This window comes from Delphinus delphis, chromosome 3, assembly GCF_949987515.2.
Source record: "Delphinus delphis chromosome 3, mDelDel1.2, whole genome shotgun sequence".
NCBI lineage: Eukaryota > Metazoa > Chordata > Mammalia > Artiodactyla > Delphinidae > Delphinus > Delphinus delphis.
The window spans coordinates 29,954,552-30,531,267 of record NC_082685.1 but is presented as its reverse complement, the minus strand read 5'-3'; the positions used below and the strand labels follow the sequence as shown (position 1 = coordinate 30,531,267).

At 38.7% G+C, this 576,716-nt stretch overlaps 1 protein-coding gene and 1 non-coding gene across 4 annotated transcripts; both read left to right on the top strand.

Annotated features, from left to right (window-relative positions):
- Window positions 1-187,380: 187,380 nt before the first annotated feature.
- Window positions 187,381-576,486, top strand: LOC132423080 (teneurin-2-like). Of its 3 annotated transcripts, none has more exons than XM_060008416.1 (5): window positions 187,381-187,606; window positions 287,196-287,307; window positions 496,114-496,412; window positions 567,788-567,862; window positions 571,756-576,486. In XM_060008416.1, exons 3-5 carry the CDS (start codon window positions 496,187-496,189, stop codon window positions 572,046-572,048), a joined length of 594 nt encoding a protein of 197 aa, XP_059864399.1. In that variant the 5' UTR covers window positions 187,381-187,606; window positions 287,196-287,307; window positions 496,114-496,186; the 3' UTR covers window positions 572,049-576,486. The 3 variants fall into 3 exon arrangements, with proteins under 3 accessions (XP_059864399.1, XP_069396674.1, XP_069396675.1); XM_069540573.1 differs by lacking the exon at window positions 187,381-187,606 and adding an exon at window positions 201,245-201,362; XM_069540574.1 differs by lacking the exons at window positions 187,381-187,606; window positions 567,788-567,862 and adding an exon at window positions 201,245-201,362.
- TRNAE-UUC (transfer RNA glutamic acid (anticodon UUC)) lies at window positions 212,329-212,400 on the top strand. The gene has a single exon. It is a non-coding gene; the product is annotated as a tRNA-Glu (tRNA).
- Window positions 576,487-576,716: the final 230 nt, after the last annotated feature.

Below are 576,716 nucleotides of genomic sequence, written 5' to 3'. Positions count from 1 at the left end.
TCAAGTTGCAAGTTATAATGTGCCTTCTTTGGGCTGTGGCCTCAGTGTCAGTTCAGTGTTCAAATCCTTTGTGGTGCTGTTCAGACCTGTTCCACCTGTGTGCCACATGGTGACCACTGTGGGATCTGGGCAGTGATCTATTTGTTCAGCTCTCAAATTATTCAACATGCTGATTAGAATCAGATCCATGCAATTCATAAACAAGTCCATGGTATTATTATCCCAAACTTCTCTTCAGTCTCCCCAGTATTTAACATTTCTCTTAAGTGCTCCGTTTCAGTTCTCCGTCCAGAATGCTGGGGCTTTGGTTGCACAGTGCCCAGCCTTGCTGTGCACCACTGTGATTGTGTCTGCATCCAAGGCCAAGTTGCAAGAGGACAGAGAGAGAGAGAGTGAGCAAGCGAGAGAGAGAGAAATCTTCTCTTGGAACCATAGTTTCATAAAATAGAGAGGAAGGTGTTCCTCTCTCTCATTTCTGGCTCCTGCAGGCTCCCATTTCTACCACTACTGCTGCTAACACAGGATTTCTTGGGGGCTCCAGTGTGAAGAAATGGAGAAACAGTAAAAGAAAAATGATCATTTCTGCCCTCTCTCTGAGTGTTTGGGAATTCTTTCCACTCTTCCAGCAAAATGAGAAGGAACTCTTTGCCTGTGCCCCAGTTACCACTTTGGGGTCTCAGATTACATTGAGATCGGTTAGGTTGAAAGAAACAAGAAGAAAAAATGTCAGTAAGCTCACTGCCATTTCAGAGGTGTTAGGAATTCTTGTGTTCTTCCCCAATCTGCTCGCTGCTCTTTATTTTTCAGAGTCTTCACCTAGTTGCTCCTTGCATCCTGTCAGGTTTTATAGCTGGGTAGAGGTTATATAGCTGTATAGAGAATGTATACGGTGTGAAGGATGGGGTGGAGTGTGCTTACTCTACCTCATCTGGCCCTGGAGCCAGTTTGCTTAATGTTAAAAGTATTAGTAATGATCAGTCCAGTCTCACCTAGAACTTCTAAAATACTTCACAAAGTTCTTGGAATTTATAATGTTAGTGCCACTAATTCAGCTTTACTATAACGACCAAAAGAAAAGTCTGCAACTTCACATTTGTGACTTTTTAAAATTAATAGGTTATTTTGAATGTTGTCCATTGAGTGTGTAGTAATCATAAAAGATTGTCTCTTCTCTAAGCCCACAAGTTGTCTTAAGTGAAAATTCACAGCTGCTACAGTAAGTACTTCTAGCAAAGAACTAAACTATGATTATGGTGTGTTATTTTTTTGTGTGTGAACCGACAAGTGTTACTTTTAAACAAAACTATAATATGCTATCCACTTAGTTAGAAAAAGGGGCGGGTAGTATCCTCTTTATCAAGATAGAGTCTCAACTCCCAATCAAAGCAAAATAAATAAATCATTTCATAAAACAGTTTATTATTATTTAAATTCTACATAGGTGGATGTCCAATAAAATTTCAAGTTGCTCTGTTCTAGGGGATGCAGACTACATTTGGGCCTCTGGGGACCATGGTCCACTTTAATAGATGTTTTAGGTAATATTTCTTCTTAAGAAGAAACTGAAGCAAAGAGTTTGGGGTATCCAAGATCTAAGTCATTACTGGCAGCCTTCTTATGTTTTCCTAAATGGAAAGGTGGATACAGTTAGAAATATGCTCCCTTATAATATTGCTTGCCTTTCCTGATACCTCTCTCCTCTTCTTACCCATTTCTATAAGGCCACGTTACCTTTTTTCTAAGCCAACAAGATGATAAGTGATTTCATTTTATTAAAGCTTTGGCGGAAGACTCTATTATGTCTCTTAAGATGGTGATTTGTTGAAGAACAGAAGGGCTGAAATGATAAAATCCAGTAGTAGAATTTCGGGCATGTTAGCTGGCAAGAGAGAGAAATTCTACTTAAGAAGCGTCCCATTCCTCTAAAATTAAACCATGTGTATACATGCTCATTTATAACCTTTTGTCCATCCTATGCCTCTTTATTGTCTTTGAAACACATTGTTTTTAGCACTATCGCTCATAGAACTGGAAAAGGTCAATGGAATATAGCATCACCAAATGAAAGAGGAATTTAATTAATCATTTATTAATATATTAGTAAATGAGGGCAGCAGTTCCTTTAACAAACTGTGAATGGTAACTGTGGCTGTTCTTTTTTTCCCCAGTGACTTGGTACTTTTTGTTCTGTGATGGCAGTATTCTACTTCCAAAAGGGATGACTCAGTCTGTAAAACAATGTCTTCTTACTTGCAGAATAAGATTACTAATACTGAAAAATGGATCCCTGCACTTAGATGTTTGCTACTATCTCTTAGGTTTCCAAGTGACAAAAAGTATTTCGTGTTACCCATGAAATAATAATACAAAGAGCCAAAATTCATCAAGTCCTTATATGTGCCAAGCATTGTATTAAACACCACATGCATTAACTAATCACACTTTTGCCACCCAACCTATGTGGGCAGATGCTGTTTTTATTCATATTTTATAGATATATTAAACTGACAAGAGAGGTGAAGTAAATTTCTCAGGATAATTCAGATAGCAAGTGGCAGAGTTGGCATTTAAACCCAGCTTTGTGTAACACCCAGGACAATGTCTTATCTGTTCTGCTGTCAATAAATAGGAAACAGCTGTTCTTAAAAGTGTTATTGAACTCAAAGACCAGTAGGTGTTAGTGTGCTAATTAGTAAATATATATTTTAAGAAGGCACACTTAAACAGTCTCTTTGGTAACATTTTCACAGTGAGTGTGAAAGAAGTGCATATTTTTAAAAAGTTATGCTCTGGGAAAGCATTTTGAAATACAGTGTTTGGAAAAGTTTACATTGAAAGGCAATTTCATTGCCAGAAACAATGTGTGTCACATTAAAAAAAAAACAAAAACAGCAACAACAAGAGTCATGTCTGAGCAGTTAAAAATTTGGAAATGGCATTTTCAAACCTATTTTAAAACCCTCGAAATAGTATTTTTACTTTTATTATTTTTTATATAAATTTATTTTTTATTTATTTATTTTTGGCTTAGTTGGGTCTTTGTTGCTGCGCACGGGCTTTCTCTAGTTGTGATGAGCAGGGGCCACTGTTCATTGCGGTGCGTGGACTTCTCATTGCGGTGGCCTCTCTTGTTGTGGAGCATGGGCTCTAGGCATGTGGGCTCAGTAGTTGTGGCACACGGGCTTTGTTGCTCCGTGGCATGTGGGATCTTCCCGGACGAGAGCTTGAACCTGTGTCCCCTGCATTGGCAGGCGGATTCCCAACTACTGTGCCACCAGGGAAGTCCCTAAATAGTATTTTTAAGCTGGAGTTTTAACTAATCTTTTACATTATAATAAAAATAACGCTTTATGACTAGTTTGCAAGAATAGCTGAATGACATTAAAGAAGATTGAAATTTATGAGCTACATTTAAGCCAAAAAAATACCCTTAACATAATTGGTGGATAAGATTGAAAAATGAATATCATGATTTAGTAAGCAATGTCAGTGATTTGTGAGGTTTCCTTTTTATCAATGACAATGATTAAGAACACATGTTAGGAAAAAAATCAAACTGAACTTGAAATCAGACCTGTGAATCATTATAACACAAAGTACATATTCAATCACTTTGCCCTCACTAAAAATATATTTAAAAACATGATGATGGGCTTCCCTGGTGGCACAGTGATTGAGAGTCCGCCTGCCGATGCAGGGGACACGCATTTGTGCCCCGGTCTGGGAAGATCCCATATGCCGCGGAGCAGCTGGGCCCGTGAGCCATGGCCGCTGAGCCTGCGTGTCCAGAGCTTGTGCTCCACAACAGGAGAGGCCACAATAGTGAGAGGCCCGCGTACCGCAAAAAAAGAAAAAAAAAAGCCAAACAAAAAAAACCATCATGATGATGATGATATTCTTATACTTCCAGACTCAAATACAGGAACAAACAACAAATAGTATAGATATTGGAGTCAATCCACAATGTATACCTTTGTTTTCCTAATGTCATATATAACCATTTCCTCATTCTTTTTTTTTTAAAGAGTTTTTTTATATGGACCATTTTTAAAATCTCTATTGAATTTTGTTACATTATTGCCTCTGTTTTATGGGGTTTTTTGGTTTTCGTTTTTTTTGGCCGTGAGGCATGTGGGATCCCAGCCCACCAACCGGAGATCGAACTCACATCCCCTGCACAGGAAGGCAAAGTCCCAACCACTGGACCGCCAGGGAAGTCCCCACTTCCTCATTTTTAAACTTCTAATCAAACATAAAAGCAATAAACTTCCTAGCTATCAAAATAATACTAATCTATGCAACATAGATAACTATTATTAATATATTTTAGAAAGTACGTAATGTTTTGGACCATTAATAAATAATATAACATTTCATGCTTATCTCACCCTTTTCTGTTTTTCGTGTGTATATCATTTGGTGCAGTTTTAAATACATATAATGCGCATTTGAATAAGAATTTGTTGGATTCATGCTCAACAAATTTCTTTTGGGAAGACTGCTCAATTTAAAAGCTTGGGAGGCCAATGGAATGAGTTTTCTGTTCATGGGCAGCAGTATAGGATGGTGGTGTAGAGCATAGCTTTCAGAGTCAGACAGCTCTGTGTTTGAAGATCAAGCCAGCTCTATGTTTGCCAGTTACTTCCATTCTCTGAATGCCAGTTTCTGTTTCTGTAAAATGGAGATAAAATTACTTACTTCAGGCTATTACAATGAGAGGTATATTATATAAAACACAGAGCACAGTGTTCATACCTAATAAGAGTACAGTACCTTTTAATTTTTTTTAAGGTAACATCATAGCTTGCATAGAATATATGGGAAGGTGACAACATATGTCTTAGACCTATTTGTTCTGAGCAGATAAGAATTTATCTTTATACATGACAAAAAATGATAGCACCAGCATTGCTTATAATTGTATGAAAAATGGAAACTGAGTCTCATAGTTGAAAAGAGTATTTAATTAAATTGTATTTTATTCATTCAGGTAGATAGTATATGAAATGGAAACAATGTACTAACATGGATAAATCACAAAAATGCAATTTGGAGACTTTTTTTAAAAAGAACAAGTTGTAGAATTTAAAAAACCAAGTTGTACCATATAACAATACATAAAAAAATTTGGAAACATGACAAACAATGTTGTTTACAGATAAGTGCATATAGAATGAAGGTATAAAGAAATGCTTGGGAATGATAGGTACCGAATTCTGGGGAATGGTGGTTACCTCTTAGTGTGTGAAAAAGGAATGAACTTCAACAGCATTTGTAAGGTTTTAATCCTCAGTCTTGGTGAGAGAAACATGGAAGTTCATTATGTTTCCCCTTTTACCTTTTTGTTTCCATATTTTTCCCTATTTAAAAAAAAGTCAAAGACAAAAATATTAGTCTATGCAAAAAATAATGAATGGCCAACGATTTGAGACTGCTGTCTTAAAAGAGAGGGAGGGAGAAAGGAAAAATATTTTGAGTAAAAATAATTTGCTTGACATTTTCCTTCGAAAAGCATTTTGAACAAGCAAGCCAAAAAAAAAAAAAAAAAAAGTGGAAGGGGGCACATCTGGTTAAGGGGCTGGCATTGAATGTTTAATTATTCCATTTTGACACAAGGACATGTTTTAACATCTTGAAAAACCAGGTAACTTTCCTTATGTGAAGCCTGAGCAAGAAAAGGAAAAGCGTTGTTAGTCTCTATACCTTTCTTCTTTTTATTTTAATAAGAAATGGTATCATCGTAGGCAGACAATTTGATGTCATATTTTTCTATGATATTTTCACAGTGTGCACTAGGGTGCCTGTACTCTGCACTATATGACATGCAGGAATTTCTTTTTTTTCCCCTTCACATCAGAGCCTCAAAAACAAGCTCCTCGGCATCAGGCACAAAGACTATCAATAAACATTCCATCTTTTCATTTTCTCCCTTGTTATTTAATAAAGAAAAGGCAGAGGGCTTCCCTGGTGGCACAGTGGTTGAGAGTCTGCCTGCCGATGCAGGGGATATGGGTTCGTGCCCCGGTCCGGGAGGATCCCACATGCCGCAAAGCGGCTGGGCCTGCGCGTCTGGAGCCTGTACTCCGCAACGGGAGAGGCCACAACAGTGAGAGGCCCGCGTACAGCAAAAAAAAAAAAAAAAAAAAAAAGAAAAGGCAGAGACATGATTTTTGACTGTCCAACAGCAGTCATTTTCAGAATGATTTCTCTTCTCATGGGTCTTTGATGACCAAGAGTTCTCCCACCTCCAGCCTCTCTGCTTGACCCCTGGGGATGGGCAAGAAGCCTCACTAGGGAATGCAATTGAGAAACTTGCCCAGCACAGTCATTGGCCTCCCTTCTGATCAGACTGCCTGCGACTTGGAGGAATATCTGGCACCTGTGTGTGTCCTCGCCCTGGCTTCACGCATTTGTGTTCCCTCCATGGCTTTGCTATCAGTGGGAGTGACTTGCTGACATACCTGGCAAAATGCAGGCCACTCCTGTTAGCATATCAGCAATGCAGCCCAGGTTGCTAGGGAGCTGCCCTCTGAGCATCCCTTGATCTATTTTTAAATTTCCATGCTTGTTTCCTCTCTGAAAGGAAGCAAAGAATAATATGGCTTGGCTTTCTCCTCTTTTAAGAAACAAAGTAACCAACAAGGCTAGGACCTGTTGTGAAGTTAAAAAGCGTTTGCTAATTAAGCTTCAGAATGTTATGGTATTTGTGCCCATCTAGTTTCTGCTTAATTAATTTCCAGATAAGGCAGCATCTCAGAAGAGGTAGAAGCCAGTGTCTAAAAGAAGTGTAGGTGAAATTTGCTGGTCTTTTTTTTTTTTTTTTTTAATCCGTTATGAAGCTCTTGAAGCACTATTCTTCCAAGTGTTTAACGATAACCCATTGTGGGGCACCCAGGATCCGCCCCCGCCATGGGTAATAAATGAGGAATTTGGAGGGCTATTGAACAGTGAGTTTTCACAGCTGATACACAGAAAAGTATTTAGCACAGGTGTTTTGGTAACTGTGAAATACTGAGGAAATTCAGTCTTCTGTGACACTTAGATTCACTGTCTTGTGTGGGATGGAGTCTTATGGAACTTGCAAAATATCTGTAATATAAATAAAAGAAGAAGAAGGACAAAATTAGCTTTTCACAGAACTCCAGAAATTGTTCCTTGTATGGAAAAGTCTTCCGTTTTGGCCATTGGTAACTAGCAGTTTTCTTAGTATTTTTTTTCCATGTTAAAATGAATCCAATTTCAAATGTTGTTAGTGAATTTTTAAAAGGATGTGTTATATGCATGCAGGTGTGGAGAAATCTGGTGGAATAACAAGTGTGCTAGTCTCCATGTGTCAGGATATTTTTTTTGAGCCTTTAAGAAAAGATTTTTTTTCTCCTTCTCCATGGCCGATTTCAGCCCTCAACAGCAGCTAATCAACAAGGTTAGGAGCTGTTCGCTTTTCCAATTACAAAGCTAGAAGCGAGTTACACTTTCTGGAATCCATAGTAATATTCCAGGGCTACCATTTGGGAAGTCGTGAGCTTGGATATCGCGGTTTTTCTCTGTACATCAGTGAGGGGTTCAGTTAGTCTGAACTTTGAGGGAACAGTCTATATAAATTTCCATGAAATTTCTTGTCTTCTCTTTTACAATTTATCATCTTCGGTCTGATGTAGTTTTACCAGATGAGATAGTGTTTAAAAAAAAAAAAACACGCATCTGTAGGAAAGTTTATATAGAAACCACTAGAATTACAGTGGAATTTCTTCATTTAAAACACACAGTTTAATTCCTAACATCTGTCAATAACTTTCTGAGGAAGAATCGTTTTTCTATATTCTTCATTGTCTTTAATATTCATAGAAACCCTATAAACGAGATGCTATTGTTATTCTCATTTTTTTTTTTTTTTTTTTTTTTTTTTTTTTTGCGTGTTATTCTCATTTTTATAGCTGAAACAACTCCAGTTTCCTGAGAGGAAGTTATTTGCTTTAGGTCATTCAAACACAGGGCTGTCAGATCACAGAAACTATATACACTTTCCTACTATCCCGTGTGATCTCGCTTCTTTGGACAAATAGTACACATGATGGATGTTAACTGAAATTTCTGAAACAGTTTCTTAACTAACAAATTCAAGGCATCTACCAAGATGCACTCCCCAAAGGTTGCATGTGGGTTGGATCACTCTTCAGACATTAGCCAGGGAGAGGCAGTTTGGCCATGGGGATAAGCAAAATATGGGTTTTAATCCTGGCCCCTCTACTGACTATCTGAACTTGGGCAAGTTATCAAAGCTCCATTTCCATCTGTAAAATGTTGATAATATTATCTCCTCCTTTGGTGGTTATGAGGATTAAATGAGATGCTATAGGTGAAAAACTTAATAAATGGTAGCTAAAAATTAAGACTTACACTGTCAAAGTGTAACTTGGAAACTGTAATCACAAATTACCTTAGGACTTAAGGAGTCTCTGTCTTACTCTTCCAAGTTGAAGCATAAATGCTTAGTGTGAAGCTCTGAGCACCAAGGCCCACATCCATATTTTCAGTAACTTGTGTAAGAGCATAGCTCCAGTCTTAGAGGGAAGAAACCAGAAGGGCAGGACATGTAATTACCACAAAAACTGTCAGGAGCATCTTGAAGTGTGCCCTCCTTTGTTCACGTCTTCATTGTTGTGGTGGGTGATTATGTTCTTGGAGAGATAAGAATTGTTCCTTGTTTCCATTTTTTTAATGGCTCTGAAATCTTTTGATATAAAATGCAACATCACTGGCGAGAGACTGATTTTCATGTTTTTTGGGTTTGTTTTGTTTTTTTTTACTATTCTGACATGGCCTGGAAGCCAAAGAGTGTTTGACATTCTGAAATCTCATCCTGATGACTTGCCATTTGTGGAAGAGGAAATGCAGAAAAACATTGCGTCTCCCCAGCTAAAGGTGATCTTCTTGTTCTGCTCTTTGGGTGCAGACCTATCAAGTATTATCCCTCATCTGGAATGGGGCAGACATTCCAGCGTTACTGCTGCAAAGACGAACTAAGAAGGAGCTAGAATCTCTGGGGATTGCTTATGTTCTTTCATTTACTGAGGACCTAACCACATCCTCAAAATAGTACACAGTGCTATGTCCTGTGTAGCAAATACTGCTAGTACTGAGCATACAGACACCAACTGGTTGTACCCCTGGCTCACTTGCATGAAAAATCAGGCAGGTAAACAAGACAGTGAGTGTCCTAATTGTTCTCTAAGAATATTGCTGAGGGAGGTAGGGGAAGCTGGGGTGGATTTTTTTCAGGAAATGCCAGTTATTCACTCCCTTTTCCCCGTTGGCTTCCAAACCAGTTGAGAAGTAAATCTAGGAAGTGAGATAGCAAGAAAATTGTCAACTTCATTACAGTAGAGCTGGATTGGAGAGTGTGACTTAGACTGGGGGGACAACAGGGGTTTCTCCCAGCCCCCAGCCCTGCTTGCCTACCCAAATGAACTCATTATCGCCCTGGTCTGTGGCAGAGAACCCAGACCACAGCCGGCTGGGGCAGCACTCCCCAGGCTGACTCATCTGGCAGAGAAGGATATAGGTGTGGGCAGTAGGTGAGTAGCTTCAGAGAGAGCCACAGAGTTGAGACCCTCTACCTCCCCTGAACAGAAGTGAGAAATGGGGTAGGAAAAATGGGTGCGTACTTACTCCACCCAGCAGGCCAAAAGACATTATGTCCTGGCTCACGAAGGAAACGTGTTTCGAGGGAACAATCTGTTCCCCTTACAATGCTTCTTTGAGCTGAATCATGCAGGACCAAAAGGAGCCTGCAGAAGAACAAAGGGAAAAGTGTTCCAGACAGATGACACAGCACATACAAAGACAGAGATAGAAGGGCCTGGTGTGAGATCCAGGTGAATAAAGAGAGGAAAATAGAAGTACTGTGCATTTATGTTTACAGCTCCCAATGTACTGCACTATCAGTATTTCCTTTTGATCTTCATGATAATGCTGAGAGAGAAAATTCTGATAGCATTTGATATTCTTAGTTTATATGGCATCTGTGATTGAATGAGCTAAGTTATATAAAACACTCCACAGTGTCTAAAGGGCAATTGGTAAGTATTAGCTATTATTAGTTACCACTACAATCCTATCAAGTTACTGTTACTGTGGTTGTTATTGTTATTATTGCTCTTGTTACTGCCAAGGTCCCACAGCTAGGAAGTACCATTATGAGTGACATAGCTAGTATGTGGTATAGCTAGTGAATCTTGTAGCAAGTAAGTGGTAGAACTGGGACTCAGTAACATGGTGTCTAGTAGAGTCCAGGGACTTAATAAGAGCTCTAAAGAGCTGTGCAAATCTGTGAGTTTGCCCTGTTACATGAACAAGTTAGCCTGTGACTATTTCATGGGCCCTGGCTCACAAGACTCCTGGCTCAGAACAAAATAACTTTATGACTTGTGGGACAGCAGGAGGCAAGGGCTTCATGCTCTCATTTCTTCTTCTTGACCCCAAGTCCCATAAGGGTGATGTGGGATGGCCTAGGGGAGATGTCACCCACAGTGTGCTTGCGCCACAGCTGAGAAATCCAAAGCTTCGAAATCCCCCAATTTTATGAAGAGTTGAAACTTCCTAACCTTTACCTGGAGGGGAGATATTATCTTTATTATCCTGGTCAGGAAGCATATCTGCCCTCTGCCCCCTGAGGAAGATAGGATCTCTATCTTCTAATGCTGTTTGCTACACAGATATCTTTGAAAACTATAGTCTAGAAAAAGGATGGATATAAAACGTGCAGAAACAGGGAATAGTCTCTCAACAAGCATGTTGACAGAAAGTCACTCTTTGATTTTTGGGATTAGCCATTTGGTTAATCTAACAGTACCCAGAGAAAGCTAAATTGATGCATATAACGGAGAAGTTTACAGATAAGCTTGGTAAACAGATTTCATTCACTGGAAACTTCCTTACAACTCTTCGCTTAAGGGACTGGCAGAAGAGAAGAGAAATTTGCCAGGAAGAAATCCAGCAGAGTGTCAGATCCCTCAGACCATGGATTGCTCAGGAACCCATAGGAACCAGAGCCCTTCCAGTGCTTGGAAGGAAGCATCATCACCTTGAGCATCGTGTGCTCCAGAAAGTAAGGATGGAGGAGTGTATATTACAAAATGGAGACATGGTCTAAAAGTGAAAAACAGTGACTGACTACAGAGGAGCAGAAGTGAGGTCATATATTCCTTTGGACAGAAGCATAAGTTCAAGCACTGAATTCTCTCTCTCTTTCCCCAAGATGCCTGGGTATATATTTTAATGAATTCTTTACCTTTTAGAAATACCTGTTTCTGGTTCCTAGCCCTAAACTTTCTCATTCAGTATGATCTGAGGAATCTCTTTTGAAAACTCTCCCCAGGTGATGAATGGACAGCAAGGACTGGGGACTGTTCATTTTGGATACATTTTAATATTTGGCTTCATATGCAGCTAAGTGATTTTAAATAATTGTTATAGCAGCTTATAATTTAAGAATTGTCTTTTGTGAAAAACAAAAATCAAAAACTCTCCCAGACAAAGTAAGGAGAATTAAGTAATAATCTCTTAAATCTTGTCTTATATTTGGAATTAAGATGTGTGGTTTCATTAAGTATCTACTCTTGGAAACTCTAATGCTTCCCCATAACAAAATAGGTTATGGTAATAAAGATGCTATGCTAGATAGTAGACTTGGGGTTTTTCAAGTTTGCTTTAGAGAAATCAGGCCTCCGAAATATACTCAAGAAGGGAGATTCATGTTAGCTTTTCTCATTTGTGGTGCCATTCTAATGCACAACTTCATAATTCATCTTGAATCTGTCAATTCCATCATCTAATCTCTAATCAAAAATAGGTGCTAGGTGACTCTAGTTCATATGCTAATGTGACTTTCTGTTTTTTCTGACATTATCATACAATGTCAAGACTCTTCCCAACTCTCTTTAACCATTCAGTTTTTCCAAAGAGCAGGCCTGTCAGTTGGAGACAGTAAAACTGGCTTCACGTTTTCCACACTTACAGATCAAATGCAGTCACGGTGGCTCCAAGACAACTGACTTTGCATAAGTACCTCCAGTTTCACATTGATCTACATAGAGGGTCTTTTCATCTGCCCCCAATATGAATATTAATATTCAATGAACAGACCAAACTGTGTCTGGTCCCAGGAAGGAGCACTCAGCGGCACATTTCAGGGCATTATGAAAGAAAACTGAGTTTTTTGTAGTTATATTGGTATTGTTCATTACCTGTTTTGTTAGGAAGTTTCCGCCTCATGTACTGGAGTTGTTTTGTTATGTGCTAGTTGCTCTAACTAGGATTTCTAAAAAAAAAAAAAAAAAAAGTTGGAACAGTTAAACTTTATTTGCAAGTGGGAGTGAGACTGAAATTTTTGGGAGAGGGATAATCTATATTTAATATTAGATTGTTTTTATTTAACAAATAGTAATTGAATGCCTCTTAGGGCAACACAGTAATTGGCACTAAGACATCCACAAAATAATCCCATCATTTGTAGTTTGAACACCTCTTGGATGCTTATTGTCTTATTTTGTTAAGATGGAGAAAGTATAGTGTTTTTTTTTTTCAAGGAGATTATATAATTTGAGGGTGGGGGGTTGAAGGAGTGGGGTAACATAAATAATAAATTAGCTAATAGGCTACAAATTAAAATGTAATCTCTTAGCAATAAGAGATTATATAAAATAAAGCATGGATACAGAATTTATTTTGACGGATAATTCACAAAGACCCAATCAATCATGATGAGTGGAACCAAATTATGAGCTTAAGATACATAAGGTAGTAGAGTGAAAATGGCGTCTCTTTAAGGTAATACAATTCGATTTGGCAAAAAATTTCCTAAGCAGTTTTACTTTAACTTCTAAAGGGCCTTTGCACTTTCGCTTTTTAAGAGGAAAGAATGCTTCCTCCTCCAAGCTGAATTCAGCTGCTCATTAGCAGTTCTATTGATGGGATCCCTAAGATGAACTGTCACCTTCTTCTGTCACAGGTATGGTAAAGGCCAGAAGAAGGAGTGGGGAGTGTCTGTGATTTTGAGGCAAGCTCAGTATCTATAGTTCATCTCGGCATCTGAAGAGAATGTGGGCTAAAACCAGGAGAACTGGGTTTTCCAAAGGTGATTAAAAATTCAAAATCAGGGTAAATTGTTTTTTAAACTATCAAACTTTACTCTGGATTCATAGGTAACCACAAATGCTCTTTAAACACCTGTTTAAAGAAAAGAACCAGAGAAATAGAAGAAAACATTATCTTTTGTGTGTAGTTATCTTTTTTTGTGTAGCATTACCCCCCAAACTTTACACATTAAAACTACAAGCATATAACACCTTAAAATTCTGTGGGTCAAGAATCCAGGCACATTTAGCTTGTCCTCGGGTTACAGTCTCTCACTAGCCTGCAATCAGGGCTACAGTCATCCCAAGCCTTGACTTTGGCAGGATTCATTTTCAAGTTTACTCACCATGTGGACCTCTTCATAGGGCTCTTCACAACTTCAGAAGTTTCCTTCCAAGAGAGGAAAAGATTGGGGTGAGGATGGGGGGTTAGTGGGGCGGGGGGAGAGAAAGAGATCACAGTCTTTGTACCATAATGTCAGAAGTTTCATCCTATCACTTTCAGTTTATCCTAATTCAGCTTACTCTGTTTATTAGAAGTGAATTACGAGGCACAGCCCATGCTCAAAGAGAGGGAATTAAAGAGAGGGATTTACCCAGGGCATGAATACCAAGAGGGTGGATCCTTAGGAGCCGTTTCAGAGGCTGCCTTCCATATATAGAAATAATCTAATCCAGTCTCTCATTTTACAGCCAAGAAAACTGAGGCACAAAGTGGTTAATCACTTGTTAGTGTTGCATATCCTGTGGCTATTGTTGCAAGAGCCTAGGTATCCTGACATAGTCCCAAACTCTCTGATAAGAGAAGGGCAAGAATGGACCGGGTGGAACCGTAGAAGCTATTATCTTCTGCAATAGTGGTTTTCAAACTGTTGTTCACAGAATAAAGTGGGTGGGCTTCAGATGACTCATCTGGCTCTTCCAACAGTATAAACTGTATTTCAGTTAGTTTTACATATTGGTCTTTCTTTGAATGAAGTAGTTGTGCTGGTCAAAATATCTTGACAGTAATTGTTCTTCATGAATTTTATTTGATAAAGTTTTTTGGGTTTAATTCTGGAGCTGATGACACTTGTGCATCTTTTTCTGACCCTTATATCCTTTTATCTAGAAATTGTTTTTATTACTTACAAGTAGATAAAGGTTTTTAATAATTACTTTTTTTTTGTAAGACTCAGTATGTTGGAAACTGTCAGTTTTTAATCCTTTTATCAATCACTTAATTAAGCCAATTCAAAGTATACCTTCTTGGAATTGTTCTCTCACATCATATTACAATGAATAGAATGGTGAGACTTCTTGGGACCAGTGATATGATATCTTTGAATAAACTTTTGCCATCTAGTAAAAAAGATAGGTACACATCTATCTGAGGACCTATTACATGTAACTAGATCTTTCATATATTTCTGTCAAAATCATTTTATATCCCACCACATACGTTCAGTAAAATAGCTGCAAACCTCAGGAAGACACACACAGAGAAAACCCTTCATGCGAGGTTTATTTATTCTTTTGCCAGATTTCTGAAACTTTTGCTTTTTTAATGTATCACCTCAGCAATCTGTTTTTCAACCTGCTCTTTTCACTTAAAATTTTATAAACCCTGTTAAATTCTCTAAAAACACATTTTAGATCACTTTCACCCCTCGTTGTTTAGAATGTTTCCAACTTTAAAAATTTATTATAAATATCACTATGGGGGGCTTCCCTGGTGACGCAGTGTTTGAGAGTCCGCCTGCCGATGCAGGGGACACGGTTCGTGCCCCGGTCCGGGAAGATCCCACATGCCGCAGAGCGGCTAGCCCTGTGAGCCATGACCACTGAGCCTGCGCGTCTGGAGCCTGTGCTCCACAACGGGAGAGGCCACAGCAGTGAGAGGCCCGCGTACTGCAAAAACTATATAAATAAATAAATAAATAAATATCACTGTGAAGACTGTCTATGTACATTTATCTATATACCATTCTCTGAGTATATATCTCCTTCTGATAATTCTCTGGGAGTCAAATTTCTGAGAGAAAGGGTACTTAAAGATTTTTGGTAAAAATCACCAAATTGCCCTTGAGAAATTTTCCATTCCCAGGAGCAGATTAGGAGAATAGAGGAATGTAAATATAGGTTTCTACAACTTTTGTGACAGACCTTTTGTTTAGCGCACACACACAAACACATACACCTTTTTCTTTCTTTTTTTTTTTTCTGCTAAGGGAACAGTCACTATCTTCTAAGAGGAGGGGAACTTGTGTAGTAGGAAAACATGAATTTAGGTTTGTGTCTCAATGCCCATTAGGTCCAAGTGGATACTCCTCTTGGCCCGATGCACTATTGCGTTCCTAATCGCCAAAGTGTTATACCAGGAAAAGGTAGCGTTCTGTTTTGCTCCCTATCTCTCCCATCCATTCTGACACTGCATCACTTTAGGAAATATTAAAAAATATATCACAGACATTTAGAGGGGAGCAGGGGAACTCATTGATTTTCTGAAAGCAATTTGTTAATTAACATCAAAGGAATGAAATCTGACTTGCATAGCCTAGTGAGTGGCATTTTCCCGTAGTCCTGGTTGCTATGGTGATGAAGGAAACTCGTTTGTTCTGGGTCACTCCTAAATTTGTGCATGAAAGCATAAGAGATTATTCCTGTCTAATCAAGTTATATGGAAAAGTTGAAGGGGAGGTGCTGTATTTTACAGCCATCAACCCTCACCAGAAGAAAACACAATAGCTGAGAAAAGGGGATTATATTTTCCTTTTAAAAACAGAGCAGAGAATTTCTAACTGACCCCAAAGCATCTTCCAGCAGAATATTTTTTTTTCCCCCTGCACTAATGTGAGGAATGTGGAATCACGTTTCTTAAAGGGAATTAGAGCACATATTGAAAAACTCTACAACCCGACTTTGCATAATGAATAAGGAGTAGGGTGTGCATTCATTAAACAGTTTTACTTTTGAACTTAAATTCTACAGTGTGTCAAATGCCTCACTAGCTCTGCTTTGCCAGGAAGCCAAGTTCTGTTACAATTAACATAATTGGGAAAGCTGGAATCGAGAAGGAATGGCTCACCTTTTTTTTGTTTTTTTTACCAGATGTCCTGGCCCCTGTGGTGTATAGATTTAAGCATCTCTTGCACATTCCTCTGCCTGCCCAACACCTTAGTTACTCCTTAAGCAGATGGTAGTTTTGTATGTAATTACTGGAATTTCTGTATCAGCCCAAACATTATTTTTATAAAAGATTGTGGTTTCCTTATGTTTTGATTTTTGTTTATACAAAGCTTACTTTTTTTTTTTTTTTTTCTTCTGAGACACATAGATGTGAATTCAAATCTTTACCCTTCCATTTATTAGCTGTGTGGTTTGGGAAATTTTTTTTTCTTTTTTTTGCGGTACTTGGGCCTCTCACTGTTGTGGCCTCTCCCATTACAGAGCACAGGCTCCGGATACAGAGGCTCAGCGGCCATGGCTCACGGGCCCAGCCGATCTGCGGCATGTGGTATCTTCCCGGACCGGGGCATGAACCCATGTCCCCTGCATCGGCAGACGGACTCTCAACCACTGCGCCACCAGGGAAGCCCTGGGAAATTTTTTATACCTCAGCTGCTTTATCTATAGAATGAGTAGATTTACCTATACAGGATTGCTTTAAGTTTTCCCCTATATTAGTCATCTATTACAGCATAACAAAATACATTCAACATTTCACAGCTTAAAACAATAAATATTTATTATATGACACAGTTTCTGAGAGTCAGGAATCTGGAGCAGCTTAGCTTGTTGATTCTGGCTCAGGGACTTTCATGAGATTGCAGTCAGACATCAGCCACAGCTACAGTCATCTGGAGACTTAACTGAGGATGGAAAACCTGCTTCCAGGCTCACTCATGTGGTTGTTGAAGGTTTCCATTCCATGAGGCGGCTGTTTGTAGCCATGTGGTCCTCTCCATAGCAGCTGTCTTCCCCAGGAATGACCGATCTGAGAAGAAAAGTATGAGAACACAAGAACAAGAAAAATACCCAACACAGAAGCCACAGTCTTTTTTTTTTTTTTTTGCGGTATGCAGGCCTCTCACTGCCGTGGCCTCTCCCGTTGTGGAGCACAGGCTCCGGACGCGCAGGCCCAGCGGCCATGGCTCACAGGCCCAGCTGCTCTGCGGCACGCAGGATCCTCCCGGACCGGGGCATGAACCTGCGTCCCCCGCATCGGCAGGCGGACTCTCAATCACTGCGCCACCAGGGAAGCCTGCGATAGTCTTTTTTATAACCTAATCTCAGAAGTGACAACTCATCATTCTTGCTGTATGTTATTTATTAAAAACAAGCTGCTGACATCCAAAGAGCCCAACAAGCCCACACTCAAGGAGAAGAGAATTAAGCTCCACTTCTTAAAGAGATGAAGTATCAAAAGATTTGTGGATACATTTGTAAAACCACCAAGTCTTCCATAGTATACAATTTACATTCATCTCACGTACAAAATACGTACCCCAAATCAAAGCCTCCCAAAGTCTCATGCTATTGCAGCCTCAGCTGAAAACCTGGAATTTTACCATCTAAATTGAGTCAAGGTGCAGATAAGACTCTTCAGATTTAATTCCCTAATTGTGGCCCCTTGAGTACAGTTTCCCTCTGCTTATGAAACTAAAAGCATATATTATCTGCTGCCAACACACACAGTGTACATACACCTCTATAATGTTGGGACAGACTTAGGATAACCAGTCTGAGCTTTCCTGATCCAAACAAGTAAAAATAGGCACGAAATGTCATTGGTGCATAACTATTGTGAAATCCTGCTGGACAACTGTTTTTATATTTATTGATAAGTTCTCAGAGTTTGGGAATAATTTTCCGTGGCTCTCAGCTTCACCATCTGGGCCCTTGGTTCTCCCTCATCCTTCCTTTTTTCGACACATAGAATGTATTTGCAGCTAAGTAGTTTTCTTAGCCTGCTTTCTGATAGAATTTTGGAGGTCCAAAGCCTTCTTTTCATTTTCTATTGTTTCTGTCCTTTTCAATTCAAGCTGGCAATGTTTTTGCATATATAATTCTTCTATAAATCTTATTTATGTGAATCTTATAGAGGATCAGTCTATTAGAGAATAGCCAAACCTCCAGTTTCCTCAAGATAATCCTTTAGCATAGGATTCTGCTGAGACTCCTGAAGGACAATGCCCTTAAGATTCCTTAGCACTCCTATTGTTTGATTGAGAGGATCTGCAAGACACTCAGTTGATAGCTTTATTGAGTCTTTTGTCTGATTAAAAGGAACTCCAAGGCACTGTTGTAACTTTTTCTGAGGCCTCATGAAATAATTTTACAGTCACACACTTGGCTTCACCTTTAGATTAGTTTTCCTGGCAACAGTCTATATATGTGCTTTGCTGAGAAGCCATTGCTTAATTTTAGAACTGTTTGCTATCTGGAATGTCTTAGATTTCTCAAAACCATCAGGTCCTGCTTCTTTCAAGTTTAATGACCTTTCCTTTATTTTTCTCCTCTCTCATTTTACTGTAAGGAGCAAAAAGAAACCAGGCAGTACTTAGAACAACTTTCTTAGAAATTATGAGGTTGCGGTCATCTGTCAGCTGTAGCTATAGTTATCTCAAAGTTTAAATGGGGCTGGTGAATGCACTTATAGGTTCACTCATATGGTAGTCGGCAGGCTTTAGTACCTCACTGGCTCTTGGTTAGAGGCCTCTGTTCTTCATTATGTGGGTCTCTATGGCAGTTGGCTTCTCCTGGATCAAACAGTCCAAGAGGGTAAGACCTAGAGTGTGAGAGTAAGATACAGCATGCAAGTTGAAGCTGCAGCCTTTTTGTAACCTATTCTTGGAATAATGTCTCATCAGTTCTGCCATATTTTATTCATTAGAAGTAAGTTATGAATCCAGACTGCACTCGAGAAGAGGAGAATTAAATATCACCTCTTAAAAAGAGGAGTATCATGGAGGAATCAGGCTCCCTGACTTCAGTCTATACTACAAAGCTACAGTAATCAAGACAGTATGGTACTGGCACAAAAACAGAAATATAGATCAAAGGAACAGGATGGAAAGCCCAGAGATAAACCCATGCACATATGGTCACTTTATCTTTGACTAAGGAGGCAAGAGTGTACAATGGAGAAAAAACAGCCTCTTCAATAAGTGGAGCTGGGAAAACTGGGCAGCTACATTAGAAGAATGAAATTAGAACACTCCCTAACACCATACACAAAAATAAACTCCAAATGGATTAAAGACCCAAATGTAAGGCCAGACACTATAAAACTCTTAGAGGAAAACATAGGCAGAACACTCTATGACATCAATCATAGCAAGATCCTTTTTGACCCACCTCCTAGAGAAATGGAAATAAATACAAAAATAAACAAATGGGACCTAATGAAACTTCAAAGCTTTTGCACAGCAAAGGAAACCATAAACAAGATGAAAAGACAACTCTCAGAATGGGAGAAAATATTTGCAAACGAAACAACCGACAAAGGATTAATCTCCAGAATATACAAGCAGCTCACGAAGGCTCAATATCCAAAAAACAAACAACCCGATCCAAAAATGGGCAGAAGATACAAATAGACATTTCTCCAAAGAAGATATACAGGCTGCCAACAAACACATGAAAGGATGCTCAACATCACAAATCATTAGAGAAATGCAAATCAAAACTACAATGAGGTATCACCTCACACCAGTTAGAATGGGCATCATCAGAAAATCTACAAACAACAAATGCTGGAGAGGGTGTGGAGAAAAGGGAACCCTCTTGCACTGTTGGTGGGAATGTAAATTGATACAGCCATATGGAGAACAGTATGGAGGTTCCTTAAAAAACTAAAAATAGAATTACCATATGATAAAGCAATCCCACTACTAGGCATATACACAGAGAAAACCATAATTTACAAAGACACATGCACCCCAATGTTCATTGCAGCACTGTTTACAATAGCTAGGTCATGGAAGCAACCTAAATGCCCATCAACAGACGAATGGATAAGATGTTGTACATATATACAATGAAATAATACTCAGCCATAAAAAGAAACAAAATTGAGTTATTTGTAGTGAGGTGGATGAACCTAGAGTCTGTCCTACAGAGTGAAGTAAGTCAGAAAGAGAAAGACAAATACCATATGCTAACACATATATATGGAATCTAAAAAAAAAAATGGTTCTGAAGAACCTAGGAGCAGGACAGGGATAAAGACACAGATGTAGAGAATGGACTTGAGGACGTGGGGAGGGGGAAGGGTAAGCTGGGACAAAGTGAGGGGGTGGCATTGGCATATATATGCACTACCAAATGTAAAACAGATAGCTAGTGGGAAGCAGCTGCAGAGATCAGCTTGGTGCTTTGTGACCACCTAGAGGGGTGGGATAGGGACAATGGGATGGAGGCGCAAGAGGGAGGGGGATATGGGGATATGTGTATGCGTATAGCTGATTCACTTTGTTGTACAACAGAAACTGACACAACATTGTAAAGCAATTATACTCCAATAGATATTTTTTAAAAAGGAGTATCAAAGACTTTTTGGACATATTCAAAAAACCACCATACCTTACTTTTATGGACTGACCTGCGTCCTCCCAAAAATCATACGTTAAAGCCCTAACCCACAATTTAACTGTATTTGGAGATAGGATCTTTAAGGAAGTAATTATGGTTAAATTAAATCATTAGGGCGGGACCCTAATCCTATAGAACTGGTGTCCTTGCAAGAAGAAGAAACACCAGAGATCTTGCTCTCTCTCTCTTTATTGTGTGTACATAAATAAAAGACCAGGTGAGAACATATCAAGAAGCCCAGAAGAGTGGCCTTACCAGAAACCAGTCCTGCTGGTACCTTGACCTTGGTCTTCTAGCCTTTAGAGTTGTGAGAAAATAAATGTCAATTATTTAAGCCATCCAGTCTGTAGTATTTTGTTACAGCAGCCTGAGCAGACTAATACATTCACAAAACACTAATAAAGAAGGAATCAAACTTCTTAAAGTCAGAGAAAATCCAGCCCCGAATTCATCTGCATGTGAAAATTTTCTTTATATATTTTTTTTATTTGTAAAGTTTATGAAAATATTATATAGGATCAAGTAAAATTGACATTTTGGAACAATGTGCTATGATTATACTGTGAGTAATGAGTAGAAGCCTTATTACACAAAGTAGGTGTGCAATAAATAGTAATTTCTAAATTAGAAATAGGTATTTGTCTATATCATTTATTCTAATCTTCATTAAAAACTCCATGAGAACTAATAATCTTATCCCAACTTTCCATATGAGAACTTGGGCTCAATAAAGTCAATGGATTTGTCCCATCTTGGCATTCCCAATAGTAACAGAACGTGCTAGAGTTGTGTTCTTATGACTATACAAAGCTGCCTTTCTAAAGAGTTCACACTGGTATTTTGAAACGATTCACTTCTTGGAAAATTGACATTTTAAGTAGGAAAACTCTAGGATCCTCCAGTGACAAATACCATGAGTAGAGAAACCAGTAAAAATTATTTTATCTTATAGAATCTTTGCTTACATGAGATTCATGTATTTTTAATTGTCAGGCACCAATCCTTACATAGCAGCACACTTTAGGAAATAGAAAAGAAGATATACATTTATTCATTCAACATTGTTTGGACACTCACACCCTGCAAGACATCGTATTAGTTGTTTTGGAGGTCTAAGAGAAGACTGACGAGGACTCTGAACAACTCATATTATCTCATAAAGGAAATTAGGTATGAGCACAAAGAATAATCTTGAGTGTATCAGTTACTATTGCCACAGTAACACTGGGTAACAAACCACTCCACAACTCAGTGACCTATAAACAATAATTTATTCTTGCTTACTTGTCTGTAGATTGCCTAGGCAGGTGTAATCTGACTTAGCTTGCTCTTTGCTTGTCTTGACACAAGGTGATAGATTGCATCAAGATTTGTTCCAAGTGTCTCTCATTCTCCCTGATTCAATGTGCTAGCCAAAGAATGTTCTTCTCCTGCTGATGGCAGATGCATAAGAGGGGCAAGCAAAAACCTCCAGTGCCTCTTAAAGACTAGGCTCTGGACACATTGCCACTTATCCCATATTGCATTGGCAAAAGTGACACAGTCAAGCTCAACATTAATGGGGGTGAGAAAATCGACTCTGCCTTTAATGGAGGACTTACAAAGAACAAAAGACATGGATACAGAGAAGGGTAATGAGTTGAGAACAATAATACAATTTATCACAATAAGTAATAGAATATGATAAATTCCTTAAGAAGCATCAAAGAAGGAAAAGAGTAAGCAATGTAAAAAATGAGTTAAAAAGCTCATTAGAGCTTATTTTAAACCCATCTTCTTCTTTAGTTAAACATACATTAATTGTTTAACTGTTTGGTGCCTCAGTTTCCTCATCTTAAAATGATTTTTGTAAAGATCAAATCTAATCACAACACGGGCATGAGTACCAGTGCCTGGCACATAGCAAGAACTCAATAAAAAAAGAATAAATACAAGACTAAAGTTGTAAGAGTTAATATTCTACTGAAAGAAGCAAGACATCCAGTTGTGAAACAACTGGAGAATGACACAGGCAACCTCTAAGTAAGAATAAATAGCATGTCAAAGTTGATCCATGTGGAGAGAGCTTAGCCAGGAAAGTCTTCTTTATCCACGTAGAATGAAGCTCACTAAATGAATAACTGTAGTTCTGTCTCTCTTTTATTTCTTAACAATTAATTTCGGGAGAGCATGAATATATTTCCATTCATCTTAACTGTTTATAAGATATTCTGGCAGTGAAATGACATGGTTGTCATGGAAGCAATCAAGAATCAGGAATCAGAACTCAGGAGACTATAGGTAGCTGACCATGGCTCATTTTTTACAACACAAAAGATTTTGGGTTCTTTCTTTACAGTAAGTCACTTGTGAAAGAACATGTCTAACAAAATTTTCACTTTGTGATTCCAAATTAAATTTATTAAGCAGATATAGTCCCATGAGTGCTAAATACAGACACATTTATGTATGTGTACTTGATATCTATATGCATCTTACACATATTTGTGCATTTTAGGTATGGCTAATTCTCATTCCCTCATTGCCTTGGCTAAGTTTAGAATTTTCCTACTATCCTGGATACTGAGACCAAAATTCAGCTCAAGGATCTTTTTATTCAGCTGTGTAAAACCTCTCTATTCTCAAGGTGTTTCCAATTTATAGTAGTTCCCCCTTAACCATGGTTTTGCTTTCTCTGGATTCAGTTACTCCCAGTCAATCATGGCCTGGAAATATTATACGAAAACTCTAGAAGTAAACAATTCATAAGTTTTGAATTGCTGGCCGTTCTGAGTAGCATGGTGAAATCCTGTGCCATCCCCTTCCATCCCACCCGGGACATGAACCATGCCTTTGCCCAGCATATCTACTCTGTATGTGTTCTGCGCCTTCTCCCCATTAGTCACTTAGTAGCCCTTTAGGTTATCAGATGGACTGTCATGATATTGAAGTGCTTGTGTTCAAGTAACACTTATTTTACTTAATAATGCCCCCAAAATGCAAGAGTAGTGATGCTGGCGATTTGGTTGTTCTCTTGCTGTGCCTAATTTATAAATTAAACTTTATCATAGGTATGTATGTACAGGAAAAACATAGTACGTATAAGGTTAGGTACGATCCACAGTTTCAGACATCCACTGAAGATCTTGGAATGTATCCCCTGCAAATAAGAGAGGACTACTGTATTTGAGAAAATAAAAAATATTAAAAAATACATGTTCAAGAAAACTGATAAGAATATACAGAAAGAATAATCAGTTTCCCCTAGGTTCTATTCTATACATTCTGGCTACACCCGCTTCATATTTTTGAAGTATTTGAACAGACTCTTTTCCAAGGTGTCATCTTCATTTGTTTTACCCAAAATCTTTATTTCAGTTTAATTTGGCAGTGATCATGAATGTTCTAATTGTAGGAGAACTGTGTTAGGTGCTTTGGAAGGTACAAAATTAAAACAAACAAACAAAGAAAACACCGTAGTTGTCCAGAGAGATCCTAGCAGTGGAACAGCCCAATAAAAAACTGTTTTGTACATTACACAGAAGAATGAAATTTTGTATGTACTTTCCTCTAAGGGAAGAAGAATGCACAAAGTAAGTGACATTTGAGCTGCTCTTAATTGATGAATAGGATTTCATTAAAGAAATACTAAGTAGAGACAAAGTACCCTAGAGATAAAAATATGGAGATGTCTTGCAGGCCTTTGAAACTCTGCAACTTAGACCTAGGCAAAACACCAAAACTGGAAGTGTAGCTATGGAAGTTATAATAATAGTGGTGTTATATAAAACTACATATATAGAGAGAGCCATAAAGAAAGACTATGAACAGAAGGAAAGAAAACATAAAGGATGATAAAGGAAAAAAAAAAAAAAACCACAGAACTGGAGACTAAGAAATGATGACAATGGGCAATAAAGGGAGTGCAGTGTCATGGAAAATGAGGAAGTATCAAATTCAAAAGAAAAATCAATTGGAGTATAAATGAGGATCATGAGGAAGAAGTTCGTGAAAATTATCTTACTGGAGGGAGGATTTTTTTTTTTTTTTTTTGGTAAGTCATGAGAAAATAAGGAAAGGACAAGTCAACAGACAAGTAAAATTTCAAGGAGAATAGGAGAGAAATTGAAGAGGTCCATATTAAAAGATCTTAGTGTTATTGTTTTATTGAATGATCTGGATCTGGGTGAAGTCACGTAGTGAATTTATTCTTTCTTTCACTGCCCCTTAAACTGGATGCCTAGACTCATTCTTTCATAATCTGGATAAAATCTCAGTTGGGTACCACTGCTTTTCTGACCTCTTTAATTCCCAAGAGTAGCCTTATTTTGCTAACTGAATAGTCCAAAACAATATAATATTTAATCTCAAAGGCATTCAATTTATAATCGTCTCTCCTTCCCCAGCTCAAGCTGACTTCAGGCTTAGAAGCTTGCTGTTGGGAGGGATACATATATTCATTCTTCCCTTACCCTTATTTACCTGTTCCCCCACTCCCTATTTATTTTTATCCCTCCAGGGTATAGTAAAGTGGAAAGTGGAGAAAGAGGGAAATTTCTCAATCTATGTGGCTGGAATAGTTATCATCCCTTGTCCTTATCCTCTTGAGGTAGATGTACAGTTTTCAGGCTCCATGTCTCTTTTGTTGAGTTTCTCAGAAAAGAATCTTTTGTTGAGTTTTTCAAAGATACACACACTGGGAAGCACCAGTGGCAACTTCTGTAATCCAAGGCAAGACTTCTTTCAATTCCACCCTCATCCTCTGGCCTCCTGATTGTCCACCTCTCTGCTGAGTCACTTCAGCCCTCCACGCAGTTCCTAAGATGGTCCCAGACTGACACTGTATCTTGAGAACCATTTTATTTCCCAGGAAATGTGCACCTTTTCCAGCTGTTGGTGGAGGGGCAGTTTGCTCCTAGTGCAGGTCACTCTAGGCACAGCTTTTCCCTTCAGACTTTTCCTGGTAAGAACCTCATGACAAACCTTAGGCCCAGCTCCAAGGACATATATTAAGGACTCCTTGGGGTTCTTTTGAAAGGTCTTTCACACAATATAAGGTGAGGAACAAGGACAGGACATAACGGTATTTCAACTCTTCTCCCCAGTGAATTCCCTCATGACCTCTTAAACTTCAATATCTTATACATTCAAAAGGTAGTGATGAGCCTATGCTAGCAGAATTGGTTTTGAGCCATCTCTTTTGCAAGTCCTGTGTAGCTGGTTTAGCAACTGTCTTTAGAATGAGGGAGTGTTTGGCAACTACTGTGTCATTCTCAGCCAAGAACCTATGCAGAAAATTCAAGACAACAGGAAGAGTTGAATTTAACATCCTGATACATTAGTAAAATGGGAGATTAGATCATTTATTGAGCCTCAGTGAGGGCATTTAGGGATTTTTGTGGTTAATAAAAGAGAAATAGGGACTCCGATAAAGGAGGTAGACAGTCAATTAGCAATGAGAAAAATATTTGTTGAATAACAATTGAGGGGGGGTTGATTACATCAACGTGAACTTCAAACCATCAATACAGTTATGGGAATTTTGCTGTCAAAAACCAATAGGAGGGCAGCTAAAGAGAAAAAGAATAGTGAATTTATTTTCCAATCATGACGACTGGCAAAATGTTTTGTAGCCTAAGATGGTACTTATTAATGGTTAAGACGTAGAAGAGAAACCAGACTAGGCAGAAAGGAAACAACAATAATGACCTTAATCATTCATTAAGCATTTCCTGTGTGCCAAGGAGTTGCTAATGTCTTGTAACATACTGTTGTAATATTATCCTTGTTTTACAAAAAAGAAAAAGGAGGTCTTAGGATAGATTAAATAACTTTTTCTTAAAGTCCTGCAGTTCTAAGTAGAGGATGTGGTTTCAACTCAGATCTGTTCCACAGAGTCAGCACTCAAAGGTGAATCAGAAGAGTACAAGCAGACTTGGAGATTAATGATTATACAGATCCAAATGAAAAGAAGAGCGTGGTTAGTGTGAAGTGGAATGATGGGGGCCTGTCAATCAAGAACAGAAATTCCAAGTTACTATCATAGAGTACTAATGAAGTGCAAGTGTGGCTGTGCAAATGGGTTGCCCATGTGGAGTACAGCTGAAGGTCACTGGAGTAGAAATAAATCCAAGAACTGATACACTAGGGTGTTGTTTCCTTGATCCTTGTGAATCATGTATCCATTCAAGCTAAAGGTGGAGGATAAGGTGCAAAATAGAGAATCTACGACTTGGGGAATAAAGATGTCAAAGAATGTAAGGGAAACATCATGGAAGTAGGCAAAATTCGATGGCCAAATGAAAGATGTTTAATGGTATGGGCTTCATGAAAAGCTGGAATTGTTGAATGAAAGGGATTGCAAAATAATTAGGAAGTGGCAATAGGAAGTAAATAGAATTCCAACACTGACTCTTGGCTCCAAGGTGTGAGAAAAGGAGTCACCTCTAAAGGGAACTGAGCAGGATGTATGGTTTTCAGGAAAAGAAAGATCATTCTCCATGCTTTCTACCCAATCTAAAGTAACTCCCTCCTCCAGTATTCTCCATCACATTAGTCTCTTCTTTTTTCCTTGTGGTGTTTATTTTTATATAAAGCTACTCTTGTTTATACTTTATCCATCACTACCACATGAGCAACATGAGGGCAGGGACTTTGATTTCTTGATCACTGTAGTCCCATCATAGAAAATAGAGTTTGGCCCCTAGTAGGTGCTCAGTAAACACGTGTCAGATACATGCATGAGTTAGAGTGAATGTCTGAGGAAAATCTTGAGAATATTTTCAAGCTTTTTAACAGTATAATAGGAGTATCAAAGAGGAGAAGGAGGAAAGGTGGTCAGTTTAGGTCAAGAAGAGCGGCCTGACCTAGATGGAGAAAGTGTTTAGTAAAATAGAAAATACACCTAACTAGAGAAGTTTAACTTTTGTTGGCAAATTGAAATCCCCTGAATGATGGAGGTAGAGAACCAAGGAGCAGCAGGCTGTAGGATCAAGTTCATTATGGGAAGAAGATTGGATTATAGAACTCAGTATTCCAAAGACCTTTTTGGGACTTGGGTGAACTGTAGATTCTTCACCACCTGTGACTCTATTGGACTTCAGTTGTTTGCAACGGCTGAAGAAGGTAATAAGGACACTGAATATGATCCCATTCCTCTCATATGTATCATATTTTTCTTGAAATCATAAAATAATTATTTGATTCTTGGTAAACAGACTTTTTCAGGTAAAATGAAGTGGAATGTTGATGTTATTGCAAAAGTAACTTAAGAAAACTACACTGGAGAAGGATATAGGACTGCAGAGCCCACAAAATAATTTCATTTGCTTTCAGGCTTCAAACGGTAGAGGAGAAGTAAAAAGTGGGCTACTTAAGGTGTGATTATTTCATAGTGTTAAAGCTTAAAACAGGTAGGGAAATAAGAAAGTGGAGGCAAGCAGAAGGGCTGAGAAAGCTTGAGTTTTTCCATTTACATTGAAAACAAACTGGGATTTGGATTAAATAAACAGGATAATTGTCAGACTCTACCACATTTACTTAGGTTTCTACACTGGAGTCAACCAGAAACAACCTCCAAAATGTCTGCCCGGAATGGCTACTTGACCTTTTGTTTCAAGGGAGTGAAGTGGTCTGATGAACCCTCACAAACTCCCTGGCATATAAAACTTTTCAAGAGAGTCTGCTCTTATGTTAGCCTTAAAAAATCAAGGAAAAGGTCCTAGAGTTTGCATTTGAAGCTTATTCAGATCTGAACTGATTCAAGAAAGGAAAATCACCCCAATGCTTCAAAAAATTGATTCTCTAAATTCTGACCAAATAGTTTGGAATGGTTGTTTATCCTAATACATTAGAGCTCATTAGATAAAATACAGGATTTGTCAGAGAGGATTAGTGGGGGTTCTATTTGTTTGTTTATTTACGTTTCCTTATTGGGATTTATAAATTCAGTCATGGATAGATGAGGGATACAGCAGTAACTGATCTTAAAAGAAATTAATTAAAATATTGGAAAACGAGGGATTTGGTAAATGATCCAGATTAAAACGTTGAACAAGCATGGGAGAGATTCAGAGAAAACAGTAAAATTTAAAAACATGGTGAGGCAAGAAGTCTCATTCTGTCTACAGTCTCCTTACAATAACCTGGAAAGAAGTGCTCATGAAGCCCAGGAGGCCAAGGTGCCACCCCTGGGTGCCTGTGTGTCAGAGGCTCTATGTGTAATGGTTAAGGCTGCTGTACTCTGTAGTTAGATTGCTGGGTTTATAACCCACCGAGATCACTTCTTAGCAGATCTTGGGCAAATAACATTGTCTCTCTAAACCCTGTCTTCTCATTTGTGAAATGAGGATGATAATAGAATCGACCTCATAGGGTGGTTATGAGGATCAAATGAGTGCATGAGTAGAGCAACATCTGGCCTTCCATAAGTATTAATTATTATTTTGCCATCATCATCATCATCATTTCTGGTGACTCTTACAGTGTCTGACACATGGCAGACACTCAGTAAATATGTGATGAGTGACTGATGGAATGAATGCTAGCCAAAATAAATCTTTCTACCCCCTGTTATCACACTTAAAGTCGACCATGAGGAGCTAAGGTTGGGCCACACACTTGGTGTCTTGTATGGTTCATTCAAGGCATGTAAATGAGTAAAGCATGTTTGGTGTAAGAAAGCAAAATAAGCCTTTTTGGCCTACATTTTATATTCTCACTTGAGGTAGATCTCTGGGCATTGAGAAATAATTTCTGTAGTCTCAGTAAAATAATAGCTCATACACTGATAAATGGCAGCTGATTACTTCTCTTTGTCAAGGATGCGATAAGGAGTGGTGGGGACTGTGGCAACCTGAAGACCCCACAACCTTGGAAAGCAGATACCTTTTGCGCAGTTCCAGCTGATCATTGCATTTCAGAATGCAAGCGTAGCATTACCAACTCTTTGATTTTTCAGAAGAACCTGGAAAGAGAGCGTAAAAACACTTTTTCACGTGTTGTCTCAATAGTCTTTGTAGTTATTGCTAGTCTTTTCAACACTGGGCAGGCTAAACATGCCCTGACTGCACACTGATGATCCAGTGCAAGGTCCTCTAAGTAGGAGAGTAACCTATTAAAATGCAAATCCCCTGAGAATGCAGAGCTCCTAACAATACTGTTATCTGCAGTTGTCACTGGAGAGAGGACTGGGGGTGAAAACATCTAGGGGAGGAAAGATAAAGGAGAGGTGGGAGGAAGCTACAGGGAAAACCTGCTTACTCCACCGTTTCAGCTAAAACTGGTTGTAATACAGAGAACTGGAGAAAAATGAGAGGCTTTATTTTTTTGAGAGGCGATTTTTGAATGATCATGAAGGAACACTTAAGGGAACTATTTAAAAGTTAGCGTTCTTGAGGGCTTCCCTGGTGGCGCAGTGGTTGAGAGTCCGCCTGACGATGCAGGGGACACGGGTTTGTGCCCCGGTCCGGGAGGATCCCACATGCCGTGGAGCAGCTGGGCCCGTGAGCCATGGCCGCTGAGCCTGCGTGTCCGGAGCCTGTGTTCCGCAACGGGAGAGGCCACAACAGTGAGAGGCCCGCGGCCCGCAAAAAAAAAAAAAGTTTGCGTTCTTGGGAAAGATGAATAAATTAAAAATACTATTTTTCAATCAACGTAAGAAGCGTGCGGCCATTAGTCTTAAAATCACCCATTTAGAAATCGAGTGTTGTTTTCCGTTTATCTCCAACCATCTCATGTTTGCTTCTTAGAGACGCAAATACCTCAGTGTTTTTTAATCTGTGAGACGTTTGGGGAAATTGAGAACTGTCTGTTTGTACCACTGCTGAGCACATTTTTGTTCTATGTAAGCTTGCTGCTCTTGTCATCAATAATGGCCTTGTCATACATTTGCAGAATGTTTGCCTTTGATTTTGGTCATAAACTAAGCTTTTGAAATACATCCAGAAGTTCCCATCACTGCAGAAGTTGACCATGTCCCTGCCTCCAGGTACTGGTGTCCTGCCATTGTCCACATCATTGATTTAGGACCCATTGCATTTAATTCCCTATTCAAGGAAAGTCGGGCAATAAAACAGAAAGAGAAGATAGAATTTTAGGAGCTTAAAATCTAACAGAGAAGACAAAGCGTTAATGGCAATGTAAGATTAGTATACTAGTTATAGTATACATATAGTATACTGTAGTATAGGGTTTATATATAGTATACCATATATAATATATAGCATAACATTGCAATAGAATATATAGTACTGCCTTGCAGTAAAAAAAACAGGGGTTGAATTTTGTTCCTCTGCTGACCAGCTGGTTGACTTTGGGCTTATCTGTAAAAATGGAATAAAGATACCTAATTCCCAGAAGGCTGAGGATGAAAAGAAATACTGTTTGTTCATCACTTAGCATGCAGTCCCTAGCTTATAATGAGGGCTCCAAAAAGACGGATATATAAAATGTTGCTTGCCTTCAGAGAGCTTATTATCTAGTTACAGGCGAAATATATTTCATATAAAAATTTAAATAGCATCCATTGCTACCTAACTCTGGATTATAATAATAAGGTATCTCGAGGCAATAATATAATTCATAAATGATGATAATGAGGGACATTGCTCAGGATTCCTATTTGGAATATTAAGATCTGTTAAATTATGTATACCTAAAAATTGTGGATGAAGGTATAGCATACATGTAGTAAACCACATGGACCTTAACTGTACATCTCAGTGGATTTTTTTCCTGTGTATACACCCATGTCACAATGAAGATATAGAACATTTCCATTATATTAGAACTTTCTTTTTTTCCCCCTTTCCTGTCTATATATCCCTGCCCTCCACCTTCAATTAACTGCTTATTACTACTATTTCCAACCCTTTAATCTGAAGGTGAGAGTTATTAATTACTGAAACAGCTCTAACTTCCAGTGCTGGGTTGCCTACTCAGTGACTCTGGACAGGTCTCAGATACCATATCTACCACCCATGTCAGAGGCACTCTCTGGAGTAACTAGAGACAATTCTGGCTATAGGATACCTCCTTTATTTTTGTTGAATAAATGCATTTACTCAAAAGTGGAATTTGCTCCCAGATGGCTGTATATGACATTATTGAGATTCTGTCCTTTAGTTCCATCCTCCAAAGTTTTCTAAATGTTTGGAGAAGAACATCTGTGACTAAGAGGTGTTCTGCCTGATTTTAATTATTTTTACCAGGACAGAAATAATAGGCCCACTATGAATCTGACTCCAATTTTCTTTTGACTTACATGGAATACGAAGTGGCAAATTTCTCCCTAATCTGTAGAGAATCAAATAACTGTTTAATAAAGAAATCTAAAGTAACTTGTTTGAAGATACTACTTATTCTCCCTTATAGCTTAATTTTCAGTGTTAATGGAGGATTGGGATTTAGATCACCATATTAGTTTTCTAGGGCTGCCATGACAAAATACCACAGACTGAGTGGCTTAAACAAGAGGAATTTATTTTCTCATGGTTTTGAAGGCTGAAGGTCCAGAATCCAAATTATCAGTAGATTTGGTTTCTTCTGAGGCCTCTTTCCTTGGCTTGTAGGTGACTCCCCTCTTACTTCTCCTCACATGGTCCTTGTTCTCCACTTGTGTAGCCCTGGTGTCTCTTTGTGTGTCCATATTTCTTCTTCTGTAAGAACATCAATCAGACTGGATCAGAGCCCATCCTAACAACCTTATTTTAACTTACCATCATTTAAAGGCTCTGTCTGTAAATATAGCCACATTTTGAGGTATTGTGGGTTAAATCTTAAGCTTATGAATTTTAAGGAGGAAACAGTGTAGCCCATAACAATCACTGATGTGTATTTTAGAAGGTCGACAAGGAAAAGTGCCAGATTAGCAAGCAGAGGATATGTCCAACAATCCACAAATATGTGTTTGTCATGGAAGCTGAGAGTTCAAGAAAAGGAATAGGCATGGAAACTCCACAAACCAACATTACCCAGATGTACAAAAGACTAGAAAATAGACTGAAAAGGTAAGTGCTGAGAAGGTCCAGTTAAAGCACACACATTGAACCAAGAGGGATCATGAAGGAAGCCTTTCTAATGGAGAAGAATGGGAGCTGATTTTGAACAGTGTGAATATCATAGGTTTTCAGGAAGATGGAGGACATTATCTCAGAGAAGAAAATTTAGTACAGGGACCAAGGATGTCAGTCAGATAAAAATGGATGGGATATAAATACAAGAAAATGATTTATATTTACTTGATTCCTTTCAGATCTGCATTCATGGAACTCACTTTGATGTAAAAAATCCTGTCATTGTTACGTGAAACATTTATTAAAGCACCTCTTGGAACCAAATTCTCATGAGGAACCAAATTCTCTCTTGTTTCCTGAATGGAAGAGAAAAATCATCTTATTATGCCTTCTAATACCAGTCAAAATCTTACCCTGTATTCTCACCAATGTCTCCAAATCTTAGGACTCATGGAAGATCTTTTGCTCCCTGGGGGCATATCACACCAATAATCTAACATAGCAGTTCATTGCCAAGATCAATGGTAGAGAGAAAGGTAGAACGATAGCCAGCTCCCTCCTGCCAGTGGTCCGGGACCCACAGGATGTCTCATGTCTACAGAGGTCCCAAGTGAGGCAGCCACTGACGTAACCAAGGAGAGAAATATTTGAAAACTACTTGCCTAATAAGCTACATGCCCCAAACATGTTATACTCTTCCGTCCATTGAAAATGCAATTTTCTACTTTTAAAATCACAATTGGACTAGATTTTTACATTTTTCTTCATATAAAACTCTGATCGTTATTTAAGAGAAATCAAACGATACAGTAGAACATAAGGAAGAAAACAAAAATCATCTGACAGTATCCCACCCTGAATTAAAACCTTGTTAGCTTTTTGGTGACTATTATTGTTAACATCTCCCTATAACTGGGTATTTTTAAAATTTTACATAATTGAAATTGTACCATACCAGCTTATTGGCAACCTGCTTTTGTCGTTTAACGATATGTCATGGACTCCTTTTGATCTCAACGTGTTTAGATCTACATCATTATTTTTAATAACTGTGTGGTACTCCTTTGTGTGGATAAACCATCATTCTTAAACCAGTCCCTTTTTGAAGGACCTAGACATCGTTTCCAACTTTTTTGCTCTCATAAGCAGGCTTTAATGAACATCCTTGTGCACTATTGTGCACTGATCCTATTGTGTTCTTTGGATAAAGTCATAGAATCTGGAGACATTCTTAAAATGGCTGCTTATGAATAAGATATACAATTTTCTCCAAATATGCCAGCCCCGTCTTTTATTTTGAATCATTTTGTATTGAATATTTATGGCTTTGTCTTTCATTTTCAAAGATTCTACTGTGCAACCTTATTCTCACACCTTCTATGTTGGTCAGAAGGAGAGAGCACGCATTACTGTTTTTAGTTCTATGTTCACGTTGCCATGGACTATATGTAACTAAAGGGTGGGGATGATAGAAACTCTTATAGTAGTTTGAAATGCAGGATTGTTGTAAGATGGATTGTTTTTGCCTGGGTCTTAAAAGAAAGGTAGAAGTTAGGTAAAGGATTTTAGGGAGGAAAAACTTCAAGAACAGGTAAGGTAATTGTAATGTGCTCGGCGTCTGGTGGGTAAAGGAGGGAAGTAGTGATTAAAACATTTTGGGTCAAGATCTGTCAGTCCCTGTTTACTTCTCCAGATACATCTCTCTTCATTTCCCTCCTTGATCTCTAACCCATCTAAGGCATGTCTTTTAATTCTTTGAACAGGGCAAGCTGTCTCCTATCTCTGCTTACATTATTTCCTCTGCTCTGTGCCTCGGACATTCCCTAGAATATACACCCTTCACTTGATTAAGAAATGGTTACTACAGAGCTCATAATATGCCCAATCTTGGAGGCCAGTCTCATTAGGAAGCCTTCCCTGAATCACCAAGACTGAATTAGATGCCCCTTCTATTTGCATCCTTACTTCCACTAACATTATATTGATTTCATTGGATTTAAATACCCCATCTTAATTATCAGTTTTCCCCCATTCAAGGATGACATGCCTTGAGTGTAGCGGCTTGTGTCTCTCATTTCCATCACTCATAATCTGTAGGTTCCTACAGAACCCTAGAATCTAAACCAAGAAATGACAAAGGTCTTCAGAGCTCGATTAAATATTGTAATTAATCGACTTTTCTTGCAAAATTAATGACAGCCAGTACAAGCTTCAGGCTGGCTACTTGGGAATGAGGTTATCACAGGCAGCTCAGAGATTTGTTGGGAAAATAGGTGCTTCTCCAGAAAGCTGGGAGAAGTGAAAATGAAAAGAAAACTCTGGACAACACAGTTTCTCTCTCAAGTCATGGTTAACTTAAAAGAGCCTCTTCTAAAATGGTATTTTGTGGAAAACAATTTTAGATGATGATAATAATAGATGTGCACAATGACATTTAAGGTTGTGAAACATTGCCTACAAAATCTATTTCTGGGTTATTCACCACATACATTAGCATATTAGATGCTCTGAGAACTCCTACAATAAAGAAAGTTGTTTAGCTACTTTTAACCTCATGTTTCCCAAATGTAATTATGACAGAATACTTTTCAAAGCATACCTATTTATTTGTTGCAGAAAAACAGTATGAGGAAACATTGTCTTCAGAAGTCAGGGGGAGAATTTCTGAGATTATTCAGGGCTAATATATTTGATACCACTTGCAGCTGTCCTTCACAGGGCTTATCAGTCTTGTGTGCTGTGATTATAATTAAATTACTGATTTTAAATTAGTTAAAATGCATCGCATACTCATGACTTTAAGACAAATCTATGGAGACAAAAAGTCTAAGCTAAAGTATACTAATGGTAAAATATATGTTTATCATTCTTGGGTACACATGAGACAAAAATACCTGAGCAGGAGAGCTGCCATTAAGACTACTTTTAATAATCATGTAAAAATCATTTGAGATTGGCATACTGGTTTTTTGAGTCTCCCAAACGTGTTTTCCTAAGGAGGATAAATACTCCCACTGAACTCCTACTTATCCTTCTTATTTGCTCATCTCTAAAATTCTGTAAGTCAGTGAATTTCAAATGGGCAGAGTTTGAATTAATGTGATTTAGATCATAGGTCAAAGACTTAGCATTTTAAATGGAAATATATTTTCTATTGTTCTTCTATGGCAGAGTTTTGTGAAGTGTATAAAAGCACTCTTCATGTGAGCAAGCAACCCTAATAATTATGTTTCATTCACTTTCAGACTCTTTTTTTTTTTTTTTTTTTGAGAGAACATTTTTGCTTGAGAAAGTTTTTCATGTGTAAAGAACCTCAATAAGAGCAGATAAAAGTAGAGTATCTTGTTTGGAGTGGAAGATTATAATCGTTAAACAATAACCACAGGGTAGGACACAGAAAATTTAAAAAAATTTGATATAAATACATTAAGATAGAGACTATGGTATATATTGAAGGTATATTACAGTGGTTGAAAATGTGTAACTGAGTTCAAATTGCAGCTCTACGCTTCCTAATTCTGTAAGCTTGGCAAATCTACATCTGTAAAATCGGAAAAATACCATTACTTCCTCTTGACGATTCTTGTGATAGTTAAAGAGTTAATAAATATAAAATACTTAGCGTGTGTTCAGTACACAGGAAGTGCTTGGTAAATGTTATTTATTAGTAGTAGTAGTAGTATAAAATTATTATAATTTAGTTCTGGTCCTTAAATTTTCTTAGTCTTTTTCAGCTGTTTCAGGAGACAACTATCTTATTTATACCTGAGTTTCAATGTTCTGTGATACATTTTGTACATTGTGGGTATTCAATATTGATTTGCTGTTTATTAGCTGATTTAGTATTATTTACTGATTTGCTAGTATTCAGTTGCTTACATTCTTAAAATCTATTTTCCTGGCTTTTTACCTAGTTTCTGTTTTCCAAGTACTAGGGAGAAGTCCATCACATCTTTTCTTCCCTCATCTTCACATGTCATTGCTAATTTCTCTCCTAGCCCAAGGGATTATTCCTTTTCCTGAAAGACTTTTTTGGAGGGGTTCTTTTCTTTTTTTAAGTTTCAGGTATACAGCAGTATCATTCAACATCTGTATACACTACAGAGTGACCACCACCACAAATCTTGTTACCATTCATCACAGTTGATCCTCTCAACCCATTTCACCCACCCACTGAATACCCTTCCTCTCTGGTAACCACTCATCTGACCTCTGTATCTATGAGTTTATTTTAATTTTGTTTTGTTTGCTCTTTTTAAAAAATTTTGTAGATTCCACATGTGAGTGAAATCGTGTGGTATTTGTCTTTCTCCATCTGACGTATTGCACTTAGCATAATACCTTCAAGGTCTATCATTGTCACAAATGGCAGGATTTCATTCTTTTTTTTTTTTTTTTAATCCATTCATTCATCAGTGGATGAACACTTCAGTTGTTTCCATATCTTGGCTATTATAAACAATGCTGCAGTGAGATAGGGGTGCATATAGCTTTTCAAATTAGTGTTTTTGTGTTGAGTTTTTTTAATACAAATTCTCAGTGGACAATGTCTTTCTTTCTGTTCACTTTGGTCTATTCTCTAGTTACAGTCTTCAGTTAGAGTTTAGCTATCACCCCCTACTGCGTCTTCTTTTTGTTGTTTTGTTTTGTTTGAAAGGAGAGAAGAAAGTATTTTTGCCACCTACAGCAAAATGTAGAATCCAGTGAAGGGTAATGATTAAAAAAAAATGGACTTTGGACACAAAGAGACCTGGAATCATTTTACCTGCTTTTTCCCTTGCTATCTCTATCAGTGTAGTTGGTTATTTCTCCATGGGGGGCCTCAGCTTCCTCATTTGTATAATGAACATACTACTAACATTGGTGAGGATGAGAAAACATGTATGTCTAGGATGGGGGGAATCGGTAAATTTTGACTCTGATCATTATAATTTTCCTGTTTTACTATAATAATTCATCATTCAGTTAGCAAATCAAAGGCAACAATTCATTTCAATATTTAATCTTCAGCAAAATAGGAGTATGCTTAATCATCATGTATAATTTGAAACTGACAGGGGCTAACTTCAGAATCTTCTCACATGTCAGCTGATAAAGCATTATTTAACTTCTTTTCTGCATATTAAACAAATAGTATATTAACTTTGAATTTTAAAAGATCCTGTTTTAAAGATCCCGATCATTGAAGACTTCCTTGTTTGATGGTTTTCCAACATTTTATGTACAGATATTTTGAAGAGTGTGAAGAGCACAAAGCATCTCTCGATATGTTGTATCATTTTAGCCTCCAGTTAGAATCTTATTTGAAATGTGATGCAGTGTACACGAACAAAACCAAATTTTATGGTGTTTTTGTTTATACATCACATATCTCTCCTCCCCCTCTAGGGAGGGGTAGAAATTCTGCAGAAGTTAAAGCTAAAGAAAACAAATTTTGAAAAAACAAGTGATTGATGTGATGCAAGTCAGAATCGTTCAGTCATAGACTCATTCAAAAATGGATCTGCCGGCATACCTTTGCTTTGGGATGTTATGATCCTGAATTCAAACTGTCTCTGCCACACATTGGCTTTGTGACCATTGTTAGCCTCTCTGATCATCATCTTTTTCCATGGAAATACTAATGCCTGCTCTATAGGTGGTTGTTAAAGATAGGGGAGATAACATGCTTAACATATAGCGATGACTCCTGATTACTAGTATACTTTTCCCCAGAGCCCTTCCTTGTATTACAGAAGTAGTTTAAAAAAACAAACAAACAAACAGAAAAAACAACACACAGACAAGCAAAGTATGGCTAAGAAACAGCACCTGCTCACCCAGAGGTCCCAGTCTGTTGCTGGAAGAGTTGACCTAGATTGTTGCTGTATCTGGGGCTTACAGCCATGTGTTAATTTCACACATTGGCAAAGTTTGGATTTTGAACATCGATTTTCCTGGGTAATTCCTAGCTCTACCTCCTACTAACTCTGCAAGTTTAGGCAAGTTGCTTAACCTTTCTGAGCTTGAAGTTCCTTGCCTGTAGGACAAAGCTAATAAGGGTAGTGGAAATTACTTACATCATACATTTATATGCAGAGTTTAAGGACTCAGTGAAAGCTTTTTATTATTGCTATTTAATAATAATTCTTCAGCTGAACAGCAGATATACTTGAATCATTGTTTTAAGAGGAATTTCTTCCAGTTTTCACAAATTATAGGAGAGCTCATAAGGAAGTTAAACAAGTGTAGATAGCAGTGATCTTTATTATATTTCATCTTTTTCAGACACTGAGACACTGGGTTCTCATTGAGCACCACATTGGGAGCACTGAGATTAATATTAATAAGAAGGATGATGGCTCTTTTATAGCCTCAGAGAAAAGAACAAGACAGTTTTTTAATGCTCCTCTCAAGGAGCCTACCATTGCCTTCTCTAAGTGCTCAGAACATTATCTTGCTATGGATATCTCCACCCTCGTGGCAGAGTCTGCATTATTGTGGTATCTCTAATCATAACGCAGTGAGATTCAGATATTTTACTCTAATTAATGTCATCTTAAAGGGTGTGCTGTGATGAATATATGTAAATATCTCATGCATTTGACCAGGCTTTCAGATCTGAACTCTGGCTTCCAGGAGTCAGTGCGAACTAATTGAATAACAGAAAGCTCATAATTTAGCTCCTGTAAAGAAACTGAAATTGTCTTGTACACTATGCAAACTGGGTCAGGGTACGTAATTATCTGTAGAATAAAATATGAAATAATTCCTCAGTTTCCTTGTGTCTTTTGAATTTTAGCTGAAGATATTAAAGTGGAGGAAAGAGCATGTTACAACTTTGGAAGTTGAAGACACATTTTAAATGTAACTCCTGTGGTCTGCGATGTAATACATCGTACTTAGTCCTTAGTGGGTGCTCCACAAATGCTTGTTAACCACAAGAAAAACACCAGAAGGTCACAGAAGAAATGGGTAGGACTCCTCTGTGTTGTTTTTTCAGGTTTTGTCTTGCTATATATCCTCAGGCAGTACCCTGGATTTCTCTCTCTGAGCTGAGAGGGCTAACAGTCCTGTCTTCTCTCTCCCCTACGGCCAGACCTTCATCCAGTCCCATTTCCATTGCTGCAACTGTGTTCTGCACTGTCTGGCCTCTCCCAACCTGCACATAGCTGCCAGACTAGCCTCCCTACTACATGACTTTCAGCATATTATCCTCTTAAAAAGGACTCTGAAATGCTCTGGAATACTCTTGCCTGGTCAAATAATATAGTAGTAGGAAAGATTATAACCAACGATGATAGTTATGAACCATGGCAGTAATAGTTGTTGAAAGTAAGGAAAAATCCAACTTAAACTGACAAACACACAGGCAAGCAGCATTTACTGGACAACTCAACTAAAAAGTCCAGTAACATGTTTGGCTTCACGTGCTCCAGGCTATCATGTTAGGCAGGTCTGGTTTCTTCTGATCTTAGATCTGTTGGTCCCACCCTCCTCCATGGATTGGCTTCATTTGCACACAGGCTCTTCTCCCAGTGGTTGTATCGATGGTTCCTAGTTATCCTGGGTATGTTCCCATCCAGAAGAAACGTGTATGTCCTTTTCCTGATGATATCCACAAATGTCCTGAGGGAATCCACAAATTCCCTCTCATTGGACATCTTTGGTCATATGACCATCCCTGAACCAATGGCTGTGATCGGAGGATTGGAATTTAATAGCAGGCTTGGGTTAAATAGCACACTCCACTCCTGGAGTCCCCTCAGAGGTGGCAGAGACAAAGTGCTGGATGGGTAGATTCTTCAATGATGATCAGGAAGTTTTGCCTGAAGTATGTGTAAATGGTGACTAGGTGGCCCAAACAAGAGATGTGTATCATGCACATCTGTCAATTTTACCTCTTGAACACAGTGTTAACACAGCTTTTAAACTGCTGAACTCTGTGGAATGTGTAGATTTATGTGAATACAAATGTCAGACAATACAAAACATGTCACTTGCTGTAAACGCTTTATAAAAGAGCTTTAAAATATGTATATTCTGGCTACTCGGAGAAAGAGCCAAACACTACCTGAAAATAAATAAAAGGAAACCATACAAGACTCTCTGTCCATATCCCCACCACCACCAAAAAAATCCCAACACCCCAAAAAACTGTAGCTTTGATGTGTTATTTTAGAAGTTAAACATTAATTTAACTAGAAAAGGGTAAGATGAGTAATGTGAAAAGCTAAGTTAAAAGTATAAGATAACTTATTTATCAATTAGTATGTGGTTTGTAAAAATATTTTTAATAAGAGATGTAAAGATTTAATATTTGAAGCATTTTTTAACTTCAAAAATATGAAGTGTTTGCAGCTTCTGATTGCTACTTTTTCATTGCTACTTGCCATTTCTGCTCAATAAGGCTCATGCTTTCAAAATGCCATGCAGGACTTGTAAGGGTGGAAGAAGAAAGAAATCTTTATTCTCTGTTTCTGATGAGAACGATTTCTTTCTTACAAATGGAAGTGCCTGTGGATTCCCCTCTGCTGATTGGTGAGCTGAGCTGCATATATTTCCCACTTAGTTTTTAGTCTCTGAGAATCACACTCCCCATATTCATTCTCCCTAATATGTTTTTTTTTTAAACATCTTTATCGGAGTATAATTGCTTTACAATGGTGTGTTAGTTTCTGCTTTATAACAAAGTGAATCAACTATACATATACATATATCTCCATATCTCCTCCCTCTTGCTTCTCCCTCCCACCCTCCCTATCCCACCCCTCTAGGTGGTCACAAAGCACCGAGCTGATCTCCCTGTGCTATGCGGCTGCTTCCCATTAGCTATCTGTTTTACATTTGGTAATGTATATATATATGTCCATGCCACTCTCTCATTTCATGCCGGCTTACCCTTCCCCCTCCCTGTGTCCTCAAGTCAATTCTCTACATCTATTTTTTTTTTTTTGCGTTACGCAGGCCTCTCACTGTTGTGGCGTCTCCCGTTGTGGATCACAGGCTCCGGACGCGCAGACCCAGTGGTCATGGCTCACAGGCCCAGCTGCGCCGCGGCATGTGGGATCCTCCCGGACCGGGGCATGAAACCATGTCCTCTGCATTGGCAGGCAGACTCTCAACCACTGCGCCACCAGGGAAACCCCTACGCCTGCATCTTTATTTCTGTCCTGCCTCTAGCTTCTTCAGCACTATTTTTTTTTTTTTTTTGATTCCATGTGTATGTGTTAGCATATGGTATTTGTTTTTCTCTTTCTGACTTACTTCACTCTGTAGGACAGACCCTAGGTCCATCCACCTCACTACAGATAACTCAATTTCCTTTCTGTGGCTGAGTAATATTCCATTGTATATATGTGTCACATCTTCTTTATCCATTCATTTGTTGATGGACACTTCGGTTGCTTCCATGTCCTGGCTATTGTAAATAGAGCTGCAATGAACATTGTGGTACATGACTATTTTTGAATTATGGTTTTCTCAGGGTATATGCCCAGCAGTGGGATTGCTGGATCGTATGGTAGTTCTATTTTTAGTTTTTTAAGGAACCTCCATACTGTTCTCCACAGTAGCTCTATCAATTTGCATTTCCACCGACAGTGCAAGAGGGTTCCTTTTTCTCCACACCGTCTCCAGCATTTACTGTGTGTAGATTTTTTTATGATGGCCATCCTGATGGGCGTGAGGAGATATCTCATTGTAGTTTCGATTTGCATTACTCTCATGATCAGTGATGTTGAGCATCCTTTCATATGTTTGTTGGCAATCTGTATATCTTCTTTGGAGAAATGGCTGTTTAAGTTTTCTGCCCGTTTTTAGATTGGGTTGTTGTTTTTGTTTTTTTTGTTTGTTTGTTTTAATATTGAGCTGCATGAGTGGCTTGAAAATTTTGGAGATTAATCCTTTGTCTGTTGCTTCATTTGCAAATATTTTCTCCCTTGCTGAGGGTTGTCTTTTCATCTTGTTTATGTTTTCCTTTGCTGTGCAAATGCTTTTAAGTTTCATTAGGTCCCATTTGTTTATTTTTGTTTTTATTTCCATTTCTCTAGGAGATTGGTCAAAAGGACCTTGCTGTGTTTTATGTCATAGAGTGTTCTGCCTATGTTTTCCTCTAAGAGTTTTATAGTGTCTAGCCTCACATTTAGGTCTTTAATCCATTTTGAGCTTATTTTTTTTAGTGTTAGGGAGTGTTCTAATTTCATTCTTTTACATGTAGCTGTCGAGTTTTCCCAGCACCACTTATTGAAGAGGCTGTCTTTTCTCCATTGTATATTCTTGCCTGCTTTATCAAAAACAAGATGACCCTATGTGCGTGGGCTTATCTCTGGGCTTTCTATACTGTTCCATTGATCTATATTTCTGTTTTTGTGCCAGTATTATACTGTGTTGATTACTGTAGCTTTGTAGTATAGTCTGAAGTCAGGGAGCCTGATTCCTCCAGCTCCGTTTTCCTTTCTCAAGATTGCTTTGGCTATTGAGGGTCTTTTGTGTTTCCATACAAATTGTGAATTTTTTTTATTCTAGTTCTGTGAAAAATGCCATTGGTAGTCTGATAGAGATTGCATTGAATCTATAGATTGTGTTGGGTAGTATAGTCATTTTCACAGTGTTGATTCTTCCAATCCCAGAACATGGTATATCTCTCCATCTATCTGTATCATCTTTAATTTATTTCATCAGTGTCTTATACTTTTCTGCCTACAGGTCTTTTGTCTCCTTAGGTAGGTTTCTTCCTAGGTATTTTATTTTTTTGTTGCAATGGTAAATGGGACTGTTTTCTTGATTTCACTTTCAGATTTTTCATCATTAGTGTATAGGAATGCCAGAGATTTCTGTGCATTAATTTTGTATCCTGCTACTTTACCAAATTCATTGATTAGCTCTAGTAGTTTTCTGGTAGCATCTTTAGGATTCTTTATGTATAGTATCATGTCATCTGCAAACAGTGACAGCTTTACTTCTTCTTTCCCGACTTGTATTCCTTTTATTTCTTTTTCTTCTCTGATTGCTGTGGCTAAAACTTCCAAAAGTGTGTTGAATAATAGTGGTGAGCGTGAACAACCTTGTCTTGTTCCTGATCTTATAAGAAATGGTTTCAGTTTTTCACCATTGAGAATGATGTTGGCTGTGGGTTTGTCATATATGGCCTTTATTATGTTGAGGTAAGTTCCCTCTATGCCTACTTTCTGGGGAGTTTTTATCATAAATGGCTGTTGAATTTTGTTGAAAGCTGTTTCTGCATCTATTGAGTTGATCATATGTTTTTGCTGCTTCAATTTGTTAATATGGTGTATCACATTGATTGATTTGTGAATATTGAAGAATACGTGCATTCCTGGGATAAACCCCACTTGATCATCGTGTATGATCCTTCTAATGTGCTATTGGATTCTGTTTGCTAGTATTTTGTTGAGGATTTTGGCATCTGTGTTCATCAGTGATATTGGCTTGTAGTTTTCTTTTTTTGTGAAATCTTTGTCTGGTTTTGGTTTCAGGGTGATGGTGGCCTTGTAGAATGAGTTGGCTATATTTTTGAAGAGTTTGACAAGGATAGGTGTTAGTTTTCTCTAAATGTTTGATAGAATTCACCGTGAAGGTATCTGGTCCTGGGCTTTTGTTTGTTGGAAGATTTTTAATCACAGTTTCAATTTCAGTGCTTGTGATGGGTCTGTTTATATTTTCTATTTCTTCTTTGTTCAGTCTCAGAAGGTCGTGCTTTTCTAAGAATTTGTCCATTTCTTCCAGGTTGTCCATTTTATTGACATGTAGTTGCTGGTAGTAATCTCTCATGATCCTTTGTATTTCTGCAGTGTCAGTTGGTACTTCTTCTTTTTCATTTCTAATTCTCTTGATTTGAGACTTCTCCCTTTTTTTTCTTGATGAGTCTGGCTAATGGTTTATCAATTTTGTTTATCTTCTCAAAGAACCAGCTTTTAGTTTTTTGTTTTTTGTTTTTTGCGGTATGCGGGCCTCTCACTGCCGTGGCCTCTCCCGTTGCGGAGCACAGGATCCGGATGCGCAGGCTCAGCGGCCACGGCCCACGGGCCCAGGTGCTCTGCGGCTTGTGGGACCCTCCCGGACCGGGGCACAAACCCGCATCCCCTGCATCGACAGGCAGACCCCCAACCACTGCACCACCAGGGAAGCCCCAGCTTTTAGTTTTATTGATCTTTGCTATTGTTTCCTTCATTTCTTTTTCATTTATTTCTGATCTGATATTTATGATTTTTTTCCTTATGCTAACTTTGGGGTGTTTTTGGTCTTCTTTCTCTAATCGCTTTAGGTGTAAGGTTAGGTTTTTTTATTTGAGATGTTTCTTGTTTCTTGAGGTAGGATTGTATTGCTATAAAATTCCCTCTTAGAACTGCTTTTGCTGCATCCCATAGGGTTTGGGTCGTCATGTTTTCATTGTCATTTGTTTCTAGGTATTTTTTGATTTCCTCTTTGATTTCTTCAGAGATCTCTTGGTTATTTAGTAGTGTATTGTTTAGCCTCCATGTGTTTGTATTTTTTACAGGTTTTTCCTGTAATTGATATCTAAGCTCATAGTGTTGTGGTTGGAAAAGATACTTGATATGATTTCAATTTTCTTAAGTTTACCAAGCCTTGGTTTGTGACTGAGATATGATCTATCCTGGAGAATGTTCCATGAGCACTTGAGAAAAAAGTGTATTCTGTTGTTTTTGGATGGAATGTCCTATAAATATCAATAAGGTCCATGTTGTTTAATGTATCATTTAAAGCTTGTGTTTCCTTATTTGATTTCATTTTGTATGACCTGTCCGTTGGTGAAAGTGGGGTGTTAAAGTCCGCTACTGTGATTGTGTTACTGTTGATATCCCCTTTTATGGCTCTTAGCATTTGCCTTATGTATTGAGATGCTGCTATGTTGGGGGCATAAATATTTAAAATTGTTATATCTTCTTGGATTGGTCCCTTGATCATTGTGTAGTGTCCTTCTTTGTCTCTTGTAATAGTCTTTACTTTAAAGTCTATTTTGTCTGATTTGAGAATTGCTACTCCAGCTTTCTTTTGATTTCCATTTACATGTAATATGTTTTTCCATCCCCTCACTTTCAGTCTGTATGTGTCCCTAGGTCTGAAGTGGGTCTCTTGTAGACAGCATATGTACGGGTCTTGTTTTTGTATCCATTCAGCCAGTCTGTGTGTTTTGGTTGGAGCATTTAATCCATTTAAACTAAAGGTAATTATCGATATGTATGTTCCTATTACCATTTTCTTAGTTGTTTTGGGTTTGTCTTTGTAGGCCTTTTCCTTCTTTTGTGTTTCCTGCCTAGAGAAGTTCCCTTAGCATTTGTTGTAAAGCTGGTTTGGTGGTGCTGAATTCTCTTAACTTTTGCTTGTCTATAAAGGTTTTCATTTCTCTGTCGAATCTGAATGAGATCCTTGCTGGGTAGAATAATCTTGGTTGTAAATTTTTCCCTTTCATCACTTTAAATATGTCCTGCCACTCCCTTCCGGCTTACAGAGTTTCTGCTAAAAGATCAGCTGTTAACCTTATGGGGATTCCCTTGTATGTTTTTTGTTGCTTTTCCCTTGCTGCTTTTAATATTTTCTCTTTGTATTTAATTTTTGATAGTTTGATTAATATGTTTCTTGGCGTGTTTCTCCTTGGATTTATCCTGTATGGGACTCTCTGTGCTTCCTGGACTTGATTGAGTATTTCCTTTCCCTTGTTTGGGAAGTTTTCAACTATAATCTCTTCAGATATTTTCTCAGTCCCTTTCTTTTTCTCTTTTTCTTCTGTGACCCCTATAATTTGAATGTTGGTGCATTTAATGTTGTCCCAGAGGTCTCTGAGACTGTCATCAATTCTTTTCATTCTTTTTTCTTTATTCTGCTCTGCAGTAGTTATTTCCACTATTTTATCTTCCAGGTCACTTATCCGTTCTTCTGCCTCAGTTATTCTGCTGTTGATTCCTCCTAGAGAATTTTTAATTTCATTTATTGTTATTCATCTCAGTTTGTTTGCTCATTAGTTCTTCTAGCTTCTTGTTATACATTTCTTGTATTTTCTTCATTCTTTTTCCAAGGTTTTGGATCATCTTTACTGTCATTACTCTGAATTCTTTTTCAGGTAGACTTCCTATTTCCTCTTCATTTGTTTGGTCTGGTGGGTTTTTACCTGCTCCTTCATCTGCTGTGTGTTTCTCTGCCTTCTCACTTTGCTTAACTTAGTGTGTTTGGGGTCTCCTTTTTGCAGGCTGCAGGTTCGTAGTTCCTGTTGTTTTTAGTGTCTACCCCCAGAGGCTAAGGTTTGTTCAGTTGTGTAGGTTGTGTAGGCTTCCTGGTGGAGGGGACTGGTGCCTGTGTTTTGGTGGATGAGGCTGCATCTTGTCTTTCTGGTGGGCAGGACCGCATCTTGTGTGTTTTGGGGTGTCTGTGACCTCATTATGATTTTAGGCAGCCTCTCTGCTAATGGGTGGCATTGTGTTCCTGTCTTGCTAGTTGTTTGGCATAGGGTGTCCAGCACTGTAGCTTGCTGATTGTTGAGTGGAGCTGGGTCTTAGCGTTGAGATGGAGATCTCTGGGAGAGCTTTTGCCATTTGATATTACGTGGAGCCAGGGCTCTCTGGTGGACCCATGTCGTGAACTTGGCTCTCCCATCTCAGAGACGTAGACCTGACACCCAGCCAGAGCAACAAGACCCTGTCAGCCACATGACTCCGAAGAAAAGGGTGAGGAAAGAAAGAAAGAAAGAAGAAAATAAAATAAAATAAGGTTATTGAAATAATTTTTTAAAAATTGTTAAAAATTTAAAAATTAAAATGTAATAAAAGGGCTTCCCTGGTTGTGCAGTGGTTGAGAGTCCGCCTGCCGATGCCGGGGACACGGGTTTATGCCCCGGTCCAGGAAGATCCCCCATGCCGCGGAGCAGCTGAGCCATGGCCGCTGAGACTGCGCGTCCGGAGCCTGTACTCCGCAATGGGAGAGGCCACAACAGTGAGAGGCCCGCGTACCGCAAAAAACAAAAAAAAAGAAAGAAGAGAGTAACCAAACGAAAAAACAAGTCCATCAATGATAACAAGTGCTAAAAACTATACAAAAAAAAAAAATGAAAGAAAGATAGAACCCTAGGACAAATGGTAAAAGCAAAGCTATACAGACAAAATTACACAAAAAAGCATGCACATACACGCTCACAAAAAGCGAAAAAGGAAAGAGTAATACATATCTATATGTAAAAAAAAAAAAAAATGGAAGAGAGCTACCAAATCAATAAACAAATCTAGCAATGACAATAAACTCTAAATACTAAACTAAGATCAACATAAAACCAGAAACAAATTAGATGCAGAAAGCGAACCCCAAGTCTACATTTGCTCCCATAGTCCACTGCCTCAATATTGGGATGGTTCGTTGTCTTTTCAGGTATTACAGAGATGCAGGGTACATCAAGTTGATTGTGGAGATTTAATCTGCTGCTCCTGAGGCTGCTGGGAGAAAGGTCCTTTTCTCTTCTTTGTTCGCACAGCTCCTGGGCTTCAGTTTTCGATTTGGACCTGCCTCTGTGTGTAGGTTGCCTGAGGACATCTGTTCTTTACTCATACAGGAAGGGGTTAAAGTAGAAGCTGATTACGGGGCTCTAGCTCACTCAGGCTGGGGGGACGGAGGAGTACGGAATGCTGGGCGAGCCTGTGGCGGCAGAGGCCAGCGTGACATTACAACAGCCTGAGGCTCGCCGTGCGTTCTCCTGGGGAAGTTGTCTCTGGATCCTGGGACCCTGGCAGTGGAGGGCTGCACAGCCTCCCAGGAGGGGAGGTGTGGAGAGTGACCTATGCTCGCACACAGGCTTCTTGGTGGCGGCAGCAGCAGCCTTAGCGTCTCATGCCCATCTCTGCGGTCCACGCTGATAGCCGTGGCTTGTGCCCAGCTCTGGAGCTCGTTTAGGCGGTGCTCTGAAGCCCCTCTCCTCACACACCCTGAAACAATGGTCTCGTGTCTCTTAGGCAGGTCCAGACTTTTTCCCGGTCTCCCCCCCGGCTAGCTGTGGCGCCCTAGCCCCCTTCAGGCTGTGTTCACTTAGCCAGCCCAAGTCCTCTCCCTGGGATCCGACCTCCAAAGCCCGAGCCTCAGCTCCCAGCCCCCGCCCGCCCCGGCGGGTGAGCAGACAAGCCTCTCGGGCTGGTGAGTGCTGGTTGGCACTGATCCTCTGTGCGGGAATCTCTCCACTTTGCCCTCCGCACCCCTGTTGCTGCGCTCTCCTCTGTGGCTCTGAAGCTTCCCCCCTCCGCCCCCCGCAGTCTCCGCCCGCGAAGGGGCTTCCTAGTGTGTGGAAACCTACTTCACAGCTCCCTCCTACTGGTGCAGGTCCCGTCCCTATTCTTTTGTCTCTGTTTTTTTTCTTTTGCCCTACCCAGGTACGTGGGGAGTTTCTTGCCTTTTGGGAAGTCTGAGGTCTTCTGCCAGCATTCAGTAGGTGTTCTGTAGGAGTTGTTCCAAATGTAGATGTTTCTCTGATGTAATTGTGGGGAGGAAGGTGATCTCCACATCTTACTCCTCGGCCATCTTGGAAGATTCTTAATGCCTTGAAGGTTCTTAATCACATCTTAATGACAGTGCTGGTAATTTTACAGCAGATTATGATTTTTTAAAATCCCTTCCGGGTGAAAGTTGCCATCCTTTATCATTTTCAGAGTCAGCTTTCTTCTCCTATGTAGGAGGCTATCTTGCTAGTGTAACCTACATGAAGTGGACTGTGCAGGGTTAGGTATGAGAGCATCCAATATCCAGCAGTCTCTGAAGTATTGCCACTCTGCTGTGGTGGGAGATAATTTTAAATCAAAGTGACAGAAAGCACCATAGAAAGAACATTCTTTTCCCTGGAGGTTTGTGTTCCTGAAGATACTGCTTGGAAGCCAGACTTTTCCCTCCAAAATGTTGATTTCCTGACAGTGAATGAATAGTTCTTTTTACCATTTGGAAAGACAGGGACAGAAAGAGACTGGGACAATGGAACATGGTGTAGGTGGCCAAAGGGAAGAGGAAGGGAAGGGGAAGGGAAGGGAAGGGAAAGGGAAGGGACGGGAGGGTGTGAAGGGGGAGGGGAGGGGAGGGAAGGTGTTTATTATCTTCAGGATTAGACTGGCAACAGCAATCAGCTAAAATATGACTAATATGGTGTGACACATGGAGAGAGCAGTCTAGAGCAGAGGTTGGCAAACAACATTCTGTGAGCCAAATGTGGCCTGTCACCTGTTTCTTTGTACAGCTCATGAGCCAAGAATAGTTTTTACATTTCTAAATGTTTGAAAAAAAAATCAAAAGTAGTGTTTCATGACCCATGAAAACCATATGAAAATCAAATTTCAGTGTCTGTACATAGTTATATTGGAACACAGACATGTTCATGCATTTACATATTGCCTGTGCTTTCATGCTACAAAGGCAAAGTTGTGTAATTGTGACAGAGACCTATGAACTGCAAAGCCTAAAGTATTCGCTACCTGACCTTTATAGAAAAAGTCTGTTGACCCCAGTTGCAGAGGAAAGAGGAGATTTATCAGAGAACAGCCTAGGTTAAAATGGAGAACACCTACTTCAGTCTAGTGGAAACATCTATCCTTTAGGCAGAGAGGATAAGATGAACTCCCCCCAAAAGGTATTTTTTCCACAATGTTAACATATCCTGAGCAGAAACTAGAGCAGAGGTGTTTTTCCTCTGTTTCAAAGTAGGATAGGTCTAATCCCCTAAGCTTTGGGCGCTCTTGATCCTTTGTGTCAGGGACTCCAACTTGACATGGAAAGTGCTTATGTTATGAGACATGTGAAGTGTGCCACATATGAAGTATGTATGAGCTAATGAAGTATAGATTTTGGACAAATTCACAGCTATCAGGATTTAAGTGAGTCAACTTTAGCTTTTAGTGCAGAAACATTACTTAGCTTTGATGGGAGGAGACCCAGGAGGCATGTCCCTTAGCATCTTTGTTGTATGACCAGTACAAGAGACAATATTCATTGGAGTGACGATACTAGACTACTTTTATTTTTTTTAATGATGTAGGAAAATTATGACCTATTCCTGTGTTAAGTGAAGAGAAACAGAGACAAATAGACATAGCATGTTTCTTTTGGTCTTTCAGCACATATATTGTGACTGATGAATGGGGATACAGCAATTCTACCCATTTGGACATTGTTAGAGTAGATACCTATGTAAGTACTTGCTATTTCTTCTTCTTTTTTTTTCTTTAAAATTTTTAAAAAGTATTTTTAAATATTTTATTTATTTGTTCATTTTTTAAATTGAAATATAGTTTATTTACAATGTTGTGTTAGTTTCAGGTGTACAGCACAGTGATTCAGCTATACATACATATATGTCAATTTTTTTTCAGATTGTTTTCCCTTATAGGTTATTACAAAATATTGAGTAAAGTCCCCTATGCTATATAGTAGGCCCTTGCTGGTTATCTATTGTATATATAGTAGTGTACCAATTTCTTCTTAATCTATTTTTATGAAACCATTTAATTTCAGTATGTGAGACACGTGAACAGGCAGCATGGCAAAATTGCTTGTTTTAGTCAATCGTTTCATATTCTTATGAATTTAGTCAATCGTTTGAGAATCTTATGATTTCCTAATTGCTTGTCAATTAAAACTCCTGGCCTCAAGGTTTTATATTCTAATAGGAGAGACATGAACAAGTGACATAAAATTACGAATCTAAAGGGAAATGTGGATGGCTTTCTTTCCTGTTTGGAGATACGACAATGGTTCATAATGCCCTATAATTTGTAATATAAGAATAATGGAAATTCCTGGTAATATAGTATTAGAAGTAATTATTGCAAATCCTCAAAAAATTTACTAGCTAGTCCTTTACAGAAAAAGTTTTTGATCCCTCTTCTAAAACATCTTGCTAGTTGTTTTTATTCTTTATTTGGCTTTGATGGGAAGGATTTTGCTTTCTGAATTCCTATTCATTATCAAAAATATTGATTTAATGATTTTGATTTTGGGGGGATCATCTGTATTTGGTATTAATGACTGTTTTGGTACCTGAAAAATATTGAAAATTAACAAGGAAAATAAAACCAATCAAAATATATACAGGATATAAAGAGACAATTCTTGGGAAACCATAATGGCTATCAAATTTGTGGAGAAATTCTCAACAATATTAGCTATCAGAAGTTGCACATTAAAACAAAAATGAAATTTGATTTAACATCCATCAGATTGACAAAAGTTAGAGGGTTGGATATTATCAAGTGTTGGAAAGGATATTTTTAAGCAAGAAACTTCATCTCCTGTCTCATATGTATTTGAGCAGATTCTGGATGGAATAAGCTGGCAGCAGCTAGTGAATTTAAGCCTCTAAATACTTTATATCTTAGAGATATATTTGTGAGTAGTTATCACCAAAAAAAAAAAAAAATGTCTCTCACAGGTCCATGACAAGGGCTGTTCATAGGCCAGCACTGAAACGAGACACCTAAAGTCCAAAACAACAGCCAGAAAACACCAACCAAAAAACAACAACAAAACCGTACAAACAAAAAATCCCCAAAACAAGAACACCCAACCATAAACCACCCTAAAATAAATGTTATTGTGAAGGACTCATTGGGAGTTTCTAGTCTAGTACCAGCTAGGAAAGTACATAAATTTGCTTTCTTAGTATCAATATTTTATTCAGAGGATTTGGCTTCTGCAGAATTCCCAGGAACTTGAACTTTTATCCCATATGTAAAGGCATTAATGACCAGAATATATCATCTCTTGTGATACAGCTTTGTGCTATTTTCATTAAAAATATCCTTAATATAATCCTCCCCACCTGTCCCTCCCCCAAACTTGTGAGTTATACATTAAGGAAAGTTCTTTTATGATAGAGAGGAAATCCAGATTCATTCTTTATTCCCCTTTCTCGTTACCCATTTGAAGCTGTTTAATCTTTCCTATAATCATTCTGTAATTCTGACAAATTCCCTTAAAAAAAGAAAAAAAAAACTTTGAGTCTGTGATGCAAGAGAAAAGAACATATTCTTCCCTCATATTTATTTACAATAAACTTTAGTCACTTCCCAAGACTAGATTATTGTGGATGATCCACTTCTCAGTATATCATTCCACTGGATTCCCACATGCACACACACATACCCATTTGAATAAGTATGCTCAGTTTCACATAGACAGAGGGGGTGCCTTGGTCTAAAGCTGAGATTCATTGGTCCATATTCCCTAGTTTCTAGGGCAATCTGCCTCCAGTAACCTTTTCGCTTCCTAATGATTACTTTATGTGTTGATGTTCTTTTGGAGCGACCTTCCTGCCACTTATGCGTGGTGAACTCTGCCTTTTTCAAGAGTGTGGGCGTAGCCCTCTCAAGCCATGGCTTTGGCTTTGGCTTTCGTGCATACATTTCCAGAAATAAGTATTATTGGTTTGACACTGTTCAAAGGAAGAACTAAGGTCTGAATGTGGTAAATTGCGGCACCAAAAAGACGTAGGTTTAATCAAGGATTCTTACCTATCAAAATCCATAGAAGCATTTCAGGGCTTCCAGGGATGATTTGTGTTGATGGGGCTAACTTTGGAGAATTGGGATGAAAATTTAGTGGCTTTGTTTTTGTTTTTTGGTTTTCTTTCACTTTTTAAGAAATTTTTGGTGTCTTAAAGAGAATGTTTAAGAGAACTTGATCCATCAACTTCAAATGTTTACATTCTCTCTGCACCACCTTTAAGTTTGTGATCACACAGGTTTTAGGGGTGCAATTTACAGCAATGAATTATATGACAATTGAATTAATAAAGCAGGAACTAAGTGATTATCATGCGCAGCTAACAAATTGAGAAACTGTTTTGTCTTTGTATTTTATTCTGTTCCCTTGCTATTCTGTTTTAACAGTTTCATGGGAAGTCACATCCATGCAATTGCAAATATGACTTGACTGCATTTCTAAGTGGTTCCAGGGGACATTTTCTAGTTTTCTCTGCCATGCAAACTTAAACATAGCCAACAAGGTTATCATTTCATAGCTGTTGAAACACTGTCATTCATCTTCTGTGATGTAATTTTACATAGTCAGTCCAAACTGTAGCTGTGCATAACAATTTCATTGATATTCTGTCAAATGTCACAAGCTTTCAAGTTCAGTACCTACACATTTATTGCATTGAAGCTGAGATTACCTGAAAATTGTCTTGTCAGGTGCTTCTTCCCATTAGGTCTAAAGAAGATGTAGAGGGCATGGGAAGGGCCCCTGCTGTCTTCGTGTGTATGATAAAAAAGAGTTTTCTGAAGACTAGCAGTGTTCCAAAATAATGATTGCAACTTATTTGGGGAGCTCATTGCCTTGTATTTTGTGAGAAATGAATAAATGAATGAAATAAATGAGAATTCCTGTTGTAAGTCAGTAAAGCATGGCTTAGTAATCATTGATCTTGGAGCCCTCTACCACACGCTATATAGGTGAATTTAAAAGGAGTATATGAGAAGAAAAAATACAATATGCAGAAGAAAAAGGAGAAGGAGAGAAAGGCAGAGGACATGGAGAAGAGGAAGTAGTTATTAAAGTTGTTAATATATCCTAATTCTGAGGGACACAGACTTTACAGTTAGAAAAATCAGAATTTTGATTTCTGAATATGCCATTTTCTTGTCATGTGACCCAATATAATAATAATAAAAAAAAACTATTTTTGAAAAGTTAGTTTGTGCCAGGGACTGTTGAAGAGATTTACTCTCATAAAATTATTTAATCCTCACAACTCTATGAGATATGTGTTTTCAGTATTACTGTTATTTGTCATTCTCATTTTGTAAGTAAGGAAATAAAGCACAGAGAATATAAATAACTTGCTCAAGTAGTAAGTAGGAAAGCTAGAATTGAATCCAGTTCTCATTCTTAACCACGTTTAACCACTGACTCTTTGTTACAATACTTCCTCTCAAGTGACTGAACTTTCTAAACCAGACTTTACAAACATAGCAAATGGGATAATGATACCTACACTATAGGCTTGATGTAAGAATTACATTAGGTAAATCCCAAGAATGAAAATGTTCCCTTAACTCCACAGACTGTGGGTACGTTCCAGTTAATGACTCTCATTTCCTGTGTTCTTGCCTTCATTGCTAACTTAGGGTCTCCCAACCTTCTGCAAAGTCACCCCTCTCCCACTGGTATTTATGGGATTTCTCAGTTATGCCTCATGTGACCTGATGAAGCTGCCCATCAGGTAAAGCTACACCTTTCTCTTCTTTGTGCTCCCACTTCCTTATCAGTGACTTATATTCATGGAAATCCTTGAGGAAGATGCTCTAATGGTACGACTGATGACATCATCATGAGCATGCCACCATTTCTGCCAAGTCTATTGTCTCTGGACCTGGTCCCATAGCCACCAGTCCTTTAGGAAATGCAGGTCCCCTCAAGCACAGTGAGCCTCTCTCCACAATAACTTGGCCTACAACACAATACTTCAGGTTTAGGGCAACCTGATGGCATTATCAGAAAGTCATGAAAACTGCATCTTGAGCTTCCTGTTCCTAACCCATTTCTTTGCTGGGACTTAAAACCAATTCAAGCACGTGGGCAATGTAAATATGTTCTTCCTTTCCCTTCATTGGTCTCCTGGGATCTCCAGAGCATGTGCACACATGCACAAACCTTCTCACTCAGAATTAAGGCAAAAGCCAAAAACCCTTAGCCAAATCAACACATGCACATAGATACTACAGATACTACCTTGCGGTACCGATTAGTCATCGGTAGACTTGTTAAGATAAATCTAAATTATTTTTAAATTCAGCCAGACCAGATATACACAGAATACTTAGTAAATATATTAAACATTCATCCTTTCTGTTACCATTAACCCAGGAATAGATACGTTAAAGCTAACTCTCCAATTATATATCAAGTCATTCCTTCAGCAGTTCTCTTTCTTTGAAACATAACCTATAACGTTTACAAAGAGAATAGAGAAAAATGATAAACCACAATCTCTGCAATCCAGAACTTTATAATCTCTTTGAATAAAAGAGACGCACACACTAGAAACACTGAAGTAGTTAAGTAAATGTGCAAATGTTAACATTCATTTATAGATTCAGTCTCCAAATATGTATCGTCTACCATGTACCAGCATTGTATTAGGAATCAAAAATGCTGTGATAGATAAAACAGATGTACTACTGTCAGTCCCCCATGGAGCTCACGTTATAGTGGAGGAGATGAAAAAGAAAATACATGATAAGACTGTGAAAATAATTATGCAGGAAGTAGAATACAGACTAGAAGAGTAGGATTTCAGAGAAGGAGGTGTATTAGTTTGCTAGAGCTGCCATAAGAAAATACCACAGACTGGGTGGCTTAAACAGCAGAAATGTATTTCTTCACAGTTTTGGAGGGTGAAGTACAATATGAAGATATTCATAGGGTTGATTCCCTCTGAGGCCTCTCTCATTGGATTATAGATGGTTGTCTTCTTCCAGGGCCTTCACCTGGTCTTTCCTCTGTTTGTGTGTCTTTATCCTAATCTCTTCCTGGTATAAGAACACCAGTCATATTGGATTAGGGCCCATCCTCATGACCTCATTTTAACTCAGTTACCTCTGTAAAGACCCTGTTTCAAAGTACAGTCACATTCTGAGGCACTAGGGAATTAGGACTTCAGCATATAAATTGGGTTTGGAGGGGGAGCACAATTCAGCCTATAACAGCACATCGACATTACCTCTGCCAGGTTTCCCTAGCACTGATCCAAAACTAGTTGGACCAGAATTATCTGAGAATAAAATATAGCAATTTGGGCCCTACTTCTAGAGAGTGTGGGCCCTAGAGATGTGATATTAATAAGCCTTCCAGATGATTTTGATGTGGATTCAGGTTTGGGAACTTCTAGTACAAGAATAGTTGGAAAGACATATATACATGGTCAAGCTTGGGTTGAACATTGAGGGTAGAGAAATTTGCAAAATATCAGTTCTCAAACTTTTTGGTCCTTCAAACTGTGAAGATGGTTAAGAATTTTTATGTTTCTGAGTTTTATCTGTCAATATTTACTGTGTTAGAAATTTAAAATGAGACATTTAAAATATTAATATCTCAAAAATTTTAAAAATTATGTTGACATAATTTTATGAATGTATTTTCTAAAACAAAAATAGAGGGAAAAGAGTGACATTGTTTTAACATTTAGGCAACTCTTTCAAATGTAGATCAAATACAACACCTGGAATTCTCGTGTCTGCTTCTGCATTCAGTCTGTTGTGATATCATTTGTCATGCAACCTCTAGAAAACTCCATTTATGAGAGAATGAGCGTGAAAGGGATAATAAGATCTTAGTAACATTATTAAAATTGTTTGATCTCATAGACCACTAAATGGGTCTCAGGGATTTCCAGGGATTCTTGGAGCATACTTTGTGAGTTACCGGTATAGATTTGAAGTGATGACTTTTTGCTTTCGTTAGGAGAGCTGTGCGAGAAAACACTCCCTAACAAGAATGTCTGTGACCTATTTAAGGATAACATGGTTATCTTGGCTAGAATACAGTAAAGAGTTAGCTTTTCTTGCACCAGATTGTTCTCCTTGTGCCGGATTATTGCTCTTGAATATTATTCTCCATTCATAAATGGAATTGTCCCTGCTTTGGAGAGGCAGGCATTTGTTCTTGTATAGCTGCTGTTTTTTCACCCCAATTGTTTTATTGTAGTTTTCTTTCTAATTATTAGCTTTGGCTGTTTTTTCAACCCAATTGTCTTGTTGTCGTTTTCTTCCTAATTATTAGCTTTGGCAACAATATAGATAATGATTAAGAACTTTGAGATTAAGGGGCCTGCAGACTCAGTAAAGGCCAGATCATCAGCATTTTAGGCTTTGAAGTGTACGTGGTGTCTGTCATAACTACTCCATTCTGCTATAGTAGCATGGAAGCAGCCACAGAAAAATGTAAACAAAGGAGTGTGGCTTTGTTCCGATAAAACTTTAGTTATAATGGACACTGAAATTTGAATTTCATATAATGTCAATTGTCATGAAAAACTGTTCCTTTTTTTTTTTTTTCCCCAGTCATTTAAAATGTAAAAACTATTCTTAACTCTGGCTATACAGAAACAGGCATTGATCCAGAACTCGCTCCTGGGGCTACAGTTTCTCTCACAGTTAGGAGTGTGGGGTTTGCAATCAAATCAGAAGTCAGTCACTGATTCAGCAATTTATTAACTGAGAGATCACACTCCAGGCAACCCCTCTAAAGCCTCTCTTTCCCCATCTGCAAAATGGTAATAATGATAATGAATTCATGAATATGTCCTGAGTTTAACATGCACAAAGGACTTATCAGAGTGCCTGGATCAAATAAGCACCCAATTACTGATCACTACTAGAATCATTGCTAGTTTTTGTCTTTATCAACCAGTGTAACAACATTCTAATTATGACTTTGAGCTGAATTCTACCATGAGTTTACTTTTTGAGCTTGTAGTGAAGGATGATATAGTCTTTTATAGGAAAAAGAGCTAAACGAGCTCTGGGTAAATTTGGGCAAGGCATTTTTCTCTCTGGGCCTCATTTTCTTCACCTTTTAAATGAAGATGGTGGGAGGCCAGGTTTGCTTTAAAATTCTGGAGGCTCTGACCCCAGAAAGCTAATTGGCTTGCTTGTGTCCTTATTTTTCCATCAAAAAATGAGAGTGGGGCTTCCCTGGTGGCACAGTGGTTGAGAGTCCACCTGCCGATACAGGGGACATGGGTTCGTGCCCCGGTCCGGGAGGATCCCACATGCCGCGGAGTGGCTGGGCCCGTGAGCCATGACCGCTGAGCCTGCGCGTCTGGAGTCTGTGCTCCACAACGGGAGAGGCCACAACAGTGAGAGGCCCACGTACCGCAAGAAAAACAAAAACAAAAAAAACAAAATGAGAGTGAAACAATATGGCTATTCCTCTGAGAAATAAGGAATTTAAAAAAATATCCCCTAGATAAAGGAAGTTCAACACTTCAGGTCATTTTAGTGAACTGACAAATGTACGGGCCCATGAGACCATAAAATTGTTGACTCCTCTTCCACTTTTAGTTGTTTACCCATGCTGGTTACAAGTTTCAACTTTCTAAATTGACTTTCCTGTTTGGGGGAATAGAATATATTAGGTATTTTATTTATTTTCTGTCACCATTAAATAAGTCAGTCCAAGTTGAAATCGAGTTCTGGAACAAAGAATTTGCAGTTCTCTTATTTAAGAGTCTTTGATAGGAACAGACCCAATCAGGCCAACTTAATTTAAATGGGACTTATTGTATGGGTGCACATGGCAGGTTATTGTAGCTCAAAAGCTTCAACTTCTTGAGGATCTAGTTCATCACAACTTGATTTTGTTTTAGTGTCCACTGAATTCTTCTCTCACTCACAACCATCCGGGACCTATATATTATTTAGACTAAATCTTGGAATGAGCCATTTCTACTGGTTTAGTGTTAGGTGGAGATTTTTAAACCAAGCCATATCATGGGCCACCAGCTCAATATTTACTGAGTACCGACTATATGCAAAGTTCTCCATTAGGCACTGGAGATAAAACGTTGAACAAAACAAGACCCTGTTCTGTGAAGGAAAAAGTTGAAAAAAATGAAGAAGTGGTAAGTGCTACAAAGAAAATGGTTTAGGAACTTCTTTAGATAGGTTGGTGAGTTCAGTCCTCTCTGGGGAGGAAACATTCAAACCAAGGCCTGCAGGAAGTAAAGGAGTCAGTCACACAAAAATGATGATGATGATGGTGGTGGTGATGATAAGCATGATGATAGAAGCAACCACACATAGTGCTACCCTGTGCAGACATCGCTCCACGTGCATTTACATACACTAACTTATTTAATCCTCAGAATCACCTTATGGGTATATAGTATTATTAATTGCTTTTATATGACAGGAATCTGAAGCCCATAGAGATGAAGTCAATTTGCTCAAGGTCAGAGCTTTGTAAGTGTCAGAACTAGAACTTGAACCCAAATCCTGTCTTTTAATTAAAACACTATGATACCCCGAGAAAAGAGCATTCCAGACAGAAGGAACAGCAAATGTAAGGTCTAATTTTTGAGTCAGCCTTGCTCTGGCACAGGTAGTAGCCTGATGATTGCTTCCTTGAGCTAGAGATTGTTGGTGAGAGGATTGCAGCAAGAATGGGAAGTTGGTTGGGTTGTCATCATGACCAGCGTGTCATGTGTAACTAAGCCTGTATTGACCAGTAAGCAAAAAAAAAAAAAAAAGACAAGAAAGTTAGGCTTTCATTTATCAGTACATTGAAAAATGATATATTAGTGCAAATTGTTATTCTCAATTATCTTCAGAAAAACTGGTGTGACCGTTTTGGTTCAAATTTCCCCATTTGGATTCAGACTTAGATATTGATGATGTACATTAAATTATGATTTCTATTAGCTTATTTATTTTACTATGATATGTGTACTACATTATTTTACTATACTTGCTGCTAAAACAAATTTCTTATTTTATCACACGGAATGTGGTATTATTTTCTTTGCTGTAGTTTATATCCTAGGTAACTAAACCTTGGAGGTTCTATCAATCAAATCAACACAAAACCAAAGGGTCCTAGAATCTCTGTTTGTCTTGGAGATATGTGTATCACTGCACTGTCAGAACAACTATATGACATCCTTTTGAAATGTCATAAGTGTTGTTGGAAGGCATAGTAGGAACTCCATCATTCCGTGGCTGTGGATGCACACTGTTTTAATAAGAATAACAAACACAGTAGCATACAATAAAAGAGAGGAAAATGAATTCATTCAAGTAACTATTTCAAAAACAGCAGTTAATGATGAAAATAATACATTTTAATTTCCAAGTTGTTTTCCAAACTGCTTATAAACCAACTATTAACTGGGAATTCTTCCACTGAAAAATTGGTGTTTTTAGACACAGGCTTGAGTATTAATTCATTGGCAGAGAAATTTCTCCTCTTCAACTCAATTTGGGTCATTATATGACATGACATAACAGAGTAATTTAAATAACTCATTATTTTCCTGTATCTCACCCTTCCAGTATATATTATACATCATACTTTCATCCCAGTATTTATGGAGCAAAGCAATGTACAAGACATTCTAAAAGGAATATGAGTCACCGAGACTTCAAAATATACTGTAATGTAACATGTGTAAGACACATCATAAGTAACTATAATGCAATAATAATAATGACATTGATGATGCTAACATTTTTGGTGCACTTACTGTGCGCTAGATATCATGTGGAGTGTGTTAATATACTCTCCCTAATCCTTAGAAGATGGTTTCAAGGTAGTTGTTATTAAATCTGAAGAAGTAGAAGCTCAGAGAGGCTAGATAGCTTGCCCACAGAGCTAATAAATAGCAAAATCAGGATTTGAACATGTTTGTCAGACGCCAAAGAAAATGTCTATTCTATTATGATGACATTTTTCCGTGTGTTCAACAGAATGTTATTAAAGATGATGAGCAAAATGTTTACAAGGTCAAATCAGTTTAGGAACATTGGGTTGACTATAGTTAAACAGGTTTATTAATTGAAGGGCTATTCAGAACCTTTAATACGCTAATATGCAAAGTAGAGCTAGATGAAAATAACAAAGTATAAATGTTGACCGTGCATATTCAGTTGCTGAACCCCGCATCCACACCCAGTAGACACACAGAATATGGTATAAGAGTATTGATTTTTAAATACACTTTTGACAGGCCTCTTCCACCCAATATTTTATTGTTTTAAAAGAAGAGGAGAGGCATAAGATATATTAAGGAGAGAAAATGGAAAGAACTTAGTGGAGAGAACAGACAGAAGTAAACTGTCAACTTTCAACTCTACCCTGGGAAAATACAGAAATTTAAAAGGACAATGGAAAAATAAGAGTGTGGAACTAAGAGAAAAGGCTAGGAATAGATATGAAGAAAGCACTGTAATAACAAAAGAGCAAAGATGTATCGATCTTCTCAGCTGGCAGTAGGAGGAGTCAAGGAGTAGAGAAACGAGAGAGAGAATGGGTAGCACTGAGGAATGGATACACATTGATAACTGTTGTGGGAGTGGCAAGGGTAGGGATGACTTAGAAGGGAAAAATGACATCAAATCTGGCAATTAAAAAAATCTTCATTGAACCTTGAGATAATGGTTTCTTTTGAGCAGTGAGGACTGAAACCCTATTAGGGGTTAGGAAAAGTTAAGATAGAGAATGTAGAAAAGTTGGCAGTGTCAAGGGCAATTTTATTTGAAAAAGGAAGATCCGAGTAGACTTGAAGGTAGAAATCAAGGACATAGTCAAGTGGTGAAGGTGAATATGAAGGATAGTATGAACCAACATTCCAGAAGAGATTTTAGGGCTTGAGAATCAAAGGTATGGGTAGACCTTGTTGGATTTGAGGCCAGTGAAACTCCTCAGAGAGCAGAGAAAAAAATTTGATATGAGGAGAAAAGTAGGGAGATTATGAAGAAGTAAGAAGAAAAATTGAACTCTTTCTTGTGATCATCCGGCCTATTCAGTAAATAGAAATAAAATAATTCATGCAATGAGGAAATACAAGTGTGAGATTGTTAATTTGATGGTAGTGACAGGATTTTGAAAAACTTTACTGGAAATATTATTTGTAATTAAAATCAGTTAGGTCAAACCTTATAAAATTGCTTACAATTTGATCATTTTTAAACTTAAATATATTATTTTGGCATGCAAAAATTTTATATGGTTTAACCTAATGATGTAAATGGCTCACAGACAGGGTCCAACTGAAGCTGAATAGCATGAATTTGCAGTCCACACATATTACCTGCAAATTTTTTGAGGACAAAACAGTGAACAAGAGCAAAAATAAGAAGCCAGGAAGTGAGCCTGACAAGAGGACAAATCAAAATATTAAAAAAGTAAACAGTGGTCATTTACTTAGCATCATAGGATGCTAATGAGAGTCTTCAAACAATTGATCAATTAATAATGCAGTATCTGATGCCAGAGAGGGTTGGCTTAAGGGAGCAGGGCATGTGTGAAGAAAGGAGTTTTGAAGAAAAGAAGTGAAATTTAGAAATTAATTTTAAGATGAAATTGTTTTTAAAATAACACTGAAACTTATTTCTGGTTACCTGAGTAAGTGAGACCACTGTCCATGGTCCTGAAATATTAGTGAACTCTCAGACAAGGTTGTTCTTCCCCTATCCCATGGAGATGCGTCCCCAAACCTGGAGTGCGAAGAGGCGAAAAGCAAAGGTGGAAAAAATAAAAATAGCAAGAGAGAGACAGCAGATTGAGGGAAATAAGATGAAAGAAATGCAGTGAAATATGCTCAAGGTGAAATTAGAAATGGCTCAGTATTCGTTTTTGACTTGCTCCTATAAAAAGTTACCACAAACTTAGTGGCTTGAAACAATACATTTATTTCCTAACTGTTCTGTAGGTCAGAAATCCCAACACGGGTCTCACTGGGATAAAATTAAGGTGTTGGCAGGGCTGCATTTCTTTCAGGAGGCTCTAGAAGGTAAATCCATTGCCCTTCTTTTTCCACATTCTAAAGCCTGTCCACATTCCTTGGCCCATGGTCTCCTTCCTACATATTCAAAGTCAGCAACATTTCATTCCTCTGACCATTCTTTCATTGTAACATCTGTCTATGACTCTCTTTTCTGCTTCCCTTCTCCACTTTTAAGGACCTTTGTGATTACATTCAGCCCACCTGGATAATCCAGGATAATCTCTTTATCTTAAGGTCAGCTGATAATCAGCCTTAATTTTATCTACAACCTTAATTTCCATATAATCTAGCATATTCACAGTTTCCAGGGATGTAAAATTATTCCTTGCTTTTCAAAAGTTCACTTTACACAACTTTGCTTTTATGAAAGACCTACATTAGTACCTGCTTTCATGAATTGAAAGAAATCTGAAGAGAATTTTCAAAAAAAAAAAAAAAAAGGTCAAAAACAAAAATGCCTTTCACCAAGCTCCTTTCCTGAGATCTACTCTCAGCATCAAGGCACCATAGCTTTGAACTGTGTCTGTGAGCATCTGTGCTTTATCTCAATTTATTTTGTGCATCACTTAGCAAGATGTGTCCTAAAATAATTACTTCTTTGCTTTAAGCCATTTCAGCTTACAAAAGGCTTTGTAGAAACACTACTTTCAGAGAGCAGGGGAAACTTGTATTGGGAGATTAGGACATTGGAATCAGGCATTATTCTGTCTACCACAGATGAGGCAGAAGAACATGCTCATGTCCTATTTCACCCCCTTTGGGAAGCCTTCCATACTTCCATCTTGCAGCATCTTTATGAAAATAAGATGAGAACATGCATGTAAAGTGGTTAGAACAGTGTTTGGTACTTGGTAAATTATGCTGGGTGCTTTGCATTTTCTGTCTCATGCAAGGAAATAGTGAGTCCACTAAGAAGGGATTTAAACCAGGTCTGCCTGGCCCAGAACCCATTCAGATAAACATTATAAGCCTCTGACAAGGTGAGACCTTAAATAGTAGAAATCATATACTGATGTTCTATTTCTATAAATCTTTTCTAATAAAAGAAAAAGTACCAGGGTTTATGGGGAGCTGATTAAATTTATTTTTATATCAGACATTATTGAATACCTATACTATACCAGGTCCTGTTGTAGGCACTGGGGGAAATGGCAATAAACAAGACAAAAACTTCAAGCCTTTATGGAACTTACATTCTGGTTGTTTTGTTTTGCTTGTTTTTTGTGTGTTTTTTTTTTGGCAGGGGAGGGCATGGAGATTTGGGGTACACAACACAGCAAGTAGTAACTGCTTACGGCTTGAGGGTTAAGAGGCAGTGTGGAGGAAAAATAATGCCTCCCCCTAAAAAATGTCATCCATATCCTAATCCCCAGAATATGTCCCCTTAAATGGCAAATGGGACTTTGAAGATGTGATTAAATTACAGAACTTGAGATAGGGATATTATCCAGGGTTATCTGGGATGGCCCAATGTAATCATACAGTCCTTAAAAATGGAAGAGTGGGGCAGTGGAGGAGGTCAGGGTGAGGTGATGTGAGAAGAACTCCACCTGCTGTTGATGTCTTTGAAGATGGAGGAGGGAGACCATGAGCCTAGGAATGAAGGCAGCCTCTGGGAGCTGTAAAAGACAAGGAAATGCATCCTCCCCTAGGGTCTCCAGAAAGGAATGCCGCCCTGCAAATACCATGACTTTAGCCCGTTGAGACCTGTGTCAGACTTTGGACCTCCAGAGCTGAAAAATAGTAAATCTGTGTTGTTTTAAGCCACTAAATGTGAGATAATTTGTTACAGCATCGACAGAAAACTAATACAGGCAGTGAGAGAGGTGTAATAAGGATCATCCTGACAATCAAAAGATACTTTATATACCTCGGAACTTCTCCTGAAACAATTTTTAGGAATCTTTTTGTCAAAAGTAGCAAACCAGGGCTTCCCTTGTGGCGCAGTGGTTGAGAGTCCGCCTGCCGATGCAGGGGACATGGGTTCGTGCCCCGGTCCGGGAAGATCCCACATGCCACGGAGCGGCTGGGCCCGTGAGCCATGGCCGCTGAGCCTGCGCATCCGGAGCCTGTGCTCCGCAACAGGAGAGGCAACAACAGTGAGAGGCCCGACCAAACTGAGCTAGGTAAAGCAGAACAGGGAGAGTTCATTATAAGGATACAAGGATATCCCACAAAACCCAAGGAAAGCAATGTAGCCACTCCCTTGAAACATGTCCTGAACCACCAGTGGGAAGACTGTCTAGACTTTTCCCTTCCACATTCCCTTCCTGCTCCTCTCTAATATCTCTCTCAACTACCTCCTTTAGTCTCCTCAGTCTGCCCAATTGAATATAGATTTTGGCAGATCAAAGTTCACGTGCTACACAAGTCCAGTCACCCAAAGGCAAAATCTCAGTGGAAACTCCTTTTTCATCTTCATTTTTGGCAAAGAAATTCTCATTGTTTCAGCTTGGGGTAGGTGCCATGCCGTGTGGACCCATCATATAGGGACAGTGATGGATCAGGGAAAAGGAGATTTATTATAAACTGAACAGAAAATCCAGTATGTTTGTTCCATCATGCTTATTTCACAACTGGGAAGGTAATTTTAGGAAAATATGTCATTCTGTTTAGCCAACCTTATTCAGTGTCTGTTTGAAACAAAGAATAGTGTGAGGTAACGTGAAAGATACAAAGACAAACATTTATCAAGCATCTATCTTTATGCCAAGAGCTCTGCTAAATACTCGGGACATAAAGATGTAGAAAACAGTGTGGTTAAGAATGGAGGAGTGAGAACAATTCAGATTATTATGTGATGTGTGCTGAATGGAAGGTATGAGCAAAGTGCCACCACAACACAATCAACTTACATCCTGCTAAGTTGGCTGGGATGGGGTGGGACTGGAGCAAATTCCCAGAGAAGGTATTGGAACTTCCAGGTGAACAACGGAGGAAAATGCATCTCAGGAAGGAGAGCCTCAACATATCCTACAGTCATGAAAATAATCATTGAAGTGTAGAGCCAGTGAGTAGTTCTGAGTGACAGGGCTTACAGGGGGAGAAGATTCCAGTTATTCAAGGCTCACAATCTAGTAGAGTATTTAGAGTGGGTAATAAACAGCCATCACAAGGTCTGAATACATCAACATAATAATGCAATGACAGAAAAACACACTGAGAGTTTTGAAGGTAAGCTTGGGGCGACAGTGTAAAGTTAAAATCCAGCTGGGAAGACTAGTATGTTCCTAGGATAAGCTGGCTTTTAAGCAGTTTCATAAGTAGTCTGTGGTTGACAGAAATGAGCAAAATAGAACTAGAAATTAATTAAAATGCTCCTCTTTGGTTTCAAAGCACGTAAACATTATGCAAAGCAACCTACCAGGATGTGGATCAGTATAGCAAAGGCATAGCATTAGCTCCCAAAGGTGACATGGTTTCCATGAAACTGAAACTCTGTAATGATTTCTATCATCTCTCTTTTTTTTTTCAATAATTGTCTAGCCTCTTTAGAGGAGAAGTCTATGCTATGCCAGGAAAAATATGGGAAAAGCATCTTGAATATCACATGGCAATGGGAAACACCAGAGGAAAAGAATTTCCATCATAAAGTGCTCTCTTCTCATGGAATCTTTGAAGTTGGCCACTGGACTGCACAGACCAAATTCCTCTTGCTTTGTTTCTTTTTTAAATTAATCATTTGAACATGTTGGGGCCTCAGATGTTTACTGGGTGATTATAAACACACTGAAGTACTGAAGGAAAGCTCCTGGGACACCATATTCACCCTCCTCATCTTTTTAGATTTTATTTTGACTCACCATCAATTGGAATTTTTAATTCAGACTATTCTCAAGTGTTACAGCAATTTTACATAGTATATTATCAAAATTCCAAGTCTTTTGATAAGGGTAATTAAACATGCCAAGTTTGTTTCTAGAGCCCTGAGTCTGCAGTTGCTCATCCACTGGTTATGTTACTGTACTTCATCTGCTGCTTCCTGTGAAGGTATTTTATAGTGTTTGAGAGGCGTATTCACCTTTAACTCCTTGTAAGCTTAGAGAAAAAGGAACCCAATCACTGACAACCTATCCGGGTGAAATTTCCAAAGACATACCATACTTCTGAGGCTTCTGAGGCTTCTTTTTTTTATTTTTATTTAAAAAAAAATTTTAAACTATTTTTCTTCTAAAGAGAAGACTCCATCTTCTAGGGCTCAGGTATTGATTTTATCACTCCTTTTGCCATAATTCCATATTCCTTATACATACAAAAACACCACTGATTTTCATAAACTGGTGGCATTTTTTTTTCTGTCACTAGAAGTTTTGTTTGGAAAAAGGAGAATGGAAGCCAGTTCAGAGTAATCTATCTTTCTACATAAGTATTTCTGTGGCACTTATCACAGCAGTACCTGGGCACTCAAAAGCACTATTAGACTAAAAACACGTACACTAGAGGGGAAAAAAAATAGGTGCTAAGAAAACAGAAAGTTTAAAACATCAAGAGAAATAGAAAATAAATGTTCTTTGTTCATGGGCAACCAATGGGAGTTTAAAGAAATTCTCAGGAGCAATAAAAAATATATTCTTTGCCCACATCCATTTATTTGTTTAAAGCCTTCTAAAGGACTATTCTGGGCCTTTGATTTAGGTACAAAACACCAGTGAGACTTGTTGTGGCAAAGTAAGGACAAAATACGACACTTTTTCTGGCACTCTGGGTAGAAGACAAAGAGAAAGCAAAAAAATTACATAAAAATAACTGGGCACCAATGAACCGCAATTGTGCTTGGAATTCTCCAGGACAGTGTTGGTTTTTCTTCCCCCCCCAGTACTCAAGAAAGTGGATCTGATGCTTGTCCAGTTGAATATCCATAGACTGTAGTATCTGTAATGAGATACCCTTAGGAAATGCATTGTTTGATGGTGAAAATTGCTGAACTAACTGAAAGAGAAAGGGACTGATATAAATCAAAGTTCAAACTGACTTTGTAGCTCAAGTATCTTTTATTCCTGACCATAAATTCAGTAAAATTATAGTATTATATGCCAGAGGTCAATTAGGAGGGCAGAACAGTTTGTAGTGTCAAAGGCTATTCTATTCTTTTTAATATATAAAAAAGAAATTACTGAATAATTGCCCAATTTTGTATCAAAAATATAATATGCTGTACAATTATTATATATGAAAATTCATATTTGAAAATAAGCCATTTCTCTTTGGCACATGGAATTTAGAGATTCATATTACAATTTAAGCCAACACATTGAGAAAAGGCACAGTAATGGGAAAGGAATAAATATCTAATTTACAGGAGAGTAACCACCATAAAGTTTTATTCATATCATGGTATAATTTCTGAGTAAAAATACTTTCTGCTCCATTTCATGGTGGGTAACCTGCCTATTCTTATGATTTCCCTCCTATTTTAACAAAAACGACTCAAATTTTTTATTTGACCTCATTATATAGTCAGAAACACTGCAGATAGAAATTACATTTCAATGAGTGAAGCCATCTTCACCTCAGATTTACGTAGAAGTTGGAAAATTAAAAGTATTTTAATAAGGCTAGCAGTGATAGTTCAGGAATGAGATTTAAACTGAGCTTCTATGCCAATGAGTGCATTAACTTTATTCAAAAATAGTGTATGTAAAATGGCACACAACTGACATGAGCTGATTATGATAATGTCTTAGTGCAAATTTTGGAAAATCAGGTACTATAAAAATATACCATTAACTTTATGTTAATAAAATATTTTGCTTGATGCCTTTTAAATTATTCATTTGAAGTAGTCTAAAAATATAAAAGAACTCTTATTATCATTCAATTTACATGATTACTTTTAAGTTCACTTTTTTGGTTTAACATAAACAGAGTGTAAAATTCACATCAAGCTTTTGGTATTTAAAATGTGTAATTTTTATGCAAAAATTGGATGCTGTGTTACATTTTTAAGGTTGTCATTAGTATAAATATAATTTTGACTTCTGATTTGAAACAATTTAACCCTTAGGAGAAATTATCATGTTTCCCAGGTTGACTCATTATTGCTGCTTTGATTATAGATGAATTCCTTTGTAAAAACACTTTTTAAAGAATCTAAGCACTGACTTGAAGCCCCAGGGGTTTCCACAGATGCATTTGAAGAAATGATAGAAATTACCAGAAAAAGAGGATCTTTTTTCTCCCAAAAAGCTCAGCTTTGATTCTAAATGTTAAAGAAAAAAACACAAAAAAGCTATTATGTGCCCAGGATGGTGCTTGGCTGTTGATGGGTTTGCACAGGACGACAGCACCCTAGCTGCCTCACATGGCTTACAGTAAAATGGAAATTCCTGCCATCACATACAGCCATTGTAGCATAGTACTCAGCACATAATGCTGCCCAGAAAGGTGGATTTACATAGTCAAAAAAATAGTAATGAAAGACAGTAAAATTGGGTAAGAATTGTAAATACAGTGGGGCTTAAGTAGAAGGGATGTGATCTAGATTTTTAGATAGGAGAAGATGTAGTCCTTCAAATAAGAGAGGAATTTGAATGAAGTATTAGATTTGTTCTCTTTAGAATATGTAGAGCATACCAAAGCCTAGTTCTGTCCACAGTATAAATAATTAAAAATTTACATTTACATATACGTGTATATATACTTCAGCCCACATGCAAATATAAAACTAGTTATATAAATCATTACTTCAAGCCATACGAAATTCTAAATATATGTAGATACTTGAAAAAAGTTCTCCCAATGCCAGACAATGGCTCACTTATTTCGAAAGGTGTTTTAAAACTCTATTCTTGGGAAAGAAAAGAGAACGGAAGAAAAAGGAAGTAGGAATTTGATTTGTATGTGCTATAGATCAGCTGGATGCTTCTTTCTCCTATGGGCCCAAGTTGTGATCGCTTCATTCCTACATATTTAAGAGAATGAGGCTCCGTTGCGTATCACTGCAAGCAAACTTGCCATCAGTTATAACCCTTGGCACAAGCATGAGTTTCTGACTTTTGCATGGCTCAGTACAACCCTGTCTTCCAAGAACAGTACTAATTTGACATGACTGGACAAGGCACCGAGTAAGGTTCCCAGAAGTTTGGTAGTATTTGTAGAATGAGAATATCTTATCCTTTCAAAATTGTGAGGAACCTTACAAGCTAATCATCTGCCCTCCCACCCAACTGAATATTATTTCAACATCCTCCTCCAAGCTTAGCATGTCTGTTCTTTCTTCTTTTCATGAAAGAGTTCCCGAATTATCTTCCATATTCCTCATCTTCATTAGGGCACGTTCAGGTTTCTTTTTTTTCCTTATAAAGCATGTTTATTGATGCTACCATACAGCATCAAATGATACAGTGGTAAAACACACGCACGCACACATCACCTGACTCTACCCTCAAGAAATTTATATTCAAGCGGGGGCAGGTAAACATGATTCAAAGAACAACACAAATACATAATTGTGAACTGTGTTAAGCATAAAAAAGGAGATCACTCAAAACCAAAACAGAATATCCAGAATGCTACATAAATTCTAGATCGGATCTGACCTGCACGAAAACAGAGAAGCTATGACTGACCTTGATCTAAATTCTACATGATACTGCAGGCAAAAAGATTGCTTTAGCGGGCTCATTTTGAGTTCGTGGTTAACACGAACCTCTGCGTCTTTTTCAAATGTATTTCTGTCATATCAACTTTCCAGTGCCCTGTACTTGCATCATTGAATGTAAAATTCCATCATCTTGGTTTTGGCCCATGGGTCTAACATGAATCATAATTAAAGCATCCAACATGTGAAGTAAACTTTTGGATCAACTGAAAATATGATAAACATCATTCAGTGACTTCAATAAAGCCTAAGACAAAGGCAAAACCCTGAGGTATACTTTGAAGACTTCTCTAAGTTGATATACTGATACATATACAAGGCTTTTCAATACCTCACCATCTGTAGTACACAGTTGTTTTTCGTGCTAATATCCATCTCTCCTTCCTCTGGCAGTGTATTTCCTTGAGAGCCATTCTTCTGCCATTTTCACTCTATGTGATTTTGAGGGCTCAGTCTGTCCCTGGTTCTCAGGGTGTCATGTGACCAAACTTGGTCCATGAGAATATTAACTTCTACTGGCTACAGAAATAGGAACATAATCCAAGTCATTCTAGGGAGATTAAAGTCTTGAACTTTTGTAGAATCGTTGGGAAGAGAGACTCTCTTACTGGAACTGAAACTGGGAAGACTTAAGGCTGGAATTGCCAGGAGTCACCATATGGACAGGACCTAGTTAAGCATTCTACTAGATGAAAGTGGAGCCTAGAGATAAAGAGAACGAGACCAAACCCACATCTAGCTGTTCTAGAGTCAAAGCCAGGTCTTGACTGTGCTGTTACATAAGCCATAATATGAACTCTTCGGCTTCAGCCAGTTTGCATTAGGTTTCTGTCATTTGCCAAGTGTTCCAACTGATACACCATATTATTATCTAGTCCACATTTCCCTTTGGTGACAAGAATATCATGGGAGTCTTTGTCATCTGTCTTATTGAAATCTATGTATAGAATCTCTACAATACTTTATATGCTGGTGAGTCTAGTAACCCTTTTGTCAAAGGAAATTAGATTTGTTTGTTTGTAGTAAATTTATGCTGGTTCACAGTGATCATCTCTTTTCTAAAGCCATCTGGTTAATAATCCACTACAGAAGCTTAACTAGTTTAGAAGACAAATTTTCACTTGCTCTATGTGTCACTAACCATGGAATAATAAGTATTTTTTTCCTCTGATCTTTTGGACATTTTTTTCTAAAGTCTCAGGCACATGATTCCCAAAGTTTTTGAGTATGAGCACCTTTTTAAAATACCAAAATATATCTCAGACCTCCAGAGTCTTGTGGTTCTGCTTTTTAAGTTACTGTTTATTTAAAAAATACATAAAGGCAAAAAATTATTATGAGTCTGTCAGTTTTAAGTGAAATTCTGTTTTATCAATCACAGCATCTCTCAACAATTGACAAATTATCCTACTTAAATATAGGAAATATTGCTTATTCAATCTGTGAATAAATCTGTGTATAAATGACTTCCCAATTTCTTTCAGTCTGGCCACAGGAATAAGTGAGCCAGATGGGGAAAGTCCTGTTATAGCATATATGTTTGACGATGCCTAACATTTTATCCCTGGCCCTTTTCAAATACATGCAAGACCCCGAGGTCCCTTTCTTCTAGAATCAACGTCACTACTCCTGTGAACCTCTGTGGAGGGCGCACTTTTGACTCTGCTAAATAGAAGTCTTGGAATAAAAAGTGATGACCTGATGAGGAAGAACATTTGGGCTCTCAAACCCACAAAGAGGCTGGGGCATGAGCTGACCCCAGAAAAACTTCACTTAGAACCCGAAAGTGGGGTTGGACATGGGGCAGTTTCCTTGGCTGTCTCTAGCACAGAAAAACAGAGGAACTATATACTCCCAATACTCTCAGGGGATAATTACCTGACAGACTGACCCTAATGAAAAAAGCATTGCACAGCACCTTCTTAAAAGCTTTTGGTATGTGCTTTTTTAGTAGTGGTACTCAAACACAGACAACTGATAATGCCCCAGTTTTCTTTCTACCCGCTTTAGGCAGTGTATTTTTTTAAAAAATTTATTTATATTTATTTATTTATTTTTGGCTGTGTTGGGTCTTTGCTGCTGCGTGCAGCCTTTCTCTAGTTGCGGTGAGCGGGGGCTACTTTTCATTGCGGTGTGCGGGCTTCTCATTGCAGTGGCTTCTCTTGTTGCGGAGCACGGGCTCTAGGTGCGCAGACTTCAGTAGTTGTGGCACGTGGGCTCAGTAGTTGTGGCTTCCAGGCTCTAGAGCACAGGCTCAGTAGTTGTGGCACATGGGCTTAGTTGCTCCACGGCATGTGGGATCTTCCCAGATCAGGGATTGAACCCGTGTCCCCTGCATTGGAAGGTGGATTCTCAACCACTTTGCCACCAGGGAAGTCCCTAGGCAGTGTGTTTTTTAAAATGAGGTTAAGCAAACTGCAGTTTAAGGGGGAACACGTTTATTTTGACCTCAGTAAACATTGTCATTTGGGCATATCACCGTTACGGTTGACACAACCTTGACATTGTGACACATTAGTTCAAAAAAAAAGACTTTTTCAGAATAAGATCTTCTAATACCAGGCAACAGTGTTTTCTTTAAACATATTGCTACTGTTGTTGTCGTTGGGAGTTCCCACCTGTAAAAGGTTGCGGGCTAGACTCTGACACTCTGTAACTCCTGGTGGGTAATTAGTGCCTTGGATGTCAAACCTTGCTTTTTCCCCCCCACATAGTGGTGAGATTCACACTTCGTCCGGTCTCTGCCTTAAGTTTTGAGAACACAGTTCACAGTGGACACAAAGCTGATAAACATATCCAGTGTCTCCACGTGGCCAGTGATGGAAATCTTGTCAGAGGTTGTCTCCAAACACCAAGGCATAAACTACTTGAATGAAGAGTTTTTTGTAGTGCATAGTTTTAAGAGATGCAGCACATGAAGTTGAAGGATTTCGGAGAGTGGTCCTCCTAATGTCTGGGTTAATGTGAATGAATAGCTGAAGAGCTGCCGTATTTGGGTTAAAATACCTTTGTAAGTGGCTAATTGTTTGAAACCTGGGTAGCAAGTGTATAGTTCTCAGTGATAATGAACAGTAAAAATATAATGCCAGATCTCTTATTTTTATTTTTCCCAAATATTCTTCTAGAGAAGCAGTTAGTTGCTTGACTCAGATTTGAGGTATAACTATCATTCCACAAATATCCCAGCAGCTTGAGACTTTGACACCTGATGCCTAAATCACTGAAACCATCCTCCAAGTAGTCTTCTTGTCTCTGATCCACTTTCCTTTTTTCCCCTCAGAATAATCTTCATAAAATACTCTTAGAGCACATATTCTTTCCGTTATTCTGCATTTGCATTTCAGGTCTACAGACTAAGAGGAAATAAAGAGCCTGCAGTATGCTGGTTATTACAAATCTGAAATTTAAAGTGATGGAGAAAATGTTCCTTACTTTTTGTGGTGTTTTTATACCCTAGCTTACCTTCTTTCTTCAGTCTGGCGGATGATGTACGTTGTAGGTATAGGACAACACAATGAAAGACAGGGTGACAGAGTAGAAAGATCATGATTCAGGACAGTTTCAGAAAAGTTTATCTCTGAAGAGTCAAATAGTAAATGTTTTAGGCTTTGCAGACCAGATATTCTCTGTTGCAACTACTCAACTCTGCTATTGTGGCATGGAAGCAGCCATAGACAATACCTAAACAAATGTGCCTCGTGTTCCAATAAAATTGTATTTATGGACACAGTAATTGGAATTTCATATAATTTGCATGTCTCCTGAAATATTCTTCCTTTGATTTTTTTTCAACCATTTAAAAATGTAAAAACCATTCTTAGCTCATGAGCCATACAGAAACAGGCTGTGGGCCAGCTTTGGCTTACAGGCTAGAGTTTGCCAACCCCTTGTTTAGGAAAGAGATTGATTTGCTTATGGATCCAGGCTCTACCATGTAGATAACCCTAGATACAGGTGATCTAGCTTCTCTGGACATTAGTTTAATTGTTTAATTGTGTGTGTGTGTGTGTGTGTGTACACATGCATGAGAGAGTCTATTTGCAGGGGTATGTGATATTTGATGAGTAAGCAAGTGAAACAAACGACATGGTCTTGATCTTGGAAGGACTCAAGAATTATGACATGCCTCTGTTTTGGGAAATCAGATAACACGTCTCTCATATGTAACTTTAAGAGCATTGTTATTTAATATGTACTCAATAATTACTGCTGATGTGGAAAAGACTAGATTTCATCTCTCCACTCTCTTAAGCTTTGAGGTGAAACAGTTTTGATTCAAATTCTACTGCATGGACCTGGAAAATTTTCTGAAATTCTTTGAGTTTTCAGTACTTCATCTTAATATGGAAACAATAATGATCTCTGCCATATAGGGTTGCTGTGAAAACTATGTGAAATAATGCATGTAAAATGCTTAGACAGTACCTATCCCTTAAGGATGACTCAATAATTAGAAAGTTGTTATTAGCAATAATACTAATATTAATATATTTAAAAGGCTTCAGAGAACCTACTGGATAAAGTACAAGTTACACAACTTTATTCCAACTGTCTGATCAACTGGCTATCCTAATTTTTTCAAAATTCTCCATTCCATGTGCCACATACTTCCCTATTGCCTGTTTTACTTTATCCTACTCACAACTGGCTTATTCTGACTTGCATGTCTTTGCTCATGAGCTTTCTCTTATCTGAAAGTTATTGCCCTAACTTTTCTTTAGTCATTTGCTGTCAGAACCTCCACATTCTTCTCAATAGGATCATCCCTAAGAACTCTAGACTCATTCATTTTTCCTTCACCATTAATACCAATACTACTTTGGCAGTGTCTAATATAATTTTGCACCTAACTGTATGTGATCTTTTATTCTCTATTTCTCTCATATTTATAAGTCTATAAGTCTAATCTTGGGAACTAGATCGTGATCACCTGTAAAGGAAGAAATGGTGAGATCCACTTGCTCTGTATTCCCCATCCCCCCTTCTCTCTAAAATACCCTACACCTTTGAAGATCTATCTGCTGACTGATGTTGTCACTTGAGTAGACTAAGTCTACACTATTCCCAATTCTGAATCTACCCTGATCTGAATCCTATAGTAAAGACCTCCATATAATGGAATATTCTCTATCCACTGGAGGTTGTAATCCACTGCCTATTTTTCCTCTTGCTTACTTACCTGTAATATCACTGCTTGAGCTCTGCTGTTTCTGCTGCTTCTGGTGGCAGAGATACATTTTACTTTTAAAATCAGTTTATCTTGTTGAAATTTTAAGCAAATTTTGAATGTCATGCCAAGTATAATGTATCCTTTTTAAAATGTTGAGTCTTTAGGTTCCCTTAGGAGTATTTCATGAGGATTCTGAATTTCACCACATGATGCCTGATTTTTTTCACTGGAGTTTATTAGGAGCGCAATTAATTGTGATTCATTGAGTAGCATTTGGCAAGACTAGATGAGGTCATTAAAACAAGATTTTGCGCTTCTGGACACATTGTCTTTTGTTGCATTGGAGATTAGGGAGAGGTAAATTTTCTTTTCCTCTCTTGCCTTTTTTTGCCTTAATATTGTATTGATGTATGCATTTTTTTTTTTTTTTTTAATTCAGAAGGAGAGGAAAAAGACAAAGGGTGGGACCTGAGAGAAAGGTAAATATGATGACATTGTTACTTTCTGCCAGTGTAGCATCCCTTCTTCTCAGTGCCTCTGGCCAAGGAGATTCCAATCAAATGCCCTTCCAAGCTTGTGATTTCCTCTATCCCATCAGCCGCAGGATGCACGGTGGGTAACGTTTGATGCTGCTCTGCCCTGCAGACTAGACCTTCTGGTTTGACAATTCCACAGCCCCATGCGAAGAGGAAAGGGAAAGCTGCCTTGGTATCGAGTTGTAGAGTGAAGAGAATGGGAAGAGACTTAAATGAAAAAAATTATTTGCCAGCTCATCTCTTGGCCTTCTCCTATCCCCTTCAGCAGGAGAAGATATCAAAGCGCTGAAATTTAAAACAATAGGAAAGGCAAGTCCTGCATCTTCTTGAATAAATCCAGTTCCCCTGAGCACTGGAGAGAATGCCATTAAACCCCAAATTGGTCAGAAAGACTGGGCATCTTTCTGGGAGCTCTGAGAAAGCAAAAGAAATGAAAAGGAAAGCATATAATAAAAGCAAGAAGGAAAAACATTTTTCAGCTATAGCTGTATCCTACCCTGCTTTATCCTTTAGTTTGGGCAGCAATCGCAGACCCATATGCTAAGCAGTGGAAGACATTTTTCAGAAGCATTTGTCTCTTTGGGAGGCTTCTAAGCTTGTTTTATTGGCAACTATGAAACCACCACTGGGTCTGTCATGTGGTTATCCTACAGATGTTTTGCATGGGTGGCTTGTTTCTACTGAATGAAATTTCCCTTTGGACTCCGGTTTGGATTTAAGAAATTCATGCACTATTTAGTCTTTACTTTCTTTTGGTAAAATTCTCACACTGTTTCACCTGTAGACCCATTGTCTTTGGAGCTTTTGATGGCTAAGAAGGAAGTAGCATGGCAGAAGCCTAGTCAAATAGCACTGATGCAAAGGAACAATCTCTGAAGCTTCATCAGCCGTCATGGTCAATTCCAGTTTGGATGGGCGGCAGGTAGTCTGGCAGTTTTCTCGGTGCATACAGAAAGCAGCGTCCACTGGAAGCTCAAAAAAAATCTTACAGAATTTCACCTAAAGACAGGCGGCAATCTTTTATTACACATGTGGGTTTGAGTTTTATTTTTTCTTCTTCTCTTCTCCAAAACAATCACAGTTACACATACAATTCATGGCAGGGACATTTATGGGTACCTAAGAGAGAGCAGTCCTTTCAGATACATTCATTTCAGTATTACCACTTTAAAAATAGAATGCAGAAGTATATAATGCATCATTCTAGTTTGCAGAGGAAAAAAGTTGCACTGTAACTTTTCGAAGACTTTGGTTTCATTTTCACTTCTTCAATTGCCAAAAAAAATTTAAACTGATTGTGCTTTTCACAGGGCCAAAGAGGTAACTGACTGGTATGTCATGACATTGGCTTTTTTGGGTTATGCGGAAATGGGTCTGAATGGCTACACAACTGCTCACTGGTGGGTGGACTCTGGTACGTTACTTATCATTTCTGAATCTCTTTTTCCATCTGTAAAATGGGATAACATGGCCTTACTCAGGGTTGATGTGAAGATTAAATAATACAACATGCAAAATCTTAGCAAAGGGTTGTCACTTAATAAACTCAGTTATTGCTTACTGAGTACTCTCTCTTTGCTAGGCTCTGCTTTTTGCACTTTACATGTTTTAACTCAGCTAATTTTCATAATAACCTTACATGCTAAGCAATATTATAACCCCCTGCTCAGCTGGGAAAACTAAGGCAGAAAAAGGTTAACTTTCCCAAGGAAGCAAAGGGAGTAATTAGTGGCAGTGGAATTTGCTCCCATGCTCTTAATCACTGCTCCATTTTTGGCTCTCCATGTAGTATATAGATGACCAAAGAATTTTAATTCTCCTTGCCACCAACTTTATGAACCTTTATTTCCCTTACCTGTAAAACTGATGTGATTAGAACACTGGCTTTTAAAAGAGGTAGGAAACACCTTGAAATTGGACACGGCTGGACCCAGTCCTATGAAGATTCCGATTTTGTAGTATTTATTTATTTCTAGTCTTGGAATGTGAATTTTTCTGATGCAGAGGTCATTCTGATGCAAAGCACCAGAAAGGTAATCAGGGTAGAAAAAGTCATACTAACCAGGAAAACATTCTTAACTTTCTGGTGTCTGAAATTTTACATCAATCCACATGCAGAGGAAAGTCTCCGTTTTTCAAAATGGTAACATATATCTCCTCTCAGAGGGTAACTAGAGTCAAGATATGGCTATAATTTTTGCCGCGCCAAGGTTTCACCACCTGTTTCTCCTTTGTAAGTGACCTTTGGACTTTTATTCACGTGGAGCTGTCATGCTTTTTTGTAGTTGAAACAATTCTCATTTCAGGAATGTGTTTGGCAGTAGCCTCCCCCCTTCTTACATGGCAGTAGTACAATAGAGGCTTTTAAGCTACTCTTAACAGAATTACCCCATGCTGTTTTCTTTTTCTGATATGTCTTTGCCTTTAGTTCATTTTTAGTACTTATGAAAGATTGCATGTTTTTTATAAGCATTCATCTGCACCAAGCATAAGTTGTAATCAAATTCCTTAATATTAATAAATGGCAGATGGAATTTTTTATGGCATGGGAAGAAAAAAATGAATTTAAGTTCACTGTGCTGCTAAACATTAATCTAAATGGATCTCTTTCTTATTATATCAACCAGCTTACCATCTTTACAGATGCATGTGCCCATTCTAACTTGAAGTAGCAGGGTAACATCTGCTGACCCAGAAATGTCCATAGGCAATGAGTGTGCCTGTGTATGCATGTGTGCACATGCACACTCCTTGTTTTCTGAGAACATCTATAGATTAAAAATAAGACATGTTAGAAAAAATCATTGTGAAACTTATACACTGAGAGTATCTGAAGATTTGATATCTGGCATCATCAGGAAAGCAAAACCGACAAATGATTGTCCTTTTAAAATGATCCCTTGCGTGGAAAAAAAGGGAAGCAAGGCTTCTGTTGTTTGTTTGTTTGTTTGTTTTGCGGTACGCAGGCCTCTCACTGTTGGGGCCTCTCCCGTTGCGGAGCACAGGCTCTGGACACGCAGGCTCAGCGGCCATGGCTCCCGGGCCCAGCCGCTCCACGGCATGCGGGATCTTCCCAGACCAGGGCATGAACCCGTGTCCCCTGCATTGGCAGGCGGACTCTCAGCCACTGCGCCACCAGGGAGGCCCCTAGGCTTTTGCATGTTTGTTTTTGTTTTCTATTCTTTGCTCCATTTTTTATTAGGTCCTATTTGACTTACTCAAAATCTGCTTTTAGATTTAACAAAGCAACAACAATAGCAGTGACAAACAAAACAAAAACCAAATATGATAAACTCATTACACATTAAAGTACAAATGATTCATATGGGATACTTATAAAGGGAAGCAAGTCTTGAGCCGAATACAAGACAATTTTTAAAATGGTTAAATGAGTGCTTATTACCATGTCACAGTCACAATTCTAAATGATTTAGTGTGTATTATTTAACTATCACAGCAGTCCTATGAGATGGGGGCTATTATTGCTGTTCCCACTTTGCAGATGAAGAAACTGAGTCTCAGAGATGTTAAGCAGCTCATCTTAAGTCACTCAGCTAGAAATGATGGATCCAAGATTTAATCTGACCCCATAGCTTGAGCTCTTTGTCAACACTGGCACAGCTTTCCAGTTGGGTGAACCAATAGGTCAGAGGTCCAAATATCCAACTGTTAGAAGTAAAATGCTGTTGCTTAGACTAAAAGGAAAACATGGGACCACTGTTTAGCTGCTATGAAAATCAAGTTGCTCAGCCATGAAGTTGAGAGTCATGGGAGAAGCAAGAAAAAAACACAGAATGGAGAAGGCAAAAGAAAAATGGAAAAGAGAGGCTACAGAAAACAGAAGTAGCCATGCAGAGGCAAATGAGCTTGCCAGTCTGAAGAGTAGAGAAGAATGCTAGTTTCAAGGAAAGAGAAGACAGCCCTTTAACAAGCAGCTTAAATCTCCACACCCCCGCAGGGCACTAGGGTGCCACATTAAAAATACATCTGTCATTGGACAACTCTATAGTGGGAGCAGGTCCTGGGACATTTAAGGAAAGGGCTAGCCAGTTCCTGCTTCCTGCCTTAGCCTCTGAGAGTATGACTCCTTTTTACCTCATCCCACTTTGTGCTAATCAGGACAGATGAAGGAAAGGCTTAATTGGGAATGAGATGAAGTCATTCACTCTGCTGCAATAGAAAGCTAAACTGTGTTACAGTAGAACATACAAGTTATAACATAAAACACAGAAAGTCTGTATGCATCCCTAAGTGTGTACTCCAGACTTGAAGGAAGATCATAGAGTACCCTTCTAAGAAAACTCATTTTATCTTTGAAGAAACTGAGGCAGAGTTCCTGGTATATAGTTGACTCTCAGTAGATGAGAGAGACGAAGAAGGAAGAAATAAAGAGTGATGGCAAGGAAGAAGGAGGTGGGGAGAGGAAAGGAGGCCGAACATGTGCATAAATGACTAGTTATGTGAGCATTGTATCTTCATTAACTTAGGTGCTTTTATTTTTCTTTTACTTAATTACTTTATTTTTTGGCCGCACTGCACGGCATGTGGAACTTCCCTGACCAGGGATTGAACCCGTGCCCCCTGCTGTGGAAATGAAGAGCCTTGACCACGGGACCTCCAGGGAAATGCTAGGTGCTTTTTTTTTTTTTTTTTTTTTTTGTGGTACTTGGGCCTCTCACTGTTGTGGCCTCTCCCGTTGCAGAGCACAGGCTCCGGACACGCAGGCTCAGCGGCCATGGTTCACGGGCCCAGCCGCTCCGCGGCATGTGTGATCTTCCCGGACCGGGGCACGAACCCACGTCCGCTGCATCGGCAGGCGGACTCTCAACCACTGCGCCACCAGGAAAGTCCCTAGGTGCTTTTTAATGAGACATGATAGGCAGCCAAATACAACTGGTTGAAATAAACCGATAACTCTTAGAGTCACAAAACCATTTAATGGGTATTTTAGAGGAAAGACTTCTCAACTGAACCAGTGCTTAAACAGTTTTAAATGGCTGATTAAACCTATCTATTTTATTTTAAACTAGTGAAACTGAACCTCAGTTAGTCTTCCATAAATCCTAGATTTCTATAAATGTGATGAGTAATTGGGAGTTATCATCATCCCAAAGCTTTCTAATGTGCCAAATATTTAACAGAGTGAGTTAGAATATATTTTTCTGGCCAATTCATTGATCTTTCGGTACATTCAATGAGTAATCCTTTCAAAATGGCAGACTTACCTGAAGAGAGTAAAGCTAATCTGTCATACAAAATAGAGTTTACTGTGAGGGAGCAGAGATGGTGTCCTGCCTTTCTTTTCTTTAATCCTTCTTCATAGGTATTGCTATTGGTATTCATTCGATCTAACCACAGTGCCCGGATCTTATTCACAGCATTAAGGTGTACTATATTGTAAGAATGTTGAAGTCTACTGTGACTTTAAAGGTTAAATAATTCTTTTTCTTATACCCTAATCTCCTTGAAGATTCTAGAGTCCTTTTTAAAAATTTGTTAATATACATTCTATCTCTATGTTAACAACTTCTGGTTATAAACAATATGCAGGTTTGGGATTATCCCTTTTTTAAAACTCTCTTGATGGTGCTGGATTTTTGATGCTTCGTCCCCACCAGTAGATTCACTGTGAGTCAGAAAGACATATAAGTGGAGACTTACAAAGAGAGACATTTTACTCCTTGTGTTACTAATGCAGGAATCCTACACTATGCTCTGACTCTTGTTGATAAGGCAAAGAAAAAGGGGAGTACCGTGCAACAAGATCATTTTCTAGAGGAGAAGACAATTGCTTGGGAAATTAATATTTTGAGCTTTGATTCCCTAATATGTTTTGTACAAAGTTGGCTGTATTGTCTTTCCACAAGTCTGACACATGAATACCATTTTCTCCATTTTTTAAGAAAGATGCAAATATCCTAAGTAAAGTTGGCTGACACCAAAGGATTTTTTTCAAGAAGATAAATCCTTAGTTTAGGGGTTTTGTTCTTTTAACTCTGCAACCCACTGGGTCTTACACCTGTGAAACAGTACCATGACTGATGATTGTAATAGATGCCTGATGCTATCAAAATGTAAACCCTTATCTAGAGTTTGATACTAAAGAAGGCAGAAAGGCCTGCAACAATTTTAGAAAGAGTTCTGCTCCTCAGTAATTAACAATTTTATTTTTTAAACTTATTTTATTATTCTATTTATTTTTTTTTTTTGGCCACACTGTGTGGCTTGCGGGATCTTAGCTTCCCCACCAGAGATTGAACCCGCGCCCTTGGCAGTGAAAGCATGGAATCCTAACCACTGGACCCCCAGGGAATTCCCAACAATTAACAACTTTAAAATTTGGTTCCCTTAAGTGTTATATTAACTGTGTGGGAAAATTCAATTATCTGCAACAACTTTTGATGCCCAATAAGCCAGTGTCTTGCTCCTGAAGTAAATAATCCATTCTAGACATACTGTATAGAATTAAATCTGGGGTAAGTTTCAAAGTTTCAGTCCTGGCTTTTGCCATTTCCAAGTGCTGTGACCTTCAGCAAGTTACTCAGACTCTCTAAGTCTCAGTTATTTCATGTAGAAAATGGGAATATTAAGGCCTGTCTCACAGTGTTGAGGAATGTGCATTGAATATGACACAGTAGACATCCTTAATAAATGGCAGATATTTTTACTTTAAATATTTCACTTTAAATGTATGTGGAAGGAATATGTGAGTTTCTCAACAGTAATTAATGGCACTGTATTTTCCAACAACTTTGAAGTCATGCCCTCTAAATATAATTAGATGAAATTTGCAGCACAAAGGTGTAAGTTCATCAATAGTCATTAGTCCCGCTGTGTCCCTGCATGATCTCCAGCAGTCCAAAGAGTCTCCACAGACCAAATTGCTGGAAGATTATATTCTGTAGTCAAATGGTGTGCAGGTCCCTGCCTAGGCCATTGTCAGGGCCATGCACACACAGCCTCAATCTATCAGGCTAGACCTAAAGAAAGGACCTAAAGTGTTTGTAACCAATAAATGAGCAATAGGAAGTTTCCATTTAATAAACACATACTGTGGGTTCTAAATAAGAAAGTTTTAGGTTGAAGTCTTGACTCTGCCTTCATTAGCTGGATGACCTTGGTATGCTTTCTTTTGCTCTTTTTAAATATGTGGATGACAGTATATTCACTTCAGAGGGCTTAAATTGAATAGTGAATGTTAAGGGTATTTAGTACATTGTTAGCTTCTTTTGGAACCTCCTCCTTCTTTTGCCCTCATGATATCTTCTGGGTTTCCTCCAGCCTCACAGCCTGCTCCTTCTCAGTCTCCCTGCCAGCCCCCTGCCCTGCTTTACAAGAAATGGAGTGCCTGCAGGCTCCCACGTTGGTCCTTCTACCTACATACTTGCCCTAGGCATCCTCATCCCATCCCACATCTTAAAGCGCCACCTAAATTGTCAATGAAAGCTCTAACTTGCAACTTATTAACACTGCTGCAGTAGTTTAAATTGGCCAAAATTTTACAGAAAGGGTCAAATTAGCATAAAATCAACATCTGTCTGACACTGAAATCCAGCTATTGTAAAAATGCAAGAGGGAGAGAGAAAAAAAATGGATGATTTAGTACCAGTCACCCAAGTATCAACTTCCAAACAGCAAAAAGAGAAGGAAACATTGGAGTGTTTACTTGACTTGCTTGAGCCAAAGAAATCATGCAGTTTTTCCATATGATAGTGCAGCTTATCCTTTAATTAAAAATTTAAAAAAAACAGTTTTTGAAGGTTAAGAGTTCTATCTAAAACTTCACATCATTTTCAAGGAAAATTAATGAAAATTATTAATTGTTATAGCTCATTTATAAGAAACTCGATGAGAACATTATGAAGAATTAGTGAAATTATTATCAGATGGAATAATTAAAGATCAATTGTGAAATAATCACATAATTCTAGCTATACGCTGTATTGCTCTTCATTAATCAAAGATAATCTGGAATTGCAATACTTAATTAAATGCAGAAAAGTGTTTGTGTGTTCTGGCTGTGAAAGGAGATAATTGGAGAGTACAGAAGCTGTACAGTTATCAGCTTTTGCTGATTTTTGGAGTCTAGAAATATAAATTCTGCAGTGTGGGGGGCTGATCATTTTGTGGACTGGGGAAATCTGACCTACCGTAGATACTCCTGTTTTCAATGAGGTAATACTCGTCTCTTAATCCTGAAAAAAAAAGGGCTTTTAATTCATCAATAAGAAGAAAGTAATGCACCTAATTTTGGCAGATGTATTAGATCTCAAAGGCCCATGGACAAATTCCATCTCACTTTGTTTTCTTCTCTGCCAAATTAGCAACCTACTGGCTAAAATCCTCAGTGTTCCTTGAAAGAGAAAGTAATTCATTCTTTCTCCCATTTGTAAAATAAGGTCATGTATAATTCTCCTATTGATCTTTATTTCTCTGTAGGAACTACAGTGAAGTCACACATCAATTTCAAATGCAATTTTTAAAAGTTTTATTAAGTTAAAATTTACATACAATTAAATGCACCTATTTAAGATATGTATCAATGACTTTTGACAAATATATATACCCATGGTATCACCGTGACAATCAAGATATGAAACATTTCATTCACTCCAGAAATGTCCTTGTGCCCCATTCCAGTCGATCCCTACTCCCATCTTTGATACAAGGCAACCACTGTTCTGCTTGTCTCATAATACAGATTACATACGTCTTTTCTAGAATTTTATCTAAGTGGAAGTATACAATATGTACTTTTTTTAGGTCTGACCTATTTTGCTTGGCATGATACTTTTGAGATTCATTCCTCCTAACTCCTCCCTTTTTTATTCCTCTTAACTCCTTTTTTTTTAATTCATTGGATGAATATGCCACAATTTACTTATTAACTTTTGATAGAGGTTTGGTTTATTTTCAATTTTGAGCTATTATGCAAAAAGCGACTCTGAACCCTTGTGTATAAGTCTTTTGTTTGGTCATATTGCAAATCACTTTTCATATTGTTTTATTTCAATTGTTCATTCTTGTTCACTGTATCAACCAACTAAAAATAAATTTCAAAAATATCTCCAGGATGGAGGAAGATTGCTTTCCATGCTGCATGTGGAAATATAGTCAAATATAGAAATGTCTTCTTTTTGTAAAGAAAACACTTACATACGTCATTTCCTTTCTTCTTTGCATCGTGCTTTTGCAATAAGTAGGGAAGATACTATTACTGCTCTTAACTTACAAATTTGTCAGTTGGGTCTTAGAGGAGTTAAGTGATTTACTGAACACCACCCAGTTGATAAATGCTACCGTCAAAACCAGAACCTGCATTGCAAGTTCTCAATCTGGTGCACTTTCCACTCTGCCATGTAGATTTTTCTCTTTTTTTTTTACTTCCTTCAACACATAATTATTAAGTTCCTTCTGCTTACCTAACACTGTGTTAGAGTATAGGGAGTCGCATAACAACAACTACAAAAATCCATGTGTTCTCTCGAGGCATTTGTTAAATTGAGAAGACAATACATGTACATGAGAGAAATAGAGCGCATTTATAAGGCAATTAGTTAAGGTTGTTAGAAACTTGCATTCTGTGCTGCATTGAAAACAGGTGATGAATTAATAAATCACTAAATAAAGGGGTAGGGAATTATCAGGAAGAGGTTCATTAAGGAAGTGATTTTTCTGCTAGACATTGAAAACCAAAAAGTATGGATTGAGATAGAAGAGGTAAGAAGAAAAGCCAAGTATGCATGTCTATGTGATGAGGAAGAATTTGGAATCAGTGGGACTGAGAGGATTTACTTTCAGATTGAACCCGTAGGGTGGGGCGAGTTGAATGTCAAGTCCAATTATATGGAATGGACAGCAGGGAGACGTTGTAGATTCTACAACGGGGGATGGTGAATGACATGGTCCAAGTGATGTTTTAGAAAGGATCCATTGGTTGCAGCTTGCGGAATAGGGTAGACCTAAGAATGACCATCAAATAGACTCATTAGGAGAGTATTATAACCTAGGTATGAGGTGATGAAGATCCAGACCAAGGAAAGGAAAAGTGAAGTGTAAATGTTTTTAAAAAACCAGACAAGCTATTACCACTCTTCACTGGTTGGTATCCTAATTCTGAGGCATTCAAACAAATTTTTTCTAGAGACTAAATGTCCTTGTACTAACAGAACCAGGTTTCACAGCCACAGAAATGACTATAAAGCTGTGCTTTATAGGACTTAATTTTGGCCTGAAGCATCATTCCTTTTACTACAATTCACCGCCTGTCAACTTACCAAAGGATGCACTGACTTGCTGATTTCAGCTTCTTTCTTTAGAATATAGTTTAAAATAGCACCCATCAGTCTTAATCTCAAGTATTTTCCAAAATGTTTCCCAAATTAATAAGTGCAGGATTAGAAGCAGTGACCCTGTAGGGGACTATGACAAAAATAGCTCACCCATAATTAGACATGAAATCTTCTTTCATTGAGCTATAGGATATTGGCCAAACTCAGCAGCTTTCCTACTGTGCTGTGTCAAGGGCTCCTTAAAGCAAGTGCACCCCAAGTTCTCTCCCCTGTGGCCCAGTGATCTGGTGGATGCTTTTATTTTGTTCCCCGTTTTCAGGCTACCATCTTCAGCCTCATTCACGGTGTCCTAGGCACACATGTAGCTTGGATCCTGGTAATTAAATTAACTGTCCTCCTAAGCAGACCTCAGTTAAAGGTGCATGTGGACCATGGCAGATCAAAGACGCTCCTTCACAACATACACACTCTCTAGAAAACAGACTAAAGCTGTAATGTTTGATTGATTCGGAAGCCAAAGGAGCTCTTAACCAGAAATGTATAATAATGAAGTTAAGTTACTCTTATCTTTCTGAAATGAGTCCAGTGATTGTTTCTATGCATTGCCACTGGGAAGACCCCATAAACTTGGGGAAAAGACAAACTTCAGATCTTGCTCTGTGTGCGTATGCTCCATGCACAATAGTCATTTGATCTCAGACATGTGACTTGCCTTTCTCTGCCTCAGGTTCTTCATCTGTAAAGTTAAAATAATACTGGTACTTGCTCCAAAGAGTCAAGAAATATTCAATAACGTGATCTATTTAAAGTGCTGAGTATTACGCCCGACTCATACCAAGCACTTAGATATCAATGATGATTTTTGACCCAGTGCTCCTGCTACTGTTGTTGTTTTATTGTTGCTACTGCTGTTGTTGCTTCAGCCCAAATTTTTAGAGATTCTTCTCAAGATATTTTCAGTGTAATAGGGGAAGCTGAAATATAAATACCCCATGGCAGAATTGTAAAAGTTCCATATATAGGTACAAGCAATATACTATGGAAATAGCAGAAGAAAGAATAATTCTGCAGGGGCAATCAGAGACCATTTGGTGGGTCAGATGCATGAAAGCTGAGCTTTGAAGGTAGAATTTTTCATTTAAACTCAGGCAAAGGAAGGCTGCTGGAGATTTTTGAAGGAAGACTCTAACCTGTATTTTATCCACAACATTGTGAAAAAGGGGCGGTGTAAGAGAAAAATTAGAGGCCCAGAAAGAATAGCAGATTAGAAATGCGTACTTTTTGTTGATTGTTTTTGTGGGATGATGGACCAAAAGTAGGAGGGAGGCAGAGAAGTAGGACGGAGGCCAGAGTGACATGGTGAAGGGCTACCTTCCTGATGTATGGACTACATCCAATCCATCAACAAGTCCTATGATTGAATACATACATACAAGTCCTATGATTGAATACATACATACATCTTGGAACTCATCCACTTTTCTCCCTCTTCCATTATTTGAGCTCTCAGCAGAATTTCTCACAGTGGACTCCTCTCTGCTTCTTGAACTTCATCCTGCTCTTGACTTTCATGACACACACTGGTTTTCCTCCAACCCCTTGGATTCCCCTTCTCACTCTTCCAGATGTCTGCTACTCTGCTTGCCCATAGAACACACCAACCTTGGCATTTTCTATCTACATGCTCATCTACTTTCATGCCATAAAACACCACCTGTTTCCTAATGAGTGTCACATTTATGTCTCCTTTGTGAACTTATCACCAACTCCAGGCTCATGACCATAACTTCCAATCTGGCATATCTGCATGGATGTTGTCATGGGCATGCCAACATCCACATCTTAGCCATATTTTCCTCTCCTAATCTTACCTGAGTTGTGCCATCTCACAAATGGCACTGCATCCACGTAATTGCCAAAGCTCAAGATCGAGAATTTTTCCTTGATTTGTTTCTTTCTTCCGACCTCCATATTCAGTTCATCAGTAAGGGCTGCCAGTGTTACCTCCAAAATCTCCCAAACCCTGCCTCTGTTCTCCATCTCTGCCGCTCTCATCATTGTCACTTGTGCTAAAGTAAAATATTTAGGAACTGGGCTAGTTTTGCCTCTTTTTGACCTCTACAGTCGTGAACTACTCAGGAGCCAGGGTGATCTCTTAAAAACCTAATTCCAGTCATGTTCTTTCCTTTCATAAAAATCTTCACTTAACATCCAAACTCTATCCAACTTCAAAAGTCCTGTTTCTCTGACTTTTATTCTCCCAGCTCCTACTCTGCTCATCACACCAACTTTCATTCTTTGCTTTGAATATACAACCTTGTTCCTGCTTAGGATACTTTGTGAGTGCTTTTCTTATTGGTCAGTACTTCGTTTTGGTGTCCTCTGTTCAGAGAACACTTTTTTTTTTCCTAATCTCCCAATCTGAAGCCCCCTCCAACTCTCCCTCAGTTCATCATCCTACAGTAACCAGACAGTTTTATCTATTATTTATTTATTCATTTTTCCTCTCAGTTGCCTCCAATTAGAAAGTAAACTTTAGTAGAGAAGGAATCTTGTCACTTGTACTCAAAACTGTGTCCCAACATCTAAAATAGGGCCTAACATGGTAGCTGTTTAATAAATAATATTTAAATGAGTGATTTTTTTAGTGCTATCATCCTGTATACAACTCACTGTTCTTTCTTGCTTGGATTATTACAGCAAGCCAGCTCACTATTTGTATCACTTTAATATTCATCCCTCTAATTCAGTCTATACCTAGGATCTTTTAAAACTGCAATCTAATCATGACAGCCTCCTCGCTCTCATAAGCACATACCATACAAGACATGACCCACATCTACTTCTCCAGCTCATGCCGTGCCACTCTCCCTTTAAGCTCAATGTGCCTCTTCTTCCTCTTTTTTTTTTTTTTTTCCTAAATGCACAAATAGTGGAAGATGATTGGAGATGTCTTCACTACATTTTTCAGTCATCAGTATTCAGGAATGCTGATAGTTTTCTACTCTTGCACCCTCACCATATAGCCTATGCACCCTGCACCAGCATGTTTTTGCAGGCTCCTTTTTAATTTGTAAAGCGAAGGAACAGGAGGCCCAAAGGTGATTACCAGTTAGAGCGGCTCATCATTAAAAAGGTCTGAGACTTGTGGCAAACGGATGACTGTAAGATACAGGTCAGATGGGTTTTGCACTATTCAGGCTCAGGCTGAATTACAAAAATTAAATAGCACTCTAATTAACCAGAGTAGTTAGCACATAATTCAGATCTCTGGAACTCCAGCTGACTGTGGATTTTAAAAAATTGCATAATGTACAAATAAAAAAACAAAACAAAACAAAATAAAACCCTGCTCTGGTTGGTTTTCCATATACGGGCTTCAAGGGTAAGAAAACATTGCATATTTCTGGAAAAACAGAATTATTCTTACTGTCCAGGAGAAAAAAGGTGAATTCTGTTTTTCAAAGAGAATAAAGGATTAACCTAGTGAGAAGTTTTGCATTCTGTTGTTAAGCACTGCACACATCCTGATTTGGACATTTTAGGACTATACCAGGTGAATGCAAAGGACAGGAGATAAGGTGAAAACAAAATTGTAGGCAAGTTTTTTATCTGAATCAGCTTCCCTGATTGCTTTCTGAAGGTGTAGGGTAACCGTTCTCCACCAAGTAGAATGCAACCTAGATGAACCTAAGATTTTCTAAATAAAGAGAATGACGACATCAGCAAAAATTACTTAAATTCCTGATAAAGAGATGCAAAGCATATTAGGAAACTTCTAAGAGGGACTTCAGATATGAGAAGCCAAATACTACAGAAATTTTCAGATCACAGCCTCTGCATATAAAACAAAAAAATAAAATGAAGCCTGATTTTACTATTGCACCAGAGAAGCACTGGGAAATCACCATGAAATATGGGCAAATATAAAAGCTCAGACATGGAGCAGGCAAGTGGTTCCTTTAGAAATTAAAGATAATACCAACAAACGGAAAATATAACAAAAATCCTGTGTTTCAAATACCTAAATTTCAAAAATCAATTAAAATATTTGAATTTAAGGGTTAATTTTATACTTATTACAGTAAGTCACTTCACTTTTTAATTTTCTCTTAAACATAATGAGGCTAATAATAATTGCTAACATTTATTGAACTTTTACTATGTGTCAGGTACTATGTTCAACACATTCATTATCCGATTTAAGCTCACAGCTTTGCAGCAGTGAGAATTACTATCTGTATTTTACAGATGGGGAAACTGTGATTCACAAACTCATAGTAAATTAGCCCAAGAACTCATAGATAGTAAATGGATGAGTTATGAATCTAGGGGTAACTGGTTCCAACATCCATGTTTTTAACCACTACCGTATGTTACCTCCCTAATTTAAATTCTACCTTTTCCATAGAAATGAAATGAATAGCTGTTTAACTAAAATTTGACCATATGGGGCTTCCCTGGTGGTGCAGTGGTTGAGAGTCCGCCTGCCGATGCAGGGGACACGGGTTCATGCCCCAGTCCGGGAAGATCCCACATGCCACGGAGCGGCTAGGCCCGTGAGCCATGGCCGCTGAGCCTGCACGTCTGGAGCCTGTGCTCCGCAACGGGAGAGGCCACAACAGTGAGAGGCCTGCATACCGCAAAAAAAAAACCTGACCATATGAATCACACTCATAAAGGACCATGGTCACTCATAATGTAGTGTTTGCTCATAATTTAAACTTTGGAGAAGTGGCTTGGGTGTTTTTCTTTTTGTCCATTTCAGAATACTGTTTGTCATGATGCTAACAGAGAAATCAGTTCTGTATTTTGTTCAGTTCTCTGCAGAGTTTGTCCTACAGTGATCTAGTCACTGCTGTAATCTAGGCCTTAGTCCTTATTTTTAAAAAAAGAGTAATTCATGGGCCTTACAGACATTCTTCACACTGTACTTTTCTTTATAGCCAAGATGAGTGAAGGTATTTTATGCTCAATTAAAAAAGCTATTTGAAGGTTAAAATATTAAAGGAAATTACCCTGGAAGTTTTTTACCCTCTATATTCTTGTGCCCATTGATTCATTTTGAGATCAAAACTTTTTTTCAGAATAAATGTATCTTAAAAGTAAGTACTTTTCTGGAGGGGGGGGGGGGGCTTCATCAAAAATACATCTACATGTGGAACAACACCTAGAGAACATCTACTGAACACTGGCAAAATACCTCAGACCTCCCAAGAGGCAAGAAAATCCCCACATACCTGGGTAGGGCAAAAGAAAAAAAGAAAACCCAGAGACAAAAAATAGGGATGGGACCTGCACCTCTGGGAGGGAGCTGTGAAGGAGGAAAGGTTTCCGCACACTATGAAGGCCCTTCACTGGTGGAGACGGGGGTGGCAGGGGGGAAGCTTTGGAGCCACAGAGGAGAGTGCAGCAACAGGGGTGAGGAGGGCAAAGTGAAGAGATTTCTGCAGAGGATCAGTGCCAACCAGCACTCACCAGCCTGAGAGGCTTGTCTGCTCACCTGCTAGGACGGGTGGGGGCTGGGAGCTGAGGCTCAGGATTCGGAGATCAGACCCCAGGGAGAGGACTGGGGTTGGCTGCATGACCACACCCTGAAGGGGGCAAGTGCGCCACAGCTAGCCGGGAGGAAGTCCGGGAAAAAGTCTGGACCTGCCGAAGAGGCAAGAAACCATTGTTACGGGGTGCACGAGGAGAGGGGATTCAGAGCACCACCTAAACAAGCTCCAGAGATGGGTGCGAGCCGTGGTTATCAGCTTGGACACCAGAGATGGGCATGAAATGCTAACGCTGCTGCTGCAGCCACCAAGAATCCTGTGTGCGAGCACAGGTCACTATCCACACCCTAACCCCGGGAGCCTGTACAGCCCTCCGCTGCTAGGGTCCCATGATCCAGGGGCAACTTCCCCGGGAGAACACATAGCATGCCTCAGGCTGCTGCAACATCATGCTGGCCTCTGCCACCGCAGGCTCTCCCTGCATTCCAATTATAATAACAGTACCCCTCCCTCCCCCCACAGGAGTGAGCAAGAGCCCCCTAATCAGCTGCTGCTTTAACCCTCTCCTGTCTGGGTGGGGAACAGATGCCTGAGGGTGACCTACACACAGAGGTGGGTCCAAATCCAAAGCTGAACCCCAAGAGCTGTGCAAACAAAGAAGAGTATGGGAAATTTCTCCCAGCAGCCTCAGGAGCAGTGGATTAAATCCCCACAATCAACTTGATGTACCCTGCATCTGTGGAGTACCTGAATAGACAACAAATCATCCGAAAATTGAGGCAGTGGACTTTGGGAGCAACTGTAGAGTTGGGGTTTGCTGTCTGTGACTGACTTGTTTCTGATTTTTTTGTTTACCATAGTATGGTTTTTAGAGCTTGTTATCATTGGTGGATTTCTTTATTGGTTTCATTGCTATCTTGTTTTTTATTATTACTTCTTAATTTTAATAATTAATTTTTTTTTATTATTTTTTTTTTCTTTCTTTTTTTCTCCCTTTTCTTCTGAGCCGTGTGGCTGGCAGGGTCTTGGTGCTCCGGCATGGTGTCAGGCCAAAGCCTCTGAGGTGGGAGAGCCAAGTTCAGGATATTGGACCACCAGAGACCTCCCGGCCCCATGTAATATGAATCATAAGAGCTCTCCCAGAGATCTCTGTCTCAAAGCTAAGACCCAGCTCCAACCAACGGCCAGCAAACTCCAGTGCTGTACGCCCCATGCCAAAAAATTAGCAAGACAGGAACACAACCCCACCCGTTAGCAGAGAGGCTGCCTAAAATCATAAGGTCACAGACACCCCAAAACACACAAAATGCGGTTCTGCCCACCAGAAAGACATGATCCATCCTCATCCACCAGAACACAGGCACCAGTCCCCTCCACCAGGAAGCCTACACAAGCCACTGAACCAACCTTACCCACTGGGAACAGACACCAAAAACAACAGGAACTACGAACCTGCAGCCTGCAAAGAGGAGACCCCAAAACAAACACAGTAAGTTAAAAAAAATGAGAAGACAGAGAAACATACAGCAGATGAAGGAGCAAGGTAAAAACCCACCAGACCAAACAAATGAAGAGGAAATAGTCAGTCTACCTGAAAAAGAATTCAAAGTAATGATAGTAAAGGTAATCCAAAATCTTGGAAATAGAATGGAGAAAATACAAGAAACATTTAATAAGGACCTAGAAGAACTAAAGTGCATACAAACAATGATGAACAACACAAATTAAATTAAAAATTCTCTAGAAGGAATCAATAGCAGAGTAACTGAGGCAGAGGAATGGATAAGTGACCTGGAAGATAAAATAGTGGAAATAACTACAGCAGAGCAGAATAAAAAGAATGAAAAGAATTGAGGACAGTCTCAGAGACCTCTGGGACAACATTAAATGCACCAACATTCGAATTGTAGGGGTCCCAGAAGAAGAGAAAAAGAAAGGGACTGAGAAAATATTTGAAGAGATTATAGTGGAAAACTTCCCTAACATGGGAGAGGAAATAGTCAATCAAGTCCAGGAAGCGCAGAGAGTCCCATACAGGATAAATTCAAGGAGAAACACACCAAGACACATATTAATCAAACGATCAAAAATTAAATACAAAGAGAAAATATTAAAAACAGCAAGGGAAAAGCAACAAACAACATACAAGGGAATCCCCATAAGGTTAACAGCTGATCTTTCAGCAGAAACCCTGCAAGCCAGAAGGCAGTGGCAGGACATATTTAAAGTGATGAAAGGGAAAAACCTACAACCAAGATTACTCTACCCAGCAAGGATCTCATTCAGATTTGACAGAGAAATGAAAACCTTTACAGACAAGCAAAAGTTAAGAGAATTCAGCTCCACCAAACCAGCTTTACAACGATGCTAAGGGAACTTCTCTAGCCAGGAAACACAAGAAGAAGAGAAACACCTACAAAAACAAACCCAAACAATTAAGAAAATGGTAATAGGAAGATACATATCCATAATTACCTTAAATATAAATGGATTAAATGCTCCAACCAAAAGACATAGACTGGCTGAATGGATACAGAAACAAGACCTGTATATATGCTGTCTGCAAGAGACCCACTTCAGACCTAGGGACACATACAGACTGAAAGTCAGGGGATGGAAGAGATATTCCATGCAAATGGAAATCAAAAGAAAGCTGGAGTAGCAATTCTCATATCAGACAAAATAGACTTTAAAATAAAGACTATTACAAGAGACAAAGAAGGACGCTACATAATGATCAAGGGATCAATCCAAGAAAAAGATATAATCATTGTAAATATTTATGCACCCAACATAGGAGCACCTCAATACATAAGGCAAATACTAACAGTGATAAAAGGGGAAATCGATAGTAACACAATCATAGTAGGGGACTTTAACACCCCACTTTCACCAATGGACAGATCATCAAAAATGAAAATAAGTAAAGAAACACAAGCTTATGTGACACATTAAACAAGATGGACTTAATTGATATTTATAGGACATTCCATCCAAAAGCAACAGAATACAGTTACTTCTCAAGTAGTCATGCAGTATTCTACAGGACAGATCATATCTTGCGTCACAAATCAAGCCTTGGTAAATTTAAGAAAATTGAAATTGTATCAAGTATCTTTTCCAACCACAATGCTAAGGGACTACATATCAACTACAGGAAAAAAACTGTAAAAAATACAAACACATGGAGGCTAAACAATACATTACTAAATAACCAAGAGGTCACTGAATAAATCAAAGAGGAAATAAAAAAATACCTAGAGACAAACTACAATGAAAACACGATGATCCAAAACCTATGGGATGCAGCAAAAGCAGTTCTAAGAGGGAAGTTTATAGCAATACAGTCCTACCTCAAGAAACAAGAAACATCTTAAATCCACAACCTAACTTTACACCTAAAGCAGTTAGGGAAATAAGAACAAAAAACCCCAAAGTTAGCAGAAGGAAAGAAATCATAAAGGTCAGATCAGAAATAAATGCAAAGGAATGAAGGAAACAATAGCAAAGATCAATAAAACTAAAAGCTGGCTCTTTGAAGAGATAAACCATTAGCCAGACTCGTCAAGAAAAAAAGGGAGAAGACTCAAATCAACAGAATGAGAAATGAAAAAGGAAAAGTAATATCTGACACTGTAGAAATACAAAGGATCATGAGATATTACTACAAGCAATTATATGCCAATAAAATGGACAAATTCTTAGAAAAGCACAACCTTCCTAGACTGAACCAGGCAGAAATAGAAAATATAAACAGACCAATCACAAGCAATGAAATTAAGACTGTGATTAAAAATCTTCCAACAAACAAAAGCCCAGGACCAGATGGTTTCACAGGCGAATTCTATCAAACATTTAGAGAAGAGCTAACACCTATCCTTCTCAAACTCTTCCAAAAAATTGCAGAGGGAGGAACACTCCCAAACTCATTCTGTGAGGCCACCATCACACTGATACCAAAGCCAGACAAAGATGATGAGGCCACCATCACACTGATTCCAAAGCTAGACGAAGATGTCACAAAGAAAGAAAACTACAGCCATTATCATTGATGAACATAGATGCAAAAATCCTCAACAAATTACTAGCAAACAGAATCCAGCAGCACATTAAAAGGATCATACACCATGATTAAGTGGGGTTCATCCCAGGAATGCAAGGATTCTTCAATATATGCAAGTCAATCAGTGTGATACACCATATTAACAAATTGAAGGATACAATCATATGTTCATCTAATAGACACAGAAAAAGCTTTTGACACACTTCAACAGTGATTTATGGTAAAAAAAAAAAAAACAAACTTCCCAGGAAGTAGGCATAGAGAGAACTTACCTCAACATAGTAAAGGCCATATATGACAAACCCACAGACAACATCGTTCTCAATGGTGAACAACTGAAACCATTTCTTCTAAGATTAGGAACAAGGCAAGATTGCCCACTCTCACCACTGTTATTCAACATAGTTTTGGAAGTTTTAGCCACAGCAATCAGAGAAGAAAAAGAAAGAAAAAGAATCCAAATCAGAAAAGAAGAAGCACAGCTGTCACTGTTTGCAGATGATACTATACATAGAGAATCCTAAAGATGCTACCAGAAAACTACTAGAGCTAATCAATGAATTTGGTAAAGTAGCAGCATACAAAATTAATGCAGAGAAATCTCTTGCATTCCTATACACTAATGATGAATAATCTGAAAGAGAAGTTAAGGAAACACTCCCATTTATCATTGCAACAAAAAGAATAAAATACCTAGGAATAAACCTACCTAAGGAGACAAAAGACCTGTATGCAGAAAACTATAAGACACTGTTGAAAGAAATTAAGGATGATACAGATAGAGAAATATACCATGTTCTTGGATTGGAAGAATCAACATTGTGAAAATGACTATACTACCCAAGGCAATCTACAGATTCAATGCAATCCCTATCAAAGTAGCAATGGCATTTTTTACAGAACTAGAACAAAGGTTTCACAATTTGTATGGAAACACAAAAGACCTTGAATAGCTAAAGCAACCTTGTGAAAGAAAAATGGAGCTGGAGGAATCACGCTCCCTGGCTTCAGACTATACTACAGAGCTACAGTAATCAAGGCAGTATGGTACTGGCACAAAAACAGAAATATAGATGAATGGAACAGAATAGAAAGCCCAGGGATAAACCCACGCACATATGGTCACCTTATCTTTGATAAAGGAGGCAAGAATATACAGTGGAGAAAAGACAGCCTCTTCAATAAGTGGTGCTTAAAAGCTGGACAGCTACATGTAAAAGAATGAAATTAGAACACTCCCTAACACCGTACGCAAAAATAAATTCAAAATGGATTAAAGACCTAAATGTAAGGCCAGACACTATAAAATTCTTAGAGGAAATCATAGGAACAACACTCTCTGACATAAATCACAGCAAGATCTTTTTAACCCACCTCCTAGAGTAATGGAAATAAAATCAAAAGTAAACACATGGGGTCTAATGAAACGTAAACGCTTTTGCACAGCAAAGGAAACCATGAACAAGACGAACAGACAACCCTCAGAATGGGAGAAAATATTTGCAAACGAAGCAACTGGAAAAGGATTAATCTCCAAAATTTACAAGTAGCTCATGCAGCTCAATGTCAAAAAAACAACCCAATCCAAAAATGTGCAGAAGACCTAAATAGACATTTCTCCAAAGAAGATACACAAATTGCCAACAAACACATGAAAGGATGCTCAACATCATTAATCATTAGAGAAATGCAAATCAAAACTACAATGAGGTATCACTTCACACCGGTCAGAATGGCCATCATCAAAAGATCTAGAAACAAGGGCTTCCCTGTGGCGCAGTGGTTGAGAGTCCGCCTGCCGATGCAGGGGACACGGGTTCATGCCCCGGTCCGGGAAGATCCCACATGCCATGGAGCGGCTAGGCCCGTGAGCCATGGCCGCTGAACCTGCGCGTCTGGAGCCTGTGCTCTGCAACAGGAGAGGCCACAACAGTGAGAGGCCTGTGTACCGCAAAAAAAAAAAAAAAAAAAATCCAGAAACAATAAATGCTGGAGAGGGTGTGGAGAAAAGGGAACCCTCTTGCACTGTTGGTGGGAATGTAAATTGATACAGCTACTCTGGAGAACAGTATGGAGGTTCCTTAAAAAACTGAAAATGGAACTACTATACAACCCAGCAATCCCACTACTGGGCATATACCCTGAGAAAACCATAGTTCAAAAAGTGTCATGTACCACAATGCTCATTACAGTTCTATTTACAATAGCCAGGACATGGAAGCAACCTAAGTGTCCATCGACAGATGAATGGATAAGGAAGGTGTGGCACATATATAAAATGGAATATTTTTCAGCCATAAAATGAAATGAAATTGTTATTTGTAGTGAGGTGGATGGACCTAGAGACTGTCATACAGAGTGAAGTAAATGAGGGAAAAACAAATTCCGTATGCTAACACATATATATGGAATCTAAAAAAAACGTTCTGAAAAACCTAGGGGCAGGACAGGAATAAAGACACAGACATAGAGAATGGACTTGAGGACACCGGGAGGTGGAAGGGTAGGCTGGGATGAAGTGAGAGAGTGGCATGGACATATATACACTACCAAATGTAAAATAGCTAGTGGGAAGCAGCTGCATCGCACAGGGAGGTCAGCTCCATACCTAGAGGGGTGGGATAGGGATGGTGGGAGGGAGATGTAAGAGGGAGGGGAGGGCTTCCCCGGTGGCACAGTGGTTGAGAGTCCGCTTGCCGATGCAGGGGACACGGGTTTGTGCCCCGGTCTGGGAAGATCCCACATGCCGCTGGAGTGGCTGGGCCCGTGAGCTATGGCTGCTGAGCCTGCGCGTCCGGAGCCTGTGCTCCGCAACGGGAGAGGCCAGAACAGTGAGAGGCCCACGTAACGCAAAAAAAAAAAAAAAAAAAAAAGAGGGAGGGGGAATGGAGTTATATGTATATATATGCTGATTCACTTTGTGATACAGCAGAAACTAACAGAACATTGTAAAGCAATTATACTCAATGAAGATGTTAAAAAAAAAAAGTCCTTTTTTATGAGGGGAGGGGAGAGGGAGTGGGCAAAATGTTCATGGATTTTTTTTTTACTTTAAAATAGTTTTTATTTTAATATTTTTAATTGAATGGAAGATTCTTTAAATTCTATAGTGCTTTACAGTTTTCAAAAGTTTCACGTACATGATTTCATATAATCCCATAATAACCCTTTTTTTTTTTTACCTACACCTATCTTGCCTCTCCCCCCTTCCCTCTTCCCAGTGGTAACCACTGGTTTGCTCTCTATATCTATGAGTCTGCTTCTTGTTTTATTCTCTAGTTTGTAATATTTTTTATATTCCGCATATGTGATATCATACAGTAATTTGTCTGAGTTATTTCACTTAGCATAATGCCCTCCAAGTCCATTATAGATTCTTTTTAAATACCTTTAAAGAATGGATCCCAACTTTACATTTATAATGTAGTTCTACATCACTAAAAAATGGGTTAGTTGTAATATTATGGCTACTGCCCTGAATTTTCTGTTAGAGATAGCAATATCCATAGTTCCTCTCAACTTAAATGAAGGTCTGCTTATCATTGGATAACTTATTCATTTATGCAGTAAACAAATATTTATTAAGTACTTGCTATATGCAAGGCACCCTTTAATGATAAAGAATATCATTTCCTTTATGGAGCTAACAGTCTAGTTGTAGCGGTTGGAAAGAAACACAAGCAAGAGGAAAATGTCAAATAATAAGAATTGCTATGAAGAATATAAAGCAGGATGACGTGATAGAATAATACTGATGGGTGAGTGTGGCCATTTTAAAAGGATGGTCAGAGAAGGCCTCATTGAAGATGTGACATTCTATCTGAGACCTTTATGATAAGAGTGAACCATGCAAAGTTCTTGGAGAAGAGCATTCCAGATGGAGAGAGAAGGGCAAAAGCCATAAAATGAAAATGTGTGATGTACGTGATGAATAGAAAGTCCATGTGTCTAGAGTGTAGAAAATGTCAGAGGAATGCTGACATGAAGGTGAAGATACCATCACGGGACAATAGACCTTGGTATGAAGTTGTAATTTTATTTTCATTGCAATTATAAACCAAGGTGATTTTCAACTTGGAGGATTAATTTGGGGCCGTAGGATTTAATCTAAGAACTTTGGATTTCACAGCTAGGACAGTTTCTTCTGGCCTCAGACAACAACAAGATATGGAAAAAATTGAAGGCCTTGAGCCTTAGTGTTACATTGAAGCTGGAGTTTAAGCCCTCAGATCCAGAGACCACTCATCAAGATGCACGTTACATGTTTAACTTAATCACTGTGCTGGGCACTATTTTAGGCACCAGTGATACAGCTGTGAATATGAAATGTTACTTGCCTTATATTCTAGGTAATAGAATAGAGGGAACATATTATAACACTGAGCACTTGCTGAGGGTTCTTTTTAATAATCTAGCTTCCCTGTTAGTTTTTCAGCTTCAGGACCTGACTGCATTATTCATCAACTGTGATTGCCCTAGAGCCTATTAAAATGCTTGACACATAGTAGGTGCTCAGTAATTCTTAACTGAATTGAAAATTAGCTTTCATCTCATTGATATGCAGTATTCCATTGTGTGTGTGTATGTTCTCTTTTTTCAAAACCATGTTCTATTTTTGAATATAAACATATTAGAAAATCATTTTTTTTTCCATGAAGGGTTTATGTTTTTACAGGGCTTTGCTATATTAGTCAATATATTATCTTCATTCTGTGACATGCAGTCTACCTTAATTCTGTGAATTTAAATCTCTATGGAATATATCTGTTTTGGGCTTCAATTATGTGAAATCAGTTAAATCCCCCAATTTTTTGTAAACAGTATTTTCATAGCCACCTAAATATGCCCTGTTTTGGTTTTGCACATCATAAAGGAAATCCTGAAATGGAGAATCTTTGTCTTTCCCTATTTCCATCTACTTACACTATTATTTTAAAAACTCACTAATTTATGATTATTGCAAAAGGCAGTTTAAAATACCATCATATTTTGGTCTTTCTCTGGGTTTTTCCTTCACTCTCTGTGCTCCCGGTCCAAAGAAGTATGGACAGTTCCCCAAAAAGTGTCATGGTCTCTTTCATGGTGCCCATTCAACAGCATTGCAATGTCTTTTTCTCTCTTCTTATTCTCCCTATGTACTTTATCTTCAACCTTTTGTCTTTAGCTTAACTGTAGCCATTCCTAAAAGCCTTTGTTTAACCTTCCATATCTGGGTTAGCTGCCTGTGTTTGTCCTATTACCAGCTTTGTCACGTGCTATTGTAATTTCCATTACTCTAAGTTTCTTTTCTAGACTGTAAACTCCCCAAGGGCTGGGACTAGATTGTAATTACAATTCTAACGCCACCTCCTAACTCAGTGACTACCAAAGAGTGGACCTTTAACAAAAATGTACTGAGTGAATGAGTAAATGGATCAATTAGCTGTCATTTTCTGAGGCAGATAATAATTTAATTTGTTCTCATTGTCTGGTACATTTAAAAGGTCTTTGTTCATACCTGTGACTTTCCCTGTCTCCTGAGTTCTATTTTTATAATTTTCTTTTATTTTGTATAGTTTGGTACTTAGCGTGTTACTTCAGAGCAATATAGCTTTTAAGTCTGGGGTAGACAAGAAAGAGAAGACAATCTAGTGTTCATATAAATCTGCCCTTAGGACCCATTTCTCAAGAAAAAGCAGATAGGAAGGAGGAGTGGTGGTTGAAGATCTAGCAGCTGGTGTCATTAAGGAAGAAAACCTAGCATCCTTTCCACGTTCACTTTTATTCATTTGATATTCCAGCTCACAAAGGCTCTGGCTTGACTGTTGACAGTCAACATGTGAGAACTATGGTTTCTACTCCTTTGTACAGGAAATCTGTGTGGCTGTATGAGAAGGAGTGAGAGATGGTATTTTCATCTCATGAATAAAAACTGTGTATCTTGATATTGCTGTCAAAGAGCTGAAGTTACTAAACCAATGATATACTCTCGGGGAAATATAGGTGAAAAAGCCTCTTTTTTCTTTCTTTTTTCCCTCTCCCAGCTCTTCACCAGCGTTCAATTCAACCCGAGGAACCAGGAACTGAGGAGGAAGTAAGTAATTGACATTCAAAGCCTCTATTTTTAGACACCTTTACATTTTTCTTTTGCATCTAACTAGCAAGGATTTTTCCAAACAAGCTTTTAATTAGCAGGTGAGTTTAATTGATATGTGGGTTTCTCAGAAGGGGAAGGGACCTCAATGTGGAGGAGGAGGGGGGAGGGCTTCCATCACTCTCACTCACAATAGAAGACCATTAATTCATTTGCACCTGGATGTTTTAAAGGATCAATTTATTGTAGCAAAGAAAGAAGGCAGAGACTCAAAAGGTTGGAATCTGTCAGAGAAGAAAGAGAGGCACTATAATTTAACATGTTATGTGGATGATTTAAAACTTGGAAAAATATTGCTACTGATGTCCAAATAGAGGAACTAACCTATTTGCATAGAGTCAGGTTCTGTCCAAGTGCTGAGAAAAGATCAGTGTTTCACAATCAATGAAGTTATTTTTTTTTAAAAAGTTTTTAGTAGGTAGGACAGTGGAAAATAAAACACATAGGTAGGTCAGTTTCATTGGTCTCAAAAGAGTAGTTTATTAATGTAAGTGAATGTGAGACTGTTTTAAAAGTGAAATCCAGGGTAGTCTTGCTTTTTATGGTGGTGGGAGAGAACACATATCCTGTGTTCAGTTTTGCAAAGTGGGAAGTTGCAGGAAGCATGGGAGGGTGTATACATCATCATTCAGAAACCATTAGTTGCATGCAACAGAGGCCAATACTGACTAATATAAGTAGAAAAACAGAAGAATAAATTTAAAGCATATTGGCTATGACAGAATCAAATGAATGGCTGAATAGTCAAGCCTCATAGAAGGATGGGGACTACAGAAGCTCTGAAATCTAGGTAAGAAACTAATGGAGGGTCTGATTGGTATCTGATTGGCGAAGCATGATTAAAATCCGCCCCCTCCCCCATTGACAAGGGAAGTGAGATGCTTCCATTCAACCAATATCATCTCTGGTGAGGGACAAAGTGTTCAACAAGTACAAAATTCTAGATGCTGATACAACTTTTGACCTCCCCTAAAACTTGATATATGTGTATAAACACATATGCACATAACGTATAACCTATACATGCATCTGTAGACATCCATTGTCATATATGATTACCAAAATTGTGATTACCAAATTTTCTTCCAGTATTCCAGCACCAATACGCCCTACTTGCTTCAGGATGATTATAGGTGTTGAACTGGCATCTTGAAATTCTGTGCCACATCAGATATTGCTAAAATGCATATTCTCCATTGGTCTGCCGTCCAGAGGAAGAAAATTCTCCTTTGATTCTCCGCGGCTAGCAACCAGAAAAAAATGGCTGCGCTTTTACCCTTTAAGATGCCTTTTCAGATTATTTGATATTTATTCTTTAAAAAGCCTTAAACAATAGCCTGAACCCTGTTGAGTTCACCATAGAACTGTAAGAGACTTGTATTTATTGGACAAATGGTAGTTACATAGACCACAGGGTCCTAGAAGAAAAGCCGGCTACATAAATATCTCCTACCCCTAAATTTCTGCTTCAAAGATGGACCCAAAATGATTTTTATTGAGTATTATTACAGTAGAAAATAATTGTTTCCGATAGGAAGATATAGTTTATTATTTAAGAATGAACCACCCTCTTCAGGATAAATTTGGGGGATTCATCACACTTATCCTGAAGACTATATTTCCTTTTCTTTATTAGAAAACAGAATAAGTGAGGATGTTTGGAAGACTTTTGCCTGACCTCATGGTTAGTCCAAAAGGAAATGCATTACTATCTTTGGCAGAGTATTTAGTTTCATAACTTGGCTAACTTGGCTTACATATAGGCACTTTGTGTATTTGTAGGAGAAAAGTCTGAAGAGAACAGCATATGCAGTTATGGTTCTGCCTTGTATGATCTGTGGTCCTCTCTGTGTATCATCCTCTAGAATGTTAGCTGTGTGAGCTCTCATAGCAAGCAGCTACCCGAGTCTAGCGTGTGCTAACGATAGGAAGGTAATGAAAATAAGAACCTTTGAAAGTTATAATTGGTGATCCACCCTCCCAGAACACATGAAAATTAATTGGCCAGATGTTCCCTACCCAACTGTAATGGGGGTAATGTAGGAGACTGAGTTTTCAACCTTCCCCAGGTGTGCGCATTTGAGCAGGGAAAAGTGATTATGAGTGACATGGTGACAGGTGCAGTGCCCATGTTCCACAGTGCCCTTGTGTATCTGTTATATATTTAGGATTTTTCTCCTGAGGCACTTCAGAGATATGAAAATAGACATGGAACAAAACCAAAAGACCCTGAAAATAGAAAAAAAAAACTCAGAAGTTCTGAATTTTGTATTATGTGTATATTAATTGTATTGTTATTTAAGGTTATATTTATACCTGTACCTGTTAGCTCTTGTTATAATTATGTCAGGCACTGTGTTAAGCACTTTGCATTTTGTGATTAACCTTCACAAATTTAGAGGTGGATACTTACATCACCTCTACTTTTTAGATGCGTCACTGGAGTTCAGAGATTGAATCAATCTTTCATAGTTACACAGGGAGTAAGAGAGCAGATCTTTTTTTTTTTTTTTTTTTTCTTTTTAAAGAGCAGATCTTGAGGATCTAAGGTCAGAGCCCATGGGCTTACCTACTAAGCTATACAATTCCAAAGTAGCAGGTTTGTTCACCTCTGCAAAGCAAAGTCACTTTGATAAGGCCATTACTTGCGTTATCTCATTTAATCCTCATAACCACCAGGAGAGGTACAAAATACTGTCCCCATTTCACAGAGAATGATATAGAGGTGAGGAGTTTGATGAACTTGATCAAGGTCCCAGGTGACTGCAAAACAGAGAAGGTGCTCAAATTTAGTTTTCTTTGACTTCAAAGCCCAGATGTTAACCACAGTGAAGCAGTGCTACAGAAAAGATAACGTCTTTTGCAACTGAAACTATGAGATTGTTACTCTGACTTAAGTCTGATTTCCTTCACTGTCCTTATTCACACGTTTACATTTGCAGGAAAAGTGATTATCCTGCCATCTTCTCCTCTGCAGCATTTCCTTGAGCTTCAGTTTTGAATGGAGCCCAAAGTGTCCCCTGGTTATTCCATGCAATTGCCCTCAGGGACTATTTAGGAAGAAAATGTTTTTCTCCTAATAAAACAGCACAGCTGTCTCAAAGAGCTTTTAATCCATCTTTTTAAAAGATGTGGACTTTCTAAAATAATGTCGCCCCCATTTGTCTTCTCTGAAAGAAGATATTTCAAACACAGGAACACCTATCATAATAAACCATTAAGATGACTCCAGCCTTTCAGTGTATTTTTAGAATTTCATATTTCACCAAATGCTGTTATATATAATTCTTGGTAGTGGGATATGATGGGATATGACAGTTATCTCATTTGCGAAGAAAGACCAAATAACTCATTGTCCCACATCCACAAATAAATTATTCTTGTCCCCAAGCATAAGATTCTGTTTTGTTAGTTTCCTCACCTTAATGGATTTTCTTTTCTACATTAATACTTTTTGCAAGACTCTGACCCTTAATATCAGTTTGGCTATTGTGAAAGAAGGAAAATTCCTGGAAACCAGCCTCACTGATCTTAAAATGAAGCATTAACAGAGCAGTCTATACCTCTAGAAGTAAAATGAGGTCTGGAGTGATAATTATTTTGTAGGATTTCATTCAGCATTTTTGTCACATGTCAACCATGTGAAGAGAAAACAAATTTTTCCTACCTTTTGAGTAGATACCATCTGTTTCAGCTCAAGGAGGGCTCAGGGTTCTATTTTTCTTTCTTTCTTCAGTTTCAAAGGGTCCTATATTTGATTCAAACATTACAGTGCTATACTTGATTCTGGAACGTCTAAAAACTAAATTTGAGGGTCTTAATATGATGCTTTAGTCCATATGGCATTTAAAGGTATACATGAATACGTATAAGTGGAATTTTTCCCTAATTAAATTACATCAGTATGTTGAAAATATGCCTCACTAAGTTTTGCCTGTATTTTCACTTCTTATTCTTCATAGTCATGCATATTTCTTAAGTTTTTTTTTATCTTACCTGGTGTGAATTTTAGTCTATGGTGTCCTAGTTGATAAACCTCCTTGAGTAGAGATAGTTCCTATTCTTCCTTGTTTTCCCAGTTCATTGGACATTCATAAACGCACTCGATAAATCTTTTGCAAACCGAAGTGAAATTAATTTAATGTATTGTTAAGCCTTTTGTCATGAAAATTTCTAAGCATATATTCATAGAATGACTGAAGGTATACATAAGTGCTTTTATCATAAACAGCCAATAGAGAACACTTAAATTTACATTTGTATATACATAAGCTAGCGCAAAATAACTTACTTGATATAAGCATTATCACATATTTATATATTTATTTAACTATATACAATTATCCAGTTACAGTAGTTGATGTAGCACGTTTGTGTTCTCTTTGCTAAATGTGTGTGTGTTTGTGTGTGTGTGTGTAGGTATGTAAACACTCATTGCATCAGGAGGCACTGATGTCTTAGCTCTAATCTTTTATGAGGAGATATATAGGACAGAGGAAAAAGAATATCCAAGTTAATAGTCCTAGTATCAGCAGTAACCACAGCTCAGCTGGACTCCCTGGATTTTGATATCATCTGAGTGCAAAGCTAATAATAATTTCAGAAGGCAGATGGCCAGTGGCCTCCACTAAGAGCTCCCCAGAAGGGGCTTTTTAGAGCCCACTGCAGTGGAGAGTTTTAGAGTAGTGAGACAGTCCTGCTAACATCCTTTTAATGACATCTTTGAGGCAACTAAATTGCTAACTACTTGACCAGTTTGCATTAATTCTGGTTAATTTTCAGTAATCAGATGATTAGGACAATTATACAACCAGCGATATTTGAACAGATTCTGTAAAATGTGATTGTTTACTTAGACCTATAGTAGCCAGTAGAGTTCTGCCACTTACTACCTTCAATATTTAACATAAAGACTGAGAGGTAGAAAACTGCAGAGATAGAACTAGATGAAAGTATAAAATCCTTAGGGAGGGTGGCAATGGAGCTGAACACATTTTGCATGTCTTTGAGGTACCAGTTCTTCTGGCCGGGATGTTACATTCCCAATGTTATTTAATTCTCATCCTTAGGAATAGATTGATTATCTCTAGTTTCCAGATGAGGAAAGTAAAATTCAGAGTGTTTAAGTGACTTGCCAATGCATTTACTTCTTTCTTTTTTAAAATTAATTAATTTATTTATTTTTGGCTGAGTTGGGTCTTTGTTGCTGCGCGTGGGCTTTCTCTAGTTGGCGGCGAGTGGGGGCTACTCTTCGTTGTAGTGCGTGGGCTTCTCATTGCGTTGGCTTCTGCTGCAGAGCACAGGCTCTAGGCATGCGGGCTTCAGTAGTTGTGGCACGCAGGCTCAGTAGTTGTGGCTCGCAGGCTCTAGAGTGCAGGCTCAGTAGTTTTGGCACATGAGCTTAGTTGCTCTACAGCATGTCAGATCTTCCCGGACCAGGGCTGGAACCCATGTCCCCTGCATTGGCAGGCAGATTCTTAACCACTGCACCACCAGGGAAGTCCCTCCACCACTATTTCAAAACTTGAGGTCATCAAAAACAAGGAAAGCCTAGCTGTCACAGCCAAGAGAAGCCTAAGGAGACATGATGACTAAATGTAATATCCTCAGTGGGATCCAGGTTGTTTTCCTTTGTATGAATTCCTAGGCACTGAGCCACCATTTGTGTTTCTTTGGGGCCTGCAGAATTTATTCCTCTGGGGTTTTGTTTTGCTGATTAAAATTTGAGATATAATCCAAAATTTCAATGCAAAGGTTCATTGACAATAGTTTCTTTCAACCATTACTTATCTTGGTGTCACAAAGGGCTGTCAGACATCTGAGGTCCCAGTGGAGGAAGGTTTCTCACTCAGGTAAAGGCATATGATAATTCCATACACAGACTGTCCACCTGCCACTCATTTCCTTTCTTCAGGAGGGCCAAGGATACCCTACTTTCAAGTCATCCTGGGGCTGCATCTGCCCAAAGTCCACAGCTGGCCCCTCTGCACGTGTCCAAAGCTTGGCGGGGACACTGCAGCCCGGGTAGAGACCGTAGGGGAAAGGCACGTTTGCTTCTAAGAAGCCTCTTTTTCCCCTTCCAAGTTGGATACAAGTATCCCTGTTTACTGTCTCCCCCTCACCCAGACCTCGAATTTAAGCTCCTTGAGGACTGGGACTTTATCTTATTATTGTACTCTAGAGTCTGATACATTCACTAAATGTATTCAACAAATATTTATTAAATGTCCAATATATGCCAGGCCTAAAGAAATAATGAACAAAAACAAACAGCACTCCCTGTCCTCCAAGAGCTGACATTCTAGTGCAGGGAGGCAAACGGTAGGCATAAACCTTATGTAAAATATATAAAATGTTAAGTGGAGAAAATGCACTGTGGAAAATTATAAAGCAGGACAAGGGGCTAGGGAGGGAGTGATCGAGGACTTTTTGTGGAGAAAGTGACGTTTGAACCAAGACCTGAGGAGGCGAAGCAGGAAGCCATGAGGACAGATGAAAGGAAGAGGGTTATAGGCAGAGGGAAGAGCCAGTGCATAGGTATGAGGTGGAAATGGGCCTGACGTGTCTTGAATATAGCAAGGAGGCCAGAGTGGCTGGAAAGGAGTGAATGAGACCGAGAACAGTACGATGTTGGATCAGACAGGTCATGGAAGAGGAGGGTGAAAACTTCTAGGCCGTTGTAGACAATTTACTGTGAGTGAAATGCGAAGCCAATGGGAAGTTTGAACAAAGGGTGTGGTGTGGCCTGACTTACCTTTCATCAGATGATCACAGATGGCCACGTTGAGAACAGACTGAAAGAGGTCAAGAATGGAAGCGGGGAGAATATTTGGAATGTCTTAAAATAATGCAGGGAAGCATAATCACATATGGCTTAAGCTGAGGGTGGGTGGTAGTGAAGGTGGTGAGTAGTGCGATTCTGGATATATTTTAGAGATAAATCTGACAGCATAGATAGGAGGTGTGAATGACAAAGGCCAGTCAAAGATGACCTCAGGGATTTTGGCCTGAACAACTAGAAAGATGTAGGTACCTTTTAACAGTGAGTTCGTCTATTGCAAGTTCTGGGGAAAAGATTTGGAGCTGGGTTTGGGGCATGCTAAATTAGAGATGTCTGTAAAACATCCTTCCTGAGATACTGATTAGTCTGGTGATTGGATATCCAAGTCATTTGGAGTCCAAGGCAGAGTTGGAGCTTGCGGGGTATATATGTATATATATATATATATATATATATATATATATATATATATATATATGGTGTCATTACTATAAAAATTGTATCAAAAAGCCATGAGACTGGATGAAATCTCCATGGGGGTTAGTGAGGGCCCAGTAGCTACTAGTTGATAGTTGATACATTTAAATTATCTGTATATGAATGAATGGATGTGTACAACAGAGGTGAGATTGGAGAAAGCCTAGTTTATCTGACCTCTGAGCCATTGTGTTTCTTATTTTTTGTGTAGGTCCAGGTTTTTAGTTGGCATCAGGAGAAAGTCTCTAGTTATTTTAAGCAACAATGACAGCAAAAATAATTTATTTAAAAGGTATTGGGGCACTTACAGAATTTTTTTTTTTTTTTTGAGAACTAGAGAAACAGGAGTGAATGCTACATATGAAGAAATGGGGCAACCATTTAAAAGAATTGCACAACCGTTTAAAAGAAGAAAGTTATCAACATATCAGATTTAGGAACAGAGTAAGAATGGTGATGGTAATAATAATATTTGATGTTAAGGGAAAAAGGATCCTTTTTGATCAAAGCCTAGAATGTGACGGAGCATTTGCTCATTTAATCCTCACTCCATTTTTATGAAATATACATTACTCTTCTCACTTTGTAGATGAAGAAACTGAGGGTCAGGGTTGTTAATTAGTTCTGGTAGGTCACACAAATGATGGGCACCGGCATCTGGATTCTGATCCAGATTTGTCTCATTCCCAGCCCACACTTTTCCTATTTTACCAGACTGCCTTTCCAAAGCAATAAGTAGGTACAGCCATTTGGAAGAAGCCTTGCATTCTTTTCAGTACATGGTGATGTCAGCAGGGCTGATGGCTTTTACCTGCTTAGTAGAAAGGAAAACTGGAGCTAAATCACCTGGCCCAGCTCGACTCCCTCTCAAAGCAGCCTTGAGAGTTGGCTTCTAGTCTGCTAAATGCAAGTCCAAGCTCTCACACCACCACTGTGAACTAAGTTTTGCAAAACTAGTTGTGATCCTAATGACAATATCTCTATGCTTTTGCAAAGGTTTTTACGAGTTATTGATTGCTTTCAATACCAGTATATATGAATGAACTAAACACCTGTATTTATTGATTGTAAAGTTCAGTATTTTGGACAATGTAGCAGTACCTCTTTATGCATTTCTGCTCAACTTAAATCCTAATTGTGATAGCATTTTCCTCTAGTGCCACAGAATTCCTCTGGATTCTACTATTTTTAACTTTTCACTTTTTTTTTTTTTTTTTTTTTTTTGCGGTACACAGGCCTCTCACTGTTGTGGCCTCTCCTGTTGCAGAGCGCAGGCTCAGCGGCCATGGCTCACAGGCCAAGCCGCTCCGTGGCACGTGGGATCTTCCCGGACCGGGGCATGAACCTGTGTCCCCTGCATTGGCAGGTGGACTCTCAACCACTGCGCCACCAGGGAAGCCTGACTTGATTTTTATTTAGTTTTTTTCTTAATTGCCCCCCCCATCACTCTTATTTGGAAATAAGGAACCTCTCTCTTTCCCCAGGTTCTGTCATTCTGATGTGGAGAATCAGTCTCTCTTGTCAATACAAAATTTCTCTGCCTGCTTTGTCATTTATTTATTTATTTTTTTGGGGGGTTCGCGGGCCTCTCACTGTTGTGGCCTCTCCCATTGTGGAGCACAGGCTCCGGACGCGCAGGCTCAGCAGCCATGGCTCACGGGCCTAGCCGCTCCGCGGCATGTGGGATCTTCCCGGACCGGGGCACAAACCCGTGTCCCCTTCATCGGCAGGCGGACTCTCAACCACTGCGCCACCAGGCAAGCCCTGTCATTTATTTTTGTATTGGATTGTCTTTAACTTTATTTCTCTGGTCCCTTTTCTTTTGAATCTTTAAAAAATTTATTTATCCTGACTGAATCATTTCAATTCGGTGGAATGAGATTGTGCCGGCTTTTCCTCCTTCAAAGTGTTATGTTTATCATGAGATTAACGTCTTTATTTTTTGCTCTGAAGTCTCCTGAACATTTTCTCTCAGCCATTTTTATTTTCTTTCTTGTGTCCGTGGTTCTGTGCTGTTAAGGTTCTTGATGGCCTGTTCTCTACCTATCTTTCAGTTTGTCCCGTTTTCCTACTTCAGCTTTTTGGGAGGTTTTATTCTTCAGTTTTTTACATGACAATATCAGAAGTCTTTGCTACCAGATACAGTCAAAGAATTATAAGTCCTCTGTTCCGCTCTCTGCACATGTTTATTAGTAAATAGATAGTATTGGAAGAGGTTCCATTCTTATACTACACTTGTCCAGAGTTTCATTTATTAAAAAAATACTTCTATCAAAAAGAAACTATATCTCAAAATAAGACTCAGTTTTACGAAAACTTAATGTTATTCAAGTGGTTTTGGCTGTCTACAACAAATATTTTTCAGGGTTATTACTTCACTTGGAGTTATTTAAAGTTTTGATAAATAGTACAACTACAAGCAAAAGACATTTTGCAGTGGATATTTAACTTGAGTGAACAGTGTTGATAAAATTGGGCCACCAGTTGGGTGTGGTGGACAGAGTTGAGCTTCAAAGTTAAACAGATATGAGTTTGAATCCTGGTTTCAACTTTTCCAAGGGTGTGGCCTTTGGGCGAATTATATTTCTCACCTCAAATTTCTCTTTTTTCTTAAAATCGGGGTAATATGTATCTGCTCTGTGAAAAGTTGGAAGACTAAATGTGATACCATGTATAAACATTTTAATTCAGGGACTAACATATTGTAAGGTGCTCAATAACTTGTAGCCATTGTTATTATTTTGTATAAACTGTCAACATTTCTAGTCTTTTTTAAATTTGAAATCATTTCCAGAAGTAGCCATGACCTTTCTCCCATCACTTCAGTTGGAGAACATCTGTCTTCTTCCTATTAAGTGTTCATTATTTTATAATTATAATTTGAACATATACTCGTCCTAGTAGGAAAAAAAAATACATAACAACCTAAAGATGTTTTGATAGCTGTAAGTATAAAGCTGATTTTGCCTTAAGGGAAAAAGCTTAAAACTGTTTAACTATTTCTGGATTGTATCATGACAAAGTAGTGAAAGTCATAATTAAAGGGAAGTCTGAATACACCCTTTATTAAGTCGCCTTAAGAACTGGTATAAGAAATCTAATGAATCTAACCTCATGGAGTTGTTAATGCTAAAGATAAGACCCAACTCCTTAGTCCTTATAGGATCCCCCTGCAGATGGTCGCCTCATTAATTTTAGTTAAAATTAGAGGAGTTAAGAGTATGACACAAATAAGAATCCCATTCTCGTAAGTCAGGTTTTATGAATAGAGAACTAAATTCTGACTGTGAAAGTATTGTCTTCCCAGTCAACTCCATCTATGTTCGAAACCTTTATCATCCATCCTAATGTCCTTCTTGAGCGTTGTTGTTCTGCTGGATGACTGATACTTGATATATCTTCTCACCTCAATGTCAACAAGTCAGAACATCTCCATCCTTTCTGGCCACTCACCTAAAACAGTCCCCTAACTATATTTTATCATGTGTGCCAGTGGTCTCATATCTTACTAAGTCCTTTAAGGCATCCTTGATTCTATCATTCAATCAGTCTCTGCGACTTTGTTTTCTAATCCTTTTGATTTCTACTTTAGATCCTTAACTGACAGTCTTACATGTGCATTTTATATCCCACTTACTTTGGTACCAGTAAAACTGGTAAGTGCTTTCAGATAAAGCACTTCACAAATCTATTAACATGTATAAAAATTAGAGCTGGGTTTCCCTGGTGGCGCAGTGGTTGGGAGTCCGCTTGCTGATGCGGGGGACACGGGTTCGTGCCCCGGTCTGGGAGGATCCCACATGCCGCGGAGCGGCTGGGCCCGTGAGCCATGGCCGCTGAGCCTGCGCGTCCGGAGCGTGTGCTCCACAGCGGGAGAGGCCACAACAGTGAGAGGCCCGCATACCACAAAAAAGAAAAAATTAGAGCTGTTTAATATTAGTATAGAATGGCCTAAAATCAGTGGGGACTCAGAAACACAACATGATTCCCACTTCTTTTCACTACTAGGGATTCATTAAGTACTTCTCTTAAAGATGAAATATTTTGGAAGCCCGCAAATACCTACCCAAAGACTTTCTTTTGTTCCTTCCTTAGTCTAGCTCTGTAGTTCTAAAAATTTTGTTTGGGTTGTATACATAACCATCATATGAGATGCATCTCCTCCATGCTATAGGTTATGAGAGATTTAAATGATCTTCATGCCAAATTTCGCCTATCTCTGATTTTTGCCCTACACGTTGCTTTCAAATCTAAGCACTGCTTAATTTGGGACTCCAGTGTCCCCTTTCTCACCCACTTAAGTGGCCATTTACTAACTACAGAATAAGTTTCAAGTTCTTTAATCTCTTACCCAATTGTTCAACCTCATCTTTTGTCCTTCCACAGATCCTCAGGAACATCACATTAGGGTTGTTCATTTTTCCCTATTACAGACTGTGCTTCCATGTTGGAAACTTGGCCCAATCCCCTTTATCTGAAATAACTCCCCTCCATTTCCACCTAGAGAATCCCTATATGTCTAGTAACTTTGAGTTAATCACCCACAACTGGAAATAGGGTCTCCTTCCTCTGAACTGTACCACTTGGTTTCCAGCACACTCGTCACTTACCTCCACCATGCTCACTGTGGGAAAAAGAGCAATGTGGAAAACCAAGGGGAAAATGACTCATTATCTGACTTCCAGGGACAACAACTATTAATATTCAACAGTATGTCTTTTTTGATTTTTTTCTCTTACATATCACCATTGTTCTCATAATTAAAAGGAGAAGAAATAGAAATGCTATCGTTATTATTGTGAGATATGATTTTATGATTTTACAACCATTGTATTCTGTAATCTTCACAAGTACTATAGGAGTATCTTACGTTTATCCTCATTTAATAAAAAAGAAACCCAAAGCTTAGATATGTTAGGCCTGTTTCTCAAGGTCACAGAGCTACAAAGAGGTAGAAAGTGGGTATGAGCCCAGGTTTGCTTCCCTTCAGAGCCTTGAATCTTAACTGCAACCCAGTGTTGCCTCTCTGTACATAGATGCTGCTGTATATAATTGCAACAAAATTAGTTTTTCTTACATATAAAAAACAATTAAAACTTTGAGACAGAATGGAGAAATGAATTTTCTAAAGCTCAAAGTCAAACTGTACATTAAGGAGACCCTAATGAATCATGATCTTAAAAGGACAGACTTACTCATAAGAATAATTATGGTTTCACACCTTTATGGTGCTTAACACACATCAGGCAGTGTTCTAAGTGTTATAGACATTAACTCATTTCACCCTCGCAATAACTCCGTGGGAGAAATACCGTAATTGTCACCATTTTATAGATGTGAAAACTGAGGAGCAGATTAATTACATAATCAATCTAAGGCTATTGGGATGTGTCAGCCTGTAAGAAAGAACTATACTATGTATATTATATTGTATGTTATATTATCTAGTTATAACTAATGCTGTATACCTATACACACACACATTACACACACAGGTTTAAAACTTCTGCCTTCTAACCTTGTGTAGTTATTCATTTTTCTTAATATAACCACAGTTTTACCTTGGCCATAATTTGACATTTAATATGTAATCAGCAGCTCAGAAACACGGTATGATTCTTGAACCAGTTTCAGTTGTAGAAGCAAGGCACTAACTTTAATTAACTTTAACTAGGACTGCTTATAGCTCTGTGTGAAAAGAGTCACAAAAAGGCCCATTAACTCTGAACATCATTTCTGTGTTTTTGCTTCTGTATGCCCTCAAGATAGTACTTTTTCCCTGCTGTTCTTTGATTTTTGCCTCTTTTTCCATTTTTTCAAATGTATTAGCAAAGGGTATGAGTCTAAAATTAGTCATGTATCCACTGTAGCCTTTTAGTTGATCTAAACATGTTATTTATATGATTAGAAATGGAAGAGAATTTTGAGGACAAATTCTGTTTCCAGGTTGAAAAACCTTGTTTTTCGGAATCCCTTCATCCAAGTTATGGGTCATTATTTGGTCTCGATTATTTTCTGAATGTGTGTGAGTATGTGTGTTTTAAAGATACTCTTTAACAGTTCTCACTCCAAAGCAATTGTCTTAACCCTGCTAACCGCAGGACCTTACTCCACCCTTGCCTGCCTATGGTTAGGTAGCATAGAAACTGCTAACTTTCAGATATTTAATGTGCAACTGTAAAAACCTGCTACATGATTCCACATGCAAACATTTTATGAAAACTAGCAATTAAAATGACTTTTTACTATTTTTGTGACTCTAGACTTGCGGGAATGCTTCAGTGACGGCTGAAGCCAGGCATTTAGCAGCCATTGTCCTTTTTGTATTCTGTGCCAGGCACAAGGGCTCCTTTCCTCTTGAAAGTTTTATCATGTACAAGGCTATTAACATTATAAGGATAGACTGAAGCATGAATAAATCCTGAGACTTACTGATGATGTCATTACATTGGTCAATAAAATACATAGAGGGAAAGGCTTCCCACGCTACCAGGCTCAGCTAACTAAATCAGGATACACGAGCAATTAACTCTTTAATTAAGATGAATGGGTGACATTAGCCCTCCTTAAACTCTGCTCGTCAGCATTTACAAATAGAAAAAGACGGATGCCTCCTTCCCAAGAAATGTGGGTTTTATTTTTCATTCATTGACGCAGTCTCATTCTTCCTACTTTGTAAACAAAGTCACCAAACTATAGGGGTGGTCCGCAATATTTTAACAGGTTCATTTCATCAGTCATATCTCTTACTGCTTAAGGCCCCCATATTGGAATTTATTAGGTTTTTTATGAAGCTAACTTTGTCACTATTACTATTGAACACAATTGCTTTGCCTTTTTCCCTACTGCCCACAAGGAGGATTCATGTCAGAATCTCTTAGATGAATGCAACACAGCATGGAAACACTATCTCTCCGTTTGTTCTTCCAACAGCTTGTCATTGTTATCTGCTACTTTGCCAATAACTTGGCTCAGGATTGCAAGTCTAGAAATCTGTGTTCCAGTTCTGCTGTTCTGCTCTCTGGTTAGCCTTAGGACCCTAGGCAAGTGTATCTCTGAACCTCCATTTCCTCATCTCTAAAATTTGGTTACTAGAGCAATTAATCCTGTAATTCTCTTTCAATAATATTTAACACAGTAAAAAGGAAAACAAAGGTATGACTCATTCTAGGAACAAAGTGTCTAATCTAGTGCTGTCCAAGAGAAATATAAGGTGATCCACATATGCAACTTAAAACTGTCTAATGGCCACATTAAAAAAGAAAACAATGGGATTAATTTTGCTATTTTATTTAACCCAGTAAATACAAAGTATTATTTCAGCATGTGATCATATATGTATACACATATGTATGTATATATTTAAACATGTATATATACATATATTTTTACACGCATGATTACATGATCTATTTCATATATGACCTGTTAATGTTAATTTTTGTACTAAGTCTTTAAGATCTTAGAGCACACTTAAATTTGGGATATTTCACAAGCCACATGTGGCTAGTGGTTACCATATTGGACAGTAAATTCCAATGTTAAAAAAAAAAAAGAACAGATACAACTATATCTCTTAAATATTTGTCAATTTTAACTAAATTTTTTAAATAAAAAATTGCCCAAGATAACTCTCCAAAAACTAAGTAAACAACAAAACTTGGATTGTCCATAGGCAGTAGAATTTTTCTAGATAAATATGATTTCTTATAAAGGGAATAATCACTAATAAGCAAATCTATGTATCACTGTGTGGCATAAAATGAGAAGACCCAAGTGCAGAAAGAGATACTGTCCTATTAACTTCCCTACTGTAAATGGTAAGTAGTGTGTTCTCTTTGTTTACAAGCGCTTCAGCTACATGGTTAGTGATACTGATAGTCTACCGAATCAGATATTCTAATCAATAGAAAGATACTACCTATACCGTATAGAAATGTACCATTTAAGCTAAATTTTTATTTTTCATTTGCTTTGTTTCTTAACTTCATTTATGTTTTAAATGGAAATATTTGAATTTCAGGGATAATGACATGTGTATTTATATATAGCATACTATAGCTAATCCCATTTTTTTGGTTTAATTGGACTTGATAAATGTTTATCGAGTTAAAAATACATTGAAGTGTAGAAAAACATTTTGTTTATAGAGATCAAAGATGTTGATCTTTGCAGCTTCTTTGTATCTCACATTATCTGGATTTTTTTTTTCTTCAGTTTGAGATATTTCCTCGAATAGATAGTAGCAACAATGAATATAATGTTAACCAAATTCTCTTTACCTTTACTAAATGCTAGGGACAGTGATAAGAGTATTATATATTTTAAATAATAGAATCTAACTTGGATCTGTATGTATTAAAAAACTAACTCAAAAGCAGACAGATATTCAGGAATACCTACTGAATGTTTTCCAGACCCTTTTTAAAGTGAAAGAAGTATTTTAAAAAATCTTCCTCTATGATGGACCCTTTATCAAGTGAAAAATATACACATTAAAAAATAGTCAAACATAGTTCTTCACCTTATGAGAGAGCTCACCATTCAGTGGATGAAACAGATGCTCAAGTAATTCCAAGACCACATTATAAAATGCTTCTGTAGAAGATTTGGAACAGAAAGGAAGGTTTAGTCTTCCAAGGGACAGTAAAAACACAGGAAAGGTAGCATTCTAGGTGAATCTAAAAGAAATTGAACCTTTCTAGGTATGAATGTCGCAAACCAAGGGGACACAGAAATGAGAGAGCATATAACGAGCTCTTTTTCAAGTAGCCTGTGAGCTTAAGAATTAGCACATAGTGGGAAGTGGCAGAATCTAAGAGTGAAAGTATGCATATATGTTTGTCCCATATAGAATTTGGCCTTTGACTTTGCAATGGGAAGTGATTAGAGGTTTTTAAGTAAAAAAGTTAAAAATCAGATTTGACTTTTACAACAATAATTAATAGTATCAAAATGGTGGATGATTTGGGGAAGCAGGACTCTAATTTTAGGCCATTGCAGTGTACGAGGGTACGGATAACAAGGATCCAAGCAAGCTTGGAGGGCTAGATGTGAGGGAGGAAAAGATTTCAACATCATTTCTAAGGCAGATTCCACAGGGCCTGTTAAAAGTAGCTGATGAAAGGGAGACATCCATTATAGCCCAAGAAGCTCTAGCCAGGTGAATGCTGGTATTATTAAATATTAAAACTGCCCTGGACTTAATTTAATCATTTTTGCTTGTTTCAAAGACACTTTCAGGATTTAGTAATATTCTCTGTCAATTATTTGAGCAGTAGTTTATTGTAATGCTGTGGAAAATACACTGAAGAAGCAGTAAGAAGAACTATTTAATACACTGCCTCTGCAAATGATGAGTGAGATTCTTCACTCTGAAAAGATCAAAGACAAGTGTAAGGATCAAGCCTATGAACAGTCTTTGGCTATGGAGAAGTCACTTAACTTCCCTAAGTCTGATTCTTCCTTGTAGTCTGGTATTTACAGGAAAATTAGTAATTAAGTACATGTGTGCTTTAAAAATCATTCACAGCAAGTATTCTGGAGGGAACACCTTCAAATCATCCTAAATGATCCAGAAAATGGAAAAGTTACTTAGGAATTTTTCTTTAATTAATTAATTGGTTTTTATACAGCAGGTTCTTATTAGTGATCCATTTTCTACACATCAGTGTATACATGTCAATCCCAATCGCCCAATTCACCACACCACCCCCCCCACCCCACCACTTTCCCCCCTTGGTGTCCATACGTTTGTTCTCTACATCTGTGTCTCTGTTTCCGCCCTGCAAACCGGTTCATCTGTACCGCTTCTCTAGGTTCCACATATATGTGTTAATATATGATATTTGTTTTTCTCTTTCTGACTTACTTCACTCTGTATGACAGCCTCTAGATCCATCCACATACCTACAAATGACCCAGTTGTGTTCCTTTGTATAGCTGAGTAACATTCCATTGTATATACGTACCACATCTTCTTTATCCATTCGTCTGTCGATGGGCATTTAGGTTGCTTCCATGTCCTGGCTATTGTAAATAGTGCTGCAATGAACATTGGGGTGCATGTGTCCTTTTGAACTATGCTTTTCTCTGGGTATATGCCCAGTAGTGGGATTGCTGCATCATATGGTAATTCTATTTTTAGTTTTTTAAGGAAACTCCATACTGTTCTTCATAGTGGCTGTATCAATTTACATTCCCACCAGCAGTGCAAGAGGGTTCCCTTTTCTCCACACCCTCTCCAGCATTTGTTGTTTGTAGATTTTCTGATGATGCCCATTTTAACTGGTGTGAGGTGATACCTCATGGTAGTTTTGATTTGCATTTCTCTAATAATTAGTGATGTTGAGCAGCTTTTCATGTGCTTCTTGGCCATCTGTATGTCTTCTTTGGAGAAATGTCTATTTAGGTCTTCTGCCCATTTTTGGATTGGGTTGTTTGTTTTTTGGATATTGAGCTGCATGAGCTGTTGATATACTTTGGAGATTAAACCTTTGTCCGTTGATTTATTTGCAAATATTTTTTTCCCATTCTGAGGGCTGTCTTTTCGTCTTGTTTATTGTTTCCTTTGCTGTGCAAAAGCTTTTAAGTTTCAGTAGGTCCCATTTGTCTATTTTTGTTTTTATTTTCATTACTCTAGGAGGTGGATCAAAAAAAGATCTTGCTGTGATTTATTTCAAAGAGTGTTCTTCCTATGTTTCCCTCTAAGAGTTTTATACTCTCTGGTATTACATTTAGGTCTCTAATCCATTTTGAGTTTATTTTTGTGTATGGTGTTAGGGAGTGTTCTAATTTTATCCTTTTACATGTAATTGTTCAGGTTACCCAGCACCACTTATTGAAGGGACTGTCTTTTCTCCATTGTATATCCTTTCCTCCTTTTTCATATATTAGTTGACCATAGGTGTGTGGGTTTATCTCTGGGCTTTCTATCTTATGCCATTTATCTATATTTCTGTTTTTGTGCCAGTACCATGTTGTCTTGATTACTGTAGCTTTGTAGTATAGTCTGAAGTCAGGGAGTCTGATTGGTCCAGCTCCGTTTTTTTTCCTGAAGACGGCTTTGGCTATTTGGGGTCTTTTGTGTCTCCATACAAATTTTAAGATTTTTTGTTCTAGTTCTGTAAAAAATGCCATTGGTAATTTGATAGGGATTGCATTGAATCTGTAGATTGCTTTGGGTACTATAGTCATTTTCACAATATTAATTCTTCCAGTCCAAGAACGTGGTATATCTCTCCATCTGTTGGTATCACCTTTAATTTCTTTCATCAGTGTCTTATAGTTTTCTGCATACAGGTCTTTTGTCTCCTTAGGTAGGTTTATTCCTAGGTATGTTATTCTTTTTGTTGCCATGGTAAATGGGAGTGTTTCCTTAATTTCTCTTTCAGATTTTTCATCATTAGTGTATAGGAATGCAAGAGATTTCTGTGCATTAATTTTGTATCCTGCAACTTTACCAAATTCATTGATTAGTTCTAGTAGTTTTCTGGTGGCATCTTTAGTATTCTCTATGTATAGTATCATGTCATCTGCAAACAGTGACAGTTTTACTTCTTCTTTTCCAATTTGTATTCCTTTTATTTCTTTTTCTTCTCTGATTGCCATGGCTAGGACTTCCAATACTATGTTGAATAATAGTGGTGGGACTGGACATCCTTGTCTTGTTCCTGATCTTAGAGGAAATGCTTTCAGTTTTTCACCATTGAGGATGATGTTTGCTGTGGGTTTGTCATATATGGCCTTTATTATGTTCAGGTAGTTTCCCTCTATGCCCACTTTATGGAGAGTTTTTTTCATAAATGGGTGTTGAATTTTGTCAAAAGCTTTTTCTGCATCTCTGGAGTTGATCATGTGTTTTTTCTTCTTCAATTTGTTAATATGGTGTATCACGTTGATTGATTTGCATATATTGGAGAATCCTTGTGTCCCTGAGATAAATCCCACTTGATCATGGTTTATGATCCTTTCAATGTGTTGTTGGATTCTGTTTGCTAGTGTTTTGTTGGGGATTTTTGCATCTATATTCATCAGTGATATTGGTCTGTACTTTTCTTTTTCTGTAGTACCTTTGTCAGGTTTTGGTATCATGGTGGCCTCATAGAATGAGTTTGGGAGTGTTCCTTCCTCTTCAGTTTCTTGGAAAAGTTTGAGAAGGTTGGGTGTTAGCTCTTCTCTAAATGTTTGATAGAATTCGCCTGTGAAGCCATCTGGTCCTGGACTTTCATTTGTTGGAAGATTTTTAGTCACAGTTTCAATTTCATTACTTGTAATTGGTCTGTTCATATTTTCTATATCTTCCTGATTCAGTCTTTGAAGGTTATACCTTTCTAAGAATTTGTCCATTTCTTCCAGGTTGTCCATTTTAGTGGCATAGAGCTGCTTGTAGTAGTCTCTTAGGATGCTTTGTACTTCTGCGGTGTCTGTTGTAACTTCTCTTTCATTTCTAATTTTATTGATTTGAGTCCTCTCCCTCTTTTTCTTGATGACTCTGGCTAATGGTTTATCAATTTTGTTTATCTTCTCAAAGAAGCAGCTTTTAGTTTTATTGATCTTTGCTCTTGTTTTCTTTGTTTCTATTTCATTTATTTCTGCTCTGATCTTTATGATTTCTTTCCTTCTGGTAACTTTGGGTTTTGTTTGTTCTTCTTTCTCTAGTTCCTTTATGTGTAAGGTTAAATTGTTTACTGGAGATTTTCCTTGTTTCTTGAGGTAGGCTTGTATAGCTATAAAGTTCCCTCTTAGAACTGCTTTTGCTGCATCCCATAGGTTTTGGATTGTCATATTTTCCTTGTCATTTGTCTCTAAGTATTTTTTTATTTCCTCTTTGATTTCTTCAGTGACCTCTTGGATATTTAGTAACGTATTTTTTAGCCTCCATGAGTTTGTGTTTCAATGTTTTTTTTTCCCTGTAATTGATTTCTAATCTCATAGTGTTGTGGTCAGAAAAGATGCTTGATACAATTTCAGTTTTCTTAAACTTACTGAGGCTTGATTTGTGACCCAAGATGTGATTCATCCTGGAGAATGTTCCAGGTGCACTTGAGAAGAAAATGTAATCTGCTGTTTCTTGGATGGAATGTCCTATAAATATCAATTAAATCTATCTGGTCTATTGTGTCATTTAAAGCTTGTGTTTCCTTATTGATTTTCTGTCTGGATGATCTGTCCATGGGTGTAACTGAGGTGTTAAAGTCCCCCACTATTATTGTGTTACCATCATTTTCCTCTTTTATAGCTGTTAGCATTTGCCTTATATGTTGAGGTGCTCCTATGTTGGGTTAATATATATTTAAAATTGTTATATCTTCTTCTTGGATTTATCCCTTGACCATTATGTAGTGTCCTTCCTTGTCTCTTGTAACATTTATTTTAAAGTCTGTTCTAACTGATATGAGTATTGCTACTCCAGCTTTCTTTTGATTTCCATTTGCGTGGAATATCTTTTCCATCCCCTCAGTTTCAGTCTGTATGTGACCCTAGGTCTGAAGTGGGTCACATGTAGACAGCAAACATATGGGTCTTGTTGTAGTATTCATTCCGCAAACCTGTATAGTCTGGCTGGAGCATTTAATCCATTCACATTTAAGGTAATTATCGATATGTATGTTCCTATTACCATTTTCTTAATTGTTATGGGTTTGTTTTTGTACGTCCTTTTCTTCTCTTGTGTTTCCCACTTAGAGAAGTTCCTTTAGCATTTGTTGTAGAGCTGGTTTGGTGGTGCTGAATTCTCTTAGCTTTTGCTTATCTCTAAGGCTTTTGATATTTCCTTCGAATCTGAATGAGATCCTTGCTGGGTAGAGTAATCTTGGTTGTAGGTTCTTCCCTTTCATCACTTTAAGTATATCATGCCACTCCCTTCTGGCTTGTAGAGTTTCTGCTGAGAAATCAGCTGTTAATCTTTTTTTTTTTTTTTGCGGTATGTGGGCCTCTCACTGTTGTGTCCTCTCCTGTTGCGGAGCACAGGCTCCAGGCGCCCAGGCTCAGCGGCCATGGCTCACGGGGCCTAGCCGCTCCAAGGCATGTGGGATCTTCCCAGACCAGGACACGAACCCGTGTCCCCTGCATCGGCAGGCAGACTCTCAACCACTGCGCCACCAGGGAAGCCCTCAGCTGTTAACCTTATGGGAGTTCCCTTGTATGTTATTTGTTGTTTTTCCCTTGCTTTCAATAATTTTTCTTTATCTTTAATTTTTGCCAATTTGATTATTATGTGTCTCAGCATGTTTCTCCTTGCGTTTATCCTGTACACGACTCACTGTGCTTCCTGGACTTGGGTGGCTATTTCCTTTCCCATGTTAGGGAACTTTTCAACTATAATCTCTTCAGATATTTTCTCGGGTCCTTTCTCTCTCTCTTCTTCTGGGACCCCTATAATGCGAATGTTTTTGCGTTTAGTGTTGTCCCAGAGGTCTCTTAGGCTGTCTTCATTTCTTTTCATTCATTTTTCTTTATTCTGTTCTGCAGCAGCGAATTCCACCATTCTGTCTTCCAGGTCACTTATCCGTTCTTCTGCCTCAGTTATTCTGCTATTGATTCCTTCTAGTGTATTTTTCTTTTCAGTTATTGTATTGTTCATCTCTGTTTGTTTGTTCTTTAATTTTTCTAGATCTTTGTTAAACACTTCTTGCATCTTCTCGATCTTTGCCTCCATTTTTTTCCCCAAGGTCCTGGATCATCTTCACTATCAGTATTCTGAATTATTTTTCTGGAAGGTTGCCTATCTCCACTTCATTTAGTTGTTTTTCTGGGGTTTTATCTTGTTCCTTCATCTGGTACATAGCCCTCTGCCTTTTCATCTTGTCTGTCTTTCTGTGAATGTGGTTTTTGTTCCACAGGCTGCAAGATTGTAGTTCTTCTTGCTTCTGCTGTCTGCCACTACTTAGGATTTTAATGAGATTAGGGAACATAAAAAAAAAAAAGCTGTATGCGCTTTTTCTCATATCCTTCCCCACAAGAAAAGAAAAGTTTGGTGATACCAAATGACTATCTAAAACTACCCTTTTTCAAATCTTCTCTTCCAAAAAGGTAATTAAATGATCAGGTTAACAACTTCACTAGTTGTCAAATCTCTCTTTGTTGTAATGTGTCATCATTATGTTCCTAATGATGTATTCTATTACACTTTGGGTTGGAAGCAACCAGTTATCGGCCACCTGACCCTTTGGAGTTGTGGGAATATAGACTGGAGGCTTCAATTTAGAGTCATTTGCCTTCCAGGAGACTTCTGGCAATTTGGGGTTGTCATTACTGGGGATTCGTGCTGGCATCTAGTAGATAGAGACCAGGGATGCTGCAAAAAGGTTATAGTGCATAGGGGAGGCCCTCCCCACCGCCACCCGAAAACAATCTTGTCTAAAATGTCAGCAGTGCTAAGGCTGAGAATTTCTGATGTACACCGTGTGTGAAGCTCCTTCTGAGTTTCAAAGTGGTGCTGTTGTAAGTTAAAGGGAGTTGTTTAATATTTTAAATTAAAACATCATCAAGTGGGGCGATTCATGAAGGAAGCACTCTGTGACCTTCCAATGGAAGATGGGAATAGAAAGTCTATGTTACCTCATTTTCTGTCTCAGTAAGTGTGCGTTTCCCTGCTTGTAGGACCAGTTCTCTTTGAGGTCCTTCATATGCCACTTAACATTTTACCTGGTAAATTGCTTTTAAAAAATATCCAAGGTGTAGTTGTAATACCAGGGGAAATGGGCCACATAGATTGGCATGGCATTCCACTTGACAGCCATCCCCTCAAGCATGGTCTGTTTATATATCTGTCTGCTCGGGAAAGCGAACTTAACTTTAGAGCTAGGGTCACAAGTTTGATGCTTAAGGCATGATATTCAGCACCAAGTCTGGGCTCTTTCACAGCAGTTCAAAACTAATTGCTGCCTCAAACTCCCCCAGGGAGCCCCAAAACCTGCCCCAAGTGCCCTGGGTTATTTCCTAGGACCCCTCTCACCACTGTGCACCCAGTACCACAACAAGGGGTGAACTTGTAGCAGAGCAGGGAGCCCCAGGACACTGCCTCTAGGTGTAAAATCAGGGCCTGCGGTATTTCCCAGTGCTTTGGCCCCAAGCCACACCTGCTGTTAAATATGCATCAGTCCAGGTAAAGTAAATGGGTGAAGTGGCCAAGGTGTAAGATGCTCTAGGGCTGATGCCATTGAGCCTGACTGAAGAGTAAACACTAAGGAGTGGTGGGGACAGTGGGGCACAGAAAGCACACGCCACTGTAAATATAAGCAGCCTCGACTAGATCCAGCAGATGGTCGCCATGTGGGAATGCAGGCCCAGAGTTGCCAGCTTTTTCAAGAGAAGCAGTGAAATCTAATGATTTTTAAACATTGGCAATTAATTCAAATGTAAAACACTATTCAGCCCCCACTGCAGCCTATATAATCTCTTCTGGGGATAACCCATGGGCCAGCAGTTTGCAAATTCTGCTTTAGAAGGATGGGGAGAGGAATGTCTTGAGTCTCAGTTCCAACATGGAATCATTTCTCCAAGTAAAAGCCTCCTCTCCCCAACACTGAAGAGGATTTCGGAAACAGCATTGCAGTTGAATTCAAACTGCTGCTGGTATTTGAGACAACAATGGGCCTGCCTGTTAAAGAGCCAGACAATTGACACTTTTGGTTGTGTCTTTTAAGGCCCCAAGGTCCCATATCCATGTGACCAAAGAAGAGAGAGCCTCCATGTACTCACTTGTCAAGTTTGCAGGAAAACGTTCCCTATAGGTGGTTTAAATATGAGCTTCATGTTATGCTCAGGTAGGTATGAAATTCAGGGAATATATTTATGATTTGACCCGAAGAAATGCGTCAAGTAAAAAACATGCTAAATACTCTTTCCTGAGTAGATGTTGCTAATGAAAATGCATCAAGAAGCTATTTCAAGTGAATCTAGGTACAGGTGACAGAAAAGTTCACTTAATGTTCAAGTCTGGAAGAATGAAACAGTTCCATAACTCTGCTCCCAAATAATAGATCCCCCAAAGAGCCTCCCTGTTTTGCTTTTTATCAGTACCTCTACCAACTTTTTGAACATTTGGATCACTTAAGCAAGTATTTGCTGTCCCCTCCCTAATTTTAGGGTCCTTATCCCAAAGTAATAATTTGTACAATAACAGGGTTGAGAACAAATATTTCATGGAAAACACTGAAAAAGAAGAGCATCAAGTTTTCAATATAGGGTCAAATTGTAGAAGTCTCTGTTATGAAGAAGAGACTGTGAGGGGTCAGGTAAACTACCTGGAAGGCAGGCAGCATGCATTGGAGCTAAAAATGAATCATTCCCCCTAACCAGCTATGAAAATCCATAAAAAGTCTAAAAGGTGGAGAGAAGGTTGGAATCAACAAGGGCCACATAGTTCACAGCAACCATCACGTCATGAACGTTTACTCCTAGAAGGTTCTTTAGAAGAAATAACCTTCAGCTATTTCCTGTTCCAGCAGAGGAAATTGAAGCCTAGAAAGTGATACCCCAGAAGCTCCCAAAGTCACAGAGCTTGTTTTCAGCTGACTGTTCATTGTATTTCCCTCTGCTGCCATTCCTGCTGCCATATTTCTTGTGGCCATTTCATATGATTGGGATAAGAAAATGTGAGAAGAAACCCACGGATGGTGTGTGTGTGTGTGTGTGTGTGCGCGCGCATGTGCGTGTGTGTGCACACATACACATACTGTTTATTGGTAACTCTGTTCATATGTTCAAGGAAAAGGAAATTGCACCCAAGAAGTAAAATGAGATTTTAATATTCTAGTAATTCTCAACCCCCTCTCATATTGAATAAGTCAAAAGCTGTTAATATCTCACAGTAACCCATATTGGTTCTGAGGAACTCAAGGTTTTCAAGAGGAAGGAAGGAGCATTTTCTGAGAGCCTGTTACGTGCTTTCTCTTAACATACATTATTTAATTGTAATCCCACAGAAGTCTGAGCTTGGGACTCAGAGAAGTGAAGTCGCTTTCATAAAGCTGTCATCACTGTCCCAGCTGGCAGTAGGGTGTAGTGGATAGAGCACCCTTCCTGAGCCCACTGCTTGTGGTGTGAACCCCAGGCTCCAACACTCCCAAGATGGAAAACTTTGACCTACTTAATTCAGTCTCTAAGTGTGAGTTCCCTCACCAGCAAAACAGGAATAATCATTGTTCTCACATCATTTGTAATATGGGAATAAAAACTCATTGTTGTAACTCTTAAGGTTGTTTGGAAGAATCAGTGAAAAAAATCCATGTAAAACACTTGGCTCATGTTGGGTTATAGGGGAAATATTTGGGAAATATTAGCTATTATTATTGTTACCATTACTCCTGGGGTTTCAGGGTGCGTGCGTTTCTCACTGTAGCACACATTCTCTCTACACCTCTAATCGTAGTGTACCACCTTCCGTGTTATACTGATGTGGTAAAATTCTGTAATGAAGATTTCCATCTTTCAAGGATCAACAGACATTTTAGTAGTAGTTTATATTCATAATGGGTTTCTAATGAAGAAAGTGTTAACAATGCTCAGTTGAAAATTAGGCGGAATGATTGCACCCAGAATACCTGAATCCCGCCTACCCTTTTACTAATCATGGACACCTTGACCACTTTCCTAACACAATGCATGCAGAGTAAGTCTTTTGTTTATTGATTGGCCAAATATATGCAGGACCAATGTATGCTACTTCATCCTTGGCTCTTCTGAGGGAAGCTGTTACCATGGTAACAAAGGCATCCTTTGACTCCTATTTCTACACAGAGTTATAGAAATGCTTCTTAAAAAATACGACAATATTTAATGTCGAATCTAAAGTAATTTTTCTCATTGTTCGGGGAGCAAAATTGATTTTCTCTGGGCAAAGTTTGTTTGGCTGCCCAAATGTACTGTTTATAGTAATGTGTTCCACCAAATTTCTTTAAAAGCCAGTTAAATGTATTTTGTCTTAACTTCTAATCTAATTTCATCATTTGGAAGTGCCTCTTGCTGCACTGTGCCTATTTTGATTTGGAAACAGTGCACATTCCATCTTTGCTATGTCAGGGTAAGGTGGAGGGGAACAGAATGAATCATTTGATTTCTTATATCAGAGGTCAGTATGTGTGGGGAGGGAGAGAGAACACATGCTTGGGGATGTTCAAGAGTCTGTGGCTTATTCTAAAACTGAGATTTTCAGGTGGCAGCTGGTGCCTGGTTTATGATTCCAGTGGTTCAAAACCCTTTCTTTCCCAAGAGGCATCTGTTTTAATTTTTTTCAAAATTAAAAATAACGTTCCTTGTTCTCGTTACCAGAATAATGCATGATCATTTCAGAAGATTCAGAAAATGTAGATAAACAAAAGAAAGATTCCCAGAATCCCACATTCTAGAGATAAACCATTGTTACTATCTGGGTATATCCTTCCAGAGTTTTATGTGTTTATACATATATTTTATTTCACAAGACAAGACCAAGACCAGACCTATGTATTGTTCTGTTACCTGCTGTTTTTCATTTAAGTACTAGTGTCCTAGTACTGCTGACATGTTGAAAGATCACTTCTAAAGCACTGTGTTTAATGGCTGCAAAGTTGTAAGTTATTTGAAGATATTGGTAAATTGAATTAATACTCATTTGTTGGATATTTAGGTGGCTATCTAGAGTTTTCCTTAATTTAAGCAGAATAGTAATGAATTTCTGTATATGTTAAGCATTACACACACTTTTTATATACATTTAAATGAGAAAAAAATAAAGGTAGATTTGTATGCCTTTCTGGGAAGGAAAGGATGTGAGGGTGGGGTGAGGTTGAAGTGACTCTTCAGTATGTCTCTACTTTCCCTTCATGGGAGGACATCCAGACGCCCCTAAGAGTGTCTGCATCGAGGAGTCATTGCAATGAACTTGACATCAGCTCATCCTCTGTGACCCTGAGCCATTCAAATGCTGGACCCTAGCTTCAGATTCCTAGGATCTTGGGAGGAATTTTAGCTTCTTTCTTTTATTTATTCCACAGACATTTATTGAGAATCAACTGTATCCTAGTACTCTGCTGTTCTCTGTGAATTACACCACCTACCCATACTTCATCTCTGACCCCACCATGTACACAAGCATTTACGTTACGGGATGTTGTAAAACAGCATGGACTTTCACTTCTGAGAGTCAGGGGTCTGAATCCCAAGTCTCCTACTTAACAGTCAATTAATATTTCTGAGACTCAGCTTTCTCATCATTAAAGTGGTGAAAATAAAACTTCAGGTGTTCCCCCGCCCCCAGATTTCATTGACTTAATCATGGAAAGGGCTAGGTGTGTGTGTCGCATACAGTAAGGTAATGGCAATGGTGGTGCAAATAGCAATGGGAAATCATGGGAAAGGGAGGTGTTCATACTTCCTAGGGGCATCAGGAAGGCATCTCACTTCCAGTTTTGTGCTTAATAGACTGAGCACAGAGCTGCAAGTTTAAAACTCCATGTCTGAGCTTCCCTGGTGGCACAGTGGTTGAGAATCCGCCTGCCGATGCAGGGGATGCGGGTTCGTGCCCCGGTCCGAGAAGATCCCACATGCCTCGGAGCGGCTGGGCCCGTGAGCCATGGCCGCTGAGCCTGCGCGTCCGGAGCCTGTGCTCAGCAACGGGAGGGGCCACAAAAGTGAGAGGCCCGCGTACCGCAAAAAAAACAAAAAAATAAAACTCCATGTCTGAGTGACAGCTCTCCATGACTCACTGCCTGACCTTGGGTTAACCACTTAATCTCTCTCTGCCTTGGTTTTTCTCTCCATAATATGAGCATAATAACTCTTACCCACCTCACTAGGGCAAGGATGATTAATCAGTGTTTATAAAACTCAACAAATCCTTTGGGTATGAAGTGCAGTGAGATTGGAAAGCATTATTACTATTAGCTGCTTTCTTAATATCAAAACCAGCATGCCAGGGACTGCTGAATGGAGTACCGTAGAGTTATACCCTCATCCTATGTCATTGTCAAGGATCTTAGTTTCTTTAGCTGACCCTGAAGATATCAGTTTTTCTACCACTGTAATGTTCACTCTTCAACAAGGAGTAGTCAATTTCCTGCTTATACCCCAGTGTCCACAGCTACCCACACCTATAAGCAATATTTATTCCTTTAACAAATACTTATTGAACAGTTGGAAGGTGCTGCAATGGATACTGGAGGTAGAAGGATGTATAAAGATCAATACGGCCCTTACCTTCAAGGTATTTAGTCTCTGGCGAGTGACCTAGACCGGTTACCTACAGTCCTATTATAGCCCAAGTGCTCTGATGGAAAATATATAGGACCCTGATATGTACATGCACAGTCACCAAAGTCTTCCTGCTACAAGTGATATCTAAATGAAAACAGAGAGAGGCAGCCTTATAGCTGTGGAAATATAGGGGAAATGGAAGAGAAAAAGGACAGAATGCTCTAAGAAGGAAAAATAATATCGTTGCCTCACAATGAGAGTGACAAGCTCTATTAAGGAAATTGAAAGGAATTTCTTAGGATTGAAGCTAAAAGAAGGGGAAATTTTGTATAAAAGGGTACTTCCAAGACAATCTAATTCCATCTTTTGATCAGGCTAGCCTGTTGCCCTCATCATCGGTACCCTTCATTTAATGTACCTCCTAGCCTGGCTACCTGACTCCTCTCCAGCCTGAATAGCTGAAGTGACTGCTTCCTCAACAATCTCCTGGGCCTTTAACCTCTTGTGCTTTTTTTAAGTAGTGATACTAATAAGCACTTTTTTTTTGAGGGAGAGGTCTGACTCCTTGCTATTGTCCAATCCCTTTCTGACTTTTCTTGTAGCTGTTGCTTTTTCTTTAGTATAGCTGTCAATTTCAGAGATGACGTTCGTGTGAATTGGGAGCCCAAATGTTAAAAATTGAAACTCTATACATGTAAAACGAAAGAACTAAAAAGAGAGAGAGGCATATCTGGGAAGAGTTAAGTTGAATGTCACTATGGTATTCCTGTGTATAACTATGAAAAGAATATGCATGATTTAGTTTTCTTTTATGCAATGCATATTGTACATTAATTCTGCATGCATACAATAGCAAGTCCTGAAAATAGCACCAGTAAGTATATATATCAAAACCTAAATGACATAATGAAATCTTAAACAGGAGGTGAGAATCATATTGAAAGAACTAGACCCCAAAAAGGAAGAAGAAAAAAGAAACTTGTCAATAATAAACTTTTATCAACATCAGAGTTAATCACCTCATTTGGTAACTGACAGTTCAATGAAGTTTCTGTTTTAAAATCATGGGCAAAGCAGACTGCCAAGTTTTATTTGTCATCCAGTATAAGTTGAGATATAGTCTGAGATGGTGGAAAACCTTTCTTCTTGGGTTTTACCTTTTTAATCTCAAATGAAAACTGGCACTCCATCTGGACAATGTCCAACGTGACACATTTTGGGAGCCATCAACTACCTTTCCTTACAAATCAGGAACACTGATTAAATAATCAAGATTTCTGAAAAGCCTTGAGGGAGCTATACGTTTTTTGCATCGGTAATTGCCATTCTGTTTGTAGCACAAGATGTTTTTAAGCTCTGGATAAGAACTTGTGTTTAACATACTAGCACTGAGTATCTTATTTGTGGGTTAGCAGGAGTTTGACATTCTTTTGAAGTAATATTATAGGAAATATGGAAATTGCGAAATTTAAAAAATGTCTTAAACTAATGAAATTTGTCACTAAGAAAATGAAACAAGGTTGTATGTTTTTGAGGAGTAGAATAAAGGTAATGATATTTTGTCAAGCACCCATTTAAATAGAAGCTGTTATTGTTCTTCTGGATAGTATGTAATATACAAATAGCTACACAATTATCAATCCTCTATACATAAATTAAAAGTCACCTCTCCTTTATAATAAATAGAAATGTAAAGGTAGAAAATTCTGCCCGTGACACGTAGTCAAACACACCTTTATGGTGATTTAAAATAACCACGGTTCAAATTAGCAAGACACTGATTAGAATAATAACAGATTTCCCAGAATTGCATGCACGAAGGAGCAATTCTTTCATTAGAGATGTCAAAATTAGTCCAGAAAATATCAATGAACATTATTAATGTTATGTTCAGCTTTGGCCCTAGGCAAAATTGTCAATTTGGTGAAGTTATTCTTTGCCATTTCTCAACATCCCTTTGAAGGACTTTATTTATGCTGGATTCAATCATTTATTCATTCACCAATTTTTTATTGAGAGCCAACTAGATGGCAGGCACAGTTCTCAGTGCTCAAGATATAGCAATTAAAAAATAGTCAAGCACCCGGTGTATATGGAGTTTGCATCTAGAAACTAGGGTGAAATCAGACTAAACTAAAGAACTAAATAAGTTAATAAAGAAGAAAATTCTGAATTATAGTAAATGCAGTGACAGTCATCAATTAGAATGGCACATTAGAGAATATCCAGGGCTACCTTAAGTCGAGTGGTCAGGGAAGACCTCTCTCATGAGCTGAGACCTTTGAGCCAGCCATGGGGAAAATGTCAGGGAGCACCAGTGCAAAGAGAAGGATTCTAGCAAGTGCAAACCCCAAGGCTATAAAACTGAGATGGGGGCATATTTGGAGTTTGATGGACAGGAAGATCTGTGTGACTGGAATGAAAAGAACAGCGAGACAACAGGGTAAGATAAGGCAAGAGAGTCAGACAGGGGCTTTTGGCTCGTGTAGGTTCTTAAAAGTCTTAATTGAAATTGTATTTTCAATCTGAAGGGAGCTCACTGCAGACTGTTAGTAGGTACATCGGTCTTCTTCCTTCTTTTTTAGAACTTTTGTTCCCTTGTTTTTGAGAATCTTCTACTATTATAGCTCTCATAGTAGTCCCCTTTCCTAAGTTGTTTTATGATCTCTTCTAATAAAATGTACCTTTCAACTTTCTACTCTTTAAGATACCTGCCAGGTAATTTTGTAAACTAATCTGATCAACCAATATGAATTAGAGTATTCATAGTAAATGTGGCTTACAATAATACCTCTCTAAGACAGCATCTTTTCTTTACAGCAGTCTGTATTATCTAGACCTCAAGGAGTAAATACTTTGGAAATTATGGCTATTTACTAGGGAAAAAAATAAACATACAATTTAAGTAGCTGCTTTTTCCCTCCTATGCAAAGAATATCCTTGGTTGTGTGAAATCTTCAGATCAGTGGGCTGAACATCAGTAAGAATTATCATCCTTGGTTTTTATGATCAGTATAATTTATTAAGCATACCTTATGTGACAGGCACTATATTAGATACTTTATATCCATATTTTCATTTGATTCTCACTTCTAATGCTATACATTCCCAATTTATAGATGAAAAAAGTAAGGCTCAAAGACTTACCTGCCTTGTTCGATATTGTGGACCTGGAATGAGAACAAGGTCTGGAAATATAAAACAAATGTAACAGCTGTTTGCTGAATAAATGTATGGTTGGTTTAAAACAAACAAACAAAAACTCAGCCTGGAAGTTAATGGATAGAGCTGTGATTACATTCAGCCCTTACCGACTTTGAAACGTACCCTCTATATAGCAATGCCTTCCTCATTTAGTACCTGATGGGTTTGATTTTCTGATCCACAGCCCAAAGGAAAATGCATTCAAAGGCAAGAAGAAACACACAAGTGAGGCAAAGTCTTCAGTCAGTCGCAAGATTCCCTCCCCTTCTTTTTTTCTGGTTCTGGGGGGCAATTTGCTATATCTCCTGGGAAAATCAGGGAGATTAAATCACTAAAGTCTGATAATTCTGTTATTTTGACAGGACCAAAACTTGCCCATAGGTGTCTGCTGGGAACACACACACACGTGCACACACATGCACAAATATATACACATTTATTGCAGATGGGAAAATGCAACGTGGAACACAGAAGGATCTAGGCTTTTGCCTCCGGTCAGTGTCTATAACCAAGCAAGCTTGTTTTTGGGTGATGTTCAATAACTTACCAGTTACAAAGAAAATACCTGTGTGATGTCTAAGAATGTGATAAGAGTTATCTTCAAGGAATACAATTTTGTTCTTTGATTTTAGCGGTATCTACACATCTCTGTCAGAAGCTGAACGAGTGCCAGAGTCTTTAAAACAAAAACAAACAAGTGTGTGGCTCTGATTCTTCCTTTTCAGAAATAATACTGAACCTTTGGATAGGCACTGTCCTGAAGAGACGATGATGCTTCTATCTGTATTATAAACGTGGACTTAAGGATGAGTTAGAAGAGTTCCCCCCGACAAAAAACAAAATGCTCTTACAAAGCACTCATTCCATGGGTTACCATGTGGGAAGAAAATGTTCCTTGATCACACATGTTTAGAAAATAAAATGAATTATCTGACCTCTTAGAAGTTTGCAAAGACCATTATTAAAGGATCCAAGAGGTCCTAAAAAACAGATAAACAAGCAGCAACAACAACCTATATAACTGTGTTTACCCAGTGTATCCCAAACTAATTTGGCCAGAAAAAAAACCATGAAAAATCCATGGAATTAATGGTCCATGGAATATTCTTTGGGAAATGCCAGCCAAGGAACTTTAAGGGGTTCATGATAGATTAAAAAGTAAAGTTCTTGTGTATGGATCTAGCTTTCATAACCTTAATGATTGTGGGGTGATTTACAAGATTTCAAGGGGAAACATCTTTGGGGTAATATATGTTATTCATACATGGAACTATTCCTTCTGACTCTGTGACTGTAGGTAGTAAATCATGGCAGGTGGGAACACAGGCTGTTGGGTCCAGTCCTAAGACTGCCATTTACAACTTACATGGCTTTGTGTGACTCACTTAAATTCTTTGAATCTGCCCTATAAATAGTACTTAGCTCAAAGGAAATATGGAGATAATGTAAACAAAGCTCTTAGCATTATGTTGGGCAAATAGTAAGTGCTCAATAAGAGGCCACTGTTTTATCTTTTTTTTTTTTCTGATGCTTCTCATGAGTTTGTGCAGAAACATTCATACTGTCTAGAGCCCTCTTCTTGTCAGGGCATGCATTTGTAAGAAGGCCAAGTGGGTATTAACTATCTCATATATAGACCTCATTAGTGGAATTCACAAACCAAAACCAGAGTTTTATGGATACAAAATGCAGAATGGTTTCTTGCAGTGTTACCCACTTCTTTAGCTCTAATATTCAGTTAAGTGGCACTTTAAAAAGCTATTAGCACAAAAATCACTCATATTAAAACTAGTCTTAACATTAAAAATCCGTTTTTTATAAAAATCTGAGACTATCCTTTAGGCTGTTACTAAGCTTGGAATGTCCCCGGAAAAAACAAATGAGTATCGTAAAATAATCTACCAAAGAAATTTGCAGTGTGACATAATGGGTTAATGTTTAAGCTAAGTTACAGGCCAACAACTGCCAAACAGACATTTGCATTTGCCACATTTGCAAGTCATTGGTAGAACTGCAAGCAAGTGCTTCAAGTTATCCACAAAAAAATTTGCTGCTCACGCCTCTGTAACCTACATCATAAAGGAAAAACTCCTCTGCAGGTTTATAAAAAGATTTTGCTATGTATACACTTAAGTTAGTAATGACTTATATAGGATTCTATACTGTATTATTGGGTTTATTATTTATTTCGAAAGCAGAACATGACAACAGTCTTCATAATTTAGAATGACTATATATTTTAAACCTTGTTATTCCTCTGCTCCAATCTAGTGGTGTCCCATCTTATTCAGAAGAAAAGTGAAAGTCCTTGAAACGGGCTCTAAGGCCCTCTGATCTCATCTGACCTCACCACTCCTCTCCACTTGCTCATGCTGGCCCAATCACACCATCCTTCTTGCTGTTCCAGGTGTGGCTCCCGACCTCGGGCCTTCATATTTTCTGTTCCTTCTGCCTCACATGCTCTTCCTCCATATACACACCAGATTGGCCGCCCAGTTCCTTTAGGTCTCTGCTCAAATGTCACTTCCCTCAGAAGCTCCTCACATCCCTCCCCCGCTTTATGTTTCTCCATAGCACTTAGTTCTATCTGATGAAATAACACCTGCACAGGAGACAATTTTGAAAGTTTCAGAAATTTTGCAGGTAGTTATTAAAACATTGTAAGCTTGAAATTGACCAGGGTGGGAATATTTACACCATGGTAATTGGCAAATGCTACCAATCAGAGCTTTTATATTTTCTGGTTTACCAGAATACCACAAAACATAATACATGTTTACTTGTTTATGTGTTTACTTTCATCCATTCCTAGGGTATAAGCTTGAGAAGAGCAGGGGACTTGTTTGTTCACCACTGTCTTATCTAGTGTCCTGGACAAGGTCTGATACAAAGTAGATGATTAGTTGAATGAATGATTGGTGAGGATATCACGTATTAGGATTTTTATGGCCTTTACTATTTGTGAAAAATGAGATTGGTTCTTTTATCCATTCACTAACGTAAACATTCAGTAAATATTTTTGAAAGCCCCTGTACCAGTTACTCACTCTGTTCTAAGATTTGGAGACATTTTAGTAGAGAATGGAGAAAAAGTTCCTGCCTTCATGAGCATTCATTGTGGTAGGGGAGAAAATACAGTGAACACAAACAAACCAAAAGAAAAAAAAAATCCAATAAAAACAGTAAGTTCAGATATTGGTATCTGTTAGAAAAAAAAAAGTTTAGATATTGGTAACTGTTAGTAAAAACAGACAGACAAACAACAGCAACACCCAGAATGAGGTCATGGGTAGAGAGGGACTAGAGAAGGGGTTGATCTTTTACACAGAGAAGTCAGGTGAAGCCTTTCTGAAAGGTGATGTTTAAAACTGGGATATGAATGATGAGATTAAGGCAGCAAACACAGATCTAAGAAAAGAGCATTCTAAGCAGAGGGCACAGCAAAGTGCAAGGGCCCTGAACTGGGAATGAGCCTGGTGAGCTTGAAGAATAGAATAAGAACCACTAATCTTGAAGCATATTGGGTTAGGGAGAGAATAGTGGTGGCTGAGGTCAGAAAGGCAGATGGGGCCAGATGACTCAGGGCCTTACAGGCCATAGGAAACCATTAGAAAGTGACATGACTTGATTGAAAGTTTACGAAGATCATTCTGACAATGGAGAATGTGAAGAGAGCAGTTAGAGGCTCCTGTAGTTTTTCAGCACATATACAATAGAAATATACAATATAGAGGTGAATAGAATGGACCCCAATGGGTCTTGTTCATTTTAGAGATGAATTTAACCAAACCTTCCACAAGCATGAAATCTCTGGCTTTTCCATTGCTGTTCAAGAGAGATAAAAAGACAGAATATTTTTCAACTTTAATTTAAAGGTAATATGTAACCTTGATACCCACAGGAAAAAAGGGAAGTATGAGAAAAAAAAAAAATTGCAGCCTGACTCAATTAAGATTCTATATGCAAAAATCCTGAATAGAATATAAGCATGCCAAATAAAGAACTGTGTAAGAAATACTTTGTGACCAGATAATAGTGGTGAGAGTAGACAACCATGTCTTTTTTCTGATCTTAGAGGAAATGCTTTCAGTTTTTCACTATTGAGAATGATGTTTGCTGTGGGTTTGTCGTATATGGCCTTCATTATGTTCAGGTAGGTTCCCTCTATGCCCACTTTGTGGAGGGTTTTTATCATAAATGGCTGCTGAATTTTGTCAAAAGCTTTTTCGACATCTGTTAAGATGATCATATGGTTTTTCTTCTTCGGTTTGTTAATATGGTGTATCACATTGATTGATTTGCCTATATTGAAGAATCCTTGCATCCCTGGGATAAATCCCACTTGATCATGGTGTATGATCCTTTCAATGTGTTGTTGGATTCTGTTTGCTAGTATTTTGTTGAGGATTTTTTCACCTATATTCATGAGTGATATTGGTCTGTAATTTTCTTTTTTTGTAGTATCTTTATCTGGTTTTGGTATCAGGGTGATGGTGGCCTCATAGAATGAGTTTGGGAGTGTTCCTTCCTCTGCAATTTCTGGAAGAGTTTGAGAAGGTTGGGTGTTAGCTCTTCTCTAAATGTTTGATAGAATTCGCCTGTGAAGCCATCTGGTCCTGGACTTTTGTTTGTTGAAAGATTTTTAGTCACAGTTTCAATTTCATTACTAGTGATTGGTCTATTCATATTTTCTGTTTTTCCCTGGTTTACTCTTGGAAGGTTATACCTTTCTAAGAATTTGTCCATTTCTTCCAGGTTGTCCATTTTATTGGCATAGAGTTGCTTGTAGTAGTCTCTTAGGATGCTTTGTATTTCTGTGGTGTCTGTTGTAACTACTCCTCTTTCATTTCTAATTTTACTGATTTGAGTCCTCTCCCTCTTTTTCTTGATGACTCTGGCTAATGGCTTATCAATTTTGTATATCTTCTGAAAGAAGCAGCTTTTAGTTTTATTGATCTTTGCTCTTGTTTTCTTTGTTTCTATTTCATTTATTTCTGCTCTGATCTTTATGATTTCTTTCCTTCTGCTAACTTTGGTGTGTTTTTTTTTGTTTTTTTTTTGTTTTTTTTTTTGTGGTACGCAGGCCTCTCACTGTTGTGGCCTCTCCCATTGCGGAACACAGGCTCCAGACACGGAGGCTCAGCGGCCATGGCTCACGGGCCAAGCCACTCTGCGGCATGTGGGATCTTCCCGGACCGGGGCACGAACCCGTGTCCCCTGCATCAGCAGGCGGACTCTCAACCACTGCGCCACCAGGGAAGCCCTAACTTTGGGTTTTGTTTGTTCTTCTTTCTCTAGTTTCTTTAGGTGTAAGGATAAATTGTTTTTTTGAGATTTTTCTTGTTTCTTGAGGTAGGCTTGTATTGCTATAAAGTTCCCTCTTAGAACTGCTTTTGCTGCACCCCATAGGTTTTGCATCACTGTATTTTCATTGTCATTTGTCTCTAGGTATTTTTTGAATTTCCTCTTTGATTTCTTCAGTGACCTCTTGGTTATTTAGTAACGTATTGTTTAGCCTCCATGTGTTTGTGTATTTTACGTTTTTTTCCCCTGTAATTGATTTCTAATCTCATAGCGTTGTAGTCAGAAAAGATGCTTGATACGATTTCAATTTTCTTAAATTTACTGAGGCTTGATTTGTGACCCAAGATGTGATCTATCCTGGAAAATGTTCCAGGTGCACTTGAGAAGAAAGTGTAATCTGCTGCTTTGGGATGAAATGTCCTATAAATATCAATTAAATCTATCTGGTTTATTGTGTCATTTAAAGCTTATGTTTCCTTGTTAATTTTCTGTTTGGATGATCTGTCCATTGGTGTAAGTGAGGTGTTAATTTTTCCCCACTGTTATTGTGTTACTGTCAATTTCCTGTTCTGTAGATGTTAGCAGTTGCCTTATGTATTGAGGTGCTCCTATATTGGGTGCATATATATTTATAATTGTTATATCTTCTTCTCGGATTGATCCCTTGATCATTATGTAGTGTCCTTCCTTGTCTCTTGTAACATTCTTTAGTTTAAAGTCTGTTTTATTTGATATGAGTATTGCTACTCCAGCTTTCTTTTGATTTCCATTTGCATGGAATATCTTTTTCCATCCCCTCACTTTCAGTCTGTATGTGTCCCTAGGTCTGAAGTGGGTCTCTTGTAGACAGCATATATATTGGCCTTGTTTTTGTATCCATTCAGCCAGTCTTTGTCTTTTGGTTAGAGCATTTAATCCATTTACATTTAAGGTAATTATCGATATGTATGTTCCTATGACCATTTTCTTAATTTTGGGGGGTTTGGTATTGTAGGTCTTTTCCTTCTCTTGTTTTTCCTGCCTAGAGAAGTTCCCTTAGCATTTGTTTTAGAGCTGGTTTGGTGGTGCTGAACTCTCTTAGCTTTTGCTTGTCTGTAAATATTTTAATTTCTCCGTCAAATCTGAATGAGATCCTTGCTGGCAGAGTAATCTTGGTTGTAGGTTTTTCCCTTTCATCACTTTAAATATGTCCTGCCATTCCCTTCTGGCTTGCAGAGTTTCTGCTGAAAGATCAGCTGTTAACCTTTGGGTATTCTCTTGTATGTTATTTGTTGTTTTTCCCTTGCTGCTTTTAATATTTTGTCTTTGTATTTAATTTTTGATCATTTGTTAATATGTGCCTTGACATGTTTCTCCTTGGATTTATCCTGTATGGCACTCTCTTTGCTTCCAGGATTTGATTGACTCTTTCCTTTCTCATATTAAGGAAGTTTTCAACTATAATCTCTTCAAATATTTTCTTTGTCACTTCCTCTTCTTTTTCTGGGTCCCCTATAATTTGAACGTTAGTGTGTTTAATGCTGTCCCAGTGGTCTCTGAGACTGTCCTCAATTCTTTTCATTCTTTTTTCTTTATTCTTCTCTGCAGTAATTATTTCCACTATTTTATCTTCCAGGTCACTTATCCGTTCTTCTGCCTCAGTTATTCTGCTATTGATTCCTTCCAGACAATTTTTAATTTCATTTATTGTGTTGTTCATCATTGTTTGATTGCTCTTTAGTTCTTTCAGGCCCTTGTTAAATATTTCTTGTATTTTCTGCATGCTGTTTCCAAGATTTTGTATCATCTTTACTATCATTACTCTGAATTCTTTTTTCTGGTAGAATGCCTAGTTCCTCTTCATTTGTTTGGTCTGGTGGGTTTTTACCTTGCTCCTTCATGTGCTGTGTGTTTCTCTGTCTTGTCATTTTACTTCACTTACTGTGTTTAGGGTCTCCTTTTCGCAGGCTGCTCGTTCGTAGTTCCTGTTGTTTTTGGTGTCTGCCCCCAGTCGGTAAGGTTGGTTCAGTGGGTTGTGTAGGTTTCCTGGTGGAGGGGACTTGTACCTTTGTTCTGGTAGATGAAGCTGTATTTTGTCTTTCTGGTGGGCAGGGCCGTGCCCAGTGGTGTGTCTCGGAGTGTCTGTGAACCTATTATGATTTTAGGTAGCCTCTCTGCTAATGGGTGGGGTTGTGTTCCTGTATTGCTAATTGTTTGGCATGGGGTGTCCAGCACTGGAGCTTGCTGGTTGTTGAGTGGAGCTGGGTCTTAGCATTGAGACGGAGATCTCTGGTTGAGCTCTCACCAATTGATACTACGTTGGGCTGGTTGGTCTCTGGTGGACCAGTGTCCTGAACTTGGCTCTCTCACCTTAGTGGTTCAGGCCTGGCACCCAGCCGGAGCACCAAGACCCTTTTGGGAAGCCTGAAGTCTTCTGCCAGCGATCAGTATGTGTTCTGTAGGAGTTGTTCCAAAATATCAAAATATATATCAAAAATATAGATATATCAAAAATATAGATATATTTTTGATGTATTTGTGCAGAGAAAGGTGATCTCCACATCTTACTCTTCTGCCATCTTGAAGGTCTCCCCTAGAGCAATTCTTGACTCCTCTTTTCTTTAACATTTCACATCCAATCCATTTAAGTTCTCAGAATTTCTCCACAGTCTGACCATGTTCAGTCATCTACATTGCTACCATCCTGGTTCAAGGCATCATCATCACTTGCCAACATTATGATGACAGCTTCCTAATTGGTCCCCCTGCTTCTCTCATATTCTTACACAGCAGCCACATGATACTTTAAAACCTCAGGTCTGATCATATATCAGAACTTTACAGTGGTTCTCTCATCTCCACTCCAACTTCTTCCTCCTTCACTCATTCTGGACCAGTCACACACAAGTCTCCGTTCTGCTCCTGAGACTTGACCACCTTGAACCTACCTCATGGACTTTTGTTCTAGCTCTTTCCTTTGTCTGAACTGCTTTTTTCTTTGAGAAACCATTTGGCTAACTTCCCTGGAAATTTCAAGTCTCATTAGATCTCCCCTCAGTGAGGACTAGTCTGACCACAATATTTTATACTGCATCTTGCACAATTCCCATTACTCTGCTCTATTTTTCTTTCCATTTTACACATCACCTTGCAACACAATATATATTTTACTTATTTTTCACATTCTTTATATATACCCCTTCAAAAATGTAAGCTCCAAAAGTGCAAGCATTTTTGTTTTGTTCATTGATGTTTCTCTAGCACATAAAAGAGTGCCTAGTAATAGTGAATGTTCAATCAGTGCTTTTTTGAATAAATGAATGAATGAAAATCAATAAAAAAGAAAGCTGGAAAGTGGGCAAGTGCTATAAACAGACAATTAGTTGAGCGGAACACTGAAATGACCAGTCAACACAGGAAAAGCTGCTCTAATTGTAATAGTTGGCAAAATGAAAAACTAAATGAAGATAGCATTTCCTTTTCATCTGACTGGCAAAACAAATTAAATCTGATAACACAAAGTGTTGGTGAGGATTTGTGGAAACAAGCAGTGATACAAAGTCTGGTTTGAATGTAAATTTCAACAATCATTTTGAAGTTCACTTTAGTAATACTGAATAAAATTATACAAATTCTTCGAACCACCACCATTATTTCTACATACTTTCCCCAAATAAACTCTCCCACATTGACAAGGAGATGTTGGCAGCACTGTTTATAATACTAAAAAAAGGGAAAACAATATAAATTCTTCAACAGGATAAACCAGTACTATATGTATTAACAAATTTAATGTGGAGTGAAAACAAATTAAAGAATGTATACAGTCTGTAACCCTATTTGAATTTTTTTAAAGACACAAAATACAAGAGTTATATATATAATTCAAAAAAACAAAATACAGAAAAAGCATGGGAATGGCTATGTTGACTTCAGGAGGGTGACAACCTCTGGGGAGGGGGTAAAAGAACGTTCGGGCGGTAAGGCTTTTAGTGTTATCATTTATTAGTTTCTGTTAAAATATTTTAAGTAAGTATCATAACTTATATTTACTTAATCTCAGTTGTCGTAGTCTTTTATATTTTCTGTGATATAATGCTGAACTTAAAATTTTTAAAACTTAAGGTAACATTTTGGGAAGTAAGAGTAGAAAAGAGAGACAAAAAGAGAGATTGGTTAATAACAAGGGAACAGCGAGAAAAACATAAAATTCTGTTTGGAGAGCGGAGATATAAGTATATTTGTAAGCAGAAGAGAAGGGGCTTTGAAGAAAGATGAAATAGACAATATAAAAGGTAAAAGAGTACAATCACGATGACACGTGAAGGATGTCAAAACAAAGGCACACAGGTAGCTGTTAGTTTTGACATGAGGGAGTCATATTTCTTCTACAAGCAGAAGGAGGAAGGAAATACTGGTTGAACTTTCAGAGTAATACTGACATATAGAAGAGAAAGATAAAAAGAAATTAAACAAACTTAATGTTGTCAGTAAAGTTGAAGACAATGATATATCAAGACTAATTTCTCAGTAAGGTACTCAAGGGTTTTGGTAATTTGAGAAGACCAGAGAAGATTTGAAACCTCTGCAGGTATTTAATAGTTTGTAACACACAAATAATAGTTACACACACAGATATTTACAATACACAGATAATAGTTACCAAGCAGCCTTGTAAAAATAATTGTGTTAGGAATTAGTGGGTTTCATGCTGTACCTGACGTTCTAACTTCATCCAGCAGTGTTCAGAAGCCAAGGAGTATAGAAAACGAATTGGGAGAGGAAAGACTGACTCAGGGTTGAAAATCAACAGGATTGTTAAGTCAGAAAAGGAAAGAGGGGGAGCCAGGAATCTATGGTATTTTTTTTTTATTTTTATTGAAATATAATTGCTATACAATATTGTGTTATTTCTGGTGTACAATGAAGTGAATCAGCTATATGTATATAGCTGAGAAAAGAGGGAAGTGAGATCTTCCAGAATCTGATGGAAAGGGGAAATAGTAAGAAGTTGGAGATGTGCAGATTATCATGAAGACAAAGTAATATTTTCAGCAAGATTGCAATGATAGGAGGAATAAAGAAGGAAGGTGAAGGTACACTGGAATTTTGGAGATTGTCATCTTAGGCATTACGTAGTTGAGGATTAAGTCATATGTTTAAAGCTGGGCAAAATGAGTGAAAATGGTCATTAAAATGTGGAAGAGTACTTTGAAATCCACATACTGGATGATACCAAGTGTTATTGTTGAGATAACCAATGGTGTTGGAAGTGATGAAATGAGAAGAACAGCAAGATAGTTGTTGAATTATTAAGAAGAGAATATTACTATTAATTTAGGAACAAGGGTAAAGAGTGAATGCTAACTCCCTCTTGCAAGAGCACTGGAATCCCAGCTAACTGCTGAACAGTAACTGACAGGAAGACTCTGGAACTCACCAAAAATGTTACCCCACATCCAAAGACAAAGGAGAAGCCGCAATGAGATGGTAGGAGGGGCGCAATCACAGTAAAATCAAATCACATAACTGCTGGGTGGGTGACTCACAAACTGGAGAACACTTATACCACAGAAGTCCACCCACTGGAGTGAAGATTCTGAGCCCCACGTCAGGCTTCCCAACCTGGAGGTCCAGCAATGGGAGGAGGAATTCCTAGAGAATCAGACTTTGAAGGCTAGCGGGATTTGATCACGGGGCTTCGACAGGAATGGGGGAAACAGAGACTCCACTCTTGGAGGGCACACACAAAATACTGTATGTATCAAGACGCAGGGGAAGGGAGCAGTGACCCCACTGGAGACTGAACCAGACCTACCTGCTAGTGATGGAGGGTCTCCTGCAGAGGTCGGGGGTGGCTGAGGCTCACCGTGGGGACAAGGACACTAGCAGCAGAAGTTCTGGGAAATATTCCTTGGCGTGAGCCCTCCCAGCATCCACCATTAGCCACACCAAAGGGCCTGTAGGCTGCAGTGCTGGGTCGCCTTGGCCAAACAACCAACAGGGAGGGAACTCAGCCCCACCCATCAGCAGACAAGCAGATTAAAGTTTTACTCAGCTCTGCCCACCAGAGCAACACTTAGCTCGACCCACCACCACTCCCATCCATCAGGAAGCTTGCACAAGCCTCTTAGATAGCCTCATCCACCAGAAGGGCAGACAGCAGAAGCAAGAAGAATTATAGTCTTGCAGCCTGTGGAACAAAAACCACATTCAAAGAAAGAGAGACAAAATGAAAAGGCAGAGGACTATGTATCCAATGAAGGAACAAGATAAAACCCCAGAAAAACAAGTAAATGCAGTGGAGATAGGCAACCTTCCTATCAGAAAAAGAATCCAGAATAATGATAGTGAAGATGATCTAGGACCTCAGAAATAGCATGGAGGCAAAGATCGAGAGGATGCAAGAAATGTTTAACAAAGACCTAGAAGAATTAAAGAACAAACAAAAAGACATGAACAATAGAATAACTGAAATGAAAAATGCACTAGAAGGAATCACTAGCAGAAAAACTGAGGCAAAACAAATAAGTAACTTCAAAGACAGAATGGTGGAATTCACTGCCACGGAACAGAATAAAGAAAAAAGAATGAAAAGAAATGAAGACAGCCTAAGAGACCTTTGGGACAACAGTAAATGCACCAACATTTGCATTATAGGGGTCCAAGAAGGAGAAGAGAGAGAGAAAGGACCCAAGAAAGTATTTGAAGAGATTATAGTTGAAAACATCCCTAACATGGGAAAGGAAATAGCCACCCACGTCAAGAAAGTGCAGAGAGTTCCAGGCAGGATAAACCCAAGGAGAAACACACTGATTCACATAGTAATCAAATTGACAAAAAGTAAAGACAAAGAAAAATTATTAAAAGCAACAAGGGAAAAATAACACATAACAAACAAGGGAACTGCCATAATGTTAACAGTTGATTTCTCAGCAGAAACTCTACAAGCCAGAAGAGAGTGGCACGATATATTTAAAGTGATTAAATGGAAGAACCTACAACCAAGATTACTCTACCCAGCAAGGATCTCATTCAGATTTGACAGAGAAATCAAAAGCTTTACAAACATACAAAAGATACGAGAATTCAGCACCACCAAACCAGCTTTACAACAAATGCTAAAGGAACTTCTCTAAGTGGTAAACACAAGAGAAGAATAGGACCTACAAAAACAAACCCCAAACAATTAAGAAAATGGTAATAGGAACATACATATCGATAATTACCTTAAATGTGAATGAATTAAATGCTCCAGTCAGAGTACACAGGCTCACTGAATGGATACTACAACAAGACCCATATGTATGCTGTCTACATGCGACCCACTTCAGACCTAGGGTCACATACAGACTGAAACTGAGGGGATGGAAAAAGCTATTCCATGCAAATGGAAATCAAAAGAAAACTGGGGAGAAAATAAATAAATAAATAAAGCTGGAGTAGCAATACTCATATCAGATAAAATAGACTTTAAAATAAATGTTACAAGAGATGAGGAAGGACACTACATAATGATCAAGGGATCAATCCAAGAAGAAGATATAACAATTTAAAATATATATGCACCCACCATAGGAGCACCTCAGCACATAAGGCAAATGCTAACAGCTATAAAAGAGGAAATCGATGGTAACACAATAATAGTGGGGGACTTTAACACCTCAGTTACAACCATGGACAGATCATCCAGACAGAAAATTAATAAGGAAACACAAGCTTTAAATGACACAATAAACCAGATAGATTTAATTGATATTTATAGGACATTCCATCCAAAAAACAGCAGATTACACTTTCTTCTCAAGTGCACCCAGAACATTCTCCAGGATGGATCACATCTTGGGTCACAAATCAAGCCTCAGTAAGTTTAAGAAAATTGAAATCATATCAAGCATCTTTTCTGACTACAACACTATAAGATTAGAAATCAATTACAGGGAAAAAACCATAGAAACACAAACTCATGGAGGCTAAACAACATGTTACTAAATAACCAAGAGATCACTGAAGAAATCAAAGAGGAAATAAAAAAATACCTAGAGGCAAATTACAATGAAAACACTATAATCCAAAACCTGTGGGATGCAACAAAAGCAGTACTATGAGAGAACTTTATAGCAATACAGTCCTACCTGAGGAAACAAGAAGAATCTCCAGTAAACAATTTAACCTTACACCTAAAGGAACTAGAGAAAGAAGAACAAACAAAACCCAAAGTTAGCAGAAGGGAAGAAATCATAAAGATCAGAGCAGAAATAAATGAAATAGAGATAAAGAAAACAATAGCAAAGACCAATAAAACTAAAAGCTGTTTCTTCAAGAAGGTAGACAAAATTGATAAACCTTTAGCCAGAGTCATCAAGAAAAAGAGGGAGAGGGCTCAAATCAATAAAATTAGAAATGAAAGAGGAGAAGTTACAACAGACACCACAGAAATACAAAGCATCCTAAGAGACTACTACAAGCAACTCTATGCCAATAAAATGGACAACCTGGAAGAAATGGACAAATTCTTAGAAAGGTATAACCTTCAAAGACTGAATCAGGAAGATATAGAAAATATGAACAGACCAATCAGAAGCACTGAAATAGAAACTGTGATTGAAAATCTTCCGAGAAACAAAAGGCCTGGACCAGATGGCTTCACAGGTGAATTCTACCAAACATTTAGAGAAGAGCTTACACCCATCCTTCTCAAACTCTTCCAAAAAATTGCCAAGGAAGGAACACTCCCAAACTCATTCTACGGGGCTGCCATCACCGTGATACCAAAACAAGTCAAAGATACTACAAAAAAAAAGAAAATTCCAGACCAATATCACTCATGAATATAGGTGCAAAAATCCTCAACAAAATACTAGCAAACAGAATCCAACAGCACATTAATAGGATCCTACACCTGATCAAGTGGGATATATCACAGGGATGCAAGGATTCTTCAATATACGCAATCAGTCAATGTGATACACCATATCAACAAACTGAAAAATAAAAACCATATGATCATCTCAACAGATACAGAAAAAGCTTTTGACAAAATTTAACACCCATTTATGATAAAAAACCCTCCAGAAAGTTGGCATAGAGGGAACCTACCTCAACATAATAAAGGCCATATATGACAACCCACAGCAAACATCATTCTCAATGGTGAAAAACTGAAAGCACTTCCTCTAAGATCAGGAACAAGACAAGGATACCCAGTCTCACCACTCTTATTCAACACAGTTTGGGAAGTCCTAGCCACGGCAATCAGACAAGAAAAAGAAATGAGGAATACAAATTGGAATAGAGGAAGTAAAGCTGTCGCTGCTTGCAGGTGACATGTAATATACGTAGAAAATCGTAAAGATGCCACCAGAAAACTACTAGAGCTAATCAATGAATTTGGTAACATTGCTGGATACAAAATTAATGCACAGAAATTACTTGCATTCCTATACACTAATGATGAGAAATCTGAAAGAGAAATTAAGGAAACAATCCCATTCATCATTGCAACAAAAAGAATAAAATAACTAGGAATAAACCTACCTAAGGAGGTTAAAGACCTGTACTCAGAAACCTATAAGACACTGATGAAAGAAATCAAAGATGACACAAGCAGATGGAGAGATACACCATGTTCTTGGATTGGAAGAATCAATATTGTGAAAATGACTATACTACCCAAAGCAATCTACAGATTCAGTGCAATCCCTATCAAACTACCAATGGCATTTTTCACAGAACTAGAACAGAAAATCTTAAAATTTGTATGGAGACAAGAAAGACCCCGAATAGCCAAAGCAATCTTGAGGGACGAAAACAGAGATGGAGGAATCAGACTTCCTGATTTCAGACTATACTACAAAGCTACAGTAATCGAGGCAATAGGGTGCTGCCATGAAAACAGAAATATAGATCAATGGAATAAGATAGAAAGCCCAGAGATAAACCCACGCACCTATGGTCAACTAATCTATGACAAAGGAGGCAAGGGTATACAATGGAGAAAAGACAGTCTCTTCAGTAAGTGGTGCTGGGAGAACTGGACAGCTACATGTAAAAGAATGAAATTACATCACTCCCTAACACCATACATAAAAATAAACTCAAAATGGATTCAAGATCGAAATTTGAGATTGGACGCCAGAAAACCCTTAGAGGAAAACATAGGAAGAACATTTGTTGATATAAATCACAGCAAGATCCTTTTTGGTCTACCTCTTAGAGTAATGGAAATAAAAACGAAAGTAAACAAATGGGACCTAATAAAACTTAAAAGCTTTTGCACAGCGAAGGGAACTCTAAAGAAGACAAAAAGACAACCCTGAGAATGGTAGAAAATATTTGCAAACGAATCAACGGACAAAGGATTAATCTCCAAAATATATAAACAGCTCATGCAGCTCAATATCAATTTTTTTTATCTTGCCCTGACATAATAGTGCAAAAATAACAAACAACTCAATCAAAAAATGGGCAGAAGAGCTAAATAGACAGTTCTCCAAAGAAGACATACGATGGCCAAGAGGCACGTGAAAAGCTACTCAGCATAACTGATTATTAGAGAAATGCAAATCAAAACTACAATGAGGTATCACCTCACACTGGTTAGAGTGGCCATCATCAGAAAATCCACAAACAACAGATGATGGAGACGGTGTGGAGAAAAGGGGACCCTCTTGCACTGTTGGTGGGAATGTAAACTGATACAGCCACTGTGAAGAACAGTATGGAGGTTCCTTAAAAAACTAAAAATAGAATTAGCATATGACCCAGCAATCCTACTACTGGGCGTATACCCAGAGAAAACCATAATTCAAAAAGAGTCATGTACCTCCATGTTCATTGCAGCACTATTTACAGTATCCAGGTCATGGAAGCAACCTAAATGCCTATCGACAGGTGAATGGATAAAGAAGATGTGGTACATGTACACAATGGAATATTACTCAGCTATAAAAAGGAATGAAATTGGGTCATTTGTAGAGATGTGGATGGACCTAGAGATTGTCATACAGAGTGAAGTAAGTGAGAAGGAGAAAAACAAATATCGTATATTAACTCATGTATGTGGAATCTAGAAAAATGGTACAGATCAACCAGTTTTGCAAGGCAGAAATAGAGACACAGATATAGAGAACAAACATATGGACACCAATGGGGGAAAGCAGTGGGGTGTGGGGTAGGTGGTTGTGGTGGGATGAATTGGGAGATTGGGACTGACATCGATACACTAATATATATAACATAGATAACTAATAAGAACCTGCTGTATAAAAAATAAAATAAAATTATAAAAAAAATATAGAGAGTGAATGCTGTTTCTATCTAAATATGTATAATTTTTTAGTCAATATAATGTTATTTGAGATTTAACCATATTGATAGCATATATATCTAATCCTATTTTAATTTTTCTACACTGTGTATTTGTACAAATATGCTAATATATTATCTACTACTCTCTAACTGATGGAAATTTAGGTTGTTTTTTAATTTTTTTTTATCTTGCCCTGACATAATAGTGCAAAAATAAATTTTATTTTAAATGTGTTTCATTATGTACCCATGAGGGAATATCTTTAGGACATTTATGTAGAAGAGAAATTCCTCGGTTGTAGGCATATACATCTTCAACTGGAATATGCAAGGTGCAGGAAGATACATACAGTAAATACCATGTTTGTAAATTTTTAAAACACAAAAACTTCATATATATGCATATCAACTAAAAATATAAAACTTGCTTAGGAAATACCAGGACAAATAATTAGTCTAAAGAAGGAGAATTAGTTGTTTATTACTTTTTTAATATGTGTTTAAAATATATCATAATAAAAAGATAAAAATCGGGCTTCCCTGGTGGCGCAGTGGTTGAGAGTCCGCCTGCCGAGGCAGGGGACACGGGTTCGTGCCCTGGTCTGGGAGGATCCCCCATGCCGCGGAGCGGCTGGGCCCGTGAGCCATGGTCGCTGAGCCTGTGCATCCGGAGCCTGTGCTCTGCAACGGGAGAGGCCACAACAGTGAGAGGCCCGTGTATCGTAAAAAAAAAAAAAAAAAAAAAGATAAAAATTATATGTTTTCAAAATGATGTAGTTCGTTGTAGAAAGTTTAGAAAGTGCAATGAAAGAAGTAGCTGAAAAGAAAATAACCTTCATCTCAGTACTCTGAAATAAGAACTATTAATAATTTGGTATTTTCTTTTTATTATATATACACATATGTGAATATAAATGAGTTACACTTTATATCATGTTTTAAAACATGCTTCTGTTTTACTTAACAGTACATCATAAATATGTTGTTAAACTTCAGGTTTTAGCTCCAACGTGTTAAGACGTTGGAAATTATCACTCCCATCCTTAAAAAAAAAAAAAGCTGAATAAACTGAATACCATTATTATTATTATTTTTGTGTTTTGGATCCATTAGTTAACTGAGGTTTCAGGACAAAGTGCCACTGCAAAATCTAGAGAGAAAGGAGAGTTCAGAGAGGCATAGCTAAGCTCTGCATACTGGAGCAGATGGTGCTTGAGGCATAAACTGCTAGGAATGCTTAAATGGTAATTGTAGCAAATTGTTGGAGGCTGTGTGTGGATGTGCTTGAGAGTGAACAACTCCTTGGGGGGCCCTGGTCTCCGAGGTTCCCCATACATTAGTGAGCTTTACCTCTAGGAACCCCACCAGGTTCTCTTGTCAAAAAGCCAGGAAAGATCCCCCTCATGGCTCTGGCAGAGGAGGGGAAGGGTAACCATTATGAAGTGTGCCTAGTACATTATCCATAATTAAGGTCTGCTCTCCAGAAAATACTTTACCGGAACCTTATCCAAAGTGGGGAAATATCCCATGGAGGGGTGGGGTAAGGATCTAAGAAATACTTCGTGAAGCTCACGGCCCAGGAACACATGACCACTAAATGATTGAGATGTAAGTCTATGATTATGAAATGCTTCCCCATGTCCTGTATTTTGTCACCATATGAAAACATTTCCAGTATAATGGCAGTGTATTAAAGCTAAAAGAGCTGCAAGACACAGACGTGATCTGAGGAGGCGTTCTTAGAGAAGTTCAGAGACAACATGGGTATCAAAATCCAGGCTTCTGGAGAACTTTGAAGCCTCTAGCACCTATAGCTATAACAGAGGTAAAGCACAGACCAACTCCAAGCCAGATTCATGTAAAACCTTAAACTAAAGGCCTATTTATCTCAGTTCTTATTACTTGCAAGGTATGCTAAAAAGTGAGTAAAAACATGGTCCTAAGTGACAAAACATGAGAACCAGACCTAGATATGGTAAAGATTTTGGCATTATCAGTCAGAGTAACTGAAAATAACTATGATCAATTTGTTAAGAGCTCTAGTATAAAAAAGTAGACAACATGCAAAAACAGATGGTCAATGTAGTAAGAGAGTTGGATATTCTAAGAAAGAATCAGAAAGAAATGCTAGAAATAAAAAACACTGTAACACAAATGAAGAATACCTTTGATGGTCTCATCAGTAGACTGGACATGGCCAAGGAAAGAATCAATATTTGAAGATAAATTAGAAGAAAGTTTTCAAATTGAAATGAAAAGAGGAAAAAGAATGAAAAAATATAACAATAGAAATCCAGGGACTGCTGGTAACTTCAAAATCTGGCATACACACAGTTGGAATACCAGGGAGAAGAGAGAGAGAATGAAGCAGAAGAAATATTTGAACGAATAATGGTCAAGAGTTTTCAAAAATCAGTGAGACACTACACCACAGATGAAGGTAGCTCAGAGAACATCAAGCAGAATTAACACCAAAATATCTACTTTTAGGCATATTGTATTCAAATTGCAGAAAACCAAAGATAAAGAGAAACTTTTGAAGAATGCCAGGGGTGGGAGAACACCTGCTCTATGGAGGATAAGAATCCAGTGGACTTTTCATCAGAACCATGCAAGGAAGAAGATAGTAGAGTGAAATATTTAAAGTGTTGAAAGAAACCACCAATCTGAAATTCTATATCCAGCAAAAGTATCATTTAAAAATGAAGGATAGGGCTTCCCTGGTGGCGCAGTGATTGAGAGTCCGCCTGCCGATGCAGGGGACATGGGTTTGTGCCCCGGTCTGGGAGGATCCCACATGCCGCGGAGCGGCTGGGCCCGTGAGCCATGGCCGCTGAGCCTGCACGTCCGGAGCCTGTGCTCTGCAACGGGAGAGGCCACAACAGTGAGAGGCCCGCGTACCGCAAAAAAAAAAAAAAAAAAAAAAAAAGAAGGATAAATAAAGACTTACTTGAAAAAAAATGAGGGAATTTATCTCCAACAAACCTGCCCTGTAAGAAATGTTAAAAGGAGTTTTTCAAGTAGAAGGAAGATGTATGTCAGAAACTTATATCTATATAAAGAAAAAAAGTGTTGGAAAAGGAACAAATTATGGTAACATATTTTATTTTTTAATTTTTAATTGATTTTAAGTGAGAAAATCCAGTCTGAAAAGTTTACAAATTATATGATTCCAACTATATGACATTTTGAAAAAGGTAAAACTCAATAATATAAAGGTCAGTGGTTGCCAGGGATTCAAGTTGTAGAGTTGTGTTGAATAGGTGAAACACAGGGGAATTTTTTGGGCAGTAAAACTGTCCTGTATGGCAGCATAGTCATGGGTACATAGCACCGTGCATTAGTCAAAACCCATAGAACTTTATAGCACAAAGAGTGAAATGTTTATAAGTTTTAAAAAATTAATTTAATTGTTCAGAGAGTTCCAGGGTGGAAATCAGAATGTGATTTTCAAAAAATCTAAGTGTATTACAAATCTACAAAATATTCTCACAGGAGAAAATGTGCTGACCTAAGTAACATTGGATATGGGTAGAGTCTGCAAGAATAAAGTCAAAACAAGCTATACATAAACACCGTACTCTAGTTGATAAAGTTGAGTCACACAGATGTATGAGTTAACAATGCTGAAACTGCTATCCATGTATCCTGAAATGGAAAAATTAAGTAAATGAATGACAAATGGTGGTAGCCAGGTTTCTCACTGTTGAAGTGGGAATTTATAGGTAAGCAAAGGGGAAAGTCTAGAATGATCCAGGTGATAATGGATTAGAGTTGGAGACATCAGTATGAACTCATATTTAGCTTAATATAGTTACAGATGGTTAAATATGGAAATATTTATAATTATGTATATATACTCTAGTTAGTATATTCATATATTTCATTGCTCTGTTAAGCATAGAAGCAATGACACCTCAATAGCAGTGAGCACACCTACTACCCAGGTTTTTGTTTCTAATACCATTCTTCAGTGAAGAGAACTAGGGCTCCTTTGTGAAATGACTGATTCTAGGTTTGGGGCAGAAAATGTAGAAGATGAGCATCTTATAGTACAAGAGAGTAAGACAGTGCTAAAAACAAAACAAAAAACAAATAGACAAAACAAAGCACAATGATGAGGGTATATTAAAGGGACATAGGAGTGAACTAAAAGAATATTCAATGGCCAAAGCTGAAACTAAGCAATAAAATAAAACATAAATTAGAATATAACCTAAAGTGTAAAGTAAATATTCATAATTTTATGCTGATATAAATAAATTATTGAATAAATAAATAAATGGGAGAGAAGAGACAAATCTCCTATGCAGAAGAATCCTAAACAATTTATGTAGATAGTCTGTTCTCAAGGAGTTGGAACGTAACTCCCCACTCCTAAAGTGTGGGCTGTGTGTAATGACTTGCTTCCAAAGAATACAGTCTGAAAAGGGGGGGAAAAAGAGTAATTGTACAGTGAAGAAATCTGACAAACCCTGCTTCAGACAGGTGACCAAATTCAGTGTCAACAGTGATAAGCCATCCTTGCTATGACCTGATAAAAGTGGCACATTATTCTGTGTCTCCTCCCCCAAAGCTGTAACTGTAACTATTTATTTGAGAAGTTGGGGAAAGTCTTCCTGAGAAAATAGCATTTGAGCTAAGCACTGAATGTTGACTGCTCTCTCCACAAATTAAATTCCTTTTACAATGGTGGCATCTAATATTTTTCCCCATTTTGCATGGATGAGACATGCTTATTACAGTGACACACAGTTCCTTTGTGTGCCTCATGACAGGAGTTATTGGAAGTCAGGGACGTGGTGGCATGGGAGGCATCAGAAAACACCTCTGAAAATACAAGGCAAGTCACCAACAATGTTCATGAATCCACTTGAGGTGGCTTCATTGAGCTGGTCAACCCTTCACTGACCAGTTTGATAAAATATCCCTTTCACATGACCCTATTCTTGGTACCACAACAATGCCTGCTGAATCCTCAATGGGGCAAACTGCTTGGTATTCCACTTATTATTCTGTTCTTAGTTTTAAAATCTGTCAAAGTGTAAACTGCTTGGTATTCCACTTATTATTCTGTTCTTAGTTTTAAAATCTGTCAAAGTGTACAGATTATAAGGAAGCATCTTCATATCTGAGAGCACAGGTGCCCACCTGTGCTTGGTGGAAGGAAGGGAGGGGAGAAGGAGAGGAAGAATTGAGGGGTGTAGAGAGCGAGAGAGGGAGGGAGGGAGGGAGGAAGGAAGGAAGGAAGGAAGGAAAGAGGGAGGGGAGGAGGGAGAAGGGGAAAAATAAAAAGGCAAAACAAAATAATTCCACCTTGTTTGAATAGGATTTATAATTTAGGTACATGATAAGGCTAATAGATAAGGAGATGACTGCCATTGAAAAGATAGTTCATTCTACTCAGTTCCCAAGGTTGAGCATACGTGTTGCACTAGAGAGTGGTATCTGGCACACATGGGGTCACTGGGGTCTGTCACAAGGCAGAGGAAGAGGGGAACTGCATGCAAGCACCTTTACTGTGGTTTCCAAGGGAAGAAATGGCAAATCAAGGTAAAAAGGCCTAGGACTGGCTAGTGTGAATGATTTCAGGGGGCTCTAGGGCAGAGGGCTTGTACCTCATTGTCTGGTACCTGGCCTTGGGGTGATTACAGTGGGGTTATAGTGGCCAGGAGTGTGAGTGCCTGACATGGGAGATGTTCTGGGCTGTGGACTTAGCTGCTCAAGAAGAGGAATTAACTGGCCTTTAGCCAGGGCCTCAAAACAAGAGCAAGACATCATTTAAAAAACAGTATTACACATCTGAATGCTACCAGATCCAAAGAAGCAATTTATATGCTGTATACTTTCTTAGGGGGTGAGGGCGTGTATTCTCAGGTTTAGCCACTAATTTTCAGATGATTGAACAAACACAAAACCCAAACTAAAAACAGTTAAGTCCATAGAGAATTTGTTTTATCACTTTGCCTATTAAAATCAGTGAAAGTCCGTTACAACATACCAATTAAAACATCTTTATTTTAAACAGATATGAGGCAGGATTTATCTGAAGGAAAGGTAGTGCTACACTCCATTAATTATATTAATGTTTAATTTAGCACTATTCACAAATTTGAGGCAATCTATGCAGTTATATTTACCATTAGCATTTTACTTGAAAATCATTAAATTCTAGTCTGTTATCAGTAATGTCAAAGCAGGTTTCATGTAAAGATTCAGGGGAGAGAAAGAGAATGAATTTGTGTGCTCAGAAGACTAATTTTCAGGTGATGTAGAAAATGTCACTGGAAAGCCCAATGATGTAAGCTAGCATCAAGGTCATTAATTTTTGGTTTTACTAATAAAAATGATGCTTTAATGAATTGAGAAAATTAAGGAAACAAGGACAGGTAGTTAAATTCTGTAGTTAAGTATATGACTCTCCCTCTGTCCAAATGGCTTGTATTGACATAATTTCTAATATGAATAAAACATTACCAAGATCAATATCTAGTGTTTGTTCCAACCAAAATGTGACAATAATCCATCCATGGTAGCATTTATTTGATCAAAGACTTTATGGTTATTCAATCTATTTAGCAGAAGAGCAATAACATTTTACTGAAAATTAAATTAGGGTTTTAAATGCAAGGCAGTATTCTTTCTAAAAGTATTTTGGCAGGAAGCATTCATTCCAACAGGGACATCTTTAATGATATCTAGCACTTATAAGGCATTCTCATCTTCCAAGTGTTTCACTAACACCGATTAATTAACTTTCATTATATTGCAACAAGATAAGTAAATAACAAGGAGAAAGCCAGTTTTTTTCAGTCCAGACGGGAAGTCAATGTCAAAATTTAAATTATGCTTAGGATTTTGGCTTCAGTCCTTTGTCCCAATCATTAAGTAAACCATACCTACCTCAGTATCGTCAAATGCTATGAAATCACGCCTTTCAAGAAAAAGAAAAAAAAACCCACAAAGTCAAGAACTAAAGCTGAAAGGATGATTTCAGTTTTTCAAGACTTCTTCTGTACTTTCCTCTAAAAGAAAATGGTGGGGAGGGGAGAAAGAAAAAATAGTAGTGCCTTCTAGTGCTTTCCCTATCTCCCTCTTTATAAAATACCTTTATAGTCTTGATAAGTTCAAACTGTAGTCCCTACAATGTGAAGTCTGGTAGTTTTCAAATTATCTTTAAAATAACAGACTATTTTTCATAAAAGTGTTGGTGAGAAAATACTGAAAAGAATCAGATGTGCAAACTGTTTGTTACAGCTCAAGGATGTCTGCATAACAATGTGAGAGAAAGGATTCTTTTCAAATACACTTACACTCAAGGTATCTTTATATAATGGAGACTTAAAAAAATTACTACAGGTTTGAATAATGCATACCTTCTTTTGTCACAAGATTCCATTCTTTAAATAAATAATAAATATCTCCCAGGCTACCCCTAAAAGAAAGCCACATGAAGATTTCAAACTGTGATTAACGGCAACAAAGGCAGTCCTTTTGTAGGAGTGATTGGAATACGGGTGTAACTTTATATAGACTAAATGTATGTCCCTTTTCCCAAGTCATAGTTGTAAATGAGAGCAGTGTTAGAACCAAGGAAGTTTCTAGGCTACGTTAGAAAATCTTTGACCGTTGGTTCCTTTTTCAGGGGTTGGCAAACTATGGCCAGTGTGGGTCAAATCCAGCCACCCACCTGTTTTTGTAAATACAGTTTTAGTATAACATTGCAATGCCCATTTGTTTACACATTGCCTATAGCCACTTTTGTGCTTCAACACTGGACTTGAGTAGTTGCAGTAGAGACCGCATGGCCAGAAAAAGTTAAGGTATTTACTCTCTGACCTTTTATGGAAAACATTTGTCAATTATCTGCTCTATTAAAGGTGACAAGTTGAGTCCCTGAGAAAAGTCAGACTATACTCATTGAAACAAGAAGGAGGCTATTAAATATGAAAAGGAAATAAATTTATACATTGGGAGTGTCTACTTTCTGAGACAGGCCATGATCCAAAATTCATTTGTAAGTCACTTATTCATCACTCTCTCATGTTCATCAACTCATAACATGACTTTCTAAGTTGTAATATAGTTCAAATTGTGTTTATAGGCCAGACTATGGATATTTAAAGTATTGGTTCACCCATCTTTTAAGAACTCCTGTGGGGGGACTTCCCTGGTGGTCCAGTGGTTAAGACTCTGCGCTTACACTGCAGGGGGTGCAGGTTTGATCCCTGGTTAGGGAACTAAGATCCCGCATGCTGTGCGGTGAGGCCAAAATAAATTAATTAAATGTTAAAAAAAATAAAGTTAAAAAAAAACTCCTGTGGGTCCTGAAGTTACCTAGAGAAGATCAAAACAAATCCTGTTCATAGTACTTTATTCTTATGAAACCAAAAGATACCACTGGGAATGAGCAGTGTAACACGTCTAGCTTGTTTTAAAGGAGGTTTGTAGAGGTCACAAAAATGACTTCTTCACAATGGATAGGAAGGGGACTTACCCATTTTTTCTGGGGGATGTATATTTTGTGTGATGTTCATGTAAAGTAGATTCCTCTTATGTTTCTGACCTTCTCAGATTTCCTGGACCCATGGTGAAATCTTCAAGCTAACTTTTAGTGATGATGATGACAATAATGATATATAACCCTTTCCAAGTGTGTACTGTGTTCTCTTCATTGTTTTAAGCTTTGATATGTATTGATCAATCTTCATAACAACCCCAAGAAGTAGAATTATAATTACCCTTACTTTACAGAAAAAGAGATAAGTTCTAATAGGTTACACAGCTAATAAGGAATAGAGGAGAAAACAGGTCCCTATCAAAACCTTAAAGATAAACTGATTTCTCTTAGCCTCATGAATCACTTCAGAAGCCCTGCTTCTATAGGTTTATTTCAACCCAGACAAGATATATATGCTTAAATTAGCTTTCAGTTAATTACCTTTTATTGCCACTAGATAGTAAAACTCATGGTTTCTGAATTCTACCCTACTTCATTCCAACCCTGCCTCAATTTTATTTTTCATTAAGTTTTGTGAGTTTTTGAACCAGAGGCTAGAAAATAGTGTTTGTTTTTAGTAGTATTTGGGAGGATTGGATTGAGTCACTGGAAGGAGGGGAAAAATGTTTAAAGCCTGTTAGAATTACATCTTTCAAAGAATGAGTATATAGTGAGTATATATTTTTGCCATTTACTTCAAAGATAGTTACATTTTAATTGTGGACAGGAGTAATGAATTGCTCACTGTACTAATACAACAAAAGAGAGCAAAAACATTCAAAATGTGATCAGTAGTGTGCATGGTGAGTTCATTAGCTTTCAGCATCTGCTTGTAAATTTGGAGTCAAATAATAGGAGGCATACATACATATTACAAGTTTTATATATATATATATATATACATTCTTAATTAGTGGACTGTATCTGTTAATAAATACTGGTTTTCTATGCTGTTTAACTATATTAGCTATTTTGTCAATCGGTTTTAGTAATATTAATGCTGTCTTAAAATTTCCTTTACCTTTTCTCATACTCTGATCATTTAGTAATATGCAACATTACTTTTTTAAAATAAATTTATTTATTTATTTATTTATTTTTGGCTGTGTTGGGTCTTCGTTGCTGGTGCAGGCTTTCTCTAGTTGCGGCGAGTGGGGGCTACTCTTCGTTGTGGTGTGTGGGCTTCTCATTGCGGTGGCTTTTCTTGTTGCGGGGCACAGGCTCTAGGCACGTGGGCTTCAGTAGTTGTGGCATGCAGGCTCAGTAGTTGTGGCTCACGGGCCCTACAGTGCAGGCTCAGTAGTTGTGGCTCATGGGCTTAGTTGCTCTGTGGCATGTGGGATATTCCTGGACCAGGACTCGAACCCATGTCCCCTGCATTGGCAGGTGGATTCCCAACCACCGCGCCACCAGGGAAGTCCCAACATTACTTTTTTAATCAACTTACTTTACTAAAGAAAATATAAATGCTAACTATTTCAGCTTTTGATCTAAATCATATAAACTTTTATATTATATGAAAAATTGTATTATTTTATATTATTGTAAAGATTATTTAGACTTCAGCTTCTACTAATAAATCACCAAGAAATTTGGACTAAATTTCTTATGAAGACAGCTAGAAAACTTAAAAAATGTAAAAATGCCTATTTGAAACCTTTGGAGAACAAATCATGATGCTAGGCTGGGGTCTATAAGATGGTGGAGGGCCTGAGAAGATCCTATTCTTAGGGCTATTTTTCCTGGAGTGTTTTCTGATCATTAAGCTAATCACCTAGGAGACTAAAGATTATGCAGCACTATTAAATAGCTCATGGACCAAACAGGAGGTCAGAGCCCACAAGGGGAAGGAAAGGAGGCTGTTGTCAAACTGTGATCACTTTGGTCTGTGACTCTGTAGGACTGAATCTTTAGAGTAGCAGAAACTAGATAAATTCTCACAGGGACTGCAGATCGCTTTCAAACTAACCTAAATTGGAAATCGGATGGAAGAATCATAGGTTAATTGTGCCCCTAGGTATCTTATGAAAACAAATATTATTTTTTTTATCAAGAGAAAAAATATTATCCAAGACTTAAATTTCTATATTTGGGGCTTCCCTGGTGGCGCAGTGGTTGAGAGTCCGCCTGCCGATGCAGGGGACGCGGGTTCGTGCCCCGGTCCGGGAAGATCCCACATGCCGCGGAGCGGCCGGGCCCGTGAGCCATGGCCTCTGAGCTTGCGCGTCCGGAGCCTGCGTTCCACAATGGGAGAGACCACAACAGTGAGAGGCCCGCACCGCAAAAAAACCAAAACAAACAAACAAACAAACAAAATTTCTACATTTGTTTAATTGTTTAGTATACATTTTTAAAAGGAAGCATACAAAGTTTTGAGATAACATAAATAAAAGCCAGCACAAATAACTTGCAGCATGAATAAATGCCAACAGAAACAAAAGAGAGTGAAAACAGTTTCATGGAGACTTCAGTTATAAAAGTTATGGAATATAGATTTTAAAGGAACCATAATTGCTATGATCAAGAAAACAAAAGAAAATACTGAAATTATAGGAAAAAGTGAAAATAAGAAAAAAATAGATATATGAGAACTGAAAAAATAGAATAACCAAAATTAAATACTCAGTAGGTAACTTTATCAGTGGATTAGACACAGACAGACTTACTAAACTGGAAGATAAATAAGAAAATGTCCAAAATAAATCATAGACACAAGTATGGAAAATCACAAGAAAGTATAAAAAACATAGAGGATATGATGAGAAGGTCTACAAATGTCAGGAATGAAAAAAGAAGTCAAAACTACATACCTACAGATATTAAAAGGATAAAGATATGACAACTTTATGCCAATCAACATATACATTTACAGAATCAATTTTAAATCTAAGCATATCTGTAATTATTAAAGAAATTTAATTTATACATTAAAATCTTCCAAAACATAAAATTTCAGGCCCAGGAAATTCTAGCAAACATTTTTGGAAGAAATGATGTTAATCTAGCACAGATTCTTTCAAAACCTAGAAAAAGGAGGAAATACTCATTTTATGAGTTCAGCATAAATAATCTTGATACAAAAATCCTGTAAAGCTCATTATAAGGAAAAGAAATTAATGGCCAATATCACTCATGAACATAGATGAAAATTTCCTAACCAAATTATTAACAAACCAAATTCAGCAATTTAAAAAAGAATAGTGCATCATGAATAGGCTTATGCTTTGAATGCAAGGTTTATTTAATAGTTGAAAATAACTGTAATACAACATAGTAACAGAAAAAGGGAAAACTATCATACAATTATCACAAGAGATACAGAAAATTTTAATAAAATATAACATTCTTTATTGATAAAAAGTTTAGCAAAATGAAAAGAAAAGAGAACTTTCTTAATTTATAAAACTTACAAAAACAAATTCAAAAATTAAAAAATAAACCACGTCCAACTTTATATTTAATGTAAAATATTGCAAGCTTTCTCTCTGCGATCAAGTGTGAGGCAAGTTTGCCTAACATAACTTCAGTTCAATATTGCACTAAATGTTGTAGCCAATATAATAAATCAAGGAAAAAAAAGAATCAAGTAACAAGTGGAAACCAAGAAATAAAACAGTTCATTTGCAGACAAATCTACATGAAAAGTCCAAAAAAGCTGGCTTTAAAATGTTGGAATCATTAAGGTCAATATATAAAATCAACTGTATTGACTGTACTAAATAAGCAATTAGAAAATGAATTTTATAAAACCACACCATTTATGATAGTGTCAGAAAAATAATCCACCTAGGAACAAATCTAATGAAAGCCATGCATAACTCTTCAAATGAAATAATATAGTATTGAGAGAAGATAAAGATGATCTAAATAAATTGAGTGGAGGTTTTAAAATTTTTCTTCTGCTTGGTATAACTTGACATGTTGATGAACTTGACAAGTTGATGGTAAATGCATATGGAAATGCCAAGCGCCAAGAATAAACAGTATAATCTAGAAAAGATGAAGTCAGAAGAGTTATTCCACCCAGTATCGACTTTATTTTAAAGCTATGATAATTAAGGCAGAACAGTATTGCTGTAAATGTAGACAAACTAAGCAATGAAACAAAAATTCCATAAACAGCTTCATCCATGTACTGATTCTTGATTTATGACAAAGTTGGTAATGCAGCATGGGATAAGTACAGTCTTTTCAATAAATGCTGCTTATTCATTTGGAAATCCTCCCAAGAAAAAAAATGACCCCACTTCATATCATACACAGAAATTAATTCCAGGTGAATTGTGACTTAAATTGTGAAAGATAAAACAAAAACCTTTCTAGAACACAGTATTTGGCATAGGGAAATTTTTTTAAGGAATATAATAGTCATAAACATAAAGAAAATTGGTAATTGGACTGCATTTATATTAGGAACATTGATATATTAAAGCATAGGATTAATGGAGTGAAAAATTAAGCCTCAGAGTGGGAGAATATATTTTCATTACATATTACACACAAAGGACTTAAATCCAAAATATACAGAGGTCTCCTACACATCATTTAGGAAAAGAGAGAGAGCACAATAGGGAAAAAAATGGATAAGTACTTGAACAGTCATTTCATAAACGATGCCTGATACACATATGTTTATTGTGTGAGTCTCATTAGTTATCAGGGTTATGCAAATTAAACCCACAATGTGATGTGACTATACACCCAGCAGAATGCCTAAAAATAAAAAGCCAGAGAGTACGAAATGGTGGCAAGGAAGTGGAGCTCCTGGAACTCTCACACACTGCCAGTCGGTTGGCACACCTTCTTTGGAAAAGCATTCTTTGGATTTTTAAATAATAAAGAAACATAACACAAAATTAACACATTCATGTGGTCTGACCTCACACTTGTTAAGTGTTGGATGCCATTGTAAACATTGAGAAGTTCCTCTCAACAGCAGTCAAGTAAGTAGGTTACATCTTGGAAATCATATGTGTGAACTTTGCGTAAGAGTGGGAAAATCAGCAAACAAAGTGTTCAAATGTTTTATGAAAACTGCAAGCTGCATGGTGTGGCCAAAAAAAAAAAAAAAATTAAGAAAAATTCTCTATTTCTAAAAAATTAGGATAAAGTGAAAATGATGTGAACTGGAAAAATTGTTAAGTAGGTCAAAAAGTGACTTTAGGGCTTCCCTGGTGGCGCAGTGGTTGAGAGTCCACCTGCCGATGCAGGGAACGTGGGTTCGTGCCCCGGTCCGGGAAGATCCCACATGCCACGGAGCGGCTGGGCCCGTGAGCCATGGCCGCTGAGCCTGCGCGCCCGGAGCCTGTGCTCCGCAACGGGAGAGGCCACAACAGTGAGAGGCCCGCGTACCACAAAAAAGAAAAAAAAAAAAAAAAAAGTGACTTTATTGGTGATGAAGACTGATGTTGAAAATGCCTCTCAAGAGCTTGAATAAAATTGTTTCAGAAAGTGTGAAAATATTCTTGTTAATAATTTTAAAATATCTGATTCTGCATATATGTTCAAACAAAAACTGTACATGAATGTTTATAGCAGCATTATACATAATAGCTAAGAGATAGAAACAATGCAGATGTCCATCAACTGACTAATGGATAATCGAAAGGGTATATATGCATACAATGAAATACTATTGAGCCCTAAAAACGAATGGAGAATGGATATGTGCTACAACATAGATGAAGATTGAAAACATTATGCTAAGTAAAATAAGGCCAGGGAACTCTACTCAATACTCTGTAATGGCCTATATGGGAAAAGAATGTGGAAAAAAAAAAAAGAGTGGATATATGTATATGTAGAACTGATTTCCTTTGCTGTATACCTGAAACTAACACAACATTGTAAATCAACTATACTCCAATAATTTTTTTAAAAAAATAACTCAGTTACAAAAGACTATATATTATTCCTTTCCTATAAAATGACCGGAACAGGGAACCCTGTATTGAGAGAAAGCCTGTTACTGGTTGCCTGAGGCTGGAGAAAGTGATGGACTGATAAAGAGGTAACAACCAAAGGGTTTAAGCTTCTTAATGAAACTGTGAATGTATTAAAAAGCATTGAATTATACTCTTTAAATAGGTGATTGGTACAATATGTAAATATATGTAAATAAAATGTTTAAAGCCATCTAATCTTGAATAGGTATGTGTAACTAAACTGATAAATATAAGTAGACATTTGATGATTTCAACTGTAGCTCAAAAAGTATACATGTTCACACTAGCCCCAAACATCTCTTTGTAGATCTCCTCTTTGGGAAAATGGAGGCCCTCTCCAACTATATCTTGGTTAGATATAGGAATGAAATAATGGGTCAGTGTGAATGTTGAAGAATATCAGTTCATTCCATTTTCAGTTCTTCCTGCCATGATTGTCCATACCAGTTTTGATCTCCATCCCTGGTCAATTACCACTTGGTCCATACTTTTCCCTTGACCATGTTTGTGTGTTGGAAGATGGAGGCAGGAACGGATTAAGACCTTATTGGTTCTAATCAGGGAATTGACCATATTGTCAACATCTATACATAATTCAAAATAAGAGAAAACAAAATCTAACTCAAAATTTACATAAACGTGGAAATTAAAATAGCTTTCCAACTTTTTTGATTGTAAAACTCTAGATAAGTTCATCAAAACTGGCTTCTCTCTCCTCTTTCCCTTTTTCTTTTTGATCAGATGACATACTCTACGATGATGCCAGTGTCGTAAGTAACGTTTCATTTGGTGGTCAGTTGGCCGAGCATGGAAAGTGGGTGAAGGCAGATGCTGAGCATCAAGACATATCTTGCTTTGGCTCTGAGTAGAAAAATTAGCATGTATAGAAATGCAAGAGTGTAACTATGCTGTAGTTTTAGCATTTGCATAGAGGCACATAGATGACATTTTCCTTTCTTTTCTTTTAGAAATTTGCTTCTGTCATAAATCCTTAGTTTAAATCTTCCTGTCTCTGACAGTGTAAAAGAAACCTTAAGTAATGGAGGGGTGGGGGAAGTAGGTCAAAGAGTTTTATTTGATATGGGTGAAAAGTAGCAGGAATATATTAAATTGATAAACCTAGTTTTCTCGTATATTTCTATAAAAATGAAAGAGGCTAATAGAAATACACAATCAGCATACACATGCAAGCATAAACCATGTCCGCCTGTGTTCTCCTAATGATTGAATCATTAGTGGTGCCGTATTGTTATCGGTGTCTTCGACACTGCCTTAGGCATGACAGTCAAAATGTGACTACTACACTCATTGACAGTTTGACAGTTTCCACCTGAATCAGAATTCTAAGACAAGCTTGCCATTTTAGAAGGTAACTACCACTGCAAAATTAAATCTAAAATAATTTACAAATATATCATACTATATTTTAAGCAGTCACTCTATTAGCATGTTTTAGGCCTTGTTAAAAAGGTTTTTATCTAGTTATTAATTGTTATTTTATTTTCTCACACAGTATGTTGAGACCCTTCTCTCACACAGTATGTTGAGACCCTTCTCTTATTTTATTTTCTCACACAGTATGTTGAGAAAATTAAAAAGAAATTTTAGTAACATGAAAATGCTAAGATGGCAAACATTCACTAAAAATGGGGAAATCTTAAAATTTATTGTTTTAAATGTAACACCAAAAAAAGGAGACAATTGAAAAAAATCAAAAAAATTGAGGGATTTTATCTGTTTTATACGTAAGTTTAAGATCATGGACTGATTTTATGATTCTGGAGGCTTTTCAATATTATTCCTCCAGTAACTAGCCTGCATTTACTCAGAATATCAATCAGCTGCATTTTTGTAGTGCATAAAACACTCTCTAATTAAGCTTTATTTAATTTGTTTTAACTCGGAGTGTAAAGGAGATGACACAATGTGAATTACTCATTATAGCAACCTCCCCTCAAGACTACAAATGGGTACGAAGTAATGTCTGTGTGTGTTTTTATACTGTAACATCACTTACAGAGGAGTTCCTCAGAAAGATAACAATAGTAATGACACTTAGCATTTATATAAGCGTCCTCTCTCTTCACAACACTTTATAAACCTTAACTGAATAATAGTACTCGCTGGAATGAGGTTGCAACACCAGTGAATTAGCATGTCCCTTGCTGTAATGTTAGAGCTCAGAAACGTCACCTCACTGTGTCTGTACCTGTGGGAACGATTGCCCCCTCATGATGGATTAAAACCAGATACGATTGATTGGCTGATCTCTGCCTGCACTGTGAAAGAACCTTCATAACCTTTGGATGTTTATACTGATTAACTCAAGCAAAGGCATCTTTATTTGTGGTCTCAGACCAGCCCCCCATTGACATAGCCAGGTGGAGAGTTTAGGGTAATTATTTGGACAATTCAGCCCCAAATCTCCACTCACTCTGAGTCAATGAGGTAGTTGCCTTATTACTCTATACCAGGGTTTCTCAGACTCAGCGGTCTTGACATTCAGGGCTGGAAAATTCTTTGTTGTTAGTGCCGTCCTGTGTATGGCAGGATGTTTAGCAGCATCTTTGGTCTCTATCCACCAGATGCCAGTAGCACCTACCCACCCCACCCACTAGCTGTGAAAACCAAAACTGTCTCCAGGCATCGACAAATGTTCCCTGAGGCTCAAAACTGTCCCCAGTTCAGAACCATTGCTCTGGGCTTTGCTGGTGGCCAGCATCCTTATTTTGCATCTCAGCACTACATATTTGTCTCCAGCAACACCTCCTTTGGCAGGGAGCTTTGGGTACATTATTCCAGTCTGAGTCTCACTAACCAGGAAACTCCAGTGTGTTCGTTTCGGAAACCTTCATTTCAGGTCAGTTTGGATGACATGCGGCCTTCCTACCTCCCCCAGTCAGCCCAGAGTCAGGAATCCTCCCACACTGAGTACAGAACAGCGGTGTAAACATACCCTGAAAATCAGTTTAGCATTACAGGTTATGAAAAACTTACTTCACAGGGTTCTGCGATAAGTTGACAGAGGCTAGTTTGAAAGCTCAGCCTTACACATTTTGCTTCTTAGCTGGGCTTCGAAAATTGTGACGACTGTAGTTGTAAGGAAGATACTACCTCAAGGCCTCATCATAACAGCTTCTATCTGCCAGATGTCTGCAGTTATTTTTGATTCTGTATTCAGTAAGTTTTATATGGATCTAATTCCCAGAAAAACTCTCCAGTCTGTTTACATGGACAGGATAAACTGGCTGTGTTTTCTTTGTATTCCTAGTGTGAGCTGGTAATTATCCATCTACTGCTGGGATATTTCATGTAACTGGTGGACATTTTAGACACCATGTGCATCCTTAATCTCCCTAGGATTCTCTAGCAACAAAATTATTTGATATGAAAACCTTTGATATTACAAGTTGTGTTTAACATTTCAAGCCGCATTTACATCAGTTCAGTTCAGTGAGCTGCTACGCACACAAAACGATGTATTATGGAGAGAAGGAAACCTATAGATGCACTCAGTAGCCTGAAGGTATATTACGCCACATAAGAAGAGTGAACTGCTGAAGGAGTATCTAAAAATTTATTAGCACAGAGTACATTAGTGAGGCAGTTGAGCACCATCCCAGGATATTTTTCCAAATAAATAAATAAATGAGAAGATGGGTAGCCAGTAAAAATGATGATGAAGTTCTTGATGTATAGATTACATATACTACGACTGTGGCCTAATCTGTTGTGAACTAATTCTCCAAGCGTCAATGTACCAAATCCTCTATCTATTTAAATACTACAGTTTAAAATCTCAGTCTTTTTTATTTTCTGCAAATCACTAAAGGCTTTGACAATTTCCATGCGGGCTAGAACTAGGCAAGCCCTCAAACAGTTACTGTAGATCAAGGAGGTACTAATGGCTGTAGCTGAAACACCTGCTAACCTGCTATTGTAAGCATTTATCCACTATTTGCCTGCGGCAGAAATAAATGAATAAATAAACTTTTGCTAGTCATATTACATGAGTTAATGCATTATAGCATTATGTAAAGCAGCAAAGCACATTCTTCTGGGGCTTTTTAAAAATCATTATTTGTGGCAGGTTAGAACATATCTGCTGGCTTCTCTGCTCCATTTTCCTCACTCAGGTTTCTGTCAGAGCCCTCGCAACTACAGGGCTGGTTAGCCTTTGCTCTCTGAAGAGCACCATTGAGACAAACAGACTGCTGAATCCTCAGAGTTTGAAAATGGCATTGCAAACATGATGAATGTATTAAACACCTCAGCTGTCGATGAGCAGAATCAATAACAGTGGGTACCGAGCTTACGTTATATCTACTTACACAAGGTTTGCACATATTTGAAAAGGAGATCTTTTGACAAGTTGGCACCAGCTGTTTCGAGAAATAACCCAGCTGTATATCCCCAACACACCTGGCTCTCCTTTTATAATTTAAGGAGAAAGGATATAAAGCAGTGACCAGAAAGGGCAGACCACTGCTAGAAGCCTTATTAGCAGGTATATTTTCATTCGTATGTTTAAAAAGGCTAAATTATCAATTAAAAATAAAAACGTAGAGTTGGTTGCTCTGATCCTTTAAAGCTATAAGGATAAAATACTTTAGTCAGTAAAATATATAAAATACATCTCTGCAAGACAGTATCATGAAACACAATGATTATAATGAATAGCATCACTGAACATAGTATGAATAAGAATGTGTTGTGCTTCAAAATACACTGTCCTTGATCTAAACTTCCAAGGTTAAATTTATGTTTGCATTTTCTATAGGATTTGCTCTAATTTTTAAAGATCTCTTTGCTTTTCTAATTTGGAAATCTTATACTGAAAATTGTGCATATTAGGACCTAATATGAGAGTATGCTTCCAGAGAGAGATGTCACCTAAAACAAAGGGAGAAGAGAGTTTAACCCTCATCATTTTTAGCATCCTCTTTAAACATTTTGGTATTTTACTGCCTGTGGAAGAAGTGTTCCTAATTTAACTTCTTCAGTTGTTGTTGCTTAATTTTCTTATACTGCAACAGGAATACTATGGTAGAAATTAAAAATGGAAAACATCCTTGGCATTATACAACTTTGCATAAAATTAGCAATGTGCCATATTTCCTTGCAAGACAATTGCCTAAATCATTTACATTTAATGCATTAAATTTTGGAATATATCTATGGAAATGATATTAAGAAAACAATAGCATTAAGAAGAATAAAATAATTATTATGGAGTGTAAGACATGTACACTGAAAACTACAAAAGTTTTGGAAGAAATTAAAGAAGATCTAAATAAATGGAAAGACATCCAATGACCAATGAATCAGAAGATTTAATATTGTTAAGATGGCAGTATTCCTCAAATTGATCTACAGATTCAACACAATCCCTATCAAAATCCCAGTGAGCTTTTTTGCAAAAATTGACAAACTAATCCAAAAATTCATGTAGAAATGCAAGGGACAATGTCCAAAACAATTTTATAAAAGAAGAATAAAGTTGGAAAACTCACACTTCCTGATTTCAAAACTTACTAAAAAGCTGTAATACTCAAAATAGTGTAGTTCTGGCATGAGGATAGACATAGAAGAGAATGGAAGAGAATTGAGATTACAAAAATAAAACCTTACATTTATGGCCAATTAATTTTCTACAAAGGTGGCAAATCAATTTTATGGGGAAAGTTGGTCTTTTTAACAGATGGTGTTGGACAACTGGATAGCCACATACAAAAGATTGAATTTGGACCCCTACCTCACACCATACACAAAAAGTTAACTCAAAATTAATTATAGGCCTAAATGTAAGAGCTAAAACTTATAAAATCCTGGAAGAACACATTGGAGCAAATCTTTGTGAACTTGGGCTAGGCATTTTTTCATTTTTTTAGATTTGACAAGCAGCAAATAGATAAAGTAGACATCATTAAAGTGAAATACTTTTATGCTTCAGAATACACAGTAGAGAGAGTGAAAAAGCAACCCACAGAATGAGAGAAATATTTGCAAATCATATGTCTAGTGACTTGTATCTTAGATATATAAAGAACTTTAAAAATTCAATAAAAAGAAAAATAATCCCATTAAAGAATGAGCAGAGGTTCAGAATAGGTATTTCTTCAGAGACTATGTACAGATGATGAATAAGCACATTAAAAGATACTCAACATCAATAGTCACTAGGGAAATGCAAATCAAAAACATAATGAGATATACCACTCTACATCCTCTAGGACTGATACATTAAAAAAGACAGACAATAATAAATGTTGAGGATGTAGAGAAATTGGAAGTCTTGTACATTGCTGGCGGGAATCTAAATTGGTGCAATGACCTTAGAAAACAGTTCCTCAAAAAGCTAAGCATAGAGTTATCATATGTCCCAAGTTATCATATACCCAGGATAAATGAAAACACACATCTACCCAAAACTTTTACATAAATGTACAAAACTTGTGCATGCGTATTCACAGCAACATTATTCATAGTAGCCAAAAAGTGTAAACACTCCAGATGTCTATCAACTGATGGATGGATAAATGTGGTATATCCATTCAATGAAATATTATTCAACAGTAAAAATAAATGAAATACTGATACATGTTATAACACAGATGACCTTGAAAATATTATGGTAATGAAAACACTAATCATAAAAGACTATGTTTCATATAATTCCATGTAGATATAATGTGTAATAATGAAGGATAACTAGACATAAAGCCTCTGTGTTTTCTTCAGCTTTTTTGTCAGTAACAAGTCTTAGTGTTTTTCAATATCCAGAAGATAATATGCATGATATCTAATAGTGTTACCAAAGGAAAGAGTCATTACCATTTGGGAAATTTCTCTGAATTTTTTATTTTTATTGAAGGGGAGAGGTCTATGATTTGTGGCAAAACACTAAGATTACTGGATGTTATGTGTAAAAATAACTTCTATGAAGTAAAAAGTTGCTAAGTTCAGTCACTGATTTCAGCACAACTATGTAATGAACCCCTGCAATGTATCTAGTGCTATTTTAGGCCAAGGGTCTTTAATGGTGAACAAGCTTCTATGAAAACAGACACTAAACAAGTAAACAAATTAATAAATTTAGCTTGCAGATGGTAATAACTGTTATGAAGAAAACAAAAGAGGGTAATGAGATAGAGTATCTGGGGGAGGACTAAATGAGGGAAAAGATCTGCAGAATCCAAGGAAATAGAGCTCCAGGCAAGTGCAAAAGGCAAAGATCGGTAAAGAGGAGTGAGTTTGATGTCACCAGGAGCAGCAGGAAGCCTGTGTCTGTGGTGATTCACACGGAATGGGAGAAGGTCAGATGAATAGGCAAGACCAAACCATCTGAGGTCTGGTAAGACCACACGGGAGTCTGGAATTTATTCAGAGTACAATAGCATGTTGTTGGGGGAGGGGGGTTTAAGGCGGGGAAGTGCCAGGATCAGATAGGATTTTTAAAATTATATTGACTGTGTAGAAGAGTGTAGAGGCAGGGGCCTGTGTATCTTCTCTTCAAGCCAAGGTCAGTGGTGCCGTGGACGTGGACGGCAGCCGCGGAGATAGTGAAAAGAGCTCAGATCCCAGTTACTTAAGACATTTCTTTTTCTGTTTGATTTTATTTTGTGGGTTGTAAGAATATCGAACATTTTGTTTAGAGTTTAAAAGTGAATTCTGACTGATTATCTGGTCTTGCCAAAATGAAAGGCACACAAAGGCATCTGTTTCTGGGCAGCTCTAGCCACCTCTACTTCAATTCTTAGGGTGTAATCAATAAATATAACAGAGGCTATTCATTCCACCAGGATGGATTCCAACAAAAGGGCTCTATTCACACTGGTAACAGGCGGACTTCACCCATTCCATCACAGTATATATTATGACTAGCATCTTCAGTCACCTACCTGCTTTACTGCTTAGTGGTGATGAAATGCTCTGTTGGCATAAGAATGACTGTCAGCCGGGCTGTTTACACTTGTGGTGGCCAAGACGATGTCCTTCCAGTAGAGGGTGAGTCCCTGTGTATGATGACAGATCATTCACACGTTTGAAAGATTATGAAATTTGGTGTCTGCTAAAGGTTTGGATTGGGTTTTAAAGGTGTTCTCCCAAAAAGATAGTATTTTCAGTGCAACCTTTTAAATTGGTGTTAATAGGTTTGGGTGAATTTTAGTGGACGCGTGGTACTGGTGACATTTAAACACAGTGGGGTTTTTTTGAGGCATGGTCATTATCTTTTGCCCAATCTCTTCCATGGTGAGGACCCAGCTACCTTTTCTTGGATTTGAATTCACCAGGCCAATGGCAGTATGGATACCTACAAGCCCTTATAAATAGTGAACATTCATTCACTTGAGCTTTTTCAGTAGAAGGCTGGTGTTCTGGGTTTATTTTAGAGCAATTAAATATGATTTATTTTCCATCATTTATTGACTTACTCATCCAGCAAATGATTATTGACTGCTTACTGCTATGTTATACAATGTGAGGCAGACAAAGCAGGCTAATTAATAATAATAATGGCTAGCATTTGTCAAATAGATACTAAGATCCAGCACTCAGTGCTTCACATGTTTATTTCACTTATTAAAAAGACCTGACGATGCAGCTGCTATTGTTATTTACAATTTATGGAGAAGAAAACTGAGGCATAAAGAGTTTTTAAAATAAGCCCACGCTAGTACATGATAGATCTGGGAAGTGAATTCAGGAACTGTGCCTCAACAGCCCTTGCTTCAGTGCTAACATATTCAAACTGCCCAGAGATGGCTAACATGCTGTCCTCAAGAAGTTTGTATGCTGATAGGGGAGAGGCCACTTAAACAGACAAGGATAGTTCATAGTTAATTCATATATAAAAGCAGTTAAAAACAAAAAGCTATAGGTATTGAAAGAAAAAAGTCACTCCTCTCCAAAAGCAGTGGTTCTCAACTTTGGCGGAAGGTTGTAATCACCTGAGGAGTTTAAAAAATATATATTGATGCCTTGGTCCCAGCCCCAGAGATTTTGACTTAATCGACCTGGCATGCCCTTAGGCAGCTGGAGTTTTGAACGTTCCCGAGGTGATTCTCATGTACAGCCAAGTTGAAAACCCTGGGCTAGAGGGACTAGGGAAGAAGTGAGGAAGGGGAGAGGGTCAGAGTTGATTTGTCAAGAAGAAGTAACTATTTTAAAGTCAAGAATGTCACGGGTGCAGATGGGAGTGGAAGGTCATGCTGTGATATGGAAGAGATCCTCACTACTCAAATTGTGGTCCTGGTACCAACAGCACTGGCATCACCGTGGTGTTGGTTAGCAAATGTGGGATCCCAGGCTGTCCCAGACCCCATGAATCAGAATCTGCATCCCCAGGTGATTTGTGTGTACATTATAGTTTGAGAAGTGCCAGCACAGAACAAAAAAATCAAGATGGGAAACTACAGAGCATATTTGGTGGTTGGCAAATGGTACCAAGGGCCAGTAGGTGGTGTAGAGAGTGGAGCACATGCATTGGCCTGCTTTGATTGATAAAATAAGCAATTAAAATTTTACTCTCTATGGTTGGAAGTTGAAAAACTTCCAAGCAAAAGTGATGGGTACAGGGACGGTTTAGGATAATAACCTGGTGATAAATTGCAGAACAGATAGGAGAAGGGAAGAGCCACAGGTGTAGAGGTGCTTAGAGATGCCTCTGTGTGAATTCTCTATTCACAAACACCCAAAGAGTGAAACTCAGACCAGGGTGCAATTCAGTAGGCAAGTTCTGATCTTCAAAACACGTTGTTTTACTTTCAGGAATTCTTCTTTTCCAGCAGTCTGACTTCAGAGCTACATTATGTATCTGAATAGAGATAGAGACTGCATGGCAGCCAGTGTGTATAGAACAGCTTTGCCATTTCATCCATAATACACTTTCCCCCCCAATAGTAGAAGACTAAATAGAGGAACAAGAACAGAATTCTAATGGTATAAGAAAAACATTTGTTTTTTCCAGTTAGCAATATGATAACTACTATAAATTTTTTATGTCATCATGGAACAGGATATTGATAAACTGTTCTGACTGTGAGAGGGGTTACTATGAATTCTTGGGAAATGATATCTTCAGATATTACACCAGCTGAAAATACTTAATCCTGAACCCATATTGTATGTAATTTTTTTAATTTGATAGTTATGGCATTCTCTAAGATCAATAGCAATTACAATGCCTAAGGATCATCATTAAAAGGGCAGCAATCATTTGATGCATGAAAATGAGCTTATTTATAGAATTTTTGGTTGGCCAGGTGCTGGGCACATGCACTGACATTATATTCTTTTAATCTAAGAGAAAACTTTTTATGATACAATGTCTAATACATTGTTTTGCACATAATAGTTCATTTGTTAAAGTAAGAAATGCAAAGGTTTGATATGAAAGGATATTGTATAATGAATAGACTTTAGAAATCAACTTTATAAGGATAAAATTTATGTAAAATAAACTGCAGTTGTTTAAAGTGTATAGACTTTAAAATTGAAAATAACTGGATACTGAATAATCAAATGCATTACAAGTATCTTTGAATTTATCTGTTAATCAATATAATACATTACCACAATGATCACAAGGTAATAACTCTTAGTGTGGTTCATATTTTTAAATTTAAACTTGCAGGTAGAAATTTCCAAAGTTTACCCATGTCTTAAAACTTGATATTGCAATTTGTCTGTGTTGCCACCAGATGATGGTGTTTTCTTTATTTGTGATCACTTGATCTCAGCCACTGTTACCCTTGTAAAACAGGTGAGGTGAACTGATACCCAAATCTTTTTTCATTTGTCCAAAACAAAACAAAGAAAAACACTAACAAATTGCTTTTTTGTTGGTAGGCATTCACAATATAAATAAGAATATGACATGGACTCAAGCCCTCAAATTATTCAATATCCTAGTAAGGTATTATAGAATACAATTACTATGATAGAGGAAATTATACAGTAAAAGAATTGTTAAATGTAATATAAGAGGTAATAAAGTAGCATAGAGGGGAGAATGCTGAATTCTTCCTAGTGAAATCTGGGAATATTTCAGAATAATATTTTTCTATTAATCAAAGCTTTGAGGGATGAATAGTTCACCACATGTGGAGAAGAAAAGGAGAATATGTATAGGGTAGGAAGCAAGACATGCCATGGCACAGAGCGTAATTATTTGTAAAAAGACAGTGAGTCTGTGATCAAAATATGGGGTCCATGGCTGAAGTGGGGAAAGACAGTACCTGATAGTAGGTTTAAAATAGATGGTCAAGGGCAAGGCATACCCTACTGTTGGGTTTAAGTCTCATTTTTTAGGCAGTAGGGAACAATTGAAGATGTTTAAGAAAAAGATGTCATGATAAAATCTAAAAGATAAAGAGATTTTAAGAAATAAATTTATGGATGTAATTTTGTCTTATTAGGAAGAAACACAGCTCGTAAGAAGATTCTTGGTGAGGAAACATTCTCAACAAGAATTTTCCAGTAGTCTCTCATTTCCTCTGCTTTTTCCCCTGCTAGATTATCAAATCAATCTGTGCTACAGTCTCTTACCATTTGCCCTAACATTCAGGGAATGGAGTGACTCGTAGTTCCTTGTTAAAGCCTCTCTCTCATTTCCTCCTCGGGACCTTCTCTCTAGCCGAAATGTGGTTGGGATGTATTTTTGGCCTTCTTTCCCCTCTTCTCTTTTTTCCTTCCATTGACCATGGCTGTGCCCTGGGCTGTTAGAGCTCTTTATAAAGGTTTGGAACCCATTTGGGATGAGGTTGGGGGTAGGAATGGGATAATTACTTTTCCTAATCTAAATCCTTTAATGGCTGCTTTGTTTATTGCTTGCCTTTACCTTGAGTGTTTAGTCTTTTTCTTAAAATAGAAGTGAGGGCAATGTGCCCTATATCTGTTTTGTTCTAAGAATAGTTGGTTTGCTCATATGGGGTGCTAAATGCTGCCTAAGTCTGGGTACCCTGGAATAAGGGCTACTTCTCTGTTTTCCATAGAAATTGCTTTTTGGAGCTGGCTTTTCTCTCCACTAGGCTTGCCAAAAGACCAGAGGCTCACAGTTTGGTCACTGATAATACTAATGCTCTCCAACAATTAGTTGGCAACCTTTCCTAATAGAATATCTTTGAAGTGTTTCAGGTTGGGGCTGGAGGCTAGAATTGGGGCTGGCAGGAAAGGATGCAGGCTTTTTCATCTGAGAACCAAAAATACCCTCCCGACTCCTTATTTCCCAAACTTCATTGCACTGTGGAAGGCGTTCTGCCCCTCAGTCACCTTGCCATCATTACAGGGCACTTCCAAGTGCGTTTGGAAGCCTGGCAGTGAATGTTGTCTCCTTACCAGAGAAATAAGGTTGCGAAGATGCAACGAGCACAGCATTCTTATTATAACTCACCTTCTCACTGGCTTCTGGGCAGAGCGCTCACCTGCCCTTAATCTGTTACTTCTCTGAGCGTGTTTGTTGACGGCTGGGAACTGTTCAGAGGCTTTAGGGAAGAAAAGAGAAAGAAAAATAGAAAGTTGAATTCCCAACCATTCAATACCCCCTCCTTGAGCTAGTGCACGGTATACTGTGCCTCTTAGGGTGTGAAGCATGTGAGGGGACCACAGCAGCAAAGGTTCCTGAAGCCTCTTGAAAGCACGTATAAGTGAAAGCAGCTTCTGAACTGTTTTTTGCTGCCCCTTAAGAGAATTGTACGCTGTAAGAAAGATCTTTCTTGATGTTGCCGCATCCCTCTGTTCCTTCTTGCCCCCTTCCCGGGCCCACCTTGAACAGCTTATTTTAAGCACCATCTTTTCTCCTGGAGGGAGCATACACCACCTCCAATACCACTGCTAACACTTAGGTAGTGTTCCATGCCCTTTCCATAGAATAACTCATTTTCTACTCACAACAACCCTAATGAAGTGTTAGTCGCCATTTCTTTGATGGAAAAACTGAGGCTTAACGAGTTACACCCGTTACATCCATCTAACTTGCCTGAGATGACTGAGCTGGTTGAAAAAGAGGGTCAGACGTGCTCTGATGCATTACTCAATCATCTTTCTGTCTTTAGCATCTTTATATCTCACATCTGAAAGGAGCCTTATTAATGACACAACCATTCATGAGAACTCTGCTGCCAGTAAGCCCAGTGAATTGTGCACATCTGTCTTACTGGATTCTAGTCCCTGTGCTGGATACCTGTTCTCGGAATAAACGTGTCCATTTCAGAGACTATACATCTTCTTCATCTCATCAACCTTTTCATTACGGGGGGACACAGCTGAACCAACGGTTTCAGTGACATTACTCTGCTCTACTCACCATTTTTGGTACCTGGAAGCCGTTGCAAATCATAGCATCTATTAATCTTTCAAAAGATGTTCACAGATATTGGAAACAAATGTGGAGAACTGTTGTGCTGCCTGGGAATTTGTTGATATGTCTTTCAACAGGTCAGGCCACATAAGTTTGAGGGGGAGGAAGAAGATGAGATGGGGGGAGAGAGAATGTTAGAATTACTATTTTTTGTGCAGCACCTACTACAATCTGGCATTGCTAGGTGCTTTCCCCATATGTCACAGATAATGCTCCCAACAAATCTAGGTGAGAAGTGTTTTTGTTTGACTCCATTTTATCAATATGATGATTGAGGTTCAGAGATGTCAAGTAATAAGGACCAGGGTGACACAGCTCGTAAGGGGCTGAGATCATGTGAAACTATCGTCTGAAGCCCTTGCTCTTTCACTCTATTAAGATGCTTTTAAAGAAAGCATATGACAGTTGCTTTTAGCCAAAGGGAAATTGGAGGTTCATGACCCAGGACTTCATTCTCACCGTGGTGCCATGTCATTTGATGGTAATGAGGATTTTAGGGGCCTCGTCTGTGGGCAGAATGTCAGGTGATCCTTGGAGTATTTAAATATAGATCTTCACTTTGGAAATGAAGCTAAATCACCTTTGCCATGTGAATTAGTTTCACCAATAGGACATGTTGGCCTCATTTACTTTCTATGTGTTAATTTATTAGTGGGTCATCAGATATTGTAAGGGTAGGATTTTGTTAGAATTTCTGTCTTTTACTGCCTCTCATTTTTTCTCTTCTTGCCCTCTCCCCTCTGTCCTTCCTTCTAGCATCATGGACAAGAGCTGAGGTGTGTCACAAGCTGTTCATGGCCTTGGGTGAGCCACTTGACCTTTCTAATCCTCAGTTTCTCTGTCTATAAAATGTGTATAACAATAGTACCTCAAACAGTCGTTTTGAGGAGAATATTAATTAACATGTTTATGCAAGGTACTTGAACAATACCTAGAATACAGTAAGCTTAAATTTGTCATTGTTACTCCTTAAATAAATAGGTATTAATCCAGACATGGTGCAAGGCAACTGGGACTCTTTGCTGGGGCGCAAATTGAATTTCCCTGGTAGAGGATATCACTAGTTTTCATCGTGATGTTCCTTTCCATTCTCTTGTATGATAATATTTCAAATATAGTTTAAAAAATGGATTTTCAGAGTCTTTTTGTTTCTTATTCCCTGCTCCCTGGCATCCCATCTTTTTGTCTCTTTTCTCTCAGAGTACTTGGCACCGTGCCTCTGTGAGGGTACATGGGCTCAGGGAGTGATCTGGGAGAAAAACAAACCTAGTAATGTGGAAAACCAAGGTACATAGGAAAAATAACAATTATGTAGCCCTCACCAAATGTTTTTCATCTTGAAAGTGCTTTGAAAACATTAACTAATTAATTAATCAAAGAGAATTTCTACCAATCAGTGAAAATGCTCTTTACAATGTATTAAGCCTCTTGAAAGGTATGATTTATTCAGCGATGTTTCTATTTAGTCTTCAGGGAATCATCGGTTTCCTTTTTTGGACACATTTCAGGAGATTTGAGGAAATCTCTGCACACCCCTCTGATTCTGTGCATCCCAGCCAGCATGAGCAAGTAAACACACACCCACACTCACCCCCATACACACAAACACAAAATATTCCTTTACCATGATGTCCCTTGCCATTAAATATGGTAAAATATTACATAAGATTCTCTAATCTACTCTGCTTATCCACTTTTTATTGACCTGCCAGCAAAGTCAAGAGAAAAAACTCCTGTTGAGTGTCGAGTATCAAGGTCACCTGTTACATCCATCTACTTTCCTGTCTCCTCTGCTGGCCTGGGAGCCTCTCAAGAGCTGGGACTTTATTGCCATATCCTTAGAGCCTAGCTACTCAAAGAAACTCCCCAACATTAGCCCTATTCTCTAGCCTACAAAATGCCACTTCATCTCTTTGTGACATAGCAGGAGATTAGTAATAATAATCTTATGTTCATTCATTCAACAAATATTGAGCATCCGCCATTCATTTATTTATATATTCCTATAGCATACACTTTATTCAGTGCAAGTCTTTGTGTGACTCATGGTGATGGATTCAAAAATGATCCAGACAGCATTACTGCATTCAAGAAATTTGTTGTCCAGGAGGAAAGAGAAGGCAAGAACGTGAATAACTTTAATGTAAGGGGAAAATGGTATTCACCTACATTGAGTTACCTTCAGAAAAAGGAGAGAGGATTTCTGGCTGGGGCAATCAGGGAAGACTTTTGGAAATAGTTGATGACACCTGAGTGGGATATTTGAAGAGGAGCTGGCTTGTGGAAATTGTGAAGGAGGCGATGGTGCGCCAGACAAAGCGTAAGTAAGAGGGGAAATCCATGGACAAAGGAAAGCACAGTTGTATGGGAATCACTGATTTTTGACTAGAGCCTAGGCTGGGAGAGAAGGTTAGGGGACATAATCTAAGAAAGGAGAATTGGTTCTATGTTCAGGAAATGCATGGCATATGCAGGACTATACTGGGTCAGCCCTGGAAACAGCCATCACTAATCTATCTCAGCACTCAGAAAAATGTATTATAGATTACGGGAATGTGGTGTCCAAATCCCTCTTCAGACCTCTCTCCAGGAAGTCACTTTTTTTTTTTTGAGATACAGTTGATTTACAATATTGTGTTAGTTTCAGGTGTACAGCAAAGTGATTTGGTTATACGTATTATATATGTATATATATACTTTTCTATTCTTTTTCATTATAGTTTATTACAAGATAGTGAATATAGTTCTCTGTGCTATACAGTAAATCTCTATTGTTTATCTGTTTTATATATGGTACTGTTCATCTGTTAATCCCATACTCCCAATTTATCCTTCCCATTTGGTAACCATAAGTTTGTTTTCTATGTCTGTGAGTCTGTTTCTGTTTTGTAAATAAGATCATTCGTACTACTTTTTAGATTCCACATACAAGATTCCATTATATGAGATCATATAGTATTTATCTTTCTCTCTCTGACTTACATCACTTAGTATCACATCTAATCAGATGCCTTGAAACACATTTGTTCAGGAGAGGAGAATTGCAAGCCACTCCTGGGCCACACCATGGAGAGCCTTAAGTGATAGGCTGAGGAATCTAGGATTTATTTCTCTGGCTTCAAGTAGTAATCAAGAATGGATTCAGAGTCAACACCATTAATATCATTCACTGGACTATAATAATGTACTCTGAAGATATACAGAATTTCTGTTGAAATGTGGGTGTTTGGAGGCTTACCTGAACATTAAATTAAGCCTTTCAAAGATTTTATGTAAAATTTAAATTTTATCTCCTCCTTTATTCTCTGGTTATCAGTTTCTATTTCTTGTTATTATTAAGTTTCTAACGAGAGCTGTTTACCTTTTGGTTTCTAATTCCCTACAGGCTTGTAAATTCAGACCTGTTGTAATACTACATAAAATTAAAATATGTAGGTTCTGAGCAGTTGTTTGAGGAGTTTTCAGAATTTAAATTCAGATACTATCACAACTATGCAAGCTACTCAGACATTATTTCTTTTATCTGACTGATTTTTGGAAAGATGAATGATTATTGTACAAGTTACAATCTCTACCATTAAGTTACAGAACCAAGACAGTCATCAGTTATTCTCTTCTATCCAAGGTGTAGCCTATGCAAAAATGCAAATACTGGTACATGGGTGAACTACTTGGCACCAACTTAATCTGGCTGGATAGAATCACATTCTGAGGGTCTTTCCTGACCTTTCTCAAAAGCAAAAATCTACTGAATTTTCAAAAGGATGTTTGCAGACATTGGAAACAAATGTAGAGAAGTGCAGTGATTTTAAAAAGCTCAGGTTGTCTCTGCTTCTAAATTTCCCATTCTTATGAAAGTAAGACTTTTCCAGAATATTCTCTGTAAGGATTCTAGGAAATTAAAGAGAATATCTATTAAGAGTGAATGATCTGGGAAATGGTTGACAACCACATTGCACTGCTGTTTAAAAGGAAAGGGAATAAAGGCTTGTCAAAGGGGACTCAGAATCCTTTGCTCCAATGACACTCATTTTGATTGGGTCCTCCCACCAAGCTTACTCGTGCGCGCGCTGTCTCTCTCTCTCTATGTATGTATATGTATGTGTGTATATATATATATCAGATTTCTAATTTGCCAAATAAACTAAATAATGCTCCTTTCGAGGGGCTATCTAAATTGCATTTAGTTTCCTAGGAGGATAGAGATATTACTATACTTAAATTATTGTGCACGCCAAGGGCAAATCAGCCACTGCCCTCACCACCACCCCTCCCCACATCCAGCTCCATGTGCAAAGGGGTATCAGGAATTCAAGACAGCAGAATGTAGAGCTCACCACACAGGTGATGGCATCAGACGGACCTGGATTTGCATCCCAGGTCACTTACTCACTAGTTGTGTAACTTTGCCCTAAATGGTTTATTCTTTCAGAGCCTCTGTTTCTTAATCTATAAAATGGGGATTATGACTGTACCTGCCTCAGAGAATTACTATGGGGAATAACTCTCCCAATCTCTGTTAAAGTACTCAACAGTAGAATTATTACGAGACTCCTCAAAAAGCTTTAAAGTTCCTTTCTTGGGGACCACCACAGAATCGTCACTAACATTTCAGGTTTCCGACACAGCTTTCCTTGAAGGTTGCCCTTTGTGACTTTCTTAACCGGTTATCTTATCATGAGTTAAGGATTCTGCTGCTCTCATGAGAAAAATCAGCAGCCTAACATATACATAGGAAGGTGTTACTGAGGATCCCAGAGAGCTTTCTGCCATCTGAGACATTCTCCAGGGAATAAATGTATTCTTAGGGGTAAGGAAAGAGGGTTAATATTTAACATTTTCTTAGCAACCCCTCACTCACTTTATTCATAATATTTCAGTATAGGGCAAGCTAATAGCCAGACAATTGCAGGAGACATATCCACAGTCAAGGGCTGGTATGTATTTATAGCTGGAGGTATATGTCTACAGCTGTGAGCTGTGTAAATACATGGACCCAATTTGTGGATGCTTTTTGTGTGCACAGAGAGGACAGAACAGAGAGATGAATGCTAGTTATAGGGTAGAACATGCATGGGATGGAGGTGTTTTTCCGTATCTAAGCATCTCATTCTTATGAATTCTTACAGGCTAGGAATTTGCAAAGAGCTACACACCAATATCCCCTTTAGAGGTAATACTCCAAAATGGAAAGGTGTTTAACAAAAGCTTCCTATTCATAATCAAAGCCTCCCCTTGTCACCGAGCAAGCCCAGCAGTCTGCTAGGAGCAGAACCGTACAAAATGCAATTTTTACCTTTCTGTGGTTCGGAGCCACTGCTGGTGCTGAAAATGAGTGGGGAGGCAGTGAGGCATTGAGTTCAAGGTCAGGCCTGAAAAGGCAGAGGAATGAGACCTAAAAAAAGGTGGAACCCAGAGGAGTGCTGACAGGTGGGAAGGGAGGTGCCAAAGGTTCGCTTGCTTCCCTGCAGCTTTTCCTCCGAGGGCTCCCCAGGTCCCCATCCCCTTCCCCAGCCAGGAACCTCTGAAAAACTTGGATACTCTGCCTGCCACTCATGACACTCTGTACCACAAGTCTGTCGTGAAAGAGGCCTGGGTGTAAAACCTGGCTCTGCATGGTGACACTGGCTGTGATCTGGATCAGGTAACTTTCAGTCTCTGATTCTCAGATTCCTTGTAAGATTTAATGGGAAAGACAAGCACCAGCAGTGGCTCTTCCTCTTGGTAGACCCAGATAGATCCTCAGACCCAATAGCCTGGTTAGGCTGCAGACCCCATAGTGACCCCCCAATCCCGACCTCCCCTGAAACTCTCAAGTCAGACCTAGGTTCAAATCCCAGCTCTGTGGCTTACTCGCTCTAAGACCTTGGGCAAGTTGCTTGATATTGTGTGTGTGTGACAGTGAAAGAGAGAGAGAGACAGTGAGTGAGTTTAAAGTTTGCTAGGGTACTGTTGGATAAAATGGAAAATAAAAATAGATATCTCGGTTTTCCCCTGGAGTTTATAGTTTAGCAGATTTCTTTTTGTTGGGGAGCCTCGGTTTCCTCATCTGTAAAATGGGAATAACAGCATTTAGCCAGAAGAATCGTCGTTAAAGTTAAAATAAAAAAAGTTCTGAGCAAGGTGACTATCATGAGGTGGGTGCTCAGTAATGGATTACTGATGTCCTATTGCATGCAGTTTCTACAATATTGAATTATCTCTATATTCCCCCACGATGCCATCCCCAAAAATCTGTCTGCTGTATTTACCATGAGCCACTTTTGCGCAGTCTGATTGGTTACTGGATAACGTGAGCCAGGCAGCAGAGCCTGAGGGCTAGTCATGTGGACTTAAGCACCAGATAAACCTGTTCGAGTCCTTCTTTGCCACTTATCCAAATGTGTGACCTTGGGAAAGCTACTTAACCTCTCTTAGCCTCATGTTACTCATCTTTGAAATGGAGGTAAGAACAGTTCCTACCCTAAGAATCATTACTCCTATGCTAAGAGGTGTGTGTGTGTGTGTGTGTGTGTGTGTGCACGCGTGTGCGCGTACCCATAAGAGAGAAAGTTTAACGTGTACCAGGTATTCTGAGATTAATAATATGGTCTAGAGAGTTGTGTGCATTGGGAAGACTATATACTAACTAAATCACAGCACTAATGGAAAGTTGGAAATATGGCAACTTTTAAAAAGAAAAGTGAAATGATGCCTTGAAAGCCTATACTAAGGGGGATTTGACTCAGCTAGAGAGATCACAGTTGGCTTCCCTGAAGAAATGACACTGGAGTAGAAAACCAAAGGACAGATAGGAGTTTGCTAGATGAATAGGGAGGGAAGGACATTCATTCCTAGCAAGCTTTCAGCATCTGCATCACAAGCATATGATTGCCATCTTCTCATCAGACTGTAACCACAAAGAGCTCTGGGATGTGTCTTTGTCATCTTCTGTCACCTGTAAGTTCCTTGAAGGAAGTAAATGCTTAGTAAATATTTCTTGAATGAGTGAATGTTAATAGGAAATCAATATGTGTTTGTTGAAGGAAATAAAAAATAACTGCTCTGCCCTCATCTCGTGGCTTTATTCAGGATGCACTTAAGGAAGACACATAATTTAGTAAAAAAAAAACCAAAAAAACCCGACGTGGACCTTGCAGGCAAACAGACCACGCCCTCTTTATTTTGGCCCTATCACCTTGAGGAAGTCACAGGACATCTCTGTGTCAGTCTCCTCATGTGTAAAATGGGAATAAGGGTAGCTTCTTTACAGGATTATTTTAAAGGTTATGATGGTAAGTCTGCAGCGCCTGATAAAAAGGGTGACTCAGAGTACACAGTCAAGAGATGAGTGTTGTGAATATTATTAGTATTAGAACATTGGCAAATTGCAGGCATGCAGTTTTTCAAAGACTTGCAGATTGCTGAAGACAGGCTAGGTACCGCTTGAAGGCCAGAGGGTGTTATCATCCGGACATTCCGCAGACCTTTACTTTGCTGGAAATGTCTAGAGTTCATCGATGCACTGCAGTCTCTTTCCAGTGCCTGAGTCAAATTGCAGGTTCAGATTCCCAGATGCATTGGTTATCATTGACTAGCAGCAGTTGGTAAAATATCCTGGGGCCTCAGTTTCCTTCTAGGGTTAATCATATAGTGTTTGCACAAGATAAAATGAGTTAATTCATGGGCATCTCATAACACAAAGCCTACACAGGATAAGTAAGCAATACCTGTTAGCTGTTACTATTTCGACGGCCAGGCCCTGCTGGATTTTCTGTCAACTACTCTGTAACTGAATCAGCCTTTCCTGGGCTGGGAATTGCTTCCTTTTGTAATTCCCTTTACAGAAGGAAGAAAAGCAACTCCCCGCTGAGGTCTGGAAGCCTAGCTTCCCGGGCATCGCACCCTCCTGGGCAGGTTCAGGGCCACAGAGGAGTCTAGGTGAGGCAGGTCAGCAGGGGCTAAAGGCTCTGGAAACTCTGCCTTCCCTCTGGAAACCACGGAGCTCGGCCCTACCCCTCTCTACGTTCCTAATCCTGGAAGGCGCGATCTGCCTGGAAGGCAGCCGAACAGTGGGCACGCTCGCAGCCCAAAGCCAGCTCGGGTCATCCGCGGGGCGCTCGGGCTTGCTGTGCTCCCCTGCGTGCAGGGACCCGGCTGCAGCTGCGGTGCCTTGGGTTTCGAAGAGCTGGAACCTCGGTGCGTGCAGCCAGGGAACCGAGCCTCCCCACCCTGCCCCCACCCCCCGCCAACCCCAGAGCAGAACTGAACTCCGCACCACCCGCGGCTCGCGCACTCGGTGTCTGGTCTTGGAAATGCCTGGTTGGGGGAATCGCTCTGGAGACAAAGGGGTGCAGGAGCCCCTAGCGCCCCTCTTTCGCTGCCGTAATCCCCTGCCTGGCCCCGCAGCCACAGCAGCTGCAGCCCCAGCGCCACCACCCAAGCCCCGGCGGCCTCAGCCTGTGCGCGCGCTCGGGGCCGGGGATTGGCTCGCACTCCCCATTCAGGGGCTGCGCAGGCTGGCGGGAGGTGCGCGGCGCTCCGTGTGTCTGTGTGTGTTTGTGTCTGTGTGTGTGTGCGCGCGCGTGCGTGTGGGCATGTGTGTGTGCGCGCGTGTGTGTCTGTGCGGCGCGCGGGCGGGCGCGTGTCTGTGCGCGCGGGGGCTCCAGTGCGGGAGCCACTGGGTGTGCGTGCGTGTGTTATGGGTTTGATTCCAGAGCAGGTTGCACACTGGTCCTGGGTGGCTCGCAGGCTCAGGTCGTGCTTGGGCGTCCTCCTCCTAATCGTTTCCGAAGTAGCAGCAGCCGCAGCAGCGGCAGCAGCGGCAGCAGGAGCCGCGGCACATCGGCAGCAGCTCAGCGGCACAGCCGGCAGAACTGTGCAGAAGCGAGCACCGTTTGGGGAGTCCGGGGGGCGGGTAAGAGGGAGGAGGGGGAAAGCCTGTCTTGGTCTTTGGGATTATTTTTCCCTTTCTTTCCTTCTCTCTCTTTCTTGAGGGTGTGTGTTACCCCCTCGAAGTGAAGGAATTTTGCTCCAAAGCGAGCCGGGACCGAAGACTCTAGGCTAAGTTATCTCTATGTAGATGGTGTCAGGGAGCGAAGCTACTGACCGAGCCGCTGGTAAATGCTTTTCACTTCTTACTCTTTAATGCTTAAGGCTTTTTCCCCCCTCTTTTCTTTCTTCCTCATTTCCTTTCTGTTGCTCGTCATTCTGCAATCGCTCCTGAATCAGCCTGCAGTTCCCTTTTCTCTCTCTCCTTGCGTTTGTGCAGTTTGCAACTTGTTTCGTGGTTTTCTATGTATTTTTTTCCTCCTTCATCCTCAGATGAATGCTGGAACATTTAAATTCGGCACTTCGGGAGGTCATCATTAGTTGCATGAGTTTCAAGGGGGAGGGGAAAGACTGGTAGAGCAGACTGTTATTTCCCTGCAGAAGGACTGCCGGTTTCTCTCTAATGTTCATCGCAATTATAGGGATTTTTTTTTTTTTTTAGGATGCATTTTAACGTTACATTGATGTTTAAGGTTATCGTTCTTCAGGATTACAATGCATTTTGACTCAGTTTTGACAGCATGACAGAAGCCAGTGATTCCAGAACTACTGTATGGTACATGCTGGCTAAAATATTCAAGATTAGAGGAAGAATCATTTGCATTCCAAAAGAGAATTTCTTAAAAATGCTGTTTTGCCTCACATTGCTGCAGACTTGCAGGAGGTAATAATAGACACCACTACTCATGTTGCTTGCAAAGATAATAAACATATAAGTGGTTTAGTGCATCACATACTGTCCTGTCCTCCAGTGTTTGAGCTTTTGCTTAAATTTACTTAATGATAAATTTAGGGCTATGGAAAAGGAGGGAGATTGCTGGTATTGTTTTATTTAAAATTGCGAGACATGTTCAGCAATTTCTAATCCCCAAACCAGCCCTTTCTTAGATCTTACTTGAAGTGGCATCTGGTCAATTGGGGAGGGGGAGGGCAATTTCTGCCATCCACATGGAACAAAATTATTTTAAATAGCCAGCATAATGCATGCAAATTGAACTCTTAACTCTTTTCTTAAAAATAGAACTGACTCTGTAACTCTTGCTTCCAGGATGTTTTAAATATTATTTAAAAATTAACGTACCACAGTTCTTTCATGTATTCGTATTTAAGTTCTTTGGAGGGTCCTTAGCAGTTAACCATGTTTCGTGCTCTTTTTCCCCCTAACTTTTCAGTTCCAGTTCAGTAGAAACACTGAAGGGTCAGTAAGTAAAGGAAAATCAGCAGTTTAAAAAGAAATCAGTTGATAGTTGTGAAAATTTCTGCTAAGCCATAGGAAAATAAGCTAAAATAATGACAGCTTAAATGTAGGGAGGGAAGTCGGGGGCAGGATGGATTGCAATTTCAGTATGTGTGTTACCATCCTGAGGAGCTCTGAACTCTAGATTCAGATGAGGATATCCAGTGCAGGGATACTCTGAGGCACACACATTTTACAGAGGGAAAATATCGTTGTTTAAGGAAGCCTGCTTCTCTGTGGTTGCCAGATCAGAGACCAGCAATTACCTAGGTGCAAAGGGGATGTTTGCAATAATACTGCTCAACTGTGTTTTAATGTAAACTTAGCTGATGTTGGAAGAGCAGCATAAAACAGTTTACGACTTGGAACAAAACAAACTGTAAATTAACTCAAGTCAGACCCTCTTTACTATAGAAGAAAGCCTACTCCAAGACACCATGCAAATTCACCTGTTCTGGGCTGCCTGTGTTGACAAAAGCTTTTCTTGAGATTGTGGACAGGATTCCTAAGATCTAAAGCTTATTTCTTCTTTTGTAGTCTGCTGATGGTAATAAGACGTTTTATTTAGAATGAAAGCTCAGCTTACTCCTGGGTCCCTTGAGATGGCAATATTGCTATTTAAAATATTTTTACGGACCCTTGCCATTTACAATTTTGATCAAGTTGGAGGGAAAAACCCAGCTTCCATTCATTTGGATCACAGTTGTCTTTGAAGCATTTGTTTGCCTGGTTACGAAGGAAAAATGAATTTGTATAGTAAATTATGATCCTAAGAACCCAAGTCTTCTAAAGCATGGTTTTCTCATTCTAAGACCAAAACCAGAAAGCAGTATGCTCCATGCTGAGCAGCTGCATTATTTCTCTGGCATATTCCACAAACAGGGGCACAAACAGATAACTGACCAGGCTAAGGACTGATTTCACGTGGCCCATGAAACAAGATTTCTAATTGTTATATAATATATTCAGAGCATGAATTTATTTATGAAACAGCACAATTAGCTTCAGTTTCAGCATCTTCACTAGTTATGAAGACCAAGAGTCCATTGATTTAAAGAACACATTCCTTCCTGCTGTGGTTGTTTTTTACCCACCCACCCCTTTCTACGTCTAGTTTCCTGGCAACTTCGGAAAAGCTCTGAGAGTTTGTGTTAAAATATTAAACATAGCTATGTTTTGCGTGTATTGCCTGGTGAGATTGCTATTCAGTCAGCTGGATTTGTAATATGGTTCTGTGTGGTATAGTGTTTGTGGCTTGTTGGTGGTTTTCTTATTATTGTTATTGATGTTAAGTTTTCCATTGAATCTTAACTAAGCTCATTTTAACTTTCTGTGCCTGGTGTTGATCTCAGATTAATGTGTCAAAATAATACCATCCTCTTGCTAAGCTTGTTGGTAAATTAGGTACTTTACGTTCAGTTGGTGTTTGTGTTGAATTTCAGCATTTCCAAAGGCATGGCATCTGATATCCTGGGGAGAAGGTAACTTTTTTGGGAGGACAGGCTGTGTAGCAAGAGACTGTTGGTTCATGGAACTTGACAATGACAATACATTTGCCTGTATTGTTAAGTCTCCTATTCTCATTTTGATAAGAGTAGAGTTTTATCTGCATGTGTGAGGTGTTTATTATGCTAGAGTTACTGAATGTTTCTTGAAAGTAATGACTTTTTGTTCATTGTGAATTGAAAGGGACTCTGCACTCCTTGTGTGTTTTTGAGGAAAACCTGTATTGGTGAGCTTTTCCATTGTTTTCTATTCTGTGTAGACTAATTTTGAGAAGTGATTTCTGGTGAAATATGGTCAAGGTCATTGTCAAGGGCCTTTTTATCCCTCTCCACTTAAAAACTCAAACTTAAACTGCAAGTCAGATTTAAAGTGACAAAACTTATATCAGACTACTGTCTCAAATGGGACTATGTGAAAAGCATATGTTTTTGTCTCTCGTTACTTTGTGTGAAGCAACAGTTTTATTCTTTGACTTACTGGTTCCTTGTAACCCTGATATACTCACAGGAAGAAACCTTCCATTCTGTACTCATAGTACATACAACAGATTCTCAGCCTTCAGGGAAGATTGTAAGGACATTTTCGGGGGGCGGTGGGAGGGATGGCTGTCTTTTCATATGTTCTTAATGGAAAGAGGAACGTAACAATATTTTTTTAAATGTGATGTCGATCTAATTAGATAATACCCCATTTAAAATTTTGTGAAACCAACAGTAATTTTATAAGAGTCATGTGCAGTGAGAGCAAATAGTAGCTTTGTCAAAGTATTTCTTTATACTTCTGCTTTCGCTTTTGCTTTGTAAGCAGAATATCCACAATGTTCGGGACTTTGTACTACCAGTAAATTGTGTGCATATATGTGTGTGTGTGTGTGTGTGTGTGTGTGTGTGTGTATGTATATATATATATATATATATGATTGTTTTCTCTACCTAAGATAAACCATTACTTAACATATTATTTTAGCTCTGCTAAAAGTATCCTGTTCATATTTCTAGAAGATTTTATTAAGTTGAAGAGATATAAAATCTTTTCCCAAAAATTCATGTTACTCACTGCCCCAAGTCTACTTAATATATTGCATTTTCCAATGTGATTTTGAACTTGAAATATTGCAGCCTTTTTGTATGAATTCCTCGTGGCAAAAAATGAAGCACCTTGAGGAATAGTTTGCACATAAAGTTCCCTCATTTTTGCTGAAAGACTTTAATTGGTCTCCCTCTTCTAAGTGTAGCATTACCAACCTTTTAGACAAAAAGAATTATCAGGAAAAAAGTACGGTTATGTGCTTTTCAGCAGTACTGTGGGTAAAAAGAGAGCAGGTGTTTTAACTCTTTGCATGTAAATTTAATGAATAGAAATTGAGATTAAATAATGCAGCTAATACGTTAAAATAAAATCTAGTTTCCCTAGCAAACATTTTTTCCCCTGTACAATATGAATTGATCTTTGACTCTGATGGAATGATTGAGAGCGTTCCTCATCTCATCACCAGAATATTGGTGGTGGGTACCAAAGATCTTGCATCCATTTTGGGAAAGTATGCTTGCGTGGTTTGAGAGGAAAGAGATGGTTTCTTTAAAAGTTTAGACTTCTTATGCTTTGACTGCAGTTCTTTCAGAGGAGGCTCTGTTCTCCTTGATACTTGTTTAGATCACCTATGAAGACTCCTCATTATTTCTCCTGTCCCTGATTTGGTTCTTCCACAGGTTATTCTAATATTAATATGATGCCAGATTTCTCAGTTTAGTTGTTCTTATCATTGTGTTAGTTTGTGATTTCTGGAATATGATGCAGATCTATAAAAGTTTAGGACCCGGCCTTATGAAAGATAGTGTATTTAATTGTTCTGGTGACTAAATTATTTAGCTGTATAGGCTTAAGCCTGTTAAAAAATATTAGAAATTTTGTGTGATCCATTTCTATCATTATGGCCTTGGTAAAGTACTTATTTTATAATATATAAAAGGGAGTTATGGATCTTGTAAAATAAAGAATTTATTTGTGAATTTGGTTCAAAAGAATAAGTCATTTTTGTTTGTTTGTTTAGTTGTCTCAGTCTTCAGTTTACCTATTAAGAGGCAAAAACTAAAGTTGGAGAATATAATACACTTGGTGAAGATAAAATTGATACTAACAGTAATGTACTGATTTCACATCTTTAGGGAGGACAATTCTATGGAGGATTCTTTTGGAAAAGGCTGATGTTTAAATGTCATTTTGATTATTGCTTAGGATTTAACTGATACTCAATGTCTTGACATTTCTCCTCCTTTAATTAGAGGAATAAGAGTATATGTGGAAAAAGAAATACATCATTAAATAGAAATGATTAGGTTCTTAGATTATTTCTAAGAATGAAATTGCACTATTAGAGAAGATAGCTATGTCCACGTTTCTGGCTAATTCAAACAGTAAATATCTACATAGCTAAAATTATAGTTATTATTAGGGAACTTACTGCAACAGACTTTGTGATCTTAACTGTGATCATTTTTCTAAACCATTTCAAATATAAGAGTATATGGTTACATACTATACATTTCAGTAGATATTACCTATTACCTAGAAGGAACACAGGCAAATTAAAGCTGCATGAAAGTGTATTTCAGGCTTTTTTTTTTTTTTTTTTTTTTTTGCGGTACGCGGGCCTCTCCCGTTGCGGAACACAGGCTCCGGACGCGCAGGCCCAGCGGCCATGGCTCACGGGCCCAGCCGCTCCGCGGCATGTGGGATGTTCCCGGACCGGGGCACGAACCCGTGTCCCCTGCATCGGCAGGCGGACTCTCAACCACTGCGCCACCAGGGAAGCCCTATTTCAGGCTCTCATTTTTTTCTTATTCCTTCAATAAGCACTTTTTAGATTCCCAAGACAGGCCAGGTACTGTGCTCTGCTAAGAGCTAGATCTTATGCTAAGAGTAATTTGATGCCAAAGTGATGTCTAAGAAAGTAAATGAGAATAGAAGTGTTTTGTTTTGTTTTTTTTAATACAAGGTAAAGCTTTGCTCTTTGTGTCACTTGAGAGTATATTAGAAAAGTGATTTAATTTAATTTTTTTTTAGGATTTGCTCAGACAATAATTGTATACAAATATCTTCTCATTCTCTGCCTTCTATATGCCCAACTCATGTCTATTCATGTAGTCTGGTGTGATATGACCTCTGGAGTTGGAGACCTCAGTCAAAATGTGGGTCTACCTGCATGGATTTAATGGAGGCATGAGGGCAAGGCAGTGTCAGTTTGTGGGAAGAGGATGCAGACCAGAGGGAAATGTACTCTGTAGTTGGCTACCATTTCCTTATGGTAATAATCATGCCACCAGTTTTATTTTTAGCCTCGCCTAAACTTTTGGAGAAGATGCAAACTGCTTTTCTAACCTTAAGAATAATAATATGATTATTACACAAACATTTCACAGTGGTTAGGGCTCTGCAATTTGTGTGACCTAGCATCTAATTTTTCTCCTCTCTAATTCTGTTTATATGCCCCCGCATATAATCAGACTCAGTCAGATGAAACCAATTACTAAGGGGAAAAAAAATCAAATTTATTTATTATATTTATTGGGTGTGTCTGTTGCTTAATTATCCATTGGCACATTTACATGTGGCCATGGAGAGGGCCGTGGATGAGTGTGGAAAAATGATCAATGATCACTTCTCACAGTCCAGAGGAGGCTGCCAAGAAAACAAGAAAAAAATAAAAAACACAAACGGAAAAAACCTACAACCCTACCCTTTCTTGTTGCTATCAACGTGGGAGACCTGAAAACTGAAAAACAAGTATCACCCAGAAATATGCGTTTGACTTGACATAGGAAAATCTGGAAAAGGTTGGGAGTTGTTTTCAGACTTCTTCATAACCACTAGATATAATGTTAGGAAGAAATGTAAGGAGTTCCGTACGCTTTGAAACAAATAATGATTTAGATGTTCCAAGGTGTGTGTTGGAAAATGAACTCAAATTATCCTGTGAAGCAGATGACCAAACCCACCCCTTGGCTGTGAGTTGGACTGTGGAAAGATGTGGGAGGGATGGTGGGGAGGGTGAGGGGATCTACAAGCGGCGTTTGCAAAGTGACTGACTGTTAGGTGTAACTGCAGTGATCTGATGCTAAGACAGCACTGTTAAAGCAGTGAATTAAAATACATTTTGTTTCTGACCTTCGATGGTAAAGACATAACACAGACTTTTATATCTGGTCTCATGTGTTTTTGTTTTAAAAAATTCCTCCCCTCAAACAAAAATGTTTTCTGTTTCACCTACTCCCCCACCCCAAATTAATGGGATCGATCTTAAGCATGGCTTATTTCTTTTTTTTTTTTCCCACTTGCTCTCATCATCCATTTTTGGAAATATATCAGTGTGGAAGTTGTTCTTCCAAATAGATCATAACTGAAATAACCACCGTTTAAAGTAAATGTGGCAAGGCTAAATTGTAACAGAAACATCATCTTACGTATGGAATTCTTCAATTCCGGGGACCACTAAATTATCTGTTCTAGCCACACCCTTAAGGTAGAACGTGCATATGAACTTCAACGAGAAAAGCAGATCACTTTTGAATTTGAGGCATTTGAAGATTGTCTTCAAGGGAACACTGACTGAAGTATGATTTTAGGAATTGTAGCACACCGTTAATGCATCCTTTAGAGAAGACAATGAGTAGATTATGATTTATTGCTAATTGCCATTTATTTGGAGATGCTGGTGTTGAAGAAACTATTTCAGCATTTAGATTATGCTTTTGTTACATTTGGCTGCAGAGAAATTAAAATGGCAACATGAGTCCTGAGAATTGAGAGGGAAAGGTGGCTTTATACCTGTTGACTTAGCAAGAAAATATTAGCGATGAGGTACAGTTTGCATTTATTCTAATCTGTATTTTAAAAGTTATTCTGTAAAAAAAAGGTTATTACAGAGCAAAAGTTGCTCTCAGCTGAATTCACTGAAGAAGCCGAACAGTAAATAAAGAACGTGAACTCTCCTTCCTATGACAGTGATTTTTCACTAAGGACTCTCTCTCTAGGTATATAAGGGGCACTAGTTCTTTTTATATGATTTGTGTAGTTCCCATAGACTGAAGTCTATTTCTGGGCAATTTTCAAGTTAAAATTGTGTTATGGCTACCCTGAAGGTTGTCATTTCTTGGTTTTTTCTTGTCAGTCAATTCATAACTGTTTATTAAGCCCCCGTGGGGTATATACAGAATCATATACTATTTGGGTGTGTATACGTGTGTGTGATTGGTTTCTGGTCTAGAAGCTTACAGTCTGTAGGCAAAAGTACCACTGTATGTGTGTGTGCATGTGTGTGTATAGAATAATACTTTAATTACAGAAGTTAGTAGTAGTTTTTTGTTTTGCTTTGTTTTGTTTTTAATAGCATTGTTCTGGAACTCCAAATGCATTTACTCTGAGAAAAGCATAGCTTCACTTGAGGTCAGGGATATAACTTCTCAGCTTTCTTTCTTTTAAATTCAGATATAGCAGACATGTTTAAGTAAAGAAGAAAGCCAGAGGGCTTGTATTAAACTGGGGATTCTTGCCAGGTTAACATCTAGGTTTCAGAGTAAGGGCAGATCCTGATGCTGGTTATTTTTAGGACGTGCCTGTTACCTGTGTCGGTCCAATCAGTGAATGGATGAATGACTTGATGCCCCAGAGCTGTCAGTTTACATTTTTTTATGACCAGTGAGTCAATTTATGATTTACTTTTTTTTTTTTTTAAATGGAGTGTTTTGAAAAATGATAGGAATTGTGAAGGAAAGAAAATTTCCAAGTGTTCCCATGGATGGAAAATGTTCTCTAAAGGAATATTTTCCCTGTTGTACTTGAAAGCGTATGGTGAATATGTAGGTTCAGGGATTTACTTTTCAAAACTTATTCACTTTCTTGAGTTTATCTTTTATCAGTCATTTGTGGGAATGATAATATTCTTGAAAAGTACCTGGTGAATAGCTCTGAAAGTGGATGGCAAAGGAAGAGTGCACAGAGGCACTGACCCTTTTCACAGCCCCAGGTAATAGCTTGCTGGACTTCCGGCAGTCAACTTTGACTTTTGATAACCCTGGTCAGGCTCTTGATTAATGCTCATTTTTGCTGTGATTTTCAAGATGTGCATATCTCATTTCCAGCAAATTGTAGCTAAACCATCAAATTTCTTTTCCATCTTCTGTTCCTTGTGGATCCGAGTCAGAGAAGCAATGTCTGAGAAAAATAGGAAGGGATCTTCATTTAAACTTTAACTCTTGGCTCTTTTCCTGTTGGATCCGTGAATTTCTGAGAATTTCTGAGATCACTTCTCATCTGCTGCAGGAGAAGGATAGAAAGTTTCCTAGTCTTTGTGATAAGAATATGTTCTTTACAACTCACAATATTGTAGGATCTCTTAATTTCACAGCAGTTTCTAAAATTAACCAACACAGAATAAAAGCACAACTTGATATATTATTATTATTTTATATATATATATATATATATATATATATATATATTTATTTATTTTTTTTTTTTTGTTTTGGCTGTACGCGGGCCTCTCACTGTTGTGGCCTCTCCCGTTGCGGAGCGCAGGCTCAGTGGCCATGGCTCACGGGCCCAGCCGCTCCGCGGCATGTGGGATGTTCCCAGACCGGGGCACGAACCCGTGTCCCCTGCATCGGCAGGCGGACTCTCAACCACTGCGCCACCAGGGAAGCCCCTGATTTATTATTTTTGATTGTGGGGTTGGGTTATGTTCTTACTTGTAAGTTAGAGAGACTAATTATGGCGAACGTAAACATAAAGGGAATGCGTTAGAAAGATATTGGGAATCACGGAGTCCCCGGGAAAGATTTGGCACTTGTGCTTCTGCCACTGAATACCGTGTGCCCAGCTGTAGCCCTCCGCATCCCTGACACTGGGCTCTGCCATTTCCTTTAGTATCAGCTAGCGCTGCAGCCCTGGAGGTTGCAGTGGTACAGTAGATGACTATTCATACCAGGCCTGGAAGGAACCACTGTCCTTTCTTCTGGGGATCCCGTGCTCTCGATTCAAAGTTCTAATCCGGTGTATCCATCCAGTTGTCTGCATTTTGATCACGTGTCACATCCCTGTAACTAGAAAGTCTGGAAAATCAATAGTCTGGCCCTTTTGTATTCTAGAATGAGGCAGAAAGACTTAGACTTTGAGCAAGATGTAAATGGTGGAATTCCCTCAAAATAAAAGGGGAGAGGCAGTCAACGAAACTGGTAAACAAAAAGCCCCCAGCAAGTATTTACCATAAGTGACCTGTAGCATCTTAGGGGATGGACGGCAAGGGCTTCAGTGCATGAACTTGGAAGGCTAATAGTGAGAACTGCTCTCTTGCTTAAAATGGATTGGAGTATATGCCTGATTGTAAAGGTGTTAAGCAAAATGCTTTTGATTTTAGCGCACACCAATCTCAAATATGTTCGTCATGAAGAATTATTTTAGTTATCACCAAGAACCATATTAAAATGTTATTCATGGGTTTCCCTGGTGGCGCGGTGGTTGAGAGTCCGCCTGCCGATGCAGGGGACACAGGTTCGTGCCCCTGTCTGGGAAGATCCTACATGCTGCGGAGCGGCTGGGCCCGTGAGCCATGGCCGCTGAGCCTGCGCGTCCGGAGCCTGTGCTTCACAACGGGAGAGGCCACAACAGTGAGAGGCCCGCGTACAGAAAAAAAAAAAAAAAAAAATGTTATTCATGTGAATTCTGCTTCATGTTGAAATTAAAGATAATCCACCTAGAATGGGCTGAAGTTTGCCTATGCGTAAATATGTAACGTCAATAAATGGTGTGAAAAAAAGTGAAGATTTGTTTAAAGTACTGTAAGGAAGACATCTGGATGGCTGAGTAATTGCCTGCAAGGAAATTAGTAGGAATTTGGTATAAAAGATCAGACCAACTTTCTACTTATAAATTGCTAATAAGAGCAGTTGTGGTACTTGAAAGAAATAAAACCACATTTCTTTTTTTCTGTGGTTTAGACTCTCTGAGGTTCAAACACATCTTCCTCACTAAATTATTAGCAAACATAGTGAGATGTAGGACCCACACAAGTAATCCGTGTATCTAGTAAAACTTTTGCATCTGAAGGCTCAGTCCTTTATTCTTCAATTCCAAATTAATATATTTATCCTTCCATCACTGTCTCTCAAGGATTTTGAGAATTAATTAGAAACAAAATCACTTTCAGTCCTTGGATGTTACATTCTGTGCTGAAAAACTATGAGATACTGAAGTGTTATTAATAATGACAAAGGTTCATCCAATAAAGTAATCTGACTGAATTCTCACATGGTTGGTATTTTCTAATATAAATTACTGTAGGATTAGATAGTTAAATATTGAATATTGTCTCATTTAATGTAGTTGCATGAAATATTAATGATAATGATGGTTCTCCAGTTTGGGGAATAGGGAGGTTTTTCTTTTTTAACTGACTAATAGCCTTAGGCTGGTAACGTAATACGTTTCACAAGATGATAATGACTATATTTAAATGTAGGTATAGCAGGAAATAAATGGCCACTGAATTGATAAATTTCAAGCAGGTCAAACATCACAAAATTTTTTTAGTCTTTGTATTAAATAGTTTTCTCTCTGTTCTAATGTCACCACTGTGATCATTGTGGTTGGCCTTGAGAATTTGTTAAAAGAACAGATTTAGTCTATTAGGCCCTTGAAGAGGAGCATTGTTGATGTTGTTTCATTGGCATGAGGTGTAAAAGTCCGAAAACTAGATTGGACTTGGAAGGAAGGCTGGCCGTTTTGAATGTAATAGTTGAAATGGGATTGTTCATGAAGATTAAAAAAAAAGAAGGCAAAGGAAAAATAAGGAAAGAATGAAATAGAGAAAGAAAGAGAACTCGTGACCAAATAGTGCAACTGGTAAAACTTAGGTCTACTTAGAATTCACTATTTAATGAATAAAGCAGAAAACTTTTAAATTAAGACTTTTTATTGTTCGATTAAAAAAATTCCCTGTTTTGAATCTTCTTCATGTTCTGGAGCCTGTGCACTTATATCTCAAATTAGGGAAATACAACCCAGTGATAAATAGGGTGACTATTATTGAAATATTTTGTCATGAATACAGAATAAGAACATAAACCAGTGCATCAAATTGGTTTAAATCGGTTGTTTTCTCCATTCCCTCCCGCCCCCCCAGGGGAGAACTTTAATGTTTTGTGGGATGATTTTATTTGAAATTGCAGTTATCCTTGTTTCAGACCTTGTAATTTAACAGTTGAAAAAGCTTCCTTTTTTGTTCTGTGTAGTTAACGTATGTGGTGTGAGTGAATACATTTTATTTTAAAAAAGTGTTTTGGGGTAGCATTCTTTTCACACAAACTTATTCCTTGATAAAGGAGCTGGCTGTAATTTGCAGAAATGACTGTTTCTTTTTCTTTAGTTGTTGGATAATTGCTCTTTGTATACACTGTGGAAATGTGCATATAGACCAGTGACAAAGCCTAGCAGATGCACTTGCAATTATCTGGAATTTAAGTAAATTTTGCATCTGATACACACAAAGCAAAGGCTTTGTCCAAGCAGGCTCACATACTGGCATGTAGATTGCTGTGAATACAGTGAGTAGATTTTTAATGGAAAACAAATGGGCCTGTTAGTAAGTCTTGTCTTTTACTTGAAAAGACACCCGCTTTAGGCATGGCCTACAACTTATTCATATTCGTAGTTGTTTCAGTTCTAAATATGACCTTTGAAATTGAACAAAAATTTTAAATGTTTAGAACAAAATGTGTAGATGTGTTTTTATTGGAGTCACATTCACAGTTTTTTGGAAAAAGAATGGTGAAATAAATATTTGTTTCATATTTCAGTGTTACTTTTTTTCCCCTGCTAAGGACATGGTTCACTTATTAAGACTCTAAAAATTTAAAAGGGGATTTCATGGTATAAATAAATCATGCTATAGATAAAAGATAATTGCAATGTTACTTTAACAACCTCAATTCACAAGGGGGACCCTAGGAAGGAATGTATAATGGGTCCAAACTCGACTTCTTATTGTAAACAAAAGAGATCTAGCCAGAGGAATCGTTTTCTGCAAAAGCCTCTTTTCCGAGTTTTGTTTGAGATTAATCCTTTCCTCTGTGTATTTTTTGTTGTTGTCAGATTTACGTAAGTGAGATATTTTTGAAGGCTTAATCTTTTGCTCTGTAGTTATTCTTAGAAAATATTAAATGTATGGATGGAGCTTCTTGGACTCTCTTAAATGCCTTTAGGTCTTTTGGCCGGGTGGGAGTAGGGTGGTTGGTTAAATTATTTCTACTTTCAATGGGAGAGTTATAAATAATTGGTCCAGTTGACTTCTTTTTCCTAGTTTAAAGGTGCTCCGTGCTATTCTGGCCCTTGAATGAAGCAAATTTCAAAAGTAACTCAGGCAACATAAAGGAGTGCCTATCTTGCCCATTTTCTCCTTTCTTCTCAATCTAAAATGGAATCTAATAATAACTGGAGATCTTTTCTAATTCTTTTAAGAATCAGAAGCCTCCAGGGGGTCTAAGGGTTGAGTAATTGTTTGAAAAAAAAAAAAAAGTAGATAAAATAGATTTGGGAAGAAATTTTTGAGAAGGAAAGGGAGAGCCTGACAGAAGTATTTTGGGCTCTGAATTAGGGCAAGACAGATGTGCTGTTACTGGAATATTGTGCCTACAAAATATGCCTCCACCTTAACCATTTTTCCAAAAACAAAACTTCTCCAACTAAGGACTTTTTATAGAATTTTCAAAATTCCAGATTATTCTCTGTGTTCCACAATCTCTCCAGTGCGGGTAATGACCTCTCCACTCACCCCTCCCCTCCCCCACTGCTGTTTACATTTCTTAATGGATCACAGGCTATCTTTAGGCTTGGAGAGGAACCAGGTACTTTCTTTGGTATTTAAGCAGCTTGCTATTTTGAAATTCCCTTAGAGAACTGTGGGCATTTTTATTTCTGTGTCTTGAAGCATCTCTTTCCCTCTCTGAAGGAGAAGCTGCTTATATAATACCCAGAAGCAGACCCCTGGGAACCGCCGAGCTATTTTACGGATATTTTGCAGAAAAAGAAAAGCAAGTGCTCCTGTGTCATGCGCGCCTCCCACGAGGGTCTCAATTTGAGATATTTGCACAATAGCAGATTCTCAGAAGGATAAATATATACAAATCCATTTTTCAAATGGAGTGGGATCGGTGGGAAGCAGCACCTAGGAGGGTAAGAGCCCACTAATAGCTCAGACTGAAAGAGAGTCTTCAGCGGTTCCAGAGCCAGTACCCAACTGTCTACAGAGCTTGCCAGAGAGACAGCTGCTGCGTGTGGAAGACAGTTTTCCTCAGTTAGATATTTTGTTCTTGTCGATGGCCAACCATGACTCCTGGGGGAAATCGGAGAGAGAGAGAGGAGAAAAGAAGAGTAAATTAATCATATTATTAATCCTTATTGAAAATTCAGTCATGTAACTAAATGTCAACCTGGTGAACTTTCCATGAAACCAGAAGGGTTGTAAAGACAGTTGCGGGGTTTGAAAGTTATGCCAGGTGATAAAGCCATCTAATTTAACCTGCAGATGAAATGACTGACACAATTTCAGATGCATACCTGGAGAAAATAGTAGTGTAGGAATTATCAAATAATCCAGACGCAAAGCTTGCTTTTGAAGGATTGAAAGGGCTTGAATCAGTTTTCTCTGAGAGATGATAGGTTTGTTCTCTGTTCTCTCTTTCTATATCTGTGTCTGTTTATGAAAATAGGTGTATATGTGAAAGATAATCTTTTCTTCACTGTTCTTCTCTTTCTCTCCCTCTCTCTCCATATGTGTGTGATATGCATGTGTGTGTATGTATACACGTATCACACCTACAAAGATGTGTAACATTAAGCCCAGGTTGCTGCTGCACCCTAAAATATCAGCTTTCATCCACATTTATCATGTACTTCCAGATCTCCTGACTCTGTAGCACATGCAGTTGATTAGATGAAAGCAGAACGTCTGTTATCTGAAAGATAGTAAAGTTCAGTTTTTGTAACTTATGACTATAGCCAGATTGTGAGTTTCTTTCAAATTTCTAGAAAGGGGTTAATATGGTAGATAATAGTCTTAGTTTCCTCTCTTTTCTTTTCCTTTTTTTTTTTTTTTAAAGATTGCTCATTTCTTTTGAAAACAAACAAAAGAATAGTTTGGTACAGTTTCGCAGATTCTCACTTGTTTGGGGCTGAGGACTTCAGGGTCCCTTTGAGCCAGGTTTATTTCATAGATCTACCCTGTAGGTCTCCAAAACTAGAAGAAGTTACATGTTTGAGTGCCTAATGGTAGCCCCTATGCCAGACTTTTGATCTATCATTTTTCTGATAGAGTCTCAGAAGTTTTCATTTTCCAATCTGCATGACCTTCCTGAGTTGGGATGGCAGATGGCCAAAAGGTGTGTGTTTGGGGAAACAGCGGGCTTTTATTCCCCCCCCCCCCCCCCCCCGCCCCGCCAATCAGCTATTTGGAGGGTACTCTAGGAACTGAAAATCACAGCTGTGGAGCCAATTTAGAGAGAATATTTCACAATTGACTTGGGGAAGATGTAGCCTGCCTTCTTGAGCCACTGCGCTTGTCTGGCCAATATGGAGCTGAGATGAGGCTCTTCACTCAAGGTTTACATGTCTCCACCGTATCTCACGTCAAATCAAGCACTAGGAGACGAGCTTGTCAATCTGCAGCACTCTCTGGGGAACTTGAGGTCTTGAAAACCCTGGGTCACATTGATCCTTGAGTAAAGGTTGTTGCATGTCTTCTGAGATTTATCAAAATCATGATGACAGTTTTCATTTGACTGTTTCAGACCCTTATTTGTGGATGCACATAAAAGGTGAATGATTCTTGTCCACATGCCAGAGGTTGCTGTCTTTCACATTGCCTTGCACATAGTATGTGCTTGATAAATGTCTGTTGAGTGAAAGCATTGTGGATTTCTTTTGCTTTGGGAGCGTGGAAGAATCTACCATGCGATTTTAATTTTTTTAAAACAATGGCTAGTTGAATGAGTTATCTTGGTTTCATGGATATATATTGGAAGTAACGTTGTTCGTGTTCTATTCTTTTATAAATAAGGAAATTGTCACAAATAAGACTGAAGGACAGATTCAGGCATTGAACAATAAGTGTGTGGCAGAATTAGAATTATTAGAGTCCTGAATTAGGAGTCCATCAAATGTTTAGCATACTGAAGATATTTTAAATAATTATGTTTACATTTTATCCTTCACATTATTTAAAAGATGCTATAGTAGCTGCTATATAGGAATGATAAAAGTAATAATCTTTTTGGTATGAGAAAATGCATCATTATCACTTTCCATGTACAAAGAGAGGCCAGGTATATAGTGTCTTATTGGAAACTGGGAAATGAGCTAATAAAACTGGTTTAATGTAGGGGTCAGCAAACTATAACCTATGGGCCTAATTTGACCTAGTACCTGTTTTATGTGCCCGTCAATGAAAAAAAACTAATCAATGGTCAATCTAAGAAAGAAATGGAAAATTTTATTCAAGCCAAACTGAGGATTATAACCTGGGAGACAGTCTCTCAGAGAGCTCTGAGAACTGTTCCAGAGAGGTAAAGGGGGAGGTCAGTATACATGTGATTTTGGCAAGGGGGGTACATGCAATGAAGCACACATCTCAGTAGGAGTTTGCTGCTAGCCACAAGGAAGAGACATCTTAGTTAATGGTTTCAGTGCTTTTGTAAGTATGGGAAGATGCAAGAATCTAGGTTCATAAAAAATTTCTCCCAAAAATAGCTATCTGAAGTCCTGTTCTGCCGGTTTACCAGAACCGAGCACAGAGTGCCTCATCCTAATCTTTGCCCTGAATTCCTTTCAGAGTGTATTGTAGGTCAGTGACCGCAGTGGCTAATGACTTGATTCTTGCAGAACTGGACGGTGGGCAATGTTCTTTATTTTATAATCCCTTCCCTTTCGGTCTTGATTTCAACCGGTTTGGGAGGCATGTCACGACCAATTTGTTACAGGGCACTAGGAATGCTTATTCCCAGGTCAGGCAAGGATTTCATTGATAGGCCACTCAGTGTGCTATTCCTGGAGTAGGGCTTGTTAACAGTAACCAGAAGTGTCTGGACCTCCTGTCTTACTTGCTGTTATGGTCCAGGAAATGGTTCCCTCTTGTTGATTCTTCCCATATCTAGAGTTACCCTATCACAGTAATTGATCTTATAGACCTATGTCTGAGGGTTCAGTCACACATTTGATAATGCAGGAAACAATAATCTTGTAAAAAAAAAAAAAAAAGGCAGAATACAAGTTAAACAGCTAGTACTATTAATAAGGTCATAAGTAAGTCTTTAAGCAAAGACCATTTATTAGGTGCAGCCCAGCATCTCCCCAGGTTGTCTGACCAGTCTGTTCTGTACCAGTCGCTGTCTTTAAGGGAAATGATATATTGGTATTGTACATAAAGTCCACTGAAGATGTCTGCACATACAAGACAAGTGGTGGGTCCTTGTGACCCCCTTACAGGGTTGAGAAAGGAATGTTAACTACTAAAAAGTTATGTAGCTGATGCCAGAAGGAGAAAAATTGATCTTTAAAGTTGAGCAGGTATTTGTGCCATGGGAGAGGCCTGGTTAACACACAATGCAGATGCACCATGCACATTAGAGGGGCAGGAGGAGGCCGAAGGGCAGAGAAAACGTTTTAGTTTGAAATTTTTCTTGTCTTGCCTTAAAATGCAAATTTTTATTTCATCCTGATCATAAGCCAAGAGCGTTTTTCTGTTTTCAGATGGCTGGGAAAAATATCAAAAGAAGGGTAATATTTCATGATACTTAAAAATTATGTACAATGAAAATGTCTGTGTCCATAAATAAAGTTTTATTGAAACACAGCCATGCCCATTCCATTGCATGTTTTTGATGGCTGCTTTTGCAGCAGCAGTGTTGATTAGTATGGCCCACGATGCTAAAACATTTCCTATTTGTCCTTCTACAGAAAAACTGTGCTGGCCCTTATGTTATTTGAGGTTTACAGTGGTTCAAAGGCAATGCAACAAAACTGGTGCATTTATGTTGAACTAAAACATAAAGTGAAGTATGAGTCTAAATGAACAAGGCAGAAAATGGAGGCAGAAAGAAGGCAGACCAGGTATCACATGAAAAGGTGCAGAGGCCAGAGAGAGTGTGATGGATTTGGGGAAAAGAGACGTCTTCATTCACTTCATCTGAAGCAGAGCATCAGTGAAGGAGAGTGCTGGAAATTATAGGAGTCAGATCATTCATGAGTCACTGATTTATTTAGCAAACGTTTATTGAGATTCTGCTAAGTACCAAGCACTGATTTCAGAACAGGGGTAGTAAAAACACATGTAGTTTATGGTTTAGTGGGATGAGATAGACAAAAAGATAAGTAAACAAATAAAAGATCAAAATAATTTCAGAAAATGATAAGGACTTACAAGACAAGAGAGAGTGACATTTATGCACATAAGTGTACATCTGCGTGCATACATGCACCAGTTAATTTAGATAGGGTAGACAGAGAAGGCTTTTCTGAAGCAATGGTATTTGAGCTGAGACCTCAATAACAAGAAAGAATTGGGCACTTGGAAAGGTATGGGATTTTCTCAGGCAAAAGGAACAGTAAGTGCCAAGGCCCTGAAGTGGGAGTGAAAGTGGAGTGTTGGTGAGATGGAGAGAAGACCAGATGTGGTTATAAGGAGGTCAAGGAGAAAGAGAGTGGGCCATGATGAGATCTGGTCAGTGACCAGATTCTGAAAGATTCTGTAGGCCTCGGTGAAGAACTTTTAGATTTTATTCTCAACGCAGTAAGAATTTATTGGAGTATTTTAAGCAGAGGAGCGCTATAATCATATTAATATTTTAAAAAGATCACCCTCCCTTGAATATTACTGTATCTAAATGGTACCTCAATGAATCTGACTTAAAGTGAATAGCTATCAAACTTCTAGCTGTAATAATTCATAGGAAAGAGAGGGAAAGAGAAATATGTTTCAAAGACACTAGAGGGATATAATCAGCACAATTCTCATTTTGTCCTGAAACTCACAGGCACTGATGAACTCAGGTGCATGTTGTCATGGTAATAAGAGGCAAAAGACATGGGATTTTTTTTGTTTGTTTTTAAATTTATTTTTAAAATTTATTTATGTTTGTCTGTGTTGGGTCTTTGTTTCTGTGCGAGGGCTTTCTCTAGCTGCGGCGAGCCGGGGCCACTCTTCATCGCGGTGCATGGGCCTCTCACTGTCGTGGCCTCTCGTTGCGGAGCACAGGCTCCAGATGCGCAGGCTCAGTAGTTGTGGCTCACGGTCCCAGTTGCTCCGCGGCATGTTGGATCTTCCCAGACCAGGGCTCGAACCCGTGTCCCCTGCATTGACAGGCAGATTCTCAACCACTGGGCCACCAGGGAAGCCCCGGGATATGTTTTTGAGGTGGAGTTGGCAGCTCTTGTTTTGGCTGCAAAAAGTGAGGGTAAGAGAAGAAAGAAGGATGACTTCTGAGGTTCTGGTTTGAGCATTAGAGTCAATGATGACATCATTTATGGAGAAAGAATATCTTTAGCGGGTAAATGCCAAAACCACACCTAAAAGGAAGGGGGATCCACTGAAGATAGACTGACTGGTGGTAAGGTCAAGAGTAGACTAGGTGGTTGAGTCTTGGAGTCAGGGAGTTGGAGGTGAAAGACCATGGTGGTGATTCTGATGAGATGCTGAGCACATTGACTCAATTAATGAAAGTTTGAATGGAGAGAAGGCAAGGGATCTAGAGTATATTTTGGAAGAGGAATCAACGTGACTTAATTGGAGGTGGGAAGGAAGGGAGAAGGAAGACTCTATAGTGCCTTCAGGTTGATGGTGAGCATATACTAAATGATGGGCAGCTTCAGTCAGGGCAGAACAAGTGTTGGAGGAAGACATTAGAAGTCCAGCTTTGACCACCTGGTTTTGAGATAGATGCCTTTAATAGGGATGTCCTGTAGAATTAGATATATGAGTCTGAAGCTTAAGGGAGAGAGATGAACAAGAGCCTTCAGTAGTGTCAGTGTGAGCAAAATTGCCCAGAGAACTGGTAAGAAGAAGAGAAAAGAGAGCTGGACATAGGGTGTTGGGAAACACCAGTGTTTCCAGCTTAGACTGAGGAGAACAGAGTGTGGGGGAAGATTGAAAGGTGCAAGAGAGGAGGACCATGGGAGAGGAATGTTGTAAAACTAAGGCAGAAAAGAGTTTTAAGGAGCAGGGCACTATAATCAGTGTCAGATACTGCAGAGATGTTCATTAGATTTGGACTGGAAAGTATGCATCACATTTAGCTGTTAAGAAGCCACTGTTAAATTTTTTAGCAAGATCACAGTCAGTGGAAGGCAGAGCTACATTGGTATAAGCAGTTAATGGGAGTTCAGAAAATGGAAACCAAGATACTTTATCCAGCCAAAAATTAGGTGAAAACCAAGTAGAAATTAGGAAGATCAAAAAGAAAAGAAAAAAAATGTGCTGTCAAATACCAAGCATCTATTTGAATTGTTAGAACTTTCCCTCTATTGCCGTTAGTAATCATGAGTTTTACTTTAATTTGCTTTATGGAATTAGACTGTTCATATGAAAGTTTTATGTTATAAATCACAGTTTACAGTTTATAACTGGGAACATATTGGAAAGAAATCTGTAGCCAGACCTTTATAATTCAAAAGTAACCTCTATCTATTAAATTCATATATATATATTTGTTGCTTAAAGAAAAGCCTACCAAAAATGTAGTGGATGAAGAATTCTATGTGCCAAAGATAGTAGATGTTTGGACCATGGTATAGAGTTGCTTTTTGAGTATATCATATATTTGTTCTGGTCTGATTGCTTAATTAAGAGCCATTTATTTAATAAAGTGGAGAAGGTAGATTGGAAAATTTAAAACAACATTTTTATACACATACGAATACCTTGCATAGAGCTAGTTTTTGGAATGAATAAATGGTTAAATTTATTATATATGATCATGTATAAATAAATGATTATGTGTATAGATAAGCTTATTGGAACCTTTAGTTCTATTCATAGAAAGTTATTATTTTCAGAACTTAATCAGGTGGTTTAAAACCTTCTATAATTTACTCATGTAAAAGCTCTCTGATCATTGGACTTTCTGGAGGAAAAGTAAGTTGTTCTTTGTGTGTTTTGTTTAAACTTTGTGCAGTTGTTGTTATTTCCTGGATTTCTATTTGCCTGACACAAAATGACAGTTTAGTCAATTAGCCAATACATTGGTTGATGGGTTAGTTAGTGAATTAATCAGTTAATTAACTGATTAGATATTTTTAAATATAGTGTTAATTAATTGGTTTGTCATCCTGTGGGCCTTTTGAGATAGAAATGTAGGCTGGTGCAAAAGCTACCTCAAAGATTCTGAAATCCAGAAGTTCCACATTTCTAAATTAAGATCCAATTTAATTTGATGAGAAGCTCTGAAGTTTGAGGCGGATTGGTGTACGTTGTCAAGGAGGAAAGTTTGGCCTTGCGGTCTTCATGCATAAGCCTTGGTTAAAGGTACTGAAGTTTGATATGAAAAGGAAATTACCTCCTAAGACTAACAGCATCATGAGTTACTCTCATTTTCAAGCTTATGGAAAAGTTGTTCTCAAGGCATTCATACGTATTTCACATATCTTATTCTCCAGAGTGTAGGCAGTAATCTTAGATCTTGAATCTTGATTTCTTTATAGACCAGTACTGACCTGATTTGTGGGGTTGGAGGAGTTATGATGACATGCATAACTGCCGTTATACTTTATTGCATGAAAAGAGCATTGTCCAAGACCTACCCAAAGTGGAATTATAAAAAAATATGAACAGTAAGAACCAAAACAGCTTAAATGTTCCTTATTTTTGTACAGTCGTTGACTGTTAGATTAGAGTCAATCAAATTTTAGGCTTTTTAAAAGCAGGCTGCAGGAACCACCCCCTCCCCAATCACGTTTTATTACAAATGTTGCTTTCCATGTTATCCACGAGAACAGCCTACTGGATCAAAAGAAATAATATTGTGTCCATGGCAGTGGCTGTTTTATACAGCAAAGCACATAGTACAAGCTTGTTGATAGCTAGAATTTGACTGCTCTTTTAGTTCTCCCTCTCTCTTTCTCCTTTTTTTAGTAGACAAATCTCATTGGAGTCTCCAAATGCTTATTTTATTTTGCTTTCTGATGCTCCTGCCTTTACTTATTCAGTGAGTTCCTTACAGAAAGTTGCTTGCCCGAGTTGATTTAATTCATATCATATGAAAACTATTCTTGTACTTTTATGAAATTGATTCTGTTATTCACAATATATTTTACCATTCTTATAACAATAAAATGACGGGATATTTTTGGACAGACTGTATGGTTCATATGAAAAAGAGCTAGGGAAAAAATGGTCTTTTTCAGAAAAATATCACTGGAGTAGCTAGCCATTTCAGAGCTGTAAATCACTTAGGAGAACATTTAGTTTAACCTCCTAAAGGAGAAAATTTGGGCCTAAAGCAATGAAACAAGTTGTGAAAGCATCCATAAAACCTGTTGTATTGCTTAAATGAAACTAATCATAAGACATTAAATTGAATGTTAACTCTATATTTTGAAAAAAGAAAATTAACACTATATTTAAAAATCTCATCTTGTGAAAAGAACTATAAGCAGTCTGAAATGAAGTAAATTATAACCAAAATTTCTTAATAATCAATGAATAGTAATAATAGTTAATCATAATGTCTTTTAATTATTCCAGGTAAGCATTTCCTCTTAAGAAGTATTAGACACTTGAGAGGTTATTTTGCAATGATATGGATTTTTCTTCCCCTTTAAAGTTCCTCCACATAAAAAATAATTAAATGCAATTAATATATGTAAAGTTCTTTTTTTTTTGGTGACATTTTTTCATAAAACCCTCTAGGACTCATTTGCAAAGCTGCTTTGAAGTTAATTTCAGGCAGGTCTTCCTGATTTGTAGTTGTGGTGAATTATTGTTAAACTGAAAGAAAAATATCTGAAAAACCCAAATCATCCAAACTTACCATTTATTTTATCTTTTGTTTAAATTGGTTTACTTTAAACCAGGCAAGTGATACTAAGTAGTTCAAGTCTCTCATAAATTAAACAGATGTGATGAAAATCTTTCTATGAATTAATATAGGATACAGCAGAATTGCTGTTTAATAATCCAGGTGTCTTCACCCAAAAACAGTATTAAGATACCTATCACCTCATTAAAATGTCCCTACAAATAAAAACCTCTTCCTGAGTGTTCTTTTCCTTTTAAACTGTCATTTGCATAATTGGGGGAAGGGTATTTTCATTATGCAAATGGTTTCTAAGGCTCAAATCAGAGGAGTTGCTTAATTGTCAGTGAATAGGTCAGTTTATACCTCCTCATTCATATTTGAAGTTTTAGTTGAAACCACTTAATGGCACAAGTGGCAAGCTTCTGTCTTGTAGCATAATTTAATTGATTGTGACCAGGATGTCAGGTTTACTTTAAACTTTCTATGCGTGTGTATTTGTGATTGACAACCAGCCTTTGTTGCCTGGTTAGAAAGGTAGAACTTCTTTTATGTCTTAAAATTATAAGGTCATTTTGAAGATATGTGTAATTCAGGGCAAGGCAGTTGACAACCCTGCCAGTGTCTCATTTCTAGAAATACAGTAAAATTCAGTAAATAAATACTTTGATGATCTTGGAAGAGGGACTCATATTGTACAATAGAATGTAAAACGCTTTACATAACACATGTACTCTTTTCAGATGGTTCATTATTAACAAGGAGTGTGTCTAATGAGCATTTTAGCTTCTTACTTAGAAAATATACTCAACTCTCAGTTATAGGCTTTTGGACTCTAGTTTGTGGATTATCTGTAACAAAATGTTAATCCCAGCCATGATTCTGAGTCAATTCCTTTGCTCAGGAATTGTAATTCATTTTTAATATTAGCCTTAGGGGTAGAAACGTGATTAGAAATGCAGAATAATGCTTCCATTCGAAACCAATTAAAACAACTTCTGATTCTCCAACTTAATGGATAATTCACAGCACTGCATTTCTCCATTAGGATAGATTGAATTTGGTGTATTGAAGGATGATTTAAGACTTAGTCACTGAAATATATTTTAAGAAAACATTTAATTTTAGTTTTTACTGATGAGGAAAATTCTTAGTTTTGTGCGTCATTTGAAATATACGAAATTGCATTATGTCTTGGCAAAAGAAAAGTTCAGTTTCTGTTTTTGATCTGTTGCAAAAATGATGTTTCATGTAAACTGTACTATATTTGTTTTAAGCTAGCTATTCGTTGCCGTGCAATAAAGTATCATTTTACAGTATATAGAGAAACCATCACTTACAAAAGTTATTTATTTGTGGCAGTATTGTATAATCTGGTACTTTTTTTTATTTCAGGCAGGGATAAAAAACACAGTTGAAAAGAAGATGGTTAATGGCATATTCTGTAAAGTCTTATTGCATTTGCTAGATTCATTGGCTTTACTTTTTAGAGACCTTAGTGTTTAAAACCAAAGATGGGAAATGTTACTACTCTTTGAATAAGTACATGGCTTATTATTTGGTTATGAGTAGGTACCTTAGTAGGGAAATAAAACTTGATATATAAAAAGATTTTTAATAGTCTTCCAAGCTTGCAGACTGTGTTCCTTTCAGGCAGTATGCTCCACTGGTTAGAAGGGACTTGCGTTGTTGAATGTCAAAGAAAAGCTTTTCTTCCACTCTGCAGCCCACTTATACGAAAGGAATGTGGGAAGGGAGCCTGTCAGATGTACTTTAAAATTAAGTAAAAAGAATTCTGTTTAACCATATTACTCATCTAGACCTTATTTCTTAACTGACCTTTCTTTCCAGCTGTTTTCCTAGGATGATTGGAATACTGAGTCAGGAAAACTACGTTAATTCATTCATTTAAAAAAATTAAAAGGTATATATGTCCATGCCACTCTCTCACTTCATCCCAGCTTACCCTTTCCACTCCCCATGTCTTCAAGGGAATTCCCTGGTGGTCCAGTGGTTAGGACTCGGTGCTTTCACTGCCGGGGCCCAGGTTCAATCCCTGGTCAGGGAACTAAGATCCCACAAGCCGCAAAGCGCGACCAAAAAAAGAGTCCATTCTCTACCAAACGTAAAATAGATAGCTAGTGGGAAGCAGCCGCATAGCACAGGGAGATCAGCGCGGTGCTCTGTGACCACCTAGAGGGTTGGGATAGGGAGGGTGGGAGGGAGATACAAGAGGGAGGAGATATGGGGATGTATGTATATGTATAGCTGGTTCACTTTGTTATACAGCAGAAACTAACATATCATTGTAAAGCAATTATACTCCAATAAAGATGTTTAAAAAAAATAAGTTGCAAAGGGATTCATAAGCAGATAATGACAAATAAATAGAGAAATATTAAACATGAAAAAAAAATTAAAAGGTCAAGAAAACGTCCACAGTGCAGATCATTAAGAAAAAAATAAAACCAAAAAAATGTTTTTAAACAAATGTTCTAGAAAGGAAGTTGGTTTTGGTTCTGTTTTCCTTTCAACTGGAACTCTGTGAGTCTCTTTGCTGCCTCAGTGTTTGCACAGCAATGTGCTATGGATTCAAGGGCTTTCTTTTGTAGTGTCTTTTACTGTTTCCACAGGCAGTGTGTATAATTTCATAGAAAGATCTGTTGAATGCTGGGAATGGTCTGTGGAGGGTAGAAAACGTCTAAAAGATGTAAAGATTTGTCACCCACTCCCTGGGTATCAAATATATTCATTTTATTAGTTTGTCAGTCAAGAGAATGCCAGTTTTTTATTGAAACCTGTAGGACATTCGCTAGGAGCACTGTTGAATAATACTTATAGAATGTTACTCTGTTTCCACCATTTTGGACTTTTAAAATGTGGGGTTTTTTGACTTCTAAGAAGGCAGATGAGAAGATAATGTGTCGTATAGCAAACTTTTACCTTAGTGCCATGTTTCTGATATGCTTAATTTAAAAAACATTAATCTTTCCTTCTTTTGATCTATACGGATATGCTTGCTGACAGTGAATGCTCATTCTAATCCGAACTGCTGAAATCTTTAATGAATTGTGGTAGGATGTAATAGAGCGGATGCAAACGCAAACCATTGAGCCTAGACTAGCTTTTTTAATCCAAAAGGACCTGAAGTCTTGGGTTCCCTCCCAACTTTACTGTCCTTTGAGCCAACCTGGGAGTCCTGGAATTGTGCATTCAGATCCCAGATATGTTATGGCCAGGCTAGCCAGGTTAATATACTTACTAAGATTTTTACAAAAATGTAAGAGGAACTGGATGCCTGATACTTTTTAGAAAACTTTTGGTCAGTTCAGCAGTAGAAGAGAATGTGCATACCCTTTTCCATTCTTAATCTGTCAAAATCGCTAAGTAGACTAGAGCTTGTTTCTTTGCAAGTATTTCCTTGCCCTTTTTCAAATTTTATTTTTAAAGCATATTGTTTTATTGTGTGATTTTACTTGATGAAAATGCTGAAGCATGGCATTGTCTGAAAGTAAAACAATGCAGAAAAGTAAAAAGAAGAAACTTTAAAAATCAGCCATATTCCCAGAACCTATATCTAACTGATATCAACATTTAAGTGGTATGTGTTCTTCCAGAGAAATGCATTTTTATTTACTTGTATGTACTTGTGCACATACTGGAGCATAGGTACATGATATATTTAACTTTATGTAATGAGTCACTTATTTATACAGCACTCCATATTCCTTCTTTTCACCTCATATTCTGTTATGCTTTTTTGGTCAATAAAAAATTTCAAAAATATAATTTCATGTCTGTGCAGTGCATGATTCTGCTTAATACATTTTAATTTATTTATTCATTCTCCTGCCATTGATTCCTTGCAGTTTTATAAATAATGGAAGTGCTTGCATTTTGAATATCATTATTGCCCTGCTTTAACATACATATTTCCATTTCTTTCTGCCTTATTCCTCCATTGCCCAGAATGACTGTGTCTCTTTGTCTGTTAATTTCAGGATCACATATATAGACTTAAGTCCCAAAGGCATTTCCCAGCTTTCAGTTAAAAGGATAAGCCTGTTGACTCTGTGAAAAGATTTTAAACCTGAGCATTTCCAATTTAAGGAAAAACACTCACAGAAGTTAATTTTGGTGGAGCATATTTAATTTTTTTTTTTTCTTTTGCGGTACGCGGGCTTCTCACTGCTGTGGCCTCTCCCACCGCGGAGCACAGGCTCTGGACGCGCAGGCCCAGTGGCCATGGCTCACGGGACCAGCCGCTCCGCGGCATGTGGGATCCTCCCGGACCAGGGCACGAACCCGCATCCCCTGCATTGGTAGGCGGGCCCCCAACCACTGCGCCACCAGGGGAGCCCCTAATCTTTTACCTTATTTGGCTGTTAATTTATGAATGCAATGCATGCATAGGCAAAACAAAAGTACAAAAGTATATATGTATCCAGTTCTCTGTATATATGTTGCTAGTTAATTCTGTTCATTCTTTTTTCAGTCTACCCCTCCCATACCATCCTGTGTTAACTTTTATGTTAATATTTGGATGCTTATCATTCCACACTTTAGTGTAGGCTTATATAAATAAATAATGAAATAAGATGCCCCACTCCCAGAAAAAAACATTCTGGTGCCGTATCATACCCATTATTTTCTAACGTACTCCACTTAAGCATGGTTAAATGTATATAACTATTTCATTCTTTTTACTGCACGTAATACAGTGATTCTGCTTATATGAGTTACCTCAAATGGTCAAATTCATGAAGACAGAAAGTAAAATAGTGGTTGTCAAGGGCTGGGGAGAGGAAGGAGTGAGGAGCTGCTGTTTTAAAGGTACAGAATTCTTAGTTTGGGAAGATGGAAAAGTTCTGGAGATGGATGGTGGTGATAGTTGCACGAGAATGTGAATGTATTTAATGCCACTGAACCATATGGTTAAAAATAGTTAAGGTGGTAAATTGTATGTTTTGCATATTTTGCCCAAAAAATTAATAAATAAACATACATAAACGAGCACTTGAAAAAAATAGCACATAATACACCATCGTGCCCCAGGTGAGGTTCAATCTTTCCACCTTTTTTGGGCCCACTGGCTCCTGGTGTGTTTTACTTCTGTCAGCCAGTACCTGCTTCTCTCTGAAGGGCTTGGCTCCAGCAGCCAGCGCTGCTTTACACCCGCCTTGGGAGTAGCCCAGAACCAGCGACTGACAGTTGCAGGGGGCTACCTGTGACAACACTGAACGCGACCCCAGCAGTCTCCAGAACTTTTCTATGTGACTGAGCCAGTTACCTGCTGTGGGACGCTGCCTAAAATTGCACAGTGGCCTCCCTCCCTTCCCTATCCCCCTCCCCTAGCTGTTTTTCCCAGGAGCACTTCGTAATGAATCATTTTTGTACAAATCTCATCTCAGAGCCTGTTTCTGGGGAACTCAGTCTAAGACATAGAGTGTGTATGTGTTTTCTTCCCTGACAATGGACATTTAAATAGTTTATACTTTTGACGCTTACAGCCTTTTCTTCATCCTTCAGACTTGTACACACATCTTTACATATGGTTGTTTTCCTTTGTTGGAGGATAGATGCATTCTAACATTGAGATAGCTGAGTAAAAGAGTTGATGTAGTTTTTAAATTTTAATAAACAGAGCCGGAAGAAAATCCAGAAAATGATGGCAGAAATTCATACCCCTTCCAGCAATGGATGAGTGTGCCTGCCTGTTTTCCTACACGTTAACCACATTGGGTGTTAACAGTTTTTAAAAATTTTCTTCATCTAATGAATCAGAAATGGTTTTGGTTATAATTTTTATTTACCTGATTCCTAGAGTAGTTGGGCCTCCTTTCATATATATTTTGTTTTTCATATCAGTTTGGTTTGCCATTAGTTTTGCTATTCACGTTATCTTTGTGAATGGGCAGTCTATTCCACGTTGGGTGTGCTGTCTCTTTCTTATCAATTTGTAGAATATCTTTGCATTGGGATATCTTAATTCTTTGTCTCCATGTATATTGACACTATGTTCTTCCAGCTGTCATTTGTTTGGCCTTTGTACTGAGGATGTTTCCTTAGAAACATCCTCGGTTTGGGAACCGTGCCTGCCCATTTGCTCCCCAGGGTATTGATGTACACATTTGTGAATCATATGCATCGTTCCTATTTGGGTCAGTGTGCACAACTTGAGTAAGTGCAGACCATCCTATTTATAGGCTTACGCTTTAGGAATTCCCACAACAAAGCTTTTAGCATGAGTCCTGCAGGCTGTCCCACTTACAGCTTTGTGCTTCACATCAACACATGAGAGGAGGAAAGGGATCAGAGGCCTGGCTGTCCAAGTGTGTGGTTATCAGGCACTTGTGAGAAAATGAGCTTCCATCCGAAAACGTGAGAGGATCAACTCCACTGTGCCATACGTTTCAACTCATTTACACCCTTCCACAGACACATGAGCTCCCAAGTTAAATTTTAGCCTCGAATTATCTGTTGTGATAGTTTATATTGATTACATGATCAGCTGCACATGGGCACAGGCCCAGACACGCACCCGCCCTACCCTGTTCCATCCCCTCCCTTGGTTAACCTGAGCAAAGAAATAGAAACGTTCTTTCTTGCACTTTGGACTCCTTTTTGCCTTTCAACTTTTATTTCCTTTCTAACCCATTTATTAATTTTTCCATATTACTGTGCCTCTCTGCTTATTTTTAATAATTAGAAGTATAAAAATATTTACTTTTCAAAACAAATCCATGTCTACATAATTAACAGACATTTTTGCCAAGTACACTTTTTTCCTTTGGAATAAAGTGTTAAAAGTACAAAATAATACATAAGCAAAGAATAAACTAAATGATATTTAAACAATGGATTTCTGTATCTAGTTTGTACCCCTCAATGATAGTATAATTAAGTGACATGGTCCCAGCTTTATGGAGATAGTCTTTTAAATCTCCAGATTCCTCAAAGCTTCTTTGGCCTTGGGGTTGTCGAACTTGCTTTTTTATTGATCTTTATATTTCAACTTATGCACCTAAAGTTTTCTCCCCGCATCACAGGAGAGGAACAACCCCGTGATACACGTATATGTTTCCTAATTAAAGCTTAAATCTAGTTCCCAGCAATTGCGCTTCTGAAATGTTGGAACCACAGGGTGAAATATTTTTAACTTTTTCCATCCATCACATTGGTTTTTAGGTTTCTAGTAATGTCAGCCAGAAAAATATCTGCATTAGGAGCATTTCTTCATAGAGACTGCTACTACATTTCTTAAATGGGTAAGTTAGTATTAAAGATATCACTGGAATTTATCCCAAAATGTAACTGAATTTTTTATCGGTTTTAGGGTACAGTTCTTAGTTGTTCAGTTCAGATATGAACCATAGGAAGTAAAGAATGTAGCACAAGTTGGTGTCAGAACAGCAGTAAAATTTTACAAAGGAATTCTGTCTTTTAGAACGTCAAACCCTTTGCCCAGAGATACTGTCCGTTTGGTATTTTAATGGACAGCTTCTTGGATATGTGAACTAGGATGTCAGTGCTAGGTGAGAGCATATGGAGTGTTACTTTTTGGCAACTAATTCATTATTTCGAAAATGAATAAAAATCTCCTGTTTGGATACCTAATAGAGTTGGCTCTTCTGCTGCTTTATGGCTATTTGGGCAAACCTCTAGTTCCTCCTTTAAAAATTTAATCATGGTATTTTATATTCCTCCCCAAAGAAGTACTATATTTGTTTTAAATAGGAAGAAATGTTTTGATTCTATTTCTTCACTCTTTTTCCTTTTGTGTAACACAACTTTTATGAAACTAGGGCTATTGTTTAAACATGACAACAACGAAGGCCACAGCTTTTTGGATGAACGATGTTAAAGTGATACAATAGCAAATGATAAACAAATGTTAGGCTTTAGTCTGTGCCTGGTGTTTTGCCCAGCACTTTATAAAGCATTACACCATTTATTCCTCATAACACCCATGTGCACAGGTAGTATAGTTATCCTTGTTTTATAGATGTGAAGAGAAAAACTTTAATAGGTCAGGTAACCTGGTCATACTAATAATGTACCTTGGCTAATAAGGTAAAATTCCACAATTCCTTATTTGGAGTTTAGGACTTTTGGAACTATAAATTCTTTAGAAAGACGATGTTAATGCCTTTTTGTTCTTGCACTAACTCAAGCTAACTGCTCATTACTACATCCTCTGCTTTTCTTGTGCAAGGAAATGGTTAACACCGTTGACCTTGAGCAGGAGCCATTGTAAATGACAAAAAATGGTGAAATCCATAAACTTCTAAGCAATGAGTTATAGCTTTGTAATTCCTTTGTACTATTAGTCCTGTTTAATAAACCTTGTCTTCATCACACAAAGGCAAACTTAAACCTAGCTATGGGTCATAATGTCTACAGTTCCCAGTGTGAATGCTTAAATGTTTGGGTTTTATTTATAGGAGCCTGAACATGTACAGTGTTTCAGTATTTATGGAAAGGTGCTCACTGTGGGTTTGAAAATGGAGTCTTACATGTCAATAATAGTAAGTCTTCGTGTTCTTTGGGCACTTGGTGAGAGAGGCTGAGAATCTTGCTCAGAGGGGATCTGGAGCCACAGCAGTTAAGCCAGGACAAGGCAAGGGTGAGAGGGAGTCCTTCTTGTGTGTTATATATATTTGCCGTGGCAGCCAAAGTTCGGGAGTCCCTCTTCTCCCTGTTAACAGGAGAATTTGGGGCCAGATATGAAGTTGGAGGTTTTGTCCCTTCTATTAGGAACCGAGTTACGTTGATTTCTTTGGTGAACTCACTTGGCAGGTGACATATATTATGGTTTCATTTCCTATCCGAGAAGCTAATGTTAGTAGTATAGATTTATGTCACAGGATATGATCTGTTATTAGATTACTTTTGTCTTTGTTGTGGAATCAAGGTTATTGTAAAGTGCATCATTCTATTGGCTGTGAATTAGCTAAGGCATATTGTCATGGTTGATGGCCATGAAAGCTTTCAGCTTAGTCCTCTCTTCTGACTGTTGGTCCTCTTCTGTTGCTACCAAGATTCATCTCCTTGTGGGGTTGTGGCCTCTCAGTAATCATAAAAATCAGAATACAGAAGACAAAAACAATTTGCCTTACAGCACATTCACAGATTTTATTGGCCTTTTACCATTTCTTTCTCTGTAGAAGTCTTGCAGTGCCCCAGATCAAACACACTTGGAAAGAAAAGCTTTCACAAAGATAATCACTAAACTGAGTATGTCCATTGATTCCATTTTCCTTCCACACTGAACTCTAGTGCCTGCATCCAGCCATCATTTAACACATATTTATCAAGTGCTTCCAATACATCAGGCATGCCATTGGTTCTGGAAATACCATGGTGACTAAGGCTGACAAGATCCCCTTGCTCTCAGAGCTCATATTCTCATGAGGAGAAGACAGATCATATCATATAAACAATCGGTATCAAGACAATTTCAGATGGTAGTAATTCAATAGAGATAACAAATGCATAGTGTACATAGAGAGTGATGGGGCTGCGAAAGGGGTTTATTGTAGTCAGGGGAAAACTCTCAGAGGAGGTGACATGACCTGAAATCTGAGTGATGAGAAGGAATCAGATGTAAAAATTCTGGAAGAAGAGGTTCCAAGCAGAGGGATTCTAAGGCTGCCATGGAAGGTTGTGTAGTATGTGCAGTGAACAAAGGCACCTGGCCAAGGCAGAAGTAGGGGCTGAAATCTCATGCTTCTCTTACAAAGTTATGCTATCAGGCAAGGGGCTACATCTTCCCAGAGAACATCAGGACTTTTTAAAATTTTAACCACAAAAACTGTTCCTCTTGCCAAGCCATGTACCTGAGGGGACCATGTCCACCAAGGGGGTATGTATGTGAGTTTTGTTTTGCTTTGTTTTGACCAAAGACCACTTTATAGGCTATAGTTTTGAGTGAATTAGGTGTGTAAAGTTGACTTCTTAGAGCTTAATAAGATTGTAAGATTACTATTGATATATCATTGCAACGGATGTATAATAAAGCTTTCAAATATGATACATTCATCAGGGAATGTTGAAAAGCTTCTTGTGAGAACATAGCAGGTTGGCAAACTGAAGTACCTAGTATTGCAAAACACTGATACCATCAGTAAAATCTGAAGTGGAACAAGTACATTGTCATTGACTGAATGAATCAGGATTCAGATGCATTATATTTTGTGAAAAGCATGTATTAGATTGTAGGACTTAGGAATTATTTACTGGTGTTTGATGCCATCTCAGAAAACCATTCATTTCCCCCCCAAATGATCATGAGCTTTATAAGAGGAAGACCCTGACAAATATTTTTGGACTTAACGTTTCTGAACATCACAGAATTTGAATTTGACAATGGTTTTTGGAGAAAGGTAGACTAAAGCATGGGGTCTTTTAGGCTTAACAGAAGAGGAGAAGATTGTAGTAATCTGCTCTTAGCTCTAGGGAAAAGAAATGGGAAAACAAACAAACAAACAAACAAACACTGAATTCAGTGAGTCTTAATTTTCTCACTCTTCCTTCCCCCTTTCCCTAACTGTATTATAAAAGATCTGGCCCAATAAGGGAGTCTGCTTAAGGATTAGTTCCCTATTCACATAAGGAAGGTGATAGCTTGGGCAGGCCTGTGTTCTGAATTTTAATGGATTCCCCTCCCTTCCATCCCCCCCCCCCCCACCAACCGGGTGAGGAGAGGTAAGAAACAAATGGGCCAAACAGACTAAACAGTACAATAACCCTACAGAACCCTGTTACATAAAGAGAAAGAACCCAGATTAGATACTTCAACGTGAACAGATGTGGCTGGTTAATTCAGCTGCCCTGACCAAGCGATTAAGGGAATTAAACCTGGCCTGTTTCATTACGCTGAGTATCCTTATACCTACTCTTCTTTCGAGATACAATGCTGCTTGGAGTCTAAGAGTTATCATCTGAGACCAGGGTGAAACCAAACATTATCAATCCCAGATGTGACATTTCACCTTTTCCCTTAAATAAATGCATTTGTGAACGTAGGAAGCTTCTGCAGAGTCTACCTAAATTAATCCCTTTTTAAAAGGGTACGCAAAAACTGTTACAGGTTTGCTTTGTGATTTAGCTGTCTATTAGAAGGGTCTAAAATTTATATAAACCATCATTATACAAACCTGTTCTCTAGCTTTAATGAAAGACTTTCTTGCATGTAGTTTACACTCTATATATGAAGTGTGTAGATGGTTTAAACGTTTTTCCAGCACATACTAGAGTCTCACTGAATGTCTTTAATTAGTGAATGTAAGAATGACAGGACTAATCTTTTGGTTTCCTATGATATTTTGAAACTCTAAATGTTTTTGTTTTTTTAAGTGGTTGGGAAAAACAGAATCTTTTCTTCAAAATGCCACACTTTTCTAAAATGTGATGGCAATATAGGGAACACAGTTAGTTCTTTTTAGTTATATCCTTGCCGAGGACAACATTTATGATCATTTTTTAGAGTTAAGTAGGGGTAGTAAACATTCTTTGCACAATGATATTTTAGCATGCAGGTGTTTGGCTGAGATTCCAACCTAGAAATCACTTTTTAAGCATAGGTATTTCTTCAAAGAGCATATGAAACGTCATAATCATAGCATACTAATACATTTTATGTTATATCTACCATTTATTCATACACTTCCCAGGATTACTGGATGGTCTTCTTTGTAAATTCTTTGAATTCTTTGTAAAATAAGCTTGGAAAACTGTTTAGCCATTACTTAGAAAATTGTCATTATGTAAGATAATACATGATTTCTGTAAAGTATTTGCACCTTGTAGTTTGTTTCTTTGTTTGACATCTTGCCATCTGTGTTTTCATGGTAAGGATACCAGCATGTACCATTGTGCACCTATTCCAAGTGGGTAAATCAAATCATTATGCTACAAGGACAAGATGTAAGGTTTTTGGTTTTTTCCCCCTCTGATTTGAATAGACTCACTGCTTCTATAGTCTGCAATGTTGAGTCATCATGGTACTAACTCCAAATATATCAAGCCATTTCCCTTTCTGTCTCTCTTGTACCAATTTACTTTTCCCTCTTCTGCCCTGAGTAATCCTCAGAGGCTCACAAAGTGAGGAAAATTCTAGTGTTGGAATAGAGATGGAGGCCTCCTGTCTGCTGTCCTTACCTGAAAAATCATTAGTGTGCACTGTTAATCATATTGACAAATGCCATTTCTTATGATAGTCTCTTTAATTTCTGTTTGTTTGTTTGTTTTTGCATGTATTAGAAAGGAGCTAGGACCCAAAACAAAAGAATTCCTAATTATGTGGGTAAAATACAAAATGAATGCACTTTACATTTGTAAGAATAGTTTTTCTCCTCTCTCATTTGTGGGTTGAAGGAAAAAGGTTGATAAACCTGAGCTATTTCTTGTTTAATGAAACTAAGTCATGAAACTAGGGTGGATCCATTCACTATGGCTGCTAACTCCCTCCTGGTTATTGGAACTGTCCTTGGAAGAAAGGATAAAGGAAAATGCTTTCATTCTTACTAATATCATCACTCATCTTAATGAGGTTAAGATAGATTTCCCTATGAGAGCAAGACACTTTTGTTTATGCCAAAGCCCACCTGATTACTACCTAATGAGAAAATGGGATTTGGTGATACCTGGATTGCAGAAGATTATTTGTCATGCATGTTCCTTAGAGATTTGTCAGCAGCTAGCAGTGATGCCTCAGATTAAGGTACCTACTCACACCCCAAATTAGAGCCTCTCAGCTTCTTGCCCTTCCTGTCTTGGCTATAAGAGGTGGGAAAAAAAAAAAAAAAATATATATATATATATATATATATATATATATATATATATATATATATATATATGTTATGAGTATTTCCTTCAGCAATTTGATTGACTAGTAGGTATTTTCCCTTTCTGGTCTTATTACAAATAAATATTCTTCACCTTGAATATTATACGTGGGATTTTTCTTGTCTCCTGAGATGAATCAATATATTTCAACTAGATTACTTTTGTCAAAATAAACAGACCAATTTCCAACCCAGTGTTCTTGTGCTCCTTTAGCCATATAACTAAAGAACACCAGGGGAAATCTGAATTATTTATCTGGAAGCACTGTGATATAATTATTTATATTGCAATAGAAAATTAGATGATTTTTACTCTAAATGTTGTATGCGCAGCCCCATCATATTTTACACAGTGTTTGTAAGTGTGTGTCCATTTTCTAGACATTTTGTCCAGTGGGAATTGATATTCATTGAAATCAGTGAAAATAACTAACATCCAATGAATACTTACTGTGTGCCATACACTTGCTATATTAGCCCATATAATCCTCAGAACAGCACTGCGAGATACGTATATTCTCATTCTGAAATTTAGAGAAGTATTTTAAGTATTCAGATGCTTTTAGTTATAAGGAATAGTCTGATAGAAACTGATGAAAGCAATAAGGAAGTTTTGTCTTATATAACTGGAAATCTAGAAATGTATCAGGCAGGATCCAGTTAGAGTTCTGGCTTATTTTTGTGTGTGTGTGTGTGTGTGTGATTTTACTCAATCGGTCCTAATCTCTGTGTCAGTATTGTCCTCAGATTATTTTTCCTAATGGTTAGAAGAGAGCTGTCAAGATTCACTGGAGCAAAATACTTCCTTGTTCATATCCAGTGGTAGAGAGAAACTGGCTCCCTATTAGTCTCCGGGGAAAGGAAGAATTTTACAAGAAACCTCTGTTGTAAGCCTTTATTCAAATCACACTGATCACTCCTGATCTCCTGCCCATTCTTGAGCCGATCACTGGCGAAATAGAAGTGGATTACTATGATAAAGTTTATACATATCAGAGCTCGGGCCTGAAGGTGAAGGTGGGGGTCATAAGAAGGATGGGATAACTGAACACGGTTGAGATTCCCTGGAGAAGAGGGAAAGCATGCATGGGTTCTAGGTAAAAATCATTGTACATAGCAGAGGGAACCGGGTGATCTGTAAGGCCTTCTAACTACTTACTGGTGGTCCCTAGTGGTAAATGTAGGTCTTTTTCATTTCAGAAGCCCAGGCTTCTTTATTATCTCTTGTGATGAATATCCGGTCTTATTTAGGAGAATATATTTTCAATAAGACTTTAAAAGTAATCTGAGTAACCTTGGACATGTTATTTTCTCTTGGTCTCAGTTTCCCTATGCATACAAAGTAAGAGTGAATTGAAATATTTTAGGTTTGGGCACAATTACTCTGCCACTATAGCATGAAAGCAGGCATGGTCGACATGTAAATGAATGGGCGTAGCTGTGTTCCAAAACACATTATTTACAGTAACAGGTGGTGACCCATGGATTCTAGTTTGCCAGCCCCTGAACTGGATGAGTTCTAATGTCTCTCTACTCTAAAATGTAGGCTTCCGATTATATACATCAGTAGCAGTTTTAATATACATTTTGAATCAGAAACTTTTATTCTAGCTGAACTTCTATATTTAATATAACAGATTTAAGAGATATTAAAATTCATAATTGCTAAGACTTTACATTGTGTATTTCCTAGTATAAAATTTTAAAATTTATCCTCTGTAATTTGAATATCTGCAGGAAGTTTGTCTTATTTGGAGTTGTCATAGCATTCTAGAAACATTTTCTCCCAGATCATGTTGACACTTGTGAAAGTAACATTCCTGTCTTTACTGGCATGTTAACCTGATGGAGATGACAAATCCATGTCAATAAAGGTAGGATAAAGGCCTAGGAAAAGAGAAAATGCAGGAGAGACCCTCAGCTGTTTATCGACATGTGATTATCAGGTGTCCATCTTTTATAAAAAACAAAGTTGCTCATGGAAAATAACATTGAATAGTCTTTTACAGTTCCTAATCTTCTTCATAATGTATTCTTCTCTTAATTATAAAATGTGCAAGTAGATAAAGGGTATATAAAGCCACTCAATCACCTTCATTAACATTAAATGAACTACATTGCATATAAAAAGACTTGTTCAGTCAATTTCCCCTGAAATAATATATCACAATTCTTGTTACTCCCAGAGTAAAATAAATTGGTTTTAGTGTTTCGTTTTAGTGGGTCAGTGTTACACCCATAGCAAAGAGACAGGTGCTTGACAGACAACAAGAAAACTATCAAAGAGCTTGATAGCTGAAAAGCCGTCTTACCTGTTTCTTTTTTCCCCCTAAATTCCACTTAAAAAAAAAAATATATATATATATACACACACACACACACACACACACACACACACACACAAACCAGACATCATCTTTGAGTCATAGAATGAATAGACTAATGAAGGTTCATTATGATCATAGTGTATGCCCTTTGCTTCTACTAAGAACAATAACTCATGAGAAATAGAGATTTTAATTTTAGGAATGCATATAAGTAATCACTCATTCATTCGTCCACATGTGTAAAATTGCAAATAACATGTGAGGAGATGAGATTTCTGCCTCACTCTAATCTGTGTATCTTGATTCACTCTCACTGCCATGGAAATATTTGGGGGAAAATATCTAGAGTGTCTAAAGAAAAAAAAAAGTGAAAGAAAAGGATGATCAGAACTTTTGGAGAGGGCAACCAGGTGGCAGAGGTCTGGAAGACTGTACCACAGTCTAGTTGATCGGGAAAAAAAGGCAATTCCATTCTTGCAGCTCCAATTCCCACATTTGTAAAATGAGACAATAACTTTCAGAGGCCTGTAAAAATCAAATGAGGTAATATACGTGAAAATGCTTTGTAATCTAATGTGGTTGTATTGAAATGAAGGATTTAAAAATCTTTCCCGGAGTAGATTCCTTCTGAGGTCTGGTCTGCACACATAGAGGCAAGCTCTGTCTTACTATTTTCTATCTATGTTGCTAATTCTTCTCTTCACTTTGATTTACCTTGTCTACAGATTACAGACTTAGATTAAGGCATATTCTCTTTTACTTATTCATCCATCCATCCATCCATCCATCCACCTATCCACCCATCCATTTATTCACTCAACATTCGTTTTCTATTATTTAGAGGGGATTGAGGTGAGTCTCTTTAGCAATGATTCAACAGCCTGAATGGATGTTTTCTCCAGAGGGAAGGGCCTTCTGGAGAAATTGATGTAGGCAAGGTCAGAGAAGAATATGAGTGGCTAAGTCATTTGCTGTGGTTAGATGCCTGAGTGAGCATCGCCATGGCCTGGTAAGGTTGGTTGGGGAGAGATTGTGAAAGACTCTCCTGAGCTATTGGCACTTCTTCTTGGAAGGAACAAACAGCACAGTTCTAGAAATTTAGAGTGCTTCCATGAAGATTCTGGGGCTCTCAAGCCCTCAAAATTAGAATAAATTAATTTGACAAGCTTTGTTTCCTTCCAAAAAAAAAAAGGAAAAAAAAAGAATTCTATTCAGGGCCAAGAGCAAGAAGGTAATCTACCAAATTCTAGTCCTTTGGGGGTGGGAGGTGGTGTAGGTCAGGGGAAAAGAAAAGAATGATAAAAAATGGAGGAAGAATAATAAAATATGGGAGAGTGTCAAAAAGATTTTTCCTATCTCTAAACTTTACATAGATCCAGCTCTATGCCCTGAAATTAGAGCTATCCACCTAGTTTAAAGTTCTTTATCTTCTGGCCGGTCCTGTCATGTCACCATTATAAGTGTCACCACGTATAATACATTTTCTATGGGAAAATTATTCCAAGTGAAATTTACTCACAAACACTTTTGAGACATAGCATTGACAGTGAGCAGATAGTCAGCCTTGAGCTCAGGAAGAATTCTCCTCTGTACACTGAAACACCTGAAAGTCAACATTCTATATGCCTGATGACTCAAGTTACTGGAAGTCATTTTGGAAGCTACAGAATAGCATTACGAATGCTAGGAAGGGGCTTCCCTGGTGGTGCAGTGGTTAAGAACCCTCCTGCCAATGCAGGGGACACTGGTTCGAGCCCTGGTCCGGGAAGATCCCACATGCTGCAGAGCAGCTAAGGCCGTGAGCCACAACTACTGAACCTGTGCTCTAGAGCCCATGAGCCACAACTACTGAGCCTGCACTCTAGAGCCTGTGAGCCACAATTACTGAGCCTGCGTGCCACAACTACTGAAGCCCACGCACCTAGAGCCCGTGCTCCGCAGCAAGAGAAGCCACCGCAATGAGAAGCCCACACATTGCAACGAAGAGCAGCCCCCACTCGATGCAACTAAAGATAGCCCGTGTGCAGCAACGGAAACCCAATGCAGCCATAAATAAATAAATTTCTTAAAAAAAAAGAATGCTAGGAAGAAACTTGGAAATACTTTTTCCTCTTTTTGTTTCATAGCTGAAGAAAGAGGTTCACAGATGTGAAGTCCCTGGGTGTATTTGGTCTGCCCAGACACTCTCTATCCAGAAACTGTGAGCAAGCTTTGCCTCACAGGGTAGAACAAAGGAAATCTTAAGGAATCTCTCCAAAATGGGCGAAAGATTACATTAGTCATTTCATCCCTTTGGATCTTAGAATCTTATCTGTAAAATAAAGACTGTGGGCCAGATGAATTATAAGAGCCTCTTTATTGGCTAATTGAGCCTTCCTTTTGGAGATGTGGGTGTTCGCTGGTTTGATTTGGAGGCAAAGTGAATTACCTCTCCTGTCTGTCTGTTCTTACCAAAGTTTGCCCATGGCTGATTTCGTAGGGAAGCACTGAAAGACAGTGATGAAAGTTCGTATATATCCTGTGTCTGCGGCATGTTTTATTCATTGCATAAAGAGGTCTTTTTTGAAAGAGGTATCAAAGGGATAGAGAATACCCTTAAAAGAAGACCTAAATTTCCTCCCGCTCTAAACACGCATAACCTTTCACATAAAATAAGGCAGACAGGTGAGTTGTCAGGAAGTAAGTCAGGAAAAAGAAATGACTTATTTCTTTAATTTGGGGGATGGAATGATGTATCTGAGTTAAATTTACTCAAATGATTGCTGCAGAACCAAAATACAGTAGTACAGGAAATTAATTGTGGTAAAAATTTAAAATGCTATAAAGAACTGTGTTAATTTAATTTCCCGTTAACTTTGTGGAATGTACAGAACATAAAATTCACAGAATGACTCATAAAGCTGGTGGTATACTTTACTCTTCTGACTGTGAGGCTGTAGTCTCACCTTCATTTTGTTGTACTTTTTTTTTTTTTTTAAAGAGATTATCTTGAAAGAACTTTTTTTTTTTTTTTTGGTCTCTGCATCCAAAAAGGGCATCACAAATTACACCGTATGTTACTCTTCTGGATCTGGCAAACTTTTGTTCATGAACCTAAACCTGAATTAAATTTCTCTGTCTCAGCTTTCTGTAAAACGGATAGGTGTTTGCCTATATTTATCTGTCTTTGAGGGGTTCCTGCTCATCGATTTTAGCTCTTTTTTGAAAGATTGTAGAGCAAATATCAAGGCTCTGGAGCTAGAACACCTGGAGTAGAATTCTGGTTCTGCTGTGTACTAACAGTGTGGCCCTGGGCAAGGTACTTAACTTCTCTGTGCCTCAGTGCTTCATCTGGAAGATGGGAATGATGAGAGAACCACAATTCATAGAAACTAGAGGATTAAGTAATTTAAAGCATATGAAGTGCTCAGAACAAGATCTGATGCATAATATATGCTTAGAGGATGCTAGTTCTTATTATTGTTATTGTTGTTGTTATTTTGTCTTGATTGAATTATCCAGATTACAGTGGAAGTTCACATAAGTTTATGTTCTTCAACACCTATGTACAGGGTCTTCATATCACATTTTATCTGCCCTTGAACTTACCTCTGTGTATCTACTATCAAAAAAAAAAGAGGAAGTTTTTGCATCCAAGGGACTTTAATATCTACTTGTTAAAACAAGACCCCCCAATTTTCAAAACCCAGAAACAGAGTAATTGAATAACAAACTCTAATATAATGGTTCAAATTGAATACCCAGATGAAAAATCCATTGGAATTCATCAAGGCAGGGTTTTTTTAAAGTTGGTGCAGCCCAGTGTTGAATCTAGCTTGCAAATATGGTTCACATGTATGATTGCCAGATATGAGGATTGTCAGAGGACACACAGTGAAATCTGAATTCCCAAGTAAGCAACCAATTGTTTTTAGTATAAGTATATCCTATGCAACACTTAGGACATTCTTAAACTAAAATATTATTCATTGTTTATCTAAAATTCAAAATAAAATGGATTGCTATAGTTTTATTTGCTGATTCTGGCAATTCAATTCACACTGGTGTCTTTATAAAAGTAGGTATTCATTGCCTACTTCTAAATTTTGGAAGATTTTACATAGAAATACGAATTCTTATCTTTTTTTTTTTTTTTTTTTTTTTTTGGCGGTACACGGGCCTCTCACTGTTGTGGCCTCTCCCGTTGCGGAGCACAGGCTCCGGACGTGCAGGCTCAGTGGTCATGGCTCACGGGCCCAGCCGCTCCGTGGCACGTGGGATCTTCCCGGACCGGGGCACGAACCCATGTCCCCTGCATCGGCAGGCAGACTCTCAACCACTGTGCCACCAGGGAAGCCCTATTATCTTCTTTTGAAAAATTAGGAGGTTTGGCAAAACTGGACCCAGGTGGCAATGACAAGCCAGACTTGAAGCTTCTACTCCCTTTCCGTGGGGTATGTACTCTCCCATCAACACTGTCTCCCAACTCTCATTGTCCTTCTTCATTCTTTTGTCTCTAATTCCCATCACTTTCTTCTGGAGACCTTCAGTTTTGAGATCTTTACTATAACAGCTACGTAGGAATTTGGAATTTTAATATATTTTGCTCATTTCAGTATGAATGCTTTTAATAATGGTTCAGTTATACACTAAATTAGTAGGCTGAAACACAATCTATTTACTCTAAGGGTCTGTAGATAAATTTACCAAGGCATTATCTAGCCGAGTGAAAACTCTTCCCTCTGAGCTGTCATGGGCTAATACAGCCTCTGGGACTTACTACCCACTGGCCCTCTTAAATGCTTCAAGCCTCCTTCTGAGAATTTTAGCTTCTAAGATTCTGGCAACTTGTAGATAGATGAGGAATAATAATTTTCACATTCTGCACTACTGGGGCCAATCCAAGGACAGTAACAGGAATTCCTGCTGTCCCTTGCAACTAAACTTCATCAGCAGTTTCCAGCTAACTGTGTTTTAATGCATGGCATTCTGAAGTGGTTAAAATGTCATGAAGGGTATTAACATTAGTAATTTCTTAAATCGTGCTTGGCTTAACATGTGAAGAGTCTTCCTCACATTATACCTGTCACACATGAGAAAGTCATACACCTGGATGAATGTCATCCTTTTATTGGTTTGTGTGGACACAAGCCATGAGAGAATTATTTGAACGTCTTTTGAGATTCAGAGGAATTAGGTGTGATGTTCGTACTGTGAATTCACTGTGTTAGTGTAAAAGTGTAGATAATTTTCAAAGGTGAAATATATCTAATAAAAGTGCTCTTCTTCTGTCTCTATATCCCTGAAGGGTGACTGTTTGTATTTACATTGTTGACCAGAATGGCAGTAGAATCACACAGTCAATGAATTCAAAGAGTCTCTTTGCAAAACCACTCTGTTATCTTCTCAGTTTTAATTACCCTCAAGACAACATGTTTGCTGATAATGTACCTATATGTCCAAAATAGAAATTGCAACATGAGAGTGTCTATATTATGATCAGAGAATAAAAATGAGCCACATAGTATAAGTCTACAAGTCCAGATTCAGCTGCATTTTTCTGTTCTACTGGTGAGACAGGACACAGAATTCCCTTTATGACTGTCGTCTGGTCAACACATCTCTTCTGAAAGCAGATTATTCGAGAAGACTTGCTAATGGGAAGTACCATTAGCAAATAAATACATATTTATTTATTGGAATTTTAAAAAATTCACAAGCCTGGAATTTCAGTCAAGGAAAACAGGCTTAATTTAAACTAATATATCCACGTTTCAAATTGAGGTAATAGGCTATTCAGATAAATGAACAAGCAATCAAATTAGCCTTAAGAATAGAGATTTACCAGAATTGACTATCAATCAATTCTCTCCTTCTTCTGGATTTAGTTATTAGCTCTAAGACTTGGAAAAAAAATTATCTCAAAATTTTGGTAAACTATTTGAAAATTGAAGCATCATGGTCATAATTTGTTGCTAAATATTATGTGAGCATTCTCTTTTTCATTAAATAGCTATTGAGGTTCCCCTATTTGCCGGTCAGTGTTCTAGGCACTGGAGATAGAACAGTGGCTAATAGGGACTGGTCTCTTCTCCTGGAGCTCCCGTTCTAGGAGAGACCCAAGGTAAGCAGTAAACAGAGGATGTCAGACAGTGTCAAGGGTCATGAAGAAAATAAAATGAAGATGGGAGTGAGAGGCAGGGCTGGCAAGACTACTTGAAATCATGGAATCAGGTTTTAACGTGGAAACATGGATAACAGAATGAACAGAGCCATCCATGTAAAGGATCTATGCTATAAGCTTTGTAGGCAGAAGCAACAGCAAATATAAAAGGCTTAAAGTGAGATTAGCTTGGCTATTTCAAGGAACTGAAGGAAAGCCATTGTGAATGGATGCTAGTGAACCCTGGGGGAGAATTGTGAAGATGAGGCTGAGAGTGAGTGGGCTGCACCAGACAGGGACGTCCGTTCATATACTCCTTTCAGCCCAGGACTTCCAGATTGACCTTTCTGCAACATCTGATAGCACTTGGTTACTTCCTCTTTGAAAATCCTTTGGCATCTTCCCACTGTCTGCACGAGGAAGTTCAATCATTTTAGCATGGCACCTCATTCCTGACTGCAAGTACTCAATAGCCTTATGTGGCTAGTGGCTGCTTTATTGGACAGTGAAGCTCTACAATATAACTATAACCTGTGGTCCAGTGTGACACAGTCGTGGTTAAAAAACTCGACTTTTGGGCTTCCCTGGTGGCACAGGGGTTAAGAATCCGCCTGCCAATGCAGGGGACACGGGTTCGAGCCCTGGTCCGGGAAGATCCCACATGCCTCGGGGCAACTGGGCCCGTGCGTCACAACTACTGAGCCTGCGCTCTAGAGCCTGTGAGCCACAACTACTGAGCCTGCGCGTCTGGAGCCTGTGCTCCCCAGCAAGAGAGGCCACGACAGTGAGAGGCCCGTGCACCGCGATGAAGAGTGGCCCCCGCTTGCCGCAACTAGAGAAAGCCCTCGCACAGAAACGAAGACCCAGCACAGCCAAAAATAAATAAATTTAAAAAAAAAACAAAAAGAACTCGACTTTTGTAGTCAGATATTAATTCAATCCCAACTGCGTGCTGTGGGATTATAGATTGGTGAATACCGGCCTGCCTTAATTCCCACATCTATAAAAGATGAATAATATTGTTATCCTATTATCATTAGAATTGAAGATGAAAACATAGGTCAAGTATCTAGTTCTACACCACAGACTTTCAATTGGTTAGATTTTTTTCTATCCCTTACCATTCCACCTATCCCATACTTAATCCTTTAACTGTGTTGAATCTCTATGATAAAAATAATAATTAAAAGGACAAAGACTTTCATGTCTCTACACCTTTGGTTATGATCATCTTTCTCAACTTCCTTCATGTCTATCCTTTCTTTTCTCCTTTTCCTCCAGTGTCATTTTGTCCATAAAAATCCCGCCCAAACAAGTCATATGCATATATTAATATAGATTTGAAGATACTTTACTTCTGACACTGATTTCAATATTTTTCCCACCAGGCTGTATAGTCTTTATCTGAGGAGTTATCCACTGGGGGCATACAGACCAAATTTGATCCACAGTCCTGTTTTATTTTGCCTAATATAGTGTTTGTTCAAATAGGATTTAAAAATTGGTTGCTAGCATTTAAGAATCAACTAAAGTTGCATAGAACCTAGATTTGCAGCTTCTCATGAAAAAAGAAAAAAAGGAGACAGAAGTGTTGGCAACGCAAGGCCTGCATTTCCATGTCATGACAGTCTACTGAGCCAAATTGAAGCTTTCCCTTTAGATAACATGTATTTTCCAGGTATCCAGTCTCCACCATTCCTTCTTGTCTTTTTTTTTTTATTTAATTTATTTATTATACAGCAGGTTCTTATTAGTTATCTATTTTATACATATTAGTGTATACATGTCAATCCCAATCTCCCAACTCATCCCACCACCCCACCCCACCCCTGCTTTCCCCCCTTGGTGTCCATACATTTATTCTCTACATCTGTGTCTCTATTTCTACCTTGCAAACTGGTTCATCTGTACCATTTTTCTAGATTTCAGATATATGCGTTAATATACAGTATTTGTTTTTCTCTTTCTGACTTACTTCGCTCTGTATGACAGTTTCTAGGTCCATCCACTTCTCTGCAAATGACCCAGTTTCGTTCCTTTTTATGGCTGAGTAATATTCCATTGTATACATGTATCATATCTTCTTTATCCATTCATCTGCCAGTGGACATTTAGGTTGCTTCCATGACCTGGCTATTGTAAATAGTGCTACAATGAACATTGGGGTGCATGTGTCTTTTTGAATTATGGTTTTCTCTGGGTATATGCCCAGTAGTGGGATTGCTGGGTCACCTTCTTGTCTTTTGACTGTAAAGCTAAATGCCAGGGGCTATTTATCATCTCTCTTATAATTGCAATTTTTTTTTTACCCGTTACCATTACTTCACTGACTACAGCATGCTAATGAATTTATGACTTCTCTGTTTCAGTGTTAAATCTGCCGTCTTCAACTCCACACCCTTCCTGTCTTTCCAAAAGCAGCTTGAGACTTTAACATATACAGACATTGTGTCATTTTCTTCTGATTGCCAGTGCTCACTCTATACTTTTGGCGATAGGACTTGAGTATTATATTTGATGTGAGATGTGTGGGTGTCCTGGAATGTGTGTAGGCGAAAAGCTTCCACTTTTGGTAAAACCCGCCACCAAGTGATCTTCAAGCTTAAAATACAGCCATGTTGTCATCAATTCTCAACAGCGTTTTTTTGGAGAATGGCAGTAACATAGTGAATGAGCTGCTTGAGGCAGAGCCCACTGATGGTTTTTCCAGATTAGTCAACATTTTCATAATGGTGTGATTGTATCTAAGATCCTAGCAAAGCCCTCAGGAAGCAGAAGAACAGATAACATTTTTCAACCTCTGTCATTGAAATGAGACCACTAAAGTAGGAATTTATGTTGTTTAGTTCTTAAGTCTCTTCAAAGACTTCTGGAGGCATTTCAAATAGCTCCATTTAAAATATGACTTTATCCTATATAATCTAGAGTCATATTCAGATAGGGGTTGGGGATCATTTTGAGGGGATGTGAGTTACTAAGGTATTATTATTATTATTGTTAGAAATGCCTTCAGAGGTCATCAAGCTCAAGTTTGTCATTTAATGCTTTAGTAGGTGAGGTCTAGGGAATGTTCACTGGCTAAGTCCAGTTCCCCCAGCTAGATAGCGATGAAGTTCCTGTTTGAATTCAAATATCCTCTCACTTGGTAAAGCCCTGGAGATGCTTATTTATTAGCACTTACTTTAGATGCAAAATTATTTTAGGATCATCAATATAATTCTACTTGCTTGTTAAAAATGGTGAATATTAAATGTTACTTAGAAAAACTGTGCTATTAGTATAGATCATCTTGTGCTTTTATTTTCTTGTTTTAGAAAAAGTACTCCTACTTCAGAAAAAAATCAAGCTAAAAATATATATATATATTTGGTTTTTTTTCTCCTGATTATAATGCACGATTATGTACATTCAACTTGAATGATTCAGGAACATATAAGGAAGAATGTAAGTGTCATCCAAAATCTTACATCCAAATATTATCACTGTTAATTCTTTGGTGCATATTGTCCCAGACATCTCTTTATTCATACCATATATAATTTTACATAAATGGAATCATGTATTTACATTTTAAGTATCTTTATTTTTGCCCTCTTGGCAATAGAAACTTACCGTCATGCCCATGAACACAGAGCCATATAATTTATTATGGTGGTATAAGAATCTAATAAAATAAATATATTATAATTTGTTTTACTAATATGACATATAAGTTGTTTCTAACCATTTTACTACAGACATTAAAATGAACATCTTTATTCACGTACTTTTAGTCAACTCTAATCTTTTAAAAAGAATCCCTAGTATTAGAATTAATGAATCTGAGGGTATACATACACATTATATTTTTGATGCATATTGTGAAATTTCTTTCACAGAATTATCAACAAATATTTTGTGTTGATTTACTTGTGTATTCACCAACAATGTGTTTTATCATATTTTTACTCTTTGCCAATCTAAGTGAAAAAATGTATCTCTTTGGTTTTCATATCTTGGCTATTTATTTTGTAAATTTTTTCTGCCAATTTTTGTAGGCAGATGTTTGCATTTTTCTTTTAAATGTGAAAGAAGTCACTATATTAGATTTATCAAATATATATGTATATAGCAAATATATATAGTAAGTAGTCATATTTTTTAACCTTTTCTTTCATGTATTTTTTTTCCTGAAAAAAACAGTGTCATATTTAGTAGGTCCATTTATTAAAGTAACAAAAGACTGTAAGTCAGTTTCATCTTTGAGGTGGTCAATAGGTATGCCAAGATGTCTAAGCTTTGCCACTAATGAGTCAATGTGATTCGAGGCTTGTATTCTCATTCTTTCTAATCTCAGTTTCCTAACTTAATACATGAGAAAGTTGTATGAGAGAAATTATTCATAAGGACTCTTTCAGGTCTAACATTCTTTGAACCTGTGTTACATTTTATTGGACTTTTCTACATTATCACTGAAACTTTGAAAAACATTAATTTCTTAATAACAGGACATAAAAAAATTTGTAACTCAACAATCTAGTTTCATCATTAATCAGAGTTGTGCTTTATTTTAGTCTTTTTATCCAAGGCAGCCTAGTCACATATATTGTATGGGTACAACATACACAGGATATTTGCAGTCGTAGAATCAGTACCCCAATAAATACATCTCTTTGCTCCATTGTAACTTACAGTGTGAGAAACTGAAGTACTTTCTTTTTCCTTCGTATTCCATCTACTAATACAGACCCTTGACCTTTGTGGATTCTCAACGTCATAAATATAGCAAGCATACCATTTTCTTCATAAAATGTAATGAAGAACAACTAGAATTCTTAAACAATCCCCTTTGTGCTCTGATGAGTCAAAAGATAATAGTATAACCAGTGCTTCGGTTTATCTGAAACATTTTGGAAGGGTGGAAGGGGCATACTCAACATCTCCGTATTGTTGGATGCTGGCCCATACCCTTCAATTCTCAGCACTAGGAGTGTAAACTGGTGATTAAAAACTCCTAAACATGGCTCCATTGCTTCCTAGGTACATGGGCATGTCACTTTGCAACCTCTCTAAATCATCTTCATCTGTAAAATCAGGATTACATCAATTCCTTCCTCATGGGGTTGTTGTCAGAGATAACCCAGATATTAATGATGGCTGACATTTATCCAGTGCTCTGTGCCAGGGACTGTGGACTAGATTTGTTATTCTCACAACCTAACCTACACAATACTTGGCCCTCAATGAATGTTGCTTTATTAATTTCATAACCATCTTCCACAGGTGAAAATAATGAAACATTTTGTTCAGTTTATATAACAGTTTCCAGTTACAAGGAATGGAAAACAGGTGCTGGGTAGAGCCCTGACTGGACCTTGCTAATTACCAGACTCACTCTGTCCTGGAGGCCGCCCTCCAGCTAGTGTTTCAAATCCTTACGGTTGGTGGCACAATGACTAACAGCCGCATGGATGTTCCTATGATGTGGGCAAAAATAACCAGTAATTTCTTAGAAACAAGCAAGTTAAATCTATGACTGTCAGGGAACAACCAAGCACCCTGGCTAATCTTTAACGTTAATTTCCTAGTTCCTCTGTTCAGTAGTAACTGCAAGCCCATTCCTTTTCAGTTGTTCTACATTGTATTTTCCTTCCTGGGCTCTTTCATTCTTCACTGGTCACAATTCACACATCACACATCTTCTAGGGTAGTAGATGCAGGCTGGGGGCCCATTCTGTTGGTGGAATTAAAAAAATATATATATATATACATATATATATATTAAAATATATATAAATTAGTTATGAACACTTGAGTGTTAAGAATTGCAAATAAAATAAAATCTAGATTTCTGGCTTTCCTTGGAAAAAAAGAAAGGTAGATATGGCAGCCCTGGGCTTTTATTCCCAATTAATTGCAGTTGGCTGGTGACCCTCTTAGATGGGTCACATGCTTCGTCCTGCACTATCCCCATTGCTTTCTCTCCTTTCATTTCCCCACCTTCATCTTTACTGCGTGCCCACTTGTGGACTCTGCCCTATGAGGATTAGGTTTTTCCTCCTAACTCCCATTTGCTTGCTTCTTTCTTCTGACCTTTCTCCTTCCTTCCCCACTTTCAGGAGTCAGCTCTGTGTTTGCATCTTTGCTGCTTCTTCTGGCTTCTGTCTCCATAGTAACAGGAGCAGAGCAGGGAAGTGAGAAATTCTGGGTACTACCAGCAGGGGGTGAGAGTCCTGAAAAGGAAGGTGAAGGAGAGTCTGCACAAAGGAAGAGGTGGCAACTCTGTCCCATGTTTAAACGCAGCTGATGCCTGCCAGACACCCTTTATTTACCCCTTGCCTCCTTTCATGGGACATCACTTCCTGCAGGGGTTCCTTGGAATGTTCCAGTGTGAAAGAGCTGAAGGGCCTTGTTCCAGGGTCATCTAGTCCTGTGCTTCACCACGTCCAGGCTTTGCTTAAGGAGCCTCCCTAGCATCACCTCTCACAATTTGGATTCAGTAGAAGCAGAATGGGACCTGGGAACATGTAGTTGTTAGAAGTGATCCAGGTCTTGTAAGGAGCTGGTCCACAGAAAGACATCTAGAAACTGCTAAAAGCTTCATTTTGAGTATAGGAAATCTAAGACCCAGACAACGGGCAAAACTGTCTAAGAGGCTCGTCCTGCAGACAGACTAGTGCTTACATGCAGGATCCAAGATCTGTCCTTCATGTCGACATTCTCTGGAAGTACCAGAGAGTATTTGTTTTCCAGTTTAATATCCAATTTAGACCGGCTTTCATCTGAGCCAAAAGTAAAGAGAATTTTAATATTGGAATGTTCGCATTAGAAACAAATTAGATTTGGGGGCTTTCCTTGAGAAATGGCAACCCTGCATGCCCATACAACACGACTTAAGTTAGTAAACTCGAAGTCATGTGAGTGCTTGAGTTGGTAGTTGGTTCCAAAATAGGATAACCTCATAGGTATACATATATATATATACTTAGGCTTATAACAGGAATAGAATGAACAGCTTGTTAGGATAGAAAAGTTTTTTCCTCCACGCGTCTCCTTTTATCCTGTTGTGTATTTTGAATTCTTTAAAAGCCGCCTGAGTTGTTCAGTTCTCCTTCCTGCTGAAGAGACCTTCATATAGGTTCATTTGGGCAGTTCCCACTGCAAGCAGTGGGCCACTGTGCAATCTTGCTTTGCCATCGTTAGAGACAGATAGCCACGATTGCTGGATTAAAACACCTACCTATGTGAACATGGAATTCAATGTTTTGTCAGAATTCCACTGAGAGTCAAGAAAAGGATATTAATTTTAAGTAAATAAGTACAATTTTATTCACAGTCTGGGGAATATTATAAGATTACAGGTATAGCTAATTTCACGAAATCTCTGAGCTTTTGTAGAATACATACTCAAGGGTAAAACCACCAAAAAAACTGCATGCATGTAATTGAGCAACAAATAAGCCCCAATAGAGGTGCCTAGTGGCACAATTTGCAAGTCTGGCCTTAGAATTCAGGTTGAATGATGTCCCTAGGATTCAGTGGGATATATATTTTGGCTGCCTTTGCTATTGGGTTTCTGTATTGTCAAGGGTGGATCACAAAACAGTTATGATCATTAGTAGGAGAGTTTTTTTGAAGGGGGTGAGAAGCCTAGAAAGTAAAATCTTGGAAACCAACTAAATGCCCTTGTGTTTTATTAGCTAGCACTTTTTATAGCTCATAATAAAGTCAGCTCAGAAGGCCACTTCTTGAACACGGCTATGAATATTGTAGTGTATGAATTCTCAAATTGTTTATAAGCAGGCTGGGTGAGGATTTTTAATAAATAGTTGGCCAAGAGAACTATTTTGATATATATGTATATGAATCATGCAATGCAAAGTTGAATTGGATTCCTCTTCCTCTCTCTCCCTCCCATTACCTCACCCCAGGGCAGCAAGTCCCATCCACATTGAAGCTGTGGTTACTATAGTCTTGTTTTTCCTTTTGCATTGAGTATCTGTGGAAATCATGGGGATTACAGTACTGTTTACATACCTTATTTCTAACTTAGCTGAAACATTTTGTCACCTTTATTTCCTGCCATCTTATATCTATTTCTTAATGTTTTTCTGTGGTGAATGCAAGGCTCCTACAGATAAAATCCTCACCTGAATTGCTTTATTTTTCAGCTCAAAAATTGAGGTGTAATTATTGCAAGCAATACCAAGTAGGTGCATGTAGGCAGGGTGGTGGGAAAACTTCAGTGAAAGACAGAAGTTAGAAGGAGAAAGCACATAGGCTCGCTTGCTAGAATAATTTTCTGTGTCACATGACAGATTGACAAGTGTTAGATCAAAGGGATAGGATCCAGGTTAGTAATATCTGCAGGAAAAGCGTTAACCTTAAAATCAATCGTATATTGTGATTAAGCACATATATAATTCACATCTCTTTATTTTTGCTAGTTTTTGTGAAAATTCACTTCATGAAATGATGCATTCAGTTCAATAAAATGGAACTAACATCCAACATTGCTGACGTACCTGATACTCTTCTACCTGATTTATGGAACAAGGTGAACAGAATAAAGCAGTTTGGCCCAAGTTCAGTTTCCATCCACCTGAATTCCATCTTAAGAGCTGTAGATTTGTACATCATGTTGTCGCTGAGACTCGTTTTCCTTAGTTACGAAGTTAATTGTGACAAGCTGATTGTTGTCTTTAACCCTGATGAGTAGCCTTTGAAAGGTGTGTTTGCAATTTTACTGAATATTTCTTTCTGTTGTAGTTTGAAAAGTGAAAGCCAGCTAGTCAGTTTCAGTTTATTTTATAGAGATTTTGTAGTTTCCTCTTTCTGTCTTTTTTATGAAAATATATTACGGACTTTCCGTGCCTAATACTAAAAAGAGATGACAATGAAACTTTAAAATGGCATCATTTAAAAGAAGGTAAGCATATAAACATAAGTACCTTAACCATATTATTCTGAATAACGCTGATACTCATTAGGGGAAGCCTTTTTGTTTTTAGCAAATATAAGTAAACACACTGCAAACACCAAACTGTCATTCGACATTTGTAACGCAATACAATTTTGGGGGGGTGGGGGGGTGGAGTATGGTGTTCAGATTTCTTTTTTTTTGGATGTGATACGATACTACAAAATAAAACTCTTACATTATTGCAGGGTCTATCTTTTTTTAAAAAAATGATTTTTCCCACTTTAAATAAAAATTCAAGAAAAAAATCTTTTGCATGACCCATTTTTCATGCATATTTGGTAAGTCAGTATGCATGTTTTTCTGACCATACATGCACCTTGACTTTCCTAAATCCTTAAGATAATTAGGAAAATAGGCATTTGTCTATGTCGAAAAGCCCCAGTGGTAAAATGCTATATCGGAGTTGGGCACTTCACACATCTTGAGCGGCGGGGTGGCGGGGGTGATGGCGGCTGGGCATTTCAGGAAAAGTGAGAGAAACCTGCTCTAACCTACATGGAAAAACCTAGAGGAGATGTTAGGAATAAGAAAATGACACTGGATATTCCTATGTGCTTTCCTACTTTCCAGACCAGCCCAAATAACCCCGCCCCCCGCCCCCCCCCACCGCAAACCATCGATGAGTCTTGTTGCTTAATGCAATCTGGAGGGTTCAGCAGCAAAGACTAGGTCATCCTTTCAGGGTTTCACTTCACTTAGATATGTTAGAATTAGGTGATGTAACAATTGGTTGTCCCAAATTGATATCCCAGCACTGAACTCCTTCCTCTCAGAATAAGGAGGAAAAGATAGCAAAAAGAGAGGAAGGTGTCCACATGTGAAATTATTTTAAAATAGTGGTTCAGGCAAATGAGTTGAATTATGATTATTACTGTCTTCCAGCAGTTGTTCCAAGTGACTGTTGAACTGTGTTGATAATTTCTGAGTCTCTTTGAGGCTGAAAGCCATGGGTTGGCTATTTACACTACTTCACTTGATTTCACGTTGACCACTCTGGTCACATCTTACGGGCATAGGGACCCTTAGCTGCCATAGAAATTAGTGCTGTCTTCTAAGGCTCCAAAATTCCTCCTCAAAAGGGAAAACATTCTTCTGGAGTAGGTTAAAAACCTTTGTGTTGGTGATTTTCTATTATAAATGAAAGTGTTTTTTATATATCTTGGTTTGTGGGCCACGTTATATTTTGTAATAAATAATACAGCAAACCTACATACATATTATAATGGTTTAGGCTGGGTGGGAGTACATTAAACCATCAGTTTCTCATAGGGTGACTTTGTATTCAGGTGCCCAGATGCAATTTGAAATTGAAGAGTGATTTAATTCTTGTTCTTCATTCTTTCCATTCCTGAAATGTCACCACAGACTCTACTTTATTTGAAACATATACACACAGAGATATCACTATGCATAGTAGTTCTTTAACTGCAGTGTATTTCATTAGGTTGCATGCATTAATTCTACTCCATTGGAAAAAGAAAAAAGAAAACTGGAAGTAACTACATGGCACTTAACTTCATATGAATTTTCATGAGTAAATATAGGCACTGGCTTGATGATATTAGATGAGTGATCCTCGAAAGTTCATTATTCGAGGCCTAATATAACCAAATGTGTAATTACAGAGTTGACAATGTAACCACTCCAAAGAATTTGTAACCACTTTGAAGAATTTCATGCCTCTGCTGATTTAAAACTTTTGCCTCAATTTAGATTCTTTGCTGTTAGACATTGGTAATGATGTCATCTACCACCATTCTCTATATTACATCTACTTTCTTCCACTCTTTTTTTTTTTTTTTTGTGGTACACGGGCCTCTCACTGTTGTGGCCTCTCCCGTTGCGGAGCACAGGCTCCGGGCGCGCAGGCTCAGCGGCCATGGCTCACGGGCCCAGCCGCTCCTCGGCATGTGGGATCTTCCCGGACCAGGGCACGAACCCGTGTCCCCTGCATCGGCAGGCGGACTCTCAACCACTGCGCCACCAGGGAAGCCCTCTTCCACTCTTGATGGTATTTTCACATTCTCCTAACTGTCAGCCAGGTTACATTTATTCATTTATTCAGTGATTATTTATGGAGGGAGCTATTATTCTGGCCAAAGCCACAGTAGTAAAGGAAGCAAGGAAACTGCCTTCACAGAGCTTGTATTGGGAGCAGAGTGTGGGGTGGCAGGAAGAAGCCAGGAAACAATGAAGTGACTCTAGGGTAGTTTTAGACAGTGATAAGTCCCGCAAAGAAAATTAAACAGGATGAGAATGAGATTCTGCCTTGGTAGGAAGGTCAGCTTTAAGTATGCTGGTCAGAGAAGGCCTTCTGAGAAGGGGACATCTGCCCTGACTCCCTCCTGGGGAAGATCCAGGGGGAGGAGTGTTCTAGGATGAGGGAAGAACCATTGCAAGGGACCACAGGCAGACCAAGATGGAAGGTTTGTTTTAAAGTTTTGAGCTGTTATGTATGCACATGAATAAAGTCAAAAAGAGATGAAACTCAACAGGTAAGTGGGGATCAGACTATTTCAGGCCGTATTTCTTCTTCATTGTGACTCATCTGCTTTGTTTGGAATAATTGTTCAGCATTTCTAAGATAGCTTACTTATAAACCAATTACACCCTTCAAAATCTTAGGTTTTTAAAATTCTTTAGAGCAATAATACAATGATCACATTTCAATATGTAATCTTAATTTCTCCTCTATTTTCATTGTATTATGGGTTTTCACATTATATCAATAAAATGTCTTTGCTTTGAATTCTTATATTCTATTTAGACATAAACACGTTTTCTTTCTTCCAGAGTTGAGGTATATTTCATGAAGTTTTTCTTCCCCTACCTATTATTATTTTACATCTTTGAATGGGAAGGTCAAATGATGTTGGTGATTATTTTCCTGAGGCACTGAATGCAGGATTTATTTAATTGTCTGCATAATCAGTTGAATTAGTTTTGAGCCATCCTGTTTTCCAAGGGCCTCATCCTGTTAAATATGTGCACTTTCTCAAATTCTTTTTTATTTGCTCCTGTGCTCCTAACCTCCAAAGCTTTCTTATTATCTCTCACCAGTCTTTACCCCTCGTAGCAATTTAATACTACCTGTAGGTTTAATTAACTTGCTGTTTATTTCTCTGGCCTGGACCATTAATGAAGATGTTAAGTAACACCAGTCAGACCCTCCTACACTGAATATGCTTTGCCATTTAAATTCTATTTTGCTCTGGGACCTTCAATTCGATTTTTAACAAAATACTCCTCCCTTAATCTGAATCCAGTTTGGAAAGCAGATTGTATGAATCTTGAGTGTCTATTTAAAAAAAAAAAAAAATAGGTGCATGATGAATGTATATAAGATCTATTGGTTTCTTCAGTCCTGGTAAGGACATTTTGCATTGCATTTTGAGGAAGGTTTTAGCAAACCACTTCACAGACTTTGCTATCTTCCTCTTGTTAGAAGAGCAAGTCCTCCATACCATTGCTCTATAAGCTTTAAGTTATGTTATGATCATTTGATTTCTTGAGGCACTTCAGTGGTCACATGGGGAGAAAAATTTTCTTGGCTGATGTCAGGTCCTAGACATCACTTGTATTTATTCCTACTGTTTTCATTCAGTTCCATGATTTGGAGCTTTTTGTTTTAAAGGTCTTCATTTAGACCCCCGTTCAAATATATTCAAAAATAAGAATAATGGTTTACAGATTCATTGCCAGTTGTTTCCAGTTTGTAGCAGGAAGTTACATTAGGATTATCTCTGTTTTTCATCTTAGGCCCTGATTACTTTCATTCCAACACAGGATCCTAGCCCAACCATGCAAAACTTGCAGAAGTGCCCAAGAACTGGTTTTGCCACCTTTTCACCACCAACCACCTTCTTGTTAAAGCAGCTGGAGGAGCTGAAAGGGGAACTGGGAATGGAGGGTGAGATTTCTCAGAAGGAGCTGTAGGGTCTTGTGAAGGGGCAAGGAGTGGACCTCTTGGGCCCACCGAGCAAGGTTCCAGAGACTGATTGACTCAGGTCCCCTGCTAACACTCAGGCACAGAGTATGGTGCTGGGACCATTCCTAGAGAAGAGGAGATGAGAAAACATGGCCTAGATTAGTGAGCAGGGAGAGGGGCTGCTTTGGGAATGGTCTGTGCTCTTGGGCTCCATTGTAGGGAGAGATGTGTAAGTGTCTTCTGTGGGCTTTGGGGGAGAAACTTTCCTAGAGGAGGTTTCTTAGAAGGCAAGACAGGCCCAGGAGAAGGAGACTGGAGATGTATCGTGCAGCACAGAAGGAGACTGGAGATGTATCATGAAATGAAGACTGAGGGGCATTCCTTATAGCAGCCAATGGAGACCCTTAGGGGGTCTGTGATGAAGGTGTCCTCGTGATGGCAGAAGGTGGGGGAGGAGTCCTTGAACAGTCAGGCATTAAACGTCTTTCATGACCCAACGACTCCAAGGCCAGGTTACATCAGTGCTAGTCAAGTAAGTGGTAGTGTACCCTCTACCTTTTATCCCTTCTCTGCTTCCCCGCTCCAGTTCTGGAGGGATCAGAATTCAAGGCAGACAAGCTAGGAATTGGGAAAGAGGAGAAACTCGAAGCAGTAAACAGAAATTCAGGGAACTGCGATGGTCCTTCTCCATGACCGTGTAGTTTAGGCTTGAAGGAGAAGAGAGGGGAAAAGTTAGCTTTAAATGAACTTTGGAGTTTTAACTAGTACCTAGGACTGGACATCTAAACTATAGATTTTTTTTAACTGAAAAGCATTTTAGTTAACTAAAAGTCACTTAAAGACTTTCATTATCTCAGAGTGGTTAGAAGAGTCCTGGGGTTGGGCTAGATTGTCCTTAAAGGAGAGAGAAAATCCACTGCCACAAGAATGAGCTAGAATGAGGTTCATGACCAAGCCTAACTTTTTGCACCTGTGCCTTATGTAGCTCTGCGCTTTCAACCTAACCTTTACCTTTTTGCTTTTAGAGATTACTAAGAATATAAACTAAGTGATGAGACTTTCTTTCAGTTTAACAGCTCAGAAGCTCCTTGGATTCAGCATCCTCGGATTCAGCATCCTCAGCCTTTATTTGATACCTACATTTTGTCTCTTTGGTCTGTAGAAATGAAGCCCAAATCTGGCTGCAGAGAAATTCAGTAGGAAATGTAAGCATCAGGAAAAGGTGACAGGATGACGAAGGATCTGAGATCCTTCCCATATGAAGAACAAATATAAGGGCAAGGGGCATATTTGCTGTGTAAAAAATTGAGAGAATCTGGCACCTATCTTCATATATCATGGATGAAGGACTGTATTTAATTCTGTATGTCTTCATAGAATCAAACTTGGGAGCATTCTAGGGAGAGAGATTATATGCTAACCCAATTACAACTTTAAAATGTTCAGAGCTGTTTTTAAATCCTGGAACCAGGTGTGCCTAAGAGAGTACGCTATTGTTTCTAGATATATGCAAGCAGAGACCGACTGGCTAAATGCAAGGGATGCTGCAGGAGACCCCTGCATTGAGGAGAATCTCCGATTTCATAGCGTAAGATCCCTTGCCAGTGCTGAGGTTCTGGGTGTTGGTAGTGTGTCCTTGAAGAGGCACTGCTCAGGAACCCAGACCGTCACAGCTCTGCAGTTACCACTGTAATACACACCTGAGGCAACTTTGCACACGGCGCCTGCACTAATATGTTTGTTCTATCACGCCCAATATGGCTACTGCCCATACTGCAGTTGTGTAGCTGGATTTTGTTTTTCTTTCTGGTTGTGGTAGCTAGCAAATGGAAACAACACAGAAGACAGATGCAGTATTAACTGCAAAAATAGAAGGTTGAAGCCACATCACATTTTAATTTAGTGTTACCCAAAACATCTGTGCATCTATAATGTGTGAAGCCTTATGTCAGTGTTAGTACTGGTTTCACTTTAAAGACTTAGTTTTCCAAAGTTATAAATATATCTCTAATCAAAATAACTAAAGGTTCTGAAATGAAGGCTCAGTGTACAGAAGTTGCTCTTTCATTGTCATAAAAAAAAAGAGAAAAGTACAAGTCCTCGCCTGCTCAGTTAATGCTTCACCAACATACATCCTGAGGGGAGTCGAGTTTGAAGGCCTGGCTGCATTCTGTATGTCTCTTCTGGGATTTAGTTTCCAAACTGAGACTCTAATAACCTTCTGCTTCTGCTATTTACAATAGGAGTTCATCTGTCAGCATAAAGACATAGCCTTCTCTCTGGCAGCAGAAATAGGGCTTCTAGGATCCATTAATTCATCCATAAGTATTTTTAAAGATGCAAACATGCTGTTATTTTCACTACGTTAAAACACACACACACACAGATCTCTTCATCTTCCACTCCTATCTAGCTAACACCCTGTTAATCTGCTTTTCAGCAGAACTTTCCAGGAGCTTTCTATTCTCGTGGTCTTCAGTTCTTCTCAAAGCATCCTTTCTTGAACTGAGTACCTTGTGGATCTCAAATATTCTTACAGTTTTAAGATCATTCCCAATATATATTACTATCCCAGACATTTCACTTACCAAAACCAGGGAGCAGACATGGTTGCCAGAGGAGATAAGCTTTGACATGAATCTTGAAGTTGAAGTTAAAAATTTAGACAAGTTAGAAGTTGGCTGGCAGAAGGCTGAACGTGAAGTCCCCAGGTCAGACATATGGCCAGGTGGGTCTAGATGCTGAGAGAATAAAAGGCAGTCTCCTTGTGGAATTAGGGTCAGGAACACAGAAGGCAGTGAAAGAGTTGGCAGAACAGAGGTGAGATGCCAGACTTCCTGTGAGAAGAAATACTAGCAGAGACCTAAAAGAAGTATTTGAGACACTAAATCTCTAATTATATCTATTTTCCTTGTGTCTGAATCTGGTTCTGGAAAATTCTTCATTTCCAACACTTACTTTTCCTTGTAGAGGCCTTTACCATGCAAAGGAAAAAAAAATCTATACAATGTATTTTAATAAATGCTGAAAAGTACATGAATAATATTTCCTCCACTGGCAGTTACTAATCTTACTTTACTGTAGCTCGAAGGCCATAAATACATTGAGCTTTAATGAATCTTTGAGATAAATTATTGATGATCATGAATTTCTTCACGCTGAAGCCAACTTAGAGCTATACCCCTGCAGTTTTATGAAAGTAAATTGTGTCTGTATATTATAAGTCTATTAAGAGAATCATGATTTCCTGCTGATGAGAGCTGTGGGTAGTATCATTTAGCAACATGGTGGTCAGTTTTCAGTAACCCTTAAGTTATTAGATACCAATTAGATGCATTTTCTTTTTCGTGACACGTCAGGCCTTTGGTGAAAGGGGAGCAGAGCACAATAAACGAATAGTCGCGTGCATGTAGATAGTAAATCATATAAACATCATGCATTTCCTCAGCAATTGGCATTGAATTTGTGACAAGTCAGCCTTTATTGAGTGCAATTCCCTGGGTGTATTCAAAATTTACCTGGCACTAATCACTAATATCAGTGCAGATATGGATCTCATTAAGGATATGGAAATAATACGTAAGGGATGTCTTAAGGAATGCCTTTGGTTGGGAAGATACCCCCAGCAGGCCATAATTTATGCAACCAGCCTTAACTGAAGATTCAGAAATCCATAACCACCACCAATGCATATGGAAGCAGAGTTCCTGAAACAGATTCTGATACTTTGGACTTGAGCAAGGGAACCACGTGTAGGCTGATGTTCTTGGCTGTGAACAAATTCATCTTCACTCTTCCCACCAAGTGTCTAATTACCAAATAGGCAAATTGTGAAAGTGTTCAGAGTCCTAAGAAAGCAGGGACACCAAAACGTTTCTAACAATCAGCATTGAAAGAAAACAAACTTGAACTTTGTAACCAAAGCAATCTGGAAAAACTCCATTTTAATTTCAGCATGTGCATGAAATTATGTGTTTTATGATTTAGTTTTTCTTTTTTTTTTTTAATTACAAACTCAGGAGGAAGTATCAAAATATTTTCAGGTTTTAGTGCCCTTTAGTGCCCCTTCAGCTGACTTTGTTCTGCACTGAAATGGAAGCAAAGCCCCTCTCTGAGAGTGCACATGTGTTCCAGACTGTGTGCTGGTCCAGCAGTGTCTTTGTGACCCAGAAGGTAATTAGTCTGAGCCCAGAAGGATGATTGGATTACCCTTATCTGCACGTGAGCTTGCAGCGTGACAAACTTTATTAATGGTCATAAAATTATCTGATCCCTTTTTAACACCAGCCTTAGCATTTGTCTCTCTGACCTCGTGCAGGAGTTATTCCCACAGGCTGACCAATGTGCTGGGCGAAGATGAATTCTTTTTTATTGGTTTGAAATTTATTGTCCGTTAATTTCATCGATCAAAGGGAATAAAAGATCAAAGAAAGGGTAGCCCATTACATGAAGATACAAATCATTATTACTTTCTTTAATATTTTTGACATTAACATTAATCACTATGAACTATGGCAGTGCTCCTTTGGATATAATATGCAACTTCAAATACATTTTATTTGAACACCACATTATTGCTCACCATGTTACTTAAGCAAGTTTTCTTTTAGCACAGTTTTTTTTTTCCTCATTTGCAACCAAATGGGGGGAAAAGCATCATGTTTGTATCTCTAGAGGCTGTAATCACACATCTGTGTACCTGAATCTGCTTTTGCAGCAAAATACTTAATATTTAATAGACGTGACTGAGCTGTGTTCTTTCCTCAATAGACTACACCAACTTGAAAGGCATATAAATATTCAGGATCTGTGGAATCAAAGACAAATTTGATATTTGGCGGGGGGAGGGGGGGGGCGGAAACTTAGAGCTGTGAATGATAATAGGATTGTGAACTTGATTTGAAAATGTGAGGGAAAAGATAGAAAGACGTCTTTGATGCATCTATAAAGACATACATTTCCTAGCCAAAGGACTGTTTTCCAAGACAGTTTTGTGGGGATTTTTTAGAGCTAAGTATGAAATATTCAATTATATGTGTACTTTTGAGAAGATTGTTGGGAGCAATTTGTTATTTCTTCTTATTCAATACACATCTTTGATTATTTACAACAAAAAAGATTTTTTTTTTTTTTTTTTTGCTCCTTTTTTTTTCTTTAGTCCCTTCCTTTGAATGTCTGCCTGTGTGGTCAGTTATGATCTCATACAACAAAATAGATATTTGAAAGCTGGAGAGATTTTCAAGATTATTCTATTCAGCTCACTTTACAGGTGGAATGTTTGGATGAAGCAGAGATAAAAGATTTGTCTAAGGATTCACAGCTGGCCAGTGACACTGCAGGCTCTGGAACTATACATTCTGATTTCCAATTTATTGATCTCCAAAATAAATCTCATTTGTTCTATGGCTAAATTGCTTCAAAGGCATGCTGATTATTTTCAAAATAATTGAGGTTGCCTGTTTATTTGCTTGAGCTTAAAACTGAAGGTTCTTGTCCATCAAATGTCAAGTGGAGTTCAACGGTCATTTACTCAGCATCTCCTGTGTGATAGGCCCGGAGCCAGGTACTGGAAAAAGCAAAATGCTTGAAAAGGGAGCTCTTGACTTCAAAGTCTTAGTGAGGCAGACAGGCTCAGGTAAAAATCAAATTACAATATAGTGTAAAGTGTAAATGCTAGAAACTTCATGCTGTTTGTGCATGCATTCAAGGAAGGGAGGGCTTATCTTCGGGCAAGATCAAAAACTGTTTCAGGAAGAAGATAAGTCTTGTCTGTGTGAGGTATTGAAGATAAAATAGGTGTTTTCCTGGCAAAAAAAGGAGGGGGAGGGACTTCCCTGGTGGCGCAGTGGTTGAGAGTCCGCCTGCCGATGCAGGGGACACGGGTTCATGCCCCGGTCTGGGAAGATCCCACATGCTGCGGAGCAGCTGGGCCCGTGAGCCATGGCCGCTGAGCCTGCGCGTCCGGAGCCTGTGCTCCGCGAAGGAAAGGAAGGGGGGAATTCAAGGTGGAAAAGGAAAACTGAATGTGCAAATATCCAGAGAGGTGAAAAATTACAGTGTGTTCAGAACACTCAGCTGTGCAGGAGATATGGGGACAAGGGTGCACATGGTGGGAGATGGGGCTGAAGGGGAAGACAGCAGCCACATCCCTCACAGTCTGGCTAAGGGAGTTGGCGAAGCCAGAGCCAGGTTTATGCAGATGTAAAGCATCTGCATCCTTTAGGTCTGATTTGTGTTTTAGAAATACTGTTTTGAGGACGGTAAAGAGGACTGGTTAAAGGGGGCAGGGGTAGGACTGGAGACAGAGGACATAGGCCATCTCCTTGGCCCAGGAAAGAGTGACAAGGGCCTGAAGTATGACAAAGCGTGATTGTTTGTTAGAGAGGATTTGGTAGACTGAGGAATTATGAGGGAGGAAGAAAAGGCTGTCCTGGAGATTGAAGTGTCAAGTGTAACTTCCAGAGTTGTGGCGTCTGTTTTTGACGTGTGATATAAAGTGACTTTGAGGTAAGGAAGAGGGGTAAGAACACAGTGAACTCAGTTTTGAATATGTTGAGTTTGAGGTCACATCATTCATCCATGTGGTCATTGTGCCTAATACTCAGTAGGATGTACAGTTCTGGTTTTCGGATGAGAAATCCAGGTCGGTGGTATAGGTGAAGGGATCACCAGTGTGTACAAGTCACTTAAGCTTGTGAGAGATTGTGAGCATCCCGAGAGTGTATAGAGAGGTAGCAGAAAAGGACACAGATGGAGCTCTCAGTGGCACCAATATTTCTGAGACATTTAAATGAAGAGCCACTGGTGTAGAAGCTGGCTAAGGGATGGAGAGCTGGCAGACTGAGATTTTAGAAAATAAGGGCAGAATGTTTCAGTGAACCAGAAGCCTAAGGTCATGGTAAGATGTGTGCTGAAAAGTGTCCACTTGACTTGTCCACTAGTGGAATACTAGTGACTTCAGCAGAGGCAGTTCCGGGCATGGTGGGGCAGAGATCTATTCCAGAGGCAAGAGAGGATATGGGCAAAACCAAGTACAGTTGACCCTGGAAACAATGATGAGGTTGGGGATGCCAAAACCCTCACAATTAAAAATCAGAATATCACTTTAGAGTTGGCCTTCCAAACCCACAGTGCTGCATCCTGGTATTCATCCAACTGCAAATCATGTAATACAGTAGTATTTATTGAAAAAATATCTGTTTATAAGTGGACCCACCCATGCCATTCACACCCATGTTGTTCCAGGGTCAACCGTACAGACAGTGACAAAGTGGTGATGGTCAGAGAAAGTCCAGGAGTCAAGGAATAGAATTGGGGTGGACAGATTGGAGCAGTTTCAGAGACTGATGGGGAAGAAGACTCTAGAATGGGAGAGACTGGACATAGAGGCGAGGGGGCAAATTAAAGGAGAATGTTACTGGATAACGTGGTCCCAGCACAGAGGGAAAGCCGCCTTTGACAAGGAGGAGGGAGAGTTCACACTCTGAAACTACAGAGTAGGAGAGTGTGAGGTAGACTTGCTTGAGGGAGAAGACATGACGTGGAGAACCCTCCCAAACTGCATTATTTGGAATATAAATCCTGACTTACTGGCTGTGTGTCCTTTGCAAGTTTTATTATCTCTCTTTTCTTCAGTTTTGTCATCTGTAAAATCGTGACACTAATTATCTAAACCTTATTGAGTTATGTGGATTAAATGAGATAAAGCCTATACAATTCTCAGTTCACTACCTAACACAATGTAAGTGCTTGAAAATGGTGGCTCTGATGAAGGGCCAGCTGAAGAGCTTTCATCCCTACATCCTTCCTGACTTTTTTCATTCCCTTCTGCAGAGGTAGCTTCTCTCCATTCCCTTTTCCTTCCTCCACCTTACAGCCCTACCCTGGCATCTTCCTCGTCCAATACAGAGGTCACTCTTTAGAGTTGGAAGTCAATTTATTATGAATGGCCTCTTGTTCTTCTGTATTTAAGATTGTACATGGTTCAAAGGGAAAGCACAACTAGTCTGTCATTATCAAGCTGTCTCTTTTTTCCTAGTTCATTCACTCAGCTTGTTTGCAGGAAGCAACTGTAAGCCAGGCAGAGTATGTATCACAGTGTAAAGACAGACCTGCCCATTTCAGGGGAGCAAAGAGAATTGCTGGAGGCAATTCTCCAGAATCTGGAGGCAAAACAATAGTCATTTGCCCAGACACTGAGCTCTGGACACAAGGAGTTCAGTCTGCACGTTCCAACACTGACGGTTGCTTGGGTCTTCATTTGTACCTTGAGGAGAATGAGTGATGGCAGAGGGATGAGTGGAGAGAGTAACCTATACTCATCTTCTCTGATAAGTTTCTCTTAGACTGAAAGATCAGTTGTCTTCAACATGATGCTCAACCACATTTCTTAGTCCCTGTCTCAAAATTTGTCAAAGTTCCTTAAGACATCCCAATATAGCCACTTACTTGTGAGCACACAGAGCAAAAAGGTAAGTAATCAAGAACTCACTGGAAAAAAAAGGCAAAAGGGTCTCCTTCCAAATCATAGTCACGTCGAGAATAACCATGTGTGAACCCCCGTCACTTGTCTCCCTGCCCAGTCTCCTATACACACGAACACTCCAAGAGGTATAATGAGAATTTTTCCCCAAATATTTTGTTTATTTCCATGGTGAAAAAGAATCGTGTGATTGATTAGTCCATTGAAAACCCATTAAAGATCTACTTGCCTTGATTAAATGGCACCATTTTAAAGGTTAATCAGTGTCATTTTTTTTATATTTAAAACTGAAATGTACAGTGCTTCTTATGTACTGAAAATTACCACCAAAAAATGGAATGAGAGCAGTCGTTGAAATGCATACTGACTAAAAGTGTGGAATAAATAGCGCGAACCATTTCTTGGTCAGAGCCTGTGGGTCAGTACACTACTAATAATACACATTTTTCTCACTTCTAGTAACTCCAAGGTCAGTATGAGTGTCCTTATTTATAGTTTTCTCCATGCATCTCTATACTAAGCAGGCTGAAGAATTTCCCCTTTTTCACTGTCCTTTGATTTCCAACAAACTGTGTCGGTAGATCTCTTGCCACCAACGTGGAAAACTGTGTCCTAGACTAATGGAGAAATACTCTGTTTTTCTTTATGTAGCTTTTTATTACAATTTGCTTTACTTTCATGTATTTTCTCAATTTTTATATTATATTTAATATCTAAATATCCTTCTCATATGTAGGGTTGAATCATCACAGATAAAAGTCATCTTTGACCTTCCTCCCACATCTGGTCCCCTCCCAGATTCTCTAATCAGCTTGACATAGGTAATCATTCTATTTTTTTTAACATCAAAACATCATTCTGTAGGTGTTCATCTGTACCTGGCATATTTCAGCCTGTGTTATGTCCAAGAGATAGCTTATTTTGCTTTCTTAATTCATCTTGTGAGACTTACAAAAAAAATGTTCAAATGAGTTTTGGAGCTATTGAAAAGGAGAAACCCTTCACATGTAAATCAATTATGAGTAGGTACTAGAAGGTAAATCCTGTAACTATTTAAGTAAGCTTCTTGACTTTATTAGGTGATAAGAGAGAGGCTAGTTTGTATTATCTCTTGAGATCTTGACAATCTCCCATCCTGAGATTCTGTTTTGAAGACTTTTCCCCATTTGTCGATATAGAGTGTGGTTTCCTTGCTGATGACTCTCATCATAGTAAGTCTTTAGTTGTGAGAACTAAGTGGTGATGTTCCTTATGTGATTGCCTGGTGTTTGCTTTTCAGTGAATTCCTGCATCAGGGAACAAGCATCCTCTTTTAATATGATGCAAGCACACTAGTGTTGGTTAACTTATCTGTGCTTCATCGCTAGAGAGAGAAAGAAGAAAGACCCTATAGCAAAAGCCTGTACACAGCATGCTCTTTTTTGTGTAAAACATATTGAAGAAGCAATACCACTTTGATAGTGCTATGCTCAGTGGCTTTGCCACAGATAGAAGAATTCAATAAGAAAAAAAAAAAAATCTAGATGAATTTAATCTGCATTCATGAATAATTATTTGGCTATGATTTCCTTATTTACCGAGTAATTATGGTTTTAAAATCTGTTTGGGTTAGCATTTAGCATTTCTCCATCCAAGGGAATCATAACATTGATGGAATATCTATCAGCCCATTCTTATGAGCTAAAGTAATTAAAAAAATTCTTTATTATTCTCTGTATGATAGTAACCTATAATAAATTTGGAATGAGTTGCTCAAATATTGACTATCAAAGCAATGTACTTCTGCTTCACTGAATAAAGGTGGGGGGGAAGAATTTGAAGGGCTTTAGGCTTTAATGACACTCATGATTTCAGAATCACCCATACACTGGAAAAGAAATGAATGAGGTTTCGTCACACCACACATACACAGGACCAACCACAAAATTATATGCAATGTGATGCCAATATTCATCAGACATACAGAAATGAAGTTAGAATCTGAACTTCAGAAGCGTGAAATTTTAGGGCTGTTATATGATAAGTTATGATTCAGTACTTTCTTTTGATTAAGTTAAATCAGGAAATTCACCCTTTTAAAAATGTGCCCCATCTCATTACTCTATATAAATGAGCAGCCATTATAAAATTATTGCTGCTGCTAAACAAAAACACCTATTTGGGTTATTTTCTATTTTGAGTTACTTTCTAAATTAGGTATAATACTACAAGAAATTAAAAAAAAAATCTTCCAACAACGTGAGGGCATTGGGCAAGAATATGTCTCAGGTCTGACTGCTACCACTGTATAGTAGTTCTAAGATAGCTATCATGCCAACAAATATTCTTTGATTTGTTTCCCTTTGAAAATGTTATTTGTAGCTATTTAAAATTTGTAAGTGAGGATGATGGAGCAGAGATAGGGGTTCTCAGCAGGTACTGGGAGAACAGTGTACTTTTTTTTTATAAGAACCACAATGTTGAAACTATGTAATTACATAGTAACTGTTGACCTTGTAATTACACTGTAAGTACCTGTAGTGACAAGATAAATGCATGGTTATTTCAGTCTTTTAAGCTATAGGGCTATCATGCGACCCTAACAATGTAAGCTACATAGTAATTTATTTGTAGAGTAAATAGTGCTTACCCACAAGTAATAACCACACATGTACAGTGCTTGCTACACAGAGCCATAGAAACGTGGTAAATCCGTGCCCTCTAGGTACTTTTATTAAAATGATACACAAGCCACATGCATGTATATCACTAGGATTACTTAATTTTTTTGTGGACCATTTGGAGGTCTTCATCACTACCTTTTTTCCTAAAATGTCCTTGTCTCTACATAAACAGAGTGAGCTCTTTTTATTGATAATTCTTTTTTTTTGTTACAATAGCATGTAATTATATGGTTTGTTGACCGGGAGTCCTCTTACTTTTACAAGTTTCCTTCACTTAAAATAAAGGCACTTTCACAAAAAAATGCACATGCATCAAACAATGTTTTAACAAGTTTCAAGTGATCATCTTTATATGACTGTGCAGTAGAAATAGTAGTTGTGAAGAATTTTCTAAATCATACATGCTTTTGTAATGTAAACAATAATCGTTTGTGCTACAGTTTATTGAATGCATATTAAGCCCTAGGACATCATGAGAATTTTGCCATGCCTAACCAAGTTCGGATTTCAACATACTGAACGTTTTTTGGCAATTTGATAAGAACTAAGAAGATAGGTGACTTCTTTTTCAGTTATTTATTCATTCAAAATATTTGTTTTCAGTCTCTCCATTGTACCGGATACTGTGCTATGTAGTCTTTAGAGACTAAGTATAATGTGAGAGAAAATTGAACCACTTATTTCAAATCTATTGTATAAAAATTATAGTGAGCGTAAAATACAATGGGAATCAGTGCACATTATCCAGTCATAAGGGCAAAGGAGGGCTTGTGATGGAGGAGGAGAGTGTTCCGGCTGAGGGGACAGCATGGTACAAATACCCAGAGACCAAGGAGGAATGACAGGGGCAATTAGAAGCCTCTGTGTCTGGGACTTGGCGTTTGAGAGTCTGAGCTTGTGGAGAAAAGACCCCAAAAGACAGGCTCTGTTCCTCGAACAACCTTGTAGTGCGGAGTCGGGATTTCCTCATGGGGTCAGAGAACGTTAAAGAAGGTAAACAGAAGAATGTAAAGAGAATATAACACCTAGAACATCAGAGGCCCCTCCCCTATTCTGTCTGCATAGTTCTTCACTCTGGAGTGTTTAGTGTCACCACCCTTAGTGAATATTATACATTTGTCCAGGTCCAATGTAAATGCACGGTGGGTCGACTGATGGCACTGGAAGTACCAGTCCGGAACTATTAACTGGCCAAGGTCTAGTCAAGATGATTATAATTGGATCCTGAATTTGATGTATGGCACACTAGTGTTTATAAGTTCTGTAGGTGGGATTTTGTCAGCCTGAAGGTGGTTTCAGCTCATGAGACATACTTCAGTCTTCCCTTGTCTAAAACATTGAATCATTCAATAAATAAGCCACTGGCATTTTTTCCCCTGTGGCCTCTCTGTTGATCCTCTAACCAACACTCAGTTTTCACATGGCATATTTGTTCCTTTTTTTGACAAGGGTTTGTGAGTGAACCTCCCTAGGAGAGACTGTATATGTGAACCACTCCGAAGGGCTTATGGAAAGCTAAATTGGGACTGTTTTTCTTAGCACATCAGTGTATGATCATGAGAAAAGGAAAAAAAAAAAAAAAAAGCAAAAGGCAAACTTTTGTTTGGATTCAAATGTCATCTTTGCCTGTGCCGCATTTATTTTTACTTCCTCTCTGACAAGGAATGTTAACTTTCCAGGAAAACTCAACTTCTCTAAGAGAACAGCCAACACAAACAATTTTTGTTAAGGTGTGGTTTTCCTTGAGGCTGTGATTTTATCATTTGGAGCCAATGGTGGGTTGGAAAAAAAGAAAGCTTGGAGTGTACATTTCCTTTACTGGGCCATCAGCTGGAATCATGCTTTGGATATTGTGACTCTAGTTTTCCAGTCCTTTGCCTCTCAGGAGACCCTGATGTGAAACAAAATGGAAAACTCTATTCACATTTTCTTTGGGTCAGATCTCCAGGGGACCTGAGGAAGGTGAAAGAAACTTCTGCTTGCTCATGACATACTCTAGACAGACATGTTCCCTGAACATATTTGCATGGTCAACTTTTGATATTGGGGCAAGGTGGATTTTCTGAAATGAAAGCAGCATTTTCCTTTCTTAAAAGGCCAAAAAAAAACCCCACTCTATTTGGGTAGGATGTTCTCAGAACAGTTTTTTATATAAAATATTCAGCTATACAAAGATCTGAATTCCCTAATTTTTGCCCATGTCTCTTCTGTATTGCAGATCAAAGATAATATATATTTATTTCTATTTTTTCAATTCATTTAGAGCTTAAGTAGATTTCTCTATTCCTTCTATGTGTTAAGAGAGACCCATATTCACTTGCAGGATTTTCTTGGTGCTTTTGAATTTGAATGAATATCTTCTGCTTATAATATTTATGTTTTAATATAAATTTGTAGCATAAACAATTGGCAGGTAAAGCCATTCATGTCCTCCTTTTATTATGCAAAAGATTAAGCTCATTTATATATATGCTGTTTCGCATTTTAACCCCATCTTACTAGTTCTTTTATAATCATAAACTGTATCAATGATTGTTATTTAGAAAATAAGTAGAGTAGAAAGGGTGGAGAATAGCTCAAGAATATAATCTCACTAATATTTATAATTATGTGACATCTTGAATTCTACCTAATACTTGAGCTTTACTTTTTCCTTGAACTTTTACTATTAATGATATTCAGGCTGAAAAAAAAAAAAAAAAGGTTGAAATGCCAACACCATATTGGAAGACAAATTTACATTTCATTCCCAACACTGTAATTTAATAAAAGTTTTATGGTGCTATGGGTACTTAATTATGCTTGAAGCAGAGCTGAAATTTAACTTTGTTCCACATACAGAGAGGATTTGGTGGTGCTTTATTTTAAAAAGATCCTTTGAAAGAGCGTTGTACTATGTGATACACCAAATATGCTGCTTTTAAAAGACACTTTGGAAAATAATGAATTACTTAAATTGTATTTCATTTCTGTTACAGAGAATAAACTCTTATAATTCACTTAAGGTGATTTAATAGATGAGGTTACTGGATTATCATGCCTTAAAATATTCATTCCTCTTAGAACTGCAACTCTGTTGATGCTACTATGATATAGACTGTGTATGCAGCTTTTACAATTGTAAGCCAAGACATGAGTTTTCTGACTTTTTTTTAAGTAAACATTATTTAATTCTTGGGGGCACCCTTGGATATAGGTTTTATCCCTCCTTCCCGAGATAGGTTTTATCCCTCCTTCCCTCTTCTAATATCTAATCAACAGTCCTATTGATTAGATCCTTTTGAAACTCAGTGAGAATCATGTTATCCTCTTCTGCTTAAAATTATTCAAAGCCTTCTTCCCCAGTGTTGACAAAATCTAGTCCAAACTGCCACTTAACAGTTCTCCAGTCTGGCTTCTCCCTACTTTTATTTGCATCCCTCATATCCCGGCAAAACTCCAGTCCTCAGAACAGGACCCTCTCTGCACTCCTGTTGCTTCATGCTGTTCCCTCTAGTAGGATTCTTTCGCTCTTCCTATTTCCACCTGGTGACTTTTCTCATCTTTTCAGACTTGGCCCATATGCTGCTTCTTTCTCAGACAGAAGTTTTTTTTCCAACTTTGGCTTCCTGTACTATATTCTTTATTTTCCTTTACATTTAGACTTACAAAAGAATTTTTTTCTTATACATATGACATCTCCGTGTTAACTTCCAAGATCCTTGTCAGAAGACTATACATCTCACTCATGCCCTGAAGCACTTGTACAGTGTCTTTTATGTAGTAGCTACTTCATCGTTGTTTGTGGAATGAATAAATTCAATTTTGGAGCAGATGTTTGTAGGTGTTAAAAGCGACTGAGTGGCCACACCTCTTTTCCTTTGAATAAATTTTACTTAAGGTCTCCATTTAAACTGATTATAATGTCAAAACTACCACTATAAACTATTACCCTTATCTATGCATGAGGTCTTCCACCATTAGGAATTCCTGATTGGTTACAAGTGTCAATTTTTCCATTCACTTTACAACAGAGTATCTTTTATGTTGACCACCTCATCATTTTGTAGGGTTGCATGATTAACATAGGTATTCCCAGGCGTAGCTATTTTGAGAGTGAGGGATTTTTTTAATTAATAAACTTTATTTTTAAGAGCAATTTTAGGTTCACAACAAAATTGAAAGAGTTCCCATAAATCCCTTGTCCTTATGCACACACCGTCCCCTTCGCTATCAACTTACCACACCTGAATGGTGTATTTTTTACAATCCATGAACCTAAATTGACATTTCATTACCACTCAAAGTCCATAGTTTACATTAGGGTTCACTTTGGTATTAGACTTTCTGTGCATTTCCACAAATGTATAATGACATGTACCCACCACTATTATATCATATAGAATAGTTTCACTGCCTTAAAACTACTCTATGTTCTGCCTATTCATCTTTTTCTCCTAACTGCCGGCAACCACTAATGTTTTTACTGTCTCCATAATTTTGCCTTTTCCAGAATGCCTTATAGTTGGAATCATACAGTGTGAAGCTTTTTCAGATTGGCTTCTTTCACTTAGTAATATGGATATAACAATCCTCCATTTCTTTTCATGGCTTGATAGCTCATATGTTTTTAGTGCTGAGTAAAATTTCATCATTAGGATGTACCACAGTTTATCCACTCACCTACTGAAGAACAGCTTGTTTGCTTCCAAGTTTTGGCAATTATAAATAAAGCAGATACAAACATTCATGTGCAGGTTTCTGTGTGGACATAAGTTTTTGGTTCATTGGGGTAGATACCATGGAGTGTGAATGTCAGATATTATGGTAAGCATGTATTTAGTTTTGTAAGAAACTGACAAACTGTCTTCCAAAGTGGTTGTATTGCATTCACGCCAGCAAATGAATTACATTTCCTGTTGCTCCACATTCTCACCAGCATTTGATATTGTCAGTGTTTTGGATTCGGGCCATTCTAGTAGGTGCATAGTGGTATTGTTTTCATTTGCAATTCCCTAATGACATGTGATATGGAATATCTTTTCATATGCTTACTTGCTCTCTGTATATAGTCTTTGGTGACGTATCTGTTCAGGCCTTTTGCCCTTTTTTAAAAACAGATTTGTTATTCTTGTTATTGTTGAGTTTTAAGACTTTGTATATTTTGAATAACAGCCTTTTATCAGATGTGTCTTTTGCAAATACCTTCTCTCAGTCTGTGACTTGTCTTATCATTCTCTTCACATTTCTTTCACAGAGCAGGAGTTTTTAATTTTTTTTTTTTTTTTTTTTTTTGTGGTACACAGACCTTTCACTGTTGTGGCTTCTCCCGTTGTAGAGCACAGGCTCCAGACGTGCAGGCTTAGCGGCCATGGCTCACGGGCCCAGCCGCTCCGTGGCATGTGGGATCTTCCCGGACTGGGGCACGAACCCGTGTCCCCTGCATCGGCAGGTGGACTCTCAACCACTGCGCCACCAGGGAAGCCCAGGAGTTTTTAATTTTAATGAAGTCCAGCTTATCAGTTATTTCTTTCATGGATCATGCCTTTGGTGTTGTATCTAAAAATTCACACCCATATCCAAGGTCATCTAGGTTTACTCTATGTTACCTTCTAGGAACTTTATAGTTTTATGTTTACCTTTAGGTCTGTGTTAATTTTCAGTTAATCTTTGAAGGGAGTAAGATCTGAGTCTAGATGTATTTTTGCATGTCATGTCCAGTTGTTCTAGCACCAGTTGTTGAAGAGACTATCTTTGCTCCATTATTATCCCTTCATAAATAGTGTGAGTACTTTATAACAAAATATCCCTAATTCCTCCCTCCAGTTTCTTATATCATTGCTATTATTCATTTCACTTATATATAGCTTACCTAAGGATCTAGAATTCTAGATTGGTAGGGTTTTTTCCTCTCAAAACATTGAGTGTTTCACTCCCTTATCTTCATGCTTGCATGATTTCTGCAGAGAAGTTGGATGTAATTCTTATTTTGCTCCTCTGTAGGTAAAGTTTTTTTTTTTTCCTAGCTTCTTTCAAGATTTTTTCTTTAGCTTTGATTTTCTGAAGTTTGAACATTATCTAATTTTAGTTTTTTAGGCATTTATTCTGTTTGCTGTTCTCTGATTTTCCTGGATCTGTGGTTTGGTATCAACACTAATTTGGGGGAAATTCTCAGTTATTGTTGCTTCAAGTATTGCTTTTGTTGCCTTCTCTCTTCTTTTTCTGTTACTCCCATTATACATGTTACACGTTTTGTAGTTGTCCCACAGTTCTTGTATATTTTGTCCTTTATTTTTTTCCCAGTCACTTTTCTCTTTGTTTTCAGTTTAGAAGTTTCCACTGTCATATCCTCTAGTTTAGAGATTTTTTCCTCTATCTTATCCAGTCTACTAATAGGCCTATCAAAGGCATTCTTTATTTATGTTAGTGATTTTGACTTATTTCTGTTTGATTCTTTCTTAGAATTTCCATTTCTCTACTTACATTATCCTATTCTTGTATGCTGTCCACATTTTCCATTAGAACCCTCAGCCTATTAATCATAGTTTAAAAAAATTATAGTCTAATAATTCTAATATTCCTGCTAGTCCTGACTCTGCTTCTGTTGCTTGTTAAGTCCTTTCAGACTATGCTTCCTGCCTTTTAGTATGCCTTATAATTTTTGTTGTTGTTATTGTTGCTGTTGAAAGGCAGACATGCAGTACTGGATAGAAGGAATTGTGTTAAATAGGTCTTTAGTAGTGTGGTAGTAAGGTATGGGGGGAGGGTAAGTGTTCTGTAGTCCTATGATTAGGTCTCAGTAAACTTGGATTGTGAACCTTACCAGTGCTTCTCAGTGTTCCCCTGCGTAGGTGGGACAGGATGAATGGAGAGGACTGAAGTTGTGTATTTCCCTTCCCTCACATGAAAACCTGAGAAGGTTGGATTTGGGTATCTCTCTTCCCCTACATGAAAGACTATATAGAACTGGAATTAGACATTTCCCTTCCCACAGATGGGTTAGTGTCTGATGAATCCCTGCCAGCTTAAACTCTGGTAATATAGTTTCTCCTGAGGTCAGGCCTTGTTAAGAAGTATAGAATGTTCTAGCATATTTCAAAATGATTTCTTTTCCTCTCCCTTGCCAAAAGCACAAGGGAATTTTTCTCTGATATTCACTGTGAGAACCTGATAGAGCTTCTGGAGGTAAAACTCACAAAAGTTTGGGAGACTCACTATGACTGGGGTGCCCCTGGAGTTTTTAACTCTCAGACTTGTCCAAATTGAGCCTCCAGCAATTTGTTAATTATAGTTCAGATTTTCTTATCCTGCCACTGGTTCCCATGGATGTTTCTGATTGTGGGTTTCTGCTCTGGTAATTTGTGATTCTCTGTATCTGCCTATCTCTCCAATTTTTAAGGGCAGCCTTTGACCTCACTTCTCTGTCATATCAAACCAGAGTTGTGACTTTTCGGTTTGTTCAGCTTTTTACTTATTAGAACAGAGTGGCAACTTCTAATCATCTCACACGCCAGATAGGAACTAGAATTTGAGAGTTAGTTTTTACTTTTTGTTGACTCTTTCACTGTTTGAGTCTCTACCTCTGAAAAGGATAGCAACATTTTGGTTAAAATACTTTATCTTCAGAATTTCACAAGACTTCCCAGTCATCACAAGAATTTTAAACCATGGATTAGTAAAAACAACACAGTAAATAAAGATAAAGATAAGAAATAGAAGAATTTAGATTACAGTAATCATTTGAGCTCCCTATTTGAGTCATGTGATAATTTCTTTTAGAAAAACATGGGGATCTTGACATTGAGATGTATCTGTAGATAGATTATAAGGTATTGGCTATTTGAGAGTACAGACTTGGATATATAATAGGCATTCTACAAATGTATTCTACAAATACTTGTTGATTCATCAACTGATTGACTGATATAATCTATACTAACTGTCAATCTGAGATAGTTATTGCAGTGGTGCAATACATGATGACTTTTATGAACTCTGATAATTAAAATGTGTCAAAAGTAACAAAGTTCTAAATAGCTATTGTTATTAGGTGTGTTTTTTCCCTTAAAAAGAACAGAATTTTGCATTTTACTTCCTAAAACATTTAAAACTATGTAGTCCTACCGTTCTCAAACTGGGCTGAGGCAACTGTGTGAACCTTAGCCAACTCACTTGGAACCTATGAGATATTTAAAATATTTAAACACAGCAACATCTGTCTAAACCACTTTTGTTAAGTTGTTTGGGCCTAATTGCTTAATAACTGGAACTGTTATGTAATTCTTTGCCCTAGGGGCATCATGAAAATATTACTGAGACACTAAGGGTACCATGAACTAAGAAAGTTTGGGGATCTCTGATAAAACCCATCATAAAAATATGAGTATATGGTGGAGGTGGGGACAAAGAATAAAATACGAGTATATGGTATACATCAGAAAAGTTAAGATTGAAATTGACTCATCATTACTAAAGCATATAAAGTGATATGAAAATAAATGTATGAACCTCACTTTAGTAGAGTAATACTGGATAATTTGGAGTATAAGTAGCAATTCCAGATAAGTTGGTTTCAGAAGGTACAATTTGTGTCAGCTCTTTAGAATTCATAGTACAGTTGACACTTGAACAATGAGAAGATTAGGGTCACCAACCCTCCGCACAGTGGAAAATATGTATATAACTTTACATGTCTGTGGCCCTGCAAATCTGTGGTTGCACACCTGCTGATTCAACCAACTGCAAATTGTTTAGCACTGTAGTATGTATTATTGGAAAAAATCAGCATATAAGTGGAGCCACGCAGTTCAAACCCATGTTGTTCAAGTGTCAACTGTACATTGGCCAATAGAGAGGATATTAACAAGGGTTATTATGTTCCCACATACCCATATAAATCTATTTATCTCATTACATAGCTAATGCCAATTACAAGAATACTGGATTATATCTGACAGTTCTTTTGCCGAATGTTTCTACTTCTCTGGGGACAAGACTGGATGAAAGATCCTACTTTGTGGTGGGTTTTCTAAACAGTGTCCATATAAACGAACATGCATACATATATCACACCCCAAGGGAATTCATAATTAAAGGCAAACACCAGTCACACATGATATTTGATAATCATTGAATGGTAGTTAAGGATAGTTAATTCTTCAAGTTATTTTTTTTTCTTCAATACAAAATTGTTATATCTTTGTCAGATCTTTAGAAGTATTCAAAAATACGTTACATACTAAAATTTTTATTATGCACACCTTTGTCCTGATTTTAATTTAGAATTATTTTTTAAAATTAATTTATTTGTTTAGTTAGTTTTGGGTGCGTTGGGTCTTCATTGCCACATGTGGGCTTTCTCTAGTAGCGGCGAGCAGGAGCTACTCTTCGTTGCAGTGTGCGGGCTTCTCATTGCGGTGGCTTCTCTTGTCGCGGACCACGGGCTCTAGGGCACGCAGCCTTCAGTAGTTGTGGCACACAGGCTCAGCAGTTATGGCTCTTGGGCTCTAGAGCGCAGGCTCAGTAGTTGTGGTGCACGGGCTTAGTTGCTCTGCAACATGTGGGATCTTCCCGGACCAGGGCTCAAACCCGTGTCCCCTGTGTTGGCAGGTGGATTCTTAACCCCTGAGCCACCAGGGAAGCCCTAGAATTCTTTTATACCTTTGTCTTGGAATGAGAATGTCAACCAGTGTCGCCCCCACCCCCCAAAAAATGAGTTCACAAGGAAATATGTCAATTGACATACCAATATAAGCGACATATATAATTTAAAATTTTACAGTACCCACACTAAAACCAAGTAAAAAATTAATTTTAGTAATGTATTTTATGAAACATATCTAAAATATTATCAACATGTAACAAATAAAAATTATTCAGAAGATATTTCATATCTGTTTTCTTACTGAGTCTTTAAAATCTAGTGTGTATTTTTTACGTTCAGTGCACCTCATTTTGGACTAGCCACATTTTGAATGCTTAGTGACTACCTTATTGTACAGTACAGGTACAGACTGTAGTAGAATCACCTGTTGTTGCTTATTAAAAATTCAGATTCCTGAATCTTCCCTGACACTTGCTGAATCAGAATCTCTGAGGAAGAGTCTAGTGATCAGAAATTTTTAAAAAAACTCCAGCTGATTCTTCTGCATGTTAACATTTAAGAACCATTTTACTTCTAAGAATGGTGAATGATTAATCTCTTCCCACCTCCTCTCTGTCTCTCTCACACACACACACACACGCACACGCACATGCACATGTACACACACACAGTTAATCTTGGTTAATTACTATCTTCCTGGTAAAAGGAGTAAATTCTCTTTCTTTTGTCACCCCTTCCGTAAGTATATGGTGCTGAAAAACGTGTGTTTTCCACAATGATAAGAAAAGACAAGTAGGGCTTCCCTGGTGGTGCAGTGGTTAAGAATCCGCCTGCCAGTGCAGGGACACAGGATCGAGCCCTGGTCCGGGAAGATCCCACACGCTGCAGAGCAACTAAGCCCATGCACCACAAATACTGAGCCTGCGCTCTAGAGCCCGCGAGCCACAACTGCTGAGGCTGCATGCCACAACTACTGAAGCCCGCGTGCCTAGAGCCCGTGCTGCGCAACAAGAGAAGCCACTGCAATGAGAAGCCCACGCAATGAAGAGTAGCTCCCTCTCACCACAACTAGAAAAAGCCCACGAGCAGCAGCAAAGAGCCAACACAGCCAAAAATAAAATAAATTAATTTTAAAAAAAGACAAGTAATGTGACACTTTATAAGTAAGAGGAATGCTAACAAATATTAATATCTTAAGTCAGCCTGAATAATTTAATAATTTGTGAGTCCATTTTATATTTTCAAAATGTAAATCATACATTTTTTTTTATAAGAATACATGACAGTCATTAGATAACTTCATTGGACTGCTTTTATATTTTAACTCCAAAGAATTCAGTTATGAGAGAATAGGCATCATAGCACAGTGCTGGCTAAGAACCTGGAATGTGAGATCAGATAGATCTAGGTCCAAGGTCCAGCTCTATGGTGTGTCCTTGGACAATATGTTTAATATTTCTGTGCTTAGGTGTTCTTGTTTGTAAAATGGAAATGATGAGTGTTCTGATAGCATAGGTATGATCGTAACAATGAATGGGATAAAATGAAATAAGGCTCAGTACTTAATATGGTGTGGTTCTTGTATGGTTAGCACACCATCTTTTCATGCCAGTCAACGAGAAAATAAACCCTAAAGTTCCTTATGCACATACTTATTTCTTTGAACTATATTTGTTGGCAGAACTAATTCACCTGTTTATATTGCAAGAGTTCAAATTTTGAGAATGTCTGCTAGGCAAGAGCAACATTTTGGCCATGCATAGCTGCCACTGACCCTGAAGTTGAGCAATTCTGTTCTAGTTAATTGGTGGCTACTCAAAGGGATTTACAGTGAACACAGATAATTTAACAGGCACAAGTTATTAGATTCCTCCCTTTTTTCGAGTTAAAGCATTTTCAGTCAGTTTTATACTTAAGGGTTGAGAAAACTTTACTCACTATTTCCTGAATGAGTTTGGGACACTCAGGGAATTGGTAAGGGTGGCTTACCAATCCCCAGAAGTGACAAATGGCAGTGAAAGTGAAAGAAAAGAGTTAAAAATATTAATATCTCAAAAGGATCATTCAAGCCCTTTTCTAGAGGCAGGTAACTTTTTACACACCTCCTATTAGTGAAGCAAGTACAAACTGAATTCTTGCGTTAAATGTGTTTACTTTTGCCCTGAAATATAGTAATACAGAGAGTGTGTTTCAGTTAAAAGGAACCCTGGAGCAAAAATGTGTTACACTCAGGGGTAGAAGCAGAGTGTATCATTATCTCATAGGTACAGCAGTCAAGATAATGAACAGCTAAGAAGACTGGACAATAGTAGGTGAAGGATAGCTTGTCATGGAACTGTCGATAGAATCTGAGCTCCCTTTCTTTAGAAAGTGCCATCCAATTGCAGGGATGTGCTGAGCAGCTGGAGGAAAAAATAAAATAAAAGTAGCCTGATAGTACTTAGTAATTTTAAGCCTGATTTAATATTTTGACATTATTACCAAAAGCCTTAAGTCAGTGATTTCAGTGTTTAATTCCTGTTATTCTATGAGTTGATGGTCTGGGTTTATCAAGTTTATCAAGACTATTGCCTTGACCTTGAAACAGAAATTCCTCAAGGATTCTTCCTTTGAGGGTTTTTTTTTTTGTTCTTGTTGTTCTTTAGTATGGAGTGGAAGATTTGAATAAGGTTTGGAATTCTGTCCCTGGTGAGGGGCATTAGGATACTTTATGAGTTATAATGAGAGATGGGCTGAAGATGTATTGGGTTGGCATAAACATGGATTGCTACTGAACTGAGTCCAAGAGTAAGCATCCTCATTGGATAAAAGCTAGATAACATATGGGCCAAAAGAATCAGGTTGGATTTCAAATGAAAAATTCACTAATGCTATAAATCCAAGAAGGTATGTTATAGAAAAAAAATCTATGTCTGGTGATAGATGGGATCAAGGAACAGTAAATATAAATATTTTTGGTTTATTTATTCATTCATTCAACCTCTATTGGATACCCACTTCATGCCAGGTGTTGTTCTAGGTGTTCTAGGTCCTGGGACAGGGGAATAACAGGCAAATCCTCTGCTCCCATGTAAGGAGACGGATAAGAGGTGGATAAACAAATGAACACAGTGATTTCACATCGCAATAAATGAGATGAGGAAAATAGAACAGAGCATTATGGGAGAGCAACTGGGGGTCCAGGACAGCTGCTCAATAACAATCTCTCTGGAGAGAGTATTTTCAGTCAAGAGGGAGAGGAAGCTAGAAGAAGGGAGATCTAAATGCATTCGAGTCTAAATAGAGGAAGGATGCAGGACTAAGCTGCCGTGTTTCTGGCTTCCTCTTTAGTACTTAAATTCAACCTTCTTCACCTAAACAATCAGAGCCCTACCTAGGCATAGCTGTTAAGGTCTTTTTGGTAAGTCTAGCGGTTTCTTCCTTCCCAAATCTTCTAGAAATGTCCAAATAGACAGACACATTATAAATTGCTGGAAAGTTGCTCAGGGCTTTTTCACTCACTTTAGTTCTTGTATAAGAATCTTTCTACCCTCGTAATACTAGACAGTCTTCTGCCTCTTCCTAGAGCCACCCATTGAGCCACCCAAAAATAAAATCTTGTGTCTTACAGATTCTATGTATACCAAGCACCCAGTGCCAGGTACACAGTAGATACTATATAAATATCTTCTGCATAAAAGAAAGAATGGGCAAGAAAGTCTCAAAAAGTCAAGCTGTTAGTTCCTGAATATACTTCCAGGAGTTGTCAAGCTCAAGGTCTAGGATCGATTTCAAAAGAGCAAGGAAATTTTAAAATTCCTGGGTCTTACCTTTAGAGACTCTTATTCGGTGGATCTGGAGTGATACCTGTGCATCTGATTTTTTTTTCTTTTTCTTTTTTTTTTTCCAAGTTCTCCAGTTGAATTCTTATCAGTAAGCAGTTTCGTGAGTGCTGTCAGACTTAGGGAGGGACACTGGGGAGAAACAAAGATTTACTCTTTCCAGGCTTCCTGGACTTTTGTTGTTGTTTTAGTAAGTGGTGTATTTGAATTGCAGCCAACGATCAAGATTGTTCTTATTGTGTTTAAGAATATAGCAGATAAAGGTAAATTTTGTTGTTGAAATTCAAAATTCAGAAAGCAAATGGGGCAAGATACAGGTCTTCTCTTTTGAAATATGCTCAAAGTCTGCCTGTCTGTACCAGCCCCCAACCCTACAGTGAAATCAGTTCTTTTAATAGGCAGAAAGTTACACAAATTGAACCGTATTCAGTTGTTTCGATATTCACATACTGAAAGCTTTGGATAGTTAGGACTTTAGATTAGAATTCAACTTTTCCCCCTATTAAGTGCCAGCCAGGCGAGTTGCATTAATGACTGTGGTTATGTTTGAATGTAAATGGGGGACATCTGGCGATATCAGGAGATCAAACGCTGGGAGTCTGCATGATGATTCTCATCTGTTTGTCACCCAGCAGGTGTAATGGATGGCAGGCATGTGGGCTCTTTGCCCAAGTTAATGTACAGACCTAATCTATCGAGGAGGGAAGTTTTCCTTTGCCATTTTAAAGTGTCACAGCTCAAGATAGGTGTATGGGGAGGGTGTTGGGGGGGAGGCAGGGTGGATACTTCCTATTGCACCCATTTCTTTAGTAAAATTGCCGCTTTCTAGCCTACAGGCATTTCCCTTGTCCCGATTCAACAAACTTCCACAGCCCAATTTGTTATTCAAAAATTTATGGAAAATGTATGTTAAAGTGAAAAGGGTATATTGTACAGAAGAGGGAAGCAGCTTGTAAGCATATCATTATGTGTGAGCGATGGGGCCCGCAGATGGTACTTCTCCTCAGAAACGAGAGTGGTGCCAAAAGCTGAACTCTAAACACGTTTAAATCACATATCTTTCCTTAAAAATGGAGTATTTTGGAAGGAAAAGCAGATGTATTTAAGTACACAAGTGGTATTCTTTTGTTCCTCATATAATAGAGCCCTTTACAAAAGTCGTTGCCTTCTAAGTGTGCAGTAAGCCTTTGATTCCTCAAATTCGCCAGAGGATTTAGTGGCAGTGCATGGCTCAGTTCTTAATAGGATTAACCACTGAGGTAGTACCTCACTAGGAGAACGACTCTTCAAGTCTCCTTACAGCTACTGAAAATTAAAGGATTTGTTTTGATGACTGTGTTCAACGCTAACAGCAAACCTTTGTTTTGTACATTAGAAATAGTAACAAAAAATTATCATGACATATGGGCTTCTTATTTTAATTGAAAATAAATTTAGTTCTTAGACTGTGCCAATCTTAAATTAAGGGGAGGGTAGCCAAAGAGACGAAGGCATTTATTTGCTACTTAATATGATTTTCAGGGAATATATATATATATATATATATATATATATATATTTAATCAGTTTTTGTTTTTAATTAATTAATTAATTTTAAAGGAGATGTTGGGGGTAGGAGTTTATTAATTAATTTATTTATTTTTGCTGCGTTGGGTCTTCGTTTCTATGCAAGGGCTTTCTCTAGTTGTGGCAAGCGGGGGCCACTCTTCATCGCGGTGCACGGGCCTCTCACTATCGTGGCGTCTCTTATTGCAGAGCACAGGCTCCAGACGCGCAGGCTCAGTAGTTGTGGCTCACGGGCCTAGTTGCTCCGCGGCATGTGGGATCCTCCCAGACCAGGACTCGAACCCGTGTCCCCTGCATTAGCAGGCAGATTCTCAACCACTGCGCCACCAGGGAAGCCCAATTTATTTATTTTTTATTAAAAAAAATTTTTTTTTTTTGGCTGCGTTGGGTCTCTGTTGCTGCGCGCAGACTTTCTCAAGTTGCGGCGAGCAGGAGCTGCTCTTTGTTGTGGTGTGCGGGCTTCCTATTGTGGTGGCTTCTCTTGCCGCGGAGCACGGGCTGTAGGTGCGAGGGCTTCAGGAGTTGTGGCACGCCAGCTCAGTAGTTGTGTTTCGCAGGCTCTAGAAAGCAGGCTCAGTAGTTGTGGTGCACAGGCTTAGTTCCTCCGTGCATGTGGGATCTTCCCGAACCAGAGCTTGAACATGTGTCCCCTGCTTTAGCAGGTGGACTCTTAACCTCTGCACCACCAGGGCAGCCCTATAATTTTTAATACAGTAATCCTGCTGATTTCTTGTTTGGGGTGTGTTTATATTTATTCTTCTCAGAGAATTTATATTTTAAAGGGTACAGTTCATGTTAGTGAGATGAATATGGTAAATAACCAGTTCATTTTTATCTCTTCTTCTGGAAGAATGGCATATTCTTTCCACTAGCACCTTATATAATGAGTGTTTTAGCTCTGAAATTAATGGTGACTGGGTATCCTTAATTTTTATTGATGCCATTAGATCTGACAGCAATGTGATTATAATAGGCATTATTTGTATTAAAAATTTTAGAACATAACATTTTAATATTCTCACAGCTTCATCTGTTTAGTGATTGTACTTTTAGAAAATATAAAAGTATAATTATATCTATATGACAGTTTGGTTATGGGATTTTTAATTTTCAAAATATTGCGAACACGTTATTTCCAAATTTCTCTATCTCCTTTTTCCTCTCTTATTCTGAAATAGTGAACATAGAGTAAATCTCTTCCAATTGTAGAGGCCTATAATGAGTTGATGTGTATGTGTGTGTGAGAGAAAATACGTGTATGTGTTTGTTTGTACCCATGTATGAGTAGTGTGCCTGAAGGGGAGAAACGTGAATTTTTTTTTTTTAAATGCAATTTCATTATTTTCATCTAACTAAAAGTAAAACATAGTGATGGCTGATAAAATGTTGGTAAAGTCCACTGGCAGCTATTCTTAATGCAAAAATATGAATCAATTATGATTTTTAGTAAACTGATCATTTCAAACTGAGTGCAGTTAAAGCAAATTTAAAGGAGCTTCAGAAGTTTTTGTTCACAGACTGGCTAGCTGTATTGATTGTGTTAATTTTTGTGAAAAAGTTTGTACTCTCTCTTTACTGTCAAAAATTATCATAGACCAACCCTGGTCAGTGTTCATGTAGTTGGAAACGAAATTCCTTAAGCTTTTTTCTTTGGCTTCTTTTGTAGCTTTATAGCATTTGGTGGAATGCTGTGCCTATTTGTATTCTACAGTTATTCTGTATTCCAGGTCAGGCTCTCACCAAGGATGACTGTGTGTTGATGTAAAGTTTTAGGTGGTAGGCTGACTTGATACCTTGTTGGCTTACTCACTTGAATAACCCTCCCTGGGTGGTGAGAATGCAGGGCCACGAGTGAGCAGAAAAGGAGTTCAGCTGTCTCCATATCAGGGAATTAATACTATGAACAGCTAGGTAACCCTTTGAGGGTGTCGTGGGAGATGGTTGAGGGGATCAGATTAACAAATTAAATAGTTTGCTCATAAACAAGGGTTAAATATGTTGATTACTTTATAATGAAAACACCTGAGTAGTCTGAGACATCAGGTGAAAAGAGATGGCTACCATACACAAAGATCAAACTCTTTCTGATTTCAAAAGCATTCTTATTCCGTGGGTTAGTTGTCCATCTATCCCTATTTAAAAATAGATGATAATTTTATAAATGTGTGTTTATGTTTCAATGCAAATCCAATGCCCCAGAATGTTTCAGCGTAAATCAATTCTAAGCAATGTCTTTTGTCAAGTTTTTATTTTTCCTTAAAGATTTCAAAATGTCTCTGAAGGACCCACATACATTCCTCAACATAAAAGAAATAATCATCAAGGGATTCACAGGGACCTACAGGTTTCTGCTTGAACCAATCTGTCTCCGAACACAGTATATTGTATCCTAAAGCTATTCAGAAAATAAAAACAGTCCTTATATGATCGAGTCCTCTTTTGATTGCACTCTGGGCCTCCATATGAATGCTCTTTTAAATACTTTAGCAAAAGCAAATGAACCTCAACTATCTATGAATTAATTATAATTAGTGCCTGATTTAATGTTTTCTTTTGCATTCCTTTTTATATGTATCCCTCTGAAACAAACATTATTCTAAGCTGCAGTACACAATTATTAGTTCAGGTTGAAGTGATTCTGTATAAAATTGGCCTCATATTTATTCATTCAAAAAATGAGCAGGGAGAGAGTGAATATTTTATAAAACTCCAGTAATGTCTCTATCAAAAAACTCTGGGGCTTCCCTCCTGGTGGCGCAGTGCTTGAGAGTCCGCCTGCCGATGCAGGGGACACGGGTTCGTGCCCCGGTCCGGGAAGATCCCACATGCCGCGGAGCGGCTGGGCCCGTGAGCCATGGCCGCTGAGCTTGTGCGTACGGAGCCTGTGCTGCGCAACGGGAGAGGCCACAACAGCGAGAGGCCCGCGTACCGCAAAAACAAACAAACAAACAAACAAAAACTCTGAAGCAAAATAAGGTTCGACCCTTTCAAAATTGCTTAAAGAATTGGTATTACACGGGGTATCTTTTTAAACTTTTGTCGATTATTTTTTTTCTTTTTATTGAAACTGTTGAACATAAGCTTTGGATCACATATTCTGCATTTGAAAGTTGAAAATATGATTGTGTTTTGACTGGTTTGGTGCATCTCTATGATAGAAACCACATATTCTGAGTAAAATTATGCCAGAATTTGACAGGTTATTGTGGAAATCTCTGTGTGGGAGAAAAGATGATTTAAATTAATTGAAATGGTATCCTAAAGCGTGAACATTTCAGAGATTCCATACAGTGAGAAAAGGAGACTTCTTTGCTCAGAAGTGGTTTTGGAGGGAATAAAGCATATTATAAAAATAGATATTATTCTAAGCATACCTTCTTGTTATTCTGTGTGATATTGGTCAGAGCCACCAATGATCGTGCTCTGCTAATTAACCTCTAACGTTTACTTGACAGTTCTATAATCTATTTGTCACAGCCTTCAGGTCCTTAGGGGGGCTTCAGGGACCTCTGGAGGTTTTGAAATGTTTTCTCGGGGCTTTCTCCTCTTCAGATCTAACTTAGCCAGCTTGGAGATATCGATGAATTTCAAATAGCATTTGTGTTGAGGCTGCTCTCTTGCTCCGCTGTACAAATTTACCATTAAAAGGAAATAAAATATGAGCTCCCCCTCCCTCCACTGAAGCCCGAGGAGCCCGCACCACCACCCCAGTGGTACATTCGGCACCGGACATTGACCTAATGCTCGCCTCATGACAAAAGAAGTGAGAGGCATTGAACAACCATAACTGTATTAGAGACTTCTTTGCAAAAATCAGTGTTATGTTTTAAGTTGTTCATATTTAGTAGCTTTGCTATTTATGTGACTTTTGATGTGTCTTTCTAATGCATATGACTAGGTGGCAAGATTTCACGGGTTGGCTTGCAGCTCACATTTTAATGCACGTTCCTCTGTGTCTGACACAGGTCCTTAAACAGCCTTAGCGCCCGGCCACAAGCATGCATACATGAATACAAAGACCTGATTTCCTTGTTAACTACTGTCATCTTCTTGGGAACGGCTGTGCAATAGAAATATAATGCAAACCCCATATGTTATCTTAAATGTTCTAATAGGCACATGAAAAGTAGTTAAAAGAAGCTGGTGAAATTAATTATGTGAATATATTTTATTTAACTCAATATATTCAACATTATCTTTTCAATGTGTAATAACCAATATAAAAATATTGAGTTAGTTTACATTTTTATACCAAATCTGTGAAATCACGTGTGTGTTTTCCATTGACAGCACATGTCATTGCAGACTAGCCACATTTTAAGTGCTCAATAGCCAATAAGTAGCCATATGTGGCTGCTGGCTACTCTGTTGGACAACATAGATCTAGAGCTCAAAGTAATATTTGATATATGATCAATTAGGTATTTGTCAAATTAATGCATGAATATCACTAGTTGACTGGTTTTAGTATATCTAGGTCAATTAATACTTCTCTACCTCATAAAATTATTTTATTGCAGGTGCAAATGCTTTATTATCAAATTTCCTTATTGAGTAGTAGAGCGACCTTCTATTTGGACTTAGAATATTCCATTTTTGAATAAGGCTGAAGTTTCTAAACATTTATGTGAATCGCAGAAATCAAAATGGCTTGAGTATTCTGAAATTCATTTGAAATCATCGTTTCATTTTCTTCTGCCGTGTGGAATGAAATTCATATGCTCATATTTTTATGTTTATGAAATAGTTTTATTCATTAGAAAGAAGTCAGTTAATTTGCATTTACTAATCTCCCATTCCTCACATTGTAATATCATTCTCTTTATATCTCAAGGGAAAATTGTTCATATTTCTTTTAAGCCTATAAACTTAATTTCCATTAAGGGAACTTGTAGTTTGAATGAAGATAACAACATCTTGCAAGTTTTACGCCTATTGTCTGGCTTTTTATAGGTTTGTCGGTATCATTTTGTTTTGTGGCGTTTGTGTAAAATATGTAGCCTGGTATTTGTTTAATTTTTCTGATATGTTTAATGGTGGAAAAGTCTATCTGAAAGATGCAAATTAAGGCATTCCTAAATCACTCCCCAAATGTCAATAATATTTAATTAATTTAAATTACACATTTTTAATACTTCTAAAAGAATATTTAGAATTCTCAAATTTCCTATAAACATTAAATGAAAAGTTAAAATAATTTGATTGAATCAACAGTGGACCCAGATTAACTGCCGTCAGTAATCTAGAATATGTATTTCTGTTAGAGAAAAGGGCTTGGAATAAAAATAGATAGATGGCATTGTCCTGTGTATGCACAATTTTGTGTATTCCATGTGAATTTATTTATAAAGAGAAGTCTAGGACAGTGCTGAACAACATGTAAGCAGCAATTATCACCGGCTGATGTGCTTATTTTGTTTGTTTTTAAATTGGCGCATACTTGCTTTATACTGCTCTGTCAGTTTGATGTGCCTTTTTTTTTTTTTTTTTTTTTTTTTTTTTTGCCGTACGCGGGCCTCTCACTGTTGTGGCCTCTCCTGTTGCGGAGCACAGGCCCCGGATGCGCAGGCTCAGCGGCCATGGCTCACGGGCCCAGCCGCTCTGTGGCATGTGGGATCTTCCCGGACTGGGGCACGAACCCGCGTCCCCTGCATTGGCAGGCGGACTCTCAACCACTGCGCCACCAGGGAAGCCCTTGATGTGCTTTTGAATGACATTTACTGTCTTTGTTGTTTAGTTTTCTTATTTATTTTTTTAATAGCACCAAATTCAATAAATATTTATTGAGTAGCTATTATGTTTTTTTTTTTTTTACATCTCTATTGGAGTATAATTGCTTTACAATGGTGTGTTAGTTTCTGCTTTATAACAAAGTGAATCAGTTATACATATGTTCCCATATCTCTTCCCTCTTGCATCTCCCTCCCTCCCACCCTCCCTCCCTATCCCACCCCTCCAGGTGGTCACAAAGCACCCAGCTGATCTCCCTAAGCTATGTGGCTGCTTCCCACTAGCTATCTACCTTACGTTTGGTAGTGTATATATGTCCATGCCTCTCTCTAACTTTGTCACAGCTTACCCTTCCCCCTCCCCATATCCTCAAGTCCATTCTCTAGTAGGTCTGTGTCTTACCCCTAGGTTCTTCATAACATTTTTTTTTCTTAAATTCCATATATATGTGTTAGCATACGGTATTTGTCTTTCTCTTTCTGACTTACTTCACTCTGTATGACAGACTCTAGGTCTATACACCTCATTACAAATAGCTCAATTTTGTTTCTTTTTATGGCTGAGTAATATTCCATTGTATATATGTGCCACATCTTCTTTATCCATTCATCCGATGATAGACACTTAGGTTGTTTCCATCTCTGGGCTATTGTAAATAGAGCTGCAATGAACATTTTGGTACATGACTCTTTTTGAATTATGGTTTTCTCAGGGTATATGCCCAGTAGTGGGATTGCTGGGTCATATGGTAGTTGTATTTGCAGTTTTTTAAGGAACCTCCATACTGTTCTCCACAGTGGCGGTATCAATTTACATTCCCACCAACAGTGCAAGAGGGTTCCCTTTTCTCCACACCCTCTCCAGCATTTATTGTTTCTAGATTTTTTGATGATGGCCATTGTGACTGGTGTGATATGATATCTCATTGTAGTTTTGATTTGCATTTCTCTAATGATTAATAATGTTGAGCATTCTTTCATGTGTTTGTTGGCAGTCTGTATATCTTCTTTGGAGAAATGTCTATTTAGGTCTTCTGCCCATTTTTGGATTGGGTTGTTTGTTTTTTTGTTATTGAGCTGCTTATAAATTTTGGAAATTGATATGTTGTCAGTTACTTCATTTGCAAATATTTTCTCCCATTCTGAGGATTGTCTTTTGGTCTTGTTTATGGTATCCTTTGCTGTGCAAAAGCTTTGAAGTTTCATTAGGTCCCATTTGTTTATTTTTGTTTTTATTTCCATTCCTCTAGGAGGTGGGTCAAAAAGGATCTTTCTGTGATTTATGTCATAGAGTGTTCTGCCTATGTTTTCCTCTAAGAGTTTGATAGTTTCTGGCCTCACATTTAGATCTTTAATCCATTTTGAGCTTATTTTTGTGTATGGTGTTAGGGAGTGATCTAATCTCATAATTTTACATGTATCTGTCCAGTTTTCCCAGCACCACTTATTGAAGAGGCTGTCCTTTCTCCACTGTACATTCCTGCCTCCTTTATCAAAGATAAGGGGACCATATGTGTGTGGGTTTCTCTCTGGGCTTTCTATCCTGTTCCATTGATCTATCTTTCTGTTTTTGTGCCAGTACCATACAGTCTTGATTACTGTAGCTTTGTAGTATAGTCTGAAGTCAGGGAGCCTGATTCCTCCAGCTCCGTTTTTCATTCTCAAGATTGCTTTGGGTATTCAGGGTCTTTTGTGTTTCCATACAAATTGTGAATTTTTTTGTTCTAGTTCTGTGAAAAATGCCAGTGGTAGTTGGAAAGAGATTGCATTGAATCTGTAGATTGCCTTGGGTAGTAGAGTCATTTTCACAATGTTGATTCTTCCAATCCAAGAACATGGTATATCTCTCCATCTATTTGTATCATCTTTAATTTCTTTCATCAGTGTCTTATAATTTTCTGCATACAGGTCTTTTGTCTCCTTAGGAAGGTTTATTCCTAGATATTTTATTCTTTTTGTTGCAGTGGTAAATGGGAGTGTTTTCTTGATTTCACTTTCAGATGTTTCATCATTAGTGTATAGGAATGCCAGAGATTTCTGTGCATTAATTTTATATCCTGCTACTTTACCAAATTCATTGATCAGCTCTAGTAGTTTTCTGGTAGCATCTTTAGGATTCTCTATGTATAGTGTCATGTCATCTGCAAACAGTGACAGTCTTACTTCTTCTTTTCCGATTTGGATTCCTTTTATTTCCTTTTCTTCTCTGATTACTGTGGCTAAAACTTCCAAAACTATGATGAATAAGAGTGGTGAGAGTGCGCAACTTTGTCTTGTTCCTGATCTTAGTGGAAATGCTTTCAGTTTTTCACCATTGAGGACGATGTTGGCTGTGGTTTTGTCATATATGGCCTTTATTATGTTTAAGAAAGTTCCCTCTAAGCCTACTTTCTGCAGGGTTTTTATCATAAATGGGTGTTGAATTTTGTCGAAAGCTTTCTCTGCATCTATTGAGATGATCATATGGTTTTTCTCCTTCAGTTTGTTAATATGGTGTATCACGTTGATTGATTTACGTATATTGAAGAATCCTTGCATTCCTGGAATAAACCCCACTTGATCATGGTGTATGATCCGTTTCATGTACTGTTGGATTCTGTTTGCTAGTATTTTGTTGAGGATTTTTTCATCTATCTTCATCAGTGATAATGGCCTGCAGTTTTCTTTCTTTGTGACATCCTTGTCTGGTTTTGGTATCAGGGAGATGGTAGCCTTGTAGAATGAGTTTGGGAGTGTTCCTCCCTCTGCTATATTTTGGAAAAGTTTTAGAAGGATAGGTGTTAGCTCTTCTCTAAATGTTTGATAGAATTCGCCTGTGGGGGCTTCCCTGGTGGCACAGTGGTTGAGGGTCAACCTGCCAATGCAGGGGACGCGGGTTCATGCCCCGGTCCGGGAGGATCCCACATGCCGCGGAGCTGCTGGGCCCGTGAGCCATGGCCACTGAGACTGTACGTCCAGAGCCTGTGCTCCGCAATGGGAGAGGCCCGCGTACCGCAAAAAAAAAAAAAAAAAAGGATTTGCCTGTAAAGCCATCTGATCCTGGGCTTCTGTCTGTTGGAAGGTTTTTAATCACAGTTTCAATTTCAGTGCTTGTGATTGGTCTGTTAATATTTTCTATTTCTTCCTGATTCAGTCTTGGCAGGTTGTGCATTTTTAAGAATTAGTCCGTTTCTTCCAGGTTGTCCATTTTATTGGCATAGAGTTGCTTGTAGTAATCTCTCATGATCTTTTGTATTTCTGCAGTGTCAGTTGTTACTTCTCCTTTTTCATTTCTAATTCTATTGACGTGAGTCTTCTTCCTTTTCTTCTTGATGAGTTTGGCTAATGGTTTATCAATTTTGCTTATCTTCTCAAAGAACCAGCTTTTAGTTTTATTGATCTTTGCTATCGTTTCCTTCATTTCTTTTTCATTTATTTCTCATCTGATTTTTATGATTTCTTTCCTTCTGCTAACTTTGGGTTTTTTTTGTTCTTTTTTCTCTAATTGCTTTAGGGGCAAGGTTATGTTGTTTATTTGAGATGTTTCCTGTTTCTTAAGGTAGGATTGTATTGCTATAAACTTCCCTCTTAGAACTGCTTTTGCTGCTTCCCATAGATTTTGGGTCGTCGTGTCTCCACTGTCATTTGTTTGTAGGTATTTTTTTTAATTTCCTCTTTCATTTCTTCAGTGATCACTTCGTTATTAAGTAGTGTATTGTTTAGCCTCCACGTGTTTGCATTTTTACAGATCTTTTCCTGTAATTGATATGTAGTCTCATGGCGTTGTGTTCGGAAAAGATACTTGATACAATTTCAGTTTTCTTAAATTTACCAAGGCTTGATTTGTGACCCAAGATATGACCTATCCTGGAGAATGTTCCATGAGCACTTAAGAAAAATGTGTATTCTGTTGTTTTTGGATGGAGTGTCCTATAAATATCAATTAAGTCCATCTTGTTTAATGTATCATTTAAAGCTTGTGTTTCCTTATTTATTTTCATTTTGGATGACCTGTCCATCGGTGAAAGTAGGGTGTTAAAGTCCTCTACTATGAATGTGTTACTGTTTATTTCCCCTTTTATGGCTGTTAGTATTTGCCTTACGTATTGAGGTGCTCCTATGTTGGAGGCATAAATATTTACAATTGTTATATCTTCTTCTTGGATCGATCCTTGATCATTATGTAGTGTCCTTCTTTGTCTCTTCTAATAGTCTTTATTTTAAAGTCTATTTTGTCTGATATGAGAATTGCTACTCCAGCTTTCTTTTGGTTTCCATTTGCATGAAATATCTTTTTCCATCCCCTTACTTTCAGTCTGTATGTGTCTATGGGTCTGAAGTGGGTCTCTTGTAGACAGCATGTATATGGGTCTTGTTTTTGTATCCATTCAGCCAATCTGTGTCTTTTGGTGGGAGCATTTAGTCCATTTACATTTAAGGTAATTATCAATATGTATGTTCCTATTCCCATTTTCTTAATTGTTTTGGGTTCATTATTGTAGGTCTTTTCCTTCTTTTGTGTTTCTTGCCTAGAGAAGTTCCTTTAGCATTTGTTGTAAAGCTGGTTTGGTGGTGCTGAACTCTCTCAGCTTTTGCTTGTCTGTAAAGGTTTTAATTTCTCCATCAAATCTGAATGAGGTCCTTGCTGGGTAGAGTAATCTTGGTTGCAGGTTTTTCTCCTTCATTACTTTAAATATGTCCTGCCAGGCCCTTCTGGCTTGTAGAGTTTCTGCTGAAAGATCAGCTGTTAACCTTATGGGGATTCCCTAGTATGTTATTTGTTGCTTTTCCCTTGCTGCTTTTAATATGTTTTCTTTGTATTTAATTTTTGACAGTTTGATTAATATGTGTCTTGGCGTATTTCTCCTTGGATTTATCCTGTATGGGACTCTCTGTGCTTCCTGGACTTGAGTATTTCCTTTCCCATATTAGGGAAGTTTTCAACTATAATCTCTTCAAATATTTTCTCAGTTCCTTTCTTTTTCTCTTCTTCTTCTGAAACCCCTATAATTCGAATGTTGGTGCATTTAATGTTGTCCCAGAGGTCTCTGAGACTGTCCTCAGTTCTTTTCATTCTTTTTTCTTTATTCTGGTCTGCAGTAGTTATTTCCACTATTTTATCTTCCAGGTCACTTATCCGTTCTTCTGCCTCAGTTATTCTGCTATTGATCCCATCTAGAGTATTTTTAATTTCATCTATTGTATTGTACATCGTTGTTTGTTTCATCTTTAGTTCTTCTAGGTCCTTGTTAAATGTTCCTTGCATTTTGTCTATTCTATTTCCAAGATTTTGGATCATCTTTACTATCATTATTCTGAATTCTTTTTCAGGTAGACTGCCTATTTCCTCTTCATTTGTTTGGTCTGGTGGGTTTTTATCTTGCTCCTTCATCTGCTGTGTGTTTTTCTGTCTTCTCATTTTGCTCATCTTACTGTGTTTGGGGTCTCCTTTTTGCAGGCTGCAGGTTCGTAGTTCCTGTTGTTTTTGGTGTCTGTCCCCAGTGGCTAATGTTGGTTCAGTGGGTTGTGTAGGCTTCCCGGTGGAGGGGACTAGTGCCTTTGTTCTGGTGGATGAGGCTGGATCTTGTCTTTCTGGTGGGCAGTTCCACCTCTGGTGGTGTGTTTTGGGGTGTCTTTGGACATATTATGATTTTAGGCAGCCTCTCTGCTGATGGGTGGGGTTGTGTTCCTGTCTTGCTATTTGTTTGGCATAGGATGTCCAGCACTGTAGCTTGCTGGTCGTTGAGTGAAGCTGGGTGCTGGTGTTGAGATGGAGATCTCTGCAAGATTTTCACCATTTGATATTATGTGGAGCTGGGAGGTCTCTTGTGGACCAGTGTCCTGAAGTTGGCTCTCCCACCTCAGAGGCACAGCACTGACTCCTGGCTGCAGTACCAAGAGCCTTTCATCCACATGGCTCAGAATAAAAGGGAGAAAAAGTAGAAAAAGAATTAGTAGAAGTAGAAAGAAAGAAAGGAAGAAAGGAGGGAGGGAGGGAGGGAGGAAAGAAGGAGGGAAGGACGGAAAAAAAGAAAGAAGATAAAGTAAAATAAAACAAAGTAAGAGAAAATATAATAGTTATTAAAATAAAAATATAGTTATTAAGAGAAAAAAATTCAAAAAACAAAAACAAAAAACAGACGGATAGAGCCCTAGGACAAATGGTGGAAGCAAAGCTATACAGACAAAATCGGACGCAGAAGCATACACATACACACTCACAAAAAGAGGAAAAGGGGAAAAAAATCATAAATCTTGCTCTCAAAGTCCACCTTCTCAATTTGGCATGATTTGTTGTCTAAAGGAGGAAAGAAAGGGAAGAAAGGGAGGAAAGAAAGAAAGGAAGGAAGGAAGGAAGGAAGGAAGGGAGAAAGGAAGAAAGAAAGAAAAATAAAATAAAGTTACAGATAGAACCCTAGGACAAATGGTGGAAGCAAAGCTATACAGACAAAATCTCACACAGAAGCATACCACATACACACAAAGTGAGGAAAAGGGGAAAAAAATCATAAATCTTGCTCTCAAAGTCCACCTCCTTAATTTGGGATGATTGGTTGTCTATTCATGTATTCCACAGATGCAGGGTACATCAAGTTGATTGTGGAGCTTTAATCTGCTGCTTCTGAGGCTGCTGGGAGAGATTTCCCTTTCTCTTCTTTGTTCTCACAGCTCACAGGGGCTCAGCTTTGGATTTGGCCCCGCCTCTGCATGTATGTCGCCGGAGGGCGTCTGTTCTTCACTCAGACAGGACGGGGTTAAAGGAGCCGCCTATATGGGGGCTCTGGCTCACTCAGGCCCGGGGGAGGGAGGGGCACGGAGTGCGGGGCGAGCCTGCGGCGGCAGAGGCTGGCATAGCAGTGCACCAGCCTGAGGCGCGCTGTGCATTCTCCTGGGGAAGTTGTCCCTGGATCCCAGGACCCTGTCCGTGGTGGGCTGCACAGGCTCCCCGGAAGGGGGGTGTGGATAGTGACCTGTGCTCACACACAGGCTTCTTGGTGGCGGCAGCAGCGGCCTTAACATCTCATGCCCGTCTCTGGGGTCCGCGCTTTTAGCCACAGCTCGCGCCCATCTCTGGAGCTCCTTTAAGCAGCGCTCTTAATCCCCTCTCCTCGCGCACCAGGAAACAAAGAGGGAAGAGAAAGTCTCTTGCCTCTTTGGCAGGTCCAGAGTTTTCCCGGGCTCCCTCCCGGCTAGCTGTGGTGCACTAACCCCTTCAGGCTGTGGTCACACCACCAACCCCAGTTCTCTCCCGGCGCTCTGACCGAAGCCCGAGCCTCAGCTTCCAGCCCCGCCCGCCCCGGCGGGTGAGCAGACAAGCCTCTTGGGCTGGTGAGTGCCGGTCGGCCCTGATCCTCTGTGCGGGAATCTTTCCGCTTTGCCCTCCGCACCCCTGTTGCTGCACTCTCCTCCGTGGCACCGAAGCTTCCCCCCTCCGCCATCCGCAATCTCCACCCGCGAAGGGGCTTCTAACGTGTGGAAACCTTTCCCCGTTCACGGCTCCCTCCCACTAGTGCAGGTTCCGTCCCTACCCTTTTGTCTCTGTTTATTCTTTTTTATTTTGCCCTACCCAGGTATGTGGGGGGTTTCTTGCCTTTTGGGAGGTCTGAGGTCGTCTGCCAGCATTCAGTAGGTGTTCTGTAGGAGTTGTTCCACGTGTAGATGTATTTCTGGTGTATCTATGGGGAGAAGGTGATCTCTGCGTCTTACTCTTCCGCCATCTTCCCGGAAGCCTCTGTCTTTGTTTTTATTTAACTGTACCTTTTTTTAAACAATGATACTATAAAAGAATATTCAAAAATAAATTTGAAACTATAGATTTCATTGTAGTTACATAAAGTCTATAAAATCTAACAAAAATTTATATTTTAGAACAAAAAATTACAGTTTGGGTTGGGTTAGTTTCATTATAAGTTAATTAATAAGATTCAATTTCAATCAATATATGCATTATCTGACATATCAGTGTAGACGGAAACCTAATAAATAACAACATTTGGTAAATGTATTGCCTTAAAGCATGCATTATTTGTTACTGAATATTTGATAAGTGAACTATACTGGTCAAAAAGTCATTTCCGTTTATCCAACTGACAGATATTCATAATGCATATAATATGAGGTAAATTTGGTACTTCAGAAAGCAGATTTTTATGTAATTCTACTTCACTAATAAAACATAATAATAGCTAACATTTAGTATGTACCAGTCATTAAGTGAATTATCTATGTAATCTTTACAACAACCCTGTAAATTAGATATTGTTATTATCCCTATTTTACCCAGGAGGAGTCTAAGGAACATAGAGGTTTGAAATTTGTCTTGGAATCCATGGCTGTTGTGTCTTTGTCACATGTTAAACCCCAGCAGTTTAACTGTAGAGGCTAGAGATGTATTAATCATTATGCTGTATTAAATATACTATGTACACTGACCATGCCTGTTTTTATTTTACATTGTAGGAACAGGCTTTTAAATTTATAATTAACATGATTTGAAGTAACAAAGCCAGTAACATATCTCTTGCCTAAAATTAACAGCTGTCTTGTTGTTATAGAGAATTCCTAACTTCTCTTTAAAATAAACTTGTGATCTAGCTGAAACAAATATTTGACTTAAGTGCAGGCTTATTTACAGGTCCAAAGATGAAGGTCAGTGACCTGTTCAAGGCTGTACAACTAGTCCATGGGAAAGCATACAAGCTCCATGTGTTTCTACTGTTGAGGCTTACTTTTATGACTTGGTACTATTCCTAATTATAAAAGTAAGGTTTAGATTCAACCCATTAGTGAATCTTCAAAATATTCTCTCAGTTTTATTTAGTAATAAAATTGTTAAATTGTGGCTCTTATTAGCATTAAAAACTAATATTCAAGAGAGATTAAAGGATCAGAACTGCACAAGTGAGTAAACAGACTTGATTATAAGGACACCTAATTATTACAAGCTAGGATATAATTAAGTGCTAAAGTTGTACAATATAAAGACAATAAAGGCTGCGGAGTTTCTAAGGAGGAAATCAAAGAACTGTATTGCTTTGCTGGGCTGTGATTGCCAGGTTGAAAACTTGGAAAAAAAATAAAAACAAAGCAAGTTGACACAAGGTCTTATAATTCTGTGTAGTCTTGTCAGTTTGTCTTTTAAAGACACATAATTTTGATCAGACAATTCTAATTCTATCATTTCCTTATAATCAGACTATCAATGTACCAAAATAAGCAAGATAGCAGAGCAAGGAAAGCAGAAATTGCGATGAACATTTGTTTTATGCCTGCTGTGTTCTAGAAACATTTTGTTTCCTTATTCAAATTTGTGTTGTTGGAGTTTTGCCCCTGCTCCCATCTTACAGATAAGTAGACTGAGGCTCAGAGGGTCTGAGGAACCTTGTATGAGATTGTACTTATTAGTGATAGAGACACAATTCAAACTCAGGTCCGCTGTGATTTAAGTTCTGTGCTCTCCATTGCTCTATGGCAAGCCCTCTTCCTGTCTGGAAGATCAGGAAGCTAGCACCCAGTATTTATTGCATCCTACCAGGAGTCTTTGTGGAGGGCTGGAAGGCTTTTCAGAGTGGCCAGGGAAGATAGAGCCATCAGTCTGAAAATAATACTTTCCCTTGGGAGGAAGGTGATTAGGAGTGTGGTATCCAGCTGTGGCCACATCTGGGCACTGGAGATGGGCTCAGTCAGACTGGCCCCTCTCTTGCTCACTAGCACTGCCTGGGAACCTACCTGGGTTGGCTGATTGGTGGGGGGTGGCTCCTTTTTACATGTGGATGACTACGTTAGTACTCAGGGGATGAGAATGAGTTGAACAGAGCTGGGAAATTAGAACCATTCATTTTCAACTGTTGTTTCTCTTTGTTGACCTTTCTTTTCATGTTTGCATTATTTGTGAAATTCCTTTGCAAACTTAAGAAATCTCCCTGTGTCTCCATCACTGCCCCAGTCGTACTGCCAGGGGAGAAGGGAATCTAATGAATAGCGAATGTCTTAAGCAAATTCACTTAATTTGTGGACTTTTTTGAAAAGGGGAGGGGTGTGTGTGAAATTTTAAGAGTTAATCATTGGGAAATGAGCCCAAAAATCTCTGTTGATGATTTCGGACCTGTGGCCTTGGAGTCATGGTAACAACTGTGACAACAATGACAGCTGACAAGTAATGTAGGGGTGCCGTGTGCCAGGCACTGTACTAAGTGCTTTGATAGATTATCGTGTTTAATTTTCACAACACTTCTGTGAAATAGGTGCTGTTATATCCAAATTTTAGCTAAGGAGACCTTAGGTCATTTGTCCAAAGCAAGTTGTGTTAGAGTCAGGGGACTTCCCATATCCTATTGACTGTGGCACCAACTAGCAAGTATTTGAATTTAAAAGTTGACGAAATAATGCTCAAACTGTATGGGTGAGCAAACAGTACATTTTAAGATGAAATAAATAATTTATAAATGTGAAGAGCAGACCTAAAATCTGTATATTGCTAGAAAGATGCCTTTAAATAATATCCCATTCTAATACTGTGCATTTAGGTGTTATAATATTATAAACAGCATCACATTTGAAGGATAACAAATGGGTATGCTATTGTGTCTTAATGGGAATGGTGTGCTATAGTCAAAATAACTGAACTAATAATGTTTTATACCATATTTTACATTCCTCTTTTGAAAGATATTCGAAAGGGTAAGGTATACAGTTAAGCTAATTTAGCTCCCAATTCCAGCTTCCCTACATTTTGAAGATATGTGGTATTTATTTGCATTTTTATTCTTTTTGTTTGTTTGTTTTATGTGCTCATTTTAGTCTTATCTGTTTTCTTTTCTTTTTTAACAGTCACATCCAACTTTTTATTGCCTAAGCAGTCTGGGGCTTGCTTCATCACTCGGCTTTGCTGCGGAGCGCTCCGGTAGAGCTCACTGTTGCACACTGAAGATCCACCATTTTGGTGAGTGGAATCATAGCTACAATTTTGTGTTTTGCTGTGCCTCAAGTTCTGTTTGCATTGTTGACCAAAGTGCTTTCATGCAGATCACAAAATAGGGCTCTTCCAGCTCTGTGCAGGAAAGCTGGCTTTTCTTTTTTTTTTGCTTTTTTCCTTATGGACAAAAGTAATTAGTACTGTCATTTTCTCTCTGCAATCTGCGATTGTCTCTCTCGCTCCCAACCCAAGAGAATGACTTTACCATTCTTCAGTCATGCATCTGGTTCTTATCTACCTGGATGGACTCACCCTCCAGCCCCCAATTCCTCATTCCCTAGCCTCTAAGAATAACTTGGCCACCACACTTTTGGTATTTGTTATATACATATGGAAATAAAAGGTGATGGTTTTGATTAGCTGGACCACATAGCATCACATTGCCGTGTGTAAAGACCTTTTGGATAGAAAAATTTGTTCCCCTTGATCTGTTTAATGTTGTTAATCTATGCAGGCAGAAAGCAAAAAGGAAGCTGGCGAGTCTTTCTAATGCTCCTAGTAAAATCCTTTCTGCTTTTATTGTCCCTGAACTGGCATCCTCAATATATTTCTACAGCATCTAACATCATATATCAAATGTCTTCCTAAGGCTTTCTTGGGCTTCCTACATCCTTTTTTCTCTGGTGTTTTGCTTTCTTCGATCTTGCTTTTACAAGTCAAATCCTACCAAGTTTGACCCATAGATGAGTTCTATGGGGACAACTAATATATTATGCACTTCTAATTTGGGAATGGGATATCTGACTTAGCTAAAACATTAGTTACAGAATAATTTCAGTAATTTGAGTATGTATAGAGATTTTGTGGCCAAGGATGAGGTATGAGAGGAGGTCCAGTAAAGACTCTTAAGTGATTAGATGGATAAATGGAAAAGGTATCTGGATTAAATCCTTTTTTCTTTTTCTATATTTTTTATTGCTTGCAGAAGCTTTTTCAATGAAAATGAGGCAGTGAGTATAGGTCTAACGTGGCTGAGGGAGTGGTCATGGGAATAAGGGAGGGATGATGATGGGAATACCCTCAGGAAGGAGGTGTGTGTAATACAGTCATCAGACAGCTTAGTTCAATCAGTCAGTTTAGAGTCTACTTTCTCTAAAGTATCGTTGTTCCTAATGTCTTGGAGATCAGATCCAAACTGGGTTGTACAAGGAAAACTTGATTTTGTTAGAGCACAGCTCTGACTTCACGGTTGCTCACACACAGATGAGGCACCATCCTCTCCCAGAATCATCTCCGGGTTCCACTTTGTGTCTTGGAAACTTGGGTCCATCATTGTTTCTATTCTTAAGGAAATATCACCAAGTGTTGCAAATCCATTATAAATGCAGAGTTGTTAATTTTGGAAGGAATAGGAGGGCGTACGGTGAAACAAACCTAAGACTCTGACATATCCATGCTAGCCCATCTGTCCTCTCCCAGAGCAAGTAACAGAGGAGAACACTGCAGAGTTAGAGGAGGTGAGTTTGGTGGGGCAGGACCTAGAAGAATGAATCCTGCATTGGAGAAGGAGGCCTGTGTTTAGGATTCCTAGAGGATTTTCCTTACTTTGTTAGAGCCAGCAATTGTCCCCTGTTTTTCCCTTTCTTGCTCATCATCCTAAGTTTATCATCTAAAAAGCTTACAACCTTTTGATTAGGTTTTCTGGAGAAGATGGATCTTCGGTACATGGTGGTCAGGCAGAGGATAATGAAGAGTAGCATGTAGATGTGGGAAGAGGGAGAAAAGGCTACATGGTCTTAGAAACTTCCTTGATAGTGAAAGCAGGTCTCCAAATCTCAGTGATCTGCCTAACGTGCTGGCCTGAAAATCATTACGCTTTCTCAAAGTTCTCGTTAGGTTTTGCCATCATTTTAGTTAGGGCAGTACTTTGGTAATTGACTATTGCAACCAAAAATGCCTTGAATTTTGGCCGAATAACAAGCCAGTCAGTGAGGCCGGGCTTAGTTTTCAGAAAACTACTATTAACTTTGAAAAGAAATTCTTCACAATAACTCTCTGGCATCATATTTTATGTTCTGTTGAAACTGTTCTCAAGAAATACCCACCTACTTGGAAAAGGACTCTGCAAGGCTTCTGCCCTCTGCTGTTCATTCAGAGTGTCATTTGCAGCCCTAATAGAATCAGTGAGAGTAGCTTTCCCAGACAATAGGAGGCTTTATAAATATAAGCTGGTGTTTGCCCAGGTTTTCACTTTCCTCCTAGACCACCAATGGCTATTTTTCTTTTCAACTTAGGCTTATGCCTGAAGTTTAAATGATACTCTCTTTGCTCATAAGAGGCAGAATAAAGTATACAGCTTTTCTGGCCAGGGATCTACCTTAAACGTTTCCATGGGTCTCCTTTTGCTTCGCTGGTAGTATATAAAATGGTTTTTACTCCATGGTGATGGTGGATTGATAGCAAACACGAGATTTAAATGGAGGTTCTTATAGTTCTAGGACAGTCGTATGTGCTTTCAGCCAGACTAGGATGAAATGCAAGCTGTGTTTTTATCATCACTAAAACATGCTTTTTGGCTATTTTTCACTATTTTAAAAATGAAGATGAAAGAGAAAGCAACTTAAAAATCATAGAAAAAACTGTGATACTTTGAAAGATTGCCTTTGATAAGGGCTAAACAGAACGAATGTTTCTTGATTTCCAGTATTATTGAAATGAAACCCTACTTTAGGTAGGAAATTTGGGAAAATCAACAGATCTACATGAAGACTGTGTTTTCAGCTACACATCGGCAGTGGGTGAGGTGTGGATTTAATTCCCCATCAATAGAAAGCAAGTGACATTTTTCACTTTCCTTCCCATTTAAAGAGTTCATAATAATCAGTATGTACTGAATATATGTGACCACGTCTCTTTAAAAAAATAAGATTAACACATTTATTCTCTAGTTTCAAATCCACTTCTATATAAGAACTGAAATTATTAGCATCATTTTGAAAGTATTACACTAAGCTCTTTTCCCCCCTTTGCTTTTTTTGCCTGCAGAGAAACACCCTTTAATACGCAACATCTAACCTTTAAGATGAGTACATTTTGAAATTTTTTTTTCCCTGCATTACATGCCTGAGTTGCTTCTTAACATTGTGAGACTTACAACAGGTTTTCTTTAAATATTTCACATTCTCTCACATACAGTCATGCAAATATTATATATTTCACAAAATATTTTCTTGAAAATTTAAAGAACAAAGTAGAACTTATATAACCAGAACTAATATCTGATGTTTGTGGTGTTTTAATATAACAATTATGAATAGATGAAAAGTAGAAAGGAACAGTTAGTAAATGCATACCATGTACCACATTTAAAACATGTTTTCTCCTTAATGTAAATTATTTTATTTAACATAAAAACAAAGTCTTATTTAATCCTAAAATCTGCGGTCCAAGGGGTTAAATATTTTGTTCAAGGGAACCAAGTTTTTGGGTCCAATCTGTTACTCCAGATACTGATCCACTGATTGAACATTTTTTGACCAGCAAAAATATGGGGTTATTCTAGAGAAAACCATATGTTTTATTATAAAGAGTTACATAACTTTCTAAATTATGGATTGTCTTGTTTAAATTCCTGCTGTTGTCACTTATGCTGAAGTGGGACTAATGTACTTAGCATTTTTGCCAACCATCATTGGATGCAGATTTTGGTTTCCATGTCCCTGAATGTATCAATATATATCAGGGAGATATTTGTAACATGGACTAAGAAAATTATAAAATGCTATTTAAATTTTTAAGTAGCTCATTTGGAAAATTGACATGGAATACCTTTGAATGACTTTGTTTACTATTATACTACAGTTACAAAAAGAAGAAAAGTATCCTATAGCTGCTTATTGTATCTTCAGAACTATGCAAAACAGGATGAACAAATAGAATAGAATTTGAATAAAACCAAGCATCTCAACAAGGTGTTGAGTAAATAAAGGAAAATAAGTGAATGAGTTCAATTTGACTGAAAAACTAAAACATAAAAATATATTGTTAAAAGGTCAGTTTAAGGGCTTCCCTGCTGGCGCAGTGGTTGAGAGTCCACCTGCCGATGCAGGGGACATGGGTTTGTGCCCCGGTCCGGGAAGATCCCACATGCCGCAGAGCGGCTGGGCCCATGAGCCATGGCCGCTGAGCCTGCGTGTCCAGAGCCTGTGCTCCGCAACGGGAGAGGCCACAACAGTGAGAGGACCTCGTACCGCAAAAAAAAAAAAAAAGGTCAGTTTAATATAAATTAAATACCATGATACATAATATAAATTATAAATAAGTCAAAAGATTATAGTCAAGGTCTTTAAATGGATATTTGCGTGTGTGTGTGTTGTGTTCATGCATATGATACCCAGTTCCATAGAAAACGGGTTGCAAAAGTAAGGCATCTTAATAAAGAATGTAAGAATACAAGATCATAGTCATACAAAGAATAAAATATCAAGAGCATAGGGAAAATAAATAAATACAGTTGAGTCTCCTTATTTGTGGTAGTCATGTTCTATAAAGCTGTCTAAAACACTGAATTAGCAAATGCTGAACCACTGCTCCTAGGGGGAATAGAGGATTAAGTAAGTGCAACCCTGTGGTCGCAACGTTTTTATCAATCAAGAGATCAATACGTAACCTTGTTTTATGTGTGTTTCTGTTTAAAAACAAAAGAAAAAAGAAAAGAAAAAAAAAGACTTCTTATTTAATATACATTGTTGATTGTTACCAGTGAACTCACAGACAACAGCACTATAACTCCTCCCTGAACAAAGCTTATCTAGCACATGTCCTTTCTCCATTAGGCACACCACAGCCTTTTTGCACTTACATCACTAGACAGCACTTCAGTACAATGCTTGGGGGTCATTTTATTTTTTTAAATAATATTCTTTTTTCTTTTTTTTTAAACCCCACATTTGTTTATTTATTTATTTTTGGCTGTGTTGGGTCTTCGTTTCTGTGGAGGGCTTTCTCTAGTTGTGGCAAGCGGCGGCCACTCTTCATCGCGGTGCGCGGGCCTCTCACTATCGCGGCCTCTCTTGTTGCGGAGCACAGGCTCCAGACGCGCAGGCTCAGTAGTTGTGGCTCACGGGCCTAGTTGCTCTGCGGCATGTGGGATCCTCCCAGACCAGGGCTCGAACCCATGTCCCCTGCATTAGCAGGCAGATTCTGAACCACTGCGCCACCAGGGAAGCCCAGGGGTCATTTTAAATAGCAAAATCACCAGCAATATGCACAAAAATGTGACATTATGGAGACAATGAAAAAGGCTTATTTATAATATGAGCACTGACACCACAAGGCAGTTGCCTTGTTCCATCTCAGCTGGAAACCTGCATCGGGTGATTCAAAGTTTTCACTGCTCTGTGCCAGGAGTCTTGATTTCAGAGTTACAAATATCTTTAGTTCCTCTGTAAAAAGAAGTTGAAAGTGGATACACCTATGTTCAGTAATTAATGTTTCAATATTTTATCTTATTTGGAAATTATCTAGATATTCATTGAATAGTCATCGTTTAACTTATCTCTGTACAGATGGTTCCTGACTTACGATGGTTTGACTTAAGATTTTTCAACTTTATGATGGTGCAAAAGAGATTCACGTTCAGTAGAAACAGTACTTCGAATTTTGATCTTTTTTCGGGCTGGTACATGTAGTATGATGCTTTCTTGTGATGCTGGGCAGTGGCAGTGAACTGCAGCTCCCAGTCAGATATTCAGTCATGAGGGTCAAAAACCAATACACTTAAAACCATTCTATACCCGTGCCAGCATTCTGTTTTTTACTTTAGTACAATATTCAATAAATTACACAAGACATTCAACTCTTTATTATAAAATAAGCTTTGTGTTAGATGATTTTTCCCAACTATAGGCTAATGTAAGTGTTCTGAACACATTTAAGGTAGGCTAAGCTAAACTACGATGTTTGGTGTTAAGGGTATTAAATGCATTTTCAACTTATATTTTCAATTTACAGTGGGCTTATTGGAATGTAACCCCATCTTAAGACTGTAGAGCATTAAGGTTTCAAGTGACCAAAAAGATTTTGGAAAGTATATTTAAGTTGACATGCCATAAAGCATAATTATTGTTGAAAAGTTTATTTATAAACTTCTATCTTATTTACATCTACTTATTCTTAACAATTATGTTTAGATTACTAATGAAAATTTCATGAGGCATTAAACAGGTGACCATAGTCTTTTTTTTTTAATTTATTTATTTTATTATTTAATTTAATTTATTTATTGTTTCTGGCTGCTTTGGGTCTTTGTTGCTGCTTCGTTGCTTTTCTCTAGTTGCAGCGAGCGGGGTCCACTCTTCACTGCAGTGGGCAGGCCTCTCATCGCGGTGGCGTCTCTTGCTGCGGAGCATGGGCTCTAGGCACACGGGCTTCAGTAGTTGTGGCATGTGGGCTCAGCAGCCGTGGCTTGAAGGCACTAGAGCACAGGCTCAGCAGTTGTGGCGCACGGGCTCAGTTGCTCCGCGGCATGTGGGATCTTCCTGGACCAGGGCTCGAACCCGTGTCCCCTGCATTGGCAGGCGGACTCTCAACCACTGAGCCAGCAGGGAAGCCCCCGACCATAGTCTTAAGTTTTCTTTCTTGCTGATAAATTCTGTAAGCGAGATAACGTGAGCTTATTTGAATGTTAGTAACCAAGGTAGAATAAAAGTAGTATGTTTAATGTTGATAACACTAAAAATATGCCTGTTTTAATTAAGCCAACAAACTTAAACTAGCTTTTATTTTCTGAAGATTATCCTAGATCATGAAACATGAAAAACTGTTTAGTTAATTTCTATATTTCTGAGAGTATACTTGATTTATATAAGCAGTTGTTTGTCTTTGAGACAATTAAATAGAACTATATACAAATTAAATTTGGCGATATCATCTGGGGGTAGAAAAAATATCACACATCTATAACATATATACATAGACATATATAAACTTACAGACAAACTCAGAGATCTTACAACTTTTGTTTTAAAATTTTAGCCATGAGACAAATAAAATAATGCAAAACTCACTAGCTTATAAAAGAACAGTTGAATCCAAATTGTGTTTCTGGCACATAGAATAAGTTAAGGTTATCTGCTCAGATGGCTAAAGCTTTTACTAATATTTGTGGAAAAGACTTTTAAGAATTTTCATTCACCTAATTCCCAAATAGCTTCTTTTTTTTTTTTTTTTTTTTCTAATAAGAATTACCTTCCTGAAGTTTGCATTTCAAGAGATGGCTCTGGCTTCTTAGAGAAGACCAGGTAGAGCATTTACATCTCAGAGAACACAGAGAAAGGATTTAAGTTTCTCAGAAAAGGGATTTTGTTTCCTAAATTCAGACTTTTACAATATCTGTACGCCTTTCAGTTGAATGGGGCAGGCTTTGGGGTTGGTAAAAAGGATAAGTGGGCTTTGAATTTTTTCTGTAGTCACATTTCTGTTCTTGTAAACACTAGATTTGTAAGACAAATAAAACTTTGTTTTTAGTTTCTCAAAGAATTGGGTTGTAACCTGAATGATATCCAGAAGCTGACCCAGCCATCCAACTACATTATGCTCAATTTGCTTCTTTATATCAGGAAGAAGATCTTCAGCTAAGATGGAAATCAAAAGTTTCCCGTGTTCTAGATTTAGAGCTGGGTGTCTTTGGAATGTTTTAGTAGATTCTTCCACAGTAGCTTCAGAATGCTTTTCTTTCCCTGTGGATACGTAGTATCATTTTAGCTTTGGGAAGAAGGCCTGAAAGAAAGTTCCTATAAGGCTCTGAATATCAACTTCCAACTTGACAAACTTCTGAACATAAGGCCACTTAAAAAAAGTCCTTTTGAATATCTTGTCAGCTTTCAGCCAGGACAAACAATAAATATTCTTGGCAGTATTGAACAACGCTGTGAACACAAGAGGAGTCCCCAAAGAGGATGCAAAGGATATTGGCCTCCCAAGATCCAGAGCCATATCTCAAAGATAGACATAAGAAAGAAAAACTCAGTTCCCCTGAGAGCTGGCAACACTCAGTAGAACCAGGCCACAGACAGAGTGCAACCCGCATTTCTGTCTGGCCATATTTGGGGGCCCCTCAACCTCCCAGTTGCCAAATCAAGTTCTCTGGACATGAAATGAAATAAACAAGAGGCAGTAGGCATCCCTGGGAGAGACAGGATCCATAATCAATGTTTTTTCCTGCTAATCCAAGCTTGGAAAGGAAGGGACTGAAACCACCCAACCCAGATTGCGACTGGAACCCTCCGTCTTTTAATTGAGATCACACATCTGGTCTCAGGATTTAATGAAGCTCAGGTCCCTGATGTCTTGTTGCAGACGAGAATTCAGTGAGAGACAAAATGATAAGTAGGAAGTGGATTTATTTAGAGAGATGCACATTCCATAGACAGAATGTCTCAAAACACAAGAGTGGCCCCAGGGCACGGGGTCGTCTCAGAAAGTGAGAGGGGCCATGGGAGAAACACACTCCACAGACAGAGTGTGGGTCCTCTAAGAAGGCCAGAGGCCCCAACATATGAGGTGGTTAGTTTTTACGGGCTGGGTAATTTCATAGGCTAATGAGTGGGAGGATTATTCCAACTTCAGGGAAGGGGCGGGGATTCCTAGAAATCAGGCCACTGCCCACTTTTTGGCCTTTTATGTTTGGCCTCTGAACTGTCTGCTGCCTGTGAGTATGTCATTTAGCATGCCGATCTATTATAATGAGTGTATAATGAGGCTCAAGGTCCACTGGAAGTCAAATCTTCTGCCATCGCGGACGTAGTTGGTCCTAACCAGTTTTTGTCATATCCTCAATGGCTGTGTCATTCTTTTAAAGGTTGTGCCCTGCCTCCTTCTGTCCTGTTTCAGGACTCTATGAAATTTTACCTTCCTCTCTTGACCAGACACCAAAGATACAGGTCTGGGACAGCTGACTTTGGAAAGAATTCTCACCCTTTGCCAGCTTCTGCCAGTTTTCCCAGGATCCCATCTAGGTTCTGGAGTGAATATGGTGTCCCATTAAGTTTCATTCTGGTCACCAGAAACTATAGGGGAAGGAATAATAATTTTCCCTCTACCCTTTGTAGTGAGTGCCTACCTGAGACTCCTTTTTCTCTAGGGCACCTCATAAATGGATAAGCTTATGTTAAAATGGTTGAAAGTTCTCCACTGTGGTTACTGTAATGCAAGATTATCTTTGGTAAGGTTAGCCTACTTGTTCAGCCTTAAAACAAAATTTTATTCACCTGAAGCCTCACCCTGGACCCAGTCCAGCTTAAGTCAGACCGAGTCTGGTTCTTAAGTCAGACGCAGTCCAACTGCCTCGGTTCTGAACCCAATCTGGAAAAGAAATGCTCAAATAAAGCCTGAAAGCTCATAATGCAAACACTGGCATAAGAATTCAGTAAAAAGGAGGAGGAAGAAGAAGGGAAGGAAGAGAGTGGTACTTGAAGCCTTCTGCTGTCCTGCGTTAGCTATTTAACCTTGAGAAGCATGTTTAATATCTGAGTCTCACTTTCTTTATCTGTAAAATGAGGTGATGTCGACTCCTGGCTAACATTGTGGCAAATGTTTTGAAGTGGTTGCAGTGAAAGTCTAGCACAGTAGGTGGTGTGTAATAGGCCCTCAGTAAGCAGCCCTTGTTGTTTTTCTGCTGTGTGCTTATCAAATCCCCAGCCATTATTCACGGCTCATTCTGTGCCATCCATTCTCTGGTGCTTTCCTTTATGCGTGCTGCCCACGATGATAACTACAATGATAACTCTTACCTCTGAATTTCATATCACTTCTTTCATTCTTTTAAAGCACCAACTTATACTTGCAATGTAATTGAACCTTTGAGAAAGCAAAAAAGACTTACAAACTTTTACCACATTTAACATACTATACTCTTAAAAGACACACATATAAAACATTTCACGAATTAGTTTTTTCAATTAAGAATTACATGAAATAAGAAAGGTCATCTCAGTGGAACCCAAGAAGGTGAATTCCCATCTAAGTAATAGTGGAAAAAACATAATTAATTGTCACCTCTCAAAGTTTCAGTTTTTTCTGCAAAGTGGCATCAAAGTGGCTTGCCCAGGGTTGCAAAGTCAATGATGAAGCTGGAAACAAGGTCTGTCTGACTTAGAGCTGAGGTTTGATCAGTGACTGCTCTTAAACTTGGCAGGCTTGATCATATTACTAAACTTTCAAGGGCTCCAGGTTCCCATGTGTATAAGTGCTTCCCTCATGGGCTGTTAGGAAGAGTCAGTTAGTTATTCCGTGTGAAAATGTAAAAATCCATAAAACAGTGCTGGGCTTATAGTAAGCACTTTTATTTTTGTTGTTTTTGTTATTTTAATTATTATGACTATTGTCATTAGCAGTAGCAACAACAGTCATCGTATTATTATAGCAGTATTACCCAAAAAGCAAAATGAGTGTCACTGGTGGTGCAGGGCACTGAAGTGATTAATAGAACAGGGAAACAGGGAAACAGAGCAATGAGGAAGTTATTCCCATTTCAGATTTCTCTGATAAGTCCATTAATTCAAGAGGAGCATCTCAGTTTATATCTACTAAAGTTTTAACAACTCCCTTAAACTTGTTCTTTTCTCTCTTTTAGGAAAAAAAAAAGCTAGCAGGCTCAGACTCAGAGCTTTCATTAGCTAACTGTATGTAGTTTGAAATGAGGAACGTTTTAAAAATTAAATTTATTTTTACAGCTACCTTCTAGCCATGGCAAACAATACCGTTTCTTATGCTTAAGTCTTTCATCATTAACTTTTAAAATAGTGTGTTTAAAAAACAAAAATTTATCAAGATATGTACAAATAGTAAGAAATAATGCCGATGGTGTGAGAGGGTGGCCATTGGGATGGTAATGATGGAAATATGGTTGGGAAATATTGCGGTGTAAGAAGCTGGCAAAAAGTAGATGGAGCGAGCAAACTCCACAGAGGAACCACTGTAAGCAGAACAGAGGGTTTACACAGAGAATTCGTGGAATATAAGGTCAGTGAAGGTCTCCTTTTGCTCATTCCGCCACGAAGTGATGAAAATGTGGGTCGGGGAGGCAGCACTGTTCTGTAGACAATTATTGGGGAATCTCTTCTCTAAACCACAGCATTCGGGTGAGGACTCTCAGTGGCCACTTCTTTTTGTGATTTAAGTTCAGGAAACCTTTTTGGAATAACCAACTTGATTCAGGCTTTTCTCCTTAGGAAACTAAGTTCCTAGAGGGCAGCCACTGTGTCTGGCTTCCTTATTACTAAATCCCCAAAGCCTAACCAGCTGCTTGGGACATTATAGGTGCTCAATAAATAGTGTCTGAATGAATGAGTGAATTCTTTCTGCTGAGGGTCCTTCCCTGAGTTCATTTCATATTTGTGTTACTACATCTAAGAACTTTGATGGGATTGGCATAGAGAGAATAAGTGAATTAATTGAAAATGTAGTAGATATATGAGCTTCAGTGAGGTCATCAGTGTCACTATAGTAGTGTTTCGGAGACCCACCACTGTCAGACGAATCATTGGTATCACAGATTGAGATATTAAATTGATCCAGAAGCCCCAGAGTACACACAGATGTCCCTCCTGGGACGAGGATATGACTACAGGGGCTTCAGGAAAGAAATGTCACCGACCACTGAGTTTCCTTAAAGGACCCATTCAGTGGTTTTTTTTGGCCACGCCATACGCCATGTGGGATCTTAGTTCCCTGACCAGGGATTGGACCTGTGCCCCCTGCATTGTACCACCAGGGAAGTCCCAGGACCCATTCAGTTTTAACTGTTAGGAGTCATCATGGATTGCCAGCAGTGGGGTGGAAAAGGCCGTTGGTAGGGCAATGGAGAGCAAAGAGATGGTGCTCCTGCATAATGGCATGACTATTTTAACAGGACATGAAGCAGGATGATTCATGAGACAAATAATTCTCTACTACAGTCTGTGAGTGTGTGTATGTAAGCTGAGGTTGTCAAGGGAAATGCTTTCAGAAAACTTGCCTAGTCTACCGCTCTAAAGCTTCCTCCTTACGTCAATCGAATATTGAAGATCATTGGTTCAGATGAGGGTGTGTGAAATTAGCCATTATAGGATGATTCTGCTTTTGGTGTGCTTTCTCATTCAGGTATAAGAGATGGTAGTGATTTTTTGGTGAGGGTACTGGGAGGAAGGTTATAGGGATTTTGTAATAAGAGACACCATATCACACCTTCCCAAATTCATTGCAAAGCAGTGAGTTCTAACTATTTTGTCAAAACCCCTCTGCCTATACTGACTAATATTTTGAAGATGTTTCTATAGGGTATCCAGGATTTTGCCTCTAATTACCCATAAGCTCTGTGTTGTGGGATTGCTTTGGAGAGCCATATTCGTTCTTTACGTATACAAAACAGATTGAGAATTTCCCCAAAATGTAGATATATTTTAGACCAAACGTTGAAATTCAATAACAACAACAGCAATAATAATAAATTCTGGAACTTAATAGTAGCTAGCATATGGAGACCATATAGTATCATGGGTTGGCTCTGCTAAGGACTAACCATACATACATTATCTCATTTGATTCCCACAGTGTTCCATGGGACACTCCAGACTCATAACTTCTGTACTCACTAAAGCTTCAGTTCATCACCCAGCCTTACCTGCATATTGTTTTTCAGCTTCTCTCCTAAATTGGACAAGCATTGAAATAGCACTTTTTTTTTCACAGTGTAATTCATCATTGTTTAATATAAAACAAAAAGACCCAAATTTGTTTACTGTATCACATCAGTATTAGAACCCAAGCTGATGTTATATATTATGAATGGCAGCTTTCTGAATAAGTAATACTCAGTCAATGTCTTGATCAGACAGTCTAGGGAAAAAATGATATTATACATACATTTTGGTTGTATGAGGCTCTTAGTCACAACTTCTTTAACATGAGGGCCATGGTAAATTATTCACCTGATTCAAATATGATAGAATTATTTATTTTCAAATTTATCCATTCCAGATCATGAACTCCAAATTGCTCTTTTGTGTCCTTGAAGGCCACCTTAAGTGATAAAGAAATTCCCCTGACCTTGGAGTGACTCCAAGACACAATTCAAAGGCAAGACACAGCAGCATTCAAGAAAAGCTCAACATAAATTTGAATGTGCTCTAAAGAGAGGGCAGTTGTCACCATGGTGATTTTATTCTTTCCTAGACTGAGCTCAAAATGAAAGGGGAGGAGTTTTCAAAGCAAAGATGCTGAAATAGGTGAATCAAAGATCTGGATATAATTTTTAACTATCATTAGAAATACGGTACTTAGTTTGAAGTTTGGAGCTTACATTTGGGGTCATATACTCAAGATAGTGATTGTTAGGTAGGCTGAGAGATCACCCTTCTATCGTTAAAATATTTATAGATAATTGCAAAGTTATCTTATCATTATCAATATTCTGCTGAAAGGCATTATACTCACACTAATTTTTCCTCAACTAATAATATTGAATGTTTACCATTCCTATGCAACACACAAAGTACTTTGCTTGCATTATTTCATTTAATACTTAACAAATCTATAAGAGAGATAGTATAATCATTCCCATTTTAAAGATGCAAAAACTAAGGCAAAGGAGGCAAAGGCTTTAAAGTTCTTTTTAATTTTGGTTTGGATCTGGTTTTAATTTTTTCAATGGTGTATTCTTATAAAAAAATCAGGTTTAAAGCCCCATCCTCATGGAGCTTGCCTGCTAGTGGCTTGTGTGAGTCACACAGTAAGTGGCAGATGTCAGATTTGTCAGGTTCAAATTCAAAAACACTATTATAAATAGCTAGAATCAGAGTATCAAAGCATATGTAAATATTATAGGATGTTGAAAGCCTTGTTTAAGGTCAGCCATACCTACAGGTCAAATGTTGGAACAGTACAGGAAGGAAGACTGTTGACTGTGAGTCTGGAGTGCTCACAGCTATTTTTGTGCCCCACTATCACCATTTCAGGAATAAACTACCGAGGATGTAACTTTTTTTCCTATCCTCTATTACCCAGAAGTCTCCCTGGACTTCTAGCAGTTCCTGTCAACCACAATTGAAGAATGATTCTCTTCCAGTTGGGAAGGGCCTTCTCTTAAACTGAGCACATGATGCAGAAATTTATCAAAACCAACCCTGGCTGCCATTGTGGTGACAGATGTCCCAGCTATATCTACCTCAAACAATCCTGGAGTGACTCTTTGGAATTCTAACACATGCCAACAGTCATTTCCAAACACCACAGTTTTTTGCTCATGCTCTCCCTCTTGCTTTTCATGTGAACTTCCTCTGGTAGATCTCTCCCCTGTACTTGTGCTTTCTGACTTTTAAAACTGGGGGGAGCCACTCTCTCCTCTTGGAGAGATCACTGGGACTCTGACAAGATGAATATCGTGGTGAATGTTTATCAGCATATGGGGGTATTGACCCCTCTCATGGTCCAGAGCTCCTGTGTTGTTCATCTCCTAACCCCAAAGCAAAAGAACCTTCCTTTGTCTCTTTTTCAAATACTTTGGAGAATTCCTAGCCAGTATCTTCATTTCCCTGGAGGAAATGCATGGCAGCCAGCTGCTAAGTGCTGGTGTTCGCATGCACCTGTTTGTTTATTTTTTTTAAAATGTAATTGGGAATATGCCTAGAAGCCTGAGTCTGTTTCTCTAGTGCGCTGGAAGCAGATTTAGGCTCACAGAAGACAATCACAGCCTTGTCTTGTGCATCTCGCACAACACTACAACTATTGCATGCACAGGTCTCTAGTTGGCATTTTGCAAAGACGTGATGATTAGGAATGCCTGGAACACGGACTTTTAATGGGTTACCGAGACACGAAAAATTAACCAGGAACATTCATGAAAAACGCCACGTAGTAATCATAACCCCTGATCACTGATTACAAAGCTCTTTATCAATGGCTTTTAATGCTGGCTGCATTTTAACATCATTTAGGAAACTTTAAAACACACACACACACACACACACACACAGACCCTGGGCTCCACCTTTAGTGATAGTGATTTAATTGGTCTGTGGTGGGGCCCACGTATCCATATTTTGCAAAAGCTATATAAGTAATGTTATGTATTTGGTCCTGGGAGCCATAATGCCTACCTTTCTCACATTATCTTTGGGCATCTGCCCCCATGCTCACATACTGCAGTCCATTGTCCTGCTTTCTGTTTGAGCATACAGAGCTCATTCCTTCTGTAGGGTCTTTGGTCTCTCTTTTCCCTTCTACAGAAATGCTCTTTACCTAGATCTTGGCACGCCATTCCTCTTGTGCCATTTAGCTCTTAGCTCACAGACCCTCTTAGTGGAATCTGTATAAGCAGCACCTTCTGGGGTTGTGCAGTGCATTTCAAGGGAGGCCGTAAACTAGGATGCTGCCTTTCCTGATGATCAGCACTCTTTCCAGTTCTTCTCAAATCAAATAGTTTAATTTTTCCCTTTTCCAGGTTACTAATTGAGACTAATTTGTTTATTGGGTTTATGTTTTTATTATTTATTTATTTATTTATTTTGTGGTAGCGGGCCTCTCACTGCTGTGGCCTCTCCCGTTGCGGAGCACAGGCTCCAGAAGCGCAGGCTCAGCGGCCATGGCTCACGGGCCCAGCCGCTTTGGGGCACGAACCCGTGTCCCCTGCATCGGCAGGCAGACTCTCAACCACTGCGCCACCAGGGAAGCCCTATGTTTTTATTTTTTATTTTTATCTCCTATCACTAAAAGTTAGGAATCAAAAGAGCATAGGAACTTCCTCTGACTTGTTCAGCGTTGTATTTCTGGTACCTAGAATAATACCTTGCATAAACTTGGTACCCAATAAACATTTGTTAAGTGAATGTTCTGTGTGTGATATACAAAGCTTAACATCTCTGCTATAAGGCAGTAATATTGATATAAGGTGGTTGAAATTCATCAGGAAATTTTAACAGCCAAAGTAAGGTTCCAAGTAGATTTCAACTAAAGAGAGGGTGGTCTTTGACAAGATTTGGGAGGATGATCTTTGTAAGGGGAACAGTATCCCTTAAGAGCTAGAGCAAGTCATGCTCAGAGTAGCACAATTTAGTTATCTTGGCTGGGATGAACAAGCTATGATTAAAATTACGCCAGTCTCATGATATAATGAAATCATCCAAAGTGAAGACAGTATTTGGAAATAGATCACAAGTGGTATCTAATGCAAATGTCTCTAAATAATATGATCATGGCTGTCATGGAGAAAATAGTGTCCCCAATTATTATAAAAGCTTGATTTTCAATTAATATTCTCAAAAAGCTAATCAGATAACAGCAACAACACTGACTACCATTTATGGAGTGCCTCCTTAGTGCTGGTTATTAGACCAAATACTTATTTATTATATCATTTTAACTCTTATAGCAAACTTATGAGGTGATTACTATCCACAGTTTACCATCGACAAAACAGAGACTTAGACAGGTCAAGCAATTGACTGAAGTCCTACCCCAAGTAAATGGTTGAAGTGTGATTTGAACCCAGAGTTGTGGACCTCAAAGCTGCTGCATTCACCCAAATTACTGCACTGCTTGATTTGGACCCAGTTTCATCAGATGTGATCCGGATGATTGTCTGTCTTTCCTACTAATTACATCTCACCAAATCAGAATTTTAATAAAAAGTACAGAAAGGGCTTCCCTGGTGGCGCAGTGGTTGAGAGTCCGCCTGCCGATGCAGGGGACACTGGTTCGTGCCCGGGTCCGGGAGGATACCACATGCCGCGGAGCGGCTGGGCCCGTGAGCCATGGCCGCTGAGCCTGCGCGTCCGGAGCCTGTGCTCTGCAACGGGAGAGGCCACGACAGTGAGAGGCCCGCATACCACAAAAACAAACAAACAAACAAAAGTACAGAAAGTCTTCGAATTATAATTTCTTAGGAACTTTTATTATTTATTTATCTATTTATTTTTGGCTGCATTGGGTCTTCGTTGCTGCACGTGGGCTTTTTTTTTTTTTTTTTAGTTGCGGCAAGAGGGGCTACTCCTCACTGAGGCACGTGGGCCTCTCTGCGGTGGCCTCTCCTGCCGCAGAGCATGGGCTCCAGGCGCGCGGGCTTCAGCAGTTGTGGCGTGCGGGCTTCAGTAGTTGCGGCTCGCGGGCTCCACAGCGCAAGCTCAGCAGCTGTGGTGCACGGGCTCAGCTGTTCCGTGGTATGTGAGATCTTCCCGGACCAGGGCTCGAACCTGTGTCTCCCGAATTGGCAGACGGACCCCCAACCACTGTGCCACCAGGGAAGCCCTCTTAGGAACTTCTGAAGTCCATCATTTGGAGCTTGAAATATGCCTTCTTAAAAGAATGTTATGAATACTGCTCCAATCCCCAGGCCACAGAAGCCAAACGTAATTCTGAACATTTTCTTAGACAAGAAAAACAAAGTAATTTTATTTTGCCTGTTGTTTACATACTAATATTTAATTATGGCAATAGAATATAACATTTAAAAATAGACAAAAGAATTTGCTGATGTTTTAATATACTGTACAAATATCTGAGCAAAAGAGACCCCCGAAATGCCCATTCAATTTTTGGTTTATACTTAAGTTGAATGCTGGTAGCTAGTGATGGTTTAATTAGAATAGGTGAAAAGATATATGGGTGATTTTGTATAGATGTCAAAGGAGATTAGGGGCTCTTTCAAAGAATTTAGGTGAATTGCAGTTGTTTTCACTACACGTGATTTCATTTCAAACTGGATTATTTTTTTCTTTTCTCGTAATGGTATCATTCCTGTTAAAGCATGTTGACATAAGGAGAGGATGAGGGGAGGGCTCGGACAGGATCTGCAAGTCCAAGATAGATGAAAATGCAAGTGCATTACATTTATTAGCGAGCATCAGGGATTAAAGACAGAGGACGGGGGATGAGCGTAGGAAGAAATTTGAAAGAAGAAATATTGCTTGGGTTGGACCCAGTCACTAAACTGCTCTTAGCTTGAATCGCTTTACTTGTTGTCCAGAGTCTAGAGTACAGGGCTGCCAGTAAGATTGGAGCTGGGTGACCAGAGGGCATGAGCTCTCAGAACTCAGCAGGCAAGGCTTGTCTGCAAGGCTTAGGTGTTTCTAACTCAAGGGAGGGGCTGCTTTCTCTTTAGTTATAGAGGATTGACAGACTATATAGACAGGTAATTCCTGTTGAATTCAAGTACCAGTACAAAGACAGTACCAGTTTCTGATAATCAGCCTCAACTGATACTGAGTGCACAGGTGGGCCTATTTTTCTTTTCTTTTTTTAATGATTTATTACTGTCAGAGAAGAATGGTAATAAACTATTCCAGTATATTTCCTTCAAAAAGTGGAGCTACTGCTGGTTTGTTTTTAAAACAAATAGTTAATTCAAAACTAACAGAATTCTCCTTTTAAAAAAAAAAGATGGTAGTTGCTTATTTACTTCGTTTCAAAGGTTTTTTTTTTTTTTAATTCAGTCTCCCTAGCAACAGAGACATCTGTCTCTATTCTCTTAGTCATTAAAGCCAAAGAAAGTAGCTGCTTCAAAAATAATAAAGGCAATTTCTATGAATTGGGTAACTGTTAATTGTTGCCAAGAAATCTTAGTGAGATAATGAGGCATACAGCAATTGACAAAGATCTTTTCATTGATGCATGAGCTTCTAGCTAGCCCATGGTGGTTAGCTAATATATACAGTACCATCGATGAGGTATTGTGTGATTTGCTATGTAACACAAATAGAGAAGTGATCTTTACTCTTTCTAATTTCTTTCAGAAGTATGCCTTGCTGTGATTTTTCTGATTGCTTAGTAACTAATCATACCTTGGGATTCCAGGGAATATATTTGCCCATTACATTTCATGAAAGTAGAAAGGTTTGAAGCATTCACAACGGAGATCAATGCAACAAATAGTGTAGTAGCTGTTGGCGGTGTTAAAACACAATATACTTATTTGAGTTGTAGATTCTGCAAAGCCATTTTAGTGAAAATACTTAAAATTGCACTCGATTCTAAAACGTATATTGGCATTTGTGCTAAAACTGTTTGCAGGCCGCTTGTAATGAAACCCCAATCACCCTCTACAATAGCTTCACTAATAAACACAAAACAGTTTTTCAACGCTTTCTGCTTTCCCAGCAGCCAAGGAAGCAAATTATATTAAGTCAGTATTTTTTATCATTGGCCCTATGTTTGGCACATGCCTGGCTCTATGTGAAACTACTGTTAAATGGGTAATAACAGAAGGAGAAACGTATAAGCATATAAAGCATATAAAAACAGGTTTTTGTGATTTTTTTTTTTAAATCAGGAAATATGCTTCCGATAACCAGATGTGGAATAGCTCATCGCATTATTGGCTCCATAAGCCTATTTTAGTTTCTTAAAGGGGGCGGGGGTGATTACAAATGGGAAGTGTAAAAAATGCTGAATCTAGTTTCAAAATTAGGATGTTTATAAAATTTACACGTGCATGGGTAACTATCAAGGCAAATACAATAAATATTAAATGTATATCAATTTTAGCAGAAATTTGAATAAGAATTTTGCTTTTATTATGGCATGTTGTAATGTAGTGCGGATAAGAAACAGAGGAACTAAAACATGTTTTGAACCTCACAGTGACATTTGTTTCATGTCAGACTCTAGATATATGTAGTTTGGTACAATATACAGGTCATAAAAGCATTGCTGGTTAGAAATTGGATGAGATCTTGGAATAAAAATGTAGGCACAGTTAGGCAAATCTTTTTGGTGTAGAGATATTTCTGTAATTTATGAAAGTATTTTCTTTAAAAAAATCCTCTCAGTGCAGATATTTCTAGTAAATGCTTGTGAATATAAATGGATAAAAGACATTATCTTTTGTAAATTACAGTTTTTGTCTGCATAATTTCACACTGTTAAGGTGACAAACTGTTAATTTCCTTTCAAGATGCCTCTAATAGAATAAAAGTAGAAAGAATTTTTTTAACAACCGGGTAGAAATAGACTTGAATAGCTGTTGGTGACTTTTTATCAAAAGTTTAAAAAATTCAGTGTCAAGAAAATCTTGGCACTTGATGTAGCGTTTGTAACATACTCTGGAAGATCTCAAAGTTACAGCGCTGGCTTTTTTGATCAGGTTTTACCATATTGTCTCTCAGCATGTCACTTAACAGCTGGTGCAGACCTTGAAATGAATATTGTCTCAAACAAGGGCCATGTATAGGATGTGTCTCTTTCTCTAAATAAAGGATTGGGAAACTGTGGCCTATGGATGAAATTAGTCCCACTGCCTGTTTTGATATGGTCTGTGAACTAAGAATTATTTTTACATTTCTAAATAATTGGAAAATAATCAAAGAAAGAAAAATATTTTTTAACGTGAAAATTATATAAATTAAAATGTCAGTGTTTAGAAATAAGATTTTATAAGACACGAATAAAGACACAGACCTACTGGAGGACTTGAGGATATGGGGAGGGGGAAGGGTGAGGTGTGTGACAAAGCGAGAGAGAGGCATGGACATATATACACTACCAAACATAAGGTAGATAGCTAGCGGGAAGCAGCCGCATAGCACAGGGATATCAGCTCGGTGCTTTGTGACCGCCTGGAGGGGTGGGATAGGGAGGGTGGGAGGGAGGGAGATGCAAGAGGGAAGAGATGTGGGAACATATGTATATGTATAACTGATTTACTTTGTTATAAAGCAGAAACTAACACACCATTGTAAAGCAATTATACCCCAATAAAGATGTTAAAAAAAAAGAAAGAAAGAAGATTTTATTGGAACATAGCACACCCATTGATTTACATGTGGTATGTGGCTGCTTAATGCTACAATGTCAGGGTTGAGTAGTTATGACAGAGATAGTCTGGCCCAGAAAGCCTAAAATACTATCTGAAGCTTTCCGGAAAAAGTTTACTGACACCTACTTTAGATTTAGGTTATAGTATCAGAGAGAATTTTTTTAAAATGTGACACATACAGTATTTCCTAATAACTAATAAATGCAGCTAACATGTAAAGGGAACTTTATTGGGTCAGGGATTGTGCTAAATATTTTGTGTGGCTCATCCCTTTGAATTTTTGTAATAGGTCTATGAGGTGGATACTGAATTTTTTCCCATTTTATAGATGAGAAAACAAACTAAAGGAAAAGATTTGCCCAAAGCCACAAAAATGAGAGTAGTGGAGCTTGGATTTAGAGCTAGGTTTGTCTGAGGGCAAAAATCCAACTGCACTATAGTCATTTCTATGAGTACGAGCGCTTCCAGATCAAAGAGAAAAAGACAAACATTTCACTAGAAAAACAAAGGAAATGAGTAGACATTTCCTCAATGAAGAAACACTAATGCCTTTTTCCCACACAGCTATTAATTTGGGGATGAAGATGAGAAGAGTTACTGAAGCCCTTCCTGGTTTTCTGACTTGGAGTCTGAGATTTGGATTTATTTCCCCCTCGAACTCTGGTTAATAATTCAGCAGGGGTCTCCAGAGTTTCTGAAACATGACCTTCAGATCCCCACCCTGGTGTCTCCTGGCTAGAGCTTAATCATGCTAGCCAGAAAATATGGGAGAAGTAAATTTCTCTAGTGGATTCTCTATGAAAGAGAATTCACTGGAAAAGAAAAATAAAATTGTTACGACAGGGAGAAAGAGTGCTCCAAGAAGGTCTGGCACACAATTCTGTGGTGTTAGGAAAGCCATTTTAACCCAGATACACTGTAATAACCTAGGATTCCATGGACACAGGTGCTCATGGGGAGGTTCGAAAGGTCTTAAACCACTTCTCTGCTTCTTTCTTTCTTTTTTTTTTTTTTTTTTGTGGTACGCGGGCCTATCACTGTTGTGGCCTCTCCCGCTGTGCAGCACAGGCTCCGGACGCGTAGGCTCAGCGGCCATGGCTCACAGGCCCAGCTGCTCCGCGGCATGTGGTATCTTCCTGGACCGGGGCACGAACCCGTGTACCCTGCATCGGCAGGCGGACTCCCAACCACTGCGCCACCAGGGAAGCCCTGCTTATTTCTTTTTTTCTGGTCCTGTGTTTTGTGCCAGATTGTCTTTGTATGAGCCCAGATTGTCTTTGTATGAGCTAGGATTCCAATTTGTAAACAACCTAAAAAGAGAAGGAACGTACTGGAAGAATGTCAGGTAGCTCTGAGAATCAGCAGGAAGCCAGGAAGGCAAGATTGAGAAAGGAGACAAGAACAGAAGATTTGGCAACAAGAGCCATTGGGTAGAGCCGACCAAAGGGTTGGGCTGAATGGGACAACATCATTAGTATTGATGCTGCTGAATGCTGCTACCTGGATTGACTTTTGACCTGTCCCTTAACCTTTGTGTCTTTTGTAAAAATTCACAGTTATAAATAGGAGTAGCCAATTGCCCAAGTCTTAGACTATGTCCATTAGCTCACTAGCCAGGTGTAGGAAGACCATGTGGACTTCTTCAGCTTCCAGAGTGAGCGGGAGAAGGTTTGAATACTGTGTAGACCAAATATAAGAGAATTTATCACTATATTTGGTGAAGGACTGGAATGAAAAGATGATTTTCATAGTCATTGACTTTTGATGACTCAAAGTCATCAAAGCGCTGTGGTATCTTTGGGCAGTGGTTCTTGGAAAGCACAGCCGAGGGATTGCTCACTGACCCGGTGGATGATGAGAGGTGCCCTGTGATATCTTTCCAAGAGTTGGGAATGGTGACACCTGAGCTGAGCTTCAGAGGGTAAATAAGAATGTGCACATGGCAGGGAGGAGACGATGCACTGCGGCTGGCTAATGGCACATCCCCAGTAATTATAGAAATCAAAATGCTGCTAATTTGATGGCATATTTAAAGTTTTAAGAATCATCTGAAATGGAGACTTCCTGTTTTATGTGTTACAGCTTTATTGAGCTGTAATCGACATACAATAAACTGCACCTATTTAAAGTGTACAACTTGATGGGTTTTGACATAGGTATACCTCCATGAAACCATCAGCATAATCAATTCCATCACCGCACAGGTTCCCTGTGGCCCTTTGTAATCCTTCCCTACCTCCACCCCCATTCCCGGGAAACCACTGTTCTGCTTTCTGTCACTGTATAGGTTTGAATTTTCTAGAATTTAGTATGAATGGAATCATTCAATATATACTATTCTGGGAGATGTGGCATCTGGTTTCTTTCACTCAGTGGGAGGACATTCACCCATGATGTTGTGTGAATCAATAGCTTATACTTTTTCATTGCTCTTTATAATTCCAACCAAAGAAAACAAACAGGAGACTCTGTCACTTGTCACTAAGTTTTTAGATATGTTTAGATAGTCCATTGAGAGTGAATCACAAAAGTTCTCCAGAGCTTATCATTTTGAAATGGTTTCACTAAAGATTGTGCTACTTGGATGGGTCACCTGGAGCAGATCTGGGTGAATTCACCACAGGTTGGTTTTCTTATCACTTTAAGTCAGGAAGGCACATCTAATCAACAGGCTGGGACAGGCCTTGTACACCTCAAATTCTGTGATTTAAAATTAGATAAGTTTGTATATTTCTTAGATGGCAAATCAAATTTCCTTGCAAAATGAAATATTCTTGGAATTTACTGGTGAAGTTATGTTAGATCTAAATTTAAACCTATGTATAGATTCAACAAACATTTCATGGGCTTCTAATAATGTGCCAGGTACTGAACTTGGTCACAGAGACGTAGAGATGATAAAGGCATGGTGCCCTGGAAGGACTTCTGACGTAATAGGGGGATAGGCTTCGAAAAGTCACAGTTTACAAATTGCTATTTATTGAGCATCTGTTATGTGCCAGGTCTGAGCTGGACCTTGTGGAAATGGCCACTTCCCTTCAATCAGAGAGCTTACTTTCTAGTGGAAGACACAGATGATAAGTAATTAAGCACATAGGTAAGCTGGTTTAGTATAGATTATGAGAAATTTTATGATGGAAAAGAAGAGGATAATGAGGTAGTAAATTAGGAAGACCATTTTATGGAAAGAAATCATGGACAGCTTTGCTGAGGCGCAGAGGAGTTGGGGCAAGAACATTCCAAGAGGCACAGAGAATAGCAAGCACAGAGGCTGATGTGGGTTTCCTGGTGAACGGAACACAATGGAGGAGGATTTGGCTGGGGAGAGTGAACCGGTGAAGAGTGCCTTGAAGTGAAGGTAGAGGGGTAGGCTGAGGAAGATCCTGTAAGGTTTTATCAGCTACGATCAAGAGTTTGGGGGTTTTATTTTATTAAGTGAACCAGGGAGCCCCTAGAGGAACTTAAGGGAGCGAGTATCTGACTTCCCCCCCCATAGTTTAATTTTATTTCAAAAATGAGGTCAAATTAACACAATAAAATTAATAAATCAAATTCATACCATAAAATGAACAGATCTTAAGTGTTCAGATTGAGTTTTGACAGTTGAACATAACTAGTGTATAACTACCACCATCCAAAACAAGATACAGGGTATTTCAATTCCAAGAAACTTTCCTTGTGGTCTTTTCTGATTTGCTTTAAAAAGATCAACATTGAGAAAATGTGCAGGGGTTTCACCTGCATGTTGTTATCTGACTTTCCTTCTTATTTACCTCTCCTGAATCATAACACTTTTCAGGAATCGCTGTTCCCTTCTGTTCTGGCCCCAATTAGTTTCTTACCACAGACTACGTGTTCTGATCATTCTCTTTCAGACTTTCTCAGGTACTTTATTTTCAAGGTTGCCTCCTGGTGAGACTTTGGTCTTTCCTGTCCTCTACCCGTCCAAATTCTACAAGCCTGACAAGCCTCAGCTCAAATCTTACCCTTTCATAAAGCCTGAAGCCCATAATTAATCCATTCCAGACAGGTCTGTGTACTCTGAACGCTGACAGTGTTTCTCAGCTATTCCACATGGAGTTTTTATTCATACTGTCTAGTGGAGGGGTAAAGAGAACTGTATGGTAGTAATGAGAATTAATATACTACATGATTTAGAGAAAATGATCATGATAATAATACAGAGAGGAGAGGCAGGTCAGTTCTACCTCAATGAAGCCTTGTAATTTTTAAAGGGAAAGCCTTATGCAACATGTATAGACCTGGCCCCAAACACCCTGCAGTCTTGGTTTGGTAAAACTGCTGAAGCTATTTGGTTTTTCTCTTTATCTTGCAAGGAGTTGTTTTTGTCCGCGATCTACTCAGCCAGTCATGAAGGCTTACACACTCCAGAGAACGCTGGATGCCTTTCTGCCGGGCTCAGACTTCACTGTCTGCTGCCTTGTCATCCATCTAAATGCTAACTAATGCCTTTTTTCGAGAAAGCCAAACGCTCAAGGCATTGGCTTGTCGATGGTGGGTGTTTGCTTGTACTAGTCCTGTGGCCTACTGAGGTAATGGATCTGCAGGATTTGCTTATTTTAAAGATGATTTGATCTGTGTGGGTTGACGTGTCAAAAATTCAGGATGTTATTTACAAAGAATTGCAGAGAAAACAAGGGCAAGTGGGACCTCAGCCAAGATTTTCTTCCTTATCCATGCTGCCATCACAAATATTTAATTGGCATCAAGGTAAATATTCAAAGGTTAATGTAACATACTGTTAATGGATCAAGAAGGTATGTGGTCCTTCCTGCCTCACTTTGCTCCTGGAATATAATTACCAGCACAGGGATGGTCAGATGTGGAAGCTTTGTATCATCTTTGGCATTCACCTGCCGGTAGCATACATAAGAGATGGCGATAGTTACGATACATTTTGTGTATTTGTGCATTAGTCACAATCCGTTGTTTGCATTTCCATGGGTTTAAGATCCAACATTAGTGAATTAGATAGTACTTTCTGGCAGCAAGACGATGCTGAAGATTTATATGTTTACTCCAAAGTAGAGTTGGATTTATTTCTAATGCAAGTCCCATCTTTGACATTTCTTGGGGGCATAAAAAGACCCGTTCTAAAAGTTCTTTTTCATGGTACGTACTTTTCTTTTTCATGTTTCTCACATAAACGTAGAAAAATGCCTGGCATATAATAAATGCTCGATAAGTGTAGCCCAGGACTACTCCTATCTTCTTGCTTCTCTAGGTAACTACTTCTTTTTTCACGGAGAGTCTTCTTTGTGCAAACTGTTTCTAATTTTTGTTTGTGCTGTGGCTGCAGTGACAATAATATTTGAATGATGTTACTTATTGTATAAATAATAATGCCAAATTTTTTCTTCTTTCCTTCTTAAAAATTATCTTAGTCATAGAATTCTATTCCAAGCAAACCAATTATGCTAAAATATATTACTTCTATGTGGTCATCATCTGGGAAATGAATACAGAGTTACCTTAGGCTGTTATTTCTGCTCCAGCGCATTATTTTTCAAACACTTAACAAGAATCACGATAAATAACATTTAAAAGTAGGAGTATTTGATCTGATGTACTCCGTGACATTTAAGTGCAAGTCACACAAATGATGTGTTAACAGAAGAGAGTGGTTATAATCATATAATCACTTATGTCTTTGCCTCTTGTTTCTAATTGGGGTTTTCCACTTATGTATTAATGATAAAAGAGAGCTGCTTTTGAATGGTCAGGGAGTCTTAGGCCTCTTTAAAATAAATATTTATAAGAAAGCATTGAAATTTCATATTTGCGCTTGCTTGCAAGAGTGGGCCATACACCCTGAGGGTACTCCAACCTGGCTCTGACTTCTCTCAGAGCTGTCTTCCCTGTTGTTTCTGCCTGTTTTCTTTCTTTTTTTTCCCCGGTATGCAGGCCTCCCACTGTTGTGGCTTCTCCCGTTGTAGAGCACAGGCTCTGGATGCGCAGGCTCAGCGGCCATGGCTCACAGGCCCAGCCGCTCCGCAGCATGTGGGATCCTCCTGGACTGGGGCACGAACCCGTGTCCCCTGCATCGGCAGGCGGACTCTCAACCACTGCGCCACCAGGGAAGCCGTGCCCTTTTTCTTAGTAAAGAAGAGATTAGCAGCTGTTAAATTCATATTAGAACCCAACTGAGACTTTATTCAAGATGAAAACAGAAAACTTGAGAGCACACTGAGAAAAAGGGAACCCCTTACGGAGGGGATAGTCAGTTTAGAAGCATTTTGTCTAAAACGGATTGTTTCTGAGACGCAGTTCCCACGTTCCGAGAGGTTATTCTATCCATAGATATGAACCAAAGTTATGTGATGATTGAAAACAACACTACGTTGATAAGCATGGTTTTTCCTATTCTGTATCAGCTAAACAAAGTTACTAATGCTCGTTCTCTAACCACGTCTGTGAAGCTTTAGCACCTTTGCATTAGCATCACCTGGGGGTGGGGGTGTGGGGGGGTGTTGCAGTGCAGACTCCTAGGCCCACAACGACCTATGGAATTAGCATCCCTGCAGTCAGGGCCCAGGGCCCAGGAATCTGCTCCTTCAGACCTTTTCTAAACTCTCTGTGTGAGAGATTTTGCTGCCAAAAATATGTGTCTTTTGACTCTATTAATACAAAACTGTTACGAGTGTGGGATGTGGAGCCTGACCAGCTGGCTTTGTACCCCCAGCTCTACCATTCACTTGCTCCAGTTACCTGACCTGTCTGTTTCTTATTTGTAAAGTGGGAGGTACAAGAGTATGACCACTTAGGGTTGTTTTGGGACTTGGGTGAGACAGTCCCTGTGAAGCACTTTGCACAGTGCTTGGCAAATATCGAACATGCTAAGTGTTAATTGTAGTTGCTATTATACTAGTATAGTTGTTATTGTTTCATTAATAAAAGTAATAATGATTACATTGAAGCTTACCTGTGACAGATATGTAGAATAACCATACCAACAGAAGTCTCATATATTTTTGAAGCATAGAAATGACTACCTCTGTAGCTCTCTTGAAAAAGGAACTTAAAAAAATAAATAGAAGTGAAGGGATTTTTTTGCATTGGGGCTGTTCATTTCAGCAGTTTCAGGAGAGATGCTATAGTGACAGCCTATAGAAGGCTGCCTCAAGGGTGGGTGACCAGCTCAGAGTGAGCCCTGCTGTCTTGTTCATTGGCTGAACGACATGGCAGATTTCTCCATACTTCTTCACCCTGCAGCGCCTTTACCTTTGCCAATGGCTGCGGCCAAAACCTGCGAGCAGCCTTCCACCCGCTCACACCTGCACGCTGAAGGTCGTCCATCCGGCCGTTTAAAACATGCCCGTCACCTTTCCGCCTGTAAAGGTGGCCTTGCATTTTCACTGGGTATGTTTTCAGCCAAGTTCCCACACACTGGGTTTTTGGCGATGAGAGGGCTTTAATTACGGCTATTAGACAGTCTGAGCGAATGACAGCGTTTTGCCTCTGGTCGTCTAGCAGAAACTTGAAAGGGGGAAGGCACAGCTAGAGATGGCGTGTGAATGGTTCCTGCAGTTCAGATGCCAGGGGCACCTGGGGGATGCGAGACAGTGCTGCTGTGTCTCCTCTGGGTCCAGGGGAGGCCCACCATTCTCACCTGGAACACACTGGCTGCTGTCTCCGGCTACCAGTAGGCAGCTGTGACTGCCCCCAGAGACACCACTTTCCTCCCTCTCCGTTGTTCTTGCTGGTAGATCACTTTTAATTTTCTTGAGGCCACGCTTCGGAGACTGAGAGGGTCTTTCAAAATGCTCTTGCTAAATGTGTTGAAGACTCTGCTCCTTTTGCTTTAATAGTTAACTATTTTCCTTGTTTTCCGTGTAAGGAAAGCATCTTTCTTTCTTGCCATCTCCTTTGCTCCTGCCACATTCTCTGAACATACGTAGTGCCTGAGAATCAACTTCTCATGTTTTTTTTTTTGGCAACAAATTGAGTTTTCCTTTAAAATTATAAACTGCTTCCCTTGTATATCTGTTATAAAAAGCAATCCAGAGAATTAATTCAGGCTATTTTCAGACCTATTTCAAACATTTTGATGACTCAGAATCTGAATCAGAGCAAATAGAACACGATCTAAATACTACAAGGTGACACAAATTCAACACGAGAAGGAAAGGATTAAAAAAGCAGTAATTACAGTTATTCATCTTTAATTAGTTTATATTGAGAGAAGTAATGCTGAAGTTCTAGAGATATATGTTTAGGTATCAATTGCATCATTTTTCAAATATATGGTCCTAGGAAAATAAAAATAACTGAAATTTATGGACCCTGTAACCAAAATACAGAGTCTCTCTCTCAAAGTTTTAGATGGCTTCTTTATTAGTTAATGAATTCATGATTTATATCGTATCCCTCACAATAATCAGCAGTGTAATAATTAATCTACCTTGATTCTAGTAACTTTTGGGGGGACTTTTTTGATGCATAGAAAGAGTATATGGTGTAATTCCTGCCTACAAGAAGCCTCTAGTCTAATTTAGGGGAGAAGCCTAATATGAAAGTAATGTGAAATTGTTTATTTGCCTGTCCAGTAATTACTTATGGAATACCAACTATGTTCCAGACAGGGTTATACTATTATTTATCTGTGACCAAACTGAGTCTTGAAGAAGTAGTGAGTTTTACACAGTACTGCCTTACTGGGAGATTGTATTTCCCAAAGACAGGGACAACAGTAGTATCTCCCATTCCACATGCCCTTCTGCGGTGTGGCCTTGGACTGGCTACACTCCATCAAAAGGTGGAGTCTATTTCCCATCCCCTGATTGGGGGTCCTCTTAGTGACTCACTTGTAATCGACAGACTTTTGAGACTAGGTCAGAAAAGGTCAGGCAGCTTTCATCTGGCTCTTTTGAAATGGTTTCCCTCTTGGAACCCAGCTGCCATGCTGTGAGACCTCAGGCCACGTGACGGAGCCCATTGTGGGTGCTCTGACTCCAGTCTTTGGGTCATCTGCACCCAAGAACCAGACATAAGTGAAGATGATTTCAGACCCCAGACCACAGTCTTCCCAGTGGAGGCCCCCATCATTATGGAAAAGAGGCAGTCCAACCCCCTGCACCCTGTCCAAAATCTTGACCCGAAGAATCTGATGTTTTACACCACTAAGGTTGATTTACTCTTGCCAACATCTAATGATAAAGTATTGAACAAAACAGAGATCAGGAAAAGAGATGCTACTGATATGTCTGATAATAATAATCAACTAATAAAAGTTCCCATTGATTTGCTTGCTGTGTGCCAGATTTTGTGACCTAGTGTTTATATAACCCTCACCAAGACCCCAAGTTTGGCATCATTGCACTTCCCACTTTGTAGATGAGGGAACTCAAGCAAAGGGGGTTGAAATAATGCATCTCCATAGTAAGTGAAGCAAGAGGATGGGGAGCCCCTAAGCTTAACTTCTTGAGTAGATGATGTATCTAAGGGCTAAGTATGATTCGATGTAGCTCTGGCACTTGAGTTCAGAGACAATATCACTCTGAGGTGGGGTGGTTTTAGACTTTGTGAGGTTTGTTGGGGAGATAAAGTTTATACTGAGCCTGGTCAGGTGTGTCAGATCTAGATAAGCAGCGTAGAAGAGTAGAGGCAGGCATTGAATGTGGAAGTAACCATGGAAACAGAGATAGAAGTGAGAAAAGAATTCATGAGTGCTTGGATGGAGAACAAACCAGTAAGAAGAAAAGCTGGGGAGGAGGATGATACAGGGTGTTGGATGGGCTTCTTTAGAGATACAAGCAACTGAGGTGTTTGATCTGGGAGGAAGATGTCTGGATTAAAAGTTCATTGGAAGGTTAGTCTAGCAACAATATGGAGACTGGACCAACCTGAGGCAGGTGGGCCACCAGAAGAAAAGAGAACAGCTGAGATGTTATTCAGTTAGCCCAACAGGGTAATAGGCAGGTGGCACAGTGACAACATGAAGGGTAAAGTTAGGTAAATTTCTAAGAAATAAGTAGATTGAATATAAGGGTTGAAAGAATAGGAAGTGGTGAAAATGGTTTCTAGCCAATGAAGCTGGAAGTGTGATAAAAATCTCCTTCACCAAATACTGCCAGAAATAATTAATGCTACAGAAGGCCAATAAAGGCATTAGCATTAGAATTGCAAGACAGGCACTGCAAAAGTTGACAAAGCTTACACAATAATAATAGCATAATATGCTATGATTTATTGCCTTGTATCTGGAAGACTCTTCACTTTTCTGTATTTGACATGCAACTATGATGTTTGATGCTCACTATAAGACTATGAGTTAGGTATGGAGAACAGTGGCTGTCTCATATCCCAAGGATGTAACTGAGTTATGTAGAACTTGAATTCCTAGTTCAAGATCCCACAATAGAAAGAGCTTATCCTGGGACCAAGTCCTTTGACTCATAATCCGCTGCTGTTTCCATTTATAAAAACTGCCTTTTTGAGTAGATTTTGGACTTGGGTAGGTAATTTTTTATTCTCAGAAGCTGAGGAACACAAATATTCTCGATATTCTGTACACTTACAATATCTTGTGCTTTCTGGCTTAGAGGACCAGTCTTGCACATAAGCCCTTGTTATATATACGAACTTGGATTAGTGGGTAAGTGAAATTGTGAATAAGGCTTGAGGAGGGTTCTTGAACTCATTCTGTCTACAAATTGACTTCAGGGAATTTTAAAAGCTATAAATATCTAGTTTTCAAATTTTGGTTACTCAGAGCAGAAACCACAGAGTCACTTTAGTTCTTAACCCTTTATATGCTGTCCTATTTATTTCCCATCCTAATTATCTCTAGAATCCTTGTATTCTCCTTATTCATATTACTACTGCCTTTATTTACACCCTCTATGTGTTTCTTGGAGAAACTCAATAGGCTTCTAATTTGTTGTTGTACTTTATTACCTTTACACACCCATATCAACCAATCTTCATGGAAATCTGACCAGTTCGAATAATCAGTGGTTCTCCCAAGACTTAAGTATGAGTTTTCAAGCTCTTTGGCATATAAGTCCCCTTGAGACCCTGTCAACCTCTTCCCGTGCCATCTCCTGTAGATCTACCTCATACCTTACATTAAGAGTAATACTGATAGAATAATGGGTTTACACACACACACACACATGTGCGTGCACACACACACTCCTTTCCTCTGTATCATAGCACATTTTTCCCTTCCTGGAATACATTTCTCTACTGTATCCACTGGGAAATTGCTGTTTAGTATTGAAACCCTACTCATGTCAATTTCTCAAACACCTCCTGTTTCCCTCTGGTCTACCAGTGTCAGTCCTTCCTGCCTTTGTACTGCGTGTGGACCCAGCACAAACTCCATGGTTCCTGGATCAACCTGTATTGTAATTATTTCTTCATGCCTGCTCTGCCTACTAGATTGTAAACCCCTTGAGGACAAGCATGATTGTCAGTCTCTGCATCCCTTGATAATTTTATAGCACTGACCATACTGTGGATGCTCATTACATAACTGTTGACATGAAAAAAGGCAGAATCTTTTGGCAATAAAAGATTTTTGGCTGGGAAATGTCATTACCATTTTGCCAGAACCGTGAATTTATCCAGCACCTGTTTTCATGAAACACTGTGCCGAGTGCTCTCAGAACAAATTACGCAGATCCGCTTCTTGACCTTGAAGAACTTATTTATAATTTAATACGTATATCAGGCATGAGGGCAAATAGGGAAAGTACAGACAATAATTGAATTACCAACATTAAACAGATATACAAATAAGTTAGATTAAATATTTACTTTGCTTGTGGGTTACCTTGTAAAGGGTAATTGCATTTTAGCAGCTGGTGAGTGTATGGGAACCATTTGAGTTTTATGTTTAGACAATAGGATCCTATCATAATGATTACAGTGTAAACTGAATTTTGATGTTTTTATGGGTGAAGATGGGCATTAATATTCCCTATGAGGTTAATTTATATTATATTGGAAGAAGAAACCGTATACCTTGGATAAAATCCAAATCTAGACACCTCTGGACAAATTAGAGCAAATGGAGCTTGTCTGTAGAACTCCACTATTTAAAAAAATGTGGAATCTGAAAAATATCTGTTTTTCATCAAAAGCAGGAAAAAAGGTATTTGACAACATGCATTTGTCTACTGAATGTGATGGAATATGTGAAGAAATATGTTTTGTCAATAAAATAAATTGCCAAACAAAATATAATCCTTTCTGCAAATGCATTTAGTCTCCAGGATGAAATAAGCTACTTTCACAAAGCACATTTTTTCCTTTGAATTATTTTAGATTTGCTGTCTATAAAAAGCTAGAGAGAAAATGTGTTTTGTCAGAGACTGTATTTCAAGGTATAAAGATAAAATATATTTAATTAGGAAAAAAGTAGGCTCCATCGTGGAGGGTCAGTAAATGTTTATAGTATACTGATGGAGTTTAAATGAGTCTATAATTTTTGGCTTAAGAGGCTAAATTCTCAGTCCAGTGTTGGATGCATACTTTTATTTTTTTCCTTCAGTATTTTATTTTATTAGTTTTCTTCCAATATTTTAAAATTGATGTGTAGTTGATTTACATTGTTGTGTTAATTTCTGCTTTACAGCAAAGCGATTCAGTTATACATATATATACATTTTTTTTTAATATTCTTTTCCATTATGGTTTATCATAGGATATTGAATATAGTTCTCTGTGGATGCATTCTTGAAAACATTCAAGTGATACCCTCATGATCCTTGAGCATATTTTTAACACTTTTATTGTACCACGTTATTCACCACATCACTGAAAGAGTTAATTATATGACTAATTAGGTTCTTTTTTTTTTTTTTTTTTTTTTTTCATTTTCCCCTTGCTCTGTGAATTGCTCCTTTGCCCCAAGGCTCCTGAGGAATTTTAACTTACATAATTAATTAAAGTAGTTTAACCCTTCAGGTGTGACTCAAACACCCCACCTTGTTTAACATCATTTTAGATCTCTGGTTAACAGCCTGTAGTGCTATACAATGGACAAGTTAATGTCAAGTAATTAAGTGTTAAGTTAGGATAAAGTATAATTCTTAGAAAAGGGACCAAAGGAGTGATATGTGTGGAAGCAGCTTTGAGAAGAGTGAAGTGTTATAATACAAATGAAAGACGATGTGAATGGGGACGTTTTTTGTCTTTTTCTCCTATTCTTTTTTTTTATTAAGAACACACTTCCTCACTTGTGGTATCTGCTTAATATTTAAGGATTGAATGAGATAATGTCTATAGAGCTCTTGGCTCTACGCCTGGCACTAGTTCTATATTGATAGATCATTTTCCAGTATTAAATAAACATTGTTCCATTTGGTTCTCAAACTATCCACTTTCTGGACAAGTATAATTTCCATTTTATGGAAGAGTTACCTGAAATTCAGAGGATCACATAGTGATGGACCCGAAGTTGGGGGATCCATCTCTAATGCGGGGTGAGCAGGATTGTCTAGGGAGAAGGTAACATTTGAACTATATCCTGAAGCATAAGGAGGAAATTAAAAGGCAGAAACTGCATGGTAATGCTGAACATAGGTGGCTTGTTAAATGTATTGTTAATAACTATATTGCCAGGGAGAAGGGCTTAATTTATTGGGAAATGAGCCTAGAAAGGTAATCTGGAGTCATAAAATATTGTATGTACTAAGGAATTTTCACTTAATTCTAGAGGGACTGCAAGCAGATGGCTGATATGACTCAACTTATATTTTAGAGAACTAGTTTTGGTGATGAGGGTGAAAGCGGATTCGAGCAGGGAAGAGAGCTGAAGGCAGGGTGTGGATCGGTGGATCACTGTTGTCTTCCAGGTGAGAGACAGTGAACTGGATCTGGGGCCGTGATGAGAGACATGATGACGGTAGGACAGGGATGTCAAAGACATTTCTCAGGTCTCATCAGTGAGAGGTCATACATGGTAGGGAAGGTATAGGTGAATTTGGGAATAACTGCAAAGTTGCTCAGGAAATAAAGCCATTAATATAGATAGAAAATGCAAAAATGCATAGTTGATGATGGTAAAGCAAATCTATTTGGTTTTGAGCATAAGTAATGTAACTGCAAGATCAATGGGCAGATGTGTTGTTAATGTGGATCCTGAGTCCAAGAGAGAGGCTGGGAGGAAGGAATAAAAATTTGGAGGAGTATTATTATATTTGTTTTTGTGGTTGGTGATGTATGAATGAAATACCTTTATAAGAAGAATTTTAATTAATATTCAAAATAATGTATCAAAGTGAAATTTGACTGATATGAAGCCCTAACTCTGCCGTGCTCCTCTCACTTTTACTTGGTAACAATTATTGAGGGTGTGTCAGGCTCAAGGTTAAGATGTACATGAATTATCTTGGTTAATTCAAAAACCTTGGAGAAATCTGGAGGAATAGATATTAACATTTCCATTTCCCAGTGAGAAAACTGAGGCTTGGAGAGATTAAATTAATTGCCCAATGCAGAACAGGAATTCAGATCCTTGTTTATCTCAAAGTCTGTATTCTTAAAGCACACCCCATATGGAAAAGTTCAAATCTGACTCATCTTCAAGGCATCCGGTTCTCAATGGCAACACTTGTTGGGATTTCATGGAAAGCCTAACCTCTTCTTTGACGTGAAATTATTCGCAACTATCCAGCAGAGAACTTGAGCTACAGAAAGCAGAAAATGGATATGTATTCCTGTTCTTCTTTCACCCGTATCCTTCCCTCTCTCTTAACCCTTTAGCACCCCTTCTGGATATTATTTATGACCCAGAGTTCCTCTACTTTCATTGTAGACATTGATACACGCTATTTCTCTCCTACTTGACTGTAGACATTTTGAATCCAACATTATCTTTGCCTTTCTCACAATAGGTAGCAGAGGGCCTAATACTGTGCTAAGTACTCTGCTTGCCTTGCCTCACTTATAACCCAATGAGGTTACACTGTAATTATCTCCATTTTTAGAGGAGAAATATGTAGCTCAATCAATAACTTGCCCAAGGACTCACAAAGAGTTAAGTCATAGATGAGGCTATGAACCCTTGTCTAGAGCAAGAAGAGTGCTAGGTGACTAAGTGCCTTGCACACAGTAGGACCTCATCCTTGTAGGAACGAATATGAACAAAAACACTGTTTCCATAGGCAAGACTTTGGGGTTGTGAACATTAGTTCTGTTATACGGCAGGCTTTTTTTTTTTTTAAACGGTGCTCATGGTAATAGGATTCTGTCTAATATGACTCATTTCAGAGAAGACTTGAATAAAAGAACTCCATAGTAAAGCCCCCAAATTTAAAGTCAGTATTCACGAGTATCTGAAAGGCACACGTTCATTACTTAATCTCACCAATCCAAATAATGAACAGGGGAGTCCACAACAGAATTATAGAGATTGTTCCAAAGCTTAGAGGCTAATTTGATTTTGTACGGAATGTTAAGAAAGGGTTTTAAAGAATTTTAAATGAAAAGGCAATTAACGTTGAAACCTTCATTAATGGATAGTTGAGAGGAAAAACCGGACTTCTTGCTGAGTTTTTGACTTTTTCACTAATTGCAAAACTTTATGGTATTTTTACTGTATATTAGAAAGTGGTAAGACACTATCTGTTTAATACAGCTAGACCTTATGGGCAAATAGAACACTTTTAAGGGCTTTTAATTTTTTTTTTTTTAAGTAAAGAGGACAGAGCCCCCAAGAACTAATTATGACTGAACAACTCTCATTTGATAGAACGGATGCAGAGTAATAAAATGTTCACTAAGAAACAAGAATTTTGACTCAGCTTAAAAGATTCTTGAAACTATGATTTGTTTCTTCATGTTAGTATACATTGACCAATTTTTCATACAACAGAAAGTGGATACTTTACAAGAAAACTATAAGGAACAGTCCTGAGCATTGAACAACAAAAAAATAGATATTATTTATGAATGTTGGTGTATTGATTCAAAATTCTCTAAACTCTTTAAATACAGTTTATTTCTCGCTTTAACACTAATGATTAAAGTGAATGGAACATCTGTTCTTTGGTTTTTCAATATTTAGGATTGGCACCAGCATTTTGCAAACTTTGCCCTAGAAATGTTAGTAACTGTTATGTTCCCCGTTTTCTACCACACGTGTGTGTCTTAGGGCCTTAGAGTGATGGAAATAAAGACAGAAGTCTTTTGGCTGGCAAATTATTAGAGAATTTTATTGGCTGTATGGTATACCCTCATGCCATGGTATTAGGAAAAATCTTGTTTCTTGCCTTTCAGAGCAATGTAGATAAATTTTATAAGCTCCAGAATTAGATAAACTTTCTAAGTTGTCTCCCATCAACTTCTTTCGCCATTGCCAAGATAACAAGCTACCTTATGGCAGAGCGGGGTCAGGGGTTAGGAGGCTGAGGGTCCCCCCCAAAGACGTAGTTTGTTATCCAGCCTTCGTCCTGTGGCTAATCTTTTTATATGTCATATTGTCCACCACTGAATCTGGTGAAAAACTCTCAGCCGTCCCTAATTTTAGATTTGATGTACCAGATAAGTAAAACGGGTTTTTTTTTTTCTCTTTGTCATCTCTCACCTTGTTTACTGGGGTGTGGCAATGTTAAAGAACTAGAGACATGTTCCTTTAACAAAAACAGGGTAATTCCATCTGTTGGCAATATAGAGAACACAGAAGAGACATATGTAGGTGTCTAAGCAATTAAAGTCATCCCATCTTGAGAGGATCCATGGTAGTAAATAAAGAAAGAACCAAAGTTTGAAAAGTCACTCCTTTCTCCAAGGTAACTGCTCATTCTTTATTAAAGCTAGAGCTCATTTAATCTAATTATATCATGACCCAACATACATATCAGAGGCATTCAGCCTATATATTTCAAGATGCTCTGGTTAATTGATTGTCATTTAAGTGCATCATATCAAAGACTTTTCCAGAGTAAACTGGAAATAAGATCTGGACTCCACCTCTGCCACTTACCAGCTTTATTATCTTGGAGATTCCTTAACTTTTTTCTTTGACTTGAGATCTTCCCTGTTTAAATCCATGTTCTCATGAGCTGAGACTAGACTGTCTTATTTTATAATCAGAACATTTTTAGAAGCTCAGAAAAAGACACAGGATCTCTCCATAACGGAAAACTTGTGTACAACCATTTCTCATGTGCATATTTTCCTGTATTTGAGGATTTGTACTTTAATTGTGAAAAAAAGAAATATGGCAGTAAAGACAGAAATATAGCAGGCAAAATGTGTTCTTGCTGTTGCTTGGTTGTCTTGCCCCAGCATAGATTCTTCTCAGTTCTCTCTCTCTCAAAAGGCGTAACTCCTGGAATCGGCTTCTTTGGGAGAGGTGCAAGGAAAACGAATTTTGGATGATAAAAACTGCTGACTTTATGTTTTCATAGAATCTTTTAAATGCATTATATTATTTTAAATAATGTTTCAGGAATGTTACTATAACACGCCCCCCTTTATATTTTGGTTTATTTAGGTATGGTTTATCTAGGTATGTTCTCATTTATGAGTGATATCAATAATTTGTCTGTTGTAGATCTTTGATAAACTAGAGAGCAAAATATTAACATATTGGACCTTGAGTAAGATCTCAGTGGTGCTACTTTTAACTGTTGATTCACTTAGGTAGTTGAGTTTTAATCTGTGCCAGGGTATAATTCTTTTCTTCACTGACACAATAGTAATAATGATAATTATTATGATTATTATAAAAATCTAGCGTGTTCATTAAGCTACAAAGAAAGAAAGCAAAGTGACATCCTATGGTGTCAGTTCAATCAAAGATCAGTGTTGTAGGGAGGGAGGGCTTATTGAACTAGGAAAACCAATAGGAATTAATTGCCATTTACTGCAGATAAGGAATGACCCAAGTCCCCTCTCTAGGGTCAGGTTTGTCATCTATGCTATATTTGGTGTCCACATTTATTGTTGTTTGTATTAAAATATATGCCCAGTCTGCGTCCCAAACAACATATGCAGATTTTGGTACTTTAGTTCCATTCCTTTCTTTTAAGTCAGAAATCATAGACATTTTGAGTGAACCTTTATGCTAAAATATAATGTATTCATAGTAGAGGAGGTGCAGTAATTTTATGAGATTGTTTTACACACTGGTACATGTGTAAATGTACATGTGTAACTGGTACATTATTAGATTAACCAGTCCGTATCATGTTTTTTTTTTAACTTTTGTTTTTAATCCTTTTTATTATGCCTTATCCAAATTACTAGTGTAAGTAATGTGTTCCCTTATTTCCACATTAGATTTATTAAATTGTTCATTTGGCCATATGTTTGGATGCCTTGACATGAACTGGATATCAATTCCCTTGTCACTCTTTTCCTTATTCTGCCATATTGTGAGCTGACACCAAAATACACACTGCAAAATGTATGTGAGGCTGGGACATTAAAATGATTGACAGTGAACTTGCAGAGCAAGGAGGAGGCTAATCCATATATGACACACAGAAGCTGTTTTCCTGGCAACAACTTCATCATTGTTTCTAAACATGAGAGATGAGCCAGTGTACCTAAAAAATCATTCAGGTAAACAGCAAAGAATTTTGTTTGGCAGGACATGAATGCCATAGTCTTTCTTCTCACTTCACTGTGGGAAATGGAAATAGATTCTTCTCACCTAGATTAATAGCTGTTTTAACTCAGTAAAAGACGTGTAAATCTTTGGCAGTGTCCTATTGAGTCAATGTTTTTATATGTATGTAATAACATCTCAGAGTAGTTAAGATATACGTCAGGCCCTTGGGGGGAAAAGTTCACGTAAATTTGGAATGTAGGCTGGATACGTAGCCACCTTTTGGGGGTAATAAATTGTTTTGAGAACAATTTAAATCTGATGATAATCTGATGATATCATGATATCATTGAAATCTGATGATAGCCTTTATCAAAATTTTAGGTCCAATGTCTCAGAGTATTCAATATTTCCCATTACATGAAGAAAAGAGAAAATAGGAGGCTAAGGTGCATTGAAAAAAATTGTATGAGGCCTAAGAAAAGACTGTTCCCAGATGGAATTCACTGAAGATTCTGTTTCTTTGCATTTTCATTATAATTAATTCTTTAATATTGCCAGCTGAATCTCACGAATTGAAAATGTTCCAGTCTATACAATCTGGCATCATGCTGCTCTTCTGAAATTCCAGGGTGCTTTCCTAAGGGAAGATTGGGAAATTCACAGTATGAATGGAGCAATTAGAGCAGAGGTGTGGCATCAAGAGATATGGGCCGAACACTTACACCATCATGACAATGGCCTCTTTCCAAATGCATCCTAGTCAAATTAGCACATGGTAATAAGAGTAGAAGAGAGAGAGAGAGATGCTGCTCTTTGAAAAACAGTATAAATTTAAAAATTTAAATTCCATGTTCTTCATACCGTATCCTGAAAGAGATGTTCACATCGGGGAGTTGGAAGGACCAGTAGATGGGTTGCCAAAATGTGCAGAATCTCAGGCAAGGGCACATGGGGAGTCGGGAGAGTGAGAACCAAGGAAGGGCTTAGGCCATTTCCTGGAACATAAATTATTGATCAGGGGCCCTTCGGGTAACAGGATGGAGATTTAGCAAAGATGGGAACTTCATGGTGTCTAAGCCAATTATTTTGGAGAAGAGAAGTTGTTTGAGTCACAGAGGGGCTACACGTACATGGGGTGGCAGAAGGTCCATTACTTCATGACTTGCTCTAGGATTGCCTGAAGGCTTAGAGTATTCACTCTTTTAAGACGTAAAACACAGAGGAAGTGTCAAACTCCCGGAACTTTATATAAACTTCATGTAATCTTTTATCTTACCCTATGACATTTTAATTGTAAAGGCAATGCATACTCATTGTAGAAAATTTCTAAAACTAAAAGGGAATGTTTTCCCTCTCCCTATCCAAAGATAACCATTGTTAACTGTCTTATCCTTGGTTCTAGAAGACTGGGAATGAGTACAGAGATGGTAGGAATAAACTCACAGACAAGTATCAGTTTCATTCACAAGCTTTATGAGGCATCAGTAAGGCTGTGAAAATCAGTACAGACAAAGGATACCTCTGAGCAAGCTTGGTGTCCGCAATCTGCTCCTCTCAGGGCTGTGGCCAGAAGAGACGTGATGATCTGCAGCCTTTGTTAGCCCCAAACAAATGGTCCCTAATCTTTAAACATTATGGCCACTCCCCCAAAACCACCACCAAAAGACCCACATCAGTTCCAGGAAAGACCATTTTATTTTTTGCTTTCTGTTTCCGTCAATTTTTTTTTTTCTTTCTCCCTCCCTTCCTTCCCTCCCTCCCTCCCTTCCTTCCTTCCTTCTTTCCTTCCTTCCCTCCTTCCTTCCACCCATCCATCCATCCATCCTGGCAAAATTGAGCTGATAGTATATATACAGTATTGGACTCTGCCCTTTTCATTCATTTAATACTTTGAATATTTCCTACATCAATATGGGAAGACTCTTTAAAAACATATTTATAAATTATTAACTCAATTTTAATGAAGCAAATGTAGACCTCACCAGATTTTTATTCGTTTGGGAAAAATTAGAAGGGGTTAATTGAACAAATACTCCTGTTTAAAAACTTACTAAGTTTTGAGGGTGAAAATGACTGAACTTTCTACTTGTACTATTAAGAAAATAATTATGAGTGTTTGCTAGAGAAGGTACCAGTTAAAATTAACTGTTGAGAGTTTACCTCTGCAAGGAAGGGACACACATTCAGAGGTCTTACTCATATAACTTAGAATTTGTCATGAAAAAATTTCACATAAAATCTTATTTCTTTTTTCTTTTGCTCCTTTAAAATTAAACCTCTATTTGCCTTCTTTCTTCTTTTTTAAAAATTTTTCCTTCTCTCTTTTCTCGTGAACCTTCAACAGGGTGTGTATTGTGTACTAACCATGTTAATGGATTCCATAGATAATTTCCAGAGGTTGAAAAGGCCTTTGACTTCAGAGAAACTGAAGCCGTTTTGAAAGAAGCTGAAGAGGTGTACATTAGAATCCTCCCCATACACAGGAATAGTGGAGTGACATTTGAATTTGACAGAGGGAGTGAAAAGATCAAGTTGAAATGTGGCACTCGAGAAGGCAATGCAGTCTCATCCGTGCCTTCTCTGTTTGCTGAGAGAAGAGATTCTGAAACTTTGAATGAGAAGGAAAGGGCATTAGCATCAAGCGAGAGAGGACAGGAGTCAACCAGGATTTGCAAATAACAAAGTCATCTCGGGCTAAACTCTAGGAAGACCTTGAAGCTGAGATCCAAGATCACACACTTAAAAATGAGTAACTTTTGTTAAAGAAGAGTTCGTGTAGGTGACCAAAGTTGAATTTGCACAAGAAAGGCAAGATCACAGAGAGGAGACTCTGGAGGAGTAAGGCTACCTGGGCTGGTTGGGGGAGTCTAATTCAGGAGGCTGGCTAATCTCAGAGTCTATAAAATGACTTCTCAGAGGTGAACAACTTCCACTTTGGCTTTCAAAAAAATCTGAGGGCACCTACATTGACATTTTATCTACTTTAAAAGATAGACTCTTCACTGCAGTTATATGGTTCTGTTCGTAATAATAAGCACTGCATTTTTCCCTGGAGTCTCTCCTCAAAATTTAGGGCACCCATGGCCCCTCAAGTCCCCATGGTTTATTCAGAGCTGAAGACCAGGATTCAAACTGTAGGTTCCAATATCACTGCCCTTGACTCACTTGGAATAAGTAATAATTCAGAGAGGGAACTATTCATGGAAATTTACCTCCTCAAAAGCTACGATCTGTAGTTAGTTGGTTATAAATAGTATTTCTGCCTCTGTATTGTTAGATGCTGTTAGAATAAGAACACATTCATGTATTATTTGGGAATCTAAAAATAAGTTTAAAAATAGAAAATAAATTATAGTGTAAGAAAAAATAGCATAAGCAATGTTGAAAAAAGAATTTTAATTAGGGAATGCATTAAACATGCTTTAGTGGTAATGTTTACCTATGATAAATAAAACTGGTCAAGGAAGTTTAGCATCGTGGTTAAGAGAACTTGGGTCTACAGAGTCATACGACCTACATTGAAGCCTACGTTTGCCAGGAAATAGCTGAGAGATCTTGAGACAGTCCTGCAGTTATAAAATTGGAATAATAATACATGCACACCAGATAGAGTTGTTTTGAAAATGAAATGAGATACTTATAAAGCAATTCGCACATCGCCTGGCACGTAGGAAGGTCTCTCTGATAGTGCTTGTTCCTACGTGAGGCAGAAAAGGCCTGTGTTAGCTCAGATCCTTCGAGTAACAGATGCTGTGATGGAATTACGCGTGCAGGAGATGAATGGAGGGAAATATCTGTGAAGGATAAAGGGGAAGGAGCAGGAGTGGCAGGGAGAGCTTTCAGACCATAATGTAGGTCTGACACCTGTAAGGAAGGGGCAGAAGGAAGACAGATTGAGCAGGAAAGTCTCAGACTGCAGCACAGTTCTAAAAAAGTTGGGGGCAGTTTGATGCAAAGCCCTTGTGCTAAAGTCATCTCCTTTTTTAAAATTTTTTTTAATTTTTTTTTTTTTTTTTGCGGTACGCGGGCCTCTCACTGTTGTGGCCTCTCCCGTTGCGGAACAAGGGCCCTGGACGCACAGGCTCAGCAGCCATGGCTCACGGGCCCAGCCGCTCCGTGGCATGTGGGATCCTCCCGGACCAGGGTACGAACCTGTGTCCCCTGCATCGGCAGGCAGACTCTCAACCGCTGTGCCACCAGGGAAGCCCTTCCTTTTTTTTTTAACTTTTTATTTTACATTGGAGCAGAGTTGATGAACAATGTTGTGTTAGTTTCAGATGTATGGCAAAGCAATTCAGTTATACATATACAGGTATCTATTCTTTTTCAAACTCTTTTCCTATTTAGGTTGTTACATATATTGGGCAGAGTTCCCTGCGCTTGTTGGTTATCCATTTTAAATATGGTAATGTGTATATGTCAGTCCCAAACTCCCTAACTATCCCTTCCCCGACCCTTTAAGTCATCTCTTGAAGCCCTGTGTCCTACAAGAGGAGGTCTTTGCAGTCACTGGCTGGGAACATTCCAGGAAAAGCAAGGACTCTTCAAATGTGTTGTGGATCTGATGGACAGCAGCTAGGGATTTGTAGCCACAGGATTGCCATGGTCCATCACTTGAGCTGGGGATGTGATACAGTAGTTATAAATCATTAGTTTATTCATTAACATATTCCTTCACTCCAACATTTTGGTAGCTTGGTTCAGGGTACCCTGTCTCTGAACCTCCATTTCCTCACCTATGAAACGGGTAAGATAATAAGTACGACACACTTATTGCAGGACTGATTTAAAGATTTGAGATATATAGAGAAGCATGTTATTTTAATAGTAAAAAGTGCTTTGGAAATGTAAAAGATCCCCAAACTCTTTCCTTTAGACATTTTCTAATTCACAAATTTCTTTTCATTAGTCTGGCCTTTCAATTAGCTTGATTTTACTTGACTTTACTTTCAATTAGCTTGACTTAGTGTATCATAACTAATTTCACATGAAAATATGTATTTGTAAAAACAATCAGACTCTCTTATCTTTGAAATTAAGTATTTAAGGTTTACCAGCAGAATGTTTTATTTGATGATGGTTGTAAGTAGGCATGGTAGTGAATGTCACTATTCAATACACAATTCATGGAACCTAAGGAATTTAACCCACTGAATCCATCTTAAAGATGCTATGCATTGGAACTCAGGGATACTGTTAAGCAATGCATCAGTTGATCATAATTGTGTCATGGAGCCTCAAAAAATGATTGGGACATAGAAGGCCCCCTATAAGTATTTGTTGAATGATTCACAGAATCAGTTTTAGCTGATAAACTTTTCAGGTTTATCTCTGTGATCTTTCCTCATAGAAATGAGGGACCCTAAACAAAAACATAGAAGAAAACATGATGAAAGTCCAAATCCCTGATGCTCGTGGACATTAGAAAGAAATGGGTCTGTATTTGGACCATACCTCTTAGAATCACAAAAACCACCAAAAAATGATAGGATCCTAAATGTTTGTCTAATTCTACTTTATTCTGCAGCAGGTTTTCTCAATACTGGTCAGATAACAGGTTTTCTCAATACTGGTCAGATAATTCTTTGTTGGGGGGAAAGGGGGTTGTCCCACGACTTGTAGGATGCTTGGCAACTTCCCTGGCCTCTACCCACTAGATGCCAGTAGCGTCCCTCTCCCGATTCTCCAGTTGTAACAACAAAAATAATGTATCTGGAATTGCTAAAAGTCCCTGAGGGGATAAAACTGTCCCCGGTTGAGAACTCCTGTTTTACATATTAGGCAACCAAGCAAACCTTGAGAGTTTAAATAAGTCACCAAAACCCTTGGCAAAACTAGCATCACAACTCTGATCCAAGGACTAAGTATCTATCCAGTTCTCCTTCTACTGTGAGGCATTGCCTCTGATTCAATATGGGATTAAATGTGCCTCCAAGTAGAGTTGCTGTTATTTTTTCATGAGTATTCCTGTTTATTCCTAGCATTCTTCCAGTTTGTAGGCTGTTTGACATCATATACATTTTATTGCATGGAAGGCAAGGTTTGATATTCCTTTCTATATTGGATTAAAAAGAAAGTTGGGCTTCCCTGGTGGCACAGTGGTTGGGAGTCCGCCTGCCGGTGAGGGGGGCGCGGGTTCGTGTCCCGGTCCGAGGGGGTTCTGTGTGCCGCGGGGTGGCTGGGCCCGTGGGCCATGGCCGCTGGGCCTGCGCGTCTGGAGCCTGTGCTCCACGGCGGGAGAGGCCACAGCAGTGAGAGGCCCGCGTACCGCAAAAAACAAAAACCAAAACAAAACAAAAGTTCCTCCTGGAAGTGAAAGGGGCATGTTTTAAAGCCCAAAATTGACAGGGAAAAGAAAGTTCAACAATCTTTCTCTTAGGGACTGACTTGAAGATGTAGGATCCTTTCTTTGCCCAGCTTACACTTAAATAGAAAAATATATCTATATACAAAGATTTTTTTAGAAAAATTTGCCTGCCAAGTACGGAAGACACCTCTCTAAAGTGGCAGAGAACAGAATGATCTTGTAGGGATGGTTGAGTGTAATTTCAGATAATTCTATATCAGGTTTCTGAGAACCCTTTTGGAAAGCTCTGTTATATATTAGTGCTGGGTCTCAAAGAAATGGAAAATTAGTATTTTCTTTCCCAGCCTACAATTTATTGATCAAAGAAAACTTATTTTGGGCTTTGTAGTGTTGCGACAATCTGAAGCATATGAATAAAGAAAGAGAGTTGCTTCTTAGGGAGATAACCTTGATGACTGTAATTTCTCTCATGAGTATCAATGTGCTTATGTGCCAATATATCACAAGTGAAGGGGGAGGGAGGGAGCAGGTGCTGCCTAGCAAGGGCTGTACAGAGCTCTGTGTATTTTGCTTTGTCTCCTTTCAGCCTTTCTCAAGGAGTTCTCATCCTTCACTGTTTATTCTGGAGAAGGACTTGAGATAGTATTATAAGAAAAGAAAGGCTTTTTGATTGTGAAGGTAGAACGTGCTGACAAGGAGTTGCCTTATTCTAATCATTGGGTCCACCTAATACAATCATCAGAGAACGCATGCACACATGCATCTATTCCAAAAGCCACCTGGTCACACATCCCTGCCCCCTCCTCCCCCCCCCGCCCCCATTAACCTTGTCACCCTGTGCAGATTTCTTGGTCTCTGTCTGCCTCAGTTTCCTAATCTGTTAAATGAGGAAATGAATAGGACCTTGCTCAAATACAGATAAAATCAGTTAATGTTTTTAAAATATGTAGAAAATTGCCTGGCACATAATGGATGTAAGTGTTTTTTACATGAAAATAATCTATTTAAGTATTTAAGATGCATAACGAGTGTATAATATGTAGTGAGCACTCTGCAAAGTGTTGGTGACTTATTACAACAACAGTCAAAAAACCCATCAGAGACAGGCTGATCCCCAAAGCAGGAAATAGGTCACATTTGTAAAATGTACTTTTGAGTTCCTGTTTATTGAACACCTGGAGGCCACTGTGATAGCCACAGAGAAGGCAGCGATAGCAGTCAGCACTGCTGTGCTCTAAGAACTGGTGGAGGAGGGAAAGTGAAATATAAGTTAATGTGAAAAGTGATGTCATACGTAGAGACACAGTGTAATAGAGGTTTCCATTGAGAGACTCTCATCTCAACCTGGACAAGGGGCTTGAAGGCAGAGAAGACCTGCAGGGGAAGTGGTGTGTGAGCAGTGTTCTAGGTGAGTCAGGATGGCTGGGATGGGGCAGGAAGCACTGCACACAGAGAAAAACAAGTAAGCCTTGGAGCCTGGCAAGGAGCGTGGTAAGAAGGGAAGTAAATGCCATGGAATGGCTAGGTCAGGAAGGGCTCTGCAGCTCAGGGTAAAGAGTGTAGGCACTGCCTTGAAAGAGAAAGGAAGCCACTGGAACATTTTCATTTGGGGAGTGGTATGGACAAAGAGGTAGGGATTTTCATGGATAAACTACAGTCTCCTGCTGTGTGGAGGAAAGTCTGGGAGAAGGCCAGACTAGAAAAGACAGGAAGCCCAACTTGGTGAGGTGCCACTGAAAGATGAAGAGCCTTGAACCTCATCACCTTGAGAGCAATGAGGAAGTAGAGATGGATATGGAAATGGCTACCAGCAGGATGCCAACAAAATCATATTGACCCTTTTCCTGGAGTGGGATTTGAATTGAGGAAAAAGTATGAAAAGGAGGCTTACTGTTTCTCACAATGTTGTAACGTCTTATTTGGCCTTTCCAGACCTTGAGAAGAAGAGGAAAAATACATAATTAGTCATCAGGAGTTGTCTTTATGAGACATTCATGCCACCTTAGAACACTGTGAACTTAGATTCCTTCCTGGTACTTCTTGTTGCCCTCTTTCTAGGTCCCAGGGCGTGGACCAAAATTTTGGAACTTTTGGTAAGATTATGATTTTCTTTGACCCTTTTCGTAAACCATAGATATTTGAGCAGTGCCTGAAAGGATCATTAGAAATCTTCTAATGACGTAGTGGCAGAAAAGTTTTTATCTCGAATGCCATCAGCAAAGTCTTAATAGTGGCTGCTTGGAGTGCTGTGTTGACAAAGAATATGAGTCCCATATGGCTTGGTGGAAGAGTGACAAGATCAACTAAAGATGACCAACATGGGTGCAGCAGAAGCACATATGCGTCATATATCCATTTCTAGGATAAAGATACCAACCCCATAGTATTAATGGACTTGACAAAGGTCACCAATCTAGTTAGGAGCATGGCTACAAAGAAAACCATATCACAGGGCTTCCAGTGCTGAGATACTTCATTCATTTCTTTATCATATTTGCCTAGGGTGACTGTGTGTACAGACCACCTTTTCTTGTGTTCTTGTTTTTATTGTTATATTTCTAGGTTTTAATAATTCACACAAGGTCCCTGCTTTCATGGAGACCATCTTCCAGTGGGAAGTGGGTAATAAATAAGTGAACAAGGAAGGTACCATCAGATGGCAGTTGAAGATTATGGAAGCTTGGGCACGGTAATGGGAAACAAGTAAAACATGGCAGTGGGGTGGCCGGTCAAGAGAGTTTTCTCAGAAAGGTGGACTTTTTAGCTGAGACTTGAATGAGAAGCAAGAGCCATTGGGGCCAAGATCTGACAAAGTAAACACCAGGCAGTATGGAGAGCGAGTGGAGACACGAAGCTGAAAGGAGCTTGAGTGTTTGAGGAACAGAAAGAAAGCCTGCAGGGCCAGAGCACCATGAGTGGGACAGTAGGACCTGGCAAGATGGGAGAGTCAGGCAGCGTCCAGGTTATGTTTCCCCATCTGTCAGGGCAAAGAGTCTTGGGTCTTTCTCAGTGGCCCCAGGCAATAGAAAAATGAGGGACTAGCCCCTCGGTCTCCAGCTTCTTAGTGTATTGTGCTTTTGAAAGTCTCCACGAGTGTATAACTCTTTCTTTCTTTTTATAGGAAACTCCTTGATTATAACTGCCAAGATCAAACAGCTGATAGGATCAAAAACTGCTCTGTATAGATTAGAGTGGAAAATAGCAACCTGGAATAAGTGTGTTTCCTTCAAGTGACCTTAGTAAAACATTCATGGGGTGCTGACAAGTACTTTGAATTTATACAATGGGGAACACAGTTTAAATACTTTGATATATTGGAAGCAGCTTCTAGAGAATCTCAAAAAAGATTGCGAAGCTCATTTAAATCTTGTACCAACCCTGTGAGAATTGGTAGGAAACAGCTATAGCTATTTTTTTTTTCCAGATGGATAAAATGAGGCAGAGAGATTAGATTACTTGATTTCAGATTTCTTCCCGTGGTCTTGTATTCAACCTAATGGATACTTTCTGTGCACCTTAATTTATAAATAAATCTACGGTTTAAATCCAAGCTGTGGTAAAGCATCAGTAGAATTTTCAGTTTTTGAGCCCTGGGGTCCCAATTTATGTAAGTACCTTACTAATTATAAGTAACAAAATGAAGTGAATCTTTCCAGCTTCATGTGCTTGAGTGATATGCTAAGCGTATTGACTTTTATTTGAAAATTTTTTCTAAATATTTTCTGCTAGGGTTTATAGTGGCCAGCTTTCAGACTGCCGCATCGGACGTTTGCATATATTCCATCAACTGCATTGTCCTTTTCCTTTCCTCCCTCTCTTCCCCACTCTCACCCTCCCCAGGCTGATTTACCTGTTCTGTGCATTCTGTTCCTTATAGGCTGTGCTCTCAAGTGATAGCTTATGAGCCTAATAAATCCAGGCAAATGTGTAGATGGATGTTAATGGTCCAAACTCTCCTTCAGTGTAGCATGTATACACTTTAATGGCGACCTTTGATGGTTAATACCTAACTCAGAGGAATGACTAATGGCAGAATTAGGAAGCCAAGTAGATTTGGTGGTCAACAGTGTAGCTAATTAAAAGTAATACACCTGGGGGAAGTCAAGGACTTTGTGTGCCCCTCAAATCATCAAGATATGCCTATTCCCAGAACCAGTTCTCATCCTAAAAGGTGGGTCTCGTTTTACAGGATTTAATGGACCTCAAGTGGTGTTTCTGACCCGGATGTATAAAGGTGTGGGCTGTACCTAGAATGTTTCTCAGCAACTTAGCAGAAATTTATATTGATGTGCAAAGTAATACCCGAGGAAGAAGTGAAGAAGGAATAATTTTTTTTATTATTTTTTTTGCGGTACGCGGACCCCTCACTGTTGCAGTCTCTCCCGTTGCGGAGTACAGGCTCCGGACACGCAGGCTCAGCGGCCATGGCTCATGGGCCCAGCCACTCTGCGGCATGTGGGATCTTCCCAGACCGGGGCACGAACCCATGTCCCCTGCATCGGCAGGCGGACTCTCAACCACTGCGCCGCCAGGGAAGCCCAAGAAGGAATGATTTAATTATCCTGCAAAATCATTTGTTCATCTACTTCATAGAAAATATTTGTCTTTTGGTTTGAGGCCTTTGCTCCGACGAGATTCTTTCCAGGAACAGGCCAGATTCTGGTTGTTTTCTTCTCTCTCGTTGACCCATGATCTTAAAGCCTATTTTGAATTACAGTTATCCAGTGTTGTAACTCATAAGGGAGAGGTCCAGAATAAACGGACATTGAGATCCTTTTTCAGTGCATCTCCTGGGCGTATACAGCTGGGTGTACCTGGATGTGTACAGGAAAACCCACTCTAAAAGCATGTCTCATATTCTACTCTAAAATGATATCTATTTAACTAACCTCCAAAAATATTGCATTTTGTAATCTCCCAGTATATTTTTTTTCTTCCTCAAAAGAAGACACATGAGTCTTAAATTCTGCTTTCTATATCAAGGTATATGCAGGTATATGCAGAAAGGAAATGATTCTTCCAAAAGTATGGATAAAGAAAAATTATATTTATTTCTAGAACAAGTTTTGCCACCTTCCAGAGCTTTTAACTCATCAGTAATGAATTTTCTAAAAATATTGAGACAGGTAGATTTGTTAGATCATGTAATTCTAAAAAAAAATCTGGTTTGAGCCCTGAATTAGTAAAAATTTTTTTTTTTTTAATTTTAATCACTGTAAATATGTATTTTCAGGCCTTCATATGTAATGTAGACCAGTGGTGTCTCCATGGAAAATAGCTTCAGATGCCATCACTTTTGTCTGGCTAGGAATACCACCTGTCTGGGAGTGAAGCAGTGTGGATTTTCTAAGATTCACTTTGTCATCTTGGGCTCTTAACTTTTCACAGGACCTCAGATTCCTCATCTATAAACAAACTGGTTCGGCAAAAGTTTATTTTGAGGGTACCTCTCATCTTTAAAATTCTAGGATTCCAAGAAATAAAAACAAAAACCATAAACGTTTTCATGAGGATAGAAAGAGATGTTGTGATGTACCATCCTGGGTCCATCTCCCTAACGTTAAGCTGTGACCCCCATAGCAATTTATCTATGTTGTGCTAGTTTATGTCCATCTTGGGATATAATTATTTACATACTCGCCTTACTTCCTCTCCTAAATTGCAGGTCAAAATTGATACAAATATGACTTTATATAAATCCTTGCCCAAGATAGGCATCCAACACATGCGTCTCTCCTAGATGGTTGCCTCCCGCGTAATGTTCTTGTGTGGCTTATAGAAATGGGCATTGTTGCTTTATTTTTGATTTCCAATATGCCATTCACTCCTTCCTTTGGTAAAACTTTCCTGAACATCTGTTAGGAGCAGAGAACGGTGCTAGATGCTGTGAGGGTTAAAAAGATTCCATTTCCTATCCCAGGGAGCTTCTAATAGTGGTAGTGCATGAACATCTGCATATGAGAGAGTCGCCAATGTCAAGGTCCTGGGCAATGTCTTGCCAATAGCCAGTGTTCAATAAATGACAGCTGGTTTCTCCATCAGCTACACATGCAATTTCTAGTGTTATTGTTATTTCATTATTTTTAGAATCGAAAATCACTAAATGTGAGAAAAAAAAGCAAAAAAAAATTGTCCTATAATGATTAGATAGTGCTTCAAATGATGTGACTTTATCATAGACATCTGCATTTGGTTAAAACTCTTTGGTGCTGCTTTGAGAAATGTACAGTGTTTCCTCACAGCAGGACTAGGCATCCAATCAGCTTTCAGGACAGTTTCCAGGGTGGTTCCTGGAACAGCAATAGTGTCATCACCTACGAACTGGTTAGAAATGCAGGTTCCTGTTGGGCTGAATCAGAAACTTCAGGTTGATATCCAACCATCTATGTTTAAACAGGTCCTCTGGATGATTCTGATGTACCCTAAAGTGTGAGAACCACTGTTCCAGGATGTAGGTAGAGCCGTGGTGAATGGACCTGGGGAGGAGCGAGAGTGTGACACTGAGATGCCAAAGACAAAAATGGGTTGAAAGATGAGGAATTTCACAACCATTTTGTCTCACAGAGTTACAGCCTGGTGAGGAAGCCAGTAATCACCGACTCTGTTGTGTGCTGCAAACCCAAAGTTCAGGTACAGCTGTGGCCTGTTCCAGAAGGAACTGAATGTCTAAGGTTTGGGCAAGACCCACTCAGGAGCAGAGTTCGTGGCTTTGATGCTGTGTGGGTGGCAGGAGAAGACCCTAAATCTATTTGATTCTAACAAAGCATTATGGAGCCTATTTAACAAGATACTTTTGTGCAAAAGGTAAGTCACTTGCCCCAGGTCACACTGCTAGGAAGGGACAGAGGAAGGTTCAGTCAGGCAGTCTGGCTCCGGAATCCTCTCTCTCAAACCCTACACAAAGAGTTCATGGGATCGAATGCATTTGTAGTTAAAAGTATGTGCGCCAACAGGGAGGCTCAGCCTCATGAATGTGTACTTTATCTTGACCTGTATTTTTCCCGCCCCCAGACTTCTCATGGCTTGAAGATAAGATATCAGGCACCATAGTTAATTGGGTTTGAAGCGTCCTCCAAAATGTCATACGCACATTCAGAGCAGCTGAGAATTCTAACTTCTATAGATAGAGAACTTGAGCCAGTCCTAAAATATGGCAAAGCGGGACATAGATATGAGGATATGAGCGTGGGTTTGGGGAGGGGAGCGATATAAATAGATGATCAGGCATATTTCAGGGCGGCAGCCACTGGGGAAGAAGGAAGTATCTACCAGCTGGCACAAAACTGCTCCTACATCCTCCCTCTCCAACTTCCAGATTCTTCTCCATTTTTCAGCAAATGGTTAGGCTGTCCTCTCTATTGTCATATGTTTCTCTCAGCTTGACCTTTTGTGACTTCTTTCCTCCCTTTAAATATTCTTGGTGTTAATTTCATCTTTTATGTTAAACGATATAAATAAAACCAGAAAAAACACACGGTGTGTATTTCCCCGATTGCTCATCCGTCTTTACTGATTTAAGATGGAAGAATTATAAACTAGAAAACTGCAAACAAAGAAAAAAAAAAAAGAAACTCATTCATCTCTAACAGTAAGAATGCTGACGGCATAATAATTAATAATAAAAACAAATACAGGTGTAATGGCATCACCTTATAGAATTGCTTGGAATGTATTGCAAATTATAACTTTTTGTTGGTTTAATTTCTAAGCTAGACCATATCCATTTTATTTTACCTTAAAAAACTGCATCAAAGAACACCCCAAAGATTTTCATTTTAAATTTCAGTTTTGATACACCATTGTAAATCAACTGTACTTCCATTAAAAAAACAAATGTCAGTTGTTCAGTGAAGGAAGATTTCAGGCAGCCATGTTTCCCTGGCACATTGGGCTAACTACGTGCCTAAGATCAACTTCTGTGCACGGTTATGGCTCCAGACTGTTCTATTCTTTAGACTTATATTTTCATGCATAGTTATTTTGATAGTCCCTAAAATCAGTGCATTTGTAGGGGAACCACGAATTCACTAGACACAGAAGTGAATTCACAGGTGCGTTTTCTTCACCTGCCTTACACCTAATTGAAAACTGCCTCAGTACGTGAAGCTTCCTTCCCAAGCAGCATCATATGTAGCCACCAGAAAGGCATCTTTGGCCAAGAATGACAAATAATTTTGATTTGGGCCAAGAATAAGTATTTGGTTAGTTTAGCAGAAGCAGAAATATTTCCCAAATTTGTACTTCCTACAAAATGGTCCCTTTTAAAAACTCAGCTCTCAATGAGAAGTCAGGGTTTTCAAAAATGAGCAAAAGCAATTGTGTATAGGAGATTCAAAAAGCAATTTATTTGCAGCTTTCCCAACACCAAATAGCTTTAGTGAAAAACAGCACTGCTTTTATTCACTTTCTTTAAGTATGCAGGTTATTAATACATTTTGAAATTAATAGTTTGGAAATTTTCATACCCTTCTAACTATGAGTCAGTAGTACATCTGTACCTGCAAGAGTGACTTGATGCATTCATTTCACCACAATGAAAGTGTCATTTAGAAAGCCATTAGAACAGAACCTTAAAATTAACATTGTGACCCTACAAGGAAACATTAAATGGGTTGAAAAGTAATGGTCTTGAAAAGGAAAGGCCTGCCTTTAGAGTACAAGTTTAAAAAAAAAAAAAAAGCAGGAAGAAAAAAGAAAAAAAATATCCACTAATGAATAATTACTTTAATGAGCCTCTGGTCTCAGAGCTGCTCACGTTCACTTGCATTAATGCTGGAATGAAATGTTGGATGGTGTGAACACGTTAAAATAGTCATTTTAGTGTTTTTTTTATTCAACAAAGCAGTGGTATATCCCAAACTCCTCCATGAGGTGCCTTTTTGGCAGTTGACCTTGTCATCAAAATATGAATGCTGTCCATGCAATCATTCCAGTCACTGGAGGCTGGAAACACCAGTAGGACCATGGATCTACTCGGAACCTTCTAGCATCTCAGCAACCTCACCAGAGGCCCCGTTGCACAGGGTCTCTCTCCACAGAAGGCATTTTAGCGAAGTAAATACTGAAGGCTCCAATGTGTGATGCTGCATACAATTATTACTTTTGCAGAGAATTCCTGTGCTTCCAAGTCAATCTGTGTTACGTGAGCAAAAATACAGTGCTATTACAAAAGGAGTTGCTCCGAAGGGTGAATAAAATGACCTGGGCAAAAACTTGGCACAGTGCCATCCTTAAGAAAAAGGCAACTATTAGGTTAAAAGTATTTCTCAACATGGCTTACAAGGTCCATCATGAACTGCCCCAGTTTACTATAGAAGGTTATTTCTTGTCATTTCCCTTCCTCCTCTTGCCTCTTCCTTTATGTTCTGGCCCAGGGGAATCTTAAACTTGAGCCTGAATCACAAATATCCCGGAGGGCTTGTTAAACGCAGATTGCTGGGCTCACCTTCAGAGCTTCTGAGTCAGTAGGAGTGGGGATGGATTCAGAAGTTTACCTTTCCAACGGGCTTACAGGTAATGTTGATGCTGCTGGTCTGTAGACCACACTTTGAGAGGCACTGGTCTCATCTACCATTTCTGGAAAATGCCACTGTTCCTTCTAACACCAGGAATGTTGACACCAAGGTCCTGCTCGCAGCACCTCATCCAAGCCTTTGCTAATTCCTTCTGCCAGAATTGGCTTTTATTCCATGCTTTGTTACCCTACCACTGTTAGTTCCATTCGCTACTATAGCATTCATCCCCTTGCATTGTAATTGTTCAGTTTGCATGTTGCACGTTTATCTACTCATTTGGACCATGATCTCTTCCCAGGGCAGGGAACATGTCCCATCCATTATAATGTCAGGGTTGTACGTGTTGCCTGGCAACAAGAGTTTACTAAAATTTTGCTTGAATGAATGGACAACCAAACCGACACCCCGTACCCTTTGCCTTTGTAAGAGTCGTTTTCGCCTTCAGAAATGCTGTTGTTTATTGACTCTGAGAGTGAGTCCTGGTCTGTTCTTCAAGACCCTGGTTAGTATTTTTAAAGTCACAGAACATTCCCTAACTTGCTGGAAAAAGCACTCCTTCTCCTAGGCACTCATTGCTCCTAAGTTTCGTTTCTCTGTCCCTTCTTGTGACTGAGATTTTTAGTACTGCACCTACATCTTATTGTTCTCAGTAACCCTGGAACCTAGTCAAGTGGCTGGAACTTAGGAACCTCTTGGGAAAGGTGTGTGGAATGAGGGGATGTGGAGAGAGCAGCTTCTGGTCCAGGGCAGCCTCGTCTGGGAAGTGGACTGAATTCATCGCTGGTGTCCCAAACTCTCCACTCCCTTCCTGAGACTCTTTCCAAATATCTTCTAGAATCCTAATTTCCCCCTACCCTACAGGCCGAGTGAGACACAGAGAGTATAGTTAGAGAGCTACCACCAAAACTCAAGCAAAGGGCTTCCCTGGTGGCGCAGTGGTTGAGAGTCCGCCTGCCGATGCCGGGGACACGGGTTCATGCCCCGGTCCGGGAGGATCCCACGTGCTGCGGAGGGGCTGGGACCGTGAGCCATGGCCGCTGAGCCTGCGCGTCCAGAGCCTGTGCTCCGCAATGGGAGAGGCCACAACAGTGAGAGGCACGCGTACGGAAAAAAAAAAAAACCTCAAGCAAAGTAAGAGGCACCCCAAACTAAGCAATAGTGCAAGAACGAGGTGGAGATGCCATTAGGAGAGGAATCATCGTGGTAACAATCTCTAAATTGTCCAGTTTAGAATATTGAGCCTCAGGGTCTGGGGTGAAAGTGAACTAACTGTGTTTGGATCTTAGCTTTTCCACGGATCTTATACTTTAGTTTTCTAAGCATTGGTTTCCTTATCTGCAACGTGGGAATAATAAATTATTATTGGTAAATGAGATGATGCATATAAAAATACTTAGCACAGCGCTTGGAATATAAAAGTATGCAAGGTACAGAGCTATGTGGGGCAGCTGTAATAAAGTGTCAGTGCTGAATGGGCTCAGGCTGTGTCATAGACACAAAGGTATGTGAGTTTGTTCTTTGTCCTCAAAGAATTTACAGAATAGTTTGGTAGGAAAAGCTAACCACACCCAAAGAAGCCTTTGATTATATGTTGCCTCTTCATCACCAAGGAAATAATCCAGTACAGGTTTTAATGTGGTTGGAATTCATAAAAGGTAGTGACCAGGGATGAAGGGCTTGAATAATAATTATACTCCATAATATGTTGTACTTGGGGAACTGGAAGTTAAGAACTAGCTGAAATATGGGGAATAAAAAGAAGGGTCTGGGACCTTCGAATTTTCTAGCATGTAAGGTTCCATGTGTATTATTGCATATTGCTACAGGCATTTATCTTTCAAGGATATGCCGACTGAAAACAATGCACAACCTAAAAGTTGCAAATTATGTTTTACTAAGTGGGCAAAACTGAGGACTTAAGCCTGGGACACAACATCTCAGATAAATCTGAGGGACTGCTCCAGAAAGGCAAGGGGGGAGCCAGGGTATATAGGAGTTTTTGCAACAAAGACCTGATAGTCGGAACATCAAAAGATTACTATTAATTAAGGAAAACCAGATATCTCAAGGAATTTAGCACTTTTCTGTGTATGGAAAGATGCAAAGCCTAGGCTCACTGAAATCATTCCTTTGATATGCACCTCAGCTTTCTGGGGCCAGTATCCTGTGCTTCTTATCCTGAGTCTCCTCAGGGTGCACTGTCAGGTGTGGCTGCCCTGGCTGACTGCTAGATGGCGGGGCGTCCTGCCTCCATCCTGAGTTCCCTCCCGGCTCACGGATGGGGAGGCTACAGTGTGATGGCTTGATGGCTGCAACATCCTTTGTTTACTGATACGGCAGGCAATATTTTTCATTCACAGGTATAACGGTGTAAACTCAATTAGATGGCTTGGACACAGCTAACAATTGAGTTATCTGAACCCAATTTATCAACAGTAACCCCATGGAAAGAATGACAAGAATTTTAATGGGTTTTACAGACACAGAAATATAGATCAGTATGTGTGTGTTCTTCTATAATCTGCAGATGTGCTGCTCATGAAAGATTTCCTAAGCATCTCCGTTTGGATAGACATAAGTAATAGTAGTGAACACATACAGTGTTGACTGTGCGTCCAGGCTAGTTCTAAGTGCATTTATATTTATGAAGCCATGCAATCCTCAGAGCAACAGCATGCAGTAGATACTATGATGATGCTTAACTTATGGAAGACGTGACTGAGGCACAGAGAGATTGGGTTATTCATGAGGCCCCAGCGAACCCCAGGCAATGTGGCTTTTGAGTCCACGCACGCAAGACAAACGTCATTGGAAGTTCCTGTTTCCTCTTCCAGTCTGCAAAGCTCTGCTTGTAGCCTGCCAGCCCAGCCAGGGTTAAACGGGTGGGACCATACCCAGGCCCTGTTTTCCTTGAGCATCTCACTAGCTGCCCTCCACCAATGTCCGCGTGGATGAGGATTCAGTCATTTCTCTCCGTGGTGATCTTTTAGTGCCAGCCTCCTTGGGATACCCACACATTCCAAATGCTAGTCCCATCCTCCTGTTTGCTCAGACAAGTAGATTTGTCACTTGAAATGATCTTTTAATTGTTTCTTTTCCTCTGGCTTCTTTCCAGGGCTTTGTAGCAAATGTTAAATGCTGTTTAAAAAATGTTTTTCTTCTCCTGGAAGAGGTTAGTGTGCGTGTTGGTTAACTGTTGAATTTTGAACTTCCCCCTTGGTAACTGACAGCCCATAATTAAGCATAACTTGAACTCTGACCATGTCTACATGTGGTTTTGTAGCCTATCATCAAATTGCTGTTGAATATTTTCTGTGAAGACGGCATACAATGAAATGCTCTCTGACTCAGTAGTATCTCATCACGGTTAGGTTAACACATTCTCTGATGTGTTGGAGACCTGGAAATTTTCTTACCATGTGACAAACATGTTGATTTCTTCTTGAAAACATAATTTCTATATAATACATCAATGATATATTTTCCTTAGGGACACAGAAGCTCAAATCACGGAAGAGAAGGTGAAGGAAGGGCATTTATTGAAATATCTAGTATGTGCCAGGCTTCAGGCTATGTGTTTTCCTGACCACAGGATGGGGTGACGTACCTCCTACCTGTCCCTTGCCAACACTCCTGATTGAGGGCTTGTGAATTAACACCTTGGTTAGAGCATATGGCTTAGATTTGGGGATTCATCTCAGATACCACTGGGGCTTCTGGTCATGATATCACCTACTCTAACTGTAGGGAAGGCTTACAGACCAGCCAACTGCTTCCTTAGGGGCCCCCATCCTAGTGACCAAGACACTCCAGAGTAGCACAGATCAGTAGCATTTCAGAGTTCTGAACCAATAGAGAAATAAAAAGAGGGTGAGGAAGACGAGATGAAATTTTACTCTGTTTACTAATAAAACTGATATTTGTAATCAGAAATGGAAAAACATGCTCTGCTAGGCCCAGGCAGAATTGGGGGCCCCATAGAAATGCCTTGGGTAAAGAAGAATCAAACCCCTCTTCTAAAAAGATTTTAGTTTTGTTCACGTTGGTGTTTCTTGTTGCTCTTGGCTTTTTTAGTGGCATATAACTTATAGAAAGGAAAGGCAGATGTCTTCTACAGCTTGATCAAATTTTATATACATGTATACCTATGTAATCACCACCCAGATTTAGCATGTTTCTAGCATCTCAGAAGGCTCCCCCCTTGGAGGAAAGCCCGATTCCAGCCTCTGCCACTGTACAGAGAGAATAGACAGACCCTTTCAAACGTTACAGTCTGGAGGAGCACAGTAGCGTTTGTGCATCTTATGGGAAGATGGTCCCAGGGCCAGAGTCAAGGAGCGTGCAGGGCAGAGAGAGAGACTGGACCATGGCTGAACAGTTTTTCCTTTCAAATCTGCCAAGCAGATTACCCTTCTCCTTCCCCTGGGAATAACTGAGGGAGGCATCTAGGTTGGCCAAGCGTGTTATGCTAATAGATCACCAGTCACAGGGGAGGAAATATAAGGAGTGGAGAAGTCCTCCCCCGACCTGTATTAGGTACGTGAACCCCTGGAGGGTCAACGATGTTCTAACAAGATGCACTAAATATCACAGGATTAACGTGACACATCTTCCAGGAACATCAATTTTACTGAACAAGTTTGGGGGAAATACTATTTTAATAGTAGCACAAATACAGAGATATTTATAGAACAGAATATGAAAATTCCCATGAATTTTTAAAACAAAACACAATACTTTAAAGCTCTTTCAGGCTTGCTTTGGGTTGCTTTGGGCTAAGCCCCCAGCTCCCCCTGGGGTATACGTTCATTCCTGTCTGCCTAGGATAACTTCAGTGGAAAAAGTCTGGAAGCTCTCCTAGGACACGGAGCATGTCACATGAAACCTTTATTAAAGCACCAGAGTGAACCTGGCAATATTAGCAGATTGAAAAGCAAGGAGAGGGATTCAGAATGAGAGAGAGACAGTCATCAGAGAGGCACGTGACCGAGGAGGCAGACACACAGCACGGTGCCGAAAGGGGGGACCGGCCAATGGACAGGAAAGAGGGAAGGAGGAGGGGAGAATGGGAGAGAGACAGTAAAGGCTAAAGACAGAGTGGCTAAGACAACAAGGGAAGGGGAAGAACTGGAGGTCAGAGCTGAGGCAGATGCAGCCTCCTTGTACATCTGCTTTTATGATCCAGGGAGCCATGCCACATAGCCCTGCACAGCTCTGCCAGGGATGATCTCTGCACGAGGTATGTCTGCTATGGGATTCTGTTTGCAGAGAGGCAATGCTTACTTCAGTCCCCTTGAAGATTATGTATGTCTGGTTGATCATTTGACCTCTCCATGGACTAGATTAGAGGGTGGGGTGGGGTGGATTGGAGTGGAGTGGAGTGTAATGGAATGGGATGGGATGGGATGGAATAGAATAGAATAGAATAGAAGCCTCATCCTATCAAGCAGGCCTTGGTGCCAAAAGTGGAAAGTCAAATACCTGTGGAATCTAGGCAGGTAGAAAGGTGTATAGCTGTGTTAATTTTTGCAAGTGCAGAGTATTGTAGCAAACGTGAGGGTGGGCTCCTTGTTTAAAGGCGCTCAAATTGAAAAACAAAGAAATAAAAAATCTGGCTGACTAGCCAGTCTTTTCTGCTATTAATCACATTTTCCAAAAAGAGAAATTAAGGCCCGGAAATTAAATAATTTTCCTAAGGCCACAAAACCAGTAAAAGTTAAAACCAGGGCTTCCATGGTGGCACAGTGGTTGAGAGTCCGCCTGCAGATGCAGGGGACACGGGTTTGTGCCCCGGTCTGGGAAGATCCCACATGCCGCGGAGTGGCTGGGCCCGTGAGCCATGGCCGCTGAGCCTGCACGTCCGGAGCCTGTGCTCCACAACGGGAGAGGCCACAACAGTGAGAGGCCCGCGTACCGCAAAAAAACAAACAAACAAAAAGTTAAAACCAAATTTAAACCAACGATCTTTTTTATTTCCAAAATTTTTTATTGTGACATCAACTTCAGAGTTTCCAAAATCTCTCAAGAATGTTCACTACAGACCACAGAGGTAGAAAGCCATGATCCTCCACAGAAATGTCATCTACAGAATATTTACCCGTAGAAGAGTTATCAGTCATAATACTGCTATTTAACAAGAAACAGTGGCAACTTTGGTATTTTAAATAGCATGTTTCACAATAAACAATAACAGCAAAACTGGGACTCCTGAAAGGCAAGAGAAGAAACGGTTATTGATTCGGAAAAATATAATTGCCTTAACAGCAGAAAGATTTTAATATGACACTTAAAAAGAAACTGTCAGTTGGTGTGCTCAAAGACTCATTAATAGCTAGATATTGGACAGCTTTTTCACTATTATCTTGCTGACATCACTTTATGTAATGAAGTGATTTTGATTTTTCTCAGAATATGTGTATAAAATCCAATAAAACATTGAAAGGAAAAAAGAAAAAAATTAGTGGAGGTGAATGACTTTTCTAAATAGGTGATTGTTCACAGCATTCATTATTAGCAGTAGATTTTTACAACATACACTTGCTAACATTCTAGTTCTTGTTTTATTTTTGTAAGAGCTCGGGCATGAATGTTGATTCCCCCCTTTTGATTACGAAAAGCCTGGCAAAGTGGAATTAGACTCAGAACCTGACCTGGCTGATTTTGCATATTTCCTTTACCCAGAACTTAGAGACCTACCATTATTCAGCTTTCTCTGAATTATTCTCTGAATAATCTCTTTTTCCCATTTTTCCTACTGTTTTATTGGACAAACCCATATTTCATTGGTGAGAACCATCACCATCTTGGTTAAGAAAATTAGTATCTCTTGGTACATATATTCCCTCCTGATTCCAGGCTTTCAGGAGCTAGAATTTAAACATCCTGGTATAACTCTAGCCACAGAGGCCTTTGTAATTACTTTAAAACACCCACACAATAAATTACCTCTCTCCTGGATGTGAAGCCACAGAGGAAACGTTTTTGTGCCCTCACACTTGTGAACAATTCTATTGTTAAGGATGGTATATTAAGCCGGTAGCCTTATTCATTAATAGAAAATACAGCAGAGTGCATTTTCAAGTATGTGCAGTGAACTGCATACACAGTGTACATTATTGTCATCAGAGCTGTGCTGAGGGAATTTAGCTAAAACTGTTTAGAGGCACACCATAATAGTTGACTGTAATTGTTTCAAAATTGGTTTTCTGGGGTTTAGAGCTTGGTTTTTATTATTGTTGTTATTTATTAATCTCATTCTATGACTGTCACAACTGATCCTGGTTTTGCTAACACTTTCAAAACAGGCACACTCTACAATGATTTTATTTCATCAAATAATTGCAGTAGGACACTTCACCTTGAAGGGAATTGAAGCTTCGTACATTTTTAAGTTATTAACAGAATTCCTTACATTTGGCGTACAATTATAGGTCTACTGAAACCAAGGATTGGCCAATAAATGGAAAATTGTGTTCCCATTTATCCAAGTTCTTCATTTTTTTTAAATCTCTATGTCCTTGGTTCTTAAAAGACAAAGAGCTAAATGGCATGTATTTTGACAATTATTGCAGAAACATATAATGAACTTGGTTACTTATCCTAATTCATTGAGAGCTGTGTCGAGAGCAACGTAAAGAAGTGGATTTTATTTCCAGTAGTACATTAGTACATATGGATTTTCCATTTTAATGAGACAAGTAACCAAGTAGCTTCCAACTCCATATCCCACCCACTCATTAATATATTACACAAATATGGATAACGTCAAAGCTCTATACTTAATGAGAGAGGGTGAATAACCCTTCAGTGTGTTTATTACTTCTATTTTATGTTTAAAAAGCTTGCCATTAAACCAGTGTTTTCTCAATTCAGTCCTTTATGTATCTCTTTAGATATTTCCCATGTCGGGATATCAACCCTGTTGGGCTATTATTTTTTAACCTGTGGTTCTATCTCCTTCTTTCTTACTGTGGTCTGAACCTTACTGGGTGAACTAATCAACACATTGCTGCTGTTGGTCCAGTCTCCAGCCTTGGTCCTCAGGACAGTGAGTTCCACTGCTTCTCAGTCCCAAGTCCTCCCCCCACCCCACCTCCCACTAAGGCATTGACACTAATAGAATGAATGAGAAGCAATGGAAGTGTCACTTGTTGGATTATTGGTACTGGTTTTGAATAAACCAGTGGAAGAAGAGACAGGGGAACATAGTGTTCAGAAACTCTCAGGGCTACAGCTCTGTTAAATCCTTGTAATCATCTGTTTTTGCCTATACTTGTCCAAATTTCCCTCTATACCTGCCTTTGTGTTAGAGTGAATTAGATCACATGTTGCCCCCTCCTCTACTTCTTCTTCATTTCCATGTTGCTCTTTTCATTGTGACATCATTATAATGGGGAAGGGGTTGTGCTACTAAGATGGCCAAGAGTGGTACCTGCTCAGTGCAGCCTTAGAGGGTCCTTCTTCCATTTGATCAAATTCTAGTTGAATTTGTGGCTCACCCCGTCTCATGGTGGGCTGAAGTTCTCTTCCTCATATTGTGTCTTTCACCCCAGGGTGTAGATATTATATGTTTCTCTAAATTCTCTGACTGTATTAGTTTTCTCAGCCTGCTCTAACAAAATACTATAGAATGGGTAGGTTAAATAACAGATACCTGTTTCCTCACAGTTTTGAAAGATGGAAAGTCCAAGATCAAGGTGCCAGCTGATTTGGTTCTTGGTGAGGGCCCTCTTCCTGGCTTGTAGACGGCTATGTTCTCACTGTTTCCTCATATGGCAGACAAAAGAAAAAAAAGATATCTTCCTCTCCTAATAAAGCCACTAATCCCATCATGAGGGTCCTACCCTCATGGCCTCATTTAACCCTAATTACCTCCCAAAGGCCTATTTCCCAATTCCATCACACTGGAGGTTAGGGCTTTAACACCTGGAATTTGGGGGGAACACAGTTCAGTCCATAGCACTGACCTCCTCTATCCTCTGTGTGTTAAATAATCTTGATCTCTCCTCCACCCCTTTCAACATTACTTAGCATCTTTACTAAAACGGTACTTACTTTTTATACTTAAAATACTTTTAAAAGGAGATATTATATCAGCTCCCTAAGTAGAATACCAATATCATTTGCCATGAATAAAAGGTGAATTCATAAATACAAAACTATGGGGGAAAAAAAAAAAGCATGCTTTTCTAGCTCTTTCTTCTGGTGAAGAAATAAAACATGTGCAAATCAGGATTTGCCCTAGGTGTCCTAGATATTCTGTTACTGATTAGAGCTTGAGAGTTGGTTCAAGCCATGAAGTTTTTGTGTGATCATATTAAATGACTTTAATCCAGTTTAGAATGTATCCAGAGTACGGAAAATGGGGAAGAATTGTGGCTCCTATGAATTTCTTCACTTTTCTGAGTCCAGATTTATAGGTGTGAGTAATATATATTTGTTTCTTGATGCGAGCTGTACTGGCTACTGCCTTGTTAACTTTGATTGGTGGAATCATGATCATTTAGGCTATTAACAGAAACTAGTCATGTGTTTTCAAAGAAACTGGTATAAATTAGAATCTTTCATTAAAGACCCATCAGCCATTTGCACATTTCAAAATTTGATGCCATTGCTTTCTTGATGGGTTAGCAAACTGACCATAAAATTCATCTAATCCTTTTTCTAAGGGTAAGAGTCAAGAAAGTAGAAATCTATCTATATTAACAGCTTAAAATATTTATGTTATCAATTCTGGCATAACTAGTTCAAGAGTAAGATTATAAAGTGATTTAGCCAATGTTGCTTGAAGGTTAGGCATAGGGAAGCAGCCAAGGAGTCAGCCCTGTTACTGTCCGTTCAGATCTCTGTTTGCTTTCAAAGATTTAGAAAAGAATCAAAGAAGTGTTTACCTGAGAAAAGAATCAAAGAGGCCTCTAGCTCTAGGTAAAATGGCATATCTTGCTTTTCTAAGAGCAAGATAAAGCACTTAAAATATACTGAGAAACATTTCATGAATGTTTTTTAAACGGACTCAGAACAAGTTTCTTAAGGAAGCCCATGAGTGACCCAGGATTGGAATCATGGACGGGGAATTAAGTGACTTCCTGGAAATAACTGAACACTTAGCTATGTAGGAGGCAATGTGGTTGGTTCTAAGCATCTTGAAAGAGTAGTAGACCAATCTGGGCTGTCACTTAGAAACTCTGATCTCGGGCAAGGCATTGAACTTTACTGAGCCTCAGTTTTTCCATCTATAACTATACTTGTATGGCCAAATTTCAGTGATCTATTTTGTACATGTCTTTTCCTATCACTTCTGCTTTATGCAATCTGGCTTTAAGTGTCAACATTTCCTCAACTGATATACAGAGGAAGACAATGAGAATTAAAATGGATAATTTTCCTGTATCGTTGTTTTGAATGAAGGGGTTAGAGAATATGTTTTTATGTATCTGAAAATCTGTTTGTTTTTTTTTATAATCTGTATACTGTCAAATTGTATGGTACATAGATTTGCATATTGGTAATATAACCAAATGTCAGAAAGAGTTTAGGGCATGAAACTCTGAACTTCAAACAAATTCATAAATATCTGAACATATGCCCTTTTTTGTTTTTCTGTAATGATCTTGGTAAAATAAATTCTAGGAGGCTTTTGACATATATGTTTTTATATGAGAAACACTTTTTTCTGACTTAAAGTCAATCACCAACTCATGATGGTATGTTATTTTGTCATATAGAAAATTTTATTGCAATGCTCTAGGTAATTCATTTATGTATAACTTATCTATCTCTTATAAATTCTACAAAAGCTTTAATGCCACTGACAAAATGAAAATACACAACAGAAGTGTAAACATGAAAACAAAATGATTCAGGACAAGGGAAATGTAAATAAGTATGAAAAGTCAAAACCAGGGGCTTAATGACCTCCGATATGTCGTTACTTGCTTTCATGATGGTTGATTTCATGTTGTTATTATTGGTTAGAGAGAAAGATTCTAGTCGCTTTAACATATATTTTTACATTTCATTCTAACACTAGCATCACGAAAAGAATTTCACCCTTTCCTTTCTGCAGGTGATGAGTCTTATTTTTATAGAGGTCCAATGATTTGCCTCAACTTTCTCAGCTAAAAAGTGTCAAAATTCTAAATTGAAAACAGTGCTAATTCCAATACTAATTCGACACTCCACAAACACTACTACACAATATCTAATTACTATGAATTGATTCAGTGTTTGTCTTCTGCACCCCTCAGCTAATTCCTGTCCCTCACAACCCTGGTTCCCTTAGGTAGCTTTATGTTTTTAGAAGCTGGGACTAAATATTTCACTTATGTAAATTCTCAGAGTTTGTCTGAGATGTGTATTGCTGAATAGTGTTTTCGGAAAATATTTAGGAGACGTGTAATAAGGAAAAAATACCTTTGTATAGAAACTTATATAGGGGTGAGGGTGCTCTATGTATGGTGACAGAACTGCTATCAGGCTACTGTAAATCAGAATGACTGTCCCAGGCTCTGCTTGATTCTTTAGGAATCAAAGTGACTATAGGGCACAATGATACCTGATGGGAGAAGCGTATATATGGGCAACGGGAATTCTTTGAAAATACTATCAGTGGCTTAATAAAGAATAAAGGCAAACACATAAAATTAGCATGCAAGCTCTGTTCTATGCCTACCAATAAAATCAGGCAGATTGTAGAGGGCATGGGGGCAAGATTAGAATATAGAGCTAAGGGCAGCAGTATCCTCTCCCATATTTACATTGGGACTTCTGCTTTCTGCCTTCTTCAGTTTCTATGTAATGTAGTTTGCAGATTTTTTTTTTTTCCATTCAGTTGATTCAGTCTGCCTTTGGAATTTTTATCAACCATATTTTACCCCTGTGGAAGTGTGATCAGGAAGGAAGGGAGACCACATACTGCGATTCGCTTCATGCATACGCAGCTCTATTTTTATTGTATCTTAGTCAATGGAAATTAATTGCTAATTATCCAAACATTTCTATGATAATATTTCAAGCTCTCTTGTAGCAGATGTGGCCTCAACTATATTTGGAAAGGAGTAGATGGTATTATCTTTCTTGATGGGAATGATTGCGTAGGGCTTGAAAATTTTTTGCACCATTTTTTATTTCAGAAAGAAAAATGGCTATCCTTCTTTTGTAACATTTGTTAAATATTCATACTGACCAGAGTAATTATGCACTGACTACATTAGCAAACATGTAACTCTGTCAGCTTTAAGAAATTGGGAAATGAAATTAAACAGTTTGTGAATAATACAATATATTTGGTTATATGCTCACACAGACATATAGATTGTTAAACCATCAGCACGCTGCATTGCAGTCATTGGCAATGACAGACTTCTCTTATTTGGGGACTCTCATGCTGAATTTTTCTTTTCTTTATTGCATTAGATGTCTGTCCTTCAGTGTCTGAACATTGCTTTTTCATTTCCCCTTTATGAATGCTAATAATATACTGGATAGAGCACTGGCTATTTTTAGTAATTCAGCACTTCCTTATATTTATACTGTGAACAAACTTGAGAGAATTTAGCTCTGATTAAAACAGATAATTTTCTCTCTTTAAAAAGAATAATGTGGGACTGATACATAGTGAGGACAAAAGGAATTTGATGGGCATGGTGTCAAAGCTTAATTGTGTCAATAATTATTTGTGTATTAGTGCCAAGTTTTTAATGAGGAGTAGTCACTTGTGTGTAATCATGATCAATGACAAGTAGTTAAAATATCTTCATGAAGTGGCAAACTGGGAGAAAAAAAATGAAGCGGTATTAACACTGCCTACAGTTCCTTACACACTAGCCCATCTGAAGTCCACGAGTATTAAAAAACCGAAGCCCCTGTAAGGATGTTGCTATGGGTGTAAAATTGCATGTGTTTATACAAGATTTTTTCCATGTATTCTAAGCTTGTTAGGTCTTCTGGGGGGAAGGACTCTTGATGCCTTGCTCACCAAGCTGTCACTCCTACCCAGAGACCTAGCTGTCTCTATGTATATTTTCACTGCTCTGTTAAGGTAATGGCTCTTCTTCCCGTTCCACATTCACACTTTCCAAGTCTTTAGGACTTATCACCCACCATCCTGAGGACTGTTGCTCTTTGTTTAAGATCCTGACATTTTCTAAGTGGCTTGCTCTTAACTTTTCTTCATATTTTTGAGCTAACAAATCTGAGTGACCCACGCCCGTAGTAAGTAAGTAAGTAAGAGGAAGACTAAAGTACCTCACAGGAACCCTGAAGCATCCCTGGAGGAACTGGGTCCTGCAGTGGCTCAGATACCTGCTTTCTGTCTCTACAATGTGTAGGGTCAAGTATAAGTCTCAGCAGTCGCATGGCAGAAGCCCAGAAACTAGTTCCCTTAAGTATTACCACACTATCGGTTTGCTTGCTGTCATTGTTAACTTTAGTTATCTGTATCAGCTAACCTCACATTGTGAATGAGGGCAGTCCAAATTAGTGCCATCCCGTTGTGCTTACAGGCATTGGGACAAAATTTTATTAACCGATGAGCATAACAAGACTTAGATACAACCATGGATATATGTGATTGACACAATAGCTGTGAAATGGTGTGCTTGGCAATAATGTGCAAACAGAAGCACAGTTTATGGATTTTCCTAATTGTGTTTGCTTTTAGGTTGAATTCAAAATTAGCCTTAGTGGGGGATCGTTCATGGGTTTTCTGTGCTTTACTGTCATTTGTTGGAATGCCTATATTTTATCTCCCTTATTACAATTTCCTTCAATCTGATTTTTCCTTTGTGAATGATATTTCTGGAGCTGGAAATCGGTGTTTCATATACTGTACGTTTATAAGAAAGACTTTTTTTTTTTTCCCGTTTCTTTTGCTATCTTAAGAGTGAACTCTTTCCCGTATGAATATTCACTGAGAGGGAACACACACACACACACACACACACACACACACACACACACACACACACACACACCACACACACACACACACACACACACACACACACACACACACACACACAAACATGAAGTGGTTGCTGGTAGCAGATTTTGAGTAGGCCTTAGCCATGGAGTTGAAGTCTGAAGACTTGCTGACATTTTGAAAATAGTTTTTAGAACAAAATGTCAGATGATCGGAGCTTTATATCATGCACGAGCAAATTGCGCAGCTGATGCTAACTAAGCCGATTCCTCTAGAGCTCTGTGAGGATGGATGACCACTGCGCTTTTAAAAGAACTAAATATATCCACATATGTATGCCACACTTCATATTTTGCACATGCTTTGCTCTGCCAGGCTTATATTTGAGGCGTCCATGACTGACACCTTTGTAGACCAATGCGATCTTGGCAACCTGGCATGATTTTTAAAAAGGAGCCATTGACGATGGAACGTCATTCCATATCCCAACTTTGGGCCAATGGTGCTGCCACCCTTCTGTGATGGCTCATCAAGGCAGCTGTGCTGTATTCACATTGAAATGAGGGGATTTTTAAAACCCGAGCAGCTGTATTATTCAGACTTAAAATAAAAGCTTAGTTTCCCCAAATGGGTGTGACGTAAACATCTCATTAAATATTTTAAATGCCAGTGACTACACAGGTGGTGGCAGCGGCTTGCATTTGTGTGCAAGCTCCTGGGAGGAGGTCTCTTTACTCTTTCCCTGTATTTGTGTTCTCTTCCTACTAGCAGGACTCTGGGGAGGGAGGCTCCATGCTACAGGTGGCAAGAGATTCAGAAACATGGAGTGAACATTGCGGCTGTTTGATAACTTTTATTTAGGTCGTCTCTTGTCTCCGAAGGAAACCCAGGTGCTTTGTCCTGGCCCACTTCATTTTCTTGAGTTACAGTTTCCAAAAGCTAAACCTGAGAAGGGTCGAAAGTTTCTTTTCTCTTAGTTTCTTGCTTGGTTTCTCTCCTCTATTCATTAGGTAGTGTTGGGGGCTGGCCCTGATTTACTAGACAGTTTGCATTCTCGGGGGGATGACGCACTTTACAGAGACCAAGAGATTAGCAGGATCCATTAGGACCCCATTTCTTTCCTCTGCCTTTGGGAGGAGATTGCTTATTAGCCTCCACCTCCAAGCTTTATGCTATTAATAGTAATTAAATAAAGATGTCAGAGGTGACTTTTGTCTCTGAATGTAGCAGCAGCCTGTGTGCCCAGTCATTAGTTAAGAAAGCATCGCTCCTAAGGGTGTATACAGTCATCACTCAGTATCTGCGGGGGGTTGGTTCCAGGACCCCCTCACACTCCCACCACCCCATCCCTGGGCAGATGCTGAAATCTGTGGAAACCATACAGTCAGCCCTCGGTATCTGTAGATTCCTCATCTGTGGATATGGAGGGCCAACTGTGTATTTTTTTAACATCTTTATTGGAGTATAATTGCTTTACAATGGTGTGTTAGTTGCTGCTTTATAACAAAGTGAATCAGCTCTACATACACATATATCCCCATATCTCTTCCCTCTTGTGTCTCCCTCCTTCCCACCCTCCCTATCCCACCCCTCTAGGTGGTCACAAACCACCGAGCTGATCTCCCTGTGCTATGCAGCTGCTTCCCACTAGCTATCTGTTTTACATTTGGTAGTGTATGTATGTCAGTGACACTCTCTCACTTCGTCCCAGCTTACCCTTCCCCCTCCCCGTGTCCTCAAGTCCATTCTCTACGTCTGAGTCTTTATTCCTGTCTTGCCCCTAGGTTCATCAGAACCTTTTTTTTTTTTTTTTTTTAGAGTCCATATATATGTGTTAGTATATGGTATTTGTTTTTCTCTTTCTGACTTACTTCACTCGGTATGACAGACTCTAGGTCCATCCACCTCACTACAAATAACTCAATTTTGTTTCTTTTCATGACTGAGTAATATTCCATTGTATATATGTGCCACATCTTCTTTATCCATTCATCTGTCAGTGGACACTTAGGTTGCTTCCATGTCCTGGCTATTGTAAATAGAGCTGCAATGAACGTTGCGCTACATGACTCTTTTTGAATGATGGTTTTCCTAGGGTATATGCCCAGTAGTGGGATTGCTGCGTCATATGGTAGTTCTATTTTTAGACCAGTTGTGTATTTATTGAAAAAAATCCGTGTGTAAGCGGACCTGTGCAGTTCAAACCCATATTGTTCAAGGGTCAATGTGTTAGCTTTCTAGTGCTGCTGTAACAAGTTATCACAAGCTTGGTGGATGAAAACAACACATATTTATTCTCTTATAGTTCTGGAGGTTAGAAGTCCAAAATGAGCCTTTTTGAGCTAAAATCGAAGTGTCAGCCATGCTATTTCCTTCTGGAGGCTCCAGGGGAGAATCTGCTCCTTCGTTCTTCAGCTTCTAGGTGCTGCCGTGTTCCTTGTGTCTTGGCTACATCACTCTCGCCTCTGATACCTCCACGCCAGCTTTACCTCTTCTCTGGAGTCTTCCTCTGCCTCTCTCTTATAAGGATCCCTGTGATATTGAGTCTACCTGCATAATCCATGATAATCTCCCATTTTGAGATCTTTAACGTAAAGTCCCTTTTACCATTCACAGTCCTGGGGATTTGGACATGGACGTCTTTGGGAGGCCATTAGTCAGCCTCCCTCAGGGTATGAACTTTGGAGGGGGGCTGGATCTAGATGTGAATTCTGACTTGGCCAACTGCTACCCATATATCCTTGGGAAAGTTTTTAACTCTGTTTCCTACCCATAAAATGGGGATAATACTGCCAACTGCACAGATCATGTATGAAAAGCAATAGGCTTTACACAGTAGGTGTTCCACAAATGTAATCCCCATCCAGCCTTTGAGAAGGAAATGTAGAAGGAATGGAACATTTCACAGGTCCGATCAGGCCAAATTATTGGTCAACAGAAATGGCTAGTCTTTTATTTTATTTTATTTTTTTGTTTCTTCAGTAGACTTTGTAGTTAGAGAAGTGATAATGTACGTAGGGGGGTTAAGACATTCTCATTTTATCAGTATTATGATGATCCAGGGCATTTTCTCACTGCACCTTCTCCTAGTGGGTCTCCTATTGGGTTTTGACAGATTCTTCCTGTCACCCAGCTGCCTTGTGTCACAGGATGCCAATGGGACTGCAAATCCTATGACTGATTCTGCCCCTGCAGAGAACAATAGCCATTTGAATTTGATTTGCCCATCTTCTGGGAAGACAGTCAAGGTTCCCCGTCAGTGGGGCTGAGTTGACAATGGACACCCCTTGTACTCTTTACAGCGTGTTCACCTATTATTATGATGATGTCATTATTCACATTACTGCTCTCATTATTATTATTATTATCCAGTGACCTCTGTTCTGGGGAGGAACTCCCTGTGACAGATGGGAGCTTCATTTATCGGACTGCTTTATGCTGCACAATTCCCCTGCCATTCTGAGTTTATATTGAGACGGGCTGCTTTTCGAACAAAGGCAGCCTGATCACAATTTGTCAGTGTACTTGGTAGCTATATATCACCAAAGCTCTCTGCCAGTCCTTCTGGGACCCAATTATTTATGGAGCTGACAATATGGGATAACTTGTCTTGTTATGAATGCCACTATTATAATCAAAGCATTGCTATCTTGAGTGGGAAGGCAACAGAAGTTCTAGTTGGTCAAAAATTCCATTAACTAAGAGTTAATTCACATTGTCCCAGGTGATCTCTTGGTGCCCCAAGTGAGTTGATGAGATCTGTGGGGAAAGTTCTATTTCAATATTCTTTTCTGTCCAGAGTTGGGAGATCTGTTGATAACCTTCGTTTCTGTGTAATACACATTTGGGGTTTTACAGCTTGGGAGCAACCTTCCTTCTGAGACACTCTGGACAGAGTTTACCAAGTACTCTTGGGAGTGGAAATGAAACCAAAGACTTGGGCTCTCCCAGGAAAGTGCTTATAATGGAATGAGGGGAACGATCCAGATCAAATCTATATTTACCAACACAGATGATAGCGAAATAAATATCAACCAAGTCCAGCTTGACTGCCTCGACCCTGAAAAAGGACTCGGATGCCATTCTAGCGAAGTGATTCCTTTCTTCTCCGCTATCCTTCACTCACTCCTGGGTCACACTGATTTTAATCAAATTCCTCATCTCTGCTTTTAAGATACCTCAAAAGAGCACCGAAAAGAAAGGAAACTAATTAAACCTAAAAGATATTAAAGTTTAAAAAAGAAAAAAGGGCCACACAAAGAAGAGATGAACAGAAAAATGAAACATGATTTGATATACAATAGAGGGTATTATTTTTAGGACACGAGATGGTACATTTGTGGCATCAGAAGGAATGGAGGAACCTATTTTCAGAGGTAGATCATTTGAATTTGGGTTTTTTTGACTTACTGGCTTGACAGGTCCTAAGTATAACATTCCTGTGTTTCAAATAGAGAGCGTATTTACAGACACACCTTCTACTAAAACATGTGCTTCCATAGCTTTAGTTACACACAGAATTATTTTTATCCCTTTCTCTTTTATTAAAATGCTCTTTGAACGAGGCATAGTGCTTAAAAGATTAGATCTTATAGGGAAACATAACATATTGTATTTAAATATGCTAATCTCTTAGAGGAAATGAAGGATCTGAGCCTGCTCATTAAGAAATAAATTAATTCATCACCATCGCATTCATCATCAATCATCATCCAGTTGTGTCCAGTTTTCAATTAAGTTTTTCCAAACTGCTTTGTGCATTTACCAAAAGAACTGATTATCTCTGATGATGATTTTTTGTGGGTATTCGGATGTTGATGGCAGTTGAATTGGCATAAACATGCTGAATGTCTTTTTTATTCAAGTAGTTAAGCAGTAGCTGTTCAGTGCATACAAATACATTATGATGACAAGTAAAAAAATCTTATGTTTTAAGACGTATTTTCATGGTCAAATATCCAGTGTCTCAGATTGACAGGGAATATTTTACATGAGCACTGCTGACAGTAATACACACAGGGAACATTTATTAAATAGGCATCGTTCATCTGTTCATTCGTGCATCATTCCTTGAAACAATTTTTATTAGACACCAATAAGTTTCCAGTACTGTGCCAGGCTCTGCATATACAGATCGGTTTAATGCAACTGACCTTATCGCTACCCTAGTGGAGCTTCTAGTCCCTTTTACTTAAGTTTCCTTGTTCTGAGATGTATTTTTACTAGATAACACACTGCACGTCAGTTTTAGTGATTACACACTCCCTCCCTTTAAAGTGGACACTGAAAGCCATGATCACTTCACCGATGACCCTCCAAGTATACATACGCCTCCTTAACACTTGGAGTTAATAAGCATTCCACGCCAGAAGAACAATTTCTGACTCTCTTTTTAAGGTTTCCTTGTGGAATGAGGATGTATGAAAATGACTCACCATGCCTGCCACTTATCTCTAGATTCCTATAACATGCAGGTGATCACAATCTGCCATCGTGCTGTTAAAATGATGTATAACCCTACCAGCACTCTGAAATGATCGAGTATTATTGCAGCCTCTTACAAGTTGGGCACTGAGATAATTTGGCTAGTGTTGGAGAAAGACTATTCCACAACCCCTGTGGCTCCCCCTTCATTGAATAAATATGGCATGCTGCTGCTTTTGTTCTCCTTGTGTATGGAAGAGCAATTAATGTGTCAAAAAAGAAAAATCACAAAAATGTACAGACTTTTTCCCCCTATGAAAATTGCAACACACTAAGTTCAATCTGCCTTAAAATTATTGTACAACATTACAAGATGTTGTTATCTTTGAAATATTAGATAACTTGTGGTTGGCATTACCTTTCTTATTGTGATTTCATGACTTCTGTGTCCATTAAGGATCCAACAGTGGGTTTAAGTATTTCTTTAAAAGTGCCATTGGGCTACCGATGTTTACATAGACACCTTGATGTATTGTTTTCTTATTTAGATAGTTTAAGTGAAGCATTTTTTAAAAATGCAAACCTCTGTAGATTTTAATTAAGAGAAAGGATCATGAATATGGCCAGACTGCTGCAATTCTTGCTTTCTGGTCAGTTATTTTCCTGATATTCGAGCACATTCTTAGAAAGAGTCATGAAATCTTTGTGATGAGAAAGGAATCAAAATTGTTTTCTATTGATAGTATTCAGATGAATGAAAGGGGAAAGACAGGAATTCAAAGGTTTTGTTTTTTATCCATTTTGTTTGAGGATACAGTCCAAACAACTAAGTTACTTCAATATTCTGTACCATAGTAAGCGCTCAATAAATATACGTGAATTGAATGAATAAGTGAACTCAATCTCTTAACAATAAAACTTATTACTAAACTTAGGAAGGAATTTAGTTCCTGATAAACTATTAATCTAGTCCACTAATTTCCTTTTATAGTTTAAATTAGACTAGTTCATTGTTTGAAAGCAAAAATGAATATTTTCATTTTACACTATTGAACTGTGTTTATTTTCCCTCTCCACTGCTAGATTATAAGCTCCATGAGGCCTGTGTTGTTTACTCCTATATCTGGTGCCCAGGATAGTCTGTCACAAATAAGGTCTTCAATTATTATTCATCTAGTGAAGGACCTAGTGTCTTTCTGAAAAATGTACACATTCAAAAATACTAAGTATCAATTCTGCTTCTACATTATATGAGGGATATTTTAAAGAACAACACATGTGGTTGCCTAAAATCTTGAACAGTTACACAGAGTATATAGATAGTCCAACAACACAGACTTTGTTCTCTGTCCCCTAAATATATCACGGGGCTTCCTAATACTCTGCCTTTGTCAGGCTTCCCCTCTGTGGATAACTGCCCTGCTCTCCCAGCCCCTTTGCTCCTAATTTCTACTAATTCTCGGAGACTCAACTCAATCAATTCCTCTTTCAAAAAGCCTTTCTTATCTCTCCTTACAACCCTCCTCAGAGTGCCCCGTCCGCATTTTTGCTTTCATCTGTGACTGTCTTCATACTGATTGTGTTGACTGATCATGGGCTTGTGTGTCAGTCTCTTTCACTAGACTAGTGAGGATCTTGAAGGCAAGGATTGTGTTTTATTCACTGCCATGGCTCTAATGCCTAATGGAGTGCATAGCACAAAGGAGGGCTTGTCAGTGCTGTATGGGAGGAAGGAAAAACGTGGAAGGAAAAAAGGGATGGAGGGAGGGAGGAAGGAGGGAAGGAAGGAAGACAAAAGGAAGGAAGGAAGGAAAGAAGGAAGGAAGGAAGGAAAAGAAGAAGGGAGGGAGGGAAGAAAGAAGGATGAAAGGGAAAAGGAAAACGCTCAAAGGAAACTCTTCAATGAATATTATAAAGAAGTTGTCTCCACTGGATAACAACCATAACTTAGAAAAGGGAGGGAAAAATACAGGATTTTTAAAAATTACTGTAGATGTTATGAGTGTTTATCTATCTGAAAGACACTCTCCATTTCCTTCCATCTAGTCCATGGTGTGCTCATTTCTGATAGCGTCTGTTCCCCCTTTCCTCGGGCAGCCATCAACATAAAATGGCAGTGTACTTTAATGGTCACCTATATTGATGAACTAGTGGTGAAACCTCACTTCCTGCTTGTATTAGAATTGTTACAAGTGTGCTTTTGAGAGTTCAGAAGAAAGTCATCATTAAAGGAAAAAGTAAAGAATTATTGCTGTGTAACAAGCAAGCTTAAATATTCAAGCTTGGGGTCATTTAAATGTAATTAGGTTATCATCTTGTTTTCAATACACATTGTAAGGGCCAGGATAGTGTTCTGGTCCTAGAATTGAAAATTTTTATGAATTGAGTTCTTCCAGTTTTCATAATAATAGTGAACAGCTACACAGTGCTTATTATGCCAGTAACTATTCTGCTCTACACAATCAACTCACTCAATCGCACAATAATCCAATCAAATATAGTTTATGTCTTTCATTGTTGAGGAAACTGAGACATATGAAGTTAAATAATTTGTCCAGGGTTGTGCATCTTAAACTGAGGTTTAGTTGAAATTCTAACCTAGGTAGCTTAGATTCCAGGCTAATCCTATCAAACCTCTCTTTATTTATCCCCGAGCCTCAATGATGCAAAAGCTCTTTCATGGCTATGGTTGGAAACGCAATTATGCTTAATGAAATAAGCCAGTATAGTATGATTAAAATTTCATTTTCGGGAAAATGGTGGGGTGAGCTTGGCCATTTAAATACATTATTTAATATAATTACCACAACAAAATTAGGAGATTGGTGATAATTTTCCTCAAAACTCACTTCCGAATAAATCAAGGTGGTTGAACTAGGACTGCAACACAAATATCCTTGGAGTTTCTCCCAACTTTTCTTGCTAAATCTATGGATTTCAAGTTTATTTAGCAAAGCCTCTCCTCCAGTAGGGATTACTAAGCCCTGATAAATCTTTTATTCCTAGAAAGCAGATTGGGAGGACAGAGAACAATAAAGGGGATTTGGGGCATTTCTGCCACGTGGAGACCAATTAAAAATGGAAAGTAAGGGGATTTTTGAAACATGATTTTAGTTTTCATTTGGGGATGTTTTATGAACAAGCCTGCTTTCAACAAGGTGAACACTGAGTAAAGTGAAGCATACTGGTATTGCATGTCCTGGAGCTTGTGTAGTTTTGACTGACCAGCTCTTAATCAGGACTCACAGAATTCAGGGAGTTGGCTTACTTTTCTGGTTTATTATAAAGGCTACAACTCAAGATCAGCCAAATGGAAGAGATGTATAGGACTAGGTACGTGGGAAAGGGTGCAGATTTTCCAAACCCCCTCCAGGTGTATCCCCCTCCTAGCACCTCGAGTGTTCACCCACCTGGAAGCTCTCCAAAGCCTGATGTTTAGGGCTTTTATGGAGACTTCATTACAGAGGCATGGTTGATTGATTAAATCATTGGCCATTGGGGATTGAACTCAATCTCCAGCCCTTCCTTCTCCCCAGAGGTCTGGGAGTAGAGCTGAAAGTTCCAAACCTCTAATCCCAAGGTCGGTTCCCCAGGTAGCCAGCCACCAAGCCTTCTGCTCTTTAAGGATTTTCCAAAAGTCATCTAATTAACATAAACTCAGGGGTGGTTGAAAGGAACTTGGTACGAATGACAAAAGACACTCCTCTCACCCCTATGGCTCAGGAAATTCCAAGGGTTTTGAAGCTCTGTACCAGGAAACCAGGTCTAAGACTAAATATATATCTCTTATTATATCACAATAGCATACCAACATTTAGCATTTTTGACCTCTGAGGATGATTCGGAGGAAAGTGGAGGAGTACTCCTTCTGAAGCTGCTGCTTAATGACCATTTTCACAACTTCTTAGCACTCCTTTGGAGCCCTACATGTTTACAGCTAAAAAGCAAGCTCTTTTCTTTTTCTTGAAAAATGTACCTCAAACCCTTTGGTAATATGTGGTTTTCCACCCTGTGGGAGGCCAGTAAATCCCTGTTGACTCTCTTTATATTCAGCAGCTTCAAGTAAAAGGGAAAGACGCCATGGCCATCCAGGCATTGCACACACTATGGCTTTTTTGCATGCTCCATTTAGATGCCTAATAGTTAAGCCAGTGTAGTGTGTGGCGCTCAACTTTGAACCACTGGCAGAGGCACTTGTATACAACATTTGCTCCCTTATGTCAAGGAAATAATCACATTGGAAAAGCAAGACGCTATACATGCTTTCAAGCTGTTCTGATTTCTTCTACTTATTTAGGTACCAAGCACTCTATTTTTCTATTTCTTCACGAGGAAAGTTACATGGAGTGGGGCAGAAATTTCATTTTGAAGTTTATTCACTTTGAGAACCTGAAGAAGTAACGGCTTGGTTGCCAGCATCACTGAATATCATTATAACAGTCATTTTAGGTACACATAAACACACGGTTCATATCTGCTTCGGAATTTGTACTGAGATTTGTTGTACGGAAGCCTTTATGTAACCGTAACATGAAAGCTAGTAGGAGAGAGGGTGTCTTGCCTCTCAGATTGGGAGTTAAATCAACGTTCAGTTGCATGGGTTTAAAACGAGTAAAGTCTTAATATAGGTCCCCAATTTCTAGCAGTTACATAGTGTTCAACTGAAAGGAAGCCTCTCAGATATAGTCCATGGTAAGGATATGTGTGTTAGGCATTTCTAGACACTTCTGAAAAAGTCCTTACAGAAATAATGTGTCCTAGTAAACAGAGTGGTTTGCTTCAGCTTAGCAACGTTTAGTGATTTGAACTACATTGAGGTTATAATTCTTTTGAGTCTTCTGGACATTACAGTAAATGAACATATATACATATATACGCCCCCCCCCACATATATATATTCATTTTAGCTCTGATATAATTGTATTTACTTAACGTGTCAAAATCTGGATCAGTTGGACTTTAAGAATGAAGGTGGAAGGGTTTTCTTTTTGGTGTTTATTAGATAATTAAATAAATGTTTAATCCTTTTATCCATTTGTAAAAAAATATCTAACAAAACAAAGCAAAAAACCCATGTCACAATTAACGCAATCATCAGATTTGCCTGAAATTCATAGCATTTTCTAAGTCATCTTTTCAAATCTATGTTTTCACCTTTACGTTAATAATACCGCCAAATAGGGTTTCTGCCACTGCTGTAGAAACTGTGACAAATTCAGTCCAACGTGAAATCAATGAAAGCTGCTTTCAGCTTGGTGAAATACAAGGGCAAGGTCTCTTTGTGCACAAAATGAGACTGAGCCCTGATTTTCTTCTGGAGATGAATATTTCTGCTGATATTGTCCAGAGCAGATATAGCCTGTGGATAATCAATTGATCTGAAGCTAAATGATACAGATGAAGGATGGATCTGTTCTTGTGTTTAGGTGTTGAAGAATAGAGCCTTTGTTTTGTATGTGAAATTACCCTTATTGAAGTGATTGAGCCAACGACAGATTTCATTTGGAACATGCTTTTAAAAACCTGCCAGCATTTTCCATGGGCTGAAAATGTTTATACTTTTGTAGTGTATTGGCAGGTCATGAAACCACACAGGTAATTACAGAATTGATGATACCTCTCCAGTGCCTTGGTGTTGTGCAGTTTTGGTATGAATCTAGATGTGCGAATGAAGGATATTTGTGTCAAGACGCAAAGGATTCCAATATTTCTTTAATTAAAAAAAACAAATTTTGTAAAAATTAAAATAAACCATAGACTAGTTTGAACATGATTATGCATTTGAATTTGTAAGTGTTTTAATAGTAAGGAAAATTCTGTATTGTAGTTTAAAAATCTTCTACTTTTTGTGGAAGATACCATCTGATTCTGTCATTGGCTTATTAGAGTGAAGCATTTTTATTCCCTATCAATCGATCTATAATCATGTTCACACTACTTCTGTGTTATCTTTTTTCCACTGTTGTCATTTACTAGTTGTGTGACCTTGTGCAAGTTACTTAACTTCTCAGTTCCTGAATTGCTTTATTTGGAAAACAGGAAAAAATTAGAATCTAATTTGCATACTTGCCCTTAGGTACAAATGAATTACTACATATAAAGTAAATAGAAGAGTGTCGGCCACATAGAAAGTGCTGAATACATACAAGCCACTTTTATTAAATATTCCAACCCTGTCTGCCTTATAAAGTCATACATATTGCCTTGTAATCTTTCATAGTTTCTTATAGGATGAACCTAATTATATCAACCAGCATGATAGTAAAGCTTTTGTCATATTCTTCTCTGGTATTGCTGATGAAGTGGTAAAGACATAATTGGTTGTGTAATGGGGTCCATTTGTGGGTCCAACATTAAGTATTCATTAGAATACACATAGATTTTGCTCTGTCAGGAGACCCAGTATAAGAGGTAAAACAAACAAACAAAAAAGTTTACTTCTTCAGGGACCTGCCCTGTTGTGACATGTTAAAATATTATTATATTATGTATATTACAATTATTATTATATTATAATATGTGTTATTATTATGCTTTATGGAACAAAATTTTCCAAACTGTGTTTTATGGGATACTACATCCAAAAGGTATTAATAAGAATCCCCTCCCCCACCCAGTTCCATGGTCAAATAATACTGAGGAAGTAGTTTAAAGAATCAAGCTCCTGAGACTTCTCAGAACCTTTAATGCTCTCATGTGCACTAAGATCATTCAAGAAGGGGAGGTGGCAGTTTTCAAACTTGCCCTGAACCATTTTTTGAAGGGAACCTCTGGAGCATCTTGTGCTCAGTCTAAAGAACGACAGGATTTGGGAAGTGCTGCTCTAAATCTGGGACCAGGACCAGAGGCCCAACATGGGTCTTCCCCAGTGATGCCACAGTGTCGGGATAGTTTCTGTATTATGAGGATTCCCCAATTAAGTACTGACATTTGAGAATGATTTCCAAAAAACTAAAATAAAATCAAGCCAACTCAAGGGTATCCCTGGAACTCTGTCTCTGTCATTCATTTGCACGTCAGTACATTCCCCCCTCAAGGAAAAAGCAGGTAGCATTGGGAAACTGACAGGGATTTTGTGGCACGTGTATGGTCATATGGCATGCATAGAAAATGGCACTATGTCTGCAGCCCTGAACGGCTTGTCTCAGGCTCTTACCTTTCCCCTAAATGATTCCCTGAGCCCCGTATTTTAGTAACTGCTTCCCTTGTCACTCTTGAGTTGTCTGGGTATGGCTATAGCAAAGCACTTTAATTTTATGACTTTCAGATGTCTTGTTAGTGGGCAAATGAAGTGACGGGACAAGTGGGTTTTGCCTAGTTGCTAAGGAATAAAAATAACAAGTGCCTTTATTACTTTGCTGACAATCTATTTATAAATTTCTGAAGGAGGTGCCTACAGAGGAAAATATGCATGTGTTTTGGACATACCTGCGATTTCTCAAATAAAATGATTTATTGGAGGCCCCTGCTTTACGCTGCTTTGGTAACATGCGCGAATATTGTTTCTACATTCATGGTAGGCTTCAGGCTTGGGTCTTTAATAGCCGTTATAGAAGTGACATATGGGGAAGGCTATTTTGTTCACCTCCTTTAGGCCCTTTGAAATACTGAATTGCATATGGGCTTTCCAAATATTGTAGTTTTGTCACCTTAACCATGCAGATTGGAAAAAAAGAAAAGCAAACTTACTTCCCTCCCTTCCTTCCTCCCTTCCTTCCTCCCTTCCTTCCTCCCTTCCTTCCTTCCTTCCTTCCTTCCTCTCTTCCATCTATCTATCTATCAATGTATCTATCTATCTATGTATCTATCTATCTATGGGTCTATGTATGTATGTATCTATCTACCTGTCTATTATTTAACATTTGCAGTGGGTTTTTTATAATGGAAATTAACCCATGAAGTCATTCTGTGAAAGCTGTGAATGTTCTCTTGGTTTTCATTTGTCACTGCTCCTCCTAACATCAAGCTCTTTTTAAACTGCAAATCAAGAGCAGCTCTTCCCCTGGAAACCTTTCACTGCATTGCCAGAGGTTGAGCCCCACACGGCTGGGAAGGGTGGATGGCTAGAAGGGCCTTGTGGGTACTGGCATGCAAATGAGCAGTTCCAGCCAGGTTGCTCTCACCTGATGAGAAACTCAAAGAGAACAAAAACAGCTTTTCTGGTTATACATCTGACCTTAGCAAGCCCTTACCTGGAATAAAATGGCAATTTAAAAAATTGCCTGGACTATGAGAATTTTGAGTCCAAATGGCTAGACTTAGCACCTGTTGGTGTCTCTGTCGTATTTAAGTTGCATGTTGGTTGTATCTTAAGGGGGTTTAAAACTGAAGGGAAAGTGGAGGAAATGGTAAAATATGGTGACCTGTTGTTTATATGTGAATGCTATGGTATTTCTAACTTTTGAAAACCCACTTTTTTTTTTTTTTTATGAGCTAAGCATTGTCATTTGTTTTCATGCAGGTGTGGTTCATAATATCCCAGCATTCTGAGTTAATAAAGCAGTTTTGTAGACTCTCATACCATCGCTGCTGTGATAATTTGGCAATGTTATAGTGGGAAAAAGTATCTTATATAGTCACCTCAGTGGTTCCATTTACTTTATACAAAGAAAGGCTTCCATCCTGCTACTCTCCAGTATTTAGGTTTCAAAGGCCTGTCCCCCACTTGAAGACAAAAAGCTACAACATGGTTCCAAGGTAGAGTAAATCGAAGTGTAATGAGGGTGGTTGTTTATTGAAAAGCCTCTCATTTAGAATGAGTTCCTTTCCTGCTTACCAGGTAATGATTTACATTTTTCATAGAGTACTAAAATATGAAACATCCCAATTGCTACCAAATTATTATAACATGAGGGTATGAAAAGAACTTGTACTCAAATAAGCAAAGATGATAAAAGAATCTGGAAATTCATTTCCACAGGTGAAGGATCTTTTACGGTCAGTAAAGACTTTTAGACTTGTGTTCCCTTCTGATGTCTGGGATGGAAAAAAGGCAGTTTAGGGAGGGAGATTTTTTTATATTTATATGAACACAAAGGGCTGTAGTTGTTAACTACTTATTGTCATATTAAAACCCATCATCTATATTGTAGAATTAATACTTAGAAATTAAAGAATTATAAAATTAATTGTCCAGTTTGTTTGGAAGGTAAGATTTTTATAAATCTAACTTAAAACTTTTATCAACGGAAGTGCCTTCCTGTTGCTCATTTAATTAATATTATTGTTTTACAATATCAAGATACGGGGGCAGTTAATTGACATATAAATTAATTGAACTCTGTAATGAAATACCAGTTTAATTAGTCATTTATGGTGTATAATCGGAAAGGTGAGAAAATTCGGCAGAAAATGCCACACTATCATTACTCTCATTTTGTATTTTTTTCTTCCTATCTCAGGACAAATCAAAGTCATTTTGTTAACTCTGAGTTCTATTTTTTTTGACTGTGAAAATCTGTGTCATGGCCTTGACCGAAATAGCTGACATGTAAAATTTATTACTTACTTGCTCTTAATTTCTTCCTCACTTGTTAATCATTTTATTTAAAAATAAAACACAGACACAGAACTGAATAAAACAAATATGTAACTTAGTAAGTTATTACAAGGCATCATTCTTGTAACTACCACTCAGGTCAAGAAATAGAATTGGGGGACTTCCCTGGGGGCACAGTGGTTAAGAATCCGCCTGCTAATGCAGGGGACACGGGTTCAAGCCCTGGTCTGGGAAGATCCCACATGCCGCGGAGCAACTAAGCCCGTGTGCCACAACTACTGAGCCTGCGCTCTAGAGCCCACAAGCCACAACTACTGAGCCCGCGTGCCACAACGAGTGAAGCCCATGCACCTAGACCCTGTGCTCCGCAACAAGAGAAGCCACCTCAATGAGAACCCCACGCACTGCAAGGAAGAGTAGGCCCTGCTCGCTCCAACTAGAGAAAGCCCACACGCAGCAACGAAGACCCAACACAGCCAAAAAAACAAAACAAAACAAAAAACAAACAAACAAAAGAAAGAAATAGAATTTGGTCAGCCCCCTACCACTCCTACCCATGAGTCCTGCACATGTCACATCCATCATAAACCCCTGCCATCCCTCAAAATGTAATCTAATTTTATATTATCACTTTCTTGTTTTTCTTTATCACCCAGGGATGTATTCCTAGATGTCATGTTTGGGGACTGTTTTTAAGTCTCTTTTAATCCACGATTTCCCCCTGCATTCTTTAACTGCCCTTGCAATTTATTTGAAGAAATGGTCATTTCTTTGTTTCTAAAGCAATGATTTTGACTTTATAAAAGACAAAGTATCCAAATGGCCAGCATTGGAATCTTCTGGGAGGTGCTTTGTTAAGTATTCAGTTAGTTTCTGGTCTTTCTGCCACACACCTTGCACTTCTGCTTGGATAGTCAAGCACGTCTGAACCCAAACATTGCCATAGTGACACTGCCCAGTGATGGGATTCTGAATTACAGGAAAGGTTGGTGCTGCTCTCTTCACCTATTTCTGCAGAGGGAGGGTAGATGGGGGAAGTCTTCTCTCTGCAGTTACTCACAGTGTGGCCTATCTGAAATACAAACAGTCTCAAGAGGTCATAGTTCAGAAAGCTGGATGGACCGTACAAGGTTGGGAGGGAGGAGGTCAGTGCAGGCCGATGGCAGAGGCTCTAGATGGGCTGGGCGCTGTGTATCAGGAGAGAAAGGGAAGCAGGATGTGCTATTTTGGCACGTTTTCTGTGCCACGCTCTTGTGCAGGTTGTAACTCTTTCCTACAACAATATCAGTGAAGAGTTAATATCCTAGTTTTGCAGGTGAGGAATCTGAAATTCTTTCTCACCAAGAAATAACCTTCTAACTGGTCTAGTTTCCATGTCCAAGTTTTTAGAAAACTTCAACCAGGTAATACCACTCCAGCATCCTTTGCACTTAGAATAAAACCCAGACTCCTTCATGAGAGTGCTGGTCAACAGGGCTGAGGACGGACCCCTCGCCTGTTGCATTGCCTCTGTACTGTCCCTATGGCCCACCGTCTTTCACTGTGCTCTGGCCATATTGGAGCTACTCCTTAGATACCTACCACAAGCTCATCCAACAAGATTGAGGAGGCTGTAGCTTGGTCATTTTTAGGTTTTGTGTTTTCTCTCTCAGGAAAAGTCAGCATGCAGCACTGGTCCTGGGGCCTGTTTGTTTGCTTTTTCCTCTCTCTGAAACATTTTACTGGCACATTTTGTCTAGCTGGATCTTACATCTTATTCAGGCCTCAACTTAATTGTCCCTTCCTCAGAGAAATTCCTTGCCCACTCCATCTACATTAGCTTTTCCCTGTAATTATCTCCTCCACTTACTCTTTTTCCTTTCTGGCACTTATCAACACTCTAATTATCCATGTATTTGTTTAATGTTTATCTTCTACCTGACCCTAAATTACCTGAAGGTGGGGTATGTCTGTTTTGTTTACTGTGCCTAGTTATCTGCCTGGAACACCACAGATGCTCAATAAATTTTGGTTGGAATGCAAACTTGAAAGGAGGCTCAGAGAGGTTAAGTAACTCCTCCAAAGTCACACAGCTAGTAAGTATCAAAGCTAGAGATTTGAAAACACATCCTAAAACCTATGTATTTTCAACTATAATTGGTTTTTCTAAACTGTGTTCCTTGGACACTAGTGTTCAGATATATCTTAATAAATGTTGCAAGAATAAAAAAGAATCTATGTTCAAATAAATTATGGATATTATACAACTGTTTAAAGACAATTAAACGTGTTTCCTTCCCACAGGACATATGAGAGACTTTAATATGCAAATATGCACCATGACTCTACGAGAAACTGATATGGTATGCAGCATTTCTCACTAGTATTTCGCCATGATTTACTTCTTTCAATTAAACTAATGTCTTGTGGGACACCAGAATTCAGCAGAAGCCAGGGTGGGAATGACTCTACTATATACCCTGCTTCTCCTTAGGAAGTGAGTAAACAGAAATTTCTATCAGGAAATTGTCTTAATATTCATATATGTATGTACATATATGTACATATGTATATGTGTACATACGTAAGTTTTATGCTTTCTTTCCTCCTCCTCGCTATAAATATTGGAGAGATTTAGCTTAAGAAAACAAGATTAGAAAATAGAAATTAAAGAAAGTGAAGTGGCATGTAATTTGGATTATTGTAGAGAAGATATGTGAGATGTATTTTTAAGAAATAACTGATTAGAAAATATAAACTAAAGAAACTGGTAACTTAAAACGGTAAGCATTTTTCCCCCACTTTAGCATGCTATTAAAAATGACTGGGAGTGGTCTTAAATTCTGACTTCCCTTAATGGAGAAGGTATGAAATTACAAAATAACCAAGGTAATCACACCTTAATCTTGTTAAATTGAAACACTGTAATCTACATTCAAATTTCACATATGGTCAATCTTGTGAGAGCTAGGTGGATGAGCCAAAGCACTATTTGGAATTTTAAATACAGTCTTTCCTACCTCTTCAAAGCCCATTTACTTCTTTATGAGAAATATTTCCCTGGGACTGGAGTAGGGAACCCTAAGCCAAAAAACAAAGCAAGTAATTTTTTCTTTTTTTGGAATTGAAAGAAAAAAAAGTTGATTTCCAAAAGCCTGACACTCATGACCAATTCCATCATAAAGAAAGCGGAGTGCATTTCAGAAAAGGGTGGAACTACGTGAGGAGAAAATAGGTTTCAGCTGTATCTTGCCAATGCCGTATTACAATCTGTTGGCAAATGTGATTTTTAAAAATAATAGCTAAAGTGAAGCATTGTTGTCTAATGCTGGCTGAGTGTGTGTGTTAATTGAATAGGTGTGATATGATAGGAAGCCCTTGTCTTGTCATGGAGCACACATTAGGGGGGAGTTTCAAGAAAACAGGTGTCCACATTTGATTTGAAAAAAGAGTATCCTTTTATTCAGTGGGACCACCAAATGAAAGGCCTCTTGACTTTCTGGTTGCCCTTCTCCATATGAATACAGACACCTCTCAGATACAATGAAATGTTACTCGAAATGTTCATGACTTCAAAAAAAAAAAACATTCTGGAAAGAGAAATCCTGAGGATCAGAATAATGGCGAAATAAAAAATAAGTCATTTGTGAATTCTCTGGACTATTCTATGCCATCTGTTACATGCCACTGTACTGGGTTTTAACACTTTCACCCGCGACTTGGAAAGTTCTTTTAAATCGGCTTTTCTGTGGGGATTTCTGATTATGGTAACCACAGGCCATGCTACTGATGATGTCTCTGACTGCAGCATCACAGGGGAGATTTGGCTGTTTCATTCATTCCAGCCGCTGTTGCTTCCCAGCAGGTCCCTTGTCTCTGGAGTATTTTACTGTATCTCTAATAAAGGCAAAACAGAGCTGTTCTGAAGGTTTCAGTAGACACAGCCTCCACAGCCAAGTCCTCCAGAAACCTGGAGGGAAAGAAAGCTGAGACAAAGGTACAGTATCCAAATCCTCTGTGAAATGGATGCTCATATCCTAGCCCTCCTCCTTGAGCCTTCCACCTACGGAGAACTTTCGGGGGTTCTCTGCAGTTGTGCATCCAGGACCCTTTGTTTTAGGGTACAAGTGTGATTGTGTTCAAAGTGCTAGAAAATGTAAACCCCTTTTTCCAAATTAGAAAACTGCGTATCCTAGTGCAGCAAATATTCCAGCTTAAAATAAGGACCTCTCTCATCTCGGTGGTGAAAGGGGAAGGATGGGAATAAAAAGGCACAGGGACCAGCAGTCACCAAAATGAGATTCAGAAGATGTCTTCCTCCATCCAGGGGTAGATTCCTGTGTGGCTTTAGGTGAGATGCTTCAGCTCTCAGACCCTTAGTTTTTCTCTTCCATCAAATGGACTTGTTGGGACTTCAAATTTTATTATAAAAGGACGTTAGAGATCATCTGTATTTCTATGATGTGTCTTCACTAGAGATGTAAAAGGCATGTAGCCAAGTATGGAATATTAGACTCAATTTTTGAGTTGAATGAATGCGCTCTAATATTCTTCCTATTATGCTCTGAGGCTAAAATATCCTATTGCTTCTGAGCTTACATAAGCTGACCTCATTTACTATGGGAACATTTTAAGTATTTAAGAGCATGAGGGTGAGCACCATAGAAAGAATAATTCAATCTAGGTGTAAGAGACTCTTTTTTTAAGCTTCATTAACTGATAATTATTTGAGGGCAAAACAATACCCGTACTGTGTTTGATAAATGAATATTAACCACGTCATGCTGATAAAAGTCATGAGCAGAACTAGATCCCTCTGCATTTGGGTGGTGGGGGGAGACTGTTATTTTGATGCTAATGGCTTATGTTCATTTTGGATAGATAGATATCTCAAATGACTCAGCAGAGTTGACTTAAATTAGATTTGTCCATTTATACTTTGCTTATTAGTATGCCCCGAATATCTGATGCCAGCCTTATATTACAATCTGTGCTTCATAGAATTTATCTATCATGACCTAAAGATTTCTATGATAAGAAATTGATTGATCATAAAAATCATGATTATGGTTTTTTTTTTGAAAGGGTAGCATTGTGTTTTTTTCCACAAAAAAATTGTATTCTCAGAATCAGTAATATGAAATAGCTTATTAAAATCTCTTTACAATGTATGCTCTTTTGGAGTCTTTTGGTTATTAGTTCTTTATAGATATTAACTTTTTACAATGGAGAGTTGTATTAGTCTGGGTAGGCTAACAGCTGTAATAAATAACTTCCAAATCTCAATGGCTTAACATCATAAAGGTTTTTTTTTCCGCTTACATCGTGTAGTCCATTGCAGGTTGGTGGGAGCAGGGAGTGGAGGAGGGATGGGAGGGGAAGAGACTCTGCCCATCACAGGTATTCAAGGATCCAGGCCCCTTCTGTATTGTGGCTCCAACCCTCTCCAGGTTCTTGGGGTCTTCTCTATTCAGTGGGTAGTTGAGAAAAAAAGAGTGAGGATTATAAATGGGAGGTTTTCCTTAACTGGTTCAGCTTGGAATTGGGGACCTCATTTCTACTCAGCCTCCATTGGCTGGATCTCTGATATGAACTTCAAGGGAGGCAGAGCATGTGGTTTGACTGAGTGACCACGAAGCAGAAAAGACACAGAAACTAACGAGCATTAACTGTCCCTTCCACAAGACCTAGATGACAAGTTAAAGTCGATTAAAGACAGGTTTGGTGAACATAATACATGAAAACCTTATGCTGAGCATAACAGTGGTTTGTTTACTGTGGTGTTAGTGCAGATAATAGACAAGTAAGATGTGCAAATAATTACACTGTTTACAAACAATAGAGTGTGGTTGTACATCCAGACATATATAAATACTGTTTAAGGGAGGGATAAATTCTAACAATTTGGAAATTTTCTTGATATCATGGTACTGTCGTTGGGCTACAAATTCAATTACCAGAATTCCTGACTCTCTCTGCCATTTGCTTTCTGCAAAATCCTGAATAAAATTTCTGAAACTCACTTTATCATCTATAAAGTGAATATCATAATGCCTGCCTGTTTCATGATATGAAAGGGAATTTCAAATTAGATAGTGGATGGGGAAAGCTTTTGTAAGAAGTCGTTCAAATAGCAAATTAAAACTGTTGCTGTATTATTATTAATTTTTAATTCCATGACCACAGGTAAGGATTATGTTTATGAAGCCTTGTCGTACACTCACACACACATGTATGCACACACCAAGTGCGCGCACGCACACACACACACACACACACATACACACACACTTTCAGGTAGGAAGGACTGAATCAGATGCTCTACTTTTTCAGTCTTCAGATTGAAGCTAAGAGTAAATGCCCAGATATTTGGTATCCTCGTCACTGATACTTACTTCACCTGTGCCGATTTTATAACCTATCCTTGAAAGTACTATCCATTATCTGTGTCTGTTCAGATAGGCTGGACATGAAAATCTTTGTCCTTTCTGCCTCGTAATATTGTTAAGAGCTTTGGGCAAAATTAAGTTTGTGATGATGTTCTTTAAAGGGAAGTTTATTATTGTTTTAATAAGTTCCAAATATGTTTCTAGTTAATTTGGGTCACCAAAGGAAAAGTTATTTCAATCACACCTCCATATAAACGTTCTGCCAAATCTAGTATGCTTTACATAACACATTAGAGCACCAAGTATAGAGGAGGCATTCATATCTGGTGTCCACTGTTTTTTGTTACCTTTGTATTACTGATCATTAAATACCCAGGTTGCTTGTTCTCAGTAATATCATAGCATTCCTCTCTGATAATTTCACATTCTTCTGGAGGTGCAGGGCACCGGGATTCAGAGTCAGGGAGTGGCAATTTCTCAGTAATCCCAAATGTAGCTTGTCCTTAGAGCCTCTGATCAGTTTAGACATGTGTTTAAGATGGTGTCCCAGAGTCGAGATTAACTAGACTAAAGGTCATGGCTTTGGTCTAAAATTCCTATAATTGGAATTATAGGAATAATTCCTATGATCATTAGAGAGTCAGGAATTCTGGTAGTTAAATTTGTAGCCCAACGACAGTACCATGGTATCAAGAAAATTTCCAAATTCTTCCAAATTGTTAGAATTTATCCCTCCCTTAAACAGTATTTATATATGTCTAGATGTACAACCACACTCTGTTGTTTATAAACAGTGTAATTATTTGCACATCTTACTTGTCTATTATCTGCACTACCACCACAGTAAACAAACCACTGTCATGCTCATGCTCAAGACCAAACCTTCTTCGTCATTCCTTCACTTTCAAGCTGTGGCCACTTGGATGACTGTCTCAACCAAAGGATTGGCTGGCACGTTGTCAAAGAGTTAACATCTACGGAGGTTTAATGACAGTTCTTTCGCTGAGGTTGTTGACTCAGTCCTGGGAAAATACAAAGGGATAGTTTTTTGGGGGATCAGCAAGTTCTACCTACAAATTCTGACACACCATGGTGTCTTCAGTTACCTAGGCCTGTAGAGGAATTCACAAGATAAAATTAGATTATCTTTTTAATGATAGCTTTGAGGTGTACATGCCTTTTATTCAGTTCCTGTTCATTCACTCCTTAGGTCTCCCTCTGTGCTTGTTTTTAAACTACAAATGCAGTCGCCAAGTCAGATTCAAACACTGTGTCGTGTAAAGTCCCTCTCAATCCTTCCCCAATCCTAAACTCAGCTCTGAACCACTCAGACGGTTATCCTGATTCCTAAGCATGTGGACATTCTTCAGCTTCTGTTAGGAATGTCTTTTCCCTCCTTGGCCACCTTGAGAATGGCTATTTATTCTTCACACCTCAGTTTAAAAATGTCTCTCTCTAGAAAAATGGTACAGATGAACTTACTTGCAAAGCAGAAATAGAGACACAGATGTAGAGAACAAACTTATGGATGCCAAGGGGGGGGCGTGGGATGAATTGGGAGATTGGGATTGACATGTATGTACTACTGTGTGTAAAATAGATAACTAATGAGAACCTACTGTATAGGACAGGGAACTCTACCCAGTGCTCTGTGGTGACCTAAATGGGAAGGAAATCTAAAAAAGAGGGGATATATGTATACATATAACTGATTCACTTTGCTGTACAGCAGAAACTAACACAACACTGTAAAGCAACTATACTCCAATAATAATTAATTTTTAAAAATCGCATTAAAAAAAAAAGCCTTTCTCTGGAACGCATGCTGAGATGCACCAGGAAGAATTAAGGCTTTCTAATGTATAATCACATAGCGCCCTGTATGTAGGACTATTACAGCCTTCAGCCAGCATAGCCTGACTGCTCCCTCTTCTGTTTCCCTCAGGCACATTGAGAGCTCTGTGAAAACAGAAATGATATTTTATTTTTGCATCTCCAAATCCTACCCAGCCTGGTGTTTCGTAGGTATTCAGTAAACACACATGAATGAATGAAGGAATGAATGTCCCTCTTAGAAGGAGCTGGGGGGATTACAAGATCAAGTGACTGATAGGTTTGCCACTCTGAAAAGTTAGGAATCACAAATTTAGACCTGCAAATTTGGAGTGGGAAAAAATAAGGTAGTATTGCAGAGGGAGGGCAGCTAAGCATGTGGCTGCTTTGGGTATTTACTCATCAGACCAGACTGAAGCAGCCTTAATCAGGGAAAATCAATCTGCCTGTTTTCATTGTGAGCCTAAACATGCTGACGGGGGAGCCCAGATAGGTGTTCCCAACAATCTCACAGCCACCCTCACGTACGCTGTAGCTTTATTTACTTTCTGTGTATAAGTTTGAATTGTTTGTACTTATCTAGAGCAGAAAATTTATCGTCTCCAGGCGGTGTTTTGAATCATGTGTCCTTGAGGTCAAACGTCTTCATTTACAGAATACGGTCCAAACTCTGCCTGGCATTTGGACTCCTCGGTTTGCACTAAGTACTCTCTGTATTCACCAGCTATCTTTGCTAAAATTGTCCACACATCTTTCTTCGTATTCTGTTCATATCGTTTTTTTTGTTTGTTTTTTGAAAGTCCACCTCTTTTCTGTAAGACTGATGGAAACTTTATTCCTGAAACTTTTGCAGTCCGACAAGTCCCCAGGGATGTCTTCATCCTATGAATTCTCTTCTCCATTCACATAATCGCATCCTCACTTCTGACATGTTCTAAATATTTTTTTTAAAAGTTACGTTTGACAGTCAAACTTGAAATTTTTCATGAACCTCTGTGCTTTGTTTGTCCAGCTTCCTTTTAAGATTACTGATAGGAGGAACCTCTTTGCATTCAGTTGTAGCAGTTAGCACAAGGACTTGACCGTAGTTAAGTGTGTTATCAGTGTGCATGGATATTTGAAAAGGACGCCTGTGTTTAATAAGAACATTAAATTAAACTTGAGAGTGGAAGTGTCTGTGCAGTGGGATACAGAGCTTTCTTTGGAGTCAGAGAGTTGGGTGTAAATCGCAGGTCTGTTCTCTCCTTGGCAGTGTGAGCCAGGGCAATCTACCTCAACTCTTTATGCTTCGATTTTCTAATCTCTAAAAGGGGACAGTAGTAGTTGTGGAAAGGAAAACGTGGAAATAAAATCCATGTCAAGGTTGGACTGCGTGGTAAGTATCCATTAAAGGTGAGAGAGTATTAGTGATACTACATTTTGTATACACTAGGGTCACACTTTGTGTGTTCGCATCACAACCCTGCCATTTATGGGTGCTCTCTTATCCTGGGCAAGTCACGTTAATTCCCTGAGCCTCTGTTTCTCTCTCTGTAAAATAAAAAAAGGTAGTAGCGCTCTCCTTACAGTGTTATTTAGAGGAATAAACGAAGCTCTGTGTAATACATTCAGCACAGTGCATAGACTGTATTAAGCGTTTCATGAATACTGGCTGCTGTTGCTGTTCACAGTAGCAGCTATGCTAACTGAAAATTTCACTTGCTCATACCGACATGTTCATATGGAGGAAATTATATCCTTTATCACAATAAAAAAATTGTTTTTTCCAAAAAGAAAATCCTGTTACGACCCATATCCCTCTTTGGCCCTTCCTCTTGGTGTCATAGAATAAAAGACAAATGGGCTTTAAATGGGGTTCAAGTTAATATGAACATTGTTTCTTGCTTCATGTGTTTATTTTGTGCAGGGATGCTTCTGTAGAAATGAGTTCTCTGGAAAAGAGTAGCCTTGCCTGGGTAATTTATATGGATCTGATGCTTAGCCCAACTCTTGGCAGATAAGGACATCTGCCACCATGGAAAGTGTGTAGACCACAGCAGGACACTGCTGACCACACATTTTGGGTGCACCCATGCACCCACCTACTGAAGGGCTCACATTCTCGCTCATGTCAGGCAAGTACATACATCGGCTGGAGTATTTACATGGAATCTGATTCCCTCTTTCTAGAGAATAGCTAATGCTGTTTCTAAGAAGGTTAATACACTAGAGAAGTCCTTGTAGGAAGATTGACAAATGTGATTCTTTTCAAATCCTTCTAAGGGAAAAATATACAAACGAGTTGTTACTACCATTTTCCAACCTAGTAAAGCCACACTGGTTTGCAGGTCACTTTCAAAATAGGATTTGGTTTAAATCTCAGGTGCTGTCTGTCAACCTACTGCATAAATGTTAGCCAGGGTGCGTGTGTGTGTGTGTGTGTGTGTGTGTGTTTGAAGTTTCTTATAAGAAGAAAAGTTGTTCAGGCCAAATGTATAAGCTTTCAAGGGTAATGATATGCCTCTTATAATACTTACTTCAAGTGATTTTTTTGGATATCATTCTTTCCTTTTCTCTTTGTACTGCCCTTGTTTCTCCTTCTCAATATCCTTTGCTGGTTGCTGGCCCACCCTCTTCCCCTCTTCAGCTCTTTCCTAAGCCTTTCTATCTTCTCTCTGTACAATTCACTATCTGGGTGATCTCATCCTGGCCCATGTCTTTAAAGCCACCTAAATGCTTAGGGCTGTTGCCCTTTGACTCTGTTCCAGGCACACCAGCCTCCTTCCCTGCCTTGAAAATTCAGAATAGGCCACCCCTTTCAAACTTGCTATTCACTATAACTATAAAGGTATTCTCCCCGGTAGCTGCACGGCTCGCTCAATCAGTTCCTACAAGTCATAATCGTCATGTTATCTGCGAAACTTTCCCTGACCTGCCTATATGTGTGATCACCACAAGGTAACCACTCACTCTACTGCTTTTTAAAATAATTACATCGGGTGGGGGCCCAACTGGAAACAGATGGCACACTCTAAAGGTTTCACTGAAAAGAAGTTAATGAAGGAACTATGTATGAAGGTCTAGACAGGGTTAAGGGAATCAATAAGGAGTGATGAGGCACCCAGGGATAAGCAACTGTGGGGCAGCCATTGCCACCCCAGGCCTGAAGGGACAAGCAAAGAGGACTGTGTTGCCCAGAACCTATTTTCCAGCAGGATCTTTGAAGGAGGGGCTGCTCAACAGAATTGTGGCTGGAAAGGGACACAGCCACTTCAGGAACATGAAGACTCACAGGAAGCAGAGGGGGTGGGGGAGATAAAGTGGGAAGCAATACCCTGGACTTGCCCTTCTCTTGCCCTCTGAACACTTGCTGTTTCCTCCCATCGGCTGAACCCAGTAGGATTCCACGGGGCAGGTGAAGCCACCTCTAGAGTTCCATTCCCTAAGCACCCAGAACAGAGCAGAGAAGAGTGGGGAAAGGATCTATAGGAGTGAACAAAGACAAACTCTCAGAGGATATTTAAAAAGACTTATTTTCACTTGGCACTTGGAATTGTGCTGTTGTACACTGGGAATTATCACAAAATCAACATTAAATATTGGTCACCTCCTTTTTGATAGGTTAACCTCTATAGCACCCAAACTAACATTGGCTGAAGTCACACCAAGCTAGTGTGTCTTCTCCAAACAGCAGGAGTTTTGTTCAAAATATTTAAGAACAGTATGAAACAGGCACTCGAAAATGACAACAGTAGCCCAACAAATGAGAACAGAATGCCATACTGGGGTATACAGCACAATGTTCAATATAGAGCATTTCCCAGAGATACTCGAATATACATATTGAAAGGGGAAATCTTTTCTTTTCCAAGGACATTTGGAAAAAGTGTGCCTTATATCCAGGAATTGATGTGATCTGGATAACATAGGCAGTGTGCTAAGCTCAGTGTAGAAGCTGTCTCACTTCAACCTCCAACAGTCATACCCAGTAGGTTCTTGTCAGTTTATCCATTTAAGGGTTTAGATTCTGAGGCTCAGGGAAGGGTGATTTTTGCCTAAGTCCACTTCTTTAGCTGTGATGGTGCTGAGACCCACAGGCAGACTGGAACTTTCAATCCAAAACCCTAGCTCTTTGACTACTCTTAATATTAAGCCTGCCTCCAAGATAGTATAGTGGAGGTTTCAGAGCAGAAACTATTTATATTTAGAGCTTTCATTTTTAATTTCTGTTATTTTTAAGAGAAATCCCTAGGAAAGTCTCTTTTTATTTCCTGCAGGATTTTATCTCTCAAAAAGTAATTTGGATTCATTCTTGGATTTGACCAAAATCTAGAGCAGGGTCTAAAGATATGATATGCTTCTTCTCCGGACCACATTCCTTGCCCTAATCTCTGTATACAAAATATGCCTAAAATATACATGTTAATTCTGGAAATAGATTTCCTTCTGGCTTTTGGTCTGTAAAGTGGGGCCCAGAATTCTGAAGTGTGAATATTTATAGCAGGTGACACATAACACTGTTTTGACCATGGTACCTGTGAAATATAATTGCAGGACTTTACCTTGGAAAGGGCTCTTTTATTATTTTTTTGATTTTTGAATTTTATTTTATTTTTTATACAGCAGGTTCTTATTAGTTATCCATTTTATACACATTAGTGTATAAATGTCAATCCCAATCTCCCAAATCACCCCCCCACCCCCACCCCCACTTTCCCCTCCTTGGTGTCCCTATGTTTCTGCCCTGCAAACCTGTTCATCTGCACCATTTTTCTAGGTTCCACATATATGCATTAATATATGATATTTGTTTTTCCCTTTCTGACTTACTTCACTCTGTATGACAGTCTCTAGATCCATCCATGATGCTACAAATGACCCAATTTCGTTCCTTTTTATAGCTGAGTAATATTCCATTGTATACATGTACCACATCTTCTTTATCCATTCATCTGTCAATCGGCATTTAGGTTGCTTCCAGACCTGTCTATTGTAAATAGTGCTGCAGTGAATATCGGGGTACATGTGTCTTTTTGAATTATGGTTTTCTCTGGGTATATGCCCAGTAGTTGGATTGCTGGGTCATATGGTAGTTCTATTTTTAGTTTTTTAAGGAACTTCCATACTGTTCTCCATAGTGGCTGTATCAATTTACATTCCCACCAACAGTGCAAGAGGGTTCCGTTTTCTCTACACCCTCTCCAGCATTTATTGTTTGTAGATTTTCTGATGATGCCCATTCTAACTGGTGTGAGGTAATACCTCATTTTAGTTTTGATTTGCCTTTCTCTAATAATTAGTGATGTTGAGCAGCTTTTCATGTGCTTCTTGGCCATCTGTATGTCTTCTTTGGAGAAATGTCTATTTAGGTCTTCTGCCCATTTTTGGACTGGGTTGTTTGTTTTTTTTAATATTGAGCAGCATGAGCTGTTCATATATTTTGGAGATTAATCCTTTGTCTGTTGATTCGTTTGCAAATATTTTCTCCCATTCTGAGGGTTGTCTTTTTCTCTTGTTTGTAGTTTCCTTTGCTTTGCAAAAGCTTTTAAGTTTCATTAGGTCCCATTTGTTTATTTTTATTTCCTTTACTCTAGGAGGTGGATCAAAGAAGATCTTGCTGTGATTTACGTCAAAGAGTGTTCTTCCTATGTTTTCTGCTAAGAGTTTTATAGTGTCTAGTCTTACATTTAGGTCTCTAATCCATTTTGAGTTTATTTTTGTGTATGGTGTTAGGGAGTGTTCTGATTTCATTCTTCTACATGTAGCTGTCCAGTTTTCCCAGCACCACTTATTGAAGAAGCTGTCTTTTCTCTGTTGTATATCCTTGCCTCCTTTGTCATAGATTAGTTGACCATAGGAACGTGGGTTTATCTCTGGGCTTTCTATCCTGTTCCATTGATCTATATTTCTGTTTTTGTGCCAGTACCATACTGTCTTGATTACTGTAGCTTTGTAGAATAGTCTGAAGTCAGGGAGTCTGATTCCTCCAGCTCTGTTTTTTTTTTTCCCTCACGACTGTTTTGGCTATTCGGGGTCTTTTGTGTCTTCATATAAATTTTAAGATTTTTGTTCCAGTTCTGTAAAAAATGCCATTGGTAATTTGATAGGGATTGCATTAAATCTGTAGATTGCTTTGGGTAGTATAATCATTTTCACAATATTGATTCTACCAATCCAAGAACATGGTATTTCTCTCCATCTGTTTGTATCATCTTTAATTTCTTTCATCAGTGTCTTATATTTTTCTGCATACAGGTCTTTTGTCTCCCTAGGTAGGTTTGTTCCTAGATATTTTATTCTTTGTGTTGCAGTGGTAAATGGGAGTGTTTCCTTAATTTCTCTTACAGATTTTTCATCATTAGTGTATAGGAATGCCACAGATTTCTGTGCATTAATTTTGTATCCTGCAACTTTACCAAATTCATTGATTAGCTCTAGCAGTTTTCTGGTGGCATCTTTAGGATTCTCTATGTATAGTATCATGTCATCTGCAAACAGTGACAGTTTTACTTCTTCTTTTCCAGTTTGTATTCCTTTTATTTCTTTGTCTTCTCTGATTGCTGTGGCTAGGACTTCCAAAACTATGTTGAATAATAGTGGGGAGAATGGACATCCCTGTCTTTTTCCTGATCTTAGAGGAAATGCTTTCAGTTTTTCACCATTGAGGTTGATGTTTGTTGTGGGTTTGTCATGTATGACCTTTATTATGTTGAGGTAGGTTCCCTCAGTGCCCACCTCCTGGAGAGTTTTTATCATAAATGGGTGTTGAATTTTGTCAATAGTTTTTTCTGCATCTATTGAGATGATCATATGGTTTTTATTCTTCAATTTGTTAATAGAGTGTATGACATTGATTGATTTGCATATATTGAAGAGTCCTTGCATTCCTGGGATAAATCCCACTTGATCATGGTGTATGATGTTTTTAATGTGTGGTTGGATTCTGTTTGCTAGTATTTTGTTGAGGATTTTTCATCTATATTCATCAGTGATATTGGTTTGTAATTTTCATTTTTTTGTAGTATCTTTGTCTGGTTTTGATATCAGCGTGATGGTGGCCTCATAGAATGAGTTTGGGAGTGTTCCTCTGCACTTTTTTGAAAGAGTTTGAGAAGGATGGGTGTTGGCTCTTCTCTAAATGTTTGATAGAATTTGCCTGTGAAGCCATCTGGTCCTGGACTTTTGTTTGTTGGAAGATTTTTGATCACAGTTTCATATTCATTACTTGTGATTGGTCTGTTCATATTTTCTATTTCTTCCTGGTTCAGTCTTGGAAGGTTACACCTTTCTAAGAATTTGTCCATTTCTTCCAGGTTGTCCATTTTATTGGCATAGAGTTGCTTGTAATAGTCTCTTAGGATGCTTTGTATTTCTGCGGTGTCTGTTGTAACTTCTGCTTTTTCGTTTCTAATTTTATTGATTTGAGTCCTCTCCCTCTTTTTCTTGATGAGTCTGACTAATGGTTATCAATTTTGTTTACCTTCTCAAAGAACCAGCTTTTAGTTTTATTGATCTTTGCTATTGTTTTTTGTTTTTATTTCATTTATTTCTGCTCTGATCTTTATGATTTCTTTCCTTCTGCTAACTTTGGGTTTTGTTTGCTCTTCTTTCTCTAGTTCCTTTAGGTGTAAGGTTAGATTGTTTATTTGAGATGATTGTTGTTTCTTGAGGTAGGAATGTATTGCTATAAACTTCCCTCTTAGAACTGCTTTTGCTGCATTGCATAGTTTTTGTATCGTCGTGTTTTCATTGTCATTTGTCTCTAGGTATTTTTTGATTTCCTCTTTGAGTTTTTCAGTGATCTCTTGGTTATTTAGTAACGTATTGTTTAGCCTCCATGAGTTTGTGTTTCTATGGTTTTTTCCCTGTAATTGATTTCTAATCTCATAGCGTTGTAGTCAGAAAAGATGCTTGATATGATTTCAATTTTTCTAAACTTACTGAGGCTTGATTTGTGACCCAAGATGTGATCCATCTTGGAGAATGTTCCGGGTGCACTTGAGAAGAAAGTATAATCTTCTGTTTTTGGAAGGAATGTCCTATAAATATCAATTAAATCTATCTGGTCTATTGTGTCATTTAAAGCTTGTGTTTCCTTATTTTTCTGTTTGGATGATCTGTCCATGGGTGTAAATGAGGTGTTAAAGCCCCTCACTATTATTGTGTCACTGTCGATTTCCTCTTTCATAGCTGTTAGCAGTTGCCTTATATATTGAGGTGATCCTATGTTGGGTGCATATATATTTATAATTGTTATATCTTCTTCTTGGATTGATCCCTTGATCATTATGTAGTGTCCTTCCTGGTCTCTTGTAACATTCTTTAGTTTAAAGTCTATTTTATCTGATATGAGTATAGCTACTCCAGCTTTCTTTTGATTTCCATTTCTATGGAATGTCTTTTTCCATCCCCTCACTTTCAGTCTGTATGTGTCCCTAGGTCTGAAGTGCATCTCTTGTAGACAGCATATACACAGGTCTTGTTTTTGTATCGATTCAGCGAGCCTGTGTCTTTTGGTTGGAGCATTTAATCCATTCACGTTTAAGGTAATTATCGATATGTATGTTCCTATAACCATTTTCTTCATTGTTTGGAGTTTGCTTTGGTAGATCCTTTTCTTCTCTTGTGTTTCCCACTTAGAGAAGTTCCTTTAGCATTTGTTGTAGAGCTCTTTGGTGGTGCTGAACTCTCTTAGCTTTTGCTTGTCTGTAAAACTTTTGATTTCTCTGTCAAATCTGAATGAGATCCTTGCCGGGTAGAGTAATCTTGGTTGTAGTTTCTTCCCTTTCATCACTTTAAGTATTTCATGCCACTCCCTTCTGGCTTGTAGAGTTTCTGCTGAAAAATCAGCTGTTAACCTTATGGGAGTTCCCTTGTATGTTGTCATTTTTCCCTTGTTGCTTTCAATCATTTTTCTTTGTCTTTAATTTTTGTCAATTTGATTACTATGTGTCTCAGCCTCTTTCTCCTTGGGTCAGTCCTGCTTGGGACTCTTTGTGCCTCCTGGACTTGGGTGGCTATTTCCTTTCCCATGTTAGGGAAGTTTTCGACTATAATTGCTTCAGATATTTTCTGGGGTCCTTTCTCTCTCTCTTCTCCTTCTGGGACCCCTATAATGCAAATGTTGTTGCATTTAATGTTGTCCCAGAGGTCTCTTAGGCTATCTTCATTTCTTTTCATTCTTTTTTCTTTATTCTCTTCTGCGGCAGTGAATTCCACCATTCTGTCTTCCAGGTCACTTATCCATTCTTCTGCTTCAGTTATTCTGCTATTGATTCCTTCTAGTGTAGTTTTCATTTCAGTTATTGTATTGTTCATCTCTGTTTGTTTGTTCTTTAATTCTTCTAGGTGTTTGTTCTTTAATTTTTCTAGGTCTTTGTTAAACATTTCTTGCATCTCCTCGATCTTTGCCTCCATTCTTTTTCAGAGGTCCTGGATCATCTTCACTATCATTATTCTGAATTCTTTTTCTGGAAGGTTGCCTATCTCCACTTCATTTAGTTGTTTTTTCTGGGGTTTTATCTTTTTCCTTCATCTGGTACATAGCCCTCTGCCTTTTCATCTTGTGTATCTTTCTGTGAATGTGGTTTTTGTTCCACAGGCTGCAGGATTGTAGGTCTTCCTGCTTCTGCTGTCTGCCCTCTGGTGGATGAGTCTATGTTAGAGGCTTGTGCAAGCTTCCTGATGGGAGGGACTGGTGGTGGGTAGAGCTGGCTGTTGCTCTGGTGGGCAGAGCTCAGTAAAACTTTAATCCACTTGTGTGCTGATGGGTGGGGCTGAGTTCCCTCCCTGTTGGTTGTTTGGCCTGAGGCGACCCAACACTGGAGTCTACAGGGTCTCTTTGGTGGGGCTAATGGTGGACTCTGGGAGGGCTCACACCAAGGAATACTTCCCAGAACTTCTGCTGCCAGTGTCCTTGTCCTCATGGTGAGCCACAGCCACCCCCCACCCCCGCCTCTGCAGGAGACCCTCCAACACCAGCAGGTAGGTGTGGTTCAGCCTCCTACGGGGTCACCCCTCCTTACCCAGTGTCCTGATGCACACACTACTTTGTGTGTGCCCTCCAAGAGTGGAGTCTCCATTTCCCCCAGTCCTGTTGAGGTCTTGCAGTCAAATCCCACTAGCCTTGAAAGTCTGATTCTCTAGGAATTCCTCCCCATGTTGCTGGACCCCCAGGTTGGGAAGCCTGACGTGGGGCTCAGAACCTTCACTCCAGTAGGTGGACTTCTGTGGTATAAGTGTTCTCCAGTTTGTGAGTCACCCACCCAGCAGTTATGGGATTTGATTTTATTGTGATTGCGCCCCTCCTACCATCTCACTGTGTCTTCTCCTTTGTCTTTGGATGTGGGTATCTTTTTTGGTGAGTTCCAGTGTCTTCCTGTCAGTGATTGTTCAGCAGTTAGTTGTGATTCCAGTGCTCCCGCGAGAGGGAATGAGAGCACGTCCTTCTACTCCGCCATCTTGAACAAGTCTCCGGAAAGTGCTCTTTTAGAATCTATGTACCACGTACATGAACAATTGACAAACCTGAATTTTATTACTTACCATGTTATTGATACCTTTTAAAACCCAAATTGCTGCTTCCTTTCTCTCTGCTTTATTCTGGTATCTGAATTGAATACCAAAGAGAAATTACTCTTTTAAGCGCTTCTTTTGCAATAATTATTTTGAATCCTTAAATCCTGATCCATGCCTTTTTTGGGGTCCCAGGTAGGCTAGGCTACCTGGGTGGATAATTGGAAGGTTCCTCTGGGTACAGGTTTTTCCATCACAGCTTATAATGTCTTTGTTAAAATGAACGAACTTTGTAAAATGGAGGAAGCAAAGATGATTAATATGAGCCGGAGCGTGTTGGAACCTTGATTTTTTTTTTTTTTTTTTGGTTTATGTACATCATACTTGCTGATTAAGTTAATGAAGGAAGAGTGAAGACTTCCTACTCATCATTTTAATAAACTTTTGCATTTCCCAGGAGGAAATTTCTCATTTTTCTCAAGGTGATTTGTGTGTGTGTGTGTGTGTGTGTGTGTGTGTGTGTACTTAAGTTGTCCAAATGATAAATAGTGCCCTAGGTAAGTTGCAGGCTGTATATGTAAGAAAAAGTAATATTGCATTGGAAAGTTTTTAGATAAAGTAGAATTCAATTTTGTTTTGAAAGGCTGTGATGAATGTTAACCACTTTTTTGCTGAAATTCTTTTCAGACATATCTTAATCTTTTTTAATTATCCATATGTGATATTTTAAAACATCAAATGTATAATAAATTAGGAAAATTCTGTTATTAATAACATGTGAGGGAACGGTTTGTTCTTGATTTCCTTTCTCCACCCCCTTGAAATAAAGACAGGGTTAAGCTTGAAAGCTATAAAGTGAGCTGAGTTTTGTAGTTCTGTTTTGTTTTGTTTTGTTTTGTTTCTTTGTTACCAGAGTTCTGCAACAGAGAAAATTATTTCCCTGGTTTCCTCACAATGAGATGCTGCGTGTTTCATTCAAAACAACAATAATGGAAACATACCCTGCATGTAACATGTCTAAACACCCACAAATAAACAGTGGGTGTTTAGACATAACAGTGAGATTAATGCCACCTTCAACTTGGGCTTATTCTTAGGCACTTATGTAGGCATGAAGATTTAATTTTCCCTGTCACATGAAGCAAATGCCTCCTCTGATTGGGTGGATTTGTTCTGGGGTTCTCCTTACTACCCTCACTTCCCACACTGCTTTTTTGACACATTGTTAGTCCTGTTAGATACAGACCTTGTTTCATGAAACACTGAAGAACAATTGTTGGTAAATAGAATTAGCATGTGACAAAGTTTTAATTTTGTACGCAGTGTAAATATTATAGATGCCATATTGCTTTGTTTTAAGATGGTATAATGGATGTTTTGGTCCTTTAAAATTTTTTTTAACTTTTATTTTTTGAGAAATAGAATCCCTTTATCTTAGATTCTAAATACATCCTGAAACATATTAAGCATCACAGACCTTATACTTATTTAGAAGTTGATATCATCGTAATTTTATTTTCAGATGGTCAGTGCTAGGACAATTTGCATTTTAAATTCCAAACGATGTAACAGATTTAACAAGAGCCAAGCTAGCTTATGTGATCCAAAAGCTAATATTGTCTCCAGCACTGATTTTCTTCTACCTAACGTTTTGTCGCAGTGTTAGACATCTGGAATTGAAATGTGTCTGTTTTATTTGTTTTCCTTCCTCTGTCCTACCCCACATCCAGTTAATTGTTAAATCCCGTATTTTCTCCTTCTTCAGTGTTTCTCCTCTCTGTCATCTGTTTATTTTCTGTTTTTCATTCTAACCATCATTATTCTGATAAAAGGCCCTCTTTTCTTTAAGCCTAAATTTCCCAATGCTTCTACCTCCCTGGTTAAGGTCATTCCCAGTTCACAATCCTTACACGAAGTTACCAGATTACTTTCTAAAAATCTGGTAAATCTCTCAACATTCAGAGAACCTCATTCAAATCAATAGTAAATCTTTCGTGCTGTACCCTCAATGAGTCTTTCTCCTGTGTTTCCAAGGTGGTCTTCTAGAATATTCTCTGTAGGAATTTGACATCCTAGCAAAACCTAGTTATTTCTGAAGGTGCCTATTTTTTCCTCTGAGACTCCTTCCCACCTCCCCGCCTCCTGCCATTCTATTTACCCAACTTTTTCTTTGTGACTAAACGCAGCCCTTTACCTTTTCTGAAGTTTTCCTTGAATCACCAGCCAGGTAGGGCTACCCCCCAAACTCACTGAACTTTTTCTACCACCTTATGATTCCACTTCATTGGGCTGTGCATTATAATAACTTTATTTATTGAATAGTATCTTTTTATTACATGTGTATTATTTGGGAGCATTGGTCAAAAGGACTCACAGTTGGATCTCATTTATTCCTCTACCAACTTTGAAAGACAGGTACAAGTGTAGCTGAGAAATCCAAATTAGCCCTGTGCTTTCAAAGCAGCAGAAGTACCCTGCTTGTCTGACTTCAAAACCTTTGTTCTTTGAAGAGGTCTCAATATAACCATTTGTATTTGCAACTTCTCTGTTAGATTTTTTGTCTTTTGAGGGTAGGCCTTACTCTTACTCACAATTGTATCTTCTACGTAAGGTACCTTACACATAGTTTTGTAATTTCTGAACGCTATTAGAAATAGGTATCAATTTAATAGATAGGGGATGATAAGTCTATCAGGATGGAAAAGAAAGCAGCATCTGTGTGATCCCCATGGCTTGATCTGGATAGGGGAACTGGATAGGGGATATATTTTTAATACTGTCCCCTCCCACTTTCGGGGGCCATAGGTAGCTCAACCTAAGAATTTTATCTGGGATGTGGTAAAGAGAAACTGCAGTGTCAAAGCTTTTGCAAGTTCTTAGTATTGCTGAAGGTGTTGACCCAGGGCAGCATCACATTAATGATGCTTTTAGTTAGAAAAGTAACAACCAGGTGTAGTCCAGGCAGGTGACAGAAGGGAAATAAATTGGTTCCACGTGATAAAGTGAAAGGGCTCTTTTCTCCAGGTTTTCACCTGGCAGCCTAAAAGATTTAATGGATGGTGTTTGTGCTGAATGGATAGTAGTTGAATATTAAAGTATCATTTGAGATATAGGTAAATATAAGTCCTAAAATATTAGAATACAGGGCAGTCACTACTAGTAAGGGAATAGCTAATTATACCAAAATCCCAAACCTATCTCTTTAAGTGTTCTCCTTCTAGAATGGAGAAGGGGCCTGTTGTTTGGATCCAAAAATGTCCTATTTAAGCTGTTTAATTTGCTTCGAGGCAAAAATACAGTTGTCTGCAGAACTTTCCTTATTTATTTGCACATATGCCACGATAGGGTCTCTGTCAGCTTTGGTCAAATGATGACACATCTTGAGTCAGGTATTCGAAGGTACAATAGATTAATGAGAAGTGACTTGGTCTTATCCTAGGGACTGGGGTGGGTGTCAGAGAAAAATTCTGGTCTGCTGAGAGGAGCAGTTGATTCGGAGGTGATCTATATTTCTGTTGGGGAAAGTAGTTGAAATGTGGCCTGAAAGATAATAGGGACACAGAAAAGGACTGAAGTTAGTTTTAGTGTCATAAGGCCCTACACGTAGATTTGTATGACTTATCATTCACTTTGCCTGAGTAGCAAAGTGAGGTCTATTTAATTAAATGAAAGTCTCAGTATGCTTATTAGAAAAAAGGAACTACAGGAATTCCGTGTTGTCCCTGTTGTGAAACATGGAAAGCCTCGAGGTTTCCAGGCCTGCACAGAGTCAGCTATTTCTGTAGTAACAGGAATGGGAACACTTCGATCATCTCCTTACATTGTACACATCCCTAACCACAAAGTTGTAATGTTGTTCTTACAGTGACAAATGAAAAATTATAAACATTTCATTTGGAGGCAAATTTACCATGTTGTTCTCCGAGTCCACTTGGCCAGTGAAAGAGGCAATTCCTAAAAGCTCCTTCCACGGCAGCGTCACACCCCTGCAAAACCACAGTCGTTGGCTTTTTCAAATCACAAGTGACATGTTGAGGTTGAAGAATAGCTGACTCTGTAGGCCTCCTGCCAAAGTGAACTTCCTGAAGGATGCACACACCTGTCTGAACGTCAAGGCCTGTGCCCTCAGACTTCAGGGTGTTTCTACATTTGTTTTTCGAATTTGAAACTCTGTCTTCCAGCATCCAGATTTGCTCCAGCTTTATGAAAGCAGCTCCAGAGCCAGGTGAAGGAAGTGAGTTTCTCATCCTGGTCCGGGGCTCGTGGTCCAGACGGTGCTTTAGTGCACTCTCCCAGTGGGTGAGGACGGAGTGTTAGCGTAGACAGCAGAGTTAAGCCGGAATGTCCTGCAGAGACTCACCATCACAAAGGGTAATACTGCTTTATCGATCCCTTCCACACTGTCTCCCACCGTTGTGTTAAGCCTGTGGCGAATACAACCTTTACAAAACGAGATCTGGAGATACGACTTACTTTCTAACTTGAACCTGGACTTTAAAAACATGGATAAAAGCCTGTTTTGTAGGAATGGCGTGGTATTGGCATTTCAGAGTGTGAGTGATAAAAATAAAATCAAAGTCAAGTATCTCAACAGAGGGAAAAAGTCACATTGAGACTTGCACACATGCATATAAAACGGGGCCACAGTCTTCCATTTAAAGCAGAAATAATTTGACCGCGTTGTATTGAAACATCCAATTTTTTTCTTGTTACTTTAAGAGAGGCAACATTGTTAGCATACACTTTTAGAGATTAGATCTTCATTTTTGTCTCAGACTTTATGAACAGGGAGCATTATTTATGTCAATGAGGTTAGGTGAGGTTCTGTAGACCCATAGATTGATTTTCCAGAAATATTGATGATTTATAATCTCTTATACTTTGTGATTCTTTCCCCTTAATAAGGCATTCCACTATCAAGGAGTTAAAAAAAAAAAAAGGCTTTTGCTGAGAGCTGCATGGGAATGTGTTTTTAATTGGCACTGTCACCCTTCTAAGGATAATGGGAAAAAGCTTATACTTCATCGCTTGCATGATTTTTGATTTTACCTTTGTTTGTTACAATGCAGTATTAAGGGGGAAAAGAATTGGCCATAAGGTTCCTTTTAAAAAGGCTTTTCCTTTCATTGTACATACTAGTGGGATGAGAGAGAAGTAAAAGACAGATTTACTTTTACGTTTAATCGAGTCCAATAATAATTGCACTGTGGTAACTTCTTTGAGCATTACATTTTCGGTAAGTAATTTATCAGCTGCATTCTTTTGAATTTTATTTTATTTTTAACTTTTTTTTTTCTGGAGGGGATTAACAGTTACCATAGGATTTATACACTGCAGGCATTTTTTCCCCCTTTAATAAATAAAGCTTATTGATGGCATAGGCTTCCTGAAGCCTCCCTGAACTTCGTTTTTACACTTATAGCTTGAGGTTTAACTTATTTTGGTTCTTGTCCTGACTTAGTTAAGAATGGCTGGGTGGCTGATGGGACGTGAGGACAAAAGAAATTCGTGGTTAGCGCAGGTGACCAACTTGCCCTAGTTTATCCATGGCATTTCCGGTTTTAGCACTGAAAGTCTCTGGGCGCAGGGAGCTCCTGGGTCCCAGGCAAACCAGGAGAGTTGGTCACCCTGTGTTGGCACATGGTGCTGGAGCTGGACCGCCCCGATGGAAGCTTCATGTGGAAAGTTCTAAATTAATAAAGATTCAGTTTCTTCCCAGCTGAGAGAACAGAAGTGAAGAGTGAGACAACAGAACAGACGGGGAAGGATATTCCTTAAAGGCAGGACTGGGGAAATTCTGAGAAAGAGCTGACTCAGGCCACGGCCAGCTCACCTTGGTACCATTTGACCTGCCTCACCTTTTCCTTTTCCCCAGCTTTTTTCAGATGAAGTGCTTATTTACAAATCCTTCTTTACTCCCTCCTTTCTGTGACTGTTCTCCGTTCCCTCTGGAGAAATAAATTGCCTGAGCCTGAGATGCCCAGTTACCTGTAGGCTGGTTCGGTTTGGCTGTTAACGGGTATTTCGATTCTTCAAGCCTAGGGTTTCTTAGTTGTATAAGGGGCGTCTTCAAGTAGATCAGCAGAGCGATCTGCTAGAAATAACCATGGCCTATATGTGAGCAGTGGTGTTCCTGAAAGGTTTTGTAGGAAATTCGGGTACAGCAGCCATGGTATTTTAGAACTTATGACAGCAAAACTGCTGAACTGTTTGGCCTGATTTTCCCTGAAATGAGACCATTAACGTTGTTATAGAAACAAATCCAGCAGCAGCCCTTTACTCCTCTCTCTTCCTTATAATTATGTTCCTTTCTCCCTTCCCATGTCCATTTCTCCCTTTTTCCTTCCTTTCTTTCCTTCATTTTTTCTTTTAAATCTACACAAGTGTTTGCATTTCTAAAACTTTGATTTTTCTTGGTTCTCTGATTTTCCTAAGGAGCTGCTCGCGCGCGCGCGTGCGCGCGCGTGTGTGTGTGTGTGTGTGTGTTTCACATGCCCTATCTTTCAGTCAACAAGAATACCTGACATACTATTGTGTAAAGCAGAAAAGATCTAGCTGTGCATTTGGCACAACCTGGGAAAAGAAATATTGTTGCATCAAGCAGAAAATATCTAAATGAGTTCCTCCTTGCATATCAATATATTAATGGAAAGATTAGAATTCTGCATAGCCAATTCTGTATGTAATAAAAATCGTGAGATATGTTGGTTTCAGTGGAGCGATGGACAAACATGTTAAAATTTTCATTGCAGAACAGCACATACGACGATGTGCACTCTTGCATTTTTGTTTTGTTACGAAACTTAAGAAATCTGCATATTACATTTTGCCTGAAATCTTGGATTTCTTTAGAAGGGGTTTGGAATGAAAACACTTTTCTTTATTTTTCCAGTCTAGATACTATATATGGGTTAGTTCGTGTTTATTTCTACCAAAAAAGCAGTCATTTGTAAGTAGCCGATCTTATTCGAGGTTTCATCTATAAGGCAAGTTAAATTAAGAAAGATTTTGTAGTTTTTGATAACTAATAATCCTTGCCAAATTTAGAATGTAGATGTAATTTGCTTTCTTATAAAAATTTTAAACAGTAGCAAAACATTTCAAATAAATGCTATTTTATCATTTGTTGTTTGGATGCTGGGATGGAAAATAGCATTGCTAATGATATTGATTTAAGTTAAAAAGAGTTTCTACATGAGGGAAATTTCTGCTAATATATATGTATATATACATATGTATTTATGTATATTCATATATTTTAAAAAGATTTTTTTTCTAAATTCAGTTGAGTGAATGTGAAATTATTCGTCAAATAGGTTAATAGGGCCGTTCAATGCATCCATTAAACATTACATAAATGTTTCTTGTTTTCTTGAAAGACTTTTGCTTTTTTAAAGTACTCTTTGAATCTTGTTTTTTAATTTGGAGCTTCATTCTACTGTTTTTCTTCCATTTTCTACTACACTATTTTGTGACTAATAGTGAATACAAAGATTTGTGTTTTGTTTTTTTTTTAATGACTTTAGAAATCTTTATGAAATATTTTCTAAGCTTTTGGTGTCCTCTATTGTTTTTACAACTTGAGAAAAGTTCTCAGTTAAAAAGAATTCAGAACTTCTAATTTTACATTTGCCTTTTTAGTCAACCCCCAAATAAATTGTCAAAAAAATAACTTCTTATTTTTTAAGGGGAGGTATAGAAATACAGGGAGTTTCCATACAAATCTGCCAATTTCCTATAACATTTCAAATGTATGATTCCATTCCTCCTCTGTTGCTTTAACAAGGAAATTCCCCTCAAATTACAAATAATAATGATAGTATCATGCTATTTTGAGTCAAAATTATTTGGGGGGAGATCTTACGAAACGTATGAAGTGTCCATTGATATAAATGTGTTATTAAATATTTACCCTTAATTTTAACAATACTAACACTGTGTTTAAACTCAAGAAGAGATTCTAACTGTAAAGTGTATCTCTGTTTTTTAAAAAAAAACATCTCCCATTAGGTTGTCATTTCTGTCCTCTGCCTCTTTACCACAAATTCAAGCAAGGAGAACTAACGTTATTTATACAGTTTAGGCAAGGTTGCATTTAAAGGCCCATTATGTTATTTTCACCATGATTTGCTGTAAATCATCCCTCATTGTCGTCTATTTTATCCTTCACATTCACACACATGATTAGAATGATGGTATGGAAGGTCAAGCATGAAAATGATGCCATTTTGATGATGCATTCAGCTTTGTATGACTGATATTTATATTGGTCTTGACTCTTCCACTTACTCCATATACAGTTTCAAGGAAATCGTCTCCCCCCAACTTCCTGGTGTGCAAATCTGATAGGTATACTACTTGCTAATAAAACAGATGTCTAAGTTGAAGTTGCCCTGCTAGCAAAATACTTATTTACATAGAAGAGACCTAATAACATGTTGTTAGATCATCTTCCTTGTCAACAAATGACACATTTCATATCTTCCTGAATTTTGATAATTTAGATAGCCTATCACTGTTTTCAAATACAACTATATACCCAGAATCAGGCCAGTGATCCATACTCAGCAAACATTTGTTGAATAAATATACCATGTTTAGGTTTCTTGTTATATATGGACCCAGCTGTTTGATTTTCCATTTGGGGGATGGTACTCTCCTCCTCTTAAAAATGAGAGATCAACTAGCTTGTTTTAAAGACGTGCCAGCCTTCAGAGTCTATGATTCTGTAATGTATGTATTTTATACGTTAAGTGACTCACAGCCAAGCAAGCTAACTTGCAAAATCAGCAAAATGAGCCACCTGAACCATAAAACAAAGAAAAAAATGGCCACTTACTGCATTTTAAAAACATATTTCAGATATGGATTTCAGAAATGGAAATGTACTAATATAATAAATTTACTACAACTAGAATAGTAAATTTATTGTTAAATACCCATCTCATTTTACACATTAAAAGTAATTTTACAATTTTCTTTGACTTATAAAGGGACAAAGCTTTCTGACATTGATTTTTTGCCCAGAAGCACACATGCTTTTGAAATCTCCATATTCAGGAAAACAGATTGTCTTTAGACCCATTTCTGGCCACTCAACCTGTGTACACAAAACTCATGCAAAAGAACAGATGACTTGGTGTTTTCAAGAATTATCCTAATTCCTGTTGTTGAAAACATATCCTTTGGAGATATCTCAGGAAATGAATTCTTGGCTCTGAACATAGTTTTGAACCAGAAAACAAGTAGAGCCCAAGGTGAGGAAGTGAAGTTTATGTTGTTATAACCCGGAGTAGGCAATTTCTTTTCAGCCTTTTTTTTGCTCTTTATTGCAGAAACCAAGATATATACATTTTTCCTCTGGCAGGGGCTTGTTAAATACAAACAATAGCATTTATATAGCACCTTATACCAAGGTAGAAAAGTGCAAGAAATCCTGAAAGTGCCATTTATAAATAATATATAAACATAGTGATGGTAACAAGTTTTTGTTTTCGTTTTGTTTTGATTGTGGAGGGGGTGGAACGAAGTGTCTCATTTCTACTGTATTTCAGTGTCTGTTGGTACACTTAAAGGGCCACGCATGGTATTAATCTCGATTAATTTGCAATGGTTTGGGATCACTACATGCCTGACACTTACATGTGTATATTATTGTACAAGATTGAAAAAACGGCTTTGAACCTACCAAGAAAGTCAACCCATTTCCCCTTTTTATGTCCTCATCCTATTTGTGCTTGCTGATTTAACCCCAAGCAGTCTCTTTTATAGCCCTTAGGCTACATTTTGGTGATAGCTGCCAAAAGGTGAATTTAGAGGGTCCAGTTTGGTGCAAAGGTCTTGAGTATAAGTCTTAGCACCAAAACTTGGAATTCAGCCCTTGTCCTGCTAGGTAATATGATGCAGAAATCATTCTTTCCAGGCTTGTTTTCCTTCACTCTATAATAGGAATAAAGATCTAACATAGCTAAGAGGGTCAAATAATGTTGGCTATATAAAAAGACCTGTATATTTTACATTTTTTGAGCATGCACACCAAACAATAAAATATTTAAACACAGTCTTTTATCTATTGTATAACTAAATATATATAAATAAATTAAATACATGTGTAACTCTACTGATACAGCATGCAAATTGTTAAATGAAAATGACTATTTTTCTCAAAAACAAGATAAAGAAACCAAAATGAATAGTAATTCTCATGTTTTCTTCCTCCCATCCCAGTGATTTTCTTACCCCCAAACCTGAGGGATGCAACCCACTTTGGAGATCGCTATTTTAAATAACTTGGAAAATGCAAGGTATAGCTGATGTTGTCATGACTAGTTTAGCATGGCTACAGACTGAATTCAAAATTTCAGCCTCTGCACCCATTCTGTTGGGATAAATAACTGTATGTCTACTTCTTTAGCAATCTAAACAGAGTTCAGAGTAGTGGGTCATTAGGTTAATGTAGGAGCAAGCAAAAGGAATTCTAGAACCTTGTAAGTTTTTATCTAATCTGATTATTATTTAAAGCCCTTTGTAAAAATAAGAACTGACATCTGTACAGTACCTAACAGTCCACAAATCTCTTTTCAGGCACATTAACTCATTTAACCCTCCCTATTTGCATGTAAGTTAGGTACATTCAACATACTGATTTTTACAGATAAGTAATTGAATCTTCCCTATTTTCTGAAATACCATCTGGCTCCAGTGCCCATGCAAAAGGTACTTCCTACAGCGTCTTGTGGCCTTAACTTTTTGCCTCCCATCGAATGTTGAAAGTTTCCGATATAAGGATCGTTATTAGAAATCATTTCTTTGATTTTCTTACTATGGGTAGCAGATTGAGTAAAGCAGTACACTATCCTTTGCGATTTCTCTACTCACCATCTCCCTGGCCCCTGCCTTTCAGTGTTACATAATTTAAGGAGAAAGGAGTGATAATTGGGGCTCTTTTTTTTGCTTACTATAACCCATTTAACACACCAGTTTCGATCCTGCATCTTGAAGCTAAGAATCTAATTGATTGTGGGATTCTTAGCATGCTGATATGACATTGTATGTGACCAAAATCAATTATTTTATTGATATCATCTACAGGGACTCTTATCCTTGACTAAACCCCTGAAATGATATGCACATTGTTGTGTGTATGTGCATACTTGCACTTTTTTGGAGTGAGGTTTTATATATTTCACCAGATTCTGAAAAGTTCTGTGACCCACAAGGACTCACTGTCTTGGGTTTCAAGCTCTTCCGCGAGATTCCTATCTATTCCTATCTAGTGTCTAACCTTGATGATGGAGAAGCACATAGAGGGCGTGGGGAGACTAGACTATCATTTGGTTCCATTTCTTGAAGATCATTTGTCGGCTGCAGTTGCTTAGAAAAACGAAGTTTTCAGATTCACTGCAAACTTCCATTCTCTTTTCATGGCCCTCAGAAACCTTCAGAGTGTCTTTGAGGGGGCAGGAAGCAAAGCCTCTTTCCCTCCAGGTTTGAGGGTTTTGTTATATGAATACCTATGTTCTCACCTATGCTTTATACCCACAAAACTGCCCCCCTGTGGTTCCCACTAAGGCGGAGCTGACTGCTGTGACTGTCTGCAAATCCATTTGGTGGTGGCAGGGGTAATTTTTCAGCTGAACATTGATGATGTCTAGCTCTTTTCTACTTTATGGTTTAGGGCATTTATAATTTGGGGCAAGAAGATAAAACATTTAACCAAGTGGAATTCAGCAAATGTCCCAGAGTGTGGCTTTCATGATTACAAGTTCAATCAACCCTTTTAAAGATTTACTTTTTTCCCCCTGAATTTCTCTTTGAAAGTCTATTTCAAGAGGAATCTTTACTTCATTTCACAATACTCACTCAAGTATTTCAATAGAGAGGACATAAAACAAAAGAGAGTATCAGCTATGAACTCATATAGGTTTCTTGCATTTGAAAGAAGGGTCTCTCACCTTTAATCCTTAGGCTTCAATTTAAGTTTGGGGGTAAAACATTGGAAAGGGGGTAAAGGAAATGATGTCTTGTGTAATATAGGTAAAACAGCTGCTCTCCGCCAGTCTGTCTTCAGCGAGGCTTGCTGAAGCAAGGAAGGAATCAGGTGTTAGAACAAATAGAACTATGAAAATGGGTCTGTATTAAAGCATGCCTGGAGGACTTTAGTGAGATTCCCTTTGGGAGACCAAATTTGGAAACAGCCCTTGGGACCACACGCAGTTGGCTTCTCTGTCAAGTCACTGCAAAAAGTGTGGGTCTTCACGGCCTGCCGAGCTGAATGTGGGGCAGAGGCATGTGTCCTGTATGGGGAAATAACCTGAATACAAAAGAAACAAGAAATCCAAATGGATGATCCCACCCCCGGCTAGAGACGAAGTAACAGAATTAAACCGATTGTGACAAGGAAGTCCAGTGGTATGAATAGAAATCAGCTGTGAATAGAAGCCTTAAAGACAGGCCTGGTACCCGCCTTTAAAAAAGGTATTGTGTCTTTGAAACGTTGAGCGTCAATCTCCTTGTCCTGCATCAAATCACGTTTGAAAAAATCCAGCAGAATTAACCATGCCTCGTCAAAAAAAAAATCTTTTTTTTTTTTTTTTCTGGTAATGTGAATAACCCCTCTTCACCACCAACCATGGCTTTAAACTTTGTTGTCATTAAATTAGGTCTTCTCGGTGTCTTAGATTTGCCAGTTGAGGTCAGCTCAGAGATGCACTAACAAATTGTTAAACAGTCGTAAGAGAATCATTCTTATGCTTTTGTTAGGGAACCGTTGACCCGAAACTGCCCGCCTTGGCCAGGCAGGATGCTAACCCCTTGCAAGAGTTGTCTCACAACAGGAGGTCCTGATAAGGAACTTGGCGCTGCCGCTGAAAACTTACCGGGAGAATTTGGGAGGGGCCAAAAGAGGGAGGAGACGACCGACCTCCCAGAGTCCTTCTCGCTGGCGTCCATCTTGGCTGAGGGATGCGCGCGCCACCAGGAAGGACCCTGAATCACCAAATATGGGCCCAGCAAGATGATTGGCCAGAGACCATGCGGAAGCTAACGCCCTCACCATAAAACCTGAGACCACGGGCCCCGAGGCAGAGCAGTTCTTCCGGTTTCCCTTCACGAAGGAGCTGCTCTCCGTTCGGGCACCCCTTCCCAGTGAAGTCTTTTGCTTTGTCGGTACGTGTGTCTCCTCGGACAATTCATTTCCGAGTGTTAGACAAGAGCCCACTTTCAGGCCCTGGAAGGGGTCCCCCTTCCTGGAACACTTTGATTCTGCTAGATGTGAAAACGCTACTCCAGCATACATCTCAGATGTTCTGTGTGAATCAACTGTTCTCAGTTAAGTACTGTCTGATTTAACAAGGAATGCTGTAATTAGTGACTTGCCTCTCAGGAAGTGAATGGCCAAAGGGAGGCCGACAGTGGATCATGCTTATCTTCAGAGGGCCACCTCCTCTGATGTTGATAACAGCGTTGGCCAAAATGGCACTCCCTCACGTGTCCGGCGAGAGGCAGCAACACCAGGTAGGTTTGAAGATCTTAGCTTACTTTTTGTATGTACTTTTGCCTGTGTCTTGCACCTGGGTGTTACATGATAGATGTTAAGGGCCTGACATTCTCTCCAGATTAACCAAAGTAGTGGTCTGGAGGCTTTTGCATTTGTTCGCCCTGAACCTAAAGGTAAGAGGCCAGTCTTGATTGTTACCTAGGGTCTCTGTCCCCCTTAGGGTGTCCCAAAGTCCCATCAGCAGTAGCTGTTGGGACTCCTCTCCCCCCACATCTTCCTCCCTAGCCCTCCTCCTCCCTCCACCTCCTCCCTTTAGGTGATGTAAGTTGAATTGAAAAGTCAGCAGCAGTGGATTTCTCATTCAATATGTTCTCGGGGGAACCTGCTTGTTTAGAATTCACATCCCCACTCTCCATCCCATTATAAAGGAGGTGGAGTGGGGGAGGATTGCTGCTGGTCGTAATTTTCCAAGAACAGGTGAAATACATTCTGTCTTGAATAAAACACCCCGGAGCCATAACTTTTGAGGCTATTTCACATTTTCCCCCCTGGCAGAGGCTGTTGTGTTTTGTTACAGAGCAAGGAGTTGTTATTAGAGTGTTATGGAAACCAGGTGTTAGAGCTGATTAGTCACTAATCTTCCATCTCTGGGAGCTTGGCTCCAATCTTCTTTCTGTTCATCAGAGTCATTCTGTTGCGTTAATTTATTCATCCCCACTCTTAAGAGCCTTGTCAAATCAACATGGTGGTCTCTGCTGGGTCCCTAATGCACTATAGCCCAGATCACAAACCTACTATATGACACATAATTCAGGATAATTGGTAGTCAGTGCTCAGACGGCCCTGTGATTAAATGGGTATGGAGATTGAAATCGCTTCTCACCTATTAGAAGGGAGTCTCGCTAGGCCAAGGGCGTTCTTCAGCGGAGGCTACTGCTGGAAAGGGCTGCATTGCATTCCCAGCTTTATGTGGTTTCTGATGGATGAGATAGCACTTCTTTCTCCTCTTAATATTTTACCTCTCAAAACACAAAATGAGCCACTTAACTTTATATTTCCTTTTTTTAGACTCCATCTCAAGTCTTCATTAGTAAATCTTAATGACTGCTAAAATTAAAAGAAATGCTTCACCTAGTACAAAAGGGAAATAGACCACCCCCCCCTTTTATGCTGCTTTTGCCAACAGCTCACTTTTGACAACTGTTTATAATGCCACAAAGGGAAGAGTTTGACAAGGTGTTTAATTTTTGACAAGTAATGTGACCAGTTCTGTGTGGCTTGAAACAGCTGTTTCTGATGAAAATAATTTAGCACAGCCAGGAGGAAGCTTTACGTGGTAGTGAAAGCCGCATTTACATTCGCTCTGAACCTTGTTTCTTATGTCTGTGAGGTCTTTAAAATTATAAAAATAATGTATGTTTGCAAATTTGTAAGATACAGACAAGGTAATAAAAATCCATGATGTCTCTCTATGAAGGGAGAAATTATTTGGCATTTATTTTCTTTTGGTCCTTTTGCACATGGAGTAAACCCGAAGGATGTGTGGATTAGATCAATTAGATCCATGATGTTTCTGTTCTGCTGAGGTTCATGTATTTGCCTTTTAATTTCAACAGTTGTTTGTGTTACTTTCTACTCATTTTCCTGTATGAAGTAATTCACATCTATAAAAAGTCTTCCTGTATGAATCACTTTCCCCCCTACCCTGGGAAAATGACCACAGTAAGAAAGCCACTTGCTACAGCTTGAGATGGAAATGATAATACAAACATGCAGTCCCTAAATAAACAAACAGACAGACAAACTGGTCTTTTACCAGAAAACTACTTTATAAATTATTGTAGTTTATAGAATCACTCATGGTCTGAAGGAGACTTAGAATTTCTAATTTATATTTACTACAAAGTAAGGGAGGAAAGCATCTCCACTTTTATAATGTGTACATTTAGCTTTTGAAAGCCACAGTTGACAATTAGGGCTCCAGTTTATTATTTTAGAGTTTGTAGAAGTTTTTAAGAGTTCATGTTCTAATTTTCACACTCCTAAATCACAGCAACCTTAGATAGTATGGTCATTAATGTATTCATAGTATTCTAACATAAATAAGTAACAAAATTTAAATGCCCAGTCCCCTATTTGGAGGCATAAGCATATTTCTTTTTCTTTTCTTTTTCCACTGTTAAAAATAATACTTTACTAGGGACCTTGTGATATAATTTTTCATTCGTGATTTAGATTATTTGCTTATCATAAATTCTCCATATCAGAATCTGGTGAGACGTAATAGTCCTGCAAAAGTCTAAACTTAAAAGAAAATTATTGGAAATGAACTCAAAAAACTTCTAGTATGGCAACCTTCACTCAAACTTTATTCAAATTCTTTGAGGCAGGCTGGCTTTGAATGTCTGACATTTACATGATTGTAACAATTTTATATTTCCATGGCTTTGTTTTATTCTTTTTTGGCTAATTGAACTGGACTATCTCCATTACATAATCATGCCCCAGATCTTGGAGGGTCACCTTGGATGGTCACAGCCCTCCATCAATAAGGGTATAAGTGTGAAATAAGGATAATGATGATTTCCTCAACCTGATGTATAAATTCTGTAATTAAGGTTTTTATGGTATGGCTTATAGCTTTCAAGGATGAGAAAGTACTTTCCGAACAGAACCAGGGTTGTTCCTGAAAGCTATAGCTCTTGTTAAGGTTCTCTCCACCTTTCAACAAAACTCTGCATCCCCTCTCCCTATGACCTATATGGTTGATAGCAAAGGTGCAGCAAGAGAGGAATGAGACTTCTAGGATGGAAATATTTGAAGTTATTGTATGTTCAGAGCTATGTTTTCTCTTTTCAAAACTCTTCATCATTGAGCCAGAGTGGAATCTGTATTTGCTTGATTCTCATGGTGTGACGTAAGCCATGTGCCCAGTGAAATCTCCCAAGGGTTTATCTTGGTAATTTATTTTTCCCCTTAATACTTTACTTGAGGTTTCTAAGGACTATGGCATTAGGAGAAGAAGGAGCCTGGTAGGCTAATACATTTTCTAAGTCAAAACCTATAAATATGTTTAAGGCCCACTGGCTTTCTCTTTTCTCTATACTGAGCACCGTCAGTGTTTGAGAGGGCCCACTTCACCAACTCATACCAACCTGGATATGCTCATTGTTTGAAAAGAGCTAATTAAGCAGGTGGGCAACACTAATGCAGGTGGGCAACACTATCTCCTTTGTATTATTATTAGAAGCTTGAATATTTTTGCATGAATTTATTAACTACTAGTGAAATATCTGTTTTCCTTCAATTTTTTAATATCGTGTAGATGTGCTTAAGTTATTTTTGTTATCCTTTATTGTGAGGTTGGTAAATATTTTCCTTTTTTTCTTTATGTTTTGGGTATATTAGCAATCAATAAGTGTTGCTATGTAGCATTGTTATATATATGAATATATATAAATTTATATATATATATATAATTGCTTTTTTGTGAATGAGATTGATTGATTGAAGACTCTATTTCTGATCATTCCCAGATTTCTTTGTCTAGTATTCCATTTCTTCATGTAGACAACCATCTATGTGCTTTCACATACTTAGGTAGATTTCTAAGACAGTCCCCAAGACCCCACCCCCTTCTCTCTATATCCTGTGTAATACCCTCCTTCTCTCCTTGAGTGTGGGTGGGGCCTCTGAATATGATGGGAATTCATCCGCATGTTTAGGTTACATTCTTTGGCAGAGGTGAGGGATTTTTCAGATGTGATTTCAGTCCCTAATATGTTGACTTTAAATTAATTTTAAGGGTGGGTCTGACCTAATCAGGTGAACCTTTTAAAAGAAGGCATCGAGAGCAGAGAAATTGTCCTCATTGACGGAATAAAGTGTCATGTTATGGAGCGAGCCATGTGGCAGGAAGCAGCAGGTGGCATCTAGGAGCTGAGGGCTTCAGTTCCACAACCACAAGGAACTGAATTCTGCCAGGAGTCAGTGAATTTGTAGAGGACCCCAAGCTTCAGATAAGATTTCAGGTCCAGACACCCTCCTTGACTCTAGTCTTGTGAGACCCTGAGTACAGGACCTGACTAAGCAATACCCAGACTCTTGACCCATAGAAACTGTGAAATAATAAATGTTGTAAGTTGCTAAGTTTGTGGTAATGTATTACACAGCCATAAAAAACTAATACACTTGTCATCCCCAGTTCTCCTTTGAGCAATCCCTTGATAAAAAATTAAATTCAGGGCTTCCCTGGTGGCGCAGTGGTTGAGAGTCCGCCTGCCGATGCAGGGGACACGGGTTGGTGCCCTGGTCCGGGAATATCCCACATGCCGCGGAGCGGCTGGGCCCGTGAGCCATGGCCGCTGAGCCTGCGCCTCTGGAGCCTGTGCTCCGCAACGGGAGAGGCCACAACAGTGAGAGGCCCGCGTACCGCAAAAAAAAAAAAAAAAATTCAAAACGTGGAACTAAATCATGATAGTTTCTTGCTAATTTTAATGTTTTGTGTACGTAGAAACAAGAGGATCAGAGACCAACCGCAAGAAGGTAGAAGTCCGGTAAAATGAACCTTCTTTTTTAAAATTTATTTATTTTTGGCTGCGTTGGGTCTTCGTTGCTGCACACGGGCTTTCTCTAGTTGCGGCGAGTGGGGGCTACTCTTCATTGTGGTTGGCTTGCTTCTCGTTGCGGTAGCTTCTCGTTGCAGAGCACAGGCTCTAGGCACATGGGCTTCAGTAGTTGTGACAAGAAGGCTCAGTAGTTGTGGCACACGGGATTAGTTGCTGCACGGCATGTGGGATCTTCGTGGACCAGGGATCGAACCCGTGTCCCCTGCGTGGGCAGGTGGATTCTTAACCACTGCACCACCAGAGAAGTCCGAAAGGACCCTTTTTATTCAAAGAGAATTGTTGTGTTGTATTTTTTTTAAATAGCAGCTAATGTTTTAGAATAAGGTTTTGGTAAGCCTCAGGGGCACCTTTATATTAATTTTTTCTTTTTACATCTTTATTGGAGTATAATTGCTTTACATTGCTGTGTTAGTTTCTGCTTTTTAACAAAGTGAATCAGTTATACATATACATATGTTCCCATATCTCTTCCCTCTTGCGTCTCCCTCCCTCCTACCCTCCCTATCCCACCTCTCTAGGTGGTCACAAAGCACCGAGCTGATCTCCCTGTGCTATGCGGCTGCTTCCCACTAGCTAGCGATTTTATGTTTGGTAGTGTATATATGTCCATGCCACTCTCTCACTTTGTCCCAGCTTACCCTTCCCCCTCCCCATATCCTCAAGTCCATTCTCTAGTAGGTCTGTGTCTTTATTCCCATCTTACCCCTAGGTTCTTCATGACATTTTTTTTCTTAAATTCCATACATATGTGTTAGAATACGGTATTTGTCTTTCTCTTTCTGACTGACTTTGCTCTGTATGACAGACTCTAGGTCCATCCACCTCATTACAAATAGCTCAATTTTGTTTCTTTTTATGGCTGAGTAATATTCCATTGTATATATGTGCCACATCTTCTTTATCCATTCATCCGATGATGGACACTTAGGTTGTTTCCATCTCCTGGCTATTGTAAATAGAGCTGCAATGAACATTTTGGTACATGACTCTTTTTGAATTATGGTTTTCTCAGGGTATATGCCCAGTAGTGGGATTGCTGGGTCATATGGTAGTTTTGTGGTAATGTATTACACAGCCATAAAAAACTAATACACTTGTCATCCCCAGTTCTCCTTTGAGCAATCCCTTGATAAAAAATTAAATTCAGGGCTTCCCTGGTGGCGCAGTGGTTGAGAGTCCGCCTGCCGATGCAGGGGACACGGGTTGGTGCCCTGGTCCGGGAATATCCCACATGCCGCGGAGCGGCTGGTCTATTTGTCTACAAATATGGTCTATTTGTAGTTTTTTAAGGAACCTCCATACTGTTTTCCATAGTGGCTGTACCAATTCACATTCCCACCAGCAGTGCAAGAGTGTTCCCTTTTCTCCACACCCTCTCCAGCATTTATTGTTTCTAGATTTTTTGATGATGGCCATTCTGACTGGTGTGAGATGATATCTCATTGTAGTTTAGATTTGCATTTCTCTAATGATTAATGATGTTGAGCATTCTTTCATGTGTTTGTTGGCAGTCTGTATATCTTCTTTGGAGAAATGTCTATTTAGGTCTTCTGCCCATTTTTGGATTGAGTTGTTTGTTTTTTTGTTATTGAGCTGCATGAGCTGCTTATAAATTTTGGAGATTGATCTGTTGTCATTTGCTTCATTTGCAAATATGTTCTCCCATTCTGAGGGCTGTCTTTTGGTCTTGTTTATGGTTTCCTTTGCTGTGCAAAAGCTTTTAAGTTTCATTAGGTCCCATTTGTTTATTTTTGTTTTTATTTCCATTTCTCTAGGAGGTGGGTCAAAAAGGATCTTGCTGTGATTTATGTCATAGAGTGTTCTGCCTATGTTTTCCTCTAAGAGTTTGCTAGTATCTGGCCTCACATTTAGGTCTTTAATCCATTTTGAGCTTATTTTTGTGTATGGTGTTAGGGAGTGATCTAATCTCATACTTTTACGTGTATCTGTCCAGTTTTCCCAGCACCACTTATTGAAGAGGCTGTCCTTTCTCCACTGTACATTCCTGCCTCCTTTATCAAAGATAAGGTGACCATATGTGTGTGGGTTTATCTCTGGGCTTTCTATCCTGTTCCATTGATCTATCTTTCTGTTTTTGTGCCAGTACCATACTGCCTTGATTACTGTAGCTTTGTAGTATAGTCTGAAGTCAGGGAGCCTGAATCCTCCAGCTCCATTTTTCCTTCTCAAGATTGCTTTGGCTACTCGGGGTCTCTTGTGTTTCCATACAAATTGTGAAATTTTTTGTTCTAGTTCTGTGAAAAATGCCAGTGGTAGCTTGATAGGGATTGCATTGAATCTGTAGATCGCTTTGGGTAGTATAGTCATTTTCACAATGTTGATTCTTCCAATCCAAGAACATGCTATATCTCTCCATCTATCAGTATCATCTTTAATTTCTTTCATCAGTGTCTTATAATTTTCTGCATACAGGTCTTTTCTCTCCTTAGGTAGGTTTATTCCTAGACATTTTATTCTTTTTGTTACAATGGTAAATGGGAGTGTTTTCTTGTTTTCACTTTCAGGTTTTTCATCATTAGTGTATAAGAATGCCAGAGATTTCTGTGCATCAATTTTGTATCCTGCTACTTTACCAAATTCATTGATTAGCTCTAGTAGTTTTCTGGTAGCATCTTTAGGAATCTCTATGTATAGTATCATGTCATCTGCAAAGAGTGACAGCTTTACTTCTTCTTTTCCGATTTGGATTCCTTTTATTTCCTTTTCTTCTCTGATTGCTGTGGCTAAAACTTCCAAAACTATGTTGAATAAGAGTGGTGAGAGTGTGCAACCTTGTCTTGTTCCTGATCTTAGAGGAGATGCTTTCAGTTTTTCACCATTGAGGGCGATGTTGGCTGTGGGTTTGTCATATATGGCCTTTATTATGTTGAGGAAAGTTCCCTCTGTGCCTACTTTCTGCAGGGTTTTTACCATAAATTGGTGTTGAATTTTGTCAAAAGCTTTCTCTGCATCTATTGAGACGATCATATGTTTTTTCTCCTTCAATTTGTTAATATGGTGTATCATGTTGATTGATTTGCATATATTCAAGAATCCTTGCATTCCTGGAATAAACCCAACCCCCTGTTGATCATGGTGTATGATCCTTTTAATGTGCTGTTGGATTCTGTTTGCTAGTATTTTGTTGAGGATTTTTGGCATCTATGTTCATCAGTGATATTGGCCTGTAGTTTTCTTTCTTTGTGACATCCTTGTATGATTTTGGTATCATGGTGATGGTGGCCTCATAGAATGGCTTTGGGAGTGTTCCTCCTGCTGCTATATTTTGGAAGAGTTTGAGAAGGATAGGTGTTACCTCTTCTCTAAATGTTTGATAGAATTCGCCTGTGAATTCTGGTCCTGGGCTTTTGTTTGTTGGAAGATTTTTAATCACAGTTTCAATTTCAGTGCTTGTGATTGGTCTGTGCATATTTTCTATTTCTTCCTGATTCAGTCTTGGCAGGTTGTGCATTTCTAAGAATTTATCCATTACTTCCAGGTTGTCCATTTTATTGGCATAGACTTGCTTGTAGTAATCTCTCATGATCTTTTGTATTTCTGCAGTGTCAGTTGTTATTTCTCCCTTTTCATTTCTAATTCTATTGATTTGAGTCTTCTCCCTTTTTTTCTTGATGAGTTTGGCTAATGGTTATCTATTTTGTTTATTTTCTCAAAGAACCAGCTTTTAGTTTTATTGATCTTTGCTGTCGTTTCCTTCATTACTTTCTGATCTGATCTTTATGATTTCTTTCCTTCTGCTAACTTTGGGGTTTTTGTTTGTTCTTCTTTCTCTAATTGCTTTAGGTGCAAGGTTAGGTTGTTTATTCAAGATGTTTCCTGTTTCTTAAGGTAGGATTGTATTGCTATAAACTTCCTTCTTAGAACTGCTTTTGCTGCATCCCATAGGTTTTGGGTCATCGTGTCTCCGTTGTCATTTGTTTCTAGGTATTTTTTGATTTCCTCTTTGATTTCTTCAGTGATCACTTCGTTATTAAGTACTGTATTGTTTAGCCTCCATGTGTTTGTATTTTTTACAGATCATTTCCTGTAATTGATATCTAGTCTCATAGCATTGTGGTCAGAAAAGATACTTGATACAATTTCAATTTTCTTAAATTTACCAAGGCTTGATTTGTGACCCAAGATATGACCTATCCTGGAGAATGTTCCATGAGCACTTGAGAAAAATGTGTATTCTGTTGTTTTGGATGGAATGTCCTATGAATATCAATTAAGTCCATCTTGTTTAATGTATCATTTAAAGATTGTGTTTCCTTATTTATTTTCATTTTGGATGATCTGTCCATTGGTGAAAGTGGGGTGTTAAAGTCCTCTACTATGAATGTGTTACTGTCAATTTCCCCTTTTAAGGCTGTTAGTATTTGCCTTATGTATTGAGGTGCTCCTATGTTGGGTGCATAAATATTTACAATTGTTATATCTTCTTCTCGGATCGATCTTTGATCATTATGTAGTGTCCTTCTTTGTCTCTTCTAATAGTCCTTATTTTAAAGTCTATTTTGTCTGATATGAGAATTGCTACTCCAGCTTTCTTTTGGTTTCCATTTGCATGAAATATCTTTTTCCATCCCCTCACTTTCAGTCTGTATGTGTCTCTAGGTCTGAAGTGGGTCTCTTGTAGACAGCATATATATGGATCTTGTTTTTGTATCCATTCAGCCAATCTGTGTCTTTTGGTGGGAGCTTTTAATCCATTTACATTTAAGGTAATTATCGATATGTATGTTCCTATTCCCATTTTCTTAATTGTTTTGGGTTTATTATTGTATGTCTTTTCCTTCTCTTCTGTTTCTTGCGTAGAGAAGTTCCTTTAGCATTTGTTGTAAAGCTGGTTTGGAGGTGCTGAATTCTCTTAAGTTTTGCTTGTCTGTAAAGGTTTTAATTTCTCCATCAAATCTGAATGAGATCCTTGCTGGCTAGAGTAATCTTGTTTGTAGGTTTTTCTCCTTCATCACTTTAAATATGTCCTGCCACTCCCTTCTGGCTTGCAGAGTTTCTGCTGAAAGATCAGCTGTTAACCTTATGGGGGTTCCCTTGTGTGTTATTTGTTGTTTTTCCCTTGCTGCTTTTAATATGTTTTCTTTGTGTTTAATTTTTGACAGTTTGATTAATATGTGTCTTGGTGTGTTTCTCCTTGGATTTATCCTGTATGGGACTCTCTGTGCTTCCTGGACCTGATTAACTATTTCCTTTTCCATATTAGGGAAGTTTTCAACTATGATCTCTTCAAATATTTTCTCAGTCCCTTTCTTTTTCTCTCCTTCTTCTGGAACCCCTATAATTCGAATGTTGGTGTGTTTAATGTTGTCCCAGAGGTCTCTGAGACTGTCCTCAGTTCTTTTCATTCTTTTTTCTTTATTCTGCTCTGCAGTAGTTATTTCCACTATTTTATCTTGCAGGTCACTTATCCATTCTTCTGCCTCAGTTATTCTGCTATTGATTCCTTCTAGAGAATTTTTAATTTCATTTATTGTGTTGTTCATTATTGTTTGTTTGCTCTTTTGTTCTTCTAGGTCCTTGTTAAACGTTTCTGTTATTTTCTCCATTTTATTTCCAAGATTTTGGATCATCTTTACTATCATTACTCTGAATTCTTTTTCAGGTGGACTGCCTATTTCCGCTTCATTTGTTAGGTCTGGTGGGTTTTTACCTTGCTCCTTCATCTGCTGTGTGTTTATCTATCTTCTCATTTTGCCTACTTTACTGTGTTTGGGGTCTCCTTTTTGCAGGCTGCAGGTTCGTAGTTCCCGTTGTTTTTGGTGTCTGTCCACAGTGGGTAAGGTTGGTTCATTGGTTTGTGTAAGCTTCCTGGTGGAGGGGACTGGTCACTGTGTTCTGGTGGATGAGGCTGGATCTTGTCTTTCTGGTGGGCAGTACTGCATCTGGTAGTGTGTTTTGGGGTGTCTGTGGACTTATTATGATTTTAGGCAGCTCTCTGCTAATGGGTGGGGTTGTGTGCCTGTCTTGCTAGTTGTTTGGCATAGGGTGTCCAGCACTGTAGCTTGCTGGTCGTTGAGTGAAGCTGGGTGCTGGTGTTGAGACGGAGGTCTCTGGGAGATTTTCGCTGTTTGATATTATGTGGAGCTGGGAGGTGTCTTGTGGACCAGTGTCGTGAAGTTGGCTCTCCCACCTCAGAGGCACAGCACTGACTCCTGGCTGCAGCACCAAGAGCCTTTCATCCACATGGCTCAGAATAAAAGGGAGAAGGAAGGGAGGGAGGGAGGAAGGAAGGAAGAAAGGGGATAAAGTAAAATAAAGTAAGATAAAATAAAGTTATTAAAGTAAAAAATAATTAAGAAAAAAAATTTTTAAAGAAAAAGAAACAACGGACGGATAGAACCCTAGCACACATGGTGAAAGCAAAGCTATACAGACAAAGTCTCACACAGAAGCATACCACATACACACTCACAAAAAGAGGAAAAAATAATCTTGCTCTCAGAGTCCACCTCCTCAATTTGGGATGATTCGTTGTCTATTCATGTATTCCACAGATGCAGGGTACATCAAGTTGATGGTGGAGCTTTAATCCGCTGCTTCTGAGGCTGCTGGGAGAGATTTCCCTTTCTCTTCTTTGTTCGCACGGCTCCGGGGTTCAGCTTTGGATTTGGCCCCGCTTCTGCGTGTAGGTCGCTGGAGGGCGTCTGTTCTTCGCTCAGACAGGACGGTGTTTAAGGAGCAGCTGATTCGGGTGCTCTGGCTCACTCAGGCCAGGAGGAGGGAGGGGTGCGGATGTGGGGCGAGCCTGCGGCGGCAGAGGCCGGCGTGACGTTGCACCAGCCTGAGGCGCGCCGTGCGTTCTTCCGGGGAAGTGGTCCCTGGATCCCGGGACCCTGGCAGTGGCGGGCTGCACAAGCTCCCCGGAAGCGGGGTGTGGATAGTGACCTGTGCTCGCACACAGGCTTCTTGGTGGCGGCAGCAGCAACCTTAGCGTCTCAGGGCCGTCTCTGGGGTCTGCGCCGTTAGCCACGGCTCACGCCCGTCTGTGGAGCTCCTTTAAACAGCGCTCTTAATCCCCTCTCCTCGCGCACCAGGAAACAGAGGGAAGAAAAAGTCTCTTGCCTCTTTGGCAGGTCCAGACTTTTCCCCGGACTCCCTCCCGGCTAGCCGTGGCGCACTAACCCCTTCAGGCTGTGTTGACGCCGCCAACCCCAGTCCTCACCCTTCGCTCCGACTGAAGCCCGAGCCTCAGCTCGCAGCCCCGCCCACCCTGGCGGGTGAGCAGACAAGCCTCTTGGGCTGGTGAGTGCCGGTCGGCACTGATCCTCTGTGCGGGAATCTCTCTGCTTTGCTCTCCGCACCCCTGTTGCTGCGCTCTCCTCCGCGGTCCCGAAGCTCCCCCCCTCTGCCACCCGCAGTCTCCGCCCGCGAAGGGGCTTCCTAGTGTGTGGAAAGCTTTCCTCCTTCACAGCTCCCTCCCACTGGTGCAGGTGCCGTCCCTATTCTTTTGTCTGTTTATTCTTTTTTCTTTTGCCCTACCCAGGTACGTGGGGGAGTTTCTTGCCTTTTGGGAGGTCTAAGGTCTTCTGCCAGCATTCAGTAGGTGTTCAGTAGGTGTTCTTTAGGAGTTGTTCCACGTGTAGATGTATTTCTGATGTATCTGTGGGGAGGAAGGTGATCTCTGCATCTTACTCTTCCGCCATCTTCCCGAGAGTCCTCTATATTAATTTTATTGTCATGTTTCCTTAGAAGAAAAGCATGGCTATTAGTAACAGGAGAAAATGATCATTTTGAAAACGGGGGAAGGAGTGCAGCTAACATCTCTACAGGATAGGCAAGGACGCAAGGACAAGATGTGGTATGTTTGTACACAAGTGTATGGTACAATGAAAGACACGATGGTGTAGTCTGCTTATTTCAAGGACTTGAAAATCCACTCCCAATGGAATCAGATGGGCAGTTTGTTTAGGTGTGCTTTGGACAGCATTGAAGAGGTAGGTGGGACTCAAGCCTTGCAAAAAATTCTTCTGCCTCTTCCTGCTTGAATTCTGATTCTTTCACACAGAAAAAACATGACAGTGAAGCAGAGACACTGGCTACATTGATCTTGCTGGCACAGTGCCATGTCACCAGATCCATTAGCAACATCCATATGTGGCCTCACAGGATTGAAAGGAAACATTTCATTTTCAAGAAAAGTTCTTTAGTAGCGCTCAGTGTTAAAGTTGGATAATATCGTTTTATGTCCATCATTCTGGGGTCAAACCTAGGTGGAGGAGAGGTGCTACTCACTGCTTCTCCTCCCTCCCTCCCATCTTAGTGCAGGCAGCACCTGTCAACCATGATGGCTTTTCTGCTGAGTCCAGATTGCAGCACCAGAATCCATTCAACACAGGGAGCCCTAGAGCTACTACCAGTGGGTAGGTGTTGGTAAAAGACATGAAAACTTTTTTATTGTTTAATTGCCTGTCTCTCCTTACTCTATGTGCGAGGACCCTGAAATCTTGGTAGGATAAGGGAATTCTGCACATGCCCACAGCTAACCAGGGGCAGAGCAAGAAGTAGAAACTGGTTCTCCAGACTATAGTCCAGCATACACTTAACAGAACAAATCACATGTAAGGTCTGGTCATCATCGTGTCAGTGAAATAGGACAATGAAGAAGGAAACCAATTCCCTTCTGTTGGCTTTGAGCCTTTCCAGCATGGCTGGGAAATCTCAGGGCAGTAACCCTTCTCTAAGGTGCAGTAGGGAGTAATGATTTCTGGCTTGCTGGGCTGTATGAGCATGGAGCTTTACTCATGACGGTAGTGGATGGTGATTTTTTTTTTGTACCTAATATTATGGGAGGTTGAAGAAAGAAAGGCAAACAATGTTGTAGTACTTAAATACCTGTAATGGATGTGAGGGGGAAGGCAGCAAAGGAGTCTTACGGCATCTATGGGATCTAGTCCCCTTTCTGTGCAAGTCTGACGTCAGTGATGGAAAACACCTACATTTGAATCTGCGTTGCTATCACAGTATAGAAGCACAGACTGAGCACTTTTCTCTCAAAGGGGAAAATCGTGCTGATCGGGGGAGGAGTGTGGAAAATTTCTAATATATCTTGTTCACAAAAAGTGTCATTTTAGTGTCAGTTCCTATTTCTTTTAAAGCCATTAAAACCCGTCCGTTGCAGTTGTAGTCAGGAAAGACAGACATCGTGATTTGTTCCTGACACCTTGGGGTACGTTTGCAGCATTGCACCCCTGGGAAATCACTGTAGGTGTGCAGTTCCTGTGACTGTTAAATGGAAGTGTGAATCTGATTCCCCACCTACACCCGGCAAACTTAGGCAGAAGATACCTTTGTTTTCTTAAGCATTTCAACTTACCTTAAGTGGAGCCTGTGAATTCTTTCCTTTGTACACAGCCTGGGGACTCTACCACACAGTTTATATCAGATGGAATGTTGCAGGGGAGGGGACAAAACCCAAAAGCACATGGGAATGGCTTCTCTATTTTCACATACAAATTCCTCTAACCCTAGGCAGAGTCACAGGCCCAGGGGAGGTATAGCTATTTGCAGGTAAGGGCTTACCTTTTAAAGTTCATACTGTCATTTGAGCCTATTTGGGGTGTTATAGACTATGAGGTCTATAAAAATAATTTTTGATCTCGCCAGTCAGCTTTTGATGACAGCAGTGACAATGAAGATGATGATGGTGAAAATGGCCTTTTACTGAGTGTTTACAGTAGCAAAGTGCTCTTCAAGGACCCTCACAGAGAATACGTTTATTTAGAGCTTATTTGACAGAAATTGTGCAGTGTACTCTTCAGGCGTCCTTCTTTGTCCTAGCCATCATTGTTTCTGTTTTTTTGGATGAGGAAACTGAGACTCACAAAGGTGAGGCATTTTGCCCAAGATGGCGAGCAAAGCCAAAAGCCAGCTACACGTCTGTCTCATTTCAATCCCAAGTTCTTTGTATGACATCGCTAGATAAGCACAAGTCACTGCTAAAGAGGCCTCATTGCTTCTGTGTCAAGTCAAAGGTTATGGACCAGGGGTTACTTCACTAGTGATGAGGCCATAGCAGCCCCCCCTCCCCAGCCCCTTTGCTGAAGTTGGACAAAGGATACCAAAAACATGGGAGAAGCTGCTTCCCTGATGACCTCTCAAACCAATATGTACCAGTGATATTGGGTTGGCCAAAAAATTTGTTCGGGTTTTTCATAACATTGTACAGAAAACGCGAACGAACTTTTTGGCCAATCCAATACTATCAGACTCATTTGATTCACAACCACTGAATTCATCATAAATAATAGAAGATGACACATGAAGCAAATCACCTCTTTCTTCTCAAAGTCTCTCAATTTCCTCTACTTCGACATGACCCACTTTAGGCAAGATTTCCACTAATGAACACATAAGCTAGTTTCTGATTTCTAACTGTACATTAAAGCTCATCTAATGCAAAATTAACCTGTCTTTATTACTGGAACTGCAGACTATTAAGATAGCATGCAGAGTTACCGAATTATAAATTTGGAAGAGATTTCCATGTGAGACACCTGTGACTTGAGAAGAGCTGTTCCCCTTCTTCTGAAATTGAGTTTTGAGTCAAGGACTCATGAAGGTGAAAAGGAATGGTGGGGGGACAAGGGAGCACCTCTTGAAGGTCACATACTTCAGTTTTTGGTCCCTGGGCAAACCCAATTTATCAGGGATCATTATCCCTGGGAGGTAATGACATTTGCAACACAAGGTATAAAAATAGTAATGCTCCATAAATGTTAGCTGTGATAAGCACTTCCTTTGCAATTTCTTATTAATCCTCAGGAAACCCTCGAAGATGAATAATATTCTCATCTCCATTGTTTGGATGGGGACATTGGGCTTAAAAGTCTTTGTTTGTATGGCTATTTATTAACAGAGCAAGGCGTGAGGTCCCTTAGTTGCTGAACATCATGCTCTTATCTACTGTACTGTACTCCCATCCCTTATCTCCTGAAAGGGTTCAACGCCAGTAGAGAACACTGGCCAGCCTATATATGGGGTTATGATATATTTATGCTGATGCATGAAATTATAAAAACAGAATAAACACTGAGAGCAGCTGGTGGGATGTATGGAAGAAGTCAGTCTCAGTGGGGAAAAATGTCCCCCTACTACAAAAGAGTGTCATCATCTCAGTTCCTGGAATTGATGTATTAGCTGTGTCCTGGTGCTCACTTTGGCATTTTAAGGGGGGCTTTTAATGTCTTAGCTGGGAGTGGTGACATATTAAGGCATTGTTAACCATTCATAGCCTAAATTAATTAAACTACTCATCTCAGCATTTGGGGCATGAAAGTAGCTATAGACGATATGTAAAGGAATGTGTTCTTTTAAATTTTTATTTATTTATTTATTTGGTTGCACCGGGTCTTAGCTGCGGCAGGCGGGCTCCTTAGTTGCAGCTCGCAGCCTCCTTCGTTGTGGCATGCAAACTCTTAGTTGCAGCACGCATGTAGGACCTAGTTCCCTGACTAGAGATCGAACCCAGGCCCCCTGCACTGGGAGCACGGAGTCTTAACCACTGTACCATGTGGGAAGTCCCGAGGAATGATATGTTCTGATAAACCTTTAGTTACTAAACTAGGCTGCAGGCGTGTTTCTGATAAATGATAGCTGTTGTTAGTAATGTATTATTATTACCATTTTATAAAAGAATATATATTTTAATATTAAAAAATAAGAAAGCACATGTAGGACAAAAAGGTGATAATAAAAAATAAATTTAATTTCATAAATGATTCTTTATATATTTTTTTTATTTTTCCGAGCTCTCTACCATCTCATATGAACACCTGTGTTTGGATACCAAATTTCTGAAACACATTTACAACTTTTTCATTGTAAAAGAGTTTAAATATATTCAAAATAAAATGAATAGAATAATGAACCTTCATAAACCTATTACCCAACTTAAATTATTAACATTCTGCTATATCATGTATACCTCCACTTACTCCTCATTCCTTCCACACAATTATTATTTATTCACAGTTTTTAATGTAATATATATATAAATGCAAAAATTTTACTGTGAAATTCTAACAAATGTATATGCCTGACTGTGTAACTCTCACACCTTTCATGTCTGTACCATGTCTTTCATGTTTTACCATGTTGCTCGTGAAGTAGTTCATCGATTCTGGATCCTGAATGCCAAGGTTGGCAGTAAATTCTCAGAGGTCCCACCTGGAGTCACCAGAGAATGGGGAGCAGTTGCTTCTTTTTTCTGTCGTTCTGCTAGAGATGGACATTATCGTGACCACTTCTACTAGTGGTCTTTGTAAAAGCCAAAGTATATAAAGCAGAAAGATTAAGTAACTTGACAGAAAGAAACAGTAGAAGTAGAATAAGTGGTAGAAGCAGGCCTCAAACCCACATCTGTCTCATTCCAAAGCATGGGTTTCTTCTATAGCATGGTTTGCTAAAAGCCAATCCATCCCTTGTTCCTGGAACAGAGCCTAGCACGTAGTATTTGCTCAATCGACGTTTGTTAAAAGAATGGGAGAGAGGATCAGTCTTTGACGGATACAGAAATTGGATGACAAGGGTCCGTGACCTCCTTAATACTTTTGCCTGGCACTGGCAGAACTCAGTAGATTGATTATTTGTGAGCAAAACCTGCTTCTCATTGTAAACTGCACTTTCCCTGCCACCCTAGGCAGTACAGAACATCAGAACATTTGCCAGAAAAATGAATAGACTGTGTCCTGGGACTTCTCTGGCAAGTAATTCAGTACTGTGTGCCCTATAAGCACAGATGAATATCTGTCCATATAATCATAAATCAGGCAACCTCAACCCAATCATCTGGATGTCTTTCAAACAGTGACATCAGCTTGGACATACTCCAAGTCCTCTTTCTGTATGCTCTGTTATAAGATGGACTTTTGTTAAGCATTTGTTGGAGTATGATACATCTGTATGTACATCTATATCTACATCTGTATCTATTTCTGTGTGTGTGTGTGTGTGTGTGTGTGTATGGTGGGGAGAGACACTGACAAGTTGCGAGAAAGAAGGAAAAGAGAGAGAGAGAGAGGAGCAAAGAGGGAGAAAGGAAAGAGAAAAAGTAAAGAATGAGGGAAAACAGAGACTTGAAGGAGTCTGAGAAGGGAGTTATTGGCATATTCTCTGATGACTTAAGTTATTATTGTGGAGGTGATCTTCACCAGAGACCGCCAAGTTAATTGCACAGGGGCAGAGCAGGTGATGTGAGCTGAGTGAGGATGTGGGGAGCCCAGAGCACGTGCATTCTCTAAAAGGGACCATCCCTCTTCAACTCTGTTAATTGCACAATAAGCCATAGAGATTCAGGGTTGTATGTGCATCTGATTTTCTAAGGAGAAACCAGGTATCCGGATATTCGAATGAAATATCTTGCTTTCTGAAAGCTGGGTAATATGTTTTCAAAAATTGTGCACATATTCATGCAGTTTACAGGGCCCACATTACACTGGCCAAGGGCAATGCATTGGAAGAGTGAGCCTGTGAGCAGTCAGTTGACAACTTCTGATGATCTAGGTGTTTCTCCTCCCTTCTTCCAAGTCTGCATTTCACACGAGAACTAGAATGGGGACCTAGCTTGCAGGAAGCCCCAAAGTGAAGTGGCAGAGTTAAAACTTTAGAGGACCTCTCTTTTTTACTGTTTTCTTTAAAAACAAGCAAGAAAGCAAATTTTGGGTAACCAAAGTTTGCTTTAAGAGTGCAGGGAGGAAATCGGAAACAAATCTGTTATTCTGCATCCATCACCCCCATATTCCAAAGAGGTGGGGACAGGGCGTCACCGCCTGTCCCATCCCAGCTGTGTCATTGATCATCTGCCACCAGCCTTGTAGCACACACAGTTGAATTGCTTTTCCCGGAGGGAAACAATGCCTCCAGGTGTGCTAATAATAAAATTAATAGCTTAGGGAAACTGCTTGCTACAGGAGTTGCAACTGCTTGCAACAGCGGCAGGAGAAAGGCAGGATCGATTTCAGTGTTTAACTGTCCTAATTCCATAGTGTATACCCCGCCTCAGCCCCTGGTGAGCTGTACTGGGTCTCACGGTTCATCAATAGATGCCTGATTTAAAACAAAGAACCGGTTTCAAGATGAGACGTCTTTGTGAATAAAAAGATGTACGGTAAAACTGCCAACATCCTTCCACTCCCATCTTAACACTGCAACTCCAAGGGCAGTCACTAGCGGACATGGAAGGGAAAAAATCATGTGCATTGTCTCTCCTTCTGCCTAAAACAAAAGAAGGAAACCATCTAGGCACCGCTGCTGCTGATGACATCACATAAATAAGAATTTATTGAGTTGCTCTGTGTTTAAAGGACTGTGAACGTAAAGATGTGTGAATACTTTCAGCTGCACGGAGAGTAATGTGTTTCTGCTCTAATCGGCCTGCTATCTGGTGGTTCAGTTTATACCTTCTCTGGTAGCTGGCGTTCTCATCTTTTCCCTGGAGGGAAGGATCACTGTTGCGATCAGCTTCTTGGTCACTGTTGGAGTTTCCCTATCCATTGAGTTTCCAGGCCCAGTGCTTTCAGAGGCTCTTAATCCCATATTTCTTAATCTCCTCTCAAGCAGCAAATCTGCCTTCCATCTACATGACAATGACACAGTGGCCACCCTCTTCCATTTCCAGGAGGGCAGTGAGCCCTCACCTTCTCTATGTAACTTATCTCAGCATCTGCTATTATTTCTGCTGGCCTGTCTGCCTCTTCCAAGCTATGTCCTCTCCCTTACTTCACATTTTCTCCCTTTTGAGAAATAAGCTCTTTGAGGGCGGTGAGGAGTGCCTTACTTCCTTTTGACATGTGTTTCTCAACTGGCCTCAAATAAGTCCTTGCATAACATGAGCTCCCAAAAGAGAAAGGTTTGCATTTTTTTTTCTTGCCAGTTTATTGTTTTAAATGCCAGCGAGTTGTTTTTCTTTTTGTTTTTGTTGTGTGTGTGTGTGTTGTGTTTTTTTGTGTTTCTAGGGAGCCCTGAAAATAGCCCCATCCCTTTGTTCATAGTGTGTAAATTGTACTTGGGTTGAGGTATACATTTCTGTCCTTCGTACCACCACCAAGTAAGAGGGGGGATAGACTGACTGGTCTAGTAGGGGCTGGTCCTCTGAGGTACTTCTTTGCAAGGCCGGTTTGCATCAAGCCCCATTTTCCTCACCACCCACTGCCTCCTATGATGAGCCAACCAAAGAAAAGAGTTGACTCTTTGTGCTAATTCAAAGAGAATAAAGCAGAAGTGCCTTCCCACCCACCACCGCTTTTCCTTTTGTGTGAATTTTCCAAAGACAAAGCATTAATTTGAAAGTAAAAACTGGCGTTAAGTTTGGTGTTTTTTTTTTTTTTTTTCATATTTATTTTTTATGGTGATGGTGGGAGTTGATTCCCAGTATGGGTTCTTTTCAACTCATTTTCCCGACATGAGAGACCATTCCATATTAGTTCAGTCTGAGTGGAGCCTTTCACTTTTCAGTTAGCCCTTATTTTTGTCACCATTTTATTACGTTAAGTTCTACTTTTTTTGTTCTCTCTCTGTCTCTCTCGAATTCCCTCCCCCGCCACCTCTCCTCTCTCTCTCTTTCTCTCTCTCTCTTTCTCTCTCCTTCTGTGGGCAGAAGGGGTACAACGATGATGGCAGAGAAGCTTTTCTGGAATTTTCTCTCTGAGAAAAGTATTTTCTGAATTCAAATAAGAAGTAGGAGTGGGGAAGTGTTACACAGAACTGAGATGTAAGAACAACTCTTCCACCAATATATAGGATCTTATGGAAATTTAAAGCTCCCTTTTTGTTTACTGTATTTAATTAAAAGTCATATCTTCAGTGATGCCAGTCCAGGAGGCCTAGCATGAGAATGAGTACATGGTGCAATCCAAGTACAGCAGCTAGTCCTCTATGTAGCCTACGTTTTAGAGATTTTCCACAGACATTTAGAAAGGGTATACATTTTCTCTTCAGAATCCAAAGATTTGCAGAATTAAAGAATATCCCATTTATTTGATTATAAAACCCACTGGCAAACCAAACCAATTGCATTTACACACTCTAAGAACCCAGAAAATGTAGGAAGGCACTGAGTTCCAAGAACTTTGCGCATTATATTCCAAAGGAGTCCTGAAACAAACGGGGTGTTCCAGGGAAAGAGACAAGAATGGGGAAGAAGAATCCAGAACATTGTACCCAGTGTGCCATTAGCCTGCCTGCCAACTTCATTCCTTCCTCGCCAGTGGCTTTCAATTTCTTTCAATCGTTCTTTTCCTCTTTTATGGTAGAAGTCAGAGTGATATCAGGATTTTCCTAACAAAGTGACTCACTTTCTAGCCAGATTTGTTACAAAGTAGCTATGGCTTAAATTGAGAATTATCTGTGTGCCGCAGATCGAGTTCACGGGACCTGAATTTTGTTCCCAAGAACATAATATTCAAGTAAAGGTAAAACTGTTATTGTATGTCAAGCATTTGATTGGAATTATATTGCCTTTTAAAGATGAAATGCTAGGTGAATGAAGAAGAAAAAAGAAAAGTCCAACTTTAATGACCTTCATTTTACATCCTGAAAATGAATGGTAATAACGAGAAAATAGAGAAGTTCCAGTGAGTTAGGGTTCATAAATATTAAATGTAATGGAGGAAAATCACAGATTTTTAAGAAATTAACTTGAACAAATGGTGATTTTAGTTTCGATGTTGTCATTTTGAGGAATGATCATTAGCACCGTGGATTGTAATGGGCACGAGCTTACTGTGTAGAAAGAATGCCTTCTGATTAAGTTGGGATTTTTTTCCCGATGCTTCAGCCAGTTTACAACTGTACTGTATATCTCTTCATTTTGCGCTTGTGATTGGCTCCTAGGGCTCTTTGTTTAGAGATGCGTGTGCTCTATTTTCATGATTAAGCTTTTTATGATTAGACTCCATTTTCCATTTTGTTTTAACTTTTACTTGGAATAATATGCAATGCCTTGGAAAACTGATTGGCTGACAGATGTAATTGAGTTCAGATGCAGTTTCCTTTCTCTCCCCACTGTTTCTAGTCCCTGCTCTGTTCTGAGTTGTTTCTGACTGCCTGGAGACCAGGCTTTCAGAGCTTCTGTTTAGCGTTTTCTCACAGTGAACTTGTTTCTTGCACAACCCAACTATAATTGACTTCAAGGCAGGCAGTTCTTGGGAGCACAAGGAGGGGCCCCCTGGTCTCACACTGAACCTGTTTTCTTTAACACATGCTTATACAGGCCCCAACAGTCGCTCCTGAAGGCAGCAGTTAAAGGCATAGATTTTAATGACTTTTCATAGAAAAAAATATCACATAACAAAGCCCCCTGAACAAGTTGGTAAAAATTTGTTGGGTTCCCCAAATTTCCTCTCTCTATGCAGCCCTCGTGGCCACTTAAACGCTCTTAGATCCTTTTGGGTTCTTCCTCTGAATCTTTCTCCAGCATCTCCTGCTGCATCTCCTAGTCTCTTCCCTACCTTTACCCTCAGATCTGCCCTTCATTACCTCTTCTTTTGTTAGCCTCCTTCTCTCTGGACATACCCAGTTTGCATCCCCACCCCCTCATCTTGCTCAGCAAAGAAACTACCTTCTCCAGGGAGGCACTCTTCTCTGTAGGGGAAGCAAAGGATTTTAACTAGCTAATCACGATTAATTATGTTTCTCGTCACATTAAAGTGAACCTTGCATTGGTATTTAGGTATCCTATGGGAGAAAGCAATGCCCTCTTCTTCATTTGCTGGTTTGGATAATCATGTCCACAGTAGAATTTATCCTCCTACTTCCCGCTTCAGAATTCTCCATCTTGACATGCGTGTTCCAGCCAATGACTCCACCATCCTCCCAGTCACACGGGTATAGCTCCTAGGAGTACCAAACCCCAGCACTCTTGCTTTGGGTCGGGATATCCGTGAGGTGTAACTTGAACTCTGGAGTCACCTGGGAGGATGAGGATGAAGCTAATCCCTGTGGCCTTAGCCTTGCTTCACTTGCTTCCTTTTTTCTCCACTGTGTCCTGACAAGTCTCCACTGAGAGAACGTCCTTAATAAGTCTTGCCCATGAATCCTCCTCTCAGGCTCTGCTTCCCAGGAACTTGAACCAAGACAAATCCTGTGTGGTGTTATTATCCATATTTTATGGATGAGAAACCTAGGGGATAGTGATGGTGGGTAATTTGCCGAGTACCACGTACATCTTGTAAAGGGAGAAGCTAGAAGCAGAGTCTGGGCCAATCCAAATCAAAACGTGTGTTCTCTTCACCATACAGTATCAGCTCCTGATGCCGCTTGAATCATTTTCCAAAGTGCAGTCTTGACATGTCACTACTCTGCTTGGAATCTTCAGGGGCTCTCGTTCCCTTCGTTCCTCACCTTGCCTGTACTCCCTCACAGTCCCTGCCGAAAATTACATCTCAACCTTGATTTCCACTGCATCACTACTGTTACCCTTTCTGCCCAGGTTTACAGGACTACTAAGTGTTCTTCACAGATGCCTTCAGGTTGGTTGAAATCTGTGCCTCTCTTTCTCACACCACAATTTCTCTCTGCAGTACCTTTCCTTCTCCCTAGCCTCCATGATGCTTTAAGAACTGACCCCACACTACCCTTGATAGTAGAGCTTAACTATCACCACTTTCATGAAATGTTAGGACCTCCCCAAACTGAAGCAATAGTTTTCTCCCCTGAACTAGTGTAGAAATTCATAACTTTATTTCATATCATCTGGGTCAGGAAGGAGGCAAAGTTATTTGCATTTGAAGAAAGTGGACAGTAAAGCCTCTCCCTAAAAACAAGTTAGAGACCATTGATTTCAGTAGAACCCTCAGTGGGTTAGAATATGTCATGCTATCATAATAAGACTATAGCAAATATTATTGGTGGTTATCTTGATTTTTGTGATGATGTTTTTTTTTTCTAATTTTCCTTTTTTATTCTTTCTTGTATTTTCTAAAATAAATCAAATAAAAATATTGCTTCTGTAGGTCCGATTCCCTTATATTATAAAGAGGGGGAAAAAGGGAGAGAGAAAGGTAAAGAAAAGAGAATGAGAAAGAAGAGGAAAGGAGGTTAAAAAAGGAAGGGAAGAAAGATGGGGGGGAAGCAGAGAAAAAATTTAGTTGAGATATAAAAAATGTGAGGAGTTATAAAATCCAGAAACAGAGAATCTGCCATCCTTAAATAATAATGAGGAGAGATTCATAGCTGCAGTAAGGAGTGAGTGGATAATGTAAAGTTTTCATATTCCAGTGTGTTTGCTGTGGATGTTACGTTTTCTGTATTTGCTGCTCTTAGAGATTATTATAAGGACTTAGAAAGAAAAAAAAAAAAAAATGGCGATTGACTGAAACTGAAAGAAATAAGAAGTAATGGCCTGAAAGTGGGGTGTGTGTGTTGGGGGTGGGAGATAAATTAGACAACAGAAAATAAAATTAACAGTAGGGTCAACTAGACAACAGAATAATATCCCGAAGAAAATAATTGAAGCAGTATCATCCAAGCTGTTCAGAATGAGAAGAGATAAATCAGTGAGAAGATTCATGTGGATAAACCACAGAGGAGCGAGATGGACCAGAGGTGAGAAAATCCGTTAGGCTCTCCAGATGCAATGTGTGCACAGATTTCCTGGAGCAGATGCCAGAAGGTTCTTGCCCCTCACTGCAGGAATTAGAAATGCATGGATATCCTCAGTGGAATCCCATTTAGGATTGCCAGTCTTAATTCTAGAATTCAGAGGGGCCACGTTTCCAGCATCGGGTACCATATGCTGCAGTGGTAGAAATTTACTAGCATGCCTGGGCCGGGGAAGCCTGGGGTCCTTGTTTGAGGGCATTACTTCAGAGAGAATGGAACAGTTACTCAGAGAGAACTAGGTCTCCTTCAGATGAGAATCCTATTTGCCAAAAGCTTTCTTCAAATGCTCAAAAATTGTTGTTTCAAGTAGAGCCTCTAAAGTGACCGTGTTTGCACTGTACACATCAACACAGACAGCTGTGATCTGAACAACAGACCTCCTGCATATCTTACAGATGAGCCCCGGGAGCTTCCTCATCAGAAAGATCTGGGCTATCTGAAAGCCTATCCTGCCTTGCCCAAGAATTAGTTGTTGGTCTTTGACCTCTCACTCATATCTAAGAGCCTTAGTCTTTTCATCTGTGAAAGGGAGAGGATAATATGTTTGCTCCACCACTTTGGTATGGTGATTAAATAGTAATGTACCTCATACAGTGCCTCGTGTGTGGGGAATCTTTCCACTGCATGTGTTTCTTTCTTTTGCTTCCCGTGTCAATTCTTCCTCTTTTTCATTTCTACCCCTACATTAAATACAAATGTTAATCTTCAATTGACATACCAGATTTATCTGTAGGTAAAAGCCCCCTTTTGAACTGCTTAGTGTTAGAGATGGTCGGGAAGAAGTTTTTTCTTTTATCATCCTCCCACAAACCTCTTATCTAAGATGCTATATTAGTTTTCTACTGCTGCTTAAAAATTATCACAAATTTAGCTGCTTAGAACGATGCCTATATATTATCTCAGTGCCTATAGATTAGCATCTGCCATGGGTCAGATGTCTGGGCACAGTGTAGCTAAGCAGGGTGTTCTGTGTTTACAGTCTCACAAGGCAGAAATCAAGGTGTCAGCAAGGCTGCATGCCTTTTTGGAACTCTGAGGAAGAATCCACTTCCAAGCTCATCCAAGTGGTTGGTGAAATTTTGTTCCTTGTGGTTGTAGGAATGAAGTTCCCATTTCTTGACATGTGGCCCACTTCATCTCAAGCAAATGACAGTGCCTTGAATCCTCCTCATGCTTTGAATCTCTCCAGCCTCCTCTTCTGCCACTTCTTTGACTTTCTGTCGGACAAGAGAAAGCTCTGCTTTTAAAGCCTCATGTGATTACATTGGACCAACCTGGATAATCCAAGATAGTCTTCCTATTTTAAGGTCAAATGATGAGCAACCTTAATTACATCTGCAAAGCTCCTTTTTCCGTATACCATATTCATTGGCATGACACCAGTGGGTAAAGGTCAGGAGCGCAAAATTCTGCCTACACAGATGTTTACCCACATATCCAACTGCCTCACCTAGATATCAGTCTCAAACTTTATCCTACTCATCATCTTTCCTGACATCTTCAAAAATGTTTCTGCTTTTGTGTTCTCCTTCTCTTCTCCTGTCCTCTTTTATCATGGTACCTATGACATCTTACTTTATTATCTCTCTGCCTGACTAGCTTACTACAAAAGGCTCCATGCGGGGAGACAATACGAGCTATTAATTTTGGGATCCTCAGAGCCTGTCACAGTTCCTGATACAATGCTTGAGGAGTGAGTGTTCTAATCCACAGTAGAGAGAGCTCGGCATGTCCCAAATCTCATGACAAATTATTTAGATAGATCATGTATCGTGAGCAGACACCTGACTTAGAATTTAGGTCCAAGCTTTGGCCATTGAGTAATCTTATACCTATAAATCACTTCATTTATTTAGACCACGGCTTTCTCTTCTGTAAAATGAGGCGTTAAAATTAGTTGATATTTAGCAAACTTTTCATTAGAGTCACAGATTTGTTTTTATGTCCCAGTGGACTTAGGTTTGAAAATAAAATTAACTTAGGTTTGAAAATAAAATATATTTATTCAGTAGTAAATAAATTTCCCCCCATGCTTCTCTGTCAAAATCATGTGTTACTTTAAAGCACACATAATCAAAAACCCTTGGGCTTCCCTGGTGGCGCAGTGGTTGAGAGTCCGCCTGCCGATGCAGTGGACGCGGGTTCGTGCCCCGGTCCGGGAAGATCCCACGTGCCGCAGAGCGGCTGGGCCCGTGAGCCATGGCCGCTGAGCCTGCGTGTACGGAGCCTGTTGCTCCGCAACGGGAGAGGCCACAATGGTGAGAGGCCCGCGTACCGCAAAAAAAAAAAAAAAAAAAAAAAGAAAAAAAAACCCTTGATTAGCAGTGACTATAGCTAACGTTACGGTGACTTGACACATTTATTGCCACATCAAAAAAATTTTAAAAAAAGAAGAAACGTCTTGAAGAAAGAAGTCAGATGTAAGGAAGGGCGCCGGAGGCAAGATTTTAAATAAGATAATTTTGTATTAGAAAAAGAAGGTCAATTTATGTCAGTATATTGGTGATTAGATTTTAATATTGAAAAAAAATCAAGGAAATGATTTTGAAGGCCCCCCTGGAAACTTGCAGCACCTAATGGTTTAATCAGATTGAATGATCTGATGGTTTGAGGTTGAATGATCTTAAAGTTTATTTATTAAAAATAAATATATATATTTAAATATTTAAATAAAATATAAATTTTATTCTGCCTTCCGTTCTTTCTTGGTGGGACATTGGTGGAACTTCTCCATGATTTGGGGATCTTTGCAGTGTTACACATTGTTGGTGCAGTGTCTAAATTCACGTGTCTCAAAGAGGTTCACAAACACACGGGGCCGGGCCGAAGCAGGATGGAGAACACACAGGCACAGCTACTGAGCTCCTGCCAATTATTCTCTTAAGAGATACAGGCATGGTGATGTCAGATCTTCTGATCTTAAAGCGAGTTGGAAATCTGGATTTTATTTATGTTATAAAAGAACTGTGTTTTTAAGTATTAGCAAGGAACTCAACTTTTAAAAACCCTGTATGAACCATATAAAACATCTCTGCGAACCAAATGAGGTCATTGGACTGCCGTTTTGCAGCCAGACGTGGAGTTAGAGGAGTGGGACCCCATAGGGGCTAGCAGTTCTTTCAAGGTTTCTCTGGGTCAGGCTTTCTTCTCCATCACTGGCCACTCCACTTCTTGGTGTTTTTGTTTCCCTACAATGAAATGCGACAGCACGTGTGAGGGTTCTTTGTAACGTGCAAAGGGCTGCGTAAGTAACTACCGAGCGGTATTCTTATTTAAGTCTTCCATTGCATTTAAGAAGGAAGTGATGTTATTTTTAAATTTGAAGTTAACCTATGAGAGATGTGCATTCTAGGGAAGGTGTGTGTGTGTGTGTGTGTGCGTGTGCACTGACACCCGAGTAAGAGAGAGAAGGGTGGGAAGAGAGAAAGGGGAAAGGAGAGAGAGAGAGAAAAAGAGAAATGATTTGATATACAAGTTATTTTATGATGTCTCTGATAGTCATGACGTGTAAACATTTATTCGTTGCATCAATATGATTGAGGTATACTGATAGAGCTTAATGCCTATTTTAATCATTCTAAGCTAATAGTAGGTGGTTGAGCCTTTAGGAGCTTCGAGTAAAACACTCTGAGGTACCACATGCTGGGGAGAAAGCAATTGAATAGTCTCATAAATTTGCACTGCTAACTTAGAAGAGAGAAGTGCTATCAAATAAATAAGCCAGGCGTGCATCAAAGAACACTAGAACCACATGGACATAATTCATGTTTTCTTAAGGCATAGAGAATGCACATTTTACCTTAAGATTTTGGTGGGAAGTCCATTTATTTTGGTATATTGGCATGAAGTAGAGCTCTTCTAAGTGTTTTCATTTAAGAAGATGTAAAGGTAAAAGGGATTTGGCTTAGCTTCACTTAACTGTCCATCCTCTTAATAAGACCAGTGTAATTTCACCTAAGTTAATGAAGACTTCCATGTTTTCCCATGTCTGGGTTTGTCTGTGTTCATGAGGTAGCCCTCTGCCCATGAACATTGCTCCTGACATCCAGAAACGCATCAGATCACGCCAACAGTTAGTGGAACGTGTTGCCTCTTTCTTACATTTTGGAAGTCATTTCATTTTGCTTTTTTGTTCTTTTCACGTCAGTGATCAGAATGAGAACAGAGTTGCTCTGTGGAGATTTCTCTCAGCCTTTGGTAGGAGGGAACCGTGAATATAGTAGTTTCTAACATTCTAGGAAAGTCAGCTGGAAGACTCAGGAAGCTACACCTGTTCCACAGAATTTTCTTCCTAACTCCTCATGTTTCTTCTTGTTCGGTTCTCAGTAGGACTTCACACTGTCTTGGCACCTTGGGCAAGTCTTGCTTGAGCCCTTCAAGTTTGCTTTTCCTTATGTGTCAAATGAGGATAATTGTAATACCTATTTCATAGCACTGTTATGAGGAATAAATGAAGGCAGGCGGGTGAAAAGCACAGCTTTCCTGGAGGATGGAAAACATGCAATAAATGTTAGCTATTTTTAGTAATATTGTTATTCCTCACCTTATATTGACAGAGTGATTGAAGTTTCTAATTTAAGGCAGATGATGATTTGTTTTTATAGCATTTCCTGCTTTTGGTAAAACCACTTGTCTTCCTCCTATGATTCACCCAATTCTGTTGAAATGCCAGAATTTGAAATCTCACATTTCCTCAGGTCCAGGTCTCATTCCAGCTGCTAAGAAGAGAAAGAGAGACAGAGAGAAAAAAAGCAAGTTCTGTTTTTGGGGAGATAATGCCTGATACTAATAAGGCTCAATAAATATATTCTTCTCTTATCCAATTGTATTGGCTCTCAGTGGCCACTGAATTGGTATGGCATTTAGTCATACACAATTAAAACTTTTTCTTTTGTGTCTTGCTTACCTGGTATATTGTAAACTTCTGGGAGTAGGAAACCATCCCTTAATGTCTTAAAGTCCACGCAATGAATTACATAGAGCTAGAAATAGAGATTCCAATAAAACTGATGGCTAAATTTATTTATCCCATTGCGTGGATTACTTCATTTATCTCATGTGACAACTCCGTAAAGTGGATATTTTTGTTACTGTTACTCCTATTTGCCCACTGGGAAACTGAGGTGTAGAGATGTAACTTATGAGAGATCGTGTAGCCAGTAGTGATTGAAACAGGACTGGTACTGAACAACTGAGATCAGAGTCCATTTCTTTTTTTTTCTTATTTATTTATGTATTTGTTTATTTATATATTTTTTGGCTGTGTTGGGTCTTCGTTGCTGCACGCGGCCTTCCTCTAGTTGCAGTGAGCAGGGGCTACTCTTCATTGCGGTGGCTTCTCTTGTCGTGGAGCACGGGCTCTAGGCTTGCGGGCTTCAGCAGTTGTGGCACATGGGCTCAGTAGTTGTGGCTCGCGGGCTGTAGAGTGCAGGCTCAATAGTTGTGGCGCACGGGCTTAGTTGTTCCGCGGCATGTGCGATCTTCCTGGACCAGGGCTCAAACCCGTGTCCCCCTTAACCACTGCTCCACCAGGGAAGTCCCAGAGTCCATTTCTAACCACCCGGCTATGCTTCTTCCTGGGAAGCAAGATGAACGAATGCATGCACGAAAGAACGCAATTGTAGTCTGTACAGATTCTAAATATTAGAATATTCATCCTACCTAAAAAGAAAGAAATCTCCCTTTTCCTAAATTAATACTCATTCTTGAACCATCAAATCTCTTTGTTCTTTCAATGCCTTTTTAAATGCCTGCCTCTACACACTTTTTTCTATGAAGTTGGAACAATATAGTTCACACTTCAATTTTGTAACAGTATGTTGAACAAACACCACAAGCAAAATTGTTTGCTAGGCACTATGGAAGAAAAGATGTAAATGAAAAGGTCTTGCCTTCCCTTCAGGAGATTACTGTCTAATAAACACAGATAAGTAAATAATGATAAAACAAAGTAGATTATGATAATTGATGGACACACAGATAGCTATGACAACTTTCTTAAAGGGAGAGACTCGAGAGAGAGTCCAAGAAGGCCTTTTGAGCTTTGAGAGCCTTTAAGATTCCACTTTTGGTCTCTCTTTTGAAATAATCTCTTGTCACCTGATTTATTTCTTCTTTGAAAATAGTATCTCTTTCACAATTTCCCTTTTGTTAAACTGATTTCCTAGGCCTTTGTGAAAAATTACAGCGACTGTTAGGTCTCACTTGAAACTACAGTCAACCTACTAAGGTTTCATGAACATTAAACAGTGATACCATTTCAATCAGTAGGATAAAATATCTGTTATTGTTTGTAAATTTTACATTGAGATAACCCTGAGGATAAGATTCTACAAAGTAATATGAACATTTTTATAAGAGTTAATAAAATTAGATGGTTTGACCATCATCTGTCATTGAGATATCCATGTGGACTCAGAGAGTAATCCTTTATAATGCATTTGGTCATAAAAGATGCAGGAGCCAATATTATATTGTGTTTCCTTAGAAATGTATTTATCATTCACAATTCTGTGTTGAGGCACACTTGGCTAAGCAACGTGTTTTCCTCACTCTTTCACCGGTATGATAACATAACAAGAACTGATTTTTGTTTTTTGTTTTAGCATCCAGTGGTAAATTAATAAATTACCCCATATTCTGAAGACTATAATCCCAGGGGGCAGTGGGTGCACCTCTATATTTACTACCTTGTGAGAAAATGAGTTTATTATTGGCAGCCCTGTGCATATACTGACTGGTTATGATGACTAAAAGATTACAGTTTTTTCTCAGTAATACTAATGATAGCTGACATTGATAATACATCATTGTATTATAACTACTATATGTCAAATATAATATATTGACTGATTATATACTTACCATTTGCCGTCACTTGTTAAGAGCTTTACATGCTTTATTTCATTTTCCCCCTAAAAAAGCCCAAGAGGTAAATTTTATTATTAGTCCCATTTTACAGATGATAAAACTGAAGGTTATGGAAGTAACATCTTCAAAGCCCAAATTCTTAACTTCTAAATGTAAAGTACTTCCCCACCAGAACTCTTCTTTCTAATAGTTTAAGACAGTTATGTCTCGTTGGTACCACAAGTTCTGTTGATTTGAACAGTGTAGAGAAGATAGCTTTTAGCTTTGGGGCTTTATAACCAGGAAGAGCATGTTCGAAATAATTCTTCAAGTGGAGTAGATGAGAGAGAAGAGATGCAGCTCCAGTAACAGACTTTCCTTGAAAAGCTTCCACAGATAACAAACCTGCGGCAGCAGCGGCAGGTAAAAAGGATTCTTCTCGCACCAAGAGTAGCAGCAGCTGCCCTGCCATTCTCTGGGTCCCCGTTCATTAGTAGTCAAGGTTTTCATTGTGCTCAGCAAAACAGTCACAGAAAATAAATGAGCTGCACAGATGGGCCCATAGAAAATCTACTTGATGTATTCTTGAAAATTCACAGCTAAATGACTTTGAAGAGATGGGGCTTATTGTGTCCATGATTAAGATGAGGTGTGGCATGAATCTTTCAGATACAACACTTTCTCTGTAGAGCTTTTTAAGACAGATAAGGTGGAAAGTGGTCTCTGGCCTCTGGCTCCTGGATCTACCAGGGCTTATGGAACCATTCCCCTAGTACATTTCAAGTATATTTGCTTTATACAGAGTTAAACTTGAAGACCTGTATAAAAGAAACCAGCTTCATTTTATGTAAGCTGAAGGTCTTTCATTTAAGGATTTTTCAGCTTTGATTTTCAAAAGGTAGCGGTGTTAGATCAGTATTTCTTTGGACCACCTATACCACTCCCACCAGAATTTTCTGATCGTTATCTGGTTGTTTATCAAAAATGCATTCTATCCCATATGTACGTTGGAGTAGAAACCAGGAATCTTCATTTTTAGCAAGTACCCCAGGTTATTCTGGTGACTAGTATGTCACATTTTATGTGAATAGTACAGTTTAAATATAATATAATGAAATACGTATTATATGAAATATTTGAAATAATGTGATTCCCTTAAATTACAAAAAATTATAGTTGGGCTTTCCAATTTTAAAGCAGACAGAGCAGATGAATTACATGCTTTACCATCGGTGATGCTAGTTTAGTTGGTAATTTCAAATGCTTTTTTTTGTATCATTGAACCACATTGTTTTTTACTTACAAATAATGTTGATCGTTATTGCTGTGTCATTGTTATGTTCACTGTTGCTATGTATTTTGTATATTAAAACTATGCCGTTCGATATTTATTAAACGATAATGCTGTCTCTCATCTTGGAAATTTCTTAAGATCCTTAACATTGAAAAGGAAGTTATATGTGATGATTATTTTGTGAAGAATATCTAACAACCACCAATGTATCCTGTATTCTTTATTTGGGACGGTGGCCTCTATAAAATATTAGCAACAATATCGAGAAAATTGGAAGTGGAAATAAACTAATACCACTACTGATTGCATATCTATAATCCTATGGAAAAAGTTACCTTGAATAGTGTGAGTTTTGACTTATGTGGGGTCTTCAAGAATTGCAATTTGCATAAAAATGACCCACTGGTAGATTAGAGTTTGAAAACCACTGCAAAGCTGGTGACCAATTTCTTGCTGAGTTGGCCGCCGTAGGCCTTTTTTTTTTTTTTTGCGGTACGCGGGCCTCTCACTGTTGTGGCCTCTCCCGTTGCGGAGCACAGGCTCCAGGCGTGCAGGCTCAGCGGCCATGGCTCACGGGCCCAGCCGCTCCCAGCGTGTGGGATCTTCCCAGACCGGGGCACGAACCCGTGTCCCCTGCATCGGCAGGCGGACTCTCAACCACTGCACCACCAAGGAAGCCCCTGTAGGCCATTTTTAACAAGGATTATTTAGATAGAAGTGGAATAACAAGCTTACAATTCTAGCAAATAAACATCAGAATGAAAGGATGCAGGATCATAATATTGATCATCTCAGGAGTAAAATTGACATGGTGGTCTCCGGGGGAGCCATTCATGTTGTAGTCTATGTGAATGGCATGTCTTAGAGTTGGGGAAAGCAGTGGCCCTGAAACAGTTCTGTGCTCATAAATGTTTAACAACTGATGCTGGAATTGAGGGAGCCCCAGTTTGTAATATTTGCCAATTTTTATGGTGCAGACACTCCCGCCATAACCAACTTCAAGCTACCAACCTGAACATCAATCAGCTTATCCAATTCCAGAAAATTTCACAGTCAACATTTCTGAGCTGATGCTAGCTGGTTGCAATATACCCTTGCCTGAAGGGACCTATGGGTGTGAGAAAACGACATGGTCAGTCCTTAATTATCCAGAAGCAGATTAACCCTTTTGTGGGCTAATGAAAGTTATAAATCAGAACCCTCCCTCATTTCTTATATTTGAGAGGCACAACATATAAAACCCTCCTCTTTTGTAATGGGCCTGCTTTGTTCCTTGTCTATACATCAATATTATTGTCACCATATTCTATTTGGATATGTAACCTGTATTCTCCAGCTATCCTTATTTCTCTAAGAGTAGAAGAAAAACACATGTGAGGTTTACAATTAAGTAGACTTGACATTTTGATTTGATTAGCAATAGTGGACCTTGGGGTTGGATTGGAGATTAGCATTAGGTATGGTATCACATGAGCAGAGGAGGAAAACTAAGGGGTCTATTGATTGAACAGGATGAATTCACTGAAGTTGACTTAGCAGACAGATTTACCTTATCATACAGACATAGATCTTAGCTAAGGGGTTTTCTCTATTTTGCCTTGTGCTGTAACTATAGTAGTGCATTTTATTCTTCTTTGTTGCTTTATAAGTTCCTTCCCTTGCCAGTCTTCTGGCCTGGAATATATTTCTTTATGCTTTTTTCTTAGATTATTTATACAGTTCCCTCTAGGAACACTTCATCTTCTAGAATACGATGGAGCAGAGAGAGGCACTGCCTTCCTTAGAAATCCCTTTCCTTCATTACATCTTCACATCCATCTCTTCAAGACGCAGTTCAAGTAGTACCTCCTCCTCCCAGATCAGTCTAGATGAACACAATCTCACCCTGCTCTCGACTTATTTAGCAGTGGTCCACAGCTTGAGAAGCTTTTGAAAAACAGTCATGTTTAGGAGCCACTAGGGATTCAGAATTAATTGGTCTAGGGTGAGGTGTGGCTATTGGTATATTTTCAGAAAGTGCTTTTGGTGACCCTAATATGCAGCCAGAGTTGAGAACCACTGTTCTGTAATATGATACTCTCTTTTCTCCACAACTCAAAAGCAGTTCAGACTCCATAAACTACATAGAAGTAAGGCTGGCTCTGTAGGTTGAAAAGAGCTTGTATGTTCAACTGAAGGTGGCAGACAGCTCCCAGGCAGCAACCATACTGAGCCTGCACCATACTGGAAGGGAAATTATTGCAAGAAGAGCTTGGGAAAACTCAGAAATCATTTCCTAGGATCTTGCATAATCTTGGAACTGAAATCCATTATAGTGGAATGTAGTCCAATGCCTCACATTGAAAAGAAAGAACTTGAATCCTCAAGAGATTTTCCCAGTGTCCCAAGTGACTTTCCCAAGATCATATAACCTGTGGTCAAAGGGCCAAAAGATGAGCTTATAATTTTAGAATGTATACACTGGGCCAAACCATTTTATATGTATAGTTGACCCCGGAAAAACGTGGGGGGTTAGGAGTGCTAACCTTCCACAAAGTCGAAAATCCAAGTATAACTTGTACTGGCCCTCCCTAGGTGTAGTTCCTCTGGATCCGTGGATTCAACCTATCACAGATTGTCTAGTCCTGCAGTATTTAATATTGAAAAAAAATCCACGTACAAGTAGACCCACACAGTTCAAACCCATGTTGTTCAAGGGTCAACTGTATTAATTTTTTTAATATATTATTTTTTTCCTTTTTGTTACTTAGTAGTATTCTGTGGTATTGATATACATAAAAAATGTATATATCATAAAGCTGACCAGTGTAAACTGTACAATCCAGTGATACCTACAGAGTATATCTGTAGAGTGGTGCAGCCGTGACCATAAGCTGATTTCAGGACACTTCTTATTACCTCAGAAAGAAAGCTTATACCCATTAAGCCTCACAACAGTCATAAGAGACAGATTCAGTTTTACTTTGCTTAATGAAAGGACTAAGAGAGAGGTTAAGCAACTTGCTCATTGTCACACATGTACCTAAGGGTAGAGCCAGAATAAAAAACTCAGGTGGTGAGAGTCTAAAGTCCCCACTCAGAGCTGCAGCCAGTCCAGTGTTCCGTTTACTCACTCTGTGGGAGGGGATTCGGGTTAGATAAAAAGTAAGTGGGGAGATTTTTTTTTTTTCACCTGCAAATCATTTATGGGGAAAGGATCTTACTAGGAAGAAAAAGGAACAGAGGAAAGTCTCCCAAGTCTTTCCATCTCCACTGAAGCCTTGCCCTGTCCCGTGAGATCATTTTATCCAGGCTGCTCTGTGCCCTCCTACAAACCTGGAACTTATATTCTGCCTTGTCTATCTGCTATTTAGTTTTCCCCTTCTAGAGTGCAGTATCCTTGAGGATGAGGACCATGAGTTATGCATTTTGTCTCTTTCATCATACCTAATGTTATCCTTAGCCCATGTAGTAGTTCTTCATAGATACTTGGGACAGATGAATGAATGAATGATTCCTGGTAATGCTACAGTATGGCATCTAGAGAGCAGGTTTTCTAGATTTTTTTTCCCATCATTAAAAGATTACTGGAGGGGACTTACCTGGTGGCACAGTGGTTAAGAATCCGCCAGTCAATGCAGGGGACACGGGTTCGAGCCTTGGTCCGGGAAGATCCCACATGCTGCGGAGCAACTAAGCCCGTGTGCCACAGCTACTGAGCCTGCGCTCTAGAAACTGCGAGCCACAACTGCTGAGCCTGCACGCCTAGAACCCGTGCTCCACAACAAGAGAAGCCACCGCAATGAGAAGACTGTGCACACAATGCAGAGTAGCCCCTGCTTGCCACAACTAGAGAAAGCCCGTGCACAGCAACAAAGACCCAATGCAGCCATAAATAAATAAATAAATAAAATAGTAAAAAAAAAAAGGTTACTGGAGGAAGATTCCTAAAATTACATATGCATGATGTCATAGATAACAGAAAATTATAATTTGTTTTATCTAAATACTGCATTTTCAGATAAATTGCTGGTATTACCTAGTTTGGTCATTAAAAAAAAATCCATAGTATATATACACTTAGATTTATCCTATTTTAAGTTGTTTTTGAAAAATACCGACCTTCAAGTGGTAAAAGCTTTGTCATGATGTCGTCTTTTTTTTTTTTTTTTTTTTTGCTGTACGCGGGCCTCTCACCGTTGTGGCCTCTCCCGTTGCGGAGCACAGGCTCCGGACGCACAGGCTCAGCGGCCATGGCTCACGGGCCCAGCCGCTCCACGTCATGTGGGATCTTCCCAGACCAGGGCACAAACCCGCGTCCCCTGCATCGGCAGGCGGACTCTCAACCACTGCGCCACCAGGGAAGCCCTGTCATGACTTCTTACTTCTTAATGAGTTTCTAAGAAAGAACCATGAGTTCCTATCGTATTTTACTCATAATTATACCTTAGGATTGTGTTTAGAAAAGTAGGTGGCCTGAGTCACAAATTCTAGTGGAATCCTTTGGAGTTTTAATTACACAGCACTGCCACCTAGCATCAACTACAGTTTTTTGGTTTTCCTTTTTTTTAATTAAAAATTTGAGGGTTTTATGTATTTAAAATATTATTTAAGGGGATCGGTCTGCAGTCTTTTAAGAAGCATGAGTGGAGATTGCTTCAGGAAGTATTTGCTGCAGCTTCCGACCCATGTTGTTTATTTGAAAACCCTTGTGATTGGGAGTGAATTGGTGTCAGTGAAGAAAGGGATTGTGAAATCTGCTGAAGAGTTTCAAATGTCAGAGCTGCATATTCATGAGTTGCAGGCACCTGTGGCCGTGCTGTCTTACTGCAGAATCTAGTGCCGCAGCCTTCAGAAGGGCACTGGAGGTGGTTTCCAAATGGCATTGTTGTTTATTTGCATATAAAGAAATATATAAAGGAAATAGTGGGGAACAAATGCACATAGAATTATTTCAGGCCAGAGAAAACACTCAGTCCTCTTTCGAGAGCATGCCTGCTTGAGCCGACACTCCGCCTGGGAGTTGATGATTCCCGTTACAAAATCTGGATCCCTTTGGCTTGGCTGACAGTGTCGGTCAGCAGATTTCCTCTGCCAGCCTGGCAAGTCAGGAGAAGCCGGCTACAGATTAAAAAAAAAAAAAAAAGGACATCAGCCCTCTTTGCCGTTTCTGCAACGTGATGGACAATGTGATTGCAGGACCCAGTTCTCAATCTTCTCAGTTCCCAAACTGTGCTTAAAAAAAACAGATCAAAACAAATCAATAGTATTTAAGAGGGGGGAAAACATCACGCTTAGATTGATGCTTTACATAATGAGCCCTTATGAGATGCAGTGCCAACTGTTAATCAATAGACATGCCAGAACTGCCTCTAATACAACCTTGTAGAGTTTTTAAAAATTAATCCTTATTAAAAATATTGACTTGCTGTGACTTGCTGGGCCCGCTCCTGGCTCTGTATTTTATCCTACTTAGGAGGTTATGCTTCACTGCTTACGCTGCAGATAATAATGTAATGATTATTGTCTTAAAACCTGGGAATCAATATAAGATACTAGCAAATTGCTCCAAGTGTCACAATTATGAAAATTACTCGAGATTTTAAAAGGTTTAAGTGAGCAAGATGTTTTTCTCTCTTACACTTTTTTTTTCTGGTTTGCTTATTTCTACAGTTTTCTCAGGATTGGATGATTCAAAAGTTTCATTTCCAAAAGGGCTTTCTCAGTCATTGTAATTTAACATGTCATCTTCCATGAGAGCTGCCATCTTCATTGGTGCACTTGTTTCAAAGGATCCCCTCCCCCCAACCCTCACACCTCAAAAGGCGTTTGTGCCTCTAACTTTACGAAAGTTCTGGTATGAAAGGAAAAATAAAACATCCAAAGACTTTACCAAGGGGTGCTAGTAATTGAAAGGCACGTAATAAAAGAAGAAAAATAAATGAATAAAAGTGATAGAACAGATGGTTGCTTTTCCGGGAGACTCAGAATGTGAGTTGGGAAGGATGTAATAATAACACTAAGAATAATAGCAGTTAAGACGTATATAGCAATTCCTTACACAAACTGGTTTTTTATGTACATGAACTCATTTAATACTCACTATAGTCCCAGAAGGATTGCATGACTATTATCCCTATTTTACCGAGGAGGCAGTTGAGGCACGGAGAATTTTGTTTACATGTCCAGAGTCAACATAGGAAGTGGCAGGGCAAGGGTGATGAAGCCAAGCCTCTGGCTTTCTTGTCTGTCTCTGCTGTTAACCACTGTGATAACTGGGACCATCTGTCAAGCACAGCCTCCTCCTTTTGCCTTTGAGGAAGTTGGGTGGAGCTCAGCACACTTAAATGACTTATCTCAAGGCATCAGCCAATAGTAAATGGTTGGATATCCCGGTAACATAGCTTAAAAACTGATCCCTTGATCCCTTCCATCTTCCAGGTTGAAGTCTCTATCTGTAAGGGTGTTCAGACCAGGGGTGGCAGGCATTCCTGTGCAAAGCCAGTGAGTCTCAAAGCCTCCTGAGTCACCCTGGCAACTGTGTCCCCCATCTTGTCATGGCCAGCTGTTGACAGAGCCGTTGTTCCTCTGAAAATGAGGGAGGGGTGGTGGTGGGAGGGAGCCCCACTGTCGAGCTCTATGTTTGTGAATAAGGAAAATGTTTTCCTTCTATAGCCTCTTTAGAGACAATTAAGCATTAGCTTTTGTTGGATGCTAAATTATGAGTGAATTTAGTTTAAAGTATGTGAACCATGCACCCTTTGAAATTTGCCTGAAAAGGCTCATTATAAAACTAATGCTATGAAAAAGCACTCCCTTTTAGATTAGGGAAAGCACCTGAATAGTTTTCATAAGTGGCTGCGCATCATTTGAAAGCATTCTAGTGTTGCCTGAACCGCTTTCAACACACCTTTCAACTAGGAAATTTCACATTCAGCATATCTGTAGTTCTACACGACTTTCAATAATATTTAAATTGGTTAACTGTATTTCTTTTATATCTCTTTTAATGCTTTTATTGATTTGAGGTAGATAAACTTGATTGTGCATGAAATCTTATTTTTCCACACAAAGGAGATAGGATTTGAGTATATACCAGGAGAAACTTACCTCTATAGCAGGCCAGGCCTCTGAAATGCAAGGGTCTGGGTCAGATAGATGTTTGCTGAAGCCTCTGAAATGCAAGGGTCTGGGTCAGATAGATGTTTGCTGAGGCCTTTGAACTATGCTGGTACTGACTCCAGCGTTTGTTTCCCCCAAAATCAGTGCTGGCAAAAGATGCCCTGGAGAACATCTCTTTATTTAAAACTCATGAAGAAGAGAAAAGACTCACGAGTTTTGGTATGGAAAAAAAAAAAGAAATGCTTCTCTTAAAAACCCAGGTGTGTTTTTTAGGGTAGCTTATGGACTCTATGATTCTTAGAGCCAATAGTGTTAGATTCTTTTAGTCCCAAGGAATCTAAAAACCAAATTTGTGAACATTTCAGCTACTGTGTGCAAAAATATAGTAGGCGATATAAAGTAAAAAATTAAAAAGACTGTGTATTGTATAGGCCAAACCAAGGACAGGGCTCACTTCACTGCTCACACATAGAAATCCAATTAGATTAGATTAGTGCACCACAAATAAGACTCGATGTGTGACACAGGAAACCCTGAGCTGCATCAGGGCACTGATGTTCTTGGAGGGTGTCTGCCTCATACATAGAGCACTTTATCCATAGTAGGGTCATGAGAGCTCTAGAGAGCTGGGTTCACATCTCAACTCTGCCACGATTTAGCGTCCTTACATGGGGCAAATTACACCACCTCTCGGAGCCTCAATTTTTTCACCTGAAAAAGGGGAATGATAGTACTAATCTTACACGAACAAATGATAAGAAACTCTGCCGCAGCTCTTTATTTTATGCCTACTGCGTGTCACATATTTTGCAAGGGTTTGGGGGTGCAGCGCAATCCGGATGGTCATGATTCCTGCCTCCCTGGCGCTTCCAGTCTAGTGGGAGTGAATTGGGATGACAGATGTGAAGACTGTTGCTTGTAAGCACTGCAGCAAGTCATAAGTGCATAATGAAGCACACAAATAGACTAAACTTGCCAGATACAGCAAATGAAAAGAAAAGCAATGAAAAGAATGTTTTGGAGTTAGGATGCTGACGTGATAGGTTTTGGACTTCACGCCTAGAACTGAGCTAGGTGAGGGCCACGAAAGCAGAGCCATCGTGACACTCATGTGCAAAGGTGAGGGGAAAAGAGGAGGTCAGGGCCCTGTGTGCGTGGGTGAACCTGTCCACGGCTGCTTTCTATTGAGTCGCGAGAGATCATGATTTCCCCTTCAACCTCTGGGCTAGTGTTCTTCGTAAGGAATCCCAGGAAAAAGAAATACCCGCCATCAGCAGGCGTCTTACCCATTACAAAAAAGTGTTTAGTTAGACATTCTTCCATTTAATCGTAGCACCAACGATAAACAACACGGTGAACTAGAGTAAAAGGAACTCTGCACGTGAGGAAGGGATTTATTCAAGGCTGCGCAACCAGTGAATGGTAAGAGGCAGAAACTCAGTTCTTCAGGAGGCTTTTGCTCTACTCCTCGTCTCTTCTCTGCATCCCAGTTCTGTACATTCGGTTTAATCTCTTAGATTAAATGTACTCACTAAAAAAGACATCTACAACACGACTAGATATCATAGGGAAGAGGAAGGTGACCATTCCTTCTAGACTTCCATTTGGAAAACCAGTGAGGACAGTAAACATAATCGAGTATTTATTGAAATATATTTAAGGAAAATTTGATGCATAGCTCAAGTCTAGGGAGTTTTCAGTTATGCAATAAAGTAAGAACTATTTGTTCCAGTATTAAAGCTGATGAAGAACTGTTTTCTGAGGACAAATTTGGCCCAGTCTAAAGGAACCTTCTTTCCCCAATGAACTCTAGATATGGGCTTTTAGCATCTCTAGCATGTGTCTTAATTTGGATGTTTATCTTTAGTGAAAAGACCAGAACTATCCCTCTACACAGACGATAGTCAAGCCAATGAGTCTGTCCTTATTTAGCAGTAGAGACTATTGACACACCAGGCTCTCACGTTTAAAGACAATCTTAAACCTTTACGCATCATTATCAAAAACACAGTCACAAGAAATAATATTTATGGAAGATTGTCTGAAGGACATTCATTCTCTAAAATTTCCTTTCTGAATAATTGCACAGTTTAGGCTCCTTGTAGAGTTGCTTTTGCAAAATTGTGTTTTGTCATCATGCCAGCAGACTACACTGATAGAAACTTGAAGAAATAGTGGGAAGAAATACATTATTGTTTATAACAGTGACTCAGTTGGAGATTTCTGTCACAGCTAGAAGTTTTCCTCTTTTTAAGGATCCATAAGCGTCTGGAAAAATGAACTGCTTTTATTTTATGGAAACCGTATAGCACCTTTGTTTCCGTCTTTGCTTTGGCTTCTAGGAAACGTAGACTTAAATAAATCTATGCACTACCTTAAGCCTTTGACAGGGCACACAGCATCCCAGTTTGCAAACATTACCGTCATGGTTTTCTGTTGTTATTTTTTTTTCTGCCCTTATATTTCTTCCGTTCCAATTCCCTCAATGTTTATTTTTTTTCTAAAAGCATTCTGAAAGCTGCTTCATATCATTTGTAAAACAATGTGGGAAATGAAGAAATATTTGGATACAAAGACACATCTGAATTATAACCATTTGATCTCTCCTTTCTTTGTGCGTACCATTATTTCATGTAGGATTTAAATAATACATAATGTCTATCAGAAGTTTAGAAGAGGGAAAAATAAGGCTAGATATTGGCACGAGTGTAGTCTTTGAGTTGGATTTTCAGTGGTTTTCAAACCTGGTTGCACATCAGAATCATCAGCAGAGATATTTAAAAAACACAGAGTATTGGATCCTACCTCTAAATATTTCGATATTTTAGATCTTGGTTGGGGCCCTGGCATCTTTATTGTATAAAGCCTTGCAGGCAGTGTTGATATAAAGCCAGAAGGGAGAACCACTGACAAAAGGGTTTAATGAGTAAGAACATGCTAGAAGAATAAAATGTATACAAAAATGCGACGTGAATTAATTCAGTAGCTCAATACCAGCTTACTTGGACTGAAAAATGGCTTAAAATTTGCCAAACATTGGATAAGTTCCTACAATGTACAAAGCTCTAGGATTGGGATCAGAGAATTTTCAAGTTGCCTTAGAGTCCCAGTGCCAATTGGATAATGCCTTTCCTTTGTGGCATCACCACCACCATCATCCCAAACAGATGTTGAAAAGCTACTCTAGCAAAGCACTTCACTCTGTGCTTGCAATATGAAGTACTATAAGATATTACCCTTACAGTCAAAGAGAGTCGGCTACTTGGACAGACAAGACATGTACATAAAAAAGATAATTAACAATGCCAGGCAGCATATGCTAAGTGCCAAATTAGTGGTGGCAACAATAAATACTCTATGAGTTCAGGGAGGGAGAGCACCATTGTGGGCACTGACGTTGGAAACCTCGTAGAGAAAGTAGAACGTAAAAGCCCGACCTTGCTGTTTGTGTAGGAAATAGATAAATATTTTTCTGAAAGTCAGTATAACTGTAGCTGTCTGCTCATGCATTTTTATTCAAACTTCATTTTAAAATGCAAGGCCATATCTTTGTATGTGTAACTGCGGGTTTTAGCAAAATAATGTCCCCTCCTAATTTTTTTTTCTTTCATTTATACCTCAAAGTCTAAAATTATCAAGCAGGAAACCAGCTAGAAATATATATATTTTTAGGAAGGGCATAAAGCTCTGACCTATCTATAAAATTACATCCGTTTATGAGGAGGGTCAGCATATTCATAGGATTTCCACCCTGCCTTAGGTTGACTGCTGTTTATCAGAGAGTTTATTGTATTTCAGTCTAAAAGCAAATCTGCTCTATTACAATTAGAGTGAAATTGTGCTTAACGATTTTTTTCATTATAAAAATAAGAAAATGCTTGCTAACATGTAATGTATTCACTTAATATGATTTAAAAAAAAGCACTTGATTTCATTTTTCCCCTAAGTATAAAAAGCATTTAGAAGGAGTTGTCTTTAGAGTGACTCAACAGAAACTATCTCAGCCAAGACTGAAGCTAACATCATTGAGTCTGAGAAGCAGTATAATTTCTAAAACTTTTTTTTTTTTTTTTTTTGCACCACAGAACTCTCGAAGTGTGTATGACAACCTGATATGGAGGACATGATTTATAGAGTGATCTGAAAATTAATAAACAATTATACCAGAAAGTGAAATGGTGCCTTAAAAGAAAAAAAAAAGAACTTTATGGCTTTTTTATGAGCATGGGTAAAAATCCATGAAAACACTCAAGAATGCTCAGATGCTTTCTGTCAAGCAAGTAAAGAGCACTTTAAAATGTCTCTGATAAAACTGGGTACAGAGAAAATAGCATTGGTGTAACGTTAATAAGTGGAGAGTTAAATAACACAGCAGACTGGTTCCCTCGAGTTACCAGCTTCAGTGCTTTGTGTGTCCAGTTGAAACATGAAGAATTTGTCCGTAATGAGTCCTCACACCCAGGCTAAGGGCAAACAAATCCAATTTTTAAAATTGTTTTTCGAACAGAAGTTCCTTCCCTCTCTTCCTCCAGCTTTTGAATCAGCCTTCGTTTTTACTCTTCTCTCTAACTCCCCGAGCTAAAGGAGGTCATTACGGTTAACAGTGAAGAGCGTGTCCTTGAGGTTCGGAAGTTTTTGAAAGTTCAACAATTGAGGCTTTTTGTCATCATTGTTTAAAGGCCAGACTAGACTTCGTTTCCTCAGGACTCTGCTGTGCACAGACAAAATAGAGCCACATACCATTTGGAAGCAAAAATCAACAATAACCTATTTCTTAGAAGCCAGGCTACTTGAAGAGACCAACTTGAAAATGCCAGACTTTTATTAGACTTTGCACATCACAGTCGTGGGGCCCTTGTGAAAGAGGGTTATTCCATAAACTTAGCAGGATAGGTTGATTATATTTAGCACAAGCAGGTCCCTGATACGTTTCAAAACAAACAGGTATTTGAAGCCTTGAGTCACAATGTCTAAAAACTAAGCACTGTGGCTTGTCCTCCATCCTGGACAAAGAGATTACATAAAAGGAAGAGGGAATGAAACAAAATTGTGATGAAAGTGACATATGCGCCTTGAGCCTTTTGTGCCCGTTTGAATGTACATTACACTATTCCCTTTCTACCTCTTAGAGCTTTCAATCTGTCATCACTTCTAAATGTACCCATTTTGACAACCCTAGTCCTTTATCCTTGGCAATCTTTCTTCCTGGGAACCTGCCTCTATGAGTTTGCTAGGGCTGCCATAATAAAGCAGTACACACTTGATGGCTTAAACAACAGAAATTTATTTTCTCACAGTTCTGAAAGCTAGAAGTCCAAGATCAAGGTGTCAACAGGGTCGGCTTCTTCTGAGGCCTCTCTCCTTAGCTTGTTGGCATCATCGTCTCCCTATACCTTTACATAATGTTCCCTGTGTGCATGTATGTGTCCTTTTCTCCTCTTCTTAAAGGACATAAGTCATGTTGGATTAGGGCCCACTCCAGTTATCTCACTCTTAACCTTAATTGCCTCTTTAAAGACCTTATCTCCAAATATAGTCACATTCTAAAGTTCCAGGGTCCAGGACTTCAGCAAATGAATTTTGAGAGAAGGATGTCATCCCCTAACCTTCCACCCTTTGACCCCTCAAGATCTGTCTTTCTCACATGCATCACCACCCACCCCAGCATTAGGAGCCCTTTAAATGCAGAAAACAGAATACAATTCAATATGGCTTTAGTGAAAAAGGAAAACTCTCAACTCACACAGTTGAAAAGTTTGAGGTAAATTTATTACAGCTTCAGGCACAGCTGGATCCAGATATTTTAGTGATTTTATCAGGTATTGATCTCACTCTCCGCCTGTCAGTTCTGCTTTCCTCTATAATTCCTCTACCCTCAGGATTATAAAAGGGCTGCCAACTGCTCCAAATTACAGTCTAGCCTATTGGCAACTCCAGCACAAAGAGAGAGTGCTGCTTTCTCACCTATTATAATAAAAGTCCTGCATTCAAGTCTCATTAGTCTGGCTGAAGTCTTCGATCTATCACTACACTAATCTTGTGGTCAGGCCATGGGATGCTCTGATAGGTGAGACCTGGGTCCCATACATGGCCCTAACTCAGAGGTGGAATGAATCACGGGGACAGATGGGGTCCCTCAGGAAATTGTAATTGACATTACTATTATCAGAGGCAGGAAGGGGAGCGGCTAAACAGGTAAAAATCTATAGATGTTCACCCCACTCTCCCACCTCACAAATGCCCAGTGATCTGTCGTATCTCTACTCAGCCATCTCCTCCTTGAGATCACCTTTGAGTATTTTCAGCAGAGGAAGCACCTCATCCTCCCTCGTCCACATCTTAATTATTACATGACCTCTTGGCAAGCCTTGCTTTCTCTCCAGGCCACGAGAGCTCTGAGCGGAAGAGAATCACTGTTTCACCTTTCATACATCCAATGCCAAGACAATGATTGACGTATAGGAGTCAGTCCTATATGTGTCTCTGCATGTGTGAGTGTGTACACATTTTAAGCTGCTCACCTCAGTGAACCACAGAACGGGGAAGTTATTTCTTCCTTGTGAATCTACTATCATCCCTAGTAGAAACAAAAAGGAGCTGTCTGGGAGTGCCTGAGACAGAGATACCCATCCTTGAATCAGGGGCTGGAGGACATGAGTTATGATAATCAAATTGCTTCATTGTCAGAGGAGGATATATGACAGAAAGAAAGCTGAGTGTCATTAGGCGATTTTCATTCTGTTTCTGGGCCCGTTTCCCTATTTTTAGAGCAATCTGATGTTTAGATTAAGTTTTAGAAATTTTCCAAGATCCTTTGAAGAGCTTTATTTGATGATTGTGAGGTGAAATGTGTCATACAGCAAGAGGCAGGCAGGAGGGCTGAATCCGATGATGTGCGTAGTGTAGGGATTGAGTGATCTAGAGCCTGACATCCAGGCAAGCAAATTCTGAATTTGAGAATTCCATGGGAGTCAGAAGAACACCCACTGGGTAGACCCACTGGTGTCAAAGGGAAGTACAGATTCAATAAGAATCTTTCCATGTCCCGGCTGGCTGGTGTTAATCCTGTTGCTCCCACTCAGACTCTCTCAGCCCACCTCTGCTTGTTTAGCCTTTTTCTCAGTCCAAATGCAGGAATGCCTTGGTCCCCTTAGTTTGTGTCTGCTCTGTTCTTTCTCTGCCCTACATAAGCATCATTTCAGAATCATACCTCTTATTTGTTTCCAGAAACCTCTCCACTTATTATCCCTCCTCTTAAGGGCATAAGGCATCTTGGTTGAATAGCACATTTTCTTTTGCAATTCCTGGGGTTTTTCTTGATCAGCAGATTTTTTATGAGAAACTGGGAACCCCTGTTTACTATCAGGTCGTAAACTCTGTCACCGTATGTAATTGCAGATCTATGAATTTCTAAGTGCGTGATTGGGGCAACCAATCCATCCACTTCAACTGTTCATGACTCTTACCATTGCCACACAGTGAGCACTCACAACATAATTTTTAAGGATTGAATGAGTGAATTAATCAATGTATTATTTAGTTATTTGGATTATCCATATTTCATTAATTTTAAAACATATATTTTTTCACATTTTAACGTCTCTGAAACAATTGATGACAACAGTGAGTCACTGTTGGCCAGAGACCACTGTAATGGCATTGGCATTGTCTGTGCATGTACAAACATGGTGCAAATTTCAATCAAGTCATGCATATCAGTAATATACGTTAAAGTTAATTGTTGTCTGTATCGAAATGCAGCAACTTGGTGTTTCGTTTAGTGGACGTTTAAGGAATAAATAGTTGTTTTCTGATAATCTTCCATTTAAACCTTCTCCAAAGATCAAGAAAGCATCAACAGCAAAACTTGCAGAGTGGATGTAACAGCTTGAAGGAACATCACCAAGACGATAGCAGAACATTATTTTAAGAAATGCTGTATAACCAACTCTCCAGCACAGAGAATTTTCATGTGTGGAAAAACATAGACATTTATGACTCAGTTAAAAAAAAAAAAAAAACCACAATTCAGAGGAGTTGGATTCTGAATATGAGGAAGTGTTAAGAATTTTGTTTATATTTTCCACAGTGGGATTATACAGTTAAAATCTATATTTAAATAAGTCTTAAGAGCTCTTTCAGTAAGTACAAAAAAATGTAAGCGATAAAGCATTAGTTCATAGGATGATTGCCAACATTTTTATTACTTAGTCATTTTATAAAGTAATGGTGTATCATACAATCAATAGATTTCAGGTCCCATGAGATATGAGAATATCAGTGGGAGAGATATTTTTGGCCCAAAGACCTAGTTATCATGCCTCAAATCTTGCCACACAGTATATTTCCTGCTTTTCCCTGAGACTAAATTAAGATATTCTCCATGAAGATAGGCTTGGATTAGATCTAAGGAAGAGTTTCTCCAAAGTTAGAGTATGCTAAAGACAAGAATTAGCTATTGAGGGAGACTGTAAATTCTTTAGTCACTGAGATTTACAAGGGAATTCTTTTTCTGTGCCAATGATGGTTATGTTTGCATGCACAGAGCAGCTACCTTTGTAAAGTGCACACTTCCTTTCACAAAATGGCGAGCTGGCCTTCCTTCTTTCTGACTACCTAGGGACAAGACAGAGAGCTTATGAAATAGTAAGAATTGGGACTTATCAACATATCAGAAGCCTGTGAAGAATAAAAAATAGTCAAGTTGTTTGGACTCTCACTCCACTGATCAAGAAAAGGTGTACTTGATCACAGATTAAAAAGTTGCTTCACTTGTTTCCATTTCTGTTTTAGAAAATAAGAGACAGTTATTTGCTTATGATCAGATATTCTTTGAGAGAAGCCTTTTCTGGAGGACCATGTACATTGTATTGAGGTGTATAAAATGTAATTAGACAGCAGTAATTGCATACTTGGCTCATAAATAGATCAATGCCCTTACGTGGCTGAATCTACAGCTCTTCCTACAAGCAGATGAAATAAATCCCAGAGAAATTGGGATCTGAGTCATTTGCCTTTCAAAATGAATACAAAAAGATCTGATATCTTGAAGGAATCTTTGAAGAGTTTCTTGTCATTTTCACTCATCTAACCGTAAGTGATAATGTCGAATGCCATGGCAAGTAGACGCTTTTCATTTATTTTCTAATTTGAACTGGGCTGATTGGCATTTTGTAGATTGATGGGGCAATATATAAGAGCACCAGAAAGCTTTAATCCAGGTCGGGACACAAGAGTCATACTTCAGACTCTAGAGCTATGTTATACATCTCTCATTTCTCGGTTTTGTTTATTTGTTTGTTTTCTCCTTTGCCTGACAACTCCTCCTCTTCCTGAGACACACCATGCAGGCAGTATTTCCCCAGGACTTTTTACCTAGCCACCTCCATTAATGAGTTGTGTAGTTGCCATATTGCCAGGACTTGTACCTACATTCAACTCAGAATTAAGCAGACTGTGGTATACCTTTTCCTAGTCTGCCTCTCCACTGGGAGTCTGTGGGCAATTTAAGGGCAGACATGTGGCCTGGACCCAGTACTAGGACAGTCCCTGGAATAAAAGACATCTCTCTCTAAATGGTGGAACGGTTGAGAAATGCATGTAAAGTATTATTTGTACATGGATAAATCGATGACCTTGTCCTTGATATTCCTTATTGGAATTTTGTTGAAGTTTCTCCCTAGAAATAACTTTTTTCACACGCTCTTGTTTTCTGGTACTGGGGCTTCTCTCATGTACTGTTGTACTGATGTGATTGAATAATATGACCAGCATCACTCCTCTAAAGAATACGATAGATAACTCAGTGACTATGGTAGGTGACCTTTTTTTTTTTTTTGCCTTATTTGTCCCTATTTATATTTATTCTTTCTAACTGTTAACCATTTCTTTAGATATAATGCTTGGCCACCTGTAGTTGTTGCTTGATTCCTCCCACTGCTTTTTTTAACGATGTTACTCATTGAGTGAGCTTGCCGTTTTCTTGGTTTTACTTCTACCCATTCCCCCAAGCGCTTTCCTTATGTGTAACAATTAAGAAATTCTCAGCTGAAAAAAGAAAAAGGTAAAAAACAATCCAGCTACAAATAACTTATTAATAGGTTATTGGGTCATAACAGGAAAGAACAGTTAGGGGGCTTCAGGGTTTGTTAACCTAGCCATTTATGACATAATCAGGAAACCAGGTTCTTTCTACCTTTTGGTTTTGCTGTCCACACATTGGCTTTATTCCAAGCATGGCTTTCCTTTGGCTGTACCTTGACAGTAGCAATGAGGGCTATGTGCTTCCTCCCCCATGTTTAGCAGGAGAGAGAGAGCATCTCTTCTTATTGCTCTTAGAACAAGAAAGATTTTCCCATATGTCTTAGGAAACCTTCCCATGTCTCCTTGCATGGAGTTGGACCCCATGCCCATTCCCGGCCAATTCCTATTGTCACTGAATGTCAGACACCAACTGGCTTAGACCTGGGTTCACAAACAAATCCTTGACAAGGGAGAATGAGAGTAACATAAGTAGTTTACTACTGGAGGGGAGATCAAACCACTAAGTGTTATGGCTTCAGTACAGTGGGTCAGGGGTGGAGAGGAAGCCACTGTGTCTAACTAAAACATGGCTCCATCCGTGTGCTGTTTATTTCCTTCAAATGTTGAGTAACAGCTCAACTCAGTGTCCCAAAATGAATCACAGTCTTTCTCCAAGAGCAAGTCCACTTCCAAATTTTCCTGCACTATGAATTTCATCGAAATTTTCCTTATTATTGATGCCGAAAGACAAAGGGTTATTTTTGACTCTGTCTCATTCAGTCTCAAACGTGGTACAATATAAAGATAGCAAAATACCTAGTTCATTCATTCAGCTACTATTTATACCAGGCATTAGGGATATAATTGTACATAATAGCATTACTGGAAAGATTAGTAATATAAAATCAATTTATAATGGTAGAAAAAAATCTTGTTTTTAAACAAATTTTGCACATCCTTATACAATTTTGTGACAAAGGCTCTGGTGGCAAAGAATAGGGTAACATGAAAGAAAAACTGGAGTTCACATTAGATTGGTTGGATAGGAAAGACTTCTTGGAAGAAGTGATAATTAAGCTGAGTCCCGAAGAGCACAAGGAAGCAGACAGGCTGACGAAGAGAATTACACGCATGGAGAGAATCACATACAGTGGTATAATCAAGGAACCGAATGAATTCCAGCAAGGGTGTGGCATGACAGAAGGCAGGAGAAGGGTGTTTCAACAAGAAAAGATTGATGACATGGTTCAGCGCCACTGAGAAGAGGATGAGGACTGAAGAACACTTGTTGGATTGGCAACATGGGTATCTTTTGAAACTTGAGCTGGAGCAGTTTTAATGGAACGATGGCAACAGAAGCAAGATCGGCGTGGTTTGAAAAATGATTGTAAGATGACAAAGTGGGGACACTGTGGGTACAAAGCTCTTAGAAGAAATTTCTCTGTGAAGTGGAACAGAGTAATGGTTGATAGCTGAAGAAGACTGTGTGTCCATTAAGTGGATTGTTTTATTTTTTTGTTTGTTTTGAAATGAGACTAGAATTCCCACTAGCAGACTCTACAACAATGTGGAATCTTGGGGGTCTTTTTAAAAAATTCATATATCCCTGACTCATAAACACCTGATACATAGTAGATACTCATTAAACCTTTGATGATGAAATAAATGGATATTTGAGATCATGTTTATGTGTGGATGGGAAGTATCAATTATAAAATGTGAGGCCAAAATTACACAAGAGAGATCTTTTAGAAGGAACAGGGCCTAGATCGGCTGCACACGTGAAAGTTTTGGCCTTTCATGGGAGAAAGAAAAATTTTCCCATTGTAATAATAGAGCAGGAAAAAATGGGTGCAGACCCAATAGGTTTCTAGATCTGGGATGAAATTTCCATATCACAGTTTCTAAATGTTCCTAAAGAGAATGAGGCAAGATTATCAGATGGAAGTAAGGAGGGGCATGTGAAAATGCTCTTGTCAGACTTGCTGAGAGTAGCGATGGACCATAACAGAGAAATGTAGTAAAATTTGGGGGGGCAATTTAAGGCCCTGTCTCAGGAATTTATACTTACACCATTCTGTTTTGTTGGATAACCCCCATTGTTGTTAATCTGCATGAGTGCAGCAGGGGTGGAAAAAATCTGATGGCTAGTTGGATGCATTCAGGGTTTTACCAAATAAATTCAGGAGAAGGGAACTGAGGACACTTGCTAAAATATTATTCTGGTGAGAACTGGAGGGGACAGCAGCAGAAGAAAAATGAGCCCTTGGAGATCAGCTCAGAGGATTATTGTTGTGAGCCGAAAGGATTGGGGGTCATGTTTTCAGATGCTGGGATATCTGAAAATGTGATGTTGAAGGCTGCCCTGCTAGTCCCACTTGGTCACCTGGCCTGGACAGTCCATATTTCTCCCAGTATCTCTCAGAGCTGCAGATTTTTTTCCATGTCCTCTGTACTCGCTCTTGTCTGCTACATTAGTCAATTGCAGTCTCCTTCTAACATATCTCTGTCTCCAGCCTCTCCTCTTCACCTCTACCTTTGTCCTAACCCAATCTTTCTCTGCAGTGATACCTGATTGATCTCAAAACAGTGTCTCCATCGCACAGCATCCCTGCTCACAGACCTTCATTCCATATCTAGGACAAATCTAAAAAAAAGCTTGGCAGTCAGAGATTTCTGTCATTTTCTCATGCTTGAAATACTGAATTATTTTCTGGTAATTCCTTGACAGGAGTTCACTTCGTCCCCACACTGTCTCCGTATTATCCTCCCTCCTATGTCTTTGCCTGGGAACTCCTTCCTCTTTCTTTCCATCAGTGAAAATCACTATTGTGATTTTTGTTGTTGTTGTTTTGTGGTACGCGGGCGTCTCACTGTTGTGGCCTCTCCCGTTGCGGAGCACAGGCTCCGGACGCGCAGGCTCAGCGGCCATGGCTCACGGGCCCAGCTGCTCCGCGGCATGTGGGATCTTCCCGAACCGGGGCACGAACCTGTGTCCCCTGCATCGGCAGGCGGACCCTCAACCACTGCGCCACCAGGGAAGCCCCACTATTGTGATTCTAATCTAACTCTTTTTACTATTATTTATACTAAAGATGTAGTTAAGTGTACTTTGTCTGCCAAGCACTTACGGCATCCTTTATGTCTTCTTTGGATGTTCTGGTGATTATATCAGAAGTCTTAACATTTAAAGCTTAAGAATACTTTTCTTTGTACATCACATTTTAATGATAAATGACAATAGTAATAACTATGATAACAAAGACATCTTCAGTGGTCCAGAAATGTGGGAAAAATGATTCTGTATAATTTACCCACAACCTCATTTAACACATTAACCTCACTCCTATATAATGGAGTATATTTAAAGAAAAACAGCACTTTTGTCTTGGGTACTTGGAACTATGAATGATGTGGAAATAAGCTTTTACCATGTGATCCACAAGCAGGGAAGTGGTTACCTTTCCCGACGTGTTCATCTCAGGGATATAGCAGCTTCCCTTGAAGCGAAAAGAATATTTTTGGCTCTCTGCAAGTGTAACCTTCAAGGAAGTGAGAAGGCTAGGAGGTCAGCTTTGTAGGGAGGCCCTGGCCAGCAATTGACATGTGGGAAAAAACACATCTGAGAAGCTGGGCCTTCGGACCGCAGTACTGTTAGTCACTATCAGCTCCTCCCGTGGAGGTGTGCTGGACTTTTCACCTGGGGCTGTAAGTGGTGTCTATCTGAGCCTCCCAAGGGACAGAGAGTCTTTTTCCCAGGGGGAGTGTGACACTTCATCACTTGTGTGCACCCAGAGTGCCATCCTGTGGCCTGAACTGAGCTGTGTTTGTGTGCAGTTGTAATTGCCTGTGGTGTTTTTAAGTTTTATGAGAAGCAGAAATCTAGTGGAGATTTATCAAGCGTTCCTTAAAGCGTGACCAAAAGGTGCGGAAAATGAAAAAATGCAAAGGAACAGCTTTTACTTCTTGTCAGATTGGTTCCAGTTACAATCCTCATCTGGCCCATTGCTGGTTCTATTCTGCTATCTCAGTCTTAATTGCCATTTTAATTCCTTTTCTGGTTCCCATGGTTTCCCACCCCCCCCCCCACATGTACATTAGCAATGACGTTTGCTTTTGTCTTAATTTCAAAACAGGTTTTAAAATGCTAATACTTGTAACGTCAAGAGATTAGGTAACTTGATTTAAGGAAATCTGGCATTTCACACTTGGGCAAACTACAGTAAAACAGTGCCTTCCAGACAAAGGATGCACCTGGCTCTTTTCCACTACCTAAAGCATTTCAAATCACAGGAAATGAAATATGACAAATTATTTTAATACTGTTCTTTTATTCTAGTACAGGTACAAGGTAACAGGTACTCTCATTTATTTCTGGAGGGAATATTAAATGATGCAATCTTTCTGGATGACAACTTCTCACTGTATATTTAAAAAAAATTCAAATGTTGATATATGTTGAATATATGTTCATATATGTTGAATATATGTTCATATATGTTGATAGATAACATATATATATGTTCATATATGTTGATCCATCTAGTCTTCATTTCAGAATTCATCCTCAGGAAATGAACAGAACAGTTTAGAAAGATTACTGTATATTTGTATTATTTACAGTAACTTAATTTTTAAAAACCCAATTAGCTAATAATAGGAGAACTGGTTCAGTAAGGTATGGAGCATCATACAAAGGAAATGCTGAATAGCCGTTAAAGATGGTGCTATAGTATAGAAGAAGGAATATTTAATGACCGGGAAAATATTCTCAATATGTGAAGGGGCAACAAGCAAATTATAGAATAGTGATCTGGGTCTTACAAAGAACATAAGAAGGAACAAAGAATAACCCCATTCTATTCCCAAGCTAAGGTAGAAACCAGCAGAGGGAGAGCCAGATAATGGAGGTTAAAATAGCAGCTCCCTAATACTCTTTGGTACTCCTTGAACTTAACCCCTCCACCAGTGAAACTCAGGTAGGCAGTCACAGGTAGACCCAAGCAGTGCCAGGTCTCCTGGTCATGGCGGCTGGAGAGTGGAATCCCCTTGTTCATTTCCTTTTTTCATTGTCACCAATCAAATGAGCAACTCCTCCTCTCCTGAGGAGAAGTAACCAAGGGATTGGAAAGGCATGGAACTGGTTTCTGGAACTAGATGCCTTTTCCATCTGGGACGTGGAAGTTTCCTCTTTTCTATGGCAAGAGAGGAGTAGGAACATAGGCTTTCCCATTCAATACTGTGCAGCTCTGGAGTGCTTCTTAATTAGTTTAGGACTCAAGAGAAGAGAAGATTATTACTCTTGCCACTTCTATAAACACTAGTAAATATGTTTAGTGGACTATCAAATTTTTGCATGTGTGTATTACTATATATTTAATGGCTAGAATATATATCCGTGCATATATCCATGCAAAATATTTTCTACGATGAGCATTCACTGTTTTTATGAAGTATATATATATACATATATATAAATATATAGGAAATAAATAAATAATGGAATAGATGAAAATGTATTCCTTTGTATTATAATACTTAGAGTATATTATAGAATATTTGAGTATATGTTTACATTATGGTGTTAAATATATATTTAAATATATATTTGAAAAGAAAAAAGGTGAAATGACTAAGTTAACTTGATGCATAACATGTGCTAAAATTCTGTAGGTGCTTTAATACAAGATTAACCATTCCATATGGTGTAACAAGGCACCCTTTCTCCATTAGGTGGAGAAAATAGTCGGGAGAGAACTGTGTGTTGGCCACAGATACTTGCGCATTGGAAGCCCCTCCGCGTACTCATGTGTGGATTGACGAAGGAGTAGTTTTGTTTTGGTGGCATGGAATGTGGAAGGGAGGAGGCGGTTGGAGGGCCCCTTTGGGTAGGAAGGATGATTGCTGGGAATGTGGTGCTTCCTGTTCTCAAGAAAGCTCCCTCCTAGAATCTCCTTGGACCCACCCACTTATTTGTGCAATCAGGTGTCCATCTTTCACTTTGACAAGTTTATGGAAAACACCATAAACTATTTAGCTAATGCCAGGATAGAAAGTATTAAAATACTTTTCCCTCACAGGAGGGACTTCCAATCAAGTCACCATTTCCAAGATAATCCTGTTAGTGACACATCATCAACCAATAGTATCAATAAGTATTTGATATTATGTATTACGCCTCATGCTAGACCCTTTACATGCACTGACTTCTTGGATCTGCCCTAACAGCAATTCAAGACGTCAATTCTTATGCCCACTTTATAGATGAGAAAGCTCACATACAGAGCTTAACAATTGCTCAAAGTCACACAGCAAGTAAGTGACCAAGTTAAGTTCATACCTGTACAGGTTGACTCCCAAGTTTGTGCTCTTTGCTACCATCCCTAAAAGTCTTCACAGTCTGATCTTTTCAAATGTGACATGTAACTTTCTGGAGGCATATCACAATTTTTGGAATGCAAGGGTACTTTAGTTTAATATTTTGCACCTTTTTGAGAAACACGATCAGAGTTCAAGCGTGCCACATGATTTTTATTAAAAATAATTAAAACGGGACCCCAGTCATCAAGAACACCTTGGTACTGGAGGGAAAAAAATAAGTGGCTGGCGCTTGAAATAAACACCCCAAAGCTGTATGTAATCACAAAAGAAAATAAGATGAGGATGCCAGCCTGACTTACAGGATTCTCCCCCTTGTGATTCTCATAAAGAACAGACCCCAGGGATAAATCACTTCATCCCATATCATTCCTTTCTGCTTTTTTGAATTTAAATTTGAAAATGTGAAGCCTGAGAAGTCCTAGAATCTATTCTTTTTAATAGGAAATTTAATTTAGGGGCTGGCATGGAAGAAGAGCTGTAGAACCTCTAATGGATTTTTTTTTTCTCTGAAGGAACATGAAATTAAATATTGGTAATTATTTGATACGCTTTTAAATGTAGATTCTAAATCCATCCTATCAGAGGAACTTCCAGATGTACCAAGCATGAGTGTGACAGTTGAAATGGTGAAATGCTTAAAAAATGATGAGAAACTTCATTTTCGAAACCAGATGACAGATACAAAAAGTTGGCAGTGTGTCTGAAAGAAAACATCGCATGCAGAGGGAGATCTAAAAATACTGTAAACAAAAACTGAAAGACAACTTGGAATTTCACTTCAGAAATGTTGTAGATTTTAAAATAGCACCAGTGACTTCTTTTCCCCTTTACAATGAAATCTGATGAATTTCCACTTCAAGAGTTTTCGGTTTTTTTTTTCCCAATGCTTGTGCCATTTTTTATAAATTTTATTTTTGTTTATAGTTTTTCTTTTTCTTTTTCTTTTTTTTTTTTTTTTGTGGTACGCGGGCCTCTAGCTGCTGTGGCCTCTCCTGTTGCGGAGCACAGGCTGCGGACACGCAGGCTCAGTGGCCATGGCTCACGGGCCCAGCCGCTCTGCGGCATGTGGGATCCTCCTGGACCGGGGCACGAACCTGTGTCCCCCGCATCGGCAGGCGGACTCTCAGGTGGTGGTTACTGCGCCACCAGGAAAGCCCTATAGTTTTGTTTTTAATCACTTTTTATAATAAGATTTAAATGCACTCTCTAAATATGTTCCTCTATCATGGTACCATATTGAGCTTCCAAAAGCTAATGCACTTTTTCTTTTAAATTTATTTATTTTAGTTATTTATTTTTGGCTGCGTTGGATATTGGTTGCTACATGCGGGCTTTTCTCTAGTTGCGGCGAGTGGGGGCTACTCTTCATTGCGGTGTGCGGTCTTCTCATTGCGGTGGCCTCTCTTGTTGCGGAGCATGGGCTCTCGGCATGCAGGCTTTAGTAGTTGTGGCACGTGGGCTCAGTAGTTGTGGCTTGCGGGCTCAGTAGTTGTGGCTCACGGGCTGTAGAGCGCAGGCTCAGTAGTTGTGGTGCACAGGCTTAGTTGCTCTGCGGCATGTGGGATCTTCCCGGACCAGGGCTCGAACCCATGTCCCCTGCATTGAAAGGCAGATTCTAATCCACTGCGCCACCAGGGAAGTCCAGCTAATGCACTTTTATCTCCATGGTAATATCTCACTCAGTCATGGCAAGATGTTGACTGAGAGCAGTGGTTTTTAAGCTGTGCATCAGATGATCCATTAGAATCCCCTGAAGGGCTCCATAAAGCAGATTGCTGGGCCCCCACCCCCAGATTCTCTGATTTGGCATGTCTGGGGAGATGCCTGAAGATTTGCATTTCTAGCAAGTTCCTGGCTGATATCTGTGCTGTTGGTACCTGGACCACACTTTGAAAATGTCTGACTTTTCTAGAAGAAGAAGAAGAAGCCAAAACCATCTTCCTGTTGCTCCCATGACTTATGATGAATATCAGTGTAAGTAAAAGCTGAATTGATGCTGCATGTGTATTGGTGAAAGGGCAGGGTTGGAGGGCTGCAAACTGTTTCAGCATCGATAATCGTAACTGAATCTATAGAATGATGGAATAAATGAGAGGATGAGTAACATATGGATTTGGAGGGAAAAGATTCAAAAACTCAAATCTATATCATAAAGCATTTTAAAGTTCTTGACTGAAGTATAAATTTGAAAATGTTTAATATGCATATATGGTATGTGCTAGCAGAAATTTAAAACCAAAAACAGACGCTGGCCCTAAAATGAAATTCTGGTGATCTATTAATTATATCAGTAAGAGTGACTAGGCCAGTACAAGGGAAATATTTGCATATCTCTGTAATTAGAGCTAGATGTAGGGGGCAGCTTATAGCCACTCTTTCTGTCTTTGGCAAGATGACAGTGGTGAAACCTAGCCAGCTTCTTTTGGATGTGTATGACACAATGTAAACTGGATAGAAAAGTTTTCAGAATTTACTGGAGTGGCTGTAAAATATACAGCCCCTTCATCCATATCTTTAGATCATATCCAGAATTAAAACATCCTTGAAATAAATCCAGGAAAAGAGTAAATGAAATACAAGGTATGACGTATCAATTCTATGGAGCTTGGGAGAGTTCAAAAAGGGCTGCATATAAATAAGGTAGAAAGTGGTAAATTATGGCAGCTGGCTATGCCATTTAGCTAATGAACATCACTGATATTCAGAGAGAATTGTCTCACCTTCTACCAGTGTATATCTGTCTCCTCCCTCTCTCCCCCTTTCCTCCCTCCCTCCCTTCCTTCCGTCCCTCCTTCCTTCCTCTCTTCTTCCTTCTTTTTCTCCTTCCTCATATTCAACAAGTAGTCTTGCACATTTACTCTGTGCCAGGCACTGACTGTGCTGGGTAGGCTTTGAGATGCAGCAGTGAATAAGACAGATGTTATCTTTACAATTTCATGGGTCTTTGCAGTCTATTAAGGATGTTAGATATTAAGCAAATAATTTAAAGTAGGAAATGTCCTGTGAAGTAGGAATGTGCACTGTAAAAGCATATGACAGAGGGGCAGGTCCTAACAAGGAATTGGGCCAAGTTTCTCTGGGTGAATGATTAAACTTGCTATGGCTGTGTTATTAAGGGTAGAGAGTTTGCCTTATCCATTGCTTTTCCTTTGCCTCTAGAGCACTGCCTAGAACATCATTTGCACTCAATAAATATGTGTTGAATGAATAATTCTGAGTGTGAATAGGGCTAGCTAGATGAAGGGTTGAAGGTAATAGGGAGCATTCCAGGAAGGGGGTACATATCATTGTGCCCAAATATGAACTAAAATGTATGGAGCTTGGCTGTCCAGTATGGTAGCCACTAGCAACATGTGGCTTGTTAAGCAATTAAAATACGGCTAGTCTAGGGCTTCCCTGGTGGCGCAGTGGTTGAGAGTCCACCTGCCGATGCAGGGGACATGGGTTCATGCCCTGGTCTGGGAAGATCCCACATGCCCCAGAGCGGCTGGGCCCGTGAGCCATGGCCGCTGAGCCTGCGCATCTGGAGCCTGTGCTCCGCAACGGGAGAGGCCACAACAGTGAGAGGCCCGCGTACTGCAAAAAAAAAAAAAAAAAGAAATACAGCTAGTCCAAGTTGAGATACATTATAAGTATAAAATGCACAATAGATTTTGAAGACTTAGTATGAAAAAAGAATGTAAAGTGGCCTATTATTAAAATTTAAAATATTGATTACATGTTGAAATTATAGTATTTTGGATATGTTGGGTTAAATCAAATGTACTATTACAATTAATTTCACCTGTTTCTTTACTTGTTTCACGTGGCTCCTAGAAAATGTAACCTTACACATATGGCTTACATTTGTGGCTACCATATTATTTCTTCTGCACAGCACTGATATATAGTATGCCATACGTATGATTTTATTGCAAGGGGAGTCTGACATGTATTGCAAAGTTTTGCCTTCTGACCTGAAATACGAGAGCATTTCATCCCACTCTTTCCTGCACTGTGGAAAGTCCCCATGCAGAGAGAAACACGTGTCTTGCTGAAACACTGTTGTGTTGTAAAAGCTTACTGTTTTGACCTATTATTTGCCTTTTGTATTGTGCATCTCAATACAAAAATCTTAGTATCTAAGAATGTTGCTGAGCAAATAGGCTTAGTGAGCAGCTTCTGAGAAGCATGGTGATCGATGTAAATGCCAACCATATTTCTTTCATGAGTCCCATTTCTAGGTTGTTTGCTTGAGAGGTTATGGTGATTGTGGACAGTTTTGTTTTTATTTGGCCAAGTGATGATATATGTAGGCAAATTGGGTGTCTCTTCTGAGAAAGAATAAACTATGAGAGATGGTAGTAGAGTGGGACCATTCTCTATAGACACAACTTCAGCTTCTAGGTGTTTTAAATCCCTGAATAGGAAACAGTGCTAATGGTTAGAGTCTTTCTATTCTGAATACATTCAGAGGGATTGTGGCGTCTGGAAAGAAAAGGAACGTGATGTAACAGTTGATTCTGAGGTCCAGCTTTGTGTACACATAAAGCAACAGAAGCATGGGAACTGGCTGCAGTTTTGCAATTGCTTTTAGCTGAGGGGGGGCTCTTTGGTTTCAAACAAATAACTAAATTCCAGTAGAGTTATAGCATTCAAAGCTATAAAAATAAAACAATGGAACAACATTCTCCCGTAGGGAAATCTATAAACCTAAACATTAACTGTAGTAAGGTAGGGTTAAAACAATTAAAATGCATTTTACTGTCTAATGCTGTATATGCACTGTACTTTTACATGATATTTTTATTGTCTAATTCTGTCCTTCATTCACTTGAAATTAGGAGGGGCCAAGAAGTAATATTTCATTTAATTTTCTTGATGGAGGGGGCTTTCTCACTGCTTCCTGATGAACTAATTTAGACAAGTTTATACTGTCCATTTTGTGCTCCACACAGCAGCTGAAAAATGGCCAAGTTCCTGGGCCCACCTCATCTTAGTAAAAGATGGAGGACATCTCACTGGCCTTATAAATTTCATCTATGAGATTTTTCACTTTGAATAAGAGAATCAAACTGACTTTGGACTGTAGTTCAGTGAGGCAATGATACTTCTTTGTTCTATGTATATAAATTTTTGAGTTTTCTTGTGTTAGCTTTACTTTGGGTATAATGTTTTGATATGCAAAGTTATAGCGTTGGAATTCTAGCTCTATCGTCTCAAAGGTCTAAAGATAAATAATACTTGATAAATATCATTGAATGCCTACTATGTGTCAAGGCAAATCTCAGCTTGGCATCATACGAGCTGAGGCATCATCCGCACTTGAAATATAGCAAAAATTTCTTAACAAAGGTTGCTCGGGAAAACTGAACAAGGCAGAGAAATGTATTCAGGGCCAAAGTCAGGCCTTTTTGGGAGGCCTAGTTTGATGGAGGTCTCATGGCTTCTGCTCAAGTAAGAGTTCACAAGGTTAATTTGCTCTATGCTTCTGAAACACAAAAGAGAATATTTTAGAGGGCTATGAAATATCCTCTCTGAGGTTAGGGAAAACTTTGCAGAAACTAAGAAAACTACAGAATAGAAGTGCCAAAGGTGATAAAGAAGGATATTGAGGAGGAGGAGATGCTGAGCCCAAAGCATGGGGAAATATTAGCCTGTAATACAGTTCGACAAGTATGATAGAATCTAGCTGTATCTGTTAATGTAGGCCAACCACTGTTGTAAAACAGCCCAAAGAAAGCATTTGTTTCTCAATAACAGTAGTAGATAGGTGAATAGCAGTGAGTAGTTCCCTTTCACACTGTCCTTGGGGGAGGAGGGGAGCCAGGTTGACAGAGACTCTGCTCCATTCAACATATATCTTTCAAAATCATCTCCATTTGGGCCAGCTGTATAGGGAAAGGAACACGGTGAGGCATCTAGGAGATCGTTATGGGTTGTGACTAAAAATGATCCACATTAATTTTTCTCCCTTTCCATTGGTGCATCTCAGTTATACAGCCATACCTAAGTGTCAGGGAGACTGTGAAAGACAGTCTGGATGTGCACCAGGGCAGAAGAGGAGAACCCAGAGTTAGGTCAGCAGCACGTGATCTCTGCTAGATGGGCTCAACAGAACATCGATCCCTTGTACCCTTCACCCAATCTGACTTTTCCCTTGAGATAACTTTTGAGGAGACTTAACACAGCACCCCATACCAAATCAATACTTGTAACATTCCAGTTTTTCAAAAGTATCTTCCCTATGTTCAACTGCATGCTCCACTCTGATCTCACATTTCATAGCTGTCTGGGAACAAGTTTGAATGAGTATAACAGGATACATCATCTTGTTCAGATTGTGACCATGTAGGCAACATGATGAATGTGAAGACCACGTTTTTAGGGTCATACATAGGTTTGGGTCCTTATTTTCGACTTCATAGCTTTGTATTCTTGGGTAAGTATCTTAAACTCTTTGAGTCTTAGACTCAACATTTTAATGAGGAAAACAAAAACAGAAACAAAAAGAAAAAGTAATTTACCTCCCAAAGTTGTCAAAGGAATTCAGAATTTTTTTAATGTAAAAATAATGCTTAGAAATTAAAATCTTAACTCTGAGTCTCAATTTTTTGTGTTAAGATAGCTATCAATACCTATCTCTCAAATAATTCATTTTCATAAACCAAGAATGGAGGTTGAATTTTCATAAATGATGTTTTAGCATCTATGATGACAGTAATATTTTTTCTTTACCCATTAAGATGATTAATGTAAGAATAATCAGTTATATTCCTCCCCCTAAATTCTGCCAATCATGCGTTATCTAGGGCCATGTTTAGTGCATAGTTGGTGCTCTTCAAACACTTGCTGAAGGTCTATGTTCAAACCAATACCCCAGAATTAACAACAATCCAAATTTGCTGCAGGCTAAAACTCTGAAGATTCTGCTATGATTGTGATGTCCATATTTTCTGTCTCAGATGGGATTGATCCAAGAGAAAGGAACTTGGATAGGCTCATTTAAAGCTTGCCTGCCAAATGAATTTGAAATAAAGTTGGTAAACTCTTTTATCTCTTGGTTTTCCTTCCTCTGAGATATTTAGTACAAATTGCTTGACTGACATATGGGAAAAAGAAAAGACATTTTCTACACTTCAGTGAGGGTTAACAAAAGAACTGTTTACACTCCTAGAGATCAGCTGGCATAGTGACCATGGACTTCTGAGCTTCCAAGGATCACAGTCAAAGTGTTCAGAACCAGGGAGAGAAAGGGTGAAAAGAGAGAAAGGGCAGTTTCAGGAACAGCTGCCTTCTTCAGACCTGCCCCACCTAGGAGTTGCCTTCTTCAAAGTCTTCAAACAAAGACCAAGAAGAAAGCCATTTGTGTCAGAACCATGTCTCGTGCTGAATGCATAGAGAAAGCGCTCCCTTCCCTGCTGTGCTCCACGTGGAGATGAAATGGAAGCTGTCTGTTATACATTTGTGCCAAAGCCATCCTCCTTCCCAGGTAGAGTAGATTCTATCTGGGTCAGCCAATTAACCAGCCCTTGTCTTAAATTTCTCCACCTTCTCTCAGTGCAGCCTGCAAAGATTTATTGGACTCAGGAACTATAAGGCTCTTCCTCTCCTGGACGTTACCAAAGAAATGAGGAGGGATCTCAATAATAAATGGGAAAAAATTGGATTATTAGTGAGAGTGATGACTACTGATGATGAAGTATTATCTGGATATAGGGAGTAAGGAGTGAGTGTTGAATTTAGGTAAGACAATCCATCCAAGAAGGTTCTTCTGTGTAGAGGGCATGTGAGCTGAGCCTGGCTGCTGAGGAGGAGACAAGGACGCAGTCATACGTAAGTCTTAGCACAGACCCTTCTGGAAACAGGGGACAGCAAGGGCTAAGACACTGTGGGAACGTTCTTGGCTAGTTCAAAGAATAGAAAGAAGGCCCTTGTGTCTAGAGTGGAGTCATTACGGTGGAAGGTGTGAGAACAAGAAGAATCCAGGTCAATTAGTTCCTCATAGGCCACGGGAACAAGTGAGTTTGGATTTTACCCCGAGTGTGATAAGAAACCATTTGTACCTACTAAGAATTTATTCATTTTTGTTTGTTCCGTGTGGTTAAATATTCTGTGCTTACTGAAAGTTCTTTTTCAGGTGTCTTGAGCTCTGCACTCAAAATCTTAAAGGCTGTCAAATTGCAAAAGAAACAGAGAATCATAAAAAGAACTTTAAAAATATTTACTGACACTTGCAAATTGCCAACTCTTGAATGGCAAACTTTATTCCTTTGTAATTTCCTTTACATTTAGGACAAAGTAAAATCTTTTATTTTTTTCCAGATGATTGTAATGAGGACTTTTATTTAATGTATCAGAAATTACACCATTATGAAGGCCCTATTTCCAGAGGGTGATTGCTAAAAGCCATGTTCTTTTTTAAGGCATGTTTTCTATTTAAAAGCACTTATCTTTGCAAGAATGAATGAAGTGGTTAAGGGAATCGGTGCTAATTAGGAATGACAAGCTGATGATCAACTCCAGTCCCCTTTTTCTTCTTGGTATGTTTTTCTGTGAGTTTTATGCAAGCCATTGGCATTTATTATAAATTCTTTCTTGTTTATGAAAACATAGATTTCAATTATTTATTGCTTTGATTTCTATAGTTACATTTGTTTGATGTTTGTCCACTTATGAGAAGTAAAAGTTTTGAGAGAACAAGAAACTATAGACTCTTTCATTTAAGGCATAGAACCTCCAAGTAGAAACTAAAGAATATTTCAGGTTGATTTAAATGAAACCGTAGCTCTGAGATGCACGTGTTGGAAAATTGAGATTTGATGTGGTTTAAGGTTTATTTTTACTTTGTGCTGTCTGTTCTTCATTAGATCTATGGCAATGCCATGGGGACACATGCTACCACAATTTTGTTTCTCCCCCAAATTGTTTGGAACTCAGGATTATTAAAGTGATGCTTGGAAACAATGAGTTTTTGATGGTGGTTCGTAAAATGACTTGGGAAACTTGATGAGGCTTGTGATTGCTGTTGTGTTAAGTGCTCTTTATTCCCATTCATTATGCATTCTTTTGGCTTTAGCTTTGGCTTTGGGGTTTTGGATGTGATCCTACACTAAGTGGTACCCATCCCCTAAGTAATGAAGTGCTTTGGGGTATGTTTTCTGGAGCCGACCCACTTGCATTGCAAGAGATGCAAGTGAATGAGCTAGGTCTTGCTTATAAGGTTTCGATGTCCCCATAGTCCCCGGCTACAAGTGAAAGCAGGCATTCAGGTTTAGCAACCCTTGACAATGGGTGACATTAAAATGTTGAGAAATTAGTGGAAATTCTCCAGTTATTCCCACATGAAAAATAAAAGACAGTGGTCAAGCCGTGCTTTGTCATGAGTAACTGATCCAAAGCTACAAAGCACAGGTAGAGATGATGGCCACTTAGATTAACAGAGCAATGGGAATAGTGGTAACTGCTAGGGAATTTCTGCTGGCATTCATCTTTTGGTTTTTACTTACTGTAAAGTTAATAGATGTTTATAGAAGTTGTAATTGGGTGGGACTCAAATTAAAGTATTGTACTGACCTCAAAGTATAATGTAACATAAGGATCATTAGTAAAGTATAATATACATGTTGAAGAACCAGTGTAATTTATCCTTTTTCCTCCTACCCACTTCCAGCCACACTGTAGAGGAGGGTCTTTTGTTTTGCTGCTTCTCTATCAAAACATGTGGAGATACAAATGGAGTACACAGAAAGAGGATAGTATATTTAGATTGATGTGCTTAGTGAAAAAGTAGCTTGGAAGAGAAGGGGAAATTAAGATAAGAGACAAATGAATGTGTAGACAGGGAGAGAAATTTTGGAGGGCTTTAGGAGAAAGAAAAGAGAAAGTGGAATAGCTCCTATGGGATGTGTGGTTTGGGGAGATCAAGTGGTAAAACAACTTTCTGGGAAGTTTTACTTGTAAAAAGATAAGGAGGTTTGCTGAATATTGTGAGATGCAATTTTCCATTAATCCCTTTATACACTCTGAAAACATTTCAGTAAAGATATCCACATTTTTCTTCAATACTCTTGGAGTTAAAGTTGTGCTTCCATCTCGTGCATCACCATGCTGAGATGGGATCTTTCTATCTGACAGGCATATAGATCAAGATTTTGATGGAAGAGCTTAAGGCAGTATATCAATAAATTAGGTTATACAGATAAAATAGAATATGCAAAAAAGATAATAAAACTTTCCCCTACTACTGCACCGTAAAATAAGATCATACTCTGTATAATGCTTTGTAACCTGCTTTTCCCACTAAATATGTTTACATACTGATACATATCATTGTATCCCATTTGAAGGTTACAAAATATTTTATTGTGCAAGAGGTTGAAATTGATTAGTTCATTCTTCTATTTTTGGACAACGAATTGTTTGCAAACACTTCATTTCTATAAACAGTACTACGACACATATCCATGTAGCTAAGTCTTTGGGTATATCCTAATCTGTTTTGCTGAGACAAGAATTGGTGAGGAACAAATCGTTTGGAAACAAAGGATCAAATTATAAGAGGTATCTAATATTTTCTGGGAGTGAATTGCCAAATTAATTGAGGCAAAGCAACTAAAGAATCCAGGCAACTAAAAGAAGTAAAGAGTTTCAGCATAGAAAAGTATGAAAATTAAGCAAAGAAAACTCAGAAAAATATTACAAGATGAATCAAAAAAGGTTTGCAATTAATAAAAATTATTTTCTTAAATCTGCCCTGTAGTTAAATGGACCAGTGAGATGTTATAAATATGTCATAAGTGGACTAGAAAATATACTTAGTACACATAAATGCAAAGTAATGTAGTAATTAAGTGATGTAGGTAACGTAGTATCATATCAAGAATGACACAAAGAACCTAGCAAAAATCCAAAGAAAAAGCAATAGTTAAGATCCATGAGAATCAATTTTTATGAGAATAGATTCCAAAGATTACACTCTCACACAAATACTAAGAGCTTATATGATTTTGGTTAATGAAATCATGAAGCCAAGGTGAGGTGAAGGAGACATGCACCCCTTTGTTTTCCTTATTTCATAAAACAAGAAACAAAGAACACCCTTTGAAATTTGATACTGTTCTAAGAAAACAAAGAGGAAATAACATAATCTTTTACTAACCAGAATTTGGAGATAGTGTGTTTTACATTTTTCTTTGTATGCAATATTTGCTGTCATTTTTCATACATGTGGTTGATGTCATGTCCAAATCAGTTAGGAATGTGTTAAGCTGCAAGTAAAAGAAAACTCAAGAGATCCTTTAAGGAAAAAAAAAAAAAAAAGTTTAAATTTTCTCATGTAACAAAAAGTCCAGAGAAATGAGGCTCCTGATGTCAGTTTAGCAGCTCAGAATGGGGTCAGATACTATGGCAGTGTATTGCATTGTCATCTCCCAAATGAACCACACTTTTCAGTCTCTTGCCTTTGTGTAGTCCCCTGCCCTTGGATTTGTGCTTAGCCTGTGAGAGGGTAGAGGAAAGTGCTTCATTTTTGTCTTGGACTTTCTTGTTTAGAATTCCATGGTACCAAAACCAGGCTCTTCCTTCCTCTCTTAGCTTCCTTCTATCATAAAAGCTTGGCCCATCTTGCTATTTAGAAATATGTATAGACATGGATGAAACTTTATATTCCTAACTCTCTGTTAAAACTTCAACTGCAATACAGGAAACCTCAGTAATAGAGGGTTATGGCTTTACGCGCAAGATTACTCTCTGTCTCTGTTTCAGTTTGTGCAATGAAAATTTTGCTACAGCTGACAAGAACAATTTATTTCGTTTTGGGTTTTACGATGAGGTGAGACTAGGGATCCTGTCTGCCAGAATTCACTAAAGCCAAGGGTCTGTAAGCCACCATGGTCTTCTAAGGCTTCTGTTTTCTTCTGATTGGCACATTTGTAGTTGGTTACAACTCGTGGGAGAGCATGCAATGTGGATTTCCACCATGTTCGAGTGAAAGATTTAGGCACCACGTACAATGGTGAAGAAAAAACGTTGTCTTAAGAGTTATAACTGTATGGAAACCTTGTGTAAATGCACATTGTAGGACATTTTCTAAAAACAAAATGGTTTTTACTAGTGTCTCCACAATTATTGATCCTTCACAGGTTTCTGGAAATGAAAGCAAGACAAGAATAAATAAGTTCTTAAGGCTTGGATATGTAAGAAGAATGTGCTAGACTAGTGATTCTCAAACCTGAATGGGCATCAGAATCACCTGGAGGGCTTGTTAAATACAGAATGGTGGGTCCTATCCCCAGAGTTTCGGATTCAATAGGCCTGGAATAGGGCTGAGAATTAGTATGTCTAACAGATTTACAGGTGATGCTGATGCTACTGGTTTGGAGACCATGCTTTGAGAACCACTGGGTTGGAAATATGGTAGACCAGAGTCAAACATGTAAATGTCAGCAGGGGTCAAGCAGGTATGTAAACAACGAAATAGGATAGAGTGACCAGACAACAGAGAATATTGAAAACTAGAGATCTGGAGACACAAGTTTCTGGTGAAAGGGGGCAGCCACCAACAATCTTCTGCAGATTGTATGTTGTGTTGCTGGGTGATCTGATTTCTAAAGAGCAGCTGGAAATATATATTTTAAGAGTAATTTCTCAATATGCATATGTTGAACACTAACTAAAATAGGATTTAAATAATATGTGAGTCAAATAAATGTGTCTTCAGGTTGGATGTGGCCGTGCAGTGGCTGAAACGTAACTCAGTCCACCCCACCCTTTCACTCCCCAGCCCAACAGTAACTCACACTTGAATATGCACCTGTTTTGATTAAATGTAGATGTTGAAATTTTTGTAGCACTTCCTCTTGATACATCCTTCAATAATGCATATGTCTATTTTTGGTAACAACATTTAAAGAAAGCGTAGCCATAAGATCATGTTTATTACAATCTTTATTCATCTTTGATTTTTTTTTCTCTCCTCATAACTCCTGGCCCCTGAAATGTTTTTAATAGAAAATTTAACTAAATAGCCTTAGTACAGCTCATAAATGTAAGGGATTATAAATGGCTCAAGATAAGAGTATTCTCCTACCTTCAAAGTCTGACGCACCAGTAGAGTTAAGAGTTGGTACCGTTTGGAAAGTTAAGAGTTGGTAGTATTTTGAAAGTTAAGAATTGGTACCATTTGGAAGCAAAGAAGAAGAAAGAATGTTGATTTGCATGGGTTGCGTTCTTAGCCTTTTATTTCTTAGCCTTTCATTTCTTAAATCAGTTAAAATGTTTTACTAACCATCTGGTCACCTACAGATTCAGGAATAAACCACTGCCAAAATACAGCAAGAGATCTTGCAAACACTTTGTGTAAAAGAATAAAATAAAATCCTGGTCAGTTTATCCATCTTCATTAATTATTCATAGTGTAGTTCTTTTTCTTTTTCCACTATGACTAGCAAGTATCATCTAGTTATGAGAGGCCATTATACAAAATCATTAAAACATGCTTAACTGTACTGTGTTAATTATGCAATGATAAATTATTCTTTATTTCTTCATTAACAGTATTGTAGCAGTAGAATTAGCATTGTTTGTTCCTTTTTGGAGAAAAAAATCATTAATATTAAAAAATGAAAATTCTGGAAACGTAATGTTGTGGAATGACAGCTTTAATTTGATTTTTAAAATCCTATTTGCTGCTCCCCTCAGCTATAAAAGTTTAACCATTATGTCACTGTAATTACATCGGCTGTTTATCTCTTCTTCCATGGTTACATCTAAGTCTGTGCAACAAACTGAGGACCGGCATTAGACTCTGAATCAGGAGACCTAAGGGATCTTACTAAATCTGCTGAATTGAATCTAGTAATATAATATAAACCTCTTCTAGTTTTACTCTCTGCTTTTGAATCTTTTCATTAATGAACAACAAACAATTCAATAAATGCTTATGAAGCACTGTTCTAGGCACCGTGGAAGATAGATAAACTATCTAGATGAATATTAATTCCCTGCCTTGTAGTATTGACAGTTTGCCTTGAAAGTTAGACATTTATGTAATCAGCATAAAATAAAGTGTAATCCCTGGCGTGGGGTGGTGCAAAGGCAATATAAGGACGTAGAAAGGAAAACGAGTCCAGCTAGACTGCTCAGTAAAACTCGAGCTTGGCCTCAAACAATAAAACAACAGCAATAATGACCAACACCACAATTTGCCAATCCTTTACTCTGCCTGGGATGCTAGCTCTAAGAGTTTTCATGCACAAGGTCTTTAAATCCTCATGGAATCTCTATGAGTTTGGTCCTAGTGTTGTCCCATTTTACAGGTGCAAAAACACAGAAGATTTTATTAGCTCAGTGGTTCTCCAGGTTCTGGTCCCAGGACCAGAAGTATCAGAGTCACATGGAAATTTATAGAGTACAGATTCCTGTGCCCTCCCCATCCCAGTCTTACTGAGTGAAAAAACTCTGAGATTGGGACAGCAATCTGTGTTTTGACACACCTCCCAGGGCATTCTGATGTTCACTGAAGGGCAAGAATCACAGCTTTAGGTGAAGAGGATAGGGCAGCAGAAGGTCTAACAGATGACATAGAGGTTATGATGCCTGGTCATTGGTCTCATCTTTGGCACCTACTGCATGTGTAACCTTTAATATGTTACTTAGCCTCTTTAACTCTCAGATTTATCATCTGTAAAATGGGGAGAGCAGTTCTCCTTACTCCCCATCACTGTTGTGAGCATTAAATGAGATTCACACATATATAATTCTTAGCATAGGTCCTGGTACAAAGTAACTTTCAATAAATGGTAGCTCTTATTATAGTGATTGTCATCACATCATCACCATCGCCATCACCATTGTTATCCGCATCCAGGCGAAGAGAGCAGCATGAATTGAGGAAGGGAGGAGAGAGTAAATAGTTTTCCTAGGCAGAAGATGAAGGGGACCATTTCTCTCTTTTGCGGAAGAAGCAGGTCACAAATAATGAATTGAAATATTAAAGCTTCAATATTTATATCCTTCAAAAAACCTCTTTGATTAATCTTCCCCCACAGGGAATTTTTTTTTTTTTTTTTGGTGTGCTTTCTTTGAACATGTTTGGATATAGCCTGTCCTGAATAAATTCCCGGTTTTTTATGGTACCTTATAATTGTTCTAAGTTGAAAGACACACAAAGCATCTCTCTGGAGTAGCCAGCCAAGTCCCCTGGGTCTCCCGTTTCTTTAATGCTCTCCAGGGGGAGAGTTGAGCAGCTCCTGTCCTGGAATCAGACTGGGTTCAAAAGCAGCTCTTCCACTCACCAGCTGTTTGACTTGAGGCCAGTGGCCTAAGGTTCCTCATCTATTAAATGGGATGATATTAAATTAAGTTGTTTCTTTGTTTTAAACAGGATTATTAAGATATTTAATTTAATTGTTAAATTAAAAACAGGTGTACCTTTGGGTAGGCTCACTGGGGAAATTGGAAGAGGTAATGCAAGGAAAGCTCTTATCTCCTTGCCTAGAAGATAAGAAGCTCTCAATAACAATGACATCTTTCCTTAATCCCTCCACCCCTCCCTCCCTCCCTCCTTCCCTCCTTCCTTTCTCCTCCCTCCCTCCTCCCTCCCTGCCTCCCTCCCTCCCTTCCTCCCTTCCTTCCTTTACCTGGAGAGTTAAAGAAGGATGCCACCCATGGGTTTGTGAGATTCTAAAATGTTACAACTTAGCAGGACAGGGCAAGAAAACAACAGTGTATACTTGCCAACTCTTTCCATTGCTTTTCCTAAGTGATAAAATGTGTGTGCACTGGTCAGCTTGAGGGTAGGCAAGCTGGCATAAGGGAGATAAGAGGGACGGAGGGTCAAGGAGCAGAATTGCCGTAGACTCAGTAGCTGCTTAACAAACCTTGGTGGAAAAAGGGGTTAAAGGAGATATACCTTCTGGTCTCAAATACGCACCTGAGAAGATATTCTGGGAGCCCTTCCAAGTATATTGCCAGGGTTTAAATTTCCGGAGTATGATTATGTCTAAGCACACTTCTATTACAATCCAGTTACAGGGCTTTGGCCAAATCACGTTCCCTTCCCTCTGCCTTTTTGTTTTAAGTAAACGAACAAATTACTGTAGACTTGCTGGCATGTATTTGGCCTACTCTGTGTTAGGCACTACATTCCTTTATCAGTATTATAGAATGGTCACTCTAAGTCCTTATGGTACTATCCTAGAAAAGTGAGGATTATTACTCTCTGTTCACGGAGGAGTAATGAAAGATGAAGACAGGCTAAGAATTCTGCTCAAGGGTCAGGGTTAGCATAGGGTGTTCAAGTTGGAATTCAAAACCATGTGTATGGACTCAGAGACTGAACTCTTAAATATTACCCCAGGAGAAAAGTGAGCAGATTGAGACAGAGAATTAATAGTGTTCGCACCTCAAACTAGAATACTGTGGATTCCACCCACCCACTAGTTTTTACGTATCCTACTTGGATTTTAACTTACATTCTGGCGATTCCCTATATGCTAAAATAATAAAATTCCCTTCAATCCTATGTTTCTAATTTTTTAATATTTCTATACTGCCCTTTTACATGCCAGCCTTTACTATTCTGCTGTCTGCTCTCTTGATTTTTAAAACCTTCAGCAATGCTAGGCAACTCTGCTCTTTTTCCAGTGAAGAGTAAAAAATATTTCTATCATTTGCACTGCATCTGTGGTAGCTGGGACTAGGTCAAACACTGAATAAATAAAATAAAAGAATAAAAAAGTAGCCAGAGCAACTATTTTAGATGTGAAATTGAAGGTCTCAGATTCTCCCAAAGGTTGATTTTCCTGAAGGATTGATCTGAAAATGAAGAGACTGTGCTTTTCTATTTTAGATATTGTTATTTATTTTGCAGAAGCAATGGAAAGATTGGCATATGGTTATAGGGCTAGCATGGAAATGTTACATTTATGAACTCGTGCCACTGGCCCGAGGGATGTGTTCTCCTCACCTCCACTCACATCCTAGCTTCTCTCTGTCTGTCTGTTTGTCTGTCTGCCTCTGTCCCTCTCTCTTTTTTCTTTTTTTTGGTAAATCCTGATGCGGTAGATGAGATGGGACATGCTTGAAATAATTTGGCTGTTACTGCATATGGAAATATATTCATGAGTGATTAAGGAAATGTGACAGTTGAGTAGTGTGTGTTTTGTTCCTAAACTCTGGGCTGTTTTCCCATGGCGTGTGTGTCACATCCTCCAATCCCTCTGGCAGCTGCAAAGGAACAGAAGCCTTCACTGGCTTCTTGAATAGGGAATCATCCCACTGCGGAATATTCCCCAAATTGACCTAAGCAAGCACTGTGTCAAGATGTTTCTACCTGTATGGTTCCTATATGTCTTCCCCTACTTGAAGTGAGTTGAGAGCTACACTTTTGTCACCAGGCCATGGATCTTTTTCCATCTGAAATACTATTATTTCTTCAGCAGTTTACACATCTAGGGCATTGAATGTTGCCGACATGTGCTTAGCAAGTCAAACTGGCAGACAGACTTGTTAGCATCATTAAATTGTACCTAGGCATTTGGATGCCCAAGATATGTGCAAGGTCAGACGGAAAATGAGGTAAATAACTTTCTCAGCCTAGGATTTTATTATCTGAAACAGCTAACTCTTATATGAGCCAAGTGCAAAGGAAAATAATAAAGTCTTTCCAGAGAAGATGTAGCCAGAGTGGATAAACAAAGGGAAAGGTGGGCATCATGGCCATTTTAAAGTTTTTTTTGCTTATATTGTGCTAGGATGGGAGATACAGGGTGGGAAGTTTACCTTAGGTAAGTTCAGGTGGTGGCTTCTTAAATTGGGCTTTCTGGATTCCAAATATGTGAAACTATCTCAAGTTGGTTTAAGCTGAAATGGAAAGTTTTTTTCTAAGGGTATAGAGCTGTCTCCGTGAATCAGAGTATAGAATTCTACATAGCCTTGGAAGGTACTAGAACTAGTGGCTGGAAAATCATACGGACTCTCAATCCTACATCTCTGTGTAACTGCTTTATTCTTCTCTCACTCTGCAAACTCATTTCTTCTGCATCTGCTTATCTCTTTATGAGCAGGGGGTTCCAACCTCACATTTTCCAAGCTTGTACATTACAGATCCAACTACTCAAATATAGTCAATTTCAATTAGTCCCTTCTTTACCTCCAGATATTTCCATATTGCCGGAGAGGATACTCTGATTGGCCTAGCTTGGGTTATGTGCTCACCCCTGTTCCAATCAAACTGAAGAAGTGGGGAGTGGATAAATTTTATAATATGGTCATTATATAACATTGCTCATGGCACTGACATTGTAACAAACGTACTTTAAGTATCTGTGCTTGGGTCTGGCTTCCAAGGAGTGGGTGAGAAGCTTGGAACAGAGTCCCCGTCTTATTTGTTTTCTATCCACCACATTCAGCAGAGTTCCTGATTATTTGGAATGCACAGTAAGTGCTTGTTTAGTGAAAAGCATAGAGGCTGAATGAAGTCAAGACCCAGTTATGGAATGTCTGACTCTTTTCCTCCTTCAACCAATTGAGCCTCTCCTTTTAGTGTCTTATTGCAGTGATCACTTCTCATGATTGTGAGAGTGCAGATGGTCACTAATCGTCTCAAGGAGAGGTGCAAAATTCCCCTGGAATGAATTTGAATTCAAATTTAATTTTTAAAAAATCACATAAAAACACTTGGGTATAAGGGAAAGGGGGTTAACACAGAAAGAGAGGTCAAGGAATTTAACCTTGATTAAGAGTTGGAAAGTCATTCATTTGTTTTTGAAGTTTCTTCTTACTGGAAATAAAGTTTAATTTTCCAAAATTGTAGTCATAAAAAGAGGTAGCTGGACATAGAGTCATTTCTAAGTTCTTAAAACTTGAGGTCATTTTTTACACTGTAGAATTTTTAACCCATTGTTAAAAAACAGCAGAGGACATGGAAGAGAAACAAGAGGAGATAGCATTTGTTGGTGAAATCTGGGTTTAAAACCAGATATCTGGATCCACATCCAGCCTCTGCTACTTTTTTGTAATCTTAAGCCAAGCTTCTTTATTTTATTGCTCATTGGTAAAATGGGGATGGGATAACTAAATAAAATGTGTATACTGGTGTTTAAAGAGTTAGCAAATGTAGTCTCTCACACGGTATATTAATTGAGACCTTTCCAGTTCATGTAAAAAAGATTGCAGATATCTAGGTACATAGGTTAATGACAATTTGGGATAAAACTCATGCCAAATCATAAAACATGAATGTCCCATGATATGTGAATCACCTTTTATAAGTAAGGACAGTCTAATGCCATCTGTAATCTCTTCAACTGTGGTTTATAGGAAACGTGTAACTCTGTTTTTTCATCCCTCAATATATGTTGAGTTGTCTCTGCTCTGTGTTATCAACTGGTCCTGCTGGCCAAATCAACCTGTTACTTTTAAAAAATCCTGCTGTTTCCATAAAGTGTTATGAAGTGGTATTTGAGTCCCCACAGAAAATTGCACATTATCCTGCTGGGGAATCTGAGAAGGCATTTGATAGAATCTGACTGACATTTGATTCTGGTGTGTGCCCTTCTTTTGTTTGCTCAGTCATTTGTGCTTTGGGTCCTTAGCTGATGTTCCCAACAGTCCTGACTACTTAGGGTTTCTAGCAACATCTATTGAAGACCAATATTAATTTATCAAGCATGGGTTTCTTTTCCATTCCCAGGATTTAAAGAGTGTATGTCTTTTGAAAGTGGGGTTTTGATGACCTCTTTGTGCCTTTATTCTTTCCCCACAAGAGTGACCCTCCATTTTTATAATCAAAGGCAAGGAAGAAGGCAGATTCACTTTCCAGGCAGTTGTACCAGAACACAAACATTTTATAGCATGAGGGATGTTGGTAATTGCTTTGGGAGGGAACATTTCCGTCTCAAAAATCAGAAGCTACCTCTGTATTTCAGGCAGTTCATCACATATGTCTCCCGCAGAGGCTTTTATCCACAAGAATGGAAGAGTTTACACTGTTGTAACATTTGATACTATATTAGACAACAGAGGGTAGTAGGCAAATGTGAGAGACTTTCATCTCCTTGAACCTTTGTATGATTACAAGCATTATGTTTCTGGTAAATGGCAGTGCTAATGGCTGTAAAAATATAATGGTATACCTTGAGGGATCATTAGGAAATTCAGGAATGCAAGTACATAATTTTGAGATTGATGTTATTGAGTTATCTTTAAATTTGCACAATTTTCTATTGGGCTCTGCATTTTCTAATCCTCTTTCATATTACCTGATTTACAACCAAACTACAATAGTAAACAGAGGTTACAAAGAGTCCTTTTAATAAAGGTCTGTATAAATGAACTCTTAAGCTATTACCTAAATTCTTGCTCCTTACCTCTTGGTAAATACCCTTCTCAGCCAGAATGAATAAGAGCTTCTTTCTGGGGGTTTGTGTTCTTCTGTATTTTGAAACTTGAACTATCAACACTTTTGGTCATTTGGTAAATTAATTATCGCCTTCTATCTCATACATGCAAAATAAGACATAGAGACATAAACACAGGAGAAAGAGTGATGTAAGAAAAAAATAATTTGATATCATTGGCGCTTTTAATACTCACTTGACAAACCTAAATGCCAGAAAAGAATTGGCAAAATAATAATTAGCAGGAGCAGTCAGGGAAAAACTAAACACATATTATGTAAAAAGGTCAAATTTCCAACTTACTGTTACAAAAGCAGTTAACTGCACGTCTGTCTTCTCAAGAGATGCACAGCTTTGGCTTGTAGCCTAAGAAAAAGTATCAATTTCAAATCAGCAAACTTCTGAATACAAGCAATTGCCTATAGTTATGTTGTTTTAGTTAGTGCCCCCCCCCCCACTCTTGTTCATCAGGAATGTCTTATTTATGTTAATTCAACATTGTTACAAAATTTCTAGTAAGAAAGTCCTCTTCCTCTGGGAGATCCTTGGTGAGGCATAGTGAGTTTCAAGCTAATAATTGGCCAGAATTCCAAACTTCTTGCTTTTGTTTGCTATCTCCACTGAGCAAGGAAGGTTTGGCATACTGTGGCCTGAGAGTCAAAGCCAGCTTGCAGGCTGTTTTTGCAAATTAAGTGTTATTGTCACACAAACACACCCATTCATTTAAGTATTTTCTCTGTCAGCTTTTGTGCTACAGTAGCAGAGTTGAGTAATTGCAATAGATCCTACCTTGCAGGGCCACGGTGGGAGTGAGGGTGGGGGTGGGGTGGGAATTTACTACCTGGGCCTTTACAGATATGTTTGTTGATTCTTGACATGTGGTCATGATAGGCCACAGAACGATGCTGTAAAGGTAGGCCACCGATCTGACTTCACCTCATGTCAGGGTCCAGCTCCTATTCTTTGAGTACTATCTAAAAATTTTCCAAGCAGTTAGCAATATCTATGCTTTGTTTTCCACTTAAGGAAGCAGAAGCTATCTTGAAAGAGAACACTTACATTGTATTTGTTTGAAGCAGGAGGAACTCCTTCACAAAATTTGTATGAAAATTCTTATGTAAATCCTGCAAGTTAACAATAGACATGAGCAATATAAGGCAGTTAATTAAATACTGAGAAAGACAAAAATTGCCTAAGACTTTTCAAATATTTTTTCCCATTTTTGTTTTTTTTAGATGCCTCTATGTAGATGCACAGGTATTTTATTTTATTTTATTGATTGATTGATTGATTGATTTTTTGCGGTACGCGGGCCTCTCACTGTTGTGGTCTCTCCCGTTGCGGAGCACAGGCTCCGGATGCGCAGGCTCAGCGGCCATGGCTCATGGGCCCAGCCGCTCCGCGGCATGTGGGATCTTCCCGGACTGGGGCACGAACCCGCGTCCCCTGCATCGGCAGGCAGACTCTCAACCACTGTGCCACCAGGGAAGCCTGCACAGGTATTTTAAACATAGCTTTATTGGGTGTTCTTCAGTGGTGGGTTCTCTGCAATGTATCTGCTCCTGGAAATAGCTTCACTGTCAGGAGACAAGGTCCCTGCCCTCAAAAAGCATTTCAGATACAGAGCGAAATTCTCTCCTTGTTATTATCCCTTTCTGGATTTTGCACCTCAGTTCTTGCACCGTGTCACCACTGAAGTTGTCTTCAGTGAGTGTTATTTGCTTTCCCATAACAGTAAAATAATAGAAAATATTGCCTCCATTCTCACACCCACATGCAATCAAATTTATAACAAAAATTATGCATGTTGATTGTGCTGTGAACCCCCTCCCCCAAATCTTATTTTAGGTGAGGGGTGGAGCACAGTGAGTTGACATCACCCTTTAGCATCCTGCTCTAAATGTCTCTAGTAAATAGCTTCATTCTCCACCTCTTTCTGCCTCTCTGAAAATGGCTCTTTTACATCCTTCCCATATTATGTGTAAATTCCTCTGGGTTCCAGTCCCTGCGCCTACTCCCTTAAGACATTTCTACATTTCTCTTTATTATATAGAGTAATTTAGACCTGTCCCAAGTCCTCAAATCTTACATTTCTATATCCAACACTTAATTTTGGCAAATAACAGAATTTCCACTTACCAGGATCCACCTTTCTGAACCGATAGTGAGTTAATTACAAACTAATCCTTTTCATTTCATTTTCTCCTTATCATATGTGCTATTTCTGTGATGAACTTAATATGGTCAGTTTAAAATACAGGGCAAAGTGCATCTGATTTGCCTGATTTGTTGTTAGAACATCTCAGTTTCAGATGTTCAATATTAGTGAAACTTTCATGCAGCAAAGATTGAATACCAAATGGGGATATTAGTACCTGTGTGTCCATCTTAAGAAGGTGATACAGTGCTAACCCTTTAGAGCTCAGAAATGTAGCACCCTAACAGATATTATTTGCAATAGTGGTACTTGACTTATACTTTGGGAATCACTAGGTAACAGCTACTGCAATTTTTCATGGCTCGGCGATATTGATGACTCATGGCCATGATAAGGATGATGGTGATGGTGGTGAGGTCTGTCACAATTTGAGCATCTGTTATTAGAAGATTCACATGTGCCCCTTTGACATTCTCACATTAACCTTTCAGAGTAGGCATCTTGTCTTCATTTTTCAGGTATGGAAACTGAGGCCTATCCCTCTCATCTCTTCATGAGATTTCTCACGACATCCTTCTCCTTTGTTTCCATTGTTCATGATGTAAAAGAGGTGCTTGCATGGCCAGTTGATCAGATGTTTCCCTTACTGAGTACATCAGGATTGTGATGTGGTTGGGGACTTTCGTGAGGCAACTGCCTTAGACTGGGGGAACTGGGTTCTCAGACAGTTACAGATCTAATCACTAAAAGGGACATAACAGAACTTTCTAAGACTGCCCTTTTTTTCTGAGTTACTAGTATTTTTTTTTCTCACTACCCCGCATTTTTCATCCATTACCATATAATTGATCCTCTTTACCCATTTCACCCTCACCCAGCCCCTTCCCCTCTGGTAACCACTGCTCTGTTCTCCGTGTCAACGTGTTAGTTTTTGTTTGGTTTGGTTTGTTCATTCATTTTGTTTTGTTTGTTTGTTTATTTTATATATTCCACATATGAGTGAAATCATACTGTATTTGCCTTCCTTGGTTTGACTTATTCCATTTAGCATAATACCCTCAAGGTCCATCCTTGTTGTCATAAATGGCAAGATTTCATCTTTTTTATGGGTGAGTAGTATTCCATTGCATATATATTCCACATCTTCTTTATTTATTCCTCCATTGATTGGCTCTTAGGTCATTTCCATATCTTGGCTATTGTAAATCATGCTGGGATGAACATGGGGGTACAGATATCTCTTCAGATTAGTGTTTTCATATTCTTTGGATAAATACCCAGAAATAGGATAATTGAGTTTTGTCATGAAGGCAGGCCTTGGATAACTCCCAGTCCCAGTCTCTGCATGAACACTTGTTAGGTATGTGGAGTAAGCAAGTCACAACCTCCTGGTATCTCCATTTCCCCATCTCCAAAGCACGCATAAGTATACCCATGTCGCAGGATTACAAAATGAGTGGTAACTTACGTAAGGAGCCTAACTCAAGGCCTGGCACTTTGTAGGCATTCATTAAGTGGGAGCTTGACTTGACGATGGTTTTGACTTTAACATTGCATCTAGAAACCTGTGGTCCGATAGATACCCTCCGCTCCCCATGACTATTTGCTGCTGCTTTCTGCCTCATGTACAGGAAGGCACGCTCAATGGGATGGGAAGCGGGTGTTTATTACTTTCCTTCATTAGGTTTGGAGGCTGCAGGCTCTCTGAGCTCTGCATGGTGGAGAGGAGCAGGGGAGGGACTGTCTTTGTGGTTACGGTCACTTAGTCAGTGCGTAAGGTGCAGCCGTCTGTTCAGCTCCTGATCTCGGGTGGCAGAAAGGAGCATCGGAGGCGAGCAGAGGGGCCTGCGTGTGGGGAAGGCGGAGCTGCGGAGGCAAAGGCTTCAGTAAACTTCCACATTTCATATTGAAATTTTAGCAGGAGGTGTAACCAGGCTGACTTTTGTGAATGTTAAACAGTTTGGACTGGAGAGAGGGAAAAAAAGGCGTGGAATTAGACTAAATACCAATCTGACATAGACTTTTGCCTTCTCATTGCTATGCAAATAAGAATACACACAAGCACACAAGGTTGGACCGTGATGGCAAACATTTGGACTTATAGGGTATATTTTGCCCCTCGCCCCTCTGTGGCTTTAGCTCACGGGGATTTCTAGCACAGAGGAATGTCATTGCATTTCACAATTCGTAAAATTTATAGGCAGGAGATCCGGGGAAGGCTTTCACCTTTTCCTGCACAAATGGCTCCAGGGACCCTAACCGATTCTAGAAAGCAGCAATATGTATCTCTGAAGCTAGGGAGCAAGGTACAGTTGTGAATTTGCTTATCCTTTCTTGCTCTGGACATTAACCAGAGTTGGCTTTTTATCCCCAGACATATCAATATAACAGCACAGGGGAACAGAAAGCAAATTGCCTTTGACCTCCTATTTACTAGTGCATTAAATTACGAGGGCACTATCTTCCACTTTTGTAGATTTGTAAACCAGATTTTCCCTGGTCCACTCAGAGGTCACAGGAATAGTCTGTCTCGAGATATTTTGGAGTGTATCTATGTTCAGACTTGTCCTTAAATGTTCCTAAGAGGAGAGACTGGAAATCTTCCAGGACACAGTCTGGTTTTCACACTGTGTCTTTTAAAGCCCTATCTGGGTGTAGGGAAGGCTGAGTGAGTGAGACTGGGACTCCCTCCTCCTCTCTCTTTTATGTGTGGGTCCTGTATTGCATTTCATTTGGTGCTTTAAAGGTTTTAAAATAAACCGCTTTCACAGAGGAGTTCTAGTACACAGGAAAGGAATCTGTGAATGCACTGTTTTTAGGTTGACTTAGCTAGCGTTTCTGCTTTTGGTAATAGGCAAAATTTGCAGAGGAATTAAGGATAAAGGGACCATGCATTATCCATTACATCTTTTTAAACATAGAAACATGACACCTGCATTATTTAAGAAACAAGTAGGCAATCCAATTAACATGTTATCAGGAGGAAGAAAGATATTTTACAGAAGCTTTCAGATTGAGCTTTTAAAAATATATATTTTTAAATGAAAAACGTGCTCATATAATGAAACTTTTTATTGGATTTCTGAAATATCTGTGACACCAGCTCAAATTAGGAAACAAGAGTATTGGATTCCCATGCACTAATTCTTTTCCCACACCTTTGTGGGTAAACTTCTTTCATGATTCATCATAATTTGAAACGGGGAAAAAATGTGGGCACGTTGATGTGTATTCAGAATTGACAGAGTCCCAAATCAGATGGACATTTGGCTTTCCTGGTACCACGCCCCTCAGAGGTCTGCAGTCAGTTTATAAGATACAGATATTCAAGCACAGTGAAACAATGCCCAGGGTGTGATCAAAGGCCAATAATGAGGGTGAGGCACGTTTAAACAACCGCCTGCAAGATTCGTTGTCACAGGGAAACTGTAGCTCTCCATTAGACACACCTAAAATCCACCTATGCATCATTCATGCACATATTTACATACACACACACACACACACACACACACATCTCAGATGGGCTGTCAGTGATTAACAAATCAACCCCCTAAAGTAGTCGGATAATCTGAAAAGTTAATAGTGAACAGTGTTACAGCTCATAGGATTAGTTAATTAGACAAAGGCTTGCAGGCAAGATCTCTGTAGTCTCTTCTGCTAAAGTGATGGAACCCACTTAGGCAACTGATGAAAAAAGCAGTGTGAACACTCTTCAAGGGAGGGAATGAGGAATGTAACAGAATAAAACCTCAGCATAGCAGTAACGAGCTGGCAGGAGCATTGCCATCCAGTGATGGCCGTTTTTCAGTGCCGGAAAAGGCAGAGGCTCAGGGAAAAGATTTATAATTTTGGTTACCATCTTTCCTCCTGCTTCAAGGAAATTTTAATTACTTTTTAAAATCAGTCTCTAAACTTGCATTTCCCCACATGAATTGTTGACCTTCACGGTCAAGGACAACTAGGCAGAGTGCTTGTCCATAGGAGGTAATACATGCATTTTATTAGGTAAAGGATGGATATTTAGCCATATTCAAATTAAGATTAATATCTTATTATTTTAGAATTTCCTTAAGGAGAAAAGTATGTTGGCAGATGCTGCTTCTTATCTTGTAACTGGCTCTTTGTGATCCTTTCCAGGGGCCACAAAATTGTTTCTTTTTCCTTTGTACCAAAATTCACAAATATAGTGACCTATATTGGCCAAGCAGGGGTTTCAAATAAGTGAAGCAGACTGTCTAAAATCAAAAGGAGAGGTAAGATACTACTACTACTACTACTACTACTACTACTACTACTAATGATAATAATAATAATTCGGAGCATAGTACCCAGTTGTTTTTCTTAACAAGACATTTATTTATTTATTTATTTAGTCACACTGTGCAGTATGTGGGACCTTAGTTCCCCAACCAGGGATTGAACCTGTGTGCCCTGCATTGGGAGCATGGAGCCTTAACCACTGGGCTGCCAGGGAAGTCCCTGTAACTCAGTTTAAAATTGACCTCCCAAATTAGGCATTTGTTTTCATGATGGTTTGCTGGTTTGTCTGATTAGAATTTTTTCAATTAAGCTCTTATAACCATGTAACCATAAGCAGAATCATGTACTATTTCAGGAGGTAACATAGAGACATCTGTGGTACCTTTAGTCAACTTCCACCAGTAGCAACATCCTGCATAACTGTAGTCTGACATCGCAACCAGGATTTTGACATTGATACGGCCAAGATACAGAACATCGTCATCAGCATGGATTCCTCATGTTGACCTTTGACAGCGATACTCATTTTCCTCACACCTTCATCCTTTCCTTACTCCCTGGCAGCCATTAGTCTGTTCTCATTTCTATAATTTTGTCATTTCAAGAATAGTATATAAATGGAGCATACAGTAGATGACCTTTGGAATCGGCTGTTTTCACTTAGCCTTATTCTCTGGAGAGTCACCCTGATTTTACTTTATATCAGTAGTTCATTCCTTTTTATTACAGAGTAGTATTTCCTGTCAGGGGTGCACCAGCATTTTGTTTAACCAGTCACCCATTGAAGGACATCTGGGTTGTTTCCAGTTTGGGGCTCTTATGAATAAACGTTCTGCTATAAACATTTGTATGTAGGTTTTTGTGTGAACACAAGTTTTTATTTCTCTGGAATAAGTAAGTGCCCAGCAGGGCGAGTACTGGGTTGTATGGCAGTTCACATTTAGTGTTTTTAAAAACTGCTCAACTGTTTTCCAAAGTGGCTGTGTCATTTTAAATCTAGGCCAGCAGTGTGTGAGGGTTTTTCTATATTCTTGTCAGTATTTAGTGTTGTCACTATTTTTTTTTAAATTTTAGTCATTCTGTCATTCTTACAATTCTGTAATAATATCTCATTGTGATTTTAATTTGCATTTCTCTAATGGCTTATGATGTCAAACATCTTTTTATAATAAGTCTTAAAATGGGGTAGAATGATTTCTCCCACTTGCTTCTTACTTTTTAAAAATTGTTTCAGCTGTTTGAGTTCCTCCGCCTTTTCTATGTAAACTTTAGAATAATCTTGTCTGTGTCTATAAAAAGTTTTGCTGGAATTTGATACAAATTTCAATCTATATATCAATTTGGGGAAAATTAGTATTTTTACTATGATGATTCTTCTAATTTATAAACAAATTATAGCTCTTCATTCATTTAGATTTTTAATTTCTTTCATTAGTGTTGTATCATTTTCAGCTTACCATTTCTGTACACATTTTGTTAGATTTACATCTAAGTGTTTCTGGGTTTTTTTGAAAATTATAAATAGCATTGTACTTTGGATTCTGGCATCCATGTGTTCTTTGCTAGTATGCTGAAATGCAGTTGATTTTTACATGTTTTATCTTGTATCCTATAATCTTACTGAACTCACTTATGTTAGTTCCGCAAGTTTTCTTAGGATTCTCTACATAGACCACCATGTCATTTATAAAGAGAGACAGTTGTATGTCTTCTTTCTGCTCTGTATGCATTTTGTTTGCCTTTCTTGTGTTATTGTGTGGACTAGAATTTCTAACACTGTGTTGAGTAATGTGATGGGAGCAGACGTCCATGCCTCATTCCCATCCTTAGGGAAAAGTGTTTAGTCTGTCACCATTAAGTATAATGTTAGCTGTAGGGGTTTTTTGTTTGTTTTTTTTGATACTCTTTACCAAGTTGAGGAAGTTCCCTCTACTATTTTTTTTCCAGAGTTTTTATCATGAGTAGATGTAGATTTTTGCCAGATGCTTTTTGTACATTTATTGATTTTTCTTCTTTAGCTTGTTAATATGGTGGATTACATTGATTGGTTTTAAAATACTGAGCCATCCTTGCAAACCCAGAAAAAACCCTATGTGGTCAAGATGTATAATTATTTTTTATATATTGTTGACTTATACTTGCTAATATGAGAATTTATGCATCTATATTCATGGAAAATATTGGTCTTTAGTTTGTTTTTTGGTACTGTCTTTGTCTGGTTATGGTATCAGTGTAAGTAACTTCATAAAATGAATTATAAAGTGCTTCCTCTTCTTCTGTTTTCTGGGAGAGATTTTATAGAATTGGTGCTAATTCTTCTTTAAACATTTGATGGAATTCTCCAGTGAAATCATCTGGGTCTGAGATTTTGTGTGTGTGAGAGCTTTTTTTTTTTTTTTTTTTTACATCTTTATTGGAGTATAATTGCTTTACCATGGTGTGTTAGTCTCTGCTTTATAACAAAGTGAATCAGTTGTACATATACATATGTTCCCATATCTCTTCCCTCTTGCGTCTCCCTCCCACCCTCCCTATCCCACCCCTCTAGGTGGTCACAAAGCACCAAGCTGATCTCCCTGTGCTATGCGGCGGCTTCCCACTAGCTAGCTATTTTACGTTTGGTAGCGTATATATGTCTATGCCACTCTCTCACTTTGTCCCAGCTTACCCTTCCCCCTCCCCATATCCTCAAGTCCATTCTCTACTAGGTCTGTGTCTTTATTCCTGTCTTACCCCTAGGTTCTTCATGACATTTTTTTTTTCTTAAATTCCATATATATGTGTTAGCATACGGTATTTGTCTTTCTCTTTCTGACTTACTTCACTCTGTATGACAGACTCTAGGTCCATCCACCTCATTATAAATAGCTCAATTTCATTTCTTTTTATGGCTGAGTAATATTTCATTGTATATATGTGCCACATCTTCTTTATCCATTCATCTGTTGATGGACACTTAGGTTGTTTCCATCTCCTGGCTATTGTAAATAGAGCTGCAATGAACATTTTGGTACATGACTCTTTTTGAATTATGGTTTTCTCAGGGTATATGCCCAGTAGTGGGATTGCTGGGTCGTATGGTAGTTCTAATTTTAGTTTTTTAAGGAATCTCCATACTGTTCTCGATAGTGGCTGTACCAATTCACATTCCCACCAGCAGTGCAAGAGTGTTCCCTTTTCTCCACACCCTCTTCAGCATTTATTGTTTGTAGATTTTTTGATGATGGCCATTCTGACTGGTGTGAGATGATATCTCATTGTAGTTTTGATTTGCATTTCTCTAATGATTAATGATGTTAAGCATTTTTTCATGTGTTTGTTGGCAGTCTGTATAGTGTGTGAGCTTTAAAATCACAAATTAAATTTTCTTGTTAGTCACAAGGTGAGTCAAATGATCTATTTCGTTTTAGGTGACTTGTGATATTCTTAGGATTTTGAGTTGTTGCTCCATTTCATCTTTGTTGTCAAATTTACTTTTGTAGATTTCTTTGAATTATTCTCTAAGAATCTTGTTTATGCCATCAAGGTCTCTAGTGATATCTCATGTATCTTCCTTTTTACTTTGTCACTCTTGCCAGAAGTTTGTCAATTTTATTGATTTTTTTTCAAAGAAACAACCTGTTTCATTGCCTTTCTATATTGTTTTTATGTGTACAGTTTTATTTAATGTGGTTCTTTATTATTCCCTTCCTTCTTTTTACTTTGAGGTTTTTTTTTTTCTTTTTCCTTCTTTTTCTAGAATCTAGAAGTTGGATTATTGGTTTGAGACTTTTCTTATTTTCCAGTGAATGTGTTTAGCTCTGTAAATTTCTCTGTCAACACTGCTTTAGCAGTTTCTCACAAATTTTGATATGTTATATATCCGTTTTCCTTTACTTTAATATATATTTTGATCTTGCATGAGACTACTTCTTTTACCCATGAATTATTTAGAAAAAGTGCTGTTTAGTTTTCAAATGTTTATAGAGATTTCCTTCTCAACTTTCTGTTACTGATTCAGTTTGATTCCATTGTGGTAAGAGAACATACTCTGTATGAATTCAGTTCTTCCAAAACTTTTGAGGTTTGTTTTATGATCCAGGCTATGTCCTGTCTTGATATAGAATTTAAAAAGGATATACAATTTTCTTAAAAATTTTAAAAATATACAATTTTAAAAATATACAAAAATATACAATATACAATCTTAAAAATATACAATTTTCTGTTGTTGGGAGGAATATTCTGTAAGTATTGAGTAGGTCTTGTTGGTTGATGGTGTTTTGATTCTGTACCCGTCTTGATTTTCTGTCTAGTTGTTTTATCAGTTGTTGAAACTCCAGCATTGAAATCTCCACTGTAATTATGGATTATTTATTTTTCCTTTCAATTCTGTTATTTTTGGCTTAATATATTTTGCAGCTTTTTTTTTTTTTTTTTGGTACATACATATTTAGAATTGCTACTTCGTTTTGGAGGATTGGTCCTTTCATCATCATATAATGCTCCTCTCTGTCTCTGATAATTTTCTTTCCTATGAAGTCCACTTTATCTAATATTCATATAGTCACTCCTGCTTTCTTTTTATCAATGTTTGCATTATATATCTTTTTCCTTTGTTTTACTCTCAACATGTCTACATTGTTATATTTAAAGTTACTTTCTTGTTGACAGAATAGAGTTGGGTCATATTTTTAAATTCACTCTGAAGATCTCTATTTTTTAATTCATGTATTTAGACCGCTTCCATTTAACGTAATTATTGCTATTTTAGGTCCTAAGTCTGACATTTTACACTTTGTTTTCTATTTGTTCTCTTGTTCTCTCTAGTTTTCATTTCTTTCTTTTTCTTCCTTCTTTCCTGGTGGTTATTGAACATTTTTTGAACTCCATTTTGATTTATCTATAGTGTTTTTGAGTGCATTTCTTTGTATAGCTTTTTTAGTTGTTACATTATGCCTACATATCTTATCACAGTTTACTGATTTCACCATTTTACCAGTTAGAGTAAATTGTGGAAACCCTACCTCCCTTTATATCTTTTTACCCTCCTCATTTATAATATTTCTTAAATGTGCCCTCTACATATATTTAGAACCTCATCAGACAGTGTTATAATTTTTACTTCAGCCATTAAAAATAATTTGGAAAACTCAAAAGGAGAATGTCTGTTGTCTTTACTAATATTTTTGCTAGCCACGTATTTTCTTTTTTTCTTATTTCTTCTTTCACTATTTCCAAGATTTATTACTTTATTGTTTTCTTTCTGTTTTAGAGAACTACCTCTTTAGCAATTTATTTAGAATAAGTCTGCTGGTCATAATTTCTCTTAGTTTTCCTCCATCTGAGAATGTCATGTTTTCTCCTTCATTCTAGAAGCATATTTTCACTGGATCTAGTTTTCTGTGTTGAAACTTCCTTTCTCTCAGCATTTGAAAAATGTTGTGCCATTTCTTTCTGGCCTCCATGGTATGATGAGAAATCTCCTTTCATTCAGATTGCTTTCCCCTATAGGTAAGGTGTCATTCTTCTTTCACGGCTTTCAAGATTTTCTTTGTCTTAAGTTTTCAGAAGTTTAACTGTGATATATCTTAAAATGGATGCATTTGGAGTTATTCTGTTTGGGGTTTGTTCAGCATCTTGAATGCGTAGCTTTATGTGTTGGGCAAATTTGGATGCATCCAGTTGCTATTTTAGCACTTTCTCAGCCCCTCTTTCATCTTCTTTTCCTCTGGGACTCTGACAGCATAAACATTAAGTCTTTTGCTATCATTCCACATCCTTCAGGCTCTGTTCATTTTTTCTTCTTTAGTCTATTTGTTAATCTACTGTATAGAGTGGGTAATTTCCATTTTTCAGTGTTCAAGTTCCCTCATCATTTTTTCTGTCTCTTCATTCTTCTCTTGAACCCATCTATTAAGGTTTTTTATTTTAGTTATGTTAATTTTCACTTCTAAAATTTCCATCGGAGTCTTCTTTATATCTTCTGTTTGTTTGCTAAGATTTTGTTTTTTTAATGAGACTTTCTATTTTCCATTTTTTAAAAGTGTGTCCATAATTGCTATTGAGGCATTTAATGATGGCTATTTTAAAATCTGTGTCAAATAGTTCTAACATCTTTGTCCTCTCATTGTTGGCATCTATTGATTAAACTCTTTTCATTCAGTTTGAAACCTTTCTAGTGCTTGGAGTGACAGGTTTTTGTTTTTTTCTGAAGTTTGGACATTTGGGGTATTATGAGAATCTATGACTTATTTTAAACCTTCTATTATAGTTGGTTTCCCCTGACACTGCTGTGTTAGATGAAGGATTCCACCTCATTATTGCTAGTTTGACATAAAAGTTCAGGTTCCCTACTCAGTCTTTGCCAAAACCCAAGGGCAGATAGTTCCTCATTAGGAGCTGGGAGAGGGGAGGAGTTGGGAGTTCTGGTTCCCCACTAGACCTCCACTGATACCTCCCTCAATGGTAGGGATAGGAGTGCCTCATTACTCCTCCCCGCATGATGTCTACTGATACCAACAGCCACCAACCATGGGCAGAAGGACTCATTTCCACTGGGTGATAATGAAAGTCCTGAGTCTCCACTAGTCCTCCTCCTATACCACCCCAGCAGAGGAGAGTGGCACCTTATTACCACCCAGTGGGAGTGGAAGGCCAAGCTCTCTCTGAGGAAAGGATGGGCTCATGACTTCCTGAAAAGCATGAATGTCTAGCTTCCTTCTTAGTCTTCTCTGAAACCACTGTTTGGGGTTGGGATGCCTTGTCGCTTCCTCAGCAGCATGGAAATCTAGGCTCCGCACTTGGCTTTTGCTGGTGAAAGTAGGAGTAGGGCTACTGAATTTTCTATGTTGTTTGGCTGGAGTGAGATGGTTAGTATCTAAATGTTTCCTCTCTTGTTAGGCTGCCCCTTTCATAGTCCTTTGGCTAGAGGAAGCAAACTTTCGTTGGAACTTTTGTTGTCGGGGTCTATTGCTGTGTCTGGGTTGCCAGTGTCTTTAGCTCCAAGTCTGAGATATATAGGGCCAAAAGAAATATCAGAAACTCACCACAGTATTGTTCCTTGAGTCCTGAGGGCACTAGTTAGTCGACCTCTTACTCCCACCTTTCAGATTCTTCTTATGGTTGTTTCATATATATTATACAGGGTCTTTAGCTGTACCTCATGGGAGAAATAGGTAAAAGTACATTTATTCCATCTTTTTGGAAGTGGGCATTTCTAGACTGCCCGATTTTTCATGATATGCTCAAGACCCAGATTTTAATATAAATTCTTCTGTTTTGTCTTTTTTTATATTGGAAATTAATAGTTAAATAGTAGGCAAAGTGCAAAATGTCTACAGTCCGACTGTCTGTGCACTCTGCTCGGTTTCCTAAGAAATTAGCTTTCCTGGCTAAGATTTGTCATTTTCTTACCTCATTTTATATAAATGTCTATCATTTATCTGGAGGTGACATTACTGACAAACTGAACTATCAAGGGCATAGCTAAGAAAGAGGAGTTTAGTGGGAAAAGATCACTAGGCAACCAAATTAGAAGTCAAAATGTCCGGACACTAAATTTCTTGTACTTTATAAATAGGTTATAAGCCTTTAGGCTCCCTCTTAGAGCATGATTTAAAAAAAATATGTGTAAAATAAAATCACATACATACACATGTAGAAAGTCAGCGCACTTTCCAAAGCATGATGCAAATTAGAGGAGATAGGATTTCATGAGTTAGGAACACTGCAAACATTAAAAAGAAAAAACTCAAAGTGCAGCAGAAGAGAAGAAAATGATAAAATCCATTAAAAACAGCCAAATCCCCTAAAAAACACTTGTGGCTCCTCATTATTGGCGCACACATTCTTACACATCCTCGGTAGGTGCTAAAGGTCTTCCTTTATCTGTGTGTTGTTCAGGTATTGATATCTATCATTAGAAGTTTGAGTTTCAGGGACTCATGTGATCATCTCTACCCTCTGCCTTATGCAAATTTGCAACTACTTACCTAAGACAAAAAATTGTTTTTAATCATTCAGAGGAGAAAAAAAAAAACACTTCTTATAGAGTCCCTACCATGTTGTTAGGCAGCATATTGAGAGCTTTACCACAGTATCTACTTTAATTTTTATAAACACTCTATGCAATAAATACTATTATTTTCCACTTTCACTGTTTGAGAAATGGAGTTTGAAGGCCAGGAGTAATTTTACAAGGGCTCTGACTTCTCAGTGGCCATGATGGGATTGGCATCCAACAAGACTCCAGTAGCCATGCTCTTAACCAGCCTGTAATATGGATTCTAAAATGTTGAGATCACACATTGGGAATTAAGGGAGAGGTTTTTGGACATCTAGAAATTGCTTTAATGTTAAGACACTTGAATTCACTCTGCAGCAGCAAAAACTTCCACGCTGACATTGACTGTGTCCTCTGGGGTCTTGACTGGTGACTCTCAAAGATGCTTCTCTGCTTCCTAAGTCAGGAACTGTAGGCGCCAAGAAACTGAGAATTAAACTTTTTATAAGTGACTGTGGCAACAGCACAACTGTGCTTGTTGTTTACAACAGGTATACCCTCTTTTTCATTGCCAATTGTCAAACAGAGGTGTTCACAATTACAGGCAGTTTGATACTCTATATTAGGGAGGGTTCATGAGATCCAGAAGGACCTCTTGGTATGAAAGGACAAGGAAGGGATAACTTGGCTTCCACTGTCTTGGTGCAGATGCCATCCACATTGCTGTGCATCCAAGCTAGTCCTTTGGTATACACAGGCATCCCACTACAGCGTGGTAAATAACCAAAGAAGAGCAGAGGGGTTCCAAACTACAGATCTGCTCCCCAAGTATTTCCTGACATATTGAGGAGGCAGTGAGCAACGGTAGCCTAGAGAAAAATCATTACACTGGCTCTGGGTTGTATTTGCCATTTTAATGAAAATTTATATTTTCCTCTTCTGTCTAGGCCCTTCCCTATGGTCCAGGCTATTTTGCATGGCCAGTGAAATCACTAAGAGCCTATCACTTGGAACTTAGTGGCATCTAAGTGTTTTGATCTTGTTTGCTAGGTAGAAGGCTAGTGTTTTCTGAATGATGTTTGTGTATATTTCCAGGCCCGGGGTGTTAAGCAGCAGGCTGTGGGGCTCCCTGGTTGCCAGGTCATATGTTGGAAAGGCTTCTTTGCATCAGCTTACCTACTGTGTTCAGTGCTCTTCCCCGTTTTTCTTTGCCACAGTGGATCTCCTAGCCATGAAAAGGACAGTATGGGTAGGCTTAGGTTGATGGTCACAGGGTTGTGCCAGTTAGACCTCTGTGAGCAAGGTGATGTCCTGTAGGTAGGTGACTAGGGGAAAGAAGAGACCAGGTGTGTCCAAGATACAGATTTGCGAAGAAGAGAAAACAGATGAGGAGTTTCCTGAAGGCTCATTAAAGAAATCAGAGGAAGATTGCATGTCAAGAATGCCTTACATTATTACTCTCCAGACGCAGCCAGGCAAATTTTATGTTAGTCGAATGTGACCTGGTACCATTACTAAAGCATCACCAGCATATATTTACGCCGCATACGCCTTTCTTTTATTTTTATTTATTTAATTTTGGTATTTGTTTTTCCCCAGTCCTTCGATAGCAAAAACAGAGTGTAATTAAAGTGGAATAAAATCAGATTTGCTTTGAACCACTTTGCAGTAAGATCTTGCATTAGAGTGACAGACTTATCATGCCATCTTTGCACATATAGAAAATCAAAAGATGAGTTATTTTGCTATTACTTTTTTCCCCAAATCTATTCAATTAAACAGCAAGAGAATTAATTTACTGTGTCGAGTTCTTCTATTAAGGCTGATTGTTTAAGTATACATTAAGCGTTTGCAGAAGAAATGATGCAGCGCTGACGAAATTTGCCTTCTTGTGTTTTTATCTGAGTCAGGGCGTGAGTCAGAACTGAAAGCAACATTTCTTAGGATCACAATCTGGGTTTTTCTCCTGTGATGTTTTTAGGTGGCCAAGTGACAAGTGCCCAAACTCAGGCCTGACTTTTCGGAAAGCATCGGCCTTCTGCCGGACCTGGATAATGGATGTCAAGGATCGGCGACACCGCTCTCTGACCAGGGGGCGGTGTGGCAAAGAGTGTCGCTACACGAGTTCTTCCCTAGACAGCGAAGACTGTCGCGTGCCCACGCAGAAGTCCTACAGCTCCAGCGAGACTCTGAAGGCCTATGACCACGATAGCAGGATGCACTATGGAAACCGAGTCACAGACCTCGTTCACCGGGAGTCAGATGAGTTCCCAAGACAAGGTATGTAGAGCTGACCGCACTGATGGTCCGAGCTGTCTTACATGCTTACACTGTTGCACGTCGATGAGAGAGGTTGGTAGAAATGGGGAGCAAAGCAGGCCGGCATCAACTCCCCATTAAAGTTTAGTTTAAGAGAACAATCTTCTCATTAACCCATATCAAACTCCTGTGGGGATTATACAAGGGCCTCTTTTGTTCTAGACACTCAATTCTTTGACAATTTGGTAGTTGCTTTTGGAGACCTACCAGGGTAGGTTTTGACAGATGTGACAGGCAGCAGACCCTTGACCCCATGAGGGTTATTCCTGAAACCATCACGGATTCTGACCTTGAGGAACATGGAATTATCTGTGATTTTTTAAACTATTTTCCTTGAAACCAGCACACAAGCCTCCCAGAGTTAAAATTTCTCCTGCTTCTCACTTTGGGCTTCTTGGTTATATTCTCTTTGAACAAATGCTATAATGATAAAAACATATTTGAACCACACCCCTGATACAATAATGTTTAATTTCTCTCTTCCCCCCCCCCAAAAAAAATGTGATGTTAATTCTGAGTTACACATTTTTTTGTTTGTTTTGGAGCACAGGTGAATTCCAATTGCAGTTCCACTGATATAATTCCCATGTACTTTCACACAAACTTAATTTTCATATAGTATTTTGATTTCTTTGGGGAGGAGAATGTTTTCGCTCCAAGCACTAACGGTTGGCATTCTCTTCATAGTCACTGTCCGTGGAGAATTTTGTTATCACTTGTCATGGGTTGCTATAAATGTATGGACAGGTAGACTCAAGCACAAACAGTCCTGAGAAGCAGTGTGTCTGAGTTGACTCACGGGCTCCACATGTTGTGCTTTGTGTACCAGCCTTGCCGTGTATGTGATTTACATAAAGACTTAGCAAAATTACAAGTGTATGCACAAAAATACAGTGAATGCACCAGGAAGGGTCGCTCTGCCTGTGCCAAGGGTCAACGACCTGCCTGCTGGGTTACTGCATCATGTGTTTATAACAGCGATTCTGTAGTTCTTGTTCTATGTCCCTGTCAGTAAATGTTGCGACTAACTTAATTCCTCATGAGATGCCTTAGCTTGCGTCTTAGTCCTTTCAGGCTGCTGTAACAAAATACCGTGAACCAGTGGCTTATGAACAACAGAAATTTATTTTGCACAGTTCTGGAAGCAGGGAGGTCCAAGGTCAAGGGACTGGCAGATTTGGGGTCTGGTGAGAGGTCTTTCCCTGGCCCACGGACAGCCATCTTTTCCTGTATCCTCATATAGCTGAAGAAGGCAAGAGAGCTCTCTGGGGCCTCGGGGCCTCTTTTAAAAAAAGGGCACTGAACCCATTCATGAGGGCTCCACCCTTGTAACTTACTTACCTCCCCAAAGTCCCACCTCCAAATACCACTGTGGTTTTCGTTTCATGTAAAAAATTTTGGAGGGTCACAAACATTTACTCTATAGCAGCTTGGAATTCCATTCCCAGTGTCTTAGCTTCCTTAAGTTACTTTACTTATCTATTAGAAAACACCACTTATATGTAATATATATGTATATATCCTATAATCCAGCGGTTGTTCTAAAAATAACATGTTCTCAAATTCTCCTTGTTTAGCCTAGGTTCAACTTTTATATTTAATAGAATATTCAACAAAATCAGTGGAGAAGCAGCTAAAATTGTTTTTCCACTGCCATTGTAGACCCTTGCAGAATACACTTTTTATTTAATCTTCACTCTTATTTTCTGAGTTGCCTTCATGTAAATGAAACATTTTGCAAACAGGGGGAGGGTTCCTTGAAAATTGTTCTGTATCAAATGTGTTTGATCTGTGAGTACCGTCAACAAATGTTTTACTTTGTTAAATTCTCACCCAACCCCAAAGTGCATGTAGTGGGAATTGGAGAGAAAAAAAAAAAAAAAAAAAAAAAAAAATATATATATATATATATATATATATATATATATATATATATATATATATGAGGAAGCACAGCTTAATTAAGGGAGGGCTTAAATATCCACTATGAAAAATGAGGACACCTACCTGTTATTTCCAAGAGCATCTCTAATACAAGACTCAAATATTTTGAAAGGTGATGCACGTTCAACACGGTTGAAAGCCTTTCATTTTCTGCTGTACTTTTGGTTTTATTTATGATACTACTGCATACGTTTTTGTTTCTTGTGATTCTGGGCTGAAATGTGGCCTCTCCTTCCTAAGTCTCACTAAAGGTGCATCCTGGCTTCTGGATCATTGTGCACTGAGCTGTAGATCCCAGATTATTGTTGAAATGTGGATTTGCCTATCACCTTTTCCCTTATTAATATTTACATAAAATGAAACCAAGTGCTTGGGATTTTATTTTCATATATACCTTTATTCTTCCTGTTTAATCTTGTTCCTCTCCATTGATAATAATGGAAGTCGCTTGGCCGTATCAAACTGCTAGCTTTGCAATTAACAATTCACACATGCCTTGTGTTGTTATTGAGCCCATATTTGTTTGTGTAATGTGTTTGCATGAATTAAAAACTGTGCAGGCCAAAAGTAGAAATGAAAAGGCATTGGAAGTATTTGCATATGCAAGTGCAATTCCTTCTGAAGACATCTATGAATTTATGCATGAAAATGTAGTCAGTCTGAGTGGATCTACTTTGATGGGTTCTAAAATTGAACTCTGCAGGAAGTAAATAAGCACATATTTAAGGAGAGGAGGAACAGGAGATGCAATCTGGCAAGCAGCACTTTTTTTTTTCTTTTCTTTTTTTTTTTTTTTTTTTTTTTTTTGCGGTACGCGGGCCTCTCACTGTTGTGGCCTCTCCTGTTGCGGAGCACAGGCTCCGGACGTGCAGGCTCAGCGGCCACGGCTCACAGGCCCAGCCACTCCGCAGCACTTGGGATCTTCCCAGACCGGGGCACGAACCCGTGTCCCCTGCATCGCCAGGCGGACTCTCAACCACTGTGCCACCAGGGACGCCCGGCAAGCAGCACTTTTAAAGTGAAACCTAGCCACTCCAGAGAGGATTAAAACAAATTTTACACTCAGTAATAACAGTACTTTTTAAAAACTGTCATGCATTTCCCATTTTATTTTCTTATTCATGAAATCAAAGAGGAGGATCACCTCGGCACTTATTAGCCTAGAGGTACATTAGCAAGGATCAGAGCGGGATCATCTCCTACGGTATGCTTATTTAAAACCCAAGGCACTGATCATAAAACAAACGCGCTTCTCACATACAAGCAAGTTTGGCACACACAGTTGGATGACTCTCCAGATGCTCAGAGGGGAAAAGACTTGCCAGCTATCAGAAGTGATTTGGGGCCCGGGTCAGACCTTGTCCTGTTTCCCCAACTGGCTGGCAGCAAGTATCAAATGTGAGAACCTGTCAGGTCCCAGCAGGAGAGATGAGCCACATGTTCCCCTGAGAAGCTTATGGAAACTCCTGTCAAAGTAAAACTTCTTTGCTTGCTTTCAACACAGAATCCTCCTCTGCCTCCTTCTGTTGTGGGTCTCTTCTCCTACGAAGAGACAATGCAAATTACCTGTCTGGCCTCTCTGTGCTGGATCCTCCTAGTGTGAAGGGAGAAAATTATTGACCTTAGGTCTGTGGCCGCTGGAGTCATTAGTAATTAGTAAATGACTAATCCTGCACTAAATAGCATCCTAGTGGTCTGAGAGTTAATGTGCCTGACAAAAGTGACCAGTGGTCTGATCCCTGGGCAGACCCAGTCGCAGCCTAATCTTTGAAATAGATGCCACTTTGAATAACGTAGGTCAGCCAAGTTCCCAGGCAGGTTGTATCAGCTTGTTCTTTTGGACCCTGAAGTTAGGGTGTAGAACAGTGTGATATACAAGACATCCTCCCGTGGCTTAGGAGCCTAAAGTTAGCTTTGAACTCTGCTTTTGCATATTTATGTACCTGTGACTCTGGTCTAATTCTGTGCTTCACCAGGATTACTGTCCAGTCTTCAGATGTATTAAACAACAACAATCATAATAACAAAAGAATAATGGCTAGCAATTATGGAGACTTTCTTCATGTCAGGTGCCTGTCGAAGCATTTTACTTGTAGTAATTCAGTCAATGTTCAGAGCAATGTTGTACGGTAGGTACTATTATTAATCCCTTTTTTTATGGATTAGGAAACCTAGGCATGGGGAGATTAAATACGTCATCCAAGGTCACCAACATAGGAAGAACTGGAGACAGGTTTCACATCCAGGGAGCTGGATTCAAGAGCTGTGTTTTAAACTGTTATGTTTGAGCACTTCTCAAATAAATAAGTAAACCAATGAGAACAAGCCATTCAGCTTCAGTCAAAGGCCATGAAATTCAATGGAGAAACCTTTTAGGTATCAACAGCTATAAGCCTTTCTCAGTATAGGAAGTATAATCCCTAATGTTGATGGAACATAGAATGAGCACCACCAGCCTCAGTGCTGATCTAGATTCCTGTTCTCGCCCATTCCCCTCCATGTGCACAACTATCCCAAACTCCCCGGAAGCCTACCTTCCTACAGTGCTTCTCCACCACCCACCCCTGTAGGAGAAAGCTCCCAGTGTCAGTATGTGCGCCAGGCTGTGAACACTGATTCTCTCCCCTCCCCTAGGTCATTGCTTTTTGCACCACCTCTCATCCCGGAGCACTAACCAAGAAAGGGGTCACTCTCTAAATGCTATTGCTTAGGTAAGCAGAACGGACTGGTTTCTGGGCTATAGCCAAGGCTCAGTGGGCCAGAGAGTTCCGCCAGGCTTCTCACCCCTCTAACAGCCCTTCTTTCCAGTTAGTGGTGCAAGTCCCTTGAGAGGGGGCCAAGATTGAATTCTGTCTCTGTACCTCAGGCTGTCTGTCTGGGTCAAGGTTGAAGAAAGAACTAGAGGAAGACTGGATTTTTGAAAGGATGCTTGCATCTCTTCTCTCCATCAGATCTAGCACAGAAACAACTTTCACTAACCCCTTGATACCCTTTAAAAATACATCAACACACACACGTACACATTTGAGGCTAGGTTTGATTTTGGCATTTCATAAACTAATTTCCACTCTTGTGATCTTTAAAATAATTTGGGCAATACGTTTTTGCTCTGTGTAATTTGGCATAGCATAAATTAAACATGTGCTAATGAGCTGAAAACTCATGAACTACCAGTAAACTCAAGTGTTACCTGTATCGATTCAATTAATGTATGTTTTAATTGTTGAAGTACATTGGAAACCTGTGAGCATTTCTGTTTATACCATTGTGTTAAAATAGTTATTTTTCCACTGTACCCAAAGCAACAGTTAGGTTCTATTTTGAAAACCCCAGCCTTTCAATTTATCTGCCACAATAAACCATTATGTTTTAGGGAAATTCAGGAGTTTGGTTGGTCAGTATTTGGAAGGCTGACCAGTACCTTGAGAAGATTGCTTTCCATTTATTCTTCCACCCCTAGGCAAGACTTCTTTTCATACCTCAACTGAGAATAGCGTTTTACTTCTTAGTCTTTGGTTGTGTTGTTGCTTTAAAAAAAAAAAACCTTTAGAAAAAGAAGGGCTCTACAACATTTCAATGTAAGATGATCTGTCATCTTCTTGCTGGCTAACTTGAATGCTTGTTGCTTCATCTGAAAGGCATATGGGAGAGCAGTTAACAGTGCAGACCCAGAGTTAAACTGTGTCTGTGTCCCAGTATTGCTGTGTTTGATCAGTATGACCTTGATCACATTCTAGAGCACAGACTAGACTAAGTCTTATTTTCTGTTCTTGTAAATGTTTCCATCAATAGGATTGTTGGGATCCTTTCTTACGATTATGCATGTATGCTATGGATGTTGTCTTTCTTTTAATAAAGTGCTGAATACATGCTAGCAGTTATGATTACTACTGTTTTACTACTATTGTCAGCAAGAGTGGTGATCATCTTCCCTCCAACCCTTACAATATTGTGTGTGACAGAAATCTCCCTTCTTCCCACGTCCACACCTTCGATTTGTTTCCTGTGACTTGCAAAACTTCTGACATCTTCAAAGCCAGAATTTCTCTTCCAGTTGTTGATAGCGTGTGTTTGACTCCCTACGCACCGTACCTTTTGCTCCCAAAGATGAACATAACTCACAGGTTATTTCCCTATTTTTAGAAAGGAATGAAAAATACCATGTAGCAACTGTCAGCTGATGCCAACACACTGTAAGAGTTGCTAGTCCGACAATTTTACAAGTAAAAAAAAGAAAAAGATTGGAAAAATGCTCTAAGGTAGTGTCACTGGATACAATTTTTTTTTAAGATTTTTGTTTTAGAGCATATAAATGGCATGTAAATCTTAGGAATGGGTTTAAATTACAAGAAGATTTTATGAATATAAACTCTGGATGAAAATTATTTAATTCTCATCACTCTACATGTAATAATTTAGAGTCCTTTTCACTTAGAGAGTTGAACTTATCTGGATTTTCATTGTTGTATTCACTGCCCTTCTAGCATTACAGTCTTCATGTTTCCCAGTTGTTATTCTTTCGGTAATTATCTACTGTCAATTTCGCATTCAACTTTGGATCTAAGTTTCTTTGAATTGTCTTCCTTTTCCTGTTCTTTTTCCGCGGTAATTCTCCATTTCACCTGAGACCTTCCCTCTTTCTTCTCATGGCACTTCCTTTAGAACAGTCTCGTTTGTACAATATGAATGTTCACTGCTTATGCTTCTCAAGACTCTTTGAGTTACAAGTAGGATAATATCTCAACTGAAATTAGCTTATGAAAAAATCTGTTGCTTTGTCTTATGTCATTGGAGAATCTAGCAATACATCTGGCCTCACACTGAAGTCTTTTTTCTCATTCTCTTTACTTGGCTTTACTTTGGAGAGAGATCTGTTGGAAGTTGTCTGTTGATAACCCCACTCTCATGTCTCTTCCCCGAGTAGCATCATTGGAAACAGTCTTCTGCAGTCATCAGCAGAACATTCCTGAGGAAGATTCAGATGGGCCTGGCATGGGACACATGCTCATTCCTCTGTCACTCTGACTTCAGTTGGCCATGTCTTGGGCTTAGGCTATACCTAGAGGTAGCTTATAGTGAGTACTTTCTAAGGCTGATGGAATAAATGCCATATAGAATATAAAAATAAATGTTCTGATATCAGACATAGGTAAAGAATATTGACCGGCCTGATAATACATGCCTCCAATACTAGTGGCACTCAAGTCTGAAACAAGTGCAGTCTTTCCAAGCTCCCATATCTGCGTCCCCAACTGCCCTTGGAATATTTTTCATAGAAAATCCAGTAGAAAACTTAATTTTATTTTCCTCAAAATCTGTTTTCATTTTTTCCCCCCGTTTTGGGGGATGGTATCATAACTCCTGCCTTTAAGGTAGAATCTTCTAAGACTGTCTTTTTTTTTCCTGGCTTCTTTATATCGATGTTCACTACGTCATGACCATTATCTTTCTTAATTTATTTTATTTCCAAGTTTCTCATCCCATGGGAAGCTTCCAACATTTCAATATTGTCCCACTGCTTGACCATTTAAATTGCCTTTTTCCATCAGTCTTTCCCCTGGCATGCCTTTTTGTATCATGGATAGTCTTTGAGTTTCTAAAGCACTGCCTTATTTTTTTAATTTATTTTTGAATTTTTAAATTTTATTCTATTTATTTTTTTTTATACAGCAGGTTCTTATTAGTCATCCATTTTATACACATCAGTGTATACATCTCAATCCCAATTGCCCAATTCATCCCACCACCACCACCCCCGCCGCTTTCCCCCCTTGGTTGTCCATACATGTGTTCTCTACATCTGAAGCACTGCCGTATTTTTAAGGGGTGCCCGCGAGGCAATCGTGTTAAGTTATGGGACACAGCAGTGAATAAGGCAAACATGGTCACTAACCTCACAAAACTCAGCAATCCTAAAGAGGAAAGAAATAATAGACGTAGAACTAGATATGGTCTGATAAACAGCGCAAAAGGGAAAATACCAGATGGCTTTGGAGAGGTATCTAACCCAGAATTGTGCATCAGGGGTCTCAGAAATTGTGACATCCTTTCATACCCTTGAAGGATGAGGAAGAGGTGGGTGATCAAAGAGGCAAGAAAGAGCATTCAGGCAAAAGATAGAACATATGCAAAGATCTGGGTGGGACAAAGATGAGTTGTTCCAAGGATCTAAAAGAAGTTCAGGTTAGCTGAATGTGGTGTGAGGACAGAGGAGATGGAGTGGGAGAGAGAAACTGGCTCCTGAAGGCATTTCAGAGAAACGATGCTTGCTCCAGTTGATGGAGTATGTTACAGGGAGACAAGATGGTCAGTGAAGTGGGGTAGGAGGCTGTGTTTTATTTAGGCAAGGGAGCCTAGTAGCCTGAACTGGGATAGTCGAGATGACTTGAGAGATGTTGTTGGGGAACAAAGACTGTTGACTTTTTAGGACCCTATAAAAGCGGAGGCAGGCAGAATGTTCTGGATCTCTTGGGCATTGACCGTTCTCTTCTCCTGCAGAGAGAATACTGCCTTCCTGATGCCAAAATTACTTAAAGAGCCAGAGAAGGTCACTGCTTGTAAATAATCTCTTAAACGGAAATGCCTAAGATTGTTAGTTCAAGTTCCCCTGGAATGGCAACACAAGCCAGAGTATAGAAACGTGGTATTATAAGAATTTGGATGTTTTTCTCGCTCTTATTAGCCTGCCTATGCAAAGAGTAGTACCAGCAACAGAGTACCTCGTATGGATCCAGGGCAAGGAAAATATAGGAAAAGGATTATGTTTCATCTACTGCCCTGTGTGACCACAGTACATTGCTCATTTTCTCTTATTGGCTAAATAAATCAGGAACTCATACCAGATGTGTGTGTGTGCCTGAGTGGGTATTTTATTCCTGCCAGTTGGTAACTTGACTAGCAAAGCAGAGGATGCTGAGAATATGAAATCAATACTTTTCTGGCAACTGAGGGGGCAAGCAAGGTGAGGGAGGGAAGAGGAGTCCAGGACATTGCCGAAGTTTCTGGTTATGGCAACTGACTAAATGTTCCTGCTCATCACCGGGGCTTGAAACAGAGGAGGGGCTGGTTCGTGGGTTAAGATAGGATGTGTAACTGTGGACCTTTCGAGTTTGAAGTGCCCTTAGGCCATGCACGTGTAGATGTCTAATAGGCAGTTAAATGTACAGCTCTGAAATTCTGCTGAGATGCTTGAGCTGGATAGAGATTTAGGAGTTGACAGCTAATAATTTTATGGGACTTGGTGTGATCAGCCAGGAAAGAATATACAAGGAGCATAGATAAAGGGGTTCATGTGAGAACACAGGCAATCAATGGACAGGAAGAGGCCAAAGATCCTGCAGAGAGAGTAGAAAAAAACTTACTTTCCTTTCGATGCTCTACTTAGTCTAAATTTGACTTAGCATTCATTCCAGGTAAAAATGAATAAAACAGCACCTGTCTTATTTCCCACTCCACTACCAAGAGTTGACTTCCTTTTCATCCCCTAAATCAGAGGTCACGACGCAAGGCGCACAGGCCATGCTTGGCCCCTAGGTGGCCTACAGGTTGCGTTAGACGTTTAGAATGGCATGTGCACAGCGAATCCATTCACGTTCCCGTTCGCTGCAGGGGCCCCATCACTGCTTTTTATCTTAGCACCCGTCCTCCTCTTTAGTCACTTATGTTGCATGCCAGGGCCCTCTAGGCTGTTGCCATTGCGAAAGAGCATGAACCTTCCCGTGTCCACACTCCTTCCTTGTAGAGTATCTACCTGCCTATTCCAGATCTGTTAGTCCCACAAGGCTTAACCTCCGGATCACCTCTGTGGAGAGAGCTCAGCCCTCGGAATCCTGCTGGCCCTTCCTGTTACTGTTGGCATTAGCTCTTTATGAGTGACTCAGCCTCCCCAGCATGTGGATGCTAGGACTCCTGTGAATAGGAGATCAACAAAGTGCTTTGCAGCTTTCTGTTCTGACTGGTGGAGGCTGCAACAAGAGAATTTATTTTTATCAGTGGCTTGTTTCCTGTTCTAATGAGAAGAATTTAAAGCTCCATGACTCAGAAGAGGAATCCACTTAGAAATCTGGGTTGTGTTTCTGTCCAGCAGGACAGTATCAAATCTCACATTGTGAAATGCCAACCTGCAAGAGTTTTCTGCAACACACTTGGATGCACATATATTGAGTTTCACTACCATTTGCTTTTTCAGAGTGTTGGCGATCCAGTGATGCTATTGGCTTTTCTAGGATGGTGCTACATACTACAGTCCTGTCTCTGCAGGGACCTACTATGTCATACGTGTAGGGAGCCTTTGGTGCAATGCGATTGGTGACAGGATATAATTCCGACCGGAAGCTTTAGAAAAACGGCACTGTGAGAGGTCGAGTAATTAATTGCCTGCGTCTGTCTCAGGATGCCTTACAGTCTAGGTCCAGGAGGGGTGCTGCCCCACCCGTTGATGAATCGTCATGCTGATATTATCAAAGGAGACATTACATTTTCAGTGTCACATTTTTAGGTTTTTAATGTAATTTTCAGCCCTGGCAATTCCAGAAGCATCCCTAGGGACATATGAAGAGGAGGGGGCTGGTGTCTATCCAACGTGAATTCACGTTCATTTCTTGAGCACCTTAATCGGCACACGTATCTCACAAGACCTCTTTTTCTGCTGCAGCCAAACTCCATCGTAACACCAAGTTACTCAGTATTCCTCCTGCTTTCCTTTCCACTCAACCTCAAGTCAGATCTACTTTAGTAATAAATCTCTGCTGGGAGCCATCAGAACACATACTGAGTGTGTGCAAAGATATTAAAATAAGTGCAACACAGACTTATTTAATAATGTCCAATAGCCTTTTATAATATTTGGAATATTTTACCAAAGTTACTATGAGAATTATCTTTAACACATTTTCTCCAGGATAGAAAGATCTTTCTGGGAATGGAAAAAAAAAAACAAACACACACACACAGAAAAGTCAGATGGGCTCTGTTATATTCTCAGCTGAACCTGTTATTCTTCTCCCTTTTCCAGATCTTTTTCTTTGGCCAGAACCACCAAATGTGAAGCTTCCCTTTGTTCACCCTGATTTCTGAATAGTAGGCATCGGGCAGTTGCTGTCCCAGTGGGATGCATTTTATTTTAAAAATAGTTTGAACTGCCTCCTTTTCAATTCCCCCTCTTCCATGGCCACCTTGACTGTATAATAGGTGCCTCTCTGTCTCTCCTTGTACAGTTCAGGTCCACTCCACATATGGGGAATTAAAGCGCTCAATTTATTTGCAGCACTGTGAACCAAAATGTTGAATTTATTTAGAGAGTCATTCCAGTGGATTAAATTTGTTTCTATGGATCTATTTGCTGTAGCTGGGATATTGACAGAAGAGAGGAATATTACTTTAATGTCCTCAAAAAAAAAAACAAAAAAAGATCCAGTCAACTGCAGGATAAATATCCATAGCCCCCCAAAAGCCCTCTCAAAGTGACTGCAAATTCAGGTGACCCCATCAACTTTACAAAGGTCCCTGTCCACCTGGGAACCTCGGGTTCAAATGTTCCTTAGTTCACAGTGGCGATTCAGTTAAAGCTCACACTCTTGACCCCCATTTATATTGGTTGCAAAAGCCCAGCCAGGAGATGACCCAGTTAACACTTTGTGCTTCACAAACCGAGAGCTTGAACAGCAGGGAGGCTACAGCAAAGTGCTGAGTTGTCCTAGCTGAGCAGTGAGGGGACAGCAAGTGGGGCCACCCCCTCACTTCATTTCTGTTTCTGGACCAGTGGCAACTCATCAGACTCTTCTGGGGAGTTTTGAAAAGTCCCCATGCCCAAGCCGATTCAATCAGACCCTCTGGTGGGGGAGTGGAGGAGGGGTGCAGAGTTGGATATAGGCATGAGTATTTTTAAAACTGTACTTTTATATAAATGAAACATCTCAAAGGATTGAGTGCAACAGGACACAGACTACAGATTGTAACAATTTCTTTGGTAACTAATAGCATTTCAAGCTTACAGGGCTTTATGCTTAGCATAGTGACTTGGAATCTCACTTTCCATGCAGAAGCCCCTAATTCCAGTTTTAATAGCACCTCATAATTCTTAGAGGGTTTTGGTTAATAAATGCCATGTAGCCAGGAGCACATTACCTCATGTTTCCGAACCAAACCAATAATGAGCAACCATTTGACTCTGTATCAGTTATCATAGGTCCCTGGTTGCCAGGGTCCACCTATTTGTTATGAGTCAGAAGAAGCAAAGGGACTGATTCTTCTAGAACCCCTGCTTCTTCTTGTACATTTTGTTAAACATTAAAAGCGAGGTTTAATTTGAGCACCTGGCTTGGAATGTAGCATGTAATCAATTAATTGTGTCAATTGATCCAAAATCTTCAATGTCAAAGCAGTCACGACAAATTGAAACCTACCCTCAGAAGAAAGACAGCCAGGTTACATGTATGGTGAAAGGTGAAGCCAGTGAGGAAGGATAATGTTAATGTTGGGTTCCTACCTGCTTTTCAATGTGAATAGTTCTTGAGCCTGAGAATAGTTCAAGTGAGGTTGAAAGTCTGACACTCACAGGGAGGGTAACGTATCAAGAAACCAAGCAGTCTGGGTTTTCACCCATGTGTCACGGTGGAGACTGTCCTGACTTGGACTGTGCCTCTCAGCTCTGGCAATTTGGTGCCTTGGGGAATTCGGCTCTAGTGTTGTTAGATCTTCCGACTTTTCAAGAAAGGTGAGAAATTTGGATTTTATTTTCATAAAATTCTCAGATTTTATTTATTTATTTTTTTTGTGGTTCACATTGCTTCTTTGTCTTAATTTTATTGGAGTATAGTTGACTTACAACTTTGTTTCAGGTGTGCAGCAAAGTGATTCAGTTATACATGTATTCATTCTTTTTCAGATCCTTTTCCCATATAGGTTATTACAGAATATTGAGTAGAGTTCCCTGTGCTATACAGTAGGTCCTTTTTGATCATCTGTTTTATATATAGTAGTGTGTATATGTTAATCCCAAATGTTGCTGGAATGGCCACTCCTGGGGCAGTTTAAGTAGGCTCTGCACACATGCTGGCCTCATCTCCTGCCCCGGAATTTTCTGATGACAAAGTACTGAATGCCGTTAAGGACGGGGACAGTGGAGTGTAAGAATGTCCACCGTTGGCAGCTGTGGGGCTCGCTTGACCAATAAGTTCAGAAGCCAGTGGATAGGAAGCTAAGGATAAATGCCCCTCCCCTTCACCCTGAGAAGCACAGCCTAAGGTTCCAGCTCCACCATCACTAAACACCCACAGCAATGACCAACTCTATGACAGATTCTTATATTGGTGCTCCCTCCTGTCCTGTTTTTCATCCTGTCCTTCACTCTTGTTCCTTTGAATCACTTCCCAAATAATATACTTGTTCACAAGAATTTTTCTCAGCATCTGCTTTCAGGGCAAAGTTGGTTAAGGCCTTTGGCAGCTAAAGCGTTTTAAGCATCGTCATGTAGGCCAAAAGAAGACTATCTATAGAAAAGACGTAGCTCCTGAAGCTGCCAGCGTAGGACTTCTTAGCTGGGAAACGGTTGATTTAAAAAGAAGGCGTTGAGCTTGTGATAAAAATGTGGCTTGGTACTTACTAAATTTTAGAAGGTTTGTGATTTGTTTTTATGGATTTTGTTTGCATAAGAAATGTACTTTTCTTTCCTGTTTCTTTGGTTGGTTGGCTTTTCAAAAACTTTTAATAAACTTTTAATTTTAGAATAGTTTTACATAAAAGTTGTAAAAATACAGAGTTGCCCGGTTGGTTGTTTTTTGTTCTTATTGTTTGTAGTGCATGTGAGATTTCTAACTACATGCCTAACAAACCTGATATTGCTCTTTCCCCTTAGAAGCTATTATATCAGATCTCAGAAAGTGCAGAATAGCAGGCTTACCCTGCAAGTTCCTTGAGGACGAAGACAGTGCCTCATTCAACTTTCCGTCCCCTTTAATACCAGCCAGAGTGCCATGCACGGGGACATTTAATAAATATTTGTTGAACAGGGGATTCCCATCACACATTAGAATCTGGAGGGATCACATCCGGTCCCCAAGCTCTGCCTGCAGCCCCCACATCCCCTTTTCACCTCCCCACAGGGCAGCTTTCCCCCTGTGTTTCGGTTTGACCACGGCAGATTGGGAAAGAACATCGGAAGGCTCAGGTTTTTTTTACTCAGGGCTGGCTTTGCGAGACCACCCCCCCACCCCCTCCCCCGCCGCATTCTCAGGCATGATCAAGTGATCTTGGTGCCACACCAAGCCAGAGCTGCCTCTTGGCCACCTCTGGTACCCGGAGAGCTTTCTAGGACGTGCCTGTGCCGTGCATGTCACGATGTGTTTTTAGCCAAACCTTGAGCCAACAAGTTTTGCTTCTTTTCTAGATCCTCTAAGCACACATCCTTCTTATTTACTGTGTGGCTAACAAAAACAACAATGATAACACAAGCTATAATTTCAGCCTCGGTTCTCAGAAAACCTTTACAAGGTCCTTTTATTAACCCTTTTCAGGAAACACAAGCGACTTGATCGCAAAGCCATAAAACATAGAAAATTAATATCTGTGTGAACAACTTAACATTTGTTCAACCTTGGTTTACATCTCAGGAGAATGATTAGTCGAAGAACGTTAAATTATGCAGTAGCTTAAGCTACTTGCTTTCAGTCTTTAACAGAATTAGAAGAATTCAGCATTCTATGTACGGGATTCAGCACATTTTATAAAGGGACTGGGTCAGGAATGAAATGAACAGAAGCCACCTTCTTTCATAGAGTTTTGTCGTGTCTTGTTTTTTTAATTATAATACTTTCTGGTTGAGTACTTACGAAGTACCAGGAATTCTTTCATGCACCGTACATGTATCCATTCAATATCTCCCCAATTTTAAAAGTGAAAAAACAGGTACAGAGATCATAGATAATTAAAGCTAAGTGGACAGTGGGAATTCACTGGAGGATTTTCAGCTGCAGAGCAGTATAATATCATTTACCTTGTAGAGAAGTCCCTGGCTTCTCTGTGGGAAACAGATCCTAAGGTAGTTAGAGAGGCAGCAGGGAGAATAGGTAAAAGCCATCCAGGGTTGCTCAAGGGAGAGAACATCCAGAGTCCTACATGGGGTTCAGTTGTGTCTGATGGAAGTTTGGCGTCTCTGAGTTCAGTTCATACGTGAAGGTAGTAAACTGACTCCTTGTACTAGATTTGCTAAGTTTCGGATATGAGCAATGGACATTTCGTAGAGTGCGATGAAAGCACATTTCAATTAGATCTTGGCCCTTATCCATAAGTCTTACTTTCTGGATCAGAACGGTGGGTCCAACCCTTTTGTTCCTTATCTCAAACCAGGTGCCCTCTGCTAGCCTCTACTCCCCTGCCCTCTATACACAATGAGTACTGAGTTCCTACTCCTCAGTCACCCCTAGTGGAGAGTGATTCCTTGGCTTTTCGGAGCTGATTTAATTCTGGTATATCATAGTTGTTTTTTTTTTTTTTTTTTCCTTAAGAGAGAAGAATCTTTTTTTTTCTTTTTCTTTTTAAAGACCAGACAATCCTCTGTCATGTAAAAACATACCCATCCCTGGTTGTATGGCCTATCACAGCTTCTTGTTCACAGGTAACTTTCATAGAGAGCTGCAGAAATACCAGCTAAGCCAAGTGTTGAGGAAACAAAACAAAGAAGTGGCTAAGAGCTCAGCTTGAAAATTTGCCATTTGCATGACTGACTTAGCCCCCAGGCCAAGCAATTATTCTGAAAACTCTGTCTTTTTGGAATTTTCTGTCACCATCATCCATTTCCCCAATTCTCTATCACCATAGTACTCTCCTTTTTGTCTAAGACAGAGACAAAAGAGTTGTAACAATAATGTTAGTAGCTTAAATGTACTGAACAATTACTGTCTCATCATAACCTATGAGATTTGTTTGTGAAAATCATCACTACTCTTAAGGACTACCAAGGTTTAGAGGGTTTAGTTACCCTACTAAGGACAGGCCCCTTGTATGTAAGGAATGGAAGAGGACTAAACTTAAGCCATCTGATTTGAGTGGCTGCTGTTTGTAGGGGCTAGAAAATGTTTGTTGATTGACTATGTAACAACCATACTTCCCTCTACACTTGCTGGAGGGAAGAAATCAAATCCAAATGTTGAGATGGTCTGAACAGCCAGGCTGCTGAGAAGCAGAGTATCATTACAGCTATTAAGACAATGCAGAGGGTTATTTTGGTGTTCAGATCTGTGCAGCCAGATGGAAATCATAGTTCAGGCTTAGTGTTGTCAGACAGCAGAGGCTTTGGGCCAAGGGGAAGGCACGGGTGAGTGATTTTTGACTGTTTATCTCTAATGTGTGTGGCCAGTGTCACTCCCATCTCTGATGGCTGTGATTTATTCTATTATACTGTCAGGATTAAAACACCTTAGCAGGAGAAAAATAAAGGGAGGGATACAAATGCTGTGTCATTGATGTGACAGATGCTATTTCTCTGGAAAGCATGGACGATGAGGGCATGGAAGCTCTCAAAAGTGCCACGGCCGGAGAATATCAGAACCAGACAGACCCTTAGGGACCATCTGTTTCAAACCACTCATTTGACAGATAAGAAAACTGAGACTCTGGGGCTTCTATGGTGGCCAAGATCACACAAGCCTCTAAGTTTAGGGCTGGACCCCTAGTTCCCACCTCCTAGTTCAGTGTTCATCCCGCTCTGTCATCAGCTGGTCAAGTTCATGGTTCCTTTCCCTAGATTCATTGAGTAGAGTTTTACATTATATTTATGAGTTTTACATTCTACATGAAGTAAAGACTGTCTGTTTTTTAACAAGGTTAAAGAAAAGTAGGAAGCATGGGCTGGAAATTATTCCCTTTGCTCTGCAGTATCCATGCAAGTATTATCATTTTAACCCCAGAGCGGTGGTCCTTAGCTCTCCTCCTTGCTATCTTTTTTGGCTAGCGCCTTTCCATTCCCTGAACCAAAGGAAACCCTTTGCACCTCCTCATTCCTGTTAAGTGATGAGCTGAGCCATTCTTTGCCTGCTGTAGCCGCCAGCTCCTTGCTGTGTTCTCACCCATCCTTACCTCACGGTCTTCATCTCCCGTCTCTCTCCCACTGTTTCCTGTGTGAATAGAGAGGCTGGATCAGAGCAAGTCAGAGTTCCAGCCTGCCAAGAAACCCCAGTGCCTGTCTCTCCACCTCCTGCCTCCCTCCTCACTTGTTACTCTCTGCACAGATTTTCCAGCAACTCAGATATTCTGAACTCCTTGAAATCAGTAAAAGGACCCAGAATTTGAAGCAGAAAGACGTGGCTCCATGCCTAAGGCAGACCTCGGGGAGCCACGTGTTGCTGGACGAGTCTTAGGTCTCGCTGGGGCGAAGTGTGTTCCTCTGTACAATTGGTGTCTTAGTCCCTACTCCAAAGTGTTATTTGGGGGGTAGTCTTCATTAATGGTGAAATACTTTGTAAACAGTGTTCGTTAGCACCAGATTGTTACTGTGAGTGAAAAGCCTAGTGACAAATGACTTTGGAAATGCTACAGTTCTATTTGCAGATCCCCATAAGCTCGAACGCATTCACCTGTTGACACAGACCTCCTGTGGGAAAATCTGTCCCAGCCCAGAAGGCTGAGCCCAGGAACCCCCAAAAGCTGTTGGATCTTTCGGGTGTCAGAGAGTGCTGTGCTTTCCTCTAGCCTCACTGCCCACCAGCGCCATTCTGTGTCCATCCATAAACAGGGCCAACTTCCCAACTCTGAATTCTGCTTATCACTTAGTGGAGAGGTAGCATTTCTTGTGGCCCAAATCTCACCAAGTCTCCCATGTAAATATACCATCAGGCTCTGCCTGTACTCTTCTCTACGAGATAATGCTGCCACGGCATGGGTTAAGACCACAGCGTTTAGCGATTTCCATTTCTCTAGGCACGGACGTGGACACCTACATGCAAAAGTAGCCCTTGAAAGACAAACCAAGTGAACCGATTGCAGAGACGAGGGTGGCGGCAGGGAGGTGGGCATTCCTGATCAGTCAGAGCTCAAACTCATCTAAAACGAACCAGCCACGTAGTAAATGGGACATTTAGAGTTGCCTAGAGTTCTAAACTATCTAACTTTGTAGGAGCTAAAATCTTTATCTGTAAGGGGGTGCTTTGAAATTTAAAAAATCACTTTTCTAAGAGAATGTTTCTGTTGCCCCTAATAATTTTCCTACCTTGTGTCCCTATGCTGAGGCAGGTAAGCTTGCCGTGGATGTAGTACCACAAAGAAAAATGGGAGGAACAAAGACCGCTGTTGTCCCTTCTCTCTGATCCCAGTGGGTTGGTACCAGCATAAAAGGAATCTTTTCCAAAGCTCAAACTAGGGATGGATCCCTCAGAAAAATGAATGTCTGTAAACAGCTTGAAAACCTCATCCACTGTTTGCTTTATTTTCATCCCCATTCAAACCTTAGGGCTGTGAAAAGGATTCGAAACCTCAAATCCAGGCTAGTTACTTTAAACCATAGGAGATCACTCAGTCAACAAACACTTACCTATGGCTGGCTTTGTCACTAGTTTTGTTTGGGAGCTGGGGATACAGACATGAAAAAAGGTATAGTCCATGCTCTCAGGAAATTCACAAGTCCATGCCAGAGAGGTAAAAGGGCTCTATAATGCTAATATCAGACAGAAACTACCCCGGCCCACAGATGCACAGAGTATTGCAGCAGCAGAAGGGAAGGCTTCTTGGAGATGGTTGAGATTTTGCAATGCGAGTCAAGGTTGAGTTTGCCGAAGGTTTCCTGAGATCCATTTAGGTTTGCTCTAGTATGAACTAGATTACTAAAATAGACAGAGAAAATAGCATCCCGATATTTAAATATATGATTACCCTTTCTTTATAAGTACTTAGCTGGAAGTGTCTTAGGATGAATACTAAAGCGCCTATCTGTGAATGTACACCATATTGGAAACAGATTTACTGTCCCAAAGTGTAATGCTTACTCAGCCATCTGATGAGATTTGAGCACTGAACAGTTTGAGAGGGATGCATAGAGCTGTTTTATTACAAGATGCTGTTATGAGTTATAGCAGCTTTCCTTATGCTATACGGCTGTCGCCAAACAAGTTACATGAATATAAGCAGTTTTATTTGCAATTTTTTGCTTACATTTTCTTAGCGTATTCCGATTATGGCTTCTCACAGCCCGACTCATGCTCCTGTGGCAGTTCCAGTATATTGCTTTATTCAGAGCCAAAAGGAGCCTTTAAAAATATTTGTAGGGCTTCCCTGGTGGCGCGGTGGTTGGGAGTCCGCCTGCCGATGCGGGGGACGCGGGTTCGTGCCCCGGTCCGGGAGGATCCCGCGTGCCGCGGGGTGGCTGGGCCCGTGAGCCATGGTCGCTGGGCTGCGCGTCCGGAGCCTGTGCTCCGCGGCGGGAGAGGCCACAGCAGTGAGAGGCCCGCGTACCGCAAAAAAAAAAAAAAAAAAAAAAAAATATTTGTAGAAAGTTCTCCTCTGAGTATGCAGTGTTTGTGTTTAATGGATGCTATCACCTGGCACTTGTTTAAAAAAAAAAAAAGAAAAAGAAGACTTTTCACTCTTGAAAATATGTGTTTATTTCAGAGCAAACTTAATAAACACATTAATTAGCCTCTCATTTGATGCAGTTTTGGCGACCTCTGAGTAGGAGGTTTTGTGTTTTAGAAGAGAAAAATAAATAGCATTTTGAATTTCATTTGATCAGGACTGAATCCAAAACAACTAAAATAAGAAAGAATTAATTTCACATGAGAGATGTACACTAGGCTTGGTTGTTACATACACATTATAGGCTGGAAAATTAGTGATGTCGATTCCCCTTGAATGTGTGAAAGTAAATCAGAGAAATTGATGACGTTAATAAAAATGATAATAACAGTAAATTTGTCTATACTAAATGCAAATAATTGTTAAGCTGGCACCCGAATGAACCTTAGACAGCTAGGGACTTAGTTTCAATCCCATTTATTTTTATTTTATTAAGTATCTTTTTAATCAGATTGTTATTAATAATTACAATCAATATGTAGCATACAATGCTCAGAATTCAACGTCTTCCTTCATTTTGCTGTTTAGTTTTGGAAAACAGTGTGTTCATTAGTGCTTGGCTTGGCCCAGTGTTTGAGAGATCCCGGACATTTGCACAGGACTGCATGCATAACCAAGCTGCAATGACAAGGTGGGGAGGGCACAGGCTGCTGCATGGAGTTTTGCATAATTTAGGGGATCAGTCTTCAAGAATCTTTCAAATTACTAGCACTGGATTTTTGTTTTTCCTGTATGAAGGAAATTCACATCCATTGTAGAGAATTTGTAACTAAATATATAAAGAAGAAAATTATAACAACCTATTATTTTACCTCCCAACAGTAATTACTGTTATCATTTTGGAATATTTATTTTCTAGCCTTTTAGCTGCTTATGTATTTGTGTAGTGTGTTTTCAAACTTGGAATTATATGTACTATGTGGTACCCTACTCTTTTTATTTATTATGTCATGAATGTTTTCCTTTTCTTAAAATATTCTTCTGAAATAAGTTTTCCTTAACAACTAGCTGTGTGGCATTGTCCTATGGATATACCCACACTATGCTTTTCATTTACTCTTTTTCTTCCAGTGGAATTTTAGCGTTCATGCATTTTTTATTACAGTGCTTCAGTGAACATCATTCTACATAAATCTCTGTGCATGTCACTAATTTCCCCTGAAAAACTTGTATTTTAAATTATGCTAATGTAGAAGGAAAAAAGAACAAGTAGGCTAGACTTTAATGTAGGTTTAAACATTTAGGTACTTTTTAAAACAAAATTAAAATTCAACTTACAAATCATATCCCAATGTCATATTTTGTAATGTATCATTTTGTTGTAATGATACTTTGCTAAACCAATTTTAATTTGTATGAGTATAGGGATCCTGCGTCATACTTCTCTAGAGCCCAGTTAAGGAGGGGGTCTGTGAGGTCAAATGACTACCCCTCAAACCTCAGGATTTTTGTAATGGCATCCTAATTGCTAAATCCTATGAAATTTAGGATTGTAACGTATGGTTGCAGGATATACTTTTAATTTCACTTGACCATACACATATATAGTTATATACATATGTGTATAAACATACACATACCAAATCTATGTTAGATAAATCACACAGAACATACTACATGTATTAAACACATTAAAATACGTATTTATATATCTATGTTCATGAACATACATAAAAATCATATTTATTAAATGTGTGTTATATTATTTAAAGAGTTTGTACATAGAGTTCGGTGATTTGATTGGATTTGGTTGTGCTGTATTTTAATCAGACGGTCATTAGAACGGTTAATGATAAATTCTATAGGTCGTATAGTAATCTGATCTACTGTTAGTTTCTATTTGCCCTAACTATAAAATATCGCTGAGAGTTTCTCTCTAAAGGAACTCCTGCATTCTGGTCCAAAATGCACGAATGCCAGAACAGAAAAGATGGAGTCAAGAGACAAAGGCAGGGATTGCTGGATTTTTCTGTCTCATTTTGTATGTGTCTGTGGGAAGCTTTCCACCTATACAACAAATCATCCCTAGGGAGGACAGTGTCATGATATGAGAAAGGAACGAAAAATGAAATGATGTCTGATTCCCAAGGGAAAAATAGGTCTTATGTGAAAATTAATCTCAGTGTGTTACAACAGTTGCTATATAAACCTGAACAAAATAGAAAAAAAAAAAAAAAACCTTGTGAGAAGATGCTTTTTCCCACTGACGCTATCTTTCATAGCTATCTCTGTAGTTTTGTGGGGCACTACCAAGGTGTTGCAGTATAAGGGCTCAGACGCTGTGCAGCCAGCACATGTGCTGCCAGATGGGACCCTGGCAAGAGGACCACACTGTCCTCAGGAAGCCTTGACCCTTTACCCAAACTCTGACACTAATTTACTTTCATTTCCTTGGCAAGTCAGTTACCCTCGTTAAGTCTCAGTTTTCTTCCCTAAAGTGAGGCCAAGAAACATGAATGATCCTTAAGACGCCTCTCAGATCAGTATATCTTGTCATAATTAATTTCACAATTAATTATTAATACCACAGTGTGAGAGATCCGATGAGCAAGACCGCAACTATATTTAAATGTACAGATACAGGAGAGTGCCATTTGGAGTAAAGAACCTCCAGATTCCCCCCTGCGAAAAGAGTTTCCTTTCTCCTCCACCTACATCCTGCCCTGAATGTCATTTTCATGCTCACCAAGATCCTCTACCAGATTATGACATTCCTCTTCTTTGATCCAAGTGGATTCTGTTTATAAATATTGAATGATTGACATAGCTTCCCAGTACTGCCTTACAGTGGCAAATGGTGTTATAAAGAAATTGGGCATTTTGGAAAAATTCATATGGATGTTAATTATATACAGGAGGAGTCAAAAATATCTTTCCTTACGTTTTTACTTCTCACACTCCTGAGGAATTGAATGTTTGTTCTCCTAGTATGCTTATCAGTAAATTCTTAATTTTGTTAAGGAAAAAGAAATCCAGGGCAAGTGCTTACATTATCACCATCATCTGCTTGAAGCCTGAATTTCATTAAGTAGATTGTTAATAAAATGAGAATGATATATCACAACTGCAATGCTGTGTCTCCCAAAGTTAATGAAGAGTTATAATTTTCTAGACGACAAATTAAAAGGCTGTTAAAATGGTTGTAAGACTGTCAACAGATTTAGCAGCATTCCAATTAAAATAGTGCATTAAAGAGAATTAGAATCTTGAATTTGCAGAAATGAGAAAATATGTTTAATATGTGATTTAATATAGTTGGGAGCCCCAGAATCTTTACATAAGATGAGATGGATATCATCTTAAAGATGACATGACACAGTTAACAAAAAAGTGGGACATCACTATCTAATACAGTTTCACAGACTTGTTCAATAATTTGCTTGCCTCAAACATTAAAATTATGGTTTTTTAAGTTGTAGAAATAATATTAGAGTAATAATTATCTAATATATAAAATATATTCATATATGCATATTATATGTATAATATTAATATATATTAGTAATATATACATTTTTATATCACCCACTCCTAACAAATCATTGACTTTCGTTTTTCCTTTTGATACTCATCCTTCTGGATACATAGAATAGTTGATAGAACAGAATGCATTTTTACATAGAATAGTCACATTTTTACATGCTTTTTTTCAATTATACTTTAGTCTTACTTATCTTCAATGATTTCCTTTTTAATCACTGAATGCCACATATAGGATTGAGGCACTAAATTTTGCTTAACCATTCCCTGGATGTTAAGTAATTAGGTCACTTCATGTTTCAATAAATAATTTTGTATTTACTTACAGTGAGTTTCTAGAAATAGGATTAATGGGTGAAAGAGAATGGACTCTTTTGTGACTCTTGAAACATCAAATGACTTTCATCATTTTACACTACCACCAGTAATTTAACTATGGTTGTAATTCAGCTACAGGCTGAACAGCGTTAGATGGCATCATTATTTTATAATTTTTGCAAAATTAATAGGTAAGATGGTACCATATGGTTAACTTATTTTTAACCAATCTGCCCCGAGAATTTCACTGGTAAATTGGATAACATGACCATTTTTCTCTATTAATTTGGCTTTCTAAGTTTTGTTCTTTGACAAGTGGTAATATGTAAGGTGGCCTGCGTATGACGCCATAATTTTCCATTAGCAGGTTTTTGAGATGTTCATGGAATTGAGATTAAGTTCAAACAAAGGTAGGCATCTGTTGCTAGGAATAATAATATTTAATATAGCAAGACAGCAAGTGTTTAGAAAAGTGTTATAAAGTCAATAACAGGCATAGCGAGGATGATTTTTTTAAGTGGGATTAAACTTGAAAATTGACACTTCCTAATTGGTATTTCAGGAGCTATAAAATCCCCTCCTATTCTAAAACAAAGAAGAGGAAGAAACAGGAGGAGAGAGAGCACTAACAAACAGCACATAGATGAAGTGGCACATTCCTACCTACTCTCTATAAAATCTAAAAGCTCTGCACACCCTACTTGCCACTCCCTATTCCCCTCTATCCTACCTCATGCCTCCTAATCTGACATTTACTGATTAATGTATTTGGCTGTATACCCCAAGAAGGTAAGCTCCATAAGGGCACAGACTGTGTGTGTGTGTGTGTGTGTGTGTGTGTGTGTCTTTTGCTCACTACTATATTCTTAGGGCTTGATAGAACAATGCCTGCCGCATAATGAGTGCTTCATAAACACTTGCTGAGTGAATGAATGAATGAATGAATGAATTGTGGAATATCAGAGAAGAGAAGTTGCCCAAACTCTAGTTGATACATCAAACCTGATACAAATAAATGACTATTCCAGGACAGAGTTGTAAACAAGGAGATGCAGTATTGGCACCATGCAGCAAATGATGGTGACAGAAGGCAACCAGTGAAATAGAAGATAAGATTGGATCCTGTCTTCATCTGTCTAAGTGTGTCTTCATTGCTTTCTGAGGAGGGATTGAAGATGGATTCCAGAAGCTCACTGTATATTATTATCACTTAGGCAGGGATATACACACATATCCACATATTCATTTGATATATCCATGAATACACATAGCTACAAGCATATATCCACATAAAGGCACATATTTACACACATACATGCTTCTGTGAGTGTATTGTTTAAGTTAACTTGAGTAAACTCTGCAGGGGGTATCCTGGTGAGTAGAATCAGTTCATCTCAACTAATATTTTCAAATCTTTTAAAAGTCTTTTAAGAGTGTCTTGAGATACTGCAATGGAGAGGAGCCTGGAATAAGTGAATTTCAATTGGTAATTGCAGCTCAGGTTCTGGTGTTCATACTGTGTAAGCCAGAGTTAGAGCATTCTGTAAAGAGTTATGCTTTCTTATGGCTAATGATGCTTTTCTGAGAGTTCTGCACACAGAGAGCACAGTCTGGTGGGGCTCCAGCCTTTCTCTGCACTCCCTCCCTATTACCAATGTCTTCGTATGTCTCAGTCTTCTTCTCATCATTCATTCGTTATTCTTTAGCCTGTTTTTTCCATCACATCTAGGACTTGTAGTATCCTTAACCTTTGACTGCCATCTCACCTATAATTCGCCCAACCCAGCAGACTTCCCTAACTTAAAATGGCCATGGTTATCTAAGGCACAAAATCTGCTTGCTCTCAGCAGTCTGTACTGCAGCTAGAAAGGCTCCTTTCAGTTGGCTCGTGATTCTTTCTATTCAAGAAATGGCCCTTGGTATTTTGTCCTTAAAGTCAATTGACTTTATGATTGTATTTAACTCTTATTCATTTTTTAAAACTTTCTCTTGTACATTTGAAGTCAAATCAGCACTAAACTGTCTCTCTGGTGGTTGTATATCTCAGCTCTCCTTTGATCTTCCCTTGGAATTGAGAGTAAGAATGCTAGAAGAGACCAGTAAAAGATCAACTCATCAACCCTACTGTTAATCACAAAGTGAATTCAACTCTTTTACCATCTACCCATCTCCCAGGAAGTGGGTCCCCGAGCATCTGCCTGTTATTCCTTTTGTGTGTTGTACTCAACGGACATGTTCCATATCTCCATTTTCGTGACTCTTCTGTCAAGGACAATCTCTTAGGCACTGCCTGTCATTGTGATTATTGCCAATATCACTGAATTAAGGTAATCAGGCCACATTCATTGCGTGCACTTGGAGCAGAAGCTGAAACCACAGGTAAAATTGAAATGCCCAGTAATGGCCATTTCAGTGTTGGTTTCCTGTACTTTTCCTAAAGTGCACTTGCTTTTGCCTCTCCTCCTCACCTGCTGAGATCAGTGTGTGGGTGTGAGTGTCTGAGGGCTCGGGTTGATAAGTTGCTGAGGGAAAGGGGTGGGGGAAGGCCACACAGCTTGAATTAATAAATACGTAAAAATATATGGGGCTCTAGTATGCCCTACTGCCTTGTCTCCATCACTACACAAGGATGTCTTCATATATTAACTGCAGCATCAGAATTCCGAAGGCAGGGAAGCAAAAGTAGCAGCTGTGGGAGCTCCCTAAAGTGGAGCCAGGCATGACATTCTGAATTCTGAAATTGCAAACCCACAGCTCAGTGGTTGCAGCAACACAGGATGCAGATGGCGTGTTCCTTTGGATTGTCAGAGTAGTTCTGCAGAACATAGAAGCGGCTTCAGTTCGCTCCTGTTGGCTCTGTCGCTGCCTTTTAACACCAACGTGTCACTAAAGCCGTGTTGCAGTGACAATCATGTGTTGGTAATGGGGCTCAGAGGAGGGTACCTTGGGAAAGTTTGAAATTAACCATTTCAGAATGGAGGAATCTTTTACACATGTTCCATGTTAGAGAAATGAAAAAAGGCTGCACTACATAGATTAGGGGGCTGCCATAACTTGGATTCACTTAATGTGTGTTAGGAAATTGAAGATTAGATGAAATCCTTCATTCTTTTTCCTTTTTTTAAAATTAAAATTACAAATGCATGTTGTTTTTCCCCCATAGCATGAATAAAGTGAGATAAGTGCACATTAAAACCACCTCAGTGATTAAGCCATCTCCTTTTCATCTGTAAATATCAGATAATAGAGTCAGAGTAAATACAGAGCTGTAATTGAGTTTAAGGGCTCTGCTGAAGCACTGTTAAGAATAGGGCCTAACGACTTCTCCAGAGGCAGCTGAGTCAGAAGGAATCATCGCCATTTACAAATCACGTTTAGAGGCTTCTCCTTTCAAGGAACATTCGCCTTCTTTCCCCACACAGCCTCCCTGGCTGGTTGAGAGAATTAGGTTCCTTGAGCATTTGCAATATCCCATATTCTTCTGGGTATCCCCAAACTTACCAACGGCCTGGTGACCCTAATCCAACAAGTGGGATCTATACATGTGAGACTTATTTAGAAAATATTTTTGTTTTTAATTTTTAGAATTACATCTTTGAGAGTATCAGCTTAGGGCTGTCTTCTATTAAGTTGAGGGACAGAGGAGCAATGGGGAGGATGTGTAAGATAATATTTTCTCAGTAGAGAGATTACTTATGTCTTGCAAAGGCAACTTGTCAACTGAGGCTTTCTCATATGGGGAATTAGAATGTCCACACCCACACTGCAGCCATGTATGTGCGACTCACATGCACAGCCACAGATACAAACACACCACAACCATGCACGGTTAGAGATTTTAAAATATCTATCTGTCAGTCTGTTTACAGTGGGCCAACTTAGGATGACTAAGGACCCATCAGTGAAAGGAATTCAAGACCAAGCATATTTTAATGGGGGCAGGCAGCTTGATTTGTTTCACTGTTGTAGAATATACTGAGGTCAGATGTCCTAATTCTGCTTTTTAGCTCTATGACCAGAGGCAAGTTAGTAACCTTCTGTAAGTTTGAATTTGTTTTTGTTTTTCTGGAGATATTAGTAATACTTTATTTTGGCTTGTTGTGGATGTTCAATGAGAAAATCCATGTAAAGGCACTTAACACACATTACCTGGCATTTCGAAGTCCTCAGACAGCGTTAGCAATGATCATTATTACGTTAATTATATTTGTCCACACAACCTGGGAAAGTCATGGAGGGAAAATCAAAAGCAGACACAACTTATCCATCTGCATTTTTGTAAAGACCTTTCAGAACCTTACTGTGAAAATTGTTTAGAATCGTAAACACTTAATGCTAGAAGGAAACATCAAGTCTTAGTCTAATCCTCCTCATTTTACAATCGAGAAAGAAATGTTCAGGGAACACTAGAAAGTGACTTTTTTAATGTCATACGTCTATTTGGAAGAAATGACCCTGTTTTCATTTGCATACTGGGTTTTCTCCAGTCCAGTGTGATTTCTGCTGTCACAAATAGCACTCATTTATTCCAACCTAAAAATTAACTGGACTTCTTAAGTCTTTGAAAATACAAAGACTTCAGTGTCAACTTACTATATGCAAACTTTCCCAAAACCTATTAAATGACTGGAACCATGGGACCAGCTGGTACCGAGGATAAAACCAATTGTATATAATAATGCGTGGTCACTGCCATGTTAAGCACTATATGCAGCCGACCTTTGACCATTTGTTCTGCAAATACTTATTAAACCTTTGGTGTATGCCAGGCACTGTGCTAGCAATAATAATAGATAATATGTGTTGAACACTTACGACACTTCAGACCATGGGTTAAGGGTTGCTTGTGTAATCTAATTTGATTCAAATAGAAGCCCTATGAAATAAGTACTACTATTATTCCCATTTTATGATATATGAAGAAAAACCAAAATCAAACAAGATGTAAGTCCTCAGTTTATCTTACAGTGTTTGTCTTCTGGCACATAGTCGATGCTCAATGAAATAGTTGTTGAATGGATAGGCTTATAGTCTAATAGGAATGAAATATGTATGAAAAAATTAATGCACTAAAACTGCCCTAGGCAGTATAAAAACCGACACACCAAACTATAGTTAGTGCTCAAAAGAGGAAATGGGATCCATTCAGGAAGAGACCTGCATAGATTGATTCTTAAATACGCAGATGAATCCTGTCTTACAGCACATTTCAGATTATGGCCTTCTTTTTTGCTGGATGCAGAAGCAGATCATTCAGGGCTGAGCCACATAGAAACAACTTTTTTAAAGTGTTATTCAGACCTTCATTTTCAAGCATTCCTTTTACTTTTAGAGGGACCTCCTTCTATAATGACAAAGACACATCTGGAACACACCTTAATGCTAATTCCCTGTTTAAGTCGGTTCCTTAGGATAAAGAGCACCTACACTGAGTCTTTAGGGCCCCTGAAATAAATTCTCCATTTTCAAATGAACTCTCTTGTAAGCAAGAAGGGACTAGAAAATTGCTAGTTCAGTTAAAAAGATTTTTATCTTAAAAAAATTGATGCTCTTCTCTTGAGATTATATTACAGTTCTAGCTGTGATGCATATTCACAAAAGGAAGAAAGTTTAGTCCAAAAGTAAGAGGCAAACTCACCTATTTGGCAATGTATCAAAGCAGGCAAAAAAAAAAAAAAAAAGAGCATTTTGTGTGTGTTCAGGCCAAGATGGGAAAGGAAGTAGGTGCCATTGTTGAAGCTTCTTTCTCTCAGGCCTGCTTTCCTCTTTTTCTATCTGGAGGCTGACAGGCACAGATCACCTAGAAGCAGTGAAGTTAATTTTATGCAGAGAGGAGACATTTTTCCCCTTCTGCAGACATGAGCTTTACAGGATTTATCACCTGCTCCTAGAATGAGAAGCTTCTGTGCCAGGAATTTGTCTGCTCTAACTTTCCTTGACTTTGGTTCCTCAGCCAACTGCTTGCCCCTTGTCTCCAGGCCAATGATTAGGTCGTTTGCAAAGGGAGAAGGGATAAGAGGCAGCTAAGGCCAGGATGGCCAAATTGCTCTGTCACCCATGCCTGCTTTGTGTTTTGCTTTCTCTGTATCTTAGCTCTAGGTATCCTCCCCTGCTCAGACTTTTCTTTGTTTTCCCCTTACTGTCTGCCTGGATCTTGAATCTCTTGCCTTGTTTTTTTTTGTCTTCTGGACTTTCTTTGATAATGCTTGTTTACGATGCTCATGTATTTAAGTGCCAAAAAGCGTTTGTTTAAAAAAACTAAGAATCAAGGGACCCACTGTGAGTCTGATCCTGTCCTTTTCATCCCCCAACGTCACAGAGAGAGATTCTCGGCATTTCTCTCTCTGGGAAACATGGTGTAAACACTTGTGCTCCAAACTCATATAGATCAAGTTCAAATCCCAATTCTTTGCTTCCTGACTGTGTGACCTCAGTTATGCAACATCTCTGTACCTTTTCCTCATTTGCAAAATGAAGGTATTTCTTTGTTCTGTAGCATTATGAAGATCAAATACCATGACTCATATCAAATGTTTAGCCCAGTTTTCAAAATATCTTAATTTCCTTTTCCCCTCCCTTTTTTCCTCTCCTTATTCTCCCTTGAAGGTGGAGAAAAGTCTAACACTGTTATCCAAAAGAGAAACAAGGGGGAATGAAGAATGAAATGGTTAAACCTCCAATTTTCCTTTTCTGTACTTAACCAGCGGGTCTTTCAAGGTACTTCACAATTTGTTGAGAGAACCATTAAAGACCATTAGTAGGTCATCTGCCACTGACTCCAAAACTATAGTCTTTAAAATTCACACAAATAGGGAAATCATCCTAATAGCTCCGATCACTTTGATTTGGGCCATAAGGCCATGGTGATGGATGCACTAAGCATCGCATAAATACCAGGGTGTTTCCTTTAGCTGGCATAATTTGAAAAATACAAATGGTCATGTGCTATCATTATGTAATATGATATCATTTAAAAATGTAAAACTGTAGCAGGGGCACTTTGACCGATTGGCCCTGCATCTTTAACCATCTTGTTGAACACCCTTCCGTTTATTCTGGTCTCATCTAAATGACCCTCACATCCCAAGGTGCCTGATATTTGGTCTTGTCTCCTTCAAATCCTGAAAGGAGAATTTACATTAGTACAGTGTATAGAATTGGACTGAACTTTGGAGATTAGATAGTCTTTTAAAAGTCCTTTAACTATGAGATGTTTGCTTGTAGCCCAATCTTCTAAATGTACAGATAAAGAAACCCGTTTGAAGCAGTGAACTCCCTGTGCCTGGCTAAGTGGAATAAACAGCTGGTTCGGAATTTGAACACAGATCTCCTTAATCTAGGTTATGCTGAAAAATTAGGTTTGTATCCTTGTTTGCACATGAGGATACGTGTGTATGTGTGTTGTGCATATATATGTGTATATGTGCGTCTATGTGTCTATGTATATTCTCCCCTCTAGAAAAGGTGTTGAGATACTGAGACCCCTGTAAATGTCACACTTCTGAGGGTTTTTGTTTTATTTTTTCCTAAGTGCAGTCATTTTTATTCACCAATAATAAAAATTATTTGTTCATTTTTGAAAAGTCAGACAATTCAGAGGAGTATAATGAAAGCTAAAATTGCCGGAAATTCCAGAAGTAACATCTTTAAAGCTCTTGATAAATGGTATGTTGATACATTTTAAATTTCAGAAAAACATATGTAAACCTTCCGGGGTAAAACCAGTATTTGGTTGGTCTTACTGCCAGGACTTAACATTCTAAGCAAAAGCATGATGTAGGCCAACACTACTCAAAGTGTGGTCTGGGGCCAGCAATATCATCACCTGTGAACTTGAGAGAAATGCAAATCATCAGGCCCTACCCAAGACCTACTGAATCAGAAACTCCAGAAAAAGGCCCAAGATCTGGGTTTCCACAAGCCCACCTGACTGTTCTGATGAAAGATCAAGCTAGAGAGGCTTTGATATAATGCATAGTCTGAAAGATCTGAGTTTGGATTCATCTTTGCTGTGACCCTCATTAGACTGTGACCTTGAGTAAGTTAGTCACCCAACTGTGAGCCCTGGGCTCTTCATGGTGAAGTGCAGATAATATTTCCCTTGAAGTGTTGGTGTGGAGATTAGAGACACATTATGTGAAGTATTGAATACAATGACTAGCCCATTGAAGGAACTTGTTTGATGATCACATTATATGAGGCCATCACAGCTTTCATCAGCTGTTCATTTGTATAGCTCATCCTTGAGAATACAGTTGTATGTAATCTTGGAGAGAAACATGCTGTTGTTCATATTTAAAATTTGCAAATGGCACTGCAGCCAGAGAAACGCGATTGCTGTCTATTTCAAAATGTGTACTCCTCAGAAACAGCGTGTGATTCTTCTTTGCCAATTGTCTCATTTTAAAGGAATGTAACTAATTTTTCAAAGTATTTTAATCTATGTATTTTGAGCTAATAATTCTAGACATGAGCTTCTCCAAGGAAAGCTACAGTTGGATCGTCTTGAACTACAGATGTGAAAGTATATGGGATTCCATCCTTCTCTATTTGCCACATAGAGAAAGATTTAAATAGACCCAGGTGGTTAAATCCCTCTTCCTAAGAAGATTAGCAGTCACTTGGGTCACCGTGCATTTGGGTAGAACCAAAGAAAAGGCTATTGAAATAAATATGAAATAGAAATAAGTATGACTGCACACGTTTCTAGTTTTATTTGTAATGCCTTAAGATAGTAGTCATAGAGTTGTACTATAGCAAGGTAAATTGATCTAAGGGAAGGTGGCTGAAATAAGTTATGGGGTAAAGGAAACAAGATGGACTTACTAAGGTGCCAAACAACTTCCCTCTAAGTCTACAGAGAGTCCAGATGGACTAAATTTAGCCCAACCTGACCTAAAGTGGCAAAATGTCAGTATCTGTGCCTTTCAGTCTTATTCAAGTGCAAGCTCTCTCCAGGAGCCCCTACTGGCAGCTAGGTATAGTGATGTTTAGTAAGTCTATGGAGAATTTGCCTTCCATTTCTGTTCCACGTGTTTTAATCACCTTAGATTGAGAACAAATTGCTGTTAAAAACTTTCAACAATCTCAGAAAGATTTTTAAAAATAAACCAATAAAATGTAATAACACAATGACAATATTTAAGTAGGAAAATTATGGCAGATAAATTTGGGAAGGTTTATCTGCTAATGGCCACTTGACATTTTTAAATAGAGCATTTCAGTAAATCACTGGAAATGAGCCAACAAGAATTTATATTCATCTATTTAAATGATACTTATAAATAAGTAAATATGGTTTAAATATAGTTTGATGCTAGAGTTTATAGCAGCAAATGTTCTAGTGTAGGTTTCTGTTCTAATTTCAGATCAATTCAACAAGCATCTATTGTAGATTTCATATGAGCCAGGAAGTATGCTAGTTCTTGGAGACCCACAGAGGAGAAAAGCCCAATTCTGGAAATTAGGAATAATAACCCATATTAGAGTCCAGCATCCTTTACCTCAAAAAACCTTTCTTCCTTGTATAACATCCTATACAAGGGGACTTACATGACTTGCAGGTCAGAATTTAAAACTGTTCCATTTCTGCTCTTAATTATATCTTGTGGCATTTAGCTTACATGCAGTTCAAGAGCTGTATGCTGTGTAACTGTTTATAATAAATGCCAATGGAGTATTTTCATTATGTATGCATTAATTCATTCATTCTGCAAATATTTATTATACATTGTTGTACGATAGTAGCACACCAAGATGTGCACTGAACTTACATTCTATAGTGGGGAGGTCAACCATGAATTTGTAAATAAATAAGTAAGTTAATTTCAGTGAGTGGTATTTTTTTTAAGAAGAAAAAGATAAATAGAGCACTTACAGAGTACTTTGGAGAAGAGTGCGGAAAGGACTCTTTACACAGAACTTTCTGCAGAGACCTCTGTGAAAACGTGATGCTTGAATTGGAACCCAGAGGAGGAGCAGACGCCTGTGCTGCTGTGGAGATCAGAGTGGAGAGCGTTCTGGGTAGAGGAATGGTCAGTGCACAGGCCCGAGGAGGGAGTATGCTCAGCGTAGTTTGGGTTTAAAAAAGGCCAGCATGAATATTAGAGGAATGCAAATCAAAACTATAATGAGGTATCACCTAACACCAGTCAGAATGGCCATCATGAAAATGTCTATAAATAATAAATGCTGAAGAAAAAGGAGCCCTCCTACACTGTCGGTGGGAATGAAAATTGATGTAGCCATTATGGAAAACAGTATAGAGGGTCCTTAAAAAACTAAAAATAGAGTTACCGTACGATCCAGCAGTCCCATGCCTGGGCATGTATCTGGAAAAAACTGTAATTCAAAAAGATACATGTGGGCTTCCCTGCTGGCACAGTGGTTGAGAGTCCACCTGCCGATGCAGGGGACACGGGTTTGTGCCCCGGTCCGGGAAGATGCCACAGACCGCAGAGCGGCTACGCCCATGAGCCATGGCCGCTGAGCCTGCACGTCCAGAGCCTGTGCTCCGCAACGGGAGAGGCCACAACAGTGAGAGGGCCGCGTACCGCAAAAAAAAAAAAAAAAAAGATACATGCACCCCAACAGTCATAGCAGCACTATTTACAATAGCCAAGACATGGAATCAACCTAAGTGTCCATTGACAGATGAATGGATAAAGAAGATGTGGTACATATACACAGTGGAGTATTACTCAGCCATAAAAAATAATGAAGTAATGCCATTTGCAGCAATATGGATGGACCTTGAGATGTTCATATTAAGTGAAATAGACAGAGAAAGACAAGTATCATATGATGTCACTTAAATGAGGAATCTAAAAAAAATGATACAAGTGAACTTATTTACAAAATAGAAATAGACTCACAGACATAGAAAATGAACTTATGATTGCCGAGGGGATAGTGGAGGGTGGGGAAGAGATAAATTAGGAGTTTGGGATTAACATATACACACTACTATATATAAAATAGATAAACAACAAGGACCTACCGTATAGCACAGGGAACTATACTCAATATCTTGTAATAATCTGTAATGGAGAATAATCTGAAATATGTATATATGTATAACTGAATCACTTTGCTGTACAGTTGAAGCTAACACAACATTGTAAATTAACTATACTTCGGACAACAACAACAAAAAAGAGGCCAGTGTGACTGAACTTTTATGGATGAGGGAGGGAAATTATCCTACAAGATGAGTTTGACGGAGAAAGCAGGACATACGGATGTATTCTGGAGGCTTCTGGAGGCTATGTTGGGTATTTTTTGCTGTTATAATGGGAAGCCATTGGATTTAAAGTATTTAAAATACATTTACTTTGTTGTTAAACTTTTGGACTGACTGACCAAGAACCTTAGTCATTTTATACTACCCTTTTGAAATGGAATAAAGTCAAGTCTTCTATGAAACATTCATTTGAGATATTGGGAAAAAACCCAGTGCTCTACTGAGTCATTAGTTCAATTCAGGAAGTATTTATCGTTACAAAAGTAAGCTAATAAGGCTTTTGAAAGATACAATAATGATTCAAAAAAAAAGTTTCTGTCTTAAATTAGTCACATGCTATTAAGAAAAGAACTATTTATAATTACCTATGATATAAAATTTTAATGAAATAAATTGTATAATAGAAGCCTAAAGGATAACCCAGCAGATTCTGAATAACATTATTCATTTATTCTACAAATATTTTTTGATTACCTGCCACATATCAGAAATAAAACAATGGTGAACAGAACACATATGACTCTTGCTTTTATGGAGTCTGCAGTCCAGTTGGGAAGGCAGGAATAAATATGAAATATAGTCATAAATTAGAATAAATGTAATGAGAAGAAAAGAATGGCACTTAAGGCAGTACTGGCATGTAGGCACTTAATACATATCAGTTGAATTTATGAATGAATGAATGAGTCGTGGATAACAGAATAACAGGGAATGACATACTTTACACAGCATGGTCAGAAAAAGCCTCTCTGAGAAACTGCCATTTAAGCTGTGATCAAAAGGAAGTAAAGACATTGTCAATTCAAAAGACTGCAGGGAGAGGCAGCCTCTAGGTAGAGGGACAAGTGTGTGAAGGTCCAGACATGGGAAAGAATTCTAGAATGTATCAGAAAGCCAGAGGGATGATATCGAAGAGAGAGAGTGGCAAAATAGGGTAAGACCTTGCAGTCCATAAGGAGTTAAGTTACATTCTAAGTCAGTAGGTAAGCCACTGCAGGGCTTCATAGGTTTCAATGATCCTCCTAATTTCTGCCAAACAAATTGACTAAGTGGAGACAAGACCTGATAATGGAAAACCATTTATGATGGTATAGTTTTAAATTAGATAAAAAATGGTGGCGGTTAGGCTGAAGTCGGAGTACAGATGAATAAAAGTGGATGGATGCAGAGGTTTTACAGATGCAGTCACTGAATGAAGTAGGATGATGTATTTTCCTTCTTCCAGTTTTTCAAGCTAAAAACTTGGGAGTTATCCTTGACATAGCATGAAGTGTGACCCTGTTTTTAAAAAAAACAAAATCTGTCTTTTTCCTATGCTCAAACCCTATAGTGGTTCCCCATAACATTCAAAGAAGAAGGTAAAATTCTCAGTATGACCTATAGTTCCCTAAATCCTCTTCTCCCATGTTAAATCTCTGCCTCACTTTCCTACTAGTATCCTCCTGACTTAGTCTGAGCTAACCACACTGGCCTCCCAGAATTCAAACGCAACGATCATGCTCTACCCCATGCTATTTGTTCTTGCTGTTCCTTCTAGATGGAATTCCCTAGATAGTCATGAAAGTGGTCTTTCACTCTCTTTGGCTCTTGGCTCAAGTATCCCCTTCACACTGAGGTCTTCCTTGGTCACTCATCTAAATGTTCAAACTCGCCTCACTAATATACTTTATCTTTTCTCTCCGCTTTATTTTTCTTTTTAGTATTTACCAGTATCTAACGAAGTCTATTTTTTATTTATTTATTTTTACTCTTTTGCTTGTCTCCCCACTAAAATATAAACTCAGTACACATTGGTTGAATGATTAAATAAATGAGAGTAGTTGCAGCAGAAGGTAGTGCCTTCCAGGATTAATGCCGTTATAATAGCTAAAGTTTATTGACAATTGGAATAAGTCAGGGATTGGGTTTATTGACTCCTTGTAACAACAACTTTCTCAGTGTGAGATAAGGCTGGGTACGGGTAGGTAGATTGGGGGCTAGTCAAAAGAATATCGAACAGCTTGCCAAGAAGTTTGGGCATGGTCCCGTAGATATTCAGGGTTCGTTAGGGTTTTAAAGAGGGAGGTGGTACAATGTGTCCTATGTTTTATGTTAATAATACTTTGGAGAATGGTATGAAAGAGGAAGCATGATTTTGAAATTAGGAAAAATGTGTCAGGAAATTCCTGAATTAATCCAGCTAGAGGATGTATGTCAAGTGTCCAAACTTCAGTTTTGAATATGGAAATCAAAGGAAGAGAAAGAGATATGGGGAATGGAAATCATGTGTTACAGCAGTGCTCACTGTTGCTGTGAATGGGCTTCTTTCCCATTAAGACAATTCGTTTAGTTTTTCATATCCCCAGTTTCTCACAAAGCATTTGATTCAGTTGGTCATTTGGAATATTGAAATCTACTTTGAATCTTGTGGTGCTGTTTATTATAGAAGAAACCGTGTTACTGTCCTGACTCAAACATTTGAAACTGTCTTGAAATGTTTCATAATTTCAAGCAAAGTCACTGGATTTTTAGGATATCTCGGTTCTCGCTATGTTTCTGTCACTTACCAGACATGTGACCTGGATCATGTCACTTCTCTAAATGTTGTTTACATTATGGTATAAAGAACATCGTGGAAGAGGAAACCAGAGAGTTGTCTTTGACGTCTGGATTTGGGTCTAGGCTATCTGACTCCAGATCCCGTGCTCTTAACCACAGGCCCAAATTGCATGATCCCTGGGGTCAAAGTAGGATATTTGCATGGTTCCAAATTAATATAGGAGAAAGCTTTCAAAACACAGGGAGGATGAGCTGTTTTGACAGGAAGTGATCTTCCTGTCTAAGAGAGGCTGGATATGAGTGGACATATAGTGCTTCCACTCAGCAAGTTTCCCAAGGAGATCCAAGACCTAAAACAGTAGCTGAATTAGATGGCTTTTGAGTACTTTCAGGGTCCTGTGTAAATGAGAACCCGAGAGTCAGCAGCTGTGCAGTTTTCTACCGCCTAACATCGTTTCTGTTTCCTCTTAATTCCTCTAGCAACTGGAATCCACAGCAGCTTTTTAATTTAACACTCATAGGTTTATATCTTATGTTTTCCCTTTAATTTTGAAGGCATGGGTGATGTTTCATTCTTCTTCAGGTCTTCTCCAATGTGTAGACCCAGACTTTGCTCACAATCGACATTTAAATCATACTTCATATTTCTTATCTATTGAAGGATATTATGAAAGAATAACTTGTTCAATGCTACTTAAATGCCAGTTGAAATAAGAAATTATTTCAAAAGTGTATATATAAAAGCTGAGAAGTCCAATCAACTGGAAACTCTTTGAAGATCAAAAGCTTGATAGATGGTACCTAGGGAAATAAGACCAAGCCCTTTACCCTCAAAGCCTCAAAGCCTGAGTGTGTATGTGCCTTCAGAACTGATAACATTGAGTGTCTAAATCTCCTTAGCCATATCCGAGGAAGATGTATTTTCAATGCAGGAAGTTCTGTCATCTTAAGATAATCAAAAACTATCTTTCTCTTTGTTGGGAGCAAAAGAGAATATATTTTGTTGAGAGTAAAGAAGAAGGAGGACTTCTTCCATTTGACAGATACGTTTTCCAAGAGTCTGTGAAAACAATTATGGCAAATGGAACCATAAAGGGCACCATCATTAGAATAAATGTGGTAAAAGGAACCACCATTAGAATAGATGTGGTAAAAGCAAGGCCCCATTAACAAGAGCACCACTGAGTCAGGCTGCAGGGAATGGTGAGAGAAGACAATAGGCAAGCAGAGAATCTTTTTAATGATTTGTCAGAGCCCAAGTGGTATGGAAAACAACTCAGAGTGCATTTACTCCTCCTTTTCTGTAGCCCATCACGATGTAAAATTGAGGGGGCACCTGGCATTAAATACTGTATTTATAGAAATGCAGTAAAAAAATCAAGATAGCATTTAGTGTATTGTTCTTATACAAAAGAGAAAGAAGGAAAAAAATTGCCTTTATCGACCAACATATTCCAATTATAATGTTTTATTTAAATAATCACAAATGGGCAATTTGTTCAAACTTACTTCTGTATTCACAGCATGAAATAGTCCCCTATCCACTCAAGTTTTTCTATGAATGTAAGATGGGATAAGTAGAACCATAATTACAGGAAAAAACTTGGGCGTTGCAATTGCAGCCCAAAGTGTTGGGGCATTTGCTTTCATGGCCTCGGCAGTTCCATTTGTCTTTGTTGGGCTTTCTTTTCCCCCCTCTCTGTAGCAATGGTTTCCTTACAGTATTTGAAATTAATTATCAATACCTTTTATGCTTTTTTTGTGTGTTTTTGTTCTACATTTGTATGGATAGCTCTTGCTATTCTTTGTCAAAATTGCCTCCTTTGCCTTCTGTACGTCTCAACTGAACTGTGATTGAATCGTGGTGAGTGTTTTTTTGCTGGTAGCTCCACCCGCCTCAACAGAAACAGGCTTTGTTCCCTGGAAAACAGCTTTGTGACAACTGAACCCGAGGCTTCTGTCTTGCCAGGGGGGGGTCAGGAGATGAGAATTCTTTTCATCTGGAACTGGACGCTTGGCTTTGCCCCAGTTTCATACCCAGGAGCAGCAAGCATTCATAACTTGGGATTCTTAATGTGACCTATCACTTCAGGAATATCCCGTGCAGTATTTTATTTGCTTATGCTGGGTCGAGTTCATAAACACTAATCACAAAAAAACTAATTAGCTCCACAATGAAAATGGAAGCACTGAACATCTGAGTGCTTACAGAATAGTCTTTCAGGGTTATTGATTCAGTTAGTTATCGTGTATATTTCATGCCCTACATATTGCAGGAAAATCATAATATCCTATAGAGACACACTTTTCAAGGAAGCCAGGAATAGAAGGTACTGCGTATAAATTTTAGGGCTGATTCCCAAGTCAAAGAGGCAAACGGATCCTCTGAATTACATGCAAACACAGTGCCAAACCAGGTAAGGAGTTAGTTTAAAAGGTAGGATGAGGTTCAGGAAGAATTGGATGTGCATTTAAATCCCAGAAACAATAGTGCATGTCATGGAAATTCCAAAATGAATCCATACGTCATTAACAAAGATGAAAGAAATTTTCTATCAGTGACACAGGCAGTAAGTAAAATAGACGAAGAGGAGAAAAGTAAGTGGAGTAAGCCTATCCTAAAGAACAGGAAAACAAGGCTGAATTCCTAATGGATTATGGGGACAAAGCAAAGAAAATGGGAGGTGAATATTCTAGTGACTTCAGTGCTCTGGCTTCACCAATTTCTGACTGTGGGACCCGTAGAACTACTGACTTCTCTTCTTAGCATCAACTTTCTCATGTATAGTGTGAGAATAATGATCATATCACCTCCCAAGTCTGTGTAATGAGATACCCTTTACATAAATTTCTTACAGCAATACCTAGTATATATTATGTGATAGCTGTGGTTGCTATTATAACTATAAATATTTTATCATTATTATTAGGAAAACAAATATTCTACACAAGTTGATCAGAGAGTCTCCCTCCCAACTTTTTTGAGCCTTTTAACTCAAAAATAATTGCAAAGAAATTTGTAATTATCACTTATTTCCTGTGTCCTCGGGCCACCTAAGATTGGGCATGTTCTTTGGGGATGGGCAAGTGGTGGTATTGGAACTGGGTTAGAGTACTTCTAGGGAATTGGAAGAGAGATTAGCGTTGCTGTTGCTTTCTAGTTTGTGGTTGGTGTGGGTGTTTGGTGTTCTCGTCTCTTGGCTCCAAGGTGAGGGACATGGATCCACCTGCGTGGTGGGGAAGGTATGTCTTTAAAAGTAGGTCTCTAAGCAGCAAGGCTGGCATAATGTTTATCTCTTAGAAAATTAAGGAGATTTAGAAAATCTGTGCCAGCCTCCCTAAGTACACCTTCTAGGTTCATGAATCCAGTGGATACCTTGGCTTCACTCCATATGGCAGCAGTGTTGGAGAAATAATTTCAATGGAATTATAATAAACTCATTAAATCAATGGTACAGGTTACCTTGTCTACATCCAGTTATGAGTTGATGTACGTACGTGTATTATAACAAAATATATGATTTAAAAATATTTAAATAAGAACTCTACTAATAAGTATAGCATATATTTATTGAGTCCTTACTATGTGCCAGATACTATTTTAACTTTTTATAAATTGTTCTATTTATTGCCCCACCAAACCCTTATGATTTAGGACTCTTTCATTCTCCTTATTTGGCAGTGGGAAAACTAAGATGAAGAGAGGGTAAGTCGCTTGCTGAAGTTAACACAGTTAGAAAATAGTGGAGTTGAGTTCCAGCCTCGGAATCCTGACTCTGAACCCATGATCGTAACGAAACTTAAAACAAAAACTGGCCTTAAGCAATTCAGTGGTTGCCATTTGGATTTGATTGAAGGACAGTGGAACTCTTAAAATTCCTTAATGGTACTTGATGAACTTTAAAATATTCCTTCGATGTCAGTATTAAAGAGTTCATCTTTTGAAAATAATTTGTTTCCAGATACACTTAATAGTATAAAATTATTAAGTAACATCTGCATGAGCGCCACCTTTGTCTCTAAAAATCGGAGTTTAGTGGCACTTTTTAGACTTGGCCAAGCATACGGTGCATTTGCTATTCCAGGAATTCCCATTCAATAATGCATTCTTCTTTCCTTTCTTTTTTCTTTTTCCTCCTTCCCCTTCTCTTTTCTTACTCCCTTCTTTTCTCTTTCATTCTTCCATGGTGCTTGTCATGTTTTGAAGGCTTTCAGCTTTGGGTTCACATGCTATAGGTACATTGCATTTTGGCAGTAAAAGGCCCCCTTAAAACACACCCTTAGGTTTGTAGGTCCTATTATTTGAAGTGGCGAGCTCTCCCGATATCCTCAAAGGACATGGAACTGAGGCTGTGATTTGCAAGCATTTTGCACGTGTCACCTTAACCCTATTTGTCTTTTGAAATCAGAATTTGTGGAGGGTTTCGAGGTTTAAAACCTAACAGGAAAGGAAGGTGACAAAATACACTGTTGGATAGAAATTCAACTCAGATTTCATTGCAAGTCGCTCACTGGCGTTGCCAAACTGGAGCCTCTTAGGTTATTGTGAGCAGGGCTTAATTGTTTTAACTTGGCTGGCTAGCAATCTCCTGCTCTGTGACTTCCTTAGGGGACACCTGTTTTATGAACACACCCTCTCACCTCCACCTGGGTCACTATGACCACTTCCTTTTGCACACAACATAATCGAGCCTAGTTTATCCCAGAAAATGAAACATTAGCATGACAGATGAGACCAATTATTGTAACCCCTTTATTTTAAAGATGAGGAAACTGAAGCTGAAAGAGTGACTTATGAAGGATAATACGAATACTTAGAGGTTTAGCCATGCCTCAAACTGTACTCTTCCAAATCCATCCCAGCTATACCCCCCCGTTATCAAAACAAATCAAACTAATCAAACTGTGATCAGTTGCTGGTGTAATGTTAGTGGTTATTAATAATGAAGGCTCTGATCCTGTATATAGTCTAAGGGACCTAACAACACATAAGCCCTCAGTGGGAGTGAGTTATGCACTTTGTGCCATGTGCTGTGTTCAACACTCCTACCGAATCACTTCAGCAGCCCTACTGGGGATCTATCATGGTCCCAACGCCTTTGTAAACGAAGAAACGAAGCCTTGCCAGATTAAGACATTTCCTGAAATCCATAACCATGAAGTGGTGGAGTTTACTTTTAGGCCCCTATTTCCTGATGTCAACCTCTATGCAGTGCTGCCTCCTGAAGGGTTTCCAATCCATTTCTCTCCTCTCTCAAACTAGAACATGTGTAAACACACACTCACACCCACAACCGTCTCTCCATGGTTTCATCTGATGTTAGTCCTTGTGGTTTCTCCTTTCTTTGTCAAGGTAGGGGGCCAGGATTCGGGGTGGGTGCGGTCATTTGTAGTGTCTCTTTTTGCCGGCCACATGCTGTAGCCAGCTGATCTAGACCATCCCTACTTGGGAGAGCTGCTTGCAGTGTGCACCAGGCTCAGGCAGCCACAGCCTTTGATTAAGAGCATAAAAAGGCATCTCTGGTCTCTGGCTTTTTTCTGCTTTTGTTCTTGCCCACAGGAGTGGTAGGGATGGAGACTGAAGAGGTTCAGTAGGCTGGCTGTGAAGAAAGTTGAAGAAAGCTCCTTTATTACCTGAGGAATATAAATCACATGTCAGAACTTTGCAGAGGGAAAAGTGGACAGAACTGTAGAGACTTCTAAGGTTCCTTATATTCTTTTCTTTTTTATTGGAGTAAAATTGCTTTACAATGTTGTGTTAGTTTCTGCTGACAATGAAGTGGATCAGCTATACGTACACATGTATCCCCTCCCTCCCCCCATCCCACCCCCTAGGTCGTCACAGAGCACTGAGCTGAGCTCCCTGTGCTATAGGGCAGGTTCCCATTAGCTATCTATTTTACACATGGAAGTGTATTGATGTCAAACCTAATTTCCCAATTCTGTCTAATCAGCTATTACAAAGCAGGGTCCAGCAAACTTAAATGCTAGTACAGCCAAACTTCCTGTGTTTTAATAGCATATATAATAGGTAGAGAAAAAGAAAACAAGAAAAATGAAGGCAAGCAAGTTTACAATCCATTTTTCTTTGATGATTAAGAAAAGAATTAATCAGTATGCATATAAATATTCACTTTTATTAAGTAGACAACATTTTTAGGCAGAAATAATTTACAATTTGACACTTTCACCCATTCATTCAGCAAATATACTGTAACTACCTAATGCAATAAGTGAGGGATTTTTTCAGCCCACTTAGAATTCACAAAACAACAGACACATTAACAAGTAAATTATAATTAAGGGGAATAACTGCTACAGTAAAGATGTCTATAACATGATTTGGGAATCCAAAGGAGGACATAATTGCTGCTGGAGATTTTGGCCAAGATATTTTGGGGTAATGACATCTGAGGTGAGTCTTCTGGAATGAGTAGTCATCATCCAGATGGTAAATGGGAGGACGGAGTCCTCCAAGGCAGAGGGAGCCCATCGTGTAAAGACTCAATGTGGCAAAAGGATGTGGACCACTGAGGAAAAGGTGGATTGTTCAAAGTAGTGGGGGGACATCAGGAAGTGGCAATGAGAAAGGAGACCAGGGGTTAGCCTTGGGAACATAGCTGAGATGATAAAAGCTTCACACCAAAATGTGCTAATTTCAGATGCCAGTCTCAATATGCGTTGGGATGTTTTCTCATAAATCGAATAAGATTAATTTTCTATTGTTCACCCTTATAACTAATAAAAGCTTTGCAAATAATGTTAAACAAAGTTAGATGAAATCACAATGTTGTTTCAGAAATATCTGGCATGTGGATAGGTATTTTTAATAAAATCTTAAAGCATAAAATGAAATTCTGTGCTTTCTCAGTAGATACCAAATCAGTTGGGCCATCTCATAATTAAAATGTCTACGTGGTTACAAAGGTGAACCCGTTTTTCCTTATTATCACATCTGTAATGCGTACCCACTGTGGTTATTCAGCGGGCTATGCAGAGCGTTACCAAGTTGGTTCTTGTGGTTGCTTGCTTCTGCTTTTTTTCCCCTGTAGGACTGAGGGTTTTTTTGTTTGTGGCCTCACTTGCTTTACTGTTTAGTTTTGTTTCTTTTTTTTTTTCCCTATACAACTAAGGTTGCTATACCACCCATAACATTGGAATGGCTCAGTGACTCAAAACAACACGTTTATTTCTCACTCGTACTCCATGTCCACTGTGAGTTGACTAGGGCCTTTGCTTTCCATTGTCCTCCCTCAGACACTCTGCTGATAAAGATTTCACCATCTGGAGCACTGCAGGTGGGAAAGAAAGGAAAAACAAAACATATGGAAAATCACACCTTCTCTTCTTATTAAAGACTCACTGAAAGTGACAAATGTCACCCTTGCTGACATTTCATTGGCTAAAAAGTATGTGGCTTTCTCTACTTTTAAAGGGGGTTAAGGAAGTACAGTCCTACTATATGCCTTGAAAGAAGAGAACCCCGATTATTTGGGGGCCACGCTAAATTTCCTGCATAATGTATTAATCAGCTCAGGCTGCCTTAACAGAATATTACAGAGTGGGTGGCTGAAACAACAGACACTTATTTTCTCACAGTCTGGAGGCTGGAAGTCAGAGATCAAGGTGCCAGCATGGTTGGGTTCTGGTAAAGTGCTTCTTTACTGGCTTGCAGACAGCTTACCTTCTCACCACGTCCTCACATGGCAGAGAGCACTGGTGTCTCACCTTCTTTTTATAAGGGTACCAGTTCTATCTCCTATACAATCACTTGGAGGGCTAAGGCTTCAACATACGAATTTGCAGGAAGGGGACACAATTCAGCCCATGGGTGAATATATCATATGTATTTTTTTTATCAAGTTTGACTAAATGTAAACTTTGGGAATGACACTACTGAAATGGTTTGGTGCATATAAAAGACGGATTGGCACTACAGTAGCATAAACCATATTGATTACATTGACAAATTATTAAACTATGTGCTCTAAAAATTGTTAGTAAATATTGTCAAGATTAGATCCTAAAATATTCCCGTATAGGCTTTTGTTTAAACTTATTTCAACAAGATTCTTAAAAAGGCAAGTCAGAAGGGAGTAGAAAGGGAGCTTGCTCGTCTGTCACTCCTCAACTCTCCTCGTTCCTTCTCCGTTTGTGGAATGGAGGCACTTCTGCTGACACACTGCAGATTCTGCCTTGATGCGAGGCCATCCCTGACGATATTGTCAGTGTGTTCCTAGGTCTCTACTCTTCTGGTTTAGGCCTAACTTTAGCTAAGTGATAGGTGTGCCACCATTTCTCCGTGGACAGGTCACGGCTAGCTCTCCTGTGAGTTGTTCTCGTTTAATTGTCATTTATTATTTTCCCTCCATCTTTATGTTTTAAAATTAGAAAAGGAGGTTTTATTTTAGCTCAATATCTAACTGTTAGTCATTGGTTTGTCCTAAAAGATAAATTATTTTTCATTCCTTGCTACTGCTGAACGAGTTTTTAGTTAGTTTTTTTTTTTTTTCTTCCAAAATGCCAGGATAGCTGGTGAGAAAATCAGTCAAGCTTAATCACTAGATTTATTCATGTGTTATAACTCAATGGAATCATCTACCTGTTTCAACAAAGAACACATTTGACTGCTTCTTTTCTTCCTTTTTTTTCTGTTTGTTCCTGATTTTCCTGTGAACATTTCAGTCAGCTGGTTATTACTATGCCATTAAATGATTCATAGGGAGGTGGTGCATGATCTTTATGAAGTACTTCACATTTGAGATGATTGAAGAAACCTTCTGTCTTAAATTTCATGAAGGAGGAATTATGTGTCTGTGTTTTATTATTGAAGATGAGGTTGTAGGTATCTTACTCTCAACCAAAGGATGGCTCTTGTGACTGAAGGCAAAGAAACAGTTGTGACATTACTTGGCTAATTTAGCTGTGGTTTAAAAAAGAAACAAAGCAAAATTTACATTTCTCCAAATAGTTTCCCCAACTCATCACCCTAAGTACTGTTGGTTTCCCCCTTTTCTATCACTTTTTTCTTTTGTCTTTCATTGCTGAATGGAGTGAGGTTGCAGAACACATTAGGATCATTTTTAAAAAAAAAACCTGTAATCTTAAAACAGTTTAAAAATGTTTTTCAAGTTTTAAATTTACAAAATTACTGCAAAGATAGTACACAATTCCTGTATACCCCCATTCCCAGTCTTCCTGTTAGTAACATCTTGCATGGTACATTTGTCATAATTAATGAACCAATATTGATACATTATTATTTACTAAAGTTCATAGTTCATTCAGATCCTCTCAGTTTTTTCCTAATGTCCTTTTTATCTTCCAGAATCCCATCCATGACAATCCCAGCCTTGACATGGCTCCTTAGGCTTTCTTGGTTGTGACAGTTTCCCAGATTTTCCTTGGTTATAATGAACTTGGCAGGTTTTAGGAAAATGTTCCTGAGTTGGGACCTGTCTGATAGTTTTCTCCTGGTTAGAGCAGGATAAAGTGTTTTTACAAGGAGGGTTACAGAGGTAAAAATGCCATTCTCATTATATCATGTCAAGGGTACATCCTGTCAACATGACATCATTGTTGATAGGAACCGATTGCCTGACTGATTCTAGTCTGATTCTAGTTTTTCAGGTTTCTCCACTGTAATATTACTCTTTTGGTCTTCCTTTTCCATAATTAATTTTTTTGTTTTTTGGAAAAAAGTCACTCATGCCCAAAGAGCGGGGAGTTCTACCTCATCTAGAGCAGAGTATCTATGTGAATGATTTGGAATTCTGCATGAGAGTTGTTATTCTCCACATGTAATCTATTTATTCAATTATTAATTCATATCACTATGGACTCGTGGATGTTTTTATACGTTGGGTTATAAGCCAATACTACTTGACTTATTTTGTTGCTCAAAATGTTCCGTTTTGGCCACTGGGAGCTATTTCAGTTGGCTTTTGGGTCCCTTTGTTATATACCCATCATGTGGGTCTTTATTTTGTTTCTTTTGTTTTGAGCACTTTCTTACTTCTGACACTACAAGATATATCAGACTTTTATATGTTTTCTTGTATATTTTCTGCCCCCAGACTTAGAATCAGCCACTTCTCCAAGGGGCCCTGGTTCCTCCCCACCAATACACACTTTTTTTTTTGAATACTATTAGAAACGACAGTTTAGGTGTGATTTGATGTTTTCCATTCTCTGTTTTGATTTAGCTTTAATGTAGGTTGGCCACTGAGGACTTGATGTTTCTCCCACACACTATGAAGAAGTCCTGTTTTCCTTCATTCCCATTAATGTACTATATGAGCTTCAGGTTTTGCTTCCAGATGTTTTGTTTTATTGACTAGGACCCTTAGAATCAGACTTCTTTGGCCATCTAAAAAGGGACATACTTTTTAGTTCAACAGAGCATAGCTTTCTTCTGTAGTCTACCCAACTGTGAGAAAAATACCAGAAATTAAACTAGAATTGATAACAGAATGCCTCTACTGAATTTTTTAAGTGGGTTGATGAAAGAAGTTTGCTCCTTAACATAAAATCATGACTAGTTAAATTAATTGTTCTGAGACCATTGTATTAACATTTTCATTTTTCTTTCTTTTTTTTTTGCGGTACGCGAGCCTCTCAGTGCCGTGGCCTCTCCCATTGTGGAGCACAGGCTCTGGAAGCGCAGGCTCAGCGGCCACGGCTCACGGGCCCAGCCGCTCCGTGGCATGTGGGATCCTCCCAGACCGGGGCAGGAACCCGTGTCCCCTGCGTCGACAGGCGGACTCCCAACCACTGCGCCACCAGGGAAGCCCCGACATTTTCATTTTTCTTAAACCCTATGTTACAATGATCTGCCTTTTGGAAGATCTGTCTGAGAAATGGCATACTGCAGTAGAAGTCATTGGGCATGGGATGGCAGTTTCAAAGAGGCAAAAATTATTTATTAGAACAATTACTTTCATCATAAAATATATTAATTTTAGACCTGGAAGGAATCTTAAAAACTATCCTCCACTCAGTCATCTTAATATTGAGTAAAATGACTTATCTAAGCTCATTCATTTATGTAGCTGCCAAACTAGAATGAGAATTCAAGTGTCCTAGAATGCAAACTTCCATCTAGGGTAAAAAAAAATTTACTTCAAAAATTTACATACGAAATTACAGAGAGATGAAACTTCGATTCAATGAAGCATTTTGGTGGCTGGGGACATGACAATCTGAATTGCATTTGCTATTTTTACCTGAGATTCACTGGATAGAACCAAAATTTTTGAAGAGAGATTCATCTTTGCTTGGGACCAAATGTACAAGGAGAAATTAACTTATGTAAAGGAAAATAAAATACACAGCTAACTAGGCTGATTTTGATGATTCACCGAGAATGTATCCCTTTGAATGATACTGAAAATGGAAATAAAGGTTTCCTAAGAAATGCCATTAATCTGATGGTGCTGTCTTCATCCTTTCCAGCAATCAGCCAGAGAGTTTGTGTCTCATAACTTAGTTTCTTATTCCTCCCTGTTTCCCTCTTTTTGATTCTTGGAAGTAGTTAGAAGGAAAGACATCTGGAAGGCAGGACACATTAGAAACTTGGAGGGGATTAAGATGTCGTGTCTGAAAAAAATAAAATTAAAAAAAAAAAAAAGATGTCATGTCTGCTCTTTAATTTCTTGGAGCAGCATTTCTTAGCTCCCGGGCTACCAGAAAGAGGAGTGTTAACAGCCTTTAAATGAAGATGAGATCTGGGTAAATGATGACCATTTTGACCCTACAAAATCAGCCCATCTCAAGCCTCCTTTGTCCTTGTGGTGTCCCGGGCCCTGAGAGACAGAAGGACAGGAAAAGCAGCCTCATTTGAGGGTGAAGAGAGAATTTCAGCTTTCTTAAGCATCTTTCTCCTGCACTGCTAACCAGCATTTTACAGAGGACATAGAGACTGGGTTCCTAAGTGCTGTTCCTCTTGTTTTGGGAACCTTTGTTCCAAAACAGGCATCACTGAGAGTTCCAGGAGGTGAGCAAAGAGTCAACTTGCTGTGTACCAAGCATTGACTTCAAGATTATGACAGAAAGCTGGTGTTCCCAGGCTCTCCCTCTATTCTGGTTTCAGTGGCCACACGGATTGATGCATTGGCACATGGGAGAGTGCCGGGGAGCACGTAGCTTTCATTGTAAGGGGACAAAAGTGTAGTCCAAAATATCAGAAAACTCACCTTCCATCACTTATCATTTATGTATCAATTTTGTCAGGTTTGGGGACCATGAGCATATGCAGTTGACAGAAAGAAAATTGGTACTAACAGGAGAGGATTTAAAACTGCTTCTTTAGTTGGAGAATGAATGTTTGAAGAGAGGTATTAACACAGACATTGCCTTTGGTAGAAATAAGCTTTTTCAGTGGCCTTTAAAAATTGTTATTAATATTGTTTTATGTAATTGTCATAAGCCCCAGTACTGGAAAGAAGCTAATATTCCTGATTTCTTTAAAAACTATATTTGGACAAACCAAAAGAGAGTGATTCATAGAATATCAGTATAGGAGGGAATGTTATTTGGTGACCCACTGACGCTAGTGAATTTTTTTTTCTTCTGAGAAGGAACTTTTTTCTTATCTCTGAATATAATATGATTAGCTCTGATCATTTAATTCAGCTGAATAACACATAGTGGAAAACAAGCAATCAGTAAAAGGAAAGCATAACATGAGTTTTACCAAATATCTGGTTCCTAAGTAAATTCTTTCAAAAGAATCCAGTAGTAAATGTGGCCCAAGGAAATGTTTTAAGAAATTTTGCCAGCAGAACAGAAAGACCTGGCTTAATTATCAAGGGACTTCTAGTCAAGCCCACCCTTTCCCCATCCTCTCTTCCATTCTTCCTTCCTTCTTTCTTTTCTTCCACCCATTTAAATTTATTTATGGAAAACCTTCTCTCTATACACCCAGCACTGCTGTAGGTGGTGAAAACACAGAAACTGGTTAGAAAAGTACTCCCTTCATGGAGCTTAAAGTCTGGTAATCAGCTTTCACACATGCTGCAGGATTATAGTCGATGTAAACAGTGAGACTACAGGAAAGAGTCTGCCCTAGCACCCATCAGACATTTCCTAATGCCCTCCCTTCCCTTTGGGTGGAGAGGAAAGGTTATCTCATCCCAAATTCAGGTAGCTAGTGCACAAGGGAATTCTCCCATCTGCTTTTTAAACTGGACAGGGGGCTTGTTACTCAGGAATAACTCCATTCCATCAGTCGTGCTTAGAGTTTAGAAAAGAGTTGTTCAAATCAGGCAGTTCTTTGAAAGGCCCTGGCTAACATGAAAAGAAAAAAAAAAACAGGAAATTTACAGTCTGAAGCCAGACTTAATGACACATAACGAATTGCAGCTCTGTTTGGGAATCTCCCTAGGTACCGTTCCTAAGGATTCCAAGTGTTTAATTGAAATTTCTTTGGGGACAGTAGTCATCATTCACTTAAGCATTATATTTATATTTGTGCGTGAAGGAAGGAAGTCAAAGGGCTAATAGACGGAGTGAGCAGAGTGGCTGCTTTTCAGCTGCAGGCCACGATGAGCCGGCAGTTCCTCAGAGGAATGCCTATCCTGGAGACAGCTTGCTTACGATGCCCTCCAGGGACTGTGGGAGGAGGACAGAGCTGTGACTGACAGCTGTTTCTTCCTGGACTGAGACAGCGTGCATGATCCCAGTGCAGCCTGTTAAATCAAACTATTTTCAGTCGAGAGGATTAGAACACCTCGAGATGCAAAAGTATTCTGTTCTAGATTTATTCTTATAAAGGCTATTCTTTTTACCCTTGCCGTTAACGTCAAGTGTTTTAATCCCAGGGGACTTGTGCCTTCACCATTTTCAAAGAAAAGTTAATGAGGAACTATTATTCTAGGAATATTTTAGCCGCTAAAATTTGTGATGGAATCAAGATAAAGGCACACTGTTACACTAATTCTGCTTTCTTTGTATAGAGATCCTACTTTCTTTCAATTTGTGATACAAGAGTCGTAGATTAGCTTTAACTAGTTTATTCCACATTCTATAAATCTTAAGTGTTGACTCTTGTTTTTCTCTGGGTTTTCCAGGTGCAGTTTTCACCTCCATACAGGGAAATACTTACATGCAACCAGTTTAATTTTTTAACAGCTTTGTTGAGGTATAATTTACAAATCATAAAATTCTCCCGTTTCAAGTGTGCAGTTGAATTAATTTTAGTAAATTAACAGTTGGGCGCCCATCACCACAATACAATTTTAGCACGTATCTATCATCCCCAGAAGATTTCTCCTGCTCCTTTGCCCCCAGCTCCAGTTCCAGGCAACAAAGTGGTTTAATTTTAAGCTCACGTGATCACAATTTCTGCTCATCACCTGAAAGGTCTAGGTTTGATTTCCTTGGATGTGCACCTTAGTCTGTATTTTTGAATACAGTAGATATTATCATTCTTATTTTATAAATAAGGAAATTGAGATTGAGAGAAGCCAGGAAATTGACCCAAGGCCCCAGAGCTGAGAAGTGGGAGGATTTGAACTTTGTTTAGTCTGATTCCACAGCCCTTTTGCACTGTGCTGCACCATTGCTCCACTTGGAAAATAAGCTGGTTGTGGGTTTTAATGGAATTTGGAAATTAATCAGAGATTATTCTTGTTTTTCTTGTGTATATACCATTTCACTCTTCTTTCTCATTTCTTATTAATATATATACTTTATATATACACATATATACTATATATATATATATATACACACACATGCACACACACATATATCATGTCTCTTTTTTTATTTTGGGTTGTGTTAGGATTTAATAGCTGCCAGTTTTCTGATGCTAACTTACTGTTGTTATTGAAAAATAAAATCGCCCATATTGAAATACAATTTTATAATGTTACTCATTAGCTAACCAGTTCTTTACAGCAGAAAGTTTATTAAGAGATACTTGCATTATTTAGAGTTTTTGTTTTTAATTTGTAGTACAAATCATCAGAGATCTAACACCTGACATATCAGAATGATGCTAAATGTTATCAAGTTGGATAGGTGAGGATTTTAATAAAAACTCGGACACTGACTCATGACACTGCAACAGAAATTAGTGTAAGTTGGTGAGAACTTCTCTGGAGCTGCCAGTCTTCTGGGTTCGAATCCCTGCTTTTATATGGACCAGTTTTATGTTCTTCAGCGGGTCATGTCACTTCCCTGGTCCTCCACTATTTAATATAAAATAGGTCTGACTAAATGGCAGTTACTGGCATTAGCGAATTCTCAGCAGGAAGCCAGTGTTTTATTTTTTTTGGATCAATTAAGTTGTGTACATTTACTATTATAAAACACAGCTTCAAACGGTTCGATATTGACTGAATTATTTTGGATAAATCTAGATGACGGAACAAGGAAAAATGCATATGAAGGATCCACCACCATCATGACTGATGTCCCATTCCTGTGAAGTCAGAAATCAGTAATGCTGATGCCTGGGTTCCTTTCCTCCAGGTGGAACTCTGGGAACAAGGTTTCTTTCATCAGGTGGCACTGCCATCTTGAATCCATCTTCACTCATATCTCATGTACCATAAGCGAATGAGAACATGGAAAAGGATCATTTGCCTTTTAAGGTCTCTGGTTTTTCAATGGCACCATCATTTCTACTTCACTAGGTTGACAAGAGCTAGACACATGCTCCGACCTAGATGCAATGGAAATTGAGTAATAGATCCTGGCTGGAAAGCTACGTTCTCTGGCAGTTCTGTACTGGGGAAAGGGAAACACTAATGTTGGTGGACAGTTAATTTTCTCTGACACTCAAACTGAGTTTCTAAGGCAGAAGATTAGAGGTGATCTGACCCTGAAACTTAATGGAGTCTAAAACCTTGAGCCAATTAAATATTCTAGGAGAGCATGGTGGGTAACTGCATTACCTTACTGTCAGATGAGGGGATGGTCTTAGTTAGCTGTTTCTAGAAGTGTTCTGGCCCACAATCATTATTTAAATAAGAAAGCAGAACTGCTCTGGTTGAAGGGACTTTCGGAATAGACAGCTCTGAGTAGGTCCTGCTCACTGACTGTGGGCTGGCAGCACAATCCCTGGGCATCCTGAAAAGACAGATTAGAAATCTCGGGATTCCTTCCTCTCTCTCCATAATCTGATTTAAAGTTTTCATTTTCTCTCGCTCCTCTTTTTCTTTTTTTTGGCCGCACAGCTTTTGGGATCTTAGTTCCCTGATCAGGGATTGAACCCAGGCCCTCGGCAGTGAAAACACAGAGTCCTAACCACTGGACCACCAGGGAATTCAGGGAATTCCCTATTTCTTAAACAAAACTTATTTAAATGGTCACTACAGAAAGTCTAGAGCAGAGACGGAAGACTGGTAGCCCAAGCACCTCTTCTATTTGGATTGCACTTTTTTGAAGTTACGTTTTGGGCCATTGTTTATCAATTGGTAAATATCACATAAAATCTAGATTTTAGGCTTTTCTAGAAAAATTGCCAGACCTGGCAGCAGTAATTCTACCTTCTTGGATGGCAGAAATCTGCTGTAGCTGAATAACAGCTGCCTTATCCAAAGGGACCTATTTTCCCACAAGCCCCCATGGCTCCTTATTGCCCTGTACACAGGCTGACTTAGCTCCTTTATGTTAACTGCCTGGCTTCTGTAAGTCATTTAAATTTACAAAATATGATCTAATGGGAAATTGTGTGACCTCGCTGAAATTTTTATCTTTTTCAGGCAAGCAGATAATTATTAAAAACTTATGAGCAAGAATAAATTGAATCTCCACTTTGAATTGTTCTTCAGCCTATTTTTCATAGAAAGTTCTGCTGCGTGAACCTCTCTGTCTTGAAAGACATTTATTTATAAAATGAATTTTCCACAATAATTATTCCCAATCGCCTGGGTTACTCCCTGTAGCCTTTTGGCTGCGGGATTTTAGTCTTCTGCTCTGAGTTAATTGAAGTAGTGATTTTTCTCTTACCAGATGAAGGGTCTATAGAGCAACAATATATATGACAAACAGAAAATGGCAGTTTTTTGAAATTTGGCAATCTTTTTCTTAGAGTTGTAGTTAATCATGTCTTTCTGAGGATGTGGAGTGAAACTTTGACATATGTCATGGTTGTCAAAGTCGGCATTAACACAAAATAATAAGTTATTTAATATAAGATTCAACTTTATTATTTTTTCAAGTGAGCTGTCTATCACCAAGTTCTGAAGTGGATTTCTTTCAAGTCTCCCTGTCTCCAGAGAAAAAGGGGAAAAGGCAGTGTGTCCCTGGACAGGATCTATGACTCATTATGTCAATCAAACCCCACTTCAGAAGGGAATAAAGAGATTTGTATCTCAAAGCTGTGCATAACGACTCCTCGGCTTTTCATTTCATATTTATGAGCGGTTTACTTTGAAGTGTTTATCAGCCAATACGCAGAAACATGAGGGAGCCTTGCCTGAAACCATACTCAGGCGTCTAATCTGTGAAATGCTCGCTGAGCAGACTAGCTCATCAGTGCATGCCATGCAAAAATAAATACATAAATAAACTTTTTGTTATTTGAGGTCTCGGAGCCATGTCTTTATATGAACTATAAAAAAGCAATAAATGGTGCTGAACAGTTTGAAATTGGTGTAACACGGGAAACTTAGCTCTGTGATGTGCAAAAAGGAGGGAGGGGCAGATCATTTCTTGCTTGAAATAAAACCTGGTAGAATGCAGAGAAATAAAAATACACAAATATTTACGTATACTTCTCACCTGGTCTAAGGCTTTGGGTCTGTCTGAGTGCCTACTTGATGACAGTGAATAGTATAAGGTGCTTTGTTTTGTTTTGAAGATGTAATTCTCAGAATGGTTGGGAAGATGGCACTGCCAAGATGTTGAAACCACTATATGCAAAGCTGTTTTACATTTTTTAATCTGTATTAATACCCCATGCGTACTTTAAGATATATAAAACAGGTAGAAGGAAAAGTCAGGAAAGATAATAAAGAGGGATGCGTAGAACAAAATAAAATATTGATTCTTGATGAATGAAACTGGTACATTTTCTCTATTTTTAATCTACCTGCATATCTTTGTTTAATTATTTCAACAAATATTTATTGAGTACTTACTATACGAGATCCTGGCTTTACAAGGGAACAGATCAGCCAGAGTTGCTGAGGAGGATCTCGTGTTAGGGGAGGCTGAGAAGTCAACGAATCAATGTCAGTGTCAATGTCACGTATCAGTTAGTTACTGTGACCAAGGGCTCAATTCCCCTCTTCTTTACATTAGATCCTCTATGTCCGTGCTCATTTCTTGCTTGTTAATAGCAAAAAGGGTATTTAAAGGAATAAGTCAAATCCACTGTGATAATTTACAAAGTATTTCATTGATTTGAACAGTTGGGAGAAAATTAAGTCTAGGAGCCTATAAGCCATTCTCTTATAAAAAGATTACTTTCCTGTTTTGCCCTTTTTCTACAGATTCTTCAAAGAGCTTTTTCCTCTTCCCAGCACCCCACCTTCCAGTATGCTAAGTGAGAAAAGTTGCTCTGATGCCTAATCTCTTGCTAGCAATATTGTATAATCACAGAATTTTAAAGATGAAAGTCTTTAGACTCAGCTAGAAAGCATGGCATGTAAGAGAGCACACAGGCTTTGGAGCCAAAAAGAGAAATGCATGTACAGAGGCTATTCCACTCTTTATCTCAAGCCTAATGACTTCCCCCTAGTTTTGTTCTGAGGATTATGTGAGATTTTTCACATACAGTGTTTATAACCCAGTCTTGAACATACAACACAATCAGTATTAAGCCATAAATGTTTGTTGAATAAATGAATGAAGGATGCCACCCTTCTGCTCCCATCCTTTTATCTTCCAAAGAACCTGAGAACTCAGGGGATTAAGGGGTTTGCCAGTACTTATATATTTGCCACCCAGAATCATGTTTTCTATAGGACAATGAAATACAGTTACCCGTCCCCTGACCCTGCCTTCCCATCCCCACCAATGTAGGTGGAACAGGAGGTAGATTTACCAGGAATATAATGTGGTATTGTAATTATATATTTGTATGTTTATCTTATTAATCTGGAGGCTCCTGAAAGCAGGGACACAGGTTTGTCATCTGTGTATTTCTAGTTCGTTCTTAGCACACCTTTTTGTCTGTTTGTAGAATTGAATTGAACCAGTCAGTTTGAAACACGAATTGTGGGTGCCCTTGGGTCTGTGTGAGCCATATAATGGCAGTGATTCTTGGGGAGACTAGTACAAAGAAGCATAAAACCTGCCAGATATGCAGGAAAGTCAACCAAAGCCTTTGCGGGGTGTGTTCCTGATAATTCTGATGGATAGGTTTTCTGAAAGGACTATTTTGATTTTCTTATCTGGATGGAGATGGAACACACTGCACACAAGAGAGAGTGATCTGGAGCCAATTCTAAAAGAGAGGAAATTGAATCAAGAAATAAGTGTTTGAAATAATAATCTGCTTCTGATCCCTAAACAAGCTGCAATGAGAGCAGAGGAATTAATGAGGCTCCTGACCCCCATGACATAGGCATACGGGACTTAAGCCAGTACAGCGGCAATTTCCCTGGTGGTCCGATCACGGGCTGTGAGGGAGCAAACAAAACCAATGTCGCCTTTGAAAGTAGAGCTGTCTTCATAAGGGAAAGGTTGTTTCTCAGATGAAGGCTCACGAAGTGCCAGATAGGGCAAATGTTTTTCATAAAGCACCTGGAAAAACCTCAGCAAAGAGAAACGTCTCAATAGAGAACAATTAAGTGTCACATTGGATTTCATTGCCTGTCATTGCAGAGAAGTGGCAGTTTTGCTGGGAAAAGTTGGCTTTTTAAGAAATAAACAATCTACCTGGAGTGACCCCTGATTTTAATAGGAAAAAAAAAAAAGGCAGGGAAACGGAGAGAGGCATCTTACCATCTACCTTCTCAACTGTCAGAGGCATGCTTTGTGACCTCTGGAAAGCCCAGGAAACTCCTTATTTCTCTGTTTCTCAAGGGAGTGTAATTCTTGCTCCTTTCCACAGGTGATGTTGATTCCTAAGGCAGTTTGCTTTGAAAATCTTTAATAAACGTGCTCTCCGATTACCAAACAGAAGCGATAGGTAGTAGAATCACTGGATTCCGGAAGATGTTTTGGGGAGATGAGGCCAAGGAAGTTGTTTGTAATGACTGAACAGTTGTTCTGCTAATTAGAAGAGGCAGGATGATGTTAACACTGGGTGTGCCTTTGCCAGAACACCTGCAAATGCAGACCAGGCACTCTTCTGTGCCTCTAAAAGAGACAAGTGGCCAGAGCATTTGATGTTGATGGAGGGCCAGATGTTTTTCATGCATTCCAGGATGAATACACTAACACTATTAGAACACAACCTACTTTTTTTTTTTTTTTTCCCCAAATCCTTTGAGGAGGTTGGTGTTTTGACTCATTATGACTTTGGCCTTTTGTACACGTAAGGATGTCATGGAGGAAGCAGGGCTGGCCTGTGGTTTCTGTGGGCCCTTGGTACCTCTGCCTTTGACAGACCCTTCCTCTCTAAAACAACATTTAAAATTATATTTTACAACTGCATTGGTATAAAGATGGATATATTATTGTCAGAGTTTAAAACATTTTCTACAAACTGAAAGTTTACTTTTTTTCCTGATTTTAAAAGAAATTAAACCATTTTTCTGGGCTCTGAAAGATATTTTGGGCCCTAGTGACTCTGCCTGTAGTCCCTACTGGGTATCTTGGCCCTGGCCTATTGAAACTGACATGTCTTTTTGTTGTGTTTACTCATGGATCTAAAAATGTGAATTTCAGTGCTTTGAGATAAAGACTTCTTGTCTTCTTCTATATATATATAAATTTATTAGTTTTATTTATTTATTTTTGGTTGTGTTGGGTCTTCACTGCTACACACGGGCTGTCTCTAGTTGCCGCGAGCAGGGGCTACTCTTCGTTGCAGTGCACGGACTTCTCATTGCGGTGGCTTCTCTTGTTGCAGAGCACGGGCTGTAGGCACACAGGCTTCAGTAGTTGTGACATGAGAGCTCAGTAGTTGTGGCTCATGGACTCTTGAGCACAGGCTCAGTAGTTGTGGTGCACGGGCTTAGTTGCTCCACGGCATGTGGGATCTTCCCGGACCAGGGGCCAACCTGTGTCCCCTGCATTGGCAGGCGGATTCTTAACCACTGCGCCACCAGGGAAGTCCCATGACCTCGTCTTAAAGGTGGTACCTCCATCTGAGGAAAAGTAGAAGTTTGTGACACAATGCTAATTAATTTCTGTGGATTCAGAATCACAGTTACAATTTACACTTAAAGAATAGTTCGGTCCATATGTAACACATCACCCTAATTGCTCTATTTTCCCCCTAACCTATGTGCCATTCCTTTTCAAGACAGTGTTTGTACATTGCATTTATTATTGTCTCACTTTTTAAAACTGAATATAGTCACCATCATTTAATTTTTTTCATATGAATTAAGGCAGCCCTAGTGAATGATGATGGTTCAGTGTTACGTGTGCACTGTAACAAATTTAAATGTCAAGTGCTCTGCAGTTGTACTGAACCATCTGGTCTATGCATTGTCTCACTCTTCTAGATGTCGGCTTCATTCCCTCTACTCTCTCCTAAACCTCTAGCACCTTCCCATCCTCTATCAGAGGTGAAATCCCAAGTCCACATCTACCATCTACCCATTCCCAGCATCTGCAACCACAAACTCTGCCTTCCTGCCTGTTACTGTAAGTGAATAATCACTACTCGTATCCCGGGAGCAACCGCCATTTGTATGCTAGATCAGAGTCCCACTGGTCTATTCAAGAATGTTGCTGCACAAATTCTCCCACCTCTAAATGAACCATTTTTTCATTTCTACCAGTACACAAATATGCTGTGACTTTCTCCAATTTCTTTTCACCTCTTCTTCCACCAGCTACTGTCACATTCCTTTACCCCTTATTGCAGCACATCTCAGAAGAGGTATCTATTGTACTGCTACCAATTCCTCTTCCCCGTTTTCTTGAAACGCAATCCAGTCAGATGCTCACACATACCCCTTCACACAACTTCTCTTGCCAAAATCACCAGTGATTACCATGTCATTACATCGTGATGGGCAGTTCACCAATCTCATCTTAATGACCTGTCAGCAACATTTGAAACAGTTAATCACCCCCTCCTCTTTGATATACTTTCTTCACTTAGATTGTCCTCTGGCACATGCTCATGGCTTTCCTACTACTGCACAGGTTGTTCTTTTTCATACTCCTTTACTGCTTCCTTCTCTTTGCTCCAACCTCTGAATATAAAAGTAACTCAGTACCCAGTCTTTGGTATTCTTTTCTTTTCTACCTACAGTTATTCCACACTGGTGATCTTGTCCAGTTCCATGACATAGAATAGCATCTGTATGCCAGTGACTCACAAATGTCTTTCGCTTGTATCAGACCTGTTGCTTATAGATCCATCAACCAACTCAGCATCTCCATTTTTATGTCTAACCCATATTTCTAACTCATGTATCCAAGACTGAAATCCTGATCCTCTGCACGCATGCGTGCGCGCGCGCGCACACACACACACACACACACACACACACACACACACAACACACGCCCCGCTTGATCTTCTTGCGGCCTTCCCCATCACATTCGATGGCAACTCCCTGCTAGTTTTCAGTTTCAAAGCACTGATGTCATTTGCAATTTCTTTCTTTCTGCCACGCCCTCCCATGCAATCCTCCAGGAAATCCCACTCTGCTTCCATCTGGAATGGGCTGTGATGGGCTCTTAAAATGCATTCTGAGTGGTTGATGACGCTCTTGATCCCTCGCCCCAGTCTTCTAACACAATTGTGCAGTCTCGAAAGATGTAAATTAGATGATGTCACTCCTTTCCCCCGAAACAATGCAGTAGCTTTCTGTTTCACTCTGAGTAAAGAACAGTGTCCTTAAAATCACCCCAAAGCCCTTCAGGACTCAGCTCTCGCTAACGCTCTACCCTTTCTCTGAAGGTTGCACCTTTGCTCACTTAATTCCGGCTACACAGTCGTTCTTGCTGTTCTAGAACATGCCAGGTGTGCTTCTGCCTGGGACCTGTGCACACATGGCTGCTTCTTGCCCCGTGTATTGGAAAGCTGACTCCCTCAAGTCCTTCCAGCCTTTGCTAAATGCTCCCTTTTCATTGAGGCCTTCCCAAGATCAGGTTATTCAAAATACTCACAAATGGCTTTCGCTACTCTACTTTCTCTTTTCTCATAGCACTTGTCACCTTTGAAGATACTAGTACTTAGTCATTACATTAACTTTTTATTGTTTGTCTACTCCAGCTAAAATATAAGCTCCACAAGAATAGAGATTGTTATCTCTTTTGTTTGCAGACATATTCCAAGCCCTAGAATAAGGCTGAACACTTAGTAAGCACTTGACAAATATTCACCAAATGAACGAATGAATGAATAGGGCTTTTTACCTTCGTTCTCCTTGCCTAGAGTCCTATTCTTTTAGGTGTATGTCTCTTCTCTTGTATTCGTGTGTTTGCTCCCATGTGGTCAGCTGTCCTTCTTCTCGGGATAACCCTCACTCTGGTGTTGGGTGATGAGATAACAGTATACGTTACAAATGAGTGTAGGTTCCACGAGTGAGGGCACGAAAATCTCTGCTCCTGCTGCTGTTCCTAGTATTGTCTAAAACATTTGATTCAGTACCCCTATGTTCTGGCTACACTGCTAAGTGTTTTATGAGCGTAGATAACTTTGTCCCTACAGCCTTTTGAGCATAGGTATTATTAAACCTATTTCATAGGTGAGGAGACTAATGCTCGGGGGGAGGGGGTCAATTAACTTTCTTGTGATCTGACCATAAATGGTGGAGTAGGAACTCAAACTCTGGGTTACTTGTTTGTGAAGTATTCTTAACCACAGGAACGTAGAGTCGTTCTCCTAGGGAGAAAAGTGCAAGGGTTTCCCGGCAGTGTATCTGTCATATAATGATTTGGTTGCATTTACTTTTTATTTTTTAATTAACAGTAATTCTTAGAGCAGTTTCGGTTCACAGCAAAACTTAGTGGAAGGTACAGATATTTCCCATATGCCCCTTTCCCCCGCATGTGCGTAACCTCCACCATTGTAAATTTTCCCCATTGGAATGATAGACATTTGTTATAACTGATGGATCTACATTGGCACATCATAATCACCCAAAGTCCGTAGTTTACATTATGGATCACTCTTGATGCTGTACATTCTGTGGGTTTTGACAAATGTATAATGACGTGTCTCTATCATTATAGTGTCATACAGAATATGTTCACTACCCTAAAAAATCCTCTGTGTTCAGCCTGTTCTTCTCCCCCTGCCCAATTCCTGGCAACCGCTTACCTTTTTACTGTCTCCATAGTTTTGCCTTTTCCAGAATGTCCCATAGTTGGAATCATAACATATATAGCCTTTTCAGATTGGCTTCTTTCACTTAGTAATATGCATTTAAGGCTCCTCTATGTCTTTTCATGGCTTGAGAGTTCATTTCCTTTTAGTGCTGCATAATATTCTATTGCCTGAATGTACCACAGTTTATTTATCCATTGATTGCATTTACTTTTGCTTCATGAATTTATTTCTGATTGACTGGAACTTAAAGAGGCATGCAACTGGAGGCATTTCTTTGTAGTTTAACTCAAAATATAAACATAAAAATTTTGAATGACTGAACAACAGAAAAATTATGATATTGCAAATATTTTAAAGTAGGGAATGGAGCTAGATTGGCCCAAGGCTCCTATTTTTAAATTATTTTAATTTTTAGGAAAAAACCTTAAACCACAGAAAATTACAAAGAATAAAGTATATAATACTCATAATTTCTAATTAACAAATGTTACTATTTTGTGAAATTTGTTTCAAATCCTCTTTCTCCATGCACCCCCACCCTGAACTTCATCTCCAGAAGTAATTGCTAATAAAAACTTGGTGTAGATTTTTCCAGTTCAGATTTATCCTGTTAGTGTATATGTATCTGTATATATACAGTGCACACCACTTATTATATTTTTCTAGTTGTGTTTTTGTAACGTGACATTTGGATTTTTAAATCCATGTTTATTAAGACCAAGACTATTACTTCCAACAGTTCTCTCCTCATAAAATTGCATTGTGTGGCAAATGGTGGCCAGTGTTAAAGGTTTGCAGCTCTTCTTGCCAGTTTCTCAGGGACTTATTTCTTCCAAAAGTAAGCAGTGTCTGAATTAAATTACTTAACACTTTTGACTTTGGTGACAGTGTTGAGTGGATAGTGTGAAGATCTTGTTTTTGAAAACTCATCAGTTGATGCCTCTAGAGACTGAAATCCCCATGAAGTTGTTGTCTCCGTTGCAGGCCAACACATCCATCACACATTGAAAACAATGCTTGTAAGGCCCTTTGGTTGATGGCTCCATCCACTTTGGGAATATGTATTTTAGTGGTGAGATAGTCTCTGGTGTTGCTGAGACTGATTAGTTACAGCGTGGCTCACACCACCAACATAAAAGTGCTGATGGTAGAGTATTTCAGTTGTGATGACATAAGATTTTTTTCCCCCATTGGGCAAGCTTCTGCCTTCTATTCCTGAATTTCTTTTTGACTTTGAATTTATGTGACTCAACAACTCTCTGTAAGTCAACAGCTGGCAGATGCTAAATGTAATTAAAGCTTTACATGTATTTGTAACCTACGATGTGAGTTTGAAATGCAGGAAGCAAGGTGGGAAAGGAAGAAAAGGAAAACTCTTGACTCAGTTTCAATTATCCTCTCCCTGTTTAACGGATGCTAACAGGCACTAGGAAACTATGGTCTTGCTATTTTCTACAAGCTCAATGGCTGGATGCTTAACATGGTTTTAGACAAGTATCTAAATCCTAACAGTAAACGGTGACGAAGCAGTTGATTTAAGGGAACTGATTTACAAACAAGAGTATATCATTAACATTTCTCCCCCAAATATTTGCAGTTACGAAGTAGACCCTGATTAGTCACTGAAGCAAAATATCTGCTATACATATGTTCACTTGGTGGTACACCGTGATCTATCCATCTCACTAGATGTCAGACTGTAGATGAGTTAATTAACTCTTGGGATCTAGAATAATTCTTCAGTGATGGGAAAGTCAAAATGTTTTCAAAACATCAAGTGCATGACGGAGACAGGGACCTTCATGAGTGCTGAGAATGCAAATGTCATATGCCTTTGTCAAAATTTCAGTTAATATTGGTAGCTTCTCTACTGACGTATCAAATCTTCTTTATATTACTTTGGGAAAGCAGGATATTACATGACATAATGGAATAAGCATTAAATATACCTAAATATATGCAGCTTAACTGGAAAAAGTATTTCATTTGTATAGTGGTAGAAAAAATTTGAAAATAGAATCATACCCATCATTTTGTAGTTTTACTGGGTAACATAATAGTAATATTCATAATAATAGCTAATATTTATTGACTACTTACTCTGTTCTACAATGTTCTACATTTATAAATATTTGTTCATCGACACAGTGACCTTTTGAGGCAAGTACTGCTGTAATTTCCTCCATTTTACAGGTGAGAAAATTGAAACATAGAAATATTAACTAGCATGATCAAAGCAACAACAATATAGTCCTGAAAGTAAGTAAAAGAAATCTCTAAGCAGCTAAAACAAAACAAAATAAGGACTAAAAAGGAGCTGAAGTCAGAAGTCTGAAGATTGAATTGCAGGCTAAGAGTAGGCCTTTAATGAGGGCAAGCGTTGCTCTCAGAGTATTTGGAAGATTGGACCTGAACTCAGAGCAAGAGGGAGGGCATGAAACTGAGATTCCTGCATTCAGCTGGAAATTGACAAGAGACATGTGGTGAATGGTATCACTTGGCCTGAAAGGAAGCAAATACACATTTTTCAGGAGGCAAGAATCCTCAATTTAGGCCCTTGTGATTTTTAAAAATAAAAATAAACCCATGTCAGCTAAAATTAAATCTAATTAAGTATGTAAGAAAACAGACCTTTATAATTAGGAGTGAGCAAATCAACGAACAACCAGTTTTGATCTTTAAAGTCCTAAAGTGTTAGAATTTGTCAGATACATACTTTCAACTGTGTATAATATGCAAATTAGCAAGAAAAATGGAACAGAAACACTTAGAAAGCTATATAAATTTTATAAATGAAACACATAATTGTTGAAATAAAAGGTTTAGTACATGCAGTAAATATGAGATCAGGCACAATTACAAAGAGAATTGGCCAAATGAAAAGAAAACCAGAGGAAATTGTCAAGAGATGGCACAGAAAGAAAAAATGTTAAAAATATAATAGAGACACTAGAAGAGAAGGATGGTCTTAGTTTAAATTAGTGATGACAGTAAAGATCATGGGAGTGAGTTAACATTTAAAGACAATGGCTGAGAATTTTTTTAGAATAAATCATAAATTCACAGAAATTGGAGGAACAGCGTATATCAAGTAAGATTAGAACTATAAATAGACTAATGTAACATACATATTGTAATCCCTAAAGCAGCCACTAAAAAAATTATGTTACGTGATAGCTTAAAAGCCAATAGAAAAATTAAAGTGGAATTTAAAAAACAATTATTAACCCAAGTGAAGGTAGAGAAGGAAATACAGAAAGGAACAACAGAAAAGGGACAAACAGGAAAAACAGCAAAATGGTGAACCTGAATCCAGCCGTATCAAAAATTACATTAATATAAATGAACCATCGGACCAATTAAAAGGAAAAGATTGTCTGAGTAGTTAAGTAGCAAGTTCCAAATATATGCTGTCTACAAGAGACACATGTTAAATACAAAGACACAGAACAGTTGAAAGCAAAGGAAGGAAATTAGACATATAATATGTTCACTGTTAACAGTAAGCTTAAGAAAGCTGAACAGTTTCGCATCAGGCAAAATACACTTTAAGACCACGAGTATTACCAGAGAAAAAGATAGATATTTGAAATTGATAAAAGGGTCAATTTGCTCTGGTGATAAAAAATTGTATGTGTCTAATAATACAGTTTCAAAAAGAAGCCCATGAAGAAGAAAGGTGGCAGGGGAGCGGGGGAGCGGAATTGACAAAAGTAAATGGAGAAAGAAAAAATACATAATTAGTTACAGATTTAACCCTTTCCTCAGTAACCGATAGGACATCTAGACTAAAAATATCAGTAAGGATGTAGAGAACACCATTTTTAATCATCTTGACCTTATAGACATTTATAGACCACTACATACAACTTTAGAATACACTGTAGTTTTCAGTGGTACATTCAGCAACGTATACTGTATTCTGGCCTACAAAGTGAGTCTCAGTTAATTTCAAGAGGGAATCCTAGAGAATTTGTTCTCTGTCCACCAAGTACTTAAGTGAGAAATCATTAATAGTAAAGAAATCTAGACAAGTCCGAAATATGTGGAAATAAAACTACACACTTGTATCGAAGAAGTACAAGAGAAATTAGAAAATATCTGGAATTGAATGATAATGAATGTACAATGTATCCAAATTTGTGAGATGCAGCTAAAGAGGGGAAGATGATAAGTTTGTATTTTTATTTAAGAAATAAAAATTGTTTTCCAATCAGTGATCTACATTTCTACCTCAAGAACCTAGAAAAGGAGGAGGAAATGAAACCCAAAATAAATAGAGATAAATAATCAAGATAAGAGCAAAAATTAAAGAAATAGAAAAGAAATGAAAATATTAAAGCCAAAAGCCTGTCCTCTGAAAAACTGATAAAATTGATAAAGCCATAGTTAGAATAATCAAGGAAAAAAAGAGGGAATACACAAATATCCCAAATCAAGGACATTGTCATAAACTGTGACAATTTAGATGAAATGGACAAATTCCTTGTAAAATATAATTAATATTAAAAAACATATATTATCTCAAAAATTTATTAGATATTATCTCAAAATAATATTATCTCAAAAATTTATTAGAAATAATCACTACATATTGATGATAAAACTATAATTGTTCTAAACATATATGTACCTATAATATAGCCTTAAATAGAGATAAAGCAAATATGGATAAAGCTATGGGGGAAAACACCCATCATAGTAGGAAATTTCATCATATAACTGTCAATTCTTGGTAAGACAATCAAATGGCAAATTAGTACCATGTAGAAAAATTGAACGCATGGTTAATAATTTTGTTTAATTGACATATATAAAATCTTGATTTCAGTAATTAGAGAACATGTTTTCTTCTCAAATACACATGAAATACTTATAAAAATTTAGCAGGCTATGAAGCAAATGTAAAAATTGTTCAAAAGTTTAGTAACATAAACATGATGCTCTCTAGCCAAATACAATTAAATTAGAGATCAAAACCAGAAATGTATACAAAATATCCCAATACATTTGGAAATTTAATAAATAGGTTAATCAGGAACATGAAAATATTTAGATCTAAACAACAGTGAGAATGTTGTGAATCAAAACCTCTGAGATGCTGTGAAAGTGGTCTGTAGAGAGAAATATATAGCCTAAAATGCATACAATAAAAAGGAAAAACGGCCGAATACTATGACGTAAGAAATCAAATTTTAAAGATATGGAAAAGATCAATAGAGTATACTCAAAGAAGGAAAGAGAAAAGGGATAATTTGTATACGTAAGTATAAATAAACTAGAAAATATGTAGAGATAGTAGATAGAATCAGAAAAGCAAAAATTTGTTTTTTTGAAAGACAAAAACCATTATTCAATCACTGCTAAAACCAATCCAGTTAAAATAAAGCACAAAGAAATGATGTCAGGAATGGAAAAAAAAAAAAGACAGCATCCTATTGATACAAACCTAGCAGAAATTTGAAGGGACTTAAAAATATTTGGATAACTTGGTGCCAATCCATTTGAAGACATAGATGAAATGGGCATTTTCCTAGAAAAACGTATTGTTCCAAAATTTTCAAAATCAACTCAAGAAAAAGAAAAGAGCTAATAATTCTGTAATTTTTTTTTTAAAAAAGCAAAGTTTCTTCATTTGTAAGCTGATGATGATCATTATATTATGTACATTTGTTGTGTGATTACTATATGGCAGGTAGTGTTCTAAGCACTTTTACCTGCCTTATCTAATTCAATGCTCACAAGAATCTTATGAAGGCAGGTGCTATTTTTACGTCTATTTTACAAATGAGTAAGTGGAGACTCATCAGAAGTAATTAATTCTGAGAATATATGGTCAACGAGTATTTTTAAAACAGACACTGGAACTCGCACTTTAACCCTAGGCCGTATACATAGTGACTATTTTACAGGGTTGCGGTCCTAATTAATTGGAAAACTGTATATAAAAGCATTTCGGACAGCGCCTGCCACATTCTGAAGTCCTCGGTAAAAGTAGGCTACTTACGTTCTCAAACTTAGAAGAGCTAGACCATTGGAGCTAACCCACTATTGTCCTTTGATTTCTTTATTTTTTCTAATTAATAAAAAAACTGGAGAAGCGGAGTCTCACAGGGTCAGATGACTGTATGCCTTTGTAATTCTCTTACATAGGATAACTGATTGGTATAGTTTTTAATACTGGAATGATTTTTAATCTTGTTGGAATTTTCATCAGCAGAAGAGAGTCTCCAGCTAGCTGGAGCATTTCCTTTCCATTTCTGAACTGGCAGTTGTTCAGCAGGATGCTTTGTTGTAGTCGCTTTTGGGTTTTCCAAGTTGGGCTTTGTTCAGGTTGGAATGTGTGAAAATGCCATATCAGAGGAGAATGCCACATTCACCTTTGGCTTTGAGGGGGTAAAGCTTACAGGAAAAACCTCAAATATTGGAAACTCTCCTCTCTTCACTAGCCTTTGGTGTTTCTTTGATTTGGAATGTGTTTATTAACATTGGAGTGATTCTAGTTACGAATTGGATAAGTTGTGACATGTCAGACAGAGATTCAGATAGAGACCAAAATAATTATTATACAAGTTTAGAAATACCAAAATATTGTGTTGTGTGCTCTACACAACAGAAAATTTCGATTCTTAAGGTGTATTTTTGAAATATAAATATTGGACCTAAATTTTATGAATAATAATGCATGTACATCTACTCTGTAGTTTTAAGCCACAGGATTTTTTGTGAACAGTTTTGTCAACATTTGGGAAATTATCTGAATGTGTAAAATCAGATGAACTTTAGAAGGGCATTAAGAGAGAGTTGATGTGAAGAATTTTAGAATACACAAGCATAAAATTTAGAATTCATAAGTAGTTCCTTCATTGGCTTTCAAAATTGTTACCATTGCATGTACAAATATGTAGATTTTAAAATTTTATGAAAATAATATTTTAGATAATGTTGGTAACTGATTTCGACTGATTTTTTGGTGTAGCTTACACATATCTTTAATTGCTCAAAATTTAAAGTATTGACATTCAATGTAAGATAATAATTTGGTGATACATTTTGATGAATCAAACTGAAATGAAAGTTATGTTTTATCTCTTATAATTTCGATATTTTTCTTGATGGGTTTCTATTTTGCAAAAGCTTATAGCATCTGATTAAATTCACTTTCTTTGATAAAGAGAATTATAACATTATAATTTGTGTTTTTTTCTTAAATATCTGCTAAAAAGTTTGGAGTGAGTATTCATTCCTGACTTTAACGTGTAGAGTCTAACATTTGCTTGAGAAAAGTGACCCGTGTTTATTTACAAGAGATTCTCTTTGTCTTAGGATAAATGATCCTAGAAAAAAGGCCACTTCCAAAAGGAATCAGTGTTTAGAAAGAAGCAATATTTCATATTAAATAGTAAGAATAATTTATTGTGACTTTATCTTGAGAAAATAAGATTGATTATCAAGAGTATATTTTATTTTATGTTTAATACAATTTATTATTCCAAATGTGCTATAATTATTCAAAAGGATAAAGAATAACAATTTGTGTGGGGCATGATATGCATTTTATGGCACAATTGTATGACTGTACAACATTACATCTTTCATTCCTAGTGGCGTTTTGCAGCATGATCACAGGGGGTCATATTTTGCAAAAAAAATATTTGATGGATTCATTAATTTTCCAAAGGGCCTCTCATTAACCTTTTATTTAAATAATTATCTTTCCTCATTCAAGTTGAGATTTTCCTGGTTCTTGGTATGATGAATGATTTTTGTATTGTATACTGGCTATTTGAAGTATTATGTTTTGAAAATCTGGATCTTACTTAAATCTTCTGATTCAGCAGGCTTCCTCTGACACCAAGCCAGTGGGGACAGTGGGACCCTGAGGCTTGACTGCCAGGTGGAGGTGAAAGTCCAGGCTCCTCACGTGACCCACTTTGACAAGGGCGGGAATTGGGGTGAAGTGGGGAGGGATGCCTCCTTGTTACTGGGCAGAGTTGGGTTTTCAGCCTCGCCACTGGGACCCTGCAGATACCAACCTGGTTGAGAGGGAGAGGGGCACCTCCTTAGAGTTCCTCATGAGTCCTCCAGTGGTGGTGAAACTAGATTTAACATTTATCCTCCTCTGACTTCAGCAGGGAGAGGGAGGGGTACTTCAGTACCACTGTGTGTAGATGGAAGTCTAGAATCCCCTCATGGACTCCAGTGACACCTTTGCAGGGAATCAGGGAAAGCTCTTTGCCACTGGGTGACAGTGAAAGTTCCACCTCACCACTCAGTCTTCTTTGATTCCACCCTGGTGTGTTTGTGGAGGTGGGGAAGGACCCCTCATAGAAGTAGGCTTTACTTTGGGTTTATTTTATCTGCTTCCATTGGTATTTCCAATTTGCAGATTTCTCCAGCACCACGTCTGGGATATATGAGGCAAAAAGAAAACCCAGAGAACTCAGCTACGTTTTTCCTCAGGTCCCAGGACCCTAATAGATCTGTCTTCTTCTCATCCTCTTTTAGATTCATTTTATGTAGTTTTTGCTTGTACTGTCCAGGGATTTTAGCGGTCTTTACTGGGAAGTGTAGAGAGACGTGGGAAATTTTATCTTAATCTAGAACCAGAAGTCCATCATCTTTTGATCATGCCGACATTAATTTCTGTTTTCTGTTGTTAACAGCTTAATTCTGTTAAATCTTTGTTATCTTATGTCCTTGATTACAATCCTAGTGTTTTTTAGCATCACTTTTATTGACTTCATGGATATCTGCATCTTCACAAGTTTTATAATTTAATCTCAGATTGGCACCATATTACTTCCTGTTATCAGCAACTAATTGATGATATAGACATTAATACGGTGGTTGATATGAGAAGAGATACGAGTAGTAAGTGGGTGACGATAGGTGGGGATTAATTTTGTAAGTGATCACTATTGACTAGTTTCATGTTATAGCAACTTCTGCTCTCCCGTGTGAAATTTCTTCTCTTAAACTCAGGGGACTCACATATTAAACATTTAGATAATAAAAGTTTTCTGTATTGTACCCACCCCCATTACTACGGTTAACTTTTATCTTCCTGCCCTCATAGTAAAAATCTGTTCAAATGCTGACATTTTCAGTGCTATTTGTATTCGCTGGTATTACCATGACATGATAATTCTGACTTAGCGACATATGTGCTTTTCCTACTTAAAGGTTATTTCAAAATGCGAGAAGTTGGGAAAAACTTAGAAAATAAAGCCAAGATCACAGTGCACTGACACATCCTTCCTTAGGATTTTTTTCCCCAAATAAAATTAGCTGGTCAAAGGATGACTCCTGATACCTGTTGCAAAATTTTTCTCTAAAAAAGTTTTGGAAAGGATCCGGGTCATACACTGAGATTACGATTTAAAAAAAAAAAAAAGACAACTTAAAGCAAAAGAGACTTATCCATGGAGTTATTTTTAAAGACTTGCGTTCTGCTATCCTGATCACCTAACAGTTTTTAGACATTGCTGTTCTCTCAGTGTCAATATTTAGACATTGATAACACCTTAAATTATAATAAAATTCCATGATATAAATGTAATTGCTTTTGTGTAATCATTCATCTATCAAAATATTGACTCTGGCCTTGACAATGTAATATGGGGCCACATTAAGCAGTGTATTGGCAACAGCCATAAAACACTCACCGGAGATGGAAGGAGTTGGAGACATCGTCCACACCCGCTTTAATTAGTGATCTAGCGAGGTTGGAGGCAGATAGAGGGTGAATATGTGTTCCATGAATGCTGCAGTATTGTGCCTCTTTTTATCCTCTGCAAGATAGTAAAGAAGGAGTGAAATGTTGACTGCTTTCCACTAGAAACCTTAGCTTGGAGAATCACACAGTGACTAGTTTCTCTCTTCTATTCAAAGCTGCCATGGAGCTTAATAAAGACATAATTATACAAGATGAATTAGAGCCAAATCAGTCTTCCATCAATGAGCAAAGTAAGTGTAAAACAATAAGTTGACATAATATTAACATTCCCCTGTACTATTTACATGCTAAGCAAAGTGGTATAACATGAGGACTTCGTCTCAGCCAAAATACATGAAAAATGTTTGTCTGAAATAAATTCACATAGAAGAGTGCTTGGGAAACTGGGTATGGTAAGAGCAAATGGAAGGGGATGTGATAACTTCTCTGTGGAGTAAACTCCCAGTCCCTCGTGTCTACCACTAGGTGAACATCTGGTGGGCAAGCTGCGACAGAATGAAGGGTTGGAGCACCGGATGACCTTTCATGGCTCCCTGGCCCTTTTCTCTATAGTATTTATCACTGTATAGATTGTACTTTTTTATGTGATTCTTTGATTAATGCCCCTTTCCCGATTAGACTGTAAATGTCACAGACTGTATTTTTATACTTCTCACTGTTATATCTCCAAGGCCTAGCACAGCACTAGGAACAATAAATATTTGTTGAGTGATTTAATAAATGTTAGACCAGTCTTTCCTTTCTACTATGTCTATGGCTCTCCAGCTTCATATATTAAACCAGCAAATTTGGGAAAGACTTGGTCCAAAATCTGCCCCAGGTACTTAGAGTGAGGTTTCTCTTCTGTGAGTTTGTTGAGGACAATAAGGTACCAAACTAGGAATTGTGGGGAGCGGGTAACATTGGGAAAGTGTGGTCCTAGTGGAAGATGAAGCTGAGGAGTTTAGAAGGGAATATTTTTGAAGAAACAATTCTGTTTTTAGGGGAAAGCCTGCCTTTCTACAAGTGTGAACTTATTTAACTTTTTCTGGTGATTTGGTATAATACCTTCAGTTTACAATGTTTCTTGTTGACAGCTTCAGGTATGTAAACTTGAAGTTGAAGCTCTTGAAGTACACTTTTTTCTTTTCTAACATTGTGATTACTTGAAAAATGCATGCAAATTTTCACTGATTTATGAAGATCTCAAGTTTGTCTTAACAGAAAAGTATTTTTATTTCTTATCATCAAGTAAATGTCGTAACCAAAGAAGGGGCACCGCATTTATTCCACAGTTCCCCATGCCCTAGGCTCCCTGTCTATGACTTCTAATACCCAGATTGAAGAGCACGTGGGCTCCTCAGGAAGCTGAGGCTTCCTTTGCTCACAGGGCCATTTCTCTTTTCCTGAGGAGGTCTTTGAAGCTAGTCCCGGATAATGAGATGTGAGAAAACCATCAGGAAAGTTGCCTTAATACATACACACTCCATTTCAAATGGAATCATAGAGCTCAACATTCCCACATGTGGAATAAAAACATGTATGTTTTAGTTTGAGTTGTTTTCTTTTATTGGAGGAAAAGGAAGCAATATCCCTCATGACCCTCCAGAATGAATGTGAGCTCTGAAGACAAGGTGGGAGAATGCTCATATGAAATGACTTTTTCCAATGACTGAAGAATGAGAAAAGCAACAATGGAGAGAAAAGTATTATAAAATCATATATATATGAACTCAATAACTTTAGTTTTATAGACTACTGAAACTGAAATATACATTTTAGTGTACAATTAGAAGACAATACCTAATTGCCAAGGACGCAAACTGGAACAGAATACATTGGGTAGAGAATTTCAGACAGCATCATGAAATTGTGCCCAGGGAATAAACATTTAGAACTGCACTGAGTGGTGGTGGAAACACCCCTCTTCCCTGGACAGGTAGTAGGAAATGACCCCACCCCCCACAGAAATATTTGCTTGGGTTGGCTCTCCAATGAACAGGTTTCACTCTCCAGAAACAATTGTGTCAAGTATTGGATTTGATCCCATTTACACAGTGAAATAAGCTGTGGAAGTTCAGTGTGCAGTAGAGAAGGGAAAGGAAAGCCTCAGAATAAAAACACTTGTGCCTATCACAAATTAATATTATACTAGGATAATATAAACAGTTATTTGGGGCTTTTTAAAAATAAAATCTGAGAAATGATATCATGAATGTAGATGATCATAGTGTTAATTATATCATGAGTTTGGAGACATGAGTGGCTCTAATGTAATCAATAGAGAGAGAGTGAGTAAGCCCATGGCTTTGGTGTTATTTAGAAGACTTACTTCACTTATAGCATAAAAGTGCATTTCTTCATTACATTTATTTCATTGCCCATAAATTGGGTAAGAATTAAAAAATCAGATTTACATGTCAGTAAATACAGTGGACCACATGAGTCCATCTAATATGCATTGAGACCATAAAATGTCTTTTTAAGAAGCTGAATGTTAAAGCACACAGATAGATAAAGCATTCACTGTGCAAAAATGTTGCCCAATTGGTTTTTGATTGAGACCATTTGACATTGCAGAGAGAGCGTAGGCTTGGGGTCTGCAGATGTAGAGGTGATTCGTGGATCTGCCACTTGCCCAGGTGTGACCTTGGAGACAGTATTTAGCTTCCCTGTAAAGTGGTTAACACCTAAACTGCTGTGCTTTTATGAGATTGAAATGAGATAAAACCTATTAGAGTACCTGGCCCCATGCCCAACACATGGTGACGTAGACGTGTTCAATAAATGCCTATTCTCTTCTGCTTCCCTTCAAACCACAGGCCCACCCCTGCACTCCCCACATGTGCACACAGTCACTGTCCTTGATAAAACCCACTTGTGGTTTTAAATGATATTAGCAAAAAGAAATTGATACCATTTAAAAACAGTATCATATGATATCACTTATATGTGGAATCTAATTTAAAATGATATAAATGAACTTATTTACAAAACAGAAACAGACTCACATATCTCGAAATCAAACTTATGGTTACCAAGGGGGAAACGTGGGGGGAAGTTATAAATTAGGAGATTGGGATTAATATATACACACTACTATATATAAAATGGATAACTAATAAGGACCTATTGTATAGCACAGGGAACTCTACTCAATACTCTGTAATGACCTATATGGGAAAAGAATCTGAAAAAGAATGGAGATATATATATATGTGTATATATATATAAAACATATTCACTTGGCTGTACACCTAAAACTAATACAACATTGTAAGTCAACTATACTCCAATAACAATTAATTAAAAAACAAAATAAAAGTGGACTAACTCCATCTCTAGGATGCTCATTTAATTAACACCTTACCTATACTCACTTAAAAAAAAAAAGAACAAACTTGGGTGTATGTATTATCACATATAAAACACACAGTGATTCTGAGAGGAATTTAAGAGATTAATACCCAGATTTTACAGAAGAGAAAACTGGGGCTCAAGTTGTTAAGAGAGACTTGCCACAATGAGGCTTACCAGTGGAAAGCTAGGACTGGTCCCCAGGTCTCCTGGCCACCACTCCCATTTATTGGAGGATTAAGCTTCTTTGACATGAAGACAGACTGCTCAAGGATCAGATCCAGGTTTTACTACAGTCTAGATGTGTGACCTTGGGTAAGTCACTTAAATTCTCTGTTCCTCAGTTTCCTTATTGACAGAATGATTCCAGTAATGTTATCATCATCATAAAGTCGTTGTGAAAATTTTAAATGTAAATTAAAAGTTGCAGAATAAAAGATGCCTGGAGCAAAGCACGTGCTTGGTATATATTAGCTCCTCTTATAAATCCAGTGTTTTTATCAGCTACATGGTGCTACCTAGACAACAGTAAATACTTAAAAATTTTTCAAATAAAATCTGAGCATTCTGTTCTAGGATTAAAATTAATCTTAGACGTTTACTTTTTTGTTGCTCTTGTTCTCAGATATACCCCAGTATCCTAAATACTCTTGCTTAGCTGTATACTACAGCAAATCAGGTATATTTTTTGAACAGGAAAATGTCTGTCTGCTTTTTGTAAGAATAAATTTGAAGTTTGAAAGCTTTTCACAAATTTTAATCGGTCTCTTTGTTGCTGTCACCCTAGGAACTAACTTCACCCTTGCAGAGCTGGGGATCTGTGAGCCCTCCCCGCACCGAAGCGGCTACTGTTCCGACATGGGGATCCTTCACCAGGGCTACTCTCTGAGCACAGGGTCTGACGCGGACTCCGATACAGAGGGAGGGATGTCTCCAGAACATGCCATCCGATTGTGGGGGAGAGGGATAAAATCCAGGCGCAGTTCCGGCCTGTCCAGTCGTGAAAACTCGGCCCTTACCTTGACTGATTCTGACAACGAAAATAAGTCAGATGATGAGAACGGTAGGCCTGCTTCTTAAATATTTTTTAATGTTCTGGGTACTGCACAATGTGGGGCTTGGGATGTTTTTTTGTTTTAATAAAGAGGCATATAAAAACCATTCATTTTCTTTTAAATCGACCTTGTCTACCCACGCTGAGCTGGGGGAAAATAAACCAGCAAACCTCAAACACACAAAAAATGAGGAGAGAATTTTAAAATCACATTTTGATGATAGCACACTCTTCAGGCATCGTCAGTTGGTCTTATTAGCAAGTAAATTGCATTGCAAAAGAAGCAACTTGATAAACTATGACCTATACCTAGAAAATGTCCTCTCTCCACAAGTTTCTAGGTCTTTGTATTGATTTCCTCTTCCCAGTAAATGGCAACCTGGGTTATTTTTTTTCATGAAGAACTCTTAAGAATCCTACCTTATCTTAGACTTTCATTTCCAGGCGGCAATGCCTCATATCCGTATTGGAGATCAAACTTGGAACAGATGCTCTGGAGTTTAATAATGACAAATAGGAAGAGACTTGTCTTCAAAAAAGTATTCTCGTCTATGTTTATTTTTCTCCTTGGTACCTATGTAGGTTCACGGCTTCCCACACCTTCTGTCACAAATCACTGTTGCTTTATCCATCAGCTTTGTGGATGTGTTTTAATGAAATTTTGAAAATTGAATGCTTCCGATCATTAAGCAGTAAATATAGGGAAGCCTAAGCAAGTCATTAAAGAGAGAAGGTGCTTATTTGTGGCTTTCTTAGCAACTCAGAACCGTGTTGAGTCCAAAACATTTTTTAAAAGATAAATTGCATTAGGTATGGTGGATTTATTGAGAAAACATCAGATGCTATGTGGTTTGTTATGAATATATTGTGTGTTTGCTAAAAGAATTACCGTTAGAATGTTTACAAATAGATCAGTTAAGCAGGTTTCCATAAATAGTATAAACCTCTACTAGAGCAGCTCTAAGTATTTTCTTGCCTTTAAAAAATAAAAGAAAGAAATTGGCAGGCAGGCAGGCAGCTTGTTGTAAATACAAAAGCATAGCTAAATATCGTTTATTCTCCAAACCGTGTTGAAAACACATCATTTCCTGGCTAAGTCGCGTATATTCTAAAAGATGTCACTGTGTTGCATTTAAATTTATGTTTAATTGGAAATAATTTATTCTACAGTGAGGACAAGGGGATGCATCTTCCTTATGTCTCAGTTCAGGTAGCTAATCAAGGTGTCCTCTCAAGGAAAAATCTGCACTTGACTCCTTTTGAATTTTAACAGAATTCTGACACTTGGTACATTCAGCACTCTAAAGGTGCTTATTTGTTGGGAAATTACTTTCAGAAGTTTTCATAAAGGCATACATTGAATCCATTTACTGATGTACTTTTTCCACTTCAGTGTGTGTCAGGTACTATTTAAATGCAGGCACTTTGATTGCCTAATAAATAAAATCATTTGTAATCCAAGAACTTACGGCGTATCTTAAACAAGGTGTTTTAGCAAATGTTCCATGGTTGGAATTCTCGCTGGTCTCATGGGCACCATCTATAAAGAATTACTTATACATATTCCTAGAATTCACACCCTTTCTTTTTTAAGCTGTATACGTCTTAAAAACTCAATGAATAAGGGGAGGTTTCCAGAGAAGAAAAGGGAGCAAAAAGGCTTGCCTTGAATTTACCTACAACTGTTAGGGTTGAGGGGATTTTACAGGTAAAGATGTAAACCAACAGTAGTTGCTTTTTTCCAGTATCATTTGAAACATATTCAAACAGTTTTCACCTTGCGGCACTCTGTATAAATCCCTGTGTACTGATAGGAAATAAACCCTTAGATACAGTGTGGCGATTTTTCCCTGTAATGCTAGTTCTAATACAATCAGAATTGCATAAAGAACTTAGATAATGTACTTAGAACCAGGAAGCCATTCTTTTGTTCCTGAATCTGGCAGAGCATGAAGGGGGGATTCTGAAGCCAGAGTTCAAGCTTAGGTGATAGATGGTTATTTAAAAATGTACAGATAGAATGTGTTTCCTTTTCTCTTTTTTAATTTTTTCAATATTTCACCGATTCCAAAGATGTATATGATGCATGCTCTGTTCTCCTTGGGGGCCAGAAATAAAAACAAGAAATTGTACACGTCACATCATAAACTCCTCAAACAAATAAAAAGTGAGGTGTGAGCTACTCTGCAGCCTGAGGTGTTAACTTCAGTCAACTTCTTGCCCTTTCCTTTTGATAAATTCTATTTAGCTTTCCCCCCAAAATCAATGCGTTTTCACCTCACTGGTTTTATGAAGTTTGGGAATGTATTATCATATAGATTGACAGTTGCCCCACTGGTTCCACACCACAGCATGGACACTTACAAAGCCATCATTAATTTCTCACACTCGTACTCCGCCATGGCTTCCTCCGTAATAAACGCTCTGTCCTTCAGAACCAAATCAATAACCTTTTAGATATGCTTCTCTTGAAGAGGAAGTAACGAGAATCTATACTCTGAGAAAGAAGCCCTCCAATTCCATTTTAGATTTTAAGGATATGTGGCCATGGAATGAATCTTTTCTTTGGACCCCATGTATTTTTATTTCATTTTTATGGTGGGATCTTGGGGTACAGAGATTTTCACAGTGCTTATTTTAAATTGCCTTAAAAAATTCCTAGTGTGGTTTTGCTAAGCATAGGTAGCAAGTCAAGACATATCTCAAAAATCAACTTGGCTTTCTGTAACCTAAAATATGGATCCAACCTTCAAACTCATGTAATAAAAATCCCTAACTGTCAACAGTTCTTCGTACATGCTGCTGTGACAAAAATGACCTACTAGTAACTAGGAACTTGAAAGTCCCATCACGCCAAACACACAGGTGAATTTGTCCTTCTCCCTTTTATTTTTTTTTTTCCAAGTGTAGATTCTTCAAGGTTATCACCACGCACAGCTCTGCATCTTACACATACTCCATGGCCACCAAATTAATATTGTGCTCCCTTGGATTGCTTTAAATAGATAAAACTCTCGTGTTCAGGTTATTTTATCAGGTTATTTAACTCTATCTTTAAGCTAACGATGACTTAGCTAGAAATGGCAGTGAGAGTTGGAAACAGCGAGGCCAAGCTTTTGCAGCTGTGAAATTTAACTGCATCTATAGAAAGGGCTTTCCCGGTGACTCTAAATTAGAAGCATTCCTTTTTTGGGTAGTAAATGTCCCACTTAAAATATGCCCTCTTCAAGGCCCTTTTTATCACCTGAGTTATAGAGAAAAAGGGGCAGCCACTAATACACAAGCATAACTAATTGCCTTCTTAAAAATGCGAAATAGCACATGCTGTAAAAAATCTGGTCTGCACACTCTTGACCTCCTTAGGCAGTTTCTTTACCTTGGGGACTTAAAAATATCCTTGAGATTTTTTTTTTTTTTAGCATAATTCTAGTTTCAGTTATTTTATTGGAAATCCAGAAAGAAAAAAAAAGGAAAAGACAAAGAAAATAAGATAGGCTCTGGGATAGGAAGCCAGAAATTACAGAAAACAAAATCTGACCTTGGATGAAGCTTTAAGAAAAGTATCCTTCCTTTGCCCTGTTTGTTTCCACCCAAAGTAAATAAGGACAGCGTTCATTTTCATCTGTTGTCAACTGGGAAATTTATAATTCTCCTAATGTACTTTGAGGATGAAAATAGAAATGTTGGGTTAATTCCATTATATTACACCAAATGCATTTATAAAGCAGGCTGGCTCTCGGCACCTAATGGATTTGTGTGAAGTGTGTTTGGGGAACCCAGGTGCTGTTAGATTTTGAGTCCTCTTGGAAGAGGTCTGTAGTGTTCCTCTCTCCTCAAGAGAACTTGAGTGCACCCAGGTATTCATCGCAGGTTAATGGAGACATGGGGCATGAACTCAGATGGGAGACAGGCGTTCCCTTAGTACCAGGACACTGTCTGTAGATCGTTACCTCCAACTACATGGCCTTCATTTGTCCTAGGAGGTGAGTTTCGTAAGTCTTCTTTCTTTCTCTTCAAAAAGCAGCTCCTCGGCAGATTTTACATTAGAGTATCCTGTAAGCAAACACACCCAGGACCTGCCAGTGGGTTTCTATTTCTGTCCCACTCTATTCCTCTTACATATTCTTAAATTTATTTTGTGTTTTATAATCCGCTCTACTCCTTTCTCCCCGCCCCCAAGCCACATGTAAAAATTACAGAGAGTGCCCGGAACAAATATAAAATCTTACTAACAGCACCAGACAGTGATAGCCAAGAGCTCATAATTTTGCTCTTCACAAAAGCAAAAATGTTCAGAGTAGGAATAGTTAAAGAGATAAGTACAAAATCATAGGGTAATAGTTGTACTTTTGATGTTGATATGTGGATGATTTCTTTTTCAGCCAGATTTTATGGGAAAAAACTTCCATGGTAGCTAAAGAAAATGTTGCCTCAATCCCTTAAAAATAAAACAAAAATCACACTTTAATCCCTTTTGGATGACCGTTACTTCAAATTGCGTTTCTAAACTTTATCTTTTTTTTTATACTTGCAAATTTGAAAGAGTAGCACTTATAAAGAAGAATGTGAAATGAGTTATCACGGATAGAAAAAAAGTGAAGGACGTGAGCACCAAATGTCGCAGGTTCTTAGTCTTGTCTCTTCCTAAATGCAAGGATGATTTGATTTTAATAACTCTGGTCCAGTTCCCTGCA

What these genes read in the sequence shown, in the direction of transcription:
- LOC132423080 (XM_060008416.1), top strand. Translation starts at nt 496,187, where the DNA reads ATGGATGTCAAGGATCGGCGACACCGCTCTCTGACCAGGGGGCGGTGT. An exon ending in AGATGAGTTCCCAAGACAAG is followed by an intron (nt 496,413 to 567,787) that starts GTATGTAGAGCT and finishes TTCTATTCAAAG; the next exon opens with CTGCCATGGAGCTTAATAAA. An exon ending in GTCTTCCATCAATGAGCAAA is followed by an intron (nt 567,863 to 571,755) that starts GTAAGTGTAAAA and finishes CTGTCACCCTAG; the next exon opens with GAACTAACTTCACCCTTGCA.